Here is a 576,716-nt window from a genome sequence, read left to right as displayed (position 1 = left end):
CTCCCAGAGTCAAGAATGTGGAGTTCGGCCCTGAGAGGACGTTAAAGATCAACTCCTCCCTATCTCCTTCTCAGGAAAAGGAGTTGTGTAGTCTGTTGGCCAGTCATCTAGATGCTTTTGCTTAGAGCTATAAGGAGATGAAAGGAGTCCATCCTTCGGTCTGTACCCATCACATTTACATCAAGGAGGATTGTAAACCGGTTAGGCAACCCCAGAGGAGGATGAATCCAGCCCTTAAGGACATTGTCAAGGAAGAATTGCAAAAACTGTTGGATGCCGGATTCATTTACCCCATCTCAGATAGCGAATGGGTGTCCCCTCTGGTGTTGGTTCCCAAGAAAAATGGGAAGTGGAGAATCTGTGTGGACTACCGAGAACTGAACAAAGCTACCAAGAAAGACCATTTCCCTCTACCTTTCATAGATCAAGTGTTGGATGGATTGGTAGGAAAGAAGTTTTTCTCTTTCCTGGATGGGTTTAGCGGGTACAACCAAATCCAAATCAGCCCGGAAGACCAAGATAAGACCACCTTCACTTGTCCTTGGGGTACCTTTTCCTACCGAGTTCTTCCCTTTGGTCTATGCAATGCTCCTGCTACCTTCCAGAGAGCCGTCTTGAGCATCTTCTCGGAGCTGGTCCATGATGCAGTGGAAATCTATATGGATGACTTCACTCCTTATGGGTCCAACTTCAAGGAAGCATTGTCCAATCTGGGAAAAGTCCTAACCAAATGCATTGAGATGAACCTGTCCCTTAGTCCTGAAAAATGTGAATTCTTGATGACTGAAGGGACCGTGCTAGGCCATACCATTTCTTGCCAAGGGTTACAAGTGGATCCTAACAAAATTGCTCTCATCAAGAGGGTTCCACCTCCCCAAAAGGTAAGGGATGTTCGGAGTTTCTTAGGATTAGCAGGGTATTACAGAAGATTCATTAAAGACTTCAGCAAGCTAGCCTCACCATTGTTTAGCTTGTTGGCAAAAGATGTGGAGTTTAAATGGACTGACGATTGTCAGAGGGCCTTGAATGAATTAAAGGACAAGTTGGTGTCTGCCCCAATCTTGAGAGGTCCAAACTGGGCCCTACCTTTCCACATCCACACTGATGCCTCGAACAAAGCCATAGGGGCAGCCTTAGGACAAGTTGAACAAAAACTTCCGTATGCCATTTACTTTGTCAGCAAAAACTTGTCCAAAGCAGAACTGAATTACACTGTAACCGAGAAAGAATTCTTGGCTGTGGTCCATGCACTGAACAAGTTCCGACATTATATCACGGGCTATCAAACATTTGTACATACTGATCATGCTGCAATTAGATATTTAATGAATAAACCATATGTGAATGCTCGTATTATTAGATGGTTACTTTTGTTGCAGCAATTTGATTTGACTATCGTTGACAAACTAGGTAAAGAAAATGTTGTTGCTGACTTTTTATCTAGATTGGATTTATCTGCAGATGAGGATGGAACAGTGGATGACCAGATGCCCGATGAACATCTGTTTGCTATTTCAGTACTCTCTCCATGGTTTGCTGATATAGCAAACTACCTTGTTTCAGCACAGTTCCCTCCACACCTATCCTCAAGAGAGAAGAGCAGAATCATCAGAAAAAGTGCCTCATTTACTTGGATCGGGGGCAACCTGTTCAAGCTTGGCCCTGATCAGATCTTAAGGCGTTGTGTAAGGGAGGAGGAAGTCTTTGATATCCTCCTCACCTGTCATGATGGGCCTTGTGGAGGACATTTTGCAGCAAAGAGGACTGCCTTCAAAATCCTGCAGGCAGGCTACTATTGGCCCACACTTCATCAAGATGTCAGAAGATATATCAGCCAATGTGACCGATGCCAAAGAATGGGGAAACCGACTCAAAGGGATGAGATGCCTCTCCAACCTCAAGTGACTCTTGAGCCATTTGAGAAGTGGGGTATGGACTTTGTGGGTCCAATCAACCCTCCTTCGAGGCAAAGGTCTTACATCATTGTGTGCACTGACTACCTGACAAAGTGGGCAGAAACTAAGGCAATCAAAGCAGCAACAGAAGAAAAGGTGGCTGAGTTCTTAAGAGAAAACATCTTCTACAAATTTGGCTACCCAAGAGAGCTAGTCACCGATCAAGGAAGCCAGTTCACATCCAACTTAATTGAAGACCTACTAGCTCATCACAAAATCAAGCATAGGACTTCCACCCCCTATCATCCACAGGCAAATGGGCAAGTGGAAGTCACCAACAGAGCATTGGAAGGGATTTTGACTAAGGTGGTGAGCAGCAGTAGGAAAGATTGGGCAGATCGCCTAGTTGAGGCCACATGGGATTACAACACCACTTGGAAGACCACAACCGGCTTCACACCTTATGAGCTGGTCTATGGGAAGAAAGCTTTGCTGTCCATTGAATTTGAATACAACACTTTGAGGATGGCAGCTCAGCTGGACCTAGATCTCAGCCATGCACAACAAGAAAGGTTATTGCAGCTGAATGGACTGGACGAGCACCGAATGCAGGCCCTCCTTCACTAAGAAGTGGTTCAACTTCAGAGAAAGGTGTGGCATGACCAACACCTCAATGACAAGCAATTCCAGCTAGGAGATTGGGCACTGTTGTATGACTCCAGGCACAAAGATTTCAAGGGGAAGCTGAGAACCAGATGGCTGGGACCATATGCAGTGGAAAAATGTCATGGCAATGGATCTGTTCTTATTCGGACCATTGATGAGGAGGCCATCCCCATGCTTGTCAATGGGCATTGACTGAAGATCTACAGGAAACCTCTCTCAAGACAAGAGTTCATCAAAACTGTGGAGAAATCAGTGCTGGTCATAGAGAAGGGTTCTGCCTCTGCTTTGGGCATACCCTGAAAGATCTAAAAAAAAAAAAAAAAAAAAAAGAGAAAAGAAAAGAAAAGAAAGAAAGAATAAAGATCCTTGGGTGAAAACCTTTCTGAGGCTCCCAAGGCAGGTGGTAGGGGTGAAAACCTCATTGAGGCGCCCCTATTGTCTTTCAAAAAAAAAAAAAAAAAAAGGGATTTGAAAAAAGATCCTTGAGTGAAAACCTCTCTGAGGCACTTAAGGCAGATGGCAAGGGTGAAAACCTCATTGAGGCGCCCCTGCTATCTTTCAAAAAAAAAAAAAAAAAAAAAAAAGAAGAAAAGAGAAAAAAGAAAAAAAACAATAACCAAAAAAGACAGGGACAGCAAGTTTATAATGTGGAAATGCATGCAGGTTGCAGGTGTTCTATGAAGGGGAGGAGGTCTCTCAACTCAAAGTCAAGGATCCTTATCATGCTGCCAGGGGACGTCACCAGCACCTCCTCCAAGAATACTCATCTTCTCCAAGGTATGGGCACGATTTCATCACAGCTTAGTCTTCTACAGGAAGTTACAGACTTTCTACAGGAAGTTACAAACTTTCTACAGGAAGTTCTGTATTTCTACAGGAAACTTCCTGTAGAAGTTTTGGATGGCCCAGAACTGATTGTATGAGGAGATCTAACGACCAAGGTCCGGTATGGACGCATGCAAGCTACCATTTTCTCCCTCACACACTGCTGTCACCTCCTTCTACCACCCCTGTCGACATGCAATGAAGATACCTGCACAATCAAAGCAGATCATTGAGTTATCAAGAGAAAGCAATTTTTAAATGAAAAAAGATGCTGAGATGCCATGCCATACCCATCCCAGCTATCCAAGAGCCCTGTGAGCGTGATCGTGAGGCCACTGTCTTCATCGTGCAGCATGCACCCGAGGAGGAAAAACTGCTACAGGACATCCTGCAGGAGTCCCGTAGCAGTTAAGCCAACTAGAGTGTACACCATTCAAGCGCCTGCAACATGCAATGAAAACGCAGGCACATGCAGCCGAGTCATAAGCTTCGTCGTTAGCGGCCTGTGAATAGGAACCTCCGGGCCTGTGCAATCAAGCAGCAACAAACAAATCTACTCATCATCGTCCAAAAGCCCGAAGAACCATGTCGCGGCCGCACAGGTAAGTGCCTCGCCCTTTCTTCCGTCGAATTGCATGAATTTTACTTTGAAATGTTTGCAAGTGTGAAGTGAATGGGTTGAGCGGTCGTATGGCCATTCGACTGGCCACGTCGACCAGTCAGCTGGTCTAGTCGGATGTGTAGAATGGTGGCCGTGGAAAAAGAACGGGTAGTGGACACGTGAGAACCGTCCAGTCGGGGAGAAACGAGTTGTAACAGAAATGACGGCGGCGGATCTGCGGGGAATGATGCGGCAGTAAGGGAACTTGCAGAAGAATGAGTATACAACGTCATCCAACGGTCCGGTAGGGACAGCTCACCCCCGCGCCACGAATTCCGTCGGATTCAAATCTAATGGGCTAGATTGCCACCACACGCATTTATCATTCACCGTTTGAAAGTCGAGTGAGCATCCGGATTCCTCTGAAGCTCGACACTCCAAGTCTTCGGCCGTTCGAACGCCTGTTAAGCAGCACAGAGAGCGCAGACCCACTGCAGTATCCTCCAGAATTCGTGCGCTGCTTCTACAGGAAAGCTGCTTCTACAGGAAATTGGGTTCCTCACGTAAAAAGGTGGCAGATTAAAAAGGTAAGCCTGAACCTTCCATGCAATTGGTTTTGAGGGTGGTAGAGTCGACGTTCTACAGTCTGGTCGTAAAAAAATTGCAAGTATTGTCTGCCGTTTGCATGAATTGTCGTCCTACAGGATGTGAGTTATAATTAAGCCGTGTTAAGGTCATCAGGAGATAAGTTTTCGTGAATTGTATGCGTGGCAGAGGCGTAATTCTACGCTCTGTCCCAGTAGGCCAATTTTCTTCCGCACTCGCCACCTCCAGCTAACGCAGTAGTTTTTCACCATGTCGGGTGGGTTCATAAGAAGGGAACCAACCGACTCAACAAAGCTAAGAGAAAATCCTGAGGTGGTGGAGCTGTTCACGCAAGCGCAATGGATGTCGTTCTGCGACAAATTGCAGGGCTATGATGATGAGGTGGCAGAGGAGTTTTTGCAAGCTCTGAAGCCGAAATCCAAAACATTGGCCACCGTCAACTTCAGGGGTTTGAGTCTCAGACTCACCCCACAATTCATCAGCCGAGTTACTGAGCTCCCAATGGGATTACCATGGGATAAAGAAGAGAGGAAATTGGGCTAGAAGGCTAAGAAAGAATTCTTTCCACCAGAGGAGGAATTCTCAGAAGATAAAAACAGGGTTCGTAGAACCAGCTTACTGCCACTTTGGAGTGAAGTTAGCCTTCAGATTATGAAGTACATCACCTGCGAAGGTCGGTTTAACATTGTATATGGGTACCATTTTCGGTTACTCACGGAATTAAGGCATCAGATGGACCTACCTGTAGAAAACAAACTAAGTATCCCCTACTTTCTACTACAGTCTATGATTGAATGTGCCACCAAGTTGAAAGAAGGCACACCAGACCAGGTAGCCCACCATGGACTCATTAAACTCCTTGTGGAGGATGCGCTCCACACATACAAGGTTCCTCTCTCATGGGAAGCCTTCAGAAATTTGACCAAGGATGGTGATATAAAGATGTTGACCGAAGAGCTCGGTTCATCTAGCAGTGAGGAGAAGGAGTCAGTGCCCGCAGGGAAGAAAGAAAAAGGCCAGAAGTGAATTGGCCATGGCTAAACACGTGGCAAATTGCCAACGAGTGTTCCTACAGGAAGAAAACCAAAAGCTTAGATTGCAGCTACAGGAGCTGAGGACAGGAACGGGTACATCCTCCGGGGACACCACAGCAGAACAACAAGCACAAATTGAGGTGCAAGCTCTCAGACAACAGCTACAGCAGAAAGAGGCACAATTGGCCTGCATGGCCAGTTGGGTCATGGATGCTATACAATGCAGACAGCCGGCCAAATCCTATGGCCTGTACCTAAAAGACCAATGACTGCAATTTCAAATCAATACCTTGGCGCAAAGGGGTATCTCTCAGCTCCAAGACCCGCAGCAATTCACTGAATTATGTAGTACCAGCTCATCAGAGGATAAGGCCAAATTAGCGGAGTTCTACCTCCATAATTTGGCCCTGCCTAATGTAATTTCATGGGATCCCAATACGGCCTTAGGAGATATGCAATTAATGGCATTTGCCTCATGGTTGAACCTTGAGGACAAAAGAGCAACAGAAGCCAAAGCGGTCATGAACCGAGAGCTGAATGAGCCATTGCTAATTAGAGCAGAACCAGGGGATCCAGTTGCACTAATCTCGGCACACCAACACTTGTCCACTGACCCTCAAGCTTCATTGAGATATATGGATCAGCAGGCCTAGGCCATAGCGCATTTTGAGGACATGGAGAGACTGTTAGGAGACAACTCTGTCCAAGCTTGCACCCGCCGATGGAATACATTGGCCCACAGTCTGAAAATCAGAGATTATCATACCCCAACTCGGATGAGGGAAGCTCTAGTCCGGGTGGCCCTCTATAAGAAATCCATGCAAAACCTCCAGGCCAGCTGGATTGGCCTCAAGCTAAGCCCACCACTGCTGCTAGGATTGATGGAAGGCAGCACAGAGAAAGATGATAATGAACAGTGGGAAGAGGTGAACAGAAAGGCTGGGTTCCATATCAGCAAGGAGGACACTACTACAGAGGCTTGGGATGTAAGGGTGGCAGTAAAGGCAATGAAGGATGAGGAGCTGGACTAGTTGCTCAAGGATGAGAAAATATTTTAGCTGGGGGGTGATGATGAGCCCCAAATTTGGTAACATTTTGGGCTCATTTGGCCTACTTACCCTTGCTCAACCCTTCATTTTTCATCACTTATGCATCATTTTTTTAGTATATTCATGTTATTTGTAGGAAGGAGGGCAGTCACTATTCCTAGGTGGCTAATACATGTTTATTTCAGGTTTTTTGACATTAAATGGAGCAAAACCACGCAGATGAAGGCAAGGAGACAGCCAAGGTGGCATTGCGGTTTTGTAGGAAGGTTGTCCACAGCCTTGAATGACCTTCCTCGTGATCTCCACCCCAACTCCGAGCTCCAACAGCTATCACCACCGAGCTAGAAGGCAACCAACGGATTCTAAGGGAACAACAGTTTACTTTTAGTTGGTCAGCCAAGCCCCACTAATTTAGGAGGCCAGCTTGGCCCTCATAATGTATAAATATTGAGGCTGTAGCCTTTGATGGGAACTTTTGAACCTTTGTTGCAGATTCTGAATTACGAGCTATAGCTCTGTTTTGCTTTTTGTAAGCCATTTTTGGCATGTTATGAGACTGATGACTATTATCTTTTAATAAAAGGCAGGCAGATTCGAGTTCAATTCTGAGTTCTTAGAGGAGCTATAGCTCTCAGGGTTGGGCCCAACCTGAGAGCAATAGGCCTCCTTTCTTTGTATTGTTACCTTTCTTTCTTTCAACATTATATTTCTTTGCCTTTACATGCATTTGGAAACACAGTTTGCTGAGTTGAATTTCTTGATGTGATTAAGTAGGTTAGTTTTATGGATAAAGTGCTTTCAGTAGTTTAAATTAGAGTAAGGGGATTAGAGTTCATCAGAGCTCCAAAAAAGGGTTGATTGCACACTCACTTCCACCTATGTTTAGAGATTGGGAGTGCAGACCGTGCCAACTACAAAAACACAGTTTTACATGTTCATGCAAGCTTTAACGTAATATTTCCCTTTGTAGGAGTGTCCATGCATTTGGATCTTGAGCAATAACTCTTTGTTTCAGCACCATGCACGATTTTCCCTTAAAAACGACATTGCTGTTCTTTGGTTTCTAATAAAACAATTAGAGTAGGTTGATGACATTTCGGTTATATGCAAGACAGGGGTGATTTGTTTCATTTACACTGTGCAGCACCACTCCATCGTTTCCTTATCCTTCTAAGCCGTACCTAGGCCATCTACTTATCTCCCAGTTAGATCATTTGCCTCCCAACTCTTCTATTATCCACGTTGTTTTATCTTTTCGGCCTTCCATTGCCTCTACCCTCCTCTAGACCAACCAGCTTCACACACCCCCTCTCCATCTCATCTCTCTGTCCATAAGCCATCACAAGCTCCCTTCTCATCCTCCCTATCTACCCATACAGCTCATCCACTCATCCATCACCCAAAAATCCTATTGCAGAACATCCTGTAGAAATTAGCAGACTTCCTGTAGAAATCCTGAACTTCCTGTAGAACCCCCTGCAGATATTCTGTAGAAGCTTGCAAACATGGTTTCCAGGCATCTGAGCTTTGTGAACTCCTGTGGAATGATGTTAGGGACCCCTTAGACCCTCTCAGAGTCCTCCTGACCTTTTCCAAGCCTTCCTCCCCTTGATCTACCCCTGCACAGTCAAGACCCAGTAAGAAGCACAGTCATAATGACTCCAACCACTTGAGCAAAAATACAAAAAACTTGTTCTCTTCAGATGAAAGTAGTTTAGACACATGAATCTCATCTCAATAGTAGTAATGGCATCACTTTTAGAAGTTGCATTCCCACCATTGCATCGTAAGGATTAAGCTGGTAAAATTAGGGTTTACTAGGGTTTCCATGTTTTGTTGGCTTTCAGTTCATTCTTGCAAAGTAGGTTAATCTCCTTTGAGATAGCTTTCGTTCATCACTTAAAAAGCTTCTTTTGAGAACATATAGAAGTTGGCTTGAGCCCTAGCGGACTTGTGCTAGCTGACCAAGTGACAGCTGCGACAAGAGCTAGTACTTGTGCATACAGCACCGTCGCTTCCAAGTTTGTTACAAACTACCGGGTTGATAAAATTAGAGAAGGAAGCTCTAGGAGTTGTAGCATTATTGCTACAATACTAGAGCCCACCAACCTGCTCCTGCATTCAGAATCTTCATGACCGAAGTTGTTACAAATAGAACATTCTACTTCATTCTCAAGAGCAGAAAAGTTATTGTAGGTCCTTTTCATGATCCCAGTCATACTCCTTTGTTTTTGAGCTTCTCTAGTCATGATTGTCTTGTAGGCAACACATTGAGCTGCTTTGTGACCAAAGTTATGACAAGAGAAACATTGGCCATTGAAGAAGCTCCTGCGATTATCAAATCTACCAACCAAATGATTGTAGTTTCTATTGACATCCATTCTTGAGGCAAATTGAGAATGATTTACCTGTGGTTGGTTGTAGCTTCTGTTCATCCTTGAAGTAGATTGCCCCCGATTTACCTGGTAGTCTTTGTTCATTCTTGAGGTAAATTGTCCCTGACTTACGTGGTGATCTGCATTATGCTTTTGCTATGGATTGTCAACCTGTTCACTTCTCCTTGTTGCATCAAGATAACTTTTGGAGGTGGATGGCTTTTGTGCTTGCTTCTGTGCTTGAGATGCTTCTTCAGTATATCCAAGACCTGTCTTGATTAGAGGAGAACGCTGCACTTTGATAATCTCATCTAAAGTTTCAGATCCTTTAGCAAATTTAAGATTAAGAGCTTTTGTTTTCTCAATATCTTTTCTAAGTCCCACAATTTCACATTCTAACTTTTCATTGTGTTTTTCTCTTTCAGCAAGTTGGAATGTCAGAGTATCTATAATCATATTCTTTTCCTCTAAACAAATTTTGAGTTTAGAAATTTCTTCATAGAGACCTTCTTCATCTATAGCATCCAAGAAATCATCATCTTCAAAAGCCATCAAAAGTCTATAATCATTACGTTGTTCATCTTCATCACTAATTGAATATCCATCACTGTCTTCATGTGTATAATAGCTCTTCTTACTTACATTCTGTTTTCTGTTCCATCTAACTGGTTCCTTACCTTTGTCAAGTTTATCTTTATGAGGACATTTGGCAGCATAATGACCGACTCTCCCACAAGCAAAGCATTTGAAAGGCAGCTTACCTCTGAATCTTCCAGTTCCCCGTTGAAGGTTCTTGACAAAATTAGATTCTTCCTCTTCTTCTGACATATGTTCTGACTCATTGTAATCTCCTTTTCCTGAGGCTTTGAATGCAACTTCTCTCCTGTCTGATGGTCCACCTTTTCTCATTTCGTAAGCAGTTAGGATTCCGTGTAGCTGTGACATGGTAAGGCTCTGTAGATTTTTCTTTTCTTCTATGGCAGAAACTTTTGAATCAAACTTAGGAGACAAAGATCTTAGAACCTTTTCAACCAAAACAACTTCTTTTATTTCTTCACCCAAGTTTTTCATACAATTAACAATCTCATCTATACGAAGGAAATAGTTAGCCACGCTTTCATCATTGTACATTATGAGATTTTCATACTGAATTCTGAGAGTTTGAAGTTTTTCTCGTTTTACCTGATCATCTCCTTCATAGCTCAGAACGATCTTGTCCCATATTTCTTTTGCGGTTTTGAGCTGCATAACCTTGATGAATTTTGATTGAGATAGACTCCCTAATAGGGTATTGACAGCCTTTGCATTTGTTTCATACTGCTTCTTACCAGCCGTATCTGTAGGAGTTGCTGAAGGAAATGTGTATCTTGTTTCCACAATATCCCAAACTTCTGTACCAAGAGATTGAAGATAGGCAGTGATTCTTACCTTCCAATAGATGAAGTTGCTCCCATCAAAAATTGGTGGCCTGATTGATGCTTCCTTTTTGTAGTTGCTCATGATGATAGATCTTCCTTCAAGCGATCAAGCTTCTCCTGAAGGACCTGACTCTGATACCAATTGTTGAAAATAATACTGAGAGGGGGGGTGAATCAGTATTATTAAGTCAAATTCTTTTTCAATTTATACAAAGATTTGTATACGCTACTTCAGTTAATGAAAACAACGTGTATACGCAACTCTAACAAATGAAACTTGCGTATAACTTCCAGACTTATAATTTAATTTATTCTTCAGATGTTGACCATTAATCTGTGTCTCAGAACAGTAAGCAAGAACAGAAAAGTAGAGCAGACAGTCACACAAAAGAACACAAGATATAAGGTGGAAACCCAATGTGGGTGAAAACCACCTGCTGCAATATGTCTCTATCTTCTTTCAATTAGAAACTTCTTTTTACAATGATTCTGTATTGGTGTAGTCTTATACTAGCACGTAGGCTTCAACCTACAGAAGGCTACAATCTTCTCTCGTTCTCCAGCTTCTCCTGGAAGGGAGCTACAACCCCCTTAGCACTTGTACTAGCTGAGGTACTAGTACGTAGGTGCTGACCTACAGAAGGCTTCAACCTTCTCTTTTCTTCCAAGGACCACGTTTCATAAATTTTCAGACAGGATCCATGAATATCAATCAAACATCAAGTAGATCTGCAACAACCAAACTCCTTTGTACAAATACTGAATCAACCAATGACTTCTCAGAATGCTGTAACCAGAAAACAGTAACCAGACACCAATTCTGAACCCAGAATACTGCAGCAATAAACAGAAGCAGCTAAAACATATTTCAAGAGACGTACGTTACTTCACCAATAAAAATCTGCGTACATACGCAGATATACCAAAGCCAACTAGCGTATACGCAATCTTCACTTGCTTAACCTGCGTGTATACGCGCCTCTGCTGTGTCGAACCTGCATACAGATCTATAAAATATAATTTATCCTTCTACTTAATTAAACATCAATTATACCCAGATTATCAGATTTATAGATCTAATCATGCGCCAAATATAATAGATCAAAATCACATAATGATACTACTATTCAAGCCTTGAGATCTCGATCGATCAATAGATCTTAACCATCGTGTAATTCTTAGGTTCCCCCTTGATTCAGATCCAGCTGTAACTCACCAACCAATCACCAGTATTCCAGATCTTGCTCCTCTTAAGATATTCAACACATAAGTCAATTCCCTTGCCAAATGATCTCCTTCCCTTTTATAGTCTTAGGCCTTACTTAAACCATGGTCCAAAACCATTGAGAACTAATACTAGGGACCCAATACTTGGGTTCAACACTTTAAATGCAATACCAAGGACCAAAACCATAGGTTCAAATATGTCGGACTAAATACCATGGACCAACCATAAGTTTTCCCACATGTATGCGCTTTTCTTTGCATGAAAGTGCGTGCATACGTATACGCGCCTTCTGATTGGTACACCCGCGTATATATGCGACTTTGTTACGAGGAACCCGTGTATACCTCATTTTCTTTCATTCTGAGAGCTTGAACTGTGATCTGCCATTTGAGTGAGTTGCCATAAAGGAAAACACTTATGTCATAAAGCCAAACCTGTTCCAAACTTGTGTCATAATGCCAACAAGGATTTTATTCCATGGTCAATTAATAGATTTTAGAAATTAAAGACACAAAATAAACATAAAAAAGGTGTAAAGTAGGCAAAAGGGTTTACCAAGTAACTGTAAAGAGAAATATACCACCTTGGTGAACCAAGGTTTTACGTATGGGAGGCAATCTCCACGAATGTTGTGTTCGGTGTATCACAATGTACAAGGCAAATGACTCAGTTACATATGGTGGGATAGCAATCTAGTGGGGACTTCCAAAACATACCCAAAGGTATGTGGAAGTGCAATCCGTAGTAGTGTTGTCTAATGTGTAACTATTTGATGAGAGCATTCCCATATACTTTTCATGGGTGGAGTGCCATCCAATATACTCAAAGGTACGTGGAGAATGGTCCGATACATTTACGTACATGGAACATGATTTCACCCCCGGAATGCAACACTGGAAAAAAAGGACAACTCCTACGTTTAAAGATGTTGGAACACGTCTCTAGCCTATACCTCTAGATGTTTGCGTTAATGTGAAAAATTCTCCTTAGGCTGATTTAATAAATTTCGAAGTTTATCCTAAATTAAGTTTTAGTTTCAAGGGTCAAAACTTGATGTCACCTGAACACACCTATGATGCAACTAATATGAAAAAAATAAATCTTTTCATTTTCCTCTTAACAAAGAAAGGCCTAACTAAGTAGGGGAAGAAGAAATCCATCAACAATGCAACAAACAAGTAATGAAACAATAAATCTCCTCACCTTCACTATTCCAATCAAAATTAAAGCCCTATATGCAATGAAAATAATTGTTTTTCTTTTATTTTCTTTTAATGTTTCAAATGCAAAAAAAAACATATGAATGCAACTTGATTGTTGACGAAAAGAAACCACATAGAATTTAACTGTAATGTAAAAGTTACTTTTCAAATTCAACAATCAATCTATGTATACAAATTTGAATTGACAAGAAGAAAGAAAGAATGAAACAAAATATTATCAAAAGGTGATGACACTCAGAGGTGATTAACACTCATACACACTTCAACCCACCCGTTGCCTCCCACTCGATGATTCAGTGAATTTGTTTTTCAAAAAAGAAAGAAAAAATGCGCAATTCCACACAAGGGATTAACTTTTCAGAGGTAAAGACAAACTCAAAGATAAAAGGAAAACGAGATGGAAAAATCAAATTAGAGAGTAAGGGAAGAAAAACAATTTTTTTCATCTTACAAGGATCAATGTAGGTGCAAAATAGGCACCAATGCTTTGCAATGCAGGTACATAGAAGGAGAGGGTACATTGTAGCGCTATGTCTCCAAACTAGGGGGTGCGAAGAGGCAGATCCATCCAAATTATGACACAAAAAATAAAATCAAGTTCAGAGAAGGATTTTCCTAGGGTCAATCAAGGTCTGAGTGAGGTAATCAAGGCCGATTCAAGAGGCAAAAAAGGTGTTAAGGTCGAGGAAACCACTAAGGGAAGAAAATGATCCCTAGTGGAGTCGCCAATTTTTTATATGGAATTTACGATTACAGACAAAAGTATCTTCCCTAGACCTAGTGGAATGGTTTAGAAAAATAGAAAGAAAAGAACATATGGTTTCCTTTAGAAAAATTGAAGAATGGGAAGGAGGCTTACTTGTAATCAGTCACAAGATTTACTTTCCTCCTGGCTTGTAAGCTCCAATCATAGCTCCAAATGCTATAATTAGAACCTGCACATACAACCAAAACAAGCCAAGGATCCACAATATCTACGTAACATAAGTCAATTACTCTATTCAATGAATCAACAAGGTATTAAAATACATGAATGTAAATGTAACACAACACATATATGAAAAAAAGGTACTCTTTGTATTGATAGAAATAGGAGAGTGTTTACAAACAAGAATAGTAGTTGATCTTTTAGAGATATCCCCAAGTTAACTTGTCCTTCCTTGTCACAAAGCACACCTTAATGCCACCCTAATGCATGAAGATGATGAATCCTTTAGATTCAAGGTAGCAGCATGAGGGCATGATCAGTCTCCAAAATCCAACCCAGATGCTATGGATGGTATTAAATTTATAGAAGTGTGGTAGTTTAGGATTTACCATAATGAGCTTGAGATCCACTTATGGTGGGAGGATGAACTCAATGGATAAGAGGTGAAGTCTCCAAGGTATGATCAGATAGGACTCGAGCTTCTTATCCATAGTAAATGGTTAAAAAAACTCCTGGAAGCTTCTGGAAGAGGAAGCTTCAGGAATATTTTTAATTTTCCCAAATTTCTAGAATTAGAACACCCTCAGACGGGAGCAACTAGTGTTAACCAACGCTGGTGCAGAAAGGAGAAACCAACCTTGAACGTGGGTGGCTAAAGGGGCAAGTGTGTTGGGGCTTAAACCACTGATTTTGAGCAGTGATACCCAGAAACTCAAGATTTTTTGGAAAGTTCATGCTTATGGCTTTTTGTAGGGATGATGACAACATGTTCATGAATGTGGAATGATCTAGTTTGCAAGCCTATTGATCAAATGCGGCAAAATGGACTATAACACACCGGTTAAAATCAAATCATCAACATATAAGACAATAATAAGAAATTTAACTTCTACCAATATGTGATAGAGATTTTCATACACTTCAATTTTGGTGAAGTCCAAACTGGTCAGATAATTATTGATCCTGGTATACCAAGCATAGGGTACTTGTTTGAGACTGTACAATGCTCGCTTGAGTCTGCACACATGAGAATACCGATCAAATGTCTCAAAGTATTCTGGTTGCTCGATGTACACCTCCTCCTCAATAACTCCATTGAGAAATGATGTCTTTACATCCATTTGGTGGATCTTCCACCCCATCTACGTAGCGAGAGCAAGAATTGATATAATGTATGAGTACCTTGCTACCAGAGCAAAGGTCTCCTCATAGTCAATTCCCTCAACTTGAGAGTACCCCTTGGCCACACATACGGCCTTATACTTCTCTATGCTTTTGTCTGCTACATGCTTTACTTTTAAGATCCATCTCGAACCCACAATGGTGAAGCTCAAACACGTGAGATAACTATCGATCATGGTGTACCAAGCACAGGGTGCTTGTTTGAGACTGTACAACGTTCGATTGATTCTGGACACATGAGAATCCTGCTCAAATATCTCAAAGCCTTTTGTTTTCTCGATGTACACCTCCTCCTCAATAACTCCATTGATAAATGTTGTCTTTACATCCATTTGGTGGATCTTCCACACCATCTACGTAGCCAAAGAAAGAATTTATATAATGGATGAGTACTTTGCTACCAAAGAAAATATCTCCTCATAGTCAATTCCCTCAACTTGAGAGTACCCCTTGGCCACAAATCTTGCCTTATACTTCTCTATTCTTTCGTCTGTTACATGCTTTACTTTGAAGATCCATCTCGAACCCACAACTGATTTATTTTTCGGCCCTCGGACCACTTCCCAAACACTTCTCTTTATGATGGATTCATATTCCTCCACCATTTCATCAACCCATACATGTTTCTCTACTTCTTGCTTGAAAGAGGATAGCTCATTCTCTACAAGCTTAGTCATTATAGAAATTTAGCCACTGTACCCGTAAGGTGACCTTCTCTACTTGCGCAAATTTGAAGGAGCTCCCACATTCTCCCTCACATCGTGCACAAGTCTATCAACTTCCCTAGTTATTTTTTTGCATTCTCTAGATGTTTCTGCTTGAGTCGATGTATCCATTCTCTGCTCCTAAACTTGTGGCTACTCCACAACTTCCTAAGACTCGTTTTTTGGAGCTAAGAGTTTATCTTATGGTGGGATCTAAAGCTCCCTCTCAAGAGAGAAACACATCTTTTTCTCCTCATCAAATTTTACATCCCTTCACACAACTGTCATTTTGAGGGATGGAATGTACACACAGTAGTTGTGAGGATTTTATGTGTAACCCACAAATACCCCCAATTCTAATGTCGACTCAAGCTTCTTCCTTGATTCTTTGGAGACATGGCAGTAAACAGAGGCTCCCAGTGGTAAGCCTTGGTCATGCAACACATCCCTCGCATCTCCCACAATGTTATGGTTTCTTCTCTCATCCACCCCATTCTGCTATGGGTTGTGGGGTGCTGTCAAATTTCATCGAATGCCTTCTTTCACACAGAAGTGTTTGAATTCATTTGACACGTACTCACCTCCATTATCGCTCTTGAGAGACTTCACATTCTTGCTGGTTTCTTTCTCAACCAGTGCCTTGAATTCTACAAATGTAGAGAATGTCTCATCTATCTTCTGCATGAAGAAGATCCAACACTTCCTTGAGAAGTCATCAATAAAAATGAAAAAATATTTGTGTCTGGTAGTGGAGGCCGTCAAGAAAGGTCCACACACATCAAAGTGGATCCTTTCCAAGACTACATGTTATTTTATGTCTCGATCATGGAATGTGGATTTTGTGTACTTCCCCAAGGTATATCCTTTGCATACATCTTGCTACTCAAGTGCTCCTTTGGGGAGGCCAGTGGTTATTTGCGGCATAATCTTCAAGGAGCCATGATTCAAATGGCTAAGTATCATGTGCCAAAGTTCATCAACATCGTGACCCTACACTTTATCCGCCTTAGTGCTTAATGCAACACAATCTTCCACATCTAGCTTATACAGGTTCTTCACACGAACCCCGATCTGCTTCACCTGTCCCGTGGCTATGTCGTTGATTTCTGGTAGCATCGAATGTGCTATAAGCCTCAAATTTTGCAGGGATGCTTGGGAAAATGTATTCCAAAGAAACCATAAAGGATTTTGGGAAATTACACCCGGAGATAGTTTTATTAAAATAATTAATTATTTTTAATGGGACCCTAAGTCTAAACTTAGGAAAACAAAATAATTAATGGGTATTAATCTAACTGTGGGTGTAACTTCTAGAAGAAGACAAGGATCAAGCATAAATGATCTAAACCATTGATTAGCTTCTAATCTGGGCTGTTGAATGTCAACGATGAGATTATTTAAGGAATGTTGAGGGTCACTTGGAAAAAGACACAAAGGGTGAGTTTAGAACAATTTTTTGAAGCAGAGCAACTGCTGAGAGAATTTTGATAGTGAGCTTTTGCAGAGAGGGGTAGAGGGAGTTTTGGTTGGAGGAACTTCTCTGGAGCCAAGAATACTCAACAGAGAGGCAGAGATACACATAAAGCAGGCAACCCAGAGGACAGAGAGGGTGACGTTGAGTGAGGAAGGGCTCACACAGGCCCCACGCAGAGCAGCGCAGAGGTCCGAATTTGCTGAGGGAGCTGACATTTTTGAGTTGGGAGGGATGGAAAAGGATTTTGAGGGAAAATTGATTCCCAGTTGAGCTGACGCAGGGCCTTAGAGGCTTCCGTAGGGCCCACACATGGGCATCACAAAAGTAGACGGGGAACTCGTAGTTCAGCTGCCAGAATAGTCGGGACTTGCAGTGTAGAGTGAGGTAATCTCACCAATTTATTCTGCTAAGTGATTTTCTTTGTAATTGGATTTCTAGGAGGGCATGTTGTAGTTATATTCAGAAATAATTCAGCTTAATAATAACCCTCAGATATGTTGCACCGTTTTCCCGCATTGGGTTTGTCCTGGGACATTTGTCCAAAAAAAACTATGTCATTTGTGCGTATATTTCTCTATTGTTTAGTTTCTTGTTTCGACATATAATTTAATTGGTGTAGGCTAAAGTTTATGTATTTCAATGTTTGCCGTAGAAAAATAAAAATAACTTGTTTATGTAAAACTAACAAGTAGAAGAAATATCATCAGTGTTGCAGTAGGAATTCCCGGGTTTAAGAATTTTTCACATGGTATCATAGCTACAGGTGAAACAAGAGAGCAGTGCTGGAAGAGCCCAACGCTGAAGGAAGAAGGGAAGTCGAAGTGCTGCATAGGCATCAAATCAAATACCTAGAGGGATTATGGGGTTCAGGCCAGGAGGGAAAGATTTTTGTGGTAAATCTCTCTTTGAGTGAGTCGACATAGAGGTAGGATTTCTAGATCGAGATTTGTCAGTGGTAGAGGGAGCATCACAACAAAATATTCAATGAAGAGGGGTTCCTGGTGTGATAAATTTTTTTGCAGGTAGTTGCTGGGGGAAAGAGGTCAGAAGGAAGAAGAGAGATACTTGAGGGAATTTCCTACTCAGAGAATTCCTAGTCAAGGAATTCGAATTCTCAATTAGCTAAGCAGCAGCATGGAGCAACAGATCTACTGACTCTGGCAGGTAGTGCATATGCTAGCCCAACAACAATGCAAAGGAGAGAGGAGGCAATTTGAAAGTTTTGCAGATATGGCCTCAAATAGGCAAAATCCATGGAAGAGCAACAAATTAGATCTAGTTGCTATAGCTTTCTCACATGGATCAGTATCCTTTTTACATGAGGCCAACACAATCAGTAGCAGGAGGATCACAGTGTTAATAGACGCAAATAGTCATTCAAATGAATGTTTCATAACTAGTTGCACTTAGTTTCAGGAAGAAAGTTGCAAATCTAGTTGCAGTGACACAGGCAGTAGGAATTGACCAGTTGCAGTATGCAGGTGCAATTCCACCCAGGAGATTCCCAACACAGAGCTTCACTGTCCAGTTTCTAGTGGAGGAGGACTATGTGAGTTTCCATGAGGGAGTAGAGAGATTTCCCATAAGGAGATCGAGACTCAGAGGGAGTCTAGTTTCAAAGGGAGAAACCCTATGGAGGCTAGTACTTATGGATATAGGGAGATCATGCTCATTATTGTAGTAGTTGCAGCAACAATGCAGAAGCATCAACAGAGTAGTAGAAACCGTAGTATGCGTATATCATATTTTTCCATGTTGGTAGTCATACCTCCAGGGGTGAGGTGGGGCGATCTAGAGTTGTAGCCCCAGAGAACTACAGGATGGGCATGATCCTTAAGGAGTCCACCTCTCAGATCAATTCCTTCCTACAGGAGCCCAAAACAGTCGTCGATCTCTGCAAGGAAATAATCCTTCTGTAAATTCTACATCCATATAATAAAATTTCCAGTTCATATTTCTGCAAACTTGCTGTGTTATTTGTATCTGTGAAAGGTCCTGTAGAAATGGTATCAGAGCCAAGTATTGTTTGAGTGGATTTTGTTGTGAGATATTGTTTGAGTGGATCGCGAATTCGCTTGAGTCTTGAATAGCGTTTGAGCCTGTTGTTGCCAGTGTTGGCGTTGGAGGGTGTTGAAGACGTTGGACGAGAATTCGTACTTCGGTACGCGAGGAAGCCGCAATTTCTCCTTGAGAAGAAAGCCGCAATTCCGCTTTCATCATTTACTGCAAGTCTTTGAACGGGTATTTATCTATCTTAAATCTACAATGGATGCATCTATAAATTCATCTGCTGAAGCTTCTGAGTCTATGGGAATGTTTGGATCGAAGCATTTTAAGTCTATAAAAACTGAAGATGAATTAAGATCTGGCTTAGAAGGTCTATGTCGTTCTGAATCTACTTCTGGTAATTCTGCAATAATTGAGCAAGAAGAAACAGACCCTACTGTAAATTGGAAACTTCCACCAGTCTCTCCTCATGATGTTTATCGAGGACTTTCCTCTTTTAATTTTTGTGCCCTCAGTCAGATAAAAATCAAAGAGAAATCCATTAAAGCTGATTTAACATTGAATGCTATGTTGACCATCTCTCTCCTAGAGGCCAAACATATCAAAGCAGCTCTCAAAGCTGGTTATCAGTACGCCCATCTGGGGATGGTGAGGATAGGACTGAATGCATTGCATAGAAAAGGCCAAAAGGCTTATGTATTCTCAGCCCTATTTGATAATCGATGGACTACATTTACACAAGCTATGATAGGTGGCATAGAAACAAGCCTCGCCGAAGGCCCTATCCAGTATGATGTTTTCCCAGACTTTTCTATTGCATTAGATGACCCAAATGTCCTACAATGCCTAACATTAGGTAGTCAGACTGCAGGATATGAAAACTTCAAAAAAAAATAAATTTGGCCATCTTTTATATCACCTGTGTCCAATTCTATAATACAACAATTCCTACTGTATTACATACCCCTGACAAAGATGAAGGCCGAGTCACTCTCATCCAATATGACTCATCTTGTAATCCTGTAGCACCAGTAAATGTTTCCTGTAATCATCTATGTCCTCCTGACAAGTGGGTAACAAATTTGGGTAAATCAGTAAAGAAACCTGTTGCTGTAGCCCAGTCAATCATCACAGAAATAGATGGTAAGGTTACTACCCGATTTCCCAGAGTTAACATAGTTCAGCGTGGTGGACCCTTTGTTTCTGTCTCTGCTATTCCAACTACAATAAGCCAATTACATCCTGCTCAAACCTCTGCACCTCTGCAATTTGTAATTGACCAAGCAGTGTATGATTCCATCAGAAGATTATTTTCATAGCCAGGCCCATCTCAGCCATTCAGCTCAGTCTGTGACCACCCACACTGCTCAAAAACATTTTGTCAATTCTCCTCAGAACCACCTACACCACATGGTGAGTCATCAGACCATCACAGGATCAATATGATCAGATTCACTTCTCCGTCTGATTCCTCTGAGGAAAGTTACAAAAAAGTTGTATTCTTTAACCCACAAGAAGAACTACTTGTACATACAGTTTCTAGTTCTTCTACTTATGGTTTGGGCTATGTTAATTATTCACCTATTCCTGAATACATAAGAAATCCTATTGATAGAATTCCAAAGCATGTAGAAATTCCTTTTGATTCAGAGATAGTTGCCTTTTTAAAGATTTATAAGGGTATAAGTCCATATGATCCGGATGATCAATGGAAAAAGAAAATGTTCAATTGGGACATGTTCACACATGAAAAGGAACATTTGTATTTCGAAGAAGTGATGCTTCTTCCAGGAGATGATCGCCCTGCCTTCAATAGACAGAATGTTGAAAAATGGAAAGAATGGATGAAGGCAGAAAACCAGTGGATATCATTCTATGAATGGTATTACCCTTCTGCAAATATAATTGAACAATCCTTGATGAAACAATTCAGAAATCAGGCCAAGCAAAAAAGAATCAAGGATCCAGAGAAATTTGTAGAAGAAAAATTGAAAGAAAATCCAGTAGTGATTCCTCCTCCTTTAAAGGCCCATGTATTTCAGCCTAAAATTCAGAGTATGATGAATAAGCCAAATATTCCTAGACCTCTGATTTCTATTCAAATTGAAGGAGAGAAATTACTAAGAAGAATTTGTTCTCAGCTCCAAGTAAATATGATACGGACTGGAACTCCAAATAAACACAAGTGGGAACTCCTTGATGGAAAACTCCTGGAAATAGACACAAAGTTTCCCCCTTGGAAAATTTTTGTGATAAGAAGTCAAGATGGAAAATTGTACAAATTACTTCCATCTCATGCTGATGATCCCTCATTAGCAGCAAGAGACTCAGTTGCTGCTACCAACTGGACCAATCTGGCTCTGTCTGGCCTTGAAAAATTTGTTAGCTCTAAATTTGTGAGTATTGAAGCTGCTAATTCTGAAATGAAGACTATGCTTGAAAGTATTTTGAGAAAACATGATTATAATACAGTTTGTTTGAATAGCAACATAACTACTCTAGCAGAAAATGATAAAGCTCTTGCTAAGAGCCTTGACAGGTTGTCTCTACAAACAGGCCAGATAGAAAAGAAGACCCATGAAGCTACCTCTGCTCATGGAAAAGAAATAGTAAAGATCAATACTTCTCTAGACTTTGTCAAAAAACAGGTTTGGGAAGTATCTCAAGGATAGAATCCCTGAAAAAGAAGCCTAGGGTTGAAGCTTATAAATCTGCAACTATATTTTCAGAACCCAAGACTTCTGTTCCATATTCCATCACCCCTTCTGTGGAAAGCCTCATCAGAACACCCAGTTCTATAACCTTTCCACCTCCTACTTCCTCTCATCCATATTCTTTGTTTGCAAATCCCAGTTTCTTTAGCCCACATCCTGCCATAAAACAATCCAAAGAAACTGAAGAATCAAGCAAGCCTGAATCCTCTAATTTCATGTTTGAGGATTTATCCACTAAAAATGAAGAAGAAGGTTTTGATACAAGTATTCATAAGATAGAAGCATCATTGTTTGACATGAGTCTCCATAAGATAGAAGCAGAACCACAAATTGAAGACCTTGAAGCATGTATCAATAACTTCTCTATATCAGATCAAGAGCAGTCTGATGAAGACAAAGACCAGGTCAATGCTACATCTTCCAGATCGAGATGGGAGACTACATGGAATCCTGCTCCTGACCGCAGAGACCTTATGAAATCAGAATATCATAAGGATTGGTCTGCAAATTCTACCTACTCATGGAATATTGACAATTGCACTGAAGCTGAAATCATGTCTGTATTACATTCCATGCTTGTTTGCTATAGGACTTATCTTTCAGATGATATAGGTCCTACTAATGCCACAAGAAGAATAATTGGAGGATTTGAGGGTACATTAGATTCTTGGCTAAAAGCTGAGACATTAAAAGAACCAAGTCTCCTTGCTGATTAGGAACAAGCTGTTGTCCTAAATGAGGATGGCACTACTCACATAGACCCTGTCACTCACATGCCTGTCAGCAATATGAGATATTGTTTGAGTGGATAGCGAATTCGCTTGAGTCCTGAATAGCGTTTGAGCCCGTTGTTTCTGGTGTTGGCATTGGAGGGTGTTGAAGACGTTGGACTAGAATTCGTACTTCGGTACGCGAGGAAGCCGCAATTTCTCCTTCAGAAGAAAGCCGCAATTCTGCTTTCATCATTTACTGCAAGTCTTTGAACGGGTATTTATCTATCTTAAATCTACAATGGATGCATCTAGAAATTCATCTGCTGAATCTTCTGAGTCTATGGGAATGTTTGGATCGAAGCATTTTAAGTCTATAAAAACTGAAGATGAATTAAGATCTGGCTTAGAAGGTCTATGTCCTTCTGAATCTACTTCTGGTAATTCTACAATAATTGAGCAAGAAGAAATAGACCCTACTGTAAATTGGAAACTTCCACCAGTCTCTCCTCATGATGTTTATCGAGGACTTTCCTCTTTTAATTTCCGTGCCCTCAGTCAGATAAAAATCAAAGAGAAATCCATTAAAGCTGATTTAACATTGAATGCTATGTTGACCATCTCTCTCCTAGAGGCCAAACATATCAAAGCAGCTCTCAAAGCTGGTTATCAGTACGCCCATCTGGGGATGGTGAGGATAGGACTGAATGCATTGCATAGAAAAGGCCAAAAGGCTTATGTATTCTCAGCCCTATTTGATAATCGATGGACTACATTTACACAAGCTATGATAGGTGGCATAGAAACAAGCCTCGCCGAAGGCCCTGTACAGTATGATGTTTTCCCAGACTTTTCTGTTGCATTAGATGACCCAAATGTCCTGCAATGCCTAACATTAGGTATTCAGACTGCAGGATATGAAAACTTCAAAACAAAATCAAAAAATTTGGCCATCTTTTATATCACCTGTGTCCGATTCTATAATACAACAATTCCTGCTGTATTACATACCCCTGACAAAGATGAAGGCCGAGTCACTCTCATCCAATATGACTCATCTTGTAATCCTGTAGCACCAGTATATGTTTCCCGTAATGATCTATGTCCTCATGACGATTGGGTAACAAATTGGGGTAAATCAGTAAAGAAACCTGTTGCTGCAGCCCAGTCAATCATCACAGAAATAGATGGTAAGGTTACTACCCGATTTCCCAGAGTTAACACAGTTCAGCGTGGTGGACCCTCTGTTTCTGTCTCTGCTGTTCCAACTACAATAAGCCAATTACATCCTGCTCAAACCTCTGCACCTCCGCAATTTGTAATTGACCAAGCAGTGTATGATTCCATCAGAAGATTATTTTCACAGCCAGGCCCATCTCAGCCATTCAGCTCAGTCTGTGACCACCCACACTGCTCAAAAACATTTTGCCAATTCTCCTCAGAACCACCTACACCACATGGTGAGTCATCAGACCATCACAGGATCAATATGATTAGATTCAATTCTCCGTCTGATTCCTCTGAGGAAAGTTACAAAAAAGTTGTATTCTTTAACCCACAAGAAGAATAATTGGAGGATTTGAGGGTACATTAGATTCTTGGCTAAAAGCCGAGACATTAAAAGAGCCAAGTCTCCTTGCTGATTGGGAACAAGTTGTTGTCCTAAATGAGGATGGCACTACTCACATAGACCCTGTCACTCACATGCCTATCAGCAATATGATAGGAAAACTCCTCTATGCAATTACTGTCAATTTTATTGGTTTCCCCCAGATAACCAATGATATTACGACAATTACTCTGCTGACCATGAAACTACATAATATGCAACACTTTGATGAGTACTTTAATGAATTCCTTCACAGATTGCACACATTGACTCCAGATATCATTCTTGAGCCAAAATGGAAGGAAATTTTTGTTGCATCCCTTCCCCAATGGGTTTCTTCTGCTATTGTCAACAAACTACCAGGGAAGGTTGGTGATTATAAATTTGGCATAATGAGGCAAGCTGTAAAAGCTATCATTGTTGAATTGTGCTCACAAATGAAGATTGCTAGAGCAGCCACTAACCCCAAAAAGCCTCATGGTTATCAACAGCTCTGTAAACAATGGCACCTTGGTAAAGCTGGCAATTCTGAGGGGCATAAGGGAAGAAAGAAAAGACATTTCAAGAAGAATTCCCAGATTTACCAAGAGAAACAAAAAGGAAAACATCACAAAGCAAAACCATACAAGCATACAAAAATGTTTTCTAAAGACAGAGAAATAATCTGTTACAATTGTAACAAAAAAGGCCACACAGCTCCAAACTGTCCAAACAAAAGAAAGGATTTATCTAAGATAAAAGTTCAGTATAAAAATAAAAAAGGAAAGATAAATTCTTTTGATCTTCCAAGTAGCTGTGATGAGCTTGTATCTTCTGATTTCGGATCTGAAAATGATTTTAACTTTATCGATTCAGAAGAATCATCTGATGAAGAATTTCTTAATGACCCACATTGTACAAAATGTAAATATTGTGATTGTGATGACCCTGATGTTTGTACATGTAATGCAGTCAGAATGATGAAGATTGATTATGATGAAATCAGCAAAAATATCTTTGCACAGATGATGGCTGCTTCTGACCCACAAATGAAGAATATGTACAAATCTTTGTTAACAAAACATTTGAAGCAAACACCTGCTAGTTCAAAAAATTCTCCAAACAAAGGGTATGTGCCTCCAGCTACCCTCTTCTCAGTGGAAGCTTTAACCAGGTAGTTTCAGAATGAAGATTTTGGAGAGGATCTGCCACAGACTTTGCCTGCAGTCCATCAGGAAATTAAAGAATTAAGAAAGGCCATAAAGGAGAATAGGAGATTCTGTGTGGAAAAACACAATGAGCTAAGTCTAAGGATGATGAATGCACATGCATCTCCTGCCACTTCATCTCAAGGCCCTGTTTCGGGAAAAACATAAAACTGGACATCCCATATGAATCCAGTAATGACAGAAACTAGGCCAAGAGGAAATGCAGAAGAAGAAGAAGAGGAAAAAGCAAGAACGGATTTTGGATGTAATAGCATGAACAAGGATGTCATGTATTGTGTCAAAATGAAGGTAAAGATTGGAAATCAGTATGAGTTTTGGAAAGTTCTTATGGATACTGGTTCCAGATTAAACATAGTCAATGATACTGTTGTTGGCATGCACCATCGGAGGCCAACAACATGTCCAAGAGTGATTACAGCAAGTGGTGATATCCCCACCAAGCATGAAGCAGAAATCGATGTTCTGCTTACAGAAAAGGTTGGAGTTCATTTGGTTTGTCCCGTCGTCCCAGGACTGGATTGTGCTATGTATCTTGGGACTCCATTCTTTTAGAATTTCAGTATGCATGGAGCTAAATTTGATGAAAAAACCCATAGGTATGGATATTTTATCAGCCTTGAAAATAAAGAAATTTTTTTCCCGTTCATTAATTCTAATTCTCCTATTAGGATTAAAAGAATTGAGAGAATGGAAAATTTTCTGGCAAAAATGGAAGTTAAAAGGGAAATACTGAAGATAGAGGAGCATCTAGATAATGGAAAGTATGCCTCTGAAATAGCAGATCTCACTGCTAAATTTAAAGAGTGTTGCTCAGACGACCCGAATGCTTTCTGGCATATCAAGAAACAGGAAGTAGAACTTCCTCTTAAGAAAGATTTCAGTGGGAAATTGAGGAGATCCAAGGCAGTGGCAATGAATGAAGAACAGATGAAGCTTTGCAGAGAAGAAATCAAGGATCTCTTGAAGAAAGGACTCATCAGGAAAAGTAAGAGCCCTATAGCATGTTTTGCATTTTATGTAAATAAACATGTTGAAATAGCCAGAGGTAAGCCAAGATTAGTGGTAAACTATAAACCTCTGAATAACATATTGGACTATGATGCATATCCTTTGCCCAAACCGTCCTCTATACTTGCCCAAATATCAAAGTCAAAAATTTTCTCCAAATTTGATTTCAAATCTGGTTTTTGGCAAGTAGGAATAAAAGAGGAAGACAAATGGAAAACAACATTCTCTGTACCTGAAGGGCATTATGAGTGGAAGATTATGCCATTCGGCTTAATCAACGCCCCTTCAGCTTTTCAGAGAATAATGGATGAGACTTTTGAAGGAATGGAGGAATTCCTGAAAAATTATATAGATGATTTATTGATTCATTCTGATAATATAGCGGACCATATCAAACACTTAAAGATCTTTCTCCACAGAGTCAAGGAAATGGGTATTGTATTGTCAGAATCCAAAATGAAGATGTTCCGGCCATTGATAGATTTTTTGGGTTACAATATACAGTATGGATCTTATACTATAATCCAAAGAAGTCTGAATTTTGTTGATCACTTCCTTGATGAAATTAAAGACAAAACACAGTTGCAGAGATTTCTGGGAAGCTTAAACTATATTTCTAAGTTTCTGAAGCATTGTGCACAAGAAAGGAAGTTATTAAAAAAAAGGCTTCAGAAGGACTCGATCCCATGGAATGAGGACTGCACCAAAGCAGTGCAAAAGATAAAGGAAAAAGTAAGAAACATCCAGCCTCTCTCCCCTATCAGAGAAGAATGGGAGAAAATCATTATGACAAATGCTAGCTACGAAGGATGGGGAGCAGTTTTGTGCCAGAAAAACTCCAGCAGTAAAAATGAGATGGAAATCTGTCAATATGTTTCTGGATTATGGGCCAAGAATCAGTTGAATTGGTCCAGTCTTAAGAAGGAACTTAGAGCAGTTTGTTTGGGCATAGAAAAATTCAGAGATTTTGTCATTTACACCAAATTCACTATCAAAACAGATTGCCAGGCATTAAAATATGCCATTCACAAGTGTGACTTTCAAGATGCCGCTATGGTAAGGTGGATTATGCAGCTCAGTCAATATAACTTTGATATTGAGTTTGTTAAAGGTAATAAGAACAGTTTTGCAGACATGTTGAGTAGGGAATTCCTGATTGAACATTCAATACTATGTCCACATTGCAATTATATCAGGAGAAGAGAAAGTACTGTTGAAATTGAAACACCAAATGTTTGGGTAAGTTATATGCTTGATGTAGATTGGTATCCAATCAAAGAGATCAGGCACCGAGAAGATATTCCCTATCTATGGACAGAAACAATGCAAGATGAAATGAACCAAGAATCAGTGGAAGCCTTAGAGTATCTGGAACACATTGGCAATATACTCTATACTCTTGAAAGAGATGATGAGGGATGATAGGATGACAAGTTGCCACATCACACTTCGGAGGTTTGATAACCATCTTCATTGGGAAAATTATAACCATGACAGGCAAAAAGAATCTTTCTTTACAGCTATGAACCTCCAAAATTGTTCAGCCAACTTATTTTATTCTATACAGTCCTCATTTCTTTTTGACGAAATGACAGCAGAAGCCTTAGAACGAGAAGACCCCACGCCAGATTGGTTCATCGAATGGTGGCACATATATGGACTCTCAGCTTTGGTCATTAAGTCGTATACACTACACATTCTTAAAATTCCCAGGTTTAGTGAACCAAGGTCCCACATGAATGGTATAGTATATAAGACTGTCGAAGACATTGCTAACATAAATAATTTTTCTTTTCTGCAAGCAATCCGACGCTATGGTCACATCAGATGGTTTGTCACAAATCAATACAAGGCAAGGACGATATCTTCTAGTACCAATTATGAAGATTTCCACCACCAGGTTGATATCTCATCAAATCCATTCCAGCCCATCAACTTTTTGGAACCTCCTGATAGAAACAGTTCACAAATGTGGGAATTAGAAAAAGAAATAAGAGTGCAGTAATTTAACAATTCCCTGGTTGAAAGGTTCGGTTATCAGCATTACACACATCCACAAATAGAATATTATACAATGGATTAAATGTTGTCTTTCTGGCCGACTATGGCGCCAGACGAGCTTTCGTGGATTCCCTCGACCTGGAATATCCACTTTGTACAATTTGAGACTTGCATATCTCGTCTTTTAGTCATTTCAGTCTTTCGAGGGTTCTCTTTTATGAATATCCTCTGTGTATTCATTATTTGTACCAAGATTTGGTCCCCACATGCCTCCGGCTCTCTGTAAAAGAGTAGGGACGAGATAACATAGGACGATATTGTCCTATGCCCGAATCTTGCTTTCGGCTATTTTCCTTTTGAGTCATCACTCTGTACATAGCCCATTCACGGACTAGATAACATGGGACGATATTGTCCTATGACCGAATCCTACTTTCGACAGACAGTCCAAATCTATCCAGAATATTTTGCTTTTGAGTCATCAGGTTGTACACAGCTCATCTATCCAGAATATTTTGCTTTTGAGTCATCAGGTTGTACACAGCTCATTTACGAATGCTTGTTCCCTTCCAACTTATAAATAAGAGCTAGCTGCAAAGTAAGATTCATTCGTGTTGAGAGAGAGTCTTGAGTCTTGAGTTTTGAGTCTGGAGTTTTGAGTCGAGTGATTTTCCTGCTCTGCATCTGCAGACCATAGTGTCTGATCTGCTTGCATCACGAAAGGTTCACTCAGGTTTAGTAGTATTGGTTTGGAAGCCTGCGCATCAGTGTGCTCGGCACTGGTGAGAACCTAAAGTGGCTGAACCATTAGGAAACTTGCTGAAAGTCTGTAATAGATTTATGAGGCAGAGTCTGTCTATCGCCAGGTAGCCTTCGGTAACACTGGTTCCTTGGGAACGGTGTGAAGTTCGGTAAAAGCGACGACTATCGATCTCTGTAAGGAAATAATCCTTCTGTAAATTCTGCATCCATATAATAAAATTTCCAGTTCATATTTCCGTAAACTTGCTGTGTTATTTGTATCTGTGAAAGGTCCTGTAGAAATGGTATCAGAGCCAAGTATTGTGAAAGGTCCTGTTAGCAATGTCTTCGACAGTCTTATATGCTATACCATTCATGTGGGACCTTGGTTCACTAAACCCAGGAATTTTAAGCATATGTAGTGTATACGGCTTAATGACCAAAGCTGAGAGTCCATATATCTGCCACCATTCGATGAACCAATATGGCATGGGGTCTTCTCGTTCTAAGGCTTCTGCTGTCATTCCTTCAAAAAGAAATGAGGACTGTATAGAATAAAATAAGTTGGATGAACAATTTTGGAGGTTCATAGCTATAAAGAAAGATTCTTTTTGCCTGTCAGGGTTATAATTTTCCCGATGAAGATGGTTATCAAACCTCCGAAGTGTGATGTGGCAACTTGTCATCCTATCACAAGTTGTTGTCCTAAATGAGGATGGCACTACTCACATAGACCCTGTCACTCACATGCCTGTCAGCAATATGATAGGAAAACTCCTCTATGCAATTACTGTCAATTTTATTGGTTTCCCCCAGATAACCAATGATATTACGACAATTACTCTGCTGGCCATGAAACTGCATAATATGCAACACTTTAATGAATTCCTTCACAGATTGCACGCATTGACTCCAGATCTCATTCTTGAGCCAAAATGGAAGGAAATTTTTGTTTCATCCCTTCCCCAATGGGTTTCTTCTGCTATTGTCAACAAACTACCAGGGAAGGTTGGTGATTATAAATTTGGCATAATGAGGCAAGCTGTAAAAGCTATCATTGTTGAATTGTGCTCACAAATGAAGATTGCTAGAGCAGCCACTAACCCCAAAAAGCCTCATGGTTATCAACAGCTCTGTAAACAATGGCACCTTGGTAAAGCTGGCAATTCTGAGGGGCATAAGGGAAGAAAGAAAAGACATTTCAAGAAGAATTCCCTGATTTACCAAGAGAAACAAAAAGGAAAACATCACAAAGCAAAACCATACAAGCATACAAAAATGTTTTCTAAAGACATAGAAATAATCTGTTACAATTGTAACAAAAAATGCCACATAGCTCCAAATTGTCCAAACAAAAGAAATGATTTATCTAAGAAAAAAGTTCAGTATAAAAATAAAAAAGGAAAGATAAATTCTTTTGATCTTCCAAGCAACTGTGATGAGCTTGTATCTTCTGATTTCGGATCTGAAAATGATTTTAACTTTATCGATTCAGAAGAATCATCTGATGAAGAATTTTGTAATGACCCACATTGTACATAATGTAAATATTGTGATTGTGATGACCCTGATGTTTGTACATGTAATGCAGTCAGAATGATGAAGACTGATTATGATGAAATCAGCAAAAATATCTTTGCACAGATGATGGCTGCTTCTGACCCACAAATGAAGAATATGTACAGATCTTAGTTAACAAAACATTTGAAGCAAACACCTGCTAGTTCAAAAAATTCTCCAAACAAAGGGCATGTGCCTCCAGCTACCCTCTTCTCAGTGGAAGCCTTAACCAGGCAGTTTCAGAATGAAGATTTTGGAGAGGATCTGCCACAGACTTTGCCTGTAGTCCATCAGGCAATTAAAGAATTAGGAAAGGTCATAAAGGAGAATAGGAGATTCTGTGTGGAAAAACACAATGAGCTAAGTCTAAGGATGATGAATGCACATGCATCTCCTGCCACTTCATCTCAAGGCCCTGTTTCGGGAAAAACAGAAAACTGGACATCCCATATGAATCCAGTAATGACAGAAACTAGGCCAAGAGGAAATGCAGAAGAAGAATAGGAGGAAAAAACAAGAACGGATTTTGGATGTAATAGCATGAACAGGGATGTCATGTATTGTGTCAAAATGAAGGTAAAGATTGGAAATCAGTATGAGTTTTGGAAAGTTCTTATGGATACTAGTTCCAGATTAAACATAGTCAGTGATACTGTTGTTGGCATGCACCATCGGAGGCCAACAACATGTCCAAGAGTGATTACAGCAAGTGGTGATATCCCCACCAAGCATGAAGCATAAATCAATGTTCTGCTTACAGAAAAGGTTGGAGTTCATTTGGTTTGTCCCATCGTCCCAGGACTGGATTCTGCTATGTATCTTGGGACTCCATTCTTTCAGAATTTCAGTATGCATGGAGCTAAATTTGATGAAAAACCCATAGGTATGGATATTTTATCAGCCTTGAAAATAAAGAAATTTTTTACCCGTTCATTAATTCTAATTCTCCTATTAGGATTAAAAGGATTGAGAGAATGGAAAATTTTCTGACAAAAATGGAAGTTAAAAGGGAAATACTGAAGACAGAGGAGCATCTGGATAATGGAAAGTATGCCTCTGAAATAGCATACCTCACTGCTAAATTTAAAGAGTGTAGCTCAGACGACCCGAATTCTTTCTGGCATATCAAGAAACAGGAAGTAGAACTTCCTCTTAAGAAAGATTTCAGTGGGAAATTGAGGAGATCCAAGGCAGTGGCAATGAATGAAGAACAAATGAAGCTTTGTAGAGAAGAAATCAAGGATCTCTTGAAGAAAGGACTCATCAGGAAAAGTAAGAGCCCTATAGGATGTTTTGCATTTTATGTAAATAAACATGTTGAAATAGCCAGAGGTAAGCCAAGATTAGTGGTAAACTATAAACCTCTGAATAGCATATTGGACTATGATGCATATCCTTTGCCTAAACCGTCCTCTATATTTGCCCAAATATCAAAGTAAAAAAATTTCTCCAAATTTGATCTCAAATCTGGTTTTTGGCAAGTAGGAATAAAAGAGGAAGACAAATGGAAAACAACATTCTCTGTACTTGAAGGGCATTATGAGTGGAACATTATGCCATTCGGCTTAATCAACGCCCCTTCAGCTTTTCAGAGAATAATGGATGAAACTTTTGAAGGAATGGAGGAATTCCTGAAAAATTATATAGATGATTTATTGATTCATTCTGATAATATAGCGGACCATATCAAACACTTAAAGATCTATCTCCGCAGAGTCAAGGAAATGGGTATTGTATTGTCAGAATCCAAAATGAAGATGTTCCGGCCATTGATAGATTTTTTGGGTTACAATATACAGTATTGATCTTATACTGTAATCCAAAGAAGTCTGAATTTTGTTGATCACTTCCCTGATGAAATTAAAGACAAAACATAGTTGCAGAGATTTCTAGGAAGCTTAAACTATATTTCTAAGTTTCTGAAACATTGTGCACAAGAAAGGAAGTTATTAAATAAAAGGCTTCAGAAGGACCCGATCCCATGGAATGAGGACTGCACCAAAGCAGTGCAAAAGATAAAGGAAAAAGTAAGAAACATCCAGCCTCTCTCCCCTATCAGAGAAGAATGGGAGAAAATCATTATGACAGATGCTAGCTACGAAGGATGGGGAGCAGTTTTGTGCCAGAAAAACTCCAATAGTAAAAATGAGATGGAAATCTGTCAATATGCTTCTGGATTAAGGGCCAAGAATCAGTTGAATTGGTCCAGTCTTAAGAAGGAACTTAGAGCAGTTTGTTTGGGCATAGAAAAATTCAGAGATTTTGTCATTTACACCAAATTCACTATCAAAACAGATTGCCAGGCATTAAAATATGCCATTCACAAGTGTGACTTTCAAGATGCCGCTATGGTAAGGTGGATTATGCAGCTCAGTCAATATAACTTTGATATTGAGTTTGTTAAAGGTAATAAGAACAGTTTTGCAGACATGTTGAGTAGGGAATTCCTGACTGAACATTCAATACTAAGTCTACATTGCAATTATATCAGGAGAAGAGAAAGAACTGTTGAAATTGAAACACCAAATGGTTGGGTAAGTTATATGCTTGAAATTCCAGTACTTATCCATGATGTAGATTGGTATCTAATCAAAGAGATCAGGCACCGAGAAGATATTCCCTATCTATGGACAGAAACAATGCAAGATGAAATGAACCAAGAATCAGTGGAAGCCTTAGAGTATCTGGAACACATTGGCAGTATACTCAATACTCTTGAAAGAGATGATGAGGATGATGATAGGATGACAAGTTGCCACATCACGCTTCAGAGGTTTGATAACCATCTTCATTGGGAAAATTATAACCCTGACAGGCAAAAAGAATCTTTCTTTACAGCTATGAACCTCCAAAATTGTTCAGCCAACTGATTTTATTCTATACAGTCCTCATTTCTTTTTGAAGGAATGACAGCAGAAGCCTTAGAATGAGAAGACCCCATGCCAGATTGGTTCATCGAATGGCGGCAGATATATGGACTCTCAGCTTTGGTCATTAAGCCGTATACACTACACATGCTTTAAATTCCCGGGTTTAGTGAACCAAGGTCCCACATGAATGGTATAGTATATAAGACTGTCGAAGACATTGCTAACATAAATAATTTTTCTTTTCTGCAAGCAATCTGATGCTGTGGTCACATTAGATGGTTTTTCACAAATCAATACAAGGCAAGGACGATATCTTCTAGTACCAATTATGAATATTTCCACCACCAGGTTGATATCTCATCAAATCCGTTCCAGCCCATCAACTTTTTGGAACCTCCTGATAGAAACAGTTCACAAATGTGGGAATCAGAAAAAGAAATAAGAGTGAAGTACTTTAACAATTCCCTGGTTGAAAGGTTCAGGTATCAGCATTACACACATCCACAAATAGAATATTATACAATGGATTAAGTGTTGTCTTTCTGGCCAACTATGGCGCCATACGAGCTTTCGTGGATTCCCTCGACCTGGAATATCCACTTTGTACAATTCGAGACTTGCATATCTCGTCTTTTAGTCATTTCAGTCTTTCGAGGGTTCTCCTTTATGAATATCCTCTGTGTATTCATTATTTGTACCAAGATTTGGTCCCCACATGCCTCCGACTCTCTGTAAAAGAGTAGGGACGAGATAACATAGGACGATATTGTCCTATGCACGAATCTTGCTTTCGGCTATTTTCCTTTTGAGTCATCACTCTGTACATAGCCCATTCATGGACCAGATAACATGGGACGATATTGTCCTATGACCGAATCCTACTTTCGGCAGACAGTCCAAATCTATCCAGAATATTTTGCTTTTAAGTCATCAGGTTGTACACAGCTCATTTACGAATGCTTGTTCCCTTCCAGCTTATAAATAAGAGCTAGCTACGAAGTAAGATTCATTCGTGTTAAGAGAGAGTCTTGAGTCTTGAGTTTTGAGTCTGGAGTTTTGAGTCGAGTGATTTTCTTGCTCTGCATCTGCGGACCATAGTGTCTGATCTTGTTAAGTTTTGGTATGTTCTATGCTAGAGCAATTTATTTAAATTTTCACAGTTAGCAATCACATCAGCATTACGATAAACTGCAGATAGAACATAAATATAAAACACAGAAGACAAGCCAAGACAAGAGGACACAAGATATGGCGCGAGCCAGGGACAAACCCCACAATGTGTGGGGAAACCCTTGATCAATTCTTCTTTTATCTTCAAAGTTCAGCAGAGAAAGAGAGAGAGAGTACATTTACAACAGAAGTCAACACTTTGACTTGTCTAGATCTGAGCATAGATCATCTTCTATAACAATGAGATCAGTTGAAGACATTCTGCTTCAACTGATCCTCCAAGGTGACTCCTTCACCTATCATCATCCTACATCAGGTTCTCAAGCTGCACCACTGCATACTGCATCATGCTGCACTAATCATGATTATCATGCTACCCATGCTAATGTGCATCATCATCATGCAGCTGCCTTAATTCAAACTTGATTGCGGCCAAATTACTCTTTCTGCCCATGAATATAGTATAGCCATTTCCAACATCTGTGTATGACCTACGTATCATGTATCATGGCCTGCATATTGTCTCTGCGTATATACTTCCTGCGTGACTATATCATACGTGAATGCTGTGCATATATACGTAATTACCGGTGTGACTGTATCATGGTTGTGCGTATATACTTCCTCTTCATAATTGCTGCTTGATGACTGTGGCACCCTAGACTGCGTGTGAGTCTTCATGACCAGCGTATAGGGTTTCATCATATTATTGCGGCTACCCTTTAACGCGTTTGGTCGCACAGAGAAAACTCCTCACCTTTTGCTCTCTCTACACACCCAGGTCATAACCCTAACCAGAACTCGACGGCATGCAGATTCGACACTTTTCTTCACACGACTGCAGACAGAAAACTCCACGTCCAAGATTCATGACGTGAGTTCCGAACGTGCCTTGACAAAGTTGCGGCTTCATCATGAACAGTCTATACCCAGCATATGAATGTAGCCATGAACACTTCCATTATCTGCGTGTAAGCATCTCCAGGATCATGACTGCGTAGACTGTGGCTACATCTCAGGACTGCAGCTAAGTGCCTCATGAGTAGCGTTTATCATTGACTGCATTGATGCGTATCCACGAGCAGCATATCTCACTAACTGCATTGATGTGTTCCACAAGCATCGTATCTCATAGACTGCGTTGATGTGTTCCACGAGCAGCATATTTCATTAACTACGTTGATGCGTTCATTACCTGTACAATGTATAGGGTTCCAACACAGGGTATAGGGATAGCTGTGCGTATATTGTCTTACATTTACAAACACATTTATAAAACTGTCTAGCATATATGCAACTATCCAACATTTACAAACACATTTATAAACAGCGTATATGTAAGACTGTCCAACATATATAAAATTGTCCAGTGTATATGCAATACTGTCCAGTGTTTATAAAACTGTCCAGCGTATATGTAATACTGTCTAGCGTATATGTAATACTGTCCAGTGTTTGCCCAGCGTCCAGCATTTATATTAATGTTTATATTAGCATATGACTATCCAACATCTGCGGCTTAGGGTATTTGCTGCGGTCATCTTTATTCAACGTATAAGAGTTGTGCTGTCGGATTCATTATAGATTAGGGCCTACGTGCCTCGTATCCAACTCTGTCTGTTGCTCATCCTCATATGCCTGCGGCTTCCTGCGGTTAGAGCATCAACCTTGGGCAAGTGTATCTTTTGGTTCTCTCCTTCCAAAAACCCAGACGAGGAGAGGAGATCACCTCAAGAATACATGTCCCAAAATGACTTCGAATCCTCACCAATTTATACTAAAAATGTAGAGGTTGAATAGACACATCGGTTGGGCTTCTAGAGCCTACATAAGTGCTGGTCGGCTTGATAATAATTACATAAACAAAATAAATTCATATCTCCATAAATACTTATTGGAATCGGATGATCTTTGGATCAATCCTACACCTCTCGACGAGAGGGATCCAATAAAAATATCAGCTGCCATAAATAAGCCGACCCACATGGAGTTTGGCCCTAGTTTCCAATTTAACACTCCCTCTCAACTAGGGAGAACTCCATTCATTGATCCATAAGTCCGACTGTACTATCTCTGCCATCAGTGCCCTGCACTGTTCTGCCCAACTCTACTCAGCTCTGCTGGCTCTGCTCTATTCTACTCAGCTCTGCTGGCTCTCCTAGCTCTGCTTTGCTCAGCGCTGCTGGCTCTGCTAGCTCTGCTCTGCTCATCTCTGCTCAGTGCTGCTGGCTCTGCTAGTTCTGCTCTGCTCAGATCTGCTCAGCGTTGCTGGCTCTACTAGCTCTGCTTTGCTCAACGCTGCTGGCTCTGCTAGCTCTGCTCTTCTCAGCTCTGCTCAACGCTGCTGGCTCTGCTAGCTCTGCTCTGCTCAACTCTGCTGAACTATGAAGAAGAAGAATTGATCGAGAATGAGTCATATCATTCTCCACTAACTCGAAGTTAGTCTCAGAGTGCGTACCACTGGTCCCAGACCAGTCTCAACCGACCCGAAGTTAGCATCATAGTATGTACGACTCTCACTGGTCCCAGACCAGTACTACACTGACACGAAGTCAGTCTCGGAGTATGTACCACTGGTCCCAGACCAGTCTCAGCCGACCTGAAGTCAGCGTCATAGTATGTACAACTCCTACCACTGGTCCCAGACCAGTATCATTGATCCTAGATCAATGGAGGACATCCTAGCGTAGGGAGTACGGTAGATACAACGATGCATCCATCAGTACTACTATGGTCCCTAACTTCATTTCCTTGCTCATTGATCAGATGAGAGGTACTTCCCATGGGTCCCAAACTGCATGGGTAGGATGCCTTGACAGGAGACCTTAATCAATCCTGTCCTCACAGGAGAACACATCAATCCTGCTACAATCGCCATGGAGAACACATCAATCCAGGCCTCACAGGAGAACACATCAATCCTGCTACAATCGCCATGGAGAACACATCAATCCAGGCCTCACAGGAGAACACATCAATCCTGCTACAATCACCATGGAGAACACATCAATCCAGGCCTCACAGGAGAACTAATCATCCTGCTACACAAGAGAGCGAATCATCTTGTCCCACAAGAGAGTGAATCATCTTGTCCCACAAGAGAGCGAATCATCTTGTTTCAGTGCGCACCACCAGGGGAGGGTGAGTCACCCTGTGGTCGTATGTTGCTCCAATAGAACTGCAAGCCCCCCAAAGCTCCTAGAGCTCAATGTATGCAGCATGCAGGACCCTTTTACAAAGGTCTCTCGATGACTCCACGTCGTTCGGGAAAATCACAAATTTGATCTTTCCTCAGGGCTCTGTCCTGTACATCATCTCAGTGTGATGGAGCCTCCTTGATCATCGACTTACCATATCCCAGATAAGGTAGTAATTGATGTCTATCTGCTGGAGCAATTGTCAAATACGGGATTCCTCAATAATCGAATCCCATCTTTGGTTGTCACAAAGATTCACAGTGGTATTCATCATGTGTACAAACAGCTCACTAAAGAGCTTCAGCAACCAGACTGCCTCACAGAAGGCCATACTATCAGCAATGTATTCTGCCTTGGTGGTGCTCAGAGTCACCGACTTCTGCTTCCTGCTCATCCAGGATATCAAGGCAGATTCCAAACAACACTGAGAAGTGCTCTAGTGATCCTCCATACTTCCTGCCCACTCATCATTCGAATAATCATGTGGTTTCATATTTCTGGCAGTGTATCTCAATTCATGAGAGATTGTGCCCTGAAGATATCTTAGAAGATTCTAGGCACCAATCTAGTGAGGCTCAACCAAATATGAGCTCACCATGCTAACTGCAACACAGATGTCCGGACGGAGGTTCTCCAAGAACATCAACGCGAATGAGTTTATGAAACTCAGAGGCATTTCCCAAATCTGGTCCGACATCATTACCATATAACTTCTGAAAGTTAAGATCCTCGAGGCAGTCACAAGCTTGCATCTTATCTTCCCACATTCAGAATCCAACTCCCTCTGTCTCCTATAAATGAGAGGGTCTGCACCTGTCAGACATAGGTGTCGGTACGAGAGGTTTATCATCCACAACCTTCGAGTAATGGTTTGGATCGGTTTCACTCCTAGTGAATCTCAGCTGCATTAGACAACTATCAATCCTCTCATATTATGCCTAAGGTGTTTTTCTTCAAGCCATAGAGGGCTTTCTTCCACCTGTATACATGAGATTCCTTGATCATGATTCTCAAACTCCTCGGGTTGTTCCAAACCTGTGAACCTGCTGCATGAGGGGAATGGTACCCTTATAATATTTTCCTTTGGTACATTTCAGACATGTACCTTCATGCTTCCTTTTGTATTCAGGCATCCTAGTCACCATTTGACTCACAAACCTCTAGAGCTGAGTCAATGGACATGGCCCCCAGTGGACTTCCTGCAACTTGATACAACCCTGAACTCAAAAACATCTTTAAAAGATCTATTTTCAAACACGTACCTTTCCATCGATAAGTGCCACCTTGCAACCTTTGACTTCCATTTCTGAGATGGACATCAGGTTCGATCAGGTACATAAAAGAGATTTTGGGGTTCCTTGCTTTCATGGAAGAGTCGACCATTTCCTTGATGACCTGCATTACCAGTCATTCTTTTGATCATTGAAGATGTCCCAGGAATGATTGTTATCTTCATCAAGAGATGTGTCTCTGCCATTCGGACACTCCTTCGCATAATGACCGAACTTATTTCAACAAGGCATCTACCTTTCCTTCCACCCTTAGATCCGAACTTCCCAATGAAGTGATCTTAAGATGGACCATCAAAATCTTCCGCTGCGCCATTCTGATAACATTCTTTGCGTTGAATTCACCCTCGGTGAATTATGAGGAACCCATTGATCCTTCTGTCTTGTCCCAATTGTCTTCGGTGATTGCTATTTCACTCTTGCTTGGGCATTGTCTTCACCTCAGCTCTAATACCATGTTAAGTTTTGGTATGTTCTATGCTAGAGAAATTTATTTAAATTTTCACAGTTAGCAATCACATCAGCATTACGATAAACTGCAGATAGAACATAAATATAAAACGTAGAAGACAAGCCAAGACAAGAGGACACAAGATATGGCGCGAGCCAGGGACAAACCCCATAATGTGTGGGGAAACCCTTGATCAATTCTTCTTTTATCTTCAAAGTTCAGCAGAGAAAGAGAGAGAGAGTACATTTACAACAGAAGTCAACACTTTGACTTGTCTAGATCTGAGCATAGATCATCTTCTATAACGATGAGATCAGTTGAATACATTCTGCTTCAACTGATCCTCCAAGGTGACTCCACCTATCATCATCCTACATCAGGTTCTCAAGCTGCACCATTGCATACTGCATCATGCTGCACTAATCATGATTATCATGCTGCCCATGCTAATGTGCATCATCATCATGCAGCTGCCTTAACATATGGCATTCTATCATTGCTGTTCATTGTGATAGGGCAGCTACAGGTATTATCACATCGTCCTCACAACTCCTAAGTTAGGTTATGATGGTATCTCGGAGACATCTGAGATGGTTAACCAACGTGACCTTGCTGCTGCCTTAATTCAAACTTGATTGCGGCCAGATTACTCTTTCTGCCCATGAATATAGTATAGCCATTTCCAACATCTGTGTATGACCTACGTATCATGTATATATACTTCCTGCGTGACTATATCATACGTGAATGCTGTGCATATATACGTAATTACCTGTGTGACTGTATCATGGTTGTGCGTATATACTTCCTCTTCATAATTGCTGCTTGATGACTGTGGCACCCTAGACTGCGTGTGAGTCTTCATGACCAGCGTATAGGGTTTCATCATATTACTGCGGCTACCCTTTAACGCGTTTGGTCGCACAGAGAAAACTCCTCACCTTTTGTTTTCTCTACACACCCAGGTCATAACCCTAACCAGAACTCGACGGCATGCAGATTCGACACTTTTCTTCACACGAATGCAGACAGAAAACTCCACGTCCAAGATTCATGACGTGAGTTCCGAACGTGCCTTGACAAAGTTGCGGCTTCATCATGAACAGTCTATACCCAGCATATGAATGTAGCCATGAACACTTCCATTATCTGCGTGTAAGCATCTCCAGGATCATGACTGCGTAGACTGTGGCTACATCTCAGGACTGCAGCTAAGTGCCTCATGAGTAGCGTTTATCATTGACTGCATTGATGCGTATCCACGAGCAACATATCTCACTAACTGCATTGATGCGTTCCACAAGCATCGTATCTCATAGACTGCATTGATGTGTTCCACGAGCAGCGTATTTCATTAACTACGTTGATGCGTTCATTACCTGTACAATGTATAGGGTTCCAGCACAGGGTATAGGGATAGCTGTGCGTATATTGTCTTACGTTTACAAACACGTTTATAAAACTGTCTAGCATATATGCAACTGTCCAACATTTACAAACACATTTATAAACAACGTATATGTAAGACTGTCCAGCATATATAAAATTGTCCAGTGTATATGCAATACTGTCCAGTGTTTATAAAACTGTCCAGCGTATATGTAATACTGTCTAGCGTATATGTAATACTGTCCAGTGTTTGCCCAACGTCCAACATTTATATTAATGTTTATATTAGCATATGACTATCCAACATCTGCGACTTAGGGTATTTGCTGCGTCATCTTTATTCAGCGTATAAGAGTTGTGCTGTCAGATTCATTATAGATTAGGGCCTGCGTGCCTCGTATCCAACTCTGTCTGCTGCTCATCCTCATATGCCTGCGGCTTCCTGCGGTTAGAGCATCAACCTTGGGCAAGTGTATCTTTTGGTTCTCTCCTTCCAAAAACCTAGACGAGGAGAGGAGATCACCTCAAGAATACATGTCCCAAAATGACTTCGAATCCTCACCAATTTATACTAAAAATGTAGAGGTTGAATAGACACGTCGGTTGGGCTTCTAGAGCCTACATAAGTTTTGGTTGGCTTGATAATAATTACATAAACAAAATAAATTCATATCTCCATAAATACTTATCGGAATCGGATGATCTTTGGATCAATCCTACACCTCTCGACGAGAGGGATCCAATAAAAATATCAGCTGCCATAAATAAGCCGACCCACATGGAGTTTGGCCCTAGTTGCCAATTTAACAGATCTGCTTGCATCACGAAAGGTTCACTCAGGTTTAGTAGTATTGGTTTGGAAGCCTGCACATCAGTGTGGTCTGCACTGGTGAGAACCTAAAGTGGCTGAACCATTAGGAAGCTCGCTGAAAGTCTGTAATAGATTTCTGAGGCAGAGTCTGTCTATCACCAGGTAGCCTCCGGTAACACTAGTTCCTTGGGAACGGTGTGAAGTCCGGTAAAAGCGACGACAGTCGATCTCTGTAAGGAAATAATCCTTCTGTTAATTCTGCATCCATATAATAAGATTTCCAGTTCATATGTCCGCAAACTTTCTGTGTTATTTGTATCTGTGAAAGGTCCTGTGAAATTGCATAGAGGAGTTTCCCTATCATATTGCTGATAGGCATGTGAGTGACAGGGTCTATGTGAGTAGTGCCATCCTCATTTAGGACAACAGCTTGTTCCCAATCAGCAAGAAGACTTGGCTCTTTTAATGTCTCGGCTTTTAGCCAAGAATCTAATGTACCCTTAAATCCTCCAATTACTCTTCTTGTGGCATTAGTAGGACCTATATCATATGAAAGATAAGTTCTATAGCAAACAAGCATGGAATGTAATACAGACATGATTTCTGCTTCATGCTTGGTGGGGATATCACCACTTGCTGTAATCACTCTTGGACATGTAGCAAGATGAACTAGGCCAATTGATGAAGAGGAGTGTCAGAGTCATAGTTGCAGTGGCTAGTAGCACTAGATATTGGGCAATGCAAAGCAAAGTTGGCAACAATGCAAATGACAAAGAGCAGAGGTCAACAACAATGCAAAGGCTTCATAGGGTCAACGCAAAGACTGGCAACAATCAAACTCCAACAGTAAGATGCATCATACCAAACACCAATTCAGTAATTTTGGATGCTTTTCCGTTGTTGATGCAGTAGCAACAATAGTTGGAGAAGATTGCAGTGCAGCTACACTTGGCAGTGGCAGTGCCAACAACAACACGAATGCAAAATTGAGAGGGAGTTGTAGTACGAATGTAGTGTTGACAGTGGCAGGGTCAACAACAATACAGATGCAACATTTGCATAATAGTTGGTGGACAGGATGCCAAACATCAACAGCGTAGAGGGAGATGTTATAAAATAAAGTGATTCTTTAGTGGGAGGCATTACTAGAGCACATTCCTTGCTAAGAGGGAGTGTTGATTTATGGTAGCATCAGATGTGATCTAAGCCTCAAATTTTGCAGGGAGGCTTGGGCACATGTATTGAAAATAACCCAGAAAGCGTTTTGAGAAATTCTACCCAGAGGCAATTTTATTAAAATAATTAATTATTTTTAATGGGACCCTAAGTCTAAACTTAGAAAAATAATATAATTATTGGGTATTAATCTAACTGTGGGTATAACTTCTAGAATAAGATGAGGATCAAGAAGAAATTATCTTAGCCATTGATTAGCTTCTAATCTGGGCCGTTGAATGTGAAAAAGGAGATTATTTAAGGAAGCTTGAGGATCACTTGGAAAAATACACAGAGGGTGAGTTCAGAAGTTCGATTTTATGAAGTAGAGTAGCTGCGGGGAGAATTTCGATAGTGAGCTTTTGCAGAGAGGGGAAGAGGGAGTTTTGGTTGGAGGATATTCTCCGAAGCCAAGAATACTCAACAGAGAGGCAAAGAGACACAGAGGAGGCAACGCAGAGGATAAAGAGGGTGACACAGAGCCAAGAAGGGCTCACGCAGGCCCCATGCAATGCAGTGCAACAACTTCCAGTGTAGAGGTCCAAATTTGCTAAAGGAGATGAAGTTTCTGAGCCGTGAGAGATGGAAAAGGCTTCTCAGGGAAAATCAATTCCCAGTTGAGCTGACACAGGGCCTTAGAGGCTGACGCAAGGCCCACGCACGGGCAATGCAAAAGTATCTGGGGAACTCACAGTTCAGCTGCCGGACCAGTCGGGGCTTGCAATGTAGATTGAGGTAATCTCACCAATTTCTTCTACTAAGTGATTTTCTCTGTAACTGAATTTCCGGAGGGCATCCAGTAGTTGTATTCAGAAATACTTCAACTTAATAATAACCTTCAAATCTGCTACACTAGTTTTCCCGCATTGGGTTTTTCCGGGGACATTTGTCCAAAAACAACTGTCATTTGTGTGTATCTTTCTCTATTGTTCAATTTCTTGTTTCAACATATAATTTAATTGGTGTAGGCTACAATGTATGTATTTCTATGTTTTCCATAGGAAACTACAAATAACTTGTTTATGTAAAACTAACAAGTAGGAGAAATATCATCACTGTTGCCGTAGGAATTCCCCTGTTTAAGGAATTTTCACATATTTGTATCAGGAATTCCTTTCCTTTTTTGAAGATCACATCATAGCCATGATCTTCCAAAACTGCAATAAAGATGAGATTTTTCTTTACGCCTAGAACAAACATGACATCCTTGAGCCTGAGAGGGGATCCTGACTCCCTCTGAAAGGTGGCTATACCGATCCTGATCGCATTGTACCTTTCGTCGTCTCCCAGCTCAATGTGCATGTGAAAATATTTGTCCCCTAGGTCACTGAAAAAATCTCTACACCCTGTCATGTGGAATGAGGCATCTGAGTCCAAGTACGACACACTCCCTATAACTATGTTGGTCATATATGCGATAAGGGTAAAGTCAATATCAAATTATGAAGCCAAGGCTTCATCTGCTACTCCTCATGAGGTCTTCTTGCTTTCCTTTTTGTGTGGACACTTCATGACATAAAGCCCAAATTCATGACAATGGAAGCATTTAATTTTGGACAAATATTTCTTCTTCTCCCCTTGGCTGGATTCTGGTTTGGTTTGATATTTCTTCCCTTTTCCCTTCTTTCCCTTTTCAACCAATGAAATTTTTTCTTCATCCTTTCCCTTGAATGAAGTTCCATCTCTAGTATTTTTCCTTATTTCCTCCTGTAACAAATCATATCGTAAGTGCTCCCAATTCGGTAGTTTCTCCCTCCCATTCACCGAATCTTTGTAGCTATGCCAACTCTTATGAATGCATAGAAGGGCTAGGCTTACCAAGTCATCATCTGAAATAATGACACCAGGTCTTGCAACCTCATCACAAACTTGTGTGAACTTGCTCAGATACTGCTGCATAGTGTCATTCCTCTACATCTTGATATTTCAAAGTTTATCCTCGAGCACCAGTTTCCTATGGTCGCTTCTATTATGGAATAGATTTGTCAGTGCCTGCCACATTGCATAAGGAGTTTCTTTCCCATGGAGATTGGTGACAATGTGGTCACGTACTTCCTCCAATATCATTCTCCTCACCTTGGATACATCTTTCTTCCATTGAGCTAGGTTATGGGCATCAAATGTTTGTGGTTTTGCAACTTCTTTCTTGATGTATTCTAGCAATCCATTGTCATCCAATACTACCTCCATGTGATCCTTCCATGCAATGAAATTAGACTTTCCTTCTAAGGTATACTCTAGCCTCAGCTCATTGAAGGTCATCTTCCCAACGATGAACAAATCCTTCTACACTAAACTACAAATTTTAACATCTTGAGGAGCACCTTCAAAATTATTTCTCTAATGTGAATCTTGCTTTGATACCATGTATAAATTATGACGTAGATTTGAAACTTCTCATGAAGTTTTAGTCAAAATCACAAGACACAAACCTACTCTACTTCTCTATGGAATTCAATTCACAATTTATAACATCAACCACATACATGCAATGAGAAATAACACACATACACACAATATTTTTCCCGGGGAAAGAAATCTGCTAAAAATCCCAATGCCTGCTTGCATTAATATGATAAATATAGATGTATTACAATTTCTAGCTTAATCTAAGCTCAACCTGCAAGTGAATAACCTATCTCTATGCCCACTTAGAAGCTTTGACCTAGACTTAGTCAAATTCTGCCTCTGCTTGAGCTCCAATTTCCTTGTGCAATTCCTTTAGAAATTAGGCCCCTATTATTTAGGAATTTCTCCAAAATGGTTTTCACAATTCCCAAGGTTAATCATCTGACTGCATGCAACACCTATACACTCAAGGCTAGTCTACAAATTATGTTACACTGCCTTGGAATCTCCACCACAGCTGGGGAACTCGAATTATCTGCATACACTAGCTATTTTGGGTTGATTGATTAATTAACTGGATGATTACTAAGTTTGACTAAAGTCCCACTGCAAAACTAACCTTCCACTAGTTCCTCCAATAGTTGGAACTAGTTTAACTAAAAATAACTTGAAATAACTAACCTTGATTGCTACAAATTAGCAATCACACATGCTTAATTGAACTCTAACTCCTCCAACTTGAATTTACTAAGTAAATTGGGTGACACAAGCCATGTCACACAAGTTAACTACATCCAAGTTGTCTACTGATGTGGAAATTCAAATTTTCTCAATTTAATCAAGGCAAAATAAAATTGAGAATTTCTTGTTGTATTTTTCAATAGAAGTGAAAAAATAATTTGAGATGTCCACGTTTGGAGAATTTTAATTTTTCTAGGTTTGCATATTTTTCAATCCAGTAAAGGCATATCCATTGCTCAAATTAAATACATCAAGGAGATGTTGAATAAATTTGGAATAGAAGAATATGGGCCTATGAGTACACCCATGATCATAGTATGTGAATTGAGCAAAGATGATGAATCCCCATAAGCAAATTAAAAAATATATAGGTCAATGATTTCAAAGGAGGAAAGGTTATAAATAGAAAAAATTCTAGACACAAGGAGAACTATAGACCAAGGGAACACTATAGTATTGTTGCAGAATTGACTAAGGGTTTCCAACAATCATAAAACGAGGGAGATTGTTGCAAATATATTTCATTGATGTCAAATATAAAGGGGGACTACATATGTTCAAAATGAAGATTGCATGATGAATATTGTTGGAAATATTTGTTGGATACTCAATTTTTTTTATGCTCAGACTGGATACCCCATCTTTGAAGGCCTTCACTCTAAATACCTAGATCAAATGGGAGCACCAAATATATGGTTGAAAAGCTTATTCTGATACCTTTCCAATGCTATATGGAATTCATACAACCCCATATGAATGAGGAGATATGTGCCGCTAAGGGTTATGGTGTGGAATGTGAAAGGTCATTGGAGTCCAAGAGGCCACTTGGTATATGAAAACCAAGGGTCATTAGACATTGTATAAATACATATCATGGTGAATAATATGCAAATCATGACTTATCCTACTCTTGTTGTTTACATTTGTGTGTTTTAACATGGTATCATAGCAGGCATATTCTGGTCCTCCACTAATTTGAGCCACTGGTTTCTGTGTGGCCTTTGTCAGTCCTACACCTCTGCACCTTTGTCCATTGTCCGTAATAGAAAATTTGGTGTTCTCCCTCATCCTTAGAAAATCTGCAACATTTAGAGAGCATAGAAATGTTCCTGGTCACTTTTTATACCATTATTTTCTTTCCCTAATGATTTTGTCTATCCCCTGAACACTATTGCTCTGACTGATAAGTCGACTCAGTCTTCTTCCATGACTGTTCACCAACCAATGTTGTGCATTCCTTGGAAATATTGTATTTGATTATTTAGAAAGAGTGGAAGAGGAACGAAATGACATACATGAGAGCCAGAGGTCTGTCGATAGCCATAGGTCTGCAAAAATTGGATTGATCTTATAAGGCTATCTCCAATGTGTTGAATGTGTGTAATGGTGTTGTTTATGGGTATGTTGCATTGAAAGGGTAATTGTTGTGTTGATTATGGTCGTGAATTGTGGCGTACAACGTGATAATATGGTGATTGGTGCATTAAATTGAATACTTTGTATGTGTTGGACGAATATTATGTGTATGCAGTATTAAAAATGTATATGTGATGGTATCAATTCCTTTTATATATTAAATGTTGGCATCATTGATTGAAGTCAAGTCCAGGAGCGGCAGGAATGGTGATGCGATAAATTGAATGTCATGTGAATAACATCGTCGCAGAATCTCGTAGAGAATGAAATAAAAGGAACTAGGATATTGCTTCTTCAACACTAGTTTTGTGATCCAAAAGCAAGCTTTTCTAATAACTCTCTCTTGATTCAGATATGGTGAGATTACATCTTTTTGATGGGCAATGCAATAGGAACGTTTTCAAAATTCACATACAGTGACATATTTATGATAGTTCGTTCAAGCAGTGCCATCGAATGCACTAGCACGATGATTTTTTGCATTGCAATAGATAATAATAGTATGTTAATGAAGTTTATATAAATCAAAAGTGAAAGGTAGGCACCATTTTCAGCTATTGGCTATAGGTTCGAGCAGTGGAGCCAGACTTAGCTCCTTATAATAATTCTCTCTTTCCTGCCCTACAATGTCAAACATAGGTAATGAATTTTCTTTACATTATACCCTTGTAATTATCCTTTAGAAGAAGTTGCATTCTTTGACCATTAGTTATTCTATATTAGGAAAAGAAAAACTTTAAAATAAGATGACATATCATTTGTCGAGTTTGTATCAGAGCGTATTATTAACACTCTGATACTCTCTAAAATGGATGATAAAATAAACATAAGCAAGGAAACTTTTTCTAATATTAAGATTTGTCTACAAAATAAACAACAAAACATTGAATTTTTACAGCTTGAGTCACAACTACACTGAGATGAACTACCATAGTGTAGTCATCATTATAAACTTGTTTTTGTTCAGAACAATCCTATGTTTGAGTTTGAGACATACTTCCATCAACTTTCAGAAAGTTAGGAAATAAATGAGGTTGAGGTTGATTCACATTTAGTGCCCACTTGAGGAACATATTTTCATGAAAATGTTCATGCTCAACCTACACTTCCCAAGCCCGTCATTAGACCTTGGCAATAGATTATCAACAATAGAAACATAATCAATATTGGATATGACAAGGAGGTTTCTCTTCAAACTCCAAACTATTCCAAGCCCATCGAGTTTCATAGTGTTGGCTTTCTATATGGCAATTCAGCTTCACCTCTTCCAGATCCTTCTCCTTTTCCACATTTACAACAGATTGTCAAATGCCAAAATTGTAATTGAGTTGGCCATGTGAAAGATCATTGTTTTGATATTCATCCTTGAAATCATTTTCATAAGCACACTCTGTTGGAAATACTTGGGGGGGGGGGGAATCTGTATTCCCTAGTAATTAGCACTTTTAAATATTTTCAGAGCCTTAGTTAATCTTCAATTATTATTAATGTTTATGCAGTAATAACAGTAAATAAAATAACATAGTAGACACAAGAATTTTAGGTGGAAAACCCCCTCTGGGTCAAAAACCACTGAATGCTTTTCTAATAAATTCTTTAATCTTTAGCCCTAACTAAAATGAAAGCAAAAACTTCCTAGAATTCTAGAAAATCATTCTTCTCCAGTTCCCACTGGAAGGACACCCCAATGCCCTGGTTTCTTTAGTAATCAACTGAATGCATGCCCCAACACCCTAGTGAGCGACAACTTGCCCTAGAACTACCCTACCACCCTGAAGTTTTCACAGGCCCCAAACTGTAGGCGACTTCATTCACATGCCTAACACCACCCTACCACCCTGTAAAGACCAAAACTACATACAAAAGTGTGGACTCCCGTACCAGGGACAATGATCCATCCACAATACAATTTGATTTACACTAATGTTGACCGAACACCCAATCACACTATGACCTGAAACCCAACCATGACATCATCCCAACAAAGACTCCTATACCTCCCAATAATGCCTTTTCGACTCTAGGCAAATTGACTCTTTTACAATAATGACTCTTCCAATGATGACACTTTTACAAATGACTCTTTTACAACTTTACAATGATGAATCTTAGCCTTGACACTTCTTCACAAAATACAGATGGTTGTCATGTCTTCAAAGGATGTCCTGCTGCAAAGCTTCATTTGATTTGATACTTCTGCTCTTGAATTCTTGCTTGAAGTTATACTTGAATCTTCTTCTACCTGCATGCAAAATTTTCCCGGCGAAACCAATCCCAAAACAAAACAAAATACCCTTCAACTTACCTCTGCCTACAAAATACATGTAAGTGCATAATAATGAATAAATACAAATTAAAATTACAATGCGTACTTGAAGTATGCTTGTCACTTTTGTTGTTGACTTGTTGCAGTAGTAGACAAAGACTCCCACTCTTGATATAGGCCTGGAATATATGCAAGACTATATCCAAAACTGAACTAAAGATATATACAATAAAATCTGATGATAGACCCTAGACTTGTGATGGACCAAGTTCTAAGTTCAGCAACAGAAACCATTCTATCAAATATGACAAGACAAGTAACATGAACTTACAACGTCATATACATTTCGCAGACTTGGTGTAGCATCAAGAATATGTAGCATCAAATGTGTAGTATCAAGAATAAGACATCCAAGAAACTAGCTCTGACATATGGAGACATAGAGATATAACCGAGGCCCTGTATATACTTACGTTGTCCTACAAAAACATATGTCAAATATGATACTCAAAATTCAAACGTAAACACTAATCATACATACCTTGTTATAGGAGACTTACCCTTGACTGTTGATGTGTGGTCCTTACTGTAGTGATCCTTGAATGCAAGCTTTTTCTTGCTTTCTAGGAGTGTGATATTGAATCTGTTGTATCTATGTAATTTTAGATCTCCAAGGTCTGAAATTATGTCCTGTGGTATCCCTCTGAGTCTTCTTTCCAACCCCATGGGTTTGATCAAGATTGTATTTTTCAAGAAAGGGTTATGCCCAATCTCCCATGATGACCTGATTATAGATTGGCTCAGTAGAACGAACTTGTACGAAGTTCCACGTGTCACTGTTGCGACCTTTGGCCTTGAAAATGCTACTCAACAAAATACAGTCCGTCCTATTTTTGTGAAAATTTACGAAATTTGAATTCAATACTCAGAGAGAACGTTATGACAATTTTCCCAACGTCACCTATTTGACATGGAATTCGAGAGCCTGCAAAAATCCTAACTTCCTCAGATCATATCTCCGAAAATATAGCGAAACAAGATCTGAAATTCGGTCACGAGGTTCATCGAGAGTTCGTATCAAATGGGTTTTAAATTCAGCTTTTGAAGCTTCACATAGAAAAATTTACAGCGAAAATTCCACGATGACCTATTTGAAGCCACAGAATCCCTACTAGAGGAGGATATGAGGGTCAATATTTATATGAATGTCTTGAGTTGAGAAGGTCCTCAATAAGTGAACGTTGGAGGGATTTTAAAAGATTTTGTTATTATTATTAATTATTGTCTATTCAATGACCACAACCAATTATGAGTGCCATGCCACAACCCCATAGTGTTTTAGCCCACTAGCTGGGGTTACTAACTTCAAACATGAATATCTCTCAAACTGTGAAGAAATACTTGGCATGCCATATATCAATAGAAACATATCAATGAGTAGAATCCATATAGAAGATCCTTGACTCATAATAGAGTAATCTTTCAAGTCAAAATTCCCATGCAAGATCGGGGTAACCCCTGGTACTGTTTGGATTGACATTAATGGCAACCACTAATCAACAATCTCCCTCTTTGGCATTGATGGCAACACAAGTACTCCCCCTACAATCATGACACCTCTTCCTACTTCCTTTTCTACCCCTTTTTCATTAATTGAAAACGGTAACTCCCCCCGACAAACAGCCATCCTGCGGACTTGTACACATCTCCACTCCTCCTTTCTACTCGAGTTGTTGGGTCCCTATAATACTAGTGATTGCCCCATTAATATTGTAGTTATACCCCTTATTTATATTGTTGTGCCCCTATTACCCCCATATTGTTATTTCTGTGCCCCATAGAATCCCTCTATTGTTATTTTTGTGGCTTTATATTATTATTGTTAGGTCGGCTGGATTATATTGTGGCTCCTTAGAATCCTATATATAGAAATGAGGTTTTGTCATTTGAATCATCCAAGAATTGTTCATTTATGTAATGTAAAGGAGGTTGCTCCCTCGAAGAGGCTGAATTCTAAGGCGTGGATTTATCTTTTCTATCTTTTCTTGAGCTGGTTTCATAACATTTGGTATCAGAGCTTTGGATTCTAGGGTTTCGCTGCTCCAAACAGGTCATCGTGGCATTTTCGCTATAAACTTTTTTCTGTGACGTTTCAGAAGTCGCAAAAAAAACCCATTTGAGAAGAAATCGCGCTGAACCTTGGGTCTGAATTTCAGAGCTTTTCGCGCTATATTTGCAGAGATATGATCTGAGGAAGTTGGTCTTTTTTCAGACTCCTGAATTACATTCCAAACAGGTGACCTGGGGAAAATCGTCATAACTTTCTCTCTGGGGATCGGATTGAAATTTTGTAAGAAGGTACAGAAAGAGGACGGACTGTAGTTTCTTGTAGGAATTTTTCAGATCCATAGGTTGAAAAAGTGACTTGTGGCACGTCGTACAAGTTTGCTCTACTGAACTAGTCTATAATCAAGTCACTGTGGGAGATTTCGCATAACTCTTCCTTGGAGAAACCAAATTGGGTCAGACTTGTGGCATTGGAAAGAGGACGCAGAAGGCTACCATAGGTTGCAATTTCAGAACTGGATGATCCAAAATTATAGAGATACATCAGATTCAATATCAGGCTTCTACAAAGTGAAAAAAGGTGTGTAGTTTTTTTTTTATTTTTGCATAAGCTTGGTTTGAAGGAATTCAAAGGGCATAGTAAAGCATTATTATCGGTAACTGATGCCTCGAGGAAAGAAAATGCAAACACCTAGTAAGGAACCTGAAAGCTCTAGCATGACTCATGAAGAAGAGGAAGAAATGCTACATGATATATCAAAATTACAAGAACAAGTGCAACAAATGTCACGCTCACAAAAGCTAACAGAAGCTAAGATAAATGGCGTGGAATCTAAGATAAATGGCGTGGAATCTAAGATAAAGGGCATGGAAGCTAAGATGGATGATTTGAAGACAGATTTGAAGACAGACATGGCAGATTTGAAGACAGATTTGACAAATTTTCTACAAGAAATACATACTAATGGTGAAAAGGTTGTAAAGGAAACTCATGATGTGAACAAAAGAAATGTTAATCATGATTCCATAGACTCTAATGTTGGATCGAAGACCCACCATATTCCAAAAATCGATATGAGGAAGTTTGATGGCAAGGATCCCGCCACATGGATATTACAGATGGAGCAATTCTTCGATCTCAATAATGTGCAAAACACACAAAAGGTACATATGGCAACTGTATATTTGGAACCAAATCAGTTTGTATGGTATCAATGGCTTTGTTCTCGTAAACAATTTATCACTTGGGCAATTTTTACGGAAGAATTGATAGCACATTATGAGGATACAAAAAGCAACACTTTTTTTAGCCAATTGATAAGTCTCAAACAAAAGGGTTCAATAATGGAGCACATTGAGGAGTTCCAAAAATTGAACATAAGGGTAAAAGATATTCCAGAGGAGCATAGGATTGATGTGTTCATAGGGTCTTTAAAGGATAATATCCAACATGATGTTCGCCTTTGGGAACCTGATTCATTAGAGAAGGCATTCAGGTTAGCAAGAAAAATGGAAAGCAAAATTATGGCAACCAGGAAGCATACCACTCACAACTATAAAGACGGAAGTGTTGTTGCCCCTAGTCTTCCACAACCTATAAGGTTGACACCACAACAATTGGAAGAAAAAAGAGCAAAAGGGCTTTGTTACAGTTGTGATAGCAAATACACTAAAGGTCATAAGTGTGCTGAGAAGAAATTATTCTACATAGATTGTGAAGAGGAAGAAGAAAAGGAGCAAGAAAGGTCAAAAGAAGAGGATATACTCCAGGAACAAAGCCTAGATGAAGAACAAATAAATCCGACCATATCTTGTAATGCATTGGCGGGAATTACCACTCCTCAAACCATCAAGATAGAAGGACAAATCAAGAAGAAAAAGGTAATAGTGTTGATTGATTCAGGAAGCACCCACAATTTTATTCATTGTAGGGTAGCAAAAGAATTGAATTGCTTCCTATATCCAGCACCAGAGTGTCAAGTGATGATTGCAAATGGAGGAACAATAAATTGCTCTGGAAAGTGCCATAATATCAAGCTATCCATGGGAGAATATGTATTGACTAGCCCAATGCTTTCCATTCCAATGGGAGGTGCTGATGTTGTACTAGGAGTCCAATGGCTACAATCCTTGGGTACAATAGCTTTTAATTTTCAAGAACTTTTCATCAAATTTTCTACGGAAGGAAAGGAAGTTGAATTAAGGGGTATTGCAGGGAAACCAGGAAAGATAATCAGCTCTAATGGTATGACAAAGCTTCTAAAAAAGGAGCAAAGAGGTGTAATTGCACAATTATGTTCGCTAGATGTTTCCACATCGGAATCATCTATTTCTCCAGATCTCCAAAAAGTCCTGGACAATCATTCCAAGGTATTTGAGACTCCCAAAGGTCTCCCACCTATGCGTGATCATGATCATGCTATTCATCTGATTCCAGGAAGTGTTCCTCCAAACATCAGGCCGTACAGATATCCCTATGTCCAAAAAAGTGAAATTGAACGTATGGTTGCAGAAATGCTAGAGGCTGGTATAATTCAACCGAGTCAAAGTTCTTTCTCTGCTCCAGTAGTATTGGTGCACAAGAAGGATGGATCATGGCGCATGTGTCCGGATTATAGGGAGCTCAACAAGCTCACTATTAAAGATAAGTTCCCCATTCCTGTCATTGATGAATTACTGGATGAATTGCATGGATCAATTTACTTCACCAAGTTGGATCTTCGTTCGGGATATCATCAAATCAGAATGAAGATTGAAGACATTCCGAAAACGACATTTAGAACTCATGAGGGTCATTATGAATTTTTGGTCATGCCTTTTGGCCTTACCAATGCACCTTCAACATTTCAAGGTTTGATGAATTCAATTTTCAAACCATTCCTTAGAAAATTTGTGTTAGTATTTTTTGATGATATACTAATCTACAACAAGTCTTGGAAGGATCATGTTGAACATGTTGACAGGGTGCTACAACTATTGGAGGAGAAACAATTATATGCAAAAAGATCCAAATGTTTCTTTGGAGTCCAGGAGGTGGAATATTTGGGTCATATTGTATCTCATGAAGGAGTTAAGGTAGACCCTAGCAAAATTAAAGCCATTAAGGAATGGAAAATCCCCACATCCATAAAGCATCTGCGAGGATTTCTTGGGTTGACAGGGTATTATCGCAAGTTTGTTAAGAATTATGGGAGAATAGCAGCACCTCTAACAACATTATTGAAGAAAGATGCATTTTCATGGACTCCGGAAGCAACAAAGGCCTTTGAACATCTTAAAGAGGCAATGTGCCAAGCACCGGTCTTAGCTACACCGGACTTCACAAAAACCTTTATTGTGGAATGTGATGCTTCAGGAAATGGAATTGGTGCTGTTCTAATGCAAGATGAAAGACCCATTGCTTTTGAAAGTCGTCCAATCAAGGGAAAGTTTTTAAGCAAAGCTATTTATGAGAAGGAAATGTTGGCAATACTCCATGCACTTAAGAAATGGCGACCCTACCTAATGGGAAGACACTTCAAGGTAAAAACGGATCATGATAGCCTTAAATACTTTTTAGAACAAAGATTATCCTCTGAAGAGCAACAAAAGTGGGTCACAAAGATGTTGGGTTATGACTTTGAAATCATCTACAAAAAAGGGAAGCAAAATGTGGTGGCAGATGCACTCTCAAGAAAGGATGAGGATGTGGAAGCATTGTTGTGCGCCATTTCTATTATCCAACCAGATTGGATAAACGAAGCAAGGGAGGAATGGAAGAATGACGAAGAAGTGTGGGCACTTATTCGAAAGCTACAACAAGATTCCAGTACGTCTGATACATTTAGCTGGCAAAATGATTCGTTATGGTACAAAGATCGCTTATACCTCTGTAAGAATTCCCAGCTAAAACAAAAGATTCTTATGGAATTGCACACTTCTCCCTTAGGAGGGCACTCAGGATTTTTAAAAACTTACCACAGGGTTAAGAAGGAATTTTTTTGGGATGGCCTTAAATCAGATATTCAAAAGTTTGTGGCAGAATGTTTGGTTTGCCAACAAAATAAAGTTGAAACAATTAAGACACCGGGTCTATTACAACCTTTATCCATTCCAAGCCAACGTTGGGAGGAGGTTTCAATGGATTTTATCACAGGTTTACCCAAGTCTGAGGGAAAGAGTGTCATCATGGTGGTAGTTGACAGACTTACCAAGTATGCACACTTTTGTGCATTATCACATCCATTTAAAGCCAGTACAGTTTCTACTGCATTTATGGAAACAATTCAAAAGCTACATGGAAACCCAAAGATTATTGTAAGTGACAGAGATCCCATTTTCACTGGAAATTTTTGGACAGAATTATTTTCTTGTCTTGGTACTCAGTTAGCTCATAGCTCATCTTATCATCCTCAATCTGATGGGCAAACTGAGATAGTAAACAAATGTTTGGAAGGATATCTTCGTTGCTTTGTATCTGATAAACAGACACAATGGGTCAAATGGTTGCCTCTGGCTGAATGGTGGTATAACACTTCCTTCCATACAGCAACAAAAATGACCCCATTTATGGCACTTTATGGGTATCAACCACCATCCATCACATCATATTTAAGAGAAAATTCTAAGGTTCAGGCAGTGGAACATCACATCGAACATCAACAACAAGTCCTCCAACTCTTAAAGGATAACCTCGTGTTGGCACAAAATAGAATGAAACAACAGGCAGATCAACATCGCAGTGAAAGAAGTTTTGATGTAGGTGATTGGGTATTCCTACGGCTACAACCATATAAGCAAATGTCCCTAAAGCAAGCTAAGAAGGATAATAAATTATCACCAAAGTATTATGGTCCGTACAAGGTGTTGCAAAAGATTGGTACTATGGCATACAAATTGGAGCTTCCTGCAGCTTCTCGATTGCACCCAGTTTTCCATGTTTCATGTTTAAAGAAGGTTATAGGCGACAAGCTCCCAGTTCAAACAATATTGCCAGAACTTGACGAGGAAGGAAAAATTATATTGGAACCGGAAGCAGTCACAGAAACAAGAACTCGACAGCTACGAAATCGATCAATTTCAGAGTATCTTATCAAGTGGAAGAACTTATCCGCTGAAGATTCCACATGGGAGGATGAGAATTTTATGCAGAAGTATCCAGAACTACTCAAGCGTTGAGGACAACACTTTTTTGAAGGAGAGGGGCATGTTGGGTCCCTATAATACTAGTGATTACCCCATTACTATTGTAGTTATACCCCTTATTTATATTGTTGTGCCCCTATTACCCCCATATTGTTATTTCTGTGCCCCATAGAATCCCTCTATTGTTATTTTTGTGGCTTTATATTATTATTGTTAGGTCGGCTGGATTATATTGTGACTCCTTAGACTCCTATATATAGAAAGGAGGTTTTGTCATTTGAATCATCCAAGAATTGTTCATTTATGTAATGTAAAGGAGGTTGCCCCCTCGAAGAGGCTGAATTCTAAGGCGTGGATTTATCTTTTCTATCTTTTCTTGAGTTGGTTTCATAACACGAGTAGATAAGAGAAAGAGTCTAACGAAATCTTGGGAGAATCCCAAGCTTTTGGTGAAGATACTCAAATGCTTCATGAAGTAATGGTTTGATAAAGATGTTAGTAATTTGTTCCTTTGGGCCAACATATTCAAGCTTGATATTATTTTCAGCAACCTGCTCTCTAACGAAATGATATTTAATCGGAAAGTGCTTCGTTTTGGAATGCATCACAAGATTCTTGGAGATACTGATGGTGCTGGTGTTATCACAAAAGACGGGAATAGGCTCATCGAACTTGACTGAAGATCTTGCAAAGTTTGCCTTCATCCAAAGAACTTGAATACAACAAGCTGCTGCCGTGACATATTCTGCTTCTTCTGTAGATAATGAGATTGAAGACTTTTTTACTTAACCATGAAACAAGACAACCACCTAGATATAATGCTGCTCCACTAGTACACTTACGATCATCAAAACTTCTTGCCCAATCTGCATCTGTATAAGCTTGGATGACTAGATCATTTCTTTTGGGATACCATAGACCATATTCCATTGTGCCATTAATATACCGAATAATTCTTTTGACGCCAACAATATAATATTCTTTTGGTGCTGCTTGGAATCTTGCTACTTGTCCAATTGCCTACATCACATCAGGCTGGGAGGCTCTCACATATAATAGACTACTAATCATGGATCTATACAACCTTTGGTCCACATCCTTCGACAAATTTTCTAAGCTTAACTTGCAACATGTTACCATGGGGGTAAGGAATGGATTGCAATCTTCCATCTGGAATTTCTTGAGCATTTATTTGATGTACTTGGTTTTATATATGAATATTCCTTGATACTGCTCAGAAATCTAAAGCCCTAAAAAGTATTTCAGCTCGCCAATCATAGATATTTCAAACTCACTTCGCATTTTTGTGGAAAAGTCTTTACTTAATCTGTCATCATTGCTTCCAAAGATTATATCATCCACATATACTTCGATAATTGTTAGGTTATCTTGATCCACTTTCACATAAAGATTGTTGTCAGTGCTTCCTTTCTTGAATCTCTGTTGATGTAGATATCCATCAAGACGAGCATACCAAGCCCTAGGAGCTTGCTTGAGACCATATGGAGCCTTCTTTAATTTGCAGACATAGTCTTCTTTGTCAGAGAGCAAAAAACCTTCGGGTTGTTCAATGTAAACTTCTTCCTCCAATTCACCATTTAGAAAAGCTAACTTAACATCCATTTGGTAGACCTTGATTTTTATCGAGCATGCATAAGCGAGAAAAATCCTGATAACTTCCATTCTGGCAACAGGAGCAAATGTTTCTTCAAAATCGATTCCTTCAACCTGTAAATATCCTTTGCAGACTAATCTTGCCTTGTTCCTGGTAACCTGTAATCCTTCAACTGTTTTTCTCCCCCTGAATCTGTAATGAAACTGCCATCTTGTTCAAACTACCTTCTTGTCAATCATAGACTTGTGCCATATATTGCTGCAGAGACTCCTCCTCTACAAAAATTAAGGAGTCAATAAGATAGGTTGTTCAAAATAGTGAGTCATCTAACAGGCCATCTTGAATTGAGTCATTATCTGAAGCAATTGCTAATTCCTCATGACCTTTTTCTTTTACAAATCCTGAAAGCATAACTGCTGAAACCTTTTTATCTACTTTGTCTTCCTGTACCTGTTTCCTTTTCCAGGCCTTCTTATTCCTGCAATCTCGAGCCATGTGCCCATAGTTATGACACTTGAAGCATTCAATGTTGTCCATAGGTGATTCCATCTGATATCTGCAATCGTGAGCGTTATGGCCATAGTTATGGCATTTGAAACATTCAATCTTTGGCCCATCTAGCACGTATTCTCTTCTGACAAAATAATTGTGGAACCTGTCTCGCGATCCTGCAAACTTGCTTCTAAGGTTTTGCAAATAATGAATGTACCTGAATGGTTCATTCGGATGCGATGGTCCTTAATAGTTGTACCTGTCAATAACTTTAAAATCCTTGGCCACATGTCCATAGTTAGCACATGAAAAACAATAAACCATTAAATAAATAAACATACCTAGAAGATTTTTCATTCTTCTTTGGAGGCAGCGTTGTAGTTTGTTGTGGTCCTTTGTTCTTGATTACTTTGGTCGTGTTCCTTGGAGTTGCAACATTCGTCTTTCGATTTTCACTTTGATCAAATTCCTTCTTAGAATCATCCTGTGAAGATGTGGAGCTTGTACCTTCATCAACTGGAGCTTTACCATCTTTAATTTCCTTCCTTTTTGCTTCTTCATCTGTCTTATCTTGTAAGTGTTCTTTTTGCGATCCCTTGAGTTTGTTGATCTCATCACAAGTTGCATCAAGTTCTTCTTGCTTTTGAGAAAGATCTTCTTGAAACCATCTTTTCAAGATCTTCCTTCTTTTTTCTGCCTGCTCAACCCGTAGCTTGAGAAGAGTGCTCTTCTCTACTTCTCTGTTGAGAACCTGTATATGTTCCTTCTACTTCTCATTTTCAATCCCGATCCTGCTTATTTTTGCTGAAGATGTTTCTAATTCCTTTTTCTTTTGGTCATGTTAGGATATTCCGACACATAGGAAATATTTAAGTATAACTTGGTCTATTGTTGAGTTAGGTAAAGTTCATTTCTTTACTATGTACTTTTGTAACTTACAATCCGACAGTCACAATATGTTCTAGACATGAAGTGATCCGACAGTTCATTCTCTCCTCGGTATTACCGACACTTGATCCTGGCTTAATACCTGATTGGTCCATGATATCTATTTAAAGAGCATGGAGAGTCATTTGTAGGGTAACCATTCATGAGAGAAGCTTATGTAAATTTTCATTCTTTTATTAATAAATTGCCTGAAGTGGCCGCATTGGCTTAGGCCGTGCACTGTTTCTCTCTTTGAGGGTTTTAACCACGTCAAGAATAATGGTGTATTGATCTGTTTGTGAGCAGCATCCTTTGGTGTTTTGTCTAAGGAACTTATCCTGTAAATTCCTACATGGTATCAGAGCTATTTGAGGGCCACATCCGTTGGTGATCCAAATCTGAAGCCGATACAACTGCATCCGACTGTCGTTTCCTAGATCTATTGTTTCTGACTACTTTCGGGCTGAGAGGACTGCTCTATTGTGTTAGGAGCATCTATTCCAGTGAGGAACCCCTTTCGTTTCACGCGAAAAGGTTTCCAGTAGCCCTAGCTATATCATTTTTAAGATCTGGAGGTATACAATCTTTATTTGTAGTTCTAGCTATTCATCTCTCTGTTTATTTCGGTTTATTTAGCTCTCTGTTTTTTATTACCGGATCTATACCTTTCATTTCTGCGTATGCTCTTTGCCCCACGACTCTGTGCGATCTAGGCAAATCAGAAACAAAAAGGAAGGATTTTTCTCATGTGTATGCTCTTTTCCGCCACGCCTTAGTGTGATTTCGGAAAATCAGAAACATTGAGGAAAATATTTAGTTTCCGGCTAAAGCTAACTTCAAGGTGTAAGGTTTTTTTTTTGTATATCCGTGTTGGGTTTTGTATTTCTTTTTTTTGAGATACTTTTTCAAAAAGCACATGTAACTTAGGTTTTAAAGATACTTTATGTAAAAATGTTTTCACCCATTATAAAAAGTGAGTCACTTATAATTCTAAAGTCTCTTTATCTTTTATTTAAGTTACAATTTAGTGGGTAGCTCATAAAGTACCATTGTAAAAGTGACTTTCACTTATTTATAAAAGTGAGTCACACATCTTTTTTTTTTTTAAAGTGAGCTAATTAGATTAATTTTGGAAAGGGGGGGGGGTGGCGGGAGGGGGTTTAAATATAACATTATCATTCATTTCCGCACATTCATGCACTTCGTCGGCATCTTCAACAACTTTTTTTCAAAAAGCCATAACTTCTTCATCCAGAAGCTGTTTTCAGGGCCGTTTTTTTTTTTTTAATTAGCCTAATTTTTCGAGATCTTTCCATTGGAGCACTTAGTTTTAGCATCTACATCTTTAGTTTCTGTTAAAATGGAAAGTCCATGCCAAGTTATTCTTGACAGCACCAACTACTTCCAATGGTGGTCCTACATTGTGGATTTACTTAGAAGTAAAGGTCTTTACAGAATAGTCTCAGGCCAAGAAACCAAACCTCAAAATGAAGATAAGGTAGCCAAATGGGAAAATAGGCAAGATCAAGCACGTGGGTTGATAGGGATGTATATTTCTCCAGGCCTTAGATTCCATATCGCAGAATTTGATACTCCTAATGAAGCAACGAAACAACTCACTAAAGTTTTTGGAATTAAAAATGAAATTAGAGCCCATCAACTCGGAAATGAGTTGCTTACATTGGACCCCAATAATTTTTCTTCCATTGAAGATTTTTTGTCCAAGTTCAAGACCCTTAGACTTCTCTTGGAAGGTGTTAAGGTTAAGAAAGAAGATGATAGCCTTATCTATTCCATTCTTACTAAGTTGGGACCAACCTACTCTGTGTTTGTTTCCACCTTCCATTCTACTAGAGAAGCCTTTATTTCTCAAGGAAAAGATTACAAGTCCCCCTCTTTTGATGCCTTTTGTGATTCTTTAATAAGAGAACAAGAAAAGCTCTTATATCTTGGTCTTCTTAATCTTGGAAACTCTTCTAAGAAAGCCTTAGCCACTCAAAAACAACCAAATTCAAAGAATCCTAAGAAGTAGTATCCTAAAAAGAATGGTCCTAAACCAAACAAGGGTCCTAAGAAATTTCAGTCTCAAAATGAAAAATCATTTCAACAAAATGATAAGGCAAATAAAAACAAAGGGAAGAAGACTGATAGACATTGCCACTTTTGTAATCGAGATGGTCACTTAGAGTCCAAATGCTTTAAGAAGATGGAAGCCTTGGAGGCAGTAATGAAGAAGCATAACATCCATTTGGAGCACTCTTCAACTTCAACTTCATCTTTAGGAATAACACTTTCTGCATGTGGCTGTCAAGCATCTCGGTCTGGTTATGCACTAAATGTATCTTCTTTTTCTCATTCTCATGAGTGGCTCATTGATTATGGAGCTTCTTATCACATGACCAAAAACAAAGCCATGTTTTCTTCTTTAAATGATTGTAACACCAAAAATATATATGTTGGTGATGATAGATCTCTTAGTGTTGTAGGGACCTGAATTGTTCATCTAGCCAATGGTCAATTTAATGATGTATTATGTGTTCCAACCTTATCTTGCAACCTTCTATCTGCATATCAGATAACTCATTCAGGTGAAGGTAAAATCGTTGAATTTTCACCTCACGATGTTGTAATTAAGGACCTAAGAGATCCTAGACAGATTTTAGCTACTGGCATTGTTGATGATTCTACAAGGTTGTATAAGTTTAACAACTTTGGGTCATCAAATCTTCCCTCGGTATTTGTTGCTCATAAAGATGAAGTGAGCAAACTTTGGCATGAACGATTTGGTCACTTAAAAGTATCACTCCCTTCAGAATCTATGTAAAGAAAATATGGTGACAGGCTATGTTGCCAGGAAACGTGGGTTTGGGGACGGGGACGGGGACGACATTTTTGGAAACAGGGTGCGTGGGTTCGTCGGGTAATATAATTATATTAAATTTTAATATTTAAATTTTATAAATTATAAATTTATAAATTATAATTAATAACATATATGAAATCTCAAAATGCCTATCCACATTTTTCCAAAGTGGATATTGTGGACTTGCTGAAGACATTTTTTATTTTGCAAATTTTGGAAGACAATTTGAATCTGTTTAACAAAATTCAAAGTAAAAGTTATGTTAATAGATGTTAATAATAAATATTAATGAGAGACTAAGCTATATTTTATGACAGCATAACATTCTTTTGAATCTTTTCTGTGTAACCATGACAGCTATGTGAGAGAGCTCAAGGCTACTACTAAAACTAAAAATTCAAAATGCACCTGGAAGTTACTGTGCCCACTGCCTACATATCTCTCAAAGTAAGCTTCATAGGTTCATGATTTTAAAAAGTGTTTTAGCTCTACTGCAGGTTCAAAAGGCATTCAAAATGCCTCAATCTATTTCTCTCATTGGCCATGGTAGTGGCTATCGAACTAATTGGATGAAGTAATGTTTATTTTTCTGCTATCCCTTCCTATGGCTAGCTGTGAAGATTTTCATGAAGGAATTGTTTTAGTTGTGAATAACTGAATAACTTTGAACTTTGAATTATCCTGCCATTAATCTATGCTCTGTCATTTACCTACACACTGCAGCATGGCGCTGCTGGTCAGGAGCACGAACTTCATTATGCACAAGTTGTAGAGCTTGCAAAGGACTTTGATCGTCTGCAAGATACAACTTAAGTTGAAGAAACCTGTTCACATCGCCAGGGATGGAGCCAATTTCTCCAACTTTGAAACTCTTCCATGCAGTGAAGGCAGAGTTATAACTACCATTCCCATTCCTTTTTAACAATGTAAAATCTAACACGTGAGGTGTCAAGCCAGTACCTATCTGGTTAAGTAAAATCCGCACAATGAATAATACCGCTCAGTAATTTCATTAAGCCCAACTTACTCGGTGCCATAGTTACACTTAACACGGGAGTTAACCAAACTCAAGGTCCATGCACCCAGTAAATTTATACACTGATCCTTATGCAGGAATATTTACGTATCTTTATATTTCTCAGTTTCTGTCAGTCACTTGGTTTTTATCTCCTCCATCTAGACAGGTATTTATATCATATCTATATTTATGTAACCCTTAGTCACTCATTCTGAGCCCTGTTCCTACCAACCTTTTAGATTAGGACGTTATATATCATGGTATTGATAACCAAGCACACTGCATATGTCATATACATAGTTAGGGGCAGTAATACACACTCTTGAGGCTCCCATTCCACCACAGCGAGCTTGTAAAATGGTCTACTATCCTAAGTTCAGTAATTTCAGCAATTTAAGAATGCTTATTCAACGAATGTCTGAGTTATAGATGTAGTATTAAGGTCACTAATCTTATTTTAACAGTGCTATGGTTCGATTTAACAATGAAGCACTAAAGGTACTCAAGAAGAGTATAGTTGGATTCATTTGAATGTGGTTTCCTGTAGCTGAAATGTGCATATATTTGTTTCTAGGGCAATCAAATAACTTAGCTATGCCATGTCCGATGTTGCAAGTTATAAATCATTATGCCATGTCCGATGTTGCAAGTTATAAATCATTAAATTAAGAATATAGCTTTTTTTATGAAGAACCCAAAAAACCCGAAGAACCCAAAGAACCCAAGAACCCAAGAACCCAAGAACCCGAAGAACCCGAGAACCCAAAAACCCATTAAAGGAAAAGAACCCAATTTTTTTTTTTGAAGAACCCGGTTCTTCATATAAGAACCCGGTTCTTTTGGGTTCTTCTAAGAAGAACCCGTACCCGAATCCGGTACTTGGGTGCGGGAACCCGGGACGGGTTCGAGAACCCCACCCCCGGGTGCGGGAACCCATGCAACATAGGTGATAGGTCTTCTAATGGTATCTTGCAGAAATGGTGTTTATTCCGAATGTGTACTCGGAAAACATCATCAGGATTGTTTTGGAAAACGGGCCTCTTGGCACGCCTCAGCCCCTTTACAGCTTGTGCATAGTGATTTATGTGGTCCACTTCTAGTTGTTTCATTTTGTGGCTACAAGTATTTCTTAACTTTCATTGATGATTTTTCCAGACACACTTGGGTATACTTCTTAAAACTCAAGAGTGAAGTATTTAACATGTTCTTGGCCTTTAAGGCCTTTGTTGAAGAACAATCTGGACATCAAATTCTTAAGCTAAGATCTGATAATGGCGGAGAATATGTTAACAACAAATTCATCAACTTTTGCACTAAGAATGGAATTCAAATGCAACATACTTTCCATATACTCCACAACGAAATGGTGTAGCTGAAAGGAAGAATCACACCTTAAATGAAATGGCTGATTGTATGCTTCAATCTTAAGGACTTAGTCTTAATTCATATGCAGAAGCAATTAACTGTGCAAATTACATAGTAAATCACACTCCTACTAAGGTTTTAAAGAATATCACTCTAGAAGAAGCATGGAGCTCAATTGAACTAGATGCAAGTCACTTTCGTGTTTTTGGAAGTGAAGCATGGGCCCATATTTCAGATGAGAAACATAAAGCTTTAGAACCTAAGAGTGAAAAATGTATTTTTGTTGGATATTTTAAAGATGTCAAAGGATATAGACTTATTCCACTTAAGTCCAAAAATGTTATCATTAGAAGAGATGTAAAGTTTGCTGAAAATATATCGGCCTACGAGCCTAGTTCGGTGGATGTGCCACCTCTCTCTATCCCTTCTACTTCTGAAAATATTTCTTCTTCAGATGATGATAGCAAGGATGAAAATCCTCCCCCACCTTCTCAGGATCCTCCTTCAGCTCCTCAACTTCCAAAATGGGTCTGTGCTACTCGGGATGCAGCAGGTGCTCTTGCCGGTGATCCTATAGATCAACGACATACACGTTCTTAGTTCGATAGAGCCTCTTATTTACTGGTTCAAGCTTCAGCGAATTATGATCCTGACACCTTTGCAGAAGCTTCAGGCCATCCAGATTGGGACGCAGCTATGAATGAAGAATATCGTTCATTATTGGCAAATGATACATGGGATCTTGTTCCTCTTCCAAAGGGACGAAAACTTGTTAGATGCAAATGGGTTTATAGAACCAAGTATGGACCAGATGGAAAAGTTGATAAACATAAAGCTCATCTTGTTGCTAAGGGTTTTTCACAAGTTGAAGGCATTGACTATAATGAAACCTTCTCCCCTATTGCCAAAATGAACTCTATCCACCTTGTTCTTTCCCTTGCTGCCTATTTCAAATGGGAAGTCCATCAGATGGATGTTAAATCTGCCTTCTTGCATGGGGACTTGCATGAAGAAATCTATATGGAACAACCTATCAGCTTTATACAAACAGAATCTAGCCTTGTATGTTGGCTTAAGAAATCTCTTTATGGTCTCAAGCAAGCCCCTCAGGCTTGGTATGCCAAAATGGATAGCTTTCTTTTAGAAACTGGATTTTCTAGGTGTCATTCTGACAATACTGTCTACACCAAGAAAGTGGGCAAGTCTCTTATCATTATTGTTCTTTATGCTGATGATCTTATCTTAACTGGTAGTGATTCCAACCTTATAAACCATGTGAAGTCCATCCTTAAAAATAAGTTTGAAATGACAAACTTAGGACACTTGCATTATTTTCTTGGTCTTCAAGTCTTGCAATCCAAGGAAGGTATTTCCCTTTCCCAGTCCAAGTATGCTTGTGATCTTCTACGCCATTTTCACATGGAAGATTGTAATCCAACCCCTTCTCCCTTTCAGTCTGGAGCAAAAATTTTAGTCACTTGTACTTCCCCTGAAGTTGATGCTACCTTATACCGTCAACTTGTAGGAAAAATTTTGTATCTGACCCATACTCGTCCTGACCTTTCCTTTGTTGTTGGCCTTATTCCTCGATTTATGCAAAACCCACATGAAAGTCATTGGAAAGCAACTAAAAGAATACTTCGTTATGTTCGAGGTACAGTTCAGTTTGGGATTCATTATAGTGTATAAGGATCTCCTCTATTGGTTGGTTTCACTGATTCCGATTAGGCTGGTGACCCGCATGATTAGAAGTCTACTGCAGGTTATGTGTTCACTCTTGGTTCAGGACCTATTACATGGGCTAGGAAGAAACAAAGTGCCACTTCTCTTTCTTCAGTAGAAGCAGAGTATCATGGTGTTGTAGAAGCTAGTAAGGAAGCCCTGTGGCTTCGTTAGATCTTGTCAGAGTTTGGCTTTCAGCAGCAGCATCCGACTACTCTTTGGTGTGATAATAAAAGTGCCATTCAACTATGCAAAGATCCAGTCCAACATCAGCGCAGAAAACACATTGAACTGCACATGCACTTCATCAGAAAGATCATCCATGACCATGTTCTTGAAGTGCAATATTGTTCAACAGATGATCAAGTTGCAGACATCTTTACAAAGGCTCTTACAGAGGCGAAGTTTACTAAAATTTGATTTATGGTTGGGTTCAGGAAGTTGTCACTAAGGGTGGATAGGCTCTAATGCCTCCTTCCTTCTCCTATTGTGTCATATTTGTACATCCTTCAATCCTATCCCAAGTTTTTCTTAAGGGGGGATGTTAAGATATTCTGGCACATAGGAAATAGTTAAGTATAACTTGGTCTAGTGTAGAGTTAGGTAAAGTGTGTTTATTTACTATGTACTTTTGTAACTTACAATCCGACGGTCACGATATTTTCTAGACATGAAGTGATTTGACGGTTCATTCTCTTCTTGGTATTACCGAAACTTGATCCGTGGCTTAACACCCGATTGGTCCATGATCTCTATTTAAAGAGCATGGAGGTCATTTATAAGGTAACCATTCATGAGAGAAGCTTATGTAAATTTTCATTCTTTTATTAATAAATTTCCTGAAGTGGTTGCGTTGGCTCAGGCCGTGGACTGTTTCCCTCTTTGAGGGTTTTAACCACGTTAAGGATACTAGTGTATTGATCTGTGATCTATTTGTGAGCGGTGTCATTTGGTGTTCTATCTGGGGAACTTACCCTGTAAATTCCTATAGGTCAACAACAAATATGTATCTTTAATCAGATTCCTTCCTTTCAATTTTTTCTTCCTACATCTGTTGTGTGATCCTGCTAATCTCTGCAAACATTGTGTCGAGTTCTTGTTGCTTCTGTTGGACTTCTCCCTTGAGGTCTCATGTCACTGTATTCTTGATTTCTTCCAATTGAGTTCTAAGACTGTTAATCATCTTCTCAGACTCTTCATTATCTTTGATGAGTTCTTTTGATGTCTTCAATTCTACTTCCAAAAGTCTTATCTTTTCCTTTTGAATTTTGAGTTCCTTTATCACCTTGATCACTTGATTTTGAAACTCCGTTTTACTCATTTATCCCATTTCTTCATCATAATCAGAAGGATCCGAATTTTCAATAACATCTCGACCTGATTGCTTTGTTGAATAGAGATTATGAATCTTTTCCCAAAGAGATTTAGCTATTGAACATTGACCAACTTTTGTTTTCACAAAATTTGGGAAAACATTCAAAATTACATTCATGGCCTTTGAATTGTACCTTTTAGCTTCATCGGTAGACGTGTCTCTAGAAATAATTGATTCCCATACTCCATGTGCCTGCAAATTTACTTCCATCCTAGATTTCCATATCCAGTAATTATCTGCATCAAAATTAGGGGTTGGTACACAATACTCACTTTCTTAATATTTTGTTGTACCTGTACCTTGCTTTGAAATCCTTGTAACCTGCTTCTTTTACTTTCCCATCTATATGATCTGAAAATTGACTTCCAGTGGTTAAGTAAATAAAAGAACACAGTAGGCACAAGAATTTTAGGTGGAAAACCCCCTCCAGGTAAAAAACCACCAAACACTTTTCTAATAAATTCTTTAATCTTCAGCCCTAATTGAAATGAAAGCAACAACTTCCTAGAATTATAGAAAATCATTCTTCTCCAACTCCCACTGGAAGGACGCCCCAACGGCCTGGTTTCTTCAATAATCAATTGAATGGATGCCCCAACACCCTAGTGAGCCACAACTCACCCTAGCACCACCCTACCACCCTAAAGTGTTCACATGCCCCAACCTGTAGGCAACTTCATTCACCTACCTAGCATCACCCTACCACCCTATAAAGACAAAAATTAAATACAAAATTGAGGACTCCCGTACCAAGGACAATGATCCACGATACAATATGATTTACAATGATTTTACCAAACACCCAATCACACTATGACCTGCAACCCAACCATGACATCATCCCAATAGAGACTCTTATACCTCCCAATAATGCCTTTTTGACTCTAGGTAGTTTGACTCTTTTACAATAATGACTCTTCCAATGATGACACTTTTACAAATGACTCTTTTACAACTTTACAATGATGACTCTTGGCCTTGATAGTTCTTCACAATATACAGATGGATGTCATGTCTTCAAAGGATGTCCCACTGCAATTCTTTCTTTGATTTGATACTTCTGCTCTTGAATTCTTGCTTGAAGTTGTACTTGAATCTTCTTCTACTTGCATGCAAAATTTTCCCAGCGAAACCAATCCAAAAACAAAACAAAATACCCTTCAACTTACCTTTGCCTGCAAAAAACATGTAAGTGCATAATAATGAATAAATACAAATTAAAATTGCAATGCGTACCTGAAGTGTGCTTGTCACTTTTGTTGTTGACTTGTTGTAGTAGTAGACAAAGTATCCCACTCTTGATATAGGCCTGGAATCTATGCAAGGCTATATCCAAAATTGACCTAAAGATATATATAATAAAAACTGATGATAGACCCTAGAATTGTGATGGACCAAGTTCTAAGTACAACAACATAGACCATTCTATCAAATATGACAAGATAAGTAACATGAACTTACAACATTATATACATTTAGCAACCTTGGTGTAGCATCAAGAATATATACTTACGTTGTCGTGCAAAAACATATGTCAGAGATGATACTCAAAATTCAAATGTAAACACTAATCATACATACCTTGTTGTAGGAGACTTACCCTTGATTGTTGATGTGTGGTCCTTATTGTAGTGATCTTTGAATGCATGCATTTTCTTTCCTTCTAGGAGATCGATATTGAATCTATTGTATCTATGTAATTTCAGATCTCCAGGGTCTCAAATTTCATCCTATGGTAGCCGTCCGAGTCCTCTTTCCAACCCCATAGGTCTGATCAAGATTGGATTCTTGAGAAAGAGTTATGCCCAATATCCCACGATGACCTGATTATAGACTAGTTCAGTAGAGTGAACTTGTATGAAGTGCCATGTGTCACGGTTGCGACCTTCAACCCTGAAGGCGCTACTCAACAAACTACAATCCGTCCTATTTCTGTGACTATTTATGAAATTTGAATCCAATACTCAGAGATAAAATTATGACGATGTTCCCAATGTCACCTGTTTTACATGGAATTCGGGAGTGTGCAAAAATCGTAACTTCCTTAGATCATATCTCCGAAAACATAGCGAACCAAGATCTGAAATTCGGTCACGAGGCATATTAGGATTTTGGCTCAAATGGGTTTTAATTGCTGCTTCTGAAGCTTCACATAAAAAAAATTTATAGCGAAAATTCCACGATGACCTGTTTGAAGCCACAAAATCCCTAATAGGGGAGGATATGAGGGTCATTATTTATATGAATGTCTTGAGTTGAGAGGGTCCTCAACAAGTGAACGTTGGAGGGAATTTAGGAGCAATTTTTTTTATTATTAATTTATTGACTATTCAATGACCACAACCAATTATAAGTGCCATGCCACAACCCCATAGGGTTTTAGCCCACTAACTGGGGTTACTAACTTCAAACATGAATATCTCTCAAATCGTGAAGAATTACTTGGCATGCCATATATCAACGAAAACATCTTGACAAGTAGAATCCATCTAGAACATACTTGACTTAGAATAGAGTAATTTTTCATGTCAAATTTTCCATGCAAGATCAGGGTAGCCCCTGGCGGTTCTTGGGTTGACATCAATAACAGCCACTGATCAACACACTCATCATTCAAATAGATGATTCAGAAACAAAATTCCTGCAAGAACGAAGATTCACCTTGGATGGATCACTTCTTGGTAGTAGGCTTCAACATCCAAGAAGATATTTCAATCATACCACAATTTTTTCTAGTATATTGATAAGTCTTGCAATTGATTTTTCTTTATCTGACGGGGGTGGGGGAAATTGATGGCCATCTACAAGCTTAAAAGATAAATCAAGCGAGTTTGTGCCTGAGCAACAACCTAGATATGTTGCCTGAGCCTAGAGTTAGAGTCAGTAATAACCAGATTCAGAGTTGTAGACAGAGACAAAGAATCCCATGAGCATGTCTTTTGTTGGTGGCCTTCCTTAAACCACGACAGTTTGAGGCCTCCCTTTTCCAGGTTGATGCTCTCCCTTTTCGGAATATTAGGGACACTTCCTCTAGTAGAAGATTAATTTCTTCTTGCCATATTTGGAACTATTCCAGGAACTACACTAAGTGTTCTAGGTTGAGACCTCAATAGTCTCCCTCTTCAAAGCATTAGGGACACTTACTCTAGCAGAAGGCTAACAACTTCTTACCAGATTTTGAGCTATTCCAGGAACTGCACTAAGCGTTCTAGTGTTGCTGGTCATCCTTAAACCACCACACGCTGACACCTAGAGTTATCCCACCTTATACTATCATTTCAGAGAGCACATTCATCCTATTATTGTCATGAATTTTTGTATTTTTTTAGTATAGCTCTCTTTTGGGACTCATATATACGTATTTGTATTAAGGGGGGGATTATTAGACATCTAATCGGCTAAGGGTTATGGTGTGTAATGTGAAAGGTCATTGGAGTCCAAGAGACCACTTGGTATATGAAAACCAAGGGTGATTAGACATTGTATAAATGCAAACCATTGTGAATAGTATGCAACTCACTATTTATCCCACTCTTGCTTTTTACATTTGTTTTTTTTAACAATATGAAATATTTTGTCAAGTCGGCCCATACATAGATTATAGGTAAACCCATCCATAGAAACATTATAAATAAATGATATATTAGTGAATTTAAAGATCATCCAAGCAAGAATATATATGAGGTGTGAAAGAAAAGTTGAGGAATACTCTTAGGGTTTTAAAGGTGGAGAAAAAATGTGATTTTTGGAGTGAATGAGTCATCTTGGAATTTTCACTATAACTTTTCTTCTCAGATGTTTCAGATTTTGAAACTTTGAGGAGATAAAGGAGATATCTTCGTGCACATTTGGTAAAAATTTCAGGTATTCGTTAACTATAATTTCAGAGATATTCTCTAAGTTAGGGTTCAAAAATACTCTACATGCCGGTTTGGAATTTTTTCTACAACTTATTTTCTGATATGTTTCATATTGTAAAGCCTTGAGGAGACAAAGTCGAAATATATAGGTAGCTTTGGTAAAAAACTTAGACTTTGTTTCATTATGATTTTGGAGATATGCCTTGTGGAAGTTAGGGTTTCTTAATGCTCTTGAATTTAGTTTGGCATTTTCATCATAACACCTTATTTTTTGAGATGTTTTATACTATGAAATATTGAGGAGTTAGAGGTAAGATATCTAGGTACATGTTGTAAAAATTGCAGACTTTGTTTTGCTATAATTTTGTAGATATGCCCTATGGAAGTTAAGGTTTATGAATAGTTCTAAAATCACAATTAAACATGTCAGTTTGAAATTTGCACCAAAACTTATTTTATGGGACATTTTAGACTGCAAAATTTTCATAGATCTAGGGAGACATACATAAGTGCCTCAAGTAAAAATTTCATAATAAAATTTGCAAAATTGGATATGTGGCATGCTATATAAGTTCGTTCTTTGGTAGAGGACAAAAACAACGATTTTTAGGAGAAACGGACCTCGTGAAGGCGAAAACAACAAGTAGACCCGGTGAAGACAAAAGAAACAAGTAGATCTAGTGAAGACAAAAGTAGCAAGTAGACTCAGTGAAGTAGATTGATGCCTATGAATATTTGAAATAGTTGGGATTAGTGCCTATGAATATTTACAAAAATGGATATTTTTGTCTTTAGTAGGTTGGTTCCTACTAATATTTACAACAAAAGGATTGGTGTCTCTGGTAGGTTGGTGCCTACAAAAATTATAAAAATAAGTTTGCGGTGATATGTTGAAAGGGATTCCATGTAAATATTTTGTTCCATGTTCTAGAACTGATATATCTCATATGTTATTATTTTCTTATGGATCATGAATGTTTGAATAAGTAAACAAATTCTTATATTAATTCACATCTCTAACCCCCTCTTCTTAGTATAAGTGTGCTCAACAAAATGACCGCTCACTCGTAGAAATAAGGGAAGAGGAGAAGCCATAATTTCCAAGAGACTTGATAGATTCTTAATCTTTGAAACCTTTTTGTGATAGCCCCAACCATGGTTCTGTCATGAAATGTAATGTACATATTTTACAATATAATAATAATAATATGGGCTGAGTCTAGGGGACACAGATTCCAGAGCTAAGGAGGTTGCTCTCTTGGGATGGTGTAAGTTTCCTTACTGCAGGAAACTCTGAACTATTGGGACATGCATTCAAGGTTAGTTGTTGTGTGTTAATGAACTATGTTCAGAATTTATGGAATTACGATATAAGTACACAAACCTGACCACTTTGGAAAACATTACAAGGTAGGAAGGAAAAATAAATTTCAGAGACAAGAGAAGAGAATGGGAAGAGGATGGAAAGTGAGAGAGTCTTGCAGAAAGATGAGGAATAATAGTGATATCAACTTCAGTTGGCAATATTGGCAAGAAGAAAATCACTCCCAAGTGAGGAACAATGGCCTCTGAAGTCCCTATTTAGCCAAAGGGTGGAGATGGTCTTTCTCTAGAATCCCTTGATGGTTGGGTTGGAGGGGTGTTCCTTGGATTCCTGAAAGAAGGATCTTTGAATCCTTTTCTTGTTGTGCTTTTTTATGGTGGATTTTGGAATCCCCAAAGGGGGTGGAACCACTATGTTTTTGTTTGAAGGGTGGATATTGGTTTCTCTAGACTCCCTTGACATTCTTGGGTTGAGAGGAAGTCTCTAGATCCCATAAAATTATTGATTATTGAGTAATTGAAGGGTGGAGACAGTGAGCCTCTGGATTCCCTGAACTTTCATTGACTTCTATGATGGTTGGTGGATGGAGGTGGGTGAACCTCCAGATTTCATGTTCCAACTGGAAATTGGTGTTTAAATCCTTTGAGAAAAGCCCTTGAGTCTCAAGAATTTGGCTCGGGAGTGACAACTGCAAGTGAGGATTGGTTGTAGTTGTCTATGGTTGGGTGGAGAGTCCTAGTCCCTGACTTAGTTGCCCTGAAATCTTCAAGATAAGTGTTCTTGTGTACTTGATTGCATGTTAGTAATTGTATGCTACATTTCTGAATTAAAATGGTATTACTAAGCATAATACATGAATGTGCTTTTGAGATAAATATGCTTGTGCTCTTGATATGACAGGAATGTATGTGCCTTCTGGTGTGAACTAGTATTGTTGTGCATAACACATGACTGCATTTATGGACTAAAATGTCATTGTTAAGCAAGATACACAAATGTATTCCCGATATAATTATAAATGTGTTTTAGTTAGGATATCAACAAATAACATACTGTGCAAAGTTTAGAGGCATCAAAAAGGTCTATAAGAATCTAAACTAAATAATGACAATGATTAACATAAGGACTTCCTCTATTATAGTATGATGGCTACGTTGAAGACAACTTGTTTTGACAGGGTCTGTGTGCATGTATCGGCTACAAGCCCATTTACAGTGTATATTGAATTGTGTTAATGGTGAGGATCACCTTCTCTTAACTTTTATAACATGTGATTTACATGAGAGGCTTCTTCAACCCACTGTGATAAATTCCCTAGTGTTGGGTTACATTGTTCACTTGACCAAGATTTATTCTAAATGATCTATGTGCACTTTTGAGTAGGGTATGGAATCGTAAGAGGGATTGACTTGATTTATATTCTTGTATTTTCTATAAGATGCATTTCTTCCCTAGTTGTGTTAATATTAAACCTTCTTAGGCTGGAAGCCATCTCTTATGTAACATATCAACACTAAGATGTTGTAGCAACTTCATGCCTAAATGACCGATGGAAGCTGTGACAATTTGAAGTGATAGTATCTCGTCCAGAAGGGATGAATTGCATGTCATTGCTAATAGGCAAATGCCCCTGAAACCCCTAAATAGCGTCGCAGTGTTACCTGCAGGGTTGTTGTAAATCTTAGGGAGCATCTTGACATGTAGTAGGAGAGTCAGAGGCCCTTCAAGAGTCATCAAGTCCTTAGAAAGGGACAGCTGTAAGGTCACTAGTGCAATCATGCATGGAATTCCCTATCCCTAAATGGGGAATGATTGAAGGCTAAGAGCTTATCCATTGTGCACCTATCCATAAGGCTCATGCATGTATTCAAACTCAAAAGAGGATTTCCCTATTCCTTCGAGTAGTGATAATCTACTCATGGCCTTCATGACATCTCACAAATCTCGTGGACTTTGGAAGAGTAGCTCTAGAATAAGCTCAAGCGGGATAACACCAGTAAGTGCTTAATAAAAATTTAATGGACAAGGATTAATGTTGGTGCAGATCCAGACACTTGCAGAGCCATTGGGGCCAAGCCATAATCAAATGTGTGCTTGAATGGTGAAGTGCACAGGAAGGGAGTGGGTCTTCATGAAAACCAACGGATCCAAGATCAAGTGTATGCTCGTGATCTGGTAAGACCCCCATAAGTGGGTCATGGAAAAGCTCTATGGTGAGCTATGTTGCGAAAAATGAAGGCTAAGGATAAACCTTATATCCTTAATTAGATAAACCTTATCCAAATAGTCCGATGAAGTCCTCGTCATGGAGACTTGGATTGGTTGCTAATATTACACCTTGTGTCAATTGGTTGAATGGACAAGTGACATGGCCTGGAGGCCAAATCCTAGAAGCTTTAATTAGTAGTGGGAAGGAATGGTAGGGCTGATGGGGCAACAGGCCAGCTAGGCATACAATGTAGAGGTAGAGAGCGTCCCCATTGGCCAGAAGTGGAGCCTTCATTACAACTCATCCCGGAGGATCATATCCTATAATTTTGAAGGGGAGGCTTGCCTCGAAGGAGCAAGATGACATGGGGCTGGGACATGGTGGCCTCCACATGATCCCAATTGATATCTTATTGGTTGAGGGGTGGACCCACCTAATAATTCAGCCCAATGAATTATCCCAGAACATTTACGAGAGTGCATGAGAAGGGAAGTGGGGTGACAAGTAGAGGGATGACGTGGCGGTCTGGTACTGTGGAAGAGGATGGAGAGATGGGGCCTAGGTAAAATGCATCATAAGGGAAGGGACAAGGATGATGTGTCCCGAAGGTTTCTTGTTGAAGGAGTAAAGGGGAGTAGGTGAGGAGAATCACCTGGGTCGCAAGGATTGGGATGATGTATCCTAGAAGTCTCACCCTGGAAACTCAAAGGGAGAGGGCGAGAAGAATCATTGGGATGTCAAGACCGGTATGACATGGTGGAGGCTTTGGGCCTTAACCCATATCCCCATGCGTTGTGACCATGGCAGAGCGTAGTTCCAATGGATGATGGAGATCATTGGGGATTTGATGACGGAGGTGAATTGCGAAACTCGCCCCCTTATGATGTCAGCAGGGAGGAAGGGGGGGTTGGTGGCAAAATTGGTAGTATCCGTCGAATAGGTAGAGGCGCGGGGAGTCGTCTGATGAAAGTCTTGGAACCCTAGGTTGGAACCATGATTGTGATGGGTGCCTACCATTTAATAAGCACATTGAACCATAATAAACCATCTGCTGACCATTAATCTCATTGCTAAATTGTAACTGTCAGATGGGGTGGGGATCATTATGTGCATTGGTGCCTGGAAGATCAACGACAAAATAATCACAGGTGCCCTGCAAGATGGAGACAAGTGGAGGAAGTGGTATATTCCTTTCCATGCTGTGTTAGGTCCCTATACTACTAGTGTAACCCCTTATTGTTATTAGTGCAACCCCCTTATTGTATTATTGTGCCCATATAGTCCTCATGTTGTTATTATTATGCCCCATAGAAGCCCACTATTGTTATTGTTGTGCCCCTACAATATTATTGTTATGTAGGCTCTGATTGTATTGGGACCCCTTAGACTCCTATATATAGAAAGGAGGCCTTGTCATTTGTATCATCCAAGAATTGTTCATTTGTGTAATGTAAAGGAGGTTCCCCCTAGAAGAGGTTGATTTTAAAGTCATTGATCTATCTTTTCTATTTTTTTGTGAGCTGGTTTCATAACATTTGGTATTAGAGCTTTGGATTCTAGGGTTTTGCTGCTCCAAACAGGTCATCGTGGAATTTTCACTATAACTTTTTCTCTACGAAGTTACAGAAGCTAAAAAAAACCCATTTGAGAAGAAATCGTTTTGAACCTTGGGTCCAAATTTTAGATCTTGTCTCGCTATATTTTCGAAGATATGATCTGAGGAATTTAGGGTTTTTGCAAGCTCCAAAATTCCATCTCAAATAGGTCATCATGGAATTTTCATTATAATGTTTTGTCTACGAAGGTTTAGACTCTGAAATTAAAACCCATTTGAGCCGAAATACTGATGAATCTTGGGCTATAATTTCAGATCTTGTTTCGCTATATTTACGTAGATATGGTACAAGGCATTTAGGGTTTTTGTAGGCTCCCGAATTACATCCCAAACATGTGACCTTGGGAAAATCGTCATTAATTTCTCTTTGAGCATCAAATTGAAATTTCATAAGAATTTACAAAAAGAGGAGGGACTGTTCTTTTCTGTATATAATTTCAGGTCCGAAGGTCGAAACAATGACACGTGACACTTTGTATAAATTCGCTCTATTGAAAAAGTATATAATCAGGTCATCTTGGGAGATTGGGCATAACTCTTTCTTGGAAATCCAATTTCGATCAGATTGGTGGAATTGGAAAGAGGACCTAGAGGGATACTGCATGTCGCAATTTCAAACCTTGGAGATCTGAAATTTCATAGATACAACAAATTCAAAATCGAGCTCCAAAAATCAAGAAAATAGAAACACCTAGTAAGCAAAATTGGAGGGATGATTTGAAGAATGTGATCAAAGATATGATCAATAAGATAAATGGTATAGAAGAAAAATTGAATGGCAACATGGAAGATTTGAAGAAAGACATGGAAGGTTTGAAGGAAGGTGGGACAAAGTCACTACAAGAAAGGCTTCCTAATGCCGAAAAGGTAGTAGAGGAAACTCATGATGAGAACAAAAGAAATGTTAATCATGATTTCATAGACTCTAACGTTGGATTGAAGACCCACCATATTCCAAATATAGATATGAGGAAATTTGATGGCAAGGATCTGGTAACTTGGATACTACAGATGGAGCAATATTTTGATCTACATGATGTGCAACCGCCACAAAAGGTACGTATTGCATCTTTATATTTAGAACCAAATCAGTTTGTATGGTATAGAGGGATTTGTTCTCGTAAACAACTTGTCACCTGGTCAATTTTCACGGAGGAAATGATAACACATTATGAGGATACAAAGAGCAACACCTTCTTTAGCCAATTGATAAATCTCAAACAAAAGGGTTCAATGGCAGAGCACATTGAGTACTTTCAAAAATTGAATATAAGGGTAAATGATATTCCAGAGAAGCATAGAATTGAAATCTTCATAGGGACTTTAAACGATAACATCCAACATGAGGTTTGATAAAGGTCACAAGTGTGCTGAGAAGAAATTAATTTACATAGATGGGGAAGAGGAGTATGCAAATGCACAAGAAATGTCAAAAGAAGAGAATATACACCAGTAACCAATCCCAGAGAAAGAAGAAATGAATCTGACCATATCTTGTAATGCATTGACATGAATTACCACTCTTCAAACTGTTAATATAGAAGGGAATATCAAGAAGAAAAATGTAATAGTGTTGATTGATTCAAGTAGTACCCATAATTTTATTCATTGTAAGATATTGCTTCTTATATGCAGCACCATAGTGTCAAGTAATGGTTGCAAATGGAGGAACCATAAATTGCTCTGGAAAGTTCCATAATATCAAGCTATCCATTGGAGAATATGTCTTGAATAGTCAAATGCTTTCCATTGCAATGGGTGGTGCAGATGTTGTACTAGGAGTCCAATGGCTACAACCTTTGGGTATGATAGCTTTTAATTTTCAAGAACTTCTCTTGAATTTTTTTTGGGAAGGAAAGGAAGTTGAATTAAGCGGTATCATAGGGAAACCGGGAAATATAATCAACTCTAATAGCATGACAAAGCTTCTAAAGAAAGAACAATGGGTCGTAATTGCACAATTATGTTCACTATAGGTTCCCACGTCGAAATCATCTATTTCTCCAGATCTCCAAAACGTTTTGGACAATCATTCCAAGGTATTTGAGACTCCCAAAGGCCTCCCACCTATTCATGATCATGATGATGCTATTCATTTGATTCCAGGAAGTGTTCCCCCAAACATTAAGCCTTAGAGATATCCATATGCCCAAAAAAGTGAAATTGAACATATGGTTGCAAAAATGCTAGAGGTTGGTATAATTCAACCTAGTCAAAGTTCTTTCTGTATTCCAGTGGTATTGGTACACAAGAAAGATAGATCAGGGTGCATGTGTCCAGATTATAAGGAGCTCAACAAGCTTACTATTAAAGACAAATTTCCCATTCCTTCCATTGATGAATTACCTGGAGCAATTTACTTCAACAAGTTAGATCTTCATTCATGATATCATCAAATCAGAATGAAGAACAAAGACATTCCAAAAACAACATTTAGAGCTCATGTGGGTTATTATGATTTTTTTGCATGCCTTTTGGCCTTACCAATGCACCTTCTACATTTCAAGGTTTGATGAATTCCATTTTCAAACCCTTCCTTAGAAAATTTGTGTTAGTATTTTTTGATGATATACTAATCTACAGAAAGTCTTCAACATGTTGACAGGGTGCTAAAGCTATTAGAGGAGAAAAAATTATATGCAGAAAGCTCCAAATGTTTCTTTGGAGTATAAGAGGTGGAATATTTGGGTACTTGGTTAGCTCATAGCTCATCTTATCATCCTCAATCTAATGGGCAAACTGAGATAGTGAACAAATGTTTGGAAGGATATCCTCGTTTCTTTGTATCTAATAAATAGACATAATGGGTCAAGTGGTTGCCTTTGGCTGAATGGTGGTATAACACTTCCTTCCATACTGCAACAAAATTGACCCCATTTATGGAACTTTATGGATATCATCCACTGTCCATCACATCATATTTAAAAGAAAATTTTAAGGTTCAAGCAGTGGAAGATCACATCGAGCATCAACAACAAGTTCTCAAACTCTTAAAGGATCACCTCACTTTGGTGCAAAATAGAATGAAACAACAGGCAGATCAACATCGCAGCGAAATAAGTTTTGATGCAGGTGACTGGGTATTACAACAACTACAACCATACAAACAAATGTCCCTCAAGCAAGCTAAGAAGTATAATACATTATCACCAAAGTATTATGGTTCGTACAAGGTGTTACAAAAGATTGGTACTATGGAATACAAATTGGAGCTTCCTGGATCTTCCCAAGTGCACCCAGTTTTCCATGTTTCATGTTTAAAGAAGGTTATAGGTGAGAAGATCTCAGTTCAAACAATATTGCCAGAACTTGACGAGGAAGGAAAAATCATATTGGAACTGGAAGCAATCACAAAAAAAAGAAATTGACAGCTATGAAATCGATCAATTTTAGAGTATCTCATTAAGTGGAAGAACTTACACGCTGAAGATTCCACATGGGAGGATGATAATTTTATATAGAAGCATCCAGAACTACTCAAGCATTGAGGACAACAATTTTTGTATGAGAGGGGAATGTTAGGTCCCTATACTACTAGTGTAACCCCTTATTGTTATTAGTGCAACCCCCTTATTGTATTATTGTGCCCATATAGTCCCCGTGTTGTTATTATTATGCCCCATAGAAGCCCACTATTGTTATTGTTGTGCCCCTACAATATTATTGTTATGTAGGCTCTGATTGTATTGGGACCCCTTAGACTCCTATATATAGAAAGGAGGTCTTTTTATTTTTATCATCCAAGAATTGTTCATTTGTGTAATGTAAAGGAGGTTGCCCCCTCGAAAAGGTTGATTTTTAAGTCGTTGATCTATCTTTTTGTGAGTTGGTTTCATAAAATGCTGACTTGTTGAGACCAAAGTATGGGATCCATATCTATGACGTGTATAATAAATATGTGTGTGTGTGTGTGTGTGCGTGTGTTTGTGTGTAAATCAGCACCGGCACTAAACGTGCCTCATCCTTACCTTTCTTACTGCCCACCAGACATCACACTAGAACTTCATACCACTTTCTTATACTCCTTTGTTATTTATATAAGTTTGGTCTATATCCAAGGTATGAAAGAGCTAGACATAAACCAACCAAATAAGCAATTAGGGTTTAAGTCGTTTTTCTTATGTGAAAAATAAAGAAACGTAAACTTCAACTAAATGAATTCCAAACCTAGATAAGGCGAATTGCAAAAAGGAACAATTTTTTTCCCATTTCTCTAACCGCGCCTGAGAAGTTGGGTAACTGAACACTTCTACTGAGGTAAGTGGGGTGTTTACAAGAGGTATCAAAGCAACCAGGTTCATCCATTGGACTGGATGGCTCAGTTCGGGGAAAGTAACGACAAATATCTGCAATGGAAATTCAAGATGATTTCCAAAATTCTAGTAAGATGAGTTTTAGGTGTTAAAATTCGGTCTAAAATAATTAACTGCATGCCTAATTAATATATTGACTCTGTGATTTATCTAAGTAGCGAAAAACTAAACAATTGACATGTTTCACTATCATGAATAAACTAACAGTTGTGCTAGCAGTTAAACCTTTCTATGAATTGTCCAGGCTTGTATATTACCATTAATAATTGTTGTTGTGTTCACGACCATGTGCTAACGTTGATTGTTTGTTGCAAACATTTAGTTAGAGTAGCTCTGTAAGAATAATACCATTGGAATAATTTTATTGTTTAATTAATTATTATACACTAACAATTGTGTGTGATCGACAAGACATCAAAAGTAGTAGAAGACAATGTCAGACACAAAAATGAGGATTGAAATGGTGTAGTATAGTTCCGATCAGTCATAACATGGAAATGAAGAGGTCAGGACAAATGAAGAAGAAATACCAGTTGGCCAAGGGGGAGGGTCTCACTCCCCAAATTGGATGGAAACTATGACAAGCCCAAGGGATGAAGTTAGAAGCTTCAAGGTAGATAATGAGAGATTGGTGAGAGATCAAGAGAAACATGTTGAGATAAATGCAATAATTCTGCAAAGTCTCTCAGAACTACAATGATAGAGGCAACCTAAGATGAGGGCTAGTCATAGAGACAAGAGGAGCCTTCGAGAGTCAGAAGAGGAAACAAATGGGGTAGATGGTAGGAGATCTAGGAAGAGGCATAGGTAGGAAAGTGAAGATATTGTGCAAGGAAATGCACCATTGAGCATACAAAGAGGAAGAACAACCAACACTTATATGCACCACTATAGCAGACCATCTAGTTCTACTACCAGGAGGCACCACCATCTCTCTTATCACCACCATAATCATCATCAAGGAGGAAAGAAAAAGGATTACATGCCTAAGGAATTCAAGAAAGCCAAGTCACCCACATTTGATGGGGATATGAAAAAATTAGAATAGGTGGAAGCTTGGTTGCTTGGCATGAATTTTTTTTTAGAATTCATGATTATTATGAAAATATGAAAGTCAAGATTGCCACCTATAGCTTGAAGGGAAAAGCAAACATATAGTGGGAAGTTTTGAAAAATGTTAGAGACATTTTTGAGAAGGAATTGACATGGAACGAATTTGAAAATCTCTTCAAAGATCAATATTTGTCTGAGCACTATTATGATGGCAAGGCAAAAGAGTTCTATGAACTCAAGATGGGAAAAATGATGGATGATGAGTATGTCACTAAGTTCTTAGAACTATTGAGATATGTGCCATATCTCAAAGAGGAGAAAGCCAAAGTTCAAATATTTATTAGTGGGTTGCCCATGACATTCAGAGACAAAATTGAGTTGTTGGAATCCCAAACACTGAAGGATGCCATTAAGAAGTTGAAACACTCTTATGATCAAGAAAAAATTAGACCATAAATAGAGTGACTGGAAGGAAAGGAAAAACACTAGAAACAAGAAGAATTGGCCCAAGAAAACTTCAGAAAAGAGGGGAAGCAAGCATCCATCCCATACAAATCAATTTTAGCATAAATCTAACATTGTCGTTAAGGAAATATGCCAAAAAACATCAAAAGCAACGCAAGCCTGAAGGAAAAAAATAAATTAAAGTGTTGGATATGTGCTGAAAATCATAGGAAAAGAGACTGCCCACACCAGAAAAATGCAGGGCCAAATATTTAGAATGCCTAGGAAGCCCGCATAGTGGGTGATGTAGCTCGAGAATTACCCAGAATTAATGCAGCAGTGGATAACCTCGAGGAAGATCACCAGGCATCCATCATTGAGATGGAAGGTAAGTGTATGATTAGATTGTTTCTATTTTAATTGATCTCGGTTCTAACTATAGTTATGTTAGCCCAGAACTTGTGGAAAGATGCAATCTAGCTCAGGAATTGCATGCAAAACCATGGTTGGTTCAATTGGCAACATGAATAAAGAAAAGAGTGAGCCATTGGGTAAAGTCGTGTGAGATTGAGCTCCAAGGCATGCCAAACATGGCACACCTAAATGTATTACCTTTCGGGGCATATAACATATTGTTGGGTATGTATTGGCTATATAAACACCATACCAAGGTTGATTTCTATGAAATTGAATGCCTAGATGAAGCACAAAGGAAAAGGATATTGTAGGGAAGGAAAAATCTTACCTTGGTGAGGAACGTTATATCCATGCAAGCCAAGCACAACTACCATAAGGGTTGTCATTTATTTGTGGTGCAAATTACCTGACATGACAACAGAAACGACCATGTTGAAAAGCAAGGGAGTAAAATACTACAAAAATACCCTGTGTTGCAACAATTTAAAACATGTTTCCAGAGGATATTACTTGACTACTGCCTCACCGAGAGGTGGATTTTTCAATTGAAGTGGCATCTAGAGCACCACCAATGTCTAAAGCACCATATAGGATGAGAACCCCTGAACTTGTTGCACTAAAGTTACAGATGAAGTAAATGCTTGATAAAGGCTACATTTAACCAAGTGCATCACCATGGGGAGCTCTAGTATTATTTCTAAAGAAAAATTATGGGACACCTAAACTCTATACTGATTAAAGACAATTGAACAAGGTGACCATCAAGAACCGATATCAGTTGCCATGAATTGATGACCAGTTTGATTAATTGGGAGAGGTAGCAGTCTTCTCTAAGATAGAATTTAGGTATGGATATCATCAAGTGCACATCAAGGAAGAAGATGTTCACAAAAATACTTTCAGAACAAGATACTAACACTATGAGTTTGTAGTGGTACCTTTTGAGCTTACCAATGCCCCTGCCACATTCACATTTTTAATGAATAGTGCATTGTGTCCTTATCTATACAAGTTTGTGATTGTCTTCGTAGATGACGTATTGATGTACTCAAAGAGTGAAGAAGAGCATGAAAAGAATATGGTGGTAGTACTATAGTTGCTGAGGGAACACCAACTCTATGCAAAGCTCAGCAACTGTGACTTCTTCCAATCACATATACACTACTTGGGGTATGTTGTCTCCAAGGAGGGGATATTAGTTGATCCAGAGAAGAGAAAGGCCATAATAGAGTGGACAACACTGAAGAACGTGAGTGAGATCTTATCATTCATGGGATTGGCAGGTTATTATAAGAGGTTCATTAGAAAATTTTCCAAGATAGGCCATCCTATAATATTGTTGCAGAGAAAAGGAAAGAAATTTGAGTGGACATATCAGTGCACAACAATATTCGAGCAACTGAAATAGTTGCTCAGGAATGCACGGGTGTTGAATTCGGACAAGGATTTTTTGGTATGCACAAATGCTTGCAAGGAAGGGATCGGTGGACTCTTGATGTAGGAAGGACATGTAGTTTTCTATGAATTAAGGAAAATGAATGAGAATGAGGTAAATAATGTAACTCATGATCTAGATTTGGTTGTCATCATTCATGCATTGAAGATGTGGAGGCATTACCTCCTTGGTAGGAAATTTACACTGATGACAAACCATAGTGGGCTCAACTATTTGTTTGAGCAACCCAAGTTGAATGCATGATAGGCTAAATGGTTGGACATACTTAGCGAGTTTGAATTTGAGATCAATTACATCAAAGTCAAAGAGAATAGGGTTGTTAATGCACTTAGTAGGAGGATTCAAGTGAAATATTTGGCAGCCATAAGATCTTACGAAATGGACTTGGTAGAAAGGGTCAACATGATGTAAAATATCAACAAGTGAAAGAAAATATACAATGAGATGGTGGGGATGAGGAATGTCATCTCACTGATGACGACTTGATTAGATTCAAGAACATAATCTTTGTGTCAAATAATGATGAATTGAAGAGGCTCACAATGAGAGAATTCCATGTTAAGCCATATTCAGGCCATCCAGGTTACCAAAAGACTCTCATAGCCATTAAAAAAATTATAATATTGGCCAAATTTGAAGAAAGAAGTGGTTGATTTTGTTGCTAAATGCATCGAATGTCAACAAGTGAAAGTAGAATGCAAGCATCGAGCAGGTTTATTACAGCCCATTCCCATTCCTAAATGGAAATGGGAGGTTATATCCATGGATTTCAACACATGTTTACCAACAACCTCTAGGAAGCATGATGCAATCATGGTGGTTATTGACAAGTTGAGAAAGTTGGCTCATTTTGTGGCGGTTAAATCCACCAATTCCGCTAGTGAGGTGGCCCAAATTTTCATAAAAGAGATCGTGAGGTTTCATGGAGTCCCAAAGAAAATCATCTCAGGCAGAGATGCTAAGTTCAATGAAATATTTTGGAACAAACTATTTACAATCTTGGGGACAAAGTTGATATTCAATACAACATATCATCCAGAGACGGATGGGAAAACAGAGAGGAAAAATAGGATCCTCGAAGACATGTTAAGGATGTACGTGATGCATCAACCCAAGAAGTGAGAGGAGTATCTTACACTTGTAGAGTTTGCATGCAACAATGGGTACCAAAAATCCATAAAGATGAGTCCATTTGAGGCACTATATGGGAGGAGTTTCAATACTCCTATCACTTGGAGTGATCCAATGAACAAGGTCCTTATTGGGCCTGACATGCTCAAGGAAATGGAGCAACAAATTCAGATCATCAAGCAGAATTTGAAGTTTGCACAGGATAGGCAGAAAAGCTATGCAGATCAACATAGGGTGCATAAAGAGTTCCAATTTGGGGAACATGTTTACTTTAGAATCAAACCTAAGAAGAGTTCCTTGAAGATTGGGTCATGTACCAAGTTGGCACCACGGTATTGTGGGCCTTTTGAAATCCTTGAAAGGATTGGACTAATGGCCTATAGGCTAGCTTTACCTCCATCGGTTAAAGTCCATGATGTTTTTCATGTTTCTTTGCTTAAAAGATATGTGAAGGATTCTAATCATGTGATTGATTGGTCTGTGTTACAAGTGGAACCAAAGGGAGAGTTCCAACCAGAACCACTTTGCATATCATACCAGAGGAACCTCATGCTCCAGAATTGAGCAATAGAACAATTCAAAGTGCAGTGGAGGCACTTTGGGCCCGAGGAAGCCACTTAGGAAATTGCTGACTCCATGAAGACAACATATCCCTGTTTGTTTGTTGGTTGAATAAAATGTGTATATAATTATAAATATTGTGCATAGTTATACATATAAGCTCCATAAAATAGTATGTGAGTCTTTATTATATTTCATGTATTGCAAATGCATAGAGAACATCGAGGGCGATGTTCCCTCAAGAGGGATGGGTTTGTGACAACCCCAACCATGGTTCTCTCATGAAATGTGTTAAAATTGGCAACTAGGGCCAAACTCCATGTGGGTCATCTTATTTATGGCAGTTGATATTTTTATTAGATCCCTCTCATCGAGAGGTGTAGGATTGATCTAAAGATCATCTGATTCCGATAAGTATTTATGAAGTTATGAATTTATTTATGTTATAAATCAAATTGTCAAGTCGACCAGCAACTTGAGTAGGCTCAGAAGCCCAATAGACGTGTCTATTCATCATCCACGTTTTAGTATAAATTGGTGAGGACTTGAAGTCATTTTACACATGTATTCTTGTGGTGATCTCCTCTCCACGTCTTGGGTTTTTGGAAAAGGAGAGAACTAAAGAATACATTGGTCTAGAAGGAGCCCTAGCTGCAGATGATGCCCTTATCTACGTTGGTCATGGAGACATACATACGCTGTTCATGGAGACTGATATACACAGGTCATGGAAACATCTATACGCTGGTCATGAAGACATATCTACGCTGGTCATGGAGACAGTCATACGTTGTTCATGGAGACTGATATATATAGGTCATGGAGACAATCATTACAAGCAGTTCATGAAGACAGTCAACATGATGCCCTAATCTAGATCCGTTGTCATATGGAAGCCACAGTCATAATTAGGTAGCCGCAGATCATACAGTAAGAGAGCCGCAGGCATAGATGGTAGCCGCAGTAGATGGTAGCCACGATGGAAACAGGTAGCCGCAGTAGATGGTAACCACAACATGGAGAAGCCCTAGAAACAACGTTGAAGATTTCAAGATTGCTGTAGGTGACAGCGTGGGAACCTAGGCTTGTTTGGGTGGTTGATTGGTGTTGTTCTTGGGTGCTCTTGCAGGGCAGAAAGGCCAAAGTTTGAAGGCTAGACAACGTGAAGAATCAACCTTGGACAACGTGGAAAAGGACTGTATTTGAAGGCCTAGACTATGGACTGTCTAAGGGCTGGTTAAGGGCTAAAAGAGTTGTGTTGAGGGCCAAGGAGCTAGGCTGTAAGGCTGAGTAGCAGAGGGGAAAAACGCTGGCTATTAGGGACTATTTGAAGGGTTTTGTGGTGACATTTGGAGGCAGCTCACTCTGGAAGAATGTTGTGCTAGGCCGCAGGCCATAGCACACAGTCAAGCTTGCATTGAAGGTTTTCAAGGGTGGACAGATCCATATAAAGACAGCGTGGCAAGTGAGGGACCTAACCTAGAAGTGTTTATTTGTAGCATGATATTGAATGATGCACTTTAGCAAGGGCAGCATGATGATGAATGATGCACATTAGCAAGGGCAACATGATCATGGAAGATGCAGCATAATGAGCTGCAAGAGCAGATGAGAGCAGCTTAGTCATCTAGGTTCAACACTGTGATAGTACAACATGGTGTCACACGGTTATGTGCAGCAAATGGATGAAATGCAACAATACTAGGTGAAGACGTCACCTTGGAGAATCAGTTGAAGCAGAATGCCTTCAACTGATGTCATCATCATTATAGGAGATGATCTCTACAGATATCAAAAGTCAAAATGTTGACTTCTATTGTAAATGTACTATCTCTCTCACTTTCTCTACTGAATTTTGAAGAACATAAAAGAAGAATTGATCAAGGGTTTCCCCACATTGTGGGGTTTGTCCCTGGCTGGCGCCACATCTTATGCCCTCTTGTCTTGGCTTGTCTTTTGCGATTTATATTTATGTTCTATCTGCAGTTTACTTTAATGCTGATATGATTGCTAACTATGAAAATTTAAATAAATTTCTCTAGCATAGAACATACCTAAACTTAACATGGTATCAGAGCTGGGGTGAAGACAATGCCCAAGCAAGACTGAAAGAGCAATCACCGAAGACAGTTGGGAAAGGACAAAAGGTCAATGGGTTCCTCATCCCTCTTCAAATTAACCGAGGGTGAAGTGGAAGCAGAGAATATTATCAAAGTGGCGCAACAAAAGTTTCTGATGGCCTACTTAAAGATCACTTCATAGGGAAGTTTGGATCTAAGGGTGGAAGAAAATGCGGATGCCTTGGTTGCAATAAGTTCGGCCATTATGCGAAGGAGTGTCCGAATGGCAGAGACACGTCTCCTGATGAAGATAAAAATCATTCCAGGGACATCTTCAATGATTAGAGGAATGATAAGTAATGCAGGTCATCAAGGAAATGGTCGACTCTTCAAAGAAAGCAAGGAACCCTAGAATCTCTTTTAGCTACCTGATCGAAAGAAGAACCTGGTGTCCATCTCGGAAATGGAAGTTTAAGGTTTCAGGGTGGCACTCATCGATGGAAAGGTACGTGTTTGAAAATAGATTTTTCAAAGATGTTTTAGAGTTCAGGGTTGTATCAAGTCCACTGGGGACCATGTCCATTGACTCAGCACCGGAGGTTTGTGAGTTAGATGGTGACGGGATGCCTGAATTCAAAAAGAGCATGAAGGTACATGTCTGAGATGTACCGAAGGAAAATCTTACAAGGGGACCATTCCTCTCATGTAGCAGGTCCATAGGTTTGGACAACCAGTGGAGTTTGAGATTCATGAACGAGAATCTCATGTATATAGGTGGAAGAAAGCCCTCTATGGCTTGAAGCAAAACACCTCCGGTGTAGTATGAGAGGACTGATAGCTGTTTGAGGAAGCTGAGATTCACTAGGAGTGAAACCAATTCAAACCATTACCCGAAGGTTGTGGATGATAGACCTCTCATACCGACACCTTATGTGGACGAACTATTTCTGACAGGTGCAGACCCTCTAATTTGCAGAATTAAGAGGGAGTTGGATTCTGGACATATGTTTTGCAGTTAGCATGGTGAGCTCATATTTGGTTGAGCCTCACTGGATTGGTGCCAAGAATCTTCTGAGATATATTCGGGGCACAATCTCTCATGGATTGAGATACACTGTTGGCAAAATATGAAAACTGCATGATTATTCGAATACTGATTGGGCAGGCAGTGTGGAGGATCACTACAACACTTTCCAGTGCTGGTTCTCTTTGGATTCTGCTTCGATATCATGGATGAGCAGGAAGCAGAAGTCAGTTGTTATAAGTATCACCGAGACCAGATACATAACTACGAGTATGAACTTGTATGAAGTTGCTTGGTTGCGGAAACTCTTCAGTGAGTACACATGATGAATACCACTGTGATTCTTTGTGACAACCAAAGGTGGGATTTGATTATTGAGGAATCCCGTATTCAATGATTGCTCCAGCAGATAGACATCAGATACTGCCTTATCTGGGATATGGTAAGTCGATGAGAAAGGAGGCTCCATCGCACTGAGATGATGTACAGGTCACTACACTTTGTTAGAGCCCCGGGGAAAGATCAAATTTGTTATTTTCCCGAACGACTTTGAGTCATCAAGGGACCCTTGTAAAAGGGTCCTGCATGCTGCATACATTGAGCTTTGGGAGCTCTGGGGGCTTGCAGTTCTTACTAGAGCAACAGACGACCACAGGGCGACTCACCCTCCCCTGGTGGTGCGCACTGGGACAAGATGATTCGCTCTCCTGTGGACAAGATGATTCGCTCTCCTGTGAACAAGATGATTTGCTCTCTTGTGGGACAAGATGATTCGCTCTCTTGTGGGACTGGATGATGTGTTCTCCATGATAATTGTGTAGCAGGATGATTAGTTCTCCTGTGAGGTCTGGATGATGTGTTCTCCATGACGATTGTGTAGCAGGATGATTAGTCCTCCTGTGAGGTCTGGATGATGTGTTCTCCATGATGATTGTGTAGCAAGATGATTAGTTCTCTGGTGAGGATAGGATTGATTAGTTCTCCTGTCAAGGCATCCTACCCATGCAGTCTGGGACTCATGGGAAGTACCTCTCATCTGATCAATGAGCAGGGAAATGAGGATAGGGACCATAGTAGTATCGATGGACGCATTGTTGTATCTACTGTACTCCCTATGCTAGGATGACCTTCATTGATCTGGGATCAATGATACTGGTCTGGGACCAGGGGTAGGAGTTGTACCCACTATGACATTGACTTCGGGTCAGTAAAGGACTGGTCTGGGACTAGTGGCACATACTCTGAGACTGACTTCGAGTCAGTAGAGTACTAGTCTGGGACCAGTGGTAGGAGTTGTACTTACTATGACACTGACTTCGGGTCGGTTGAGGACTAGTTTGGGACCAGTGGTACACACTTTGAGACTGACTTCGGGTCAGTGGAGAATGGTATGACACATTTCAATCAATTCTTCTTCTTCATAGTTCAGCAGAGCTAAGCAGAGCCAACAGAGCTGAGCAGAGCAGAGCAAGCTAGTAGAGCTGAGCATAGCAGAGCTGAGCAGAGCAGAGCAAGCTAGTAGAGCTGAGCATAGCAGAGCAGAGCCAGCAGAGCTGAGCCAACAGAGCTGAGCAAAGCAGAGCAGAGCCAACAGAGCTGAGCAGAGCAGAGCAGAGCCAGCAAAAGCTGAGCAGAGCCAACAAGAGCTGAGTAAAGTTGAGCAGAGCAGTGCAGGGCACTAATGGCAGAGATAGTACAGTGAGACATATGGATCAGCGAATGGAGTTATCCCTACTTGAGAGGGAGTGTTAAAATTGGCAACTAGGGCCAAACTCCATGTGGGTCATCTTATTTATGGCCGCTGATATTTTTATTGGATCCTTCTCATCGAGAGGTGTAGGATTGGTCTAAAGATCATCCGATTTTGATAAGTATTTATGAAGTTATGAATTTATTTATGTTATAAATCAAATTGTCAAGTCAGCGAACAACTTGAGTAGGCTCGAAGCCCAATAGACGTGTCCATTCATCATCCACGTTTTAGTATAACTTGGTGAGGACTTGAAGTCATTTTACACATGTATTCTTGTGGTGATCTCCTCTCCACGTCTTGGGTTTTTGGAGAAGGAGAGAACTAAAGAATACGCTGGTCTAGAAGTAGAAAGAGCCCTAGCTGCAGATGATGCCCTTATATACGCTGGTCATGGAGACATACATATGTTGTTCATGGAGACTGATATACATAGGTCACAGAAACATCTATAGGCTGGTCATGAAGCCATATCTATGCTAGCCATGGAGACAGTCACAGGCTGTTCATGGAGACTGATATTTATAGGTCATGAAGACAGTGATTACACCCAGTTCATGAAGACAATCAACATGATGCCCTAATCTAGATCCGTTGTCATATGGAAGCCGTAGTCATAATTAGGTAGCCGTAGGCATAGATGGTAGTCGCAGTAGATGGTAGCCACAATGGAAACAGGTAGTCACAGTAGATGGTAACCATAGCATGGAGAAGCCCTAGAAACAACGTTGAAAATTTCAGGATTGCTGTAGGTGACAACGTGGGAACCTAGGCTTGCTTGGGTGGTTAATTGATGTTGTTCTTGGGTGCTCTTGCAGGGCAGAAAGACCAAAGTTTGAAGACTAGACAACGTGAATAATTAGCCTTGGACAACATGGAAAAGGACTGTGTTTGAAGGCCTAGACTGCAGACTGTCTAAGGGCTGGTTAAGGGCTAAACATCAGGTCCGAAGAGTTGTGTTGAGGGCCAAGGAGCTGGGCTGTAAGGCTGAGTAGCAGAGGGGAAAAACGCTGGCTGTTAGGGACTGTTTGAAGGGTTTTGTGGTGACATTTGGAGGCAGCTCACTTTGGAAGATTGTTGTGCTAGGCTGCAAGCCATAGCACACAATCAAGCTTGCATTGAAGGTTGTCAAGGGTGGAGAAATCCATATAAAGACAGCGTGGCAAGTGAGGGAGCTAACCTAGAAGGGTTTATTTGTAGCATGATATTGAATGATGCACTTTATCAAGGGCAGCATGATGATGAATGATGCACATTAGCAAGGGCAACATGATGATGGAAGATGTAGCATAATGAGCTACAAGAGCAGATGAGAGCAACTCAGTCATCTAGGTTCAACACTGTGACAATACAACATGGTGTCACACGGTTATGTGCAGCAAATGGACGAAATGCAACACTACTAGGTGAAGCCGTCACCTTGGAGAATCAGTTGAAGCAGAATGTCTTCAACTGATCTCATCATCATTATAGGAGATGATCTCTGCAGATATCAAAAGTCAAAATGTTGACTTCTATTGTAAATGTACTATCTCTCTCACTTTCTCTGCTGAACTTTGAAGAACATAAAAGAAGAATTGATCAAGGGTTTCCCCACATTGTGGTGTTTTTCCCTGGCTGGCGCCACATCTTGTGTCCTCTTGTCTTGGCTTGTCTTTTGCGATTTATATTTATGTTCTATCTGCAGTTTACTTTAATGCTGATATGATTACTAACTGTGAAAATTTAAATAAATTGCTCTAGCATAGAACATACCTAAACTTAACAAAACGTAATGTAAATATTTTGATATATATATATATATATAATAAAAATATGGTCTGAGTCAAGGGGAGATAGATTCCAGAGCTAAGGAGGTTGCTTGCTTGGGATAGTGTAAGTTTCCTTACTGCAGGAAACTCTGAACTGTTGGGACATCCATTGAAGGATGGTTGTTGTGTGTTAATGAACTATGTTCAGAATTTATGGAACTGCTAGAGAAGTACGTAGACCTAGCCGCTTTGGAAAACATTACAAGGTAGGAAGGACAAAGAAATTGGAGAGACAAGAGAAGAGAATGGGAAGAGTATGGACAACAAGGGAGTATTTTAGAAAGAGGAGGAATAATAGTGATATCAAATTTAGTTGGTAAGATTGGCAGGAAGCATATCGCTCCCAGGTGAGCAAAAATGGCCTCTCAAGTCCTTGTTTTAGCCAGAGGGTGGAGATGGTATTTCTCTAGAGTCACTTGATGGTTGGGGTGGAGGGTTGTTCCTTGGATTCCTAAAAGGAGGATCTCATAATCCTTTTCTTGTTGTGTTTGTTTATGGTGGATTCTATAATCCCCAAATGGGGTGGAACCACTAGATTGTTGTTTGAAGGGTGAATATTTATTTCTCTAGACTCCCTTGACATTCTTGGGTGGAGAGGAAGTATCTGGATCCCCTAAAACTATTGATTTCTAAGCAGCTGGAGGGTGGAGGCAATGGGCCTATGGATTCCATGAACTTTCATTGACTTCTCCGATGGTTGGTGGATGGAGGTGGGTGAATCTCTGGAGTTCATGTTCCAACTGGTAGTTAGTGTTTAAATCCTTTGAGAAAAGCCCCTCAGTCTCTGGAATCTAGCTCGAGGGTGATGACTAGAAGTGAGGACTGGTTGTAGTTGTCTATGGTTAGGTGGAGAGTCATAGTCTTTGACTCAGTTGCCTTGAGATATTCAAGATAAGTGTTCTTGTGTACTTTCTTGCATGTTAGTAATTGTATGTTGCATTTCTGAATTGAAATGGTAATACTGAGCATAATACATGAATGTGCTTCTGATATAAATATGTCTGTGTTCTTGATATGACATGAATGTATGTGTCATCTAGTGTGAACTAATATTGTTGTGGATAACACATAACTATTTTTGAACTAAAATGGCATTGTTAAACAAGATACACGAATGTGTTCCCGATATAAATATAAATGTGTTTCAATTAGGATATCAACAAATAACATACTGTGCAAATTTTAGAGACATCGAAAATGTCTATAAGAACTTAAACTAAATCATGACAACGATTAACATAAGGAATTACTCTATTACAGTATGATTGTTACATTGAAGACAACTTGTTTTGATAGGGTTTGTGTGCATGTATTAGCTACAAGCCCATGTTACAGTGTATATGGCATTGTGTTAATACCGAGGATCATCTTCTCTCTTAACTTTAATAACCTAACTTTACATGAGAGGCATCTTCAACCTACTGTTATAAATGCTATAAATGCCATGGTGTTGGGTTACATTGTTCACTTAACCAGGATTTGGTCTAAAGGATCTATGTGCACTTTTGAGTAGAGCATAACCTCGTAAGAGGGATTGACTTGATTTATATTCTTGTATTTTCTGTAAGATGCATTTCTACCCTAGTTGCATTAATATTGAACCTTCTTAGGCTAGAAACCATTTCCTGTGTAACATCTCGACACCGTCAAAGTGATAGTATATCATTTAGGAGGGATGATTTTCACATCACTGCTAATATCCAAATGCCCCTAAAACCCCTAAATAATGCCACAGTGTTACCTGCAAGGTTGTCGTAAACTTTAGAGGGAAACTTGACATGTGGCAGAAGAGCCAAAATCCCTTCGAGAGTCATCAAGTCCTTAGCAGGGGACAACTGAAAGGTCACCAGTGTAGTCATGCCTGGAATTCCTTGTCCCTAAATGGGGAATGCTTGAAGGTCAGGAACTTATACATTGTGCACCTGTCCATGAGGCTCATGCATGTATTCAAACTCAAAAGAGGATTTCCTTGTTCCTTTGAGTAGTGCTAATATACTCATGGCCTTCATGACATCTCATGAATGTCGTGGACTCGAGAATAGTAGATCTAGCGTAATCTCAGAAGGGCTAGCACTAGTAAGTCCTTATAAAAGTAACAACCATGGATGAATGCTGGTGCAAATCCAACTGCTTTCAGAGCCATTAGGACCAATCCATAATCGAATTTGTGCTTAAATGGAGAAGTGTGAAAAAAGGGAATGGATCTTCATGAAAACCACCAGATCCAAGATTGAGCGTATGCTCATGATCTAGTATGACTCCCATAAGCAAGCCATGGAAAAGTTGTGCAGTGATTCACTTTGCGGCGAAGGCAGGATAAGGATCAATATTATAGCCTTAATTGGATAAACCTCATCCAAATAGTTTGATGAAGTCCTCACCATAGAGAAATTGGATTGGTTGTCGATATTACACCTTGTGTAAATTGGGAGAATGGAGGGGTGACATGGCCCGAAGGCCACATCCTGAAAGCCTTAATTAGCAACACGAAGGGACAACAGGGCTAATGGGGCACTGGGCCAGCTACACCTACAATGTAGAGGCAAGGAACATCCCCATTGGCCATAAATGGATCCCTCATGACAGCTCATCCTGGAGGATCATATCCCGTTAGTTTGAAGGGGAGACTTGCCTCGAAGGAGGAGGATGACGTGGGGTTGGGACATGGTGGCATCTATGTGATCCTAGTTGCAATTGTATTGGCTGAGGGGTGTACCTACCTGAAAATTCAGCCCGACAAATTATCCCGGAATGTTTACAAGAGCGCACGAGAAGGGAAGCGGGGTGACAAGCAGTGGGATGACATGGCGGGCCGATACCGTGGACGAGGCCAAAGAGATGGGGCCTAGGTAAAATGCGTCACAAGGGAAGAAATTAAGATGGCGTATCCCAAAGGTTTTTTCCCGGAGGAGTAAAGGGGAGTAGGCGAGGAGAATCGTCGGGGTCCCAAGGAGGATGGCGTGTCTTGGAAGTCTCACTCCAGAAACTCAAAGGGAGAGGGCAAGAAGAATCGTGGGGACCGGGATGACGTGACATAGGCTTTGGGCCTTAACCCATATGCCTATGCATTATGACTGTGGGTGGAGGATAGTTCCAATGGACAATGGAGATCACTGGGGATCTGATGGTGGAGGTGAATTGTGACACCTCCCCTGTGACATCAACGGGGAGGAGAGGGGGTGGTTAGGCATGGGGAACCGTCTGATGAAAGACTTGGAACCCTAGGTTGGAGCCATGATGGTGATGGGTGCCTACCATTTAACATTTGAGCACATCGACCCATCGCAAACCATATGTTGACTGCTAATCTCATCACTAGATCATGATTATCGGATGGGGCGGGGACTACTATGTGCATTGGCATTTGAAAAATCGGTGGTGAAATAATCACGGTGCCCTGCAAGATGGAGAAAAGTGGCACAAGGCGAGTGGAGGAAGTGTTATATTTCTCTAACTGTTCTTGAGATTTTGGATTAGTAAGTGAACACTTCCACTAAGGTAAGTGGGGTTTTTACACTTTTTAAAAGAATACATTCAACCCTGTTGACACCTAATTTGTTAGGGTTGGTGTGAAGGAATATGAACATCCACAAGGAGTCCAAGAGACCTCTTTGAATATGAAACCAAGGCTCACATTAATGGATTTAAATGTATATCATTTTAATTAAAAGTATCTCACATTTATCTAAATTAGTCTTGCATTTTGGTGAGTCTAATAATGATATCATAGCAAAGGTATTTTGAGCTCTAATTCTCTTGCTACATCAAATTCCTACTCCCATATGCATCTAAATATATATGTATCCCCTTAGGTATTTGTCTGTGTATTAGGTATCTTTGTGCATGAGAAACCCTAACCATTTTTTTCTTGTACCCAATCTCCATTCTCAAAAACCCATAAACATAGATCCTCCACAGGATCATTAGCTGATGTTTTTGCATACTGGTGTCTTTTGTTGTAACCCCTTGTCGTTTCTTTGGCTTCAAAAGCGGCCCTGTCTCTTAGATATTGTTCGAATATTATTTTGGGCTCCGCAAGATAGCCAAAGCTTTGAGAAAAGGGTCATTGCTCTCTAACTATGCAAAGGATCCATTCTCCACATTCCATTCTAAAATTTCACTCGACTTTGAGCCTAAACCCTATTCTCCTCCCAACCCATCAACATGATATCAATCTTTCTCATCTTTCAAAAATTTTCTTCTCTCCATTCTCACCCAAGAGGTGGAGGCCAAAGATTAACCCTAAAATCTAGATTTGTAAGTGAGTGAATACCCTACAATCACACAAGTTCGAGCATTGAATCCAATGCTAGTAATTGACTTCATTTACCCAGAACTAATTGACCAATGAGTGGAATCATTTAATAGCCAAGGAAAGGGAGGGGGGAGTAGTTTCCTTGGTGAAATCTTCCTGATTCAATGTTATTATTCTTCCCTTTCCTTCATAGTCATAGAACAAATTGTTGAGCAAAGTGAGTTCCTTGATAACTATTGGCAAGCAAGCAGCCACACGAGAAACCAAACATTAAATCCTTTGGAAGAGATCTTTGTCATTAATCTTCGATGTTTGAGAACACCTTATATAAGGGTTTGCAACAAAAAATTTGGTGCGACTAGGGCTTATTATATCAAAATCAAGTAACTAAGGTTTGTTGCAACGTCTTCTAGTGTGACTTTGAACTTTACCATCTATGCAACTGGAGTATCAGGTGAAATCAACACATGTTAGTGTTTATTCTCCATGTTTCAAACAAAGAGTAGATCATGTTAATTCCAAAATAACCCACTAACTAGATTTTACAATGTTTACAATTAGAGTCGATCATGTGAGTAATCACAAGTCACTTTGCAAGCCCCTTCCATTGCTTCTCTGAGAAGGCTGCCATATTTGTCATCTTTGCATTAATCAACGCTTTTCTTTGGAAGCATTGTGTAGTATGGAAGACATCAAATAATGATGCCTAGCTAATTAGCTGAAATTGTACAAGAAAATGGTCCACAACACCCAATTGGTTAGTTCAAGTTTTTGAGTTAATATTTTGATTGATGATTTCTGTAAAAGCATCCTAATCATAAGTAGGAATATCTAGTTGTAAATATTTATTTCAATTTACCGAACCTACTTGTAAGCTTGTGGAATTATAGGTGGATATATTGGAGCTAATAAGTAAAGGAATCCAAGCATCAATAATACATTCAAGATTCAAGAAATAGTCATTTTGTAAGTACATTTTTGAAATTCAGTTGAATTGCGTAATAAATAGATGGATTTTTGGTAGAAGTCAACACCCTTCACTTTTTAAGCTTCAAATGTTGAAAAATGGATATTTATGAAGTATTAGAGTTATTGAATACCCTAATACTCTGTTGTGGAAACACATTCAAAATCGACAAAGTCACGAACTTGTTTAAAATTGAGTTTTTTTACAGCTTGAATCTCAACTCCAACAAGACGAACTACATCAAAGGAATCAACATTTTGAACTATTTCTTGTTTAGGACAATTCTCTATTTGAGATTGATTCCCATCACCAACCAGCACATGATCAAATTGATGATTCCAATTTAGGAGCAGATTCAAATGAAGATGAAGTTCCACTTGCACTTCTCAAGCCCATCATCAACCCTTGGACATAAGTCATCAATAACAAGCATAGAATCAGTCTCGGATATGAAAAAGAAGTGATCTTTCAAATTCTCGACTACTCCAAACCAATCAAGTTTTAAAATGTTGGGTTTCTTCAAGACAACTCATCTTCACCTACTCTCACATTCACTTGAGATTTGCAAATGCCAACATTGTCATCTAATTGGCCACATGAAATATCAATGTTTTGATCTTCACCCTTTTGAGTATTTTGGAAAGCATAGTCATCATTTAGATAGACGTTACAAACACAAGACTCCTGCAAGAGAAAAGGTTCACCTTAGATGGATCACTTTTTGGCAATGGTTTTCAACATATAAGAAGATATACCAATCATACAATAGAATTCATATAATAGATATTTTTATCTTCTTACCTTGCATATGACAGGGGAATTGATATCCAACCACTAATTTCAAAGTCATATCAAGCAAGCCTGGGCCATAGCCTAAGCTAGAGCTTGGAGCCAAATTCAACCAAAGCAAGAGTCAAAGCTCTAGGCTCTAGCTACAAACCCTTGTTCAAGTTATTGCATAGGCTCACTTGATATGACTTCGAAACTAGTCGTTGACTATCAAAATTAAATAATGAGTCACCTTTGAGTGGGATTATCACCGTAATATTTTAGTGTTGAAAGTGGCACTTGCAAGCCCCTTCATCCAAAATGAAAGAAAGTGGAGGAATTTGTATGGAAGCCTTATGGTGGTAATTTAAGAGAATTTGTTGTTATACAATTTCACCAAAAATCTAAAGGAAGGAAAAATGGTAGCTACTGAATGGGCGAGAAACGAAAAGCAAAGATGATAGGGTCTTTAGAGAAGTGGAGGAAGCCCTGGAGTTACTCTATAATAGTGAAGGTTTTGGTTTTATGAGTGAGTAGAAAACTAAAGTAAAGTTACTAAAAGATAAAAAGAGGCATATACTTCTAGAAAAATAAAAAGGGTGGATACTCAAGACTAGGGCCTTACAACTACATATTGGAGATGTGAATACATAATTTTCCCATAGATAAGTAAATTGAAGAAATAATGTTAATATTGTGGGAAATTGATAAAAAAATGGTGCTTAGGCTACAAACTTCAAGGAAATGACATACTAAGGAGTTAATCATTTCTCCTCCCCTTCAATGAAAATGAGCATGCTACAATAACATAGGTTATTAGGTTGTCAAACTCCTTCCCTAGCTTTGTCAACCATGAAGACAACTACGCCCTAATAAAGGAAGTTGGGAAAGAACTATTCCAAATCTTATAAAGTTTTCAAAATGATAAAAGTCCTTCGTTTAACGGTATTCCTATGTATTTTTTCTTAAACTTACAATTTTATAGAGGTAGACTTAAGATGAGCTATGGAGACTACAAGAACACAACAAAAAAATGTTGGGAGCCTTCAATATAACACATGATAACATTGAACCCTAAATAAGGTAACCTTACAATTTTTGAGAAATTTAGGTCAATCTCTTTATGCAATTGCATTTACAAAATGTATACGATAAAGATTGGAAAATGAAAATGGTAGGAAATATTGTTTTTTGGACTTTGATGCCACAATTGGATACCCTATCTTTGAAGAAATTTTTATTGCAATTAGCTATCGCAAATGGGAGCATATGATATATGTTTGGATTTATTCCAGGATTTTTCCAATGGTATATTGCACTCCCTCTAATTCCATAGGAATGAGGAGACATGGAATATTTTGTCAAGATGGCCGAACCAAAATATAAGTAGTGCCCATTTGCATACCTGAACTTTGAAGACATTTTTACTCCAATTACCTAGGTCAAATAGGAGTATAGGATATAGGGTTGGAAAGCTTATTCTGAGACCTTTCCAAAGATATATGCCACTCCTAATTTCATAGGAATGAGGAGGAATGAAATAGTTTGTCAAGATAACCTAAGCAAAGTACAAGCAGGCCAACCCAACTAGGTCAAATAGGAGTATAAGATACATGGTTGGAGAACTTATTCTGAGACCTTTCCAAAGATATATGGCACTCATAATTTCATAGGAATGAGGAGAAGTGAAATATTTTGTTAAGATAACCCAAGCAAAGTACAAGCAGACCAGCCCAACTAGTTTTAAAAATCATTCACATAAGTGAACATGAAAAGAATTAGAGAAAATTTTAATGTAAAAGTGGCCCCCTAAGGAAAAATAATAAAATACGAGTTATGAATTTTGGAGGAAAAATAAGAAAACTATTATTTTTTATGGTATTTGGAGGGATAATAAGACACTTGTTCTCTTGAGAAGACTTTCATTTATAACAATTGAAGATATATTAGCAAAATGTGTTTTTTAACATATTTTCAATTTTTATCAATGTGGGTCTTCTAAAAACTTTGAGTAAATCTATAAGAAGATAAGCCAAAAATATAATTAAAAAAAAATGTTTTTTTAATTTTCCCTTCAAAAGATTTAAATGTATCTCTTTTTTTTAATTTAAAAGATTTTGATTGGTTTACATGTTATGTAAATGAAAATTTCATGGGCACTTTTAAGCTAAAATTTCCTCCAATGGACTATAACTAAAAGACATATAAGTTCATTTTAACATCAATTCATCGAAGAACAAATCTGAGGTCACAAGAGGAACCGAGGAATACCACTTTTGGAGTGATTCTTGAAATATAAATGTGGAAGCAAAAAATGTGATTTATGGAGTGAATGAGTCATCTTGGAATTTTTCGCTATATCTTTTTGTCTATGATGTTTCAGGCAATGAAACTTGGAGGATTAAATATAAGATCTTCATGTAGTCGTGGTTCAAATTTCAAACCTTGATTCACTATAATTTTGAAACTATGGACGAAAGAAATTAGGCTCCCTAAATGCTCCTGAAATCTTCTTCAAACATGTCAACTAGGCATTTTCACTATAACTTTGTTCTGGGATGTTTCAAATACGAAATTTGGGGGATGCAGAGAAAAATCATGTCCTAGTGATTCAAATTATAGACCTTGGTTTGCTATAATTTTGGAGATGTGATTTGAGGAATTTAGTATTCCTGAATACTCATGAAACGTGTTTCAAACATGTTAGCTTGTTACTTTTGTTATATCTTTTTTTAATGAGATGTTTCGAACTATGAAATTTGGATGAAATAAAAAAGAGATATCTAGGAACATGTGGTAGAAATTTCAAAACTAGATTTACAAAATTGGATGTGGCATGCTATGCAAATTCGTTCTAAGAAGAATCCAACAGCAACAAGGTTTCAAAGAAGTAGACCTAGTGAAGGAAGAAGCAACATGTAGACTTGGTGAAGGCAAAAACAAATGGAATGCATTAGTAGAGGAAATAAAGGAAGGTCATCAGATTTAGTGGTGCAAAACTATTTGGAAATTAAAGTACCCACCTGGGAGGTTCTTTGAAAAATAAAATTAGGCTAGGATGGTGCTATCAATGCCAACTTGCAGAAGAAACTATATATCATATAATCTTGGAATGTCCATATGCCAAGAATGTAGGGAAAGAGGTGGAAAGGATGGTAGGGATAAGGAAACTTTGGAAGGGGACAATATTAAAGAGGCTTTTAAAACTTGGTGTCATAAAAAGGAAACTTTCAAGATCAAAGCACGATTTCTTAATATAGCTTAGGGAATATGGCTTGCTAGAAACCTAAAGTTGTTTGAAGATAAAGAGACAATCCTTCTCAACTGCTTGGTCTAGGCCTTAAGTATTTTAAATGCCTACCCATAATTGTACGAAAAATTAGTCCCTCAATCTCAAGCTGAAGATGTAAGAAATAAAGACATCCCTAGGGCATTTTTTGATGGTGCATCAAAAGGGAACCCTCCTAGCGGAGGTTCAAGAGGAATTCTATACTTATATCAAATCACAACATTTCCTTTAAAGTTGGAATTAGTTAAAGAATCAATAATTTCTATGCATTGAAAACACTAAAACTCGTTTTAAAGCTTGCACAAGAGTATGGTCTAACTCATCTACAAATCTCTGGTAGTTCAATGTTCGATATTCCATGGATGTGCAAAGATATTGTTCATATATATTTGTTTTGCATGTTTCTAGGGACAAAAACATAATTGTAGGTGGTCTCTTAATTGTTGGAGTCAAGTTGGAACAAGGTTGTGCTATTACTATAATTCAAAGTGAACACAATTGAATATAACCATGATTCCTAGATCTAACCTTTGGTGACTTCATTTCCTATTTTAGTTTTTTTTGTAAAAGGAAGGGACATCTTTACAACACCAGTTTGAATGATGTGATATTTCGATTATCAGTTTTGGGACTTTAAGAGATGGCATAAATATGATTGTCTAAATTTAATTTTCAATTTTTTATTAAAGACAAGGACATAGGAATGTCATGATAAGAGCTTAAATGCACCGATGAATGCCATGGCATAACATCCCCATGTACTCGCCTAAAGCATAGTTTTAAAACTCCGACTCGGCCGAGGGTCGACTCCGACTCCGACTCCGAAACGGTAATGACTCGGTCGGCTCGATTTCAATGACTCGATCGTTGTAAAAAATACATTAAATATTTATTTTTTTTATAAAAAAACATAATTTTAAAGATTTTCATTCATGTTTCCAAACACACAGCATTATAATATAGATGGAAGACAACATATGATCAAAGTAGGCTCATGAACCAATCCATTATATCAAAATGGTACCCAATGGCAATACATAGTCAACTGTCATACATGATCAAAGACTCAAAACAAAAAACACATAACCAAGGAGGCTAGAAATGGCCTCTACAACAAAAGTAAACTGTGACGGTGACCAGACTCCAGTACTAGTACTACAGTACTACTGGCTAGTAGCTACTGTCAGAGGAGCCAAGATCATGTCGATCAATCTCTGGATCATCATCATCAGAGTCAGACAGGGGGCCCCATGGCTCCTCCTCATCATCATCATCTCCAACTGCAACTGTAGAAGTGGTACCACTAGCAGGCTGTGCAACTGCAGCAGATGCAAGCTGAGATATAGTAGATGTGCGGCTGCGCTTATGTCGTGGCTGAGCAGAGGAAGCACCTACAACTGGAGTCCTTGCTGGCTGTGAGACTGAGGCTGGTGGATTGGGATCTGCATTCAACTGAACAGGCTGAAGTTGAACAACATGTTCAAGTTCAACTGATGTCTCCATATCTAAATCTACATCAAGATCCTCATCAGGATCAAACTCTGCTGGACGACTCTCCACTACCCAATCTGATGTTGGATCAATGTCTTCCAACACAATGGGATCTGAATCAGGTCTTTTGTTCAGCAAATGGTTTCGTCTGAGCCGAAGGTTGTATTGGACATAAACTAGATCATTTAACCGTTTTTGATCCAAACAGTTTCTCTTCTTTGTGTGAATCCTCTCAAAGACAGACCAATTACGCTCACACCCAGATGCATTGCAAGTTTGACTCAAAATACGAATTGCAAACCTTTGCAATTCAGGACAATGGCCACCAAAGGCCTCCCACCATTGTGCTGCAAAAAACATAGGAGTGTAATGAGTTAGCTCAACAAAATTACAAATTATATCTAACTTTCAAATTATAAACGATTTAACAAACTTAAAAAAAAAAAGTAAAACTATTAAGAATTTGAAAATTGAAATTTTTGTTTACCTGGCTCATCTGCTTCTCTTGCAATCTTTGCTAGGTTCTTCCCAAAGGTACCTGTTGCATTGCTGAAGATATTGGCCTGTCGGTGTATCTCCAGCTGATCAGACTCCAATGGGATCATGCGATCAATGCAATCAATCAGTCCATCTCTGACCTCCCCCCTCAAAGCTCCTGACTCCTTAGCTTTATAATGATACCGTGGGTTCAAAAAATACCCAGCTGCATGTATAGCACGATGGAGTTGATTGTTCCATCTTTCATCAATGATTGCCCAAATGGGCCCATACTTTGCCACTCTATCCTTGTATACCGTCTTTATTTGCTCCTTTTCTTGATCCATAGCCTCATAAATGAAGCCCATAGCCAACCTTTCCCCATCCACCAACCGCAACACCTTAACTAGTGGCTCAGCAAGCTTCACAATCTCTGCTGCCTTTCTCCAAAAAGTTTCTTCATGGACTTTCCTTTTCAATTCTTTGCCTTCTGGTTTGTTAGACCAATTGCTTTGATTCCATTCATCACTGGAAAACATCTTTTGCAAGTTTCTATGTTGGGAAAGCATAGATTGCAATGTCAAAAAATGTGTAGCAAATCTAGTGATGGCAGGCCTAATAATATCCTTGCCCCCAGTGTGTTTCCTCATGAGGCTCAAAACCAATGTATGATTGTAGATAAATTTTGTTATGCTTTTGGCATGATCTATAGTGTTTTTGACCCAATCTAATTTTCTAATATCCTCAAGCATGATGTCTATGTAATGTGCAGCGCATGGGGTCCAAAAGATGGTCTTGTGTTTTTCCTCTAACAGTTTACCAGCAAGAACATAGTTAGAGGCATTATCTGTGATGATTTGAACAACATTAGCCACCCCCACCTCCTCAACAACCTGATCCAATAGCTGAAACAACAAGTGGCCATCTTTTACCTTATCAGATGCATCAACTGATTTTAAAAACATGGTTCCCTGTGGGCAGAAGACAAGAAAGTTTATGATGGTACGGTTTCTTTGATCAGTCCATCCATCTGACATGATGGTACACCCTGTTCTTGCCCATGAGTCCCTGAACTCTTGCAAATACTCATTAATGGATTGAATTTATTTCTGCAAACAAAACCCCCTTAGCTCATGCATAGTAGGGCCTTTAAAGCCTTTTCCAGCAGCATGTATGGCATCAAACATAGGCTCATAATATGGTGAACGAGCAGCATTAAAGGGGATATCAGCATCATACCACCATCTAACTATGTACTCACAAGCAGTCTCCCTCAATTCTTTCTTCCAATGGTCATCTAAAGTGGGCTGCATTTGAGTTTTACTAACTTCAAGACCATGTGCATCTGATGGAGAGGAGGGAGTGAAATAACTTTTGATAGTCACATCACCCTTTTTCATTCTACCCTTTCCTTTATCTTGAACAGAACCAAAAGAGGGAGGAACATATCGGAAATGGTTGGATGTATCAGTTTGAGGGATAGAGGAAGAACCCTCAAAATCATAATGGGGGTTGGCAGCCATCATTTTTTGTATCTCCCTCTTCCTCCCAATTTCAACCTGTATGTTTCTTTGCCTAGCCCTATCTTCTTTAAATTTCTCAAAGCTGGCCAACAAATTCTTCCTAATCTCCCCAATTTCTGGTGAGGTACATGGGGTAATTTGGCCTCTAATCCCTGCCAAGTGTTGTTTCAGCCTATTAATGCCCCCAGGACCTTCCTTAATTTTCCTATGGAAAAATTTGCATTGCATTTGACTATCAACCATTTCAACATATGCCCAAGCAGGATCTCTTGCTCTAGGTGCCATTTTTTGACTAGGAAATGAAAGCAAACAATCTGAAAATGAAAAAAAAAAAACCTTGATTCAATGTTCATTTATTTGACAAAAAACACTCTCTAAGATTTCTAGATATGCACCTAAAATTTACTAAGCAAAAACAGATTTATAGAGGTGAAAAAAATACCTCCAGGCACAAACTGCCTCCTCAAGCTTGCTCCAAGAATCAGCTCCTCAATGCTGCTCCAAATGGCTGCCCAAGAAGCTCCTCACTCCAGCTACAATGCTCCTCCAAGACTCCTCACTGCTGCTCTAAAACAAGCTCAAGAACTGCTCACTAACTCTCAAAGAAGACTCTCACTCAAATGCATAAGATTGTTGTGAGTGAATGAGAGCACTTGGGTGTGTTAAATAGGGTTTGGGGGGGGGGGGAAATGGACCCCAAAAATCATTTAGCAAATTCATATAACTACTTGACATCCAAACCAATCAAAAAACACCAAAAAAATCCATTAAAAAAATAATAAAACGCTGTTTACGTGTGCCTGGGCCGTTTGTTTGTGACTCGGCCGAGTTGGCCGAGTCACCCATGACTCGCCCGAGTCATGGGTGACTCGGCCAACTGAACCGTTTCAAGGGTCGGGTCATATATTTGGCTATTGACTCGGATCAACCAGGCCGTTTCGGTTTCGAAACGGCCGTTTCTTAAAACAATGGCCTAAAGTACATTACTACAATTTTTCTTTGGCACAATTCTTTATTATGAAAAGAAATTTAAGAAACCATGCATGACATACCAAAACTCATGCAAATGATAACATAGATATTTGCAATGCAATTGCTTATAAGCTATGTTGCTAGGAAACGTGGGTGCGGGGACGGGTGCGGGGACGGGGACGGGGACGACATTTTTGGAAACAGGGTGCGTGGGTTCGTCGGGTAATATAATAATATTAAATTTTAATAATTATATTTTATAAATTATAAATTTATAATTAATAATATATATAAAATTTGAATTTGTATAATTTTTCAACTTTAAACAAGAAAACTTTAATGATAATCATTTAAACATGCACATCATTGAACATTCAACATTGACATTGATATTTCAAAATTTATCACCAAAAAACTGTTCTTTTGAATCTTTTTCGTGTAACCATGACACTGTGACAGCTATGTGAGAGAGCTCAAGGCTACTACTAAAACTGAAAATTCAAAATACACAGCCAAGGAGTGTTAGCATTTCTGCCTCCTGCTCTAATTTCAAGACAACTTCTCTCCTTATTGAAATTGCTCATTCTGGCTGGAGCTTGAGCTTGTAACTTTGCCTTAAATGTTTAGTCTCTCCCATATAAAAACACAATTTTTTCATAGGAGATTCTTCTCAACCTGATAGTGGTCTAGAATTTTCTTAATGTCTTATCATCCACCTGCCCCATGCATGCTGTGCTCTATGGTAAAGCAATCCCAAAAACAGTGGCAGTCTTACCCTTCCACAAAACACGCTTATCAGTCTTTGTTTCCCAATAAAATGCACAACAGCCATCTGATGGCTTGAGGGATAGTTTGTCTTTGAGTGCGAAGCTCTGCTTGAATATTAATTATATAAACATAAAACATCTTTGCAGTTTTTAGAGATTACTTGGTGTACAAGTCTGTAAAGACCATATATGATTTAGGCATATTTTCTTAGTTTTAATCTTAACATGATGTTATCAGAATGCTGTGAGAAATTGGCAGATTTTGATACTTAATTTAGCCATTGTCCAAAATAGCCCTTCGCCATTTAACAACATCAGCTGATTACAGCTTATGGCTGGTCTCAATCCTAGTTTCTATTTGACCGAAAATGTCTGAACCTGTATATGTGCATTTACAGTTTATAATTTGATGGTTATTTGGCTCGGGAATGAATGTTTCATTCCAAATTGATTTACAAGAATTCTTAAAAAACAAGACTTGTAAAAAACTTAAAAAACCGAGTGCGGGTACCCGTGCAACACAGGTTTTGATGGTAAGGACCGTGGAAGAATGTTTCATTCCAAATTGATTTACAAGAATTGATTTAGGGTTTTTTAGGTTTTTTTATAAGTTTTACCTTTGTTATAAGTTATTTTTTAAATTTCAATGAAAAAAAATTATTTGAAAATTAAATTTTTAATATAGTTTTTTAATGAAGAACCCAAAGAACCCGAAGAACCCAAAGAACCCAACCCGAAGAACCTGAAGAACCCGAAGAACCCAAGCACCCGAAGAACCCAAGAACCCAAGAACCCGTTAAAGGAAAAGAACCCAATTTTTTTTTTTGAAGAACCCGGTTCTTCATGGAAGAACCCGTACCCAAATCCGGTACTTGGGTGCGGGAACCCGAGACGGGTTCGAGAACCCCACCCCCGGGTGCGGGTACCCATGCAACACAGCTTATAAGCGTACTCAACATTAAAATAATGATAACCGTTAATTAGCATAGTGAAATTATAATTAGATAGAAACATAGAAAGCACTTACCTTTAATTCTCTTTTGATTTTGTGAAGTTGACACACTAAGTAATTAAGATAACATTAACCTCTACAATATTAGACTTTTTCAATTTTTTTTTTGATGTAACTACACAAATGTATATGGGATATGAGAGTACTAGTGTTTATATTTCCTTTGATAATGTAGAAACCTCGATGAGACACTATAAAATGTGATTTTGTTTATATAAACTTTAGTTCTATTTTTTCAGAGAAAAGAAAAAAAATCGTTGTCTTGAATAAGATCATCATGTCATTCTCTATGTTCTTATAATGTTGTTATTCTCTAATATTAGTCACATGCATACATACATAAACTCTTTTCAATTTCATTATTGCTACTCTTTACTTAAAATATCAAGTAAACTATTGTAATATTTTTAAGTTGTAGTGAAGAAGAGTAACTTCTCTTAATTTATCAACTTCGGACCGTTAAATTATACAGAAGTCATATTTACAAAAATACTTGAATAAAAGTCACATTCGTGAGTAAACTTGACATGCAAGGTGAGATTTTAAACATTTATTGACATATCGAAGCATCGTTGGATCAGTAATTGCATTGCTTGAACAACTAATTGAAATCCATGCAAATTATCTAAAGCTGGATAACTTTATCAATGCCCTTCTCTAATAACAAGATAAAGTGTCATGTTAACAACAAATAATTATTTAAACAATTAAAGAAATATTTAACTTGATAAAACAATTATAAGAAGTTAAGATAAGGACCATGTGAAGTCCTAACTTATTGAACATAAACAAATACTACTTCATACCTAGATAATAATGAAGTGATGCATCGTTCCAAAAAAACATAGAGAGCATAATAATATAAATGTGACGACAAACCAATATTGTTAAAATGAATGTGAAATAGATTGTAAAAGTAGGTTACTTTGAGAAAAAACCTAAGTGTGATTAATTTATTAGAACTTTATGCTAGTATATGTTAAGCTTTGATGATTCTATTTAACAGGGAATGAAGCTTTGTTATTAGACTATGCTAAGCAACTTTCATGAAGGAAGAGTTAACAAAAATATATAAAATTCAAAGTGAAAATAGATTGTCAACAAAAGTAGATGAATTTATTAGAACTTTATGCTAGTATATGTTAAGCTTCAGTGATTCTATTTATCAAGAAATGAAGTTTTGTTATTAGACTATGCTAAGAAACTTTTAGGAAGGAAGAGTTAACAAAAAGATTATTTAGAGCCAACTGCTTGATTGATTGATTTAGTTTCTTGAAAAGTTGGATTGTATTTTCACTTGGCAATATCTGTGTCTCAGGTTTTAACAGGTTTTCGTTCACTAATTTTTGGTTCAAAGGGTTTTCATTAGAGGTTTCCACTGTTGTTTGGAGGGCATTTCAAGTTCGGAGAGCAAAATTCGATTGGCCTGTTATCCGCGAGGGTTGACACAAGTCACAAGTTCAAATTTTCATGGGTAGCCTAGTGGTTTTTAAGATATTTATTTATTTAGTGTGTGGCCCTATCTTAAAATGGAAAGAAAATCAATAGTAAATGTTAAAAATGGCAAGGAAATCTCAAGTTTCATGGAAACAAATCATTTGGGTCAAGTCAAAATTGTGGTTTTTTAGATTGGTACATAAAGTGAAAAAAAAGGGTTTTCTTCAACTTAAAGATATTTATTTATTTAGTGTGTGGCCTCTGTTGTAACATTATTTGATTTTGATAAGTTAGAATAAATTAGACAAAAAATGAAAATATATTTACAAAATGTTAAGATAGGATGTGGACAAAAACAATATTGAATAAAAAATGTTAGGAAAATATTTTGATAAACATGTCCATATCAAAGAAAATGTTAGGGTACATCCCCTAAAAAATGAAGGCAAATATAAAATGTTAAGTTAAACAGAAAAGAAAAAGAAATCAACTCTGAAAGTGTTGCAAATCTAAATGCCACTACTTTTTCTAAATTCATTTTGAAAAATAATAGTTGTGTGCAGTTTTTTTAGCTGCCACACTAGGTTATTTTATCCAATTATATAGTTGCATCATAATTGGATTTGTTTTAAATTAATTCTCATAGGTAGAAAATAATTTGGCTCAACAATTTAATTTGAGCCAATGGAGGGAATAAAGTATAGAGATAGATTGTTCATGAAAAGAAAATATTGGGTTGCTAATTTAAATGCACTCTGAAAGGATAAGTAAAAATGTTAGGAATGTATAAATTTCTCATTTCCCACCCCGGTTTTCAGTTTCTCTTTATTTATCCCATATAGTTAAATGCCCTTTCCCATAACCATACATTTAACAAACTGGAAAAAATAAATTTGCTGAAAACACAAATTCTGAAAATTTTACAGAATGTTGGAAATTGTAGAAATAAAAATTAGCAGTAATAAACAGCCATTAAAACACATTTAAACACTGAGATTTTTTGTCAATGTGACCCTGGAAAAACCCCCTACAACTCTTGGGGAAAACCAATGTGAGAGCTCTTCTTTATTTCTGGAAAATGCCTTTTTACAGTAAGAGAAATATTTAGCAAAAATCAGCAAGCAAACTTTTACAACTTATCTCAGCCTTGCTGAAACTCCACCCTACTGAAACTCCGCTGTACAGACTTGCTAAAACTCAGCCTTGCTGAAACTCCACCCTGCTGAAACTCCGCTGTACAGACTTGCTGAAACTCCACCCTGCTGAAACTCCGCTCTGCTGAAACTCCGCAGCTCATTGTCCAGAAATCTCCCTTGCTCTCTTGCTCTCCTTCTCTCAATTTGCTCATGAAAGAATTAATGACCTTTTCCTCATTTTCCTCCTTTAATCTAACCCCAAGTGACTTTTGGGTGATCCCTAAATCCAATGGCTGAAATAGATTGAGATCTAAGGCTGAGATTAAATGCTCATTTAAATCTCACTTTTTATTTTTTAATTCACCCCACTTTAATAAAGACTCACTTAGTCATTTATTTCCAAAGTCACTTTTCCTTTCTAATTTTTCATTGACTTTATAAAAGTCACTTTAAAATTAGACTTGGTAACTTTATCACTTAAAGTCACTTTTAAATTAGATTTAACTTTATAAAATTATAAAGTCACTTTAGGAGAAAAATTAAATTCTTTTGGACACTTTTCCCTAGGCCAAAGATCAAAGCCTAAGGGAACCACCTGTCCTCTGGTACCAAATTTCAACACTCCCTCTTACCGAGGAAGGTGTTCCTCACCACACCCATCTTGTCTCTGAAGTAGACATGCTTGCCCCGTGGTAAGGCTTTGGTAAGAATATCTGCAACCTGCTCATCAGTGGAAATATACTCAAGCTTCACAGCTCCCTTCTGAACATAGTCTCTGATGAAATGATATCTGATCCCGATATGCTTTGACCTGTCATGAAAAACTGGATTCTCCGTGAGTTTAATGCAACTCTGATTATCACAGTAAATCACTGAAGGACTCAACGGCTGACCAAATAAGCCAAACAACATCTTGTGAAGCCAGATAGCCTCACAACTAGCTAGACTGGCTGCCATATACTCTGCTTCCGATGAACTCAATGCTACTGACTGTTGCTTCCGGCTGAACCATGACACTACTGTTGAACCCAACCCAAAACAACACCCTGAAGTGCTCTTCCTATCAGAAGCACAACCTGCCCAATCAGAATCAGTGTATCCTGCCAATCTCACTCCATCTCCCTGCCTGTAGTCCAGACCATAATCCACTGTCCCCTGCAAGTACCGCAAAATGTGTTTTGCAACCACCCAGTGAACCTTCCTAGGCTCACACATAAACTGACTCATCGTGTTGACTGCAAAACAGATATTTGGTCTAGTGTTGACCAAATACATCAAGGAACCAATCAGCTGCCTGTACAATGTGGGATCCACTAACTCGGAATCTGAAGCATGAAGCTTCTTCCAGTTGGTGATCATTGGTGTCGACATGGGTCTACAATCCTCCATGTGGAATCTGCTAAGGATGTCCACAATATACTTCCCCTGCCCCAGGAAGAAATGCCCCTCCTGCCACACCTCCAAGCCCAAAAAGTAATGCATCAAGCCGATGTCCTTCATCTCAAACTCCGTCGCAAGATCTCTCTTGCAGTGCTCTATGAGTCTCTCTGCACCTGTAATGACCAAGTCATCCACATACAACACCAGAATGAGAGGCTCCTCACCAATCACAATAAAGTAAAGGTTCAGATCTGCCTCACTCTTTGTGAAACCCATCCCCTGCAAATATGTATCTATCCTGGAGTACCAAGCTCTGGGAGCTTGCTTCAGGCCATAAAGGGCCTTCTTCAGTCTGCACATATGGGACTCCTTCCCATGCACCTCAAAGCCCTGTGGCTGCTCAATGTACACGTCCTCCTGGATGAAGCCATTGAGAAAGGCAGTCTTCACATCCATTTGGTGGATCTTCCAACCCATCTCTGCTGCTATCGATATAATGGAACGGATCGAAGTATATCGAGCCACGGGAGTGAAGGTCTCCTCATAATCAACTCCCTCTACCTGGGAGAACCCTATAGCCACAAACCTTGCTTTGAATTTCTCAATGCTGCCATCTGCAGCATGCTTTACCTTGTAAAGCCATCTGGAAGTAACCACGGATTTGCCCTCAGGCCTCGGCACCACCTCCCAAACATCATTCTTCATGATAAAAGAATACTCCTCCTACATGGCCTCTCTCCAGACCTGCTGGCTAGCTGCCTCCTCATAGCTAGAAGGCTCAGAGTCAAGGATGCTGGTAACCATCGCCATATAGCTACAAAACCTCTCAGGTGGTCTACTCTCTCTGACCGGCCTCTTCGGCTCAACAACAGATGAGGCATCTCTCAAGGTGTCCTGAGGCCACTTGGGCTTCCTCTTCCCTGAGCGCACTTCTCCCACCAGAGAATGAAACTCCTCCTCATCATCATCAGGAGCCTGAACTCCTGACTGTCTGTCTGTTATCCTCCTGCCTGCACCTGAACCTGTAGAAGCTGAGGTACCGTGTGAATTTTCCATCAGTGGACTCGCTAGTGAACTGCTCTGCATGCTGCCCGGAGCACCACTCCTCTAGCTCGGTGAGCCACTGCTCACTGACGGACATGACATCCTCATAGATGTACCTCCCGATCCTCCTGATCCCTGCCCACTGGATCCCTGCGACTGACTCAACTGTTGCTGAGGGTCTGGCTGATCAAGATACTCTAACTCCCGTGACCTCCTAAAGGCCCTGTCCTCCTCGAACTTCACATCTCGTTTGACAACAACTCTCCTCTGTGCAAGAATGTAAATCCGAAAGGTCTTTGAGGTCTCACTGTAGCCCACAAAGATACCCTTCTCTGCGGTGGGCTCTAGTTTGGTCCTCTTCTCCTTGGGTATATAGGAGTATGTAATGCATCCAAAGATATGAAGATGACCAATATCAGGCTTCTTCCCAGAGAAAGCCTCCTTCGGAGTCATGTGCCCCAAGGCACGATGCGGACTCCTGTTCTGCAAGTAAACAGCTGTGTTGCAGGCCTCTGCCCACAAGAACAATGGCAACCCCTGATCATGTAACATGGCTTTGGCAAGCCCCTATGATGGATCCGTTCTTCCTCTCTGCAACCCTGTTTTGCTGGGGGTTGTAAGGAACAGTGAACTCCCTCCTAATTCCTGCCTCCGCACAATAGTCAACAAACTCTCCAAGGGTGTACTCTCCTCCATTGTCCGACCTCAGGGACTTGACCTTTTGACCTGTCTGTGTCTCCACAAGAGCTCTGAACTCCTGAAACCGCTTGAAGACCTCACTCTTGGTCTTCAAAAAATAAATCCAGGTCCTCCTGGAGTGATCATCAATGAATAAAACATAGTACTCGTATCCACTCAAGGAAACATGAGACATCCGACCGCTCACATCAGAATAAATCAAATCAAGTATCCCAGTCGCTCTGCTGTCACTGCTGGTAAAAGGGGATTTGGCAAACTTGCCCATTGCACAATCTCTGCAAGTATCAAAGTGATCAGTACTGAAATCTGGCACACCTGTAGTGATCTCCCGCAATGTCCTCAAGGCTCCATGATACATATGTCCCATCTTGCGGTGCCAAATCTCACACAGCTCAGAACTGCTAGCTCTGCTGTCGGTACTACTGCTCAATGCCAAAAGGGACTGGAATGCAAACTTGTACACCTTTGCATGGCGTACACCTATCACTCTAGCTGAATCAGCTGGATTGCCCCTGGGATACATCAACACCTCTCCTCCCCTGAACAGTACCTCATATCCTCTATCCTCCAAAGCTGAGACGGATATGAGGTTCTTCCTCATCCCTGGCACATAAAGAACATCTGACACTTTCAAGGGAGGTTTGGACTTCCTCTGAAATGTCAGTGTCCCCACTCCGACTGCTCTAACAACTCTGTCATCACCGAGTACTACCTCAATATCAGTGCCACTCTCTGAAAGCTCTGAGAAGTACTCACGGACTCCTGTCATGTGACGTGAAGCCCCACTATCCACATACCAGATACCTGAAGATGCTCCACTAATCGAGGGAAAAGCATGCTCCCTCTGAACCTGTGTGGCAGATGGTCCTGCACTAGAGGACTCACACGTAGTGAACGCAAACTCCCGGTCAAAACGACCTGTAAAGTCCTCAATCTCTGCTGAAGTTGCCACGTCCTGGTTCTTCCCTTTCTTCTTCTTCTTTTCCGGACACACAACTGCATAGTGTCCCATCTTTTGACAATTCCAACACTTCACCTTGGAATAGTCCTTCTGTGTGTTCCCCTGTTTACCTTTACCTTTGCCTTTGCCCCCACCACTGCTTGTGGAAGCCTGCTTCTTCCCTTTGCCTTTCTTGCCTCCTGCCACCAGTGCTACATCCTCATCCTGCTCAACTGGCTTGGCTGCCCCAAGCTGACCTTTCCTGATCTCTGTCTGAATGCAATCATCCCAAAACCTCTCCCATGTGAGAGGGGTCTCACGTGCACAAACCCCATCAGCAAAGTTCAACCATGAATAGGGGAGGCCATTCACTGCAATCCGCACCAACTCAGTGGGTGGAATGGCCTCTCCAATCACTGCCAACTCATTTCTCACATTAGTAATCTTTGTGAGATATCCAGCTGCACTATCATTACCCATCTTAATGTTCTTCAGCTTCTCCTTCAGGACCATCTTCCGGTTCTCATTGGTACTCTGGTAGAGATTGGACAATGCTGTCCACATCTCATGGGCATTGCTCTTTCCTCTCACATAAGGAATGCAATGGTCTCTGATTCCGTCTAGAATCAACATTTTACCCTTGTTGTTCTTTTTATTATAAGCTGTCAACTGAGTAGCATCAGTAGGCACAACAACAGGGTTCTGTGTGCTATGCACCATAATATCCCAGACTTCTGCCTCCTCAAAGATACTCTGCATTCTCTCCTTCCAAACGCTGTAATTTGTATGCCCATCCAGCCTATCCTCCACCCTCAATCCCAATGACATCCTGCTGTCCTAAAACTGAAAAATAGCACTGCTGTAGTAAAGGTAAATCTGTTGTTTATGAAAAAATCAGCTTGCTGGAATTTTCTGAGTGAAAAAATCAGCAGCTGTAATTTTTCTTTTTGTTGTCCCAAATTGCCCTTCAGCACTCAAGCTCTGATACCATGTAGAAATTTCTCATTTTCCATCACGGTTTTCAGTTTCTCTTTATTTCTTCCATATAGTTAAATGCCCTTTCCCATAACCATACATTTAATAAACTGGAAAAAATAAATTTGCTGAAAACACAAATTCTGGAAATTTTACAGAATGCTGGAAATTGCAGAAATAAAAATCAGCAGTAATAAACAGCGATTAAAGCACATTTAAACACTGAGATTTTTTGTCAATGTGACCCTGGAAAAACCCCCTACAACTCTTGGGGAAAACCAGTGTGAGAGCTCTTCTTGATTCCTGGAAAATGCCTTTTACAGTGAGATAAATATTCAGCAAAAATCAGCAAGCAAACTTTTACAACTTATCTCAGCCTTGCTAGAACTTAGCCTTGCTGAAACTCCACCCCGCTGAAACTTCGCTGTACAGACTTGCTGAAACTCAGCCTTGCTGAAACTCCGCCCTACTGAAACTCCGCTGTACAGACTTGCTAAAACTCCGCCCTGCTGAAACTCCGCTCTGCTGAAACTCCGCTGCTGAAACTCCGCAGCTAACTGTCCAGAAATCTCCCTTGCTCTCCTTCTCTCAATCTGCTCATGAAAGAATTAATGACCTTTTTCTCCTTTTCCTCCTTTAATCTAACCCCAAGTGACTTTTGGGTGATCCCTAAATCCAATGGCTGAAATAGATTGAGATCTAAGGCTGAGATTAAATGCTCATTTAAATTTCACTTTTTATTTTTTAATTCACCCCACTTTAATAAAGACCCACTTAGTCATTTATTTCCAAAGTCATTTTTCTTTTCTAATTTTTCATTGACTTTATAAAAGTCACTTTAAAATTAGACTTAGTAACTTTATCACTTAAAGTCACTTTTAAATTAGATTTAACTTTATAAAATTATAAAGTCACTTTAGGAGAAAAATTAAATTCTTTTGGACACTTTTCCCTAGTTCAAAGATCAAAGCCTAAGGGAACCACCTGTCCTCCGGTACCAAATTTCAACAAGGAATAGAAGGGTAGGTAGAAATGTGACATATTGATGATGGGAGTTCGAATAACCAAAGTTTTGACTTTATGTTATTTCATTCATATGCTATCACTCCATTCGTTAAATCACTCGGACCCATAGTCGTCGCATCTGCCTATCATATCGTGACCCCACCATTCGTGATCCCACCATTCATTCCCCGCTCACACATTAAACTCCCTCCACCTCACCTCTCATCCTGCACACTCCTCCACAATCATACGACCCACACTCCCTTTCGGCCCTCATTTGCCGTCCGAAGTTTATCAGCCGAGGGGGGAATTGGCAGTCTTTAATACCGCCTACATAAACCACAAAAATTACCTTTTAGTCTTTCAGGACTAGAAATCCCAAACCACAAACCACTTCGTCTTACCCCCAAATGTGGTATCCTTCATAGCCGTTTACCGCCACCCCACGTCACGTTTAACTTCATATCTCCCATCTAATCATCTGTCGCCTATCCGTTGCCCATTCATTTCCTTTCCCGCACATTTATAACCAAATGTCCGTTAATTAACCCGTTCGATAATTAATGCATTTTCAAATGTTCGGCACCACCCTCCCATTCCATTTTTCTTTTTATAAACACTATTTCATGCATTTTAAAGGTTACACAGTTAACTTCTGCGAGCGAGATTATTCTTCAAGCCCGCATGCTCATACAACTCAGCCACTCGTCTTGTTCGCAAGCACATCTTCCAGGTCCACTTGTCAGTTGTCTGTCTCCACTCTGGGAACTCCTTTTACCATTTTGTCATTTACAGTCCGTAGTTTCGTCTGAAAAAATGCCTCCCAAAGCAAAAACAATTGTAGAAGTTTCAAATCTTTTAATTCACCCACAGGTTGATTTCCACCATACTCCATTAGTCGACAAGGATTGCAAAATCATTGAGACTTCTCCTCAATTTGATTTATTTGAAATTTATTGCAAGTGGGAAGAGCAACTAATTGACCAAAGTGATGAAATTGGGCTCTGGGAATCCCAATTACCCCACTATATTTTTCCACAAATACACAGAGCTCCAGAGTTTGTGAGAAAATGCCATGAATCTTATGATCCTAGCCAGAGAGCAATTATCTCACCTACTGGAGAAATCCTTTGTCACATTAACGTCGATTCAATTGAGAAAATGTTCAGGCCCTTGCCATTACACCAATTAATCTTTTTTCCCATGAAATCCTGATAGAAACTTATAATAAACAGGACTTTACCAAGAGATCCCAGACCTTGGAACTGTTTTTAGCAATTGGTAGTCTACCAAAGAGAAATCCCCCTTATGATTCATCTATGTTTCCTGATAGAACTAGACATATTACTACTATCCTGTCCTATTTGCTTGGTTATCACTCTGATCAGTCTGTCAATGAAGCCATCCTTGGTTTCTTATCCATGTTTTCTTCTGATTCTAAGCCTACTGTTATTTATGATTTCAGTGATTTCATCGCTGAAACCATACATGAGCAGTTTGTCAAATTTAACACTGAATAAGCATTCAAGTATGCTTCAATACTTGTGTATCTTTTTATATATTTTCAAGGAGACAAATTCTCATTTCCTTTGCAGAAACTTGATGAAGAAGGACAACAACAGTGAATGATTTTCTAGACTTCAATGGGGATGAAGGAGAAAGAAGAATTCACATACAAGAAGTTCATAGAACTATTTATTCATCCAACCCTCAGCCTTATGAGCATCACTCCATTACCAAGGATCAGTGAGGAGATTGTCAAAGAACTTCAGTTCATAGATCAAGTTGCAACAGGAGATTGGTATTACTACCAAAACTACACAAAAATAAGGGTTTTTGGCTGTGAGCTTCCACCCTACAAATTGCCAAAGTACCTCCCTGTTAGAATCTTTGCACTGGATTACTTGAGGCAAGGATTGAATGCAGATGAAGTACATTTTGTAGCTGCCAAAAGGAAATCACAATTTAAGCTTAAAGCTCAAGTTGGTCCCTTCATTTGTAATACCAGGGAAGCAGGGGAGGAAGCTGATAAGTTATTAAAAGAAATGAAAATTGCTCTCAGTTCTCTTGGTCATATGACCCATTGGAGTCAGCTCCAAACTCAGGGTGGAAAATAAGTTCAGACCATATCATCATACAGCTAGGCCTGAGAGAACAGTTCAAGAATCAATTGGAATGGACAGAGAATATCCTCCAAGAGGCTGAGGAGCAAGCAGTCTCTACATCTAAAATGCAAACTCCAATTGCACAAGAAAAGACAACCAAGAGAGGGAGGGAAGAACAATCTTCACCTGCAACAGAGGCAACAAGCCAAGGCTTCAAGGTTTTTCACAGGAAAAAGAAACAAAGGGTCTCTATGAATATTGATTCATAGTCTGGTGGACAGTTTATACAATCTCCAACTCAATCTACCACTTCTCATGGACAACAGATAGTCCAAATTGTTGGGGGCATTCCAGAGAATAAAGAGGAAGACATCTTCCATGTTTTTAGTGAAATCAAAAGAAAGAATGAAGAATTGAAGTTAAATACTTACACCCAGTTCTGGAAGCATTCTTCTAGCTCTCAAGCCAGGCTTCTTTCAGTCTTCGACTCTGAGAAGGGGAAGATGCAAATGGCTTTCTTGCAAGCCCAAGTTCCTCAACCTAGGACTGTAGCACAATACCAAAAACACACTTCTTTTGAGTTTAATGTCAAGGATGTGCATCCAATTGATCAAATTGAGATGCACAAACAAATTGGACAGATGATTGCTTCAACCTTGACAAACATTGCTATGAGTTTGTCAAAAATGCAGGTTACATTGGCCAACATTCAGTCATAATTAAAGTTGGAGAAGGTCTCCTCGTTAGCAAAGGATACCAAGATTCAATCCTTGGAAAACCTAGTGCTAAGGATGGGATATGATCCCTCAAACATAAATGTTGCAGAGGAGCTCATTAAGAAAAAGAACACTGAGGTTGCAGCATTAAAGAAACAGCTGAAACTACTAGCATCTGAGGATCCAATGGCCAAAGAAATCGAGGAGACAGAGACTCAAAAGTCAGATATGATGAAGCTCATCATAGAACAGAGTTTTCCAATAAAACAAATGGAGGAGCAGATGGAGAAATTGGTTAAGGAGAAAGAGGAAGCTATCAAAAACATTCAAACTTCAATGGATGTAGTCTCTCTTGCAGTAGTTCCCATCACCAGAGTTTCTAATAGCCACTACATCAACAACAGGTACAACAGAAGGATCTGAACATCTTACTGAAGTTGTTCAGAACCTGTCTATCCAAACAGGAGAAATCAATAAACTAAAGGATGAACTCAAAGAATTACGGCTTATGAAGTCTATATCAGACAGTTCACATACAACTGAAACAAACAGACTCAAAGGCCAAGTGGAAATGTTGCAGAGAGAACTCACAGATTCCTTCATAGGAAACAAGTTGGGTTTAGCAAAAGAAATTCTGTGGGAAGAAATCACAGAAGCAATCAAGGAGATTTGGCCCTCCATTAAGATAATATTCAATCAGAAAGATCTCTTGGAAAAAGCTCAGGAAGTAGTGGAAACCATAACAAAGCGACTGGAGGATATGCCAGCGACTGCCTCTGATATAATCAAATTTCTAAATTCCAAGGATGACTATGAGCTTGAGGAATTAAGAATAAACGATAGAACTGCAACAATATTAGAGGTAAAGAAGATTATCACTAAGAAAAATCTCACTCTTCAGCGACAAGAAAAGTGCAGCGATGTTAACAACATAGTTCAGAGATTTTTCAACAAGATTGAACCTTTGGTCAACAAGGGTTTACCTTCTATGATGGTTATTAATGATAAATTAATGCCAATTGAGGATTATGTCAAGAAGTTAACAGAGGTGGGCACCCATGCAGCTTCAATTTCCAATATCAAAGGATCAACAACACCATCTCTCATAGTAAAAACGCTCAGGGATTCTTTCTTCATCCTGGATGAAATCAAGCATATATTTTTGGTAAAACCCACTTTTACTAAATACATCGAGATGGATGAAATCTACAGGAGGGTAACAAAGATTTCTATCCCAGATAAGAAACATTGGGAAGAATTAACAGATTTACTTGATTAAGGATAATTGAACAACATTCATTTTTTGAGGGAACAGTCAGCCAGCTTCAACCATTTTTCAACTTTTTCAGTAATAGTCATCAAATAGCGCAGCACCAAAATAGTGCCAGATCATTAGGCAATTTTATTTTTGATTGTTAATAATCTATTTTTGTAAAAGTAGTTCAGGATATTTTTCGTCCTACTGTTGTATAAATAACTCCCTTCATGAGTTGTTAAGGGTTGCACCCTTGAAGAAGCATTTCTAGACATCTGATGTAATTAATCTTTCTGGATCATTAATACGAAGCAAAGGATTTTGAATTCTGTTTTACACAGTTTGTGTTTCCTATAAGTTTTTCTAGTGTCATTCATTATGTTTTTTCTTCATATACTTGTGCCTTGCAGAGATAACTAGGTAGGAATAATTGTATTTCAATCTATTTCTATAAGCTTCTGAAGTGATAATCTATAAAGAGAATGAATTAATAGACTATTTTTTAATTAATTCCCTCAAAATTAATAAATCAACATCTTTTGTAAGCTCATGTGTATTTTCTTAAACCTTTAAACTTTTCATACTTATGATTATTTAACTTTCAATTTGAAAATTGTGGCAATCATATTACTTTTCTGTTTCTGCTCATCACCATAAAAGCTATTTAACTGTGTAAATATTTATAGCAGCCCTATGCTAAGATATTGATATCATTCAAGAGGTTAGGCACATCAGTTCTATATCTGTTTCATCCATTGGTCTCCCAAATTAAAACAAAACCCCCAAAACAATTATCTTAGATGCTTTGGCATAATAGCTGACCATTATTATCTCAGAGATACAACAACCTCATCTTAAAATGGAAAGAAAATCAATAATAAATGCTAAATATGGCAAGGAAATCTCAGGTTTCGTGGAAACAAATCATTTGGGTCAAGTCAAAATTCAAAGAAAACAAGAAAGTCGATTTGGGTAAATGTAAAGTAATATTGAGGCATTTTAAGGCATATATTTGCTCACCTTAAATGGGAACAAACAAGAAGAAAACAATTCCAGAGAAAGAAAAATAAGAGAAACAAAAATAAATAAGAGTCAACCATTCACAATCCCACATCTACACCTCCTACTTGGTCATTCGATCTTTATGTCCAAGAATTGATGAAGGCCATGACAAGGTTGAAGATTTTGGAAGCCAAAGAACATGAAAGGGACTGCAAAATTTCACAGTTAACATTTGCAAATCGATGTTTAATGGAAGGTAATAGAATTTTAAAAGAGAAGGTAACAATATTACAAGAGGCTCTAGAGATAGGAAAACAAGAATAGCAAAGCATGAAGACAACGTGGCAAACCATGAAAAAATCAATAGCAGCAAACAACGATGTGATAATTTCTAAAACAACTCAGGGAGATACACAAGTATTTCAACAAACAAACCTTTCGAAAGCTAAGGAAAAAAAGAACAATAGGAAAGATGGTTCAAGAGAAATCAAAGCTAGAGTTGAAGACGCTAATGGTTACACAAGGATAGAGGAAGAAGAAGATGCAAGTGCTTGTAGAGCACAAGAAAGAGAATTCAAAGAAAGAAAAAATAGGGAAACAAACTTTATTATCAAGGGAATAAAAGATCATGGGAGGAATGAAAGTACTCTCAATTTGACAAGGGACTTTCTGAAAGAGAAACTACATTGGAAAGGGAAAATTTGTCAAGCAAGGAGGGTGGGGAAGATATGTGAAGAGAGACCTCGACTCATAAAAGTCACCATGACAAGTGTGCAAGACAAACACCATCTCTTGAGCAAAAGAAACTCTTGAGAGACTCACACTTCTTCCTAGATGATGATTTAACCAGTGAACAACAAGAGGAGAGAAGGGAAGAAGTGGAGAAAATTAGAGCAACAAGAAAAGAATGAAAAAGAGCACGACTATACAATGGTAAAATAATTATTGCAGTGTTTGGGACTCCGGGAAAAATGGGGCAACAAGCCGACAGTAAATAAAAAATAGAGAATTCAATAATAGGGAGGAAACCAACAAGATCAACATGGATGAAAAGGGGTGAAGATTCAAATTTGAGTCTTATGTGTCAAACTGCGTAGCAGTGAAATCCTACCTAGATCTACCAAAGTTTAGTTTGTTGGAATGGTATAGGTTACCCTTGGAGGAGGGGACTTGGGTTAGGGCCTTTTGCAGAAGGTAGAGACATAATTTGTCTCATGGAAACTCATGAACATGATGGTTGCAAAACTCTCGTGTTTGACGGTTATTTGAAGTTAGCAGTTTGGAACAAGGTAGCAGAAAATTACAAAGGGTATGGGGGAATACTAGTTTTAGTGAAAGAAAAAGAAGGTCGTCATATTCAGTTAATGATAGAAGATGCAAATAAACAATATTTATAGTTCAAAATATCAGGGAATGAAAATCACATAAGGATTGTAGCATGCTATTTTTCCCCTCAAGTCTAAAAAAATTACAAAAATAAGGGCCTAAACAACATGGATCCGTATGCATCTTTAAAGCAAGATATTGTCGTGTACTCTCAACAAGGAGAAGTTATTTTGGTGGGAGATTTTAATGCTAGAAAAACAAATCAACAAGCTAGTATTCTTTGTTGCAAAGAGGATCACAATCCTATTTGGCTCACTGAAGAGGAGAATCTCCAATGGGGGAGATGTTCAGAAGATGACAAAGTTAGCAATAATTTTGGAAAGGAGTTGCTTACACTGTGTGGTGCTTTCAACTTAATTATTTGCAATGGTCTAGATAGATGGAAAAAGTCTGGGAACTTCACTTGCAACACATACAATGGGGCAAGTGTCGTTGACTATGTGATTTGTTCACAAAGCTTGATAGAAAAGATAGACGAAGTTAAGATTGGAGAGCATATTTGAGACTTAAAATCAAACCATAACCCAATTTATATAAAGTTATCATGGTTAGAAGAAAAACAACATAGGAGGAAAACCCAATGCTCTTGGCAATCACTATCAAGGGGCAAAAATCTTCTAACACAAGAAAATTGTACCCTCTTCAAGACAATGCTAGAGAGATTAATTCAGAAGGAGAAAACTGGTTTCCAAAACTTCAATAGTCATGAGTAACAAATATAATTCAAAGTGCACTTGAGAAGTGCAAAAGAGAAAAAAATAGGAAATCAAAATCAAATTGTTTTCCTGTAAATGCTTGGTTTGACGAGGAATGCAAAATGGCAAGGAGAACCTTGAAAAATATAGACAAGTAGAAGATCAATGTAAAGTTATATAAGAAGATACTAAAAAGGAAAAAAGATGAGTTCATGCAAACAAGACGAGAATAATTAATATATCTAGGCAAGAATAACCCAAAGCTTTTCTAGCAGGAACTTCAACCAAGGAAGAAGCAAATCGAAAATAATATTACAACCAATCAATGGTTTGAATATGCAAGACAACTTTATGAGAAAGAATCAGAGGCTGAGCCTCCCCCAAGATCAACACAACTACAAAGCTCTTCACGTTACAAGAGGTGGATATTGGAATTAAGAAGCTGAAAACAGGAAAGGCAAAGGACTTGGTTGAACTTAAAGCAGAATACCTAAAATGGGGAATGGACACTCATGCACCACACATCATGGAAGTATTCAACAAAATTATTCAGCAAGGATTCCCAAGAGACTAGACAACTAGCCTATCAATACCCCTTTTTAAAAGTGGAGACATTAACAATCCTTCTAATTATAGAACCATTATGATCAATTCTTTGTTTGCAAAGCTTTTCGACAGCATGGTAGAAAATAGAATTAGTAAGTGGACAAAAGTAAAAGAAAAGAGGGCAAAAGGACAAGTGGGTTTACGCTAAAGCATTCTATAGTGGATCATGGTATCACGTTGAGACACATTATTGAAAAGGTTTGGTGGACAAAGAAGTATTATGCTGCTTTGTTGACTTCAAAAAGGCATTTGACACAGTCCGTGAAGATAAGATGTGGCGTAGAATGGAAGAACTTGAAATTCCTTTGCATTATAGAGCCGATGTCCATAGACTTTATGAAGAGGTGAAAGTCAAAATTAGAACCTCAATGGGTATTTCAGAAAGCTTTAGAGTGACATTGGAGTCAAGCAAGGTTGCCCTCTATCCCCACTCTTTTTGGTTTATATATTGATACACTGGAAGAGTGGCTAAATCTGCAAGGTGGAGATGGTGTTCGATTGGGGGAGTTTGTGGTAAGACTTCTTTTATATGTTGATGATCTTGTATTGATTTCTAAGTCGGCCCATGGATTGCAAATGCACCTATATGCCCTTGAGCATTTTTGTAGAGCAGTGGGGATGCAAGTCAATACTAGCAAGACCAAAATAATGATTTTCTCTAATAAAAGGAAGCAGAACTAGTGTATGTTCTTCTTTCAAGGCAACATTCTTGAAGTAAATGAGTACAAGTACCTTAGGATTGATTTCAACAACAAACTTAATTGGGAGGACTGCAAAAAGAAGAGAATTCTAGGAGGGTGGAAAGCATTATATGCTCTTCAAAACATATGTAGAGAGGTAGAGTTATGGGATTGGAAAACGATTAAAGTGCTTTTTGGACTCCTAGTTTGTCCAGTGATGCCACATGGGTGTGAATTGTAGGCTAGTAGCACCCCTGTCTCAAAATGGAAACAAATTGAGAAAATCCAAAAACACTTGTTTATGAGCAAATTCAAAATAAAAAGTTTAGTACCTTATGACATAATGTTGAGTGAAATAGGAGCAACTCCCATTGTGTTGGAAAATGTTATGAATATAATTCATAATAAAATAATAAATGTAAATATAAATATAATAATAAATAATAAGTAAATTAACTAATGGTTAGTTAGTTAATAATATAAAGGTATGTTTTAGAGACATGCCTGTTCGTGAAAGGGTACTTACTTGGCTATATATACAAGACCCTCATTTTCATTTGAAATCATCCTCCATCAATTCTTTTATACAATATACAATTACAATTACTATCCTACAATGGATTTCTTTGTCTATGAAGTATTTTAAATATTTCTGTTGCGTATATGACTTTTGGTCGTTACATTGGTATTAGAGCCATGTCTGATCCCAACTTTTGGCCATTAACTTCATCAACATTGTTGCCGTGAAATTGAATCGTTTCGCTACCAAGCAATGGAGATTCTCCAATTCGCAAGTTGGCGTTTGGCCATTTTAAAAAAGAAAAAGACAAAATATTATTAAAAAAATAACACAATTTGTTTATAACAAAAAAAAAACAATATCATTACAAAAAACAAACTTATAAAAATTAAAAGTTAAAATTTTTTTATTAAAAAATATATATATCTATATATATAAATAAAATAAATAAATAAAAAATTATTCATAAAAATTGTATAACGCACTTGACAAAAAAAAATAAACATAGCAACGGTAGCCATTGGAGCCCACAACGATGCTCGACCAATGTTTTCCAAGCCATTGTATCGGCAACCTGTGCCACACAACAGTTGAAGTCATCGCAGGACTCCGACGCCTCCCGACCCTGCTACTGCTCTGACCCCCGTCAATTGCCCACGCTTGTCATCTGTGAAGGAACCCGAATTGAAGGCTTGTCAGACACAGTCTGTTGACTTTGTCGTGAGGTACACGGAACGGAAAGATACTCTCGACGCTACAGGGAAAATTGACGCTGCAAAGAATCGTGTCGCTGAACTATAACACAAATAAATAAATAAAAAAAACAAAAAAAACCGTCCCTGATCGACGGCTCGTCTCGTGGCTCAATACAAGGTTGGAATGTATCATATACCATTGAGTTAGTTCTATATATATATATATATATATAATAAAAAGGAGAAAAAAGAAGAGGAAAAGTGATTAAAATAAGAAATAAAAAAAAGGGGTTATCATTAAACCCTAATCTCTTCGATAAACACAAAAATATCAATGCCGCTGACGAAAAATTATCGATAAACAAAATGGAACCTAATTCAAAAATGATAAAAAAGGACAATTTTCCTATAAAGGTTTTTTAGTTACAAATCACAGAGTAATTACATTAAAAAGAAGTATCCAAGGAAGAGAAATTAATATCACCATCAACACAAACAACGATAAAAATTACATCAATGTTAACTTGACAAATTAACCATTAATTTTAGAACCAAGCATTGGTGTAAGGAAAAATAGTTTTGACCAAAAAAAGTATAACATTAGTGATTTACAAGTGATAGTAGGTCATTATGAGTACATATCTCAATTTCATGTTGTAAAGATGGATATTGACATCATACTCGGTCAACCTTGGTTTAAGAATTTGGGTACATTCATGTTAAACATAGAGAAACAAGTTTTGACATTTCCTTATAAGGGGAAGATGGTCACATTTCGAGACATAACAAGTAAATCAAAATCAATAACATCTTTAGTAGAAGACTTCAAGGATGTCTCAGACTTTATGTTTCAAGATAACAAAAAAAGGAAGCAAAAAGAGCTTGAAGAAGCCATCTGCAGTAAAGACAAAGAAATTTCGCGTCTCAGAGATCACAATGAAAAACTACTCGAACAAGTCAAGAAAACCAAAGCCACAAAGAAGGAACTCAAGAAGCGTTTATTAGAACAAGAAGAAGAAATTTTACAAGAGCCTTAATCAGACATTATTAGAACAAATCAAAAGTTTAAAAGATGAATCTACTAAGAATAAATTAAACAATTCAGAAAAAGATGAACTTGTACATTTAATGAATCATAACCAAACCCTACTTATGCAAATAAAAAAACTTAAAAATGACAAGAAATCATTGAATGACAAGCTAGAACAACTTCAAGGTGAAGTATTGAAGTCGTCAGTTGTTTCATTCCAAGTTAAAGATAACGAAATAAACATTGATCCAGTCAATATCACAAGTAAGGAAGAAGAGGAATCTAGAGAAGTTAAAACAAATGCAAAAGCTACAATCCAAACAATGAACATTCCAAATGATGATTCAGTTGCCAACTTAACAACAACGACGCCTGAAGAAAATCATGAATCAACCACTAATGTGATAGAGGAAAGCCAAACCAAAGGAACTATGTATCAACATCCAAATCACAAGACTAGACTTTCCAATCAAGCTATGTACCAGTATCGCTCAGAAAATAAACAACAAAATTATGTTCCCAAGGATACTGAAGTTTGCAAAATGCAGTCCTATGATAACTATTCATCACAAAATTTGATTCCACAAAATAAAAATCTAGGATGGTCTGATCCCTTCCCAATGTGACAGTTTTCTTTGTCACTTAGAGGATCATATCAACTAGTATCAACGAAGATGACAATGCCGAGACAAGAAGACATTCGAAACTGGGAAAAAGAGATTAAGTGTTTCATCGGTAAGCCTGAGGACAAAGATTTTTTGAAGCAGAAGGCTATGTTATGAATATAATTCATAATAAATGTAAATATAATAAGTAAATTAACTAATGTTTAGTTAGTTAATAATGAAAATGTATGTCTTAGAGACATGCCTATTCATGAAAGGGTATTTACTTGGCTATATATACAAGACCCTCATTCTCATTTGCAACCATCCTACATCAATTCTTTTATACAATATACAATTACAATTATTGTCCTACGATGGATGTCTTTGTCTACGAAGTATTTTAAATATTTCCGCCGCGTATACGACTTTTGGTCGTATACCAAAATTCGTATACGGAACAAAAATATTTAAAATACTTCGTAGACAAAGACATCCATCGTAGGACAGTAATTGTATAATGTATAAAATAATTGATGTATGATGATTACAAATGAAAATGACTGTCCTGTATATATAGACAGGTAAGTACCCTTTCACGAACATGCATGTCTCTAAGATATAATCATATACCTTTTCATTATTAACTAACTAACCATTAGTTAATTTACTTATTCTTTATTATTATATTTATATTTACATTTATTATTTTATATTATGTTCGGTCTTCAATAATGTACTTGAGTCATCATGTAATGTATCTTTCAAAAGAATAAAGAAAAGAATTTTTATTATTATTATTGTGACTTATTCAAGCATGGGTTTCATGCTTGGGTCACCATGTTTTAGGTCAAAGTCTCCATTGTGGACTTTTAAGATTTATTCTGAGTCTATAGAATTATTGTACATTTAAAGAGACCCTTTCTTGGGGTTTTGAATCATGTAAAAAGGTTTAGTATTGAGCCAAATATGAATTATGGATCCACTACACCATTCAGCCAAAGGTAAGAAGTCGGCCTAAGACCCTATTCGACCTCACAAGAAGCCTATAAAAGGAAGGACGTCGAATTCATTTGGAGCATCACTTCTCATCAAGTTCAAATTCTCTCTATTGGGCAAAAGTGCAAAGTGGGTAGCTAGGAAAGTATGTTGCCGGGAAGCCGAAGTGAATGCGAGTTTGGGTGAGTTTAAGGAGTGAAGGAAAATCGAAATTTTGGTGGTGGTCTCTCTCTGTTTCGTGCTCTGGATTGGGAGATCGAAGTCTTCCAAGTTGAACTGCTGCTGAATGCTGTTAGCTGCTGCATAGTCGAAGTAGCTGGGAAGAGGTCAATTTTCCGGAGGCTGACTTGGTGTGGAGAGAAGCTCTGGTCTTGGTCTAGGGTGAAGAGTCTCAAAGAATACTATTGAAAGGAAAAATTACTTTGACTAGGTTTTCCCCTCGAGGGGGGTTTTTCCCTGGCATGTGCCTAGATCTTGTGTTCTTTGTTTTATGTGTTGTTGCGTTTGGTAATTGCTTGATGATCTAAAAAAAGAAGATATAAATAATCGCAATAATAAGAAAAATCACAAGTAATTATCAAGATTAAGAAAATCTTTACTGCCTCTCTGTTTTTCCAACATGGTATCAGAGCTTTGGTGAAGAAAGAAGAAAAAAGCAGATCCATTCATAGGCACTATCTCAGGGAAGGAGTCTATTATATTCAAAGAGGATGTCTAACTCAATCAAGGGTGAGAACAAGCTTGAAGGAGCATCTAACTTCAGATCATGGAAGAAGAGGATTGACTTAATCCTTGAGAAGAACAAGGTGTTAGATTTGGTAAAAGGAAATGTAAAGAAGCCTAAGGAAGAAGCTAGTGATGCCGACAAAGCGAAATTCAGGGATTTATAATTCGTGGCTATGACTCTAATGGTAGAAGGGATAAAAGACAATCTTGTCCCATTCATAGCTAACATTGATCATGCTCAGGAGATGTATGAAGCATTGTTGAAGCTGTTCACTATTAAGAACATTGGTCAAGTAGCAAGTTTGAAGAATGAGCTAAGGAATACGAAGATGACTAAAGAAGATATTGTGGCAACCTTCTTTGTGAAGATAGCTAGACTCAGGGATGGTCTTTTGGCCATCGATGAGATTGTTCCGGACAAAGAATTGGTCATCACTACTATATTAGAATTGCCACCCTCTTGGGGTGCATTTGTTTCACGTCTCAACAGTTGGAAGGTAGCTCCCACCTTTGAAGAATTATAGACCGCATGTAGTTAAGAAGAATTAAGGATCTCAATGGTTGCCAATCCTGAAGGAGTATTGAATTCTTATCTTGCTCATCATAAAGGAAAGAGATCGAAGGGACCAAGGAAGAAAGTTGACATGTCTAAGATAGAGTGCTATCAATGTCATAAGAAAGGTCACTAAAGTGATTGTCCCGAGAATCCAAGAAATAAGAAGAGAGGAAGAGATCAAGCCAACTTTGCTAAAGAAGGAGACTCAAAGAAAGTCAAGCCCAAAGAATCTGACATTAGGGACTTACACTATTAAGCCCTTTGCTTGTAGCTTTATATATCTTGCTTTATATGTTGTAGAATTCATAGGTTTCTAATATTTTTGGAAAATATATTTTTGTATTGTTTTAAGTTTGTAGTTTTCCCTCAAGCTTTGGAGGGAGCCCCCAACAACTCTCAAAGATAAGTATCTCATGTCTTTTCAGTTTTGGGTTCATGTACTCATTTAGTTTTGATTATATTGAATGCTAATCACCTTTCTCCCTCTATTATCTTGACTAGGAAAACATCTGTGATCTCTCAAGACAAGGTTAGTCAAGAAACAAAGGTATGCTTTGAATACATTGATTGGATTATTCATTTGATGATCTATTACTAACTCTGTTATGACTAGCTGTATTGAATCTTAGTGATTCTTGTTTGGGTGATTCATCTTTTGATAAATCTACCCACCCCACTCATATTCTTGATTGACTATGTAGAACCCTAGACAGGTTATGGAAAACCCTAACCAAAGGGTATGCTAATGCGAATGCTTAAAATCCTAAGCTGCTTAGGGTGATTGTGAAATGCTCGCTGAAGTCTTATTGATGATGTCTTGTTTGGGATTTTGGTGTGATCTGGAAATCCCAACTTGTTAGGGTTGAATGATAAGGTTTAAAATCCTAGAACCTTTGAAGTTTTGGTAATGTAGGGTTTGCTATGTGTCTACATTTGAACCCTATCACATTGGGGTTTGGTGGAATATGTGTTCTACATTAGAACCCTAGCTTATTAGGGTTTGGTGGAATGTGTGAGCAAGAATCTTATATTAGAATTGATTTACTTGGTATGTGTGTTTGTCTGATTCAACCCTAGTGTAATCAAAATGATTGTGTGTCTAACACTTAATTGATATTGTTGAGAAGTTGGGTTTGACTAACACATGATATGAAATATATTTGCATGATGATGAAATCTAGGCATATATCGATATGTCCTTTCAGTTAAAATCCTAGGTTGGTCTAGGTCAAGATGTATTAAGGTTAGTGGACATATGATATGCTTATGAATTCCTACATATGTGTTGACCTAGTCATTGATGGTCATGAGTTTTAGGATTTAAAGGAAGTCCTTGTTTGAGATTTGAGGATGATGATACCTGACAATCTAGGGTTTAGTAGTGAAATCTTAGCAGTGACATTGTCTAATGTGAAATGTAACAATCTGAGATCTATGTATGTAATGATTGTTGAGTTTGTGAAAATGGAATTCTAAGGTTTTGGAATTAAACCTTAGTCAAAGTAAAATCTCTCGAATATGATGATTTGAGATTTGTATAAAGTTTGGTGAATTTGTGAATTCTAGGGTTTTGTAGTTGAACCTTAGTCAAAGTAGAAATCTCTAATGACTATTTGATAACTTGATGTGTGAGAGATTTGTTTAAATTTGAATGGTTGAGTTTGATGATTGCTTGGAAATCTAGGGTTTGCAACTAACCCTAGTAGTAGTTGGTCATGTTAGTGACTGTTTGATGGTTGATTGAAAATCTAGGGGTTTGGAACTAACCCTAGTGGACGCTGGTCAGGTTAATGACTAAGCTGTGATTGACTTTGATTAATTCTTTCGTATGAGATCTAGGATTTGTATGAATCCCTAGTGAGAAGTCTAACATATGTATTTTGAAAGGTTGTTAGATCTATATTTGTGTGAATTGTTTCTAGGGTTTGTAATATGTAGTAAAGTATGTCATACCTTTGGAAGACACATTGAAACCCTAGATGGAATGAATATTGTTATGAAGCAGTCTAGGGTGTATAAAGTCCCTAGCAAGATGTTGAAGAGTATATGTCTCTTGTTTGTAAGTCTGGGTATTTGATATGAATAAAATTGAAATGCTTTTGTTATTTTGATATGGCTAACATCATGCTTCTATAGTTTTGGTTGTACTTGCTATTGAAGTTATGTAGGTAGACAATCTTCAACTTGGTGAAGATGTTCATTGATGTGATAATCATGATGGGGATGATGATAACTCTAATGAAATGGTTGGAAACCATGAAAGATTCTCTGATATCGAAAAGAAGAAGTTGATCTCCCGAAGGAAGCATGAATAGAACAGATCTCCCTAAAATTAATCAAGAGGGAGTCCGGATAAAGAGGTGTTTCCTAGTTGAGAGGGAGGGAATATCTTGGTATTAATTGAAGAATGAATTTCGGAGGATATGTTGTTGCACGAAAAGTAGGAAGGAAAGCATATGACCGAGGAATCTTCTATCAAAGATTCGATTGATAGTCCTACAATGGAAAGTTGAAAAGCAACATCTGTTATTTGTAAGCCCCAAAGGTTTGTATTTGATTATGTACATGTGAAAGTATATTATTGATTGGGGTTGTGTTTGTACAAGTGAATCTCTCAAAGGATTTGAAAGCATGTTGGTTACCAATCAATTTGATTGGGAGAGATTGGTTATTCTTGATCTGCGGGATCAAGGGATATTGAGGCCTGGGGAGACATCAGGCCGACACTCTGTGTTGATGTCAGGAATCCCATAATTGAAAAGGTGGTGTTGATTATTGAGCTCGACTTTGGATACACACTTGTATGTTTGGGTTGGTGGTTAGCAAGTAAGCCTAATGGTACCTAGAGGGGCTGAAAGCTTGAGTCCACCTTAGTCCGACTTGGATAGATTGCCCTGGTTAGGAATCTAGTCCATGGCATTGCAGTGCCTAAATTTCTTCATGGTTCATATAGTTTGAAATCTTCCATTGTACATTATGAATACCTCCCTAGTTAAGAGGGAGTGTTGGAAAAAGTAACTATGTTTGGTCTTCAATAATGTACTTGAGTCATCAAGTAATGTATTTGTCAAAAGAATAAATAAAAGAATTATTATTATTATTATTGTGACTTATTAAAGCATGGGTTTCATGCTTGGGTCACCATGTTTTAGGTCAAAGTACCCATTGAAGACATCTAGGATTTATTCGCAGTTTATAGAATTACTGTATATTTAAAGAGACCCTTTTTGGGCTTTTGAATCATGTAAAAAGGTTTATTATTGAGTCAAATATGAATTATGGATCCTCCACACCATGTCGGCCTAAGACACTATTCGACCCCACAAGAAGCCTATAAAAGGAAGGACATCAAATTCATTTGGAGCATCAATTCTCATCAAGTTCGAATTCTCTCTACTGGGCAAAAGTGTGAAAATCTTGTTGTTGGACAGAAGTGCGAAGTGGATAGTTGGGAAAGTTTGTTGCCGGGAAGCCGAAGTGAATGCGAGTTTAGGTGAGTCTAAGGAGTGAAGGAAAATCAAAATTTTGGTAGTGGCCTCTCTCTGTTTCGTGCTCTGGATTGGGAGATCGAAGTCTTCCAAGTTGGATAGCTACCGGATGCTGTCAGCTACTGCAAGTTGCTGCATAGTCGAAGTTGTTGGGAAGAGGTCAATCTTTTGGAGGCTGACTTGGTGTGAAAGGAAGGTCTGGTCTTGGTCTTGGTCTAGGGTGAAGAGTCTCAAAGAATACTATTGAAAGGAATAATTGCTTTGACTGGGTTTGGGTTTTTTCCCTAGCATGTGCCTACATTTTGTGTTCATTGTTTTATGTGTTGCTGCTTTTGATAATTACTTGATGATCTAAAGAAAGAAGATATAAAGAATTGTAATAATAAGAAACATCACAAGTAATTATCAAGATCAAGAAAAACTTTACTGCCTTTCTAATTTTCCAACACATCGAAGCAATTGCTATGGTGCAACTCATAGGATATCTAAAAAGAATTGAGCAAATGGGAGTAGCTAGATGGCCTAATGTTATCTTCAATGAAGGCATGAGTGAAAGAAAGAAAAAATGGATGAGACAAAACTACGCATGGATGCAAAAATGGAATATCTTCCTTAATCCCTCTCCCACAAATAGCAAGGAGCTAAAGAATTTTGTTATGGAGAAGTTTTGTAAACGGGTGTGGGGAAAAGAGTTGGGTAGAAAGAAGAAGTACTACATTGAGGAATTCAACCCTACATGTGATCTCCAACAAAAAGAGTACATTGGAGCTAACATTCCGTGGAGGGCAAAGGTTCTTATTGCTCAATTAAGAACCAACTCGCATCAACTTTGGTGTGAAACAGGACAGTGGAAAAGGCCTAAAGAAGCTTGGGAAGAATGAGTCCATGCATTTTGCACGTCTGGGGCAGTAGAATCGGAAATGCATTTTGATGCATTCAAAGACATCAGAGAAAGTTATGGGAATATGATAGCATTTGTTTCTTGGCATTGTCTTTTCGGCGAAGGGATTGTTGGAAGGTTGGGCCAACTCATCATCAATTTGAATAAGAAAAGGATTGAATTGCAAAAAGTGAAAAACAGGGAACTGATGGTCCCATAGACTATTTTTTAGTCTTGTGGACATTAAAATATCATTTCGTTTCATTATGCAACTTTAACACACTCTAGTTAATAGCGCCACTTTAAAGGCATTAACATCAATAATGAAAACATGCATCACATGAAAAGTGGGTATCTAATGTCCCAAGCCCCTTCACCAGTGTTACTGAAATATAGAATTGTATCTCTTATGTAGAGGTAGATATATACCTACATATATCCTGTTTTCTGGCCGCAGAACGAGTGAACCTGATTTAAGTTAACCAAACCAGCATTCGTTAGCATCTCTAACAAATTAAAATTAAAGAATAGAAAGCCAGATCAAGGATAAAGATATTTGAAAAGGCAACGAGCCTGACAAATAGTCACTTACATGCATGGGCAAATGGATCTGTTTAAATTTATACAATATTAGACAACAGCTGTGATCGTTACAACAATATAGTTGAGATTCTCAAGGATCACAGGTTCTGATTCTCATCGGGAAAATGTTTGTTTGGAAGAACGAATTGAAGACCAACACCCTCTAAAGGACACATCTTCCTGTCCGAAATGTTTTGGAAGCACAAAAGCATTGCTAGCTAACCGATTATGAGAAAGCCTGATGAAATGGAGTTTTAAGTGGACAGTTGTGATTAGTCTCTTCTCTGTAGTTCTAATATGTGTAGCTTACATTAATAAATGTGCTACTTAACCTTGCATTTGGTTTTTAGATGGATGACAACTCCATCCCTTCTGGTGATATCAGTCTCCGGTTCTCCACAACCAAAAAAAACAAAAATAAAAATTGATGCATTCAACATTTCCATCAAACTGATACTCATAAAACGTCAAACAACATACTCACACGGATATAATTGCAAAGCAAAAGAAAAATAATCTAAAGTTGACACTAAATTTATGAGCTCAGTTATCTCGGAACAAAATCATTAGCATAAATAAAGCTATATTTCAACATTAAATTGAAAACAGAGTATTACAGCTTAGGGTATCAAAGGCATTTCCCAACTGTCTCCAAACGCGCACCATCAAAGGTATTTCCCGTCTCCAAACCAGCACTACGCAAATTTCCTGTACATATAAAATGGTTATTGTCTGGAATCTGCAATGCCTCATAGGAAATTGCTCTCAATTCGTAAGTTCTCGTTCATGCCTCATTGCATATCGACATGAAACATCCTCAAGTCAAGTTGTTGCAGCTTCTATCCACGAATTCAGGGCTAACCTTCCAATATGCTAGAAAGTGCTAAGTGCTAACCCAAAGCCTCTCATTGGTACTCTATTTCTTACAATTGACATCTATAGATATCCAAGAAACAGTTTCCCAATTGCATGTCAGTTTCTGTGCATAATAATTGTGTTAGCCACTTCACTTGGTCAAAATCAAAAGCTACCCAGCTTATTTTATAAATGCAAAGATAGACAATTAAATAGCATATAAATTAGAGAGAAGAAACAAAAAATGATAGTAAACATGTCCACTAATAGGTCGATTCAAAAGTACAGCAATCAACAATAGCAAAATAAAGACTGCCTAGGGCATCTCTTCCATGAAGGAAAGAGAAAAAAATATCTCATTAGATTATCATATCAAACTGAAAAGACTACCATCCCTTCCTTAACCAAGGAATTGCTTATTGTACCAACCAACAATAATATTTGCGATCCACTCCTGGCATGTACATCTTTTAATCTAGATGTACATGTAAAATATTTGGGCCGAGCAAACAGAGCCTCTAGACATGCCCTTCATGTGGGACATGTACATCCACATCCACATTGTTCAAGACTGATACAAGATTAGAAGATACAATTAAGGAATCTACAAGTCGGACAAATCTGTCTAACACTAAAAGTTAATCACTACAGCTAGAAGGACAAGCATCCACAAAAATTCACTTGCCTGTTGTCCTAGATTGGTTGCCAGCATCTACTCGAGCAAAACTCTTTCCCCTCGTTTGACATGCGTAAGTGTAAATATTATAGTATTTTGGCTTTTAGAAAACCCCATCATACAGTCATTTGTATGATTTGGCAGTCACTTTCTATAACTCATTCTTGACATAGCAATAAGAGTGAATACTAATAGTCTGGCAATTCTAGTTTTAACCAAATAAATTTGGTCTTCTTTCTTAAAAAGAAAATTTGTTTTCTCTTACCGCCGCGATGCCTTAAAAATTGTCTTTCGCAGGTACTTCAATTCAGCTATGCTCTCTTTGATGTCATCCATAGCTCGGTGTAATTGTTTCTTGGGAGGAACATTTTCTGCATCTACATTGTAAGCATGTAAAATGTGTATAAGAGATGAACTCCAATTTGCAAATACACAGCATTCTCCATCTATTTCTAGTCAACATGTCAACACAATAGAATGCCTGTTAAATTTATAAAACTAACAGATTCTGCGTCAACATAACCACCTCGTGTGTAAAGAAACTGATATGCTAAAATTCATAGATATTAAATTTCAGATTGGGAACCCAATTAACACTAAAAGCAGCCTCAAATGTGTGCAGATGCCACAATAAATGAAGACACTATACAAAAGCAGACAAGATGGAGAATGACAGAAAATAAAGAAAAAATTCTAAATACTATCAGTAGTAACATACCTTTTGGATACCACCGACAACATAATGCCCTAATGCTGCTAACATCAACAAGAACGTGGGAAAATAGATCTGCAAGATTTGGCATGTATTTCTGCAAGGTAAGAACCAACCACAAAAGAATTTAATCCATAAGGTGTATGCGCATCTCATATTTGTAGTAGAAAAATCATATACAATGGCTAATGGTGAATGGACGTAAATACATTCCTAAATATAAAAAGCTAACTATTATAGCCTCAACAATAATGCAAGAAATGGAAACCAAGGTCAGGATAGTTTCTAAACAAATAAAAAATGATATACTCTCGGCTAGTGCATAGCTTTAGCTTGCCTTATCCAGGCAGCTTCCTCTTTCTTTGCTTGCAGTTACCAGCAAGCATATTGGGAACCCTCCTAAGTGCCTCCAACTTGGTCAGTCTCAGGCAATCCCAGTCTGCCTCGTCAACTGTAATCTGAATCCCAGAGATATCCAGTGTCTCCCCAGCTAGCTGCTACTTACACATGGATGTAGCACTCTTGGGAACAAAGTGCTTCAACCTCTAGTGAAAAAGAAACATGTTTCAAAGGGTAGACTTGTCATGGTAAATGTAACTGAGGGTCAGATTATTCATACCCATCTACTGATAACATACCCGTAACCAACCATGTCATACTCCATTGTACCTGTTACCCACCAAAAATGGGTAACCCCTAGGAGAAAATTTCTCCCCAATAGTCAGCCAGGCAGCCAGCAGCCCTATGATGATCCAGAGATAGATTTACTTCAGAGCTCTCCACCTATGCTCTCTCCCATCTGGCATATTTCTTCAAGGAAAGTGGGTCATCTATCAAAAGGTACACACTAGCCATTTCTGTAATAATGTGCTTTCATTTAATGTTTGAGCATACTAGTATGGATCACAGGCCAAGCTGAATGATCGGAAGATCTTGTTTGTATCCTTTTTCCCATGCTTGACCTGGGAGATTATCCTTTTTCCTTAGTCTAGTGTGAGCTTCCCTGAGATCCTTCCTTCAGGAGGGTCACTAATAGGAGGCACTAATTGATATAGCATGCCCAAGGTAATACATACTTGCCACCTTCCATGTTCCCTTATTATCTGTCTCCATTATATGGGTTGATTGTCATTGGTCACTGGGACTAGCACCCTATATCCTCTTCTTAAATCAAGGCCCGAAAATTTCCCTATGAGGTTGATGCAGCTGAAAGAAAGATTAAAGCATATGAAACCACTAGTAAAGAAAATGAAAAATGCAAAAGATTGCTGGGACTTACAAGCATGTGGGCAAAAGCCTTGAATGAGCTCTACCTACTTCATCAGCCATCACCCAGTACCTCAACATTTCATGCTCTCTCTAAAATAAAGGAACTTATGAATGTTCCAACCTCGATGAGCCATAAACTACTACATCTTTAAGGGGTATTCAAAAAGCATAAAGCAAGTTGGGTCTCCTATGCTATACAAGAAAGAACTACAAATCATTAAAGTAAAAGACACACTAGAGGTGTGGAAAAAAGCAGGCTAAGGAAAGGGTAACTCGTGTCTCTATGATTTCTCCCTCTTCTCATCATTATACTTCGAGATGTTGGCTCTCAGTTGGTACCATGGCTATGGCCGTCTTCCTTGAATTATTGCCCATTCCATGACCACCTTCTATCACATGCATCTATGGATTAATGAGTTTGCCTATAAAATGTCCTTCCTTTTAGTGGAAGGACAACTAATAGAGATAATTGCATAATCATCCCTAACACAAGTATGGTAGCCTATTTACAAATCCTAAGCTAGAAACACATTTGACGGGAAGGTTTGTGTAAACTATTTTTGTGCCTCTTGTTGAGAAATCTATAGGGCAATAGTTAGGATGATTTCTCTTATACTTGATAACTGCTTGTGATGTATTTTTACTTTTTCTTACTTACTAGCTTCTTCTTGTATTATTATGTTATTTTGTGTACACAAGAACACAAGATATACGCTGCAAGCCAAGGCTAAAACCTCTTTGCTTGAGAGGAAAACCCACAAATCTCTTCTCTCCTTACAGATTCTTCAATTGATGAATTCCAAGACCTGTAGACCAGACCAAGATCAATACCCTTCCAAGATCAAGTTCGACCTTCTTGATGATGTGCTTCCATTGTCCAAGTCAAACCCAGTCAAATCTCTTCTAGCAGGACAACTTCGACCCCCAACTACAGAATTTCAGCCCCTACTACAGGTCTGAAATTTTCGGCTCCTCCAGCAACTGTTGCCTTACACACGTGTGAGCAAATTTAGGGCTTTCAAGGCTTCTTGTGATCTTCGCTTGAGTTTCTCCTTCTTCTAGGGTTTGAGGATGACCTAATGAGCCTTCCTTAGACCTTCTTTTTGCTCTTTCTCCAAGTTCGATCCTGCAGCAGTAAAACCTTAACCCAACAGCAGAAACCCTAGCCTCCTTCCTTCGCACGTGTGAAGAGAGAGAGAGAGAGAAATAGCCCAATCACTTGATCTTCGTCCTTCTTCCTCCTTCGCTAGCCTTCTTCTTCTCCTTCGCTTCCTTGATGAGAGAATGAATTGCGTCCATAGGAGGTCAAGTTCCCTCCTATTTATAGGCTTCCAAGGTGGATAAAGTGTCCCAATTTAGGTTGACTTCTTAGCTGGCAAGCCGACTTGGTCTTGGAGGGTATTTTGACACTTTTAAATACAAAATAATTCTTTTTACAAGTTACAATGTGCCCAATGGGATCTTCATCATATGACAATGACTCTTTTGACTTCTTGACCTAGGACAAACTCTAGAAGCACTCAGTGGGTGCTTGACCTCTAGAATAAAAGACCTTGAGCATGAAACCCATGCTTCATAAAATAGTAATAATAATTTTTCTTTTATTTTAAAATATACAAGACTCAAAAGTACATTTCATATTTATGAAGACCGAACCTAGTTACACATTTTCCAACACTCCCCCTTAACTAGGGAGGTATTCATAAATGTTACATGGACATTCTCAATATGAAGAGATCTCATAAGAAGAGTCGGATTGGTAAGCCATCTGTTTAGCATCATACCAAACCAATATTGTCACATAGGAAGGCCTTGACTAATAACTCTATCTCTCCACAAGATCAAAGCAGAATACTGGCGAGACCAATGACAAATAGACACCATCATCATTGTCTCTCACGGCAAATACCCCACCCAGGTGTTCACAGGATATGTCCTTCCAGGACTACTCTTATCTTGGATTCCCAATCCTCAAAGAATATTGATCCTCTATGACTACTCTTATCTTGGATACCTTACCTCATCCTCAAAGAGTATCAGATGCCATATGCTTATGGAAAGCCGACTTGGCCTTGGAGGGCATTTTGACACTTTTAAATACAAAAATAATTCTTTTTACAAGTTACATTGTGCCCAATGGGGTCTTCATCATATGACAATGACTCTTTTGACTTCTTGACCTAGGACAAACCCTAGAAGCACTCAACGGGTGCTTGACCTCTAAAATAAAAGACCTTGAGCATGAAACCCATGCTTCATAAAATAGCAATAATAATTTTTCTTTTATTTTACAATATACAAGACTCAAAAGTACATTTCATATTTATGAAGACTAAACCTAGTTACACATTTTTCAACACCTCTAACATTGAATATAGTCCATTGTGATGCTTTAATAGTTTTTGCTCCTAATAATGTTGATGTCACTTGATTTTGAAGGTATGTTTTAGGTGGTTCATTACACATGCAACAAAGATCCCTTGAGAGATGGCTTGACACCTCTCCAACACCACTTAGAGGATGTGCAACCCAGTTTTCAGAGCACATATTGCTTATTTTTCAATACTTTCCTTAGTTGATAATTACTTCCAATGATTCTTAAACCAAATAATTTTATACAACATTCGTCATTAAGTAATTATACAAGAAAATTATCAATAGTAAGACAATAATGACAATAGAGACATCCAAACACAAGATAGACAATTTATTCTGGGAAAACCTCAAATCATGGCAAAAGCCTAGTGACCATTTCTTAAAGAAATTTATCCAATTCAACAAGAGACAATCTAAACTTTCAAGTCAAAACAAAGACAAATTGACCAGTAACCAAACCTAGGTAAAACAAAGACACATTTGGCCTCTTGAAATCTTGGCCTTTATATAATGATCAAAGGACCCCGAATGGACACATCCCTTGAATTGGGCCAACATGGAGCCAACCTTACATTTTGGAGGGAAAATTCATAATTTTAAAATTCAATTCTTTCTTCTTTTGAAGCCGACTTGGAATCCACATATATTTATCATTCCCTTTTAATTTGGAGGGCTAGGACAATTAATGAAGACCGACCATAGCTACAAAAATCCAACACTCCCTCTTAGCTAGGGAGGTATTCATAATGACTTCCTTAGATGTTCTCTTGTTGAAAATTTCTCTATTCCAAGAAAAGGTTGAATGAGCTCAACTATGTTGATGAATCCATCCACCTCATGTTCAACACTAGAACCATGAGGAAAGCATCCCTACATTAGCATCAAAGGAACTAGTCACCCACTAGTCCTAGGGTCATGAACCTAACAAATCATCACTTGGAGACATGTTAGGAACCCCACCTGACCCATGGTGAAACTCGGGGCCCATTTACCATTCCCACATGTCGTCACATGTCATTGAATGGTAAATACTTGCCCGATGCTATAAGGCACAAGCTCAACCCACTAGCTAAACCCCATGGAAATATGGTCAGAACCCCATTGGTCGGGGGTGAAATTCAAGCCTTGAGGCTAAAAGGGCCAATCTCCCCAACCATAAACCATGGTTTCTTGGTCAAACCCCATGACCTAAGAGAGAAATCTAGGCCTTGATGCTTATAGGGCCAATCTAACCAGCCAAACTCCATGGCTTCCAAGTCAAACCCCATGACCTGAAAGAGCAATCCAGGCCTTGATACTTATAGGACCAATCTCCCCAACGAAACTCCATGGCTTCCAAGTCAAACCCTGTGACCAAGGGAGCCATCCAAGCCTTGTAGTCGCAACAACATCAACACTCCCTTTAGCCAAGGGAAACATTCTCAATCACTCCAAACTTGTCCCAGAAGTACACCAACTTCATCCAGGGAGAGAGGCTTTGTGAGAATGTTAGCAACTAGCTCTATCATAGAAATATAGGAGCCTCATTGCTCCATGTGCTTTGACCTATCACCATGGTCATTTCAGCACTTGATCAAACAATCCTGAAGCTACCCTGCTTCAGAACTTTCCAAGCAAACTGCATTATACAGTAGTGTTGTTAACTTCCTACTCATCATAGCAGATCCCCAAGATGAATATGTGAATCCAAACAATTGCACTCAACACATACCTTAGGCTTAATCATAATTACTTTCCAATCATCTTGGCAATCTAAGTTGCTCCATCTATCATGGAAGAGATTCTTTCTGCCACAACTGCTCCCTCTGACACATGAGTCCTTCAAATTTTGTTGGCTAACTTGCTTCTTCTAAACTATGAGCCCTTCCAACATGATTCGAGATATCAATATACTTTCTCCCTCTTGAATAATTTTCACTCTAAGGATAATCCTCTTGTCACATGCTTTGCTTCGTTCTTCCAATACTTCCATCTGTTGCCAGATCCTTAGCAACCTTCACAAAGTACCTACAATCATCTAGGAGGCCATGTAAAAATGATTAGAACCCAACAAAAGAAACAAAGACGAGGCTAACTAATAGTAAAACAACAACAATAATAAAGGAAGAGAGATATAAGATACTTATCTTTTGAGGATTGAGAGAAATTTGTTAGCTCCCTCTTGATCCTTGCCATCTTGCAGAAATCATCCATCTGCAAAACTATTCATCCTTGTCTTCATCATCAGTTACTTTCATGCCTTCCTTGCATGAGCTAGAGTTTCTTCTTTCAGCCGAAACATCAATCTAGATCCATCTCTAGGGTTTTATTCACGAACCTTAGGGCAATCACATCCAAAACTGCAAATTTGTTGCAACAAAATTTTTTCATATACAAATTTTCTTTCCATGCCCAAAAACATAGAATTTGTTGAGAAAAGGGTATCAAGGAGGTGTTTCCTCGTGCTTTTTCCTTTTTCCTAGGAAAACACATGAAAACACCCTTCTAATAAGTGACTTTATGAGTTATTAAAGTCATGTGACTTAAAAGTCACTTTTATGAGGTACTTTAGTACTATGTAATTTATATTATTAAAGTCATTGTATGCTTTCAAAGTGACTTTATGTGGAAAAAGGTATTGTTGAGAAATCTAGGGCATTCACCGTTAACAATTTCTCTGCACGATAATTGCTTGTGATACACTTTTATCTTATAGTCTTTTCTTCGTTAGCTTATTAATGTGTTCTTTCATCAAGACAATTACCAAAATGCATAATAAAAGACAAGTGACACAATATGTAGGATTCTCCAGCTAGGGCTAAAACCCGATCACAATTCTTCTTCTAGATCTTCAATTGATAAGTACCAAGATCTTGACATAGACCCTTGACTCTAGTATCCTCTCAAGAATCTTGTCACCAACCTTGATGCTCTGCCTCTTCTTTCCTTTGCCTTTCTTCTTGATCTAGAATTGATCCTTCTCGACTTCTTCTAGAGAAACTTGGTCTCTATCTCTTTCACTGCTGCTTCACAACCTCCCTAGAGAATCTCGGTCTCTACTTTGATTACCCAGAAGAGTCTTTCCTTTGCTGCCCCAGAAGATTCCTTCTTCGCTGCCCTAGAAGATCCTTCTTTGCTGCCCTAGACTATTTCTTCTTCGCTGCCGCAGAAGATCCCTTCTTCGCTGCCCCAGAAGAGCATTCTTCGCTGCCCTAGAAAATCCTTCTTCGCTGCCCTAGATTAGTGACTTTTGTAACCCTAGAGAAAACCCTTTCACTGCCTCGTCTTCGCACTTCTTCTGTACCTTACTTCGCACTTATCTTAGGCTGAAATCAGATCGAACTTCTTGCTTAGAATGGAGGTCGAGTTCCTCTATTTATACATCTCTTCACTGGGTCTTTAGGCTGACTTAACAGCTAGAGCTAGGCCAACTTGTTCTAGAAGTTTCTTCAACGTTTGTAGGCCAACTTGAAGAGGTTAGGTGACAAGTTCTTGGAGGATACTTTTACATAGATAAGATGACCTTTTACAAAGTGTAACATGACTTCATTACATGACAATGACTCTTACATTTTATGACTAGATGACAAATAAATCCTAAAGACTCTCAATGGGAGTCTTGACTCAAAAACAAAATCCCTTGCTCATGAAACCCATGAAGCAAGTCAATATAATAATTTCATTTTTCTTATTTACATCTCATTACATAAAATCATAATTACATGTCATTATGAAGACCGAACCTAGTTACACTTTTCAACAGGTACAAAGTACAAAGCAACGTTAAAATAAATCCTAAAGACTCTCAATGGGAGTCTTGACTCAAAAACAAAATCCCTTCCTCATGAAACCCATGAAGCAAGTCAATATAATAATTTCATTTTTCTTATTTACATCTCATTACATAAAATCATAATTACATGTCATTATGAAGACCGAACCTAGTTACACTTTTCAACAGGTACAAAGTACAAAGCAACATTAAATTGACTAAGGAGGCTCTTCATGAAGAAGGGACATGAAAAAGGGGGTTAAGTGAAGATTAGATCTCTACCATTGATCTATGAGAGCTGAATCTAATCTCAGCCATAGATCAAAGGGTTAGGGTTCTCTCATCATTATGAGGGACTAAAAAGGGAAAAAGGTTAAGTGAGCTCATTATTCTTCATGTGCATTTGTGGAGGAGAAGAGAAGAGAAAGGTGAAGGAGAGGAAAGTTGTGACATCCACTTGCTGATGAGATATAGATCTACAGTAGCTCAAATTTCAAGACAAGACCGAGACTTCAAGCTAGAAAGAAGGTACGCATTCCCAAAATTTGCAAGCAGAGATTCCAGCACAAAAAATCGAGGCTGAGAGGGCTGTTTATCAAGCCTGAAATTTGAGGCAGTGAGGGCAGACTTCAATGCTAACTTCAAAGAGGATTTCAACATCTCTTTTAAGGTTTAGCCAGGTCGATATTTGAGGAGAACAAGCCCACATTTCTAGGAGGTAACTAGTACGCATTCCTAGGTAGAAGATTGAGCATGACAATGTGATTTTCGAAGGAGGAGGTTGCCAATGGCACACATAGGCAGAGATTGCTAGAATTGTGGCTCAATTTTCGTGGGAGTCAAGTGCTATCTGTAGCACAAATTTCTGAGCAATCCAAGTCAAACAGTGGCCCAGAAATCGAGACAATGCATGGAGAGATAAATAAATCTGAGTTTATATTTGATGTTGTGTAAATTTCTCTGAGAAATAGAAGCAAATAAAATTTCCTTCAAACTGGTTTTCCCCTTGTGGGTTTTTCCAGGATCTATGTTTGACCAAAAATAAGTGTCTCAAAACTTGTGTGAATGCTTGTCTCTAATTTCCTATCAGCTGAAAAGTGAAATAAAAGTAGAGGTAGTCCTGTTAATGTTTCTTTTAAAATTTGCATTAAGTTTATGTATATCAGCATGATGATGTGAGTTTGTGGGAATTAAACCATATGCAAAGAAAACTGAAACTAGGAGGGCTACACCAAAACCAATTTTTCTACATGGTATCAGAGCTGCCAGTGAAACCTTCAACTGATAAACAGTGAACCTACAGCAAGCATACAACCTGCCTATATACCAGATATCAATGGTTGAGAGGGAGGACTTTGACAGTCTTCAGTGATTGAAAAATTGTGTTGGTTGTGGAGGTCAGATGACTATTGGTTTGAGGGTGGAGGATAGGCTGAGTGGGGCTGATAATTTTGGCCCATGGAAGGAGAGAATGTTGTTACTTGAGGAAATTGAGGGGTGGGATATTGTAGAGAATGCAGTACAACCTCCCATTGATCCAGTTCAGTTTATAGACTTCAATAAACGGAATGTTAAGGCAAGGAGAATCATTCTCAATGCCATTAAAGACCATATATTTCTCTCATGTGACAAGGAAAAAGTTTTCACATGATATGTGGGATTCCCTAGTAAAACTTCACCACAGCTCCAATGAGAATAGGAAGATGATGTTGCGTCAGAAGTTAAGAAACACCAAGATGACCAAGATTGACACGGTGACCTCATATCTCACCAAGATCGCATAGGTGAGAGATGCGTCTGTAGTGGGAGAGATCATCCCTGAGGACCAGTTGGTCAGTGTTAGGCTGTTAGCACTTTGTAATTCCTCAAGGCTGAGGAGAGGAACCCAAAGGTAACCGAAAACCACTTTAAAACTGGAATCTAGCCCTTCCAGCTTCAAAGAGGAATCTCTCTATATGAATCTTCAGTCACTTAGATGATTGGTTGTCTTAGGTTTTATGCTAGGTATTAAGATAAGAGAGGAATAGGTTTTTAAAAGTTTGATGGCAGAGCGATAAAGACATCCATTGGGCATGGAGTCATTTGTTTTAATAAATCTCAGTAATCAAGATGGGATAATGAGCAGTTCTATACGAAGGGCAAGATAGCCAACACTTCTGGATCTTTAAATTCGTTATAGTATATGGTGGAGGAATTGAGAATTACAGTCCACTAAGCATAAAGCATCTAGCAGGGATGAATTTTACACTTAGCTTCAGATGAAAACATTGATATTATTTGAAAGGAATGAAACAAAGCACCTATCTTGGATGAATTATGTATTCATATGAATTTCATTCAAATAATGAAGAAAATGGATTCATGGATAACTGAAAGGAAAGAAAACACATAATCACAGTAGAGAACACATCACCAAAAATTGTTGACACAGGAATCCTTGAAAGAAACAACTTTGACCTTCTCCATTAATCATTGAGTATAGAAGATAGAAAATTACAACATACACCAAATTTGTTCTCTATCACACTCGCCAATCCACCCTTTGCACACTAAAATTCATGAAATATATACAATTAGCTCATCCTTGGACTTAGGGGGTCAAGCTCAACCATCCCTAGGAGATGGAACTAGATACATCAAAATAGAAATGGTTAAAAACTGTTTTCCTAAAAGATAGAGAACTGTTTTGACTCATTAATTACATTGAATATTCTCAACAAAATGCATTAAATTCCTTCAAACAAAATGAGGCTTGAATCTCTAAAATGATAAAGATACTTGTCACGACCAATAAAACAGCTTCCAAAGGGTGTTGATTTGAATTTGATTAGTCAGCTGATGATTGTGCAAAAGCGAAGCAAATTCGCACAACACAATTCTGCAACTAATATTTTTCAAATATCTCCTAAACGGTGAACCGGATTGAGATGATTTTTTTTCAGCAGGTTAATATCATTGTAATTATTCTCCACAAAAAGATTGGGCTAAATCTGACTCACGGATTTCGAGAAAATCCAAAAATGGCTATAGATGACGGTGGTTCATTTCTCGAAAACCATGAAGCATTTTGACCCAAAATTAAGTGAGTTTATTCATCTCACCCCCATGTATCTCCTATAAACATTTCATGGAAAACAGGTATAGGGTTTAAGAGATATGGTGAAAATACGTTTGCGCAGCGAACTTGTGCAACGAGCTGTCTTTGCATGGCTTTGATCACATGCTTGGACTTTGGCTAAGCAAAAATGGATAATTGATGATGTTTACAGCCTCATAAACTTCCTTTGAACCCTCACATGTGAAAAGAAGAGAAATAACACTATTATTCCTTCCATTTAATATCCTTTGACAGTAGCGCAGCAGAAATGCGCAGGGCTGAAGGAATAGAGATGTGAAACTGACTAGTTGAGCATCCTCTTGAACATTTTGAGATGAATTTTGAGGTATTAAACACAAAATGAACAAGAAAAAAAAACTTCTAGAACCTGGAGGTCGTCAAGGTGCAAGAAACCATAACAATTGTGAAAGTGCAGCAATTGTCCCACTGACATCCAGAGCACCTTAGGAGAATAGGTGATGAACTCAATGACTTTTTGGAAGCGAAATTGAGCTTTTAAAACATTCCATGTGATCTAGAAATTTTCTTGAGTATAATCATAACCTTTTGAAGTTCAAAATCCTCGAGCGCAGCGCAAGGAAGAAACACAATAGTTTTTTACACCTTTGTATTTGCAAATGATGTTACAAGGTTTGACATAGCTACAAACTGACCAAATTAAATGACCAAGCTTGACATTGACTATTATAACATAGGACTCTAACATTGGCTCCAATGGGGATGGCATCCTCCCTGTGAGGTGCCAAAGAACACCGTAGACTAGTACCCCGATCCATTGGGCTACTCCTAACTTGAAAACTGCAACCTGCTCTGACTTGTAACCTAACCCACTCAAAATAAAAAGTGTACACTGCTGCAAGTTGAGATTCGAAACTGAAGAAGTGCCATACTGAATTCCAAACTAAGAATTGTTGATAATGACTACTATTGCAATTTGAAAATAGAAAACAAACTACTAAAAACAATGTTGCAAAACCAAACTTAAAGGATGCTTGCCTAACAAGCTTATTGCACAACATACTCTCTTCTAATCTATTGAAGATAGCTACAAAATTATGTGAAATGCTCCTTCGAATGTAGCCAATCAAGCCAATAATTACTTGATTGCTTTCCGCTTTCATTATGCTCAGGCAGAAAGAAAAATTTGAGAGATGACCCCAACAACATGAAATTTGGACCTGTTGACCACTACGTGTCAACTACCCATAGCAGTACACCCCATTTTCTTCGCAAAAGGGATAGCGCTTGATCGATGTGTCCGTGCCATTCGATAGTCATCGTCGACATGATCATGTTATGTTGTAAACCCAGTCTGCATGTGTAAATTGTAAATAATCTTAGCAGATCTGAGTCATGTATGTAAATTGCCTAGATGGACCTAATTTTCTAGTGATAATCTACGTTCCGGAAGGTTTTTTGTCTCACCAATCCATGATCAGCAGAGTTTTCCTTCAGCCTAACCCCAAAGCCGGAATGAATTTTGTCATTAGAATCTTAGGGGAATCCTAGTGCGTTTATCTGCTAGATTATATTTGGTCGTAGAACTGGGTGGTCTATGAAGGTCTATGTCAAATGGGTTTCCCCCTTGAGATGTAAAATTGTAAAAGTCATGATGTGAAGTGTCTTGAGGGTTAGAAAATGTTTTAATCCCCTCATAAGTCCTAAGTCCTAGGTCCTAGGTGATTTTTCCAAAGGCTAAGTTCGAGGATCCAAAAATGAAAAATGAAAAATAACTAAAAAACAAAAAATAAAAATAAAAATAAATAAAATAATAAATAAAATTAAATAAAATTAAAAAAATAAAATAAAATTTGAAAAATAAAATAAAATAATAATAAGTCAAATTTTTGAGTAAATAAATGCAAGATTTCAATTTTTTAATATACTAAAATGCATTTAAAAATTCGACGGATGAGATTAAAAGGGATTTTGATCCTCATCGACAGTCGAGATTAGTTTGACATGGATCACTCGAACTAGCCGTTGGGAATTTTCCTTTAAATAGGGTGCTAGGGGTCATTTAAGATCAAGATTGGATCTGAGAGTCTGGTGCTAAAGAAAGCTCTCTTGCAGTCATTTTTTTGTGCAATAAAGAAAGACTTTGGGGTTGAAAATCTTGCTGGTGTTACTCTTCTGAAAGTGCTGTAAGATGTTTTATTTTTCTGCATAATTTTATTTTCAGCCATTAATAATAGCTTGATGAAGATTGATTTAGGCACAGGTATCTTGTCTGATCTTTGGGGTTTGAATGATAGTTTAGATTCTGAAATATAATGCCAGGTATCTCCATTTGATCTGGGTTTCACTATTGTTTTCTCCCTCTATGTTAATGGTTGATTTTAAGCTGTGTAGGAAATCTTACTTTTGAGTTTACCGAGCGTTAGGGGAAGTTCTCGGCTAAACCAACCAACTCCCGGATTGTGTTTTTTGAAAGAGCCCAGCCAGTTTTTAATCCCGGGCTTATCATCTAATTTTTTTTTTATGAATGCATGCAGGGTTTTCCTGAAGCATCTCACCTTAAATTAAAATTCTGAAAATATTACTGTGGATTATTGATAAATATGGCTGCTTAAAAGTCGAAAATCTGTAAATATTGAAAATTTTTAACTGGTTTTAGGGCTTTCAGTTTTGTTTATTTCACATTCTACTTCTCGGTGTTCTGTTTTTGCCATTGCAGGTTGCAAGTACACGCTTTGAGAATTTTTCAAGGTTTCCATCGGGCAATTTGGAGCAGAAAAGATTTAAAATTTTGATCAGGTTTCTGGACTACGAGTTTACAAACTGCGTTTTCATTTTTCACTGTTGCCTGGGGTTTTACTACTGCAGAAATTTTTTTATTTTTTTTTAGGGATCGCAGTTTTTTCCCATTGGCAGCCTCTTCTCCCTCTGCCTTTTCTCCCTCTGTGTTTTTCTCCATCATTGCAGTCTTTCTTTGCCGTTGACGAAGTCCACGATACTATCCACGCATTGTTTCTAAAAAAAAAGGCATATACGTAGCCTTTAAATGCTGCCCACGCTTCCTCATTCGCTCATCTGTCTGATCCCTTGCTTAAACCTCCATTGAATTTGCGGCTTCCCTCATTTACCCTTACGCAGATCCTCATTCCATCGACCTGCAAACTCGCCATAGCCACGCGGTATTCACGCTGCCATTTTCCCGCAACATCCATCTCTTTTCCTCTATACGCAACAATCACACTCCCCACAAGCCACGCTTCTCCTGCATGAAAAAATCTACAGATTCCATAAACCTGTACGGTGCTCCATATTCAACCCGTAGCCATCTCCACGCGTCCTTTCCCACTTGTGTGCTGCCTGACCGTAGCATTCATTGCCTTCCTGCATCTCCTCTTTCCGCCATCCATCTCCTCCCTCCACGCAGTCTCTCTCTTTCCCTTCGAGCTCCCCTTCATCCGCTGCCCATCCATCTCCTCCCTCCACGCAGTCTCTCTCTTTCCCTTCGAGCTCCCCTTCATCCGCTCCCCTATTCTTTATATCTCTCATAAAATACTGTATGAAAATCTCTAAGAGAATACAAACAAGCATTTGGCAAGCTTTCATACCATAATTGTGCATTTCCCTCCAAGGATACCATAAACATCTTCATCAAGCAGTCCTCATGAAATTGAACCCTTAGCTTGCGTACATGCATGTGAAATTTGACCAAATGAAGAGCAACATCGTCTCCTTTTCCATCTTTGAATCTAGGCAAATAAGTTTGCCAATCTACATGAGGCATGCAATTTGGAAAACCTGGAATGTGATCTCGATTCATGGGAGCATACCTTGCAGATATAGAACTCATCTTGAGCCAGTAGAGTCTCCAGTGGAACATTGAAAGTTGAATTTTGGATCTCGTTGACAATGGAGTTTCCTAGTGAATAATGCACAACCTTCTTGTGTCTGATCACTGTTCACCATCAGTGATCAGATCTGAAACTTGATGATTCTTTCCCGGTCAACATGGAACTTTTTCGATTCCCGGCAATGGCGCTACTATGTTAGCACTTCGTAATTCCTCCAGGCTGAGGAAAGGAACCCAAAGGTAACCACAAACCACTTTAAAACTAGAATCTAGCCCTTCCAGCTTCAGAAAGGGCTCTCTCTATATGAATCTTCAGTCACTTAGATGACTGGTTGTCTTAGGTTTTAGGCTAGGTATTAAGATAAGACAGGAATAGGTTTTTAAAAGTTTGATGGCAGAGTGATAAAGGCATCCATTGGGCATTGAGTCATTTGTTTTAATAAAGCTCAGTAATCAAGATGGATTAATGAGCAGTTCTATATTAAGGGCAAGATAGCCAACACTTCTGGATCTCTAAATTCGTTATAGTATATGGTGGAGGAATTGAGAATTACAGTCCACTAAGCATAAAGCATCTAGCAGGGATGAATTCTACACTTTGCTTCAGATGAAAACATTGATATTATTTGAAAGGAATGAAACAAAGCACATATCTTGGATGAATTCTGTATTCATATGAATTTCATTCAAATAATGAAGAAAACGGATTCATGGATAAATTAAAGGAAAGAAAACACATAATCATAGTAGAGAACACATCACCAAAAATGTTGATACAGAAATCCTTGAATGAAACAACTTTGACCTTCTCCATTAATCACTGAGTATAGAAGATAGAAAATTACAACATACACCAAATTTGTTCTCTATCAAAATAGCCAATCCACCCTTTGCATACTAAAATTCATGAAATATATACAATTAGCTGATCCTTGAACTTAGGGGGTCAAGCTCAACCGTCCCTAGGAGATAGAACTAGATACATCAAAATAGAAATGGTTAAAAACTGCTTTCCTAAAAGATAGAGAATTGTTTTGACTCATTAATTACGTTGAATATTCTCAACAAAATGCATTAAATTCCTTAAAAAAATGAGGCTTGAATCTCTAAAATGATAAAGATACTTGTCATAATCAATAAAACAACTTCCAAAGGGTGTTGAGTCGAATTTGATTAGTCAGTTGATGACTATGCAACAACGCAGCAAATTCGCACAATGCAATTCTGCAACTGATATTTTTCGAATATCTCCTAAACGGTGAACCAGATTTTTTGCCAGCAGGTTAATATCATTGTAATTCTTCTCCACAAAAAAATTGGGCTAAATCTGACTCATGGATTTTGTGAAAATCCAAAAATGGTTGTAGATGATGGTGGTTCATTTCTCGAAAACCATGAAGCATTTTGACCTAAAATTAAGTGAGTTTATTCATCTCACCCCCATGTATCTCATGTAAACATTTCATGGAAAACGGGTACAGGGTTTAAGAGATATGGTGAAAATACGTTTGCGCAGTGAACTTGTACAACAAGTTGTCTTTGCATGGCTTTGATCACATGCTTGGACTTTGGCTGAGCAAAAATGGATAATTGATGATGTTTACAGTCTCATAAACTTCCTTTGAACCCTCACATGTGAAAAGAAGAGAAATAACACTACTATTCCTTCCATTTAATATCCTTTGACAATAGTGCAGTGGTGAAGGAATAGATGTGAAACTCACTAGTTGAGCATCCTCTTAAACATTTTGAGATGAATTTTGAGGTATTAAACACAAAATGAACAAGAAAAACAAAATTCTAGAACCTGGAGGTCGTCAAGGTGCATGAAGCCATAACAACTGTGAAAGCATAACAAGTGTCCTACTAATATCCATAGCGCCTCAAGAGAACAAGTGACGAACTCAATGACTTGTTGGAAGCAAAATTACGCTTTTAAAACACTCCATGTGATCTAGAAATTTTCCTGAGTATAATCATGACCTTAATCCTCAAGCGCAGCACAAGGAAGAAACACAGAGATTTTTACACCTTTGTATTTGCAAATGATGTCACAAGGTTTGACGTAGCTACAAACTGACCAAAATTAAATGACCAAGCTTGACATTGACTACTGTAACATAGGACTCTAACAGTCAAGATGACATTGGATGGTTTTCCCAAGCAGTGGGATGAATTCATAGATGCCATTGTTAACAGAGAGCATTTTCTTGATTGGAGGAGGATGTGGGATGATTTCATCCAGGTGGAGACCAAGAATGCCAAAGTGGCAGCCAACATGGTGGGGTAGATGAGGAGGAGAATGTCATCCTCACAGCTAAGGGCAAGAAAAAGACTAAGAAGGGGTCTTCTACTAGGCCCAAGTAACAGAAGGGGAAGAAGAAGGCCAAAGAGAAGGACATGAGCAAAGTAATATGCTTTTCTTGTAAGAAGATGGATTACTATGCCTTTCTGTGTACCAACAAGACTAGGAAGAAGAAGGGCGTAGCAACTTCAGCAAAGGTGGATGCATTTTCCACCAGGTTTGACATAGAGTTTGCTTTAGTGGTGAGTCTTTCCACTAGTGTCATGTCTTGCAGTGTTTGGTTTGTAGACAGTAAAGCTTCCTGCCATATGAATAGAGTGAGAGAGCACTTTACGAGTCTTACTGAGGATGACATAGACTTGGAGGTGATGCTTGGAGATAACTCCAAGGTTAGAGTAGCAGGAGTGGAGATTGTATCCTTTCAGAGGGAGTTGTTGCCTCCCTTGAAAGTGACAGAGGTCTTATATGTTCCAAGGCTGAGAACCCGATTTCAGTCTCGAGTATTGAGGACAAGAGATACGTAGTGGTATTCCGGGATGGGCATGTGCTTATATATCCTAGGGGATCCAGTATCACTTGTGCTAGAGTGATTGGAGTCCATAGTTACAGGTTCATGTTTCAGCCTACTAGTGCCTTAGTGGCACAAACCAATAATAGTGAGTTGTGTGAGATATGGTATAGGAGGATGGCCCACTTGCACCATGGAGCATTCAGGATACTGAGAGAGGTGGTTATAGGTTTACTTGAGTTCAGCAGTAAGCATCATGATGTGTGTAGGGGGTGTGCTTTGGGAAAGTACACCAAGACACCTTTCACAAGAAGTGATAGCAGGGTAGCAAGTATCTTGGATTTGATACACTCCGATGTGTGTGGTCCTATGTCTCACGTATTATTGAGAGGATTTGAGTACTATGTTACTTTCATTGATGATTACTCCAGGAAGACTTGGATTTTCTTTATGAAGACCAAGGATCAAGTCTTCAAGAGGTTCCAAGAGTTTAAGGCTCTTGTGGAGAACCAAGCAAGGAAGAAGATCAAGGTCTTGAGGACAGACAATGGGGGCGAGTATACCTCCAATGAGATGGAGTTATGTATGAGTGCGGGTATCAAGAGGGAGTACATAGTGCCTTGTAACCCCAGATGAATGGGGTGGTGGAGAGGAAGAACAGGGCCATAGTGGGTGCAACGAGAGCTACGATGCATGATTAGAGGCTACCTCTCTTTTATGGGCTGAGGCATGTAACACTTTAGTGTGTGAAAATTTCTGAATCTAATAAATCAAAGATCCTACTACAGTAAACTGATTTGCATTACCTACTTGTGTTCTTCATTTAAAAAGTTATTTTCAGAATTATTCATAAAAACATTAATGCAAATACATTGCAGCCTACACCAATATAAAGATCAAGTACTGAAAAATAAACGAGACAACCACATAAAGGACACACTTATTTTTGGACTAAAAATCCTCGGAAAAACCTAGTGTGTGAAAACCGGTGCAGCCGATATGAGGGTTTTATTATTATGCAGATTTATGAATACAATTAGGGTGCCAAATCCGGCTCATCCGACAGAGAATAAACCCGACATAAGTACCTCAATCAGGAGACAGATATTTTGGCAGATTTAGCAACTGGATGAACAAATGCCACAAGTGACTGCATTGTCCCCAATGCTGTGCACCGATGGTTGCTCCCAGCTTTGCGCTGGAACTGCGTCACCTCCTCTAGGAGCTGTGTCACCTTTTCTGTGAGCCTTCCTGGCTCAAAAGTCGGTCTGCTAAATTGATGCCCAGGCTGCCTCACAGAAAAACACAGCGTTGCCCCTGCATGATTATGTTAGCCCTCCAACCTTTGTGTCACCCTTCAGGAGAGGCACTGTCTCTCCCTAGTGTTGCGCTGCCTCCCTTCTTATGTATTCTCGGCCTTGGATGGATGTCCCTCTGCCGAACTGCCCCTCTCTGCACTAGAATCGTATTCCAAAATACTCAGAAAACCACGCCCCATAATTTCGATCTAGCTCAAGTGTTGCTCTCTCGGTGTGTGTTCTCCAACTAACCCCAAGCCTTCCTTTATACTTTTCTTGTTGAGAAATAAACAGTCGTGATCTAATCTCTAATCAATGGCTAATATTAAATTAGACTTGATACTTGTCTCTTAGAAGCTTCTCACCCATATTTTCATTAATACCCATTAATATTTTAATTTTCCTAAGTTTAGACTTAGGAGCCCATTAAAAATATTAATTATTTTAATAAAATACAATCCGGGTGGAATTTCACCAAACGATTTCTGGGTCTTGGAGATCTCGTGTGTTTCAGCCTCTCCACAAAATTTCAAAGCTAGAGCACATTCGATGTTACCCAAAAATCAACACTCCCTCTTAGCAAGGAATGTGCTCTAACAATACCTCCCAATATAAGTATCACATTGATCCACGACATCGGTCCTCTGCATTGCTGATGCTTAGCCTATTGCCCTTCATCCACTGCGTTGCTGCATTCTGTATTGCTGCCCATGACACTGCCACTGTCACTGTTGCATCTATACTACAACTCCCTCTCAATACACTGCATCATGCTGCCCATAGTACTGCCACTGCTAACTGCTGCAGTGCAACTCAGTTGCTAAAAAGTAAGCAACTGAAAATCCACCCAAAAGTTGACATGTTGGTCAGTCTGGATGCTCCTTGATGCTAAAGCTACATCTTCTGCTAATCTGTGCTAACCCGTTGATGCTACTGCGTTGTTGTTGTATTTGCTATGTGCCTTCTACACTGCTGCAACACTCTACTACGTTGCTTCAGACTTTGGCACTTTAGCTCTGCCACCGTTGCATCATCATCCCTCGCACCAACTGACTCTCGTCATTCTGCTACTGTCATTAAGGGCTCCCATAGTCGTATGTGATCCAAGAGTCTGGGAACCTCAAGGATCCTGCCCTCTATGTAGTCCTCCCGACTATCGCCCCACCTCTTCTCTAGAGGTGCATGAGAAGTCATCACGCAATCATCATCGTCCTCTTTGTCAGCTTGCGCTGGAGTAGCCTTTGAGTCAGACTTCTCTTTTTGCCCTTCTTCCCCTGAGGGCATTGTGTGGCAAAATGACCCATTTCTCCATATTTGAAGCATCTGGCTTTGGATATGTCCTTCTTTCGTTTATGTTGCCCTTGATGTCCCACTAACGCGAGAGCCACATCCTCCTCTTCCTCCTTCTTGATTCTGACCCCTTTGCTGCTGCTTACCGCCTTGGTCAATCGTCTAATCTCTTCCTGTCGAAGAGCTGCCCACATCTCCTCCCAACTGGGAAGAGAAGCCTTGCCCAAGGTACTTTGGGCAGAGGTTTCCCAGTCTTCAGTGATTGCATTCAAGGCAGTCCTAACCATAAATTCAAGATTTGGTGTAGCCCCTACGAAAGTTAGCTGGTCACGGATCCTTTTCAACCTAAGAAGGAAGGGATCGATTTCTCCTCCCTTCTGCATTTGAACTGTCTCAGCTGACTCTCAAGTAACATCTTCTGCTAAAGGGAAGTTCCCTCGTACAATGTGGTCAAGCCCTCCCACATTTCCCTTGTTGTGTCCTTCTCAGCAATATGTGGGATCCTAAGTTGCAGGAAACGTGGCCCTAGGGGGCGTTTCTCCAGGGGAAACGAAACGAAACGCGTTTCCCCGTACCGTACGGCCTGGAAACGCGTTTCCGGCCGTACGGCCACGTTTCCCGAAACGGAAACGTGGCCGTACGGCCGGAAACGCGTTTCCAGGCCGTACGGGCCACGTTTCCCCCAAAAAAACATTTGTTTTTTAATTTTTTTTTTTCTAATGTAGATCTCTTACATTTGTTTGCCCTAGTGTTGATATGCAGTTCATGGTAATGTTAAATTCTTAAAGTAAAAGTGATATTCTCCTTTATTTTTCATTTTCATCCTTTTACTTAAATTTTTAACATTACCATGAAATGACTCAGGATGTTTGAGAGTGGTTTCGCCGTCATTGGATTTCATATGGAGAAAGTAGAATTTTAGATCTTACTCAAAATCCAGCAGACTTATCTGTTTTTCAGGATTTCAGGATTGGGGGGATTTCAATGTTTCCATTGGATTTTATCATGTACTAGGGTATGGAACTTGTATTTAATCGAGAGAACAAAGCCCTCTATGCAGGGGAAACTCCCAATAATCAAGAGAATGTAGGGTACTAGGGTATGAAACTTGTATTTAATCAAGAGCACTAAGGTCATTCGACTATGTAGGAGGAGACTCCCAATCAACCACGAGACAAAAAATTAGAAATTTCTCGTGGCTGATTTTGGATATTTCTATTTCCATTATGTGATTATTCATGAGTAAATGTGATGTAAATTTAGATACTTATAGTCTATGCATTGACAATTGACAATTTTATCATAACGTAATAAATTAGAATGTATCATATATGCTTTATGATTGCACATATTTCTTAAATTCCTAATATATATATATATATATATATATATATATATATATATATATATATTCGCGTTTCCCCGTTTCCAAAATTTGGGGAGGTCGCGTTTCGTTTCGCTTCCCGTTTCGGAAACTCGTTTCCGTTTCCGCGTTTCGTGCAACTTAGGTGGGATCACATGATCCTTGACCCCGTCCAAGATCATGCACTTTGCTTTTCCCTGAGCCTCCTCGTACTTCTTGAGAGGATCAGCATCAACTAAAACAGCAACCGTCCTCAAGGCATAATCCTTGATGCATTTTTTCTCCAAAACTGCTAGGATCCTGGCCTTCCAGATGACGAAGTTGGATGCTCCATCCAACCTGTCCTAATCCCTCTGTCCGTTAACGATCATCTCTGCTCAAATGAATGTCAAACTGGTTCTTTCGTTGTTGCCCCAGAAAACTCGGATCTAGATTTCTTTCGCGCTAGAAATCCTCCAAGGAACAAGCTCTTTCTAAATTTCGATTTCCTTCACGAAAATCCTTCTGCCAAACACTGTCGAGCCACCCCTCTCTGATCTCTCTTTGCTATTGCTTAACATTGGATCTAGATTTCTTGGCAAGAAATCTTCTAACAAACTAATTCCCTCTACTTTAATTCTACCCCACTAGGTGTTGTTCTGCACCAACAGAATCAACACCCCACTAGCAACTCCAGATGAAATCTGCGCTGCACCTCTAATGACGGCAACCGGAAAAACGAGACTCAACAGTCTCTGCACTAGCTCAGTAACTACTGCAATGCCCTCTGCAGCAACAACGTCACCCAATTAGGCTTACGCAGGCTCTGTGTGAGCCTCCCTTGGTGATTGTGTCACCCCACCTTTGCTCTCTCGGCCAAAAACTACGTTGTCTCTCGGGTCAACTGTCTTCACATATAGATTTTCCTCTGTCCTTTCGCCGATGGCTTCAGTGTTCCTTGATCTGCAATCGCTTTGATACCATGTGAAAAATTTTGAATATAATAAATCAGAAATCCTACTGCAGTAAACTGATTTGCATTACCTACTTGTGTTCTTCATTTAACAAGTTATTTTTAGAATTATTCAGAAAATATTAATGCAAATACATTGCACCCTACACCAATATACAGATCAAGCACTGAAAAATAAATGAGACAACCACACAAAGGACACATTTATTTTTGGACTAAACGTCCTTCGAAAAACCCAGTGTGGGAAAACCGTTGCAGCAGATATGAGGGTTTTATTATTATGTAGATTTCTGAATTCAACTAGGGTGCCAAATCCGGCTCAACCAACAGAGAATAAACACGGCAAAAATACCTCTATCTGGAGACAAATATTTTGGCGGATCCAACAACTAGATGAACAAACCCCACAGGTGACTGCGTTGTCCCCAGTGTTGTGCAACGATGGCTGCTCCCAACTTTGCGTTAGAACTATGTCACCTCCTCTAGGAATTGTGACACCCTCCCGATGAGCCTTCCCACCTCAGAAATCAATCTGCTGAATTGATGCCCAGTCTGGCTCACAAAAACCCCAACACTGCCTCTGCGTGACTGCATCACCCTTCTTTGTTGGAATTTCTAAGTCTATCCGTTAGAAATTTTATCTGTAGTCTTCTGGTTTATTTCTCCTACTTGTTAATTACCAACAAGTTATTTAAACATATAAACATCGAAATAAACACAATACAGTCTCAACCATCTACAGATCAACAGCTTAAAGAAATAGCAAACACAGAAGTGACACTGTTATTTTTGGACAACTAGTCCCCAGAAAAACCCAATGCGGAAAAACCAGTGCAGCAATTCTGAGGGTTATATTATTATGCAGTATATCCTTGAGTACAAATGGGTGCCAAATTGGCTCACCTGACAGAGAAAAATAACTGGCAATAATACCTCTCTATCCGGAAGCAGATATTCAAAAAATCCACCCCACGAAACCCTCTCCAACAACACTGAAGCATTGCGTCAACCCTACTAGCCTCTACGTCAGCCTCAAAACCCTCTTCGTCAGCCCTCTGCGTCACTCCTGCCGCCCTCTACGTGGATGACACAAGCCCTCTAGCTTCTGTGTTGTCTCTGTTGGGCGTTGCATGGCCTACTCTGGCTTCTGTGTCTACCTCTTTGCCTCTGTGTTGGTCTCTCGGCACTATCTTTGCCTCTCTGTCCAGTACTCACTACCCCTCGTTGTTGATCACTGATTTGACTTTAATTAACAACCTCGCTCTAGTAAATCGAATGACTGATCACTCTGGTGTATTCTCCAACTGACCTTCAAGCCTCCTCTTATACTTTTCCTGTTGGTCCTTCAGCGGTCGAGATTACATCTCTAATCAGCGGCTAAGATTAGATTTGGCTTGATCCATGTCTTTTAGAACCTTCTAACATAGTTTTATACTAATACCCATTAATATTTTATTTTTCTTGAGTTTAGACTTAGGAACTCCATTAAAAATATTAATTATTTTAATATTTCTTAAACCGGGTAGAATCTGCCCAAACGATTTCTGGGTCTTGGAGATCTTATGTGCCTTAGCCTCTCTACCAATTTTCATGGCTAGAGTACAATCGATGCTACCACAAATCAACACTCCATCTTAATGAAGACTGTGCTCTAGTAATACTCCACACTGAGCATCACTCTGATTATATGGCACCAGTACCTGTGTTGATGCTAGGCCTCTCCGCCCAACATCCTCTGCACTGTTACATCCTGTACTACTGCCCATGGCCCTGTCACTGCCACTGTTGCATTCGTACGACAGCTCCCTCTACATCTGTGTTGTTGCTGGTCCTTTCTCCCAACACTGCATCTGCACTGCAACCCCCTCTCATCATGCTGCATCGTGCTACTGCTAACTGCTACTGCACTGCAACTCAGTTACTAAGAAGTAAGTAATTGATCCACCCAACTACTGACATCCTTGTCAGGCTAGAAACACTCCCGATGTTGAAGCTCTCTCTGCCGCTATCAAGTGCTCCCTCTACTGCCTCTGCGCTGCTACAACAACTCCCTGCATCTCGCACTGCTGCAAACCTCTTTGTGCCATCCTGCACTGTTACAACACTCTCCATGCTTCTTGCACTGCTGCAGCCTGCTAGCCTCACGCTGCCCAGGGACTCCTGGACTATAGCATTCTCCGCCGCTTCATCTGCATCCGTCTCTACCCACATTTGCCAGTCCTGCTACTCGCTCTTCGGGGCTCCCGTAGCAAGGTATAATCCAAGAGGTTGGGTACCTCAAGGATCTTGCCCCTCATCACCTGTAGTCCTCCTAACTACAGAATGATGTCTCCCCACCTCTTCTCTAGAGGTACATGAGCACTCATGGCACAATCGTCATCCTCCTCTACCTCCTTCTCCGCCTTCCCTGGCACTGCCTTGGAGTCAGATGCCTCTCCCTTAGTCTTCTTCCTTGGACACTGGTTCGCATAATGACTTAGTTCCCCACATTTGAAGCAGTTGACCTTGGAGAGGTCCTTTTTCTTCCTCTTCTCTTGCTTTCCCGCAGATGCCAGAGCAGCATCCTCTTCCTCTCTCTTCTTGATCTGGACAACTTTGCTGCTACTTCCCATCTTGCTTCGCCGTCTGATCTCTTCTTGACGAAGAGTCGCCCACAATTCTTCCCAATCTGGAAGATTTTCCCTGCCCAGAATGCTCTGGACAAATGTCTCCCACTCCTCGAAGACTGCGTTTAGAGCGGTCTTCACCAACATCTCCTGATCTGGCATGGCCCCCATGGAAGTCAGTTGGTCCTGGATCTCCTTCAACCGACCAAAGAAGTGATCTATCTGCTCCCCCTTCTGCATCTGGTATGACCGCAGTTGATTCTCAAGTAACATCTTTTTCCGCACGGAACTATGTTGGTACAACATTTTCAAGGTGTCCCACATTTCCTTTGCCGTCTCCTTCTTGGCAATATGTTGGACGACATGATCATTGACCCCATCAAGGATGATACATTTCGCCTTGGCCATTGCCTCCTCATACTTCTCAGTATCGGTCGGGTCAATTGGGATCGCCACTGTTTTCAGGGCGAAGGCCTTGATGCGATGTCTATCTAGAATGGACAGGATCCTAGCCTTTCAGACCATAAAGTTGGATGCCCTGTCTAGCTTGTCTTCATCCCTTAGCTCACTCATGGCCATCTCTCTACTCTTCTTTTTGACTCCTCCGAGCCTCTACTTCTCTCTGGAAGTTCTCTCTTCCACTCCCTCTGAGTCGCTACTTCATGTCTGGAAGTTCTCTGCTAGACTCCCTCTCAGTCTCGATTTCCCTTCTGGAAATCCTCCTACCAACCGTCGAGTCGCACCTCTCTGATCTCCTATGCATCTTCAACACTGATCTGGATTCCTTGGCTAGAAATCCGCCTCCATAGCGACTCTCTCTACCTTGGTTTTGCCCCGTTAGGTATTTTTTGTCTCAATAGCAACACCCCACCAGCTTCACTCCTCGCAAACTGCCCACAACTTCCTAAGCCCCAACAACCAAAGGACTGAGCCTTTAGGCTCTGCGCAATCCCAACATTGGCTTATGCTTCCCCAGCCAACTCGTCAACCCTTCTGGTCTCTGCATGGCTTTGCATGAACCATTTTTGCCCTCCCCAGCCTCTGTGTTGGCCTCTTTCTCGCCTGGACTGATGACGCAGTCCCTCTGCATCAACCCTTCTCCCCTGCTTTCTACTAGGCACAGTTTTTGTCAGTCGGGACAGTTGTTTCTGCTGCAAATTCTCTGCTTCAGTTGGTGCCTTCAGCTCTCCTGTGATCTGCAACCACGCTTTGATACCATGTTGAAATTTCTAAGTCTATCCGTTAGAAATTTTATCTGTATTCTTCTGATTTATTTCTCCTACTTGTTAATTACCAACAAGTTATTTAAACATATAAACATCGAAATAAACACAATACAGTCTCAACCATCTACAGATCAACAGCTGAAAGAAATAGCAAACACACAATTGACACCGTTATTTTTGGACAACTCATCCCCGGAAAAACCCAATGTGGGAAAATCGGTGCAGCAATTTTGAGGGTTATATTATTATGCAATGTATCCTTGAGTACAACTAGGTGCCAAACTGGCTCACCCGACAGAGAAAAATAACCGGCAATAATACCTCTCTATTCGGAAGCATATATTCAGAAAATCTGCCCACAAAACCCTCTCCAGCAACACTAAACCATTGCGTCAGCCCCCCTAGCTCTACGTCAGCCTCAGAACCCTCTGCGTCAGCCCTCTGAGGCACTGCGCAGCCTCTGAGACCCTCTGCATCACTCTTGCTACCCTCTGCGTGGATGACGCAGGCCCTCTTGCCTCTACGTTGTCTCTGTTGGGCTCTGTGTGGCCTGCTCTGGCTTCTGCGTCTACCTCTTTGCCTCTATGTTGGTCTCTTGGCACTATCTCTACCTCTTTGTCTAGTACTCACTGCCCCTCGCTGCTGATTATTGATTCAACTTTACTTAGCAACCCCGCTCTAGTAAATCAAATGACTGATCACTCTAGTGTATTCTCCAACTGACCCTCAAGCCTCCTCTTATACTTTTCCTATTGGTCCTTCAACGGTCGAGATTACATCTCTAATCAACGACTAAGATTAGATTTGGCTTGATCCATGTCTTTTAGAACCTTCTAAACCAGTTTTATATTAATACCCATTAATATTTTATTTTCCTAAGTTTAGACTTAGGAACTCCATTAAAAATATTAATTATTTTAATATCTCCTAAACCGGGTAGAATCTGCCCAAACCATTTCTAGGTCTTGGAGATCTTATGTGCCTTAGCCTCTCCACCAAATTTCATGGCTAGAGCACATCCGATGCTACCACAAATCAACATTTCGGAGTTGCATTGTCTCTCCCTGGTGTTGCGTTGCCTCTCTGCTATGTATTCTCGGCCTTGGAAGGAAGTCCCTTGCCGAACTACCCCTCTACACTAGAAGCTTACTCTGAAATTCTCAGCAAACCACGCCCCAGAATTTCGATCCAGCTGAAGTGTTGCTCTCTCTGCGCGTGTTCTCCAACTGACCCCAAACCTTCCTTTATACTTTTTATGTTGAGAAATCAACGACCGTGATCTAATTTCTAATCAACGGCTAAAAGATTAAATTAGACTTGATCCTTGTCTCTTAGAAGCTTCTCAGCCATATTTTCATTAATACCCATTAATATTTTAATTTTCCTAAGTTTAGACTTAAGAACCCCATTAAAGTATTAATTATTTTAATAAAATACAATCCTGGTGGAATTTCACCAAACGATTTCTGGGTCTTGGAGATCTCATGTGTTCTAGCCTCTCCACAAAATTTCGAAGCTAGAGCACATTCGATGCTACCCAAAAATCAACACAATGTACTTGCAGAACGTAAGTCCACATAGTCTTTGGGAGTAAGACTCCTAAGGAGGGGTTTTACTGGGAAGAAGCCTGAGATTGGGCAAATCAAGATTTTTGGGTGCCTTGCATATTTGCATGTCCCTAAGGAAAAGAGGACATAGCTGGAACCCACCACAGAGAAGGGTATTCTTGTGGGTTACAGTGAGACTTCCAAGGCCTACAACGTATAACATTCTTGCACAGAGGAAAGTTGTCCTGAGAAGGGATGTGAGATTTGAGGAGAGGGCCTTGAGGAGGTCCATGGATGATGATCAAGTAGAGCAGCTAGTTCTTCAGTAGGGGGCCACACCACAGGTATTAGGATCTTCAGGCGGTACACTAGGGTCAAGAGGATCACTAGGGTGACAAGGTCACAAAGTTCAGGATTAGCGGGCACAGGATCTCAGAGTACAGGTTCACCATAGACCACAAGAAGGGCATACTCATAAGGAGGAGAGGCTCCAGGGGAGGACTTTCCCATACCAGTTTTGGAGGCTACTTCAGGGAAGAGGAAGCCAACATGGATTCGTGAGACCCTGCAGAAAGCACAAGAGTCAATGTAGAAACCCAAGTGGCCAGTGAAGAAGAGCAGACCACAAGAGATGTGGGGTGGATATGTGGCAGATGTTGTGGAGACTGAGCCAACTAGCTTCATGGAGGCTACGAGTCAGTATATTTGGAGAGATGCCATGGTGGAGGAGTATGCCTCCATCATGAATAATGATGTATGGAAGATAGTGTTGAGACTTGAGGGAAAGTCAATAGTGATTTCCAGGTGGCTCTACAAGATAAAACCTGTTACGGATGGCAGCGTTGAGAAGTTCAAAGCGAGATTTATGGCATGGGGATTCTCACAAGTAGAGGGAGTTGATTATGAGGAGACCTTCACCCCAGTTGCTCGTTATACCTCTATTAGAGTAGTGATCTCCATAGCAGTAGAGATGGGTTGGAAGATTCACCAAATGAATGTAAAGCATGCCTTCTCAATGGGGTCATATAAGAGGAAGTTTACATTGAGCAGCCACAGGGCTTTCAGATGCATGGGAGAGAGTCTCATGTGTGTAGGCTTAAGAAAGCCTTATATGAACTGAAGCAGGCACCGAGAGCATGGTATGAGAGGATTGATGCTTACTTGCAGTAGATGGGTTTCTAGAAGAGTGATGCAGATCTAAACCTATATTTCATTATGGTTGGTGAGGATCCACTCATTCTGCTTCTATATGTGTGGATGATTTGTTTAATACGGGAGAGGAGAGACTCATTCAACACTACAAACGGGACCTTGCCTCATAATGACATGACCGTTATGGAACTGATGCATTACTTTTTGGGGTTGGAGGTTTGGCAGGAGGATGGGCATATTTTCATGGGCCAAGGCAGATATTCAGGGGACATATTGAGGAGATTTTGTATGGGGGATTGCAGGCCTATGGCTACTTTGATGATCACCAACTGATAGAAGTTGCATGCTTCAAATTCTGAGTTGGTGAAGCTCGCTATGTATTGTCAATTGATTGGTTCGTTGATGTATCTGGCCAACATTAGGCCAAATATTTGTTCTACAGTCAACACATTGAGTCAATTTATGATAGATCCCAAGAGGGTGCACTGGGTGGCTGCGAAACATGTATTATGGTACCTACAAGGCACAGTGTACTAAGGACTAAACTATATACAAGGGGATGGAGTCAGGTTGATAGGTTGTACAGACTAAGATTGGACTGGCAGTGCTAGTGACCAGAAGAGTACTTCCGAATGTTGTTTCAAGTCGGGTTCGGCAATTGTGTCATGGTTTAGCAAGAAACAAAGATCGATGGCATTGAGTTCTCCAGAGGCTAAATACAATGCATCCAATTAGGCCAGTTGCAAGGCTATTTGGCTTTGCAAGTTGTTGTGGCTTATTTGGTCAGAGTCTGAGACCGACTACAATATGTTGCAATAATCACAGTTGCATTAAACTCACGGAGAATCCAGTGTTTCATGACCGATCAAAGAACATAGAGATCAAGTACCACTTCATCCGGTATTGGGTTCAGAGAGGAGCAGTGAATCTTGAGTACATATCCACTGAGGAGCAGGTTGCAGACATTCTCACCATTTCATTACCAAGGGGAAAGCATGTATATCTTAGAGACAAGTTGAGAGTGGTGAGAAACACCTTTCTTGGTAAGAGGGAGTGTTGAGAAAAGGTACCAAGGAGGTGTTTCCTAGTGCTTTTGCCCTTTGCTTAGGAAAACACATGAAAACACCTTTTTAGTAAGTGACTTTATTAATTATTAAAGCCATGTGACTTAGAAGTCACTTTATGAGGTACTTTAGTACTATGTACTTTAAAGTTTATATTATTAAAGTCACTTTATGTTTTTGAAGTGACTATGTGGAATAAGGTAAAAGGAACAAAAAAACATTAAAGTGACTAGGGAAGCTCTTAATGAAGGGGGGACATGAAAAAGGGGGTCATGTGAAGATTAGATCTCCACCATCGATCTCATCTGAGAGCTGAGATCTAATCTCAGCCATAGATCAAAGGTTTAGGGTTCTTTCATCATTATTAGAGACTAAAAAGGGAAAAGGGCTAAATGAGCTCATTATTCTTCATGTGCATTTGTGGAGGAGAAGAGAACAGCAAGGTAAAGGAGAGGGAGGCTGTGATAGCCATTCGCTGTGGAGAAACAGATCTATAGTAGCTCAAATTTCAAGACAGGACCCAAATTTCAGGCTGGAAAGAAGGCACACATTCCCAAAATTTGCAGGAAGAGATTCCAGCTCAAAAAACGAGGCTGCGAGGGTTGTTTATCAGGCCTGAAATATGAGGTAGTGAGGGCAGACTTCAGCGCTAATTTCAAGGAGGATTTCAGCGACTCTTTTAAGGCTGAGCCAGGTCGATATTTGAGGAGAACAGGCCCTCATTTTTAGGAGGTAACCTGCATGCATTCCCAGGTAGAAGACTGAGCATGACAGCATGATTTTTGAAACAGGTTGTCAGTGGCACACATTTTTCAGGCAGAGATTGCTGGAATTGTGGCTCAATTTTCATGGGATTCAAGTGTTGTCAGTGGAATGAATGTCAGAGCAGTCCATGTCAGACAGTGGCCCAGAAATCGAGACAGTGCAAAAAGAGATAATTAACTCTGAGTTTATATTTAATGCTGTGTAAATTTCTCTGATAATTAGAAGCAAATAAAATCTCCTTCAAACTGGTTTTCCCCTTGTGGGTTTTTCCAGGATCTATGTTTGACAAAAGTTTAAAATAAGTGTCTCAAAACTCATGTGAATCCGTCTCTGATTTCCTATCAGCTGAAAAGTGAAACAAAAGTGGAGGTAGTCATGTTAATGCTTAGTTTAAAATTTGCAATAAGTTTATATATATCAGCATGATGATGTGGGGCTGTGGGCATTAAACCATATGCAAAGAAAACTGAAACTGGGAGGGCTACGCCAGAGCCAAATTTTTCTATAGAACTTTCATGCCTCGGCATATGTGATGAAATCCATCATGTCATTAATCAATCTAGGATGTTCCATCAGTTGAGGCAAGTATATCAGGATTAATAATAGCCTTTGTAGGGCTTGTACTCTGCCTCTAGTACTATAAGTCATGTTTACAGATCTTCAACATCCATCATCTTCAAAGTGAGATGTCTTCGTCAGAAAATATAGCAGACCCTCAGCATATCGAGTTACTGCTTCTTGTAGCAATGAATTATGGAATTTCTTCACAAGCTCACAACTTCAGAAATTTTTCAATTTAATTTGTAAGAATAGTATTGCAACTATGCATTCTCAGCTGAATATTGTTTCATTCCAAACCAAGTCAGCTTTCAAAAACATTATAGCAATAGCAATAATTTATCCTTTACAAGGACAACTTCAGTTATTCTCAAGAAGACTTCTGTCTGAAAAACTGAACTCAGCCCCTGTATATGATCATAACAAAACAACTTCGTCTTTAAATTCAAATCGTCAAAATGCCTAAACATTTCATGACACTTGAAACAAGTGTACCCAAAGTGCATTCTGCCTTAACAAGAGACCTCAAAAGGTCTGCTTCAGATTTAGCAGTGTTAATAGCCAAGCTTCTCAAAGGTTGAATAACTTCCTCAAGGATTATTATGGCAACAATTTTTCCTCTTGGCTCAGGCAGCCTTATACGTTTCAATATTAGTAATAAATGAGAATACTGCTTGTGCATGTTCATTCCAATGTCCTTCTTAACTCCCTCTGGCTCAGAGAGGAACTTCCTTGGTGTATCAATCAATGATGTATCCTTTGATTACCATATTTCTAAAGTTCTGCCATATAAGTAAGTAATGGCACCATATCTTAGTCAATACAAAGAACCCTTATTCAGTCATACAAAATATTTCCACTGTAATGTAAAGTATATGGCATTAGAGATTTAGATCTCTACAACTTCAAGGCAGCAGTCTAAAGAATGCATATCAAACGAAATGTCCTACACAGGACACAAATTTCAACCCACATCAATGATCATACTCTAGGAAGGTGAATATTCTCCACATACTTGGTCCATCTCCCTTAGTCTTAGCATGATCCAAATTCAAGGCTTATGGTGATGTCATAGCTTCTTCCAATACCAAGATGGCTTACATGCTACAGAACAGTAGGTGTATCTAATAATTGCTCAAGTACTACATTTATCACTTGTGAATCTTATCACTGAGTTTGTTTTGCCCAAGTAGGTGAAGTTGCTTTTTCAGCTTCATGTGAAAATTTATGAATCTAACAAACCAGAAATCCTACTGCAGTAAACTGATTTGCATTACCTACTTGTGTTCTTCATTTCACCAAGTTATTTTCAGAAATATTCAGAAAATATTAATGCAAATACACTGCAAGCTGCAGCCTACGCCAATACACAAATCAAGTACTAAAAAATAATGATACAATCACACAAACGACACACTTATTTTTGGACTAAACGTCCCCGGAAAAACCCAGTGTGGGAAAACCGGTGCAAGCAGATATGATGGTTTTATTATTAAGCAGATTTTTGAATACAACTAGGGTGCCAAATCCGGCTCACCCAACAGAGAATAAACCCAGCAAAAGTACCTCTATCTGGAGACAAATAATTTGGCGGATCCAGCAACTGAATGAACAAACCCCAAAGGTGACTGCATTGTCCCCAATGTTGTGCAGCGATGGCTGCTCCCAGCTATGCATTGGAACTGTGTCACCTCCTCTAGGAGCTGCATCACCCTCCCAGTGAGCCTTCTTGGCTCAGAAATCGATCTGCTGAACTGCTGCCCGATCTGCCTCGCAGAAACCCCAACATTGCCTCTAAGTGATTGCGTCAACCCTCCATCCTCTGCGTCACCCTCTTGGAGTTGCGTTGTCTCTCTCTGGTGTTACACTGCCTCTCTACTATGTATTCTCGGCCTTGGACGAAAGTCCCACTGCCAAACTGCCCCTCTCTGCACTAGAAGCTCACTTCGAAATTCTCAGCAAACCACGCCCCAAAATTTTGATCTAGCTCAAGTGCTGCTCTCCCTGTGTGTATTATGAGTTCTCCAACTGACCCCAAGCCTTCCTTTATACTTTTCCTATTGAGAAATCAACAGTCGTGATCTAATCTCTAATCAACGGCTAAGATTAAATTAGACTTGATCCTCGTCACTTAGAATCTTCTCACCCATATTTACATTAATTCACTTTAATTATTTTAATTTCCTAAGTTTTAACTTAGACACCATTAAAAATAATTAATTATTTGAATAACATGCACTCCGGGTGGAATTTCTCCAAACGATTTATGGGTCTTGGAGATCTCATGTGTTCTAGCCCCTCCACAAAATTTTGGAGCTAGAGCACATCCGATGCTACCCAAAAATCAACACTCCCTCTTAGCGAGGAATGTGCTCTAGCAATACTTCCCAGCAAAAGTATCACACTGATCCATGACATCGATCCTCTGCGTTGTTGATGCTTGGCCTGCTACCCTTCATCCACTGCGTTGTTGCAATTGTACTGCCGCCCATGACACTGTCACTGTCACTGTTGCATCTGTACTACAACTCCCTCTCAATATGCTGCATCATGCTACCCATAACACTGCCACTGCTAACAGTTGCACTGCAACTGAGTTGTTGAAAAGTAAGCAACTGAAAAGCCACCCAAAAGCTGACATGCTAGTCAGTATGTACGCCCCTTAACGTTGAAGCTACCTCTGCTGCTAATCTGTGTTGACCCTCTGATGCTACTGCGCTACTGTTGTACCTACTTTGTGCCTTCTGCACTGCTGCAACACTCCATTGCGCTGCTTCCGACTTTGGCGCTCTAGCTCTGCCACTATTGCTCCATCATCCCCTGCACCAACTGACTCCTGTCATTTTGCTACTGTCATTAAGAGTTCCTGTAGCCGTATGTGATCCAAGAGTTTGGGCACCTCAAGGATCCTGCCCTATCTGTAGTCCTCCCGACTACAACTCAATATTGCCCCACCTCTTCTCTAGAGGTGCATGAGCACTCACGGCGCAATCCCCATCGTCCTCCTTGTTAGCTTGCGCTAGAGCAACCTTTGAGTCAAACCTCTCTTCTTTGCCCTTCTTCCAAGGGCACTACGTGGCGAAATGACCCACTTCTCCACATCTAAAGCATCTGACTTTGGATATGTCCTTTTTCTTTCTCTTTTGTTGCCCTTGTTGTCTTGTTGATGCGAGAGCCACATCCTCCTCTTCCTCCTTCTTGACTCTGATCCCTTTGTTGTTGCTTCCAGCCTTGGTCAACCATTTGATCTCTTCCTGTCGAAGGGCTGCCTACATCTCCTCCCAACTGGGAAGAGAAGCCCTACCCAAGATGCTTTGGACAAAGGTTTCCCAGTCTTCAGTGACTGCATTCAGGGCAGTCCTGACCATGAATTCAGGATCTGGTGTAGCCCCTACGAAAGTTAGTTGGTCATGGATCGTTTGCAACCTGAGAAGGGATCGATTTCTTCTCCCTTCTGCATCTAAAATTGTCTCAGCCGACTCTCAAGCAACATCTTCCACTGAACGAAAGTTCCCTTGTACAATGTGGTCAAGGCCTCCCACATTTCCCTTGTTGTGTCCTTCTCAGCAATATGTGGGATCACATGATCTTTGACCCCGTCCAAGATCATGCACTTTGCTTTTGCCTGAGCCTCCTCATACTTCTTGAGAGGATCAACATCAACCAGAACAACAATCGTCTTCAAGGCATACTCCTTGATGCGATTTTTATCTAAAACTGCCAAGATCCTGGCCTTCCAGATGACAAAGTTGGATGCTCCATCCAACCTCTCCTAATCCCTCAATCCATTAACGGCCATCTCTGCTCAAATGAATGTCAAACTGGTTCTCTTCTCCCTCTTTCACTGCTACCCCAACAAAACTGGGATCTTGATTTCTTTGGCGCCAGAAATCCTCTAAGGAACAAGCTCCCTCTGAATTTTAATTTCCTTCACGGAAATCCTTCTGCGAATCACTGTCGAACCACCCCTCTGATCTTTATTTGTTGCTGCTCAGCACTGGATCTAGATTTCTTGGCAAGAAATCTTCTGAGGAACTTATTCTCTCTACTTTGCTTCTGCCCCACTAGGTATTGTTCTACATTAGCAGAATCAACACCACACCAACAACTCCAGATGAAGTTTGTGTTGCACCTCTAGCCCCGGCAACATGAAAAAAGAGACTCAACAGTCTCTGCGTTGGCCCAGTAATCACTGCGTTGCCCTCTGCAGCAACAACGTCACCCAATTAGGTTGACGTAGGGTTTGCATGAGCCTCCCTTGGTGACTACGTCACCCCTCTTCTGCTCTCTTGCCATGAAACTACGTTGTTGCTCAAGACACACAGATTTTTCCTCTGTCCTTTCATTGATGGCTTCAATCCTCCTTGATCTGCAATGCTCTGATACCATGTGAAATTTTTTTAATCTAACAAACCAGAAATCCTACTGCAGTAAACTGATTTGCATTACCTACTTGTGTTCTTCATTTAACAAGTTATTTTCAGAAATATTCAGAAAATATTAATGCAAATACACTACAGCCTACACCAATATACAGATCAAGTACTGAAAATTAATGGAGACAATCACACAAAGGACACTTATTTTTGGACTAAACGTCCCCAGAAAAACACAATGTGGGAAAACCGTTGCAACAAATATGAGGGTTTCATTATTAAGCAAATTTTTGAATACAACTAGGGTGCCAAATATGGCTCACCCAATAGAGAATAAACCCGACAAAAGTACCTCTATCTGGAGACAGATATTTTGGCGAATCCAGCAACTGGATGAACAAACCCCACAGGTGACTCCGTTGTCCCCAGCGCTGTGCAACGATGGTTGCTCCCAGCGCTGAGTTGGAACTGTATCACCTCCTCTAGGAGTTGTGTCACCCTCCCAATGAGCCTTCCTGGCTCAAAAATCGATCTGTTGAACTGTTGCCTGATCTGCCTCACAAAAACCCCAACGCTGCCTCTAAGTGACTGTGTCAGCCCTCCAGTCTCTGCATCACCCTCCTGGAGTTATGTTGTCTCTCCCTAGTGTTGCACTGCCTCTCTGCTATGTATTCTCGGTCTTGGACGAAAGTCCCATTGCCGAACTGCCCCTCTCTGCACTAGAAGCTCACTCCGAAATTATTAGCAAACCATGCCCCATAATTTCAATCTAGCTCAAGTGTTGCTCTCCTTGTGTGTATTCTCCAACTGACCCCAAGCCTTCCTTTATAATTTTCCTATTGAGAAATCAACCGTCGTGATCTAATCTCTAATCAACAGCTAAGATTAAATTAGACTTGATCCTCGTCACTTAGAAGCTTCTCATCCATATTTACATTAATTCACTTTAATTATTTTAATTTCCTAAGTTTTAACTTAGGCACCATTAAAAATAATTAATTATTTGAATAACATGCACTTTGGGTGGAATTTCTCCAAACGATTTCTGAGTCTTGAAGATCTTATGTGTTCTAGCCCCTCCACAAAATTTCGGAGCTAAAGCACATCCGATGCTACCCAAAAATCAACACTTCCAACATCCATATCATATTACAATTAATTTCATAACTGGCCTCAATGCTTACACAATGTTTTCTTCAAGGATCACTTTATGCACATCTTTTGTAAGTCAACAGATTTAAAACTTTGACACAGTCCTTTCAACTTCATCTGACTAAAGGAGCAGTTCACAATTCTATCAAGATACATCCTGCACGAATTATGAACTTGAGAGAATAAATTTTTTGAATTTAGACTTCTTTGATCCTCATCTTGTCCTAACGATGAACCACACTGGCTAGTTCGAAACGCGTCGGCGAGATTATCTCCTATGTGATTTTTTCCGAAAGATGTTGTTATAATTAAGAATAAATTTACATCCTTCAAGGAGAAGGCATACTGAAATCAACCGTTACTTCATTGAACTAGAGATTTGCAATAGCTCAAAAAAAACTTTGATTCGAGCTTCAAATAAAATAACCATCTGTCATGCCACAACATCTCAGCCAACAGTATGAGCATAATTCTTGAAACAGGTTACAATTTTGTCCCGGAGGATATCATTCAGCCTTTGCCTAGGATCAATCCTGCTACTAGCGTTTTGTTCATATTACCAGTCAATCAAGGGTGTCTCAATTCGGTAAAACTCCAGTATCATCAACAACCTTCATATGTAGATAAAGCATACCTTGATTGAACTTAAACCTGCTAAAGCCTTAGTTCTTTAATCAATGATAAGAGCAAATGAACAACCTCTTTAAACCAGAAATTTTTCATAGGAAACTTACATTCACCATTGCTGGCCTTTTGAGGCATTTCGATCCTGATTTAAAAAAAAGTTTGAGGCCTTTAGTTCTTTAGCATAGTCTGCTCAGTTTTTCGGCCTTGATCAATCTGTTCTAAGGTTTCTCGGACCCCTTGTTTCTGCCCGTGGCCTTTCTCAAATAAGCTAAGGCCTTCTTCAGTCTGTTCTAGGCCTGTGGCCTAGTCCTGAGGCCCTTCGGCCCCTCCCGAAGTCATCCCTGAGGCCTTTCAGCCCTCTGCAACTCAGACTGAGGCCTAGCCTCAGTTATCTGCGATCGAACCTCGGACTCCTGCGTCCTAAGAACATAACTCTTGGTTTCCTGCAATCAACTTCTTCCTCCTATAACTAGGGCAGATTTATAACTAGGGTTGATATGTAACTAGCCTTTCTCCATTTTTGATCAAACAGAGTTTGGATCTCAGCATCATTTACTTTGGATGAGAATGAGGACTTCTGTCCAGAAATTTTTCCTTAACCTTTTGGGCAAACCTTCTTCTAATAGAATACTATCTAGGGTTTCTTCAAGGCTGCTCTTTTACCATGTTTATTTTTCATAATTTCCTTAACTGCTAATTACTTCCAATGATTCTTAAACCAATTCATTTTATACAACATTCATCATTAAGTAATTATACAAAAAAATAATCAACAGTAAGACAATAATGATAGTAGAAACAGCCAAACACAAGAGAGACAATTAATCATGGGAAAACACCAAATTAGGGGAAAAACCCGGCAACCTTTTCTTAGAGAAATTTGTCAAATTCAACAAGAGACACAATCTTAATTGTTTCAGGATGTTTGAGAGTAGTTCCAACTTCCAACCTCATTGGATTTCATATGCAGAAGTAGAATTGTAGGTCCTACGCAAAATCGAGCAGACTTAACGGTTCTTAAGATTTCAAGATTGAGGAGATTACAAAGTTCCCATTAGATTCTGTTGTGTACGAGGGTATGGAACTAGCATTTAATCAAGAGCTCCAAGCCCTCTGTGTACCTTATTGTTAGTGGCATTGATTGTTGAACTCCTTTATCATGACCCTAGTAAAAGTGCATCCATCACTCAAACAAAATATGGATTTGACATATTAAGCTTTTTAGATCTTACATTTATGACTAGTGGGAGATATTGATGATGAGGATCCCAATATAGCAATGATTTCGATGATATGTAAGTATTTGTTGTACCATGATTTTATGGGGCCTTGGGCCTTGGCACTTGATGCTTAAAACTTAAAACTTTACTCATGAATCTGTATCTGTACTCTAAAGTATAATGTTAAAACTTAAAACTTAAATATTTTCTTTCAAAGTTTCAGTATATATATATCATGTTTCCCCATTTCCTGATTTTTAAGGGGCCACGTTCACATTTCCCCATACCATGCAACATAGATTATAATGTATAGTTTATATAATATAATTAACATTCTAATATTTATATACTATAAATTCTATAATAATCTATTGTGCTACAGAGTAAGCTTATTAAATTATTATGCATAAATTAAAAGAAAAGATATTAAGATAACCAATCCGTTTGCTGCAACTGGAGACATGAAACGGCATTGTTGACAAGTCGGGGATGCCTGTGGACATAGGAAATGTGTGTTCCCATCACCTTTTGCAAGAAAAGCAACAGGCATGTACCCAGGAAAGACTGGTTAGAACGCAACTCAGCACCCAATTAAATTTGTAACTTAGGACCAGAAACAATAACTCAAAATGAACCCTCTACAATGCAAAAAATGAACACTTGCAACACAGAATCAGACCTCTGCAGTAACTGTTTGGCAAAAATCAAGCCTTTGTCACAGTTTTGTTATTCAATTTTTGTTCTAAAGTTATAACCAAAAAAAAACACTGAAAAAACCGGAAACCATGGGCAATATCCAGCAGTGGTCAGGAAAATGCCTGAAATGTTTGTAGACACTACTGGAAGCTGTTTACTCCAGCGTAGTTTCTGGTGTGCCAGAATCATTTCTGGAACCTTTTTCAGGGTCCTTAAGTGTTAGAAACTGGAAACATCTTTCCAGGATTCACAGATAACACTAGCCAAAAACTCAAATCATGAAGTGTAATTACAAATATCAACAGGAAGATCTGTGCTCATCATTGTGTGCAAACATATTATAAGCAAAACACTGATGTGAGGCTACAACATGCCCTCAGAACAAACTATGGACAAGAGATAGAAAATCGACGTTGGAAGTTGAAGCCTAAACTTTTTCCTCAAAGAGATAAATGCCATCCCCCCAATTGCAATATCAAGATATTCTTCTATTAGGTGATAAAACAATGATTGCACAAAAAGCCATGTTTGAAATTTCGAGTTCAATAAGGCAGTGGAGTTAAATTAGCAGGATTCCAGGGATTGCTAAACCAAGCATGTTGGTTTACTTTTTCAAGGAAAAAACCTTACATAAAACCCTCGGAGTACTTCTTCATGATCCAAGGATGGTAAACAGAGTAGATCTTTGGCCCTGATTACAAAGACTAACCCCAAAGGGATCAAGAGAGACAAATCTATGACTTCCCCAAAAATGGGAAAAAGATCTCATGTCTGGCCCGGGTCATGACCACATGTGTTAACCCTGAAGGCTCTGCATGTTGGCTTATTTATCATTGCAGTGAAAAATATTTATAACTGCAGTTAACGGATAACTATGTATTGCCTAATTTAAAAATATGATGAAGTCCAATGAAAAATGTATGTAACAAGAATTTGGAGCAAAACAAAACAAGGCCATTCATGAATCTAAATGGTTCAAATTGTATGCTGGAAAATATTTAATGGTCAATTTTAGCAGCAAAATATTAATCCATATCTTACCTTAAGGAACATGTAATCCACATAAACAGAATTGCCAGCTAGAGAAGGTACTGCATTCGAAGTGTACTTCTTAACAAATTCCATAACCTACAAAAAAAATCGATCTCACCATTAGGACATACAGATCATGAGTCAAAAACTAAGAATTACATACAAGATATTAGCATTATTCCATTTTTTTCCTTGTAACTAGGCACGTGAAACTCCCAAAGGCTTCACCGCCTTTGGCTGAAGCTAACTAGGGTAAGCCCCTGATGCCTAAATTCCAAGCACCTTGGCCCAGAGGGGTGAAGTGAGTAAAATCCGTAACCTTCCCAAATTCAGGCCAGAGATCTCATGTCTGCCTCATAACTGGTTGAGCTTACACTTGGAAAGCATAATAATAACACCAAAGACTTTGCAAATAATAGTTCTTACTTGCCTCACATAAGAGCATCATCTACCGTAGTCCAAAATATTTCCAAGGTATGAGCCAATGAATTACTCAAAATTTATGCACTTTTTAAAATCAGTATAAGTAGGCCAACTCTCCAGATAAATAAACTTCAAAAGCAGTGAAAATTTAAAGGCAGCTGCGCAAGATGACAATTAACAGCAATTCTACAATCTAACTAAATGATTTCTCCAAGCAAAGTAAACTGATAATATGCAAGCCAGTTATTTAAAACAGCAAGGCCACCTGACATCCCTCACTTATGTGCAAGCAAGAAAGGGCTTTGTTGAGAAGTGATTACATAAAACATAATGACTGCATAAGGGTCCTTTCATATAGTGGCTATGAGAAAATAAGCAAGCAGTGATTGTCAAGTTGAACATGGCTGAGGTCTATAGCTACATAAATTAAGACTTTCTTTTTTATATGTAGGGTTATAAATCTTTCAAGTTGATGAAAAATGGAACTCTTTCATTAAAGGGTGTGTCCTCTTCCATTCTATAATTGGTCTGGTACAAGGAACCTTTTCACATTCTATAAGTGTTCCTGAAGCGTGCATTGAGGGTCCACCCTCTTCCTTTGTATCATTACAGGAAAAGATTTGAGTCACTACGTGACTAGAGACCAATCACACATTGCAACAGATAAATACCGACAACAATTCTCCATCATTCATTAATCTGGAAAATCAGGGTTTTCCGCCCACAAAGAATTATACGGAAAAATACATTTACTAGAACCTGTAACTCGGCCCCTACTAGATGAATTCAGCCCAAGGAATTCACCCACTAAAGGAACTCGACCTGGAGAACTTCGGCCAAACAATTTGCCAACAAATCAACCCCGCACCTTCCCTTCGAGCAGCCATTGCGCCTCAAGAATTTCAGCCTGGCAAATCGGCTTCTCCAATCAAATAGAGTTCCCTCTCTCTTCAGCAACTCAGCCCTACAATCTCTAGCAATTTGGCCTTTTGGATACGCCCTTGAATCCTCTTGTAGTCTTCCTCCTTTGCATTTCAGTCTACTAAGTCATTCGCACTAGAGAAAATTACTTTCTCTTGTTGTGTCTCCTCTCTTGTGCCTTCACCTCTTCCTTAGGCTTATTTTCATAATCTTCATTAAGCCTAGATCCCTAACCCTAATCTCCCTTCTAGAAGATCTTGGAGATCAATGGTTGAGATCATTTCTAAGTCACTTAAATAATTAAATTATTTATCCTTAGAAAATGACTTAATAGTCCACAATAATTAATTGACTTTAATTATTGTACTTCCCCTAAGTTAGACTTAGGAAAGAAGACATAAATTGCTTACCCAACCAAGCAAGCACCTAAAGATGCAATAAATCATCTTCCACAGGCTAAGACACCAAGCTTGTGCAGAAGACCTTCAGAAACTATCATAAGCTTCACCACTAATCCCTAATGTCCATGTTGCTTTCACAAGCCTATCCTGGTCACTTGTGTAGAAATTTCAGAAAATTCAAAGTTCAGAAATTTCACCACTATTCCTAAAGGTTTCCTAGATCTTTACCGTGTGGATTTCAGACTTGGGAATATTATGAAATATAGCATAGAAAAGCATCAGAAAAGATCCAATATTTCACTCTCTAACAGCACAATCTTCTAAGTAATTCAAGGAGATAACATATCAATGTGTCTTGATAAGTTTCAGCCCTATAGGGAAACTTATAATGCATAAACCAATCTTCTCAGAACTGAACTTGTCATCGAACTGATCAACCCCCCAAATCAGGAATTAATCCAAAACTAGACCAGAATCGAAAAAAAATTGACCAAAAAGACTATCAACAAACAAATACATAAAATATTCAAATTCTAAAGAAAAACATGTATATGCATGTGCATCAATATGAATCCAAAACTTCAATACTACACAAATATGCAAAAGTTCTCATTTATATAGGAAGGAAGAGTGGATATAACCAAAATAGCATTTAGTGCAATACATCTCTAAACCAAAAATACATGAACAAAGAGGCTCTAGATGGCCTTGTTGCCTCAAAATCTAGTGGGCCTTGTGAGAGGCCTCACAAAGCAGAGGTCATACCTTGTTTCAACAATGAGGGGGATTGCCATTGTCACGCCATCAATCTTCTGTTGTTTTTCCAAGATACTGGAGTCTAGGATAGAATCTTAACTCATTGACGCTACCAAACCACGTATCACAACGAGTCTACTTTGCACAATAGAATTATAAACAATAGTAAATTTACTAGTGCACAAAATATACACAACTTTTTACAAATTTATACAATAACCCAACTTCGTTATATTAAACCAACTGAATAATACAACAGTCTAGGGCTCCCACACGAGGGATAATGGCCCTCAAATATCCACCAAGTAAAATTGTTAAAATTGGCAACTAGGGCCAAATTCTACCTTGGGACAGCTCATATGATGGAGATGATTATTGCATTGGAATCCTCTTTTCGAGAGGTCCAATTTTGATATAAAGATCATCTCATTCTGACAAGCAGAAGTGGAATTTTGAATTTATTCTCTCATGCAAAAATTGTCAAGGTCGGCCTTAGTCAAATGTAGGCTCAAAAAGCCCAATGGATGTGTCTCCTCACCCTCAACGAATTGTATAAATAAGAGTGACTTCTCTCCTCATTTTGACAACACTCATCACATCATTCATCTCTCTCTTCTCTTGATTGGTTCGTACAGCTTGGGCAGCCTCTCTCTCTTCTTAGCACGTGTGGCAGGAGGCCGAAATTTCAGGGACAGAACAAGGCCGAAATTTCAGAGCAACAATCCAGCATTCACCAAGTTTGACTTCGGTTTTCAGGGTAGAATTCCGATTTTCCTAAGCCGAGTTGTTGGGCACAGAAACAGAGGTGTTTTGGGCAGGTTGACCAGTGTTGACCTCAACGTTGACGTCAGATTTGACTGCAGAAAATTACAGCAGTATTTCTCTCCCCTTTGACAGAGTTTGACCTTGAAGGCCGAATTGGACTGTTGTTGACTTAGCTGCTTGGAGGATGTTTTGGTGTTGATTTGACCAGCGCTGACTTTCTGGTTAGGGCTGCAGTTAACTGTTGTTGACCACTGATTTTGACAGGGTTATTTTGACTATGTATTGGGCAAGTGAATTTGATCTATGTACTCTCTCTCTCTCTGCTAAAATATTGAATAACAATGAGAAGATTTGATCAAAGGGTTTTCCCCACATTGGGGTTTCTCCGTAGCATCTGCCAAATCTTGTGTCCTCTTGTCTTATGCACTTGTTTTTACATTCTATCTACATTTACTATCAATGTGATTAAGTTAATGTGATTTCTACTGGAAATATTTGGAAATTGTCATTGCGCTGATAAGGAACATTGAAGTAAATTGTGTTTAAACATAGAACATACCGTTGTTATCTAAAATTAACATGGTATTAGAGCTCAAGTGAAGACAAAGCCCAAGCAAGAGTGAAGAAGAGCAATCCCAAAGGGAAGTTGTTGGACAAGATCTTGGAACTAGTCCCAAGTACGACTACATCTTACTTCAAATCCGAGGACAAGCTTAAGGACAAATCCGACTATCATGCATGGAAATTTCTCTAGACTTGACTTTGGCAGAAAATGATGCCATGGATTATGTCAAAGGAAGAGTAGTGGAGGCTCCTTCAAATGCATCCACAGCTGCACAAACAAAGTAAAAGAAAGGTGAGGTTCAAGATAAAAAAATTATTGTTGATTCTATTCACAAGCCTTCGGTTGCCTATATTTCTGATTTGGAAACATCTAAGGAGATGTATGACAAACTAGTTAGGATGTTCGAAGTAAATAATGCAAACAACTTCTCTTTCTCAAGAACAAATTGAAAGACATCAAGATGGATAGAGGAGAATCCATTCAATCCTACTTCATGAGGATTACCGAAATCAAGAACGATCTCCTTCTAATTGGAGAAGTCATTGGTGACAGGGAGCTCACTCTTATTGCGCTTGGAGGCCTTAAAAGGGAATGGGATGTGTTTAACACTACCATCCTCAACAATGACAGGATTCCGGATTTGATGAATTATTGGCTAGATGCACTCAAGAAGAAATAAGGATGATGGAAAGAGACAAGCCCTCAAATGGAAACAATCCTACCACCTTCTCCACTCATGCTAAGAGGAAGAACAATGTTGCTCCAAGAAGACAAGGTCAAGGGTTCAAGTCGGGATTCAAAGAAGGAAGAAAAGGGAGATGCTTCAATTGCAAAAGGTTTGGCCACTTTTCCAAAGAGTGTCCTCACAAGAAGGATACCCCAAGAGATGATGACAACAATAACAACTTCAAAGGTAATGGAAATCAAAGGAACAACAAGTTCAACGACAAAGGAAAGAGGAATGCTCCTGCTGCTCAAAATGGAAATGGTCGTCCTCCTAAGAAGTCGAGAAACTCCAGGTATGAAGAAGCTAATGTTGTAAAGAAAAAAAAAATTATCTTATTTCTGCCCTTACCACAACCTCTCCTACGAATACATTGGATCATTGGTTGACTGATAGTGGTGCCTCAAGGCACTTCACTGGGTACAAAGAGGGTCTCTCAAACTTGATTGAAAAGAAGACAAATATGGAGATTATACTTGGGGACAATACCACTTATCCTGTGAATGAAATTGGGACTCTTACTCATCACTTCAATCAGGGTCAAACCCTTCATTGACAATAAGTGTTGTATGTACTCTGAAAATTTCTGAATCGAACAAGTCAGAAATCCTACTGCAGTAAATTGATTTGCATTACCTACTTGTGTTCTTCAGTTTAACAAGTTATTTTCAAAATTATTTAGAAAATATTAATGCAAATACACTGCAGCCTACACCAATATACAGATCAAGTACTGAAAAATAAATGAGACAACCACACAAAGGACACACTTATTTTTGACTAAACGACCCAGAAAAACCCAATGTGGGAAAACCGTTGCATCAGATATGAGGGTTTCATTATTAAGCAAATTTCTGAATACAACTAGGGTGCCAAATATGGCTCACCCAACAGAGAATAAACCCAGCAAAAGTACCTCTATCTAGAGACAGATATTTTGGCGAATCCAGCAACTGGATGAACAAACCCCACAGGTGACTATGTTGTCCCCAGTGTTGTGCAACGATGGTTGCTCCCAGCTCTGCGCTGGAATTGCGTCACCTCCTCTAGGAGCTGCGTCACCCTCCTAGTGAGCCTTCCCGGCTCAGAAATCGATCTATTGAACTGTTGCCTAATTTACCTCACAGAAACCCCAACATTGCCTCTAAGTGACTGTGTCAGCTCTCCAGTCTCTGCATCACCCTTTCTGGAGTTGCATTGTCTCTCCCTGGTGCTGCTCTGCCTCTCTGCTATGTATTCTCGGCCTTGGACTGAAGTCCCTCTGCCGAACTGCCCCTCTCTGCACTAGAAGCTCACTCCGAAATTCTCAGCAAGCCATGCCCCAAAATTTCGAATTATTTCAAGTGTTGCAATCCCTGTGTGTGTTCTCAAACTGACCCCAAGGCTCCCTTTATACTTTTATTGTTGAGAAATCAACGGTCGTGATCTAATCTTTAATCAATGACTAAGATTAAATTAGACTTGATCCTCGTCTCTTAGAAGCTTCTCACCCATATTTTCATTAATACCCATTAATATTTTAATTTTCCTAAGTTTAAACTTAAGAACCCCATTAAAAAAATTAATTAATTTAATAAAATACAATCTGGGTAGAATTTCACCAAATGATTTATGGGTCTTGGAGATCTCATGTGTTCTAGCCCCTCCACAAAATTTCGGAACTAGAGCACATCCGATTCTACCCAAAAATCAACACTCCCTCTTAGCGAGGAATGTGCTTTAGCAATACTTCCCAGCAGAAGTATCACACTGATCCATGACATTGGTCCTCTGCGCTGTTGATGCTCGGCCTACTGCCCTTCATCCACTGCGTTGTTGCAATTTGTACTGCTGCCCATGACACTACCACTGTCACTGCTGCCTTCGTACTGCAACTCCCTCTCAGTATGCTGCATCATGCTGCCCACAACATTGCCACTGCTAATTGTTGTACTGCAACTCTATTCTTGAGAAGTAAGCAACTGAAAAAACCACCCAAAAGCTAATATGTTGGTTAGTCTGGATGTCCTTCGACGTTGAAGCTACCTCTGCTGCTAATCTATGTTGATCCTTTGATGCTACTATGCTGTTGGTGTATCTGCTCTGTGCCTCCCGCACCGCTGCAACACTCCACTGTGTTGCTTCAGACTTTGGCACTCTAGCTCTGCCACTGTTGCTCCATCATCCCTCGCACCAATTGACTCCCGTCATTTCGCTACTGTCATTAAGGGCTCCCATAGCCGTATGTGATCCAAGAGTTTGGGGACCTCAAGGATCCCACCCCCTACTGTAGTCCTCCCGACTACAACTCAATATCACCCCACCTCTTCTCTAGAGGTGCATGACCACTCATGGTGCAATCATCATTGTCCTCTTTGTCAGCTTGCACTGGAGCAGCTTTCGAGTCAGACTTCTCTTCTTTGCCCTTCTTCTGAGGGCACTGCATGGCAAAATGACCCATTTCTCCACATCTAACGCATCTGACTTGGAGGTGTCATTTTTCTTTCTCTTCTGTTGCCCTTGTTGTCCTGCTGATGTGAGAGTCGCATCCTCCTCTTCCTCCTTCTTGACTCTGATCCCTTTGTTGTTGCTTCCCGCCTTGGTCAACTGTCTGATCTCTTCCTCTCGAAGAGCTGCCCACATCTCCTCCCAACTAGGAAGAGAAGCCCTGCCCAAGATGCTTTGGACAAAGGTTTCCCAATCTTCAGTGACAACATTCAGGGAAGTCCTGACCATAAATTCAAGATCTGGTGTAGCCCCTACGAAAGTTAGCTGGTCACAGATTGTTTGCAACCTGAGAAGGAAAGAATCGATTTCTTCTCCCTTCTGCATTTGAAACTGTCACAGCTGACTCTCAAGCAACATCTTCAGCTGAATGGAAGTTCCCTCGTACAATGTGGTCAAGGCCTCCCATATCTCCCTTGTCGTGTCCTTCTCAGCAATATGTGGGATCAATGATCCTTGACCTCGTCCAAGATCATGCACTTTGCTTTTGCCTGAGCCTCCTCGCACTTCTTGAGAGGATCGGCATCAGCTAGAACAACAACCGTCTTCAAGGCATAATCCTTGATGCAATTTTTATCCAAAACTGCTAGGATCCTGGCCTTCCAAATGATGAAGTTGGATGCTCCATCCAACCTGTCATGTTCCCTCAGTCCGTTAACGACCATCTCTGCTCAAATGAATGTCGAAATAGTTCTCCTCCCTCTTTCACTGCTGCCCCAACAAAACTCAGATCTGGATTTCTTTGGCGCTATAAATCCTCTAAGGAACAAGCTCCTTCTGAATTTCGATTTCCTTCACAGAAATCCTTTTGCCAATTGTTGGAATTTCTAAGTTTAACCTATTAGAAATTCTTCCTGTACTATCTGGTTTATTTCTTCCTACTTGTTTAATTACTTAACAAGTTATTTACCATGTAAATACTGAAAATAAACACAAGTACAATATCAACATCTACAGATCATCAACTGAAAGAAAACAAGCACACAAGTGACATCATTATTTTTGGACAAATGTCCCCGAAAAAACCCAATGCAAGAAAACCAGTGCAGCTATTTTGAGGGTTATATTATTATGCAGTCTTTTTGAGTACAACTGAGTGCCTAAACCGGCTCACTCGACTGAGAAAAATATACGACAACAATACCTCTATATCCGGAAACAGGTATTCAGAAAACTTGTCCCACGAAACCCTCTCTGGCATAACTGAAGCTCAGCATTGGCCCTCCTGGCCTCTGCATCAGCCTCCTACTGACTTGCGTCAGCCCCATAACTCTCTGTGTCAACCCTCTGAGGCACTGCACAGCCTCTGGGAGCCTCTGCGTGACTCCCAATGTTGCAAAAATCGCAATAATATCGCAAAATTGCGATGTTTTGAGTTCGGCGATATTATTGCCCGATATTTACGTTAATTTTTTTTCACAACAAATCGCGATAACTTGAAAAAATCGCGATTTTTTGTAAAAATCACAAAAAAAAAAAAAAAAAACTCTCATTTTTTGATGAGGAGGAGGTGACACAACCTACCCAAGCTACCCCTGTCACCAGTAGAGGACGTGGTCTACCTCATGTAGCTCCTAGTTCTTCAACTTCTAGAGCACAGCAGAGTCCACTGTCAACTCCACCGGCATCTACATCTAGAGGGAAAGGGAAAGCTATTGCATTTTCTCGCAAGAGGGGCAGAGGAAATCAATAGTATTAGACTTTAGTTATTTGGTTCATTTCATTGTATATGACATTATGACTCATGATATGAGATACATTATTATATTTTTTGTTGATATTTTGAGGTTGAGTTGGGACTCAGGAGTCGGGACTTACTATTCAGGACATGATTCACTGTTATGTGTGATGTAGCACTAGAAATGATATTACACATCTTATATATTAGTTCTTTTATCATATTTATGTGTCAATGTATTTATTTTATGTTGTAGATGCTTTAGATATTCAAAAAATTGAAAAAAAATGAATATTTTTGTATTTTACGATTTTTTCCTGATTATTTCCAGATTTTTCCGATTTTTTCCCCTCACCGATTAACTGCAACACTGATCACTCCCTCTACCCTCTGCGTGGATGACGCAGTCTCTCTGTGCTCTGCGCTGCCTCTTCTGGGCTCTGTGTAGCCTGAACTAACTGTTGCTCTAGCTTTATTCGCTTTTGTGCTGGTCTCCCAGTATTGTCCCTGCCTCTCTGCCTCGTACTCACTGTGCCTCGCTGCTGATCATTGATTCAACTTTGTTTAGCAACCCCTCTCTAGCAAAATGAATGACTCATCACTCTGGCGTATTCTCCAACTGACCCTCAAGCCTCCTCTTATACTTTTCTCGTTGGTCCATCAACAACCGAGATTAAATCTCTAATCAACGGCTAAGATTAGGTTTGGCCTGATCCATGACTTTTGGAACATTCTAACCCAGTTTTATATTAATCCTCATTAATATTTTATTTTTCCTAAGTTCAGACTTAGGGACTCCATTAAAATATTAATTATTTTAATATATCCCAAACCAGTTAGAATTTGTCCAAACCATTTCTGGGTCTTGGAGATCTCATGTGCTTTAGCCTCTCCACCAATTTTCATGGCTAGAGCACATTCGATGTTACCCCAAATCAACACTCCCTCTTATCAAGGACAATGCTCTAGTAATACTCCACACTGAATATCACCCTAATTATCCAGCACCGGTCTCTGTGCTGATGCTAGAACTCCCCACCCAACATCCTCTGCACTGCTGCATCATGTACTGCTGCCCATGGCCCTGCCATTGCCACTGTTGCATTTGTACGGCATCTCCCTCTACATCTGTGTTGTTGCTGGCCCATCCTCCCAGCACTGCATTTGTGCTACTACTGGTCCATCCTCCCAGCACTGCATCTGTGCTACTGCTGGTCCATCCTCCCAGCACTGCATCTGCACTGCATCCCCTCTCATCATGCTACATCGTGTTGCCCATACCACTGCCACTGCTAACTGCTGCACTGCAACTCAGTTACTGAGAAGTAAGTAACTAATCCACCCAACTCTGACATCCCTGTCAGGCAAGAAACGCTCTTGATGTTGAAGCTCCCTCTGTCGCTAACAAGTGCTCCCTCTACTGAACTCTGCACTGTTGCAACATCTCCCTGCATCTCGCACCGTTGCACACCTCTTTGTGCCATCTTGCACTAGTGCAACAGTCCCGTCCCTCTCGCACTATTATAGGCTGCTAGCCTCGCGCTGTTCGGGACTACTGCACTGTAGCACTCTCTGTCGCTTCATCCATATCTGTTTCTACCGACATCCACTAGTCTCTCTACTTCTCACTTCGGGGCTCCTGTAGCATTTGTGCTACTACTAGTCCATCCTCCCAGCACTGCATCTGTGCTACTGCTGGTCCATCCTCCCAGCACTGCATCTGCATTGCATCTCCTCTCATCATGCTACATCGTGTTGCCCATACCACTGCCACTACTAACTGCTGCACTGCAACTCAGTTACTGAAAAGTAAGTAACTAATCCACCGAACTCTGACATCCCTGTCAGGCAAGAAACGCTCTTGATGCTGAAGCTCCCTCTGTCGCTAACAAGTGCTCCCTCTACTGAACTCTGCACTGTTGCAACATCTCCCTGCATCTCGCACCATTGCACACCTCTTTGTGCCATCTTGCACTGGTGCAACAATCCCGTGCCTCTCGCACTATTGTAGGCTGCTAGCCTTGCGCTATTCGGGACTACTGCACTGTAGCACTCTCTGCCGCTTCATCCGTATCTGTTTCTACCGACATCCACTAGTCTCGCTACTTCTCACTTCGGGGCTCCTGTAGCAAGGATCTGATCCAAGAGTTTGGGTACCTCAATGATCCTGCCCCTCGTTGTTTGCAGTCTGTCTGACTACAGCTCGAAGTCTCCCCACTTGTTCTCAAGTGGCACATGAGCACTCATGGCACAATCGTGATCCTCCTCGACTTCTTTCTCTGCCCTCGTTGGCGCTGCCTTAGTCTCAAAAGCCTCTCCCTTGCTCTTCTTCCTAGGACACTGGTTCGCAAAATGACCTAGTTCCCCACAATGGAAGCACTTGACCTTTGAGAGGTCCTTCTTCCTCTTCTCCTGCTTTCCCGCAGATGCTAGAGCCGCATCCTCTTCTTCCTCCTCCTTGATTCTGACCCCGTTGTTGCTACTCCCCACCTTGGTCAGTCATCTGATCTCTTCTTGACGAAGAGCCACCCACAATTCTTCCCAATCTGGAAGACTCGTCTTGCCTAGTATGCTCTAGACAAATACCTCCCAATCCTCGAAAATTGCGTTCAGTGCGGTCCTCACCATCAATTCCTCATCCGGTGTGGCCCCTATGGAAGTTAGCTGGTCACAGATCTCCTTCAAGTGACCGAGAAAGACATCTATCTACTCTCCCTTCTGCATCTGGTATGCCCTTAGTTGATTCTCCAAGAGCATCTTCCTCTGCACGGAAGTATGTTGGTACAATGTCTTCAAGGCATCCCACATCTCCTTTGTCGTTTCCTTCTCGGTAATATGTGGTACCACATGATCCTTGACCCCATCAAGGATGATACACTTAGCCTTCGCCATTGCCTCCTCGTACCTTTCATTAGCTACCAGGTCAACTGGGACAGCGATTACTCTCGTGACGAAGCCCTTGAGGCGATCTCTATCTAGAATGGACAAGATCTTGGCCTTCCAGACCACAAAGTTGGACGCTCCATCCAACCTCTCTTGATCTCTTAGCCCATTCACGGCCATCTCGCTGCTCTTCTTTCGACTCCTTCGAGTCTCTCTAATTCCCTCTTGGAAGTCCTCTATTCGACTCCTCCGAGTCTCTCTAATTTCCTCTTGGAAGTCCTCTATTCGACTCTAGTTGAGTCTCTCAACTTCCCGTCTGGAAGTTCTCGGTTCGACTCCCTCTAAGTCTCAATTTCCCTTCTGGAAATCCCTCTGCCAACGTCAAGTTGCCCCACTCCGATCGTCTTGTGCAACTGCACCACTGATCCAAATTCCTTGGCTAGAAATCCACCTCGACAGCAACTCCCTCCACCTTGGTCTTGCCCTGTTAGGTATTGTTTTGACCACAGTACCCCACCAACTTCACTCTGCAAATTATCCACAGCCTCCTATACCCCAGCAACTAAAGGATTGAGCCACTTGGCTCTGCGCAATCTCGGCACCGGCAAATCAGCTCCCCGAGCCAACTGCATCAGCCTTCCTGGCCTCTGCGTGACCCTAATACTGCCTCCCTTATCCTTTGCGCTGCCTTTCTCTGGCCCAGAATGATGACGCGGTCCCTCTGCGTCACTCCTTCCTCTGTCGCCTTCTGTAAGGATCAGCGTTGTCACTCGAGATAGCTGAATCTACTGCAAATTCTCTGCTTGGCTGATGCCTTCAGTTTTCTTGTGATCTGCAACCACGCTCTGGTACCATGTTGGAATTTCTAAGTTTAACCTATTAGAAATTCTTCCTGTACTATCTGGTTTATTTCTTCCTACTTGTTTAATTACTTAACAAGTTATTTACCATGTAAATACTGAAAATAAACACAAGTATAGTATCAACATCTACAAATCATCAACTTAAAGAAAACAAGCACACAAGTGACACCGTTATTTTTGGACAAACATCCCCGGAAAAACCTAATGCGAGAAAAATGGTGCAATTATTCTGACGATTATATTATTATGCAGTCTTTCTTAGTACAACTGGATGCCTAAACCGGCACACCCGACAGAGAAAAAGATACAGCAACAATACCTCTATATCCGAAAACAAGTATTCAGAAAGTCGTCCCACGAAACCCTCTCTGGCACAACTGAAGCTCAGCGCTAGACCTCCTGGCCTCTGCATCAATCTCCTGCTGACCTGCGTAAACCCCAGGACTCTCTGCGTCAGCCCTCTGAGGCACTGCGCAGCCTCTGGGAGCCTCTACATACCCCCCTCTGCCCTCTGCGTGGATGACGCAATGTCTCTGGGCTCTGCGTTGCCTCTGTTGGGCTCTGTGTTGCTTGGAATGACTGCTGCTCTGGCTCTCTCCACTTCTGTGTTGGTCTCCCAGTATTGTCCCTGCCTCTCTGCTTCGTACTCACGGCCCCTCGTTGTTGATCATTGATTCAACTTTGCTTAGCAACCCCGCTCTAGCAAAATGAATGACTCATCACTCTAGTGTATTCTCCAACTGACCCTCAAGCCTCCTCTTATACTTTTCTCGTTGGTACATCAACGGTCGAGATTAAATCTCTAATCAACGACTAAGATTAGGTTTGGCTTGATCCATGACTTTTGGAACATTCTAACCCAGTTTTATATTAATATCCATTTATTTTATTTTTCCTAAGTTTAGACTTAGGAACTCCATTAAAAATATTAATTATTTTAATATATCCCAAACCGGTTAGAATCTGTCCAAACCATTTTTGAGTCTTGGAGATCTCATGTGCTTTAGCCTCTCCACCAACTTTCATGGCTAGAGCACATCCGATGCTACACCAAATCAACACCAACCATTGTTGAAGCACCCCTCTCTGATCTCTCTTTGTTGCCGCTCAACACTGGATCTAGATTTCTTAGCAAGAAATCTTCTGAGGCATTGATTCCCTCTACTTTGCGTCTGCCCCCTAGGTATTGTTCTGCACCAACAAAATCAACACCCCACCAGCAACTCCAGATAAAATCTGCATTGCACCTCTAGCCACGGCAACCGGAAAAACGAGACTCAACAGTCCCTATGTTGGCCCAGTAACCACTGCGTTGCCCTCTGCAGCACTAGCGTCACACAATCAGGTTAACGCAAGCTCTGCGTGAACCTACCTTGGTGACTACGTCACCCCTCCACTGCTCTCTCGGCCAGAAACTGCGTTGTCTCTCGGGACAACTATCTTCACACATAGATTTTCCTCTATCCTTTCGTTGATGGCTTCAGTGCTCCTTGATCTACAATCACTCTGATACCATGTGAAAATCTCTGAATTGAACAAGTCAGAAATCCTACAACAGTAAACCAATTTGCATTACCTACTTGTGTTCTTCAATTTAACAAGTTAGTTTCAGATTTATTCAGAAAATATTAATGAAAATACACTATAGCTTACACTAATATACAAATCAAGTACCGAAAAATAAATGAGACAACCACACAGAGGACACACTTATTTTTGGACTCAACGTCCCTGGAAAAAACCAATGTGGGAAAATCGGTGCAGCAGATATGAGGGTTTTATTATTAAGCAGATTTCTAAATGCAACTAGCGTGCCAAATCTGGCTCACCCAACAGAGAATAAACCCAGCAGAAGTACCTCTATCTGGAGACAGATATTTTGGTGAATCCGACAATTGGATGAACAAACCCCATAGGTGATTGCATTGTCCCCACTACATTGCAACAATGGTTGCTCCCATCTCTGCGCTGGAACTGTGTCATCTCCCCAGGAGCTCCGTCACCCTCCTAGTGAGCCTACCCGGCTCAGAAATTGATCTACTGAAATACTGTCTGATCTGCCTCACAGAAACCCCAGCACTACCTCTAAGTGACTGCATCATCCCTCCAACCTCTGCATCACCCTTTTTGGAGTTACGTTGTCTCCCCCTGGTGTTGCTTTGCCTCTTTTCTATGTATTCTCAACCTTGGACTGAAGCCCCTCTACTGAACTTCCCCTCTCTACACTAGAAGCTCACTCCGAAATTCTCAGCAAAACCACGCCCCAGATTTTCGAATTAGCTCAAGTGTTGCTCTCCCTATGTGAGTTCTTCAACTGACCCCAAGCCTCCCTTTATACTTTTCCTGTTGAGAAATCAACATTCGTGATCTAATCTTTAATCAAAGGCTAAGATTAAATTAGACTTGATCCTCGTCTCTTAGAAGCTTTTCACCCATATTTTTATTAATACCCATTAATATTTTAATTCTCTGAAGTTTAGACTTACGAACCCCATTAAAAATATTAATTATTTTAATAAAATACAATCTTGGTGGAATTTCACCAAACGATTTCTAGGTCTTGGAGATCTCATGTGTTCTAGCCCCTCCACAAAATTTTGTTGAAATTTGGTACCAGAGGACAGGTGGTTCCCTAAGGTTTTGATCTTTGGCCTAGGGAAAAGTGTCCAAAAGAATTTAATTTTTCTCCTAAAGTAACTTTATAATTTTTATAAAGTTAAATCTAATTTAAAAGTGACTTTAAGTGATAAAGTTACTAAGTCTAATTTTAAAGTGATTTTTATAAAGTCAATGAAAAATTAGAAAGGAAAAGTGACTTTGGAAATAAATGACTATGTGAGTCTTTATTAAAGTGGGGTGAATTAAAAAATAAAAAGTGAGATTTAAATGACCATTTAATCTCAGCCTTACATCTCAATCTATTTCAGCCACTGGATTTTGAGATCACCCAAAAGTCACTTGGATCACCCAAAAGTCACTTGGGGTTAGATTAAAAGAGGAAAAGGTCATTCATTCTTTCATGAGCAGATTGAGAGAAGGAGAGCAAGAGAGCAAAGGAGATTTCTGGACAAGGAGGAGAAAGAGACAGCAGCTTGGCACACATTCCAAGGCAGCAGTTGAGTAGATTTGTACAGCTGATTCAGCACACAGTGAAAGGCAAATTTTGGCATGATTTTCGAGGAGTGGTTTGCACAAAAATCGAGGAGCAGTTTGCTGGTTTTTCTGCATGCAAAACGAGGGCCGTACAGCAGCATTTAATGCTGAAAGTGGGCACGAAAATCGAGGCCATACAGCATTTATTGTTGTCCTGTTTGTTGTAATTTCCAGTTTGCTGTGAGGCATGGGAAAAGAGATAAGTTGTAAATTTGCTTGCTGATTTTTTGCTGAATATTTCTCACTGTGAAAAAGGCATTTTCAGAAATAAAGAAGAGCTCTCGAACTGGTTTTCCCCAAGAGTTGTAGGAGGTTTTTCCAGGGTCAAGTTGACCAAAAATCTCAATGTTTAAATGTGTTTTAATGGCTGTTTATTACTTCTGATTTTTATTTCTGCAATTTCCAGCATTCTGTAAAATTTCCATAATTTGTGTTTTCAGCAAATTTATTTTTTCCAGCTTGTTAAATGTATGGTTATGGGAAAGGGCATTTAACTATATGGGAGAAATAAGGAGAAACTGAAAACCGAGGTGGGAAATGAGAAATTTCTACATGGTATCAGAGCTTGAGTGCTGAAGGGTAGTTTGGGACAGCAAAAGAAAAAATTACAGCTGCTGATTTTTCACTCAAAAAATTCCAGCAAGCTGATTTTTTCATGAACAGCAGTTTTATCTTTACTACAACAGTGCTATTTTTCAGTTTTAGAAAAGCAGGATTTCATTGGGATTGAGGGTGGAGGATAGGCTGGATGGGCATACAAATTACAGCGTTTGGAAGGAGAGAATGCAGAGTATCTTTGAGGAGGCAGAAGTCAGGGATATCATGGTGCATACCACGCAGAACCCTGTTGTTGTGCCTACTGATGCTACTCAGTTGACAGCTTATAATAAAAAGAACAACAAGGGTAAGAGGCTGATTCTAGAGAGAATCAAAGACCATTGCATTCCTCATGTGAGTGGAAAGAGCAATGCCCATGAGATGTGGACAGCATTGTCCAATCTCTACCAGAGTACCAATGAGAACCGGAAGATGGTCCTGAAGGAGAAGCTGAAGAACATTAAGATGGGTAATGATAGTGCAGTTGGATATCTCACAAAGATTACTAATGTGAGAGATGAGTTGGCAGCGATTGGAGAGGCCATTCCACCCACTGAGTTGGTGCGGATTGCAGTGAATGGCCTCCCCCGTTCATGGTTGAACTTTGCTGATGGAGTTTGTGCACGTGAGACCCTTCCCACATGGGAGAGGTTTTGCGATGATTGCATTCAGACAGAGATCAGGAAAGGTCAGCTTGGGGCAGCCAAGCTAGTTGAGCAGGATGAGGATGTAGCACTGGTGCCAGGAGGCAAGAAAGGCAAAGGGAAGAAGCAGGCTTCCACAAGCAGTGGTGGGGGCAAAGGCAAAGGTAAAGGTAAATAGGGGAATACACAGAAGGACTATTCCAAGGTGAAGTGTTGGAATTGTCAAAAGATGGGACACTATGCAGTTGTGTGTCCAGAGAAGAAGAAGAAGAAGGGGAAGAACTAGGACGTGGCAGCTTCAGCAGAGATTGAGGACTTTGCAGGTCGTTTTGACCGGGCGTTTGCGTTCACTACGTGTGAGTCCTCTAGTGCAGGATCACCTGCCACACAGGTTCAGAGGGAGCATGCTTTTCCCTCGATTAGCGAAGCATCTTCAGGTATCTGGTATGTGGACAGTGGGGCTTCACGTCACATGACAGGTGTCCGTGAGTACTTCTCAGAGCTTTCAGAGAGTGGCACTGATATAGAGATAGTACTCGGTGATGACAGAGTTGTTAGAGCAGTCGGGGTGGGGACACTGACATTTCAGAGGGAGTCCAAACCTCCCTTGAAAGTGTCAGATGTTCTTTGTGCCAGGGATGAGGAAGAACCTCATATCCGTCTCAGCTTTGGAGGACAGAGGATATGAGGTACTGTTCAGGGGAGGACAGGTGTTGATGTATCCCAGGGGCACTCCAGCTGATTCAGCTAGAGTGATAGGTGTACGCCATGCAAAGGTGTACAAGTTTGCATTCCAGCGCCTTTTGGCATTGAGTAGTAGTACCGACAGCAAAGCTAGCAGTTTTAAGCTGTGTGAGATTTGGCACCGCAGAATAGGACATATGTATCATGGAGCCTTGAGGACATTGCAGGAGATCACTACAGGTGTGCCAGATTTCAGTACTGATCACTTTGATACTTGCAGAGGTTGTGCGATGGGCAAGTTTGCCAAATCCCCTTTTCCCAGCAGTGACAGCAGAGCGACTGGGATACTTGATTTGATTCATTCCGATGTGAGCAGTCGGATGTCTCATGTTTCCTTGAATGGATATGAGTACTATGTTTTATTCATTGATGATCACTCCAGGAGGACCTAGATTTATTTTTTGAAGACCAAGAGTGAGGTCTTCAAGTGGTTTCAGGAGTTCAGAGCTCTTGTGGAGACACAGACAGGTCGAAAGATCAAGTCCCTGAGGTCGGACAATGGAGGAGAGTACACCCTTGGAGAGTTTGTTGATTATTGTGCGGAGGCAGGCATTAGGAGGGAGTTCACTGTTCCTTACAACCCCCAGCAGAATGGGGTTGCAGAGAGGAAGAATCGATCCATCATAGGGGCTGCCAAAGCCACGTTACATGATCAGGGGTTGCCATTGTTCTTGTGGGCAGAGGCCTGCAACACAGTTGTTTACTTGCAGAACAGGAGTCCGCATCGTGCCTTGGGGCACATGACTCCGGAGGAGGCTTTCTCTAGGAAGAAGCCTGATATTGGTCATCTTCATATCTTTGGATGCATTACATACTCCTATATACCCAAGGAGAAGAGGACCAAACTAGAGCCCACCGCAGAGAAGGGTATCTTTGTGGGCTACAGTGAGACCTCAAAGGCCTTTCGAATTTACATTCCTGCACAGCGGAGAGTTGTTGTCAGACGGGATGTGAAGTTTGAGGAGGACAGGGTCTTTAGGAGGTCACGGGAGTTAGAGTATCTGGATCAGCCAGACCCTCAGCAACAGTTGAGTCAGTCGCAGGGATCCAGTGGACAGGGATCAGGAGGATCCGGAGGTACATCTATGAGGATGTCAGGTCCGTCAGTAACCAGTGGCTCGCCGAGCCAGAGGGGTGGTGCTCCGAGCAGCATGCAGAGCAGTTCACTAGGGAGTCCACTAATGGACAGTTCACACGGTACCTCAGCTTCTACAGGTTCAGGTGCAGGCAGGAGGACAGCAGACAGACAGTCAGGAGTTCAGGCTACTGATGGTGATGAGGAGGAGGAGTTTCATTCTCCTATGGGAGAAGCATGCTCAAGGAAGAGAAAGCCCAAGTGGCTTCAGGACACCTTGAGAGATGCCACATCTGTTGCTGAGCCGAAGAGGCCGGTCAGAGAGAGTAGACCACCTGAGAGGTTTTGTAGCTATATGGCAATGGTTACTAGCATCCTTGACTCTGAGCCTTCTAGCTATGAGGAGGCAGCTAGCCAGCAGGTCTGGAGAGAGGCCATGCAGGACGAGTATTCTTCTATCATGAAGAATGATGTTTGGGAGGTGGTGCCGAGGCCTGAGGGCAAATCCGTGGTTACTTCCAGATGGCTTTACAAGGTAAAGCATGCTGCATATGGCAGCATTGAGAAATTCAAAGCAAGGTTTGTGGCTAGAGGGTTCTCCCAGGTAGAGGGAGTTGATTATGAGGAGACCTTCGCTCCCATGGCTCGATATACTTCGATCCGCTCCATTATATCGATAGCAGTAGAGATGGGTTGGAAGATCCACCAGATGGATGTGAAGACTGCATTTCTCAATGGCTTCATACAGGAGGAGGTCTACATTGAGCAGCCACAGGGCTTTGAGGTGCACGGGAAGGAGTCCCATGTGTGCAGACTGAAGAAGGCCCTTTATGGCCTGAAGCAAGCTCCCAGAGCTTGGTACTCCAGGATAGATACATATTTGCAGGGGATGGGTTTCACAAAGAGTGAGGTAGATCCGAACCTTTACTTTATTGTGATTGGTGAGGAGCCTCTCATTCTGGTGCTGTATGTGGATGACTTGGTCATTACAGGTGCAGAGAGACTCATAGAGCACTGCAAGAGAAATCTTGCGACGGAGTTTGAGATGAAGGACATCGGCTTGATGCATTACTTTTTGGGCTTGGAGGTGTGGCAGGAGGAGGGGCATTTCTTCCTGGGGCAAGGGAAGTATATTGTGGGCATCCTTAGCAGATTCCACATGGAGGATTGTAGACCCATGTCGACACCGATGATCACCAACTGGAAGAAGCTTCATGCTTCGGATTCCGAGTTGATGGATCCCACATTGTACAGGCAGCTGATTGGTTCGTTGATGTATTTGGTCAACAATAGACCAGATATCTGTTTTGCAGTCAACACGATGAGTCAGTTTATGTATGAGCCTAGGAAGGTTCACTGGGTGGCTGCAAAACACATTTTGCGGTACTTGCAGGGGATAGTGGATTATGGTTTGGACTACAGGGAGGGAGATGGAGTGAGATTGGCATGATACACTGATTCTGATTGGGCAGGTTGTGCTTCTGATAGGAAGAGAACTTCAGGGCGCTGTTTTGGGTTGGGTTCAGCAGTAGTGTCATGGTTCAGCCGGAAGAAGCAGTCAGTAGCACTGAGTTCAGCGGAAGCAAAGTATATGGCAGTCAGTCTAGCTAGTTGTGAGGCCATCTGGCTTCGCAAGATGTTGTTTGGCTTATTTGGTCAACCGTTGAGACCTTCAGTGATTTACTGTGATAATCAGAGTTGCATTAAACTCACGGAGAATCCAGTATTTCATGACAGGTCAAAGCATATCGGGATCAGATATCATTTCATCAGAGATTATGTTCAGAAGGGAGTTGTGAAGCTTGAGTATATTTCCATTGATGAGTAGGTTGCAGATATTCTTACCAGAGCCTTACCACGGGGCAAGCATGTCTACTTCAGAGACAAGATGGGTGTGGTGAGGAACACCTTCCTCGGTAAGAGGGAGTGTTGAAATTTGGTACCAAAGGACAGGTGGTTCCCTAAGGCTTTGATCTTTGGCCTAGGGAAAAGTGTCCAAAAGAATTTAATTTTTCTCCTAAAGTAACTTTATAATTTTTATAAAGTTAAATGATAAATCTAATTTAAAAGTGACTTTAAGTGATAAAGTTACTAAGTCTAATTTTAAAGTGAATTTTATAAAGTCAATGAAAAATTAGAAAGGAAAAGTGACTTTGGAAATAAATGACTAAGTGGGTCTTTATTAAAGTGGGGTGAATTAAAAAATAAAAAGTGAGATTTAAATGAGCTTTTAATCTCAGCCTTAGATCTCAATCTATTTCAGCCATTGGATTTAGGGATCACCCAAAAGTCACTTGGATCACCCAAAAGTCACTTGGGGTTGGATTAAAGGAGGAAAAGGTCATTTATTATTTCATGAGCAGATTGAGAGAATGAGAGCAAGAGAGCAAGGGAGATTTCTGGACAGGGAGGAGAAGGAGACAGCGGCTTGGCACACTTTCCAAGGCAACAGTTGAGCAGATTTGTACAGCTGATTCAGCACACAGTGAAAGGCAGATTTTGGCATGATTTTCGAGGAGTGGTTTGCACAAAAATCGAGGAGCAGTTTGCTGGTTTTTCTGCACGCAAAACGAGGGTCGTACAGCAGCATTTAATGCTGAAAGTGGGCACGAAAATCGAGGAGGCCGTACAGCATTTATTGCTGTCCTGTTTGCTGTAATTTCCAGTTTGCTGTGAGGCATGGGAAAAGAGATAAGTTGTAAATTTGCTTGCTGATTTTTTGCTGAATATTTCTCACTGTAAAAAGGCAATTTTCAGAAATAAAGAAGAGCTCTCAAACTGGTTTTCCCCAAGAGTTGTAGGGGGTTTTTCCAGGGTCACATTGACCAAAAATCTCAGTGTTTAAATGTGTTTTAATGGCTATTTATTACTGCTGATTTTTATTTCTGCAATTTCCAGCATTCTGTAAAATTTCCAGAATTTGTGTTTTCAGCAAATTTATTTTTTCCAGCTTGTTAAATGTATGGTTATGGGAAAGGGCATTTAACTATATGGGAGAAATAAGGAGAAACTGAAAACCGGGGTGGGAAATGAGAAATTTCTACAAATTTCGAAACTAGAGCACATCCGATGCTACCCAAAATTCAACATGTACCTAATCTGAAAAAGAGCCTAGTCTTTATTTCTGTGATGGAAGATAAAGGTTTCAAGGTGACGTTCATTGATGGGAAAGTTAATGTTCGGCAAAGGAACCCAAGAGATGCATTCACTCTTGTATTCAAGGTTGAAGGTCGCTATAAGGTTGGAGGTAGTTCGTTAGGAGCAATGACTTGCGACACTTCTCTTCAATCCGAATTATGGCACTGAAGATTTTCTCACCTTCATTACAAAGCCTTACCTGATGTAAGGAAGATGGTCACAGGTGTGCCCGAATTCAACTTAGATCATGAAGGTGTTTGTCAGGGTTGTGCAGCTAGAAAACATACAAGGGGACCATTCTGCTTAAGTCAAAGTCAAACCACTGATATTCATCACTTGGTCCATTCTGATCTATCAGGTATATGGCCCGTGACATCTTTGGGTGGATATTTGTACTATTCAATTTTTGTGGATGACTTCACTCGCAAAACATGGATCTATTTCTTGTAGAAAAAGGACGAAATGTTCAAATGGTTCCGCTTTTTCAAAGCCTTGGTCGAGAATCAAACAGGGAAGAAGATCAAAATATTGAGGACCGGTAATGGGACCGAATATGAGTCAAATGAATTCCATGACTATTGTAGAGATGCTAGCATTAAGAGGGAGACCACTACTACATATACTCCTGAGAAAAATGGTGTTGCCAAAAGAAAGAATTGAACTATCATAGAAGCCACCCGTGCCATGCTTCATGACCAAGGTCTACCGAAGTTCTTTTGGGGAAAAGCTGCCAACACCACTGTGTATGTTTAAAATAGATGCCCACATCAAGCATTGGACTTCAAAACACTCGAAGAAATTCTCTAGTAAGAAACCTGATGTTTCTCATTTTAGAATTTTTGGTTGTCCTGCATATTTTCATGTGCCGAAAGAGAAAAGAAACAAGCTAGATGCATCTAGGAAGAAAGGAACATTTGTGGGCTATAATGAAACTTTGAAGGCATATAAAATCTATGTGCCTGGTCAAAGGGAAGTGCAAATAAGTCATGATGTCATTTTCAATGAAGATTTTGCGCTTAGGAAAGTCCGAGATATTCCTATCCCTAGGAGAGACAATCATGAAGATGATGTAGAAAAACAGGATGAACGTTTGTCTAATGACCCGATGCCCGATGTGGAAGGTTCGATGGATCCCATTGATCCACCTCATAGTGAGCCCTCTACTTCAAGAAAAAGACCTTTGTGGCTCAAAGATACTCTTGAAGATGTTGAGAAACACATTGCACCAAGGGGGACATTTCGTGAAAGCAAGAAGCCGAACAGGTACCAAGGGTACTTAGCTACCATGAGTACCATTGCACAATCTGAGCCTTGTACATTCGAAGAAGTCGTGAAACACCAAGTTTGGAAGGATGTGATGAACGAGGAGTATGAGTCAATCATGAAGAATGATGTTTGGGATGTGGCTCCTAGACCCAAGGGCAACTCACTGGTCACTTCAAAATGGCTCTACAAGATCAAACATGGCGTTGATGGGAGTGCTGAAAAGTTCAAGGCCAGATTTGTTGTTCGAGGCTTTTCTCAAAAGGAGTAGCCTATGATGAGATATCTGCACCGATTGCCCGAGATACCACCATATGTTCGATCATAGCCCTTACTGCCTCGCAAGGATGGAGCCTACACCAAATGGATGTCAAAATTAATTTCTTGCATGGCTCGCTTAAAGAGGAAGTCTATGTAGAACAACCTAAGGGGTTCGAAGTTCAAGATCGTAAGACACATGTATGTAGGTTGAAGAAAGCCCTCTATAGGTTGGAACAAGCCCCTAGGGCGCGGTATGAAACGATTGATAGCTATCTTATGAACCTAGGATTTACAAGAAGCAATGTTGACCCGAACCTATACTTCAAGGTTGAAAAGGGCAAGCCTCTCATTCTAGTCCTTTATGTGGATGATCTCTTTCTGACAGGGGATGACTCTCTCATTCATCAATGCAAGAGGGAGTTGGCTTCCGAATTTGAGAAGAAGGACCTAGGACTGATGTACTACTTCCTAGGGCTGGAGGTCTGGCAAAATCCAGGTGAGATTTTCCTTTCTCAAGGAAAATACATTGCGAAGCTGCTTGAGAGATGTGGGATAGTGGATTGCAAGTCTGTATCTACTCCAATGGAACTCAACTTCAAAAAGTTATGTGGAAGTGTTGTCAGGCCTGGATTAGCAAACCCTTCCAAGTATTGTCAACTTGTGGGGGCCCTGATGTTCTTGGTTAGCTCCCATCTTGACATCTACTTCGTTGTGAACACGTTGAGTCAATTTATGGTCGAGCCTCATCACATTCATTGGATTGCTGCTAAGAATCTCTTGAGATACCTTCGGGGCACAATCCACTATGGACTAAGATACATTGTTGGGAATTTGAGGCTACATGGATATACAAAAGCTGACTAGGCTGGCAATGTGGTGGATTGTAAGAGCACGTCTCGGTGTTGATTCTCTTTGGGGTCTGCTTCAATATATTGCATGAGCAGGAAGCAGAAATTTGTTGCGTTAAGCATCGCCAAGACCAAATACATTGCTGCAAGTATGGCCTGTTGTAAAGTTTTTTGGTTGAGGAAGCTCTTTAGTGAGCTATTTGAGCACGTGCTAGATACCACCATGATCTTCTGTGACAACCAAGGTGGGATTCACCTTTCATAGAATCCTGTGTCCCATAATCGCTCCAAGCACATTGATATCAAGTACCACTTCATTCAGGATATCGTACAACGAGGAGCAATAAGGCTCCAACACATCAAGAAAGATGAACAAGTCGCAAACATTCTCACAAAGCCTTTGGGGAAGGTCAAATTCTTAACCTTTCGAGAGAGACTTGGAGTTGTGGAAAGACCCTTCTATGAGGGTCTCGTATGAGTTGGACACTGAGCTCTGGCAGCTCCTGGGGGCTTGGGGTACTTCTTGGAGCTATCAGCGACCATAGGGTGAGTGGTTCACCTTCCCTAGTGGTGCGCTAGATATAAGGAGAGTGGTTCACCTTCCCCTGTGATACACCATGATGGTTGACATGTGTGTAGGGTGAGTGGTTCACCTTCCCCTCCGATTGCGGGCACATCTACGTAGGGTGAGTGTTTCACCTTCCCCTATGATTGTCATATTCATAGGACAAGTGGTTCACCTTCTCCTATGGCATATGAGCAGGATGAGTGGTTCACCTTCTCTTGTCGATGCCCCAGCACACATCCTACCCATGGAGTCTAGGACTCATGGGAAGTACCTCTCATATGGCCAATGAATTGGGAAAAGTGGTTAGGGACCATAGCACTACCGATGGACGCATCGTGTACCGTCGTACTCCCTATGACTAGGATGCACGGTGTTCAACAACTTGATCTGGCATCAAGGACTGACTTTTGTCAGTGGAGGGTCATAAGGTCTTGTGACTCACTCTCGATCACTTCATTATTACTTCATGGTTCAGTAGAGTAGAGCAGGGCATAGTTGAGCAGTGATGACAGGATGGCATGATGACAGATGGATAGGCAAGTGAAATTCTCCCTAGTTTAGAGGGAGTGTTAAAATTGGCAACTAGGTCCAAATTCCACCTTGGGACAACTCATATGATGGAGATGATTATTGCATTGGATTCCTCTTTTCGAGAGGTCCATTTTTGATATAATATCATCTCATTTTGACAAGCAAAAGTGGAATTTTGAGTTTATTTTCTCTCATGCACAAATTGTCAAGGTTGGCCTCAGTGAAACGTAAGCTAAAGAAGCCTAATGGATGTCTCCTCACCCTCAACGAATTGTATAAATAGGAGTGACCTCTCTCATTTGGACAACACTCATCACACCATTCATCTCTATCTCTTCTCTTGATTGGTTCGTACAGCTTGGGCAGCCTCTCTCTTCGTCGCACATGTAGCAGGAGGTCAAAAATTTGAGGGACAGAACAGGCTGAAATTTCAGAGCAAAAGTCCAGCATTGACCAAGTTTGACTTCAGTTTTCAGGGAAAATTTCCGATTTTCCTAGGCCGAGTTGTTGGGCACAGAAACCGAGACGTTTTGGGCAGGTTGACCAGCGTTGACCTCAGAGTTGACTTCAGATTTGACTGCAGAAAATTACAGCAATATTTCTCTCCCCTTTGACTGAGTTTGACCAAACTGTTTTGGGTTGACTTTGATTCTCCTTGAAGGCCAAATTGGACTGTTGCTGACTAAGTTGATTGGAGGATGTTTTGGTGCTGATTTGACTTGCGTTGACTTTCTGGTTAGGGCTGCATTTGACTGCTGATTTTGACAGGGCTGTTTTGACTGTGTATTGGGCAAGTGAATTTGATCTATGTACTCTCTCTCTCTCTGCTGAACTATTGAATAATAATAACAAGATTTAATCAAAGGGTTTTCCCCACATTAGGGTTTTTCCCTAGCATCCGCCAAATCTTATGCTCTCTTGCCTTCGCTTGTCTTTTGCGCTTGTTTTTATGTTCTATTTGCATTTATTGTCAATGTGATTGCCACTGGAAATATTTGGAAATTGTCATTGGGCTGATAAGGAACATTGAAGTAAGTTGTGCTTAAGCATAGAACATACCATTGTTATCTAAAACTAACAACAATAATACAACAACTAGGGGTTGGTGTCTGTCGTGATGACCACCAATCTACCCAATACAAGATACTTCGCCCATCTAGCTGATGTAGAGCTCCTCTCTATTGCCTTGGTCATACCCTGTTCATATCTACCAAGTCCTTCAGCTCCCAATCTGCAGCACCTGCCGCTATCAACGCACCAAGTCCATCTGGCCACTGAATCTCGACTCCAATCTACACTCTCGATGACTGTTAGTCCTTCAACACATCAAGATTCTTCTCGAGTTGTTCACAATTCCATTTGTGAACAACTCTCAACAGCCCATTGCTACTCTTCAACTCCTTTGGGACTTCAACACAGTATAGTCTTCCTACACTGCTCTAATGAAGACTAACATAGGGCACGAAGGGCTGCCACCTATCACTGCAAGATGTCCATCTCCCACAATGAACACGAGCTAGGAGGACTACCCTTCTGTTGTAGATGTCCTTCTCTACAAGGCAAGCCTAGGGCAACTCAAACTGCTCCTGGCTGATTAGACCTATGAGCTCTTCTTCTACCACTTCTGACAATCCCTTAGTCCTACAAAGGACTTGTTCCTCAAGGTTTGAAGCAAGCCTCTACAATCCTCGCAAGTTGTTCTTTAGGTTGCTCCAACTCTACCTCATCTAGGCCCACACTTTGTCCACTCTCACGCTGCCAATACATGTTGTAGCATCTACCCATTGGTTAGGGTATCCAACCATTAGGATAAGCCCTTGGTTGTTAACAGCCTTTGCCAACTGCCCTCTTCTAGGACACCATCCTCCTCGCCAATGTCATCAACTCAGGACGGAGATCACGTTGTCCTGCAACCTCCTGCTGCTCCTCCAATCTGATCCAAAACTATATCCAACACCTAGCAACAATGGAGAAATGACATAACTTTAAATTATTGTTGATGGATTGAAGTTTGGTCACCGGTTAGGGCACTCCTGTAACCCACAACAGCCCACAATCTGTGAACAAAACTCCAACAAAATCATTGCGGCCTCCTCCCTTCTTCAAGTCTGGTAACTCGTTGCCTTGTTAAGATCCTACAACACGTTGTTTTACGCTTGTTTAACCTACCAAACAACCACTATAGGTTTGTGGCCTAAACATTACAGTTTTGTCACCTTCTGGCTTGCTCAAGGAAGAAATACCATGCCTAAATGTGCCCAGAACAATTCCTTCTCCTCTCAGCCTTCTTGCAAATTGACACGCCCTTCACCCTAACGTCTCCTCTCTCCTTCATTGAAGATGATTCTAACCTGTGGCCTAAATAAAGATTCCCTTCTCCTTATGTGAGTTGCCTTCTACCTTAGATTCTTGTGTTGCTCCTTGGATGTGATCTAATGCTCCTCACACACCTCTTATTTATACTTTAAGGTGTCGCTCCAACACAATGCACATGTGGGCTTGGAAACCTATCATTAGGCCTCTTTAACACTAGGCCTACTTGATCTCTTCTTCTCCAAGCCCAACACATAACTTCAAAAATTAATATCTCATGTTCTACAACTCGAATTTCAATGATTTTTGTTCCCTTCGGTTCCTCTCGGGGTCCTCTATCATCTCCATCACTTAGATGTCAAATTCTCATCACAGTTTCACATCCACATGCTTGGGTGCAAAGCCCACAAGCTTGGGTTCTAACCCCACAAATCATGCGTGTGTGCCCATTCCTACAAAGCCCACTAGCGAGGGAGGTACTTCCAATACTAGCAAACCTCTACAATCCTCCCAAGTTGTTCTTTAGGCTGCTCCAACTCTGCCTCATCTAGGCCCACACTTGATCCACTCTCACGCTGCCCTCCAACAGACCACGAGCATCCAATACATGTTGTAGCATCTGCTCACTCGTTAGGGTATCCAACCACTAGGATCACCCTTCCTCTTGGCTGCTAACAGTCTTTTCCAATTGCCCTCTTTTAGGACACCATCCGCCTAGCAAATCTCATCAACTCAAGAGGGAGATCACGTTGTCTTGCAACCTCTTGTTGCACCTCTTGACCTTCATATAAAGGCTATAGATGATTTTGTTTGACGATGTCCACAAACTGTTGTCCAAACTGGGCACCTACATCCAATCTGATCCAAAACTAGATCCAACACCTAGCAACAATGGAGAAATGGCATACCTTTAAACTGTTGTTCATGGACTGGAGTTTGGTCACTGGTTAGGGCACTCCTTTAGCCCACAACAACCCACCATTTGTGACCAAAACTCCTACAAAAACACTATGGCCTCCTCCCTTCTTCAAGTCTGGAAACTCGTTGCCTTGTTAAGCTCCTACAACACCCTGTTTTAGGCTTGTTTAGCCTACCAAACAACCGCTACAGGTCTACGGCCTAGACATTACAGGTTTGTCACTTTCTCAGCCTGCTCAAGGAAGAAATACCAGGCCTCAATGTGCCCAGAATAGCTCCCTCTCCTCTTGGCCTTCCTGCAAATTGACACACACTTCAACAGTCACAAGAAAAGCCCTAATGTCTCTTTCTCTTTTGCTGAAGATGCTACTAACCTGTGGCCTAAACAAAGATTCCCATCTCGTTATGCGAGTTTCCTTCTACCTCAAATCCGCTTGCTTGTGTTGCTCCTTGGATGTGATCTAATGCTCCTCACACACCTCTTATTTATACTTTAAGTTTTGGCTCCAACACAATGCACATGTGGGCTTGACAACCTGTTGTGAAAAATCAGTTACCCGATTCCTACTACAGCAACTGATGTTAATTCTTCTAATTGTTAATTCGATTAACCAATTTACTTCTTGTGTGCTACGACAAATATCAAATTAAATACACTGCAGCCTACACAAATAAAAACTACAGAAACTAAATACAGCACAAGAGAGAAATAAACATCACACACATCTACATAGTTATTTTTGGACAAAAGTCCCCGGAAAAACCCAATGTGGGAAAACCGGTGTAGCAATTGAGGGTTTTATTATTAAGCAGTAGTAATTCTGAATACAATCTCTGGATGCCTTGCTAGCTATCCAGTACAAAGAATATCACTGACAGAAGAATAGTGAGAAGTACCTCACACTATCACAGGCGATCCTGACTGATCCAGCCACAGAATGGCTTACCCCTTGCTGCCTCTGCACAATCACTGTGTCAACCCAGCGTCACAACGTCTAGGGACAATATCACTCCCTCTGCTAATCGATTTTCCTCCCATGAACTTTGATTTCCACCTCTCTGTCTCACACCTCGGCTTCCGGCTTCAGAAATCAATTCCTCCAGCAAAATACAGACCTTCTCAAGGCTTTGCGTCAACCTACTTTGGCCAACTTAGCCTCTGTACTGCCTCTCCCGGATCTCTCTCTACCTCCTCCGCTGAGTATTCCCGGATCAAGAGAAATCTCCAACCGGAACTATCCCTGCCCCTCACTGCAAAAGATCACTCTAAATTCTCTCCCTGACAACTATTGTGCTTCAGAAATTCGATCTTCTGATCTCCACTCGATGTATCTTCCAAATGCCCCTCAAGCCTCCTCTTATAATCTTTCTGTTGAGAACCAATGGCCCTGATTAGATCCAAATCAATGGCTCAGATTATTTTGGCTTCATCCTTGGATTCTTCTAGAAGTTTCACCCACAGTTAGATTAATACACTTTAATTATTTTAATTTCCTAAGTTTAGACTTAGGCCTCCATTAAAAATAATTAATTATTTTAATAAAACTATCTCCGGGTGGAATTTCAAAAAACAATTTCTGGGTATTGTGGAATACATGTGTCCAAGCCTCCCTACAAATTTTGAGGCTTAGAGCATCTGATGCTACCAGAAATCAACACTCCCTCTTAGCAAGGAATGTGCTCTAGCAATGCAACTTGTTGAAGCATCACCCTTCTCTGTAACATCTCCCTCTGCGTTGCTGATGTTTGACATCACTGCCCACCAACTACTGCGCAAATGTTGCATCTATACTACTACTGACACTGCCACTGCCAACTCTGCATCTGCATTGCATCTCCCTCTCAAATTTTGCATCTGTGCTGCTGCTGGACCTGCCACTGCCAACACTGCATCTGAATTGCATCCTTCTCCAACTGTTGCTGCTACTGCATCAACAACGGAAAAGCATCCAAAATTACTGAACAGGTGTTCAGTATGATGGATTTGTTGCTAGAGTTCTGACTGCTGCTAGTCTTCGCGTTGACCCTCTGAAGCCTTTGCGATGTTGCTAACTCTGCTCTGTGCCAACTACACTGCTGCCAACTTTAGCTCTGCGCTGCTCAATCTTTGGCGCTCCTAGCTACTGCAACTATCACTTCGACACTCCTTTGCATAAACTGACCTAGTCCATCGTGCTACTTCTGATTTGGGCTCCCATAGCAAGGTATTGATCCAAGAGGTAGAGTCCTCAAGGATCCTGCTCATATGCAGTTCTTTCGAACTACAATTCTATATCACCCCACCTCTGGGCGATCATGGCAAACTCCTCATCCTCAATCTGTGCAGATGCAACCTTCAGATCATGCTTCTCGTCCTTGTCCTTCTTCTTGAGAGGACACTGTGTAGCGTAGTGACCTAGTTCGCCACACCAGAAGCACTTGATCTTCCATACATCTTTCTTCTTCTTTCGTTGCTCCTACTACCCCTTAGATGCAAGGGTTGCATTCTCATCCTCCTCCTTGGGCTTCAACCCACTACTGTTGCTACTATTGTCAAGTTTACACTTGACTAAGTCTCTCCTCATCTCTACCTGCTAAAGAGCGGCCCACGTCCCTTCCTAGTCTGGCAATCTTTCTCTTCCTAGGATGCTCTGGACAAATACTTGCCACTCTTCTAAAACTGAATTCAGGGCCAGCCTCACCATCTTGGTAGGCTAAGGTGTTGACCCCATAGCTGCCAACTAGTCACGAGTCTCCTGAAGCTTTGCAAGGAATGGATCAATACGTTCCCCCTTCTGCATCTGCATGGATCTCATCTTCTGCTCCAAGTACATCTTTCGTTGCTTCGAAGATCCCTGATATAGCATGGACAAGGCATCCCACATCTCCTTGGCAGTCCCTTTGCTTCAGATGTGGCATACCACATGATCCTTCATTCCATCGAGGATCATCCGCTTGGCCTTTTCCATCTCTCCCTTGTACTTTTTGAGCGGATTTGGATCCACGGGCTCAACTACCACACTATAGATGTAGATCTTGAGAAAACGTTCATCCAAAAGGCATCACATCCTCGCCTTCCAGATCACATACTTGGATGCACCATCCAACCAATCTTGGTCTCTCAACCCACTCATTGCCATCTTTGTCAATCAAAAAATTCGAATGACCTCCTCTCTCCTCTGCACTGCTGCTGGGCTAGCCTACGCACTCCCCACTGGAGTAGTAGATCTGCTGCCCCTTGTTGTTGCTCAGCAAATGAGTATTTGAATTCCTTGGCTAGGAATTTTTTGATGAAGAAATTCCCTCAAGTGTCTCTCTCTCCCACTGACACTATTCTGTCAGCAACTACTGCAAAATTTCTACGACCCAGCTGAAGATCTCCTCTACAAAGAAAAATATGTTGCTTCGTTCTACCTCTAGAAAGCTTCGATCTGGAGATCGAATTTCTCTATCGAATCACTCAGAGAAATTGATTTCTCCTCAAAACTGCATCCTCCTTGGCCTTCAAACTGCGCTGCTTGAGGGGTTTCGAATTGTTGCCTCTGCAGTAATTTCGAAATCCTCGTCCTTCCTGCTCTTGAGCTCTTCTGCTTACAATCTATGCTCTGATACCATGTAAAAAATCAGTTACTCGATTACTAATGCAACAACTGATGTTAATTCTTCTAATTGTTAATTTGATTAACCAATTTACTTGTTCTGTCCTACGGCAAATATCAAATTCAATACACTACAACCTACAAAAATAAAAACTGCAGAAACTAAATACAACACAGGAGAGAAATAAACATCACACACATCTACACAGTTATTTTTGGACAAAAGTCACTAGAAAAATCCAATGTGGGAAAATCAGTGCAGTCGCTGAGGGTTTTATTATTAAGCAGTAGTAATTTTGAATACAATCTCTGGATGCCTTGCTGGCTACACAGTACAGAGAATATCACTCACAAAAGAACAATGAGAAGTACCTCACAGTGTCACAAGTGATCCCGACTGATCCAGCCACAGAATGGTTTTCCCCTTGCTGGCTTTGCGCAGTCACTACAACAACCCAGCGTCACAGTGTCTAGGGACAACGTTACTCCCTCTGTGGATCAATTTGCCTCCCAAGAACTTTGATTTCCACCTCCTGGTCTCCCACCCCGACTTCTGGCTTCAAAAATCGATTCCTCCAGCAAAATACAGACCTCCTCAAGGCTCTGCGTTAGCCTACGCTGGCCAGCTTAGCCTCTATGCTGCCTCTCCCGGATCTCTCTCTACCTCCTCTGCTGAGTATTCCCGGATCATGGGAAATCTCCAACCGGACCTATCCCTGCCCCTCACTGCAAAAGATCACTCTGAATTCTCTTCCCAAGAACTACTGTGCTTCAGAAATTCGATCTTCTGATCTCCACTCGATGTATCTTCCAAATGCCCCTCAAGCCTCCTCTTATAATCTTTCTGCTGAGAACCAATGGCCCTGATTAGATCCAAATCAATGGCTCAGATTATTTTGGCTTGATCCTCGGATTCTTCTAGAAGTTTCACCCGCGGTTAGATTAATACACTTTAATTATTTTAATTTCCTAAGTTTAGACTTAGGCCTCCATTAAAAATAATTAATTATTTTAATAAAACTGTCTCCAGGTGGAATTTCCCAAAACAATTTTTGGGTATTGTGGAATACATGTGTCCAAGCCTCCCTGCAAATTTTGAGGCTTAGAACATCTAATGATACCAGAAATCAACACTTGTCATTAGTGTGAAAAATCCTAGATCTAAAAATCTTAGAAATCCTACTGCAACCAGCTGAATCTACTTCACCTAGATCGCAAATTACATTAAAAACTTATTTCGGATTTCTTCTTGAAATATTGAAGTAAATTACTGTAGCTGCCTACACCAAATTAAATATGATTATGAAACATAGATCTTGAGCATGGAAATACAAACACATAGGACATCGTTATTTTTGGACAAATGTCCCCAGAAAAACCCAATGCAGGAAAACTGGTGCAATAGCTCTGAGGGTTTATTATTATTAAGTGGTCGCAAATTCTGAATACATCACTCAATACCTCACTGGGTTATTCAGTTACAAAGAGAAATACTGGCAAAACCTTTGTGAGATTACCTCACACATTCACTGAGAAAAAGTCTCGGTTGGTCCAACCACTGGAAGAGGTGCCCTTGGCAGGCCCTACACTGCCTCTGCGCTGCCTCTACGTTGTCCCAACGACAACCCTCTCAGGCACAGCGTCACCCAACTAGGGAATCGATCAGTAGCCCAAAGTCACTGCTCTCAGCCTCCCGGTCTCACACCCTGGCTTTCGACTACTGAAACTGATTCTTTGTTCTGATTTTTTACTTTCTCTCTCTCTCTCTCTTTGTGCTGCCTCTACGTGAGAGTTGCTGGATCACTCTCTGCTGATAATTCTCCAACTAAGAATCTCTCTCTACTGCAAGAAAACTCCTCAATCGAATTTAATTCTTGAGAACTTCTCACTTTATAAAATCGGTTTCTTGATCTCTCTTGGTGTGCTTTCCAAATGACCCTCAAGCCCCTTCTTATATCTTCCTGTTGGACAACCAACGACCTAGATTAACTCTTAATCAAAGGCTCAGATCGTTTTGACTTGATCTTTGTCTTTATCTAGAAGATTCAACCAGAATTAGATAAATACCCATTAATATTTTAATTTTCCTAAGTTTAGACTTAGGAACAAGAACCCCATTAAAAATATTAATTACTTTAATATAATTGTCTCTGGGTGGAATTTCCCAAAACGGTTTCTGGATTCTTTGGAATGCATGTGCCCAAGCCTCCTTGCAAAATTTGAGGCTTAGAGCACATCCGATGCTACCCCAAATCAACACTTCATCTTAGCGAGGAATGTGCTCTAGCAATACACTGCTATAGCATACTACTCTGACTCTGAAGCATCATCCTCTATGTCGCTGATGTCTGACATGTTGTCCACTAACTATTGCGTTGTTGTTGCAACTGTACTACTACCTTTGACACTGCCATTGCCAATGCTACATCTGTACTAGAGCTTCCTCTCAAATGTTGCATCTGCTATGCTGCTAGCACTACCACTGCTAACACTGCATCCGTACTGCAACTTAGTTGCTGAGAGAAGCAACTGAAAAACATCCAAAATTATTGAACTAATTGTGTTCAGTATGATACCACGTGAATGTTGGAACAGATTGGTGTTAGTCTCTGTGCTAACCCTCTGAATCTATTGCATTGCTGCTGACCTCTGCTCTATGCCATTTGCACTGTTGCCAATTCTGCTCTGCGTTGCTCAGACTCTGGCACTCCTAGCTACTACAACTGTCTCCCCAACACTCCTCGGCACCATCCGACACTCGTCCATCTTGCTACTGCAAAACTGGGCTCCCGTAGCAAGGTATTGATCCAAGAGGTGGATTCCTCAAGGATCCTACCCATCTGTAGCTCTATCGAACTACAGTTCTAAAGCAGCCCACCTCCCTCCTGGAGGTGTCTTCGCTATCATGGCGAACTCCTCCTCCTGTTTGATTTTTGCGGCTGCAACCTTGGGATCGTGCTTCTCATCCTTTTCCTTTTTCTTCAAAGGGCACTGGTATGCATAGTGGCCCATCTCGCCACATCTGAAACACTTCACCTTGGAGATGTCTTTCTTTCGTCTCTGTTGCCCCTACTGCCACTTCGATGCAAGGGCTGCATTCTCCTCCTCCTCCTTTGGCTTCGACCCACTGTTGTTGTTGCTTCCATCAAGTTTGACCTTGACTAAGTCTCTCCTCAGCTACTCTTGTTTTAGAGCTGCCCACATCTCATCCGAATTCGGCAATGTTGCTCTGCCCAGGATACTCTGCACAAAGACTTGCCACTCATCTGAGACAGAATTGAGGGCCAGTATAACCAACTATTAATCCTGACGTGTATGCCTCGCAGCAAACAACTCATCACGGGTTTCCTTCAGCTTCGTGGTAAATGGATCCACACGGTCTCCCTTCTACACCTGAGCAGATCTCAGCTTCTACTCCAAGTACATCTTCCGCTGCTAAGAATATCCTTGATATAACGTGGCCAAGGCATGCCACATCTCCTTAGCAGTTCCTCCGCTAGCAACGTGACACACCACATGATCCTTGAATCCATCAAGGATCATCCTCTTGGCCTTCGCCATATCATCTCTGTACTTCTTCAATGGATTTGCATCCAAAGGTTCAGCCACCACGCTGTCGACGTACGTCAGGGCATGCTCATCTAGAAGGAATGACATTCTTGCCTTACAGAGGACATAGTTGGATGCTCTGTCCAACCTATCCTGATCCCTCAAGCCACAGGTTGCCATATCTGCCAAAAATGACAAATATCTCCTCTACTTGAACATTGTTGCTACTCAACCAATGAGAAGACGGACTTCTTGGCGGGAAGTCTGCTTGAGGAAAAGTCCCCTCACTATGCTTCTCTTCTCTCTTCTAACGTCTTTCAGCCTAGCAATTTGCCTACTGAAGACCTGCGTCCTACCAGCTCTCTCACGCTGAGGCTTCAGTGCTGCTCCCTCTGCCCCTGCAATAATTCAAACTAGAAGTCCTCTCCATCGACTCACTCGGAGAGAGACTACCTCGAAAATCTGCCCTCCTGGCTTGGAACTGCATCAATCCTCTAGGGGTTTCGAACTGCTGCCTCCTGCAGCTTTTTCGAACTCCCTCTTCTACTCAACGTTGGATTACCGATTTTGCTCTTCTTGCTTCACCTGCAGCTTCGATACCATGTGAAAATTCCTAGATCTAACAATCTTAGAAATATTATCGCAACCAGCTGAATCAATTTCACCTAGATCGTAAATTACATTACAAAATTATTTCAAACTTCTTCTTGAAATATTGAAGTAAATTACTAAAGCAGCCTACACCAAATTAAATATGATTTTGAAACATAGAAGATGAGCAAGGAAATACAAACACATAGGACACCGTTATTTCTGGACAAATGTCCCAGGAAAAACCCAATGCGGGAAAATCGATGCAGCAGCTCTGAGGGTTTATTATTATTAAGCAGTAACAAATTCAGAATACATCTCTGAATACCTCACTGGGTTATTCAATTACAGAGAGAAATACTGGCATAAGCTTTGTGAGATTACCTCACACAATCACTGAGAAAAAGTCTCGGTTGATCCAGATGCTGGATGAGGTGCCCCTAGCAGGCCCTGCGCTGCCTCTACATTGTCCCAGCATCAACCCTCTCAGGCATAGCGTCACCCAACTGGGGAATCGATCAGTAGCCCAGAGTCACTGCTCTCAGCCTCCCGGTCTCACACCCCGGCTTCCAGCTGCTGAAACTGACTCTTTGTTCTAATTTTTGACTTTCTCTCTCTCCCTCTAAGCTGCCTCTTTGTGGCCCTTCTGGCCCAGCATCAACCTCTACGTGAGAGTTTTTGGATCACTCTCTGCCTTTCTCTGCTGATAATTCTTCGACTGAGAATCTCTCTCTCTTCGGAAGCTGCTATCCCTGCCCCTCTGCTACAAGAAATCTCCTCAATCAAATTTTCCTCCTGAGAACTTCTCACTTCAGAAAATCGATTTCTTGATCTCCCTTGGTGTGTTTTCCAAATGACACTCAAGCCCCTTCTTATATCTTCCTATTAGATAACCAACGGCCTAGATTAACTCCTAATCAAAGGCTCAAATCATTTGGACTTGATCTTCATCTTTATCTAGAAGATTCACCCATAATTAGATTAATACCCATTAATATTTTAATTTTCTTAAATTTAGACTTAGGAACCCCATTAAAAATATTAATTATTTTAATATAATCGTCTCTGGGTGGAATTTCCCAAAACGGTTTATGGGTTCTTTGGAATGCATGTGCCCAAGCCTCCCCGCAAAATTTGAGGCTAGAGCACATCCGATGCTACCCCAAATCAACAATTACGCTTCTTAACACTAGGTCGACTTGATCTCTTCTTCTCCAAGCCCAACACATAACTTCAAAAATTAATATCTCATCTTCTACAACTCAAATTTCGATGATTTTCGTTGCCTTTGGTTCCTCTCAGCATCCTCTATCATCTCCATCACTCACATGTCAAACTCTCATCATAGTTTCACACCCACATGCTTGGGTGCAAATCCCACAGGCTTGGATTCTAAGCCCACGAGTCATATTTGTGAGCCCATTCCTCTAAAACCCACTAGCCTAGGGTTTGGAGTACCTCCCAAGCTGCAAATCTCAACATCTTCCTCCTACTCTTTAGTGGAATTGCACCACAAGGGAGGCTTCCCAATGATCACCTAAAAGGTATTCTATATGATGGCTCAAGATGATATAAATATAGGCTAGGTGAAGACACTCTTTAATGAATGAAGGCACAGTTCTTCTTGTAAGGTTGGTGTGCATCATACACCAAGCCTAGGGATGACACATATGACCCAGGGTTTCAAGATTTATGGCAACAACTGTATTTCTAGGCATACATGCATAAAAGAAAGCATTTACAAAGGATGTAATAAACAAAGGAGAAAGGAAAAACCTCAAATTAAGCCCTAAGATCAATCGTTAGCAAGGGTTGGGGTTTGATAGTCCACAAATTACTTGGGGAATGATGATGTCAGCCCTTCTAGTATAGATTCAACCATGCAAAAGGCTACATTTTGAGTTAAATGTAACAACAAGGTTAAAACCAAGGCTTATTACCTCCAACATTCATCTGCAAATGCCCTAATTGTATTTGGCTCCATAGATTTTCCCTATTCGCTTGCCTTGAAAGGCTTAGAAAATAAGACAGAGAAAATATTTATGTTTCCAAGGTTTCTATCCAACACCGAGGATGTTAGTGCCTACTAATTGGGTGATGGAGTCCATGTTGAGATCATAAAATAGTGGATCTATCATGAAATTTCCACTAAACCCTAATCCATCCAAGTGAAAAATACATCAGAAATGAAACAGAGCTTAAATGATGACCACAAGATATTGCGGCAATCCAAGCACATGAATAAGAGAAGCACGCTAGAGGAAGATTACCCTTGACATTTATTGAATAGTTACTTTAATGAGTTATATGCAAATGAGTGTGCATCATTTATTAACCTTCTTTAGGATTAGGGCACTAGCCCCAAGAAGGTGACCTGACCAACCTGTTACCCACCGCCTGTTGAAAAGTGTAACTTGGTTCGGTCTTCATAATGACATGAAATTATGATTTTATGTAATGTGATGTAAAGAACAAAAATAAATTTATTGTATTGATTGCTTCATGGGTTTCATGAGCAAGAGATTTTATTTGTCATCTAGTCATAAAGTTATAAATTCATTGTCATCTAATGAAGTCATGTTACACTTTGTAAAAGGTCAAAGTAATTGCACCACAAGGGGGCCTTCCCAGTGATCACCAAAAAGGTATTCTATATGATGGCTCAAGGTGATATATATATATAGGCTAGGTGAAGACACTCTTCAATGGATGAAGGCACAGTTTTTCTTGTAACATTGGTGTGCATCATACACCAAGCCTAGGGATGACACATGTGACCCAGGGTTTCAAGATTTATGTCAACAATTGTATTCGTGGTGCAAGTAAGGACAAGAGGAATAGGGAAGAAACCCGCATTACTAAAGAAGAGAAAGAGCCTAAGTCAAAGATACTTAAGAATGAAGAAGTAAAAGATCTCTACTATGACTAAGATGATCTTCTTCACTAGAAGGTAATTTCTAATTGTAATTTATAGATAGGAAGCAATGTAAATAAGATATGATGTATCATATTAGAAAATAACATCGTAATAGAAGAATCAGAAGTAAGAGCTCGTGACATGGGAAGCAAAAATAATATCTGGAAAATTCTATTCTTTTACAAAGAATGAGAATTGTTGGAAACCTCATTGAAACCTCCAGTGATACTCATAGAAAGAAGTAAAGGCCATCATCGACTGGGATCATCATACAATAGTCAATAAAGAAACATCCATCGGGTGAGGATATGAAAGATCCTCAAGTTTCTCTGATGGAATTCTTATCATAGAATTTACCAATTTAGAAAGGAAGCAAGAGTTTCATCAGGAATTCCAACTCGTGGGATTCAAGAGATGATGGTATGATGACATAGTAGGAAAGCAAGCCTAAAGGTTAACGTTCCTTCATTCAAATGAAGCTACTACAGGAAGTCGGGATGACTGAAAGGAAAGATGAGGTATGTATGCTCACATAGGATATTATGAAAAGTCATGTCATATGGTTGCAGATAATATGGATCACTATTTCCATCTTGGGAAATATGATCAAAAGAAGAAAAGATCTCCTCCTCCGAAAGATTGCAAAAAAGCATAAGTCACACTAGATGAAATCAACATAATATGTTCTCATATGAATCATGAGGAAGCTGACTACAATTGAGGAACTCTGATTGGAAGCTCCTGGGAATGAAGTGTGAAAAGAAAGGAAGAGATCGTGATAATATGCAACAAAGGTAGAAGGCATTCAACATCTGAGACCAAAAAGAGTTGACTAGAATATCTCCCAGAAAGATATGAAGATTTTGATAGGAGTCGAAAAAAGGAGATCCTTGACATTGAATATCTTTTGGAAATGTGTCAACTTGTATGCGGGATGTTGATACCTATAGGAAGATGTCATGATGAAAGACCATGACAAAGGTACTTTTGATTTTAGTGTTCATCTCTTATTTTTGAACTAATATCTAGATGGGCTTATGTAGGACTGCCAAAGGAAAGATCTGTGGATGACTTCCAAGAGGACCATATTGAGGGATGTAAGATCCTTCCAGCAAATATGGCATGAAGGAAAAATGACATAAAGCAAAGGCTAGATGGAAAATTGATGGATCACTTTCTGATGAGATGAGGACATGACTAACTCATGGATGAAAGTGATGGATGGTCTGTGCCCTATGAAGAAGTCCCCAAAAGATGAAGACTCCACGACAAAAGAAATTGATGACATCGAGAGGATTTCTTCAAGCAGCTTGTTGTTCCACATGAGGAGGTGTTGTAGATCTCTAGTTAAAAGGGAGCCTGAAAAGGAAGTTTCTTACTTGGAAGAAACTTGGAAATTCCTAAGCCAAGAGGGAGCTTAGGTACATTCCTTTTTAGTACGAATGAGTACATTCCTTTATTGGAATATGTCCTCCCTATTTGAGAGGGGAAAATAGACATGACATTCTGGTCTTCACCTGGGAAGACATAATGGAGGATTGGGTAATCATTTGGCATCCAATGCTCTTTGAGGATGAGATAGGGCATCCAATAGAAAGAGTAGTCGTGGAGGACCGATATTCTTTGAGGGCTGGGGAGTCCAAGATAAGAATAGTCCTCATGGAACAGACCCTGAGTACCTGGGCAAGGATGTTCCGAGAGAGACAACGATGAGGGTGTCTATAAATCATTAGTCTCGCCAGCATTGAGCTCAGATCTTGTGGAGATAAAGGGTTGTTAGTCAAGGCCTTGCTATGTAACAATGTACGTTGATATGATGCTATACAAATGAGTTACCAATCTGAATTCTTCTTATGAGAAATTCTTCAAATTGAGAAAGTCCAAGTACCATTATGAATACCTCCCTAGTTAAGAGGGAGTGTTGAAAAGTGTAACTAGGTTCAGTCTTCATAATGACATGTAATTATGATTTTATGTAATATGATGTAAAGAATAAAAATAAATTTATTGTATTGCTTGCTTCATGGGTTTAATGAGCAAGAGATTTTATTTTTGAGTCAACACTCCCAATGAGAGGCTTTAGGAATTATTTTTCATCTATTCATAAAGTTATAAAGTCATTGTCATGTAATAAAGTCATGTTACACTTTGTAAAAGGTCAAATTTGTCTATGTAAAGTATCCTCCAAGACCTTGTCACTTATGCTCATGCTAGAAGAAGTCGGCCTAACCACAAGTGATCATGTTAGCCTAAAAGACATGATGAAAGGTGTATATATAAGCCACACTCGGCCTCACTTAGAGGTAAGAAACTCGTCAAGCATTCAGTGAAGAAGTGCGAAGAAGAAGGCTACAAAGAAGTGAGAAAGAGGATTATTATGGGCAAGCAAAGGAGGTTTCTTCTGGGCAAGCAATGAAGGAGGTTTCTTCTGGGCAAGTGAAGAAAGAAGTTTGTTATGGGGCAGCAAAGAGAAATTTCTTCTGGGGCAGCAATGGAGGATTCTTCTGGGTGACCAAGATAGAGATCTAGAGACCGAGTTTCTCTAGAGGAGACCAGTAAAAGCCTAGAGACTAAGATTCTCTAGAGGAAGCCGAGAAGCAGCGGTGTGAAGAATAGAGACCGAGTTTCTCTAGGAGCCACGGAGAGCAGTTCGAAATCAAGAAGAAAGTCGAGGAAGGAAAGAGGCAAAGTATCAAGGTTAGTAACAATGTTCTTGGGAGGATACTAGAGTCAAGGGTCTGTGCCATGGTCTTGGTACTCGTCAATTGAAGATCTAGAAGATGAATTTTGATCAGGATTTCCTCTCAAGAGGTGAGAGGTTTTGGCCCTGGCTAACAAGCCTACATACTATGTCACTTGTCATTTATTATGCATATTGGTAATTGTCTTGATGAAAAGAACACTAATAACATAACGAATTAAAGACTATAAGCTAAGAAGTAAAAGAATATCACAAGCAATTGTCAAGTAGAGAAATATTTTAACTATTCATGCCCTAGATTTCTCAACACCTCCTTGTGGGTGATACCCATAAGAGAAAATTTTCTCCTAGATGTTCCTCAACCAGTAGTCAGCAGCCCCTTGCAACCACCAAATAGCTTAATGTGCCATTTTCTTTGCCACCTGAGCCAACTATATGGTCCCTTGCCCATTTGTTATGATCGCATGTTTGAAGGTGGGCCTTCCAACCCCGAAGGTGTGGCTTTTCATTATGTAGTTGGATATTTTTGTTTACTTATCGTGCACACTTTTGGGCATGTATTGGTGGGGGCATTCAGTGGAAAGAGTGGGCTAGGTCTATAATCTTGTCTCCTCTGCCCAATTTGATGGTTAACCTTGTATCCTAGTCCTGTGGGATCTCCTTTATTTGCTACTAGCTTTAGGGATGGCACTACATGGGAAACCTCGATTTTGGCTGCATGGTCCTGTTTCCCGACACCATATACATCACTTCCCCTACATCCATTAACCCCATTCATCATATTTCCCATCCGGGTCCACATTTTTCCATTAGGTCCACAAGAAGTTAGCTTCCCTCTCCCCTCATCTACACCTTGGGTCGGGCCTGGAATGATGCCTCGAAGGTTGATGCAGCTAAAAGAAAAGAAAAAACATATTTTGGCCACTCTCAACAGGAAATGTACATAAAATGCAAAACACGGTCAAAACATACAAATTTAGCATGTGAGCAAAAGTCAAACATGAGCTCTACCCCTATTACTATGGTCATCACCCTAGTTCCTACGGCCTCTCATATTGGCCCCTTACATCACTAAGGGGCCCATAATTGTCCCAACCCCTGGTGGGCGATGAACTGCCCCACCATAAGGGGGTATTCACTGCTATGTCCTACGCATCATGCTCTCATCCCTTGGAGCCCCAAGCAGTTATAAAGAAAAATCAATCAAAGGAAAAAAGCATATGAAGAAGGGTGGAAAAACAAAGGTCGGGATAACTCATGTACCATGATTGCTCCCTCCTACATTCATATACCTAAGTGTGGGCTTCCCCTATTATAGCTACCCTTGTACTATGGCATGTGGCTTGGAACCTTCCCCTAATGCCCCACTACATTTCATCATTATATCACATGTCACCTACCACTTAATGGATGTAACATGGACATGTCACCCCCTTTAGAGGCTGAAAACACCTAATAGGGTCCTTGAGTAACCCCCTTATTCAAATTGGAGACACTTATACATGCCAAAGCCCACTATGGAAGGGCATGCCACTACTGTTAATTTTAGGCATGTTTTATGTTGAGAACAAATTTACTTCAATTTTCCATATTAGCTAAATATCAATTCCAGATTAGCAATCACATTTAGCATGATAGTAAAATGCAGATAGAACATAAACATAAATCGCATAAAACAAGCCAAGACAAGAGGACACAAAATGTGGCACCAGCCAGGGACAAACCCCAATGTGAGGAAACCCTTGATCAATTCTTCTTATGCTCTCCAATAATTCATTAGGGAGAGAGATAGTACATATACATCAGAACTCAACATTTTGACTTGACAAAATAAGAGTAGAGATCTTCACTAAGAAGATAACACGTGGTAGTTGATCTGAACTCAGGTGACGGCATACTGCTTCAACTAATTCTCCAAGGTGATTCCATCACCATGTTGCACACATCACTGTGTTGCTCCCATCACTGAGTTGCACCCATCACTGTGATGCACTTCCTAACACTATGCTACACTCATCATACTACATATAATCATCACTGTGTTGCACCCATCATGTTGCACTTTATCATCACTATGTTGCACCATTCATGCTACATTATGCTGAACCATTCGTGTTGATTTGGGATAGCATCGGATGTGCTCTAGCCACGAAAAATGGTGGAGAGGCTAAGGCACATGAGATATCCAATACCCAGAAAGGGTTTGGGTAGATTCTAAACAGTTTGGGAGATTTTACAATAATTAATTTTTTTAATGAAGTCCCCAAGTCTAAACTTAGGGAAATAAAATATTAATGTGAATTAATATAAAACTGTGTTAGAATGGTCCAAAAGTCATGGTTCAAGCCAGATCTAATCTTAGCTGTTGATTAGGAACTTAATCTCGGTCGTTGATTTGTTAATGAGAAAAGTATAAGAGGAGGCTTGAGGGTCACTTGGAGAACACACTGAGAGATCAAGATTTCGATTTTCTGGGGCTGGGTTTGCTGAGAAAGTTGAGAGAGTGATCAGAGTTGCAGCTGAGGGGCAGTGAATACAGAAGCAGAGAGGTAGAGATAGCACTGGGAGGATCAGCGCAGTAGCCAGAGAGAAGGACACAAAACCAAACAAGGGTTCACGCAAAGCCAGCCAGGGCTTACGCAGAGGCAGCCAGAAGCTGCGCAGTGCCTTAGAGTGCCAGAGGACGGATGCAGTGGCTCCAGAGGTTGATGCAGGCCAAGCCAAAGTGACGTTGGGCTAACGTTGGGCCAAAGAGAGCTGACACAGTCCCTAGAGGCTGATGTTGGGGTTTCGTGGGGCAGATTGGAGCTGTGGAGCTGTCGGAGTGTTTCTCCGGGGTTTCAGCCGGAATATTTGCTTCTGAGTAGAGAAGTACTACTGCCGAGATCTTTCTCTGTTGGGTGAGCCGGATTTGGCACCCAGACTGTATTCTGACACTGCTTAATAAATCAAACCCTTAGATAGCTGCACCAGTTTTCCAGCATTGGGTTTTTCTTGGGACATTAGTCCAAAAACAACGGTGTCACTTGTGTGCTTGTTTTGTTTCCTTTAGTTGATGATCTGTAATGTGTTGAGCATATACTTGTATTTATTTCCAGTATTTACATGGTAAATAACTTGTTAATTAACAGAACAAGTAGGTAGGCATAAATCAGTAAAGTACATGAAGGGTTTCTAACAGTTAGACTTAGAAACTTCAACATGGTATCAGAGCATGGTTGCAGATCACAGGAGAACTGAGGACATCAGTCGAGCAGAGCAGCAACAACAGAAAATAGTTGTCCCAAGTGACAAAAGTTGTACCTAGCAGAGAAGCAGCAAGGAAGGGGTGACGCAGTGCCTGCGTCATCAAGTTCGAGCCAAGAAGAGGCAGTGCAGAGGCTGACGGAGGCAAAGATAGGCTCACGTAGAGACACGCAAAGGCCAGGAGGGCTGATGCAGTTGTCTGAGGAAGCTGATTTGCCAGTGCCGGGATTACACAATGTCGGGATTGCGCAGTGCCTAGGAGCTCTAACCTTTAATTTGTTGGGGTTTAGGAGGTTGTGGGTAAGTTGCAGAGTGGAGATGGTGGGGTACTGTAGTCAGAACAATACCTAACAAGGTAAGGCCAAGGAGGAGGGAGTTGCTGCCGAGGATTTCTAACCAAAAAATCTGAATCAGGGGTGCAGCTGCACTAAGGATCGGAGTGGGGGCATCTTGACATTGGCAAAGGGGTTTCCAGGAGGGAAATCGAGGCTCAGAGGGAGTCACACCGAGAACTTCCAGGAGGGAAGTAGAGGAGCAGCGAGATGGCAGTGAACGAGATAAGAAACCAGGAAAAACCAGACGGAGCCTCAAGCTTCGTAGTCTGGAAGGCCAGAATCCTATCCGTTCTAGACAGAAATCGTGTCAAGCACTTCACCTTGAGGACGATAGCTATCCCAGTTGACCTAGCTGATAACGACAAGTACGAGGAGGCAATGGTGAGGGCCAAGAGCATCATTCTTAACGAGGTCAAGGACCATGTGGTACCACACATTGCTGAAAAGGACACGTCAAATGAGATGTGGGAGGCCCTAAAGAAATTGTACCAGCATACTTCTGTGCAGAGAAGGATGTTACTCGAAAATCAATTGCGATCATACCAGATGCAAAAGGGAGAACAGATCGACCCCTTCCTCGATCGATTGAAGGATATCTAGGATTAGTTGACTTCCATTGGGGCCACGTCGGATCAAGAATTGATGGTGAGAAAAACCCTGAATGCAATCTCAGAACACTGGGAGGTGTTTGTCCAGAGCATATTGGGCAGGGTGACCCTTCGAGATTGGGAGGAAATGTGGGCTACACTTCGCCAAGAAGAGATCAAAAGGCTGAGCAAGGCGGGAAGCAGTGGCAAGGGGATCAGAATCGAGGAGGAGGTGGATGCTGCCCTAGCATTTGAGGGAAAGCAGGAGAAATAGAAGGACCTCTCCAAGGTAAAATGCTTCCACTTTGGGGAGTTGGGTCATTATGCGACCCAGTGTCTAAGGAAGAAGAGCAAGGGAGAGGCCTCTGAGACCAAAGCTGCGCCAGCAAGGGCAGAGAAGGAAGTGGAAACAGACGATGACTGTGCCATGAGTGCACACACGCCACTTGAGCAGAAGTGGGCAAACATTGAGATGTAGTCAGACGGAATACAAGCGATGAGGGGCAGGATCCTTGAGGTACCCAGCCTCTTGGATTAGACCTTGCTACGCGAGCCCTGAAGAGGAGTAGCAGTACTCGCAGATGTTAGTAGAGACGGATGCGGATGGAGTGACAGAGGGAGCTACAGTGCAAGATTCACAGGACAACGTGAGGCAACAGTGCGAGAAGCACGGGAGTGTTGCACTAGTGCAAGATGGCACAGAGAGGTGTGCAACGGTGCGAGATGCATGGAGTTGTTGTAGCAACGCAGAGGTCAAAGAGGGAGCACTTGTCAGCGACAAAGGGAGTTTCAGCATCGAGGGTGTCTCTAACCTTACAGAGATGTCAGAGTTGGGAGATCAGTTACTTACTTATCCATAACTGGGTTGCAGTGCAGCAGTGAGCAATGACAGTGTTATGGGTAGCACGATGCAACAGGATGAGAGGGAGTTGCAGTACGGATACAGCAGTGTCAGTGGCAAGGCCATCGTTAGCAGTACAAGATGCAGCAGTGCAGATGATGGGCAGCAGGCCTAGCATCAACACAAGGACCAATGCCAGATGATCAAGGTGATACTCAGTGAGGAGCATTATTAGAGCACAGTCCTCACTAAGAGGGAGTGTTGATTTGGGGTAGCATCAGATGTGCTCTAGCCATGAAAATTGGTGGAGAGGCTAAGGCACATGAGATCTCCAATACCCAAAAAGGGTTTGGGCAGATTCTAAACAGTTTGGGAGATATTAAAATAATTAATTTTTTTAATGGAGTCCCTAAGTCTAAACTTAGGGAAAATAAAATATTAATGTGAATTAATATAAAACTGTGTTAGAATGGTCCAAAAGTCATAGATCAAGCCATATCTAATCTTTGTCGTTGATTAGGGACTTAATCTCAGTCGTTGATTTGTTATTGAGAAAGTATAAGAGGAGGCTTGAGGGTCACTTGGAGAACACACCAAGAGATCAAGATGTCGACTTTCTAGGGCTAGGTTTGATACGAAAGTTGAAAGAATGATCAGAGTTGCAGCGGAGGGACAGTGAATACAGAAGCAGAGAGGCAGAGATAGCACAGGGAGGATCAACGCAGTAGCCCGAGAGAGGGACGCAGAACCAGACAAAGGTTCACGTAGAGCCAGCCAGGACTCACGCAGAGGCAGCCAAGAGTTGAGCAGTCCCTCAGAGGGCCAGCGTGAATGACGCAGAGGGCCAAAGGACTGACGCAGTGCCTCTAGAGGCTGACGCAAGCCAAGCCAGAGTGACGTTGTTATGAAACCAGCTCAAGAAAAGATAGAAAAGAAAGATCAACGCCTTAGAATTCAGCCTCTTCGAGGGGGCAACCTCCTTTACATTACATAAATGAACAATTGTTGGATGATACAAATGACAAAACCTCCTTTCTATATATAGGAGTCTAAGGAGTCACAATATAATCCAGCCGACCTAACAATAATAATATAAAGCCACAAAAATAGCAATAGAGGGATTCTATGGAGCACAGAAATAACAATATGGGGGTAATAGGGGCACAACAATATAAATAAGGGTATAACTACAATAGTAATGGGGTAATCACTAGTATTATAAGGACCCAACATGCCCCTCTTCTTCAAAAAAGTGTTGTCCTCAACGCTTGAGCAGTTCTGGATACTTCAGCATAAAATTCTCATCCTCCCATGTGGAATCTTCAGCGGATAAGTTCTTCCACTTGATAAGATACTCTGAAATTGATCGATTTCGTAGCTGTCGAGTTCTTGTTTCTGTGACTGCTTCCGGTTCCAATATAATTTTTCCTTCCTCGTCAAGTTCTGGCAATATTGTTTGAACTGGGAGCTTGTCGCCTATAACCTTCTTTAAACATGAAACATGGAAAACTGGGTGCAATCGAGAAGCTGCAGGAAGCTCCAATTTGTATGCCATAGTACCAATCTTTTCCAACACCTTGTACGGACCATAATACTTTGGTGATAATTTATTATCCTTCTTAGCTTGCTTTAGGGACATTTGCTTATATGGTTGTAGCCGTAGGAATACCCAATCACCTACATCAAAACTTCTTTCACTGCGATGTTGATCTGCCTGTTGTTTCATTCTATTTTGTGCCAACACGAGGTTATCCTTTAAGAGTTGGAGGACTTGTTGTTGATGTTCGATGTGATGTTCCACTGCCTGAACCTTAGAATTTTCTCTTAAATATGATGTGATTGATGGTGGTTGATACCCATAAAGTGCCATAAATGGGGTCATTTTTGTTGCTGTATGGAAGGAAGTGTTATACCACCATTCAGCCAGAGGCAACCATTTGACCCATTGTGTCTGTTTATCAGATACAAAGCAACGAAGATATCCTTCCAAACATTTGTTTACTATCTCAGTTTGCCCATCAGATTGAGGATGATAAGATGAGCTATGAGCTAACTGAGTACCAAGACAAGAAAATAATTCTGTCCAAAAATTTCCAGTGAAAATGGGATCTCTGTCACTTACAATAATCTTTGGGTTTCCATGTAGCTTTTGAACTGTTTCCATAAATGCAGTAGAAACTGTACTGGCTTTAAATGGATGTGATAATGCACAAAAGTGTGCATACTTGGTAAGTCTGTCAACTACCACCATGATGACACTCTTTCCCTCAGACTTGGGTAAACCTGTGATAAAATCCATTGAAACCTCCTCCCAACGTTGGCTTGGAATGGATAAAGGTTGTAATAGACCCGGTGTCTTAATTGTTTCAACTTTATTTTGTTGGCAAACCAAACATTCCGCCACAAACTTTTGAATATCTGATTTAAGGCCATCCCAAAAAAATTCCTTCTTAACCCTGTGGTAAGTTTTTAAAAATCCTGAGTGCCCTCCTAAGGGAGAAGTGTGCAATTCCATAAGAATCTTTTGTTTTAGCTGGGAATTCTTACAGAGGTATAAGCGATCTTTGTACCATAACGAATCATTTTTCCAGCTAAATGTATCAGAAGTACTGGAATCTTGTTGTAGCTTTCGAATAAGTGCCCACACTTCTTCGTCATTCTTCCATTCCTCCTTTGCTTCGTTTATCCAATCTGGTTGGATAATAGAAATGGCACACAACAATGCTTCCATATCCTCATCCTTTCTTGAGAGTGCATCTGCCACCACATTTTGCTTCCCTTTTTTGTAGATGATTTCAAAGTCATAACCCAACATCTTTGTGACCCACTTTTGTTGCTCTTCAGAGGATAATCTTTGTTCTAAAAAGTATTTAAGGCTATCATGATCCGTTTTTACCTTGAAGTGTCTTCCCATTAGGTAGGGTCGCCATTTCTTAAGTGCATGGAGTATTGCCAACATTTCCTTCTCATAAATAGCTTTGCTTAAAAACTTTCCCTTGATTGGACGACTTTCAAAAGCAATGGGTCTTTCATCTTGCATTAGAACAGCACCAATTCCATTTCCTGAAGCATCACATTCCACAATAAAGGTTTTTGTGAAGTCCGGTGTAGCTAAGACCGTGCTTGGCACATTGCCTCTTTAAGATGTTTAAAGGCCTTTGTTGCTTCCGGAGTCCATGAAAATGAATCTTTCTTCAATAATGTTGTTAGAGGTGCTGCTATTCTCCCATAATTCTTAACGAACTTGCGATAATACCCTGTCAACCCAAGAAATCCTCGCAGATGCTTTATGGATGTGGGGATTTTCCATTCCTTAATGGCTTTAATTTTGCTAGGGTCTACCTTAACTCCTTCATGAGATACAATATGACCCAAATATTCCACCTCCTGGACTCCAAAGAAACATTTGGATCTTTTTGCATATAATTGTTTCTCCTCCAATAGTTGTAGCACCTTGTCAACATGTTCAACATGATCCTTCCAAGACTTGCTGTAGATTAGTATATCATCAAAAAATACTAACACAAATTTTCTAAGGAATGGTTTGAAAATTGAATTCATCAAACCTTGAAATGTTGAAGGTGCATTGGTAAGGCCAAAAGGCATGACCAAAAATTCATAATGACCCTCATGAGTTCTAAATGCCGTTTTCGGAATGTCTTCAATCTTCATTCTGATTTGATGATATCCCGAACGAAGATCCAACTTGGTGAAGTAAATTGATCCATGCAATTCATCCAGTAATTCATCAATGACAGGAATGGGGAACTTATCTTTAATAGTGAGCTTGTTGAGCTCCCTATAATCTGGACACATGCGCCATGATCCATCCTTCTTGTGCACCAATACTACTGGAGCTGAGAAAGAACTTTGACTCGGTTGAATTATACCAGCCTCTAGCATTTCTGCAACCATACGTTCAATTTCACTTTTTTGGACATATGGATATCTGTACGGCCTGATGTTTGGAGGAACACTTCCTGGAATCAGATGAATAGCATGATCATGATCACGCATAGGTGGGAGACCTTTGGGAGTCTCAAATACCTTGGAATGATTGTCCAGGACTTTTTGGAGATCTGGAGAAATAGATGATTCCAATGTGGAAACATCTAGCGAACATAATTGTGCAATTACACCTCTTTGCTCCTTTTTTAGAAGCTTTGTCATGCCATTAGAGCTGATTATCTTTCCTGGTTTCCCTGCAATACCCCTTAATTCAACTTCCTTTCCTTCCACAGAAAATTTCATGAAAAGTTCTTGAAAATTAAAAGCTATTGTACCCAAGGATTGTAGCCATTGGACTCCTAGTACAACATCAGCACCTCCCATTGGAATGGAAAGCATTGGGCTAGTCAATACATATTCTCCCATGGATAGCTTGATATTATGGCACTTTCCAGAACAATTTATTGTTCCTCCATTTGCAATCATCACTTGACACTCTGGTGCTGGATATAGGAAGCAATTCAATTCTTTTGCTACCCTACAATGAATAAAATTGTGGGTGCTTCCTGAATCAATCAACACTATTACCTTTTTCTTCTTGATTTGTCCTTCTATCTTGATGGTTTGAGGAGTGGTAATTCCCGCCAATGCATTACAAGATATGGTCGGATTTATTTGTTCTTCATCTAGGCTTTGTTCCTGGAATATATCCTCTTCTTTTGACCTTTCTTGCTCCTTTTCTTCTTCCTCTTCACAATCTATGTAGAATAATTTCTTCTCAGCACACTTATGACCTTTTGTGTATTTGCTATCACAATTGTAACAAAGCCCTTTTGCTCTTTTTTCTTCCAATTGTTGTGGTGTCAACCTTGTAGGTTGTGGAAGACTATGGGCAACAACACTTCCGTCTTTATAGTTGTGAATGGTATGCTTCCTAGTTGCCATAATTTTGCTTTCCATTTTTCTTGCTAACCTGAATGCCTTCTCTAATGAATCAGGTTCCCAAAGGCGCACATCATGTTGGATATTATCCTTTAAAGACCCTATGAACACATCAATCCTATGCTCCTCTGGAATATCTTTTACCCTTATGTTCAATTTTTGGAACTCCTCAATGTGCTCCATTATTGAACCCTTTTGTTTGAGACTTATCAATTGGCTAAAAAAAGTGTTGCTTTTTGTATCCTCATAATGTGCTATCAATTCTTCCGTAAAAATTGCCCAAGTGATAAATTGTTTACGAGAACAAAGCCATTGATACCATACAAACTGATTTGGTTCCAAATATAAAGTTGCCATACGTACCTTTTGTGTGTTTTGCACATTATTGAGATCGAAGAATTGCTCCATCTGTAATATCCATGTGGCGGGATCCTTGCCATCAAACTTCCTCATATCGATTTTTGGAACATGGTGAGTCTTCGATCCAACATTAGAGTCTATGGAATCATGATTAACATTTCTTTTGTTCTCATCATGAGTTTCCTTTACTACCTTTTCACCATTAGTGACCCTTTCTTGTAGCAACTTCTTCAATTCTTCCATATCTGTCTTCAATTCTATCTTCAAATCTGCCATGTCTCTCTTCAAATCTGTCTTCGAATCATCCATCTTAGCTTCCATGCCCTTTATCTTAGATTCCACGCCACTTATCTTAGCTTCTGTTAGCTTTTGTGAGCGTGACATTTGTTGCACTTGTTCTTGTAATTTTGATATATCATGTAGCATTTCTTCCTCTTCTTCATGAGTCATGCTAGAGCTTTCAGGTTCCTTACTAGGTGTTTGCATTTTCTTTCCGATAATAATGCTTTACTATGCCCTTTGAATTCCGTTAAACCAAGCTTACACAAAAATTTTAAAAAAAAACTACACACCTTTTTTCACTTTATAGAAGCCTGATATTGAATCTGATGTATCTCTGTAATTTCGAATCATCCAATTCTGAAATTGCTACCTGCAGTAGCCTTCTGCGTCCTCTTTCCAATGCCACAAGTCTGAGCCAAATTGGATTCTCCAAGGAAGAGTTATGTGAAATCTCCCACAGTGACTTGCTTTTAGACTGGTTCAGTAAAGCGAACTTGTACGACGTGCCACGAGTCACTGTTTCAACCTTTGAATCTGAAACACACATACAAGAAACTACAGTTCGTCCTCTTTCTGTACCTCTTTACGAAATTTCAATCCGATCCTCAGAGAGAGAGTTATGACGATTTTCCCCAGGTCACCTGTTTTGAATGTAATTCAGGAGTCTGCAAAAAGGCCAACTTCCTCAGATCATATCTCCGAAAATATCGCGCGAAAAGCTCTGAAATTCGGACCCAAGGTTCAGCGCCAATTCTTTTCAAATGGGTTTTTTTTGCGACTTCTGAAACGTCACAGAAAAAAAGTTATAGCGAAAATGCCACGATGACCTGTTTGGAGCAGCAAAACCCTAGAATCCAAAGCTCTGATACCAAATGTTATGAAACCAGCTCAAGAAAAGATAGAAAAGAAAGATCAACGCCTTAGAATTCAGCCTCTTTGAGGGGGCAACCTCCTTTACATTACATAAATGAACAATTCTTGGATTTAACAAATGACAAAACCTCCTTTCTATATATAGGAGTCTAAGGAGTCACAATATAATCCAGCCGACCTAACAATAATAATATAAAGCCACAAAAATAACAATAGAGGGATTCTATGGGGCACAGAAATAACAATATGGGGGTAATAGGGGCACAACAATATAAATAAGGGTATAACTACAATAGTAATGGGGTAATCACTAGTATTATAGGGACCCAACAGACGTTGGGCTAACATTGGGCCAGAGAGAGCTGACGCGGTCCCTAAAGGCTGACGCTAGGGTTTCGAGGGGCAGATTGGAGCTATGGAGCTGTTTAAGTGTTTATCCGGGGTTTCAGCCAAAATATCTGCTTCCGAGTAGAGAGGTACTACTTCCGAGATTTTTCTCTGTTGGGTGAGCCAGATTTGGCACCCAGATTGTATTCTGAAACTGCTTAATAAATCAAACCCTCAAATAGTTGCACTGGTTTTCCCGCATTGGGTTTTTCCGAGGACATTAGTACAAAAACAACGGTGTCACTTATGTGCTTGTTTCTATTTCCTTCAGTTGATGATCTGTAATGTGTTGAGCATGTACTTGTATTTATTTCCAGTATTTACATGGTAAATAACTTGTTAATTAACAGAACAAGTAGGTAGGAATAAATCAATAAAGTACATGAAGGGTTTCTAACAGTTATACTTAGAAACTTCAACAATTCATCATCACTATGTTGCACCACTGTCATGCTGCACTATGCTACACCATTCGTCATCATTATGTTGCACCACTATCATGCTGCACTTTATCATCACTATGCTACACTATGTTGCACTTTTCATGTTGCATCCATCATGTTGTCACCTACATGTTGCATACATCAATACTATCATGGAACAGCCTTAGCTACTTGCTATGGCTTGTAGCCTAGCAAAGCAGCTAGCTACCAAGTTCCTAAATGGAAGTGATACCCTCAGACTTCTAATATAGAGACAGTTGCCCCCAACATACCTATGCTTTAGAACAGTTGAAATTAACACTAATGCTACTAGGCTTCCTTTGCAACATTAGTTGTATTTGTGACGGCGAATTAAGTCTTCTTCAGGCCTGAGATTAGGGCCTCTTCTACGCCTCCTTCGTGCGGCTTTAGGGCAACGTATGAGTAGCATATTAAAGGCTAGCTATATGCATCCTCCTTGACTGTGGCCACAGTGTTTAGGGCACTCAAGGACAGCATTAGGGTGACTATGTATTCCCTATCATTAGGCCAACGTATAGATCTCAATACAATGGATAGAGTCTCCATTACGTGTTAGGCCCTTATACTACTAGTGTAACCCCTTATTGTCATTAGTACAACCCCATTATTATATTGTTGTAACCATGTAGTCGCCATATTGTTATTATTGTGCCCCACAGAAGCCCACTATTGTTATTAGTGTGCCCTTACATTATTATTGTTATGTCGGCTCTGATTATATTATGACCCCTTAGACTCCTATATATAGAAAGGAGGTCTTGTCATTTGTATCATCAAATAATTGTTCATTTGTGTAATGTAAAGGAGGTTGCCCCCTCAAAGAGGCTTATTTCTAAGGCGTCCATCTATCTTTTCTATCTTTTTGTGAGTTGGTTTCATAACATTTGGGATCAAAGCTGTGGATTCTAGGGTTTCGCTGCTCCAAACAAGTCATCGTGGGATTTTTGCTATAACTATTTCGCTACGAAGTTTCAGAAGCTAATAAAAAACCCATTTGAGATGAAATCGGTCTGAACCTTGGCTCTGAATTTCAGATCCTGTGTCACTATATTTTCGAAGATATAGTCTGAGGAAGTTAGGGTTTTTGCAGACCCCTGAATTACATTCCAAACAGGTGACCTGGGGAAAATCGTCATAACTTTCTCTCTGAGCATCGGATTGAAATTTCGTAAGAAGTTATAGAAAGAGGACGGACTGTAGTCTCTTGTGTACATTTTTTAGATCCAAAGGTCAAAACAGTGACACATGTCACGTCGTACAAGTTCGCTCTACTGAACTAGTCTATAATTAGGTCACTGTGGGAGATTTGGCATAACTCTTCCTTGGAGAATCCAATTTGGATCAGACCTGAGGCATTGGTAAGAGGACACAAAGGGCTATTGCAGGTTGCAATTTCAGAACTTAAAGGTCTGAAAGTACAGAGTTACAGTCGTTGCAAGATCGAGCTCCTAAAATCAAGAAAAAGCGAGATGAGGAAGTTTAATGGCAAGGATCCGGTAAATTGGATACTACAAATGGAGAAATATTTTGATCTACATGGTGTACCACTATTACAAAAGGTATGTATTGCATCTTCATATCTAGCACAAGATCGATTTTTATGGTATAAAGGGCTTTGTTCTCGTAAACAACTTGTTACGTGGCCAATTTTCACAGAGGAAATGATAGCACATTATGAGGATACAAAGAGAAACTCCTTCTTTAGCCAATTGATAAATCTCAAGCAAAAGGGTTCAATGGAAGAGCACATTGAGGACTTTCAAAAACTGAATAGAAGGGTAAATTATATTCCAGAGATGCAAAGGATTGATGTCTTCATAGGGACTTTAAAGGATAACGTTCAACATGAGGTTCGTTTTTGGGAACCTGATTCATTGGAGGAGGCATTCAAGTTGGCAAGAAAAATTGAAAGCGAAATTATGGAAACAAGGAATCCCACCACTCATCATTATAATTATGGAAGTGTTTCTTCTCCTAGCCTTCCACAACCTACAAGGCTTACACCACAACAATTAGAAGAAAAAAGAGAAAAAGGGTTTTGTTACAATTGTGATAGAAAATGCACTAAAGGTCACAAGTGTGCGGAGAAGAAATTATTTTACATAGAGTATGAAGAGGAGGAAGAAAATGATCAAGAAACATCAAAAGAAGAGGATATACGCCAGGACCCAACCCCAGAGAAAGAAGAAATGAATCCGACCATATCTTGTAAAGCATTGGCAAGAATTACCACTCAAACTCTCAAGATAGAAGGACATATCAAGAAGAAAAAGGTTCAAGAAGTGAAAAATCACAACGAGAAAGAAGAAATGAATCCAACCATATCTTGTAATGCATTGGCTGGAATTACTACTACTCAAACTATCAAGATAGAGGACATATAAAGAAGAAAAATGTTCAAGTAGTGAAAGATCACATCGAGCATCAAAAAATGAATCCGACCATATCTTGTAAAGCATTGGAAGAAATTACCATTCCTCAAACTCTCAAGATAGAAGGACATATCAAGAAGAAAAAGGTTCAAGTAGTGAAAGATCACATCGAGCATCAACAACAAGTTCTCCAACTTTTAAAAGATAACATCACTTTGGTGCAGAATCAAATGAAACAACAGGTAGATCAACATCACAATGAAAAAAGTTTTGATGTAGGTGATTAGGTATTTTTACGGCTACATCTCACGCAAGCTATTCATGAGAAGGAAATGTTGGCAACACTACATACACTTAAGAAATGGCGACCTTACCCAATGGGAAGACACTTCAAGGTAAAAATGTATCATGATAGTCTTAAATATGTTTTAGAACAAATATTATATTTAGAAGAACATACAAAATGGGTCACAAATATGTTGGGTTATGACTTTGACATCATCTACAGAAAAGGGAAGAACTTTTTTGTTGCAAATGCACTCTCAAGAAAGGATGAGGATGTGGAAGCATTGTTTTGTGCTATTTCTATTATCCAACTAGATTGGATAAACGAAGCAAGGGATGAATGGAAGAAAGACAAAGAAGTGTGGCCACTCATTCAAAAGTTGCAGAATATCCCAATTCAAACAATATTGCCAGAACTTGAAGAGGAAGGAAAAATCATATTGGAACCTGGAGCAGTCACAGAAACAAGAACCCAACCACTAGGAAATCAATCAATTTCAGAGTATCTCATCAAGTGGAAGAACTTACCCGCTAAAGATTCCGCAAGGGAAGACAAGAATTTTATACAGAAGCATCAAGAACTACTCAAGCGTTGAGGACAACACTTTTTGAAGGAGAGGGGCATGTTAGGCCCCTATACTACTAGTGTAACCCCTTATTGTTATTAGTACAACCCCCTTATTATATTGTTGTACCCATGTAGTCCCGATATTGTTATTATTGTGCCCCATAGAAGCCCACTATTGTTATTATTGTGCCCTTACATTATTATTGTTATGTCGGCTCTGATTATATTATGACCCCTTAGACTCCTATATATAGAAAGGAGGTCTTGTCATTTGTATCATTAAAGAATTGTTCATTTGTGTAATGTAAAGGAGGTTGCCCCCTCGAAGAGGCTTATTTCTAAGGCGTTCATCTATCTTTTCTATCTTTTTATGAGTTGGTTTCATAACATTACGACAGTGGACATTAAGAGTTGTTCAGACATCAGATTAAGGCTCTCCTCTACTATGTTTTGAGGGTCTCTTGTAACAGCAAATTGTGACCAGGGGCTAGGGCATTTAGGCTTATCCTTCAGCTAAGTGTAAGCCTCTTTTATGAGGGCTTACACTTCACTGCCCTCCTTGACATAGTTGTGTGTGCAGCTAGGGCTCACGACTTTTACATTACAGCAGCATTGAAGCCTATCATCATACCTGTGTTAGGTCTTCATCTCCATGCCAGCGTTAGGAGCTAGGGCATCTTCTTTAGGGCTGCGTAGAGCCTTCTTTCCATGACAGCATCTAGGGCATCTCCTCTTAGGGCAGTGTATCCTCTTAAGGACTCCTCCTTCCACTAAAACCCAAACAAGTGGAGAGGAAGAGATCACAAGAGGTGTGAGTGTGTGTCTCAAATGACTTGCAAACCTCTTCTATTTATAGTAAAACGTTGAGGATAGATGGGGGTAATTTGGTTGTTGGCCGACCTTGACGAATTGTCACATAACACAATTAAATTCATATCTCCATGAATACATGTCAAAATTGGATAATCTTTAGATCAACTACACCTCTCGACGAGAGGAATCCAAGAAAAATATTAGTTGCCATGAATAAGTAGACCCCCATGGAGTTTGGCCCTAGTTTCCAATTTTAACACTCCCTCTCAACTAGGGAGAACTCCATCTGCTAATGCATCTGCCAGTTGATACTATGTCTGCCATCAGTGCCCTGCACTGCTTTTCTCTGCATTGTTGAACTATGAAGAAGAAGAAGTGATCGAGAATGTATCATACCATCCTCTACTGACCCGAAGTCAGTGCCATATAAAAGAGAGTGTCTCATACCACTCTTATTGATCCAAAATCAGTTCCAAATAAAGAAAGTGTGTCATACCACTCTTACTAATCCAAAATCAGCTCCAAATAAAGAGTGTATCATACCACTCTTACTGACCCGAAATCAGTTCCAAATAAAGAGAGTATATCATACCACTCTTATTGAGTTGAAATCAGTTCCAAAAGAGAGTGAGTTATATCACTCTTACTGACCCGAATTCAGTTCCAAATGATCCTAGATCAATATCATCTTAGCATAAGGAGTACAATAGTAACATGATGCATCCATCAGTACTACTATGGTCCCTATCCTCATTTCCCTACTCATTGGCCAAATGAGAGGTACTTCCCATGAGTCCCAGACTACATGGGTAGGATGTCTCAGCAGGAGAAGGATGAACCACTCATCCTGCCTACATGTCGCCAGGGGTATCCCAGAGGAAGGCTAAACCACTCACCCTGTACACAACAAATCACTAGGGGAAGGTTGAACCACTCACCCTATGACTATTTCTCAACAGGAGAAGGATGAACCACTCATCCTGCCTACATAGCAGACCACTAGGGGAAGGTTGAACCACTCACCCTATGGTTGCTCATCGCTCCAAGATGTACCCCCAAGCCCCCCGGAGCTCCCAGAGCTCAATGTCCATATCATACAGGACCCTTAGGAGAGAGTCTCTCCACGACTCCTAGTCGTTCTCAGAAAGTCAAGAATTTGACCTTTCCTAGGGGCTTCGACAGAATATTGACGACCTGCACATTAGTCCCAATGCGATGGAGCCTTCTTGCTCCTCGATGTACCATATCCCAAATAAAGTGGTACCTGATGTCTATATGCTTGGAGCGATCATAGAACATAGGATTCCTCAACAATTGAATCCCCCTCTGGTTGTCACAGAAGATCACGATGGTATCCAACACGTGTCCAAACAGCTCACTGAAGAGCTTCCTCAACCAGGCAGCTTCACACGAGGTCATACTCGTAACTATGTATTCGGCCTCAGCGGTGCTCAAAGCAACCGACTTCTGCTTCCTGCTCATCTAGGATATCAAAGCAGAACCCAAAGAGAACCAACACCCAGAAGTGCTCTTGCGATCCTCCACACTGCTTGCCTAATCAACATCAAAATAATCATGCAGCTTCACATTTCCGGCAGTGTATCTCAATCCATGAGAGATTATGCCCTAAAGATATTTCAATTGATTCTTGGCACTAATCCAGTGAGGCTCAACCATATATGAGCTCAACATGCTAACTGCAAAACATATATCCGGACGGGAGTTCACCAAGAACATCAACGCTAGTATGAGTATATGAAACTCAGAGGCATCTCCCAAATCAGTTCCAGCATCACTACCGCATAACTTCTTAAAGTTAGGCTTTATGGAGGTAGTCACAGGCTTGCAGTTCACGATTCCAAATCCGAAATCCAACTCCCTCTTAGTTTTGTAAATGAGAGGGTTTGTACCTCCACATAAGGTACTATTATGAGATGTTTATCATCCACAACCTTAAAGCAATGGTTTGGATCGGCTTCACTCCTAGTGAATCTCAGCTTCATCAGAAAATTGTCAATCCTCTCATACCAAGCTCGGGGTGCTTGCTTTAAATCATAGATAGCTTTCCTTCAGCTGCATACATGAGATTCCCGATCATGAATCTCAAACCCCTCGGGTTGTTCCACATTTGAGGTCTTGCTACATCAGGGGAATGGTCACCTTGTAAGTTTCCCTTCAGTACATCTCGGACATGTACCTCCATGCTCTTCTTAAATTTAGGCATCCCTATCACCATTTGACTGTTGATTTGGGATAGCATCGGATGTTCTCTAGCCATGAAAATTGGTGGAGAGGCTAAAGCACATGAGATTTCCAAGACCTAGAAATGGTTTGGGAAAATTCCACCCGATTAGAAAGATATTAAAATAATTAATATTTTTAATGGGTTCCTAAGTCTAAACTTGGGAAAATAAAAATATTAATGTGTATTAATATAAAACTGGGTGATAAGGTTCTAAATGACATGGATCAAGCCAGATCTAATCTTAGTCATTGATCAGAGATTTAATCTCAGTCGTTGAAGACTCAACAGAAAAAGTATAAGAGGAGGCTTGAGGGTTAGTTGGAGATACACCAAGTTGATCAATCAGTTCGATTTTCTGGAGCAGTGTTTGCTGAGAGAAATCGAACCAGTGATCAAAGTAGCAACGAGGAGCAGTGAGTGCATAGCAGAGAGACAGAGATAGTGTCGAAAGACCAACGCAGAGGCAGAGAAGGCTAGGCAGAGCCAACAGAAGCCACGCAAAGGGCTAGAGTGACTGCGTAGAGGCTAGAAGGGTTTGCATGGGTGACGCAGAGGACCAGAGAGCCAGCGCAGAGCAGTAGAAGGTTGACGCAGAGGGTTCTAGGCTAACGCAGAGGCTCAAAGAGGCATTGGAGAATTTTTCGTGGAGCAAACTTGCCGAATATCTGCTTCCGAAGAGAGGTATTACTGCCAGATTGATTTCTCTGTAGGGTGAGCCAATTTGGCACCCAGTTGTACTCAAGAAAACTGCTTAATAATAAAACCCTCAGAACTTCTACACCGGTTTTCCCAATGTGGGTTTTTCCAGGGACAATTGTCCAAAAATAACAGTGTCCCTTATGTGTTTGTCTATTTCTTTCAATTGATGATCTATAGATGGTTGAGACTCCATTTGTGTTTATTTCAGTACTTATATGGTTAAATAACTTGTTAAGTAATTAAACAAGTAGGTGAAATAAACCAGACAGTGCAGGAAGAATTTCTAACGTGTTACAATTAGAAATTTCAACATGGTATCAGAGCGTTGCAGATCAAGGAAAACTGAAGGCACCATCTTAACCAGAAGATTTGCAGCAGAAACAATTGTCCCGAGAGACAGAGTTGTTCCTAAGCAAAAGGCAGTAGAGAGGGAGTGACACAGAGGGCCTGCGTCATCATTCCGAGCTAGAGAAAGGGTCAGCATAAAAGAGGCTCACGAAGAGCCACGTCATCTTGCTCAGCCAGGTAGGAGTGACACAGTTGGCCAGAGGAGCGATTTAGCCACCATCGGGATTGCGCAGAGCCAAGAGGCTCAGTTTCTTCAGCTGTGGGGGCCTAGGGAGATGTGGGCAGACTGTGGATTGTGAAGCTAGTGGGGTGTTGTTGTTGTCGAAGCAGAATAGTACCTAACAGGACAGAACCAAGGTAGAGGGAGTCGCTACCTAGGTAGATTTCTAGCCAAGAAATCCGGATCAATGTTGTAAGAGCAAAGGGGATTGAAGAGGTGTGATTCGACTGTTGGCAGAAAGATTTCCAGGAGGGAAATCGAGACTCAGAGGGAGTCTAGAAGAGAACTTCCAAGAGGGAAGTAGAGACTCAGAGGGAGTCGAAGAGAAGAGCGGAGATGGCAATGAACGGAATGAGGGATCAGGACAGGTTGAATGGGGCATCCAACTTTGTCATCTAGAAGGTCAGGATCCTGTTTGTTCTTGATAGACATCGCATCAAGGCCTTCGTCTTGAGAACCGTGGCTATCCCAGTCGACCCAGCTGATAACGAAAAGTATGAGGATGCAATGGCCAAGGCAAAGTGCATAATCCTTCATGGGGTTAAGGATCATGTAGTTCAGCATATTTCCGAGAAGGATACGGCAAAGGAGATGTGGGATACCTTGACAACATTGTATCAGGGCACTTCCATGCAAAGGAAGATGCTACTGGAGAATCAGTTGCAGTCGTATTAGATGCAGAAGGGGGAGCAGATAGATCACTTCCTCAGCAGGTTGCAGGAGATTCGGGACCAACTTACTTCCATAGGGGCCACGCCGGATCAAGAGTTAATGGTGAGGACTGCCCTAAACGCAGTCTCCGAGGAGTGGGAGACATTCGTCCAAAGCATTTTGGGCAGAGCGAATCTTCCAGGTTGGGAAGAGTTATGGGCAGCTCTTCGCCAAGAAGAGATCAGACAGCTGACCAAGGCGGGAAGTAGCAGCAAAGGAGGTCGAATCAAGAAAAGAGGAAGAGGATGCAGCTCTGGCATATGCGGGTCAGCAAGGGAAGAGGAAGAATAAGGAGCTAGGGCATCTTCTTTAGGGCTGCGTAGATCCTTCTTTCCATGACAGCATCTAGGACATCTCCTCTTAGGGCAGTATATCCTCTTAGGGACTCCTCCTTCCACTAAAACCCAAACAAGTGGAGAGGAAGAGATCATAAGACGTGTGAGTGTGTGTCTTAAATGACTTGCAAACCTCTTCTATTTATAGTAAAACGTTGAGGATAGATGGCGGTAATTTGGTTGTTGGCCAACCTTGACGAATTGTCACATAACACAATTAAATTCATATCTCCATGAATACATGTCGGAATCAGATAATCCTTGGATCAATGCTACACCTCTCGATGAGAGGAATCCAAGAAAAATATCACCTGTCATGAACAAGTAGACCCACATGGAGTTTGGCCCTCGTTGCCAATTGTAACAAGTACGAAGTGTCCACTTGGTTCCATGATTTCGAAGCTCTTTTACTCGATAACTCTAATGATTTATTGTACTGGAAGGTGAGAGGATGCATTGGATCTTATACAAGATTGCAAGTGGCTCTCCATTTGGGGTTTGGTCTCCCTATATGGAGTCCAAGCCCTCCAAAAGGTCATATTGGCACTTGTAGGGTAAGCATTGCGAGCCATGGGCCTTTACCATAGCATAGAGCAGATTGCCACTTCATGGATCCCTCACCACCATTCATTGATTGCTTGTGTTCCACCTTTTGGATGAGGATGACGCACTCGGACCACCATGCCCAACCGACTTCACAGTTGCACCACACACTTTGCAGATGTTCCAAGGCCCAGATGAGGATGTGTCACATCATGGGAGACAGAGGGAGAGTTTATGTCATCATTCTAGCCCTTACAGATGGTATATAGGCATTTATTGATCCAGATGGAGACCCATGAGGATGTCAATGTGCCCCCACCCCCACTTGGGGACACCACATTTGATTTTCCTGGATATCCAAGGGACCACCCCCTTTATCACTATGTTTGGAGATTATTTTATCACCTTGGCACATTTTGGATGCCACTAGGCCTCTTCAATGGCCCAACGACTCGTTGTATCTACTACTTTTCCCTCTTGAGAGGCTTATCTTTGTATTATGGAGCTATCTTGGTGGGCTTGTCACCAAGTCATGTCATTATTGTACATTATTTTATTATTTGGGGCTTAATTAGGCCTAATTAGGCAAATCAAACTCCTTAGGGAGGATATAAATTGATGAGACTTCATTTGAATCTCATCATCACTTCGATTTGGATCATTTCTTTCTTCTGGAAATTTCATTGGGCCTTTTGTTGGATGAATTGGAGATTTAATGCATTTTGATGTTTGGAAGTGATCCGTAAACTGTCGTGGATATTCTACTAGACAGATCATCACGACTGATAATAATATATTAAAATTCTGAATTTTTACACGATTACAGTTCTATTAAACTTATAGATCTGTAAATTTAATTGTAATTAGTGCATGCATGCAAATGGAAGTTATGAAGAAAAGTAGAGAACGACAAAATAAGCTCACACACACATAAGACATGAGATATGCTAATGGAAACCCTTTCGGGAGAAAACCCAACTCACTGGTCTAGTCCTTAGGCGATCACGAATGAATATTCTTCTCACTTCCCTTCTCTCTTTCTAAGCCCTAACCTAGTAGGCCTCCTGTTAATTTTAGGTATGTTTTATGCTTAGGGCAATTTATTTCAATTTTCACAGCTAGCTCAATATCTTTTCCAGATTAGCAATAACATCAACATTAAAGTAAACTGCAGATAGAACATAAAAATAGATCGCAGAAGACAAGCCAAGACAAGGGGACACAAGATGTGGCACTAGCCAAGGGAAAAACCCCAATGTGGGGAAACCCTTGATTAATTCTTCTTATATGTTCTTCAATAGTTCAGCAGAGAGAGAGAGAGAGAGAGAGTACATACTATATATACAACAGAAGTCAACACTTTGACAACATGAGGTAGTTGAACTCAATTGAAGACATGTTGCTTCAACTGATTCTCCCAGGTGACTCCATCACCATGTTGCACCTATCATTGTGCTCCTCCTCATCATCATGTTGCACCATGTTGCATCCATCATCACTATGCTGCATCTCATCATGCTTCACTAATCATGACTGTACCCATCATTGTACTGCATCATGTACCATTGTTGTCCCATGTGCCATTGCTGCACCATGTTGCCACACTGTTGTCCCATGTGGCATGTTGAACCATGTTGCCATACTGCATGTCCCATGTGCTTGCAACACCATGCTTGCCACTGTTGTCCCATGTGCTTGTTGCACCATGCTTGCCATGCTGTCCCAATGTGCTTGCAGCACCATGCTTGTCATGCTATCCCAATGTGCTTGCAGCATCATGCTTGTCATGTTGTCCCAATGTGCTTGCAGCACCATGCTTGTCACACTACTAGCACTGTTGTCCCACTGTTAGTCATTGTTGCTCCTATGTGGCAGTATATAGAATCTCCTCATCAATGAAGAGACCTTTCCAATCAAACAAGTCAAAGCACAAGTTACCATACTTCTGCACTTCTGTTTATGGGCAGTGTTTTGGTCACTGGTTAGGGCTCCCACTGTAACCTACAACAACCCAATAGTCATGCCCAAAACACACCTTAAATTATGCGGCCTCCTTTCCTCTTCAAGTTATGTGACCTCGCTGCTTGAGGAGGCACCTACAACTCTATGTTTGACCCTCAAAACAACACCTACAGGCCTGCGTCCTAATCACAACAGAACAGTCCCTTACTCGGCCTGTTTCAGGAGGAATCCCTGCGTCTACTAGCCCAGATCAGTCCCTTACTATTTCGGCCCTCCAGCATGGTACTTCGGCCCTCCTTCCAGCACTCTGTTACCTGAAAACATCCCTTCAAACTCGCTGGCCTGTCTTCCTAACTACGGCTAGGGCACCTGCGTATTTGGGCAGCATGAATAGGCCTGCTATATCTCTCCTTTAGGCAGCGTAGAGGGCAGGTTGGGCAGCGTATAGAAGTAGGGGTCTCCTCCCTTGAATTGCGGCTAGATCATCCTCCTTAGGATTGCGGCTAGGGCATCCTCCTTAGGACTGCGGCTAGGGCATCCTCCTACATCTAGGGCTTCATCATCTAGATTTCTCTTGCCACTAAAACCCAAAACAAGTGGAGAGAAATCAAGAGTGAAGTGTGTGTAGAAATGACTATCAAGTCACCTCCTTTTATACTAAAACGTTGAGCACATGAGGGGGTTATTTTGGTTGCTGGCCAACCTTGATGAATTCTCCCATAATTGTTAATTTTAGGTATGTTCTATGCTTAGAGCAATTTATTTCAATTTTCACAATTAGGTCAATATCTTTTCCAGATTAGCAATCACATCAGCATTAAAGTAAACTGTAGATAGAACATAAACATAAATCGCAGAAGACAAGCCAAGACAAGAGGACACAAGATGTGGCACTAGCCAGGGACAAACCCCAATGTGGGGAAACCCTTGATCAATTCCTCTTATATGTTCTTCAATAGTTCAGCAGAGAGAAAGAGAGATAGTACATTTACAACAAAAGTCAACACTTTGACTTATCTAGATAAGAGCATAGATCATCTCTAAGACAATGATACATGAGATCAGTTGAAAACATGTTGCTTCAACTGATTCTCCAAGGTGACTCCTTCACCTATCATCGTGCTGCATCTCGTCATCATGCTGCACCTCACCGTGCTGCACCACCCATCATCACAATGGTGGACCTCATGACTACTGCACTGTTGTCCCATGTGCCATGGTTGAACCATGTTGTCATACAACATGTCTCATGTGCTTGCCACAGCTATCCATGATGTCCATGCTTGCCATACTGCACCATGCTTGCCATGTTGTCCAAGCTTGCCATGTTGCACCATGATGTCCATGCTTGTTGTCCCATTGTGCCATTATTGCACAATGACATGGCAGTGCCATCATTTTTCTGTATCATTACGCTGTTGTCGCATTGAACATTGTGGCACAATATCATTGCTGCTAGTACTGTTGTCCCATCACAGCTTGTTATCCCAATATACTTACAACAACCCAGCATTGTTGTTGTCCCTACAGCAACATAACATACTTATGTTGCTCCAAATATGTATGTACCATTGCCTAGTTGTCCTAGTTGTACTGCTGCACTGTTGTACCTAACAGTCATGCCCAAAACACTATTGTTCTAGGCATATGGCAGCCTTGTTGTCTTGTTGTCCATGCATCATGGTTCCACCATGCTCCATTGCCTAGCTGTCCACAACACTGTTGTTCCAATGCTGCCTTCACTGCTACTTATGTGGTGACTGGTTAGGGCATCTGGCAGCCCTTACACACCCAGCCAAACAGCCCCTAAAATCTGCCCAAATTTGCCCTTAATTAATGCGGTTGTCCTCCAAGGGAAGGTTGTCCCCTTCGCTATAATTCTGGGCAGCCTTCTAGCCCTTAATAATGGCTCTGCCCTCCTCTCATTACAGTGGCATCCTACAACCCTTAGAACAGGCCTGCGGCAGCCTTTCTAGAGGACTGTTCCACCCTCTACGAGCCCTCAAACAACTCCCTTTCTCCTCGGCCTTCTAGCAAGATACTCGACCTCCTTTCATCCCTTCAATCTTCTTGAAATGGCTTCAGAACAGCCCTATTTCACCCACGTTGAATTGCCTCTTCTTGCTGCGGCCCTAAGCTTCAAACTTCGGCCTTTCTCCCTACAAGAGCACCCAAACAGCCTCTCTTTCCCACGTTGTCTAGGGCAGCCTCTTTCTTGGCTACGTAGAGGCCAGCGTATAGGCTAGGGCTTCTTCTTGATAGCGTAGATACTAGGGTTGTCCTCCTTGTAGCGTTAGGGCTTCTCACTTGACTGCGTCCTCTAGATTAGGGCAGCGTTCTTCTTCTTGACTGCGGCTAGGGCAGCCTCAATCCTCCAACGTCTAGGGCTTCCACTCCTAGATTTCTCTTCCACTAAAACCCAAGACAAGTGGAGAGAAATCAAGATAGAAGTGTGTGTAGAAATGACTATCAAGTCATCTCCTTTTATACTAAAACGTTGAGCACATGTGGGGTATATTTGGTTGCTGGCCAACCTTGATGAATTGTCTTATAACATAAATAAATTCATAACTCCATGAATACTTGTCAGAATCGAATGATCTTTAGATCAATCCTACACCTCTCAATGAGAGGGATCCAAGAAAAATATCAGCTGCCATAAATAAGATGACCCACATAGAGTTTGGCCATAGTTGCCAATTTTAACAATAACACAAATAAATTCATATCTCCATGAATACTTATCAAAATCGGATAATCTTTAAATCAATCCTACACCCCTCGATGAGAGGGATCTAAGAAAAATATCAGTTGCCATAAATAAGATGACCCACACGGAGTTTGGCCCTAGTTGCCAATTTTAACACCTCCTAAGGCATCATCTAAAATGATTTTTAGCCATTGAAAATCCTTCAAAACTAGCCAATTGTTGTGTTGTAGTCTTCTTGAGAGGTCCTCCAAATTTAAGGCTGATCCCACAGTGGAATCACAAGATACTTCAAGCCCTAGCTTAAAAACCATTCGCATCCTTAGGTTCCCTTTGGTTGGTGGCTTCATTAGGATCATTGCACTCAAATTACAAGAAGAATTCAATTCCTTTGATCCTATTCTCCTCCTTAACTTGGTCAAGATCATCCATTTGTTGCTCCAATCAAACCCTAAACCTTGTTTGGGCCAACTTGGGCTTCTTTGTGGTCCCACTACATTGTAACTTCAATTTCACAAAGATCACTTAGAAACCCTAGTCTTCTAGGATTCCTTGACCTTGGGCACTTCTTTGCAAGTAACATTCCCCAAACCCTAGGTCTAGGCATCCTCTTAGCCCTTCTAAGAGAGTCGTACATCTTGCTTCTAACGCAAGTAAGCTTTTCATTCGCGCCTCTCTTGTGAATAGGCTTTAGGAATCACCCAACATCCTATCATTGATCTGTCTATTCTAGTGATTCCTCTCATATCGGGACTCCTCCCATCGGTGAAAGTTCGTAAAGAGCAGGGAGCTTTAGCTGAGGTTACAATGGGCTATCGCTCTATTGTTGCCACTTGGCCTAGTAGTTGATCTATATGATCCCCTCCAAGAACCCCTGCTAGTTTGAGCGGTAACACAACTTAGTCAACTATAGAAAAATACAATAAAGTGAGTTAATTACCCATATGTAGGCCCAATTAAACCACCAATATATCAAATAGAGGATTGGCACATAGCCTAAAGTGAAGACTAACCATGATATCAACACCTCTGTGTTAGGAGTACACGTCAGACTCCCATAGCATTTACCCCAAGTACCAATCATGAAATTTGAGGAAGCACCTATGAGGGTTTCCCTGAGGACACTTTCGTTCGAAGGAAAAATGTAAATGATTGACCATTCACTAAAGGCAAGCTGAAGGTTCCTTATTCCACAATTGAATTTTATTATTTGACCATACTAAAATTCATAACATAAGCAGTTAATCATCTGCTAGTCAAACAAGTAACCTTCAGATTTGCGAAATTTGATTTGCTTCACAACAAGACGATTAAGGGAGCGACACTAAACAAATTGACTTGCCTAGACGGAATATTTGACCATGTTTCCAAAAGTTCCATGCAGAACCCATGTAAAATACAATCAGTGTGCAAGAGCTTTAAAAATGTGGTTTACATAAAAACGCTCATGATTCAATCATGAGCAATTGTACTGTCCAAGACACATGTTTCTTAAATTGTTGAAGGATCTCAGATACCAACTTCACACGTCAAAGTATGGAAAGACAGTTCAAAGTACACCCTAACAGGAAACCAAGATAATGTTTTCTTCACAATAAGAGCCTTCAATATAACAATTTCAGTGCACCAAATAATATATTCCCCAACCCTGAATCCACAAATATTTTTTTTTGGCCAATGAGATTAACTGCTAGAGTGCAATTTTAAGAAATGGGATCATTATGGCATTGATATCAAGTTCACATTTTGGTCTGTAATACTACTGTCATGGTGGATGGAAAAGAAGACAATTAACATAACCTTTTATAGTATTGACAAATGTATAACCATAACTCTACTAGCTAACCTGCTGCTCAGCTTCTTGCTCTGTTACTTTGCTTTTTCGAACTTCTTCTACCAGCCCTGAATATGAGTATAGGGTCATTAAATTTTAATATGGCCAAACTAAATTGTTTGTAAATAAGCATACAAACTCATTCTGATGAACTAAACTTATATTCATCCAAAAATGGCTCTAAAATTAAACTATATTGACTTGATTTTAGCTTTCCTTATTCCCATGCTCATGAGTGAAGAAATGCATACCACTGGCGGAATGATGATCCTGACACCATTCATTCATTCTTGCCAGGCATTCTTCTGACTGGTTAATTATCAGGTCTGGGCCCTGCAAAGAAATATCATAAGCAACTTAGAAGTTGATATGTAAACAAGTCTACACGTATGCCTTATGTACAATACCAATGTTGAAAAGTAAATCGACATGTTGTATATGATGTATGTAGCTGCTCAATTCTTTCACAAAACAGAATCACACAACTACAATACTTATCATGAATATAAATGGAAATTTAAAGAAATATAAAGCAACTAGCTAGGTGTAATTACATCTAGCTAGATGGAGTTACTCAAGCCTTTTAGAACAACAGAATCACGCAACTAAAATGTAAGAATTCCAACTTCATAATCCTGAAGATTGTGGAAACTTGAAGGTGTATAAGCGACAACATCTTTTTGTAGGGAGCTAGATCTGATTACAATAAGCATACAACATAGCATAATACGTTTGTGCTTTCTGATAAATACAAAAGGTTGGTAATCTCAGACAGAATTTCAATTTCAAAACCATGTTTTGAAGGGTGTTTCAAATGATAAAACGGTGCTTCTGCCAAACAGCTGAATGGTATTTAGTAATTATTATGGCATAAACTAAAATAAAAATCTACCAAGAACACCTATTCAATTAGTGAAAATTATTTTATGCTTGCTTGCATACTATTTCATACACAATTCCAAATAGCAAGTGTACAGGGGATCGATATGCATTCTTGAAAATATAGGAACTGTTAACGCCCAATTTAGTGACCTTGAGAAGGTCCTCTTGAGGTGTTAAGGTGGCACCACACAAGATAAGTGCTCATTGTAACCTTGGCACAAATCCCCACTCCTTAAGTCACTCCTACTAAAGGCTATGGGAGGCTTCACTATTCTACACAAAAAACTTCACCCAAAATAAGTAGACCAGCATCTAGTATAGATATCCAATTTGAAGGTTAAGATCATTAATTTCCTGATCTGGAATAATAAACTAACCTGCAGAAAAAATGCAGACCAGTTAACAAAAACTATGCAAACCACTAAATATTTACATATTATAACACCAATAGGTGAGTGATAGATGCCTTTATTAAATATCAGAAGAATTCCTTGAACTACTCACTGATAAGTGGCTGAAAGTGGAGAAATATGTCATTGTCCTGCAGTTTTTAGAACTGCAAAATGGAAAAATGCAGAAAACCAGCAAGTTCCTTTGCAGGCCATCCACAAGTGTAGAAACACAATAGATGAGTAGATCTATCTGTGGGGATCCTTGGGCAGCAAGTTAGTAACAATTAAAATAGCCCAACAATTCAGATCTGCAAGTAAAAATGAAGTTTCCAGCAATCTAGAAACTACTTGCAGTGGAAAGGGATTGATTTCCCCTACCGTCAAAATGCAGAAATTTATTCCAGCAATAAAATCTAATTTCTAACACCCAGAAAATGTTTACTTTTACCCCAGAGAATTGGTAATAAGCTATAAGATTAGATCTAGAATTAAAAAAAAATAGTTAAAAGGTAATTTAGACTTGCTCAAACCATTGGATGAAGTCTTTTGCTGGATCTGTGGAAGAATTGTTGTAATAAACTGCAGATCTGCAAAATATTTCTAAAATACCCTCATGAAATATGATTTTAAATGCAAAAATCAGAGAGAAAATATTGTCCTTGGATAAGAATGCATCTAAAGTAAAAAATCCCAAGAATCTACTAGCTTTTAAAGATAAAAAAAATTGGTACAAGCTAGAAAAATTGGTGTATATTTTACTTCTATAAGTAAAATAATAATAATAATAATAAAGGAGATTAATGATTTTTAAATGTATGGTTGTTGTAATGTGACTTACCTTGGCCTTAGTTTTACCTTTCAAGAGCGTTGGATCAAGATCACAACCCTCTCTTTGTTGGCTATGCAAAACTGGACTACAGAAGGGGATAGAAGTTTGGGCAAAACTATCAATCCTCAATCTAGTCCGGAATAGTGATACAATCTCTAAATTCCGCTCGGAAAGATCCTTGTTACCACGAAATCTAGCAGGCCTAGTACAAAGCCTCGCTAGGCAACCTAGGTCAAGGGCAACAAAAGACAACCACCCACTGTCACCTCGATGATCTGTCTTCCACTCTTCTATGGTAGATGAAATCGCCACAAGGGAGGCTTCCTTAGAGACAAATTATTAGGTTTGGAAGTACAAAGATAGGCCTGAAAGGCACCTTAGGGTTTGATAAAGAATCACCCAATAAGTATTCAACAAATAAGGAGAAGGATGAGAAGAAAAGGCAAGGAAAGCACCGGCCAAACCTTGGAAAGGTGAGATAAGAAGGCACCAAATTTCAGATAACTTTCCTTAGGACATTGAAGAAGAAAGGGTTTGCTACAAGTTATGATTTGAAAGGTTCTCAACAGATAGGGCATGCAATGGCATGTAGCAAACAAGAGATAGAGGAAATGACCTCAAAATATTGATTGACAAAGGACCAAGGTCATCAAATAGGCAAGAGAGATAAGGATAAATAAAGCTTTTCACCATGCGCTAGCTTACAATAGCTAGGATGATGCCACCCTTAAATATTAGGTTTACAAGGTTTTAATGCTAGATTTTGCATGAAATAAATATCCAAAATAAAGCCTAAATTAAGAGAAACATTTTTATCCAAAAATTATTCAATTTCATCCATAAAATAAGAAGCCCTAAATTTACCCTAACCCTAACTTTGCCTAGGAAAAATAGATAAAGAGAGAGAGAAGGTAGATTTTATTAGGTTTTGAGTGATCAACACACCAATGGCCAGTGCCTTGTCCTCCTAGGGCTAAAATGGAGTCAATTTCACAGATAAAATTCAAGAAAGAGGAAGTCTTACATAGTAAAGGGGGATGCCCTAGATATCCACTTGAAACCCTAACTATTTCTTTTGTGAGGGGAGAAATTAAATAATACATGCACATCTAGAGTTGCATTATGGGTTTTGAAGAGAATAATTTTTCATACAATATGATGGCAAGATTTCATAAAAGATAGAGAATTTAGCCATGGCACAAAGAAACCCTACTTTATTACCTAAAGCATGGAAAATTTCAATCATAAAGCATTAAAAAATCACAAAATTCTCTCAGAGGCACCTTTGTTCATCAGGCTGGCATTCATGATTTGACGTAAGTAGGAATGCCTCATGTTGATTTTCAATAACATGCTTATCATTATTTCCAAAGTTTGTGATATTTTCTTCTTCTTTGCTACCTCGGGCAACTTTAGACTCATAGTCAATCCTGCAATCTGCAGCACAAAACTCATTCATAGATTCATCATTTGCTTGGCAATCTGAAAGACAATAATCTTCCACATTTGTGGCTTCTTCAAGATCCCCCATCACTCTTCTCATATATCAATCTATATCAATTTCTTTTGGAATGGAGTAAAACTGCTAGCTACCCTGCTGAGAGTTGCAATGCCTTTCCCGCGGCATCACATAAAGTGTTCATTGCGCAGTACTTGTAAATAAGTTCTAGAAGGAGGGTCTCAGTGAGACTTTCTTGATACTCATGCAACACCTCATCAAATTCCTTCCTTTGCTTAATAGATAGATTCTATAGGAAATTCACATCAAGGTAATCCTCAGTTAACTACCTGCAAAACTTCTTGTACTCATTCACATTTTATTGAAGTACCTGGAAGTTTTCTTGATTCAAGGCTTCATTATTTCCTTCATCATTATGAGAAAAATAGCTAAGCCTTTTTTATGTTAGGCTGCATCTTCATTCTTGTTAAACACACACCAAAGTAATAGGCAGTTTGGATAAACGTGTGATTGCAATCTATTCATAAGATGTACATATTAATACATAGTTTTCTAACCCTTGGTTTTCATCTTCCAAGAGGTCGCTTGCACTTCAATGACTATTCGAATTCCTCCATACCAACCCTAACGGATTAGGTGTCCAACATTCCTCCCCCCATTAATCTAAATGGGTGTATATAAGTCCAAGAAAAGAGCAGAAATACAAAAGTGCATGGCAGCCAATGGCTGGTGGTGCTCTCTAAAATGTTGGTTTAAGAAAGACCACAAACCAAATGAGGTAGAAGAACCCGAAGTTTCTACCGGTGGTGGTTTAAAAATTAAGGCTAACCAACTCTAGAACTAGGCTCGAAGCAATTCCTGAAACAATTATGAATCTAGCTAGAAGTCAAGTCTTCTATGAAGTGGAAGTGCTCCCTAATGACAGTTTAAATATGACCACAAACTTATGTAGTAGAAACCAAAGTCTTCTGTTGGTGGTGGTTTAACGCTGGCCACCAACCAAAACATGCTCAAGGACCATGAATCTGTCTATGGCTACAACTTTGACTCTACCTCTAGGCTCCGGCAGTTGGCTCTGGTTCATGTTGAAGGAAATGTAACTAGGTTTGGTCTTCATAAATGTACTTTTGATATTTGTATTTATTCAAGAAAAGAAATATTATTTTTATAATATATGTCAATGAGTTTCTTGCCCATTGAAATAGGTCTAGCACATGTTAAAGTGTTATAGGTGAGTCAAATACTCAAAAGAAAATGTTGAAGACCTTAAGGGCATGTCACACCATGTAAATGTATTTATAAGAGTCAAAGAATAACCCTCCAAGCAAAGTCAAGTCTCCTCCAAGCATGTGACACCACCAAAGAAGCCATCCAAAGCAAAGATAGCAAGTCGGCCTAAAGGAGGGACAGTCCTCTATATATAGAGGTTGTCCACTCCTCCAAAGACAATGAATTCCTCTCTGAAATCAGTGAAGGTAGGAAGCCAAGAAAAGGGTAAACAAAGGACGAAGAGCAGTGAAAAAAAAGGGTACACAACTGAAGTCAACAGGACTGTTTTCTAGGGTAGAAAACAGTCACACGTGCAAAGAAGGAGAGGGTCACTCTGCTGTCATAGCAGCCCTCTATCACAGTCACATAAACCTCATCATTTGGGCTAAGACCATAGACCTAAAAGGCCTCCCACTCAAGCAAAGAAGCAAGGAAGAAGAGAAAAGGTAATAGCGCTGTTGTAAAGCCTATTACAGTCACACGTGCGAAGAAAAGTAGGTTGCCTCTGCTGTTATAACAACCCTCCCGTTACAGTCATTCAAGTTCGCTGGTTGGTGAAGAGAAGGAAGGAATCATCATAAGGAAAGGGTCCCATCAAAGTTATCTCTTCTAGAGCAAGTACAACAAGATCTAACATCTGTTGGAAGGAGGACGAAGTGTCGGAAGAAGGAAGTGTCGGGGAACAAAGTGCAAAACGGAGGAAGGACTTGACGTGTGCTTGGAGAACATTCTAGTCAAGGGTCTAGGGCTTGGTATTGATCAATAAGAAGCCTCAATAAGAGAAACTTACTAAAGGGGTTTCCTCTCAAGAGAAGAGAGGTTTTGGCCCTGGCAGAGAGCCAACATCTTGTGTTCTTGTTCTTATGTTTTGGTAGCAGTTTGATGAAGTACACACACATGCATTAATAAGAAGAAGAAGATTAAGCTAACAAGAAAAAGGAAAAAGACTCCACAAATTGTTATCAAGTCAAGAAGAATCACACTACATCTAATTGCCCTTGATTCTTCAATAGTTCAAGCTATGGCTCAGGCTCGCTTGATATTTCTTCAAAACTGATAATCGACCATCATTCCCCCATTGTCAAATACAAAGTGCGAAGATGAAGATATCTCCAATGCAAGACGTGTCAATACTAGAGACTGAACTCTGAGGTATCACTGATATATTTTCTTTGTTGTTGAAGACCATTTCCAAGTGATCCATCCAACGTGAATCTATTCTCTTACAGGAGTCTTATGTCTAGAACATTTGTCTGAATGATGAGTGTGTTTACCACAATGCTCACAAGGGTGAATATCAAAACACTGATCTTTCACATCGCCAGCCCGATCACAATGTTGGCATCTGCAAATCTGATATGGTTGTGGAAGAGGAGCATGTAAACATGAGTCATTCCAAAGAAACCCAACACTCTGAAACTTGATGGGTTTGTTGAGTTTTTGTGATTTCCTAATCTAGTAATTACTTCCTATGACTTCTTTATTAATTCATCTTGTGTCACATACATCATTAAGCAATTATACATAGAAAATGTCAACAGTAAAACAATAATGACAGTAGAATCATAAAGAGACAATCAAACACAAGAGACACAAAAAATTTACTCTAGGAAAACCCTAACAGGGAAAACCTAGCAACCTTTTCTTAGATAGATAATTCAATTCAACGAGAGATACAATCTGATTTTTCCAAGTCAAACTAGGTCAAACTGACCACAAATAACACAGGTCAAACTTGGTCAAACTGCCCAAAATATTCTTAGCCAACCCGTGATCAAACGATGCTGAAATAGGCCGAATTTTGGCCTCCTGAAGCTTCAAAAAGATTTTGTCAACCTGACACAGAAAACCTCAAAAATTTCAGTCAAACTCTACCTCAAAAAATTTGGTCATTGCTAGTCAACGCGAGTGAAACTTCAAGTCAAACTTTGTTCGTCTTGCCTCTCTCTCTCTCATTCGCATTGTGGACAGAAAACAGAAGAATTGAGTGATCCAAATTGCTCTTCAAGTGAGGAAGTTGATTGGCAATATATAGTGGTTTGATGAGCCCAAATAGGAGTGTCTTTAGAGTTGGGTGACTTGTACTTCTTAAAGGGCCGACTTGACTTTTGGAGACAATTTAAACTCAAAATTACTTCTTTTATATTTCTTTTATGGGTCAACTTGGAGTAGCTAAAAATACCAACAGAAGCTACTGAAAATTCAACACTCCCTCTTAGCTAGAGAGGTATTCTCTTTGACTTCTTCAAATGATCTCTTGTTGAAAAATTCCTCTATCCTAAGAAAAGGTTGAATGAGCTAGTTTTGTTGATGTATCCATCCACTTCATGTACTATACCAGGACCACGTGGAAAGCATCTTGCATTAGCATCATACAAAGGAATCTAGTCACCCATTGGCCAAAGGCCTTCTAGGGTCCCACTGGACAAATACCTTTTGGCCTTCTGGGGTCAAGACTAGTCCAGGGTCATCAATTATCCAAGTTGTCACCTGGAACCCGGTCAGCAGCTATGACCTATGGTGAAACTCAGGGCCATTACCATTCTTGATGTTGAAATTCCAATGCAAGAGAGAATTTCTAGACATGATAATTACTTGTTATTATCCAGAGGTATCTTTGTCATTACCTCTGTATCTGTATAGGGATCTTTGTCATTAATATCACCCTTTAAGCATTAACATAAGATAGAACAAGCATAACATGTCAACTTGTCAAGTCAAGATTTTGTTTGAGTGATGCGTACATTTTTAGGAGGGTCATGATACAGGAGTTCGATAACCAATGTCACTAACATCAAGGTACATAGAGGGATTGGTGCTCTTGATTAAATACGAGTTCCATACCCAAATACATGACAAAATTCAATGGAAACATTGCAATCCTAAAGTCCTGAAAAACTGATAAGTCTGTTGGATTTTGAATGAAATCTAAAATTCTACTTTCTCCATATGAAATCCAATGAGGCCGGAACCACTCTCAAACATCCTGAGTCATTTCATGGTAATGTTAAAAATTTAAGTAAAAGGATGAAAATGAAGATTAAGGAGAATGTCACTTTTACTTTAAGAATTTAACATTACCATGAATAGCATATCAATACTTGGGCCTAGACTTGATCATTAAGCTACCAAAATGCTTGCCAAATGAAAATATGCGTGGTTGTAATGACCAAAGGCGGCCTTTTCATACCCGTGCAGGTCATTTTTGCCGCCTAACGAGTCCTGGAAAACAGTACACACTGCCAAAATTGTGACACAACCTCGGATTCAACGAGTCAGGAAAGGACACGACGTGTCATGGTTTTTGGACACGAATCAGGGCAAAATCGCATCGGACACGCTGGATTCAGAGGAGAGCAGTGGGGACCATGATGATGAGAACAGTGATGCTGATTCTGACGCTGATTGATGCCTTGAGGCTTGTATACCTGTAGTCCTCATCATCATGGTCCCCACTACTCTCCTCTGCATTTATTTGATTTATTTATGTCATCAAGCAATTATACATTCAAAGATATAGAGAAAATGCACAAGAGACAAGAGACACCAGAGATTAGGCCAGAGGCAAGGGGAAACCCATCAATCCTTTCCTTAGAGATTCTTCGTCAACAAGTGAAATCCAAATCAAACTAACGAGGGTTCCAAGTGCCAAGTCAGCCCTCCAAAACTCTACCATGTTCAGTCCATAAGATAGTCCACCAATCAGCAATATGCTTGTCCTTAAATGTCTTCGAAACTCTCATCATCATGTACCTCTAAGACTCGCATCATCATAGTAGAATGTGCCTTTAAAACTTGCATCAATATATACCTCTGAAGTTCATATTATCATTGTAGAATGTACTCGCATCATCATAGGAGACTGTACTTCGGAAACTCGCATTCAATAGAGATAATCCTCAATTGACTCGCATTATCACAGAGATAATGTTCTTCAAATAGCTCGCTTTGTCACAAAATTATAGTGCCACAAAAGGCTCGCATTTTCAGAGGTATAGTGTCACAAGAAGCTACTTTTATAGAAGTATAGTTCCGTATGAAGCTCACATTATATTCTTCAGACCTTCTTCCTCAGGAACCTTTGTATTTTGCCTCAGACATCTGAATTCTTCACCACAGATGATCACCGAATTGCTTGCTAAATGGAGGAGACTAGGTGCCAATATATAGTTGATTGTTCATGCGAAGGGACACGTCATTTGGGCAAGCCGACTTGTCTTTCTAAAGGGTTGACTTGACAACTTGGAGGGACAAATGACACTCGCAAAAATTCAAATTTTCTTCTTTTACAAGGGTCACGAAAAACATGCCCTCTTACATTTTCTTTTGACCAAAACAAAGCATGAAGAACATGCTTAACAATAAAATAATAATAATAATTTTTCTTCTTTTTGTTTTTACACAAAATACAATGACAATTATGAAGACCAAACCTAGTTACAAGTCCAACACTCCTCTTAACTAGGGAGGTATTCAAAATGACTTCTCGGGATAATGATTTATAGGAAGGTATTCAAGTTGAGAACTTCTATAAGAAAGGATCTGGATTGATAAGCATCATCATTACCAACATTGTCAAAATACTAAGGCCTTGACAAGTACGCTCTATCTCTCCCCTAGATCTGAGCACAATGTTGGGAGGCATGCAATTGGACACCACTACCTCTCAAAGCACATACCCCACCTAGGTGTTCACCAAGGTATGTCCTCACAAAACCATTTCCTAATCCCACGAAAAAGTTTGTTAAGCGAACCATTCTTTACCAAGTCCATGTGCTTAACTCTTAGGGTTGTTAGTCCCTGTCACGACTCACAGTACATGACTCATGAATGTTCATCCTTTATGCTTATCCAATCCACCATTCTCCGTACCTGTGTTCATGCACTAAGCTTACATGTTGAAGATTGGAAACTTCAGTGGAAATGTGTACTAACAAAATGATGGAGAAAAAAAATAAAGGATAGAAATTTAAATTTGAATTTATGGTTTTCCCTCCTAAATCTACAAGTCGGATGAGCCCCAAAAGGCACCCATTTGACCTCCTCAAAATTCTATATAAACTTTGAAGGAGCCTTTCTGACGCAGGCATAAACCCGCCAAACCCAGAATCTAATTTGAAGTGCATATAAAAATTCACTTCTCATTTATATTCCAACCGCATGCCAAGTAATCCACTTACTGGCAGTTTCAACTCGTAATTAAATCCTGCTCCACACTTTCTAATTCCAGTAAGATTCCCATCTGGGCAAATCATAATAATATGAAAATTTCTATTAATCAATACCCAGAATTTAACATACCTCGTTATCTCTGCAAATTTATAATTCACTTTCCACCTTATTCAGATTCCGTCACACATCGATTTTCACTTTGCCAAAATCGAATGTTCACAATAATTGATCCATGCGCTTACCATTCCGTCACTACACTTTGTGAATCCATATCACCATGCCTTGGACCTCACGCAGTCTAGAAGAAGTTCCTTTCGATTTCAATCAACACTAAATTTCGCCCCAACCTTCTTATACGCAGAATACTTATATAGAGATCCTTCAATTGACTGCTGTCACGGCGCCTTCATTCGGTCTCACCCAATATCCTGCGTGTGATCTTCCATTGCATAACTCAGATTTCATTATAAGTCGAATAACATTAAACATGACTTACCAGCACATCACCTTTATTATGCATCTGCCTCTGCGCCTGAACATGACATACATTATAATTTCGTTCCAACTTCAGTCACCCGATTCAGCTCAAATCAATTTGCAAATCGCAATTCCAATGCATTCTCCAATCATCGGCAGCTTTCATAGCGCCGATACGATCAATCACCACAGTTCCGATCCGATTCAATCGGAATCGGGAATCGACATTGGTAATAATCGGAAGTCTGAACTTGCGGATTCAGTTCCCATAACTCCGATCCGATTAATCGGGGATCACCAATCGGATCTTTTGCAAGGTGTTTTCACTTTCAGCGCCCAAACTTCCGATCCGATCCAAATCGGAAGTCACCATTCGCTGTAACTTGACATGATGCCAATCGGCGGTCACGACAAATGAATGCCGACAGTCAATAATTCATAGCTCCGATCCGATTGATCGGAGATCGGATCATCACCATAGTTTTAATAACCGCCGATACAGATTTCGGACCCGATTCACTCCGAAACTTAAATATAATGTAAGTTCATTACGATCACCCAGATTTATAATGCCTTTTTAAACAGTTTCACTGTAAAAACAAACCTTTCCATTTCACTAAATTCACACGCCGATTTGCCTCAATCCCAAGAATCCTCACAATTTCAAACATACACAGGTCATTCACTCATTCAAACAACTTCACAAAAATTATAACTCCACTCCAGGCGCATCAAACAAAGAGACACACGAATTCTGTTCAGAATTTCTGTGGAGTCGTTTTACACAATTTCTAATACGAGTTTATTTCACACTTTATTTCTTGTTCAATAACTGTCTGGCGTACAGGCTCACTACTTCAGATTTGTTTCAACACAACGCTCTTTGCAATTAAATAAAACGCAAACACAACCAATTCAACAATTTCAAAGAAAAGCCAACGCATAATCCTTCCATTATTCTCATCCATAGACTCACATAATGTGAAAGTTATTCATAAACAAAGTCTCTGCTATTACCCAATTACATAACAGAAACGACTTCCATTACAATAACACACAGTCTACCTATTCTTCTGAGCTTTTCGCTCCACACTCAAAGACTACACACACAAAGTATCTCATTCACCTCTTGCCTTATCGACCTTTTTACCATGAGCTAATTCAACGAAATCTTCTAAATCTGGAAGTTTAACAACAATCGCCTATCTATTTGCTCTTGTGCACATCTATTTTAACAAATCTTATCACTAATCTAAATAAGGCAATTACACACTTATTACAATAACAAATTATTTGAGAAGTTTATCCTTCTCGGTAATCTTCAAATTTGACTAACAGTCAATGAATTTTACTGTGATTAGCCACAACATGTGGACAATCCTCCACATTGCTGGCTAATGCCGATGCTCCTGCATCACTTTCCTCCATCAATTTACACATATCAATTTTGTCTTGAAGATCTCTGAGCTAGTGAAGTTGGGAGCAGTAGAAGAGAGGCCAAAATATTAGGAAGGGACCAAAATTTCAGTAAGGGTCGAAATTTCAGGAAGGAGGAATCTTGTCCTTCATTGGAATCTCTTGCTCTAGTCATATTTTATTCTTGATGATTTGTTTAGACGATGTACTGATAAATTGAACTCTCTCTCTCTCTCTCTCTCTCTCACTCACTCACATAAGTAAGGATTTTCTGGGTTTTCCCCTTGTGGGCTTTGCCCTGGCCTCGAGCCTAAAAGAATATTTCTAACCTATTCCCTAAAAACCAACGTGGTATCAAAGCTAGGGGCCAATAAAGAACCTTCATCGAAGAGCAGTTGGATGGAAAAGGTCGAATTTTATCACTGTGACTGTGATCCAAGCAGACCGAGTTCTTAAGCAAGGTTTTTGGGCTGTGTTCTGGTTATAATTTTCTGTGGTTATATTGAGGTTATGGCCGAGCTATTACAGGCTGAAGAAACAAGGCCAAATCCCTTGAGATGGCTGGAAGTGAAGGCAAAGACTAGATCGAGGTATCCTAATGCCCGAGCAAACATTTGGAAGTTTGAATGGTGTCCGAATTTTCCTCAGGTTAGTTTGTACTATAAGAGGCAACTGCAGGAATTGCGTGTAAAATATCCAGTATGAATTGAGATAGCTGCTCAAGCCTGGAAAGAGGTTGATTCTGTAGCATCTCTTGTAATCAAGGTTCGAACTTGTGATTGATCAGTTGTGATAAAAAGACTGCATATTATCTAAGGTATGTATGACTCTATCATCTGAGCCTATTCCTTGTTTATGCAACCTGTAGTCCTCAAGACTTCTAGCATACTTGGAATGAGAGAGAAAGATGTTGATCTCAGTCTGCCAGACTTCAACCCCCAAACAATAATGAAGAAGTCCCAAATCTGTCATATCAAAGATGTTGCACAAACCCTGTTTGATCCCATGGATCAAAGGTGTTGAACTGCCAGTAATGATAAGGTCATCTACATAGACAACCACAAACAGAATATCATCACCAGTATGTTTGATATACAGGTTTGCATCAGATCGACTCTGCTGAAAGCCATGATCTATGAGGTATTTATCAATTTTCATGTACCAAGCCCGAGGAGCTTGTTTCAGACCATAGAGTGCTTTGACTAATCTACAGACTTTCTGTTCTTGACCAGCAACCTTGAATCCTGAAGGTTGTGTCATGTAGACTTCTTCCTATAAGTCACCATTTAGAAAAGCACTCTTTACATCCATCTGATGGACTTTCCAACTGAACTGAGCTGCTAAGGCAAGGACGAGCCGTAAGGTACTCATCTTGGTTGGACGAGCAAAGGTCTCCTCATAGTCTATACCTTCCTTCTGTGAGAACCCTCGAGCAACAAGGCGAGCCTTATACTTGTCTAGGGTTCCGTCAGCTTTGTATTTCACTTTATACACCCATTTGCAGCTAATGGACTTCTTCCCTGTAGGAAGATCAGAAAAGGTCCAAGTGTGACTCTTCTAAAGACTCTGGAATTCAACTTCCATAGCCTATTCCCACTCAGGTATACCCTTAGCCTCGAAATAGGTTTGAAGCTCAAAAACACTGTGTAGGTTAGCCATAAGAGCAAAATTTATTGTAGGGTATTGTTTTCTCTTATTTCTGAGAGTTCTACCTTCAAGGAGTTCATTATCCCAGAGATCACCAATAGTTTTAGCCCACCATTTACGCCAAAGAGTAGAAGAACCAATATCTGGAGTAGGTGGAGAACGCTCAGGAATAACAGGAGCAGCGAGAGGAGGATTATTTTCCGGAGGGAACTCAAGTAGTGCATCATCAAATACTGATGCTGCATCATCCCTCCCATCAGGTGGACCTAACGGAAGAAGAACACTGTGAGGCTGATCCTCAGAACACTGCTCAGAAGGAGGGGATTGAAAGAATCCTCTGTCTTCATCAAATACTACGTCCCAACTGAAAATAAGACGATCAATGTCTAGATCTATCAGCCTATAGGCCTTATGGTGATCACTGTACCCTATCATCATGAGTTTCTGGCTTTTGGAATCCAACTTAGAGCGCTTAGCAGCTGGAATCCAAATATATGCAACCGAGCCAAACACTTTGAGGTCACTGATCTTAGGCTTATGGCCAGACCAAACCTCTTCTGGAGTCTTCCCCTTAACAGCCCGAGTAGGTGATCGGTTAAGAAGATAGACACTACTTCAGCCCAAACTTTGTTCGGAACACTCCTGTTTTGTAATATGGAACAAGCCATTTCAACAACCGTACCGTTGCGACGTTCGACAACACTGTTCTCCTGAGGAGTGTAGGGTGTAGTTAACTGGCGTTTGATGCCATGGGTATCACAGAAGTTGGAGAAAGCAGAAGAACAAATTCCACCTCGTCATCTGTCCTAAGAGTTATGATATTACAGCGAGACTCTTTTTCAACTAAGGACTTAGCCTTCTGAAAGATACTAAATACATCAGATTTATGTTTTAGAAAGTACACCCACATCTTTCTACTGAAATCATCTACAATAAGCAAAAAATATTTGCAACCAGTAACTGAAGATGTATTCATAGGACCACAAATATCAGCATGAATTAACTGGAGTACCTTAGATGCACGCCAAGATTCTCCATCCTTGAATGAAGACCGATGTTGCTTGCCAGCTTGACAGGCGCTGCACACTCCCAACTGCTGAGTCTGAATATCAGGTAACCCTGACACAAGTCCCTCCCGTGATAGCTGAGAGAGATATTGAATGTTTAGATGCCCATATCTCTGATGCCACAAAGTGCTGATGGGAGAAACACGAGCTGCTAGAGCCACTTCTGGAGAATCACCAGTGTCAAGAAGCCTGTATAGACCATGATCCTCTAGGCCAACAACAACCGTAAGACGAGTATCCCTGTCAATAATGGAGCACTTGTGCGCACTAAACACCACATCGAGCTGAGGAGAGTTCCTCATAATCTGGCTAACAGACAGCAAATTAATTTCCATACCAGGAACATAGTACACATTCAGGAAGATGAGTGTACGCCCATCAGACTGTGTCTGAATTATACCTCTGCCAACCACTGTGTACTCCTCACCTCCGCCAAATACCACGGAATCACTAAAAGATGAGAAGTCACTAAATCAGTCATGCCTGTGAGAGAAATGATGTGATGAACCAAAGTCAATGTACCAGGAAGAAGACGGGGCATGATCTGAGGACCTCTTAGCCATAAAGGCGTGAGAGGCAGATTCCTTCTGCTCAGAATGTTCTGCAATATTCGCTTTCTGATAAGACCCTCCCTGCTACTTCTGTTCAGGAGCAATCCTCTGTCAGCAATCTTTCTTCATGTGGCCGAACTTGTGACAGTAATTACACTGCACATTTTTCTTCTTAACAGGATCAGAAGGCTGAGAAGAACCTTTCTGTTGAAAGGACTGAGAGGACTGATATTTGGCAGCAAAAGCATTTTCTGAGGAGGTTGATGAAGCACCACTACCAAACCGCTGTTTCCAACAATCCTGCTGCAGGAGTTTGGTGCATAACTCTGGAAACTTCAGATCAACATTAGTGGAGGTAATGTTGAGTGTTTCTATGAAGTGCTCATAAGGTTTTGGTAGACTTTTCAGAGTGATGACTACCATATCTTCTTCCTCCATGGTCCGACCAATGGCTTCGAGTTGATCTCGAATGTCTTTAATCTTGTTAAGATGTTCCTATAAAGACATACGTTCGTCCATCATGATGGAGAACAACTGATTCTTTAGAAAGAAAGCTTTGCTCTTGTCGGATGTCTCGTGCAATTCCTTCAAATGTTGCCAGATTTCGGCAGTTGTCTTGTCGGAAGGAATCTGTGGTAACTGATCATCAGTCAGAGAGTTTGAGAAGCATAACAGCCTCTCAATTTCGATCATCAAACTTATCTTGATCTGCACCAGGTGTACCAGGACTGAGCTCTTTTCCCAAAACGAGCTGGTCAAGACGCCTATATTCAAAAATGGTCAACATTCTCTGTTTCCAGATGTTATAATTGGTGCCATTAAAGCGTTGACTGCCTTCCAACGTCAGGTTGGTTAGCAAGGCCATCTATACGTTTCCCAAGACATAGAAAACAATAAAGGAGTCCGGAATGGATTTCAATGCAGATGCTGGCTGATCCGGACAAAATCAGACAAGTGAAAAAATTCCCTGCGCTCAATAATTACGCCTGCATAAACATGCATTTGCATGCACTGAAAATATACGTCCAATTGCCGACTTCTGAAAAAAATATTTGGGTGGACGTGCTGATGTTGGTGCTGGTGTTGGTGCATACGCTGGCGACGGAAAACTAGAACCACCTCGAAATATCGTGCACCGCCTGCTGTTTCTCCGGATTCCAACCCTGGATGTCCTGCCAATGCGAAGAAACCTTCCAGAGTACACGTTGTACAGAGCACAAAAAAAAACCGTGAGCCAGATGAAATTTACCATCGTGCGAGTGCTCTCGCAGGAATTTGATAATCCTGTGAATAAAATTGGGGGCACGGAGGTCGATGATCTGTCTCTGGATCAGCAACAGCAGGTGATGGATCTCTCTTCTGTCATGAGTACAGCAGCGATGTTTTCAGTCTCCGTGCACCATTTTCGACAACGAAATAAGAAAAAAATAAAAAAACGACATCCGCCAAATGAAGTGCAGACAACTCTGATGGCAAAAACCTGCGCCTTTTCCTCCCTTGCAATCTCGTCAGCGAATCACGACAGCTTATCTAGATCGCGTGAAAGAATGGCTATGGTGTACTCCTCGTGGGCGAAGCGTCGGGCCACGGATCGACCCAGCTTGGGTCCGACGCCAAGAAAAGTCGCGCGCCAAAGTATATTCCAGCAATCAAGAAACCCTCGGAGTAGTCAGAACCCGCAAGCGCAAAGTAAACAACGACGTCCCCCGTGCCCAAAAGATAACCGTGAAGCGAAAGATGGGCCGCAATGTGTTGAAGCCCTCACACGGAGAGCCGAGCGGGAGTCGAACAGCAACAGCGACTCGCTGTTCTGCAGAGAAAAGCAGCAGCGATGTGGTGCTATTGGTTGGGAACCTGCAATGGTGAACCACGACGCCCAAAGAAGGATAAAACGCGACACCCAAAAAAAAAATCAGACTCCAAGAGAGCAATTTCGAAATGAAACATGAAATTTTTCAAACAATGAAAAATTATTTCGAAAAAAATACCCGAGCTCTGATACCATAATCAATGAGCAATGAAGCTCAATAATACAAATGTATTTACAAAAATAGAAACAACAGGTTTCTACTAAGAAATAGAAACAGCAAGTTTCTAAGAAGAAATTGTTAATAAGATCACAGATGATCTTATCTGAATGAGCATTAAACACTAAAATAGCATTATTCTAATACCCACAGCAACACTGCAGCATTATGTTGCTCTCTGTCACCCTGATAGGGACTATGTCACCTTATCCAGCTCTCCAGCTCCAATCTATCGCACGAAATCTCCTAATGTCAGCCTCTAGGATCTGCGTCAGACTCTCTGGCCCAGCGTCAGCTTATATGACCCAGCATCAACCTCTCGGGGCTCTGCATCAACCTCTAGAGCCTTTACGTCTCCCACGTTGGCCCTCCTCAAGCTCTGCGCAGCTCCTGGCTACCTCTGGCTGCCTCTGCGTAGCCTCTAGCTACCTCTGCGTCAACCCTCGCCCGGCTTCTGCATTGATGCTCCCGGTACTATCTCTACCTCTCTGCTACTGTATTCGCTGCCCCTCAGCTACAACTCTGATCACTCCTTCGATTTCCTTAGCAAGCCCTGCCCCAAAAAATCGAATTCTTGATCAACTCAGTGTGTTCTCCAACTAACCCTCAAGCCTCTTCTTACACTTTTCTCGTTGACAATTCAACGGCCGAGATTAAGTCCCTAATGAACTACTGAGATTAGATCTAGCTTGATCCATGACTTTTGGACCATTCTAACTCAGTTTTATATTAATTCACATTAATATTTTATTTTTCTTAAGTTTAGACTTAGGAACTCCATTAAAAATATTAATTATTTTAATATCTCCCATACTGGTTAGATTTTGTCCAAACCATTTATGGGTCTTGGAGATCTCATGTGCTTTAGCCTCTCCACCAATTTTTGTGGCTAGAGCACATCTGATGCTACCCCAAATCAATATCCCACTACAACGAACTCATCTCTCACCTATGGGATCTTGGTAAGGTACGAGGTCACTGCGTTAATTTTGGTCATCTTAGTGTTTCTTAGTTTATCACATAACACCATCTTCCTATTTTCATTAGTGCTCAGCTAATGTTTTATCAAGGAATCCCACATCTCATAAGCAAATTGCTTCCCTGACACGTGAGGTATAAGGTGATCTTTAATCACATCAAGAAAGATTCTCTTAACCTTCACAGTACGCTTGTTGAAGCTTGACGACTGAATAGGATTAGTAGATGATTGTACCGCCTTCTTGACAATATCCCACAACTCAATCTCCTCCGACAGCAAAACTATCCTCTCCTTGAATGGGCCAAAGTTTTTAGCCCTACTTAACCTGTCGTCCACCCTCAATACAAAAGTCGTTTGACCCTCTCAACCAACACAACTATCCAACATTGAAAATGGTTGAACAATTTCCCTCCCAACCACCAAATCTCTGGGCATGTAGGCTAGTTATACTTGTTCAACACTTCTCAATTGATAGGTTCAGTATTGCTCTAATACCATGTAGAAAATTGTAGGCCCAACCCGGTTTCAGTTTTAGGAATCACATCAGTTTAATGCCCAACCCAACATAGATTTATGTTGTTGTTTTTAAACATGAATATTTGCTAAAGCATGAAACACATAAGCCTACTCTACTCTTTCACTTTCGCTAAGAATAAATGCAACAGTCACACAAATTTAACACAATGACTTTTGGTCCAAAGACCCTGGAAAAACCACAAAGGGAAAACCAGAGAGACAGAGAAATATTTGCATTTCTTATCAAAGAAATTTACAGCATTAAATGACAGCAATAATTTCTACTTATCTCCCTTGAAATTTGTGCACTTAATTTCCTTGGAGAATGTGTTGTAGTTGCTCTTTTAATTTCCTAATTGACTGCCTCGATTTTCATTGCTCTTGCCGCACAGAAATTCATGCCAATTAATTCTTTGTCAGTCCCTAAAAATTTGTGCAGAACTCCCTCTGAAATCTCACTCAACAGCCTTGAAAATCACGCCCAGATCACACAAAAATGCATACTGCGGTCTTGAAATTTGTGTAATGATATCCCTCAAATTTTGTGCTTGATATCTGTGATACATGCAGCCCACACTGCCTTGAAAATTGCACTAGTGCTTGTTACCGCTCAAACTAGCAAGGGTCCTAGGAGGGAATCCTATAGAGCAACTATTAGGTCAAGGGGCAACAATGGAGCAATAACCCACTGTCACCGCAACTAAGGCTCCCTGCTCTTTACGAACTTTCACTGATGGTAGGAGACCTAGTACAAGGAATCACAAAAATGAATAGGTCAATGAAAGGATGAAGGGTGATTCCCAAGGCCCATTCACAGGAGAGACTCAATAATATGCTTTTCTTGCTTGGAACGCAAAAGGTGATAGGCTCTCTACGAAACTCTAGGAGGATTCTTGAGGCTAGGGTTTGGAAGTATATCTTTCCAAGAGGTTTCCTAGACCCGATAATCCTTGTGGAAAATTGACCTGTAACGAACAAGGTCCGTATACACAGCAGAGTAATCTTCAAAATACTTCAAAGATGTAAACATCCATAGTAGGACAAGTAATTGTCTATTGTATAAAAAAACTGATATGAGATATGAGGTATGAGATGATTATAAAAGAGAATGAGGGACTGCTTATATACCATAGGCATGTAGCTCTTCACCAATGGTCGTGTACATAGGGACAAACCCCTTCATTAACTAATTACTAGTTACTTAATCATTATTTATTGTTTTTATTGTTTACATTATATATATATATATATATATATATATATATCTATATTATTCATAACATTGCCTTCCTCTTCAAAAAGCTTTGTCCTCAAAGCTTATTGATGAAAAGGCTTAATCTCTTTTTCTGTTTCGAATGTCTTCTTGTCTCGAAACTATCATCTTCGTTTATACAAGACGATATGATAGTTTGAATGATAAATAAAATTGTTGGATTGAGAACGAATCAGACCATCCTAGATTAACCTTCTGTGGAATCTTTTGATCACTTGGATTTTGTAATGGATTGTTATCATAGGACTAGATTCTGCAAACTTCGGTATTCCTTGGAACATAAATTTGTTGTGTTCGTTCTATATGGTTCAAATATGTAGACTGACTTATTTGTCTGCTCTTGTGATTCAGATGTCGATAAGGAGCTCTTGCAGTTTGATCTTGCCCTAATCTGTTTGTGGAGATTTCCCGACTTACTTCAGGTATTGTTGTTGTTCAATTGGCGATTGTATCATCACTTGAAATTTCCATTGTTTGAATTTCCATATCTGAATTGGTTTTAACTTCTATAGATTTCTCTTCTTCTTGAGTTGTTATATTGGCTGCATCGATATTTATTCCTTTATTTTCAACTTGGACTGAAACCACTGGAGACTTCAATGCTTCTTTTTGAAGTTGTTCTAACTTGTCATTTAATGAATTTTTGTCACGTTTTAGTTTCTTTATTTTCGTAAGAAGGGCTTGGTTATGATTCCTTAAGTGTAAAAGCTCTTCGTTTTCTTAATCGTCGACTGTCTTTGATATCCTTCTCTCTTTTGATTTGTTCTAATAATTTTTTATTAAGATTCTTTAAGCGTAAATTTTCCCCTTCCTTCTCTGATAGACTTTCATTGAGCTTTTGGTCAAAACTTTATTTTTCTTGTTTTAGTCTCTGTTTCTTAACCTTAGATTTCTTGATTTGTTCAAGTAATTTTTCATTATGGTCCCTTAGGCGCAAAATATCTTCATTACTTTCAGTTGATTTTTCATGAAACCGATCTTCAAGATATTTATATTTCTTCTCTGATGCTTCGTTCTTTTGTTGAAGTTACACATTTTCTTCCTCTAATCGTTTTATTTGCATGTGCTCATTGTCTTGATGTTTCTCTGAACTAAATAATCTTCTACACCTTGGGCATTTTAAATTGCATTTTTTTTAATAAAAGTATATCCAATTTCGTTTAAACAAAATGGACATTTAGTCCAACATAGTGATTGTCGTCATCTTGACGACTTCTTTATTATTTTCGAATTAGGCTCCATTTTTCTTGACTTGATAACCTTCCTTGGTAATTTAATATATATATATATATATATATATATATATATAATCTATTCTCAACAATTGTTTTCTTTTTTTCTTAAACTCGCTTCTTTTTTTATAATTTTATTAACTTTCTTCTTCTTTTTCTTTTTTAACTTTATTTCGTTTTATTTTGTTTATAGACTTCCTTAGCGATTGTCATGTGGGACTCATCTTGACGACTTCCTTATTATTTCCGAATTAGGCTCCATTTTTCTTGACTTGATAACCTTCCTTGGTAATTTTATATATATATATATATATATATATATATATAATCTATTCTCAACAATTGTTTTGTTTTTTTCTTAAACTCGCTTCTTTTTTTATAATTTTTTTAACTTTCTTCTTTTTCTTTTTTAACTTTGTTTTGTTTTATTTTGTTTATATACTTTTTTCTATATATATTTATAATCTTCTTTTTTTTCTCTTTGAAAAGTTACAACTATAGTGAAATGTGGCTATTCACATCTTTGGGGTACAATATAAAATATATGTCCACTTATGCGTCTTTGACTTGGTTAATTTTTTCCACATAAAAAGTAAAACTTACTATTCACATAAAGAGATTTTGTATTTCTTCTGTTCTTCTTTTACCTTGAAAATACCATAGGCAATTACCATGGGTTGCTAAAACCACGAGCTTGTAAACCACTTAATGAATAATCAGGATAATCTTATCTACTCTTCCTTCTCATACATATAGTTTTAATTTTTAAAGATATTTGGAAAGATTCACTTTTGACTTTATCATGCACTTTTTATGAATAATGTAGAACCTTTTTATATATATGGATGTTCTCCTTCAAAATTTACATCAGACTATTTTGTTTTACTAGAATCTTTGAAATGTCAATGGTCAAAGACTTCTTTTTTTCGAGGGATGGGTAGGGGTTAGGGGGCAAAGGCCTAAATGGCGATATGGAGAATCTCCAAACCTTGAGCGACAAACCACTTCATTAACTAATTACTAGCTATTTAATCATTATTTATTGTTTTTATTGTTTACATTATTTATACTATTATATATATATATATATATATATATATATATATATATATATATATATATATATATATTATTCATAACATGGCCTTCGTGTGATCTTTGTGGAATTAGAGTTGTAAGGTTGCGGGACCACACGAGCCAAGTGGGCCCAGAATTAGGTCAAGGATGTGGAGTTGATCAGCCAAGGAGGGGCTTGACCTAATTATGAAAGAGAAGAGGATCAAAGGACAAATCTTCTTTTGAGAATTTAATACAATGATCCAAATGAGGACACTAGCCAAGGGAAACCTAGGGCAAAAAACGATCCTTGAGATAGGGCTTGCTATATCTCAAGATCCCATCATTGAAATTTCTTGAAATTTGGAGGGCCTCTAGAGGAAACCCTAGCGCAATTATGGACAAGAGATCGAACTTTTTTGATGGTTACAATGGGAGAAAAGTGATGCCCTAGGTGACCTATGGAGGCTAGGCCTAGAAAGAGGAGAGGTGAGAGAAATATTTTTTTAAAGTGATCACCTATGGAAGGATTAGTGCTTTCTCCTTTGGGAGAAATGAATCAAGGAGAACTTGGTGTTTGGTAAAAGATTTACCCAATCAAGGAGGCCTTCAAGCAACTTTGCATGGCATTAGGGCATGAGAGCAGCTACTCAAGGTCTTTATACTTCGATATGCAATAATTGATGACTTATCAAGATATATTTAATAGCAATAATCTCTAGGAACATTCACCCATTCATACATGGCCCATTCAATGATGCAACGCTACAAAAGATCAAAATTTCCACAATTTTGCATAGAAAAGCAGTAAATTTTGTACTTCTATAGCGAACATCCAAACAACATTTCATGTGACAGTAAATACAAGAATAAGCATGAAAATGATTACTTACGTGTACAAATGAGTATATCCAATCATTAAATTATACCAATAATGAAGCTCCAAGATGAGAAATATATCTAAACATGAAAATTCATCCATGCAATCCAAACTCGTCCTCCAAAAGGGAATGTGAAATTATCAAGTAGCTACTAAACCCAATCCAAGTGATGATGAGAGAATGAATCACCTCTCATTTATTTATACAATCTCGAATGAGTTTGATTTGCCTAATTTCGCCTAATTGAGCCCCAAATAATAAAATAGTGTGTAATAATAACATCCCTTGGTGACAAGCCCACCAAGATAGCTCAATAACATAAGAATAAGCCTCTCAAGAGGGTAGAATGATCAATAAAATGAGTCGTTGGGCCTTTGAGGAGGCCAAATGAAGTCCAGAGTGTGTCATTGTTTGACCCCTTATTTTCCAAACAAATCCTTGTGGTGCTCCTAAGTGGGTGTGGGGGCACAAGGACATCTTCATGGGTCTCCAAGTGGATCGAAAATTCATGTAAAATATCTTCAAGGGTTGGGATGATGACATAAGCCCCCCTTTGACTCCTGTAGTGAGACAGATCCTCATCTAGACCCTGGAACTCATGCCAAGTGTATGATGCAAGTGTGGATCCTGATGGGCATGGTGAACCAGGTGCATCATCCTCATCCAAAAGGTGGAACATGAGCAATCAATGAGTGGTGTTGGAGGTCCATGAAGTACTCTCTGCTATGGTGGAGGCCCATGGCTCTCAACACTCACCCTACAAGAGCCAATGTGGCCCTCTGGGGGGCTAGAACCCTGTATAGGGAGACCAAGCCCCAAATGGAGACACACTTGCAATCCTGCATAAGATCCAATGCATCATTGTCTTCCAATACAACAAATCATTACGATAATCAAGTAAAAGAGCTTACAAATCATGCAATCAATGGGGAACTTCATGATGGCATACCCTTCCATAGTGGGCTTTGGCATGTATAAGTGTCTCCAAGCTCAATAAGAGGGTTAACCTAGGACCCTATTAAGTGGTTTCAGTCTTTAAAAAGGGTGACATGTCCATGGTACATCCATCAGGTGGCAGGTGATATAATGATGGAGCGGAGTGGGGATCAAGGGAAGGATCTAGGCCACATGTCATGGGACAAGAGGGTAGCTATAATGAGGGAAGCCCACACTTTGGTATATGAATATAGGAGGGAGAAAATCATGGTACATAAGTTACCCCAGCCTTTGGTTTTCCATCCTTCTTCATATGCCTTTTGCCTTTCATTGATTTTTCTTCATAAAAACTCGAGGCTCCAGGGGATGTGAGCGTGATGTATAGGATAACAATAGGTACCATTTTTTAAGGTGGGGCATTTCATTGCCCACCCGGGGTTGGGACAATCAAGGGTTCCTTTATGTGGAGGGGGATCATCTAGGACCCATATCAACCAGGGTGATGGCCATAAATAAGGGGTAGAGCTCATGTTTGGCTTTTGACCACGTGCTAAAAGTGTATATCCCAACCATCTTTTGCATTTTGTGGTACATTTCCTGTTGCGGTACAGAAGATTAATTTAAGATGGTTAGATCCTTTCTCAGTGCGACATTTTTGTTTATCACTTAGACGATCGTATCAACCTGTATCAATGAAGATGACAGTTCCGAGATGAGAAGACATTCGAAACAAAAAGAGAGATCAAGCCTTTTGATTAACAAGCTTTGAGGACAAAACTTTTTGTAGATTGATTGGAAAGTTTGTTCTTGTGATTCGGATGTCGATAAATAGTTCTTCTAGTTAGACTTTCTCTTATCATGTTAGTGGTTGTTACCTGATTTCCTTCAGGCATTGTTGTAGTTGACTTGGCTACTGAATCATCGTTTGGTATGTCCATTGTTTGAACTCCAATTTCTAAATATGTTTTAATTTCTTTTGGTTTCTCATCCTCTTGAGTTGTGATATTAACTGGATCGGTATTTATTCCTTTATCTTCAACTTGACTTGACGACTTCAACACGTCTTTCGTGATAAGTTCTTCTAACTTGTTTTCCAATGATTTCCTATCATCCTTAAGTTTTTTAATTTGGGTGAGTAGAGTTCAATTATGGTCTCTGAGGCGTAAAATTTCCTCATTTTCTGAGTCAACTTTATTTATGGTATTCAAGCTTCTCATCTTTTAAACACTTGATTCGTTCTAACAAAAGCTTCTCATCTTTATTTTGGTTAAGGTTCTTTAAGCAAAAACTTTCCTCTTCTTTTCCTAATAGACTTTCATTGAGTTTCTTTTCAGAAATTTCCTTTTCTTGTTCTAACTGGTGTTTCTTTGCTTTACATTTTCTTACTTGTGTAAGTAGTTTCTGATTATGCTCCTTCAAACATGAATTTTCCTTATCTTTGTTGGATATGACTTCTTCGAGATCTTTATGCTTCTTTGATATTGTTTCTGGATTCTCTTCAAACATTAGTTTTGAAATATCCTTAAGATCTTTTGTTGAATGCAGTATCAAATTTGATTTCGTTGTCATGTCTTAGAACGTGACCATCTTCTTCTTGTAAGGGAGCATCAACAATTTGTTTTCTATGTTTAGAATGAACGTACCTAATTCCTTGAACCAAGGTCGACCAAGAATTATGTCAACCTCTTTGTCAAGCATAGTTATGACACGGAATTGAGATATGTACTTATAATGATCAATTGTCACTTGTAAATCATTAATTTTGTATTCTTTTTCGCCAAAAAGAATTTTTCTTTCACCTATGCTTGATTTTGGAATTAATAGTTGATTATCCAAATTAAAATTGACGTAATTTTCCTTGACACTTGTGCTTATAGCAATAATAATCTTCTTCCCTTCGGTATTCCCTTTTAATATCAATGTTTTAAAAACCGGAACCGGTGACCGGACCGGTCCACCTAATGAACCAAGTTTCGAACCGGGACTGGTCAGTTTTAAACGAACCAGTTTAAAAAAATACATTAAATAATTAAATTTTAATGAAAAAAACTACTTTTAAGATTTAAAACCATGATTCCAAGCCAATAGAAACAAAATATGCAAGGTTTGCTCATCTATATACCATGTACAGGTGAATATATCAAAATGGCATCGAGTGCAATACATATCCGCAACAAAATACATAATCAATGAGGCTTTAAATGGCCTCTAGAGTCCGAAAACAATGCTTTAAGCTATGGGGTCACTGAACTACTACAAGTCTACATATCAATGATCAACAACACGATCACTCCTCATCATGATCAAACACATCACCACTACTAGACAAGAGATCATCAACATGAGCTACATAAATAATATGCCTCCGAGTTTGAGGACTCCTAAAACTCCTCTACAACTTTAGTAGTAGTAGCAAAAATAGACATCAAAACTACAAATCACTAATGAACATGGTCACTCATGAAACTCATCATTGATTCAACGCTACTAGAAATACATAAACATCATCAACAAGAGATACATTAACATCATCTAGCTCAAAGTCTTCAGACTTGGATTCCTCAACCTTATAACATGATAGAAATTGAAAAGGTTTAACATGCCTAACCAACGATTTTGGTTTGAGTGAAGGGTTCATCTCCTCAACCTTATAGTGTGGTAGAAAAAGATTACCATGCCTAACCAATTGTTTTCCTTTGAGTGAAGGGTGCATTCTTGATAAGGCCATGGTAGAGGAGTTCAACATGAGCTACATAAATAATATGCCTCTGAGTTTGAGGACTCCTAAAACTCCTCTACAACTTTAGTAGTAGTAGCAAAAATAGACATCAAAACTACAAATCACTAATCAACATGGTCACTCATGAAACTCATCATTGATTCAACGCTACTAGAAATACATAAACATCATCAACAAGAGATACATAAACATCATCTAGCTCAAAGTCTTCAGACTTGGATTGCTCAACCTTATAACATGATAGAAATTGAAAAGGTTTAACATGCCTAACCAATGATTTTGGTTTGAGTGAAGGGTTCATCTCCTCAACCTTATAATGTGGTAGAAAAAGATTAGCATGCCTAACCAGTTGTTTTCCTTTGAGTGAAGGGTGCATTCTTGTTAAGGCCATGGTAGAGGAGTTCAACAATCAATACCACCAACATCAACAAAGTTCAACAATCAATGCCACCACGATCAAGGTTCTTAAAGGGCTTCATGCTCTTGATCAAATGCCAATCTCATACCCTCACGCATGATAGAATCAAATGGAAACATTGCAAACCCCCAAACCATGAAATCCTGAAAACCATTAAGTCTACTGAATTTTGAGTGAAATCTAAAATTCTAGTTTCTCCATATGAAATCCAATGAGGTCGAAACCACTCTCAAACATCCCGAGTCATTTCATGGTAATGTTAAAAATTTAAGTAAAATGATGAAAATGAAAATTAAAGGAAATGTCACTTTTACTTTAAGAATTTAACATTACCATTAATTGCCAACATTGTTAGGGTTGGTTCCGTCCTAAACCAGCCGGTTCCGTCCTAAACCGGCCGGTTAGGACTGGTTAGGGAAAAAAAAGGTGAAATGAGGAGATAAACCGGTTTTTTAAGCCGGTTTGACCCGATGAGCTTGCTAACCGGCCGGTTTGACTGATTACCGATTCAGACCGGCCGGTTTTTAAAACATTGTTTAATATAAGTGATCTACAATCTGCAATTGAAAGACAGTTATAGGAAAACCTTCCTTTCCTTGTTTCTGAATTAGACTCCATTTTTCTTTAAAAATGGACTTCTTTTGTGTTTGTCTATGATCTTAGGATTTAATGATAATCCTTTTCTTAGTTAAAAATTTAACCCAAAAAAAAACCCTTCATAATTTTTTTCCTTTTTCATCCTTTAATATATGTATATATATAACCTCATAAAAAATTAACTCAATTATTCTATAATTTATTTTATTTTATTTTTATTATTGAATTGACTTTTATTATATCCACTTAGTAGACCTTCATTTTTTAATTATTATTGAATATTTCTTTGATCTAAAATTAAATGTACTTTATTACTTTTTTTTACTCCCCTAATACCTTACTAATCTTCTCTTTCCCACTGATTGACAATATGATGACACCCAAATTAATATTGAGGTACGAATTACACTTCGTACAGCTATGAAACATAATTATGATTGATAGGTTACAAAAATTTTGAGTGATTATTACACTGTCCGATTAATTAATGTGGCGGACGGCTTAATGAATAATCGTGATGTTTGGATTAATAACCTTATAGGAGCAATGATACAGATTTCAATTAGATTTCATTTGAATTGTCACGAAGAGGATTCTGATTTGACTTTTAGTTACAACCAAAGTTACAGTAGCAGCAAAATGGAGCTGGTGAATAGGGGCAATATCGGAATGCAGAATGCGTGTGGTTGGATAAGGCAAACACGCTGAACAATTGATTCAACGATGGCTTGGGTGAAACAGGAATTGATTAACAGCGTGAAATTGACAAGTTGGAACACAAATTAAGGATGGTTGTGGAAAGGTTAACGGAGGCAACAGTGTGCAAAGTCCAGTGGTTTCGCAGACTCGCAGGGTGGCAGTGACTATTGTGGTCGCTCCTATGGTTTTTGTGCGTTGGCTAGCACTGTGAAAAATCTGGCGGAGGCTTTGGCATTTAGCGATTGGTGTTAGTCGGAAGTGCTACAAGTATGCCGTGCCTTCTATTCCTTTTTTTCCTTTAATATATATATATATATATATATATATATAAAATTTTCCTGAATTTTTTTTTTAACTTTTGATTATTACTTTTTTGTATTTTATTATTATTATTATTATTATTATTATTTTCTTTTTTTTTGCAAAATTGTTTTTCTATTTATTTTTATTTTTTTCAATTTAATTTTTTTAACCTTTATTTTAATAGTTATTATTATTATTTATGTTGATTTTTCTTTTTTTTAAATGGCCAATGGCCTGACGTTAACCCTGGAGAACCACCAAAATCTTCTTGTGGCTAAAACCCTAAATTCCAATGGCAACAGAGAACGATTGATGGCCAAAGGCTAGGATCAAACGTGAATCTGATACCAATGAAACAACCAAAAGTCGTATACACGACGAAAATCTTTAAAATACTTCAAAGACGTAAATGTCCATTGTAAGACATGTAACTGTATATTGAATTGATGTAAGATATGATATGATTACAAATGAGAATGATGGTCTGCTTATATACCCTAGGCAGGTGCCCTTTCATGAATGGTCATGTCTCTAAGATATGTCTTTTCATTACTAACTAACTAGAGCATTAGTTAATTATTTATTATTATTTATTATTATATTTATATTTATATATATTATTTTTATATGAATTATATTCGTTACAGTCCTCTTGTCTTGGCTTGTCTTCTACACATGTTTTATGCTCTATAATGGTCATGTCTCTAAGATATGTCTTTTCATTACTAACTAACTAGAGCATTAGTTAATTATTTATTATTATTTATTATTATATTTATATTTATATATATTATTTTTATATGAATTATATTTGTTACAGTCCTCTTGTCTTGGCTTGTCTTCTACACATGTTTATGCTCTATCTGCATTTACTATCAATGTGATTAAGTTAATGTGATTGCTACTAGAAATTATTGGAAATTGTCATTGGGATGATAAGGAACATTGAAGTAAATTGTGCTAAAGCATAGAACATACCATTGTTATCTAAAATTAACATAATTTTAACCTTCACCTATCTTTTCCTAATTTTAATTTTTGTAATAACTCTAACTTTCACTTTTTTCTTTAGTTGAACTTATTATAACTTTCACTTTTTTGTTTAGTTGAACTTTTTATAACTTTCACTAACTTTTCAAATGAATTTGAAAACTATTCCCCACAATTAATTATTATGCGGATCCTTGATTATATCACTTTATTGCTAAACCTTTTATAGTTTTCTTTTTTCCCTTTTTAATTACTAAACCGACACAATCTTCCTTGATTGGTCACGATTGTACGATACCAAATGGAACGAACAATATAGCGCGTCAACGAATTAATTGGTCATACGCATCTGAAGCTACGAGTGGTGGTTTGCTAAGCGTGACTGCCATGGGTGCTTGTCTCAATTCAAACCCTTCAACGATGACTAAAACTGACTTATGTGATTAAGAATTTAGATTAACAGCCAAAAATGGTACGATTGTGAGTCGTGACTTTTCAAGGGGTAGCTCCTTTTTCCGTCACGTATTCTCTTAGAGAGTTGCAAGGGAAAAAAATTCAGTGGTAAATGGCAAAGTGAAGATGGTTGACAGCACAGAGTGGTATTGTTAGCGGAAGGCGAACAACAAGCAAGCTAACGAAGGGCAGATAGCAGTAATCGCAACTATGGGATGAAAAATATATAGTGTCGATGGTTGTACGAAAGCAATAGGAAAATCAGGTCTTTGCAATGGCCAAGATGCGACGCATTATGCATTTGGGCTGCTGCAAAGCCTGGGTCATGGCAGTCACAGAGTGAGTGTTTTCAGTGCAGATGGTTGTGGTCGAAAAGGAATGACGGGGTTTGAGGGTGGTCATGCGACAGTCTGGCGAGGTGGGCCACGTGGTGGATAGCAACCCGAAGGCAGCGGCTTAGGCGCTGAAGTGTGCATTACGTTTGTTCTTTTTTTTAAATCAAACTCTTTATATATTTTTTTTTAATAATTTCCCTTAAATATTTTTTTTATTATTATTAAATATATATATATATATATATATTTCATACTTATATATATATATATATATTTGACTTTTTTATTTTTTTCCAATATATATTGACTTTTTTTATTTTTTTAATAATTTTTGTAAATGGCGATATGGAGAAACTCCAAATTCTGGTAGTGAAACGCTTCAACGGCAACGATGTTGACGAATTTGAAAGTCAAAGACCTTGATCAAAGAAGGTGGCTCTGTGCAACGATTAAGGAGCCTAGAGGACCGAACAACGTTGATACGAAATGGAACGAACAAAGTTTGTTCTTCAAGTTAAATACTGCAGAAGACTTGGAATATATAGATCTCCATTGAAGATAAAAGAATATATAATAAAATGTATGAATGAGTGTTAAATAACAATTAATATATAAAAACCAATGTTCCACCAAGACTCCGGGACGGGGAGACGCGGGTGCGGGGAAACGTGTCAAAGTACCCTCAAATTTTAGGGAAATTTAGGGGGGACGGGGGGACGTCGGGGTATATAATTTTTTTTCCTTTTTAATATATATATATATATATATATATATATATATATATCAAATTCATATTCAATAATGAAAGCATAAATACAATGATACATACATAATTGAATTAAATAATGAAATACATTGATCCATACTCATCATCCTTACTAATACATACATGATTCATCCATAAACCATGAGATTCAATAATGAAATACTTTGATCCATATTCATTATTCATTATTCACCATTCTAGAATCTACATTGATTTAAAAATTAAATTCATCATTCATCATTCTAGATTCTAAATTGATTTAAAATTAAAATTCATCATTCATCATTCTAGAATCTAATTAGTACTAAGCAAAATAGACTATAATAGATACTGAAATCTGAAGACTAGAATAGTAAATTGATATAACTAAAACTCAAAAACAGTGGAGTGATGAGTCTAAATGTCACTCTAAAGTACACATAGGGCTTGGTGCTCTTGATTAAATACTAATTACATACCCTTGTACATGACAAAATGCAATGGAAACATTGCAATCCATCAAATCCTAAATTCCTAAAAAACTGTTAAGTCTGCTGGATTTTGAGTGAGATCTAAAATTCTACTTTCTCCATATGAAATCCAATGAGGTCGGAACCACTCTCAAACATCCTGAGTCATTTCATGGTAATGTTAAAAATTTAAATAAAAGGATGAAAATGAAAGATAAAGGAGAATGTCACTTTTACTTTAAGAATTTAACATTACCATGAATTGCATAGCATTAGTAGGGAAATATGGTCAAATACTAAGTTTCCCCTATCATAAATCATTGTTTAAAAGCAAATTTAAGGGGGAACGCATAGACCATTTTGAGGGGGGACACCTTGGGGAGTCGTGTCCCCCACAATGGGGAAACGTCCCCCCCACGTCTCCCCAAAAACGGGACGTGAGGAAACGTTTCCCCAGACGTTCCCCCATCCAGCGTGCGTGGGCTGCGAGGGGTGCACGCACCCGACCCTGGGGGATGCATCCCCGTGGAACACTGATAAAAATTAATCAAGTTTGTAATTAGTAATTAATTAGGCAAAGGGCATGATCAAAGATCATGCTCATTCACCAAGAGGCACCCAAGTAAGTATTTAAGCCAGGGGCCTCCCACATTTGTAATCATTTGTATTTATTCAGAGTGATTCACTCCATCTGGTATCAAAACCACCATTGCACGTACCATCTCAACTGTATCAGTTACTCGTATTGTTCGTGTCCACTCCACCAGACATGTTTGTGCTTACTGTATCTCTGTGTATTTTCCTTCGTTGTCTATGCGCATGCTCCTCGTATCCGCCATCCCTTTTCTGCTAGTCTGTGAATCTATCCCAATCGCCCACCCTACTCGAACGTTGATTCTGCTTGTTCTGACATCTTGTAACTGCATTGCTCCACTGCTCATTACGTCGTCGACCCAACTCCCAACCATTCTGTTGTCACAATTCCCTCCTATTGTTGATCGACCGACACCCATCCACTGAGAGTATCTCCCGATGTTGTCATCCCCGCCATCTAGTTGACTCTTGACCACCGTGACCATCCCTTTCGAACATCACGTTGCATCGTGGGCATATCAAATAGTTGCGTTATAAACTATATATCGTATAGTTACATTGATAGCAATTATATTTTATATAGTTAACGTTATATATATAGTTATCGCTATATAATTAGTTTAATTATTTAAAATATAGATATAAAAAATAACAAAAATAATATTATTTAGGAAAGAAAAAGAAAAGTTAAAAAAATAATAAACTAAAAATTAGTTTTTATAAAAAATAAATAAATTTATATAAATTTTAAAAAAAAAAAATATATATATATATATATTAGGGTCAAGTTAAGAAAAAGGGTTAAGCTGGATAAATATACACCACCACATACCCAAGCAATGACTTCGTCAATGTCGATGGCCGATTTCAATAAAAGATTGATGGATCTTGAGACTAAGGTGATCGGACATGGCGAACCAATCAAGGCGCTCCAGGGTACATCAAAGAGAATAGAGAGTCAACTCAAGCAAAACCATAACAAATTAAAAAAGGATCATGCAATCCTTTCAGATACGGTGAATCGAAATCATGATCAAGCAATGGTGATGGTGTCCTGTATTTGTGACAAATTGAAGATTTCATCCGATCAAATACCCCATAATAATGAAGCTATCAACATCCCAATTCTCTAGATACATCAAACTCATTAGACTCACGTGCGAAACCAGAGTCTCCAAAAGCATCGTTTATGCCCCATCAACAAAATAGTAACATGAATTTTCAAAATATGCAACTCGCGAATCAATACCCCTTCTTCACTCCACCAGTTGCTACATATCAACGAAGAGCAAAGCTTGAGCTCTCCAAATTTGACGGTAACGAGAAGTGCAGTGTTGCATGGTTCAATAAAGCAGAAGAATATTTCGAGATTTACAATATTGACAATGATGACAAAAAGGTTAGGCACGCATCCATGCAAATAGAAGGCAAAGCATATAATAGGTATATGTGGTGGAAATAATGAAGCTACTCAACATCTCGATTCTCTAGATACATCAAACTCGTTAGACTCACGTGAGAAACCAGAGTCTCCAAAAGCATCGTTTATGCCCCATCAACAAAATAGTAACACGAATTTTCAAAATATGCAGCATTGGAATCAATACTCAAATATGCAACTCGCAAATCAATACCCCTTCTTCACTCCACCAGTTGCTACATATCAAGGAAGAGAAAAGCTTGACGGTAACGAGAAGTGTAGTGTTGCATGGTTCAATAAAGCAGAAGAATATTTCGAGATTTACAATATTGACAATGACGACAAAAAGGTTAGGCACGCATCCATGCAAATAGAAGGCAAAGCATATAATTGGTATATGTGGTGGAAAAAGACGACACTTGCTATCAGTTGGAGGAAATTCAAAAATGCATTCTTTAAAAGGTTCCAAGGTGTCAAGGAAGAAGAGTTCTTCTCAGCACTCACCAGACTGCAACAAAAAGGAGATGTGGATGAATACACACGAGAATGGGAAACTTTAGCTACACGAGTACCTGCGTTATCAAAAATCATCCCATTCAATCATACACCACAAGACTTAAACCCCATCTCCAAGCTAAGCTTGAGCTTCATGACATCACTTCTATAGAAGTAGCAAGACAGAAGGCAAAAGTTGTTGAAAAGAAGCACGAAAAGATGCAGTGGCCAAAAGTTGAAAGAGTATATTCGAGACAAAGATTTCCCCAAGCTACGAACATGGATAACACAAAATATGTTCCACCGCATTTTCATGAAGGAGAAAAAACTAACTTGGAAACGCAAAGAATGAAAGATGGGCAAGTGCAAAATTTGTGGCGAAAAATGGGCTTAGTGGTTACATCTTCATGAAGGAGAAAAAGCTAACTTGGAAATGCAAAGAATGAATGAGGACAAGTGCAAACATTGTGGCAAAAAATGGGCTTAGTGGTTACATCTTGTTGAATAGTGGTACAATTTACTTATCACGCGTGAGCGAAAATGACTCCATTTCAAGCTCTGTACTGTTATGAACCTCCGAAATGGAAGGACTTTGCTATCATCAAGACAAAACTTCCAGTGGTTAAAGACCAGTTAGAAGAAACCCAAAAAGTCGTCCAAACTATAAAAGAAAATCTAAATAATGCAAGAAATCGTATGAAACAGCAAGCTGACCGAAACAGAACAGAGAGAGAATTTGAAGTATTTGTTAAACTTCAACCTTACAAGCAATTGTCCTTAAAACAAAAGGGAAAAAACAAATTGGCACCAAGGTTTTATGGATTGTACTAGATCAACAAAAATATCAGCCAAGTAGCATACAGTCTAAGCCTTCCTGATAAAAGTCGTGTTGACAACATTTTCCATGTATCCTGCCTTAAAAAGGCACTTGGCGAACACCAATCAGCACAAACAACACTTCCGACTTTAGATGACGAGTAATCAAAAAATAACCGATCAAGTGGAAGGACTTACCAGAAGAAGAAGCTTCTTGGGAAACAAAAGCATTTTCTCAATAGCACCCGTCGTTGCGTATGCTTTGAGGGCAAAACATCTTTTGAAGAGGAAGGAAATGTTATATAAAAAATAATCGAGTCTGTAATTAGTAATTAATTAGGCAAAGGGCATGATCTTTTCACCAAGAGGCACTCAAGGCAATATTTAAGCCACGGGCCTCCCACATTTGTAATCATCTTTCAATTTATCAATAGTATATGTACTTATTCAGAGTGATTCACTCCAATGAGAATATGATGTTACAAATGAGAATGAGGGCCTGCTTATATACCCTAGGCAAGTACTCCTTCATGTAAGGTCATGTCCCATTTAGACATGCCTCTTCAGTACTAATTACTAATAAACTAATCATTATTACATTTATCATCATTATTTATATATTTATTCATAACATAAGTTAGTTTATTTGCTTCATCTTGGTATTATGTTTTATTACATGAATGTCCGTGTGCTAAGTTAGTTTATTTAGCATTTGCTTCATTGTCCTTGTTGATGTAAACACTTCTTCCAAGTATTTGAGGAATAGAGATAGTTTTCTCTTTCCCTTAATCATCTTGAAAATTTAAGAAACTTGATCTCAAACCCTAGGGAAAGTTAGTTTATTTTCTCTAGCTTGTTTGAATCTTGTTATCACTCAAAGGAAAACCTAGAATCATTTCATTTTTAAATTCCTTATGACCTAGCTAGAGAAGGCACTAGTCCATCTCTTGTGGCATCCACCTGAATTAATAAAAATCGTTTTCATTTTGTTTTATGGCAGACTAGGGTATATTTACAGCGAAATCTAATATTTTCAGTATTTAATGACCTTATCGATCCATGTCCTAGGGTTAGACATTGTTGAAAAGTGTATTGGATAAGTGAAATTGTTATTTTACATGCATTTTTCAGCCATTTTCTAGGGTTGACATCAAGGTTTTATTTGTTGTTATCACTTGCTAACCATCAAAATTTGTTTTAACCTAGTTCTTAGTTTATTCCTTAATTTAGCCTTCATTTTCCATTGCTTATTCATAATTTTCTGAGACAGATTTGCTACTGTCATAAACTTTTGAACTACTGCAATTCGCTGATTTAAAACCCTTGTTTATGATAGTTTTGAATATTTCTTTGTTTGGTGTGTTGGGGAAACCTATTTGAGCCTCTATAGGTCAACCATAGCCTTTAGATTGAGCCATAGCTACATTGAACCCAAATCTGGAAATTCCCCTTTCATCCACTTCAAACCCTCATTTGTGACACATTATCATTGTAGGATCCTTTGGGAGCACTTAGCTTAAGTTCCTTGAATTACTTGATCCCTAAGCCCTAAGCACAAGCCTCCCTTGTGTTGGACTTTTTCCATCACTAAAACGAGGGGAGTAGTCACTGAGCTGACACTGGTGACACTCCCATATTTTCCATCACTAAAACAAGGGGAGTAGTCATTGAGCTGACACTGGTGACACTCCCATAAGTTGCACATGGTCTAGATCACTTAGTGAGTGTTGGAATTTCTAAGTCTAACTGTTAGAAACCCTTCATGTACTTTTCTGATTTATTTATGCCTACTTGTTCTGATTAATTAACAAGTTATTCACCATGTAAATACTGAAAATAAATACAAGTACATACTCAACACATTACAAATCATCAACTAAAGGAAACAAAACAAGCACACAAGAGACACCGTTGTTTTTGGACCAATGTCCTCGGAAAAACCCAATGTGGGAAAACTGGTGCAGCTATCTGAGAGTTTTAATTATTAAGCAGTTTCAGAATACAATCTGGGTGCCAAAACCGTCTCACCCAATAGAGAATAATCTCAGCAGTAGTACCTCTCAGTCGAAGATGGATGTTCCGGCTAAACCCCCAGATAAACACTCTGACAGCTCCCAACGCCAATCTGCCCCACGAAAAACCCCAGCGTCAGCCTCTAGGGACTGCGTCAACCCTTTTCGGCTTAGCATCTGCCCACCGTCACCCTAGCTCTACGTGCGTCAACCCTTAGAGCCTCTGCGTCACCCACGCTAGCTCTCTGAGGCACTGCGCAACTCCTAGCTACCTCTGCGTGAGCCCTGGCTGGCTCTGCATGAACCTCTGGCTGGCTCTACGTCCCTCTCTCCCGGCTTCTGCGCTAATCCTCCTGGTACTATCTCTGCCTCTCTGCTTCTGTATTCATTACCCCTCAACTGCAACTCTGATCACTCTTTCGACTTCCTCAACAAACCCTACCCCAGAAAATCGAAATCTTGATCAACTCGGTGTGTTCTCCAAGTGACCCTCAAGCCTCCTTTTATACTTTTCTCGTTGACAATTCAACGGCCGAGATTAAGTCCCTAATCAACGGCTAAGATTAATTTTGGCTTGATCCATGACTTTTGAATTTGGACCCTTCTGACACAGTTTTATATTAATTCACATTAATATTTTATTTTCCCTAAGTTTAGACTTAGGAACTCCATTAAAAATATTGATTATTTTAATATCTCTCAAACTGTTTAAAATCTGCACAAACCATTTATGGGTATTGGAGATCTCATGTGCCTTAGCCTCTCCACCAACTTTTGAGGCTAGAGCACATCCGATGCTACCCCAAATCAACAATGAGGCTTTGCACTAGGTGCTAGATTTTGCTATAACAAGTATCATCCACAAAATGTGAAGAAGTGCCTGAGAGTTTCCCCACAAGGCTTTCCTTGGAAAATAATATCAACAAAATACTCCTGAATTTTAGAGAACACATATATTATTCCATATATTTTGTTAGCTTCATTTTTATTTTGTAACATTAGTACTTTCTGTCATGTTGACAAGTGTAAGAGAAGCGAACATTTTTTCTCAGAAATTGAACATGATTCAGACTTTATGATCATTGGTGTCCCTAACTTCATTTTCTCCTTATTGATTATCTTCACAGGATTATTTCAGAATTACAATTATTTTTTTTATATACACAACATAACGTTCTGTATACATTCCATTCTTCATGCTAAAGTATTATTTATGCCTCTCTTTGTGTTTCATGGACATGCTTTTCAAATGTATCTTGTGACTTCACCCAAAGGGCACAATATAGCTCTGAAAACTCACATAAGTAGTTTTAAATCATGCAATAATCAATCAAGCCATCAGAAAATCCATCCCTGTACGTGAAAAAAATCCCTTTGTACAGTGAAAAGAGATGCATATGTGATAGTGACAGATGCAATCTAATTTGCTATGATGTGGAATGACATCTGGCCATGTAAAAACATAGACACGGACAAAAGCAATACATACACAGTTAAAACAATGGCAATAATATAAATTTATTTTTAACAAACAAACAAAAGTATAGCAGTTTCCCATATATGAGTCACCTCACAGACTAGTCCTCAACATTTAGGTGAAATAAAATTAAAGAAAACGGTTGATGCTCAGTCTCAGGGAACAGCACTGGATGAGATTGTAGTAAGATCTTGCAACAAACATGAGAACAAAAACGGTGAGAGTAAATTACTCAGCACTCTTGTTTCATCCATTTGAAGGATTACAATATCTGTGGCAATTTCAAACTGATGAAAAAAAAGCATAGTGCACAATATGTAAATTTATTCCTAAGTGCATCAGTCTGTGCAGTAACTACCTCAACTGTTTTATCCAATTGTCCATCGGTAATGATACAAGCAATCTCTAATATTCTGTCATCCTCAACTTTTAAACCTGGAAAAGCATGAAAATCCACGATAAACTTCATTTAGTCCAAAATCAACAAATTGATGATATAAGACTAAATGAACTGAAATTTTAGACTGAATGCAAAAATCTGGAATTGCATGTATCCCAAACATCTTGACTCTTGACAGTAAAGAAGATAGCTTCACAAAAACCATAAATAATTCGGATGTAAACACATGGAAACTTTACAAATAAGGTGAATAGTGCTAGTATACAAGAATATCACACCCAACAAAAGACAAACTCACAAATACTTAAGATAGTTAAGGCTTAAGGCCTTTGCATTTGAAGTTTGGGTATCTAAATAAAAAATCTGACCAGAAACAAATCTATAAAATCACCAAATAGAAGTTTAGACTGTGAATTTAGGAGTTACATGATTGTCAAATCATGACTCGTATCCCTTCAGCTCTTCCGGTTAGAAAATGTAACTATGTTTGGTCTTCATAATATCTTATGTAATATTGATTTTATGTATTTGATGTCAAGAGAAAAGAAATTTTATTATTATTATTTTTGTACCATAGGTTTCATGCTATAGGTGATATTATGTATAGGTCAAGCACCCATTGTGTGCATCCAAGGCTTTGTCATGAAGTCAAGAAGTCAAAGAAGTCATTGTCATATGTAAAGACCCTATTGGGCATCATGTATCAAGTCAAAGAAAATTTATTATGTGTCGAAAGTGTCAAAAGACTCCCTCCAAGAACAAGTCGGCCTACAAGAAGACTAGTCGTCCTAGCAGTGACAAGTTGGCCTCATTAGGGTTGTTCGAACATCACAAATAAACCTATATATAAGGAAGAACTCGACCTCATCAAAGGATCATCCAAGCAAGTTCGTTGTAGTACAAGAAAGGCAAGAATAACCAGCGAAGAAGAGGAGAAAAAAGAGAGAAAAGAAATCAAAGTTTTAAGGATTGTTTTAGGGCTACATCTTCCCACATGTGCAAAAGAATTAGGGTATTATCTTATTGCAGCAAGACCGAATTGCAGACCTGCCAAGAGAAGCCAAAGTTTGGGAACAAAGAGATCAAGTTTGCAAGCCGATTTACAAAGGAAGAAGATACACACTAAGTGAAGGAGAAAGGAGCCTTAATCTACCATATTCCACCCACATATGCGAGCTAGGGTTTCTGCAATTAGGCCAAAAATTGCAGTCATAAGTTGCAGGTCCGAAATTGAGGTCGAAGGAGAAGTTGCAACAGTTTTGAAGCAAGTTTGACTTGGGTTGACTTTGTGAGAAGCAAGTTCATCAAGGAGAAGTTTGACTTGGTCTTGGAGGGGTCTTTGTCAAGGTCTTAGGTCTTGGAATTCATCATTTGAAGATTCTATAAGAAGAGAAGAATTCTTCTGGTTTTTCCTCTCAAAGGGAGAGGTTTTGGCCCTGGCTTACAGCGTACATTTTGTGTCTCCGTGTCTCATTGATCTTCATTGTTTGGTAGATGTTCGATGATTAGAACACAATAATAATCAAGTTAAAGAAGAAGCTAATTACAAGTACATCAAGTTAAGTAAAAGAACATCACAAGCAGTTATCAAAATAAGAGAAATCACCCTAATATAGCTGTCCTAGATTTCTCAACATTTCCTTCCTTTCATATAAATAAAGACATCACAATAGAGTTACAACCTAAACAAGAACCATATATAATGTTCCGCTCTTCATCTCTATCTCTAATAATAAGCCCCTTCAAGTAGCTCCAATTTGTTGAGAAAAATGATAACCACACACACGAAGGTTGATGCTTCTCTATTGTTGAGAAAAAAGGTACCAAAGAAGTGTTTCCTAGGCATTTATCCTTTTGGCCTAAGAAGACACATTAATAACCTTTTTGTCATGTGACATTATGAGTTTTATTGATGTCATGGAGTAAAGTCACTTTATGAGGTGGTACATGTGCTAAGTACTTTTTAATAAAGTCACTTTATGTTTTAAATGTGACTTTAGGGAGAAAACGTACAATGGGACTTTTATTATTACTCGGGAGAAGCAGAGATAGGGATAGGCACGGTGCTCTTCCCATACTTAGCAGTAGGTTTAACCGCCTGGTGGGAGCTCTTTTGGCAGAGCAAGTCGTCATGACTGCAGAAAGGCTCTCTTTATTGGATTCGAGGTTCATATTCCGTGGAGGTGGGGAAGGAAGAACCCCAATTGGCAGGAAAAAACCTGTGACCCCCTGGGGCTATAGTGCACTTGGAAAGAAAAGTCGGAAGAGAAATAGATACAGTGATGCTTCAATCCTTCGTCGACGTGAGTAAGAATGGTTGGATATCCATAAAAAAAAAAAGGAAAGAAAGGTAATTGATCGGGCAGTCATCCTTTCAAGATAGCTAATAGCTCACTGGTCCAACTCCGAAGCACCACCTACTCATTTCTCAAATGGTCAGCCGCATGGGCGAAAATTGAGCCATTTAGGTCCTGGGGGCTTAACAGGGCGAACTGCTAGTTTTCGGACACGGGATATTCATCAAGTGAATTTATGAGAGAAAAAGTGCACATGTTACAAAACATATTAAAGTGACTAGGAATTCATTAAGTGAGGGGGACCACATGAGAAAAGGGGTCAAGAGAGGGAAATGATCTCTACCCTTGATCTAATGAGCTGAGATTTAATCTCAGCCATTAGATCTCTAGGGTTAGGTTTCTCTTTATTTAGAGAAGACAAAAGGGAAAAGGCAAAGCTCATTCATTATTGTTCATGAGTAGCATTGGAGAAGAGGAGAAAGGAGAGCGTGGAAGCAAGAAGCAAGGAGAACAAGTTTGTGAGTCTAAGGAAGAGGATATCGAACACCAAAGAAGACCCTGAATTGTCTGCAGGAGACTAGCACGACTCTTGAGATTTTCGGGGTAGACTTGCAGGTTGAGTTTACAGTGAATGTTGGCTGAGATTCAAGCCAGAAGTTAGCACAGGTTTGTGGAGAAATTGCGTGTGATACTCAATATATTTCCTTAGAGTCTAGGAGTTCTTCGAACCTCAGATTCCTCTGCTGCAGTACAGTCATCAAGGCCAAGAATATAGCTGATAGTCCACGTTGTGTTTGGAGTTTGGTTGAGTATGACTCTCAGCTAAAATCATGGAGGATAAGGGTAAGAATTGGCATAGAAATTGAGGCTTGTCCCTGCACAAATTTTTGGGTCTGCCAACGTGGAGTTTGAGGCTCTAGAAGCGTGTTTTTCTAGGCAATATTGTAGCAGAATGTTCTGCCAAATTTTGTTGTACTTGGCACGAGAATCAAGGCATTGTTAGAGGGTTTTTACTCACAAAAAAGGCAAATATCAGTCAGTTTATGACTCTGTGGGGGCTCAATTTTCTATGTAATTCTAGCAATGACTTCAGCAAGCAAAAAGGGAGATAAGTTGCCTTTATCTTTGATGTGTAAAAATTTCCTCAAAAGCAATTAAAATCCTCCTTTAGAACTGGTTTTCCCTTTGTGGGTTTTTCCAGGGTCATTAGACCAAAAATAACTGTGTAACAAGTGTGATAAATTTGTGTGTGTTTGCTTTTTATTTTCTTACATATCAGCTGGAAAGTGAATGGTAGAGTCGCTCAAAAGTGTTTCAAATAAATTAGCTATAAAAGTTTGATATCAACTAACATTCATTTGGGCGTTTGCGAGCATTAAACGTGTTAACCACTCAAATTTCATTAAAAGATTTGTCAAAGACTCCATGGTCAGAGTACACCTCAGATCATTCCAGCATTGTCAGAACAGTTAGAATTCCAGAAATTACAGAGCATTCTTCTTCTTCTCATCAATCTATCATTCAAATCCTTCAGCCCTACAGGGATGTTGTAATGATTCTAGTATGGTGAAAAATGGTCATGTAAAAGGCCTCAGTAGCTTAGAACTTTACTAGCAAGTGAATTCACTCTAGGGAGGTTTTTTTCCTTAGCTCATTATTTGTGTTTTTCGACGCTTATAATCAGTTTAAGTTTTTCTCCCAAATATACCCCAAAGCTAGAGTGTAGCTTCAAGGTAAAGTCTTAGGTGAGCCGTAGTGTCTAGAGTTAATGTATATTACCATACTAGATCATCTCTAAAGTTTTGCAGAATTTGGTTGAGTCTGAGTGTCAAATTTTAATTGTTAAAAATTCTCCATTAGACGGGATTTTTATGTAAATCTTGATGTAAAATGTAATAAGGATTGTCTATAGAAGTTGTAGGGGGTATGAGTACTCAAAACTAGACCTCTACACCTCAAATTTCTATTGAGATACACTTTAAGGGTCAAAAAAAACGTATTACCCCTCAAAACCCATTTTTTTCCAATTTTTGGCAAAAACAAGCAAATAAATTGGCCAAAAAATAAAATGAGAGAAAAATAAAAATTGTCGTGGAAAATGATAACAAAATGAAGTGGACTTTCCCAAGAAGTGAAATCAAGTCAAAAAGTGATGAAGACTCCATAAATCAAGGAACTTAACCACCAAGAAAAATTTGATGGTCGAAAGGCTCAACGACTGGTCCATAAAAACGCATTTCAAGAGGAGGATAATTCGAGTTCCAAAGATTCGATGGGGTTTTGGTCAAGATGTGAGTTGAGATAAATTTTGAAGTGGTCCAAACCACTCCAGCATTCAATTGCCACCTCAACCAAGTACCATTTGTTGCAAAACGGCTCTCCTTCCTCAAGATTTACATAGCTCATCACGGGTTACAATTTTTTTGCTTGGATCTAGTCGTTTCCTCAAAGGACCAAGACGTTTTCACTTGGAGAGGGATCACCTCCCATATTTTTTCTATAAATTGGAGCCCTGACGCCTCATTGTAACACATTGTAAAACAGAGCTACTTGGCTAAGCGAAGCTCTGCAAAAATTTTGTACTGGAATTTTTTTGATCTAATAAAGAAAGACTTTGGGGGCACATGCTTTGTGGTGTTATTCTTTTGCTTCTATGGTAATATTGTTCAAATCTTTTTGTGCTTAATGTTCTACACTATCTGATCTATAATTTGTTAGTTTCATATGCCTTTGGGATTAATTTATACAAGTTATCTTGTGTAATTTTTTGGATTGGAAGACCACTCTAGATCTAGAAGCACTAGTGGGTTTTTGGTTGAACCCCTAGCCTTCTTCATTGTGTAGTCCAATCCCTTGTGGATCTAAGAATATCTTTTGAAGTGTCTAGAGATCTATAATTTTCTGAAGCAAATCTTGAGTGTTGGGTAAGTTTTTGGTTGAATGAACCAACTCTCAAGGGATAGAAGTGGAAGAACCCACATCAATTTCTCTCAAGGGCTTATCATACGATTTTTTTATTGCAAATATTATCAATTCTAAGATCTACTTCTTTATATATGCTCTTTAATTGAATAATCTAGCATTTTAATGTTAGTTTTTGTAGCATCGGATGGTATTCTAGTCTCAAACTTAGTGGAGAGGTGAAAACACGTGAGTTCTCCAAAACCCAGAAATCATTTCTAGAAATTCCACCTAGAGATAGCTCAATTAAACTAATTGACCATCATTTAAATTTTTCCTAAGTCTAACTTAGGAAAATTGGTTAATTAATAGCAATTAACTGAGAAAGGTGAAAATTCTCTACAAACTCACACGGACCAACTTGGAGATAATCTCAACCATCGATTAAGTTTTAATCTTGATCGTTGGAGTCCCAACTGGAGATTAGAAGAACAGGTCGATGGATATATAGAGGAATACACCAGTTGCGGATACTTAGTGATCTAGGCAATTCGATTTTCCAACACAGGTGATTTAGCAGGAGAGATCAAGTCAAAGATCGAGTAGCAGGTGGCAGAGGGGCAACATAGAGATTTTACGGAGGAGTTTCAAATTCTGCAGGAGTCCAAAAAGGAGGTTGAGTTTCAACTACAGGAGGTTACACAGGGGTTTGCACAGAGCCTCATATTAGCAGTTCGATTTGGTTGAGGGAAGGTCATTTTAGGTGCAGAAGGCCAGGAAAATTTCCAGAGGGCCTAGCCAAAGACTTCCAACAGCGAGACAGACAGGACGTATAATTCAGAGGGAGTTCTAGGTTGAGCGTACAAGGGACTATGTAATGCCTGTGCAGGGGTGGACGCAAATATTTCTAGGAGTCAATTTCTGAGCCCAGACTGAGCTGGGATTGCTTGGTCTAAGGGTAAATTTCTCTCAATAAATTTTGCCAGTATTTCTCTTGGATAGAAGCGCCAGTTTGGCATCATTTTATTGTACTAAGAATTTCTGCTGCATAATAATAATAAAACCTTCACTATTGCACCGGTTTTCCCACATTAGGTTTTTCTGGAGACAATTGTCCAAAAATAACGGTGTCATTTTTATGTCATTTTCATTTTGTTTTCCGTAAACAAAATAAGTTGCATGATTAATTTATCAATTAGAAGATTTATTTCCAGTTGTTGCATTTACATTTGTCAGCCATCGACAACTTGGGAAGATGTTATGGAGACAAAGTTGGAAAACACCTTTCTCGCTAAGAGGGAGTGTTAGTTTTTGTAGCATCGAATGGTGTTCTAGCCTCAAACTTGGAAAATCGATAAATCAATTATGCAGTTTATTTTGTTTATGGCAAAATAACGAATTATTCACACTACAATTTCTTCACCAAATAAAATACTACAGAAGCAAAAATAGGAACTGACAAAGACTAGTACACACACATAAAAATGATACTGTTATTTTTCGACAATAGTCCCTGGAAAAACCCAATGTGGTAAAATCGGTGCAGCAGTGAGGGTTTTATTATTATGCAGCAACAAAAAAGTTCAATAAAATGACGCCTAACTGGTGTTTCTACCCAAGAGAAATACTGACAAAATTTACTGAGAGAAATTTACCCTCACACCAAGCAATCACAGCTCAATTTGAGCTCAAAAACTGACTCTCGGAAATATCTGCGTCCACCCTTGCGCAAGCATTACGCAGTCCCTTGTACGCTCAGCCCAAAACTCTGTCTGAATCAAACATCTTGCCTGTCTTTGCTGCTCGAAGTCTCTGGGCAAGAGCTCTGGAAATTTTCCCGGCCTCCGACACGTGAAATGACCTTCCCTTCAACCAAATCGAATTGCCTCTATGACGCTTTGCACAAACCCCTGCGCAGCTTCTTGTAGTTGAAACTTGAACACCTGTTCTAACTCCTCTGGAACTGAAAACTCCTCTGGAAAATCCCTATGCTGCCCCTCTACCACCTACTACTCGATCTCTAACTCGACTCTCCCATTGAATCACCTGCCCTAGAAAATCAAGCAATGTAGATCACTGAGTATCTGCAACTGGTGTATTCCTCCATCTACCCATCGACCTCTTCCTATAATCTCTAGTTGGGAATCCAATGGCCAAGATGAAAACTTCATCGATGGCTGAGATCATCTCCAAGTCGATCCGTGTGAGTTTCTACAGAATTTTCACCTTCTCAACTAATTGTTGTTAATTAACCAATTTTCCCAAGTTAGACATAGGAAAAATTTAAATCATGGTCAATTAATTTAATTAAGTTATCTCTGGGTGGAATTTCCATAAATGATTTCTGGGTTTTGGAGAACTCATGTGTTTTAGCCTCTTCACCAAGTTTGAGACTAGAACAACATCCAATGCTACAAAAACTAACACTCCCTCTTAGCGAGGAAGGTGTTCTTCAACTTTGTCTCCATACGATCTTCCCAAGTTGTTGATGTCTGACAACTATAGTTGTCTACTACTGTCCACCAACCACTGCGCTAATTTTGATTCATCTGCCACTAACTGTAGTTGAACCATGTTGCATCTGTGTTGCTGTTGACACTGCATTGTACATCCTGTATTGTTGCCAACTCTGCGTCTGCACTACAACCCAGCCAACACTCCCTCTCAAGTTGTTGTTGTTGCAACGATTGCATCTGAGAAGCATCCAAAATACCATGTCTCTCTGCTACTGAAATGGGTTCTCCACTATACCCATATGTTCTCTGAAACAGAGGAAATTGGCTCTTCCTACAACTTTCGTGAGTATGTCTGCAACCTGCTCTTCTGTGGGAACATACTTAGTTGGACTGCTCCACATTATACACAATCTCTGATGAAATGACACCAAATATCTATGTGTCTCGACATGTCATGAAACATTGGATTTTCAGAGAGTTTGATGCAACTCTGATTGTCACAGTAGACACTGGTCACCTCCATCCTCTGCATGAACAAACTCACTAGCAACTTCCGAAGCCATATAGCTTCTCACGTAGTTGTTTTAACTGCCATATACTCTGCCTTTGCAGACCTCAGTGCTACTAACTTCTACTTCCTGTTGCACCATGAAACCATCCCTGATCCAATGCTAAAGCAGTACCAGAGGTACTTTTCATGTCCATTGAACTGCCTGCCCAATCTACATTTGTGAATCAACATAGTCTAACGTCATCCCCTCATGTATATTTCAACCCATACTCTATTGTGCCGCGCATTGACCACTCCGTGCCAATCACCCTATAGCAACAAACATTTTTTTCAAAGAACTCCATCATGCTCAAGCAGTCAAAGATCATCATTATCTTTCAGCATTTTGTCAAGTCATGTAAACCCAAATTTTGCAGCCCTGTGGGCCTTTATTGTAAAAATTATTCTAGTATGACTATGAAGCCATGTAACACACCTAGGTAAGCTTAGGAATTTTCATCAACGAGTTTCATCCTAGGGAGTTTTTTAACCTCAACTAATTATCTATGTTTTTAAATAGCCAGATAATTAGCAGAGTTTTTCTCCTAAACATACCCCCAAAGCTAGGGTGGGATTTGATGATGATGTCTTAAGTGAGTCTTAGTGTATTGAGTCTATTTATAATTATCATCCTAGATCATGTCTTCAGTCTCACAGAATATGGTTAGGTCTAAGTGTCTATTATTGATTATTAAATTTTCCAATTGATCAGAAATTTAATAACTATTTGGATGTAACATGTAAAATCAAATAGTTGTAAAAGTTGAAGGGGGTAGAGTACTCATAATTAGAACCTCTACACCTCAACTTTGTGTTTAGACACCTTTTGAGGGTTGAAATTATGTCTTTCCCCTCAAGTTATATTTATTTTTGGTTTTTGGGCAAAAAAGGGCAAAAAATTAGCCAAAAAATAGTCAAAAAATAAAATTGAGAGAAGATAAAATTCTTTCCAAGTTGAAAAACGAATTTTTGAAGAAGGTGGTTCTCCTCGAGAAAAAACTAAATTTGACAAACTCAATTCCAAGGAAGAAAAACGCACAAAAAATTAGATGGGACAAAGAAAATAATTATTTTTCAACAAAATTATTTGTTTGGGACCAGTCAGTTGAAGAAAATTCATGGTTCCTATTAACCACTCCACATCAACTACCCTATAGCAGTGTACATTTTTGCGAGAATATTCCATCATGCTCAAGAAGTGAAGATTATCCACATTCCATCATGCTCAAGAAGTGAAGATTATCCACATTCCATCATCATCATCAGTCGACAGTTTGTTAGAGTTGTAAACCTATTCTACAAACGTTTATAATGTAAATGATCCTAGTAAGATTGCCTATATATGTATCAACCTAGGTAAGCCAACCGTTATGAGACGGTTTCTATCCTAGGAGGTTTTTCGTCTCACCGATTCATGTGTGTTTCTAAACACGGATGATCCGTAGAGTTTTTCCCTCCAGCCTCACCCCAAAGCTAGGGTGGATTTTGTCATCAAGATCTTAGATAAGTCCTGATGTTCTAGTCGAGTCTTCTGTAAAGTGATTTGAAAATAATTTTAGTTAATTGGCTAAATTATTTTATTACAAATCATTGGGTCTACTAGATCATATTTGAGTCACAAGTTTGGGTAAATAATGAGGGTCTATAACAAACGGGTTTTCTCCCTTCATGTATTAAAATGTAATATCTTGATGTAAAAAATATATTAGTGCATAGCTAAAATATTTGAGGGTCTGAAAAATTATTAATCCCCTCATGAGTCAATTAATTTAATTTTCTGGCAAAAATTAATTAAAATCCTAAGTCAGAAATTTAATTAATTTTATTTTCTAAGAAAATTTAATTCTCCAAAAAGTAAAATTCGTAGGCCTCGGAGAAATTAATTTTTGGAGGTCCCCAGCCAAGGGAATATTGAAAATTTCAAGAGATTTTGGGCCCTTAGGCCTTGGTAGTTAAGTCAAAGTCAATATTTTGAGGAAATCAACTCAAAATAATTAATTTTGAGTTGATTAAAATTCAATTAAATGAAAATTTCGAATTTCCTCAAAAAATAAAATAATTTCGACAAAGGAGATCAAAAGATAATTAAATCTTTTTTCAACGGTCGAGATTACTTTGACGGGGATCAAGCCAACCAGTTGTTGGAGAATTTATCTATAAATTAAAGGTCATTTGTCACATCGAATCATCTGCTCATTTAGATCGTGTACTAACTCTCGAAACTCTTTTGTAACATTTCTGGAATAATAACAATGCAAAGTATTTGGGGTTTTATTGATGGCAGTGTTCCTCTCCGATATTTTATGGTAATATTGTTTTAAACGTTCCACTGAATATTATTTATAAATTGTCGATTAATAGCTTTCATGGAACAATCTATTGCACGGGTATCTTGCTTAGTTTATTGGATCTAAGGTAGCAATTTTAATTTGATTGAATTAGCAGGTATCTGTAATTCTTGGAGATTATATTGTTATTTTATATCTCTATTGATCTGACAATTTGATCTAGTGTTTGTAGAAACCATTCGTACTTAAAAATTTGGGCGTTTGGAGAAGTCTTCGGTTGGACCAGCCAACTCCTAAAGCATAAAATCTGAAGAGTCTGTTTGATTGAAACCCCAGGATTTATCTAACGAAGCTTCTCTTGTATGGTTTTCTAGGATAGTACCTCTTAAATTTATTTATCTTAAAAATTGTGCTAAAAAGCTAGATCTGGCTAGAAAGAGCATTTTTCATTTGCTGAAGGTTCCATCACTAGTTTTGCTATGAACTGATTATGTTATTTTTTGCCTAAGAAATTCATTGGGCAACAAGGGTTTTAAATTTTATGCATGAACTTTCAAAAAAATCACCCACAAATCTCTGCAAATTTCTGATAAAAATTTTAATTAAATTTTGAGTTGATATCTCAGTTGGTCGTGGGTTTCTTGACCTCTGCCACTTTCCTGGCAGTAAGCATCCTCAATAGATGGTACAAGGTATTTTTAGACTGAACTTGTGGTTTTGCAGGTATATATTTTCATTGAATTTCAAGCCCTTCCTACTTCACAGAGTCATCATCCATTTTTCTGAGCATGAATTTAAAATTTTCAGAGGTTATTGTGTTGAAGAAAGTATAACTAGGATCAGTCTTCATAATGATTTGATCTTTGAAAATGATGCAATAAAAGAAAAAAAAATTATTTGGTATGCCTTGCTGCATGGGTTTCATGAGTAAGAAGTGTCATAGGTCAAAGACTTCTTGATGTCTTTAGGATTTATTAATAATGTCAAAGAGTCAAGTCCGGTATGAAGTAGCTCTTCTTGAGCCTATATTTAATGTATATTAGTCTACAAAATGTGTAGAAGCCCTCCAAAGACCAAGCACAATCCTCCAACTACAAGCACAAAGAAGTCTACAAGAAAAACGAGAAGGAGATCATCATGTCGGCCTCAAAATTAATTAAATAGCAAAAATGGCAATGATGTCGGCTTAGAGAAATAGACACAACAGTTCATTATTGATTTGGGGTAGCATCGGATGTGCTCTAGCCACGAAAATTGGTGCAGAGGTTAAGGCACATGAGATCTCCAATACCCAAAAATGGTTTGGGCAGATTCTAAACAGTTTGGGAGATATTAAAATAATTAATATTTTTAATGGAGTTCCTAAGTCTAAACTTAGGGAAAATAAAATATTAATGTGAATTAATATAAAACTGTGTTAGAATAGTCCAAAAGTCATGGATCAAGCCAGATCTAATCTTAACTGTTGATTAGGGACTTAATCTCGGTCGTTGATTTGTCAACGAGAAAACTATAAGAGGAGGCTTGAGGGTCACTTGGAGAACACACCAAGAGATCAAGATTTCGACTTTCTGGGGCTAGGTTTGCTGAGAAAGTCGAGAGAGTGATTAGAGTTGCAGCTGAGGGGCAGTGAATACAGAAGCAGAGAGGCAGAGAGAGCACCGGAAGGATCAACGCAGTAGCCAGAGAGAGAGACACAAAACCAACCAAGGCTTCACGCAGAGCCAGCCAGGGCTCACGCAGAGCCAGCCAGGAGTCGCGCAGTGCCTCAGAGGGCCAGCGTGAGTGACGCAGAGGGCCAGAGGACTAACGCAGTGCCTCCAGAGGGTAATGCAGGCCAAGCCAGAGTGACACTGGGCTAACGATGAGCCAGAGAGAGCTGACGCAGTCCCTAGACGCTGACGTTGGGGTTTCATGGGCAGATTGAGTTGTGGAGCTGCCGGAGTGTTTATCCGAGGTTTCAGCCGGAATATTTGCTTCCGAGTAGAGAGGTACTACTGCCCAGATTTTTCTCTGTTGGGTGAGCCGGATTTGGCACCTAGTTTGTATTCTGAAACTGCTTTATAAATCAAACCCTCAGATAGCAGCATCGGTTTTCTTGTTTCTGTTTCCTTCAGTTGATGATATGTAACATGTTGAGCATGTACTTGTATTTATTTCCAGTATTGACATGGTAAATAACTTGTTAATTAACAGAACAAGTAGGTAGGAATAAATCAGTAAAGTACATGAAGGGTTTCTAACAGTTAGACTTAGAAATTCCAACATGGTATTAGAGTGTGGTTGTAGATCAGAGGAGAACTGAAAACATCAGCCAAGCAGAGCAGCAACAACAGAAAATAATTGTCCCGAGTGACGGAAGTTGTTCCTAGCAGAGAAGCAACAAGGAAGGGGTGACGCAGTGCCTGCATCATCAAGTTCGAGCCAAGAAGAAGCAGCGCAAAGGCTGAGGGAGGCAAAGGCAGGCTCACGCAGAGGCCAGTAGGGTTGACGCAATTGGCTGAGGAGGCTGATTTGCATGTGACGGGATTGCGCAGAGCCTAGGAGCTCTAACCTTCAATTTGATGGGGTTTAGGAGGCTGTGGGGTAAGTTGCAGAGTGGAGCTGGTGGGGTAGAATTCTACCGAGTAATTCTAGCCGAGAAATCTGGATCAATGGTGCAGTTGCACTAACGATTGGAGTGGGAGCATCTCGACATTGACAGAAGGGTTTCCAGGAGGGAAATCGAGGCTCAGAGGGAGTCACACCAAAAACTTTAAGGAGGGAAGTAGAGGAGCAGCGAGATGGCAGTAAACGGGGTAAGACACCAGGACAGACTGGACGGAGCCTCAAACTTCATAGTTTGGAAGGCCAGAATCTTATTCGTTCTAGATAGGAATCGTGTCAAGCACTTCGCCTTGAGGACGATAGCAATCCCAATTGACCCAGCTGATAACAACAAATATGAGGAGGCAATGCCAAGAGCATCATTCTTGAAGGGGTCAAGTACCATGTAGTACCACATATTGCCGAAAAGGACATGGGAAATGAGATGTGGGAGGCCCTAAAGAAATTGTACCAGCATACTACTATGCAGAGAAGGATGTTACTAGAAAATCAGCTACGGTCATACCAGATGCAGAAGGGAGAACAGATCGACCACTTCCTCGGTCGATTGAAGGAGATTCGGGATTAGCTGACTTCCATAGGAACCACGCTGGATCAAGAATTGATGGTGAGAACAGCCCTTAACGCAGTCTCAAAAGACTGGGAGGTGTTTGTCCAGAGCATACTGGGCAGGGCAACCCTTCCAAATTGGGAGTAAATGTAGGCGACTCTTCACCAAGAAGAGATCAGAAGGCTGAGCAAGGCGGGAAGCAGCAGCAAGGGGAAGTAGAAGAAACGGAAGAAGGACCTCTCCAAGGTCAAATGCTTCCACTGTGGGGAGTTGGGTCATTATGCGACCTAGTGTCCAAGGAAGAAGAGCAAGGGAGAGGCCTTCGGGATCAAGGATGCGCCAGCAAAGGCAGAGAAGGAAGTGGAGAAAGGCAATGACTATGCCATGAGTGCATACACGCCACTTGAGCGAAAGTGGGCAGACATCGAGTTGTAGTCAGGCGGACTACAGGCGATGAGGGGCAGGATCCTCGAGGTACCTAGCCTCTTGGATTAGACCTTGCTATGGGAGCCCCGAAGAGGAGTAGCAGTACTGGCGGATGTCAGTAGAGATGGATGCAGATGGAGCGACAGAGGGAGCTACAATGCAGGATTCCCAGGACAGCATGAGGCAGCAGTGCGAGAAGCATGGGAGTGTTGCACCAGTGCAAGATGGCACAGAGAGGTGTGCAATGGTGCGAGATGCATGGAGTTGTTGCAGCAGCGCAGAGGTCAGAGAGGGAGCACTTGTCAGCGACAAAGGGAGTTTCAACATCGAGGGTGTCTCTAGCCTGACAGAGATGTCAGAGTTGGGAGATCAGTTACTTACTTCTCATTAACTGGGTTGCACGAGTGCAACGCTCAGCGGATGAGTCTGCGCGAGTGCAATGGTTGTTATAGCAAGTTTTATGTGAAAGATCTGTCCGATGTCCAGGGAGGTAGCCGCCACGGGCAGGACAACGTTAACAACCTATACAACACATTTTCATTAATAGATATGTATTACAACAAGTGAATGAGTTCAAGTGTTAAACATAGGTTAAAGCAACATGCATTACAAGTGTCCAAGATTAGTCTTACATCAGTTACAATACGTGTGAAAACGTGTTGGCCTGTTAGCAGGCTTCTAAATTAAGGGAAAGTTCCAAGACACATCGTTACACCATACATCACTAACCTCGTGAGCGAGGCGTTGGAGCCACTACTAACTCCTCAAAGAAAATATTACAGACTCTCGAGGCTATGTGGGAGGAGTTGAGGTGAAAAGTCCTTTGCATGTACAAATGAGGGGGTATTTATAGCCAAGGGTGAAACTGACCCTTGTGGTTGTTCGACTACCCTCATGACTGTTTGACTTCCATGACTTTTTGAATTTACATGACTCTTCATACAACAAGTGGGTCTCTTGGACTTCCACATTACATTACATTGATTGACAATATGGCCCACAGTAGAGATGTGGACGACATGACCCATGACATGACTCGACATGACAGTGCTGGTACATTCGTGTTGCTATTGGTGTGCATGTCGAGTTGCAGTGCTGCTGGGTAATGGATGTCCTCATGGTGTGTCACAGCTTCACCTCCGCATGGCAAAGTGCGTGGAGTCTTCGATGGTCATTGGTTCACTTGATGTTGCATTCACACATTGCTCCTTGCTTGTATGTTGGTAAGCTTGACAGGTTCGTCCGTTCGCGAAAGGTGCATGTTCGTCCGTCCGTCCGTCCGTGAGCACATCTTGCATGTTTGCTCGTCCGTGAACACATCTTTGCATGATCATCCGTTCGCGAGCATATCTCTTTGCATGCATCGTTTGTTCGTCTGTTGGCGAACTTGTCCTTCTGCATGTGCTCTCTTCGTTCATCCCATTCATCATCACGTCGTGTTCGTTTGTGTACCTGTACCTACAGTCACTCATGACAAGACGACATCAAATCCAAAAACCTCCTAGTCTACCATGATGCATGATCATTTTGAATGCAGGTGACCGGGAGAGGTAACAAGGTTGTGAGGCGAGATGGAGGCTCCAGGAACTGTTGATGAAAATTGCGCAAGAGTCACTGGGTGATGAAGATGGGCAATCCGGATCGAGAGTGACTGTCCGCGCGGTCTGGCTTAGCTAGAGGACAAAACTGCGCAGAGTTTGGGAGGAACAGTTCAGGCTACAGGAAGATTGGGCAGGCAAAATCTGCGCAATTTCCTGAACGAGTGGGCAGTGGGAGCTTGGCAGCCAAAACTGTGCAATTCTTGGAGGGAACTAGCTGCTTGGGCAATTCCTAAAGGGAACTGGCAGTCAGTTGCTGGCGAGAAAAACTGCGCTGATGCTGGGAGGCTAGCCTGTTGATCACCTCTGCGCAGTTTCTCAGTTGAGCAGACTGTTGGGCAGCAAAGGGCTTGCTCATGAAAATTGTGCAATTTTCTTGGTGAGTAGTCAGTCAGTTGTCGGGAGGCTTGGCTGGAAAAACTGCGCAATTTTTTTAGGGGGACAGGGACAAGCACCGAGTGTCTATCCGGCTTGTCTGTGCAATTTTTCCAGTCAACAAAGCAGGCAAGGTCTACAGCCTCTGCGCAATTTTTTAGGAGAGTCAGTCTCAGGGTGGCTGTTGGGTCAAACCCTCTGGTTGACCAACAAGAAGGCTGATTGATTTTCTTGCGGGTAGCGCAGCTTGAAATGACTTGCTTGGTGCTTTTGCGCTGTTTTGGGTTACAATCGATCGAGTCGATGGCGGGGTGATGGTCTAGCTGTCAGAGGGGATTCTAGTCGTCAAAACTTCAGCAAAATGACCAAGTGTGTGAACGAGTGACAGATGCTTATGTGATCCTGCAAACACACACATGACTCAACGACGAGACAACTCAAACCATCCAAACACACATGCTCAACATGATTAACCGACGGTGTAAGCGACAGGCGCAACACTTGTGATTGATTGTTGGTCGACCGTAACGACACTTGCGCGACAGTGAATGTGACTCCGTGTGTGAGTGCGACAAATGTTTTCATAGCGAACACAACAAGTACACACGAAGCGAAGACTTTGAGTACAACCAGAACATGGTCGCAAGCATGACTTTGACATCAACGTGTAAAAACTTGGGTGAGATGATCAAGCAAGGTGGGTGCGAAGACTCACACGAGCTCACTGAGTAAACCTGAGTGTGTGCAGTCATCAAGTGAAACTCTCGAAGGAGGCTCCGAAATTGGGTGCAGGCCAAAATTCTAGAGGGTGGTTGTAGCTGCTACAACAGTCAAGAACCTCTCCTTTGCAATCATATTGTTGGAGGACCAAATACTTAAGGATTGATCCTTGAAGATAATTGAAACTATCATATGTGGATCTACCTCTTTCTTGAAAAGATTTACTAATCTTGTTAAAGTTGTTGTCATTATTGTAATCTCCTTAATAAGGAAAAGAGAGCCTTTCTCCTTGTCTTGAAAGGCCTCTTCCTCTTGTAACATCACATAATAAAAGCTAAATCTTTTTGCTTGAGGGAACGTGGGATTTTGATCCCTGGTATCCTTTTTTTCCTTATTTAAAAGGGAGACCTTAATCTATTACTATGTTGCAGGAAACGTAGGGCAAGGGGGCGTTTCCATACGGAAACGGGTACAAAACGCTGAAAAGCGTATGGTATGGCCCTGAAACGCGTTTCAGGCTATACTGCCACGTTTCAGAAAACTGAAACGTGGCCAATACAGCCTGAAACACGTTTCAGGGCCGTACAACTCACGTTTCAGCTTTTTACTTGTGTTTTTTTTAATTTTTTTTTTAATTTGTTTTCTAATTTATTTTTAGGTTATCCTAGTGACTTCTAGTTGCTTCTAGATGCCTGTCTAAAGTTATAAAAGTGAACTTTTGCCCTAGTGTTGATATGCAGTTCCTGGTAATGTTAAATTCTTAAAGTAAAAGTGATATTCTCCTTTATTTTTCATTTTCATCGTTTTACTTAAATTTTTAACATTATCATGAAATGACTGAGGATGTTTGAGAGTGGTTTCGCCCTCATTGGATTTCATATGGAGAAAGTAGAATTTTAGATCTCACTCAAAATCCAGCAAACTTATTTGTTTTTCAAGATTTCAGGATTGGGGGGATTGCAATGTTTCCATTGGATTTTATCATGTACTAGGGTATGGAACTTGTATTTAATCAAGAGAACCAAGCCCTCTATGTAGGGGAGACTCCCAATAATGAAGAGCATGTAGGGTACTAGGGTTTGAAACTTGTATTTAATCAAGAGCACTAAGGTCGTTCGACTATGTAGGAGGAGACTCCCAATCAAGCACGAGACAAGAAAGTAGAAATTTCTCATGGCTGATTTTGTATATTTCTATTTTCATTATGTGATCATTCATGACTAAATCTGATGTAAATTTAGAGACTTATAGTTTATGCATTGACAATTGACAATTTTATCATAATGTAATAAATTAGAATGTATCATATATGCTTTATGATTGCACATATTTCTTAAATGTCCTCGTATATATATATATATATATATATATATATATATATATATATTCGTGTTTCCCCGTTTCCAAAATTTGGGGAGGTCGCGTTTCGTATCGCTTCCCGTTTCGGAAACTCGTACCCGTTTCCCCGTTTCGTGAAACCTAGCTCTATTAACTCACTAATTCTCTCACTAATCTAAATCTAGTCATTAATTTGCTCTTGTCACATTTTGCATTCTTAGGTCTAGTTGCATTCCTAACTTAACTATATAATACTCTGTTAATTTTAGATAACAATGGTATGTTCTATGTTTTAGCACAATTTACTTCAATGTCCCTTTAGCAGCACAATGACAATTTCCAATTATATCCAGTAGCAATCACATTAACAGTAAATGCAGATAGAACATAAAAACATGTGCAGAAGACAAGCAAAGACAAGAGGATGAGATATGGCAGATGCCAAGGATAAACCCCAATGTGGGGAAATCCTTTGATCAAATCTTCTTATTATTCTTCAATAGTTCAGCAAAGAGAGAGAGAGAGTACAAATATCAAAATTACATGCCCAAAACAGTCCTTTCAAATTAGCAGTCAACTGTAACCCTAACCGAAAAGCCAATGGTGGTCAAAGCTGCCTCAAAATGCCCTCCAAGCAGCTCGGTCAACAACAGAAGAATTCCGCCTGTCAAAGGAGTCAAAGACAACCCAAAAATAGCTCAGTCAACCAAGTCAAAGTCTATTGTAATTTCTGCAGTCAAATCAGAAAGTCAATGCTAAGTCAACATGGTCGAACTATCCCCAATCACCTTGAGAACCGTGCCAATCAATGCGGCCTTCAAAAATCAGAATTATGCCCTCCAAAACGAAGTCAACACATGGTCAAACAGTCCAAGTCAACATTGGTCAACGTTGCCCTAATCTCTGAAATATTTAGCCTCCAAAACCAGTCCAAAAATTTGTCCTCTTCCACTCGTGCGAAGAAGAGAAGCCTCCAAGTTGTACAAACCAATCAAGAGAGGAGAGAGAGAGATATGTGCTAAGCTATGAAATCGGATTCGTCCTCGAAACACTACGTGTTCCGAATCCAACGAATCGGACTCGATTCGGGCAAATTCGCATTCGAAAATCGGGACACGTCGTATCCAATTGGGGCACACTCAAATCCGTAACGTGTCCCGATTTTCATACACGAACCCGGAAATCAGGAACCTACGCGACGTTATAAAGGCATATTTCCCCATTAAGTTGTTTAGTTTGTTGTGGGTTTGTTGTGGGTGTTTGGGAGCAAGGAGCAAAGGGTGTGGGAGCATTTTCAAGGAGATTCAAGGATGATGACTGTGAGGATTGATGACTCATGAGTCATGAGCTACCTATTGCCTTGAGGCTTGTATACTTGTAGTTGTTTTGTATTTTCTATTTCTATTTGCCATTGGCATTGCACTACCTAAGTAACACATTTTGATTTTGATGAGTTAGTGAGAAAACTACAGTGTCTTTATCTTACTATCTTGTCTTTCTCCTATTGAATCATTGATGAATTGAATATGTATTATGATTTATCATTTATGTTACAATTGTATTTGTATGCATAATGTTACTTTGTAAAACTTACACCTAGATGAAGATCTATGTTTGAAATATATATATATATATATATATATATATATATATATATATATATATATATATAATTTTTAATATATATATATATAGTTTTTGAAGCATCTTCCTCTTTTTCCTTCTTTGAATCTCGGCTTGAACCCTTGTTCTTGATTCCTTGGACCAGCGTTGTTCCTTCTCTTAGAATGAGCAGGGAAGGCAGTAGGAATGTTTCCATTTGAGGGCTTGTCTCTTTCCATCATCCTTATTTCTTCTTGAGTGCATCTAGCAAATAATTCATCAAATCCCAGAACACTATAATTGTTGAGGATGGTAGCGTTGAACACATCCCATTCTCTTGTAAGGCCTCCAAGTGCAATAAGAGTAAGCTCCATGTCACCAATGACTTCTTCAATAGATAGTAGATCATTCTTGATCTCAGTAATCCTCATGAAGTAGGATTGGATGAATTCTCCACTATCCATTTTGATGTCTTCTAACTTGTTCTTGAGAAAGAGAACTTGATTTTCATTATTTACTTTGAAGATCCCTACCAACTTGCCATACATCTCCTTACATGTTTCCAAATCATAAATATAGGCAACCAAAGGCTTGTGAATAGAATCAACAATAATTTTCTTAGCTTTAACCTCACCTTTCTTGTACTTGGTTTGTGCAGTTGCAAATGCATTTGAAGGAGGTTCTGGTATTCTTCCTTTGACATAGTTCATAGCATCATTTTCTTTCAATGTCAAATCTAGAGTAATCTTCTATGCATGATAGTCGGATTTGTCCTTACGCTTGTCCTCGGATTTGAAGAAAGATGTAGTCATCATTGGGACTAGTTCCAAGTCCTTGTCCAACAACTTCTCTTATTGATTCTTTTGCTCCACACTTGCTTGGGCTTTGTCTTCACCTAAGCTCTAATACCATGTTAATTTTAGATAACAATGGTATGTTCTATGTTTTAGCACAATTTACTTCAATGTTCCTTTAGCAGCGCAATGACAATTTCCAATTATATCTAGTAGCAATCACATTAACTTAAACACAATGACAGTAAATGCAGATAGAACATAAAAACATGTGCAAAATACAAGCCAAGACAGGAGGACACAAGATATGGTGGATGCCATGCACAAACCCTAATGTGAGGAAACCCTTTGATCAAATCTTCTTATTATTCTTCAATAGTTCAATAAGGAGAGAGAGAGTACAAATATCAAAATTACATGCCCAAAACAATCCTGTCAAATCAGTAGTCAACTACAGCCCTAACCAGAAAGTCAACAACAGTCAAAGCTACCTCAAAATGCCCTCCAAGCAGCTCGGTCAACAGCAGAAGAATTTGGCCTGCCAAAGTAGTCAAAGTCAACCCAAAAGCAATTTGGTCAACCAAGTCAAAGTTTGTTGTAGTTTCTACAGTCAAATCAAAAAGTCAACTCAGTCAAATTTTCCCCAATCACCTTGAAAATTGTGCCAACAAATGCGGCCTTCAAAAATCAAAAATTTTCCCTCCACCACAAAGTCAACGCATGGTCAAACAGTCCAACTCAATGCTGGTCAATGCTGCCCTAATCTCTGAAATTTCTGGCATCCAAAACCAGTCCAAAAATTCGTCCTCTTCCACACGTGCGAAGTGGTGAAGCCTCCAAGTTGTACGAACCAATCAAGAGAGGAGAGAGAGATATGTGATGAGATGATGATGATGTCCAAATGAGAGAAAGGTCACTTCTATTTATACACTTCGATAAGGGTGAGGAGACACATCCATTGGGCTTCATGAGCCTACATTTGACTGAAACCGACCTTGACAATTTGTGCATTAAAAATAATAAATTCAAAATTCCATTTCTACTTGTCAAAATGAGATGATCTTTATATCAAAATTGTACTTCTCGAAAAGAGGAATCCAATGCAATAATCATCTCCATCATATGAGTTGTCCTAAGGTGGAATTTGGCCCTTAACATACTCTAATCACATGACATCCAAACTTGCATTCCAATTTGCATTTTCTTGCATTGCTACTTTGATCTAAGTGCCATTGGATATATTTTGTCTCATTTTTTAATTACATTGTTGAGATCTAAGTAGTTGTTTTCATTTTATTAGCAATCTCATTCGTTGTCTTACAAGTGTGATTTCATTGAATAGTTTTTAAAGTGTTGCAATTGTCTAAAATAGGTTAAGATCATTTTAAAGAAAACCTCATCTAAAGCACTTGAGATATTGCTCTAATTGCATTTTTAATTGCTTCTGTAAATCACACTTGATTTTCTTTGTTGGTCTATATTGCAAACCAATTACCTTGTGCTTCAAATACTATTGCATATATTTCGGTTCTAAGCATTCTTGACATTGAAGCATATTTTCATAATAGAAGTTATTGCATTGCATCTTGCATCTTAATAGTTAGATTTGCATCCTAGTTTAATTCTGCACTTCATCTATCTAACAAGCATCTTTTCTTGCAGCATTGTTGTTATTGTAACTTTATCTATTTCTTGCAAGTTTCTAAATTTCCATTAAGCACGTATAAGACACTGCTCTGTTATATTTATATTTTGTACCTGCCTTATTGATCGTAATTGAATTTATCTTAGTAAACATTGCTCATAAATTCTCATGCCTGCCTTAATTAATAATCAAGTTACTCTAATAATAGTTTCCATGCCCTTAATCTCCTAGACTTGTTGTTCCAACAAGTTTTCCTTCATTATCATCCTTGGGGACTACCCCTCTTGACTTATCTAGGAGAGAGTCTAAACGGAGTGAATATGGATTTTGAGTGACAGCCCCTATTCTGAGCATTGCACCTTAAGTGTACACTTTAGGCGACAATAGGTCCAAAAGAAATTAATATTTCAAGACTCGCACCCCCCCCCCCGCCAATCAAGGTAAAATGCCTTTTTTAGGAAAAAATGAACCTATGGACGAAGGTGGTTAAGTCAAAAGTCATTTTTTGAAGGAAAAAACTCAAAATAATAATTTTTTGGACCGGGAAAGAAGGGGTTTTTTGAGGAATTCGAATTTCTTCATTCAGATCAAGGGATGAGATTTAATTTTGGCATGGATCAAGTTTCAATTTGCCGTTATTCTCTAGGATCAAGTCAAAATTATGCAACTACTTGGGCCTAGTCGTTTTCTAGTTGGAGGGGGGATCTAGATCTCTTTATTTTTCTATATAAGGAAGCATGTGCTCCTCATTGTATCATCTGAACTTTGTATGGTGTACTAGCTCTGAAGCTCTGCAAATTTTCTTGATTAATAAAATCAAAGTCTTTGGGGGTTATACTACGGTGTTCTTCTCAGCTTGTTATGGTAATGTATATTATCATGTGCTTATAATTTCTACTTTGTTTTGAATGCTTGTTAAATTCATTAGCCATCTAGATCTATAACTACTTGTTTGCATCTATATTTGGATTTGAGATTTGTTGATCAGCTAGACCTAGTGAGTTCTTGTTTGAAATCTCTAGGGCTTCTTGTCATTGTGTAAATTATTCCTTTTGAATTTTAACAAAATTTGTCGAAGTTGTTTCGGTAGAAATATTTTTTTGAGCACGTGTCGATGACTTGGGGAAATTTTTGCTTGAATCAGCCAAGTAATCGAGCTAGGCATTTGGGTAAGTTCTTTCTTGAGCCACCCATTTACTTAGCACATAATCACTGAGAACCCATGGTGGACATCCTGAGGACTTGATCATTCGGAAGTTTTAAAGGGGGTTTTCCTAGTCATTACCCTTCAAATTTCATTAAACTCCTTTTTTTTCAAACTTTAAAATTTTAAAAAAGGGCTTTAATCAATAAAAATGCTATTTAAAGAGCTTATAATCTTGTGAATACGTTGAAATCATTTGTATATAGATTTTTCAAATCTTATATCCATCGTGGCTCTTGTATATATTTGTGGCTGTTTCGTTGTGGTTTTTGCAGGTATAGGGTTTGTTATTTTTTTTGTTTGCAGGTCTACATAAGGATTCAGGGCAAATCTGAAGAAAGTGAGGGATTAAGCCCTCACCTAGCCCCACGTCTAGGGTTTGGAGGCTTCCATCTGTCAACGTTGCTCCCTTCCTTGCCCCTTTTCCCTTGCCGCTGGCCTGTAGGCCCTTGCTCCTAGTCTGCTGCAGGCCTAAAAGGCCTTGGAACCCCATCCACTACCTCCTTTGGCCTCTCTCCTTGTCCGCAGGCCTTTTCCTAACTTGCAACTGCTTCTTTCTGCCCTCATTTACCCAGCCGTAGCCTCTTTTAGGCCTGTCCTCCTCTACCACTGGCATATCCATGTATTCGCTGCCTCTTTCAACTTTTATCCCTTAGGCAGCAGGCTTTTAAGCCCCTTGCCTGGCCACCGCAAGCCCTAAGCCTCCCTTATCCTCCTGACCGCAGGCTCCAAGGCCTTGTTCTCTACCCCCCGCAGGCCTGTAGGTCTCTTCCACGCCCTAACGCAGGCCTGACTAGGCCTTGTTCCCCTGACCACAGCCCTTAAAGGGTCTGATCTCTCCTGCCGCATGTTTTAAGGCTTCTTGTGTGCCCATTGCAGCCCATTCAGGGACTCAAGCCTCATCCGCCTGTTGGCCATGCTTTGCTTCCTAAGTCCCATTCCACGACCCTCTCTCTCAGCTGCAACCCCAAAGGGTTATTTAAGACCATTTGCAAGAGTCCCTAAGTGTTTTGAAGTCATTTGATTGCCTGTGGGGTTGATGTCTTTCTTGGTTGCAGGAAAAAGGCCTGATTTGCGGCTCATTTTGGCATACGAACCAGCAAGGACACGCTATCAGGTAAGTGTGACTGGATAACTTCATTTGCAGACCTTAATCCAAAAAACTAAACCCTAAAACACTGAATACAATACAGTAATTACAAGAAAATCCTGAAGTGTTTTTAGTGAATGATTTGGGATTCCATTAACTTAACTTTGAGGTTAACTGCGATAAATATCTATGGTATGTTGGTTCTGAGCTCGTGGGTTGGTTCTTACTACATTTATCACCAATCTGAGCTGATCTATTCGTGCCTAACTGACATACCCTAACAAGCAGAGCTGTAAGCATCCAGGCACTTTAAGGATATTTGAGGCTCACTAAATTATCATTGTTCTTTGGTGTTTAAATTTGATAGCAGATCATTTAAAACAAATTAGCTGCATTTAATTTACCTATCACTAAGAGGAACTGGAAGTCTGATAATCCATAAGTTATAACAGGTAACATTGCCTTGAAAAATTTATTGGAGTATTGTTGCTGATCTAGAGCAAGTTGTTTCTCATTTTTACTCCTTGTAAGGCATCTGACTGGTTATTGTTGTGATTGAAAGACCTCTGTTGTTCTTAACTGTCTAAAGAGCATTATAATAACATCATTGGCATTTAGGCTTTGGCATTGTTTCATTTCGAGGCAATTTGGCAATTGGATCACTCAAAACTTGGTTTCATTTCAAACATTTAATTGAATATTGTTGCTAGTCCAAAGATCGCTCTCTTTTCTGCTCATAAAAAACATCTTGTTTAATTATTGCATCTAAAGATTTCTGCTGATCCAACTAAGAGAATAAGGAAGCATTATAAGATTATCATTTGCACTTTGAAAAGCAGCTTGTTAAATTAGCTAACTAACTGAGATTTGCATCTGATTTACATTTCTACATTGATCTGGATGCTATTGCGTGCATCTTATCTACATTGCTAGATCTAAGTAGTTACCTTAGCAATCTCATCTGCTATCGTATAAGTGTGCTACTTCTACAAAACTTTGCTTATTCAACTGTCTAAATAAGCAACAACATAATAAACACACTGTTACTTATCAAGCGTTGTGGGATTTGCTTTAACATATAAACATCTACAAATACTTGTATTATTCTAAATGCAAACATACGAGTATCTTGTAATCATTGGATTAATAAGTGGTAATTGATATTTTGGTTACAAGTGGTTTTCTCATTGGAGCACTTTGCATAATTAGGATCTCATTGAAGCAATCTCAACTGGATCATCTTGCATTCGCATCCTAGATTAGCTTGCATTCTTAAAATTCACCTCCAAGAATAAGCTTGGTTGAAAGAAGATAAGACCACCTTTCTCACCCAATTTGTGAAATTTAGACCATCACTTGTGGTTAACACGGTGACCTTGCAATCGTTAGGGCCACATCCCTGCAGTGTCAAAGGCACTCGGGTGGTTAGAAACTCTAGAGTAGGTATCTTTAGTAAAGCCATAGCTTTCTTCCCCTAGGTTACTCTCCACAACCTACATTTGGGACTAGCTTCAAAACAATTGAGGAGGTCTCACCTAGTCTATGCATTAACTAAAATCAACCAAGACTTTGCACTTCACCTAGTTCAGATTTGCATCTCATCCTTCTGACTCTTCATCTCTTGTGGCATAACTATCATTGTGAGCATTATATTTTCCTTTCAATATTGTATCATTGTTTTTGTTGTGCAAGTTATTTTCATCTACTCATATTTGATATTGTGTCATCTCGTCATTGTGCTAACTTGTCTTGCAGCACTGTTATTTTTGTGACTTGAAGTATCTATTTCCTTGCAAGTACTTTCATTCACATTGAGCATTGTTGAAGGCACTGGTCTACCACATTTATATCTTGTATCTGCCTTATTGATCTCAATTGTATTTGTCTTAATATGCATTGCTCATAAACTCTTATACTTGCTCTAATTAATAATCAAGTTACACTAATAATAATTGCCTTGCCCTTATATCTCCTAGAGTTGTTGTTCCAACAAGTTTCATGCTTTACTTTTCACCTTTTAGAGACTACCCCCTTGACTTAGTTAAAAGAAAGTCTAAACCAAGTGAATAGGGATTAGAGTGACAACCCCTATTTTGAGCATTATGCCTTAGGTGTACACTTTAGGCGACAACACCATGCAAATACCTTAAAATGTGCCTCGTTGTTGTCCAATGCACCCTCTTCAGCTCCACCATAAACTGAATGAGAGTGTTGACCGCAAAGCAGATATCTGGCCTAGTGTTGACCAGATACATGAAAGAATCGATGACCTATCTGTACAAGGTGGGGTCAACATCCTCATCAGCCGATGCATCTATCTTCTTCGAGTTGGTGCATTTCAAGGAATTTTCACATTTGACAGCATATTACTTGCTTGCCCAAGAGCAAAGGTGTCCTCATACTCTTTGGGTTAGCACTTGTATTTTTGATCTATATATTCTAACCATTTTGTACATATATTTCTCTTGTATATAAATCACATATTCCTCTTGTATATATCTAAATCTTCTTTTCTATGCTTCTGCAGATTTGAAGGAAGATTATGTTGATTTTGGGTAGCATTGGATGTGCTCTAGCTCCGAAATTTTTCTTCTCTCTCTGAATGAGACTCTTTCTCGCCATAATAGTTCAGTCGGTACTATTACCTACCAGGAATCAAAATATAGATCAGATTTTAGATGGAGTAATATTATGTTGATTACTTTTTCTCTGTGGGGTATTGTCATTTGGAGCGGCTAGAACACATGAGATCTCCAAGACCCATAAATCGTTTGGAGAAATTCCACCCGGATTGTATTTTATTAAAATAATTAATATTTTTAATGGGGTTCCTAAGTCCAAACTTAGGAAAATAAAAATATTAATGAGTATTAATGTAAGTATGGGTGAGAAGCTTCTAAGAGACAAGGATCAAGTCTAATTTAATATTAGTCATTGATTAGGGAATTAATCTCGGTTGTTGATTTGTCAACAGGAAAAGTATAAGAGAAGACTTGAGAGTCATCTGGAGACACACCAGGGAAAATACTTAGTAACCCGAGGGAAATCGATTCCTAAGGAGAAGGAGTTTGATTTCAGAGGGAGAGTTGCAGGGTGAAGGAAGAGGAGGGCATCAGCATCAGTCAGAGACTGAGGAGGAGGTGACGCAGAGCATCAGAGGGGCAGCGCAGAGGGAAGATCAGAGACAACGCAGCAAGGGACGGAGTCCTCACGCAAGCCTCATGCAGAAGTGACGCAGAGGTGACGCAGTGAAGGCTGAAGGGTCTCCAGGGTGTCAGAATTTCTCCAGAGCAAGGGGAAAAATTGTCTCAGGTGTTTCTCTCAGAGGTGTCTCTATATTCTGTAAAACGTTCCGTGTAAAGAGATTAGTGTTGAAGAATAATAAACAAACCCTGACTTGCTGCACTGGTTTTCCAGCATTGGGTTTTTACGGGGACAATTGTCCAAATATAACTGTGTTGATGTGATTGATTCTTGTGCTTATATATCATTGTTATTTTCTCTATGCTATTATGTGACAACTACAGTAGAATTTATTTTGATGTTTACTGAAGGGTTTTGTAAATAACTTATTTAAGTAGGAGAAATAAATCAATTACTGCAGTAGAATTTCGTGTTAGAAATTTTCACAGATTAAAGGTTTGGCTTGGAGATTTTTCCTAAAAATTTTGTAGGTGGATGCTTGAAAATCAAGGAGACAAACATTTTGGAAGCTAAAACCTACCCTAGTTCGTGGATCAAGCCACCACCTCTCTCTCTCTCTCTCTCTCTCTCTCTCGCAGATCTGTCTTGTGGAGGCTAGACGGTTAGGGTTTTAAAAACAAATTGAAGGGGATCTCAATTTGGAGGCTTGGGAATCCATAAATATATAGTTTTTGAAGGTCATCCATACCCTTGTTCGTGGATCTAAGAAGAGGGTTTCTCTCTTTCTTGTGTGCAAATCGTTCCTCTAGAAACCCTTTACATCAAGGCTTGAGCGATGATCTTTTGGAGGAAATAAATCATTAATTTTGCCATAATCATTGTAAATATTTCCTATTTGCACTCTTGATATCTTAAGGGTATTTTCTCTTAAAGCTATATTTTGTAAATCCTCCTCAAGATCCTAAACACTCACTTCTCTATGAGAGGGTTTCACCTGTAATAACAATAAAAGAAAAACTTCTTTGAGATAGCTTGGGGTTTTCCCCTTGGTATCACACCTCCTCATTGGGAAGGAGGATCTCTTAGATTGTTGGTGACTAACTTGTTTACTTTGCCTTGTTAGCTTAGTTTATTTTCTTCCTCATTGCATAAATCTAATTGATGGATCTAATCTTTAATTTTCATTTTTGCAAGTAGTTTTCATCATTCACATGGAATAACTCACTTTTGTTTCATTGAGTAGTTTCATTAGCTACTTGATTCATTTTGCATTTTTCATTGAAGTAGTTTCATTAGCTTCTTGATCTAATTTGCATTTGCTTCATTGAGTAATTCGCATTTGCTTCATTGGTCATTAACACACTCTAAACGTATTTCATTAATTAATTAATTTGATCATTTAAGTGGAATGGTATTTCTCTATTGATATTCTTAAGATATTTCACATTTGAAGCATCTCACTTTAATTGTCAATCTCATTTGAAGCAATTGTATTAACTTAGCATCTAAATTGCATTTTTAGGGTCTCTAAAATTTATCTCCAAGCATAAGCTCGGCTTCCTCAATTGTCATTCAATCTGCCAAAATTTGAGTTTGGATGAAAGGTACAAACGCATGACCTCGCAGTTCTCTTGTGTGGCTAGGTCCCTTGTAGGAACGAAGGCATGTAGGTTGTCTTGAAGTCCTAGGTGGGTATCATTAATGAAGCCATTGCTTCCTCATCCTAGCCTTCTTGCAACCACCTACTAGTCCTTACCAAGTTGAAGGAATTGAGGGGAAGTCACACCTTAGAATAGGCATATAATAAAATCTACCAAGACCACTTAACTTCACACACTCACCTCAATTTTGTTTCATTTTTTGCTCACAAGTGGTTATCGTATAATTTTTATATAGTGAGCTTATTATTTACTTGCAAGCATCATCATTTAGTATTCTTCTACTTGTCTATTTTATTTTCATGCTCATGTTAATTGTTCTTTAAATGTTATATCATACTTGAGCATCTCTCTTTAAGTACAAGCTTTATTCTATTGCAAGATCTATTTTCATCTTGGTGCTCATATCTCAAATTTGTATACAATCTATTGTGGTTTTGACTCACTAACCCTTGTTTTGTATTTTTCTATTTTTGCAACTTGTTATTACTTGAAAATCTCATGTTGTTGCAAGTATTGTAATTTCATTTTGAGCATATATTTCTTGCAAGTATATTTGGCATTGGTCTAATCATAACTTATATCTTGTTGAAAATAATTGATTTATCAAAAATGTTGATTCTTATATGCTCATAAACATTTAGCTTTTCAAGTTATATTTCAAGTCTGTCTAATTAATTCACTAATTATCTCCTAGACGTAGTTATCCTTAAAAAAAATATCTTTAGAGTTTTCCTTAGGGACCACCCCCCTTGGCTTAGTTAGGAGAGAGTCTAAATGGAGAGAGTTGGGATCAGGTGACAGCCCTTTCTTCGGGCGTTGCCACAAAGCACACACCTTGTGGGGTTGAGGATTTTTCCCACATTTATGGGTGTGCAATTTCATGGACAACAAAACCTATGCTAAAAACTTGAAACTGAGAGGGCCTACCAGCAAACAATTTTTTTCTACATCTATTAATATTCCTTTTTCTATGAAATCAAGGTATGACTATAACGTAAACTTGTAAAGTAAACCAGACACCAACCAATATTATATTTTGAGATTATGTTGACCAATTTTTCTCCCATCCTCTGCCAAGCTAACAACAAAGGATTATGTCCTGTAATGGCAATCTTACTCACTCAACTGCTAAAGTCTATTCTATGAACTACCAAGACTGTGGACATTGGTTGATTACAAATAGAAGGAACCAGAAATTGACTTATAGCTCCATAGCAACTTTGGGGTGTTGGCAAATCAGTGCCCAAGGAAGCCTCCTCAAAAACCAAGATTCGAAAGGCTCTTACATAGATGATAGGATGTAGACATCAAAAGCAAACTAGAGAATGGTAGCGACTAAAAGAACTAGTTTTTGTCAAAACATGCATATGAATAGTAGATATATGTTAAAATTCCTTGAAATGCAGTAACTGGAAATTATTCTTCTAACTGGTTAATTATTAAGCAGTTTATTTGCTACAACAAACAAAGAATAATTCACACTGCAATTCTTCACAAATAAAAATTACAATGCCAAAATAAAATATGCAAAAATTAGAAATTTAGAGCAAATACACACACAAATTGACACTGTTATTTTTGGACAATTATCCCCAAATAAACCCAATGCAGGAAAACTAGTGCAACAGATGAGGGTTTTATAATTATGCTACAGTAAATCTGAGTACAATAATTTTGATGCCAAACTGGCAATCCAATCTGAGAGAATCACTAGCAAAGTTCTTGTGAGGATTTTTCCTCACCCCACAACTGATCTCAGTTCCCAAAACTGGCTCTCAACAATTCACACTTCCTTTTGCAACAGCGTTTGTGCAATGCTTGCACAGGCTTTGCAGTTGTTGCCTCTAGAAACTCCTGAAATCTACAGTTCTGCTTCTCTTTGGCTCTAGAATTAATTCACTGGCTCTCATGATCAAAATTCCAGCAACCAGCTGTGAAAATTCCTTAAACCCAGGAATTCCCACTGCAGCACTGATGATATGTCTTCTACTTGTTAGATTTACATAAACAAGTTATTTACAGTTTCCTACGGCAAACATCGAAATACATACACTATAGCCTACACCATTTAAATAATATGTCGAAACAAGAAACTGAATAGGAGAGAAAGATACACAAATGACAATTATTTTTTGACAAACATCCCTGGAAAAACCCAATGCGAGAAAACCAGTGCAGTAGCTCTGAGGGTTTTTATTATTATGCAATAGTTTTCTAAATACAACTCTGGATGCCCTCCCAGCAATCCAGTTACAAAGAAATATAACTGGGAGAAGAAATTTGTGAGATTACCTCACTCTACCCGGTAAGTCCCGGCTGATCCAGCAGTTGAACCAATGTGTCCCCGGTTATTTCTACGCTACCCCTGCGTGGGTCCTGCGTCAGCTCTGCGCTGGGTTGATTTTCTCTCTCGGAGCTCTGACGTCAACCCTCTTGGCTCAAACATCAAACCCCAGCAAATCTTCAGACTTCTGCTTGGGAAGACTGCACTACCTCTGCGTGAGACCTTCTAGCTCAGCATCAACCCCTCCTGGGTCCTGCACTACCTCCTTCTGGTGTCTCTCTGCCTCTCTATTGCGTATCCTAGCTTAGGAGAAGACTTTTCCAACCAAACTATCCCTGCCCCTCACTGCAACAACGCACTATCGAAATTCTCCCGGCAACTGCTCTACTTCAAAAAATCAAACTTATGAACTCTCTCTGTGTGTCTCCCAAAGGACCCTCAAGCCTCCTTAAATAATCTTCTCATTGACATTCAGCGGCCCAAATTAGAATCTAATCAATAGCTAAGATCATTTCTGCTTGATCCAAGTCTTCTTCTAGAAGTTACACCCACAGTTAGATTAATATCCATTAATTATTTTATTTTCCTAAATTAAGACTTAGGGTCCCATTAAAAATAATTAATTATTTTAATAAAATTGTTTCTGGGTGGAATTTCCCAAAACGCTTCCTGGGACCTTTGGAATACATGTGCCCAAGCCTCCCTCCAAAATTTGAGACTTAGAGCACATATGTTGCTACGAGAAATCAACACTCCCTCTTAGCGAGGAATGTGCTCTAGCAATGCAACCTGCTGAAGCATCACTCTATTCGGTAACATCTTCCTCTGTGTTGCTGATGTCTGACATGTTGTCCACCAACCACTGCGCAAATGTTGCATCTGTACTGTTGTTGACCCTGCCACTATCAACACTGCATCTGTACTGCAACTCCCTCTGAATTTTTGCATCCATGTTGTTGTTGGTACTGCCCCTGCACTGCAGACTGTTGCTACTACTGCATCAGCAACAGAAAAGCATCCCAAATTATTGAACTAACTGTGTTCAGTATGATACCATGTGAATGTTTGAACCTGACTGCTGCTAGTCTCTGCACTGACCCTCTGAATCTTCTGCGTTGTTGCTGACCTATGCTTTGTGCCATCTGCATTGTTGTCAACTCTGCTCTGCGTTGTTCAGTATTTGGCGCTCCTAGCCACTGCAAAATGTCTCTCCAACACTCCTCTGCACCATCCAACACTAGTCCATCCTGCTACTTCTGTCTGGGCTCCCGTAGCAAGGTATTGATCCGAGAGGTGGGCCCCTCAAGGATCCTTCCCATCTGTAACTCCTTCGAACTACAACTCCGAATCAGCCCACCTCCCTCCTGGAGGTATCTAGGTTGTCACGGCAAACTCCTCCTCGATCTTCGTGGGTGCAACCTTCAGATCGTGCTTCTCATCTTTGTCCTTCTTCCTAAGAGGAAATTGTGTTGCATAGTGGCCCATCTCACCACACCTGAAGCACTTTATCTTTGAGACGTCCTTCTTCCGCCTCTGCTACTCCTTCGATGCAAGGGTTGTATTCTCATCCTCCTCCTTGGGCTTCAACCCATTGTTGTTGCTTTCATCAAGTTTACACTTGACCAAGTCTCTCCTCATCTCCTCTTCTTGAGAGCTGCCCATATCTCATCCCAATTCCGCAAAGTCACCCTGCCCAGGATACTCTGGACAAAGACTTGACACTAATCTGAGACAGAAATGAGGGCCAGTCTAACCAACCTGGAATCTTGAGGTGTAGACCCCACAGCTGATAACTCATCTCGAGTCTCCTGAAGCTTCGTGAGGAACGGATCCATGCGCTCCCCCTTCTGCATCTGTGCAGATCTCAGCTTCTGCTCTAAGTACATCTTTCGTTGTTCGGAAGATCCTTGATACAACGTAGACAACGCATCCCACATCTCCTTAGCAGTCCCTCTGCTAGCGATGTGACAAACTACATGATCATTCACTCCGTCGAGGATCATTCTTTTTGCCTTCGCCATTTTTTCTTTGTACTTCTTCAGCGGATCCTGGTTTGCAGGCACAGCCACCACGCTATCGACATATGTCTTGAGAGCATGTGCATCTAGAAGGAATGACATCCTTGCCTTCCAGATGACATAGTTGGATGCTCCGTCCAATCTATCCTGATTCCTGATCCCTCTAACCACTGGTTGCCATCTCTGCCACGTAAATGTCGAACTACTCCTCTCGGCTCTTACTGTTGTTGCTCGGCCAATAATAGAACGGACTTCTTGGCGGGAAGTCTACTGAGGAAGAATTCCCTCACAGTGGTTCTCCTCTCTTTTGACGTCATTCTGCCCAGCAAAACACCATGCAGAGAAACTGCATCCCACCAGCTCTTCCTCATGCTGAGGCTCAACGCTGCTCCCTCTGCCACAGCAAGATTTCGATCTAGAATCCCTTCTCTCTATCGACTCACTCAAAGAGAGACTACCTCGATATTCAGCCCTCCAGCTAGGACTGCGCAAACCCCTCCTGGTATTCGAATTGTTGCCTCCTGCAACTTTTTCGACCTCCCTCTTCTGCTCAGCGTTGGGTTCTCTGGCACTGTTCTTCTTGCTTCAGTTGCAACCTCGCTCTAATACCATGTGAAAAATCCTTAAACCCGGGAATTCCTACTGCAGCACTGATTATATGTCTTCTACTTGTTAGATTTACATGAACAAGTTATTTGCAATTTCCTACGGCAAACATCGAAATACATACACTACAGCCTACACCATTTAAATAATATGTCAAAACAAGAAACTGAACAATAGAGAAAGATACACAAATGACACAGTTATTTTTGGACAAACATCCCGGTAAAAACCACAATGCCAGAAAACCGATGCAGTAGCTCTGAGGGGTTTTATTATTATGCAGTAGTTTTCTGAATACAACTCTGGATACCCTCCCGGCAATCCAGTTACAGAGAAATACAACTGGCAGAAGAAATTTGTGAGATTACCTCACTCTACTCGAAACTGATCCGGCCGCTGAACAAACATGTCCCCAACTATTTTTGTGTTTCCCCTGCGTCCGCCTCTAAGGATCTGCATCAGCTCTACACTAGGTCAATTTTCTCTCTCGGAGCTCTGACGTCAACCCTCCCGGCTCAGACGTCAAACCCCCAGCAAATCTTCGGACTTATGCTTGGGAAGACTGCGCTGCCTCTGCGTGAGCCCTTCTGGCTTAGCATCAACCCCTCCTGGGTCCTGCGCTACCTCTGCGTGAGCACTTCTGGCTCAGCGTCAACCCCTCCTGGGTCCTGTGTTGCGTCCTTCTGGTGTCTCTCTGCCTCTCTGCAACGTATCCTAGCTCAGGAGAAGACTTCTCCAACCAAACTATCCCTGCCCCTCACTGCAACAGCTCACTATCGAAATTCTCCCAGCAACTGCTCTGCTTCAAAAAATCGAACTTCTGAACTCTCTTTCTGTCTTCCAAATGACCCTCAAGCCTCCTTAAATAATCTTCTCGTTGACATTCAACGGCCCAGATTAGAGGCTAATCAATGGTTAAGATCATTTATGTTTGATCCTCGTCTTCTTCTAAAAGTTACACCCACAGTTAGATTAATACCCATTAATTATTTTATTTTCCTAAGTTTAGACTTAGGGTCCCATTAAAAATAATTAATTATTTTAATAAAATTGTTTCTAGGTGGAATTTCCCAAAACGCTTTCTAGGTTCTTTGGAATACATGTGCCCAAGCCTCCTTGCAAAATTTGAGACTTGGAGCAAATCCGATGCTACCAAAAATCAACACCAGCTACTAAATCGACTACTCCACCTAGATCAAACTGCTCTGTTGTTGTTGCCTGCGTAGTCCTTGTGCAGTCCCTCTGGGGAAACTCGCACTCCCTCAATCTAACTCTTCCGGCACTAAAACCCTCCACCAGAATACTTCCTTACTCCTCTATCACCTGCTACTCGATCTCTGGCTCGAATCCTCCTGCTAAATCACTTTACTAGTAGGAAATTGATCCACCTAGATCATTGAATATCTGCATTAGTGTGTTCTCCATCTACCCCATTGACCTCCTCTTATAATCTCCAGTTGGGACTTCAATGGCCACGATTAAATCTTAATCGATGTTTGAGATCATTTATGAGTTGATCCATATGAGTTTCTAGATAATTTTCACCTTTCTCAATTAATTCTCATTAATTAATCGATTTCCCTAAGTTAGACTTAGGCATTTTTTAATTATCAATCAATTAATTTAATTGAGTTGTCTCTAGGTGGAATTTCCAAAAACAGTTTCTGGGTTTTGGGGATCTCATGTGTTTTAGCCTCTCCATGAAGTTTGAGACTAAAACACCATCTGATGTTACAAAAAGTAACAATATAAACAAGATCGAGAGAAAAATATGAAAGTAATGTAATATTTTGTTAATATGGAATCAATTGCACATAAATGGCAAACTTATTTATTCTCCATTAAGAGATCATGTTAGGAGGTTATTAAACAAACTCTACATAATTGGCGAGCCACATTTTATATTAGTCACATGTTGGGTCACTAACATTTGATGTGACCTCTAAGGCTAGAAAATCTATTCCAGTATTGTTATTACAAATTATGTTTTTCTAAATACTAACTGCCTCTCATTGTTAATTCACTGCTACAAATATGTTCTTGTCATTTCCTTTCGTTTGGCCTCATTTCCTGTTTTTTAAGAGTTTTTTAAATGTTAGGGTTTTATACCTTTACATTGTGGTTGGACTGGGGATTCATCATCATTATGTGTTTGCAATAATAAGAGTGTGGACCCCACTCCTCTTGCATGGTGCACCACACCTATAAAGCAAATGGCCTATCTACTAAAGATTTGTCAATGCAAGTCATTGAATTTTTGTAAGTATACCTCCTAACTAGGTCACCCCAAATAGATTAGTCAATTTGTAAGTTTCAAATTTATCAAAATTGATCGGTCTGACCAGTTTGGGGGTCAAATTGGTCTGGTTCGAGGTGTACAACCGAAAATGGCCAGTTCGGTACCCAACCGGCCATTTTTGTAATGAAACCGACCGGTTCGGTAGCAAACCGACCTTTTTTCACTTAACTGCCCAGTTTTGTACCAAATTGGTTGATTTCATACAATTTGACAAAAGACGTTCCACACGTAATTTAAAAAAAAAACAACAATTTTTTAGCGGGGAAGCCGAATATTCAAACCTATCGCCCTAGTATTGTTATGCAATTCATGGTAATGTTAAATTCTTAAACTAAAAGGATCCTTTTACTTAAATTTTTAACATTACCATGAAATTACTCATGATGTTTGAGAGTGGTTCCGACCTCGTTGGATTTCATATGGAGAAGGTAAAATTTTAAATCTCACTCAAAATCCAGCAAACTTAACAGTGTTTTAAGATTTCGGGGTTGGGGGAATTGCAACATTTCCACTGGATTTTGTCAAGTACGAGGGTATGGAACTAGTATTTATTCAAGAGCACCAAGCCCTCTATGTACCTTGATGTTAGTGGCATTGGTTGTCAAACTCCTCTACCATGACCCTACTAAAATTGTACCCATCACTTAAACAAAATCTTGACTTGACATGATACGTTTTTTCTATATTATTTTAATTCTTAGAGGGTGATATCGATGACGAAGATCCCAATATAGGCAATGATTTTGATGATATGTAGGTATTTCTTGTAGAATGATTTGTTTTGGATGCTAGAGGCCATCTAGAGCCTGTTTGTTCATGTATTTTAAGTTCAGAGATGGATTGCACTGGATGCTATTTTGGTTATGTGCACCCTTACATGCTATATAAATGAGAACCATTGTTTATTTGTGTATAAATGGTTGGGATTCCTATGGACGCACATGAATATAAAAAAAATTCTTTAAAATTCAAACATTTATTTGTTTTTGGTCCACCGGTTTTTTTACAGATTCCAACCAGTTCCCAGTGCAAAGGGTTTTCCAATTCGATCACCGGTTTGGTTTTGATAACATTGGTAAGTTTAGAAGAGTCACAAGTGGGATTTAGCATCTTTTTTATCTGCCGGTTTGTTTCTATTCTCCGTGTGAATGCTTGACAAAGGCAATGAGAGAGAGAATGAGTGAACAGGAGAACTAAAGCAAAGAGAGTGCCCAACTACGTAGAAGTGACTCGTATTTGACTAATGTATGCAATATTTTCTATTATCAGTTTAGACGAGTTAAGAGTAAATTTTACCATCTTCTTTATCTTCTGATCTGTTTCTATTCTCCACATGACACTTGAGAGAAGCAATAAGAGACTAAAAGAGCAAAAGAATTAAGGAGAATTCAAGCAAGGAGAATGCCAACTAAACTAGAAGTGCCTCTCTCGGATTTGACCACTGCAATCATTCTTTTCTGGCTAATTCAATCTTTTATGAGTGTTGTTGCTGCAGACCTATTCGCTGTTTCGTAATTTAAGTAGGTGTATTTCTCATATCTACTGCTCAATACTTGGTAAATTTATCCCAAATCTAGATTGCAGTGTCTCTTTTGTTAATCTGTGCTTTTGTTTTTGAAAAGAAATTTCAATTGCAATTTCATAACCTTTTTGTTTTGATATTTAATATTTCGGTAATAAAATATTCATATCCATGAATTAAAAATTAATATGGCATCAGAGTTCATTCCCTCAAATCTTCCTTCCAAGGAATGGAGAAAGCAGCTACGTGTGGAAGGAACTTGACACAAAGGAGGATTCCAGGAGGTGCAAGTGTTGAGAAATCTAGGGCATTAGCATTAGGGGATTTCTCTTCCATTAGTGACTGCTTGTGAACGATTTTTACTTCTTTAGATTAGGATCTTCTTTACGTTAGATTATTAGTGTTCTTCTTCATCAAACAGTAACCAATGCATGAACTAAATATAGGCTATAAGCCAGGGCCAAAACCTCTCACTCTTTGAGAGGAAAACCCGAGCAAATTCTTCTTCTAGAGATTCCAATTGAAGAATACCAAGACCGAGACCCTTGACCTATTAGCTGCTTCCAAGATCAAGACACTAGCCCTTTTGACTGTCTTCTTCTTCCTCCTTTCGGTTCCTCCCACAAACTGAGATCATCTTCTTTCATAACACACTTGAGATGACATTGTACTATATCACTGTTTTGTTACCAAAGTGTCCTTACTACAGCTTTAGTAAGAGTCTAAGACTCTGTAATACTTCTCTTAATGGCAGCTCTTTCACATCATGGCTTCTATACATCATACTGTCCGAGATTACATACATCATGGCTTATATACATCATACTGTCTGAGATAACATACATCATGGCTTTTATGGCTTCTATACATCATACTGTCCGAGATCTGAACTTCATACCTTCACTGTCTCTTTGTATGCTGTGATATAACACCCAAAAACATCCCTTAACACAGAGATCCAAGTACTGTACTTCTCCATCGAAATCATCCGAACTGTTGGACTGTAACTAGCACCAAAAATCTCAGAGCTGTCCGAATTCTGAACTTCTGCTACCCAACCAAAATTACCTGAACTTTTCACTGTAGTTGCTATACAAAAATCTCAGAGATGCAAAGTTCTATTCACTGTAATTACCCAACGAAATTGCAGAGGTATCTGAGTTCTGTTTTTCTCCTTATGTGAAGATCCTAGCAGGGTATATATAGTGGTTGGTCCTCCATAAATGAGCCGACATGTTCATCCGAATAGGTGTGTCCCTTTAACTGTGAGCCAACATGAGTTCTGTGTTAATCTTGAAGCCGACGTGAGGAAGAGAGTTAATGCTTGTCGCTGGAGAGCTGCTAGACAGTCCTATTAACTCAAATACATTTGTTACATCCCCAAGAAGGGTTCTTCATGCATGACATAGACACTTTGACTCTAATGACAAATCCTAAGGCTCTCGATGGGAGCCATCTAAAAATAAAATCACTTGCTCATGAAACCCATGAAGCAAGCCTTACAAAAATAACTTTATTTCCATAACATCAGTACAATTACATGTCATTATGAAGACCGAACCTAGTTACACTTTTCAACAGCGAGGCCATTAAGTACTTGTTAGAGGAGCACCCCATGCCTGTGAGAGGCTTGAATAACCCGTGAGACGTCAATGTGTTTTGAATCTTTGAGAAAGTCTCATTCAACCTGTTAAAGGTTATTGATCGCTGATATTTGTTTAAATTGTAATCCATGAGGCTGCTGGTATGGCTCAAAATTGCAACACTTGAACTCGGAAAAGACTCGGCTGGCCTGGGACTCGGGGGTAAAGCCAAAAAAAAAATCTCAAAATATAGTCTGGGTGAGCCTGTGTAATTCTTGGCTGGGTATTGGCAAGTCCATCTGAGTCGCAAGTTTAGGGCCAAGTGGAAGGCTGGTACTTGGTTCAGCTAAGACTCTGCAAGATTCAGCAAGACTCGCAAGTCTTGGCCAAGTCAAACTACACCGGTGTGGCTGATTGAGTGGTTTCTTGTGCTGGATTACTTATGCTGAATTATCAATACAGTGAGCAGATTTTATTGAGCGATTGTACAAATAGAAACTAAGAGGTCATATTTGTGGCTGTAACAAATCTGTTATTCAATTTTCAAATCTTTTATATCTTTGGGGATTGCGCCCTTAAGCCTGAAAACATAGCTACCTTGAAGTGCATTATTTCAGTGTTATTGAAGTGAAAACATAGTGCCCTGGCTGAGAGCCTAATTTATGTGTCCTCTGTTGTTGCTATTTCGATTTTGATATCTGTTCACAAGCAAATATTAAGGTTAAGAAAAATCTGAATTAATAAGCTGTCATATTACATTTTCCAACATGGTATCAGAGCTAATGTGAACATGAAGGCAGCTGGAAGGATTATCTTGTGGACACAAAGAAGAGTTTGCTTGTCAAGGGGAATTATTCATGGAAGAAAGGAAGTAGAAGACCTATTGATCTAGAGGAAGGGTTTCTACATTGAAGAAGATCAAGACTACATCAAGCTCTCATCAAAGGAAGGCTTGAGAGCAAGACTACAAGAAAGGTTGTCTCTTGAGAGAAGGAGATCTATCTAAATGACAAAGCATCAAAAGGATCTCAGTATCATTCATCACTCTTGAAAATTGTTGTTGAAGAAATCCTAGGAAACATTTTTCAAGGACATTACAGAAGTTTCTTCAAAGGTCTTGCGGGCATCAAGAAAGATTGAAGACATCATCAAGGAAGAGGAGAACCTTGGTTATCAAGTAAGTATCATATGGGTTCTTTCTGCAAGGACAGCAATAAGCTTGTTGGAGCATCAAATTACCTAGCATGAAAGAGAGGGATTGACCTGGCACTAGTAGAACATGAGGTAATGGAGTATGTTAGTGGTGAAATCACTGAACTTAGCAAAGACAAGACTCAAGATCTAGCAAAGTACAAAAAATGGGAAGTAAGTGCACAAAGTATCATAGTTGAATCCATTGCAGATCCTCTTGTTCCATTTGTTGCAAATCTGAAAACTTCCAAAGCTATGTATGACAGGCTAGTGAATTTGTACTCTATGAGTACATCAAGACAAAAGATGTTTTTGCGGAATAAACTATACAAGATGAAGAAATCAAAGGATGAGGAAATGACATCCTTTCTGATGAAGATCTCTCAATTAAGAGATCACTTGCAGGGACTTGGAGAGACAATTTCTGATTCGGAAATGACCATCTGTGTATTAAATGCATTGCCACCAGAATGGAGTAGCTTTGCAACAAGCATCTACTCTAAGAAAGATTCAACTCCCTTTGATGAGTTGTGGGCACAATGCATTTTGGAAGAATCAAGGATCAAGGTAAAATATGACATTGGATCAGATGAGCAGTCTCAAGCCTTTCTAGCTAGCGTCAAGAACTTAGAAGTTGAAGAAGGGAAAGCTCAAGAAGTCCAAGAAGAAATATATGTCCAAGATTCAATGCTTTAAGTGCAATGAATATGGACACTTTAAAAGGGATTGTCCAAGCCAACAGTGTTGGAAATAATACTGAGAGGGGGGGGTGAATCAGTATTATCAGATCAATCAATCTTTTCAATTTCATACTCAGAAACATATACGCTACTTCAATTAAGTGAACCCGCGTGTACACGCTACTGTGTCTAATGAAACTCGCGTATATCCAGAGATCTTATAATTCAGTTAGCTTAATCTTCAGTAAATGCATCAGATCATTATTAAGCATATTAACAGTAAACAGGTGCAGAATAACAGAACAGAACATCACACAAGAGCCACACACATGAACACAAAGATATAAGGTGGAAACCCAATGAGGGTGAAAACCACCTGCTGCAAGTCATCTCAATCTTCTTCTTAATAAGAAAATCCTTTTACAATATTTGTACTGGTGCAGTCTTATACCAGTACGGGAGCTACAACCCCCTTTGCTCTTGTACTAGCCGATCCATTTACTAGTACGCAGGCTACTACCTGCTACAATGCTCCAAAGATCTCCTTTAGCTTTTGTACTAGCTTAGATACTAGTACGTAGGTGCTTGCCTACAATCTTCTCACCTCCAGGTACCACGTTTCATCAATTTTCAGACTGGATACACTGAAGCACAACACATAATCTGTAAGGCCACTTTTCATCCAATTTTCATACTGGACCCATAACTATCATTGAAGCTCAAAACAATCATCAAACTCTGAATCACTGAAACCCTGTTAACAACAGTCACCAGAACACAGAGCAGACACAGAACTCTGTAATAACCATTAGATCCATCTGCAACTTCAAATATTAAGATTTACAATGTATACGCTACTTCGATGAATCAAACCCGCGTGTATACGCGCTTTTATCAAAGCCAACCCGCGTACAGATCTAAAAATAATTTCTCATAACTTGCAGCTGTACCAGACATCAGTCATACTCATAACACTTATAGAACAATACATGCGTCAGTATGTAGATCTAGAATAAGCATCATAAAGATAGTTCATTTCAAACCATTTGATCCCGATCTCTCCTTAGATCTAGTTCTCCATCAACAGGTGAGATCTCTCCTTAGCTCAGATCAAGCAATGCATCATCAACCCATAACCCTGCATACTGGATCTAATGCTTCATCAGATATTCAAGACATTTCAGATGCACTTGCCTAATGATTTCCTTCTCCTTATATAGCCTTAGGCCTTGTTCAATACCAAGAGCCAAAACCATAGAAATCCAATACCATCAACTTTAAAACTAGGGATCGACACGCCCGTCGAGACACAATGGTCCGAAACCATAGGCACAACTTCCAAGGACTAACCGCCATGGACCAAAGGTACTTTTCCACATACACGCGCTTTTGCTGAAGCCAACCTGCGTGTACACGTGACTTGGGCTTAACGAACCTGCGTGTATGAACTTTCTCTTCTTCTTATAGTCTGATCATCAATTCCTTGCTGCTGACCTTCTGTACTATGATTTGTCATCAGTGAGGTTTGCCATCAAGGACAACACTTATCTCATAATGCCAACAATCTCCCCCTTTGGACTTGATGGCAAAGCTAACTTGTCACACTTAGAATTAGCATCTGATTCCTTTGAGTTGTCCTCCATCAGTCACATCTGATATCTCTTCTGAAGATTCATCATCTGATTCCTTTGAGCTATCCTCCATCAGTCGCATCTGATATCTCGTCTGAAGATTCATCCAGTTATACATAAGTGAGATATTCTTCCATCAGTCACATCTGATATCTCTTCTGAAGATTCATCATCTGATATCTCGTCTGAAGATTCATCCAGTTATACATAAGTGAGATATTCTTCCATCAGTCACATCTGATATCTCTTCTGAAGATTCATCATCTGATTCCTTTGAGCTATCCTCCATCAGTTACATCTGATATCTCGTCTGAAGATTCATCCAGTTATACATAAGTGAGATATGAGAGGGTTGCCATCAAGTACAACACATGCATCATAATGCCAACAATCTCCCCCTTTGGACTTGATGGCAACAACACCAAATCACTCTCCCCCTTTGACATCAAGGGCAAAGGGTGGACCAAGATATTCTCTTCCTTTGCTGAATCATTCCACTGTCCATACTCCCCCTGAGTACCTGCTGAAATCTCTGAATAATCTCCCCCTTTGTATATGCCAAGGTGTACCAATCTGTCAATGCTCCCCCTGAGTACATGCCAAGTCTCTGTACTGCTGAAGTGTGCTGTTCATGCTCTTCCTGACTGTAGGCAAGATCTGCAAAAGATGTTCTTCAAGAAGAACATGACTCTATACATCATAAAAGACCTTCCTATCACCAAAGACTCATACATACATCCATCTCTCAACTAAGTGAGGATATACAAAAATTGACTCATCCACCCAACCAAGTGGGGATACATCAAAAGTTTACATATGACAACCAATCATATTGCATCAATCATCCCAGGCATAGTGGGGAAACCAAAATAGGCCGTTACATGACCTTGACACCATGAAAGAGATACCACAAAAGAGATATATGACATAGAGACGAAATAACTAGACCAAGACTTATGAAAGTCGCTAGCAGCATCTGATAATCATCATTCAGATCAGCAACCAAGAGATCCTTCTGTTCTCCTTTCGCCTTTGTTCCTCCTGAAATCAACACCAAATGTGAACTAGAACCAAAAGCTTTAAGATAATGCCAACAATGCATCATTGGAAGATTATCTGCTCCCCCTGAACCTGTGCCAGATGATCTCTATATCAGACTTTCTGCAACCAACATCTGTCCCTGCTGATTTCCTTCAAATCTCCATATACGCGTCTGTATACACATAAACAGGCGTATATACGCAGATATCCCTTACGCAACACGCGTACACCATATACGCGACTATCCCCTTGTAAAACGGCGTATGCACGCGGATATCCTTTAAACAACACGCGTACACAAATTTCCATATCAGCAACCTGTAAATGTCCTGTAGAGAATAGGTCATCAACCTATAACAAGGTATGTCTGCATCAATTCATCCCTTTGAACAGAATTCAGAGTCATTCGCATTGTATCATGTGTGAAACCACCATAGCCATTTCATCAAGCTCTACATGATCCAAGTATCATTACTTGGGAACATCTGCATCAATTAACATATGTAAGTATAAACCTATCATCATATAGATAAGAACTCATCACCATGTCTCCAATAAAGCAACTTTGAGTAGTCATCCATGTATCAGCATTATGTATCTTGAGCTCAAGCTCATTTGACAAAATTTCTTGATATCATCAACAACAACAATCCTTATCCACAAGAGTGCCTGTATCATAACTGTATGATTTTTATGCATATGACAACAGCAGTATATGAGTGACCCATCATCAAGTGAGGAAGATGAATATTCAAGCTTTGTACTTCTTCTTGTCCTTATGAAGATCACCATGTAAGCACCATATATGCATCATCAAAGAATCATCCATAAATCTGATCTGAACATCAACTATGTAACCCCAAGAATCATATGAGATTTTATCATAGACAACTCACAACCACATCATAGCAAGATATATCATTTAACCATATAAGAGTCATCACCAAGGATTATTAACCATAATGCCAACAATGAATTACTAAAGGCATATGCTCCCCCTCAACCAGTGCCATCTGTTAGATCTGATCATGCATAAGCATCAAAACATCATCATCCTCAAGTTAGGATCAAAACACTTCTAGACATCATACAAGTAACAAAACATTTCCACACATCCTCAGCAGACTGTAACCAATAGAGCAAATAATAGACTGAATCATATCAGATCCTTTTTCTGATCCTGTTCCCACTGCTTTTCCTCAGACTGACATATACGCGACTTTGCAGTGTCTAACTCGCGTATATACGCGATTTCCCTTTAAGGAACTTGCGTATGAGATTCAGGACACTGAAGTTTTACACTTTCAGCTCCCCCTGAGTCTGATATGTCTGTGCTGTGCTGTGTCTCAGTACATTGTGCTGACTGTACTTCCTTTTTCCTCCATATCTTCAAGTGTGATGAGGTGTTCTCCTTTTGATGTGATGTCCATCCTTTGTTCCTGCATTCCTTTGCTATATGTCCAAGCTTGTTACATGCATAACATCTTACATGTTTCATATTTCTCCTGTAGCAATCAGCAGCTTTGTGACCATACATATTGCAAGCAAAGCAATATCCATTAAAGTACCTTGATTGAGATGACCTGTCCGCATAATAGTCTTGAACTCTTCTTCTTCTACATCTAGCTGCAACATGTCCAAGATTATGACATACATAACATTCAATATTATTCATAGGAGGAGTAAAAGATTTTCTTTGAGGAGTCTTTTTCTTTGATTGTTGATGGGGTTGACCTTTCATCTCCTTGTTGATCATTTTAATTTTCTCTTTAGAGTTCCTTGCCTCACCTTGTGAGCTAGATTCACCTTCAACAGATTCATGAAAACCCAGACCAGTCTTGATAGCAGGAGACCTTTGACTATTAAGAATATCATCCAAGGCTTTAGTACTATCTTGAAATCTCAAAAGTTTATCCTTTTCTTCTAATTTACCTTTCAAGATATTTACCTCAACTTGAAGTTGTTCCTCCTTTTCTAGACATTGTTTCTTCATGTCTTCTCCATCTTTCCTTCCTTCTTCCAACTGATGCCTTAGTTTGAGAATCTCCTTTTCTTGTTCTTCATTCAGATCCTGCTGCATTTGACGAACTCGGAAGGCACATTCTAGTTGAGATTTTAAGCTGGTGACTTCGTTTTCTTGTTTTGCAGTAGCTTGGAGTAGATCTGTATTCTTCTTCTTTGATTCTTCAAGATCTCCTTTTAGTGAGAGGATTGTAGCTTCAAGATTTTCATAGTAGCTGGATCTATCTTTGAGTTTCTTGATGGTTGTGTTTTTGTCATTGACTTCATTTCTTAGAGAAGTTGCTTCAACCTGCAACTTTTGATACTTCTCCTTGAATAACTCTCGTTGAGCCTTAGCAGTATCATCCTTTATGTTCAGAAGATCTTCTTGAGTTCTAATTTTGCTTCTTAGTCTTCTAAATTCTGCTTCTATCTCATTTCCTTCTTGTTCACCCATAAAAGCAAGTTCAGTAGTTTCACTATCACTTCCATCTGTCTCACAAGGAAATATGGCTGGAACATCAGAGGATAACACGTTCATACCTGATAATGATTCTGAATCTGATTCTGAATCTGAAGAGCTTCTTATACCTAATCCCCAATCGACTCTCCCACTGTCATAGATCTTCTGAGATGTCTTCTTCTTCTTATGAGCTTTCTTCTTAAGCTTCTTTCCCATTGTTCCACGGATCTCCTTCAAGCGATCAAGCTTCTACCAAAGGACCGGCTCTGATACCAATTGTTGGAAATAATACTGAGAGGGGGGGGTGAATCAGTATTATCAGATCAATCAATCTTTTCAATTTCATACTCAGAAACATATACGCTACTTCAATTAAGTGAACCCGCGTGTACACGCTACTGTGTCTAATGAAACTCGCGTATATCCAGAGATCTTATAATTCAGTTAGCTTAATCTTCAGTAAATGCATCAGATCATTATTAAGCATATTAACAGTAAACAGGTGCAGAATAACAGAACAGAACATCACACAAGAGCCACACACATGAACACAAAGATATAAGGTGGAAACCCAATGTGGGTGAAAACCACCTGCTGCAAGTCATCTCAATCTTCTTCTTAATAAGAAAATCCTTTTACAATATTTGTACTGGTGCAGTCTTATACCAGTACGGGAGCTACAACCCCCTTTGCTCTTGTACTAGCCGATCCATTTACTAGTACGCAGGCTGCTACCTGCTACAATGCTCCAAAGATCTCCTTTAGCTTTTGTACTAGCTTAGATACTAGTACGTAGGTGCTTGCCTACAATCTTCTCACCTCCAGGTACCACGTTTCATCAATTTTCAGACTGGATACACTGAAGCACAACACATAATCTGTAAGGCCACTTTTCATCCAATTTTCATACTGGACCCATAACTATCATTGAAGCTCAAAACAATCATCAAACTCTGAATCACTGAAACCCTGTTAACAACAGTCACCAGAACACAGAGCAGACACAGAACTCTGTAATAACCATTAGATCCATCTGCAACTTCAAATATTAAGATTTACAATGTATACGCTACTTCGATGAATCAAACCCGCGTGTATACGCACTTTTATCAAAGCCAACCCGCGTACAGATCTAAAAATAATTTCTCATAACTTGCAGCTGTACCAGACATCAGTCATACTCATAACACTTATAGAACAATACATGCGTCAGTATGTAGATCTAGAATAAGCATCATAAAGATAGTTCATTTCAAACCATTTGATCCCGATCTCTCCTTAGATCTAGTTCTCCATCAACAGGTGAGATCTCTCCTTAGCTCAGATCAAGCAATGCATCATCAACCCATAACCCTGCATACTGGATCTAATGCTTCATCAGATATTCAAGACATTTCAGATGCACTTGCCTAATGATTTCCTTCTCCTTATATAGCCTTAGGCCTTGTTCAATACCAAGAGCCAAAACCATAGAAATCCAATACCATCAACTTTAAAACTAGGGATCGACACGCCCGTCGAGACACAATGGTCCGAAACCATAGGCACAACTTCCAAGGACTAACCGCCATGGACCAAAGGTACTTTTCCACATACACGCGCTTTTGCTGAAGCCAACCTGCGTGTACACACGACTTGGGCTTAACGAACCTGCGTGTATGAACTTTCTCTTCTTCTTATAGTCTGATCATCAATTCCTTGCTGCTGACCTTCTGTACTATGATTTGTCATCAGTGAGGTTTGCCATCAAGGACAACACTTATCTCATAATGCCAACAAACAGAACAACAAGAGAAAGGAAAGAAGCGAGGCTCACATAGTTGAGGAAACAAGAGAACCTGAAAAGAAGTCGAAGAAAGAAGATGTGAAAGATCTTTACTATTGAAGAAGGCACATTGTTTGTTAGGTTCTTTATGAGGATTAATCTTTCCTTTAGGATAGCATATTGTTTATTTTAAAAGAAATCTTGATTTTGCATAACATCTTAGAGAGAAGCATGTGATAGTAGCATATGTAGTCTACTTGGTTAAATTGCTATGTAGAAATCATCTAGTCTTTAAAAATAGATAGATAGTCCATTTCCCATATTGTTCATCCAAGCATTATCTAACATTATGTTACAGGTAATCATCTTGCTTAGGGGGATCATCATGGTCCTAGAAGAACCATCATTGTGGAAAGTTCTTGGGAGAAGCATTATGACAAGACTAGTATAAATTCCATCTAATGTGGGAACAACATTGTTAAAGGGATGAAGAAATGCAATGGGTTAGGATGCAGGCTCATTAAGAGACATGTAGCTAGATGATGGAATAAGAGGCATAAGGATACACATTGGAAGTGACTCTTGAATAAGATTCATGTGGATAGAATCATATAACATGCTTAGTTTGATTGTATGATGTTCAAAAGGAAGAATTTGACTTATATAAGAATGTATAAAAGATTAACACCTAGTATAATCTCTATGAAATAATGATTAACACCCAATGTAATCTCTGGAAGAAAAATTGTAACTTGGTAAACAAGTTTGATCCTTAGGCACACTAATGCATGAAGGAAGATTCGCGTCAAGATGGATCATGAGGATGTTGATGGAACAAGGTGGTCTTCATGATGAGGTAAGTTTGATTTTATATATTGTCGGTTATCTGGTTAACATATTGTTTTGCTACCTTGATGGATGTTGCGGGAATACATGATGACAGCTGAGACAAGTTCAACTATGTGAATGGAAATGTATGAAAAATGTTGAGGGAAGTTAAATATCTGGTATCTGGCAACTGTGAATTCAAGATGTGTTCATCTTGGGATTAAAAGGTAGTAGTGCGAAAAGATAACCTGAAGGTCAAAGGAGATCATATTCATGAGGAAGCTATGAACAGCTTGAAGTTTGCAAAGGCTCAATGCACATTGCAATGCCTTCATGTCAAAGATGAAAGTAATGAGCAAGAGAGATAACTTGGAACCTGTCACAAGATTGAAGAGTGGAGATGGCTCCATGATACCTCGAAGAAAAGCAAGCTCGATGCAAGAGATGCAAAGGAAAGAGGGAGCCATATGGCTATGAAGAACAAGTAGTTGATACTCTCATGAAGACAAGCTATAAGGCTTGTGGTGTTCACTTCCCAAATAAAATGGAAGTCTAGAATCTCCTCTAGATTTGAGAGGGAGTAAACGAGTCTCCTTACATAGGAGCAAGGATCTATTTCCCAATCAAAAGGGAATAGGGATATCCTCTCTAGTTGAGAGGGAGTGATGTTGGACATCACATGTGCATTTTCTTCTTCAGGTGATGAAGAGAGAATGTTGAAGGATTGGATAAGCATCTATGGTTTCCTTGAGGATATAGAATCCAAGAAAGGAAAAGTATCGACACTCATCAAGGATGGGACAGGTATCCAAGAGAAGAGTGGTCAAAGGGGACCGATATTCTTTGAGGGCTCAAGATTGGAGATCCAAGATAAGAATAGTCTTAAAAGGACATACCTTGTGAACATTCGGATGGGGTATGTGCCTTGTAGAGGTAGTGCGTTATCACACGTAAAGCCTCCCAACATAATGCTCTCAAATAAAGTTGAGCTTGTCAAGATAGGCCTCAGTGACAGTGTTGGTTATAATGATGATGCTTACAGTTTGGCTTATCAATCCAACTCTTCTTATGAGAACTCTTCAATTTGAGAATGATGTTGTATTAGTTGTACAATTACAATGTTCCACCAAGACTCCGGTGCGGGGAGACGCGGGTGCGGGGAGACGCACAGGGGGGACGTGTGGGAGTACCCTCAAATTTTAGGGAAATTTCGGGGGTGCGGGGAGTCGTCGAGGTATATATATATATATATATATATATATATATATATATATATATATATATATATATATATATATATATATATATATAATTCAAGTTGATATTCATTGTTCATTGTTCAATAATGAAAGCATAAAAATATTAAATAGACAATTGAAATTTGAGTCATTGATCCATCCTCATCATTCATTTTAATACATACATCATTCATATGACATACTCAAGTGACAAGTCTCATTATTGAATTAATTATTATTCATACATACCATGAGATTCGAAAAACAAAAATAAAAATCAATAATAAAATATTCAAATACATTGATCGATAACTCATTCAAATCAGCATTGCGTGGAAATGGAAATGACTTTGGGTTGAAATGAAGTGAGCTTTTAACTTTAAGTTTTGCCTTTCATGTCTTTTAGGTTTAGGCTTTTAAGTTTTAGTTATTTAGTTTTAATTTTAATTTTTTTTTCAGACTTTTAAGTTTTAGTTATTTAGTTTTAATTTTAGTTAAAAAAAAATTAATGGTTTTGATTTTTGAATTTTTTATTTTTTATTTTTTTATTTTTAAGTCTTATTAGACAAATTTAAAGGGGGACGCCCAGGCACACCCTTTTTGGGGAGTCTAGACTCCCACACTGAAGGGGGACGCCCAGAAGCACCCTTTTTGGGGAGTCTAGACTCCCACACTAAAGGGGGACGCCCAGAAGCACCCTTTTTGGGGAGTCGTGGGTAGTCTAGACTCCCACACTGGGGAAACGCACCCCCTTGCGTCTCCCCAAGACTCCCCAAAAAGGGTGCGTGGGGAAACGCACTCCCAAGAGACTCCCCGTCCCGGGTGCGTGGGGTGCGAGGGGTGCGCGCACCCAACCCTGGGGGACGCGTCCCCGTGGAACACTGTACAATTATGAATACCTCACTAGTTAAGAGGGAGTGTTGAAAATGTAACTAGTTTCGGTCTTCATAATTGTTGTTGTACTCATTTCAATATATATCCTATGTAACAAACAAAAGAAGAAAATAAAAAGTTATTATTATTAAAGCATGGGTTTCATGCTTCTTATTGATGGTTTTCTAGGTAAGAGAATGTTCTTCATGCCTCTAAGGTTTGTTAGGTCTTAGGATTTATTGCCATGAGTCCAAGGAGTCGACATCATGTTTATAAGACCCTTCTAGGCAAAATGTAATTGGAAAAAGAATTATTTTTTAGTCTAGAAAGTCTTGTAAACTCCAAAGTACAAGTCGGCCCTAACAACTATTAGAAAATGTAAAGTGGCAACAATTATAACTTATTTTCTTCAACCTTGATACTTGCTTGTGAAACTTAGTTATCTTCTTTATGTTCTTTAGTTAGATCTTTTCATCAAACAATATCAAGAAATAGTAACAACAAAAGAGGACACAGATATAGGCTCTCAGTCAGCGCAAAACCCCTCCAAGGAGAAAACTCGAAAACTTTTCTTCTTCTTAGAATTTGCTTCAAATGAGATACAACGACCCAATCCCTAGACCATGTCCTTCTCCCAGTACCAATTCATCCCTTCCTCAAGACCTTCCCTCAAACTACTTCTTTCTTGCAACTTTGTCCTGCCCAGCTACTTGACCCAAAAACTTTGTCCTCCAACAACTTTGTCCCAACAACTGCTACAGAAACCCTAATTTATCTTCCTTTTGAGACCTTCCTGGAGCAAAACAGCTCTCCCCAAGGTCAACAAGGTCAAGAGAAGGATTTCGCTCTATCTAGCAACTTGTTCCTGCAATTCTGCTCCCCAGCAACAACTTCGCTCCCCAGCAATTCGGACCTGCAACTTCGGCCTCTTTCTGGCTATAGAAACCCTAGCTTCTTCGCACGTGTGAGAGAGATAGAGCCCAAAAACAATAAATTTCATCCTCCCAACTTCTCCTAGACTTTCACTCTCCTTTTCCCAGCTTCCCAGCTACAGATCGAACTCTTTCCTTGATAGATCGAACTTGTGAGTGAGTGTCTCCAAATGAGGTCGAATTGCTTCCTTTTATAGCCTTCTCAAGGGGTTGAATCCCCTCCTTTAGACCGACTTGAGGATCCCATGGTCAACTTGTACTCCTGGAGATTCTAGGACTTTCTAGACTCAAAAATAATTCTTTTTACAATTACAAATTGCTCATAAGGGTCTAATAAACATGACGTTGACTCCTTTGACTCATAACAATCAATCCTAAAACCTAACAAACCCTAGAAACACGAAGAACATGCTTTTACCTAAAAAACCATCAATAATGAGCATGAAACCCATGATGTGATAATAATAATTTTTCTTTTCTTTTTCTTGTTTGTTACATAGGATACATATTGAAATGAGTACAACAATTATGAAAACTAAAACTAGTTACATTTCTCAACAGAAGCTTCAAGTCGGCCTAAAGGAGGGATTTCGATCACTTTGAAAGGCTATATAAAGGAGCAGTTCGACCTCATTTGTCACTCACTCACCAAGAAGTTTGATCTCAAGAAGGAAGTTCGATACGTAGCTGGGAAGCAGAAGAATAAGAGAGCGAAGGTCTCAAAAAAGAAAGGAAGGATGAAACTCTTGTTTTTGGGCTCTATCTCTCTTAAGCATGCAAAGGATTAGGGTTTTTGCAACTTCCAAGAAGCGTTGAAATTGCAGATCTGAGTTGCAGTAAGATGAAGTGCAGTTTCTTGTTGGAAGGAAGGAAGAATATTTTGTCTTGACCTCGTTGAACTTGGAAGGAGTTGTCTTACTCAAGGAAGGTCTCAAGAGGAAGTTGGATTAGGGTTTTTGCAGCTACCACAGGGCTGAAGTTGTTGGTCGAAGAAGCAGTATTGAAGTTGGCAGGTTGAAGTTGCAATATGGGAGCTAGTTGGTGCTAGATCAAGGAAGTACTTGTCGGAAGGGCTAACTTGGTACTTGGAGAAGGACTTGGTCTAGGTTTGGGTCTTTGTTGTGTCATTTGAAGCAGATTCTATAAGAAGAGAAGAGTTTTCTTAGTTTTCCCCTTGGAGGGGTTTTGCCCGAGCCTAATTTTTGTGTCCCCTGTTGTTGTTATTTCGTTCTTGATATTTGTTTGATGAAAAGATCTAAATAAAGAACATAAGAAGGCTAAATAAGTTCACAAGAAAAAATTAAGGTTAAGGAAAATCTGAATTAATAAGTTGCCATATTACATTTTCCAACAGTTCTGGCCAAAAACAGAGGTGATTCCCAAACCCTAACAATGTCGTTTTCAAGGCTTGTTTTTGTTGTTATTTCTGAACCTATCAACGTGAATTTTGAGGGTGCTGTAGCATTGTTTTCAAGGTTGTGGAAGGGTTGGAAATTCTAGATTATAATCTCCTGTACCGGGCTTGGAGATTAAGTTTTGTTGAGTGAAGTTATTTGCACATAAACCAATGCACATATCAGTCAAACTCGCTATGTTGCCAGGAAATGTGGATTCGGGGACAGGGACGGGCATGGGTGCGAGCACAGGTGCGTCACTTTTTGAAACAGGATACGTGTGTTTGTCGTGGATATATTATAATTTATATATATTATATATTTTATAAATTATAATATATATGAATTTTGAAATCTTCCAACTTACAAGAAGAAAAATAAATCATTTAAAGACTTAAACATGACCATTCACTTTGAAAGTTCAAATTTGATATCAAGTCGAAATGGCAATTTATATATTGAAATGAAGACAATAACTCCCTTCAAGAACGAAAGCAAAGTAGATTATAAAAATAATATATCTGTTTAAAGAACTTTAAACCATAAAAACACATTCCTCACATATGGATACTACTGAAAAATAAAAAATTTACTATTGAAGTGTTGTGTTGAGTGTGATGAAACATTTATAATATATGGGTATTGAAATTGTGGAGAAATTTATCAAAGAGGAAGAAACGCAAGGAAATTAGCAAGCACTTAAGATAGCAAAACATATTTTTTTAAGTGCATATATCCTTCAAGCTTTAGATAACTTGTACTTACTGGTATTTCCCTGTTTTTTTAAATGCATATATCCTTCTTAAGATGACTTGTACTTAATGGTATTTCTGTAAAAGAATGTTGTATTTCAGTTAGAGGCATGCATTACTAATTAGTGATTATATCATTAAGAAATAAAATCCAAGAACTAATTCATGGCAAAGAAATTTAAAAAACATGTACTTTTGAAATGATGGGACTTTAAGACCTCAGAACTTTAGATTTGAAATGTTTTACTAAGATAGGAATTTTGATAAAAATCATGGCAAAGAAATTATAAAAATTGTACTTCTTTCGAAATGATGGGACTTTAAGACCTCAAAACTTTAAATTTGAAATGTTTTACTAAGATAGGAATTTTTTTTCTTGCCCGGCGCCACATAAGAACCCATAATGCACCCATTTTCAAGGTTCACGCACCCATTTTTGGGGTTCAGCAAACCCATTTAAGCAAATGAACCCAGGACACAAATACTGAGTATCAGGTTCTTATGGGAAGAACCTGATTCATATGGGTGCATCTAGGAAGTACCCGCTCCAGCACCCAGTTTGTGGGGACGAGAACCTGGGACAGGTTCGTGAACGCCACCCAAGGTTCGCAAACCCATGCTACAGAGAGTCAAAGTTTAAAGTTTATGACTGTGAGGAGGCTTAGATTTCACTGCAACTTGACAGTGTCTTCTTCAAGCTCAAAGAGGGAGATAAGTTGACTTTATCTTTGTTGTAAATATTTTCCTTAAAAGCAATCTAAAAACTCCTTGAAGACTCGTTTTCCCCTTATGGGTTTTTCTAGGGGGTCTTAGACCAAAAATAAGTGTCTTATTTTCTGAGTGTGTGCTTGCATTTTCTTCTCTCATATTAGCTGAAAAGTTAAATATGGTAGAGTAGCTTTCCCTTTCAAGTTAAATGTAAAAATTAATGTATATATCCATCATATGTTTATGATGGATTTTGGGCATTAAACCATGCAAAAACTTGAAATTGGGTGGGCTACAGCATAAGCATAATCTTTTTATATATGTGATATGATGAAGCGATGATGAGACAAGTACATCCAAGATAAGATTTATGATGCAGTCGGAAATTCCTCCCTAGCTGAGAGGGAGTGTTGAAAATTGGCAGTTGGGGGAGCAATTTACCCATTTGGGAAGCCCAGCAAACCCTAAGGAGACCCTACTAGCCCTTTGAGAAATTAAAATTGCATATGGGAAAATATTATTTTTAATGTGGGTCTAAGTCACCTTCAAAAGTACAAGTCGACCTAGAAGAGGAAATTCGACCCCCAAGACCACATATAAATACACATCATTTGGCATCACTTGGAGGCATCACATCTCACATTCATTCTTCTTCAATGGTTCGATCTAGTCTAAAATTACGGGGTCTGAGTTCACACATGCGAAGGAGAGGGAAGGCATTCATGTTGACCGAGTTTGACTTCTGCTTTGGGACTATTTGACCAATGTAGACATGAGGAGAGTTTGATTTCAATTGACTGGTTTTGGATCTAATTTGGGAGGCCAAGTTGACTAAGACTTTGACCAAACTTTTATGGGCATTTTTACTAGCGTTGACCACAAATGTGCAACTAAGGTTTTTGTAGGTTGACTTGACAAAAATTTGTGGGCAGAATTTTTGGATTGTTTTGACCAAGTTTGACTAAGCAAAAGAGGTCGCATTATTTGACTAGTTTACCAAATCTTTTGGAGTTGACTTGACCGTTGTCTGTGGACTGGTTAGGGTTGCGTTGATTGCTATTGACTTTGACTGAAAAATTGCAAAACTAGTATTTAACCAGATTTGACTTTTATGCTCATATTTGATTGGATATTGATTGGTTGACTTGGTTGGTCAAGGATTTGAGCTTTGACTAGTTGTTGATGTACTTGGACTATGTAGCTCTCTGTTGAACATTTGATGAACATCTAATAGAAGAAGCATCTAGTAGGGTTTCCCTGGTCTTTGACCTAAATCTTTGTGTCCCATTTGATCTTGGTTGTCTTCTATTGTGCATATTGGTTATTGTTCTATCTGCAATTGCTTACTGTCATTGGGTGATTGAAATTTAATTGGAAAAGTGGTTGCTACTGTGAGAAGAAATTGTCAAAGTGATTGTTACAGCATAGAACATTGAAAAATTAACAGAGGGGTGGAAAAACAAAGGTTGGGGTAACTCATGCAACCACGATTGCTTCCTCCTCACATCTGTATTCCCCATATGTGGATTTCCTCATTGCTGCTAAAGTACCCATGGCATTTGGCCCTGAGACCCCTTTATTCCCATCCATTAATCATTATTCTTATGCCACCTATTAACTGAAGGATGTACCAAGGACATGCCTTTCCCCTTAGGGGTTGGGAACACCTAATACGATCTCTTACTAGCCACTCCTACCTAGGGAGGTAACACTATTATGAGATCAAAACCCCAAATTTGGAAGAGAAACCTCATATGAAGTCTCAATTTTCCCTTGACTAACAAGCTTGCTTCACTTAGATGCACTAATTAATAATTGTAACTAATGGTAAAGATGCAACACTGGACATTATGTGTGATTGGCAGGTGGTTTTCATTGTTAATTTTTAGGGTTTGATTGTTCTATGCTGTAAATAATTGCATTGTCAAAACTTTTCATCATTTACACATTACATTCACCCCATTACATCATATCATCATTACCAATTATGTAGAGAGAACAATAACATCAACAATGCAACTGAACAATAAAGAACAACAGAAGAAAAAACATACACAATAGAGACACCAAGATTTAGGTCAAAGAACAGGGCAAAACCCCACGAGGGCGAAACCCACCCAAATCCTTCTTCTTAGATATTCATCAAGTGTTTAGCTGAGATATAAAGTACAATAAGAAAGAAATACATCAATCACATCGAGCCTCCTAGGTCCAACCCAAGTCAGTTCACAACTTCGTTTGTTAACTGAACAATCTGATCTGTAGAGAGTTGTTGCCATATCACAGTCTAGTGTCATCATGAATCATAAGAGCAAAGTCACTGACATCACTTCCATTAAGTTTATTGTCGACATATATTTCACTGACATCATATAATAGCAATGTCACTGTCACAGGAATCATAAGAGCATGGACATTGTTGCAGGACATATGCATCACTTGTCATTTTACATCATAGGTCATATATCAAGTATTATCACTGTCATATATAAGAAGATCATTGTCCTACATCTAAGTTATTGTTGAGGTTACTTCCATATACAGGTTATAGCCATATTAAGAATCATAGCATATATAACTATCATGGTTCTTTTTGAGCCATAGAGAATGTTAATGTAAAGACAATAATGGCACGGTAGAGAGAAATGACACCACAAAGTATAACTTTCACTGAAGAGGTGATGCCACTAACCAAATAGAACAAGAGTATATGAGATCCCTGAAAAGATTAAGCCACAAAGTGTGTGACCGTTGTAACGACTAAGCCACGATGTGTGACCTCTGCAATGACCATTGTAACAACTAATGTGATACCATTGTTAATTACGACTCCACTGTTTATAATTGTGATGTTAATTACGATGCCTCTATATAATTTCGAGGTTACTGTAATGTATGCAGGCCATTTAAATAATAATTACAATGCCTCTATATAATTACAATGCCATAGATGTATACAATTCATTGTTCTGTGTATAATAGTGAAGCCATAAATGTAGGCGATTCACTCTGAGTGATACCCATACAGAGCGAGTCACTGTAACCACGAACTACCATATTACTGAAATATAAGAGCGAGCCACAAAACTATTGCGTACCACAATGTAACGAGCCACAAGAAGTATGTGATGCCATTCCTTCAAGTCACAGTGATGACTATGTCCCACAAAGATCACTAAACCATGTGAATTTACTGAGTAGTGTGAGGCAAGTTCACCGTGAATGCATAATACAAGCCAGAATATTATAGAGTGCATCTAATGGAGTGCGAGCCGCAGGCATATACGATGCCATAATAAAAGAGTGTAAACCTCAGTCACCAAATAAAGAAATGCGAGCCTTAGTTATTGAATAGAGAAATGTGTACCTTAGCCACCAAACAAAGAAATGCAAGCCTCATCTATTGAATAAAGAAATGTGAATCTCAGTTATGAGAGAGACGAATTCTGCCATTTGGAGATGAATCGTTCTTCTTCTTATAGCCTTCCTCAAGACCGAATGAGGTCCATAAGAAGTCAAGCCGACTTGTAATCTTTGGAGGGAAAAACCACAAATTCAAATTTTGCTCATAATAATATATTTTTCCTTAATGATTTCTTTGCCCAAATTTTGTGCACTATTAGATAATAATAGTTCTTTCTTTCAATTGAATTTTCTTTTGGGGCAAGATGGGCTCCTCTTGGGGTCTTAGGGTTTCTATGGGGAAATTTGTCCCATAGTCACCCCAATTTTCAACATTCATCATGGGTTGAGCAACTTAACTGGGGCCTATGTCCACTAGAGGAGCATATGACACCCTACAGGTGAAGCGTTGAGAGCCATGGGACTCCTATCATTTGCAAACCATCATTCCATTCCATTAGCACCTACAACACTCCAGCAGTTTGCGATTTACCCACATATTATTCACGAGATGATGCACTTGGACCAGCATGCCCCAACCGGCTTAGCAGTGTACACATGGTTTGGCAATGGATCCGAGGCCCATATGAGGTTTGTCTCACCCTTTGAGACATGGGAGGGCTAGCACCATTCTCTGAGCCCTTAACGTTGGAGCAAAACCAACCTATTCTATCACCAGGAGACCCATGAGACCCATTTTGTGCCCCAAACACAAAATTGGGGTCCACACGATGATTTGCATAGAGATCTAGGGGCTAACCTCTAGAGGATGATTTTTAGAGCCCTCTTCACTCAGCTTGGTAGCAAGAGAGTTCAACACATGGCTCTAAGAGGCTTACGCATGGATGACGTCATCATTTCAGCCCCCCTATGGGTGTTTTCTTATGTTTTACATTGGCTATGAGGTTGGCTTGTAACCTCAATTAGTTTTTCCCCATCTTTTAACAACTAAGAGGGGCTTTTAGGCTAAATTAGCATTCATTAGACGTATAAATAGAAGAGACCTCAATTGAGTCTTTGATCATCATCACTTGGATAGTTCGACTTACTAGAAGAATTTCCCACTTATTCCTTCTTGGCTATTGGATGCATTTCGATATTTGGAAGCTATTTTTTATTGTATTTGGAGCTACTTATTTAGATAATGGATGGATATACTACATGTTGTCTTGCAAGTGCTTATTGTTGAAGATTTTATATCTTGAAATTGTCTAACGTATGGAATTTCTACTTCTGGGTTATGCTATTTTGTGCGCTAATTGTTGAAAATTAATTTTGAAAGGCTATCTAGTTGAGTATTGCACATGTTATTCATTGTACAACATGTACCGAATGTTCCTATTGGAGGAAATCTTTACTCTCTCCATCAAACTCCATTTTCTTTTGAAGTGGGTAAATGTTAAAAGTTGACACCTAGGGCATCAAATTTTAGCCTCTTGAATCCTTAGGATCTAACTTATCTATCTCATCCTTGACTCTATACGCCTAAAGGACAACGCACTAGTCCAAGTCAATGGTGATTAATCCTAAATTTTCTCCATAATTTTCTCTCCAAAAATCGATCCTTTTAAAGCTAGGGCGAAAAACTAGGGCTTGCAGCGAAATTTTAGGGAGAGGCCTTTTGGTGGTTTGAGAGCCTAAACATCTAACTTAGGGTCTAAGCTACCTATCCTCCAATTTTGGTGGGCATTCACTCAGATTTCACCCATAAAATCTCTTAACCTAAGTGTTGCTCCAAAAGGAAAACCCTAGTTCTTTTTCCCTCAACTTGAGGACATCCCTAAAGGTTGTATGAGCTTAGTACTTGTTGAAGTATATCATAAGAAGACTTTTCTCCTGAGCCTTGATCTTGTGAATACCTATAACCATTGAAAATCTCAAAACCCTAGGTCTTGAGCCTCTTTTTCTAGGGCTTTTCTTTGAGAGTGTTTTGCTTCTTTGAAGCCTTGAACCATTAGTGAGTCTCTCTCTTGAATGAGTTCTAGCTTGATCACTTTGTGCCTTATAGCGAGCCTATTTATTTTAAGTGATCTCATTCCTACAGGGATTGCTCCCATCAATGAAATTTTGTAAAGAGCAAGGGACCTTCACTGTGGTGACAGTGGGCCATTGTCCCATTGTTAGCACTTTGTCTATCTCTTGTCTTGTAGGATTTCCCTCTCCAAAGCCTACTAGATTTTGTGGTAACATACTCCTCTGGACCCACTAGACTTACATGATATTTCCACAAATATCTTGTTGAAGAAAGTGTAACTAGGTTCGGTCTTCATAATGACATGATCTTTGTAAACAATGTAGTAAAAAGAAATAAATTATTTTTGTATGCCTTGCTACATGGGTTTCATGAGCAAGAAGTGTCACTAGGTGAAAGACTTCTTCTTGATGTCTTTAGGATTTATTTATATGTCAAAGAGTCATGTCATGTGTATAGAAACTCTTCATGGGTTTATGTAAATATATACAAGTCCACACCAGTGTGAAACAGCTCTCCAAGACCAAGAACAATCCTCCTAGAACAAGCACACCGAAGTTTGCAAGTAAAACAACGAAGATATCTTAAAGTCAGCTCCAAAATAAATTAAATGCATAAATTAAAGTCACGTCAGTTCATGGGATCATGTCAGCTCAAATATATGGATGTAACCAATATATATAGGTGGCTACGGTATCCGCAAATGGCAAGAAAAAGAATCTCGCATTTCCTCTGAAATTTCGCATGAAGGAGCAGAGCCGCAGTAAGGGTTTGACTGCACCTCGTTTGGGTTTTAGGTGCAGTCATGATCCTGGATAAATGGAGCAGGAATGACCTCGTGTAAGGACGCAGCAGTGATTTGAGTTCTGGACATTCTCAGCATATCTATGAATTGCAGTCTCAGTATTACAGTGATAGATTGATCTCACATGACAAAGGTGCAGTTATGACCAGATCTCGGAGGACGTGGTATTGACCAAAGTTCTGGGCTGAATACACTCTCGACATACCATGAATTAAAGTGGAGAAGCGCTCAGATAAGGGTACAGTATTGTCCTGTCATATAAATCTCGGTGGCATTCTTGTAGCAGCCTGAACATAATGAACAGTAACATGGATCACAAGATGTAGAGCTATACCCTTGGCATACAGTCTTGGCATATATATATATATATATATATCAGTCATGAACATTGTCTCAATATGATCATGTTTCAGTAATAACTGTAATCACAATCAAGAACAGTGATGAGGGTTACACATAGTGTAAAGGGATGCAGTCTTGGTATACTAAAAGGGGGCAGTAATAACCATGACAGTCTCAGTCTCGGCACAATAGAAGAAACTGTGATGACTTTCACAAGGATGATTAATCTCAGCTAAAAGTGACAAGGATCTTGATCTCATATACAATGAGGTGCAGTCACAAGTCCTGATCTTGTTCTTAAAGGATCATGGTCTCGATGAAGATGCAGAGATCACCTCGGTGGTAATCTCAAGGAGCAGTCATGGTGCAGCAATGATGTTATCAATGAAGAAGAAGCAGAAATGAAGATCTCAGTGATGTAGCAGTGATGGCTTCAATGGCACGGCAATCATGATGATCTCCACAGTGTTCGAGGAAGACGATTGATGTCTTGGTCTTGGAGGGGCAGATTGTGTCAAGGGTCCTGGTCTTGGTATTCATCAATGGAATCTCTATAAGAATTTTGCATGGGTTTTCCTCTCTAAGAGGGAGAGGTTTTGGCCCTGGCAGAAAACCAAATATTTGTGTTTTTGTCTCTTTTGTTTTGATAGCAGTTTGATGAAGCTAACATACACACACTAAAAAAGATCAAGTTAAGATTAATTATATAAATACTTCACAAATTGTTATCATGCTAAGAAGAATCAATTTAATTATGCATGCCCTAGATTCTTCAACATGGTATCAGAGGGATTGGTTCAGCAGTCAAGGAAAGGGGCAGAAAAGAGACATTCAGAGGTCAGGGCATCAAATTAGCTGAAGGATCTACAATCAAAGAACAAGACCTAGATCTAAGAAGCAGCTTATATCATCCAGTCTACAGCAAAGGGTTTTGAAAGACAACAATCAGAGAATGAAATAGTCAGATCTCAAGATGCATAGCAACAGCTTTGGTGACTCCCACAATCCACATCATGGCATTACAACTCGGATTCTCACTCAAAGAAGCAGATCAACTACAGCATGATTTGTATGGATAGTACTCGATGAAGAATGAAGGTGTTCATTGATAACACTAATTGATGAGTCTCTATATCATGGCAAGCAATCACAAGAAGATGCTGCAGCCCAAATACATAAATCAAGATAGCTCGAAGGCAAAGGAGGCAATCTGCATATCAAGGATCTCATCCGGTGGAAGCATCAAATCTGCCTCATCAACAGCCATCATGATCTAGGTGAAGATTTCATCTTCACAATCAAGTATTACCTATTCATTTTATAATCAAGTTTGTTTTTATGACTTCATGATTGAAAGAAGACCTATATATTGGATGGGTCATCAAGGTTCTTGCAAGAAGTAAGATGGATTGTCATAATCCTTGTGAAGAAGAGAAGTCAGAACATCAAGGTCTCCTTTGAAGTGATGAGAACTCTTAAGGTTCTATAAAGTAAGAAAGGAGACATAAGAAGGATACATGAAATGCTAGAGAATATACTCTTTGAAATACAGTGCAGAAGGTGCCAAAGAATGAAGAAATATCTTCATGAGATCTCAATTGAGAGATCTGGGAAAATGATGAATAGATGATCATCATTGATAAGCAAGGTGACAAGAAGGTCACCTCAATCAACAGTGTGTGGTCTCTATGCCAGATAGAGAAAGGTAAGTTGAAAGGACTCAACTATGTGCAAAGGAAAGGTTAACAAGACAGAACAACACTATGAAAAGATTATGGAAAAAGGGTTCATATCATCTGAAGGATAGAGGAAGCTAAAGGGAAGAGGGAGTAATAGATCTCCAGTATGAGTGAAATGGCATCCCTCTCAAATGGGTCCCATCAGAAGTCCTTGCAGATATGACCATGGTAAGAAGATGCATCGTAGCATCATGGAATCAAGAGCTCGAATGGGAAGGACATAGCTCTTGGGAATCTCTTTGGACATTAAAGGAAAAGAAGAAGTCATCCAAGTCAAAGAGAACATTTGCCAGATGGGGATATGCTAGATCCTGAAGAGTCTCTCAGCGGAGGATCCCCTAGTCTGGAAAGGCAGCAAATGTCTCATATTCCAACTTTTGGAACTCATGAGATGATGGACTAATGACATGATGAAGCAGATCAAGGGATTGAAAATCCGTTCAATCAAGAAAGTTGTTGAAAGTAGCCTGAAGGGAAAATGAGGTATGTATGCTTGTATTTGTATTTGTATTTGATATCGTAATATCATGATATATGGTTACAGGCAAAATGGATCGAGCATGATCAAGAGGGAAAGGATCTCCTCCTCTGAAAGGATGCAGAAAGACATAAGTCAAACTAGATGAAATCAACATAATATGTCCTCATATATGAGGTAGTTGATTACAATTGAAGAACTCTGAGAGCTCCTGGGAATGAAAGACATGAGGATGAAAGAGATCGTGAAACATGTAACCATGATGAAGGCAATCAACATCCAAAGAATCAGGAAGACTTGACCAAGTAGTCTCCCGGAAAGATGTGAAGACTCTAATAGAAGTCTGGAAAGATGAAGACCCTTGACAACTAATATCGTTGGGAGATATGTCGATATGTATGCAGGACGTTGATACCTACGAGAAGATGTCACTGGAAAAAGGCCATCACCAAAAGGTAATATATATGTGATTTGTTTTTGGTGTCTGACCTCTTGGAGAACCTCTGAGTATGTGTGCAGGGCCAAGGTAAGGAAAGTTGTGAAGGATGTCACAACTATGTACCTTGTGATCCAGAGCAATCACTGTTGAAGGAAAGTGAGGACAGATGAGCTTATGAATGAAGCCCCAGATGTAAACCCAAGGAGGATACTTTTCAGGAAAGAAGGAATGACATGACGAAGGAAAGTGATGGATGGTTGAACCCTACATGTGAAGAAATTGATGACATCGAAGTCTCGGATCATAAGTCAACTAGAAGACCCTATAAAGCACTAATGATAGAGTCCCTAGGTGAGAGGGAGCTCTGGTAGGTTCCTATGATTTAAGGAACTCGAGTAAGTTTCTAAGGAAAGAGAAACTTGGAACTCGTCCCTGGTTAAGAGGGAGAGTTAGACACAACATTCTAATCTTCAGTTTGGAAGAAAGAATGGAGGATTGTGTAATCATCTGGCACCTGACACCCTTTAAGGATGTGGTAGGGCATCCAAGACAAGAGTGGGCAAGAGGACCGATATCCTTGAGGGCTGGGAACCCAAGGTGAGAATAGTCCTAGTAGGGCATACTCAGAGAACACCTGGGTGGGTATGACCCTAAGGGAGACAATGATGATGTGTGTCTATCATTCATTGGTCTCGCCAACATTGTGCTCTGATCTAAGAGAGAGATGGAGATGTTAGTCAAGGCCTTTGCTATTTGGAAACAATGTTGGTTGAAATGATGCTATAACAGATGGATTGCAAATCCGATTCTTTTTATGAGAAATTATTCAGATTGAGAATGACCAAGTACCAATATGAATACCTCCCCAGTTAAGAGGGAGTGTTGAAGAAAGTGTAACTAGGTTCGGTCTTCATAATGACATGATCTTTGTAAACGATGTAATAAAAAGAAATAAATTATTTTTGTATGCCTTACTACATGGGTTTCATGAGCAGGAAGTGTCACTAGGTGAAAGACTTCTTCTTAATGTCTTTAGGATTTATTTATAAGTCAAAGAGTCATGCCATGTGTATAGAAACTCTTCATAAGTTTATGTAAATATATACAAGTCCACAACAATGTGAAACAACTCTCCAAGACCATGAACAATCCTCCTAAAACAAGAACACCGAATTTTGCAAGTAAAACAACGAAGAGATCTTAATGTCAACTCCAAAATAAATTAAATGCATAAATTAAAGTCACGTCGGCTTGAGAAAAAGTCACGTCGGTTCATGCGATCATGTCGGCTCAAATATATGGACGTAACCACTATATATATGTGGCTAGGGTATCCGCAAATGGCAAGAAAAAGAATCTCGCATTTCCTCTGAAATTTCGCATGGAGCAGAGTCGCAATAAGGGTTTGACTGCACCTCGTTTGGGTTTTAGGTGCAGTCATGATCCCGGATAAATGGAGCAGGAATGACCTCGTGTAAGGACGCTTCAGTGATTTGAGTTCTGGACATTCTCGACATATCTATGAATTGCAGTCTCGGTATTACAGTGATAGACTAATCTCGCATGACAGAGGTGGAGTTATGACCAGATCTCGGAGGACCCAGTATTGACCAAAGTTCTAGGTTGAATACACTCTCGTCATACCTATGAATTAAAGTGGAGAAGAGCTCAAATGAGGGTACAGTATTGTCCTGTCATATAAATCTCGGTGGCATTCCTGTAGCAACCTAAACATAATGAACAACTGTAACGCGGATCGCAAGATGTAGATCTATACCCTTGGTATACAATCTTGGCATATATAGATATATACTATATCAGTCATGAACATTGTCTCGGTATGATCATGTTTTAGTAATGACTATAATCACAATCAAGAACAGTGATGAGGGTTATACATAGTGTAAAGGGCTGCAGTCTTGGTATACCAAAAGGGAGCAATAATAACCATGACAGTCTCAGTCTCGGCACAATAGAAGAAACTGTGATGACTTTCACAAGGATGATTAGTCTCGGCTAAAAGTGACAAGGATCTTGATCTCATATATAATAAGGTGCAGTCACAAGTCCTGATCTTGTACTTAAAGGATCCTGGTCTCGATGAAAGTGCAGAGATCACCTCGGTGGTAATCTCAAGGAGCAGTCATGGTACAGCAATGATGTTATCAATGAGGAAGAAGCAAAAATGAAGATCTCAGTGATGTAGAAGTGATGGCTTCAATGGCACAGCAATCACGATGATCTTAGCAGTGTTCGAGGAAGAGGATTGATATCTTGGTCTTGGAAAGGCAGATTCTGTCAAGGATCCTGGTCTTGGTATTCGTCAATGGAATCTCTATAAGAAGAATTTTGCGTGGGTTTTCTCTCCAAGAGGGAGAGGTTTTGGCCCTGGCAAAAAGCCAAATATTTGTGTTCTTGTCTCTTTTGTTTTGATAGCAGTTTGATGAAGCTAACATACACACACTAATAAAGATCAAGTTAAGATTAATTATATAAATACTTCACAAATTGTTATCATGCTAAGAAGAATCAATTTAATTATGCATGCCCTAGATTCTTCAACAATCTCTGCCTCACGCTTGCATATGACTCAGCTTCCTCCCCTAACCTCCATAAAGTTTATCCTAGACTACTTCACCGCAAAAAACAAACATTTCCTCTCCCAACGAAGATGGGAACTTTATGATGCTCTTTGTCACTCCCCAAAAGCTTTTTGGTGGGCCCTCTTTCCTAGACATCACACCATCTCTCCCACACTTGACCCCAATACTATGTTCTTTCACACCACCTCCCTTTATGATATCCCTGGACAACCCCCAACCTGTATCCCCTCTCCTCCCACCTTATCCCACCTCTTCTCTAAACTAGGAATTAGGAAAGAAACCAGAGCTTTGAGTTACCAACAAAGCAGCTAATGAGGATGGGTTTCGGGCTAAATTCCTCAAGCATGGCATTCAATCGCTTGAAGCATATATTACAAAAAAAAATTAACCATGTGGCTTGTTCAAGATTCCCCCCATCCTGGACAAGACACATCATTCATCCAATCCACAAATCTGAGACATTAAAATTAGGCTTCAAGCTAGGGCAAAACCCACAAGGGGAAAACCCAATAATTCTTCTCTTATAGAATTAGATCGAAGTGAGATATCCAAGACCAAGACCAAGTCTACCACAGAGGTTCCTAGTCAAGCCCTCCTCCAAGTCCTCTCCAATAGTCAAAGTCAATGTAGGTCAAACCTGGTCCAATTTTGGTCAACTACATGAAATTTCGGTCCTGCAATAGGGAGGCCGAAATTCGACCTGCAGTAGCACAGAAACTTCAGCCCGTTCACACCTGCAAGCTGTGGAAATCCTAAAATCCAGTCAAACAAGAATATTTTTCTTCTCTGTCTTTTCACTGGGCCGACATGTTCCAAGGAGGGTCGACTTGAAGGTCTTGTGGGCTTATGACACAAAAATAAAATTTGATTTCTTTTTCTTTCAAATGTGCAAATGGGACATGACTCAAATCAATATTCTTTTTGACTCTTTTGACTCTAACCATGAAGAATATGCTTTAACAAAAGATAATAAATATAAATATAATAAATATATCAATGATAAGTTTTCATTATGAAGACGGACTCTAGTTACAACTTTAACACTCCCTCTTAACTAGGGAGGTATTCATAACGACTCAACATGATATTCTCAAGTTGAAATATTCATATAAGGTTCAGGATTGATAAGCATCAATGATGATTACATCATCACAACCAGCGTTGTCAAACTACCAAGTCCTTGACAAGCATGCTCTATCTCTCCACTAGATTAGAGCACAATGTTGGGAGGCATTAATTTGGACACCCCACTTAAGTGTTCCGAAGGTATGACCTCGCAAGAACATTTACTAATCCAAGGAAAAGTTTATCCTCTGGACCATTCTTTACCAATTTCACGTATCCAACTTAGGATGTTAATCCTAAATCTAATCAACCACAATACATGACTCAAGAATGTTTGTCCCTGATACTTATCCAATCCACCATTCTTCCTATTAGTGTTCATGCACTCGACTTACGGCAGTTAGTCTTGGCCATAGTACATGACACATGGAGAACACGGTATCCAATGAAGCATAAAAACTGATAGCTTGTAGGCTTGAATGTAAAAATACACAAGAGGTATTTTGTAATAATAATTTATTATATATAAAAATGTATAAGTGATGAATGTTACAATGAGGACCCGCATATATATACCTAAGCAGGTGTCCTTTCGTGACTGGGCATGTCTTTTAGACATGCCTTTTCACTTAACTTAATGACTATTTAACATAATCAATATTTGATTATTTAATATTTACATTTATTTTATTTATTTACTTGTTATGAATTATATTCATAACATAGCCCCTTTCTTCAGAAGCTTTGTCCTCAAAGCTTTAATGTTGTCGATTTTCTTCACTTAGTGTTTGTCACTCGATATTTTCTTCACTTAGTGTTTGTCACTCGATGTATATAATCTGGCAAGCGTCTCGTCATGTAGAATCTGTAATAGTCCCTTGGATTTTATTTTATTATTTTATTTTTTTAATTAGTAAAATTAATTAAGTTATATATTGTATAGTTGAAATATAATGCATCAGTGTTTAATATGTGACTTCCCAAATCGTGATTCGCTTTTTATTAAAAAGCGTGACGTATCGTAACACCCACCCGACAGAGAAGATCTTGTGTTTAAGGAAATGATATATGAAATTGTGACAGCGTGGAATAAACAATGTGAAACACGAAGAAGTGCTTCTTGTGCTACAGAGATACGTTTCTTTTTTTTAATGTCTTTTTCACTTCCAGCGCCTTTCTCCTCCACCACAATTCTGTTTTGTCCCTTTGCAGCATTGCTTCTATCAGCAGTTTCCTCTGTCTGTCCATTACCGTCACTTCCAACAGGTTTTTCCTTGTCTCCTTCTATATCCTTCTCTGGAGCTACAATAACAATAACTCTCTCCTCGTAGTCTAGAACACCCTCCTCAATTCTGATCTTTGCACCTGTCTCTTGTCTGGTTGGCTTTATAACGCTGCCTCCCTTACCAATTATACCTCCAATATTTGATCCAACACAAAGTACATGAAAAATTGTTTCGTTGGGTAACATTTTCAAAGGAGGTGGTGGACCCCGAGATGATGTAGTAGCACATTTTTTTCTCTACCATTGGGCTCTTGGAAACCCCATTTGTAATTCCGCTTTTCAGGAAGCATAACAACTGAAGGTTCCATGACAGTAAGGAAGAGCACCTCCTCTTTCTTCTTTTGCTCCCAACAATTCGAACTTCGGATCTGTCGATTAGAGGAATTGTTTTGAAATCCGTAAACATGTAACTGAAATCAGAAAACCCCCTTACAAAAGCAGCACAAGCAGATTTTTGTTCCTGTTGGTTACTGTTATTACACCAATTCTGCTTCGAAGTAGGAGTTCCACAGTCTGCAGCATGATCAAGTCTGACAGGACATTGTAATAAATCCTGCCCATTTTTTGTATCAGCTTCAGTTACTGATTCAGGATTGATGTTCATGAAGGCATTATGATTTTCCTTCTCGTCCTCGCTGATCTTGAAACTAATGTCCATAATTTTATTTTTGATTGCTAGTATTTCCTCCTGTACAAGCTCTAACATATCCTTATCTTTGTAGTGGAATTCCTCTGGTGTATTAGCAAATCTGTAGTACTTATGCAACCGTCCTTCTTGCTCTATAGGAGGATTTTCAACAATTTTGCAATGATATTCCTCTATTGTTGATGCTATGTCTGTCACAACCATTCTAAAGGTATTTGGCTTCATTGATTTGGGAGATTTTGGTTTGTGTCTTAACGCTAAAGGCTTCTCATCCTCAGAGTCAACACCATGCATAAGGGAGCCTTCACTGGGTGGTTTTGTCAACTGTTTTACTTGAAACCTCACACACAAGGGAACATCATCATCTGAATCATTCTTAGACTTCGCAGACTCTATTTGCATAGATTCTTGAGGCTGAATAAATTTGCTAGTAGGCAACAAATTGCGAATTTTTTTAATATCTCTGGCCAATGTGTTTTCTGTAGTTCCTTTTGGCAATATAGACACCTCATGACTTAAAGTTTTTCCATCTTCAGAATCATCAATGTCTTCTTCAACATTTCCCTCATAAACTTGAATCAACACACCAGGTTGGTTGTCTGAGTAAGTTGAAAAGACTTGCTCCTTCTTGGTGGGGATGGTAGTGTTCCTCGAGATGAGAACAGTCATAATCCCACCTGCAGTTTCAAGCCCTAATGAAAGGGGAGTAACATCCAAAAGTAATGAGAACAGTCATAGTCCCACTTGCAGTTTCAAGCCCTAATGAAAGGGGAGTAACATCCAAAAGTAACAGGTCTTGCACTTCCTCATTGCCCTTGCCACTCAAAATAGTAGCTTGCACTGCAGCTCCATTTCTTGCTTGCTTATCATCACCGGTCTATGAAAGACTCTCAGGTGATGCCTCAATGAAATGTTTCCCTCCACCATGTTCACTAACTTCCTCCAATGAGGAATCTGGAATTCCTTGCTTTTCTTCTAACATAATGTTCTTGCAAGACACATTTTCATCATGCTTCTCTGCATTACACTGACCAATTTCAGCCCTCATCAAATCCGATATTTGTTCTAGTTGTCCAATATTCTTTTGGTTAACTGTTTCAATATCAGCATGACCCCCAATCTTACTGTTTTTTGTACTCTGCAATGGATCTGGCATGTCTTGGATTTTGTCTGGCATATCAACCTCCATCGAAGTGTCTGCAACATTTTCTTTAACAACTTCTCCTAAGCTTGGGATGTCATCTTTATCATTTCCATTTGGCTCATCATCTTTTAACTGCAGTGTCTTACTTTGGTCTTACAAAGCATTACCAGCATCATCTTCCTCTTCTGAATTATCTAAGAAGTCATTCTCTTCCTCCAAGGGTAGACCATTGCTTTCTAAGACTGTGTCCTCAATGGGAGTATCATCTTCAGTGCCTTGTTCTTCCATCTTGACTTTTGCCATAGCTACAGCATCTTCTACCTTACCTTCTGAAATTTCGGCTCAAGAATCTTCTGCAACACTCTCATCCACATCAAGATTAGCTTCATCAGAATCATTATCTTGATCTAGATCATCTTCATTCACATCAAGATCATCTTTATCTAAATCCTCATCTTGATCTGTATAAGCTTCATTGGAATCATCATCTAGATCATCTTCCTTGTTATCGCTTTCTTTTCGACATGCTTTAACTTTTGCATATGATTTTTCTAAATGCTGAAATGCTTCTTGAATTTTACTAAAATTCTCCATGGATTCAAGATGTGAACATAATGGCATATTATGCGGCAAACTACGCTCAAAGACTCGCATGATTATATTGTGCACCATGGCTCTGATACCACTGAAGCATAAAAACTGATAGCTTGTAGGCTTGAATATAAAAAATACACAAGATGTATTTTGTAATAATAATTTATTATATATAAAAATGTATAAGTAATGAATGTTACAACGAGGACCCGCATATATATACCTAATCAGGTGTCTTTTCGTAGCTGGGCATGTCTTTTAGACATGTCTTTTCACTTAACTTAATGACTATTTAACATAATCAATATTTGATTATTTAATATTTACATTTATTTTATTTATTTACTTGTTATGAATTATATTCATAACATCCATCCTCACTCCCTCTCAACGAGGGAGGAGATATCCACAAGCCCAAGCTTTCCCTTAAGAAGAGGCTTTGTCAATATATTAGCTACTTGTTCATCAATAGAGATATAATGTAGCTTTACAGCTCCATCTTGCACCATGCTTCAAATGTAGTGGTATTTGATCTTGATGTGCTTTGACCTCGCATGGAAGATCAGGTTCTCTGACAACTTTATGCAGCTTTGATTATCACAACATATTGTAGTTGAATCCAATACTCCTTCAAACAAATCTGCAAGCAACTTGCGGAGCCAAACTGTTTCACGACAAACTTCACTTGCTGCCATATATTCAGCTTCAGTAGTACTTAGCGCAACTGAGTCTTGTTTTCTACTCACCCAAGAAACCATAACGGATCCCAAACAAAAACAACCACCAATAGTACTTTTCCCATCATCAGTGTTGCCTGCCCAATCAAAATCAGTGTATCCTAATAATTGAATCTCATTTCCTGCAACATATCTCAAACAATGATGTAAGGTTCCACAAAGATATCTCAAGATATGTTTTGTCGTTATCCAATGATCATGTCGAGACTCCATCTGAAACTCACTTAGAGTATTTACTGCATAGCATATATCAGAATGGGTGTTCACTAGGTACATTAGAGAACCAATCATCTGCCTGTATGATGATGGGTCAACAAGGTTTGAGTCTGAGCTTCTCAACTTGTTCAAATTTCTTATCACATTCCTCTCTACAGCTGGACTTTTAGGCTTTGCATTATATTGGTAATTCGATTCCCTTTTCAGAAGATACGATCCTCGTAATGTGAAGTAGACCTTAGTGATTCGGTCTTTTTCCACAGAGTCTCGACCTTTTATTTCCAAAGAAGATTCATAGATCTTTGGTCCCTTCCAGATTCCACAAAAAAATTGATTCTTATTGCATAGAGGTATAGAGGAACTCGACCTTTCCAAGAGATATGTCATAGATAGCTTGTTCCATAGTAATATAATACTTCGCACTGTTTAGTTACGTCTCAGAAATATATTTTGTTTAGATATTGCCTCAGATTTCGCTGTCTATGTTTAGTCTCCAAGAGCGAGTAGCCTTGTCTACTATTTTGGATCAAATGTATGTGTGTTGATGGGCTCCAAATGAGAGATGCAGCGAACTGATGCTTCTTCACATGGTTCCAAAAAGAATAAAGTTTGCTTCTACAATAGTTCGGTTTGTCAATAAATCCGGATGCCTACCTTTGATTTGTCACAGAGATGATGCCTACCTTTGATTTGTCACAGAGATATCATTACCTTCCATGCTCAAACTAGTTCTTTTTTTTCTTTAAATTTGAATGTCAGAGATGAGGCTTGATATGGTTTGTATTTCTACAAACTTCAAATTTGGATACCTTCGAAGCAGATATGATACAATACAGTCCATAGTGCCTTAGGGACTTCACATATAGTGCCACATGAGATTTGTATAAACCTCAAAGAATATTGAGTGCAAACTTCTGCCTTCTTATCCACTTAAGCAAGGGTTGGCAGAGATCACTTATAACTTTTGTTTTCATCCTTTAATAGTCCTTATTCTTCTTCGTCTTGGATATAATATGAAGTGCTTCATATTTATAAACTAAGAGAAGTGTGACAGAACTCGATCCAGGTTTCAGAGGTATAAAGCCATATGTATTATTCCCACAAAAACATAGTGTCTCTAATTGCATGGCTCCACAAAATTTTAGTGCCTTTGTCTTCTTGATTGAGATGTGTGTTCAATCAGCTCTTTGTAGTCCTTCAATCTAGCTTCTATGGAACTTGGACCATTGGATCTAGCTTCATAGGATTCATATCCACATGTAGAAACTTTGAATCACAGAGATGGCTTCATTTGAGATAACTCCGATCTAATGCAAAGGAACCTTCAGATACCACTGCTCTGTAATTCTTTCTAGCTCTGATACCATGTAGAGAAGCCAAGTGCATAGAGTTTAATACTTTATTCCTCTTCTTGATAATTACTTGTCAATGTTAAATCTTTTCTCATTACTTCTTATGTGTTCTTCATCAAGCAAGTATACAAATGTTCAGTCTTTCAAGAAAAACAGAGACGAGAGACATCAAAATTAGGCTTCAAGCCAGGGCAAAACCCACAAGGGGAAAACCCAAAAATCCTTCTCTTATAGAATTAGATCAAAATGAGATATCCAAGACCAAGACCAAGACCAAGTCTGCCATAGAGATTCCAAGTTAAGCCCTCCTCTAAGTCCCCTACAATAGTCAAAGTCAACGCAAGTCAAACCTAGTCCAATTTTGGCCAACTTCCTAAAATTTTGGTCCTGCAACAGGGAGGCCAAAATTCGACCTGCAGTAGCATAGAAACTTTGGCCTATTCACATGTGCGAGCTATGGAAAGCCTCAAATTCAGTCAAACAAGAATATTATTCTTCTCACTTTTGACTTCTTCTCTTTCCTCTTACTTCAGCGCCTTGTTCTCCTTCATTTAGTTCATAAGATGCTACTTGTCGTGTGCTTGAATGATCTACCAAGTAGGTCAAACTACCCTCTTATAAATAGTTGTCCATGAGGTTGAATATGTGTCTCTTGGAGGATTGGGCCAACTTGTTCCAAGGAGGGTTGACTTGAAGATCTTGTGGGCTTATGACACAAAAATAAAATTTGATTTCTTTTTCTATCAAATGTCCAAATGGGACATGACTCAAATAAATATTATTTTTTACTCTTTTGACTCTAAGCATGAAGAATGTGCTTTAAAAAAATATAATAAATATATCAATGATAAATTGTCATTATGAAGACTAACTCTAGTTACAACTTCAACAAATGGCTTTCTAAGGGGCTCGAGAATCGATATCTCAAAGCGAGCGGACAAGCAGGCTTCTGCCCAGACTACCAAACAATTGATCATACCTTCACCATCAGAACCATCATTGAGGAGGCCCACCATTGCTCCTAACGGGTTTATAGTTGCTTTGTAGCTTTCCGAAAAAAATTGACACAATTTCGAGGGAGGCATTATTCCAAAGACTCTACAACATTGGCATATCAGAGACCCTCTTAACTATTATCATGAGGCTCTATGAATCGATCCTGGAGCGCCACAAGACGGCCCATGGTATTGTAGACTTCATTATGAGTACCACTTTGGTAAAGCAAGGGTGTTCCCCTCTCTCTAAATCTCTTTTGGATTTATATTGATGAGCTCGAGTCTTTCCTCCATGAGCACATATAAGTAGGTGACAATTGCCTATTGCACCATGTTTTGATCTCCTTGCTCCTCTTCACTGATGACTTGGTCTTGTTGGCATCTACTCCTACGGATTATAAAGACCAATGTTGTGAAAAGCGCGATTAAATCGCGCTTTTTTCCCCACGCCGATTTAATCGCACTTTTTACACGAAAAAATCAGCTTTTTTTTTTGCCGATTTTTTCCGAAAAAAGCACGATTTCTTCCGAAAAAAGCTCGGGGTTGCCAGGACAACACGATTTTATAAAAAAAAAATTGGTTTTTCATTTGGTCATTTGGGTTTTTTCATGCAATTTTTTTTGAAAGAAACAAATAAGTTTTGAGTGGGGCAGCTTAATGATCAAGTCTAGGCCCTAGTATGGATATGCTATTCATGATAATGTTAAATTCTTAAAGTAAAAGTGACATTCTCCTTAATCTTCATTTTCATCCTTTTACTTAAACTTTTAACATTACCATGAAATGACTCAGGATGTTTGAGAGTGATTCCAGCCTCATTGGATTTCATATGGAGAAAGTAGAATTTTAGATTTCATTTAAAATCCAGCAGACTTATCAGTTTTTCAGGATTTCAGGATTGGGAGATTGTAATGTTTCCAGGTGACACCACCTGCTCGGGCTACCCCTGCCACCAGTAGAGGACGTGGTCTACCTCCTATAGCTCCTACTTCTAGTTCTTCAACTTCTAGAGCACATCAGACTCCACTGCCATCTCCACCAGCACAGGCACCAGCATCTACATCTAGAGGGAAAGGGAAAGCTGTGGCATTTTCTCGCAAGAGGGGCAGAGGAAATCAATAGGATTAGACCTCATTTTATTGTATATGACATTATGACATGATGAGATACATTATCATATTTTTTGTTGATATTTTGAGGCTGAGTTGGGACTCAGGAGTCGGGACTTACTATTCAGGACATGATTCAATGTTATGTGTGATTTTAGCGCTAAAAATGATATTAAACATCTTATATATTAGTTTTTCTATCATATTTATGTGTCAATATATTTATTTTATGTTGTAGATGGTTTAGATATTAAAAAAATTGAAAAAAAATGAATATTTTTGTACCAAATGATTTTTTCCCGCTTTTTTCCGATTTTTTCCCGATTTTTCCGATTCGTTCCCCGCGCCGATTTAATCTCGCTCGCGCTTTTCACAACATTGATAAAGACAGATTGATGTATTGGCCAGTTTCTCTAACCTTCGACCACTGAAGGTCAACCTAGGTAAAACCAAAGGTTTTAATCTTCAATGCCTCGAAGAACTCTATTAGAGACCTATACTTCTACTACCACTGGACAAAGATTGAGATCACCACATCTTTCCCCTACTTGGGTGTATTGTTCCCAAGGCCCAGATTTGGTATGCGGCAGGCACTCCAACCTTGGCTCAGTAAAGGTTATGGTTCCCTAGCCCTCATTGAGCGACCGTGCCTCTAGGCACAATTCTAAGACATCTAGTCCAAGCTCCACCTCATGAAGGCCATTATCAGACCTACAGCCCTCTATGGCTCTGAGATTTGGGGACCCATTTTACTACAATGAGATTGGGCCACAATGGAGAGAGTCCAATCCATGTTGCTCTGGCATATCATCTGCTAAAAACACACAATTTCATAGCCCATTATTCATGCAAGGTTCAACGTCCACCCATTTCGCCTTGAAGTCCTTTTCCGCTTGGTCTCTTTCCTACATCAAGTCAGGGCATATAGAGATTTTGCTACCGAGAGAGAGACCCTTATCTTACACTTTGTTCTTTAGAGGCCATCGCTTTAGATACCCCCTCAAGTCATGCTTGTGGATGGTTTGCAGAGGCATCTTGGTTCCTTTAGTCGATGACCATCTCCCTAGAGCGTCTTCCTCCATTTTGTTTCTCCCTTGACAAACTAGCACATATCACTTATTGACACGGCAGATACTAAATCAAGACATTAGAGAGGATACCTACAAATTATACATTTAGGTCACTTGGACACCCCCTTGACGAGCCTTGGCTCAAAGATGTCCTTCTACCTAGAGAATTTTTTGGAGCTACAGGATAGCATCATTATCTAGCCCCCTTATACTCGTTGACACTAAATGCACTCACTCAAGGACCCACTGGAGTAGCTTCGAGTTGGGTCCGATCAACTTCAGGTGGAGACGGATCACCATATACCACGATCTGATAGGGTACTACCAATTGTGTCACATACTTGAGCCAGAGACTGAGATGCGCCTCGTTGTTTAGTGCCCCATATACTATGAGATCAGAGGACAATATCTTTGCCTATATAGAGAGTTTGGAGGATCCCTCTCTAGCTTCTTCCAATATCCTAACCAAAGACGGTAGCCCTCTTCATCAGGGAGATATTTAGACACAGATCTCAGATCCTACATACCCCACCTCACTCAGGGACAATTCAAATGATCACATCATACTTTCAAGTTGATTGGAGCAACAAGCAACAAGTTGAGTTCCAAGGTATTTCAAATAGTAGAGCAATGAGATCTCGTGTCTACCCTCAACCCCCCATTTTGGGAGGCCAATCAGTTCCTTCAATACTGTCGCAGAGGTTTCGAACAGCATATCTAGTCACTCGAACCCAAAGTGTCAGAGGGTTTAGTACCATAAGGTTCACAAACAGGGCCCCCCCTCCCCACTCGACAGGTTCCTCCCCAGCCCCAACAAAGCAACCAAAGGCTTATCTAGAGCTTCTTTCCTTTGGCCTCAAATGTTAGGAGTATCCCTCCCAGGATCATGTTGCCAGACTCCTCGTTTGATCTAGAGGACTCCGATGGCGAGCCAGCGCCACTATCAAACCCTCGTTGATGGCTATCAAACTTGGGCACTCTTGATATCATCGACCTCCAACCCTACAGTTATTCACTTAGCCTTCTACATGATCCAATTTATGTCACAAGGTTCGCTTGAGGTTCGAAATTCGGCGAACCCAAAAAAAAAAATTCAAATTCGTTCAGGTTTGGCGAGCCTGGTAGTCAAACCTCAATGAATTCAAACCTGAAGGCGAACCTAAAGATGAACCTGAAGCCAACTTTTATAAAAAAATAAAAAAAAATGGCGTTCGAGGTTAGAGTCCAGGTTGTTTTTGTTAGTTGTTTTAAGGTTTATGAGAAAAACCATGGGAAGCGCATGGTTTTCTCTTGTTTCACTTCCCGCCAGTTAGATTCCCGCGATGGCCACTGGTTTTGCTTTATTTACCATGGCTGTCGATAGATTTTCACAAGCCAACTTCAGTCTGAGTGTACTCACTCTATTATGCTCAGTGCTGCCACTGCGTCACTCCAATTATATACATGTTTATGAGGTTTTCCTATTATTGTATCCTTCTTCACTTCATTTTATCCCAGATTTAGCTTTGGCATTTTCTAAGAGTTGCGTCTGCACTCCCACATTGTACTTGCACTTGTATCCCACTGTCCCATTGACCTATTTATGGTCATTCGTTGGACATTAATAAAATTATCTTATCTTAACTTCTCAAGTCGGGTACATTTCTGTGATTGGGATTATTTTGATGGTGCAAGTCAAGGTAGCCCAGTTGTTTGTGGGGTAAGGGGGATAGTATATTTAAATGACTCTCATTACTTCAAATTAAAGGCATGTCCGGAAGGGAAACCAGCAACTATGCTGAAATATATGCCTTAAAAGTTACTCCTAATTCTCTCTGCTGTCAAAGGGGATTCTAAGTTACTGGGTGTTTTACGAGTCCATGGTGATGATTCACTAGATGAGGGGATTGTACAGACTGGAAAATTGTGCTTGGGGTCCCATTTCTGAGGAGATCATGAGATACAAATCTGTTCTTATGACAATTACATTTACACAAGTCTACAGGGAATACAATATGAAAGTGGATGCTCTTTCGAAAGTTGGCCTTCAAGTTGACATAGTTGTGTGCAGGTGTTGGAATCCAAGTACGTACATTGTAAAACTTCTGGTCGGACTGTTGGCAATATTATTTGTTCACTACGAGACTCGCAACATGTATATTTATGGCAGTTCTATGTTTTGTGGAGAATGATTGTAAAGATCTGAACACTTAAGCACACTAGCCAGGAATGTTTTGATATTTTTGATATAAGGTCAATCATTTCGATGATCTTGAAACACAGACAGCACTTACAGTATGTAACTTTCTTTCATTTTGAATGAAAATTATGATTTTTCTTCCAAGGAAAATAAAATATAATTGTGTAACAAGGATTTCCGAGGCTTATCCCATATTAAGTAACATGGTATTGTTTGTAATAGACAATAAAATGGAGTAAACTGAACATACCAGTCATTTCCAAGTCTATCCATACAAGAGGCCGCTTCAGAGAAGTACAAGGAGATTGTTCTTCGGACTGCTTAGTAGATTCCTTCCCTTCCATTCTACTGGATGTCGATGTGCTTGCTTTCTGCTTCTCCATTCCTGAATTATTTTTAATCATAGTTATTCTGACAGAGCACATATGTTCTCATGAAGAATTTGTAATCATTGTTAATCTGACAGACCATATATTTTCTAATGATTACAATGCTCAGTTAGGGAATGTCATTTGCAAAATAATAAGCAGCAAACATGCCAGTTGTCAACCTTCTTTTCCTGAAAATCTAAGTAGACAATTGGTTGGAACCCATTCAATGTGCAAGGAATAATTTATCATTGCTAAATAAAAATACAAAAACTTACTGAAAATATGATCAATTAATATGACCAAGACACAGGTTGATATTTCAGATTAATATAGTTAAATAGCTTAAGGGTATTTTGCAAAGGTTGATTTGTCAAATTAAACTAATATAATCAACCAGATCATGGCAAAGTGAAGTAAATTGAAATTACAGTACCTTGAGATGATGAAACTTGCCGTTACAATACAAAGAAAAAATAGAATGCCGTTCAAAATGGACGAGAAACTTTAAAAAATTTCAACCACTGATCAATGGGCCGTAGTAGAATAAATTAAAGTAAAAACCAAATTCTCAGTATAATTCCAAAGCTACCTTAACAGAGTATTGATTCCTTTGGGATGTGGTCAATTTAAGTTAATTTTAGCTTTGAGTGAATCTCCTAAAAGAATTCTATGCAAAATTAAGCTAATTAGGAGCTCCTCCTATTTATCTTCATGTGAAACTGATCGATGATTAAAAACCCACAGAGTACAAAGATCTTATGTAGCTCTTCGGAGGATTTGTTATTCTTGGACACAATATAGATAACAACCTAAGTGCAAGAAAGGACATGGATGTTAGGGGAGCTAGCTCTAGCGGATCCTGATATGCTTACATTAATTGTATTCAACACTTCGGATATACTCTTCTTGTACAATTTCTTCCAGTTCCACTCTCCACTCTTATGGTTCAGACTTCAGACTTTTAGTTTGGATCAGTACTTTGCATTCTCCATCTCGCTTTATATAGGAGCCATTGTAGTGTTCTCACATTGTATCGGCAGTATTGTACTCGAGAGTCCTATTGACCTACTTTTGTGGTCATTATTTGGACATTAATAAAAAAACATTTAACTTAAGTTATCTACTGTACAAGGATTGCCAAAAGTCCTTTTAGTCTTTTACTTCTTTTTGCTTGTAATTATAGTTCGTATGGGACAAGCTTCTTAAAATGAAGCTGACCTAACAGGGATGATAAACTGAAAAATTATAAAAACTTGCAAAAAGGGGATAAAAAGCATTGTAGTAGAAAAATACTCAAATTCAGAGGAACTAGAATAAAATCGATGTAATTGTCAAATAATAGAGACCTGGCAGATGAGCAAAGCAATGTATTATGTTCCTATGGCACTTGTAAGCTGAAACATACTCCTTGAGTCAACAACAAGTGTGTTGATGGACTAGCAAACGGAGAAGTAAGGCTACATCCACAAGTCTTATGGTAAGGGACATACAGTAAGGAAGAAATGAAGAGATAACATTGGACTATAATATTTAACTGCTATAAAAATTTATAGTAATAAGTATGAAATAGTTGCAAGAACAAGGAGATTAGCCGAAGTGATTGCTTTACTAATTCACCATGAATTTCACACAATAAAAAGAAAAAATGAGGAACTGAGAGTAGGTATAAAGAATATCCTATTGGGCAAAGCTATACTGAATTTTCTCTGCACGAGTGTGTAGGAAAACCAATCTTGCCTTGTCAACAACAGAGCATGCATAGGGGACACAAATATCATGGAATGAGGGAGCACCCACAGAAATAGGCATAAAAATATCTAAAATTGGACTAAGAAGAATACTCATACTAAATCAAATAGAAGCAGGAAAATGTGAAACAGGTGGAGAGTACTGTGAGGCAGGGATTGTATATGTATTATGGACATTATCCACGGTGATACTGATTCCTGAATAACCAGAGGAATGTAATTTATAATCCTGAAGACCAAAAGTTTAAACTGGAAAGCAATTTCCAAAACCACAATACCTACATTATCCTTTTTATGCAAGAGCTTGCATCAAGGACCAGTCTTGAAAAAATCTTCTCACCAAATCAGCAAGGTGAATGTGAGAGTTTGACTCGGATCTAGCAAAAAATCCAGAGGAATGTAATTTATAATGCTGAAGACTGTAAAGTTAAAACTGGAAAGCAATTTCCAAAACCACAATACCTACATTATCCTTTTTACAAGAGCTTGCATCAAGGAACAGTGTTGAAAAATTCAGCCCACTAAATCAGCAAGGTGAGCGTGAGAGTTTGACTCGGATCTAGCAAAAAGTTGCTAGACATGGAAAAACAACCAGAAATGACTTTTTAGTTGTTTGTTTATACACTGACAACAGGCAAGTCTTTCCCTCAGGCTTGTGAGCAGGTCAGAATTTGACCAACAAGTGCTCGTGAGTTTAACTGTTTAACTTTGCTGCCAGCAAGTTTTACTCATCAATGGTGAGTCGAACTTTGAGGCGCATCTTAATAGCTCTGTTTTAAGGCCAGGCTGTGTTTGACAGACATGTAAGATTTAAACACTGCAAGTTCTAAAACGATGTCAAGGACCCACAACTTGGAAGGCCAGAAACATGCCCATCAAGCCAGTGAAGTGTACTAGTATTGATGTAAAGATATTTGTAACTTCTGTAAGTTAGATAAGATAAATGATAACGTTGAAGGTACCCTCAACATGATTGAACTCTGAGAAATTATAGAAGGAATCTCAACTGAAGTTTCAAAGCCAGATATCCCTGGCATGGGTAAATATATGGGGATGCTGTAATCACCAGCATTTCCATTATCGCTATAAAATTTTGTATAACTGACGCAGATTATTAATTCCAAACAGAAGAAGATAGTGCTCTTAACAAGCAAAAACAAAGCTTTACACTGCATGTCACTACAGATTAAGTAACCATACATAATACACACAGAGATAAATAAAAATGAAGGTCATTTCACCCACCCCAACTTATTTACTCTTAGTTTAAGATTCCATTAAGTTTAAATTCAAATGAGTTTGACTATTAATGATAGTGTTTGACAATATCTTCCAAGTACTTTTTTCTATTTTCAGAGATTTCATTTTGCTTCACTCTAAAACATATGCAACACTTAATTTATAAAAACAATGGAAACTTGTCGAAAATTCTACATGATTTATATTTGTTTCAATTGCATTCAATGTTAAAATGATTCTGTTAATAATCCCTAGCACAATACTTTAAGGTGAAAATGAAAGAGGTAGCAAACAACAAGAGAAAGAAAGATATGAAGAAAAGGGGAGCGTCAGGCTGTTTAAACCCTACGACCTTTAATATGTCTCATGTCACAAGTTACTGTCTATCCTTTCACTCGCCTGGTTTGTTCTGGCCCTCAGTAGCCACACTTTCCTGCCCATAGAGTCTTATTGAACCAATAATGGCTTGAAAGGAACCCAAGCCTTCATTTATTTCTATTGCTTCTGCTTATATTTCTACTGTTTGTTACCGTTGTTACTTCTTCACTTTCCATGAGAAAGCACACTCAGCAACAACACAGTTGACCTCCCAACCCACCAACCTTATTGAACCAATAATGGCTCAACAGGAAACCAAGCCTTCACTTATTTCTATTACCTCTGCTTATATTTCTACTGTTTTCTACTGTTTTTTACTGTTGTTACTGCTTCACTTTCCGTAAGAGAAAACAGTTGGCCTCCCAGCCCACCAACCAGGCCTTTGAACAATAATGTTCCTATGCTGGCCCTAACAATCTCAAAGTTGAGAAGTCATGGCAACATGAGAACAATGTCTGGGAAATCAATGCTCCAGAACCTGAGCCACCTATCAACGCATGGGGAAGTGTTAGCGCAGAAATATACACTATAGGTAGATAAATGACTCCATAAATCTTCATTGAGATATCAGTACTAACATATAGAAAAAATTTACCCTACTTGTCACCAGCAATATCTCCTCTCCATTTCAGTGGTGCTTTTCAAACCTCAGGGTGGAGGTCATCCCTGTTGAAAAATGTAACTAGTGTCTGTCTTCATAATTGTACTTGAGTCATGATGTATTATATTTATCAAAAGAAAGAAAAAGAAATTGTATTATTAAAGAAATTGACTTATTAAAGCATGGGTTTCATGCTTGGGTCAATTGGTTTTAGGTCAAAGCCTCCATTGAAGGCTTCTAGGGTTTATGTCAAGTGTCTGTGTCCATGTCATATTGTAAAAGACCCTTCTTGGGATTTACTTGACAAGAAAGAAAATTATTTTAATGTAAATTAGGTCTTCTAGGCCTCCTCCACCAAGTCGGCCTCAAGGATGGACAATTCGGCCTCATTAGAAGAATTTGAATACCTAGAAGGACTACATATAAGCAGCAACTCAACTCATTTGAAAGGTATCACTCATCAAGTTCAAACTGCAACTTTTGGGCAAGAAAAGGGTGTGAAATTCAAGGGAGAAGAAGGAAGACTCTAGCAAAGAAGGAGGAGGTTATCATCTTGCAAAAGAAACCAAAATTTCTCTCTCCTATCTACACAAGCGAAGTTCTGGAGTCCTGTTGGAGGGCCAAAATTCTGTAGTAGCTAGGAGGCCGAAATTATGAAGCAGAGAAAGCAAAGTTCAAAGAAAATGAAATCTTGGCCATGAACCTAATAGTGGATGGAGTAAAGCACTGCCTCATTCCATACATATCCAACATAGATTCCGCTCAAAAAATGTATGAGGCTCTCTCCAAATTATTCACCATCCAGAACATTGGTCAAATAGCAAGCCTCAAGAATGAATTAAGAATTATCACGATGATGAAAGACGATACTATGGCATCCTACTTTATAAGGATATCTAGAATCAAAGATGAACTCCAAGCAATAGATGAAATTGTACCAGAAAAAGAGCTCATAATTATTGCTCTTCTAGGTCTACCAAAATCTTGGAGTGCTTTTGCATCAGGAATCAACAATTGGAAGGATACTCCAACATTTGAACAAATGTGGAATGCATGCAATCAAGAAGAAGCACAAATATCATTAGTAAACAACAAGGAGGATGAAGAAGAGAACATCTCAAATGCCTATTTCATTCATCACAAGAAGAAGGGAACCTTCAAGAAGTTCAAAGGACCAAAGAAGAAAGTAGACCTATCAAAGATTGAATGCTACAATTGCCATAAGATGGGTCATTATAAAAATCAATCTCCGGAGAATCCAAGGAATGGGAAGAGAGAAAGAGAACATGCGAATATTGTCAATGAAGCTCCACCTAAGAAGAGACAAACTAAAGAATCGGAAGTCAAGGACTTATACTACGAAATCCCCTCCCTTATCCCTCTTAGTCTTCTATTTTTAAGTTTTGAATTGGTTTCCTTTATGTTTTGATTTCTAGAACTCATAGATCTAACATGTCTTGTTAGGAATTCTTGAATTGTTTTGATAAAATTGTAGGTGTCCCTCCAAAAGATTGAATTAAGAGGGAGCCTCCACCATTTTACCAAAAGATAAGTATTATGTTCTTTGTTTTCATCTTTTCATGTTTTGTTTCCTCCTAACATCAAGATTTGTTTGTATTGTATGCTAATAACCTTTTTTTTCGTGGTAGGAAAGGTTGCAGAATACACAAAAGTTATGGAGAAGACTTCAAAGGACTTGAAGCATGGAAGAAGTTCTATTACAAAAGAAGTCCTTCAGAATTGATGTCTTTCAAGGTTTGTTAAGAAACAACTTAACGTATGTCTTAGACTATAAGCTTTGTCATAAAATTCCTTTTTTTAAATTGCTTTACATTACTGACATCGTTATCTCTAGGGTTTTGAATCACAAAGATTCTTGTGAGTGGTGATTAATCATTAGATTGAATCTACCCTCATTAGATTATCATTCTTATGGATCCCTAAAAAGGCTTATTGTAAAACCCTAACCTAAGGGTATGTCAATATTTAGGAAACCCTAGTCTACTTAGCGTTATTGATGAAATCTACAAAACCTATTCATTTTATGTTTAAGATTTTGGTATTTTTATGATATAAACCCTAGTCCTTTAGGGTTTGTAGTTAATGTCCATATTAAAACTCGAGATCTTAAGGGTTTGGTAAATTAAGGCTTATGGGCAAAACCCTTGTAATATCTATTACAAAGTCCTAAGAATGAAACCCTAGGTGTGTATTCGTCCAATCGAAACCCTAGACTGGAGAAAATTGTTGTATATCTAACTTCAATGTATTAATGTTTGTGTCTTGGGTTTACCTAGTAGATATTGATGTGAAATACTAATGCATCCTAGATATGTATATGTGAGTATGATAACCTAAATACCCATGTTTTAGTCTGTGAATTCTAGGGTTTATAAGAAAACCCTAGTAGAGATTGATATTCTAGGATGATGATATTATTTCCAAATTATTGATATGATTTAGTTTTGATGATAAAATCTATGGTTTGCAACTAACCCTGGTAGAACTCTGACATGTAAAAGCAGTGTTAAAATCTTAGATGTATAGTAAGCTTGTTATTTGATTGAATTGTTGATATCTAAAGCTTTGTGTCTCAAAGATGGAGTATAGGGTTTATGACAAAAAACTAGCAAGCAGTTGGAGTCGAGTATGTAAAAAGATGTGTCTCTTGCTGATTATGAACCTAACTAAGTTTAGGTGTTTGATGTCTAAAGTCTAAATGCTTCCATTATAGTACCATGATTTTGATATAGTTAACTTAATGCTTTTGTATGTTTTTTGTTGTACTTGCTATTAAAGTTTTGCAGGTACATAATCTTCAAGATGTTGAAGATGTTTGTAAGTGAAGATAACTTGACAATATTGATAAGCACAATGAAGGATGTTATGATGATCAAGATAACCTTGATACCATAAGAAGGAATAGAAGCCATGAAAGGTTCTCCGATGCTATAGAAGAAGGAAGTGTTTGATCTCCCTAAGTTATGAGGGAGCATGGTTAGAAGAAAAGAGTACATCCCACCAGTTAAGAGGGAGGGCATATTATGATAGTCATGATACCTTGAAGAAGAAATCGAAGAATGAATGAAAATACTACAATGTATTAAGGATGTATTGGTGTTGCTGAATAAATGAAAGAAGAAAAGCTTATGACTAGTTGCATATGAATAACTTGATATAAATGGCATCAAGATGATTGAGGACCCCAAAGGTTAGTGTTTACCTGTATGTATATTTGAAAGTTTATTATTGATTGGGGTTGTGTTTGTACAAGTAAATCTCTCCATAAGAAGAATGAACACTTTAGAAGCATGCTTGGACAAATGGATATATCTAGCTTAATAGGGAGAGTTGAAGCACCTAATGGTGGATGCTTGGGCGGACATCTCATCGGCCTATGTGTTGATGTCTAGATCCCGAAAAGAAAGGGTGGCGTTGGTCATGGAACTTTGACCTTGGATACACACCTATCCCTGGGTTGATGGTTAGCAAATAAGCCTAATGGTACCTAGAGTGGTTGAAAGCTTGAGTCCATCTTAGTCCCACCCGAATAGAATACCCTGGTCAGGTATATAGTCCACAAAACTGAGTGTGCTAGAACCCTTCGTAGTTCATTTTGAGATATTCCATGTACCTCTATATATATGTAATTATGAATACCTCCCTAGTTATAAGGGAGTGTTGAAAAATGTAACTAGTGTCTGTCTTCATAATTGTACTTGAGTCATGATGTATTATATTTATCAGAAGAAAGAAAAAGAAATTGTATTATTAAAGAAATTGACTTATTAAAGCATGGGTTTCGTGCTTGGGTCAATTGTTTTTAGGTCAAAGCCTCCATTGAAGGCTTCTAGCATTTATGTCAAGTGTCCTTGTCCATGTCATATTGTAAAAGACCCTTCTTGGAATTTATTTGACAAGAAAGTAAATTATTTTAATGTAAATTAGGGGTCTTATAGGCCTCCTCCACCAAGTCGGCCTCAAGGAAGGACAAGTCGGCTTCATTAGAAGAACTAGATCACCTAGAAGGACTATGTATAAGTAGCAACTCAACTCATTTGAAGGATACCACTCCTCAAGTTTGAACTGCAACTTTTGGGCAAGAAAAGGGTGTGAAATTCAAGGGACAAGAAGGAAGAGTCTAGCAAAGAAGGAGGAGGTTATCATCTTGCAAAAGAAACCAAAATTTCTCTCTCCTATCCACACATGCGAAGTTTTAGAGCGTTGTTGGAGGGCCGAAATTCTATAGTAGCTGGGAGGCCGAAATTCTGAAGCTAGGCTGATTCTGGTGAAGCTAGGGCCGAAATTTCTGGATATTTGTTGGGTTGAAGCTGTTGGACAAGAAGAGACTATTGAAGTGTGTTGAATCATATTGAAAGGCTGACTTGGCAAAGGAGGAAGGTTTTTGGGTCTAAGGTCTTGGCCTATCTCATTTGAATCTACTGAAGGAAGACTTTTTGACGAGGTTTCCCCTATATAGGGGTTTTAGCCCTAGCTAAGAGCCTACATCTGGTGTACTTGATATTCTTGTTTTGTTCTTGGTAATTACTTGATGAAACTAAGATAAAAGAAGAACATAAGAAAGATAATAAGAACTCAAAGAAATCACAAGCAATTATTAACAAGAGAAAATATTTCTGCCTTTCTGATTCTCAAGCAGTCCCTAGTTGTTCATGTACTGAAATTACCCTGTAAATATGTGCAATAAACATGTAAAAGCGGCACAAGAAATAATCTTGGCATTCAATCAATCAACCAAAGATACGATGAGAAAAACTTGTGAAATAATTTGGCAGAAAATTAGTATTTGCAGTAGTGAAGGATGATAACGATAATGAAATAGAAAAGCACTTCAAGTGGTAAATATTACCAAAATAATGGCCCAAAATAACTTCTAGGTTGCTACATAGAAAATAAAAAATGTACCAACAAGTTCCAATAACTGGAGAACTTCATGGTCAAACTTTACTCTGCATTAATCAGACAGTTGATTGTGCCATACAGACACATGCAAAACCGATCCAGTTATATCCCCTGCACAGAATCGATTCATACTATTCATAACTTTAGCGGGCTCCTTCTAACATAGTTAAGGTCAGGATGTCAATCGTTTTACAAAATCAAAGGACAACAAGACTTAAAAAAAAATTCTAATACATGTGAAGCTTTATCACATTCTTCCAAATAAACCTAAGTTGCACGAAACGTCAAAACGTCATATATATATATATATATATATATATATATATATAGGTGATTAACACATTATCTTGCAAGAAAAAAAGGGAAATAGGACCCATAGATGACACTTTCAAAGGAAAACCAAGTCTATATTAACTCTCATAGATGATGACATGATGGTCGAGTTTCGGAGTTTCGAGTACTGGTACGTTCTGAAATGTCGGGTTCATAGAAGTTTCGTGCAACATAGAAACAAACAGTGTCAACCACTTACAACATGTACAAGATATTTACAAACTTGACTACGACCATCATGCATGGGGATAAGCTCAGACCACTATGGATTCTTACATCCTAATAACAATGAAGTTCACCATCAAAATTGTATGAGTCTTGAGGTTGGGAATCACCCGTTCTTAAAATATTGTCTTCATACACACTGACCATATCTTTGTCAATGAATACCACTATGACATATACAGTATGATGGCGTGCATTAACTATTAATCATATCTGCAAAGTTCTTCTTCCAACCATGACATTGTGATGGTAGATTGTTAGTTTATGTAGCTCGGATAGGTGTTCTACTCTCAAATGGTGTCTATGACACTAAGGAACACAGTGGACTAATTTTCTCCAATACCAAGAAAAAGGTTTCTAAGGAAAAGTACCTTAGTTAGGATTAATTAAGACAGTTTATTAATTTTCCTAAGTCTAACTTAGGGAGATTAATTGAGGAAAATCGATTTTCCTCTAGTGACTTCTAGAAAATTCATTTGATGGGGTCATGTTAAAATTGGCAACTAGGGCCAAATTCCACATTGGGACAGCTCATATGACAGAGATGATTATTGCATTGAATTCCTATTTTCGAGAGGTCCAAGATTGATATAAAGTTCATCTCATTCGGACAAGTAGAAGTGAAATTTTGAATTTATTCTCTCTCATGAACAAATTGTTAAGCTTGACCTTAGCTTAATGTCGGCTCAAGAAGCCCAATAGATGTGTTCTTTCACCCTCAACGAATCGTATAAATAGGAGTGACCTCTCACTTCATTTGGACATCACTCACTTATCAATTCTTCTCTCTCCTAATCAGATTGGTTCGTACAACTTGGGGATCATCTCTCTCCCACACACGTGTGGATGAAGGACGAATTTTGTGGGACAGATTGCAGAGCGAAAATTTCCGAGTTTCAGGACAACATTGACCAGCATTAAGCGAATGGATATTGACCAAGTTTGACTGCGATTTTTAGGGCAGTGTTAACTTTTGTAGCATCAGATGTGTTCTAGCCACGAAATTTTGTGGAGAGATTAGAATAATTGAGATCTCCAAAACCCAACAATTGTTTCTAGAAATTCTGCCTAGAAATGACTTAATTAGATTATTAGTCATTTTTTAAATATTTCCCAAGTCGAAACTTAGGGAATATGACTAATTAATCAGACTTAATTAAGTCATGGTGAGAATGTTCTAGAAAAGTACATGGATCGATTTCTAGTTAATCATAGCCATCAATTAAGATTTAATCGTGGTCGTTGAAGTCTCAACAGAGGATTATAAGAAGAAGTCGATGGGGCTTGGAGAAGACACACCAAATCAGTTGAGCATTTGATTTTGTTGGGGAATCAATCCCCAGATTAGCAACATTCAATTGTTGGAGGTGATTCAGTGAGATCGAACCAGTGAGAGAGGGGCAAAGATAGTGAGGCCGAAGAAAGCTTTTCTAGTTCCAGCGAGTACATTGCAAAGAGGCAGTCATTGTCACAGAGATGCAGTACAGAGCCCTCTTGGGGAGATTTCCGTTTTGCTTAGGAGAAGGAGAAATTCAGAGCTAGAAGTTGGGCAGAGTGTCCGGAGGCAAAGAGTATCAGTTTCCCAGACAACAGTTGGCGAGACAGTGAGAGGAGATGCAGTTTCAAGCTTGTGGGACGCAATAACTGCATAGGTTGATGCAATAACTGCACAGAGGCAGCAAGTAGCGGCTCAATTAGAGTTGAGGTCAATGTTGGATCGCCTGCCGAGTGAGAAATTTTTCTCACTAGTTATTATTGTCAGTTATTTCTCTGTTTAGATTGCTGGTTTAATCATTCGTAGATTGTACTCAGATTTCACTACTACATAATATCAAAACCCTCAGTTGCTGCATCGGTTTTCGCAAGTTGGGTTTTTCCGGCAACCTGGTCCAAAAATAACGGCGTAATATTGTGTGCATCTGTTTCTTCCAGGGTTTTTTTTCTTCTGCAGTATTTGTTTTGTGAAGGTTGCAATGTCTTTAATTCGATATTTATCGTAGCACAAATATAGTAAATTGTTTAATTGAATTAACAATTAGAAGAATTAACATCAGTTGCTACAATAGGATTCGAGGTTAGCCGAATTTTCACATGGTATCTGAGCGAGGTTGTAAGTCGGAGAGCTCAATAGCAGAAGGGAAGAGGAATTTTGTAGCTTTGCGTAAATAGCAGTTCGAAACCCTCAAAGGCAACACAATTTCTTGGCCAGGAGGGTCAATTTCTTGAGGAAAAATCGATTTCTCTGAGAGAGCGATAGAGAAATCGGGTTTCTCCAGTTCGAGGATTACCAGAGGCCGGGGGGCAGCCAGTATTTTCCTTGCAGAGCAGATCTCTCGCTGGAGATCAAGGTGTAAAAATTTCTGTTTTCCCACCCCGTTTTCAGTTTCACCTTATTTCTACCATGTAGTTAAATGCCCTTTCCCATAACCATACATTTAACAAGCGGAAAAAATAAATATTGCTGAAAACACAAATTCTGGAAATTTTACAGAATGCTGGAAATTGCAGAAATAAAAATCAACAGTAATAAACAGCCATTAAAACACATTTAAACACTGAGATTTTTGGTCAACTTGACCCTGGAAAAACCCCCTACAACTCTTGGGGAAAACCAGTTCGAGAGCTCTTCTTTATTTCTGAAAATGCCTTTTTCACAGTGAGAAATATTCAGCAAAAAATCAGCAAGCAAATTTACAACTTATCTCTTTTCCCATGCCTCACAGCAAACTGGAAATTACAGCAAACATGACAGCAATAAATGTTGTACGGCCTCCTCGATTTTCGTGCCCACTTTCAGCATTAAATGCTGTTGTACGGCCAGCATTAAATGCATTGTACGGACTGCAATAAATGCGTTGTACGGCCCTCGTTTTGCATGCAGAAAAATCAGCAAACTGCTCCTCGATTTTTGTGCAAACCACTCCTCGAAAATCGTGCCAAAATCTGTCTTTCACTGTGTGTTGAACCAGCTGTACAAATCTGCTCAACTGCTGCCTTGGAATGTGTGCCAAGCTGCTGTCTCCTTCTCCTCCCTGCTCAGAAATCTCCCTTGCTCTCTTGCTCTCCTTCTCCCAATCTGCTCATGAAAGAATGAATGACCTTTTCCTCCTTTTCCTCCTTTAATCTAACCCCAAGTGACTTTTGGGTGATCCCTAAATCCAATGGCTGAAATAGATTGAGATCTAAAGCTGAGATTAAATGCTCATTTAAATCTCACTTTTTATTTTTTAATTCACCCCACTTTAATAAAGACCCACTTAGTCATTTATTTCCAAAGTCACTTTTCCTTTCTAATTTTTTCATTTGACTTTATAAAAGTCACTTTAAAATTAGACTTCATAACTTTATCACTTAAAGTCACTTTTAAATTAGATTTAACTTTATAAAAATTATAAAGTTACTTTAGGAGAAAAATTAAATTCTTTTGGACACTTTTTCCTAGGCCAAAGATAAAAGCCTTAGGGAACCACCTGTCCTCTGGTACCAAATTTCAACACTCCCTCTTATCGAGGAAGGTGTTCCTCACCACACCCATTTTGTCTCTGAAGTAGACATGCTTGCCCCGTGGTAAGGCTTTGGTAAGAATATCTGCAACCTGCTCATCAGTGGAAATATACTCAAGCTTCACAGCTCCCTTCTGAACATAGTCTCTGATGAAATGATATCTGATCCCGATATGCTTTGACCTGTCATGAAATACTGGATTCTCCGTGAGTTTAATGCAACTCTGATTATCACAGTAAATCACTGAAGGTCTCAACGGCTGACCAAATAAGCCAAACAACATCTTGCGAAGCCAGATAGCCTCACAACTAGCTAAACTGGCTGCCATATACTTTGCTTCCGCTGAACTCAGTGCTACTGACTGTTGCTTCCGGCTGAACCATGACACTACTGCTAAACCCAACCCAAAACAGCACCCTGAAGTGCTCTTCCTATCAGAAGCACAACCTGCCCAATTAGAATCAGTGTATCCTGCCAATCTCACTCCATCTCCCTACCTGTAGTCTAGACCATATTCCACTGTCCCCTGCAGGTACCGCAAAATGTGTTTTGCAGCCACCCAGTGAACCTTCCTAGGCTCACACATAAACTGACTCATCGTGTTGACTGCAAAACAGATATCTGGTCTAGTGTTGACCAAATACATCAAGGAACCAATCAGCGGCCTGTACAATGTGGGATCCACCAACTCAGAATCTGAAGCATGAAGCTTCTTCCAGTTGGTGATCATCGGTGTCGACATGGGTCTACAATCCTCCATGTGGAATCTGCTAAGGATGTCCACAATATACTTCCCCTACCCCAAGAAGAAATGCCCCTCCTCCTGCCACACCTCCAAGCCCAAAAAGTAATGCATCAAGCCGATGTCCTTCATCTCAAACTTCGTCGCAAGATCTCTCTTGCAGTGCTCTATGAGTCTCTCTGCACCTGTAATGACCAAGTCATCCACATACAGCACCAGAATGAGAGGCTCCTCACCAATCACAATAAAGTAAAGGTTCGGATCTGCCTCACTCTTTGTGAAACCCATCCCCTGCATCTATCCTGGAGTACCAAGCTCTAGGAGCTTGCTTCAGGCCATAAAGGGCCTTCTTCAGTCTGCACACATGGGACTCCTTCCCATGCACCTCAAAGCCCTGTGGCTGCTCAATGTACACCTCCTCCTGTATGAAGCCATTGAGAAATGCGGTCTTCACATCCATCTGGTGGATCTTCCAACCCATCTCTGTTGCTATCGATATAATGGAGCGGATCGAAGTATATCGAGCCACGGGAGCGAAGGTCTCCTCATAATCAACTCCCTCTACCTGGGAGAACCCTCTAGCCACAAACCTCGCTTTGAATTTCTCAATGCTACCATCTGCAGCATGCTTTACCTTGTAAAGCCATCTGGAAGTAACCACGGATTTGCCCTCAGGCCTCGGCACCACCTCCCAAACATCATTCTTCATGATAGAAGAATACTCCTCCTGCATGGCCTCTCTCCAGACCTGCTGGCTAGCTGCCTCCTCATAGCTAGAAGGCTCAGAGTCAAGGATGCTGGTAACCATCGCCATATAGCTACAAAACCTCTCAGGTGGTCTACTCTCTCTGATCGGCCTCTTCGGCTCAACAACAGATGTGGCATCTCTCAAGGTGTCCTGAAGCCACTTGGGCTTTCTCTTCCCTAAGCATGCTTCTCCCATAGGAGAATGAAACTCCTCCTCATCACCATCAGTAGCCTGAACTCCTGACTGTCTGCCTGCTGTCCTCCTGCCTGCACCTGAACCTGTAGAAACTGAGGTACCGTGTGAACTATCCATCAGTGGACTCCCTAGTGAACTGCTCTGTGAACTGCTCTGCATGCTGCCCGGAGCACCACCCCTCTGGCTCGGCGAGCCACTGCTCACTGACAGACCTGACATCCTCATAGATGTACCTCCAGATCCTCTTGATCCCTGCCCACTGGATCCCTGCGACTGACTCAACTGTTGCTGAGGGTCGTGACCTCCTAAAGGCCCTGTCCTCCTCGAACTTCACATCCCGTCTGACAACAACTCTCCTCTGTGCAGGAATGTAAATCCGAAAATCCTTTGAGGTCTCACTGTAGCCCACAAAAATACCCTTCTCTGCGGTGGGCTCTAGTTTGGTCCTCTTCTCCTTGGGTATATAGGAGTATGTAATGCATCCAAAGATATGAAGATGACCAATATCAAGCTTCTTCCCAGAGAAAGCCTCCTCCGGAGTCATGTGCCCCAAGGCACGATGCGGACTCCTGTTCTGCAAGTAAACAGCTGTGTTGCAGGCCTTTGCCCACAAGAACAATGGCAACCCCTGATCATGTAACATGGCTTTGGCAGCCCCTATGATGGATCTGTTCTTCCTCTCCGCAACCCCGTTCTGTTGGGGGTTGTAAGGAACAGTGAACTCCCTCCTAATGCCTGCCTCCGCACAATAATCAACAAACTCTCCAAGGGTGTACTCTCCTCCATTGTCCGACCTCAGGGACTTGATCTTCCGACCTGTCTGTGTCTCCACAAGAGCTCTGAACTCCTGAAACCGCTTGAAGACCTCACTCTTGGTCTTCAAGAAATAAATCCAGGTCCTCCTGGAGTGATCATCAATGAATAAAACATAGTACTCATATCCACTCAAGGAAACATGAGACATCCGACTGCTCACATCAGAATGAATCAAATCAAGTATCCCAGTCGCTCTGCTGTCACTGCTGGGAAAAGGGGATTTGGCAAACTTGCCCATCGCACAACCTCTGCAAGTATCAAAGTGATCAGTACTGAAATCTGGCACACCTGTAGTGATCTCCTGCAATGTCCTCAAGGCTCCATGATACATATGTCCCATCCTGCAGTGCCAAATCTCACACAGCTCAGAACTGCTAGCTCTGTTGTCGGTACTACTGCTCAATGCCAAAAGGGGCTGGAATGCAAACTTGTACACCTTTGCATGGCATACACCTATCACTCTAGCTGAATCAGCTGGAGTGCCCCTGGGATACATCAACACCTCTCCTCCCCTGAATAGTACCTCATATCCTCTGTCCTCCAAAGCTGAGACGGATATGAGGTTCTTCCTCATCCCTGGCACATAAAGAACATCTGACACTTTCAAGGGAGGTTTGGACTCCCTCTGAAATGTCAGTGTCCCCACCCCGACTGCTCTAACAACTCTGTCATCACCGAGTACTACCTCTATATCATTGCCACTCTCTGAAAGCTTTGAGAAGTACTCACGGACTCCTGTCATATGACGTGAATCCCCACTGTCCACATACCAGATACCTGAAGATGCTCCGCTAATCGAGGGAAAAGCATGCTCCCTCTGAACCTGTGTGGCAGGTGATCCTGCACTAGAGGACTCACATGTAGTGAACGAAAACTCCCGGTCAAAACGACCTGCAAAGTCCTCAATCTCTGCTGAAGCTGTCACGTCCTAGTTCTTCCCCTTCTTCTTCTTCTTCTCCGGATACACAACTGCATAGTGTCCCATCTTTTGACAATTCCAACACTTCACCTTGGAATAGTCCTTCTGTGTGTTACCATGTTTACCTTTACCTTTGCCTTTGCCCCCACCACTGCTTGTGGAAGCTTGCTTCTTCCCTTTGCCTTTCTTGCCTCCTACCACCAGCGCTACATCCTCATCCTGCTCAACTGGCTTGGCTACCCCAAGCTGACCTTTCCTGATCTCTGTCTGAATGTAATCATCCCAAAACCTCTCCAATGTGGGAAGGGTCTCACGTGCACAAACCCCATCAGCAAAGTTCAGCCATGAACGGGGGAGGCCATTCACTGCAATCCGCACCAAATCAGTGGGTGGAATGGCCTCTCCAATCGCTGCCAACTCATCTCTCACATTAGTAATCTTTGTGAGATATCCAGCTGCACTATCATTACCCATCTTAATGTTCTTCAGCTTCTCCTTCAAGACCATCTTTCGGTTCTCATTGGTACTCTGGTAGAGATTGGACAATGCTGTCCACATCTCATGGGCATTGCTCTTTCCTCTCACATGAGGAATGCAGTGGTCTTTGATTCCGTCTAGAATCAGCCTCTTACCCTTGTTGTTCTTTTTATTATAAGCAGCCAACTGAGTAGCATCAGTAGGCACAACAACAGGGTTCTGTGTGGTATGCACCATGATATCCCAGACTTCTACCTCCTCAAAGATACTCTGCATTCTCTCCTTCCAAACGATGTAATTTATATGCCCATCCAGCCTATCCTCCACCCTCAATCCCAATGACATCCTGTTGTCCTAAAACTGAAAAATAGCACTGTTGTAGTAAAGATAAAACTATTGTTTATGAAAAAATCAGCTTGCTAGAATTTTCTGAGTGAAAATAAGCATCTGTAATTTTTCCTTTTGCTGTCCCAAACTGCCCTTCAGCACTCAAGCTCTGATACCATGTAGAAATTTCTGTTTTCCCACCCCGGTTTTCAGTTTCACCTTATTTCTCCCATGTAGTTAAATGCCATTTCCCATAACCATACATTTAACAAGCTGAAAAAATAAATATTGCTGAAAACACAAATTCTGGAAATTTTACAGAATGTTGGAAATTGCAGAAATAAAAATCAGCAGTAATAAACAGCTATTAAAACACATTTAAACACTGAGATTTTTGGTCGACTTGACCCTGGAAAAACCCCCTACAACTCTTGGGGAAAACCAAGTTCGAGAGCTCTTCTTTATCTCTGAAAATCCCTTTTTCACAGTGAGAAATATTCAGCAAAAAATCAGCAAGCAAATTTACAACTTATCTCTTTTCCCATGCCTCACAGCAAACTGGAAATTACAGCAAATAGGACAGCAATAAATGTTGTACGGCCTCCTCAATTTTCGTGCCCACTTTCAGCATTAAATGTTGTTGTACGGCCAGCATTAAATGCGCTGAACCAGCTAAACCTTGATTTTTGTGCAAACCACTCCTCGAAAATCGTGCCAAAATCTGCCTTTCACTGTATGCTGAACCAACTGTACAAATCTGCTCAACTGCTGCCTTGGAATGTGTGCCAAGCTGCTGTCTCCTTCTCCTCCCTGCTCAGAAATCTCCCTTGCTCTCTTGCTCTCCTTCTCCCAATCTGCTCATGAAAGAATGAATGACCTTTTCCTCCTTTTCCTCCTTTAATCTAACCCCAAGTGGCTTTTGGGTGATCCAAGTGACTTTTGGGTGATCCTTAAATCCAATGGCTAAAATAGATTGAGATCTAAGGCTGAGATTAAATGCTCATTTAAATCTCACTTTTTATTTTTTAATTCACCCCACTTTAATAAAGACCCACTTAGTCATTTATTTCCAAAGTCACTTTTCCTTTCTAATTTTTTCATTGACTTTATAAAAGTCACTTTAAAATTAGAGTTAATAACTTTATCACTTAAAGTCACTTTTAAATTAGATTTAACTTTATAAAAATTATAAAGTTACTTTAGGAGAAAAATTAAATTCTTTTGGACACTTTTCCCTAGGCCAAAGATCAAAGCCTTAGGGAACCACCTGTCCTCTGGTACCAAATTTCAACACAGGGATGGGCTCATCAATGGAATCAAGAAAACCTCGGACTTCCACTTCCTATTCAAAGGAGAAGAGATCGAGATTGTCAGCACCTATACATATTTGGGAGTTCAGTTTTCAGGGCCTCACTTCAGCCTGCGGCCAGCCCTTCAGCCTCGGATCAACAAAGGGTATGGCTCCCTAGCCCTTCTGGAGAGGCAGTGTTTCCGGCACCATTTCCAGGACATCTCGTCCAAAATGAGCATCATGGACACTTTGATTTGCCCCACAATTCTTTACGGCTCAGAGATTTGGGTTCCCTCTCTCCTAGAGTCAGATTAGGCTTCAGCGAAGCGGGTCCAGACCCTCCTTTGCGCCATTTCATTAGGTGCAAGCAGACAGTTCCTCAACACATCGTTCTAGAAGAGTTTGGGGCTCAACTTTTCTGCCTAGAGGTGATATTCAGGTTAGTGTCGTTGCTGCACAGGCTCCAAGGCCTGGCAGATGCGAGGAAGGGTCGTGATAGATACCCATACTTAACATATTGCTCCTCGGAGAACATCGCCCGTATGTAGACAGGCCGATCCAAATGTTGGTACACCGGTGTGACAGAGCTTCTGGAGGCTTCAGTTATCCAGATTGACCATCTCCCTCCTTTTCAGTACTCTCTGAATGCTCCAGGCCACCTCCTTCCCAATCAGCAAGAGCTGAATAAAATCATTAAGGAGGATATTTACAGACAATACATTCAGACTACATGGACCAATCCTCCCAATGGGTTGCATCCAAAAATGGCCTTCTACATGGAGCATTGCCTGGAGATCAGGGATGGGCTCATCATCAGACCCCAGTACACGTTCCAGCATTGGATGCATGCCCTTAGAATCCCCCTCAGGCAGCTTAGAGTTGGGTCTCACAAACTCCGGGTGGAGATAGATCACCACATCGATAGAGCAGATAGGATTTGCCAGCTCTGTCACTTACAGGAGATAGAGACAGAGACACACTTCATCTTCGGATGCCCTGCTTACTACAAGATTCGAGGTCGTTTCCATTGTCTCTTTAGGTCTTCTCAGACTTTGACCAGCTTCCTCAGATATGTTGATCTGAGATGCCTTGCACTTTATCTCCAGGAGGCCTTCAGATTTCGGGCCCGTTTTCTTCAGCCCCCCACCAGATCGGACACCACGCAAAAGATCACAGACTTCTTTAGGGCGCTACCATTAGCGCGGGGCACCAAAAGAAACATTGACCGACCCACAGACACTGAGACCAGATCAATGCGGTCCCGGGGGGGCTGACCCACCAGACTGCACCAGCGCTCCAGGATTGGATCCACCCCTGGGAGGCGCCCTAGAACCTCCAAGCGACAGCAGCGACAGCCCAGTATGCCCACAGGACAGCAAACTTTGACAAACTTCTCTCAGTTTTCTTCTCTCGACCTCGGATGTTAGGAGTAGGAATTGGACAGGAGACTCCTTCCCTGCTTCTTGTTCTTCTCCTTCCTCTTCTTCTCCTTCTGTGCTTCATCGCAGTGCTTTGTTTCGAAACCGAGAGCATCTAGCTTCTACATTTACATTTACTTAGATTATAGATGTATTTTCTGGCTTTTTAAAGGAAATGTTAAAGGGCACTGTTTGGTCCACCGGCTTGGCATGATGTAATCATTGTAACCGACAGTCCCGTTGACCTATTATGGTCATTTGTTGGACATTAATAAAATTATCTTATCTTATCTTATCTTATCTATTTTGCAGCAGTTTCTAGTGAAAAATAGCATTAGGAGGAAGAAAGAGCACACACTGAGGGAAATTTTCCGCAGGGGACTTCTAGCTTCAAAAGTTCAATTTTCTCTTGCAGACCAGCAGATTTACTCACGCCAGCAAGGAGTGTGTAGAGCCTAGCAATAGTTGAGCAGAAGAGAAGAGGAGGATTTCGACTTATTTTGCTGACATGGCCACTGTTGGACTATGAGATCAAGACATGTTGAACGTTGCTTCCAACTATATCATCTGGAAGGCAAGGATGTCCTTCCTTCTAGATGAATATGGCCTAAAACCATTCATAGATGCAGTGGTAGTTAACCCCACAGATCCAGATCAGCTAAAGGAGTACAAAAAGGACATGGCAAGGGCGAAGAGATTGATCCTAGATGGTGTTCAGGATCATGTTGTATCGCGCATAGCGGCCAAGGGAATGGCCAAAGAGATGTGGGATACAATCCACGCTATACGAAGGCACTCCTGAGCAACGGAAGATGTACTTGTAGGAGAAGCTGAGATGCACCAGGATGCAGAAAGGGGAACGCATAGACCCCTTCCTCACCAGGGTTCAGGAGATTCGGGACCAGTTGTCAGTTGTTGGTGCAGTGCCTCAACCCACAGAGTCAGTGCGATTGGCACTAAATAGTGTCTCCGAGGAGTGGCAGGGATTCATCCAAAGCATTTTGGGCAGAGAAACCTTGCCAAGATGGGACAGGATGTGGGTCGATTTGTAGCAGGAGGAGTTGAGACGAGATCTAGTGAAGAACTCCATCAGTGGCAGCAACAGCGGGTCGAATCAAGTGAAGGAGGAGGAGAATGTGGCCCTTGCATTGAAGGGTCCCAGTCATGGACAGGGGGAGTAGCAAAAGAAGAAGGACCTGTCGAAGGTCAAGTGCTTCAGATGTTGTGAGCTTGGTTACTACAAGACCTAGTGTCCTCTCAGGAAGAAGGACAAGGAGGAGAAGCAAGACCAGCAAGAAGCATCAATAGAGATCGATAGGTTGTCCTCCAAGTTGGAGGAAGACTTCGCCATGTTTGCTAACATACCCCCAGGAGTCAAATGGGGTGACTTGGTATTGTAGCCTCGTAGTGCTACATGCGAAAATTTCTAACATAAAATTCTACTGCAGTCACTGATTTATTTCTCCTACTTATTTTCCACAATAAGTTATTTACAAAACCCTTCAATAAACATCAAAGTAAATTATGTTGCAGTTGTCACATAATAGCGTAGAGAAAAGAACAGTGAAATACAAGCACAAGATCAATCACATCAACACAGTTGTTTTTGGACAATAGTCCCCAAAAAAACCCAATGCGGGAAAACCGGTGCAGCAGATGAGGATTTATTTATTATTCTTCAACAACAATCTCTTTACAAGGAATGATTTGCAGAACATAGAGAAACCTTTGTGAAAACACCTGAGATCATTTTCCTCCACCCTTTGGAGAAATTCCGACACCCAAGACCCTCCAACCTCCATTGTGTCACCTTTGTGTCATCTCTGCGTGAGGACTGCGTCCCTTGTTGCGCTGCCTCTCTGAGCTATCCCTTTGTGTTGTCCCTCCGATGCATTGCGTCCCTCCTCCTCAGTGTCCGACTAATGCTGATACCCTCCTCTTCCTTCACCCTGCAACTCTCCCTCTGAAATTGAATTCTTACTTCTTGAGAATCGACTTCCCTCGAGTTACTAGATATTTCCCGGTGTATTTCCAAATGACTCAAAAGTCTTCATTTATACTTTTCCTGTTGATATATCAATGGTCGTGATCTAATCTCTAATCAACAGCTAAGAATAAATTAGACTTGATCCTCATCTCTTAGAAGCTTCTCACTCACATTTTCATTAATACCCATTAATATTTTAATTTTCCTAAGTTTAGACTTAGGAACCCCATTAAAAATATTAATTATTTTAATAAAATACAATTCGGGTGGAATTTCACCAAACGATTTCTGGGTCTTGGAGATCTCATGTGTTCTACCCCCTCCACAAAATTTCAGAGCTAGAACACATCCGATGCTACCCAAAAATCAATACTACAGATGGGCAGGATTCTTGAGGAGGCCCACCTCTTGAATCAACACCTTGCTACAAGGCCCACAGTATTTTAGTAGCAGAATGGATCAATCGCAGTAGATGTCGTTAGATGCCAGAGTGACAGATGCAGAGTCTAGTTGCATGTTAGATGTTGGGGAGCGCAATGCAAAGTTGGCAGCAGTGCAGTTGACACAGTGCAGAGTCAGTAGCAGCGCAGATACCTTAGCGACAGCGCAGATACTAGCAACAGTCAGAGACTCGGGTTACAGATGCATCATACTGATCACAGTTGATTCAGTATTTAGGATGTTGCAGTTGCAACAACAATAGATGGAGAGGGGGTTGCAATGCAAATGCAGTGTTGGCAACAGTTCAGCCGGGTCAGCAGCAGCACAAATGTAGCATATATCAAAGTTGCACAGTGGTTGGTGGGTAGTTGCAGCCAGACATCAGTAGCGTGACAGGAGATAATGCAGAGACAGGGGGTTGCTACAGGAGGCACCAACTCTATAACACATTCCTCGCTAAAAGGTAGTGTTAATTTTTGTAGCATCGGATGTGTTCTAGCCACGAAATTTTGTGGAGAGGCTAGAATACATGAGATCTCCAAAACCCCGAAATCATTTCTGGAAATTCTGCCTAGAAATTACTTAATTAGATTATTAGTCGTTTTCTAAATATTTCCCAAGTCTAAACTTAGGGAATATGACTAATTAATCAGAATTAATTAAGTCATGGTGAGAATGTTCTAGAAAAGTACATGGATCAATTTCTAGTTAATCATAGCCATCTATTAAGATTTAATCGTGGTCGTTGAAGTCTCAACGGAAGATTATAGGAAGAAGTTGATGGGGCTTGGAGAAGACACACCAAATCAGTTGAGCATTTGCTTTTGTTGGGAATCGATCTCCAGAGTAGCAACATTCAGTTGCCGGAGGTGATTCAGTGAGATCGAAGCAGTGAGAGGGGCAGAGATAGTGAGGTTGAAGGAAGCTTTTCCAGTTCCAGCGAGTACATTGCAGAGAGGCAGTGATTGTCACAGAGGCAGCACAGAGCCCTCTTGGGGAGATTTTCGTTTTGCTAAGGAGAAGGAGAAATTCTGAGCCAGAAGTTGGGCAGAGGGTCTGGAGGCAAAGAGTATCAGTTTCCCAAATAGTGAGAGGAGACGCAGTTCGGAGCTTGTGGGACGCAGTAACTACGTCCCAGGAAGTTGTGGACCAGCCACAAGCAGAGGAGCAGAGAGTGGAGACATCCACTCAAGCAGAGACATCCAGAGAAGGAAGGAAGCGAACCAGGGAAGCTGACAGATTATTGTTGGATGCTAGAGAGAATGTGGGAGCACCCACATCACAGTGCAAGCAGAGGAGGTCACCAGATCGGTACACTAGCTACATGGCTCTAACGAGCAAGCTTGTAGAGACAAAGACATCCTCATTCGAGCAACTAGTATGGGTTAATGCTATGGTACAGGAATATGATTCCATTGTCAGAAACAATGTTTGGGAAGTAGTCCCAAGACTAGCAGACAAATCAGTGGTTGGTTCGAAATGGCTTTACAAGGTAAAGCATGCAGCAAACGGGAGCATTGAGAAACACAAGGCCAGATTTGTGGACAAGGGGTTCTCTCAGGTGGAGGGAATTGACTATGAGGAGACCTTTGCTCCAGTAGGAAGGTACTCATCCATCAAGTCAATTTTAGCACTGTCAGCACATATGGGGTGGAAGATCCACCAAATGGATGTGAAAAAAGCATTCCTCAATGGAGTTATTGAGGAGGAGGTGTATATTAAGCAGCCAGAGGGGTTTGAGAGCTTTGACAGAGAGTCACATGTGTGCAGACTCAAACGAGCGTTGTATGGACTCAAGCAAACACCCCGTGCTTGGTATACCAGCATCGATAGCTATCTCACCGGTTTGGGCTTCACCAAAAGTGAAGCAAATGCAAACCTTTATCACTTGATCCTTACTGGTGATGAGCAACTAATCAGATCTTGCAAGGAGGACCTTGCAAGAGAGTTCTAGATGAAGGAGATGGGAAATTGTTTGTCTCTCAGGGCAAGTATGCCAACGAGATACTTCAGAGGTTCCACATGGACAAGTGCAAACCCATGGAGACTCCTCTAGCAGGAAACTAGAGGAAAGAGGATGCTACTTTAGGTGAAGTAGTGGAGGCTACCATTTACAGGTAGCTTGTGGGTTCACTTATTTATTTGGTGAACACACGACCAAGCATGTGTTATGCAATTAACCAACTTAGTCAAGCAATGGTTAAGCCAATCAAATTGTATTAGAAGGCAGCAAAGCATGTGTCGAGATACCTCAAGGGCACTGCTCAGTTTGGTCTTTGGTACAAACAGACAGAGGGAGTGAAGCTGCAAGGCTTCACAGATGCAAATTGGGCGGGGGAAGTTCATTAGACAGGAAGAGCGCGTCAGGGGAAATTTCAGTGCTAGGTCCGCAGCAATTTCTTGGTATAATAAGAAGCAGAGATCTGTGGCACTCAACTCAGCAGAAGAAGAGTACATGGCTACAAGTCAAGCAGCATGTGAGGCTATCTGGATGAAAAAGATTTTTGTTGGGTTATTTGGTCAGAAGATGGATCCTACAGTGTTTTACTATAACAATCAGATTTGTATCAAACTCTCTGAGAATCCAATGTTTCGTGATCGATCCAAGCATATCGACATCCAATATCACCATCTACGAGATTATGTGCAGAGGCGGATTATGTTGTTGTAGTACATTCCGACAGAGGAACAAGATGCAGATATTTTGACAAAGGCCTTGTCAAGAGGCAAATTCGAGTTCCATAGAAGCAGGATTGGGGAATCTGATAATCCCTTTCATGGTGAGAGGGAGTATTGAAAATGCACAAGAAAATCTTGTTTGGACTTTGCCTTGGTCAAATAAGATTAAAATTCGAATTTCTACTTCAGCAGAATACTTGGGAGGTAGTTAACTGAGGTGACATGGCTCTTGTCACTCAGTTAACTCAGTAAATTCAAGTTGGAGACACTTGAGTTCAGTTCCACATTGATTGCTAATTTGTAGCAATCTATTTCAGTTAATTTGAGTTATTGTTAGTTTAACTAGTTCTAACTGTCAGATGAACTAGTGGAGGTCAAGTTGTGGATGTGTAGCTTCAACCACACTCAGTGATCAACCAATTAACTGACTAATTAGCCCAAAATAATTGTTGCATGCAGATAATTCGAGTTACCTAGTTGAGATGGAGATTCCAAGGCAGTGTACTATCAGTGGTAGCATATTCCCATGTGTACAAGTGGTGCATGCAGTCAGAGATTGACTTAAGGCTATTGCGCAATTCCTTCGTGTGAAATTCCTAAAAAATAGGGGCAATTTCCCAAGGGAACAGCGCAAGGAAATAGGAGCTTGGGAAGGCTTGAAATTGGTTAAGTGTTGGGCCAAGTTCAGTCAGTCAAGAAGAGGGATAGACTATACACTTGCAAGGTGTGCTCAGGCTTGAGCAAGCATTGTATTTCTTCTCTATTCTTTGATTAATGCAATACAAATAGTAAGGGGTTTTGAGCAGTTGCTTTCCCCTAGATAAATCTTTGTGTATGTGTGATGTTTCCTTTTGCATGTCAATGATTCTTGTTTTAGATGGTGAATTAACTTCCGCAGATCAGTAGAGTAGCTTCAAGTCTTGTGATTTAGCAAATTTCATGAGCAGTATTGAAGCTACTGTTGACACCTAATCATCAAGATTGGGTGAATAAATACAATTGATGTAAATAAATAATAAGAAATATGAACAGTCATCGGGAGATGAAGTGAACAGTCTCCCTCACGTATATAATAAAGACCTACCTGAAGTAATAATATGAATTAATTTCGTGGAGTTACTACCTGCCCTGACATGGTATCAGAGCTCCCAAGTTCCTAAAATTAGTTGTAACTCCTTGTATCAGTTTTTTCTGGGCTCTCTGCCATAACCATTTTTTCTGCACCCTCTTCTCTGACCATTTTTATTCATATTCACCATACGCTACGCTGCTCACCTTCTGAAATACCTTCTGGACGTTGTCAGAGGCGTTGGAGGCAGGCAGAGAGAAGCGAGTGAGCGTTGATTCTGGTGGTTTCATGGAGATGAGGTGAGGTTAAGATAATGTTTGTGATTGATAGAATCGGATGGTCATGGCATGTGGGCGATGATAAGAGCTCTCGGGTTTACATTCAGATTGCCTTCTTTCCATATATCTGTTTACGCTGCTGGTATCATCGTTGATGTTCACGCTGCCCATACATTTACACTGCTCCGTATTACCTTGAGTTTATTCCATATATCTGTTTACGCTGCTGGTATCTGTTAACGCTGCCCATACATTTACTCAACTCCACAGCCGGTGCCTCACACAGGTCTCCCACTGCGCAGTAGAACCACACTCCAGCTACTGTTATGTTTTATGTTCTATCTCCCGCTATACTCTGCTACTGATCCCGCTCCACCTCTAATATAATGCCCCATATATTGAACGCTGGTATCAGTTCTTGTATCGGCCAGTGCTGCTATTAATTACATTATTTACATTAAGTCTGTTGAATGTTGCCTTAATACACAGTCTTGGTGTATTACAGTCTTGGTGTTGTACATTGAATGTTGCCCATATGTTGAACGCTGCCCATATATATTGAAGTCTGTTGTATTTACGTTGCCTTAATACACAGTCTTGGTGTTGTACATTGAATGATGCCCATATGTTGAACGCTGCCCATATATATATTGAAGTCTGTTGTATTTACGCTGCCTTAATACACAGTCTTGGTGTATTACATTGATCTCTGGTCCGACCATATATTGAACGCTGGTATCACCATATGCTGCCCCACTTGTGTATGCGTTGAAGTTTTTTTTGGCATATAAAAATCGTTGAATGCCATGTGTTGAATAGAGTTTTTTAAAACGAGGACGTGGGTCAAAGCACTGTGGCATGAAGTGTTGAATGCGCTGTATAGTTTTTTTTTGTGTATTGGAGCTGCTCCACAATATATTTAGGCTTAATTATATTAAGCAGAAGTTTTTTTGTTACAGTATGCATTCAATCATATCCATTGTGGGAATAGTTCTCACTGGCAAGGAGAACTATCATGAGTGGTCCCAGATGATAAAACGCACCCTCATTTTCAATGAGTTGTGGAAAGGAGTGTGCATTGGAGATGGAGACAAACAACCAGAAGAGCCTACATCAGACAAAGAGCTCACCATTTGGGAAAACAAGAACAGCAAAGCCTATGCATTAATTGCAGCATCTATAAGTGAAGAGGTGAGTCACCATATTACGCCATTTTCAACTGCTTTCGAACCCTTACAAAAGCTGAAAGAACTCTGTTGAAATTTGGTACCGGAGGACAGGTGGTTCCCTTAGGCTTTGATCTTTGGCCTAGGGAAAAGTGTCCAAAAGAATTTAATTTTTCTCCTAAAGTGACTTTATAATTTTATAAAGTTACATCTAATTTAAAAGTGACTTTAAGTGATAAAGTTACTAAATCTAATTTTAAAGTGACTTTTATAAAGTCAATGAAAAATTAGAAAGGAAAAGTGACTTTTGAAATAAATGACTAAGTGGGTCTTTATTAAAGTGGAGTGAATTAAAAAATAAAAAGTGAGATTTAAATGAGCATTTAATCTCAGCCATTGATCTAAATCTATTTCAGCCATTGGATTTAGAGATCACCCAAAAGTCACTTGGGTCACCCAAAAGTCATTTGGAGTTATATTAAGGGAGGAAAAGGAGGAAAAGATCACATTCGATTCAATTCTTTCATGAGCAGATTGGGAGAAGGAGAGCAAGAGGGCAAGAGAGAATTCTGAGCAGGGAGGAGAAGGAGACAGCAGCTTGGCACACATTCCAAGGCAGCAGTTGAACAGATTTGTACAGCTGATTCAGCACACAGTGAAAGGCAGATTTTGGCACGATTTTCGAGGAGAGGTTTGCACAAAAATCAAGGAGCAGTTTGTTGGTTTTTCTGCACGCAAAACGAGGGCCATACAGCAGCATTTAATGCTGAAAGTGGGCACGAAAATCGAGGAGACCATACAGCATTTATTGATGTCCTGTTTGCTGTAATTTCCAGTTTGTTGTGAAGCATGGGAAAAGAGATAAGTTGTAAATTTGCTTGCTGATTTTTTTGCTGAAAATTTCTCACTGTAAAAGGCAATTTTCAAAAATAAAGAAGAGCTCTCAAACTGGTTTTCCCCAAGAGTTGTAGGGGGTTTTTCCAGGGTCACATTGACCAAAAATCTCAGTGTTTAAATGTGTTTTAATGGCTGTTTATTACTGCTGATTTTTATTTCTGCAATTTCCAGCATTCTGTAAAATTTCCAGAATTTGTGTTTTCAGCAAATTTATTATTTTCAGCTTGTTAAATGTATGGTTATGGGAAAGGGCATTTAACTATATGGGAAAAATAAGGAGAAACTGAAAACCGGGGTGGGAAAACAGAAATTTCTACAAACTCTATGACTCACATTCTGCACTTGAAGTTGTTCAACTCATGATTAAACTCCACTCTTGAATTGCAAAATAATGATCCTCTTGCTCTTGCATCCGAAGTAAAGCCTATAATGCATAATATCCAAGCCACTAAAATTGATTTATATTCCTCTTATTGCTTTTCTCAAGGCAGTTTATCCTACTTACTCCAATTATCTTGAGTCATTGCAAGCAAATAGAAATCTTAAAGACATTACCTTTGACTCTCTTGTGAAAAAATTTGTTGTAAGAGGAAGCTTTTGGAAAGAAGACAGCCCCTGAATCTTCTGAAGAGGTTGTGTGCCTTGCTCATAAAGAAAAGCATCCTGCTCAAGATTATTCAAAAGAAACAGGTGGTCGAAGAGGAAGACGAAGATATTTCAGAGGCAGGGGGCAGACACTCTCAAGGAGAAAAGGCAGATTTGCACTACATACGCTGCAAAAGAAATGGATCACATGATGCCTCTACATGCAAGTTACCATGGGACAAAATTGAGCAGCAAAGAAACCAACAGAAAGGTAAAAGTTTAAAACTAATGACACAGACAAAGGTAAAGCACCTGAATCCGCTCACTATGTTGTGACACAATGTAATATTGGAGTAAATGAAGATTTATTTAATGCTTCACTTGTTTCTTGGAAAAATGATTGGTTGCTTGATTCAGGAGCAACTTGCCACATGACTCATAGAAAAGATTTTTTTGAAGAATTTATTGACAATGTTGATGGAGCAGTATACTTTGCAGACCAATCAAAAATCAAGCCATCAGGGCTTGGCACAATCAGGCTTAAATTGCCTGGTCTTCCAAACTTTCTTCTGCATCATGTTCTATATCTCCCACAGCTAAAGAGAAACGTGTTGTCCTTGGTCCACATCCTCCAACAAGGTCACTCCATTCATATCTTTGATGACAAGCTTGAGGCGAGAAAAGCATCTGACCACTCACTTGTCATGAGGGGAATAGAAGAAGAAAAGCTTCTCAAGCTGCAAGGTACCTCTGCTCGTGCACAACATTTCTCATACAATTCTCATTATGAAAAAGGTACACTTCCATCAAGTTTATTATGGCATGCTAGATTTGGACATTTGAACTATGACAGCCTCCGCTTGTTGAAGAAAAATGGTGTTGCTGGTTTGCCTACAATTCCTAGGAAATTTAAGCAATGTGATGTTTGCATTCTACGAAAGCATAGCAAACAGTTTTTTCATGATTCACATTCAAGAGCACATAGAAAACTTGAACTCATTCATTCAGATTTATGTGGTCCAATGCCTGTTCCTTCTACAAATAGAAATAAATATATGATGACATTTATTGATGACTACACCAGGATGTGTTGGGTTTATTTATTGAGGAACAAATCTGATGCTTTTCAAACATTCAAGAACTTTCATAAATGGATTGAAAATGATGCACAATGTCATATTGGGTCTATTCGCACTGATAATGGAAAAGAATACACATCAAATGAATTTGAAAACTATCTTCACCAACATGGGATCAAACATCAAACAACTGTACCTTATAATCCCCAACAGAATGGTGTAGCTAATAGAATGAATAAGACAATCTTAAATATGGTACAATCCATGCTCTTCTTCAAAAATGTAAAGATAATGTTTTGGGCTGATGCTGTTCTATGTGCTGCATATATAAAGAATAGATGTCCATCTAATGCTATTAGAAACAAGACTCCATATGAAATGTGGTATGGGCATGTTCCTTCGGTAAAGCATCTCAGGGTCTTTGGTTCCACCTATTATGCCTTGATACCAAAGGTACATAGAAACAAACTTGGTGCAAGAAGTCGTAAGTGTATCTTCCTGGGGTATTCAAACACCTCCAAAGCATACCGTCTCTATGATGAAGTCAATAAAAAGTTTGTTGTATCTAGAGATGTAATTTTTCTTGAATCATCCAAAACTGACAATGTTGTTGAGCGGCAACTTGATCGCTTGGATAGATTCGCAAATGCAAAATCATTTCAAGAATTTGATAATCAGATTCCACATCTTGAAGGGGGGATTCCTATACTAGATCAACATGTGGAATCTTCTTCTGAAGAACACTCTCTCCCGCATGAAACTCCAACAACGAATGACGCTTGAAGTGATGTGATTGATAGAATTGGGAGACTCAATCTTGATTCAGTCCCAACTCAATCAACGGAGCAGCCTGGACCATCTGAGAAAGGTCCCCCAAAGTGGCTGACAAAGACACTTAAAAGTGTTCATCCTGATGAGGTTGGAAAGACAGGAACTAGAAATTCAAACTGGCAAAATGGAGGTGATGTAGATGACTCTAATTCACCTGTTGATATGGATGTTTCTTATGATTGTAAATTAAATTTGTCTACAGATTTTGAACCAACTTCCTTCAAAGAAGTTGCTTCTAATGATGAATGGAAAGAAGCGATGCAAAAGGAGTATGATGCCCTCATAAAGAATGGCACTCGGAAGCTGGTTGATCCTCCATTAGGAACCAAACCAATTGGCTGCAAGTGGGTCTACAAGAACAAGTATAAAGCTGATGGCTCACTTGACAAGCGCAAAGCTAGGCTTGTGGAAAAAGGTTTTGCACAGAAGGAAGGGGTCGATTATGAGGAGACTTTTGCCCCCACAGCAAAATGGGCTACCATCCGGACACTCTTTGCCCTAGCAGCTCAGAACGGTTGGAAAGTCCATCAAATGGATGTAAAAATTGCTCCCTTGAATGGAGATCTAAAAGAGAATGTTTTTATGTCCCAGCCTGAAGGATTTGTTGTGAAAGGACATGAACATAAAGTATGCAAACTTGTGAAGTCCTTGTGTGGCCTCAAACAAGCATCGCGACCCTGGTATGAAAAACTAACTGAGCATCTTCTGAAACTCAATTTCAAACATTATGATCTTGATGATGCAACTTTATTTGTCAAGAAAGTTGGCAAAACAGTTGTATATCTTGTGGTATATGTAGATAATCTTTTGATGACAGGGAACAATGAAAGCTACATTGCATCCATAAAAGAAGGAGTTGGGGAAAAGTTTTGAAATGACTGATTTAGGCTATGTTCATTACTATCTTGGTATTGAAGTAACTCAACATTCGAAGTCCATCTTTCTTTCTCAAAAAAAGTACATTGGAGATCTGTTGAACAGGTTTAGCATGACAGAATGCAATCCTCTTACTACAATGGAACAAAACTTAAAGCTCACATCTATTGAAGGAAAAGAATTTGAGGATGCAACAAAGTATAGACAGCTTGTAGGAAGTCTCAACTACCTAACTACTACCAGACCAGACATTTCGTTCGCTTTTGGAATCCTCTCCAGGTTTATGAAAAAGCCTTGTGAGGGACATTGGTCTGCTGCAAAAAGAGTTCTAAGGTACTTGAAGGGAACTCAAGACTTTGGAATCAAGTATACACAGGTGGACAACTTCAGTTTGATTGGATACTCTGATTCAGACTTCGATGGAGACAAAGAAACCGGGGTATCTACTTTAGGATATACTATGAGTCTTGGATCAGGAGTTGTCTCATGGAGATCACGCAAACAATCAGTTCCAGCAGATTCCACAACAAAAGCAGACTACGTGGCAACAGCTGAGGCAACAAAAGAAATTGTGTGGCTCAGTAAAATTCTTGAATATTTGCAGGTAAAACAAGTACAATCAACTCCACTCATGATTGACAATACCTCTGCAATAAAGCTAGCCAAGAACCCAAAGTTCCATGATCGAACGAAGCACATCAATACTAAATATCATCTGATTCGACATCATGTTGAGGCCAAGACAATCCATCTCCGTCATTGTTCCACTAATGAGCAAATTGCAGACATCTTCACCAAAGCGCTTGGAAGAGAAAAGCTTGAACGATTCAGAATGATGCTTGGACTCACCAACATCCCTTTAGATTAAGGGGGGGAATGTTGACACCTAATCATCAGGATTGGGTGAATAAATACAATTGACGTAAATAAATAATAAGATATATGAACAGTCATCAGGAGATGTAATGAACAGTCTCCCTCATGTATATAATAAAGGCCTACCTTAAGGAATAATATGAATTAATTTCGTGGAGTTACTACCTAGCCTGAGAGCTACACATTAATTTCTACATGACAACCAATTTCACTAACATCAAGGTAAATAGAGGGCTTGTTAGTTTTAGGTAGCAGCGGATAGGTGTTCTAGTCCCTATGGTGTCTAAGAGGCTAAGGAACACAAAATCTCCAAAACCTAGAAAAGGTTTCGTAAGAAACGCCTTAGAAACACCTAAATTACATTAATTAGCTAATGATTAAATATTTCCTAAATCTAACTTAGAGGAAAATTGGTTAATTAAATTAGATTAATTGAGGGAAATTGATTTTGCTCTAAAGACTTCCGAAAATGTTAATTAACGAAGTCAAGATGATCGTAGCCATTGGTTGAGATGTGAACGCAACCATTGAGAGTCCAACGAGAGATTATAACAGCAGGTCGAAGGGTTTGGAGAAGACATCGAAAACACAGAGGGAGGCAGTGCGAATTGGTCAGTTGCAGAGAGAAAGGCGCAATTCCATCCAGAGAGAGTCAGTAACAGAGGTTTTAGCAGTGAGAAATTTTCAGGAGGTTTTCCAGTGTTCCAGAGTCAAGAAAGGAGGCCGAATTTTCCAGCAGGGAAGTCTCATCTAGTGAGAATAGCCAGTTTCCCAGTGCAAGTTGTAGGAGCAATATTTCACTTCCAGTTGCAAGGAGAATCGCTGGAAGGAGGTGCAAGTAGCTTCAAGTGACAAAGGAAGGTAGAACGACTTGCCAGGAGGAGTCCCAGAGGCAGTGCGAATTTCCCAGGGGTTGTAGTGCGCATTCCTGGCAGAGAGTGCAAGTTCCAAAGAGGAATGCAAGTAGCCAAGAGGAGGCCAAGTCGATTTGTTGGAGGGAAAAAGGATTTTCCCAGTGAGAAATTATCGGAGCTTAGCCAAAAAGGAAAGTAGTTGTAATTCTCTATTTTGTTGAACATAATAATAAAACCCTCATTTGTTGCAATGGTTTTTCCTTCAAGGTTTTTCCAGGGACGATTGTCCAAAAATAACGATGTCAAAATTATTGTGTGTGCATTATTTTCTCAATTCCAATATTTTATTTTCCCTTTGCTATGGGAGCCCGTTGGCCCAAGTATTAAAGTAGCAGTGAGATCGAGACTCATTATTGTAGTGATAGAAATAGTGCGGAGGCAACGCAGGCGCATTAGCAATTTGAGATCAAAGTAGTGTAGTGGAAGCGCAGATTGGTTCAGCTACAACATGTAGGAGGTGAATCAAAGTAGCGCAGTGATTGCATAGTTGACAGTGGTTGTCGCAGGATTTTCTTCACAGAGATTTCCAGTTTCTCAGTGATAAAGGGAGATCTATTTTATTTGCAGGGGGGATGCAATCTCTCCAACAATGCGAATTGACTGAAGTAGAGGGAGTTGTCGGGGCAACAAGATACTTTACTAATCAAATCGATTTGCAAAGATGAAGCAGTTCTTGGTTTGATGGTTAGATAACTAGTGGAGTTTGAGTTATTTTCCCGGCAATGCGAGTTTGCCACAGAGGACGGTAAATTGTTGGAACACTATTGCAAAGGTCGATTCAGGGTCTCGAGAGGCCGAATTGATTTGGAGGGGCAGAGGTGAAGGAGTGAATTTACCGAAGGTTTGCTAATTTATGGAAACCAGTTGTATCACAGATGTCAAACACCATCGGCGTGGACCAGTTCGGCTACAGTATGTTCCCACAGATCAACAAGTTGTAGACATACTCACAAAGGCTTTGGGTAAGCCAAAGTTTGTCTTCTTCAGGGAATAGATGGGAGTAGTGGAGATCGCCTTCCTCGCTAAGAGGGAGTGTTAGTTTTTGGCAGAAGCAGACAAGTATTCTAATCTCTATGGTATCTAAGAGGCTAAGGAACACAAGATCTCTAGAACCCATAAAAGGTTTCATAAGAAACGCCTTAGAAACACCTCAATTAGATTTATTAGGCAATAATTAAATATTTCCTATGTCTAACTTAGGAAAATTGGTTAATTAAATCAAATTAATTGAGGGAAATCGATTTTGCTCTAGATACTAACAAAAAAGTTAATTGACGGAGTCAAGATGATCGTAGCCATCAATTGAGATGTGATTGTGGCCGTTGAGAGTCCAACAAGAGATTATAACAGCAAGTCGGGTTTGGAGAAGACATCAAAAACATAAAGGGAGGCAGAGCAAATTGGTCAGTTACAGAGAGCAAGGCGCAGTTCCAGCCAGAGAGATTCAGTCGCAGGGGTTTCAACAGTGAGAATTTCTAAAGAAATTCTCAGGAGGTTTTCCAATGTTCCAAAGTTAGGGAAGGAGGTTGAGTTTTCCAGCAGGGAGGTCATATTCAGCTAGTGCAAGTAGCCAATTTCCCAGTGCAAGTTGCAAGAGCAATATTTCACTTCCAGTTGCCAGGAGAATTGTCAGAAGGAGGTGCGAGTAGCTTCAGGAGGCAGAGGGAGGCAGAACGACTTGCAAGGAGGAGTCTCAGAGGCTGTGCAAATTTCCCAGAGGTTGTAGTGCGCATTCCTGGCAGACAGTGCGAGTGCCAAAGAGGAGTGCGAGCAGCCAAGAGGCGGCCAAATCGATTTGTTAGAGGGAAAAAGGATTTTCCCAGTTATTTTCCCAGTGAGATAAATTGCCAAAGCTTAGCCAGAAAGGCAAGCAGTTGTAATTCTCTATTTTGTTGAGCATAATAATAAAACCCTCATTTGTTGCACTGGTTTTCCCTTCAAGGGTTTTCTAGGGACGATTGTCCAAAAATAACAATGTCAAAATTATTGTGTGTGCGCACTATTTTCTCAATTCCAGTATATTAATTTCCGTAGTGGATTTTATTTGTGAAGAATTGTAGTCTAAGTTTATCAATATTTGTCATTAATAATTAATAAAAGACAAATAAACTACGTAAGTTAGAAGACAAATTTCCAATTGCTACAATTCGTGGAAATTTCAGAGGGCTTGGTGCTCTTGATTAAATACGAGTTCCATACCCTAGTACATTACAGAATCCAATGGAAACATTGCAATTCCCCCAATCCTGAAATCCTGAAAAGCTTATAATTTTGTTGGATTTTTAGTGAGATCTAAAATTCTACTTTCTCCGTATGCAATCCAATGAGGTTGGAACCACTCTCAAACATCCCAAGTCATTTCATGGTAATGTTAAAAATTTAAGTAAAAGGATGAAAATGAAAGATAAAGGAGAATGTCACTTTTACTTTAAGAATTTAACATTACCGTGAACTGCATACCAATACTAGGGCAATAGGCTTGAATATTAGGTTGCCCCACTAAAAAAATTGTGTTCCCAATCTTCAATAGCTACCTCTATCGCTCCTGAATTGGCAGGGAGTGCACTCCTAGGGTCGCTCCCGATGCGCTCCCCCGCAGCCTTGAATAAACCAAATGGTTACGAGATGGTGTGTATAGCCTTGAATGGCTTTGCGAAGTAGTGGGATGTATTCGTGCAAGGGATCAATGGACAAGAAACATTACCAAGTTGGGATTGATTACGTAGAGATTTCACCTAAGAGGAGCTAAGACTTAGTCTTGTCAGTGGTAGCAACAGTACGACTCAGAAGAGTGAGGACTAGCAAGAGAACATGGCCCTAGCAGGGAAAGGAAAAGCGAAGAAGGGGTCCAACAAGGGACCAAACCCAAAAGTGAGAAGAAGAAGGACCTTTCGAAGGTCAAATGTTATGGATGTCATGAGTTCGGCCACTATGTCAACAATTGTCCACAGAGGAAGAAGACTGAGAAGAAGGGCAAGAAGCAGATAGCAGCTTCAACAAGTACAGATGAGCTCTCCAGTGGGATGGATCAAGAATTTGCATTAATGGCTTGTTTATCTAGCTCGACCTCACATGGTGTTTTGTATATAGATAGTGGGGCGTCATTTCACATGACAGGAGTTAGAGAGTACTTCTCCAACTATAAGGAGGAGGACATCAGATTTCATATCCATATGGGAAACAAGTCCAAGTGCAACCTAGTTACAAGAGGGACTATTCTGTTTCAAAGGGAGAATGGTAGGTCGATTCCAATTCATGATGTGTTGCATGTGCCAAGCTTGGGTATGAACTTGGATTTTTGTATCTATCCTTCAGGATAAAGGGCACGATGTACTCTTTAGAGGGGCACAGGTATTGCTCTAAGAGGTAGTGTTAGTTTATGTAGCTCGGACAGATGTTCTCGTATCAGATGATATCTATGAGACTAAGGAACACAATGGATTAATTTTCTCCAATACCCTGAAAAAAGTTTCTAAGGAAGAGTACCTTAATTAGAATTAATTTGCTAGTTTAATAATTTTCCTAAGTCTAACTTAAGGAAATGGCTTAATTATTCGAGATTAATTGAGGTAAATCAATTTTCCTCTAGTGACTTCTAGAAAAGTCATTTAATGGGGTCAAGATGAACTTAGCCATCGATTCAGATTAGATCGTGGTTGTTGATTGCTCATTGAGATTAGAACATGGTCATTGATTGCTCAACAAGAGATTATAAGAGGAAATCGATGGGCATTTGGAGAACATATCAGAGACACAAATTTGTAATGATAGCAAGGGCGCAGTGATAGTGTGGAGGACACCAACAGCGATGTTTCAGCAGGAAAATTGAGGAGATAATTTTCAAAGAAATTCTTCACAAAGATTCCAGTTGTTCCAAGAGAAGGAGGTCGTATTTATTCTACAGAGGCCGCATTAGCCAGTGCAAATTGTTGGGAAGCAGTTCGATTTCCAGTTGTCGGAGACAGTTGCTGGAGGAAGTGCCAGTTTCTCTAGCGAGTTGTTGGAGGCAAAGAATATTGCTAGAACGATTTTCGAAGACAATGCGATGTCCGAGAGAGGTTGCGCACATTTCCAATTTTGCCAACGCATGTTGCTGGAAGGAGATGTGAATTGCACATAGGACAGCCAAGTTTGTTGTAGAGGTTCGATTTGGTCAATATCAGTGAAGTAAAGATATTGCCTTTGCTTTGCCAGTGAAAGGTGTTATCGCTCAAACTAGTAGGGGACCTAAAGGGCATTGATTTTAGTTGTGAACATAACTATTAGAGGGCATCCAATTTAGTTGTGAACATAACACTTATCTCTGAAGATCCATGGAAGAAGTTGTTTGAGAAAATCACACAATATCCTATTGGCAAAGGTTCATGTATCTTCTCCAAGGGCATATTGGGTATATCATTGGAAACATGAGTGGATAGTAGTCAAACATATGGTGCTAGCTTTAGAAGATTATGTTAATATATACAAGAATGTTTGTATAATATGGACTAAAAATTGAGATTATCCACTTCTAAATAATGTGGAACATTATTTAAACCAAATGGCATTACTAACCATTCATATTGCCCCTATGTTGTGTTGAATGCAGTTTTTGTAGACATCTTCAAGCTTTGTCCTTTTATAGTAGAAGCCACACTTAATATCAAACTTCTTGTAGTTTCTATCCAATGTTATCAGAACCAGACCGGAACCGGTGGAACCGGCTGGTCCGACCGTTTTTGGCCCGAAACTGGTCCGAACCGGGCCTCCGAACTGGAATTGGCTAGTTCGGTACCAAACCGGCCTATTCCACTGAACCGATCAATTCGAGACCGATTTTGTTTTGTGTGTCCCTTCCCAGGTCAACATAAAAAAAATTGCCTTTTTTATTTTTTTATTTTTTCAATTGGTTGGTTTACTTCTAATTCTCCCCTAGGCCAACCTAATTTTCAAGCCTATGGTCCTATTAGTGCTATGCATTTCATGGTAATGTTACATTCTTAAAGTAAATGAAATGACTCAAGATGTTTGAGAGTGGTTCCAACCTCATTGGATTTGATACGGAGAAAGTAGAATTTTAGATTTCACTCAAAATCCAGCAAACTTAACAATTTTTCAGGATATCAGGATTGCAGGGATTACAACATTTCCATTGGGTTTTGTCATGTACGCGGGTAAGGAACTAGCATTTAATAAAGAGCACCAATCCCTCTATGTACTTTGATGTTAGTGGCAATGGTTGTCAAACTCCTCTATCATGACTGTGCTAAAAATGTACCCATCCCAAAAACAAAATCTTGACTTAACATGCTACGTTTTTTCTATCTTATTTTCATGCTTAGAGGGTTATATTGATGATAAAGATCCCAATATAGGCGATGATTGCAGACTTGGATGCTACTCATTCTTCAAATGAGGATGATCAGGATGATGATTCTGATGATAACATTGACAATTAGCACTTGTACATTGTAGTTGTAATATTGTAGACTGTAGTATCATTCAATCATGTTATTTTGGATTATAAAGGCCTTTTAGAACCTGTTGTTTGATGTTTTTTGGTTCAAATATGTTTTGCACTAAGTGTTATTTTGGTTATATGCACCATTACTTGCTATATAAATGAGAATTTTTGCATATTTGTGTATAAATGGTTTAGATTCATATGGATGCACATGAATATATATGTTTTCCTTTAAAATATGAATACTTTATGTGTTTTTGCCATTTTGGTAAACCGGTTTTTTTCCCAGTTCCAACCAATTCCCGGTCCACAAGGTTTTTCAGTTCAATCACCGGTTTGGTTCTAATAACATTGGTTTCTACTTCCAGTGAGATGAGTTAACAATGTATCTTTGTGCAACATTGAGTATTTGAAATCTATGGTGATACCATTAAGTAGAATGTCATTAATTACCATCATCCTTTTCCCTCTCTTTTGCTAGCTATGTTTGTTTATCATGAATGCAAAAAAACAAATTATGATGTCAAAGGTTTGCTCAACTTGTATTCAAGTTATTCTTTGATTGCTTTGATCAAAAGGATTGAGCTATAGCACTAGGAAGTGTCATTATCTCATACAATCATTGGTTGATCACCAAAACACTTGTGGATTCACACACACACACACACACACATATACTCGGAAATTATTTTATTTAAAATTTAAAATTAGAGTAAATGTGAGTTGTAGCACATCAGACGCCTAAATAGGTTGTTAGGGAGGATTGATGGGAACAAGAGCGCCTCCACCCAAGTGGAAAGTGATTGAGATAGTTTTTGTGGCCGCACATTGTTAAATTCTTTTATACCAAATCTGACTTACTTTACTTCAATAATTTATTAAAAACCCAAAAAGTATTTATCTCAAATATTTCTGAAATTGTCGATAAAATAAATACACTAGTATATTAACTCAAAAAGTAAAATTCAATGTAATATCTTATACATGCTAAGACTCTAAGCCAATGTAGAAGACCTTCCGAGGCTACAGGCTACAAAATCAACACAAATGAGGATGAGATGGATTATTGAAATGGCAAGGCAACTAGCCTTCATGGCCTGAACTCCCTGCTCCAACATTGATTTGTTATTTGGTTGATGGCCGAAACACTTGTGGATTCACACACACATCTCATACTATTATTTGGTTGATTGTCAAAATGCTTGTGGATTCAAACACACGCATGCACAGACACACTCTCAAAGAAGTTAATTTATTTAAATTTTAAAAATTAGTGTAAATGCAACTTGTAACACAACAAAAACCTAAAAGACTAAATGGGGTGTTACGAAGAACTGACGAGTAAAGGAAGGCGTCCATCCAAGTGGTAGGCGGATGAAATAGTTGTCCTAGCCATAATGAGACGGATTATCAAGATGGCAAGGCAACTAGCCATCATGGCTCAGCCTCCCTTCCCCAACATCAATTCGCAACATCTTTTCACAAGATGAGTTTCATCTTGGTTCATTTTGTGTATGTTTTTTGGAAATTGGTTTCCTCTGCCTCCATTATTTATTTTTATTTCTAATTAAACTTCCACCAAGTGTATTTTATTCTATGAGATGAACAATTCATTCTAAATTAATTTTTCAGTAAGAATATCATCATGAAGTAATTTACCTAGGCCGCAACAAAAGAGATTTTAACATGGTATCAATGCCCAAACTCTAAAGAGGAAGCCAAATCCACTTTTACAACAGATTTGAAACCTTAATAGTAAAGGTTTGGTGAGTGCTTGAAGGACTAAGCACATTTCGTCAGTTTATTGTGCTTGAAAGACTAAGCACATTTCTTTGGCAATTGGTTTAGATTTGGAAGATGGGAATAGCTAGTCTCAAGTTTGAAGACAAATTTGATGGAGCTTCAAACTTCATTCCCTGGAAGGCAAAGGTTACTATTCTTTTAAATGAAAATGATCTTCGAAAGATTGTTGACAAAGTAATTCATGTACCAACAAATCCGCAACAATTGGCACCTCACAAGAAGGAGATCAGAGCCATGTGGGTTGTTGTAACCCCTAGAGACAACCCTTGGGCTAAAAAGAGGTCAGTGCCTAGGACATCCACACAATTCTTTCAAATATTTATGCATTCTGCTCAATTTAAACAAAGATTTATACATTTTGCTTGTTACTTTTGCTCAGAGACAAACCCTTTAAGTGAAATGTAATTTGACTCTTGGGAGAATTGATAAGGAACTTCAACTGGCCTACATATTTGTGGTTACAACCTTTAATTAACGTTGTAGTATGGTGAGAAGAATTGCAAAGAATACAAGATGAGATGTACAAAGCTAAATAGAATCCTATACACCAGATCTCTAGCAAAAAACATGGAATGGAAGAGAACGGAATGATGAAACTATGGAGCGCTTCATTAAGGCTTCTTAGATAAAAATTTACAGGTATCTTTAGCTATTCACACAGCATTAATAAATATATTTATAAAAAGAAACCAACAACTACATTACACGAGTTTCAAAAGAAGGATTACACAATGCAAAAATTACAAAGAAAGAGAACACATACTGCAACCATCAAACACTAGGAATCACTTGAATCTTCTTCATTAATCTCCCAAAAGGGGCTATGCACATTACACAACAAAATTGCTAAGAACCAATCTTTGAGACAAAAACTTCAAAAAACCCCTTTTTAACCTTTATGTTCGCGCAGGAAATGAGAATTTACTGTGGTACAAGGGTAGGTGAATGACGTCATGAGCAGATAACGTGGGAGGTGAGGTGGTTGGTTGAGGACACAGGGAGAGATAGCAGACAAACCCAGTTGACCCCCTCGCTTGACAAGTGGAGAGGCCAAGAGCTAGGAGTCAGGGCGGTTTTACAAAACCGTTTACCACCCTGCGCTACCCCCCGTTGGTGGTTTGTAAGAAATGAGTCGGGGGTGGCACAATCAATTGTGGTTGTTGATTGGGATTATTCAATCCCGCTTTGTGCCGCCCCCAACCCTTTTAAAACATGTGCATGTTGGTGTGGCGCAGCCACATATGATGTGGTTGCCAATCGAGCGAAACGTGATCTGTTATTGAAACTGCATGGTGTTTAGCCTATGGGTTTGATTGTTGCGGGACCACTTTCTTTTAGATATGCGTCAAGCCCTGAAAAGGTTAGACCAAATAATAATAACAATACATTGGATTCTAACCTTGGCATAAAACTTTGTTTCCCTTTTTTTCTGTTTTCATTTTTTCTTTTCTCCTTTTTTTATTGCATATATATCTTTGATTTTTTTATATTTTGGAAAATTAACCGGAAGAGCTACGGCATGGGCGATCTTCGATGTAGTGAAGGATTATTTGATTCCTCACTTGTCTGAGAAGAAGACAGCCAAGGAAATGCTCGACACACTAGTAAACCTCTACCAAAACAAGAACATAAACAAGAAGATGGAATCAAGGAATAGGCTCAAATCTATGCAAATATTCAGATCGTAACCATTTCTCAGTTGAAGAATTATTACACCAACAAATAATGGAGAACATATCAATAATACAATACGATCACCAACTCAAATTATTTTCATTAAGAAGACCAATATTTATACATGTCCAAGAGCTCATGCTCAAATCAATCATTACCTATAATCTCTCAAAAACATCTCCACAAAACTAACAATAATTATATCTAAAATGATACGATTGATCCTTCTTCCAACATTTCTCCCCCCATAATGATCATTTGGAAAAATCCCAAGATCATCTCTGAATTTGCAGAACTTTTCCTTTGGTAGTGCTTTAGTGAAGATATTTGCAACCTGATCTTTTGTTCTAAAATACATGATCTCGATCACACCTTGTTGAATGAAGTCTTAAACAAAATGATATTTAATATCAACGTGTTTGGTCTTCTTGTATAAAATTGGATTCTTGGACATTTTAATAGCTCTTTGATTGTCACAAACCAACGAAGTCGGTTGCTCCTGCTGCTCATGTAGACCCTCTAAAACTCTTCATAACCATAGTACTTCACAAGTTGTTGTTGTTGCTTTATGCTCTGCTTTGGTTGTGGAGAGAGAAATTGTAGGTTCCTGTTTAGCACTCCAAGCAATTGTCGCTAAACCCATGCAAACTGAATACCTTGAAGTTGATTTCTTGTCATCCATGCAACCTACACAATCTAAATATATATAACCAATCAGCCTAAAATCTTTTGTAGAATAGTATACTACACCATAGCCAACTACACCACGCAGATATCTCAAAATCCTATTAACTGCTTTCCAATGCAACTCTTGGGGTGCTTACATGAATCTTGATACCACATTAACTGCAAAAGATTGATAAGATTGGAGTAGATGATATAGAGTAGCATCAACTAGATTGGAGTCATCGTTTTTGTATAACTTCAACCCAACTTTCAAAGGAGTTGTCCTTGGCTTGCAACTCAACATGTTTAAATTCTTCAAAAAATCCCAATCTCCATTCGACCACACAATCTCCATTCGACCACACAAATCTGAATGTACCAACGCTAGACGTTCTCTTGCCTTCCATGTTTATTTGAGAAAGTTTCCCTTTATTGCTTCCCAAATATGCACCCCTCACATACATCATCCGTTTTAATATAAGGAAGACCATTCACCATGTTATTCTTCCTTAACAATACCAAACTCTAAAAGTTCAAATACCCTATCCTTAAATGCCAAAGCCTGCTATTCATTTCTTCTATAAAGTTCAAAATGTGTGAGTTGCTTGAATCAAAAGAAAGCTTAAAAATTTTGTCTTCAATCATTTCTCCTCTTGCTACAACTGCATTTTTATTTAACTTATCCATTATTAAGTATTATTTATTTTCAATTATTAACTTGTAGTTTTGTTCCATCATCTATCATACAGAAAGTAGGTTCTTCCTCAATGCGGGTGTCAACAATGTGTCATCAATAAACTTCTTATTTCCATGCAATGTTGTAATTGCAATTGTATGTTATGAACATAAATTATGTAAAAATAAATAAAAATAGATAATAAATAATAATCATAATAATATAAATATAATAATAAATAATAAGTAAATTAACTAATGGTTAGTTAGTTGATAATGAAAAAGCATGTCTTAGATACATGCTTGTTCGTGAAAGGGTACTTACTTGGCTATATATACAGGACCCTCATTGTCATTTGTACTCATCCTACATCAATTCTTTTATTCAATATACAATTACAATTACTGTCCTACAATGCATGTCTTTGTTTACAAAGTATTTTAATATTTCCGTTGCGTATACGACTAGTGGTTGTTACATTGGTATCAGAGTTGTTCGATCCTCTAGTCGTTCAACCATTGCACAGTTTTGTTCTCTGATCCAGGTCTTTGACCGTCAAATTCATCAACATTGTTTTCATTGAAGCATTTCGCTACAAGAATTTGGAGTTTCTCCATTTCGCTATCAAGCATTTGGCCATTCAATAATAATAATAATAATAAAATTAATATATATATGGAGAGAAAATAAAAAGTCAAAAAACAAAGATTAAAAAGAAATAAAGAAAAAAAACAAATTCAAAAAAGAAAAAATAAATAAATAAAGAAAGTAAAATAAGTATATATAAAGATTACAAAAAAAAAAAAGATTTAATAAAAAAAGGTTATACATTATTGATAAAAAGTGCATGATAAAGTTAAGAGAGAATATTTCCAAATATATTTAAAACTTACCTAAGAGAAGGAATAATATTATCTTGATTATTCATTAAGTGGTTTACAAGCCCGTGGTTTTAGAAACCCGTGGTATGTTAAAATTAAAAGAAAAACAAAATCTCTTTATGTGAATCGTATGCTTTACTTTTTACGTGGAAAACATTAACAAAGGTTTTAGAAACCCATGGTAATTGCCCATAGTATTTTAAAAGTAAAAGAAAAACAAAATCTCTTCATGTGAATGGTAAGTTTTACTTTTTACGTGGAAAACATTAACAAAGATTTTATAAACCCATGGTAATTGCCCATGGTATTTTAGAAGTAAAAGAAAAACAAAAGGAATACAAAATCTCTTTATGTGAATGGTAAGTTTTACTTTTTATGTGGAGAACATTAACCGACTCAAAAGTACATAAGTGAACATATATTTTATATTATACCCGAAGAGGTGAATAGCCACGTTTCACTAGGGGTGTAACTTTTCAAAAAGAAAAAGAAAATATTATAAATAAAAGATATATAAAGAGAAGTATTATATTATAAAGGGGTATTTTAAGAAAAATTCACGTCATAAAATTATTGAAAATATATATAAGAACAAAGTGGGTATAAAGTTTAAAGAGTTATATGAAATTTAAAAGACAATAAGATATTTAAAAGAAGCCAATTGAAACCATATTTAAATATTCATTTTAAAGTACAAAAGGAAAAAAAAAACGAAGTAGAATTATATAAAAAGAATACAAGGGTTTTGAAATATTAAGGATAATAGGAAATTGGATTAAAAGAGTTTTGAATAATTATATATATATATATATTTTAAAAAGGCACTTTTAAAGGAGGCTTGAAGTACAAAGTCCAAAGGAACCCTTAAGTCATCATGACAAAACAAATGGGATCAATCATTGAAAAAAAAATGATGGAGCTCAATTCTAAAATGATGAAGGAAGAAAGGTTTTCCTATAATGATCTTTTAGTGACAGATCATAGAGTAATTACATTAAAAGGAAATATCCAAAGAAGAGAAGTTAATGTCGCCATCAACCCAAGCAATGATAAAAATTATATCAACATCAACTTGGCAAATTAACTATTAATTCCAGAGCTAAGAATTTGTGTAAAGAAAATTATTTTTGACCAAAACGAGTATAAAATTAGTGATCTACAAGTGACAATAGGGCATTATGACTACATATCTCAATTTCATGTTGTAAGGGCGGATAGAAACACTAACATCATACTCGGTCAACTTTGGCTTAAGGATTTGGGTACATTCATGTTAAACATAAAGAAACAAGTTTTGACGTTTCCTTACAAAGGGAAGATGGTCATGTTTCGAGACAAAACAAGTAAATCAAAATCAATAAAATCTTCATTAGAAGACCTTAAGGATAACTCAGATTTGATGTTTCAAGATAACGAAAAAACTATATCAAAGAAGCAAAAAGAGCTTGAAGAAGTCATCTGTAGCAGAGACAAAGAAATTTCGCGCCTAAGAGATCACCAAGAAAAGCTACTCGAACAAGTCAAGAAAGCTAAAGCATCAAAGAAGGAACTCAAGGAGCATTTATTAGAACAAGAAGAAGAAAAATTACGTTTAAAGAGCCTTAACCAAACATTAGTAGAACAAATCAAGTGTTTAAAAGACGAGAAGCGTGAAGGCCAAAATAAAGTTGACTCAGAGAATGAGGAATGCTTACGTCTCAAAAATCATAATCAAAATATACTCAAACAGATTAAAAAACTTAAAGACGATAAGAAGTCATTGACGAATAGGTTCAAAGAACTTGTCACAAAGGAAGGATCAAAATCTCCAAATGTAGCAGTCCAAACTGAAGAAACAAAGATCAAGACCACTAATCTCGTAGTTCAGGCAAATCCAAACCTTATTGAAGTAAAAACGTACTCAGATGTTGTCGTTCAAACAGAGGACACCCCAAATAAAGATTCAGTAGTTAAGTCAACAACAACAATGCCTGGTGGCAATCAAGAAACTGTCATAAAAACATTAAAGGAAGTTCAAACAAGAAAAACTCCTTATCTACATCCGAATCACAAGAGTAGACACCTTAATCAATCTACAAATCTGCATCACTCAGAACATAAACAACAAACTTATGTTACAAAGAATACTAAAGTGAGCTCAATTCGGTTTATTGATAGCAATTTGTTACAAAATTCTAGTAATCAGAAGATTCTGCAAAAGGTTAATCTAGGATGGTCTGATCCATTTTCAGTGAGACAATGTTATATATCACTCCAAGGATCATATCAACTTGTATCGACAAAGATGATTGTTTCGAGACAAGAAGGCATTCGTAGCAAAAAACAATATCAAGCAAAAGATATTCATAGCAGGAAAGAGATCAAGCGTTTTCTTCAACAAGCTTTGAGGACAAAGTTTTTTGAAGGAGAAGGCAATGTTATGAACATAAATTATGTAAAAATAAATAAAAATAGATAATAAATAATAATCATAATAATATAAATATAATAATAAATAAAAATTAAATTAACTAATGGTTAGTTAGTTGATAATGAAAAGGAATGTCTTAGAGACATGCTTGTTCGTGAAAGGGTACTTACCTGGCTATATATACAGGACCCTCATTGTCATTTGTACTCATCCTACATCAATTCTTTTATTCAATATACAATTACAATTATTGTCCTACGATGCATGTCTTTGTTTACGAAGTATTTTAATATTTTCGTTGCGTATATGACTAGTGGTCGTTACATTGTACCTTTCCCTTTCACTTTTGAAAATCATCACCAAATATGAATTTACTAGAATATTTATCATGTATTCTAGTAAACAACTCCTCTTGAGATGTCATATGGGTTGAACATCCCCAATCAAGAGACCATGCTTCACTCTTTTCAATATGTGCCATCAAACTTCATATGAATAGCTAATCATTTTTTGTTTCCCCAACCACTGTATTTGCATCTTTACCTTCATTACCATGCAATTTTGCATAAACAACATTTCTCAAAATGGCCAAATTTATGACAATAATAACATTGTGGTCCTTGCCTTTTTCAAGATCCATCTCTTCCTCTACCTCTTCCACGGGATCCTTCACTACTTCTTCCTCTGAATTGATTTGGACTTCTTCCTCTGCCTCTTGAAGTGAATGCACTTCTTGTGAATTATGTTGATATCTATTCTAATTCTAAAACCCTTGATTATGAAACTATCCTTTGCTTCTTCCTCGTCCTCAATGTTTATAATTTAGCAACTATTGGTCCTTCATATTTGTTTTTGATATTGTCCATGCTTGTTTACAAGTTTGTGGTGCACTAATGCTTGTTTACAAGTTTGTGGAGCAGAACAGAGCAATGCAGGGCACTGATGGCAGAGATAGTACAGTCGGACATATGGATCAACAGATGGAGTTCTCCCTAGTTGAGAGGGAGTGTTAAAATTGGCAACTAGGGCCAAACTCCATGTGGGTCATCTTATTTATGGCAGTTGATATTTTTCTTGGATCCCTCTCATTGAGAGGTGTAGGATTGATCTAAAGATCATCCGATTCCGATAAGTATTCATGGAGTTATGAATTTATTTGCGTTATAAGACAATTCGTCAAAGTCGGCCAGCAACCAAATAAACCCCACATGTGCTCAACGTTTTAGTATGAATAGAGGTGGCCTTCAAGTCATTTCAACACACTTGGGATCTCTTCCTCTCTCTACTTGTCTTTGGGTTTTAGTAGGATACTAGGAGGAGAGATCTTAAGGAATAATGTTGCCCTAATCCAGAAGGCAGAAAGTTGGAACTGCCGGAAAAGCCGAAAAAGCCGAAAAAGGCAGAACTGCTGGAAAAGCCGAAACTGCTGGAACTATCGGAAAAGCCAAAACTGCTAGAAAAGCCGGAAAAGCCGGAACTGCCAGAAATGTCGGAGCTGCCAGAACTGTCGGGACTGTCGGGAACAACCGGAACTGCCGGGAACAGCGGGAACTGCCAGGAACAGCGAGAACTGCCGGGAACAACGAGAACAGCCAGAGCATCTGTCTCCGAAAGAGAGCAGCATGCAAGGGACAGCTAACTAACATTGGGACAGTTGTATGGTACTTAGCAGCAAATACACCAAGCATGCAATGTTACAGCTAGCATGCAACAAGAAGCATGCAAAGGACAACAATTAAGCAAGATGCAGCTAGCACATAGGTCAGTATGGCAACATGGTGCAACGATGGCACATAATGTAGTACAGTGATGGGTATAGTCATGATTAATGAAGCATGATGAGATGCAGCATAGTGATGATGGGTGCAGCATGGTGCAACAAGGTGAGGCACAGCATGATGACGAAATGCAACACAACAATAGGTGAAGGAGTCACCTTGGAGAATTAGTTGAAGCAGCATGTCTTCAACTGATCTCATGTATCATCTTCTCAGAGATGATCTATGCTCTTATCTAGATGAGTCAAAGTGTTGACTTCTGTTGTAAACGTACTATCTCTCTCTCTCTGCTGAACTATTGAAGAACAGATAAGAAGAATCGATCAAGGGTTTCCCCACATTGGGGTTTGTCCCTGGCTAGCGCCACATCTTTGTGTCCTCTTGTCTTGGCTTGTCTTTTGCGATTTATGTTTATGTTCTATCTGCAGTTTACTTTAATGCTGATGTGATTGCTAACCTGGAAAAGATATGGAGCTAATTGTGAAAATTGAAATAAATTGCTCTAAGCATATAACACACCTAAAATTAACAATAAGGAAGTAATTTACCTAGGTTACTGAGATTGAGATTTTAACATCTATGATGAAGGCTTTGATGATGAGATAAAATTATAGGACAAGCATTCAAGTTTCAAGGGGGCTAGCATCAACTCTGCAAAGGTATGGATATTTCATTCTATACCTTCCTATCTGTCTATTCATTTCTCTCCAAAAGATACAGTCAGAGCTTCAGTCTAGCATGAGGGCATTTGGCACAAAATTCTAGTCTGTGGACTCCGGGTTCTAGTTTGAGGAACCTGTGCCTCAAACAGACGATGAGCAATAAAAGGGTGCAGCGAGGGAAATCCAACCAAGGGTTGCACATTGAGAGGCATAGAAGATGCAAGGCCGCCTCAAATCCAGGCTAGAAACCCCTAAAGAACATGTCTCAAATATCTACAGCGGTAGCAACAAAAACATACAACAGTAGGTTCTCTGCAGAGATTAGGATTGAAGTAGAAGAAATTTAGAATAGGGTAAGAGAGCGTTGGGGGATAACTTCCAGTAACAAGGTAGATTAGGAGATGATTCCTTGGGTACCTGATAATGGTTTTTCTGGAGTCATGACAGTAAATTCCTAAAAATAGTGCACTTTATTGGCACATAAAGATTTTCATTGCTACGATTTTAGAAGTTAGAAGCACTTAGAACACCAAAATCCTTAACAAACTAGATCAACTTAACTAAGTCTAAGAATCTGTTCAACACAATCTATGGGTAAGAAGGAGGAAAGTGACGAGCAAGAAGAAGGAAGAACTACAAAGAAAAAGGAGGATCAGAGATGGGCAAAGTTATCAGATTCACCATTCTTAGCCCTGTACACAATCTGAATTGAACAAGATGCAAGGAATCAGCAATCTTGATCCAATTCTTCAAGATTCAGTATGCTTTGTTGTAGTATCCATTTTCAGATATAGGATCCATTTCCTATCATTTAGAATATGGATCCAAATTTAGAAATTGGCTGAGATGTGAAGGGAATCGGTTCCTCCAATGGGAACTGGTTCCATATTAAACCATGAAATTCAAGCTATAAAAACCATAAAAGCGAAAGAGTTTTAAGTGTCCTACGACATGAATAAAAAAACATCCTGTGACATGAATCAAAAACATTTCTATGGGGCACATTGTTCATAATGAGATCAGAAATTCCAGGAATTTGCATTTCTTAGATGTCATGCAGCTTTGGCTGACCATGAATTCATATGCATTGTTCCTTTGCGAGCATTTTCAATTGATATGGTAAATTTTATTGTTGTTCTTGTATACAATGGATGACATGATTACCAGCAACCTGAATTTTGGTGGGGGTCCTGATCAAGACATGATCCCATATGCTGCTGTTTTTGAAGGAGACAAAAACGTGAGATGAGTTTTATTGTATTCTCGCAATAATTGTGTACTCCCAATTTTGTTCGAAGAGAGGTTTGATGGAGGTGAAGTAGACAAAGAAACCATCGCATCCTATCATATTCACTGCTCCATATAATAAAAATAACTCTGTAACTTCAGACAAAATCAGAAGTGCACGATTAGCGCAAAAACACAATAAAACTCATCTCAATTTGTGTCTCCTCCAAAAAAAACATAGCATTTGGGATTGTGTCTTGATCAGGATCCCCACCAAAATTCAGCTTCCTGGTAATTGTGGCATCCACTGTGTACAGGGCCAACAACAAAAGTTACCATTTCAATTAAACGTGCTAGCAAAGGAAAATGCATATGAAATCATGGTCATCTAAATCTGCATAACATCTAGTTTTCTAATAAATGCAATTCCTGGAACTTTTATCTCATTCTGAATATTATGTATGCCCCACTAACATTGCCGATTCAGGTAACAGGATGAATTTTGATATGCTCAATCGGGTAGGATCTCTAATAGAGGCACATAAATATTCTATATGAAGGACAAGAAACACTATTTCTTGACACCAGCATAATGGCAGTCATGATTGGGCAACATGTGTCATGCAAATTCGAATAAAAAATGGAATAAGAAGACATGGCTCAGATCATGAGGTAGTGTTAATTTTTGTAGCATCGGATGGTGTTCTAGTTTTGAGACTTTGTGGAGAGGGTAAAACACAGGAGTTCTCCAAAACCCAAAAATCATTTGTGGAAATTCCACCTAAAGATGGTTCAATTAAATTAATTGACCATAATAAAAAAATTCCCTAAGTCTAACTTTAGGAAAAGTGGTTAATTAATAGAAATTAATTGAGAAAGGCGTGAATCATCTAGAAACTCACACAGATCGACTTGGAGATGATCTCAACCATTGATTAACTTTTAATCTTGGTCGTTGGAGTCCCTAATAGAGATTACAATAGGAGGTCGATGGGTAGATGGAGAACACACCAGTGCAGATACTCAGTGATCTGGGTAGTTTGATTTTCCAGTGCAAGTGATTCAGCCAGTAGATCGAGTAGATCGAGTAGCAGGTGGCCGAGGGGCCATATAGCAACATTTCGGAGAGTCAGAAAGAGGAGGCCAAAATTATTCTCCACGAGGATGCGCAAATGCAACGCAGAGCCTCAATTGAGTAGCTCAATTCAACTGAGGAGAAACTCGTTTTAGTTTCAGAGGCCAGGAATATTTTCCAGAGTGCCAGAGAGACAGTTTTCCAAGCTGAGCGTGAGAGGGTGTGCACTAGGGTGACGTAGGGTCTGCGCAAAGTTGGGTGGATTGCTTGCTTTTCAGAGGCAATCAGGTGTTGGGGCTGCTCGGAGAGAGGGCAAAATCCCTCAGTATATTTTTGCCAGTATTTCTCTTAAGGTAGAATCTTCAGTTTAGCCACATTTTATTGTACTCAGAAATTTTGTTGTTGCATAATAATAAAAAACCCTCACTATTGCACCAGTTTTCCCACATTGGGTTTTTCCAGGGACAATTGTTCAAAAATAATAGTGTTATAATTTTTGTGTGTGCTAGCAATTTTTTATTTCCGCAGTATTTTATTTGTGAAAATGGCAATGTGGTTAATTGCATAATTAATTTTAAAGTTAGAGGAATTAATTCCAGTTACTACAATAAAATTTCAGTAGTGAAATTTTCACATGGTATTAGAGCGATTTTGATCGGAGGGGGAAGCTCGGAAGTGGAGAAGAAAATTCTTTGTTCAGAGGGAGCAGCAAGACGAATTTTCTAGGGGCTACGCAGTGCCTAAGCCAAGCAGTGCCAATTGTTGGGCAAATTGATTTTTCAATGCAGGGTTGTAGAAAATTTCAGCTTGTCAGATTGAGCGATTCCATCAAGCAGAGGGAGCACCAGTAGCTCAGATTTTCTCTGAGCAGATCCCTTGTTTGGGCGCAGAAGGGTTTTGCAGCAATTGCTAGAGCATAATTAATGTCAGGTGGAAAAATAATAACACACAGATTATTCTTCAATAAAGCCATGGACAGAGTTGAAATTCAGGAGACTTCAGAATTGTCTTACGGGTTGGAGGACGAATTTGCTTGCTTATCAAGCTCAATTCACAGGGTGTCTGGTATATAGACAGTGGAGCGTCATCTCACATGACAGGAGTTAGAGAATATTTCTCTAGCTACAACGAGGAGCAAATGGACTTCCAAATTACAATGGGAAACAGAACAAAGTGTACTACAGTGGGGAGAGGTACCATCGGTTTTCGAAGGGAGTCAAGAGCAAGCACCAGCGCTACAAATGTACTACATGTGCCGAGATTGGGAATGAACCTACTTTCAGTATCTCAACTACAGGATAAGGGATATGATGTCCGCTTTGTAGGGAAGAAGGTGTTTGTCAAACACCTGAGCTGGAAGAGAGAGACACAGATTGGAGTTCAAAGCAACAGGTTGTACAGGTTGCAGCTCTACTCTCTAATGGCACTAATAGGCAGTGTCAGTAGCAATGGGAAGGAACTGGATGAGCTACAGTATAGAAGAATGGGACATTTAAACCATGGAGCACTCAAGATGATAGTAACAAGGGTTCCAGAACTTGGCACGGAACACAATGATGTGTGCAGTGTTGATTTGTGTAGCTTGGGAGGTACTCCAAGCCCTAAGGTTTAGGGTTTGGAGGGAAAAGCGTCACAAGGGTCACTTGTGGGCTTGGAACACAAGCATGGGGTTTTTCACCCATCGGGATTTGGGTCAAAACCATGATGAATTTGAGCTTGAGAAAATTTGAGGTGATAGAGCTTGGCGAGCCAATTCCAACGCTCCAAAGATCACTCAAATTGGAGCTCTAGAAACGAAGTTATGAATTTTTTAAGTTGACACTTAATTGTGGACAGCCAAAGTCATGTAAGCTTGAGGAATTCGTCCAAGAGACATGTCTATTCAAATGAATTCGTGGAGCCCCTCATTTGTGTATAAATAGAGGGTGAAGGAGATTCATTTTACTCATCCATTTGTGCAACAAATATACAAGAGATCAGCTCATGGAGGGAGAAGACTTATCTGTTTGGGCCACAGGCCCACAACAAAGGAAGAAGGCAAGAATAAGAGGCCAAGTTCTAATTTAGGGCTCTTTTAGGAGGCCAATATCTATTTTAGGGCTTTTTTAGGAGGCCGAGGTTTAGAAAGGAAGGTCGCAGGCCTATTCTTTGAGGTCGAGACAGCTAGGAGGAAGCCTGACTATTTTTGTGGGTTAAGGAGAAGTGTAGACCCTTGGGAAGGGTTGTCGCAGCAAGGAGAAGGCTTGTTGTAGCAAGCCGCAGTCCCTAAAGCCACCGCAGGTCTGTGCTAAGGCAAAACAAGAGGGCGGTAAGGCCTATTTGGGAGTCCTGAAGCATGAACAGACAATGTGGCTCTTAAAGAAGGCTGGAGAAGGGTGACCACAACTAAAGGAGGATTGTTGCAGTAATTTTGTAAGGGTTGGTAGGACTATGTATTGTGCCCTAGCCAGTCCAAAGTTGCAACAGTCAAAGAGACAACAAACAGTGAGCTAGTGCATGCGCTTTGGAGTGCATCTTGTGTTTTGTTGGGTCAAAGAAGTTGACCAGTTTGGATCAGAGTTTTTGTAGCCTATTGGTGCCATGTGGAGGACCTTTCGTGGTGATAAAGTGTCCATCTTAGGAGCAAAACCAACAGTGTAGTATTGGGCATCTTTGGATTGTTGGAGGGCAACGTGTGGATGTCCAAAGTAGAACTAGACTAGCATCCTTGAAGTGACGAACATAGCTGAAGATTGGGTGAAGTTTGTAGCCTGATGAGTAGCTCTTTGATGGACGAAAGAGGCTATTAGAAGGCAGATTGAAGCTCAGGAATTGGCCAACCTAGAGCGCAGATTTATGAGCCCGTATACATGCAGCAAAAGTGACATGGAACAGTGTTTGGTGCAATGTTGCAGGAAGCGCCCCCCCCCCCCCCGGATCCTAGGCCCGAAGCGCGCCCCGTACGGAAGCGCCCAGGAAGCGCCCCCGGAAGCGCGCTTCCGAAAATGGCGAAGCGCGCTTCCGAAATTTTTAGACGCTTCCTGGAAATTTGGAAGCGCTGGCGCTTCCGAAGCGCGCTTCGTACGGCGCTTCCCAGACGCTTCCGAGATGCTTCCAGAAAAGCTTCCGGAAAAGCATTTAGAAAATCGTTTTTTTTTTTCAAGTTTTTTTTAAATTTTAGGTGAGTTTGCTTGTTGGGGGTGGGTCCACCTTGGGTTAGGGTGACAAATGAAAGCAAAAAAAAATATAAATATAGCAGATGCTCCCTCATCTGGTCCCTTGGTTCCTAGGTTCCATGGTTCAACACCAACAGCAGGGGGTTCTTCTTCATCAGTTTCAGTGCCACGACTTCCAGAGGCACCATCTTCTTCATTGCCACCACGTGGAGGCCCGCCACCACGTTCTATTCGTGGTGGAAGGAGGAGAGATTAGTAGATATATTCACAATCTACTACTTTTTGTCATAGATTACTCATTAGACTTGTAGACTTGTGAATTTGAATTTTGAACCTTTTTGGCTTGGCGGTGACCAAGTGACATATTTTGTAAACATTATTATTTGAATTTTGGACATGACAAATGTTGACAGTTGCTCACTTGCTAGATAAATCATAATATGCTCTATGTTTTATGTTTTATAATATGCTTAAATGTTTTATGTTTTATAATATGCTTAAAAATTTGATGTATGTTTGTAATAGCTAGAATATAGATGATTGTTGTACATACTAGTAACTACAATGGAATCATGGATGCCATATCTATCTTGATTTATGCAAAAATATGCATGTTTTCATGTCTTCTACAATTAATTTGGTATTTGGGATGTTTGTTTTGAGTATAAATGCAAAAAAATATAAAAAATATATATATATAGCAGACGCTTCCGCGGACGCTTCGCTTCCTAGATTTTTGGAAAATGACGCTTCCGCGCTTCCGCTTCCGCTTCGCTCCCGCTTCGTGCAACATTGGTTTGGTGACAGCCCTCCTGGAGTCTCGATGTGTAGTGGCCTTGATGGACTAAGGCACTACTAGTGAGCAGTACAGAAGCGAAGGACCAGCAGGACAAGATACAACATAGAAGTTGCAGCGAAGTTTGTCATTGTATCTTGTATACCATAGACTGTTGTATTATTCAGATTTGGTTTAATATAACGAAGATTGGGTTGTACATTATTGTACAATATTTGTTAAAAATTGTGTATATTTGAGCATGTGTGATTTACTGCTTTATATTTTCTGTTGTGCAAAGTAGTTCTTGTTGAGATTCTTGGTTTGGTAGCGTCAGTGATTCTAAGACTCTAACCTAGACCCAAGGTTGTGGAAATTCAACATGGTATCAGGGCATGTCTGAGCTACTTTGGAAGTAAGTAAATCAGAGTTGTGCGCAGCGAAGTACAGCATGAGAGGGAGTTGGTCACATTGTAAGTGAAGGGCTCACTAAATGTCGAAGTTGCAGGCAAGACTCCGATATGAGGACAAGCTGGAGGGGTTGTCTGACTATAGTCCTTGGAAGGAAAGGATCAAGTTGGTCTTGTAGGTCAACAGGATCTCGGAGTTCGCCGAAAAAGGGATCAAGAAGCCAAGCGACCCTAAGGAGCTGGAAATATATGAAGATTTGGATGCGAGGGCGAGATTAATCATGCTAGATGGTGTGAAGGATGCCCTAATACCTCATTTGTTCGAGAAGAACAATGCACATGAGATGTGGATGGCTCTTCAGAATTTGTTCCAGAATAAGAACGAGAACCGAGTACTGGTATTGGAGGATAAGTTGAAGTCCACCAAGATGATAAAGGGTAAAAGTGTGACCTCGTATCTGACGAGATTGTCTCAGGTCAAAGATGAGTTTGTTGCCATCAGTGTGACTATCTCAAATGGAGATATGGTAAGGATTGCCTTGAAAGGGTTCACCGAGGAATGGAAGCCCTTCATCAAAGGGATCGTTGCCAGGGAGAAGCTGCTAGACTGGGATAGGTTGTGGGATGACTCCATTCAGGAAGAGTTGTGAGACGAGGATCATCAGAAAAAGAAGTCTTTTGATGATGATGTGGCACTTGCAACACGAATGAAAGGTATGCAAAAGAAGGACTTGAGTAAAGTCAAGTGTTTCAATTGTGGCGAGATGGGTCATTATTCGTCAAGATGTCCGCTGAAGAAGAAGGGAGATGATGAGAAAAGGAAAGGGAAGCAGACTGTCGGTGTTGCCACTTCAGCTGAGATAGATGATCTCACCAAGAGATTGGAAGAGGAGGACTTTGCTATGATTTATCATTTCTCGCATGGTACTATCAATGAGGATGGATGGTACATGGACAGTGGTGCGACGAAGCATATGACAGGGTCACAGGAGATTTTTGAGACTCTAGTTAAATGGGACTCAAAGTTGCAGATGGTGTTGGGTGACAAGAGTCAGTTGGAGATCCGAGAACCGGGAGTTGTGCCATTCAGGATGGAGACAGGACATGTGATGCGGGTCCAAGATGTACTATTTGTACCAGGACTCAGATATAACGTGATTTCTGTCTCAATGATCAAGAGGAAGGGGTTTGAGGTCTTGTTCCAGGATGGGAAGGCAAGACTCAGGCCCAAAGGCTCTAAGTCTGATGGGATTGTACTCGAAATTAGAGAGCATGGTCTCTACAGGTTGACAGGCAAGCCTGTGGATCATGGAAAGAAGTAGGTGGAGCAAGTGCAGGTTCCAGAGAAGCAGGAGCAAGTGCAAGTGTAGGTGCAGGCTTCAGAGGAGCAAGTACAGGTTCCCGAGAAGAAGGTACACTTTCCCGAGAAGAAAGTCCAAGTTCTAGAGACTCAAAGGGAGTCAAGTTCGAGAGGGAGCTTACAGATTCAGAGGGAGACTCTGCAGTCCAAGAAGAGCACGTGGTCAGTGGGGAGCAAGGGTGCTCCTACAACTGCCAAGAAGGAATCATGGAGAGAGTGGAAGATGTTACAGGATAAGAAGAAGAAGCAGGGTGCTTCCAGCAGTGACAACGACACTTCCGAGAAGGGTGTAGTTCACTGTATAGGGATTGTTGCGATTGTGAGCGCCAAGAGTTGGGCAAGTGTTGCGAGTAGTGATGATGATGATGAGTTACTTCCTAGTCTTGGAAGTACCTCCCTCGCTAAGAGGGAGTGTTGATTTGTGTAGCTTGGGAGGTACTCCAAGCCCTAGGGTTCAAGGTTTGGAGGGAAAAGCGCCACAAGGGTCACTTGTGGGCTTGGAACCCAAGCATGGGGTTTTGCACCCATCAAGATTTGGGTCAAAACCATGATGAATTTGAGCTTGAGAAAATTTGAGGTGATAGAGCTTGGCGAGTCGATTCCAACGCTCCAAAGATCACTCAAATCAGAGCTCTAGAAACGAAGTTATGAATTTTTGAAGTTGACAATTAATTATGGACAGCCAAAGTCATGTAGGCTTGAGGAATTCATCCAAGAGACATGTCTCTTCAAATGAATTCGTGGAGCCCCTCATTTGTGTATAAATAGAGGGTGAAGAAGATTCATTTTACTCATCCATTTATGCAACACATACACAAGAGATCAGCTCGTGGAGGGAGAAGACTTATCTGTTTGGGCAGTAGCAAAGGAAGAAGGCAAGAACAGGAGGTCGAGTTCTGTTCTAGGGCTTTTTAAGGAGGTCGAGGTTCAGAAAGGAAGGTTGCAAGCCTATTCTTGGAGGCCGATACAACTAGGAGGAAGTCTAGACTGTTTTTGTGGGTTAAGGAGAGGTGCAGACCCTTGGGAAGGGTTGTCGCAGCAAGGAGAAGGCTTGTTATAGCAAGCCGCAATCCCTAAAGCCACCGCAGGTCTGTGCTAAGGAAAAACAAGAGGGCAGTAAGGCCTATTTGGGAGTGTTGAAGCATGAGCAGATAGTGTGGGGCTTAAAGAAGGCTGGAGAAGGGTGACCGCAGCTAAAGGAGGACTGTTGCAACAATTTTGTAAGGGCTGGTAGGACTGTGTATTGTGCCCTAGCCAGTCCAAAGGTGCAGCAGTCAAAGAGACCACAAACAGTGAGCTCATGCATGTGCTTTGGAGTGCATCTTGTGTTTTGTTGGGTCAAAGACGTTGAACAGTTTGGATTAGAGTTTTTGTAGCCTGTTGATGTTGTGTGGAGGACCTTCCAGGGTGATAAAGTGTCCATCTTAGGAGCAAAACCGACAGTGTGGTATTGGGCATCTTTGGACAGTTGGAGGGCAGTGTGTGGATGTCCAAAGTAGCCCTAGACTAGCAGTCTTGGAGTGACAAAGATAGCTGAAGATTGGGTGAAGTTTGCAACCTTATGAGTAGCTCTTTGATGGACGAAAGAGGCTACTAGAAGGAAGATTGGAGCTCAGGAATTGGCCAACCTAGACAGCAGATTTATGAGCCTGTGTACATGCAGTAGAAGTGACATGCAGCAGTGTTTGGTGGCAGCCAACCTGGAGTCTCGATGTGTAGTGGCCTTGATGGACTAAGGCACTACTAGTGAGCAATACAGAAGCGAAGAACCGGCAGGACAAGATACGACATAGAAATTGCAGCGAAGTTTGTCATTGTATCTTGTATACCATAGATTGTTGTATTAGTCAAATTTGGTTTAATATAACGAATATTGGGTTGTACATTATTGTACAATATTTGTTAAAAACTGTGCATATTTGTGCATGTGTGATTTACTGCTTTATATTTTCCACTATGCAAAGTAGTTCTTGTTAAGATTCTTGGTTTGGTAGCGTCAGTGATTCTAAGACTCTAACCTAGGCCCAAGGTCGTGGAAATTCAACATGCAAAGGGTACGCAAGGGTGTGTGCTTGGGAAATATGCTAAGGAAGCATTCCCAAGAAGTGACAGCAGAGTAGATGGCGTGTTAGGACTTATACACTCAGAGATTTGTGGCTTTATGTCCACTAGAGCTCTCAGTGGGACCAAATACTTTGTCACCTTTATTGATGACCATTCCAATAAAACCTGGATCTACTTCTTGAAGACCAAAGACAAGGTCTTTGATTGTTTCAGGGAGTTTAAGGCTCTCGTGGAGAATGCAACAAGGAAGAAGATCAAGGTGCTTTGCTCAAATAATGGTGGAGAGTATATTGATAAAGACTTCACAGATTTTTGTGCGAAGGAAGGCATCAGAAGAGAGTGGATAGCTACATACAATCCGCAGCAAACTAGGGTAGCAGAGCGGAAAAACAGAACTATAGTAGGGGTTGCAAAAGCAACGTTATATGACCAAGATTTGCCCAGGTTTCTATGGGCAAAGGAATGTAACACAGCATTGTATATTCAGAACAAGACTCCTCATAGAGCATTGGGGAAGAAAACGCCAGAAGGAGTCTTCACATAGAAGAAGCCAAAAGTTAGTCACTTCAAGATCTTCGACAGCACTGCTTATTGCCATGTGCCAGATGAGAAGCACACCAAATTGAATCAGACTACAGAGAAAGCGTTCCTCGTTGGATATAGCAAGACCTCAAAGGCATACAGGATCTACATTCCTAGCAATAAGAAGGTTGTAGTGAGATGGGACGTAAAGTTCATGGAGAATCGAGCTTTCAAGAGATCTTGTGAGATGCCTGCAAGTGATCAATATCAACTAGTTGAAGCTCCATTAGTCCAACAGCAGGGGCAGCCAGTGGGATCCAATACAGTGACCAAGACTAGCATTTCCTCAGGTGTAGGGGATCCAATGAAATCACAACAGAGGAAGTAGCAGAGGCAAGATGAGGAGGAGTTGGTTGAACCTCCCACCACTAGGGGTCGAACCAACAGAGAGGTTCGTCAGACATTGAGAGATGCAGAGGAGTTCATTGGAGCTCCTAGGACAAACAAGAGAGAGCGCAAATAGTCTGACAGGTACCAAGCATTAGTGGCTCAGGTTGCAGAACCTTCCAGCTTTCAGGAGGCCGCATAGCATCAAGTGTGGGTAGATGCCATGGTAGAGGAGTACAGCTCTATCATGACGAATGATGTTTGGGAGGTGGTGTTGAGCCCTGAGGACGGGTCAGTTGTAGGTTCTTGTTGGATCTACAAGAACAAGTATGCTGCAGACGGCAACGAGCAGAAGTAAAAGGCTAGATTTGTGGCAAAAGGGTATGCGCAGAAAGAAGGGATAGATTATGAGGAGACCTTCACCCTAGTTGTCAATAATTCTATCTAGTCAATTATATCCCTTGCAGCTCAAATAGGGTAGCAGATTCACCAAATGGATGTCAAGACAACATTCTTGAACGAGGTGATAGAGGAGGAGGTGTACAAAGAATAGCCAGAGGGCTTCGAGATTCATGAGAGGCGCACACAAGTGTGCAAACTAAAGAAAGCTCTATACGGACTCAAGTAGGCTCCCAAGGCATGGTATGGTCGGATTGACAGCTACTTGCAGCAAATGGGATTCGTCAAGAGCAACACAGATCCCAACCTTTACTATTTGATGGTAGAGGATCAGCCACTCATCATAGTATTGTATGTGGATGGTCTCTTCCTGACAGAGTCATCAGGGCTCATAGAGGGCAGCAAAGTTTGATATGAAGGATTTGGGGTTGATGCACTATTTCCTAGGATTGGAAGTGCAACAGAAGGGTGGGGAACTCTTCCTTGGTAAAGGGAGATATGCTACAGATATTCTGAAGAGATTCAGAATGCAAGATTGTAGACCCATGTCTACGCCCATGATCACCAACTGGAAGAAGATAGACACATCAGATGACAAGGATGTTGACCCCACCTTGTATAGACAACTCATCGGTTCTCTCATGTATCTGGTCAACACTAGGTCAGATATTTGCTTCGCGATCAATACCCTCAGCGAGTTTATGGTGGAACTGAAGAGGGTACATTGGACAACAACGAGGCACAATTTGAGGTATGTACGCGACACAACAGAGTATGGGTTGAAATACACCCAAGGGGATGACGTCAGATTATGTCGGTTCACAAATGCTGATTGGGCAAGCAGTTTAGTGGACAGGAAAAGTACCTCAAGGTATTGCTTCAGTGTTGGATCAGGGATGGTTTCTTGGTACAACCATAAGCAGAAGTCAGGAGCACTAAGCTCTGCAGAGGCAAAGTATATGGCAGCTAACACAACAACATGTGAAGATAAATGGCTTCGGAAGCTGCTGGTAAGCTTGTTTAGGCAGAGGATGGAGGCAACGAGTGTTTACTGTGATAGTCAAAGTTGCATCAAGCTCTCTAAGAATCCAGTGTTTTATGACAAGTCGAAACACATAGATATTTGGTATCATTTCTTTAGATATTGTGTGCAACGTGGAGCGATACAGCTATAATATGTTTCCACAGATGAACAAGTTTCAAATATACTCACAAAAGGTTTAGGGAGAGCTAAGTTCGTCTATTCCAAAGAACAGATGGGTATGGTGGAGACCCCGTTTCAATAGCAGGGACAGAGTATGTTGGATGCTTCTTAGTTGCAATAGTAGCAACAACAGTTGAGAGGGAGTTGCAATGCAGATGCAGAGTTGGCAGCAGTATAGCAGTGTCAACAACAGCACAGATGCAGAGTTGCACAATGGTTGGTGGGCAATGGCAGGTAGTCACAATGGCCATATATCAGCAAAATATGGAGGATGATAAAGAGATAGGGTGTTGGAGCAGCTCAACACTAGAACATCTTCCTCGCTAAGAAGGAGTGTTCGTTTTTGTAACATCGAATGGTGTTCTAGTCTCGAGACTTTGTGGAGAGGCTAAAACACAAGAGTTCTCCAAAACCCAAAAATTGTTTCTAGAAATTCCACCTAGAAATGTCTCAATTAAATTAATTGACCATAATTTAAAATTTCCTAAGTCTAACTTAGGAAAAGTTGTTAATTAATAGGAATTAACTGAGAAATGTGTGAATAATCTAGAAACTCACACAGATCGACTTTGAGATGATCTCAACCATCGATTAAGTTTTAATATTGGTCATTGGAGTCCCAACTGGAGATTATAAGAGGAGGTCGATGGGTAGATGGAGAACACACCACTACAAATACTCAATGATCTGGGCAATTTGATTTTCCAGTGCAGGTGATTCAACAGTAGAAATCGAGCCGGTAGATCGAGCAGCAAGTGGCAGAGGGGTAGGAGTTCCGAGTTTAGCATGAGAGGGTTTGTGCTAGGGTGATGTGCGTAGGTGGACTGCTTGCTTTTCAGAGGTAATCAAGTGTCGGGGTTGCTCAGAGAGAGGGTAAAATCCCTTCGTATATTTTTGTCAGTGTTTCTCTTGGGTAGAATCGCCAATTTGGCAACATTTTATTCTACTCAAAAATCCTATTGCTACATAATAATAAAAACCCTCACTGCTGCACCGGTTTTCCCACATTGGGTTTTTCCATAGACAATTGTCCAAAAATAATGGTGTTATAATTTTTTTGTGTGCTGCCATTTTTTTTATTTCCGCAGTATTTTATTTGTGAATATTGCAGTGTGGTTAATTTGTTGTTGCTGGAGCAATAAATTGCATAATGAATTTTAAAGTTAGAAGAATTAATTCCAATTACTGCAATAAAATTTCAGTAGTGAAATTTTCACAGGTAGCACCAAATGAAGTGACTATTCATAGCTCCTCAAATTATTTAGGGCAGCTTAAATCCTCATCTATGACAATTTGCATGTTTTAATGTATGTGGAACGTAAATTGCCTAATACTTCAATCTGCAAAGATCCCTGTTTGCTGGCATCTAAAGGGAGTAATTTGATTTGTAGTTTATCATTCCAGCATTTCATTATTTCAGATCAAAATTTTTCAAATTTTGTTTACAAAGGAAAATCTGAAATTCAATTTGATTTCAATTCTGAAACTTAAATGTATGAATCTATAATTTTAGAATCTACGAGGTTATAATGTATATATATAACACTTAAAAACATTAGGGTTAGGGTTCCGATTCTCCAATTCCTAATTTTGGAACAACTGCCGCAACGGCACCAGATTTTTCGGCCCATTCCGATCACAACCACAATCCGTGTAACTTTGGAGACGGGAAACGGCGGGTGCAGAGCGTACAGATGAAGCTGTCAGGGCCAATTGGGAAGGGGAAACACCCCCCACCTTCATCACTGTTGTATCCACCTCTGATTCCGAGAAGTAGCCTCAGTCGTTCCAGGTTATGCTCATTTTCTTTTGAAAATAATGCTATTGCATACTCCACGTAGGTCTGGTCATGAACCAGGTAGATACATTTCCTTTTATGAATTATCGGTTCTTAGTAGGGAAAATACTGACCTTAGAACAGTGCAAATATTTTTTGAGTACTGTGGTTTTGCTTCCTTCGGACGCAAGCCACTGTCTGGATTGAATCTACTGTTTTCTGTATAGTATTTATGTATCCAGTAGCTGAATTAACAACAACAAAAATGTACGACGACAGTGCAAAGTGGCACAAAATGTCTTTCGTAAAGGATTCTTTTTAATCTTCAATGAGGTCGTCACTTAAAGAGCGACACAATTTATCAAGATCATCTGAAAAGTTGTGCCTCAAAACAAAAGGCCACTTCAAAACTAGCGTTCATAAACTACTTGTGGAAAGATATAAATTTACTTACCCACTGTTTTCCTGGCATTTTTCGAAGAACTCAGCGGTGCAGTGGATGCCTTGGCCCGATCTTCATCGTCCTTCGGATCCCCTGAATCCAGCGATAGAGCCGAGAAACTGTTTGCAATATTCTTCTTCTTCTTCATTGATTTGAGTCAAAACTCACCGGCAATTAAAAACTGGAATTCGTTATCGAGCCGTTACCCAAAGTGCTTGAAACAATTCAGTAATGGAACAATTCAGTAATGGATTGATTCAAGTGAGAAAGGAGCATAAAACAGTACAAGATTGCAGAAAATAAATTATCTTGAACCTGGCAATTCGGTGGAGGAGGCGGATTGGCAATAACTGAAATTGGAGGGTCCTGGAGCTATAATGCTACGCCATTGCCAATATAATTGCGGTACTGAACCCTATCTCTCCCGCAAAGAACCTCCCATGTGCTTCTTTCTGTTGGTCTTTGAATGCCCCGATATTCTTCCCTTTCATTTCAAATGGGCGCTTGGTGACGTAACGTTAAAGCTTTTCAGAAATACATATTCTGGGCGGCCCCTTTTATATTTAATTAATGGTTTAAATTGACTTTTTTAATACAAAGAAGAGAGAAATACATATTCTGGTGGGCCCTTTTTATAATTAATTAGGGTTTAAATGGATTATTTTAATATAAAGAAGAAATAAATAAATTATTTTAACGTCCACGAAGTTAAAGATAGCTTATGGGACAAATTGCTTCTTCATTTGCTTGATGTATTTGATCATTTTTTTGTGAAGCCTCACAATAAATGCTCCCAGGGTCTCAACAAACCCATCGCTAAATAGATTATCCCAAGAGCTAGCTGCCAACATATTTGCATAACTTTCCCTGTTGTCTTTGAAGGCCTCACATTCTAAAATGAAATGTTTTTCTGTTTCCACTTTTCCGAAAGAACAAAAAATGCATACCCTTTCCTCCCACACTTCCTTTGGCCTTTTTCAGCGCCCTGTTTCACAACGGAGTTGATGAGAATTAGTCCTTAACTGAGCAATAAGAATTTTGGCTCTCCAAGAGATATTGGCCTCTATGTATGCTTTTGGTTGATGATTATGAGTGGGATTAAACACTTCAATATAGTAAATTTTTTTTCTTCCTAGCTCCTTATCCCAAGTACGTTTGTGGAACTTTTCCATAACAAAAGCTTTTATCTCTTTGTTGTTTATGGGACACGCGTTCAAGAAAATACCCCATTTACTAAACCATTTGTTATTTTGTTGCATCCAAGTTTTTTTGTTTTTGCACAACCTATCATTAAAGACAACCTTAGGCCATCTACCCTCTTCCATTTGCTCAATTTTTTTTAAATACCTTATGACTTGCACCATAGCAATTTCTTCAATAGGAGCAATCCTTGTTTCACTTAACAAGATATCATAAGGAACTGCACTTTTAATTTTAAATTTGTTTGTAATCAAACGCTTCTGAATTTTCTCAATTTGCCTCCACTACATGTCTGAGGTACTGTTAGCCCACAGTTCACAACCATAGAGAATCACCGGAATCACTAGAAGCCCAAAAAGAGTTTGAGTGGTCTTCCAGTCCCATAACTCTCCCTCTCTACACCTATTTTGAAAAGCATAAAATGTTTTCCAACCCCCCAAATTTCTTTTCTTTCTACAACCGTTCTAGCTTAGATTTTTGTGTGTGTACAGGTAGCTCGAGGCAAAATTCAGAGTTGGATTGGTCCATGCCCCTTCTGTTATTTTGAAGTTACAGCTCTCATGCCTTGCGCAGACCTCTCACTGCTTGTGACAATGACCTAGTGGGGCGTTGTTGTGCCTTGCCTCTTTGTCTTCCATCGAGAATGCACATTGCTTTTCAACGGCAATGTAGAAGAAGAAATGTATAATTTTTGAAGAAAAAATGGGGAATTTCTAAACGGCTACCTGATCTAGTGACAATAGGGCAAGCATTTGTGTTTGTTGTCGAAGCAGGGTTGTATATGGTGGACAGAGCCTTGCAAAATCAAGCCCTTGGCACTTCTCACCCTCTTTTTGTTTTATTAAATTTTGAATCTTGCAAATGCATTTTGTTTTATTAAATTCTGAATCCTACAAATGCATTCTAAGCCCGAGGAGTCTTATTTTCCTCTGGTATACTATATTTGACCAACAAACACTATGTGTCCGCATTTAATTTGGTTAGGCTCTATCTGCAGACACTAAATATTTTTTTATCCTCCCCCATAACGATCCTCATTACCCGCTTCTCAATTTTCCACAATTATTTTTATTTGCCTGCCAAAAACAAGGTTACATGTTGCTTGTTTGCTTGCCATAGACGAAGTTACTTGCAAGGTAGCGCAAGAATGTGTGAATTGCATGCAAGATGGCGTAGCATGCCCGGCCCAGAATTGAAGGGACGTAGGTTGGCATTGCAGTATCTTTATGCTTTGTGAATGAACGGAAGCATTATTCAGGCCTTCTCCACACAGTATTGAGACAAGTTTTACCTATAATGGATCATTTTAATGCCAAAATACAATGAATTCTTTGAAAAAAAAGAGTCGTCATACGTTCAATTTCATCGGCAAACATGGCTGTAATTGTTTCCTAATGTTAGGCCCCTATAATACTAGTGATTCCCCCATTACTATTGTCATTGTATCCCTTATTGTTATTATTGTACTCCTATTGTCCCCATATTGTTATTTGTATGCCCCATAGAAACACACTATTGTTATTTTTGTGCCCTTATGTTATTACTGTTATGTCGGCTTGATTATATTGTGACCCCTTAGACTCCTATATATAGAAGGGAGCTTTAGTCATTTGTATCATCCAAGAATTGTTCATTTGTGTAATGTAAAGGAGGATGCCCGCTCGAAGAGGCGAAATTCTAAGGCGTTGATCTATCTTTTCTATCTTTTTGTGAGCTGGTTTCCTAACATTTGGTATCAAAGCTTTGGATTCTAGGGTTTCGCTGCTCCAAATAGGACATCGTGGAATTTTCACTATAACTTTTTTTTCTACGATGTTTCAGAAGCTAAAAAAAGACCCATTTGAGCTGAAATCCTCCTAAATTTCGAGTCTGAATTTCAGAGCTTGTCTCGCTATATTTGCGGAGATATGATCTAAGGAAGTTAGGGTTTTTGCAGACTCCCAAATTACATTCCAAACAGGTGACCTGGGGAAAATCATCATAGCTTTTTTTTGAGCATCAGATTGAAATTTCGTAAGAAGTTTCAAAAAGAGGACAGCTTATAGTTTTCTGTGTATCAGTTTCAAGTACTAAGGTCGAAACAGTGACACGTGGCACGTCGTACAAGTTCACTTTACTGAACTAGTCTATAATCAGGTCACCGTGGGAGATTTGACATAACTCTTCCTTGGAGAATCCAATCTTGATCAGACTTGCAGAGTTAGAAAGAGGACTCAAAGGGCTACCGTAGGACGAGATTTCAAATATTCAAGATCCACAGTTACAAAGATACAACAGATTCAATATCGAGCTCTTACAAAGTAAAAAAAAGGTGTGTAGTTTTTTTAAAATTTTGCATAACATTGGTTTGAAAAAATAGTTTGGAGGAATTCAAATGGAATAGTGAAGAATTATTAGCATTAATTAATGCCCCGAAGAAAGAAAATGGAAACACCTAATAAGCAAACTGAAAGCTCTAGCATGACTCGTGAAGAAGAGGAATAAATGCAACATGATATATCAAAATTATAAGACCAAGTACAACAAATTTCACTCTCACTAAAGGTAAATGAAACCAAGATGAATGGCGTGGAAGCTAATATGAATGGCATGCAAGTTAAGATGGATGGCGTGGAAGCTAAGATGGATGGCATGGATGCTAAGATGAATGGCATGGACGATAAGATGGAAGAATTGAAGATAAATTTGAATAAGTTGCTACAAGAAATGGTCACTAATGGTGAAAGGGTGGTAAAGGAAACTCATGATGAGAACACAAGAAATGTTAATCATGATTTCATAGACTCTAATGTTGGATTGAAGACCCACCATGTTCCAAAAATCGATATGAAGAAGTTTGTTGGCAAGGATCCTGGAACATGGATACTACAGATGGAGCAGTTTTTCGATCTCCATAATGTGCAAAACACATAAAAGGTACGTATTGCAACTTTATATTTGGAACCAAATCAATTTGTATGGTATCAATGGCTTTGCTCGCGTAAACAAATTGTCACTTAGGCAATTTTTATGGAAGAAATGATAGCACATTATGAGGATACAAAAAACAACACCTTTTTTAGCCAATTGATAAATCTCAAACAAAATGGTTCAATGATGGAGCACAATGGGGACTTCAAAAATTGAACATAAGGGTAAAATATATTCCAGAGGAGCATGGGATTGATTTGTTCATAGGGACTTTAAAGGATAATATCCAACATGAGGTTCACCTTTGGGAACCTGATTCATTGGAGAAGGCATTCAGGTTAGCAAGAAAAATAGAAAGCAAAATTATGGCAACGAGGAAGCCTACCACTCACAACTATTAAGATGGAAGTGTTGTTGCCCCTAGCCTTCCACAACCTACAAGGTTGACACCACAAAAATTGGAAGAAAAAAGAGCAAAAGGGCTTTGTTACAGTTGTGATAGAAAATACATTAAAGGTCATAAGTGTGTTGAGAATAAATTATTCTACATAGATTGTGAAGAGGAGGAAGAAAAGGAACAAGAAATGTCAAAAGAAGAGGATATAGTCCAGGAATAAACCCTAGATAAAGAAGAAATGAATCCGACCATATCTTGTAATGCATTGGTTGGAATTACCACTCCTCAAACTATCAAGATAGAAGGACATATCAAGAAGAAAAAGGTAATAGTGTTGATTAATTCGGGAAGTACCCATAATTTTATTCATTGTAATATAGCAAAGGAATTGAATTGCTTCCTCTATCCAGCACTAGAGTGTCAAGTGATGATTGCAAGTGGAAGAACCATAAATTGCTCTGGAAAGTGCCATAATATCAAGCTATCCATGGGAGAATATGTATTGAATAACCCAATGCTTTCCATTCCAATGGGTGGTGTTGATGTTGTACTAGGAGTCCAATGGCTACAATCCTTGGGTACAATAGCTTTTAATTTTCAAGAACTTTTCATGAAATTTTGTGCGGAAGGAAAGGAAGTTGAATTAAGGGGTATTGCAGGGAAATCGAGAAAGATAATCAGCTCTAACGGTATGACAAAGCTTCTAAAGAAGGAACAACAAGGTGTAATTGCACAATTATGTTTGCTAGAGGTTCCCACATCGAAATCATCTATTTCTCCAGATCTCCAAAAAGTCTTGGACAATCATTCCAAGGTATTTGAGACTCCTAAAGGTCTCCCACCTATTCGTGATCATGATCATGCTATTCATTTGATTCTAGGGAGTGTTCCTCCAAACATGAGGCCGTACAGATATCCCTATGCCCAAAAGAGTGAAATTGAACATATGGTTGCAGAAATGCTAGAGGTTGGTATAATTCAACCTAGTCAAAGTTCTTTCTCTGCTCCAGTGGTATTGGTGCACAAGAAGGATGGATCATGGCGCATGTGTCCGGATTATAGGGAGCTCAACAAGCTCACTATTAAAGATGAATTTCCCATTCCTGTCATTGATGAATTATTGGATGAATTGCATGGATAAATTTACTTCACCAAATTGGATCTTCGTTCAGGATATCATCAAATCAGAATGAAGACTGAAGACATTCCGAAAACAACATTTAGAACTCATGAGGGTCATTATGAATTTGTGGTCATGCCTTTTGGCCTTACTAATGCACCTTCTACATTTCAATGTTTGATGAATTCCATTTTCAAACCCTTCCTTAGAAAATTTGTGTTAGTATTTTTTTGATGATATACTAATCTACAACAAGTCTTGGAAGGATCATGTTGAACATGTTGACAGGGTGCTCAAACTATTGGAGGAGAAACAATTATATGCAAAAAGCTCCAAATGTTTCTTTGGAGTACAAGAGGTGGAATATCTGGGTCATATTGTATCTCATGAAGGTGTTAGGGTAGACCCTAGCAAAATTAAATCCATTAAGGAATGGAAAATCCTCACATCCATAAAGAATTTGCCAGGATTTCTCGGGTTGACAGGGTATTATCACAAGTTTGTTAAGAATTATGGGAGAATAGCAGCACCTCTAACAACATTATTGAAGAAAGATGCATTTTCATGGACTCCAGAAGCAACAAAGGCCTTCGAAAATCTTAAAGAGGCAATGTGCCAAGCACCGGTCTTAGCTATGTCGGACTTCACAAAAACCTTTATTGTCGAATGTGATACTTCAGGAAATGGAATTGGTGATGTTTTAATGCAAGATGAAAGACCCATTGCTTTCGAAAGTCGTCCAATCAAGGGAAAGTATTTACACAAAGCTATTTATGAGAAGGAAATGTTGGCAATATTACATGCACTTAAGAAATGGCGACCCTACCTAATGGGAAGACACTTCAAGGTAAAAATGGATCATGATAGTCTTAAATACTTTTTAGAACAAAGATTATCCTCTGAAGAGCAACAAAAATGGGTCACAAAGATGTTGGGTTATGACTTTGAAATCATCTACAAAAAAGGGAAGCAAATGTTGTGGCATATGCACTCTCAAGAAAGGATGAAGATGTGGAAGCATTGTTGTGCGCCATTTCTATTATCCAACGAGACTGGATAAACAAAGCAAGGGAGGAATGGAAGAATGACGAAGAAGTGTGGGCACTCATTCGAAAGATACAACAAGATCCCAATACATCTTATATATTTAGCTGGAAAAATGATTCGTTATGGTACAAAGATCGCTTATACCTATGTAAGAATTCCCAACTCAAACAAAAGATTCTTATGGAATTGCACACTTCTCCCTTAGGAGGGCACTCAAGATTTTTAAAAACTTACCACAGGGTTAAGAAGGAATTTTTTTGGGATGGCCTTAAATCGGATATTCGAAAGTTTGTGGCAGAATGTTTGGTTTGCCAACAAAATAAAGTTGAAACAATTAAGACCCCAGGTCTATTGCAACCTTTATCCATTCCAAGCCAACGTTGGGAGGAGGTTTCAATGGATTTTATCACAGGTTTACCCAAGTCCAAAGGAAAGAGTGTCATCATGGTGGTAGTTGACAGACTTACCAAGTATGCACACTTTTGTGCATTATCACATCCATTTAAAGCCAGTACAATTTATACTGCATTTATGGAAACAATTCAAAAGCTACATGGAAACCCAAAGATTATTGTAAGCGACAGAGATCCCATTTTCACTGGAAATTTTTTGACTGAATTATTTTCTTGTCTCGGTACTCAATTAGCTCATAGCTTATCTTATCATCATCAATCTAATGGGCAAACTGAGATAGTAAACAAATGTTTGGAAGGATATCTTCGTTGCTTTGTATCTGATAAACAAACACAATGGGTCAAATGGTTGCCTCTGGCTGAATGGTGGTATAACACTTCCTTCCATACTGCAGCAAAAATGACCCCATTTATGGCACTTTATGGATATCATCCACCATCCATCACATCATATTTAAGAGAAAATTCTAAGGTTCAAGCAGTGGAACATCACATCGAGCATCAACAACAAGTTCTCCAACTCTTAAAGGATAACCTCACATTGGCGCATAATAGAATGAAACAACAGGTAGATCAACATTGCAACGAAATAAGTTTTGATGTAAGTGACTGGGTATTCCTACGGCTACAACCATATAAACAAATGTCCCTCAAGCAAGCTAAGAAGGATAATAAATTATCACCAAAGTATTATGGTCCGTACAAGGTGTTGCAAAAGATTGGTACTATGGCATACAAATTGGAGCTTCCTGCAGCTTCCCGAGTGCACCCAGTTTTCCATGTTTCATGTTTAAAGAAGGTTATAGGTGACAAGGTCCCAGTTCAAACAATATTGCTAGAACTTGACGAGGAAGGAAAAATCATATTGGAACCGGAAGCAGTCATAGAAACAAGAACTCGATAACTACGAAATCGATCAATTTCGGAGTATCTCATCAAGTGGAAGAACTTATCCGCTGAAGATTCCACATGGGAGGATGAGAATTTTATACAGAAGCATCCAAAACTACTCAAGCGTTGAGGACAACTCTTTTCAGAAGGAGAGGGGCATGTTAGGCCCCTATAATACTAGTGATTCCCCCATTACTATTGTCATTGTATCCCTTATTTTTTTTTTTGTGCCCTTGTGTTATTACTGTTATGTCGGCTTGATTATATTGTGACCCCTTAGACTCCTATATATAGAAGGGAGTTTTAGACATTTGTATCATCCAAGAATTGTTCATTTGTGTAATGTAAAGGAGGTTGCCCCCTCGAAGAGGCTGAATTCTAAGGCGTTGATCTATCTTTTCTATCTTTTTGTGAGCTGGTTTCCTAACACCTAATTTCAAACAAGCAAAAGTAGTTGTATAGACTAGATGAGTGAGGAATTGATTATGTTTTCCTAGGGCATAAATGCAAAGAGGGGGATTGAAAGGCTAACTAAAGTGCATCGAGTTGGGGGGACACCCTATCCTACAGGTGTCGACTGGACTTGAGAGAAAGGCATGCAACGTGGAGTAGCTTTAACGAAGAGAATGACAATGAAAAATATGAGGGACACAGGGAAGAAGAGCATAAGTTTATCATTTATTAACGCATGAAGGGTTTCATTCTAAGTTATCTGATTTTGGATTAGCCAAACTTGGGCTGCTTGGAGATAAGACTCGTGTTTCCACCTGTGTGATGGGAACCTATGGATATTGTGCACTAGAGTATGATATGACTCATCTATTGACAATAAAATCAGATGTCTACAACCATGGGGTTGTTTTGTTAGAATTAATCACAGGTAGGAAATCCATTGACAATTGCAGATCAACAAGGGAGTGCAATCTTGTTGCTTGGGTATGTTTGTCTCCTTACCCTTTAATTTCTTTCATGAGTTTCATGGATGAAGTACTGGAGGATTTCAGACAAAAATGGATTGAAACTCTATTTTGTATAACGTATCTCTTAGTTATAAGCATTAAGTTCCTTACATTTTGGTCATTTTAGGCACATCCATTGTTTAAGGATCTAAGGAAGTTTTCACAGATGGTTAACCCATTGCTTCAAGCATGCTATCTTATGAGGGGTTTGTATCAATCTCTTGTTGTGGCAACAATGTGTGTCTAGGAACAACACACAATGCATCCCCTAATTGCAGATGTAGTGATTCCTCTTACCTACCTTGCATCCTGGACATATGATCCTGATACACATCCAGTTGTAAATTCTCGTTGCATATGTAGTGACTCCTCTTACGATCTCGATACACATCTAGTAGCAAAGTATTTATTTGCTCTTGCCACACCTTCTTGAGCAAGAAGGCATAATGAAAAGAAGTTTACCAATAGTGCATCTGAAAAGAAAGAAAAAAAAAAAAAAAAAGTATTTATTGATGTTCCATTATTAGCAGCTGCATGCTGAAATAAATCTCAGTGGAATAAGGTAGTTGTCTCTTTCGGTTGAATGATAAGACAGATACACACTTATGCCTGAATCATACTATAACATATGATGCAAAAAAAATCTGAAAGGGACGATCAATTCCTACTCTAATCATTTTCCTTTTGATGTTCCATTATTAGTAGTAGCATGTTGAAATGAATCTCGGTGGAATAAGGTAGTTGTATCTTTCTATTGAATGACAAGACAGATACACATTTTTGCCTGAATCATATTATAACGTATGATGTATTGTATAGTAGTGTCATGTACTAGAGAGTTGGGTGCTTGTCTCGTGTACTTGAAATTAGATTCAAGTTGGAGTTGAGCTAGTGTTCATTCCCGTGGCATTCATATTCAAATGTTTGTTGAGTTGATTAAGAACAACTACTCTAACTTGTATGCTTGTTTTATGCAGTGGTGGTTGTTGGCCCTCAATTTTGGTTATCTTTTCCTATCCTAAATCCATTTATTTACCACCATATTCCATCCTATTTCACCTATATATGCCTCATTTTAGTCCTATTTTGCATATTCAGGTAACTAAATTAAGTTTTTAAATTTTTGGAATTTTTTTGTAAAAATTGGGTTTTAAGAGTAAAATTGGACTGCATTAAAAATTCCAGTAATAGCTTCATGGAAGTCATATGTGCAGGACACCTGGGCAAGATCTGAGCGCATATTTGGAAAGCTTGGGAACCACGGATGAAGAAACACCTATTGGTTCAATGAAACTAAGCAAAAACAAGCTCGGTCAACACTGGTCAAACTTGACCTGTCATTCAGGAATTCCTAGTAAAAAGGAGAAGATTTATTATTTTGTGGGATTTTTTCTGATTTTGTGAACTAGACTTGATGAGTTTGACCAGTATGGATGGATTAGGATTGGTAAGGCTGTTAGAGCCATTATAGCAAAGTTTGTTTGTGATTTGCTTATTTAAATAGAGTTTATGGACCATTACAAAAAGTGTAATTTTATATTAAGATTATTGGAGACTTTTGAGATAATTTGAAGAATCATTTCTACTGTTCAAAAAAAAAAAGGGCAGCTCTAATTGAATTGACAGAGGAGGAAATGAAGAGGGTTATTATATTTATTCAATTAGCACAAGCAAAGGCTTCTACATCAGGAGGTAGATCCACAGGCAGAACAGCGGGGAGGTCAGCATGCAGAGGCAGAAGATCAATGAAACAAAGACAAACATGAGGACATGCTTGAGAATCAGCAAGGGGGAGATATTGGCCCTCAATTTTGGTCATATTTTCCTATCCTAAATCCATTTATTTACCACCATATTCCATCCTATTTCACCTATATATGCCTCATTTTAGTCCTATTTTGCATATTCAGGTAACTAATTAAGTTTTTCAATTTTTGGAATTTTTTGTAAAATTTGGGTTTTAAGAGTAAATTTGGACTGCATTAAAAATTCTCGTAATAGCTTCATGGAAGTCATATGTGCAGGACACCTCGGTGATATCTAAGCACATATTTGGAAAGCTTGGGAACCACAGATGAAGAAACACCTATTGGTTCAGTCAAATTGAGCAAAAATGGGCGCGGTCAACACTGGTCAAACTTGACCTGTCATTCAGGAATTCCTAGTAAAAAGGCGCAGATTTATTATTATGTGGGATTTTTCCTAATTTTGTGAACTAGACTTGATGAGTTTGACCTATATGAATGGATTAGGATTGATAAGGCTGTTAGAGCCATTATAGCAAAGTTTGTTTATGATTTGCTTAGTTAAACAAAGTTTATGAACAATTAAAAAAAGTGTAATTTTGTATTAAGATTATTGGAGACTTTTGAGATGATTTGAAGAATCATTTCTATTGTTCAAAAAAAAAAGGTAGCTCTAATTGAATTGACAGAGGAGGAAATGAAGAGGGTTATTATATTTCTTCAAGAAGCATAAGCTAAGGCTTCTACATCGAGAGGTAGATCCACAGGCAAAGCAACAGGGAGGTAAGCAAGCAAAGGCAGAAGATCAATGAGACAAAGACAAGCATGAGGACATGCTTGAAAATCAGCAAGGGGGAGATGTTGGCCCTCAATTTTGGTCATCTTTGCCTATCCTAAATCCATTTATTTACCACCATATTCCATCCTATTTCACCTATATATGCCTCATTTTAGTCCTATTTTTCATATTTAGGTAACTAAATTAAGTTTTTCAATTTTTGGAAATTTTTGTAAAAAATGGATTTTAAGAGTAAATTTGGACTGCATTAAAAATTTTCGTAATAGCTTCATGGAAGTCATATGTGTAGGACACCTAGGCGAGATCTGAGCGCATATTTGGAAAGCTTGGGAACCATGGATGAAGAAACACCTATTGGTTCAGTCAAACTGAGCAAAAACAGGTCCGGTCAATGCTGGTCAAACTTGACCTATCATTCATGAATTCCTAGTAAAAAGGAGCATATTTATTATTTTGTGGGATTTTTCCTAATTCTGTTAACCAGACTTGATGAGTTCACCCTGTATGGATGGATTATGATTGATAAGGTTGTTAAAGCCATTATAGAAAAGTTTGTTTATGATTTGCGTATTTAAATAGAGTTTATGGACCATTAAAAAAAGTGTGATTTTGTATTAAGATTATTGGAGACTTTTGAGATAATTTGAAGAATCATTTCTACTGTTCTATTTGTTGTTAATGTTGTGGATGCTTTATTAAGTTATCTATAGCTGAAGAGTTATTCAGGTCTACAAGGCAAGGTTGGAGGGCCCCCATACCAAGCTAAGTACACTTTGGTTAAATTTTGTATAAATTAGCATAGTTTTGATTCAGTATTTCTTGTTTCAGTTTTATGATTCAGTTACTTAGATGTGTTATGATTTATGTATGATTTTTGGATGATTTTGGTTTAAAATCTAATTTGCATACGAAAGGACAACCAAGTATTTAAGTTAAATTCTCTTTCTATCAAATTATGAATCACAACTAAAAATCATCCTTTTGCATTTTTTGAATACCAGTTTATGATTTGATGCAATGGTAATGTTGTTGGAGTAGAATTGTGAGGAAGGACAACCAAGACCTCCTAAGTTAGGAGCCTCTTCCTTTGCTTACTGCATCTTGAATCAGAGACTTTTTAGTTTCTTTAAACTTAGAACTTATTTGTAATATGCATTTCCCTTAACCTTTGAGCCTTGCCTTCCAAAATTGACTTTACCTAAAATCCATATACTTTGGACGTGCTTCCAAGTCTACAAACCTGGATTGACAAGTAAAACACCTGTGTTAGTTTACTTAGTAAATTGACCTGACGGTGGTTTTGTGCAAAATAAATAATTGAGTTGCGTGTATATGTAAGGAATAGGTATTGGCCATTTCTTAAGTTATATAGATGGTTGGTAATGTAAGATGTTTGTGCAGCGACATATTCCACATTTTTGTGTATGTTTGCCTTGTCAGCCAAAGAATGAAATGCATGATCTAATTTTGGGTAAGGCTACTATGGTCTGGGTTTTCCTTTTTTTTTGCTTTCATATAAGCTTGACTTTGCCTCAACATGTGCAGGGACAATGGTTTATTATGTGGTACTGGTAAGCTGATAATTACCTTATGAATGCACTTTGAAATGGTGCTTATTATCTACTATAAGTAAATTTTCACACTAACTCAAATATCAATTTTGATAAGAATTTAGATGCCTTCCATAGCAAACAACTATGGCAAACCGTTTTCAATTTAGATCATTTCCCTTTCTAATTATTTTACAAAGTTATTTCATTTCATATGGATTATTTAAAGGATCTGTAAACCTATGATATGTTGAAGAACAAGTTGGAAAACATATTCGAACCAGTGATAGATTGGAGGACCTATTGCAGATTTGTATATCGAAGCATTTCGATCCTATGCAGTAAAAATATCATATTTGAGGAGCTTTTAGACTTCTGCACCTTTGAGACTTATGTTAAAAAGATTCTGTAAATTTTGATATTTTCTCCTTAGGACAAGATTTTGTAAATTTTGATATTTTATCCTTGGGGTTGGATCCCTAAAACTTTGTCAAAAACATGGATTTGTGTCCTTAGGGTGGGAGCCCTAAAACTTCTTCAAAACAAGCATTGGTGTCCTTAGGGTTTGGAGCCCTAGAACATTTTTTACAAGTTGGAGCTTGTCACAATTGTAATAGAGGATTGGGGTCCTCAACATTTTATTAATAAAATCTTTTATTTCTGTTCTGGTTCAAATTGTGCAAAAATATTAACTGGCATTAATAACAATTGTAAGCCCCTCAGTATTTCAATAGTGAGATCAATTTCAAACTTTCATGATGCATGCATCTATATGTAAATTTGTGATTTTTCCTAAATCTAAATATAGAATATGCTTATTTTCTTTGAGCTAAAGATCTTAAATAGAGCTTAGTCAATTTTCTTATATGTGCTATAGAGAAAAGTTATTATTTTACTAAAGCTTTCAGTGCCTTGCCCTGAAGTTGATCATTGAATTCTCCTATTTTCTCCAAAGATATTGTTGAGTTCCTCAACATTGATGAGTCTTACACATGGGGAAGCCTGCACATTCTTATGTTTATATTTTAAATTTTATTGTATATATATTCAAAGGGTAAAAAAAAAACCCGAAAACATTATCGGTGTGTCTTTGCACCTTTTGGTGCAAATGCTAGTATAATATTTTAGAGAGTTAAAAGATCTTAGCTTAAGTGGTTCGGTGAACAATTTGTTTTCCCAATTCAATGGGTTCAAATAGGCCTGGAATTTGATAGGTTGTAGCATGTATTTACCTCTACAACTCGTATTTGCCACATATGTTTAAAAGTTACATGTCATCAATTACAGGTTATAAGATATTCAACATGTCATATTGACACTTTAATTCTCAAGGGACTTGTCATAAATTTTAGTAACCATTTGCAGCCTACAAGTCCCTCCAGACTTGAGAGCATTTGCGCCTCTAAGAATAAGCAGTGTGCTTATACCAACGACAGCTATAACTTGTGGTCCTATGAATCTCGATATAATCTTTGGTTATCAAATGTATTTAATTACAATAAGGGTCTCAAGACTCTCACATCCATCTCCCATTGGCAAATTGCAATGGTATTTACAACATCACTTAGTCGGCTTGTCTCTCCATTTTCATTCTTCCAAGTTCCATCTGCGTAGTGCCCAAGGAATTCAAGGGACCTGAACTTGTCTGAGGTATCATATTATAGGCCAGTATGCACTTGTCATTATAACTTGTGTAAAAACATAATCCTATGTATATTGCTAAACTAAATTCTAACCTATTATTGATCCTTGCAATGGTGATCTTATATAGCCTAGCAACTACATGTTGGAATTTGTAGAGAGAACATACATATTTTTCAGGATGAGTAGAGATTGAATGACATTTTGTAGGAAAATCATGTGTATCCCATCCACGAAATAACCATTCTACATCATTAGATGCCTTGTAGGCACAGTTGTACATGAAACCTTTTTTTCCTCTTTGCAATAGCTTGTCTTCTATAGAAATGTACACAACTCGTTGTGAGATATTGATTAGATGTTATTCCATAGACTTGTTATGCGACCAACAAGATCATTCAGTGTGATGAGTTATACTATGATAAAATATTTTGATTTGAAAGGTTTTACTTTATGATAAAATAGTTGGGTGACTCTAAGTAGTGTAAGTGTTGTAATCTATGCTCTTCTTATTGCATGGAGTCAGGATGGAGAAGTTGCTCTAGGGTTTAGCCTTTATGTCTTGCGGTCCGCGGGGAGAGTCTAGCCTCTATTTCTTGTGGCCAATGGGGAATTATTATTCATCTCTTGCTTTGATAAATAGTTTTCTAGGTGAGTCATCCTTTTTCTTCTTTCCTGGTTTATACATATTTGAATGGCTTAAGACAAAAATGTCATGTTTTTGTTTAGCTCTTGATATCTTCTATGGTAGATTGCAATTGAATTGAACTCTCGAGGGGGCATTTTTCCAACATTGAAATGTTGCAAAAAAGCCATTTTTTAATAGTGAGTGCAATTGTTCCAAAGAAAAAACAATGCAGTTTGTTGAATAAATTGTCATACATTTGGCAATAGAAAATAATGAAATACATGAACTCTACAATATTCTTTAGGATGATATGGTTTGGGTTTTGTTATTTGATTGAGATAACATGTGAGAATTTTTGGCGATGGTTCCTTTGTTTACCATTTGTTTTCAGTATGTCTTTTTTTCTCTATTCTCATGCATATGGTGGGAGTAAATGTTGGATTTTAGGTTTGTAAGGATTTTTGTTTAAGTTGTTTTGCATAGTTTTCAATGTTATTTTATGTTATCATGGTTATCCAATAGTAAATGTTGTTTACCATCTTCTGTGGTTTTTAGTAGTTTTCAAAATCATTGTTGTTAGAAAATTGCATGTTGCCAAGGTTTATTACTTTGTAGCACCAACATTTGTTAATTGCAATTTGCATTGTGTGTTGTCATTTTGTCTTCATTACAAAATGGTAAAAAAAAAACCAACTTTAAAAATTATGAAAATTAAACCCATCGAGTTGATTAGATCACTTTGAGAGAAAATCCCTCGAGTAGGGATCTATTTTGTATTTTGTGGAAGGTTAAATATTTTCATCTCTACTAATATTTTTTGTGTGTACTGACCAACCAAGAGTACCCATACTACAAATCTGTACTAATAGCTCTTGCTTTGGGCCAAGGACAATATGGATCAAGCACTGCTTATGGGAGGAACAAGAAAGTCCAGTAAACAATATAGTCGTTGGCACATTTCATCATTTTTCCATGTGATTCCCATTACGGTTTGGCCATTTTATAATCTAAAAATCTTTTAGATTCCTTAAAATCGCAAAAGGCCTTAGAAAATTGTTGTAGTGAAAATGACCCATCATCCACCCAATGACCGCTCAAGGAGAAGACGAAATCATAAATTTGCAACCTTATTATTAGTCATGTGCCAATTGAGTACACAAGAAGATGCGATAGAATTGCATGTGTTCATTAAGTATTAATGTAGATATTGAATTGCATGTATCTGTTGAGTATTAATGTAGATATTGTATATGTTAGTTGGGATGAACACGAAAGTTCAGTAAACAATATAGTCGTCGACACTTGTCATCCTTTTTCCATGTGATTCCTATTAGGGTTTAGCCCTTTTATAATCTAAAAATCTTTTAGATTCCTTAAAATCACATAAAGCCTTAAAAAATTACAAAGTCATTACTATAGTGAGAATGATTAATCAGCCACCCAACTTCACTTAGGGAGAAGACAAAGTCATAAATTTGCAACCTTATTATTGGCATGTGCCAGTTGAGTACACAAGCAAATGCAGTTCAATTGCATGTGTTCGTTGAGTATTAATGTAGATATTGAATTGCATGTATCAATTGAGTACTATTGTAGATTGTATATGTTAGTTGGCGAAACAATATGTATTTTGCAATAATGTATTAAAGGTTGTGTAAGTTGAAATATATAAAACTAAAGATAAAATATTATATGAGTTGAAATATATAAAATTAGATATAAATATTGTATATTCAAATATATATTTTAATTTATATAATATTTAATGCATTATTACAAATATATATTATTTTTATACGAGTTAAATGCTAATATAGAGATTGTTAGAATTGTATGAAAGAGTAACAATGTTATCTTGAGAAAGATAGATGTTTTCATGAATTATTAGCTTGTTGAAATCTATTTACAATTGTCGACTACTCATATGGTAGTCATATGAATCTACTTGGGCATTGATATGAATTATTTGTTGGTAAGAAGAGTTTTATATATTTGTTAAGTAACCATGTAGATGGAGACAATTGGGACAAAATGACCCAACATGTTTCTTATTATCCCTGCTGGCAGGAATAACGCATTCGATAATGCGTTGAATTTCAAATATTTAATCTTTGATAAAATAAATCGTGCAAAAATCAAACTTATATTTGTAATCTTAACTTTATAAAAATAAATAAATTATTTTCTAAATTATATTAATTCTCGTTTTTTTGAAATGTGATTGGTCAAAAGAATTTGGGTCTTATTTGGTAATGATGGTACTACCACCACTAGAGTGTTTGCAGTACGAATAAGACATGGAAATACATAATCCATTAACATTGACATATGGAAATATGGAATCCATTAATAGTTACTTCACCTCAACGATTGCACACAGTACGTATGTATTTACATCATAGCTTCACCGTTAGTATGAATATAGCTTCCAAATTTGTTTTAACACTAAAGATTTTTCTCGCTTGTTATTTTGATTAATAAAGATTTATCTCACTTATTATTTTGATTAATAATAATTTTAAATTAATGAATTTTTTTGGAAAGTTATTTCTTTTTTTGGAAACGTTTAATTATATTTTTTTTAATTTAATAATTTTTAATTTATTTTAAAATGATTCAATTCACTAAAATTTAAAAAACCAAAATTAACATTTCAAAAAATAATAAAAAACTGAAATTAACATTTCAAAAAATGATAAAGAAAATAAGATTTATTTCAACGAACTTAAATAATAAAAAAGATAAGCAAAAGTAAACATTTTACCTAATTCTAATTTAATTAAACAATATTTAATTATGTAAATGAGTCACTGCCTATAAAGCATAAGGAATGTTGTTACATAATTTAATTTTTTTAACAATGAAATATTTTTGTATTAAGATATTAGTTATATTATTTTCATGATATTAAGATATTAGTTCTATTATTTTAATGATATATTTAGTGTAAGATCTTGGTTATATTGTCAATTTGGTGTCAACTTTGTTATTCTTCTTCTTCTTTTTTTCATAATTTTGTTAATTGTTTTGTTATATTATGTGTAATATTGTTGATTATTATTATAAATCATTTTTAGCTTATTATTAGTAATGATTCTGTGGCATATTATATTTAGTAAAAAGATTGACTCGTAGTTATTAACTACTTTGTTATTGATGCATATATTTATATTGAAATATTATTTTTATATGTTGAATTGTAGAATTTTATCAATAGATAAAAGGATCTAGGGAGTTCTAATTGAATAGTTCATATAACACAATACTTGCTAAGTTTTTACAAATGGGGTAGCAAGTTAAGTAGGTTTGAGTATCAAAAGAACTTCAAAGTTAAGTGCATTTGAGCCAAAGGAGTATTGAGATGGATGACCTGCCAAGTTGTCCTAGTTATCACATGCAAGTCCCACCCTTTTTCTAGTTTAAATCTCACTTCTTCACCCTTGTGACCATCCCTTCATTCAATCTATACTAAGAGGACTATTAAAAATCATGAGAATTTAAATAATATTCCTTTTATTCTAGTGTTAATTGCAAACTAGTGAATCATCTCTGACCTAGTTGTTTGCTATCATAAACCATTTTTAATATGTGCTCTTGTAACAGGGCTCACCATGAATACTACTTTATCTATATCTATGGTATAGTTCACTGCACCTGAGATTCTCTGGCCAAATAGACCAATTTCTATTATATCTTTATAGTTTTTAACTTTAATTTAACTATATTAAACTAAGCCCCTGTTCAAATTTGAGAATTCGTTCATACCTTTCAAAGTTCAATAATTAAACTAAGCAGCACGGAACGCTAGCTATGCGGCCTTGTTAAGAAACATTGTTTCTTATTCTAAATTGTTTTTTAAAAGAAGGAACATGGAAAAACATTTGTATTGTGTTTTACTCATTTATTTCCTCTTACACATACACTAAATTTAAGTAAGCAATTAATTGATCTTCTTACAAGTTAATTGAATATGTAGTATGTAATATTCAGTGATACTTTATTTTGATAATACAAATTACAAGGGATGTTGGTTAAATTATTAATTTTTATCTTCAATATTTTTTGGATTATTTTTCTATCATTGAAAAGTTTATAATAAATATTATGAAAATGAAAATTTATGGTAGTAAATTTGTATATAAAAATATAAAATAATTTGGCACTCATAAATATATATAAAACACAAAATGATGGGAATGAAAAACAAATAAATGTCATCAAAGGTTTGTTCAATAGGCAAAATAAATTTTAAATTCCAGGCTTGGGTTCAAGTCTTCGGAGACATGTTGTAACCAACCATTAGTGACAAACTTCGATTCTCCAAAGATTCTCATTGTTGTTTAAAAAACATGATATTTTCGGTAATATGGTTTTCCTTAAATTAATGTAAATTCATCTTAACCCTGGATTTATCACGTGTCGAGAGATCAAATCCTTGGAGAGAGCAAATCATTTTACAACTAATGAGTTATCTCACTAATAACAATTGTTTTCTCTAGCAATTAACTGACCTTTAGAAATAATGATTATTATTATTATTTTAAAATTTATTAAAATTCATTATCTAGTTTATAAATCTTTATGTAAAACATTATAATAAAATAATAAATTTATTACATGTAATTTTGGACATTCTAGGAAAAAAATATCAAAAGAGTGGTCATTGTACTTGTTAGCGCTTGAGATTTCACCCCAGGCTGAGGAAGGTAAACCTTCAAGGCAACATCAAACCATTACACCTCGTAGCTAGCCCTACGAGGAAGGAGAAGGCTCTCTCCGGTCAGACTCAAGGTATTTTCTCAATGGGGTGAGCTGACCAATTAGGATCAAAGATATTAGGCTAGTAAACTGATAAGGAAGGTTGATTTAAAGTTTTTGGTGTTTTTAATGACGGGGTTTTTCTGGGCTGCATGGGCAAAATCACAGCTTCAAACAGAGAAATATAATGAACAACACAGGTTGACGACTGAGGCAAGGTAGGCAAGGAATTTAGCATCAAATCTAGATTTTTAAATGGGATGGCAAGACTGGTGAGGAGCTAAGGAGGGCAAATAATACTTTGAATCCTCCTTAAACAGAAGAAAACATTGAATATGAGCAAATTTATAGGAGGAGCATACAATACTATGAATTCCTACCTAAACACTTCATTTGCTCAATTAGATATGATCATGAGGTGAATGAAACATAACAGTTTACATATGAGACAAAGGGAAAACTTATGCTAAATTAACATACCACATGAATCTCAGCAAACAGAGCTGTGAAATTCCATTAAATTCTCTGCCAAAAACTGTACAATGAAAGCTCTGTTCCAGCACTCAGCACTCAGAAAATCTCCCCTCTCACTCTCCCTTACAAATGAATTTTTTAATACATTAAATAAAACTGCTGCCCAAAACAGGGGCGCTGTTTTAACTAACTACACAAAAATTGGAAAGAACGTTTTCTTTTTAATATATGAAACAAAAAACCACTGGGGGAAAACAAATCGACCCCAAGACCCGGCATTTATTTTTATCATTATTAATAAAAATAAACTAAAAAAAACAATCAGCGTTTCCTGAAGAGAGAATGGCGCTCTTTCCACTGAAATCTGTTGAAAACTGATGAAGCGGTGGCATTAGTGACATTACAGGTGTCAATTTCCATTGCTGAAGACAAATGTAGGCAATCGAATCTTGTTCCCTGCCACTTTGCAACTGCAGTCAAAAATAGCTTATCGGTTCCTGTTTTCCTGCTATGATGGATATCTTAGTTTTAATATAGGCATTTAATTTATGACTGTTCGCTCTTCCCGTTGCTTGAAACCAATTTTTTCCAATAAAGCTGATCCTTGAAGCGCATTTAGATAGGAGAAAATCACTGCATCATTAGTAAATCACTGAAACATCGTGATGGTTTGAATGCCTCTTTTATCAGACATGATCCGCCTCTTGGAGCAGCAACACTATATGGGAAAAACGGAGAAGATAATGCCATTGCCACAACACTCAGCTGTACAAGCAACTGTAATGCTACAAGATTTGATAACCAACTCCCCACAATGGGCATCAATAGACCAACACACAAACCAACAATAATTCCAGTCACACAGGCGACAATAATATCTGAAACAAAATATCCATAGGGTTCTGGGACAACACCAAGCATTCCCATCTTTTCAATAATAAACTGGAAACAGAGTCCACCAACGTAGAGCGAAAACGCAATAGGCAAAATAAGTGGAATAATGTAACCACGAGTGACCTAAGCAAATGTCGACCAAAGAATTTGACAGAGATCGTGAAAACTGGCCACGTTAAAATCAGGAATACTGCCCACCAAAATGTCAAAGAAATTATATCAAGTCCAGTATAAAAGCCAATTGATTCCTATCAGAGGTTTCAGCAATATCCTGGGCGCACCTTTCTCCTTGTTTTGTAACAGTCCAATCCTTGTGCACGGAGACAACGGAACGATCATATAGTTGAGGAGTGAATTCTGTGCCTGCCTCCGTAATGATCGTCCAAGAGTTTGCGCAAGAAGCCTCACAGTCAATATATAACCCACCTTCATTTAATCTCAATGAACTGCTTTCTGGTGAACCATTTGATGCAGGACAGTTGAAATCCAGCTTTGACGTTAGCTTTCGGTGTAAAGAACATTGTATCTGGCTTAGACATAACCCCTGGTCTTCCAATTAAATCAACAACGTATTCCCTGTCATCACCACACTGCACAATACAGGATGAACCATCATCCTTCCCGCAATACCTACAGCCCCGAGCAATACGACAGGGCAAGTCAATGGTATCTGCTAATACTTTGAACAACAAAGCCCGATGCCTGCAGAGGCCCACAGAAAGACTTCCTATTGAAAAAACAATGGAAGTTAAACAGTCTCTCAGCATCTTACTGCTGGCATCCCAACGCATCATTAGGTCTCCATGCTCAGTGGAAGCTGCACCCCCCATCAGGTTGCAAACAAGGTTCCCGAGTTGTTCAATAACCTCTTTTTTATTAGCACAACCATAAACAAGACTTAAAACCTTGTTTTGAAGTTCTCTTAGATGAGAGTTCCCCCGCTTATCTATCAAAATGACTTCCAACGAAGAATCACTTGCATTAACAGATTTCAGTGATTTCAGTGATGGCATTCGACTACATTCCCTTGAGTCACTCTTTGCGCCCCTTGTGTGTTGCATTCCTTGCCATGTATCAGAGTTTGCCCTCTTTTAAATTGACTACTCCAACACCGCCATCATTACGCGAATCACAGGCATCACTTAGCTTCAGAATTGGGACCTCGATTCATATTTTGGATCTTTAGTATTCAAAGCAATTTCAGAATGCAATTTTCAAAGAGGACAACTTTTACACTGATGTTAACTCTGTTCTTGTGATTTCCTTCTCTTTGGAGTTAATTTTTTCATTGCCAAACTCTTTTTCCTCTACATACGTGCTGCCTATCATCGCACCGAGAATTGGAAGCAAGGAATTTTCAAGAGCAATAGCTTGATCCAAATAGGACTTTGAAAACCATCGCTTCAATTGAAGCTGATTGTATATAATGCGGCCATTGTTCCATGCAGCATAGCTAAAGGGTGCTGCTAGGTCCTTGAGAAATGAATGCACTGCCTTTGCAATGGGAAACCCTCTAGCATCGTTTTTCTGTCCCAATTCACCTTGTACAGTGACTATGCTGACAAGTTGAGGAATATCTTCTCCATCAAGAACCAATCTTCGTATATCAATAAGCCAGATTGAGAGGGATGTCAATGCAGCACCAACAGACATTCTGTGTACATCCAATGACCATACCAACTTAGTTTGTCGAAATGCTTCCAGGAAAACTCCTCGCTTCCTTGCCTCTTCAAGTACTTTGGCAGCCCTTGCCTTTTGGCCAAACCACCATAATGTGTCCAAAAGCACATTGTAGAATGTCATTCCTGATGAAGGAGGGTCACACTGCTTATTTTGTAGGCAGGGGCTTACAATATGTCTGAATTATTCTTTTCAAGGTTCCTTTTTATTGTCTCCATAAACTATCCAAGCAAGATTACGAAGACCATAACGCATCATTGTCTCTATTTGCAAGTGTTGCATCTTTATAACCATCCGTGTACCATCTTTCAAAATACCACCATGAACTCGTGCAATTGATACTGCTGCAATTGGTATTTTCTCCACATAACTTTTTGCCTCTGATTGCTAATGATATTCTGAATTGTGCTTGTGCAGATAGGAGCTTTGAAGTCGCTGCTGCCTTTTGAAGAGCTGAAGAACAAATTACATAATCTGAAAAGCAACATTTAAATGATTTCTTCTTCAAAACAGGGTTTTGAAGAAGAATCAATCTCTGACATGAGACGGAGTCTAACAGTACTATTCGTATTGTTTGTTGGTTCTTGTATGAACAACATTATAAACAAGACAAGTTAAATGGCAGCAGGTCCCTACCTTTGGGGACTGCTACCATTGTTTGGTTGTTTGAGTGCTTGAATAGAAGAACGTGTGATGGAATGAGTGATAAGTAAATATTTCTCAAACTTCCTCAAAAAATGTATGCCCGATTTTCAATTAATATAAGTGTGATTGAATTAGTGAGTGAATGAAAAGATTGTATTGGATAACTAGATAACAAAAAATAAAGTGACAAAAAGGACACAGGTTGTTAACGAAGTTCACTTAATGTGGGCTATGTCTCTGGGCCAACTTCCAGTGAGTGACCATTGTATTAAATGATGCAAAGAATGAAGTTTACATTCACCAAGTCTTCAAGCTACAACAACACTCATTCCCAGTTCTGCTACAGATTTAGTGATATCCAGAAAACCACTATCTTTCTCTTGGGTTGCCTAAAACAAGGTCAATATTTCGTTTCTTCAATTTACACATACTAACATACAACTCAAAGGTACAAAAGTATGTTAATCCTTTCACATCTACACTTTGTGACATAGTGGTCAATGTTATGTGTTATTATGTTATAGGTCTCGAGGTCAAGCCTGTGGACCATTAGATACGCATTTGGTAAATATTACAATACAAACCAAATTATTTTGTTGGCCCTTTACAAAGCATGGTTGTTGGCATAATGGTTAAAATTGTCAAATGTTCCTGGGGAGGTCACGGGTTCAACCCCTTGGACCATCCATTCCCTGCCTATGGATAGCATTTAAACTTTAAATTTAGTTGTTGTTCGTTCATCCCCAACAAAAAATTGTTGCTCGACGGAGGTCATAGGGTCAATCCCTATTGGCGCCATTTATACACGATGGAGGTCTTAACAAAGTTTAAATATAACTTCGTTTCAATCCATATTAGTGGACGTTGGTTGGCATAGTGGTAGACCATTGAATTTACGTCGAGAAGGTTAGGGGTTTGATTTGCTCCCCAACCGACCTTTTTGTAAGCATACTCAAAACTTCCTGGCCAAGTGGACGCTGCCATGTGGTGGCTTCTGATTGGCTCGCGCTATGCATGGTCACCCTGCCATGTCATGCTGCATTAGTGTACCACATCACTACATTTCCAATGCCACATCACCAGGCCACGTTAGCTCACTCGTATGGTTCGTAATACCACTTCATCAATGTCATGTGTTCTACTCTAGTGCTGCCACTCATCGACTATGTTAGCATGCCTTACCACATGTCGTACTCTGATTGGTCCACCTGTCATGCCACATATGCATCTGTATAGTCCAGTCAACATTCATACAACCACGTGTCCTCCTATGGTGTTTCCATGTGTCACACTCTACAAACTTTTTTCTTATTTCTCAAAAACTTTAGAAAACCATAACTTTCTCATGTAACATTCATTTGACTTCGTTAAATCATTGTTGGAAAGCACTCGATGAGCTCTTCGACATGGAGACCTTCGCATCATCATTTGAAGACATCAATGTTTATCAATCATAAAGATCCACTTGGATCAATCCTCCCCATTGGAACTTTTTATACCACCAAAAGTCTTAATTTATTTAGAAAAATAAAAGATGATATCACCTCCCCACTTGTTCGGTATCCAACCCTCATGCTCAGATAATGAATATTTGACTCATCACAACAAATTGTCCAACAAGGATGAAAATGGTCATAATGTTATTGATATAATAAATTATTCCCTTATTTCCACAAAAAATTGCATTCATTGTTGCAACTACTAACCATACATAACAAACTAGTAGTAAAAGTGAACACATGGTTGCATATGAGAATGAGTCAACAAAATGCTTGATTTTCTTAATAGGAATAACATTGACCAATAGATATCCCTCAACCATAGATTGTAAGTTTGGATCCTTGATGTTGGTATGTAGTGAACCCTCATGTTGTATTAGTGAATCCTGACGCACTTGACCATAGTCAACATCAATTTTAACTATTTCATTTTCAGGATCACATCCCTTACTTTTTACAAGCATGAGTGAAAATTTCTTGCTGGCATTTACTAGCATTTTTAGTGGTCTTATATTAACAAGAGATAGGTTAGTATTTATGTGATGAGCTCTTACAATGTATTCAATTCCATCTTTAATGATATGGTAGTTGTTCTCCTCCCTGTTGAAGATGTCCTTCCTGTCATACAAATATGGGTTTCCCAACATAATTCCACAAATGGAAATCGGTACCACATCCAATTCAACCTCATCTATGAAATTAGTAGTGATTGAAAATATGAGCTTACATTGTTTAGTAACTTGTAATTTTGTATTATCACACACCCATCCTAGAGGATAAGATTTCAAATGAGGTGTAGTTTCCAAACCTAACTTCTTGATAATTTCTTTAGAAATGAGATTTACTTGGGAATCACTGCCAAAAGGCGTGTGAACTTTAGTATGTTTTGTTATGACCCAAATATGGAAGAGCCCACTTCTTTTCCTTTCATCATTTATCCTTTTAAGTTTGGGAGATTGAATAGTAGAGCTAGAATTGGCATGAAAAGATATGCCTTGAACTCCCATAACTATGATTTTAGTTTCATCACTTGAGTGGGATCCAAGATCCTATTGAACTGTAGCAGCAAACTTTTGTTTACCCTTCTAATCCCGAAACCATTTTGGCCTCAATTCGGGATACAATTTCTAATAATGATCCCCATCATGTCTATCCTTCTTGCAATGAAAACATGAAGGTTTCTCATCTTCCTTCTTTATTGTGGATATTAATCTTCATTTCTGCTTTCCGTTGTTCTTTCTCTCCTTTGGTTGAATGGGTTCCATGGATAAATCATCATTAACATACTTCCCTCTAGATTCAAGATGTGTAGCTTGCCTCAAATTTTGCCAGTCCATTATGGGTTGTTGCATGTAGCATAATGGATAGAAATATTTCCTTGATGCAAAAATAAACTCAAACCAAGAAGAAATCATTTTACCATTGTGGATGATATCTTCTTGAGTTATACTCTCCCACCAAATCAACACTGTGTTTTCCAAGCAAAGAGAGGCCAGTTGGATCTTTGCGTTGTCATCCACAATCTTATTAATGCTGAAATAAAGTTCAAGTTTCCTGACCAAGTTATCCAACTTCTCTGTATTAAGTTCACGGTCATACATGGGAACATCAAACTTAACATCAAGTTTTAACAAAGAAATTTTGGAAGAAGAGTATGATGGAGAGGGGGGTGTCTTGGGAGGATCACCAACTCCTCCTTTAGCTTCTACCGATGGTCCACTCTCACTAGGATTCTTTTGCTCATGGTAGAAGTCTTCAACCATGGCTTTCATTGCCATGAATGCTTCACAAAAATCCTCTTCAAAATCGAAAGGATTCCCTCCTCTTGGCGATGCCATTTCTGGTCTTTGGGTCGTAAGCCTCGAAATAATTTTAGGGTTATATTCCTCCAAGGACCTTCTCCTCATTTAAACTTTAATCAAATAAGCATTCACACTCACAAATCTTGTCACACTTACTATGATACCAAACTTGATCCAAAAATATATGACTGATTTACACTTATTGTAAGTGTGAGTAGGTTAATGAGTGAATGGAAAGATTGTATTGAAGAACAAGATAGTAGAAACGAAAGAGACAAAAGTAACACAGGTTGTTAACGGAGTTCACCTACTGTGGGCTATGTCTCTAGGCCAACTTCAAATGAGTGATCGCTCTATTAAGTGTTGCAAAGAATGAAGTTTACATTCACCAAGTCTCCAACCTATAACAAAACTCATTCCCAACTTTGCTACAAAGTTAGTGGTATCCAGAAAACCACTATCTTACTCTTGGGATGCCCAAAACAAGGTCAAAATATCCTTTTTTCAATTTATAGAGACTAATATACAATTCAAAAGTACAAAAGTCTGCTAATCCTTTCACATTTACACTCTGTGGCGCAGTGGTGAATGTGTTGTGTTAATATGTTGGAGGTCCTAGGGTCAAGCCTATGGACTGTTGAGATGTTTTCACATTTTGTAAATATTGTAATACAAAAAAATTATTTTGTTGGTCCATTACAAAGCATGGTCATTGGCATAATGGTTAAAACCGTTGATAACATTTAAACTTTAAATTTAGTTATTGTTCCTTAATCCCCAACAAACAATCATTTGTGTAATGATAAAGTGGTTTGGCTAGTTGTCGGAGGTTGCGGATTCAATCCCCACCAATGCCACTTATACACAATGAAGGTTGTAACAAACTTTAAATATAAGTTCATTCCTATCCATATTAACGGATGTCAGTTTCCCCAGATCCAGGTGACCCACACTTACCAAGGCCCACAAAAATCAACCCCCACCTAGCTCGCCTCCCTCACAAAGTGGTAACCCTGGAAATTATTCCTCCTCTTGTGCTCCAACTGTCAACGTACTAGACTCTTTTGCTCCCACGCCCCTGCCATAAAGCTTTCATCCCCATGCTCATTCCATTCTCTAGGCTCTGTTCACTCCCTATCATTCTCCTCGGTTCTTTTCCCGGCTTCGACACTGCAACTCTGCTCTGAGACTTTCTAACCATGAATCGTGACATAGGGAGGGGTCAACGCCCTGGCAAAGGAAGAGGTCGAGGGCGCCAGCTCACTACCTCCGACAACGCCACCATTGTTGTGATGTTTGATCATGGAATTCATGAGTCCATTCGCAGGGAGGTGTTGCCATGGAGGAGGTAGAAATCTACAGGGGTCGCCCCGACGCTCTGGTCGCTTAGGAACCTCCTCACGCGTCAGCTGAAGCAAAAGGACCCAAGAGAGGATGTGAGCCTCCAGTTGGATTACAAAGCTCTCTGCTCACCAAAGTCACTATGTCTCCCCTCTCAGACGACTTTCCAAATTCCTCAACATGGAATTCCCACCCAACATTCCTTCCTCCTCCTCCCTTATGTTGTACCTCTGAGATAGTAGTAGGTTAGGCTACCAATGCCAGAGCATCTAAAATAATTGTTTTGGGGGTTTTTGGAAGACCAATGAATGAAGATAGATGTAGAATTGAAGTAATTAATCCTTTGGGGTATATTAATACTTCAGCGAAGGGTTGCTATAAAGCATTACACAATGATATAGATTAAAATAGTGGTGAGTAGAAAACAACAAAAAATATGATTATCGCAGTTTCTAGACTGTAAAACAGAACAATCACAAGTTGGAAAACCTTCTAAACTACGTTCCAAAGGTTCAAGGCAGTATACTTAATGCTTACACAAGATGCTGATGATTTATTGATTAGAGGGGATTAGCTACACAAACAGTTGCATTAATCCAATCTCTTAATAGATGATCACTTCAGGAGCTTATAAGAATCAATTGAAACTCTAATTGTTCCTACCTAGATATCTCTGCAAGTCATAAGCATATGAAGAAATACAATAATGATTGAAAAACTGGAAAAACTTACAGGATAACACAAACTGTGCAAGACCATATTCAGAATCCTTTGCTTTGTATTAAGGTTCCAGAAAGACCGATTACATCAAGTGTCTGCAAAAGCTTCTTTCAAAGGTTGCTTCCAGGTTCAAAGTAGTATAAACAGTCAAAGACTTTTACAAGCAGTGAGCTATGAATCTTGAACTTCGAACCAATAACATCTCAAGAAGAGAGTTATTTATACAATAATAAAACTACAAATATCTTAAAACTGTTTAAGATTTATTCAAGGAAAGGAAAAGATCTTCATGGCAAGAAGATAGGGGCAGCTATTGAACTACTTCTTGTTGTCCCCTTTTATTCAGGCTGTGCTGGCTTCATTTGTATGATATTTTGCCCCTTTATGTTGATATATTGTTTGAATCCTTTACGCTGGCAGATTTGCTTCATTTAGCCTTTTACTGATATGTTTAAACTCTGTGAATCTCTTTTAACCCTGCTGAGTAGATTTGACTGTGCATTTCAGGTTTTACTGTGTTTTTCAACAGTAAATCTTCATATTTAGTCTTCAAACTGTTTCGCAGGCTTTTTGTTTATAAGCCTGAAACAATAGTCTTCTTACTTGCAAAACACAGAACTCATTAAGAAAAATATGGTGACAGAGGAGGTCGTGATGGCTCTGCTGAGCTTGAAAGGTTATTGGAAGAATTCTGGGGCATATCGGATGCTAAATGATGGCTTAAATGGGCCGCAGAGCCATTATTATGTTGCACTATGTTAAAACAGGCAAATAGAGCAAATGGTGTTGTTTGTTTAAATGGAGAAAAACAATCTTGCTTTTGAACTATCGGGCGAAAAAATGAACAGTGGCGGAAAGAGTACGGAGGGATTAATAAAGGCGGGAATGGCTTAATCATGTTTAAAACAATGATTAGCGGCTTAAATGGAGGTTTTGGGTCATTTCTATGTTTAAATCGAAAATCGATTTAACACAAAAAATCATTGCAAAACAATACATGGCGGATTTGAAATTTAATGGAATTGGGTGGATAAAGATATCGAGTCCTAGGTTAATCATATATCGCTATCAGAATGGTGGGGAGTAATGGTTTTGGTTGGGGCTTGCAACAATAGGCAGATGCGATGTAGCGGTAAACTGGAATATATACAGCGTCGGGTCCGTGGCTTATCGCGCATCGCATTTCGCAATGGTGAAGGGTTATGTGTTATAAGCGGGACTTTGCGATGGGAACGGACGTGATATGGGAATAAACTGTGATATATATAGCGTCTGGTCCGGGGCTATGACATATTGCATATCGCAATCGGGGAAAGGTGCATTCATATGAAAGGTTGCGATCCTTCAACATTTGCGATGCGATATTTATATAATACATAGTTTTATTATAAAACTATGGAATATGCATTTTAAAGGCCCGTGGTTGCACCGATGTGATATTTGTGTATAATATATAGTTTTTAAACAAAACTAAGGGTTTTCGGATATTATATTAAAGGAGCTATTATATACGGGAAAGGGGAATTCCTAAGGATTTAATACATAAGTCAATGTTAATATGAAATATAGCGGAAAAGAGGAATAACACTAAATATAATGCCTTTTATGAATGTTTTGACTTTTCATATAGCATTTATAATTAGGGTAAAGGTATTTTTATGGGTTTTTCAGATAGAAAGGGAATTTACATGGTAAAAAAAGGTTTTTTACCATAGGAAAAGGGATTTTTAATGGAAATGAATGATTATGAACTGAATGAAGGTAAAAAGGGGAAATTAGTGAATACAGGAATGAATAAGGATGAGGGAGGTTAATAAATTAACTTTGTAAACCTTCATTTGCTTCGTGTAATTGCCTCATGAGCATAGAAACATGATAAATGTACATTTTGTCCAACAATCATTAAACTTCTGCAACCTTTCTCTACTTACCCTTTGTTTATCCTATCATTTTTCTTTGCTTAAAGGGTGCATTTAGGCTAGCAAACCCTTATCCTTTCTTCTTATTTTACAAAATAAAACTATCTAAATCTACCCTTATAACCTCCAAGGGCTCAGATTAAACTGATGAGCACCTTATTATTCTCTACCTAACTACTGATCTGCCAAGATTAAACAGTTTGGCTAGATCTTTATTCTCTAACTATAACATCAATTTAAAGCATGAAACAGTCAAGATTAAATAGTTTGACTGCCATGGGTTGTGGCATTTTAAAAACAAGTTGCACACAATCATTATTTTGTAGAAACAGAGTAGTGGCATTTAGACTTGCTCACTTTCAGAGTTTATTTGTTTTCTTTCTACCTAACATTTTCATTTTGCCTTGATTTTTTTAGAGCAGCTAACCTAACATTTTCTTTGATATGGACATCATCATCAAGATTTTTTTAAACTAACATTTTATTCACTATTGTTATGTCCATATCCTAACTTAACATTTTTTGAAATATTCTATCTAATCAAAACCAAAAAATGCTACAACATTGGCTCCATATGGCGACTGCTTTCTCATGTAGAATGCAAACAACCTGCAAATCCATGTGCCTTCTCCTCGGGCTATGGAGTCTTTGCTATAAAAATATCACACTAACATCTCGGAAAGGAAAAGAAAACCAGAGTATTTTACAATGAAAACTATTTCACCTTCTTAGTACTGAATATAATGTTTGAGAAACCTTCCATTTAAGGGATAAGTGGAATATTGCCCCTCAAGATTTTGCAGCACAAAAGTGTTGTTACCCTTTACTTCAGCAATCGCTAAATGTCCAAACCATAGATTGTCGAATTTGCTATGCTTTCCTTTCTCTTCTCTCCTAACATCCCATCTTAGAACTAGATCACCTTCCTTAAAGTCCCTTTCCCTGGCTCTTCTATCAAACAAGACCTTCATCTTATTATGATATTTCTACAATTTGTATTGAACTTCATCTCTGTTTTCATTAAGCTCAATAATCTGATTTATTCTTCTAGAAAAATCATCAGGTTCATCTGTTGCATCCTGTAGAAATTTTAAAACAGGGAAAGCCAAATTGGTAGGGAAAATTGCATCTTTCCCATAGACTAGTTGAAATGGAGATTTTCCAGTTGACCTCTTTGGAGTAATTCTGTTTGCCCATACTGCATAAATCAAATGTGAATCTCAACTCTTCTTATGATAAGCTAGTGTCTTTTTTATTATCTTTACCAAACTCTTGGTTGATGATTCTGCAAGACCATTACCCTAAGGGTAATATGGAGTTGAATGATGTAACAAAATCTGATATTTCTGGAAAAAGTCAATCATTTTAACACTAGAAAAAGATGTTGCATTATCAGTTACAATTTGAGTTGGGCAACCAAATCTAGATAAGATGTTCTCCTCAATAAACTTGATTATTACTGCATCAGTAGCATTTCTGACTGGAATTGCTTCCACCCATTTAGTAAAGTAATCTGTTGCAGTGAGGATCCATCTATGCTGATTACTTGAAGTGGGGTGAATCTCTCCAATAAAATCTAATCCCCATTGAGAAAAAGGTGCTGAAACTATTGATGGAACAAGTGGAAGAGCTGCTAATTTCTGTTTTCCAACAAACATTTGGCAAGGAACACAACCTCTTACATTTGCCCCTACTTGTAAAAACAATGTGGGCCAATAAAATCCCCCCCTTAGAATCTTGTATGCTGTTGCTCTCCAAGCATAGTGTCCTCCACAAAATCCTGTATGAAATTGATCAATGATGCCTTCAGTTTCTGATTCTGTTAAACATAATAACAAAATGTTAAGTGGATCTTTCCAGTATAAATTTTCATTTATAATACAGTACTTGATTGATTTTAACTTGAGGGTTTTACACTGGGTTTTGGAGAATGATGTTGGACACTCAAAATGGATCAAGAAATTTACAATATCTTGATACTAGTTTGACAACAAATATTTCTCATCAATGTGTATAGGACTGATCTACTTTGAAGGTGGAGGTTCTTGTGGATTCTCCCCTGTAGGATGAAGGGAAGGTTCTTGTGGATTCTCCCCTTCTGCAAGGACAGAAGGTTCTTGTGTATTCTTCCCTTGTATTTCTAAAACAGAATTGATTCCAAGAACTTTGCAGTTGGATTCAGCTAGAATCTTAGCTAATCCTTGACCTTTTACTAGCTTGGTAGTCTTGATAGTTAGATCAAACTCCAGAATTTGAGTGATCCATCTACCTCTTTTCCCATCAGTGTCTGGTTGGGTTAAAACAATTTTTACAACACTATTTGGGACATAAGCAGTAATAGGTGAGTGTAAGACATACATTCTGAATGATTTCAGGGCTTGAATGAGGGCATAGGCTTGCTTCTCAATGATGTCATACTTAAGCTCAGCATCTCTCATAACCTTGCTAAAAAAGGCTATGGGTTGGTCATGGGAATCTTCGTTTTTCTGTAATAAAACAACAGCAAGGGTTGTTTCAGAGGCAAAAGAGAAAATACTAAATGGCTTAGTATAATCGGGGCTGGCTAAGGTGGGAGCTTCAAAGATTGCCCTTTTTATTTGTTCAAATGCATGTCTAGAAGAAGGAGTCCATTTGACTTCATGGTCCTTTCGGAGCATGTCTGTTATATCTTTCACAATTTCTGCATAATTGGGAATGAATCGCCTTAGAAAATTAATCTTGCCCAAAAAAGCTTGAATTTCCTTTCTGTTTCTAGGCAAGGTCAATGATTCTATGGCAGATACTCGTTTGGGATCAATTACTACGCCCTCCTTTGAAATTATATGGCCCAACAATTTTCCTTCTTTAACAACAAACAAGGACTTCTTTGGGTTCAGTGATATTCCAAATTTTCTACACCTGTCAAAAACTTTCATCAAGTGCTTTAAATGTTTCTGATTTGATTTAGAAAAAACAATTATGTCATCAAGATAAATAACTACAAATTTATTTACCTGACCCATAAATGCGATGTCCATAGCTCTCTGAAACGTTGCTCCAGCATTTGTTAAGCCGAATGGCATCCTTGCGTACATGAATGTACCCCAGGGTGTAGTAAAGGTTGTTTTCTCTCTGTCTGTTGTATCAATGTTTACCTGATTATAGCCTGAAAAACCATCAAGCATAGACAATCTTTGTGCTCCTGAAACCATTTGCAGTAGCTGGTCCATTTTGGGCAAAGGATAATTATCTTTTAATGATGCCTTATTCAGATTTCTAAAATCCATGCAGAGTCTTATTTCTCCATTTTTCTTTCTAACAGGAACCAGATTTGCAACCCAATTAGAATATCTAAGAGGGAGGATGATCTGCGCATCTAACATTTTCTTAATTTCTCTTTCTACAGTTGGTAGAAGAGCTGGATTTATCCTTCTAAGCTTCTGCTGATACGGTTTTGCTTCTGGCTTCAGAGGAATCTTGTGCTGTATTAAAGATGTGTCATAGGTTTTCAAATCAGCGTAAGTCCAGGCGAAAATATCCTTATAATTTTGCAGTAATTTAAAATACTGAGCTTTGATTTCTGGGTCTAGAGATGCGCACAATTTGATGTTTTTAACATCTTCAACAGTTCCAACGTTAATTTCCTCTACGTTATCTTCTGAAGAAATAGACTGCGGGTTTTGGAAAACATCATTCTGATCGAATAATTTTTCTAAAGGAATGAGTCCCTTTGGAATAAAATTATTTGACAATTGAATAATGTCGTGATTAGCAATCTGGGCTTTAAAATCTGAAGTGTCATTTTCTTCTGCGTTTTCACTTATTTCAGCTCTGTCATCATCAATTTGCAGAAACGAAAAATCATCTATTACCTGTAAAAATGATTTCAGCTGTTCATCATCTTCAAATATTTGCCAATGTTTCAGATTATCAGGGATAGATGGCCTGTATTTGACTTGAATCTGATATAATACATCAGTATGATCAGGAATTTTAAAAGCGCTAGCAGAGACAGCTAAGGCATCTGCGTGAACGTTCTGATCTCTGGGAATGTGAGTCAAATTAAAGACATCAAACAAGTTTTCCACTGAATCCCATACCTCATTTCGGTAGGACCGAAGTCTTGGGTGCTTGGTCTAGCAAACATTCTTTACTTGTTTAACAATAAGTTCAGAATCGGTAAAAACACTTAAGTTCTGAACTTTTAGGCTTTTGGCTAAATTTAATCCTAAAAGGAAAGCTTCGTATTCAGCTACATTATTAGTGACTTCAAAATCTAATTTACATGATTGTGTTATATTTTCCTTTTCAGGTGAAATTAAAACAACACCAGCTCCTGCCCCATCTTTCATGCAAGAGCCATCAAAGAACAGTTTCCAAATATCAGTTTGGTTTGGTTCAGAACTTTCAACTACTTCTTCAATTTTGACTTGAGTTTTGTTTTGGCTTGAAGTGAGCTGAAAACAACCAAAATCTTGATCTATTGCATAAATTGGATGGTTCCTTGGCTGGTCAGTTTTACAAACAGTATGTGCAAATCTTACCTCTCTATATAACCTCAATTGCTCTCCTCCATAAACATGAATAGTAGCATATGACATGTCCATCTATAGAGTTCCCCCTAGTTTGGCACAGCATGACCTAGAAAGGAGCATTCCAAACTTGGGAGGGATATCTGTGAAAACAATGTCAAGTACTACACTTTTGACTGGAATTTGAGCAAGAGTAACCACTAAATCCTTGATCAATCCCAAACAGGGCACCCTTTTGGAATCAAAGGTGTACAGGTCATGGTAGGATTTAGTGATGTCTAATTTCAAAAGATCCATGACGGATTTTGGCATAAGATTGTGAGATGCTCCTAAATCAAGCATACAATTGTACAACATGGAGTCATTTGTTTTAAGAGTTACATAGAAAGGAGGCATTATCTCATCTATCATGTCTGAACTAGGGCCAAAAACTACTGCTGGTTTTTCATCTTGTAGACTTATGACATCACCTTTAGCATCAACTAAGGTATTTTGTATCCATTTAGTGACTTGGCTTTTGTAACCAAGGTTTTTAGAAAGTTTTGACAGTGGAATTGGGATCTTAACCCTCTCTAATTCTTTTTCAACATTAAATGCAGTCAAAATGTTTTTACCAGCTTGGGTAGTATCATTTGATTGATCTAATGGCTGAATAAGAGTTGTTTGAGCTTCAACAGTTTTGGTACGTGGTTCAATGATTGGAGTTTCCTTTGGAGGTCTCCCAGGACTAGGCCTAGGCCTAAGATCATACCTTTTGTTTAATTCTGCAATTAAAAATTTAGAAAAAGCATGATATTTAGATACCTGTGCAGCTTCCTAATCTTCTTGAACCTGATTTTGTTGTGAGAGAGGAATGATGGCTGTTTGATTGGAAGAAGAATCCATACTATTAATATCTTCAGTAATTGTCATAGTATTATCATGAGGTTGTTGGTCGTCTATCAATAGAGGAGTAGGAACCTGTTAATCATTGGTAGGTCTCTGAAGAATTTGTAGTGGTTGCTTTCTTTTATACTGACCTTGATTTTGGTTTTGAGGTCTAGTAACTGTTTGTTGTATGGTCCTAGTTTGGGTCTCAATCTTTGAAATCCTATTTGACAGGTTTCTAAGAAGAGATGTTATTTCATCTATTTTTGAGTCTTCTGATTTAGTCTTTGAGGAACTAGAGGCTTCTTGAGCAGATTTGAGTTTTCTTTGGGCCTTTTCTTCCTTAAGCTTCAAAGAAGTTGAGGTTGCCCTGTTTGCTTCTACTTCTATAGCATTTGTTTGCATGTCTTCAAGAGTTCTTGAAGTTCTTTCTCATAGAATAACAACAAAGTCATCATTGAAAGCTTTGGAAAATCTAGATTTAGTTGCTACTACAGGGGGCTTACAATCAGCAGGCACTTTGTGATAGAGTTTGTTGAATCTTTTGATAAAATTTGCTACTAGTTCACTGAAGTTCCTTTTAAGCTCTTCAAATTCTGTGAGGAAATAAAGAGGATCCTTTTTGACACCCCATTGATTTTTGAATATGGTAGTAAGCTCTTCCCAATTTCTAATGGAAGATTCTTGTAACTGCCTAAACCAAATCCTCACTTTTCCTTCGAGTGACTGTACAAACAATCTCATATAAACATTTTCTTCTTCAACATTCATGTTGTCTATAAAGTCTAGGAATGCTTGAAGATGGTCCTCAGCTGAGGGACTAGTTTCTCCATCGTATTTGGGAAGATATTTTAAGTATCCAGCTGGGAATGCATCAAGGTTATTATGTAAGACTAAGGCAGCGTATTTGGCATGTACAATTGGTCGGAAAGCCATGATTGCAGGTGGTGTATGGGGTGCTTGAGGTATATGAGGTTGTCCAGGTGGAGTATGAGGTGTTTGTGTGGATGTAGAGGATGAAGAAGAAATAGAGGAAGAAGATGGTGTTTTAGGAGTTGGTGAACTGGTTGAAGGTGAAGGAGGAGGAGATCTTCTGAAAGACTTCAAGGGAGTCTTAAGAACTAGCTTTGGGACCTATAAAGGAATACCTTCTTTTGATTTAAAGAGAGGATTGGTATATACAGAAAAGGTCTCTTTAGGTTGTTCAGAAGAAGAATCTTCAGGTTGATAAAAAATGGAAGGAAATGGATAGGTGGTAGGCGATATGGAATATGTGGGTTTATATTCAAGAATATTAACACCCAAATCAGATTCAGTCTTTGGTGATCCTGGTGGAAGTGTGGGTCTAGGATGAGATTCTAATGAATAAATAAGGTAGGCTGACTTGAGATCAACTCCTTTATTTAGAATTTCAGCAACCCTAGGTGATAAATGGGAGTAATCAGGATCATATGGGATATTACTATAGGGGTCAAATGATTCTAATTCTTCAGACTGTAGGATTGAAGAGGAAGAAGAAGATGATTGGTGGTGTCCCCTTTTAGAACTAGCTTTTCTCAGAAGCCTTTCAGGATCTAACATAGGTTTAACTATGTCAGCTTCTAAACGAGATCTGGTATGTTTATAAGGTGCCAGCTTGGGAGTGTGGAGTTGCCAAGGTGAATGATTTTAACCTTTCTAAACCTTTAATCACCTTTAAAGGAAAAGAATGAATGAATATCATTGTCCCAAGGGAAACTTTAAAGAAATTCGAATCCCCGGCAACGACGCCAGTCTGATGTTGTACCTCTGAGATAGTAGTAGGTTAGGCTACCAATGCCAGAGCATCTAAAATAATTGTTTTGGGGGTTTTTGGTTTAAGTTTTTGGAAGACCAATGAATGAAGACAGATGTAGAATTGAAGTAATTAATCCTTTGGGGTATATTAATACTTCAGCAAAGGGCTGCTATAAAGCATTACACAGTGATATAGATTAAAATAGTGGTGAGTAGAAAACAACAAAAAATATGATTATCGCAGTTTCCAGACTGTAAAACAGAACAACCACAAGTTGGAAAACCATCTAAACTATGTTCCAAAGGTTCAAGGCAATATACTTAATGCTTACACAAGATGCTGATGATTTATTGATTAGAGGGGATTAGCTACACAAACAGTTGCATTAATCCAATCTCTTAATAGATGATCACTTCAGGAGCTTATAGGAATCAATTGAAACTCTAATTGTTCCTACCTAGATATCTCTGCAAGTCATAAGCATATGAAGAAATACAATAATGATTGAAAAACTGGAAAACTTACAGGATAACACAAACTGTGCAAGACCATATTCAGAATCCTTTGCTTTGTATTAAGGTTCCAGAAAGACCGATTACATCAAGTGTCTGCAAAAGCTTCTTTCAAAGGTTGCTTCCAGGTTCAAAGTAGTATAAATAGTCAAAGAATTTTACAAGTAGTGAGCTATGAATCTTGAACTCCGAACCAATAACATCTCAAGAAGAGAGTTATTTATACAATAATAAAACTACAAATATCTTAAAATTGTTTAAGATTTATTCAAGGAAAGGAAAAGATCTTCATGGCAAGAAGATAGGGGCAACTATTGAACTGCTTCTCACTGTCCCCTTTATTTCAGGTTGTGCTGGCTTCATTTGTATGATATTTTGCCCCTTTATGTTGATATATTGTTTAAATCTTTTACGTTGGCAGATTTGCTTCATTTAGCCTTTTACTGATATGTTTAAACTCTGTGAATCTCTTTTAACCCTGCTGAGTAGATTTGACTGTGCATTTCAGGTTTTACTGTGTTTTTCAATAGTAAATCTTCATATTTAGTCTTCAAACTGTTTTGCAAGCTTTTTGTTTATAAGCCTGAAACAACAGTCTTCTTACCTGCAAAACACAGAACTCATTAAGAAAAATATGGCGACAGAGGAGGTCGTGATGGCTCTGCTGAGCTTGAAAGGTTATCGGAAGAAGTCTGGGGCATATCGGAGGCTAAATGATGGCTTAAATGGGCCGCAAAGGCATTATTGGGTTGCGTTGTGTTAAAATAGGCAAACAGAGCAAATGGTGCTATTTGTTTAAATGGAGAAAAACAGTCTTGCTTTTGAACTATCGGGCGAAAAAATGAACAGTGGCGGAAAGAGTACGGAAGGATTAATAAAGGCGGGAATGGCTTAATCATGTTTAAAACAGTGATTAGCGGCTTAAATGGAGGTTTTGGGTCATTTCTATGTTTAAATCGAAAATCGATTTAACACAGAAAATCATCGCAAAACAATACATGGCAGATTTGAAATTTAATGGAATTGGGTGGATAAAGATATCAAGATCAAGGTTAATCGCATATCGCTATCGGAATGGTGGGGAGTAATGGTTTTGGTCGGGGCTTGTGACAATAGGCGGATGTGATGTAGCGATAAACTGGAATATATACAGCGTCGGGTCCGTGGCTTATCGCGCATCGCATTTCGCAATGGCGAAGGGTTATCTGTTATAAGCGGGACTTTGCGGGACTTTGTGATGGGAACGGACGCGATATGGGAATAAAATATGATATATATAGCGTCGGGCCTGAGGCTATGACATATCGCATATCGCAATCGAGGAAAGGTGCATTCATATGAAAGGTTGCGATCCTTCAACATTTGCGATGCGATGGAATATGCATTTTAAAGGCCCGTGGTTCCATCGATGGGATATTTGTGTATAATATATAGTTTTTAAACAAAACTAAGGGTTTTCGAATATTATATTAAAGGAGCTATTATATACGGGAAAGCAGAATTCTTAAGGATTTAATACATAAGTCAATGTTAATATGAAATATAGCAAAAAAGAGGAATAACACTAAATATAATGCCTTTTATGAATGTTTTGACTTTTCATATAACATTTATACTGAGGGTAAAGGTATTTTATGGGTTTTTCAGATAGAAAGGGAATTTACATGGTAAAAAAGGGTTTTTTACCATAGGAAAAGGGATTTTTAATGGAAATGAATGATTATGAACTGAATGAAGGTAGAAAGGGGAAATTAGTGAATATAGGAATGAATAAGGATGAGGGAGGTTAATAAATTGACTTTGTAAACCTTCATTTGCTTCGTGTAACTGCCTCATGAGCATAGAAACATGATAAATGTACATTTTGTCCAATCAATCATTAAACTTCTGCAACCTTTCTCTACTTACCCTTTGCTTATCCTATCATTTTTCTTCGCTTAACGGGTGCATTTAAGCTAGCAAACCCTTATCCTTTCTTCTTATTTTACAAAATAAAACTATCTAAATCTACCCTTATAACCTCCAAGGGCTCAGATTAAACTGAGGAGCCTCTTATTATTCTCTACCAAACTACTGATCTGCCAAGATTAAACAGTTTGGCCAGATCTTTATTCTCTAACTGCAACATCAATTTAAAGCATGAAACAATCAAGATTAAACAGTTTGACTGTCATGGGTTGTGGCATTTTAAAAACAAGTTGCACACAACCATTATTTCGCAGAAACAGAGTAGTGGCATTTAGACTTGCTAACTTTCAGAGTTTATTTGTTTTCTTTCTACCTAACATTTTCATTTTGCCTTGATTTTTTTAGAGCAGCTAACCTAACATTTTCTTTGATATGGACATCATCAAGATTTTTTTAAACTAACATTTTATTCACTATTGTTATGTCCATATCCTAACTTCACATTTTTTGAAATATTCTATCTAATCAAAACCAAAAAATGCTACAACACCCTACTCCATCCCCCTCCCATTCTTCGTCAGTCGACTCCTCCTCCTCATCAATTCCCCTGTGGTCTATCCTCCTCACTCCCACGCTCCTATCTCGTCAGTGGTTGATGCACCCTCATCTCCTCCTCGTCCCAGTCCCTATGGATGCTACATTCTAGAGGATATTTCAACAGACACAGGCAATATGTAGGCTCAAGGCAATGCCCATGTGTAATGTGGTACCAGTGTGGCAATAATTCAATTTCAATGCGGCATAATTTAGCTACTCGATGACATGGTAACTTTCAAGCCAATTTTTTCTCTTCAATCTGGCCTCTGAGCAAGCCACCTCAGTTCTCTTCTTTTTGAAGGTTGGCAGTCCAGTGTCCTGAAGCCCTATGGCTCGATATGCACCAATTTTGGCTCATCATTCACCAATGATGTAATGTTGTTCTTAGAAGCATGATTTTTGTCAACTGTCATCTAGTTATGCAGACTATAATACTGTGAGGCTCTGGTTTCTCCTTCTTGGGGCAGAGCCCTTCAATTTTTCATCTTTAGTTTCCTATTTAAGAGGCAGAGAACACACTCTTGGTTATAAATGTATGCAATTCCCCGCTTGTTATTGTAATGTAGATATATTTTCTTACAAAAAAAAACATCAATTGGCATAGCGATAGACTATTGAATTTATGCCAAGAAGGTCAGGGCTTCGATCTACTCCCCTACTAGATTTTCGGTAGCCATACTTGAACCTTCCTAGTGAATTGGAGGCTTCCACATGGTGGCTTATGATTGGTCCACACTATTCACAATCACCTTGCCAATCATCTTTTCATGTCATGCCATGTAAAGTTTCCACATCACTTGACCATGTCAGCTTGACTATATGGTTTGTATTGCCACGTCATCAGTGCCACATGTCCCACTCGAGCGTTTTCGCCTAACGACCATGTCAGTAGGCCTTACCATGTGTCACACTCTGATTGGTTCACCTGTCATGCCACGTCTGTATCTATGTAGTCCTGTCAACATTTCTATTGTCGATACAATCTCATGTCCTCTTGTCGTGCTGCCACGTGTCACACCCTAAAAAATAAATCATTGTTTTTCAAAAACTTCAGAATGCCATAACTTTCTCATACAATGTCCATTTGACTTCGTTCAAGTGTCATTAGAAATTTCTCGACAAGATCTTCGACATGGAGACTTCTTGATGCTTCAACACCTCCCCTTATTTTTATTTTTTTAAAATTATAGGGCCCTCCATATAAATTTTGCCAGCATCACCTTTGTATTGCTCTGATTTGCCTTATTTCAAGTGATTTCAACTTTCTTTGATTTTTGTTTTCATGGCTTCACTGACTTTGTTTCCTTGTCATCTTTCCAATGACAATGATTTGCCTAATTCTGTTGTGCGGTTCAAAAGTTATGATTGGTCAAAGTTTAGTCATTTTCGCCGCCTGAGCATATCAACTTGTATATATTAATTTTCATGACTGCATTGCCTTTGTTTCCTTGCCATATTTCCAACAACAATGATTTCTCTAATTTTGTTGCACGATTTAAAAGTTATGATTGGTCAAAGTTTAGTCATTTTCACCGCCTGAGGATATCAACTTGTATATATTTACCTGCAGTTTGTTATCTATATATATGAATTTTTATTGATGTAACTATTAATTTTATTTAATTAATATACTTAAATAGATAATTGATTTAATTATTTAACTAATTTAATTATATTGCAAATATTTAAAATTTAAATATAGTATCTAATTATTATATTTTAGAACCACCAAGGCTGAGAGCCTTTGTACTCCTTAATATAACATTGAATAAGCATCGTGCCCAAGCGCTTGGGTTTATAAACATAAACAATATACATAGGACCTTCAGCCAATGTTCTACGGGGACGTGCCCCCCAGGGTGGGGGACGCAATTCCTTGCTCCCCCACGCTCCCGGGACGTGGGAAACTCCTGGGGAAATTTTTCCCCACGTCCCATTTTTTGGGGAAACCCAGGGAAACTCTGGGGGGGGGGGGATTTTTCTAACGACGAAAAGCGTCACCGCGTCCCCCCAATTTTTTTTGCTAATAACAATTAAAAACATAAAAATTAAAAAAATTACAGATTTTAACAAAATTAACAAAAAAGAAACGAAAAAAAAAAACTAAAGGATAAATTAAAACTTTAAAACATAATCATTCACATCTCTCATTCATTTCTCATTAACCCTACAATTTTATCTTGTCGCTTCACATTTTCCTTCTGCTGCCGATCAACATTTTACCTTGCCACCTGAGATTTTCCTATTGCCACCACTCAACATTTTCCATTTGCAAATTGTTGTGATTTAGATTTACCATCGACTGGTGGCCTGAGATATTTGGAGTTGCGATTTTCATTTTGTGACTTGGAGCCGCGGGATTGGAGCTCTGATTTATTGTTTAGTACTTTTTGAGAAATTTACTAGTATTTCATTGCTTTCTATGTTTACTTTTAGTTTAGTGTTCTATGGGTATTTTAGACTTCAACATAATGTCATTTTCATATGATGAATTTACTTTTCCATGTGCATTGTGTAATTTAAATTGTCAAATGATTAATTTAATTTAAATGTACCTTGCATAATATTAATGCCCATTGCTAAAAGATGAATTTAGATGGAACATTGCATAATGTCAAATGATGGATTCAATTTAATATTTTACTTTTAGATTTACAATTTTACACTAATGATTGCAGAAATGTCAAATGATAAATTTGATTCATAATAGTCTAATACCAAATGATGATCATATTTAGATGTACATTTCATAATTATTAATATTTTTTATTTACTAACTTAGTTATTGACATATTGTTGGGATTTTTATATTTTTTTAATCAAATGACGTCCCCGTTTCCCCCAAATTTCCTTAAATTTTGGGGTTTCTTATATACGTCCCTTTGTGCATATGATTTCGCGTTTCTCAGTCCCCAAAACTCGGTAGAACATTGCTATAGAAGAAAGAAAGAAATAAATTATTTTAACGTCCACGAGGCTAAATATAGCCTATGGGACAAATTGCTTCTTCATCTACTTGATGTATTCGACCCTTTTTCTGTGAAGCTTTAAAATAAATGCTCCCAGCTTCTCGACAAACCCCTCGCTAAGTAGATTATCCCAAGAGCTAGCTGCCAACATATCTGCATAACTTCCTTGTTGTCTTTGAAGTTCTCACATTCTAAAATGATTTTTTTGTTTCTTTTTGTTTTTTGGTTTTTGTTTTTTTTTTTGTTTTTTTGTTTTTGTTTTTGTTTTGTTTTTTTGTTTTGTTTTGTTTTGTTTTGTTTTTTTTTTTTTTTTGTTTTGTTTTTTTGTTTTGTTTTTTTGTTTTTGTTTTTGTTTTGTTTTGTTTTTTGTTTTGTTTTTTGTTTTTTGTTTTTTGTTTTTTGTTTTGTTTTGTTTTTTTTTTTTTTTTTTTTTTTTTTTTTCGGAAGAACAAAAAATGCATACTCTTTCTTCCCACACTTCCTTTGGCCTTTTCCAGCGCCTTGTTTCACAATGGAGTTGATGAGAATTAGTCCTTAACTGAGCAATAATAATTTTGGCTCTCCAAGCGATATTGGCCTCTATGTATGCCTTTTGGTTGATGACTATGAGTGGGATTAAACACTTCAATATAGTAAATTTTCTTTCTTCCTAGCTACTTATCCCATGTACGCTTGTGGAAATTTTCCATAACAAAAGCTTCTATCTCTTTGTTGTTTATGGGACACATGTTCAAGCAAATACCCCATTTACTAAACCATTTGTTATTTTGTTGCATCCAAGTTTTTTTGCTCTTGCACAATCTATGATTAAAGAAAACCTTAGGCCATCTACCCTCTTCCATTTGCTCAATTTTTTTTACATACCTTATGACTCGCACCATAGCAATTGCTTCGATAGGAGCAGTCCCTGTTTCACTTAACAAGATATCATAAGGAACTGCACTTTTAATCTTAAATTTGTTTGTAATCAAATGCTTATGAATTTTCTCAATTTGTCTCCACTGCATGTCGGATATATTGATGGCCCACAGTTCACAACCATAGAGAATCACCAGAATCAATAAAAGCCGAAAAAGAGTTTGAGTGGTTTTCCAGTCCCATAACTCTGCCTCTTTACACCTATTTTGAAAAGCATAAAATGCTTTCCAATCCCCCAAAGTTCTTTTCTTTCTACAACCATTCCAGCTTAGATTTTTGTTGAAGTCAATTCCGAGGTATTTGTAATTCGTAACTTCTTCCACAATGTCGCCTTCAAAGTAGAACTTATGTTGGTTATGTTTTCTTTTCTTAGAGAATACCACTACTTTCGTTTTGTTGATATTGACTTGCATCCCCACACTTCTACAAAAATGCTCAAGGGATAGTAAGTGCTCTTGCAAACCAAGAGTCGATTTAGCAATCAAAATAAGGTCATCTGCATACAAAAGAAGCCTTATAACAAACTTGCCCAAATAGATACCATGACCCCCTTGAGAATTTAATCACTCCTCAGGCTTGTCGATATATAAACCAGAAAGGGTAGGAGACAGTGGGCAACCTTTCTTGACCCCGATATCACTTCTAAAACTTTCAGAAATGCCTGTTGAAGTTCTAATTTTGACTTTCACCTCTTCATACAGCCTATGCACAGCTGCTGTCAAATGTTTAGGAACCCCAAGTTCCTCCATTCTGTGCCAAAGCATATCCCTGGGAACCGAGTCAAACGCTTTTATGAAATCAACAAAGCAACAAAAGACTTCTTCCTTTTTCTCCCAAAGTTTTTCAATGATGTGCCTTAAAGTTATACAATGATCAATTGTGGAATATTTAGGTCTAAAACCTGCTTGCCCTTTAGCACACTTATCTCTTTCTTCTGCCCACTTGCTAATTTTGTTTTCTAGCATGCTTCCAAATAACTTTTCAAACAAAGGGTTTATCATGATGGTCCTATAATTGGAGGGATTATTGACATCACCGCTCTTGAAAAGAGGTATTTCCAAACTAGTTGTCCAATCTGTGGGGAGCCCTTGTTGTATGATGTGGTTGAATATTTTTGTAATGTGAGGTGCAAGAATCTTTGAGCCCCACTTTAGATATTCTTCTTGGAGTTCAGCTAAGTATTTTGCTTTTCCAACACCCAACTTCTTGATACCCATCTCTACCTCTTGTACTGTGAAGAGTTCAGTATCAGTGTTGACCAAGGGGGGAGGGTCAACCTTGGGAAGCGTTCAGTATCAGTGTTGACCAAGGGTGTTGACTCTAATTGTTTCTTTCTAATCCAAGAGAAACATAAATAAATTGGCTTGTGATCTGATTTCAAGTCCCACAGCTGATATCCAATCAAAACTTCCTCCATTTTCTCACAGAAACCATGCGAGCAAATTACATAATCTACCACACTTGCTCCATTGTAAGTATTGCAAGTGAAATTACCGGACTTTGCCCATCTAGTCAAGCCATTACAAATGAGTAAATCAAAGGCTCCACATAGAGTAAGCAATTGTTCACCAAAGAGATTGAAACCCTTGTCCTCTGAAATTATTTCCCACTGATGATTACTTTCTTCTGTAAGCCAACTAGGGTCACAATCAACTTTACAACAAAGAATGCTAGCTTGCTCACTTGCAGTCCTAGCATTGAAATCACCCACTATAAGGACTTCACCTAGCTGTGAATATGTTGCAATATCCACTTTTAAGGCTGAAAATGGATCTTTGTGTTCAAGCCCTCCATATTTGTAGATTTTTGAAACCTCCGACGCAAAATAGCATGCTACAATTCTGATGTGGTTTCCATTTTATGATATTTTAAACCAAATGAATTGCTGATTTGAGTCTTATTTTTCTAACTGAATGAGACGACCTTCTTTCTCCCTTACTAAAACCATGATACCCCCGTGCCATTTGCCATTCCTTGCAGCCTTGTTCCACACGGCCATCTTCCAGTATCCTTCAAACATAGGTGTCTTGCACCCTTCATGCTCATGTGTTTCTATGAAGCAAATTATGTTTCTATCTTCTGCAATAGGCCCTAACACAGGTCCTTGTCTCCATGGGTAACCTCTGCAGTTCCAACAAACTAATCTTAAGAAAACCTGGGTATGACTTGTGTTATGGAACCATCTCAAGAAAAGATAGAAAAGATAGATCAACGCCTTAGAATTCAGCCTCTTCGAGGGGGCAACCTCCTTTACATTACATAAATGAACAATTCTTGGATGATACAAATGAAAAGACCTCATTTATATATATAGGAGTCTAAGGGGTCATAACATAATCAGAGCCGACATAACAATAATAATGTAAGGGCACAATAATAACATTAGTGGGCTTCTATGGGGCACAATAGTAACAATATGGGCACTAGATGGGTACATCAATATAATAAGTGGGTTGTACTAATAACAATAAGGGGTTACACTAGTAGTATAGGGGCCTAACATGCCCCTCTCCTTCAAAAAGCGTTGTCCTCAACGTTTGAGTAGTTCTTGATGCTTCTGTATAAAATTCTTGTCCTCCCATGTGGAATCTTTAGTGGGTGAGTTCTTCCACTTGATGAGATACTCTGAAATTGATCGATTTCGTAGCTGTCGGGTTCTTGTTTTTGTGACTGCTCCAGGTTCCAATATGATTTTTCCTTCCTTTTCAATTTATGGAAATATTGTTTGAATTGGGATCTTTTGCAACTTTTGAATAAGTGGCCATACTTCTTCGTCCTTCTTCCATTCATCCCTTGCTTCATTTATCCAATCTGGTTGGATAATAGAAATAGCACAAAACAATGCTTCCACATCCTCATCCTTGAAGAGTCTTCCCATTCGGTAAGGTCGCCATTTTTTAAGTGCATGTAGTATTGCCAACATTTCCTTCTCATAAATAGCTTGCTTGAGATGTAGCAGTAAAAATACCCAATCACCTACATCAAAACATTTTTCACTACAATGTTGATCTACTTGTTGTTTCGTTTGATTTTGCACCGAAGTGGCGTTATCCTTTAAAAGTTGGAGAACTTGTTGTTGATGCTCGATGTGATCTTTCACTGCTTGAACCTTTTTCTTCTTGATATGTCCTTCTATCTCTAGAGTTTGAGGAGTGGTAATTTCTTCCAATCTTTTACAAGATATGGTCGGATTCATTTCTTGATGCTTGATGTGATCTTTCACTTCTTGAACATTTTTCTTCTTGATATGTCCTTCTATCTTGATAGTTTGAGGAGTGGTAATTTCGACCAATGAATTACAAGATATGGTTGGATTCATTTCTTCTTTTTCGATGTGATCTTTCACTTCTTGCACCTTTTTCTTCTTGATATGTCCTTCTATCTTGAGAGTTTGAGGAGTGGTAATTTTTGCCAATGCTTTACAGGATATGGTCTGATTCATTTCTTCTTTCTCTGAGGTGGGGTCCTGGCGTATATCTTCTTCTTTTGATGTTTCTTGATCCTTTTCTTCCTCTTCATATTCTATGTAAAATAATTTCTTCTCAACACACTTATGACCTTTAGTGCATTTGCTATCACAATTGTAACAAAGCCCTTTTTCTCTTTTTTCTTCCAATTGTTGTGGTGTAACTGTTGAGCCCCAAACTTGCATCTTTCCTATACACCTTTCTAGACTTTTTCCATTTACCTGGACCTCCTAAGCTGTCAACATCATTGCATATTAGTTTAAAAGAGCATATAAAGTGGTTTCCTAACTATGTTTTGTGTCTGCTGTTTGAATTAGATTTTTGCTCATTGAGCTGCGAAATCTTGTCACTTTCTGCAGCCAGTTCAACTTTCCGCAGCCTTTTTGTTAAAGTCTATATTGCAGGTGTCTTCAGGAAAATCGAGCCACATGGGCAAGTTGGAAATGATGTGGACATGGACCGAGTCCTATTGGCTCAGTCGAATTCATCAGAGGAGGCCATAGTCAACGGGGGTCAAGCGGTGGTCAACAGAAGAGTCTTACGGTAACAGGACTCCGTTTTTCAACACGTGAAGACTTGCGTGGCTGTTCCTAGATCTCTGGGGACATATCAACACCTGTGGACTGCTCCATAAGGCGAATCCAACAGCCACCCTCAATAGATTTAATCATCACGACAGCCATGATGCTAGATCCCTGGACGTTGTTGTTCACGTGTCCTCTGTCAGCGCAGTTTTTAGGAAATCAGTTATGTAAACGTTTGTTATAAATAATGCGTTCCCATACGCATAATAGTTAGTCTTTGTAATGTATTGTTGACTATTAACGAGCCCACTGTGCCGTGACATTGTTTCGTTGTTATAACTGCATTTTGAATACATGAGAAAACTCTGTTTCTGAGCATAATTCGTGGTTGATAGCTGTTGCCCGAGGTTGTGCAGAGGGCCCCTGTACACACCGAGGTTTTGTTTCATACTGCTGTACATTTTCACGCTGTGTTTCTTTACGTTCATTATGCCATAATTATTCACTTGTATATATTGCATTTCTTATGGTATTAACATGTTATTTCTGTCCATAATTTTACATGCTTTATACTGTTGTTAACTGATCAGTGTATTTGTTCCAGATTACAGTAGGCAGCCCGAGCATTTGCACATAGTTTTACAATGACTAATGACATGGAATCAATTTTGTCCTTCTGCTGATTTATTTTTCTTAGTTTTTAATTCCAGCACTGTTTTATTTATTTCAGTTTTGTTCATTTGTTTTATTAGTTAGATTAGATATTAAATTACTCATTTCATTATCAGTTACCTCCGAAAGCCATAGCGAGACTAATGGTGAGGGATTGAAGTATGAGTGTGTAATTTGATATTAGTTTATGTTTCTGCAAGTTAGATATTAAATTGCTTATGCCATTATCAATTACCTCCGAAAGCCATAGCGAGACTAATGGTGAGGGATTGAAGTATGGGTGTGTAGTTTGATATTAGTTTATTTTTCTGCAAGTTAGATATTAAATTGCTCATGTCATTATCAGTTACCTCCGAAAGCCATAGCGAGACTAATGGTGAGGGATTGAAGTATGAGTGTGTAATTTGATATTAGTTTATTTTTCTGCAAATTAGATATCAGATTGCTCAAGTTGTTTATGATTACCTCCGAAAGCCATAGTGAGACTAATGGTGAGGGGTCAGAATATGAGTTGATGTAATTTGATTTTAGCTTTACTTTGCTTGCAATTTTTGGATTTCTTTGAGTACAATTTCTTTTGTATTTAGACAGCAACAAGGATAATGGTTTCTTGATCAATAGTTCACTGTTGTTTAATTAGAATAGTGCACATGTTCATTCTCTTTTAGGAATTAATTTCATCATTGCATGTTTTAAAACCTTTTTGAAAAGTTTGAAGTTTTGGAAATCATTTTAAAGGACATCATTGCCTTGAACATTTGTATCCATATTTGTCTTTAGAATTTCCATCTCACATTAGGAAATCAACGAAGATAAACCCAAAAACAAAATAAAAACCAAAAACGATAAAAAGTAAGAAATAGGTTATTTTGCACATATAGTGCGTCGCACTTCAACAGTTTACGAATCTCGGATTGACAATTAATATAACAATTTAGGACATTCTAAATTGACCAAACATTTTGGCGCCATTGCTGGGGAAGTGTAACTAGGTAGTCAATTTCTTAAAAAAAGAAGAAGAAAAATTTAAAGAAGAGAAAAATTGATAACTTCTCAAAGTATGCTCTCCTCTTGCACCTAGTGTGATCTGGAGGATCAGAAAAGAGAGTTATTGGTTCAATAATTTCTTGAGTATGCTCTCTTCTTGCACCTAGAGTGATCTGGAAGATTAGAAAGAGAATTATTAGCCCAACTTGAAGATAAAAAATAAAAAATGACATGCATAGAGCAAGAGATTCTAGGGGAAGGTTTATAGCTAGGGCCAAGAGTTCGATTTTTACAACTCCATCTACTTCAAGGCATAGACAAGATACACCTCCATCATCTCCAACTCACATTCCTAGCCTTAGGATTCCTGGAATTCAAGGGGCAGCAGCTGAATTAGGAGACTCTCCCACACTATCCACCAAATCTGGCTTAGGAAAAGAACCTTTCTTCACTTTTACAGGGGAACATATTGTAATCAAAGAAGTAGAATCACCTGAAGAAGAAGAGGGAGAAATTCCTCCTCGTTCGCCATTAATAGAAGAACCAGAGGACTCTGAAATCTTTGAGGAAACTATCATGACAGAGGAAGTAGTAAACGGATTAGGAGGAGGAGGTAGAGGTAGAGGTAGAGGAGGAGGAAACAATGGAGGAGGTAGAGGTAGAGGTAGAGGAGGAGGAAACAATGGAGGAGGTAGAGGTAACAATGGGGGAAATAGGGATGGAGATAACTCGTTTGGATTTCTTATAGTTGATGAGAAATCTCGTACAACAATGAAAAACATCTTACCATCTGTCCTCCCAAACTTTTATGGGTTGCGAAGTGAGGATCCTGAAACATTTCTATTTGAGTTTGAAGTCGTGTGCCGAACTTATGACTATATGGAAGACTCTCAAAAAATCAGATTGTTTCCTTCAACATTGAAGGGAGCTGCTCTGAAATGGTTCATGGGATTAGTCACTCAATCTATTAGGACTTGGAATGATATGAAACAAACATTTTTGGATAGATATTTGGACTATTGCATGCCCACCAACCATAAGGATGAGGTATTCAAAATGGTGCAAAAAGAAGATGAAAACTTGGAGGATTTACTTGCAAGATTTCAATACAACCTGAAAAGAGCAAAAATGAGTAACTTAGATGAGGAAACCTTGAAATCTCTTCTATTAAAAGCCGTTAGAGATGAATGGATAGATATTTTAAACATGATGGGAAAGGGAGATATTTCTCAACTTCCACTTCATGACATAGCAGAACTATGTGTCCATCTCTTAAGGGGAAAATCTAAAACTGGAAAAGGGCCTAGAGATCCTTCTCTTATTAGAGCAAACAAATCTGCAACTGGATCAGTAAGTAGGGCAGAGATTGGCAATATGCTTGATGAGTTTAAAACTGATATCCTAGGGAGCCTTAGTGAACAACTAGACACCCTTAAAATACAAAACAAGCAGAAAGCTGAAGCTGAAGCTTTGGCCATCTTTTGTCATAAATGTAGGAAGAAACATGCTCTAAGGGAATGCCCCTTGGATGCAAAAGTTGTAGAAACATGTATGATTTGCTCAAAAAGCCATGAGACCAAGGATTGTCCTTCAATTCCTGGGCTCAAAGCTGTCTTTCAAGAAGATCCAAATTCAATAGAGTCTCTCTGCTTTGTTTCAAGGAGACCTTGGCAGGGGCAACAAAATCAAGGGTTTAACAACCCCATGAACTTTCAACCCCCACCAAATTGGAATCCTTGGCAACAACCTTGGTCCCAACCACAAAATCCATATCAATCATGGGTACAAGGTATGCAAAATCCTTATGGGAGATTTGCTCAATTTTATCAATATCCTCCATCTTTTCAAAATCAACAAGCTCCACAACTTCCAAATCAAAACCCACAACTTTCATTGTCATTTCCGCAACCAAAACAACCTTCTCAACAGAATCCAAATTCTCAACTCTTGCTTCCATTCCAACAAAAGACAAATCAACTACCATCCCAGCCATTGCCAAATCCCAATAATAAAAATCCTCAGAATACTTACATGGTAGAAGGACAACAATTTCCTACCTATATGATTGTTCCTCTCAATGATGTACAACTCAGATCTGGTAGAGTTTTAGAAAAGCCTTCTATAGATGCTCAAAAGCAAAGTATTTCTGAGGAAGATTCTCTTGAAGCCAATAAAGGTTCTGAAGCATCTCTTCAAAACCCAAACACTCAAAAAGAAAAAGGAAAAGAGTCAACCCCCACAACTCCTATAGTTGAGCAACCTGCATCTTCATCCACACCTCCTTTCCCTGAAAGATTACAAATTGACAAAGGAGTGGAAAAACAAATCTTGTTGCCTGACTATGATTTCCTAGATGAATTAAAGAATGTCTGTATCAAGATTCCCTTGCTACAAGCCATTAGAGAGATTCCTATTCTAGCAAAAACAATAAAGGAGTTGAGTCTCAAAAGACCAGGAAGGAAACCAAGAGATACAAGAAGAATTCACCTGGTAGGAAAAATTGCAGATATTATGATGGGAAAAATTACCATGCAGAAGTATGTAGATCCCGGTAGTCCAATTGTCAAGACACATAAATGGGGTAGAAATTCCAAACACTTCGATTGACTTAGGGGCTACTATCAACATTATGAGTAGACAGACTATGGAACAGCTAAAACTTCCTAATCTTCTTTTTACACCTACTTTACTGCAACTTGCAGATCGATCAATTATCAAACCAGATGGTGTATTGGAAGATATTTCAGTCTCCTTAGATTCTTGGGAATATCCAGTAGATTTCATGATTTTGACTCCCAAGAGTAATTTAGGAGGGCACCCACTCATCTTAGGAAGACCTTGGCTAGCCACAACTGATGCTTTCATTAGTTGTAGATCTGTAGATATGTACATTTCTGATGGTAATTCGACAAAGAAGTTCAATTTGTATCCTATAGCAAAAGCAATTACAAAAGTAGGAGATAATGAATGGGTCGATGATGAGGACATTATACAACCTGTCTTTACCATTTTTGAAATCAGTGAAGATAGTCAAATTCTGAACACATTAGAAAATTTTGAAACATCTTCAGAATATGACCACACACAATTTCAGTTAGATTCTGACATTGAGTATCTATCATCTAGACAAATGTCTCTTTACTCTATGGAAGAGTTCGATAGTTCCGCCATTGAGATTTTTCTAGGTAAAACATTGAATATCAATAAAAATTTGGAAAAGTCACAATAGGAAGAGCTAACCAAAATCTTGCAAAAACATTCTACTGCATTTGCATGGGAGTATACTGATATGAAAGGTATTGACCCTAAGACTTGCATTCATCACATCTACATCGAGGAAAACAGTAGACCAATCAGACAACCTCAGAGAAGGATGAATCCAAACCTTAGGAAGATAGTGAAAGAAGAGCTCCAAAAAGTACTTAATGTAAACTTCATTTATCCAATTTCAGATAGCCGATGGGTTTCTCCTTTGGTTATAGTACCTAAAAAGAATGGTAAATGGAGAGTATGCATTGATTACAAGGAATTGAATAAAGCAACTTTGAAGGATCACTTTCCTTTGCCCTTTATCGATCAAGTATTAGATACACTAGCAGGCAAAAAGTACTTTTCATTCTTGGATGGTTTTAGTGGCTATAATCAAATTCAGGTAGCACCTGAAGATCAAGATAAGACCACATTTACCTGTCCATGGGGAAATTTTGCTTACCGAGTGCTTCCTTTTGGATTATGTAATGCACCCACAACATTCCAAAGAGCAGTACTAGGAATCTTTTCTGATCTAATCCATGATTGTGTAGAGGTTTATATGGATGATTTTACAGTTTATGGTAATTCATTTGAAGAGGCATTAGAGAATTTGGAAAAAGTCCTTATAAGATGTAAAGAAACAAACCTTTCATTAAGTCATGAAAAATGCTTTATGATGTTTACTGAAGGTATTGTTTTGGGACATCACATTTCAGGGGATGGGATTAAAGTTGATAGATCAAAAGTTGAAGTCATCTCCAAGTTGCCTATTCCAAATTGTCAAAAAGATGTTAGAATTTTTTTGGGATTTACTAGGAACTATAGAAGATTTATAGAGAACTTCACTAAAATAGCATCTCCACTCTTCAAATTGCTTACAAAAGATTGTGAATTCAAATGGGATCCTGATTGCCAATCAACATTTGAAGCTTTGAAGACAAGAATATCTGAAGCACCTATCTTGAGAGGACCAAATTGGAAACTTCCTTTCCATATTTCTACAGATGCTTCAGATACAGCTCTAGGAGCTGTGTTGGGTCAAAAGGATTTAGTTCCTTATGCCATTTACTATACCAGTAAAAACTTAACTCCCACTGAGTTGAACTATACTGTGACTGAAAAAGAGTTCTTAGCTGTTGTTCATGCAATCAATAAGTTTAGACATTATATAACATGCTATGAAACTTTTATCCATACTGATCATTCTGCAATTAGATATCTAATGAACAAACCTATTACTAATGGCAGAGTTACAAGGTGGCTCTTACTTTTACAGGAATTCAATATTACTGTGTTGGATATACTAGGGAAACAAAATACAGTAGCTGATTTCTTGTCTAGGATCCAAAATACTAAAGAAGATTCTCCTATAGAGGATAAGTTTCCGGATGAATATTTATTTGCAGTAACTACTAAGACTCCTTGGTATGCAGATATTGCTAACTATTTGGTTTCAGGGAAACTACCTCCACATCTATGTCCTAGTGAAAACAGAAAGATTATTCAGGAGAGTTCAAAATATTCATGGATTTCTAACGAATTGTTTAAAACAGGGCCAGATCTTGTGATCAGAAGATGTGCTAGGGAAGATGAAATGCCTGACATCCTCAAGGCATGTCATGATGAACCGGCGGACACTTTACTGACAAAAAGACAGCCTATAAAATCCTCTCTTTAGGATATCATTGGCCTTCCCTCTTCAAAGATACAAAAGAATATGTCAAAAGGTGTGACAACTGCCAAAGAGTAGGGAAACCGACTCTTTCAAATGAAATGCCATTGCAACCACAGGTACTCATCGAACCCTTTGAAAAATGGGCTTTAGATTTCATTGGACCTATTAATCCACTGTCTAAACAAAAGAAGTATATATTGGTATGTACTGATTATGTCACTAAATGGGTAGAAGCCAAAGCATTACTTTCTGCTACTAAAAATTCAGTTGTTAGTTTTCTTTATGAGGATATTTTTACTCGCTTTGGTGTTCCAAGAGAAATTGTGACAGATCAGGGAAGTCAATTCACATCCAACATGGTAGAGAAGCTGATGGAAGAATACAAAATCAAGCACATAAAATCTACTCCTTACCATCTGCAAGCAAATGGCCAAGTGGAGTCTACAAACAAAGTTATTGAAGGCATCATCACCAAAATTGTTCATCTACACAGAAGAGATTGGGCAGAAAGGCTTCCTGAAGCCTTATGGGCCTACATAACTACATGGAGGAATACAACAGGACATTCTCCCTATGAACTTATTTATGGGAAAGGAGTCCTGCTCCACATTGAGTTCCAAGTCAAAACTTTCAAGATGGCAGTTTAGTTGGGGATGGATCTATCAGAAGCCCAAAAGCACAGAATGGAGCAGTTGAATGAGCTAGATGAGATCAGACAAGAAGCAATCCTAAGAACTGATCTAGTTCAATATCAAAGAGCTAAGTGGCATGATAAATACATCAAAGAGAAAAAGTTTCAAGAGAGAGATTGGGCATTACTATTTGATTCCAAGTTTAAAGATTTTAAAGGAAAATTTCAGACTCATTGGCTTGGGCCATATGAGATTGACTAAATCTTTAGCAATGGAGCGGTAAGAATCAAGATCATTGATGAATTTCAAACTCCTCTTATTGTGAATGGCCACAAATTAAAGATCTATCATAAGCCACTCTTGAAAGAGGAATTTGTCAAAATGTTTCAAGACAGTTCTGTAATAAGGCTGGTGAAGAAGAATCCTTCTTCTCCACCAGCCTAGCCTTTGTTCCTTTTTGTTAAAAAAAATAAAATAAAAAATAAAAATTGTATAAGCTTGAAAACCAATCACAGATTGGCAGTCTTATACAAAAAATGCAGAGCGAAAATCAGAATCCTCTGATGCCCTATATTTTCTAGAAAAAATCTCTTTCTTTCCCATTTTCATTTCACTTCAGCTCATTTTCATTCCACTCCATTTCATTTTCATTCCACTCCACTTCATTTCATTTCATTTCACCAATAAAAATTTCTTTCACGACCATTTTCATCTATCCATCTTCATTTAGTCAAATGATGGCTGTGTCAGTTTCCGCAGCCAGAAGCAGTTTCCGCAGCCACCACTCAGTTTAAAAAAAAAAAAAAAATTTGACAGTCAAGATGTTAGTTCAATAATCATGAAATCAAATGCAGGTATAACCGAGGACATATTATGAAGACATGGAGCACCTAAAGGCATCAATAAGGAGTAGTTGATCAAGGGTTAATGGACAACAAATGGAAAAAATTCCAAGGTATGAGTAAAAATTTCTTTCAAATAGCAATCAAAGCACATTTTTGCATAGTTATTAAACCATAAGCTCCACTATATGCAATGATTGCCGTGATAGCTCCATAACCATTCCACGACATTCCTCCACGAACCATGCATTTATTTTCCAAACGGTCTTATGATTAGCCTTCGGATTTAATTTGTGTTGGCTGCATTTTAACACTCCACCTGTAATCATAAGGACGTAGTCGATTTGACTACGGCTCTTCTCAGCCGCACAAAATCCGCAGCCGTTTCATGAACGTGTTTGCATCTACTCTGCAGCCACCCAATTTAAAATTCCACCGGATGCACTGTACTCTCCCTACTGTTCTATTAACATCACGGCTGCATTTCCACCTTGCTCACATAAGCCTTCACCCCATTTCACGAATTCACTTCCGCTGCCTGTCCTCTGTTTTCCGCTCACAGTCACTGGTTTTCTCCATAAACTCTGTTCACTCCCATAACCAGCCATCTCACTTCCGCTAAACCCTCCTCACGCAGACAAATTTTAAGAACAGAAGGAGGATGGGTCTGTTGTTGAGGGCAGAACCGGAAGGGCCTAAGTTTTTGGAAGGATACCCGCAAGTGAAAGACTTACTAAAGAAGGCAAGATGGCTACGTTTCATTCAAAAATTTAAGGGCCACAATAAGGAGATTACAAAGGCTTTTGCGAGGTCTTTTAACGGCCAGGAGGTGCAGATTGGGGACCTTAAGTTTACAGTCACCGAGGCATCCATAGCAGCTGCTACAGAACTTCCCCAGGAAGGTGAACGTTGGTTCAAGAACAAGAGCTTTGACGAGCAGGCTTGGAGAGTCATACTACGCAATCCAGGTATGGATGTAACTATATTCAAATGAGGAATTCCTGTCCATGCTTTAAAAGAGGAGTGGGCCAGCTTATTGTTAATTATTCAAAAGTTCATTACTTGTGAAGGCCGTTTTGGGGCAATGTATATGTATCATACCCGGTTATTGATGAACTTTTTAGAAAACCAAACCCTCAATCTGCCCTACTTTTTATTGCTGAGCTTGAAAAAGATGTGCACAACAGTCCAAAAGAATATAGAAGACATAGAACCCCATTTGTATCATCATGGGCTTGTGAGAATTCTAATTGAGGACCAATTGAAGAAAAATAGGGACACCTGGGAACGGTTTTTGGTGAGAAACTACTTTCAAGAGCCACCCGAGGTACCTGAAAGCAGTACAGCAAGAAGGAGTAGGAGGAAGGAGAAAAGTGTAATAATTCAAGACCCTCCTATTAGCAAAACCAAAGAAGTTAATCAAGAAGAGAGGCTGGAAAGAACCAAGGATAGAAACCAAAGAAAATCAAAAGGGAAACGAAACATAGAAGCTGTATATCAAACTTCAGAGCCTTCTAAAAAAGAAGACCACCAAACACTGTCTGAAAGATTAGTTTATCTTCGAGAACAATCGACTGCAGCCAAGAAGAAATGAAAAGGAAAGCAGAGTAAGGAGGAAGATACTAGTCCACAGCATGTGAGAAGAAGCTCTAGGCTTAAAGGGAAACTAAAGACAGCAGAAACCAAAGGGCCCCAATTTATTAATTTGGGGGGGGGGACCCCGGAAAAGCCTCCAGCAACCTCTCCTGACCATAGCCCATTACACAGCCAAATGTTGACATGAGTCCTTCTCGGCCAGAGTTTGTAATCAGCGCTTCTCAACAGGATTTTGGGGTCAGCCCAAGGAAGGCTACACCCGAGGTAGACCCAAATCAGCAGGAGATGTACGATTATATAGAATCCTTAGAGAATACAACTGCAGGTCCAAGCATGTCATCCACTCAGCCTCACACAACACAAGAAGCTCTAGTCCAATCATTGAAACAAGAAGTCTTTGAATTGGAGGTTTTAAATAGACATATTAAAAATGAAAATGAAGCATTAAAGGAGAAAAGCAGATTGGACAAGATCATTCATGACAACACTATGTTACATCTGGGACTGTGGCAGAAAAAGAACAAGAAATTAAAGAAAAAGTGCAGGAAGTTAAGTAGGGAATTGATCAGTCTCAAATTCAGGTGCTTGATGAGGAAGCCCAGGATGGTAGTAGTACTAAGGAAGAGGAAAAGAGGACTGGATGTACTGGCAGAAGCTTCAGAGCACATGGACTAAAGGGAGGATGATCAAAATTTTGGTTGCATGGGGACATGCAACACCTTCACAGTGGGGGTATGTTGAGCCCCAAATTTGCATCTTTCCTATACACATTTCTAGACTTTTTCCATTTACCTGGACCTCCTAAGTTGTCAACATCATTGCATATTAGTTTAAAAGAGCATATAAAGTGGTTTCCTAACTATGTTTTGTGTCTACTGTTTGAATTAGATTTTTGCTCATTGAGCTGCGGAATCTTGTCACTTTCTGCAACCAGTTCAACTTTCCGCAGCCTTTTTGTTAAAGTCTATATTGCAGGTGTCTTTATGCAAATCGAGCCACATGGGAAAGTTGGAAATGACGTGGACATGGACCGAGTCCTATTGGCTCAGTCGAATTCATCAGAGGAGGCCATAGTCAACGAGGGTCAAGCGGTGGTCAACAGAAGAGTCTTACGGTAACAGGACTCCGTTTTTCAACACGTGAAGACTTGCGTGGCCGTTCCTAGATCTCTGGGGACATATCAACACCTGTGGACTGCTCCATAAGGCGAATCCAACAGCCACCCTCAATAGATTTAATCATCACGGCATCCATGATGCTAGATCCCTGGACGTTGTTGTTCACATGTCCTCTGTCAGTGCAGTTTTTAGGAAATCAGTTATGTAAATGTTTGTTATAAATAATGCGTTCCCATACGGATAATAGTTAGTCTTGGTAATGTATTGTTGATTGTTAATGAGCCCACTGTGCTGTGACATTGTTTCGTTGTTATAACTGCATTCTGAATACATGAGAAAACTCTGTTTCTGAGCATAATTCGTGGTTGATAGCTGTTGCCCGAGGTTGTGCAGAGGGCCCCTGTACACACCGAGGTTTTGTTTCATACTGCTGTACATTTTCACGCTGTGTTTCTTTACGTTCATTATGCCATAATTATTCACTTGTATATATTGCATTTCTTATGGTATTAACATGTTATTTCTGTCCATAATTTTACATGCTTTATACTGCTGTTAACTAATTAGTGTATTTGTTCCAGATTACAGTAGGCAGCCCGGGCATTTGCACATAGTTTTACAATGACTAATGACATGGAATCAGTCTTGTCCTTTTGCTGATTTATTTTTCTTAGTTTTTAATTCCAACACTGTTTTATTTATTTCAGTTTTGTTCATTTGCTTTATTAGTTAGATTAGATATTAAATTACTCATGTCATTATCAGTTACCTCCGAAAGCCATAGCGAGACTAATGGTGAGGGATTGAAGTATGAATGTGTAATTTGATATTAGTTTATGTTTCTGCAAGTTAGATATTAAATTGATCATGCCATTATCAGTTACCTCTGAAAGCCATAGCGAGATTAATGGTGAGAGATTGAAGTATGGGTGTGTAGTTTGATATTAGTTTATTTTTCTGCAAGTTAGATATTAAATTGTTCATGTCATTATCAGTTACCTCTGAAAGCCATAGCGAGACTAATGGTGAGGGATTGAAGTATGAGTGTGTAATTTGATATTAGTTTATTTTTTCTGCAAATTAGATATCAGATTGCTCAAGTTGTTTATGATTACCTCCGAAAGCCATAGCGAGACTAATGGTGAGGGGTCAGAATGGTTGTTGATGTAATTTGATTTTAGCTTTACTTTGTTTGCAATTTTTGGATTTCTTTGAGTACAGTTTCTTTTGTATTTAGACAACAGCAAGGATAATGGTTTCATGATCAATAGTTCACTGTTTGTTTAATTAGAATAGTGGCACATTTTCATTCTCTTTTAGGAATTAATTTCATCATTGCATGTTTTAAAACCTTTTTGAAAAGTTTGAAGTTTTGGAAATCATTTTAAAGGACATCATTGCCTTGAACATTTGTATCCATATTTGTCTTTAGAATTTCGATCTCACATTAGGAAATCAACGAAGATAAACCCAAAAACAAAATAAAAACCAAAAACGACGAAAAGTAAGAAATAGGTTATCTTGCACATATAGTGCGCCGCACTTCAACAGTTTACGACTCCCGGATTGACAATTAATATAATAATTTAGGACATTCTAAATTGACCAAACAATAACCTTTGTAGGTTGTGAAAGGCTAGGAGAAACAACACTTCCATCTTTATATTTGTGAGGGGTATGCTTCCTGGTTTCCATAATTTTGATTTCCACTATGTCACAAAGACCTTTTACTCTTTCCAATTGTTGTGGTGTTGCTCTAAAGAAGGTGTTGCTCTTTGTATCCTCATAATGTGCTATCATTTCCTCCATGAAAATTGACCACGTAACAAGTTGTTTACGAGAACAAAGCCCTTCATACCATAAAAATTGATCTGATTATAAATATGAAGATGCAATACATACCTTTTGTAACAGTGGTACACCATGTAGATCAAAATATTGCTCCATCTGAAGTATCCAATTTACCGGATCCTTGCCATCAAACTTCCTCATCTTGCTTTTTCTTGATTTTAGGGGCTCAATCTTGAAACGACTGTAACTCTGTACTTTCGGATCTTTAAGTTCTGAAATTGCGATCTGTAGTAGCACTCCGTGTCCTCTTTCCAATGCCACCAGTCTGACCCAAATTGGATTCTCCAAGGAAGAGTTATGCGAAATCTCCCACAGTGACTTGATTATAGACTAGTTCAGTAGAGTGAACTTGTACGACGTGCCACGAGCTAGTGTTTCGATCTTTGGCTCTAAAAAAAATATCTACAAGAAACTAAAATCCGTCCTCTTTCTGTAACTTCTTACGAAATTTCAATCCGATGCTTAGAGAGAAAGTTATGACAATTTTCCCCAGGTCACCTGTTTGGAATGTAATTCAGGAGTCTGCAAAAAGACCAACTTCCTCAGATCATATCTCCACATATATAGCGCAAAAAGATCTAAAATTTGGACCCAAGGTTCACCGCAATGTTTTCTCAAATGGGTTTTTTTTTAATCTTCTGAAATGTCGCAGAAAAAAAGTTATAGCGAAAATGCCATGATGACCTATTTGGAGCAGCGAAACCCTAGAATCCAAAGCTCTGATACCAAATGTTATGAAACCAGCTCAAGAAAAGATAGAAAAGATAGATCAACGCCTTATAATTCAGCCTCTTCGAGGGGGCAACCTCCTTTACATTACATAAATGAACAATTCTTGGATGATACAAATGAAAAGACCTCCTTTCTATATATAGGAGTCTAAGGGGTCATAACATAATCGGAGCCGACGTAACAATAATAATGTAAGGGCACAATAATAACATTAGTGGGCTTCTATGGGGCACAATAGTAACAATATGGGCACTACATGGGTACATCAATATAATAAGTGGGTTATACTAATAACAATAAGGGGTTACAATAGTAGTATAGGGGCCTAACAACTTGATTACTATTTATTTTGACATGCAAGGCTCACATTTTAGTCTTTGTCCCTGCTTTCCCATACTGACCTTGCTTTCTGATTTTCTGTTGAAGAGTTTGTTGCCTCTTCTTTATTACCATCTTGCTGCTCTGTTTGGGAAGGAGGTCCAAATCGTGCTATCTCAACTTTGCCTTTATAAATCCATGCTCTCTTGCCTTCATCTCTTGCTGCCCTAACCTTTAAAATTCCCCCCCTAATATATAATAAATGGTGCGATGGGCCCCTCTCAGCACATCACCCCGGGGCATAAATCTTAGGGTTTATTAAGGCACATTTAAGTTTTAACGCTAGAGACTATTACAGGCCAGGATGACATGAGAGCCATGTGAGATATCCATGTCACTTTATCTTTTCCACTTATGCTTTGCCACATATGTTATACCCAATTTCAACTACCTTGGATCACATTTTTTTCCACTTATATATATATATCACGAAATTTAGGATTTTATTTTTAATTCTATTTGAGTTTTAATTTATTTATTTGATTCTCAGTTTGACACGTTGTTTTCTTTTATTACAAGTAGCTGTGCAAATGTGCAACTAGTGAAAGAAATCTCGCCAAAATTAGAACCAAATCCTGACCATCATGGCTTTCATTCAAAGCTAAGAAGATTCGTTGGAGGGCGTTGACCCACATCTGTTACAAAATTCCAAAAATAGAGAAATGAAAGACACGAATTAAGATTTTGTTTGGGCAAATCATGTAATCACCACATTGCGTCTCATTTTACGTAAGCACTACAAATTCTTGGGCACAATTGGTAGTATACTAGTGAAACATGTCAAAGGTGTCACAACACTGCAACAATGTGATTACTTACAAATCCCATGAGATGGAGCCATTGCCTTTTTCTCTAAAAGTACACTAAAGGAATTAAACCCATATAAAATATTATATATACCTTGCACAAAAGAAACAATAAAAAAATATTTTCAATATGGGTTCAACAAGGCCGCATAGCTAGCGTTCCATGCCGCTTAGTTTAATAAAATATTTTAATGTCATGATGTGTTGTATGTACTCCAAACAATAATAAAATTGTAAAATGAGTTATATGAATATTTGTTCGACCTTTTTTTATTAATTTTTGTAATATAATTAAACATTTTTTTGGTAGATACAGGTTATATATATATAGTTGACATTGAAGAGAATGATAACAAGTTAATAATTTTGTGTGGTGTTGTCTTCCGGATTCATCGCATTCATGATTTTATTGTATCGATGTTTGGAACCAACCTTTGTGGTTCATCATCAGGATCAAAATGATAAATTTATTTAATATTGAATGATGACAATTTTTTTATATAATGCTCATATTATAGTACACATGTCATGTCATTAGAGTATAGATTGATATAATGAGAGTTGTACAAATTGTACACATGTTATTTTTACAAATTTTTTCAAATTTATATTTTTAAAATTATTTTTTGTAAATTTAAAAATAAAACCCATAAAAATTGTCTATTCAATACTTTACACCAATGAGAAAATGGAAATTTTGAATTTAGTTACAAACCATTTGTGTTTATGGTACATAGTAATTAATATATAATGTTATTTTTCAGATTATTTATATTTATTGTACATAGTAATTAGTGATATAGTACATAGTAATTAAAAATATAGTACACAAAAGTCAATTCTTGTCATCATTACACAATAAGAGGGGAGACATTTCAACCAATCATATTTGAGATAAATAGAGACAAATTTTATTTAAAAATAATAAATTTAATCTCATAATTTTAAACTTTGGATATATTTTAAAGTTTGTTTAGTCAAAGAAAAACTAATAGCAAGTCAATGAAAACTGAATACGTTATAATCTGCCAACGGCAGGTATAATAATAACAATATAATAACCAAGGAATTTGGGGGATTCTAGCATATTGATGGTTATACTTAAGCATCCAATGAATGCAGTAAATACCCTTTTGAAAATAAATACAATGTGAAGCTTTTCTAAGAGATTGAACCCATAAGGTACCTCGCCAAAATTAAAAAAGAAAAAAGAAAAAAGGAATTGCGGTTGTTTCCTTTAATTCAACAAAAAAGGAATTGCAGTTGTTTCCTTTAATTCAACACTTGAATGAAAACGTGAACATAGCTTAAAAATTGAACAAATAGATATTTAATGGACCCGATAATATGATCCAAGGGAGAACAATTTATTTACATCTATAAGTGACCAAGCACCCAACTAGGAATGCAAAAAGGCCTAATGTAAATAGCTATACTACTGAAAGTCTCGTAGAAAATTAAGACTATAAGCAAGACATCTCAAAGCATTGGACTATATTTGAGCACAAGTTTTGGAGAAGTTGTGACATAAATTGCAATGCCATGTATAAACAATGGGCACCATGGAGAAAATTAGAAACCCTAATAAAACAACTTCTCAACGAATATGGAGAATGTCAAAACCATTCTTCTCAAAAACAATAAATTGCAACTTCAAATCTAATCTTTCAAGTTCAATACAAGGAAAGGCTCAAAGCTTACTTCATTTTCACCATAAGGAAATGAAAATTGAGTCTAGGAAAATTCCAAGCCAATCTCCAGGACATGCCCTAGCAAAACTAGACCCCCATCACCACAAACACTAGGGTAAATTAACCTACCTAGCTTCTTATCAACCTTTTCCACATTGTCCAACAATCTCTTGAAGATACCAAATCAATATAAGTAATGTACACGACAACATAGAAAGAGGCATAATAAATAACCCAAAATAACCAAATTCCCATCCGCACACGAATGCACAACCAAGACAATAATATGTTCACACTGACAACGGCACCACAACAATAACAATAAGGGGCACCAAAGGGTTTTCGCTGCTAACAAAACCTTAGCAAGACAAATGACAAATGAAGCACTTCAGAACTCCTAGCTTGCACAATTATCACAACTTTATGAATCAACCAAGAAATGCTCAACAAAACAAGTGTCAATGGATAAGAGCTTACTAATAGAAACAACAATGGTGTCACCATCATTCAAAACATTAAGCAAGAAAAGTAAACCTCTATAACACAAACGAAACATCCCTGCCACTATTTGCAATGCCTAACCAAATATTATGAGGTTAGTAAGGAAACCAAAGTGATAACAAAAATTCACAACAATGAGTTAACCAACAAGGATTTTGCACACCCATCTATAACAAACAATAAACTAGGAAGGCGAGCTCACAACATTCACAACAAACCAACAACTATAAAATGTCACTCTTAATGTTTGACAAATATTTCATTAGTGCATATAAGGATATATTTTTTTAATATCTAATTTGATATAAGAGTTAATAATTTCATATAATAGTTAATAATATAAGTATGAGAATTTAAGACCATAAAAAAAGGATTTTGTTATTTATTAATACATGTTAAAATTAATGACAAATAATAAAATTAGTACAATAAACTATCATGAATTATAAATCAATCTCACATAAATGATAAACTCACATTTTTACCAACCAAACTGAAATAATATTTACCAATTCAAAGAAAAAATTAAGAACGAGTGACCTGAGAGGCCATTGTTATATTGTTCCTACATGGGCCATGGGAGCAAATCTAATAATATTTAAAGATCATAAATCTTGTCATTACATTATTATTGAAAATATATCCAAATACAAAAGTGTTTTAAATACCATTATTCCTGAAAATATATCAAAATACGAAGTGAAACACAAACGAAATCTTGAATTCCTAACATAAAAAGATATTGTGGAGCGGCACCCATCACACTAGATAGAGAATTATGATACATATGAAACTACATAACCAATGATCTTTCATTAAACTTCAGAAATCTGCCTCTAATAGAATAGCCTTAAAGGAGATTTGTAGTAATTTGGAACTCTTATCTGCTCACTTCAGACAGTCACATATGTCCTTTGTCATTCGGAATAAAATATGGGACCTGGAGAAAAAGAAGCAAAAGATTCTATCAATGGAAGAAGCTTCTTGGCGCCTTAAAAGCCGAGCCTTATGGCTCAGAGAGGGGGACAAAAACACCAAGTTTTTTCACAGATTTGCAAATAAGCGTCGGGAGACAAACACCATCTGGGAAATCATGGATGAAGCTGGTAATGCATATCATTCCCAGGAGGCCATAGCGCGTGAAGCAATGAAATTTTTCAAACATGCCTATAGCAGAGACATTGGCAGTTGCATTGAGGACATTCAATGGGGTATCGAGCCATACCCAATCATGTTTGATGAGAATAAAAATGCTACCCTTTTCTCTGAAGTTACTGAGGAGGAATTACTGGTGACTATGAAATCTTTTCAGAAAGATAAATGTCCGGGACCGGACGGCTGGACTATAGACTTCTTTATCCATTTCTTTGATTTATTCAAGTCTGATATCCTAAATATGGTCGAGGAATCAAGATTAAATGGGTTAATCGGTCAACACATTTCCTCCACCTATATAGCTCTGATTCCAAAGAAAGAACGAACAGCTTCATTTTCAGATTATAGGCCAATTTCATTGTGCAACGTCCTGTATAAGATTATCTCAAAAATCATAGCCACTCGCATGAGGGACGTCTTATCTCTTCATCTGACACATGAACAACATGGTTTTCTAAAGGATAGAAATATTCTGGATGCGGTGGCTCTCACTCAGGAATGTTTGCATTCCATTCACAGCAGGAAGCTAGATGCTGCTCTATTAAAATTAGATCTGAAAAAGGCTTTCGACAGTGTGGATTGGGGTTTTATTCGCTGCCTACTTGCAAGGATTGGTCTTGATAACAGGTGCTCCAGATGGATTATGGCATGTGTGGTGGATGTAAATTATGCAGTACTTATCAATGGATTACCCACTCCTTTTTTCAAGGCGGAAAGGGGGTTGAGACAAGGCTGCTCCTTGTCTCCGCTCCTCTTCATTCTTATAATGGACTCTCTGAGCCTTCAAATCAAGCAGGCTATTCTTCAAAGCAAATACAGTCCCCTTCCCATCTGTAGGGGAATCAATATTTCCCATAATTTCTTTGTTGATGATATTTTATTAACAACTGTTCTGTGCAGAACTACCTGGATTTGTCTTCATGAAATTTTGGGGCGGTTTCAAAAGGCAACTGGCATGTGTGTAAATGAAGGAAAATCATCATTTCACATTGAAGATGTGAATGGAGAAATGATTATTTTTTTATCGCAGCTGTTCAACATCAAAGCATTGCCTCTCAGGAATGGACTGAAATACTTGGGATTTAATTTGAAAGCCGTTGGATATTGTGTGGCTGATTGGTCTTGGATTCCTGAACGTTTTTATAAAAGAATCGCGGCATGGGAGTATAAATGCTTATCCATGGGGGGACGCGCGATTTTGACTCAAGCGGTGCTCGTGCAAATTATGGTATATTGGGCACACCTTTTTTATATCCCTTCAGCAATCATCAATAGCTTAAACAGGATGACTGCCAGCTTCATATGGGGTGGACACAAAGAACAAATAAAATATCATTTATCAAAGCTTTCTAAGCTGGCCCGGCCCAAAAAAATGGGTGGCTGGGGCATATTGGATCTGGATATTTTTCGGAAGGCTCTGCTATGCAAATCGATGTGGAAAGCCATCATGGGTATGTCTATCTGGAGTAGGACTATCTGTGCTAAATACATGGAAAACAAAGATATGGCCTATTGGTTTAGGGAAAAAAACATTGGAACCCAAAATGGCTCAGCTATATGGAGAGGATTCAGGAAATTGGAACCTTTTTTAAGGCAAAATTTGATCTGGAAATTTCAGTCCGGTTCTAAAATTTTAATTGGTTCAGATGAATTTGTGGGACGGCCGGAAGGATCCAAATACCCAACAACTTACTAAGATCATTGAACAACAGGGGTATATTTTTCTGGGCTAGTGTCATCCAATATTGGGATGGAGCTATTCCAATTTGGAAATCGGCAGCAGACCTTCGTCTCCGTGATGATCTGGCAAAGCAATGGAATTCAATCATAACACTGATGAGAGCCAACGACATTTACCGCTCTGAGGATAAGGACCTTCTCATTTGGAAGGGGCTTGGTGGCTCCTCGACTGTATTTGTAAAACATATTTACCAACAGCTTCTAATCTCAAGAACAGAATGCGCTGAGAACACCTTCCCTTGCTCATTTTGGAAAACAGGTTGCTCCTTAAAGATCATTATTTTTGCCTGGCTGGTGTTTTATAACAGGAACCTCACATGGGATAACTTACAAAAGCGTAGCTGGCATGGGCCTGCTATATGCCCCCTCTGTAAATATGACTCCGAGAATAATTTTCACCTCTTTCTCTGTTGTCCACAAGCACTCACAATCTGGCGGAACCTTGCAGCACACATTGGTTTCAACCATAGCTCTTACTCTTCCATTTCAGAGGCCTTTAAAACGTGGAGCAACATGAACAGAGTGTGGCGGCCCATTCCTTTATTGGCTATCTGGGCCATATGGAAATGGCATAATGGCTTGATTTTCAATTCAAAAAACCAATCTCCTTCTACTGTTGTCGAATCCATCCTTTGTCAATACAAGGCTCTCGATTTGTCGGGGACATCCGTGGTATCCAACGGAAAAAGGATCTCTACAAGGGAGCCCACTGCAATTCCCCATGCCTACTTTGATGGAGCAGCACAACACGGAACATGTGCATGTGGTGTTTACATTATGCCAAAAGCAGGTCAGGCTTTTGAAATTTTTTGGAATGGTGGACCAGGGTCCAACAATTGTGCTGAGGCGATGGCCCTCGCTGGTCTTTTGTCCTTTGGTAACTTTCTTGACCTTCCGAATCTACAAATTTATGGAGACTCGAAAGTTATCATAGACCACGTCCAGTCAAAACATTTAATAAAAAATATCAATCTTACTGGATGGTTGAATAGAATAGAGGCTTTATGGCGTAGCAGAAGGGATATTATTTCACATATTGGCAGGAAAAAAACAAGAAGGCAGATGCATTATCCAAAATCAGCCTATCCACTCCCCAAGGCTTTTGGAGAATGCAAATCACAGTGGACAACACCTCCTACCAGATTCAAGATTTTTGCTTACCGGGTACGTAATGTCTTTCTTATGAAGTATATCTGGTATGTACCTTTTCTCCATTGCTGCGTTTTTTTCTATTGTGAAGATACTCTCATATTTTTGTCACAGGGACAGATTGATCTTTTTCTTTGTTTCTTATACACTCTCTTTCCTCAATATGTTCATATGAAGCTGATCTGGGTATCTATATGTCCTTACCCACTATGAAGCTGATCTAGGTATCTATATGTTCATATGAAGCTGATCTGGGTATCTATATGTCCTTACCCACTATGTTTTGTGGCATTATGCCACACCTTTGTCCGTGCTGCTGGGTTTATCTCCCTCCCATCTCATATATATGCATTTGGATGTATTACCCTTTTTTTTTTCGTGCTGAAAAAAAACTTCAGAAAAGGAAAGGGCAAAACAAAATAGTTGATAAGATTGGAAGTTGAAGAAGAGGACTTGCAAAATTAAAGTAGGGTTTTAATACTCAACAACATCAAATTTCCATCCTATACAAACCCAACCGGGGTTATGAAAGGTTCATCGTCACCTTTTTTTTTTTTTGCTAAGGCACTCGTAGCAATCCCAGGAGAAGAGAGAAATCGAGAGAGGGATAAACTCGTCGTTGTTGTAGGCTCTGGTGGGAAGAGAACAATAAAGAAGTGGGTGTAAACACAAAGGAAGAAGTGTTGATATCCTCCCAACACTATTAGCACAAATCTCATATTCTGTCACTCCCCAGCTGCAGCCCACTGTTTTCTGCAAACCACCTCCCACGGGCTCTTCATCTGCACAACACGTTTCCATTTCCCCACTACCTACGATGGTAGGGGACTTAGCATCCATATGCCTAAACACTCCCTAACCACTTCTGATCCCAGAATTGGAACATAGTTCTTGTGTATGAATCTCCATTAATGTGTAAAGGATTTGAAAGGAACTCTAGATACTCTTGAAAACACTGCTTGAATGTAAAGCTGAATTATTTTTCTTTCAATAAGACACAAGCAAACAAAGATTTTCCTATGTTAAAAAAAATATGTTGTCTCTATAACTATTAACATAATCTGATATTGTCATCATGTTATTCTTAATTGTTGAGATTTATCTTTAGCATTAAAAAACAACCTGATACAAATCCACTTTGATGTATTGGCCAACGTTTCACAAGTAGCAAAAGAAATCCAATTTTTGGCAAATTAGTGCAATGTACATATGATCCATTGCAACGAGTTGCCTTCGTTTTGGAATCTTTTCTTTTCTTCTAAAACTATAATATCATTCACTAGAAATAAGTACATGTAATTGATTTTCAAGGAAAAGCGGAAAACCTTCTAAAGAAAAGCATGAGTATTTGAAGTTGTATGGCCAAAAAATCTAATCATTTTAATGTCCCATAATTTCTAGCTCTTAACTTCTCTCTATTTTTGAATCCAATCTTAGAATTCTGTCACTGGTTAAAACAATTTTAATCAATATAAAAATACCACTCAGAAGTACCTTTGCCTATAAGTGTGGATTAAAGTATAGTTTGGGCAAACTTCCAACTGTCTTTCCGGCTTCATAATTGAAGGGACCTTCATGTGTACAATGTTACTGTTGTAAGTGGGGCATTCTTAATTTGAACATAAGACACATTTGTGTGTTTAAGAGTGTATAGATTTTCTAAATCAATGGGTTGTTGCAATGAAATAAGGCAGTTTATCTCGAAGAATTAAACATAAAAGTTGTATGTTTCATAGATCACATGTTGCCAAAGTTATAAGGTCATGATTCCAACAGTCAATTTGAGGCATCTTAAATAATGATAATTAAGAAATTTGTCATGAAGTTCGCTATGATGCAAATAGAGCATATTGAACTCATAATTTTATAGGTTTACCATTATAACCAAATTTGTGAATGTAGAAAGCAGTGATCCAAAATCCTAATCGTGTTGATATATGAAGCCATCAAAACTCGAGATCTTTAATCGTATTGCCTACATTACAAAATCGTCATAGAGGTTCTTAACCTGATTTACCTTTACATGTTTACAAATAAAAATCATAGCATTAGAATAAATGTAACAAGAGATATTTTAACCATAGAAATCATATTGAAAGATAACTCAATCACTAAATGCATAATTAAAACAAGTTAACAATGAAATAGATAGAGATGGAAATTATCCCTACCCTGTGTAATAATATGACATAAATTTGCTACCCTGTGTAATAATATGATATAAAAAAAGTCATTGCATGCATCAAATGCAACAATAAAGATATGAAGCAGTTTCATCCAATCAATATCAAAGATCCTTGCCTAATTGATCTTTCGAAGAGCAGGTGTTCTTGACTTTAATGTTCCACTATTGGGGCTAGTGGTCTGACAATGGTGTATGTATGAATAGAACTTTCACTTATAATAAAACTCAGAGTCGACACACTTTCATGCATATGTTGTGAATATAGTAGGACTATTCTTGTTATATTTGCAATGTATGTTATTTAACTTACACTTGTGCTTTGAACTATTTCGTTTGCATTTGTATGAATCTTGTTGAATGCGTGTTGTTGTACTAATTCGTCACCTTAGCTTGTGGACTATTCTGCATGTTATCTCATGATGTCATTGTGATCGTGTGTTCCTTTCAAGCTACGTACTATTACAGGCTTCCAAGGGGTGCACTTCCTTTTCCCTTCTTGTGTTGGAACCTTCATGCACCACACTTGACTTTCCGCAGGGTCACACACTCCAAAGTTACTGTACTTCGCTCTACGTGTTTCCGTAGTCAAGGCATAACATTACCACCCATTATTGGGAATCCTACTCCAAACAGTGTGACGTCTAGTTGGGATTTCATATCGGGGAGATCCCTTGAATGTTGGTGGGTCCAACGCCATCAATATAAAATCTACATCTAATAGTTTTTGGAGTTCTTTTTTGACAATTTATTTCAATGCAGGGTTCATTCTTCTTTGTGGTTGTCTAACATGTTTAACATTTTCTTGAATGTAAATATGATGTGTGCATGTATCAGGATGTATTCCTGGCATATCAGTGTATTCCCAAGAAAAAGCTTTGGAATTTTTCTGCAATAACATAATCAATTGATCTTGCTAGAAATTTTCCAATTTAGAATTGATATTTAAAGTCTTTCTAGGAGATATTTCAATAACTTTATTGCAAGGATTTGATATTGAGTGTACAAGAAAGACTGATAAATAAGTTGATTTTAAGCCATCCTTAGTACATGTTTCTTGAAAATGTTGTCCTAAAAGAGAATGCAAAGAAAATTTTGAGGTACTTAACAAAGTTGGCTCAGAATTTACAGGAAAATTTATAGGAATTACAAGAATTTCAAAATGTACAGAAATTTCAAAGTTTTGAGAGATTGCAAGAATTACAGATTGTTCAAAATTTATAAGAATACCAGTCTATTTTGGAATTGAATTTTTTTTCAAATGGATCACAATTTTTAAATTTTGCGAAATCCTTTGTTGTAGATGATGTTCCACATGACTTCCCCCTAAAATACTGTAGAAAATCAGGATGAGAAATGAAATGATCAATTTGATTTTCATCAAAATTTTCTTTGAGATTAAATGCTTGTTCAATGGTTAATAACTGTTGAATGATTTCATCATCTGTTTCATTTTCATCAAACCATTGAACTTTCTTTAATCATACCTTTTGTTTTGGCAGGGGGTACAAAGTAATGTTTTTAATTTCATCACAATTTGCTATTGTCATATTTCCATAATGACAACTAGTATTTGTGTCAGCAGTTGCCAACCATGGTCTTCCCAAAATTAGAGTATGTCCTCCTAATGTAGATTTGGGTTGAAGGATCATAAAATCAATTGGATATGCCCAAGAGTCAATAGAAACAATAATATCTTCTACAATTCCCTCAGGTTTAATTTTTGATCTATCAGCTAATTCTAACATTGTTGGAGTTGGTATAACATTGTTTGTTTCTAGGATACCCATGGTTTCTTTTGTCATCACATTTATGGCAACACTTATAATAGCACCTGGTATTCGATCACTCCGGAAATCACAACCAACTGAAAATGTTATATAGATTAAGACATATATCCCTCGCTTATACAGGGAAAGAGGTGCAGAGAAGAGCTAGATTGTCAATAGAAAAATTGTTGACTGCTATTTTTACAACGTGTATGCCTGGGTCAACATATTTTTCGGCAATGGCTTTTGTAATCATTAGACTAGCCAATTTACTTATAACTTGTATTGTTGATGGATCTTGTTTTCTCTTTCCAGTTCTTTTAGTACATGATTCCCTTATTGTTTTATTGTAAATTGGTATATCTTTAATTGCTCTAACTAAGGGAATCTTTATAGTAATATTCTTCAATTCATAAATAATATAAAATTTAGATATGGTTTTTGGTATTTCTTGTTTTTTATGAAATCAATCTCTTAGGAAATGGAGCTATGCCAGAAGTTTGAGATTATTTTTGCGAAGGGACAATTTGTTTCATTGATGTTTTTAGTTTCTCTTGTAAAGGGATTGTTTTTGTCTTTTATGTTTATATACAATTTCTTCAGTTTGTTCTTCAATTACCACTGTAGATTTTGGGTTCACAACTCTACCAGGTCATAAATTAATCTCTTGTAATTCTACAAGACTATTTATTATTGTTACAAAAAATTCGTGTAATTTTACTGGATTTTCATGTAATTATACAAAAATTTCTTGTAATTTGACTATTTATTATTGTTACAAAAAATTCCTGTAATTTTACTGGATTTTCATGTAATTATACAAAAAAATCTTGTAATTTTACTGGATCTTCGTGTAATTGTATAAAAAGTTTCTATAATTTTACCGAAGATATATTATAGGTAGGGAATGATTCAAATTCAACATTATAAACATGTTTTTCTATTTTATTATTTGGATTTGCAACTGGTTGAGAAGGAAGTTGTGTAGGTCGTGGAGGTGGTTGATTAGATGGAAGTTGTAACTGTTGAAGTTGAGTTAATTGCATATGTTGAGGATGATGTGGTTGTTGTGGAAGAGGTAAATATGGTTGTTGCATTTGTGGGTATGATTGATATGGTTGTTGTTGATATGGAGGCTAAGGTTGTTGATATGATTGTTGTTGGTATGGAGCTTGAAATTGTGGAGGATAAGGATGCGCAGTATAATTCCATAAGGAAATCCCCTCCAACGCTATTGAGAGGAGTGATTTTGGATTTTTTGTGGAGATCATGCATGCCATGGCATTGGAACATTCCATGTATTCTAAGGAACATTATAATAAGGAATGTTTCACTAATTAGAATCTTGATATATACATGTTCCATGTGGTTGCTAAGGTCTCTGGGATGCAATATTGTTTATTGATTTTGTATTTCCAAAGTTTCTTTGGTAAGTTGTTTCTAGCTCAAGTAATGTAGGACATTCCCCAATTTTATGTGGATCTGCACAAATCAAGCAAACTTTAATATTATCAAGAGGACACTCTCTTAATTGATGTTTCTTCCAACATTTAGTGCAAAATATATATAAGACTGACTCTTGCTCTTCTTTCTTTTTCCTAATCTTTAAATCATCTATTTGATAAGTAAGAGTATTTAAAAGATAGGTCTTAAAACCCTCCAACAAATTTCCTAATTATGTTCTACTGACTCCCACAATAGCTGATTTAGTAACTTTAGAGAGAGGATTTCTTATGCTTGCACCAGTTTTATCTTTCCCTCTTGAATATTTCCTGCACAAATCACTAATTATGTCAAATGAAAGATGTGAAATATCACCATCACCCATTAAATTAAGTATATCTATATATTCATCACAAATTCCTTTTAAGAATATTATACGAATTGTGTTAGGACTCAAATCATGTTGCTTTGATTTTTGCAAATTATATAAGAATCTTTCTAAATAATATTCTAAGCTTTCATCTTCTTGTTGCATCATTCTAAAAATATCCTCTTGAGAATCTCTTGGTCTACAATAAGGTTGATATTTCTTAAGAAATGCTTTCTTCATATCATCCCAATATGCAATAATGCCTTCACCTAAACCCATAAACCAACATAGTGCAACTCCTTTCAATGTTGCAGGAAATAATCACAATTTCTGTGCATCAGTATTGTAAGCATAATTACAACATAAAATATCAAATTCAAATAGAAAGGAGCGAGGTTCTTCAATTACCCTACCACAAAATGTTGGCATGATAAATGGTGAAATGTTCTTCATTCAAATTTCAACTCTTGAAATATCCACAATGGGAAAGCTAAATATTGCTTCCCTATCATCATCTTCCGATGGTTGTCCATTTCTTCCTCCATTTCCTTTTCCATTTTCATCTCCTTGATGTCCTCCACCATCTCTTTTTCCTCCTCCGCCAATTCTGTGTCCATTGATGTCATCTCCTATATTAGATCCTCTTTCCTCTTATACCATATATTCATTCCAAAATACAGTATAAATTGTATTCCACCTTGTAGGGGGAGAAGCATAAAGTGGTTCTAAATCGATCCCTAATGTACCACTTGTGGGACTTGATCATTTTTATGCTTCTCTTGAACAATCGATTTCTGCTACTTGTTCTTCAATCACATGAGTATATGGGAGAAAATATTAAAATTACCTGGAATTATATATCTACCAATTCCAGGTGCTCTACCAAATCTTCCTCTACTATCTCTTAATATATACATATAGTCTTCAGCTCAATTGGCTTTGTAGGACACACTATGGTGGTGGCGTAGGTTCTTACCTCCGATCTTATATTCCTACTCCCCCATGATAAAAAAAATTATACTGTAGAATTGAGCAAAGAGATTTTTCTAAATACTTTTGTATTTTTTTTTCTATTTTTCAACAAACAAATTAAACTCCTTAGAACTAGTTCGTTACACCTACCCGATAATGACACCAAAATGTCAAGTCATAAAGTGGGGTAAATGAATTAACACTTATTTTTCCAATCTAGGTAAGTAAAGTTCGAGGTGAAACACAATGTGTGCGAATTGGTTCTTACTGCTTTCTTATGTAAAACTAACCATAAATCATGTCCAGGTAGATATCAGAGTTGACTTCAACTTACACTGATTTTCAGATTCTTAAATTCAATTCTGACTTGTTGACACAAAGTTTGCAGACCCAGAAAGATGTATCACACTCTCTCACCAGATACTCTGTCTGAATTAATTGTTGGTCAAAATCGATTAAGACTGTACTAAAAATGAATTTAAATGGAATCAATGTTCTATGTTGTGTAAGCAAATTTCAATAATAAAAAAAACAATCATTTTGTTTTAAAATATAAACTAAATCACCCTCTTAATTGTAACTTTAGGCATAATATAAATCTAATTATTCTAATGGTTTAAAGCATAAATACTTTAGATAAAAACTAAAGAAATTGCTCTATTAAAATTACTGCACGAAAATAGAGTATGTACTTACATAAATTTTATGGAGTCCTATGTTTACAGGATCACTACAGGAAATCCTGTAGTTATTGCAAGAATTCCAGTGCAATTACAGGATCACTACAGGAAACTTTGGCATACAGTTACACGTATTTTCAATAATTACCAGAAAAACAGAGTACGCTCATTACTCATATATATCATAAGGACTATGAACAAAAATCACATTAACAATATCAAAACTTATGAAAACACATAATAAAAACATAGGCAACACGTATCAGGGGGCCCTCCTGGTCTATGTTGCTATTAAAGCTACAAAAAAATACTGCAACTTATATAACAAATCGAAATAGCTTATGCAAAAAATGTAGGCAATCAACTTCATTTGTCATCGGAGAAAAAAGAGGAAGTGATGGGACGATGGCAACCTTGGAAATCAGCTCTAGCTCTGCGATAGTCCACATTGGTTGTAGGAAGTCTGTTCTCGTCTCCAACGCATCGTGGTCTGTTCGATTTGAGTTTGCTGGATTGTGGTGCCTGGATTTCGTGTCTGATAAGGGTATCTGGAATTGGTTTTTTGCCTAAGTGCAGAGGAATGTTCAAGCCATTGGCAATGGCTGAGGTGGAGTTGTCACTATGCTGGGCACTGGGAAGTTCCTCGTTGGGGGCAACCGGAAATGTGAGAAAGGAGACACGATGGAGGCAAGAAGCGATAGATTTTGCAGTGCTAGCTCTTTCGACACCTCAGATTCTGTGTACACCCATTGTTCTTGGCAAAAATCCCCGATCCGATTATGTGTAAAGATATCGGTTTCAGAGTCTCCGTAGACCCTTTATTCTCGCCCAAATCCCCATATTCTATTTATGATTATAGAGATGGGTTGAAGATAATGTATTTTTTTCCTTTGAGACAGTTTACGCCCCTGCAATAGCAAATCCATGATTAATCGATGGTTATGTGTTGCATGCAAAGCAAAAATCCATCACCTACGAGCACAGTTCAATGGAACCCCCAAATCCCATGGTGCTTGGATCCAAGACTGAAGGCATTGCAATTGGGGTTGGAGGATCATCGATCAACATCGCCGTTGTTGTGACTAATGACACTAGAAAAGAAAAGGTTAAGAAGAGCAATGCCCCATGCAGCTTGGGGTTTTGTTCCCAAACATCAAACAAAGAGCAAATCAACACTAATTTAAATTGGGGACAAAACTCTAGCGACAGTGGCAGAGGTGAGGACCCATATTCAGAGGTTTTGTTTCAGGTTTTTATCAAAACAATTCCTGGAAAATCGATATTGTTAAGGTCTTGGGGAATGGATCTAGTGACATATTTGAAGCAAAAGGCCCAAAATGTCACAGGTATTCCTGCTTCATTACAATGTTTGATTTTTTCCAAAAAAGTCTTGCAGGATGAGATCCATTTGAAATACTATGGTATTCAAAGGAACTCTACCACTATCCAGAATTTAAGACTACAAGGAGGTGCCCTAGGAGCAAGCACACCTGCTAGATCATCTTCGACAGACAAGGGCTCGGATTCATTCAAGGATGCATTGGGAGGGAAAGCTGCCGCACATGACAACAAAATCCATATCTGGCAACCCCAAGTCTGTACATTGTAGAGAAGATGGAAAAGCCTCAGATATGTCATAGAATTACCAGAAGTAAGTGGTCTCTTCACTATATTACAAGCAAAAGCTATTATTTTTCGATTTAATGGTTTCTTGCCCAAATATGAAGATCTGAATGAGTGGATATACCTCAACTGGACTAGAGATTGCGATATTTATCTATGTGCAAAGGTTTTTTTTTTTGTTGTTGTTGTTTTTTTTTTGTTTTTTGTTTTGTTTTGTTTTTTTGTTTTTGTTTTGTTTTTGTTTTTGTTTTTTTGTTTTTGTTTTTGTTTTGTTTTTGTTTTTTTGTTTTTGTTTTTGTTTTTTTTTGTTTTTGTTTTTGTTTTCTTTATTTTTGTTTGTTTTGTTTTGTTGTTGTTGTTGTTTTTTTTTTTTTTTTTTTTTTTTTTATTTGTTTTGTTTTTTTTGTTTGTTTTGTTTGTTTGTTTTGTTTTTTTTTGTTTTGTTTTGTTTTTGTTTTTGTTTTTGTTTTTGTTTTTTTTTTTAATTCAGTTTGATACCCAAAAAGACACCATGGTTTTGGGGAAGGGTGGGTCTCTTTGTAACCCCATGGTTTCTTGGTTTTGATGCAAACTCAATGGTGGTTACAAAAATGTCGGTTTGGGTAAGGCTACATAACCTTCCGCTCCCTTTTTGGCACCACCAGGTCCTAGAAGGCATTGGAAACTCTTTGGGAAGGTTCCTAAAGATGGATCGAGAAAGAATGGACAAAGGGATCTTCACTTTTGCCCATATTTGTGTGGAGATGGATTTAAGCAAAGGCCTTCCAGATTGTATTCACCTGACACATCAAGACTTCAAGTGGACACAGTGGTTAGATTTCGAAAACACTGCCTTTAGATGTCGGGTTTTCCATCAAACAGGGCACTTGCAGAACACATGCAAACAAGAAAAGAAAAGAACAAAGAAGAGACTGCAAAAGAAAAAAGGATGGAAATTCCTAGACCCTCCATCATCTGATGATGAGGATGAAGAAATGGATGAGAATCAGCAACATTCGAAGACACAAAAACAACAAGGCTCTCAAGAGGAGGGAGAAGAGAAGGAGGAGGAACAGAACAAACAAGCAAAGAATTCAAATAACTCAACAGTAGTTCTGATCCTTGAGAACCAATTCGAGGGAAAGAACAACAATCAAGGTACAGGTGGAACTAAGCGAGCTCACGTATCTAAGAGCTCAGATTCAGATAAAGAAGTCCCAAATATTACAAGAAATAATGAGTTGGAAATTGTTACTACTACTCCATCACTTGGGGTTTGGCAAAAAGTCCAAAAGAAAAAAGGCAAAAAAGAAAAGTCCAGTTTATCTGGCAAATTGTAATTATTTATTTATTTTTTGTAGCTTTGCTACTATGTGTGTGTCAAGCACATACACTAGTCCCTTTGGGACAATTCCTGAATGCTTTGTGCATCTACTCTATGTAACTTTTTATTTTTATTAATAGAAAGTTGCTGATTTTTTCCTTGTAAAAAAAACTTATTTAACCACTCGCATAAATCCTTATTATATTAATATAAACCAGAAGTTCAATACAAAGGTGTATATTTGTATCAGAAAGTCTCTTCTTTATCTCTCTCTTTTCTAACCTATATCGTTTCCACCTATAAACTTTTATACAAAATACCAATATTTAACCGAGTTGCCCAAAAATAGGGTTAATCCAATGTTTCATGCTAAAAATAAAGTGGTACAACAGAAAGATAATTATCCTTAGTTCCATAATGTGTATTCTATTTCCTGGGTTCTGGTGACTGATCCTTAGCTTGTTTGAAGAAGATTGTGGCAGCTCCCAAGATATTCTGCATAACAAGCTAATTTGGTACACCTTACCATCTATCATTTGACTTCTAGAACGAATAGACATGGATCAATGTCCAAGTTTTAGAATCATTCTTGCTTATGTGGATTTTTTACAAGAATTATGATGGTTAAATTCCTGTGATGACAAGATTTGACCTTTCAACTTCATCAGTAACAAGAATAAATCTATTTTATAAACATTTATAAATTAAAAAGAAAAGAACAATTCTACAAATGATTTTACCTTTAACTTTATCCTTTGAATGCCATTTCTTTAACAAAATTGGTAAAATGATATGGAATGAAGGTTCAAATGAAGGGTATGATATTAAAAATGGGGTGGCCACATTTATTAAAATTTAAGCCCAACACTATATGATACCAAAGGAAGCAGATTTAGATGTGCTGATGTAGGCATATCGTTCAACTCAAATGCACAAGATCTCACCCAATGATGAACTCCTCTCTTGGTTCATGTAGCCAGCTGCACCAACCAAGATTTTGCTTGCACTTCTTTACTCAAGCAACACTTATCCACCAGGTTAGAACTAATATAGCTATAATTATATCCATGATCAATCAAAATAGAAACAAATTGATCACAAAGCTTACCCACCATCTCAATAATAGATGCTTGATGATCTGCCTATGTATTATCGAATGTTGCATAAATTCGGGGAATACTCTGGCCTACATCTCCAACTATTTGTGCCTCATGAACACTGTGAATATGAGGCCTTGCACCCTGATATGATCAACATTCTCTCTTGCGATTCTCTCCACCACAAGTCCAACACCTCAAAGGTTTCCTAGCATTGCCTTTATTTTTCCACTCCTCAGGCAGAGACCCATGTCCTCTCTCAGCTACATTGAACTTATTATAATGCGCTACATTTTCCTTGTCACTTACATCCTGAGGTCTTCCTCGCTTTTGAGGCCACATTCATTTAGTCTTTTGATTCCCTTTCCAATCACACTTGAACTCAGGCTTGTTCTTAGACTACTCATAACAACCTTTCAACTTTCTAATGACTTCCTCCACTGAACGAGGCTCATCATACTCAATCTAGTCCTTGAATGCTACAACAAATCCATTGATTAACCTTTGGACCTTTTTTTTCTTGTCCTTGAGTTAGGGCACATACCTCCATAGCTCCAAAAAATTGGTCATGTACTCTTTATCTATCATGGAACACATCTTAGGATCATAGAATTCCTTGTCATTCTCATCATAATATCTCTCAAAAAAGTACTTCCTGAAGATTCTTTTAAACTCATGCCAACTCAGCTCCTCTTCCCTGATGCCTTTGACACACTTAACATATTCGCACCACGTATCTTCTTTTCCCTTAAGACTGAATATAACTATCTTGGATTTCATGTTCTCTGAATAATCATGCAATCTGAAGAACTTATTCATCCCAAGAAGCCATGCTTCTGCGTATTCTGATTTCTTCACTTCCCCATCGAAAGTAGGAGGCTTGGCTTTCTTGAACTCATCTGGAAGTACCCCTCTCACTCTTCCTATAAGGATGTTGGTGATAATGACGATGATGTCTATTAGAACTAGATCTGGAATCAAATACATGAGTGCTAGCCCACCTATCAGGTGTATCCAAATGTCTTCCACCTCTAACTATATAATCTTTATCCATCATTTTTCTTCTCTGGACTTGCTACCATATGCCCCATTGGTATTCTCCTCCTGTCTATCTCCATGATTGTTCTCCAGTTGTCCCTGCTTTTGCAAATATGTAAGGCTCTGAAGAATCATTGCATTGACTTCTACTTGCTTTTCTTGAGCTCTAACAAGTATTTCATGTGTCTTAATCAATCAATTATATATTCCTTGCAACTTATGATCTCTACACTCATACTCCTCAATGAATCTACTAGATCAAAGGAATACTCTTCTCCTTGCTGCTCAGTTGACCTTTCCCATTCCACTAATTTCACATCAGGTCTGTAAGGGGAGCCATGTGAAATGTAGTCCACCACTCTACTCTTCATTTATGATATTCTATTTCCTGCAAACATACCATGCTAGATAAACGAAATAGAAGACATAACCAAAATCATACCTTAGTGTATTTCAGGGGAGATCAACATCATGCATGTTAACACAAAACTGTAATACTAACTTCCTACATGATAACCATAACCACATCAATGCATTCATAATAAACACATAGACGACTAGCATGCATGCATAACAATCACATCTACCCTGAGTTCTAGTGTTGAACCCTCATTTTGATACCACTCTGTAATGACCTCCTCCCACATTTACCTACTTTTACAATCTCTCCAAGGGAAAACATGAGCTAAGAGTTACTATGACATGACCTGAACTCCAAGTTCCAATTATGGAATTGGGGCCTACAAACTGGAACACATACTACCATCCCTCAGGGACTGCAAATCACTAAAGAGCATGAAAACCACCCCTGAAGATCAATCCCTAAGATGGAACTCATTTTCACAAGCTTGACACCCCAACTGCACCATTGACACACTGTTCATGTAGTTATGAGGCTCCAACTGCGCCCATAAGCCTTCTTGAATGCGATTATGACCGAGATTTCCTTGTTTCGTGCACACGGTCATAAGATATTTGCTACTTTTTCAAGGATGGCCTATAGGCCACTGCCCATAAATACCCAAAACTCTATTGAATCAGGTTTAAGGTGATAAAAAGTCTAAACAACCAATACTCAAGCAAGATCTTGACCAAGACATGCCTAATACATGATACACATTTCGTCAAACAGGTAGTAAACATAGAATCTATAGGTCATGAATGCATATTTGATCATAAACACCTGAACTTCATCAAATAATGATGAAGAAGGTCCAATGCCCTTTCAAGGTAGATGCAACAACACTTTTTAGCCTATACATTCATCAACCATTCAGTAACTTATCAAATCATGAATGAAATCCATAGTAATAGCACATCATCTAACCAAGCATATAACCAACATATAACCATAATAGAAACCATGTCAAATAAACCATGCGATCAACATAATAATCGGTACATGTGCTCATTGATCACAATAAGAAAATAACTCATATGAACATATGAAAAACCAACCAAGCCAGGGACTTCCACGTACCACCCGACCATAGATTACGTTGAACCAAATCTCTCTTTCAACCAATCACTGTCGTGCCATATTCCAAGCATGAATGTGGGATCATATGGTTAAACTAAAATAAAACCAACTAGGGCTTTCATAGGCCAAACCACCTCAACCCTCAACCACAATGATTTCACCTAAACCGGTCCAGAAATCATTAACATCAAAACAAGCTTGGATGCCTTTGACTTCCTTCACCAGCTCCAGAGGAATTTTCTTATCTCCATCCATCTGTCAAGAGTTCTAGGAGAAATCCCATTTCCACCCTTGACCCTTGGGACTTTTCCCGAGACCACCTCAACTAGGATCCATTCTATCGACCATCCAAAGCTAAATCAAATAGAGAACCCACTACATCATGGCTAACCAGGAAATGACAAGGCAAGGTTGAAAACACTGTCAATCCAGGAAAATCCCATGCCAATGACAACAAAATAACCAAAGAACCACATGCATGTACCATGCATCGAAATATCAACAAGGAAACCACACATACAGCATGTTACTGCAATGAACTCCAACTATAGCTATTGATCCAACCTTCTTTTCCATTGTACTCCAATTCCTTGCGTTTTCTTTTCTTGCTTCTCCCCAAGTCCAAGTGAATTCTAGGATGCTCCAAGAATGCTCTAAGCGTGCAAGAGTATGGAAGAAGAGAGCCAAAAGATAAACTGACAAAAGTTGTGAACTATTTATCTAATGGCCTTTTATAATTGATGTTTAGTCTATTCCTTTCATTTTTCCGTTTTCTTCATTTTCCTCTAATTTCTCTCTAATTTCCCTTGCATGCATATTTGTGTCTCTTCATCTCCCTTTTCTCCTATTTTCCTTTATTTCCTTAATTAAATGTCATTTATTGCCTCATTTCCTTTGCCAATTTCCATAGTCATTATTAAACCACAAGTGATGCCCAATGTAATGTTTGCCCACCATTCAGCTTGGAATACATGTCCCATCCTTGGCCTGATTTTATTTACATGGAAAATCAATTACAGGTATGTGGATACTAGACTTAATAACATGATTCTTATGATCACTTGTTTAGATCTATATAGATATATATATATATACATATAGTCATTAGATATATCCATGGATTAGAACTAACTTACAAATTGGAAATAATTATAGGATAGCCAGGATCCATGCTAGTGACTGGGGGATGCTGAGACATTTAATGAGGAATGATATGATGTACATTATTCTATTATATTTCGTATCTACTTGACATGCACTATTATGACATAGGTAAAGTGCAAATGGCAGGTGAAATGACTGCATGACTGGATTAATATATGACAAGTATCCAGGTAGTGTCATAGTGTAGTCTATGTTAGGGTGTTGACCCTAGTTCTCTGAGGAGGGGTGAAAGCATTTCCCACTATGTAACCTCCAAGCCTAGAATTATGGAAGGGCATTGATGGACACACTCCCCTAGACGTGTGATGACAATTGCTAGTTTCATGCTGGGAAAGTTAGGTTGATATAGTCGACGCTTACACCATCTTGGTTCTATAAATGTTTAGATCATTATAGCTGATGCCATAGTATATTGTGGTAGAGGATGGATATGATGGGAGCAAAAGTAGGTTGAGGAGGATAGGATGAAATATGTTAGTTGGAGACTTTATATGGGAAGTGGCATCCTTGCTTGATTGACTGAATTTGACTATTATCTTTCTCTCTCTCTACTTTGTTATGATATATTCTCATACTACTTCTAGACTACTTGTATCCTTTTGACTCTAACTTAGGGATGATGTTTTCTTAAGGTGGGGTGCTTATAATGCCCTACCTAATCCTATTATTTTACATCGTGTTATTAGCCTACCCGTTGAGTGATTGACTTTTTTTGCTTGATTCTAATAAGTATTACTAGTATACATACGAGGTATGCGTATTCTAGTTGCATACCCACACCTCTCTTGAATACATTAATATTCTAAAGCTTAAATTGTCATATGATTAAATAAATGGTTAAACTTAATTAATGGCGAATATTAATTAATGTTTAATTAAGCTTAAAATATTGGCTTATAATTATTAAGTTTTTTGGTATATACTAATTAATATTAACTTATTAGATTCTTGTGAATCTCTAATTTGATTGATATGACTTGATATTAATATTTATTATTATTTAATTTCCCAAGCTTTGACAAGTTGTCTCCTCAAAGTTTTTTTTTAAGGCAACCATGGTTCCGGTCACTTAGTGGCTGCTATGTCCACAGGAAATAATCCACACAAATCCATCAAAGGCAACCTAATATATCGGGCCCAACCCCAAGGGAATCGAGGAGATTTGACCTCGTGACCTCCCAATAGGCAAGGTACTAAGCAACGAGCGTTCGACCAATTGAGCTATCCCTTGGGGCAAAGTTGTCTCCTCAAAGTTATTTCATAATTAAATATTAATATTTCATTTCCCAAAGTTTGAGAGGTTACCTCCTCAAATTTATTTCAAAATTAAACATTAATATTTCTTTTCCCGAAGTTTGACAAGTTTCCTCAAATTTATTTCAGAATTAAACATTAATATTTCATTTTCCAAAGTTTGACAAGTTGCCTCCAAATTTATTTCTAGATAAGATATAGGGGGAATGTCAAGGTAATTACACTAAAATGATGGAGGGGTATTCATGGCCTTAATGGTAGGTGGTTGAGGTGGATGAGTGGGAGAGACATTAAGGGAAGAAGGATGAGAGGAGAAGGGGGATCCTTAGACTTTATTTTTGGCATTGGAGGAAATAATTGGGAGGGAAAGGAAGGAAGGAGAACTGAGGCGATTGGTTTGGTTTTGATCTTGATTTCGGCTGTGTTTGGAGAGCATTGGACCTTTTTTTGGACACACGATGGTAGTTGTAGTTGGATTTGGGCTCGAAGGGATACAAAACCTATGGAGGTTCCAAATGCTAGGAAGTCAGATAAGCATTCCTAGTTGGCAAGGTGGCAAATTCAGTCGAGTAGCCCCAGTAGGAACACCCCAACCAAGCCACTGGATTAAATATTTTTTGTTTATTTGTGTAAATTTGTATAAATCAAATTCCTTACATGTTTATTATTTTGTAAATCAAATTTTATTTATATGTTGTTTTCAAATAATTGTTGTGTTATAAACGTGCTATTTTCCTTGTTGTAAGATTAGATGATAAAATTAGTTTTAGTTAGAGGACCCTAGGTTGGGTCCTCACAATCATCTATAGGTAAGCATGGTCAATTATGGTCCACCATAGTTGACCATGTTCAACAATGGAACAACAGAATGAACGATGAGTGAAAATGGCCAACCATGGTCAAACATGGTTATGTATGGAAAACCATTTTCAAGCATAATTAATTTTAGGAAACATGGTCAACCATTATTAAGAGGTCAAGAATGGTCAAGCATGGATAATTATTCAACCATGGTCAAAATTTGACATACCTAATTTTGATGGTCAATGCATTCTAACACCAACCATAGTCAACATGGGTGCCATGGTGAACCATGGTCACCATGGGCATCATGGTCAACCACAATCACTATGGGTAAACATTAATGAATAATAGTCAACCACATTAGTAAATGTTCAACCATATTCAACCATAGGAATCATGTTCAACGATGTGTTCATTATTCGTCACATTGCAATGGAATTTATTATTCGTCACATTGCAATGGAAGATATTTTTCGTCACATTACAATGGGATTTATTATTAGTCACATGGTAATGGTGTTTGTTTTTTGTCACATTGCAATGACATCTCTCATTCCACACATTGAGATGAAGTTTATTATTCATCACATTGTGACATTGTTTGTTGTTATTCACATTGCAACATCTTTTGTTGTTCGATACATTGTGACATCATTTGTTGTTCGTCATGTTTTGATGTTCAACACAAATGACATCGCAATGTGATGAAGAAAAAATGTTGTTAGAATGTGGCAAACAACAATTATGGTCAACAATGTGTTCATTGTTTGTCAAAATGAACACATTGTTGATGTTGTTGTTGAATTCACATTGATGTCAATGAATAATGAATACATTGTTCAATGTGATCATTAAAATTAGTTATTTCAACTTTTGCCAATGTTTGACCATGGTTGAAAATGTTATTTGAAGTTAATTATGCTTGATAATGGTTGTACATACATAATCATGTTTGCTTATGGTTGGCTATGTTGTTCCATTGTTGAACATGATTGACATCACATTGACATCATTCGTTTTTCATCATAAATGACGTTGCAATGTGTTGAACAACTAATGATGTTGCAATGTGACGAACAACAAATGTCATTGCAATGTGACGAAAAATGAATGTCAATGCATTGTGATGAACAAAAAATGTCATTGCAAATAAAAGAATAATATCCATCATTACAATGTGATGAATAGTAAATTCCATTGCAATGTCATGGACTATCAACAATGCCACAATGTAATGAATAATAAACACCATCATAATATGTGTAATAACAAATAACATCACAATGTGATGAGAAATAAATATCATCATCCCATTGTGAAAAACAATAAACATCATTTCAATGTGTCAAACAATAGATGGCATATGCATTGTACTATGGGTTGACATGGTTGATATACATTAACATAGTCTTCATTATCAAACATGTTCAAACATGGTCAATCATTGTCAACATGGTCAAACATGGTCACAAAATATCAATGTTACAACAGTTAATCATAGTCACAATAGTCAACTATTGCGACATGGTTGACCATAGTAAACACCATCACATAGTCAACATATTTAACCATAGTCATCACATTCAACAAAATCAACCATAATTAACATATCCAACGTAGAATAATCACCATAGCCAATTTGGTCAAACTTAGTCAACCATATTTAAACATGCTTGAAACAACTCAACAATAGTTAACCAAGGTCACCATAGTTAACCATGGCCACCATGATCATCCATGGTCAACCACATTGTCAAGCATAGTCAACATGCTCAACCATATTCATATATTGCTAAATGTGGCCAACAATGGTCAACCATGCTCACCTGTAGTGAACCCACAATCAACCATACTTTTCCATAGTCAACCATTCTCCTATAATCACATTCATGGTTTAATAAGTTCACCATGATCAAATATGGACAAGAAGCTCAACCATATTCAACCATACCCAAACCAGTTCAATAATGGTTAATCATGGTTAATATGGTCTTTAATAGTCAACTATATCGAACCAAAATTGATCACCATTAACCCATATCACCAATGGCTTACCATGGTTGCCTATGGCTAATCCTTGTTAACCCTTTGTCAACCATAGTCAATCATCGTCAACCTTGTCAACCATAGTTAGCCATCATCAAACACTATCAGTGATGGTTAACCACAATGGTTAACCTTAGTCAACCATATTTCAACTATAATTAACCTATGCTAACTATAGTCAACCATAATTAACCATATGTTGACCACAGTCAACCATAATCATCCTTAGTTACAATGGTACACCATAGACAACTTGGGCAACCATGGTCAACTAAGGTCAAATATCGTCAAACCATTTCCAATAATCATTTACATCATCGACATGGTTAATATTGTTAACCCATAGGCAACATGGTTGAACATGGTTAACCATTGTCAACATGGGGATCATGGTCAACCATGATCAACCAACGTCATCTATAGGTTAACATTGACAACTTGGATCAACCATGTACACCCATAGTCAATCACATGTTGATGATAGTCAACCATGTTTGACCAAGCTTAATTGTGGTCAAACATGGTCAAATATTGTCACTTATTATCACCTTTTTTCTACCATAGACAACCTTAGGTGGCCATAGTCAACCATGGTCAACCTTGATAAGCCATGGTCATTTTTGGTTAGCCATAGTCAACCTTGAACAAACCATCCTCTTCCCACTCCTCATGGCAAACCATGGTCAACCAAGGTCTCCATGATTGAACATCATTGACAATCCTTGTTACTAATGGCATATCGTGGTCAATGCTTATTAACCCTTGGTTAACCATGGTTAGTCCTCATCAATATTGACGACAATTTTCGTTAACATTTGGCTAATGTAGGTTCGATTATATCTCTTGCCTCACCACACTCGAAATTTCCCCTCAACCTTGCAATTAACACATCCAACTTTTTCATGCCTACTTTTCCTAGTTTCATTTGTCCAAATCTACCCTGTTTGTCATATCAATTTCATGTGGTTTCCTTTTACGTAAAAGAAAGGAAAGGGACTTCTTCCCTTCCTCAAGAAAACAAGCATCATTTGGAAGTTAGGGTCTGCATAAAAAATATACTAAGCACCATTCTCCTACAACATTAAATACTAAGCACCATTTTCCTACAACATTAATCGTAAATTTGTAATTGAAGGACGATTTGGAGGTTGCCTAAGGCAAAGAAAGCTTTAACATTTCAGCGAAGGCACCCTCTTGTATCTTTGTGCGAAGGACTGTATTTTTCCAGCAAAGATTCCAGTACATGTTAGGTGGGTAAATCGTAGTAAGACCTGAGGTAGAACCCGAGCACGCATCAAGTCGATTGGGTAGCTGGTGCATGGAATTGTAACGGGGCAGATTTCAAACATGACAATTGGGAAGATTAAGGTGACCTAAGGAAACTCAAGCATATTTCCTGTTGGAATAAAAAGAGGGAAAAGTCACACCCGAAGAGAAGAAAAAGATTAAAGAAAGAAGTGGAATCCCTGGTTCACTTCACCATTTTCAGAGAAAAATTATCCACTAGTGTATCAACGTGGGTCAATTTTGAAGTTACTTTTTGGCTTCAGCTTTAAACATATTTTGAAATCCTAAAATGGAAAATAAATCAATATTAAATGTTAAAAATGGCAAGAAAATCTCATATTTTGAGGAAACAAATCATTTGGGCAGAGTCAAAATTGCTTCAGCTAACAAAACAGGAAAGTGGATTTGGGTAAATGCAAAACAATATTGGGGTATTTTTAAACACATACTTGCCCTCTTTAAATGGGAACAAAGAATAAGAAAATAGTCCCAGAGAAATAAAACAAATAAGAGCAACAAAAATAAAGAAGAGTCAACCATTTACAGTCCCACATCTACACCTCTTACTTGGTCATCAGATCTCTATGTCCAAGAACTGATGAAGGCCAAGGCAAGGCTGGAAATTTTGGAAGCCAAAGAACAGGAAAGGGACCGCAAAATTTCAGAGATCACACTTGCAAATTGATGTTTAATGGAAGGTAATAGAATTTTAAAAGAGCAGGTAACAATGTTACAAGATGCTTTAGAGGTAGGAAAACGAGAATGAGAAAACATGAAGGCAACATGGAAAACCAGGAATGAATCAATGGCAACAAACAAGGATGTGATAATCTCTAAAACAACTCAGGTAGATACACAAATAGTTCAACAAGCAGTCCTTTCCAAAAAGAAGGCAAAAGAGAACAAGAGGACATACATTCCAAAAGAAATCAAAACTAGAGTTGAGGACACTAATGGTTACAAGATAGAGGAAAAAGAAGATGTAAGTTCTTGTAGAGCACAAGAAAGAGAACACAAAGAAAGAAAAGATAGGAAACAAACTTTATTATCAAGGGAATAAGAGACTATGGAAAGAATGAAAGCACTTTCAATTTGACAAGGGACTTTTTGAAAGAGAAATTACAGTGGAGAGGGAAAATTTTCCAAGCAAGGAGGGTGGGAAAGATATGTGAAGAGAGGCCTCGACCCATAAAAGTCATCATGGAAAGTGTGCAATACAAACACCATCTCTTAAGCAAAAATAAACTTTTGAAAGCATCACACTTCTTCCTAGATGAATATTTAACTAGCAAACAACAAGAAGAGAGAAGAGAAGAAGTTGAGAAAGTTAGAGCAGTACGAAACAAAGGGAAAAGGGCATGTTTGTATAATGATAAAGCGATTATTGCAGTGTTTGTGCCTCATGGCAATCAGGGCAGCAAGCTAGCAGTAAAGAAGAAACATGTAATTCTATAATTGGGAGGAAAACAATAGGATCAACATGGATGAAAAGGGGTGAAGACTAAAATTTGAGTCTTGTGTGCCAAACCGCGTAGCAATCAAATCCTACCCAGGTCTACCTAAGTCTAGTTTGTTGGAACTATAGAGGTTACCCTTGGAGGAGGGGACTTGGGATAGGGCCAACTGCAGAAGGTAGAAACATAATTTGTCTCATAGAAACTCATGAACATGATGGTTGCAAAACTCCTATGTTTGACGATTATTAGAAGTTTATAGTTTGGAATGAGGCAACAGAAAATGGAAAAGGGTACGGAGGAATACTGGTTTTAGTGAAAGAAAAAGAAGGTTGTCACATTCCATTAGTGAAAGAAGATACAAATAAACAATATTTATGATTCTAAATAATAAAGAATGAGAACCACATAAGAATTGTGGAGTTCTATTTTGCGCCTCAAGTATAAAAATTTTACAAAAATAAGGGGTTGGACAACAAAGAGTATGCAGCTTTAAAGAAAGATATTGCCGCATATTCTCAACAAGGAGAAGTTCTTTTAGTGGGAGATTTCAATGCTAGAACAACAAATCAACAAGCTAGTATTCTTTGCTGCAAAGAGGATCACAATTCTAATTGGCTCATTAAAGAGGAGAATCCTTAATGGTTGAGATGTTTAGAAGACGACAAAGTTAGTAATCATTTTGGAGAGGAGTTTCTTACATTTTGTGGCACTTTCAACTTAATTATCTACAATGGTCTAGATAGATGGAAAACGTATGGGAACTTCACTTGCAACACATACAATGGGGCAAGTGAAGTTGACTATGTTATTTGTTCACAAAGCTTAATAGAAAGGATAGATGATGTTAAGATTGGAGAGCATATTTGGGACTTAAAATCATATCATAACTCAATCTATATAAATCTATGTTGGTTAGAAGAAAGACAACATAGGAGGAAAACCTAATGTTCTTGACAATCAACATCAAGTGGCAAAGTTCTTCTAACACAAGAAAATTGCACTATCTTCAAAACAATTCCAGAGAGATCAATTTAGAAGGAGAAAACTGGCCCCCAAGGCCTCAACAGTCATGAGTTAACAAATATAATTCAGGGCGCCCCTGAGAAGTGCAAAAGAACAAAAAATAGGAAATCAGAATCAAATTGTTTTCTAGTGAATGTTTGGTTCGATGAGGAATGAAAAATGGCAAGAAGGACCTTGAAAAAGGCTTGCGAGGAGAAGATGAATGTAAAGTTATATAAGAATATTTTAAAAAGGAAAAAAGACGAGTTCATGCAAACAACGCGAGAAGAGTTAAAATATATCTAGGAAAGAATGACCCAAAGCTTTTTTGGCAGGAACTTCATCCAAGGAAGAAGAAAATTGAAAATAATATTATAGCCAATCAGTGGTTTGACTATGCAATATAACTATATGAAAAAGAATTAGAGGTTGAGCCTCCTCCCAGGAACAAGACAACGACAAAGCTTTTCACATTACAGGAGGTGGAGGCAGGAATTAAAATGTTGAAAATAGGGAAGGCAAAGGACTTGGTTGAACTTCAAGCAGAATATCTAAAGTGGGGAATGGGCATTCTGGCATCGAACATCATGGAAATATTCAACAACGTCTTTTGACAAGGATTCCCAAGGGGTTGGACAACTAGTTTAGCAATACCCCTTTTAAAAAGTGGAGACATTAATAATCCTTCCAACTATAAAACTATTATGATAAATCCATTGTTTGCAAAGCTTTTCAACGACATGGTAGAAAATAGAATTAGTAAGTGGGTAGAAGTAAAAGAAAAGATTTCAAAGGGCAAGTGAGTTTTAGGCTGAAGCATTCTACAATAGATTATGGTATCTGTTTGGTTAGTGTCCTAAATTGCTCTACATAAATTATCAATCCAAGTAATGTAAACTGATGAAGTGTAGTGCACTATATGTGCTAGATGATCCTTCTTACTTCAGTGTTTTTGAGTTTTATGTTGTTTTGGGGGTTTTTGATCCTTTAATCCCTAATGATTTACAATGTACTTAAATCTAACTTCTGTAAAGACTGCTAAGATCCTAAAGAAATGAGAACTAAAAAGAGCTTAAGTGAGATTTGGAAGCAAAGTTTAATCAGGAAATGAAAACAAAGTTTTTATTTCTAATCATATCATTATTTCCAAACCATGAGCTACAAACTATGAAGTAAAATTGAAACTACTGTCTATCAATTATAGAAACAAGATTAAATGAAATACTAAAACTGAAAGTGAAATTGCAACTATCTATTATGGAAACAAAACCAAAATGAAATACTAAAACTGAAAGTGAGATTACAACTAATGTTTTGTCTATTGCAGAAACAAAACTTAATGAAAATCCGAAAGTGAAATTGCAACAAAAATAAATGAAATACTTAGTTACTCTACCTCTCAATGTTGGAAGACAAACCTCCTTGGGATGACATTTAGAGGAATTATGTACTTCATTATTCTAAGAGAAGATAAATGCAAGAATGCAGAAAAGACTCATTGCATGAATGAAGTATTCAACCACTTAGTTTAAGATGATTTATCAGCTAAAAAGGCTTTTTAGAAACATTCATCTACACCATGAGTCACTAAACTAGTAATAAAATGGAAAGAACAGTGATGGCATTGATCAATCTTTTTGGAAATTTAAAAACTAGTGAAACAGTAAATGAAATAAACTACTCTACACTACTGAATTCAACTTCTAACTACTGATAAGAAACTAAAAAGAAATTAAGCAAAATGAACTATTCTGCACTGAAAGAAGCTATTCTGCATTAGTAAGAAAATGATAAAGACTGCATTATAAACAAGGTTAGTAAATGTTTATAAACACTGTGAGAAGGAATGGTAAATTATAGTTTAAAATAGAAAAGACAAAATGAAATGAAATGAAACCTCAGTCAACGCAGGGGCCCTCTGCAACTGCTCAGGTTATGCGTACTCAATCAAAACTCCAGGAAACACTTTCAGATATCCATAAAACACACGGTCTTCATATTAAAAACATAGGAAATGAGTTTTCAAAATTATAGAGCAATAGTTTGAACTTAATACATCAGCAAAATTCGAACTGGTTCTGCATTCTTCACACAGGTATTTATAAAGAAATTATACAACTGTTTATGGAGAAAAATAAGCTACAGCCAAAAACACGTAGCAGACAGGCACACAGAATTCTCTTCCTCGGTTGCTGGAGACATAAATCTAAGGTGATGGCTATTGGATTCGGTTGCATAGATGGCTGTTGAAGTCCGTGGCCTCAGGAAGTTGTTTCGGATCCCATCACTGTGAAACGTGTACAAAACAGAGTCTTGTTTGCCTTAGGTCTCTACGTTTGACTTCTCCTTTGACCGGAGTCTTGTACCATCTTCCTTGTCGACTTGGGCTAGGTGAATAGGACACGATCCATGTCATGATGTTTTCCAAGCTTCCCATGTAGTTATTTTCTCCTTCTGACACTTGGAACCTGTTAAAGCATGGAAGTAGCTGCGGAACAGCCGATTAGCTGCAAAATAGGCTGCGTTCCATAGCTAAAAGACAAAAACTTATTCAAATAGCAAAACATAAAAGCATAACATGTAAATCACTAAAATGTTCTCCTTAAGGCAATGTATACTGGTTATTGATGATAGGGATGCATTTTCTTCATGGGAAAACAAAGAAAAGGGAGGAGAAAAGTTGCTAAGGAAATGGCAGTTTTGAGGTTTAACATACCCCCACTGCAAGACTATTGCATGTCCCCATGCAATCAAAATTGTGAACTTCCTCCTCCTACTGCATTTGTTCTGATACTTCAGCCAACACATCCAACTTCCTCTTCTTGCTTTTCTTTGCACCAACTACCATCCTTGGCTTCCTCATGAGAAATCTGTACTTGAGGTTAATAAGTGCCCTGTTCAGCTTCTTATTTTTCTCTTTCAGCTTTTTGTTCTTCTTTTGCCATAATCCCAAGTGTAGCATGGTGTTATCATGAATAGCTCTATCCACCTTATTCTGTTCCTTCAAATTTTCATTTTCTTTTTGGATGTGCATGTTCAGAATTTCTAGCTCATATATCTCTTGTTTGAGAGAGCTAATTAGAGTTTCTTGTGAGGTGGCAGGCTGCTTTGGATTCGCTGAGGTCCCTGGGTCTACTGAGGTACTCTTTTTCTCTAATGACTCAAAGTAGTCATAGACTTGTTGTTGTATTAGATCAATGCCAGGAGAAGTTCTTCTTGGGCTGCCCTCAAAGTTTTGTGGAGGAGCGTTCTGTGGACTTTGTTCATATGGAATACTGTCAGGGGACTGAGTTGGAGTTTCTTCCTCTAAATTTATAAACTGGGCCTCTTTTGATTTCACCTTCTTCACTTTGCCTCGGAGTCTAGAACTCCTCCTCAAGTTTTGGAAGTCTATGGTTTCTTTTTTTGTATCCTTTTTCCTCTTTCCTTTCTCCTTATCTTTCTTGATCTGTTCCCTGATTTTGGTTAGTCTTTCAGAAAGCAGCTATTCATCCTCTTTAGGTGATGAAGGTTTAGGAATATCCCTGTGGATTTCTTCAACCCTTTCTTTCATTTTTCTCCTCTGCTTAGTCTACTTTCTGATCTCTGTTAATTTTTCAGAGATTGGTTCTTCTTCATCATTTTTCTGTGCTAAAGTTTCAAGGGTGTTTTGAATGGTGAGATTGGTCTTCTTTCTCCTACTTCTTTTAACACGACTTCCTTCAGACAAATCTGGAGCATCTTGGAAGAAATTCCTCACCAATAAGTCCTCCCATGTATCCCCTATGCTTCTCAAATGAAATTCAACTAAAATCTTCACTAGTCCATGGTGATATAGAGTGGTTTCTATTGATTCAACTTTCTTTTGAACATTAGTTGCCATTCTTCTTAGACTATTCAAAAGGAAAAAATGGAAGATTGAGGGTTCTATTCTATAGAAAATTCATTAGCAATCTTATATGATAAACATACATAGATCCAAACCTCCCTTCGCATGTAGTAAATTTTTGCAGTATTAACAACATGCTTCTCCATTTGTTTTTAAGTGCAGAAATTGGAATCCCTATTCTAAAAACTGAAACGTCCATACCTGGATTTTTAAGAATGACCTTCCAAGATTCATCATGAAACTCTTTGTTCTTAAACCACATTTCTCCTAACCTTGGGAGTTCTGTTGCTTCAGCTATGAAGGACTCGGTAACTACAAATTTGATGTCACCTATTTCCACTTCCATTCCATCAAATGACTTGGCAAAGTATTTAGTGATTTCCTTATGGTAATCGTTGAATTTTTCAATAAAACACAACCAACCAACCTTTTGTAACATTCCTTGGCAGCGACACCAAAATGTTTCGTCAATTTAGTGTCCTAAATTGCTCTACATAAATTATCAATCCAGGTATCGTAAACTGATGAAGTGTAGTGCACTATATGTGCTAGATGACCCTTCTTACTTCAGTGTTTTTGAGTTTTATGTTGTTTTTGGGGGTTTTGATCCTTTAATCCCTAATGATTTACAATGTACTTAAATCTAACTTCTGTAAAGACTGCTAAGATCCTAAAGAAATGAGAACTAAAAACAGCTTAAGTGAGATTTGGAAGCAAAGTTTAATCAGGAAATGAAAATAGAGTTTCTATTTCTAATCATATCATTATTTCCAGATCCTGAGCTACAAACTATGAAGTAAAATTGCAACTACTGTCTATCAATTATAGAAACAAGACTAAATGAAATACTAAAACTGAAAGTGAAATTGCAACTATCTATTATGGAAACAAAACCAAAATGAAATACTAAAACTGAAAGTGAGATTACAACTAATGCTTAGTCTATTGCAGAAACAAAACTCAATGAAAATCTGAAAGTGAAATTGCAACAAAACTAAATGAAATACTTAGTTACTCTGCCTCTCAATTTTGGAAGACAAACCTCCTTGGGATGAAATTTTGAGGAATTATGTACTTCATTATTCTAAGAGAAGATAAATGCAAAAACACAGAAAAGACTCATTGCATGAATGAAGTATTCAACTACTTAGTTTAAGATGATTTATCAACTAAAAGGGCTTTTTAGAAACGTTCATCTACATCATGAGTCACTAAACTAGTAATAAAATAGCAAAAATAGTAATGGCACTGATCAGTCTATTTGGAAATTTAAAAACTAGTGAAACAGTAAATAAAATAAACTACTCTACACTATTGAATTCAACTTCTAACTACAGATAAGAAACTAGAAAGAAATTAAGCAAAAGGAACTATTCTGCACTGAAAGAAGCTATTCTGTGTTAGTAATAAAATGATAAAGACTGCATTATAAACAAGGTTAGTAAATGGTTATAAATATTGTGAGAAGGAATGGTAAATTTACAGTTTGAAATAGAAAAGACAAAATGAAATGAAATGAAACCTCAGTTAGTGCAGGGGCCCTCTGCAACTGCTAAGGTTATGCGTACTCAATCAAAACTCCAGGAAACACTTTCAGATATCCATAAAACACACGGTCTTCATATTAAAAACACAAGAAATGAGTTTTCAAAATTACAGAGCAGTAGTCTGAACTTAATACATTAGCAAAATTCGAACTAGTTCTACGTTCTTCACACAGGTATTTATAAAGAAATTATACAACTGTTTATGGAGAAAAATAAGCTACAACCAAAAACATGTAGTAGACAGGCACACAAAATTCTCTTCCTCGGTTGCTGGAGACATAAATCTAAGGTGATGGCTGTTGGATTTGGTTGCACAGATGGCTGTTGAAGTCCGTGGCCTCAGGAAGTTGTTTTGGATCCCATCACTGTGAAACGTGTACAAAACAAAGTCCTGTTTGCCTTAGGTCTCTACGTTTGACTTCTCCTTTGACCGGAGTCTTGTAACATCTTCCTTGTCAACCTGGGCTAGGTGAATAGGACACGATCCATGTCACAATGTTTTCCAAGCTACCCATGTAGTTATTTTCTCATTCTGACACCTGGAACCTGTTAAAGCATGGAAGTAGCTGCGGAACAACCAATTAGCTGCAGAATAGGCTGCGTTTCGTAGCTAAAAGACAAAAACTTATTCAAACAACAAAGAATAAAAGCATAACATGTAAATCACTAAAATGTTCTCCTTAAGGCAATGTATACTGGTTATTGATGATAGGGATGCATTTTCTTCATGGAAAAACAAAGTAAAGGGAGGAGAAAAGTTACTAAGGAAAGGGTAGTTTTGAGGCTCAACAGTATCATGCTGAGACACATTATTGAAGAGGTTTGGGGCGACAAAGAAGAAGTATTTTGCTGCTTTGTTGACTTCAAAAAGGCATTTGACACGGTCCCTAGAGATAAGTTGTGGCATAGAATGGAAGAACTTGAAATTCCTTTGCAATCTAGAGCTACTCTCCATAAGTAAGGTTTCCCTTTATCCCCTACCCTTTTTGGTTTATATATTGACAAATTGGAAGAGTGGTTAAATCTGCAAGGTGGGGATGGTGTTCGACTGGGTGAGTTTGTGATAAAGCTTCTTTTATATGCTAGTGATCTTGTATTGAATGTTAAATCGACCCATGGATTACAGATGCACCTATATGCCCTTGAAAATTTTTGTAAAGCAGTGGGGATGCAAGTCAATACCAGTAAGACCAAAATAATGTTTTTCTCTAATGAAAGGAAGCAAAGGCAACATACATTCTTCTTTGAAGGCAACATTCTTGAAGAAGTAAATGAATACAAGTACCTTAGGATCGATTTCAACAACAAGCTTAATTGGGAGTACTGCAGAAAAAAGGAGAATTTTAGGAGGGTAGAAATTATTATATGCACTTCAAAATAGATATAGAGAGGCAGAGTTATGGGATTGGAAAACAATTAAAGTGCTTTTTGGACTCCTAGTTTGTCCAATGATATTATATCGGTGTGAACTGTGGGCTAGCAACATCCCTGTTTCAAAATGGAAACAAATTGAGAAAATCCAAAAACGCCTGATCATGAGCAAGTTCAAAATAGAAAGTTTAGTTCCTATGAGATAATGTTGAGTGTAATAGGAGAAACTCCCATCAAAGAAATTGCTATTGTGCATCTTATAAGGTATCTAAAAAGAATTGAGAAAATGGGAGTAGGTAGATGACCAAAAGTTATCTTCAATGAAGGCGTGAGTGAAAGAAAGAAATCATGGATGAGGCAGAACAACAAATGGATTAAAATATGGAATATTTACCTCAATGCATGTCCCACAAATAGAAAGTATTTAAATAATTTTGTTATGGAGAATTTTCGTAAGCATATATGGGGAAAAGAGTTGGGCAGAGAGAAGAAGTATTATGTTCAGGAATTCAACCCCACTTGTGATCTCCAACAAAAAGAGTACATTGGAGCTAGCATTCCGTGGAGAGCAAAAAATATTATTGTTCAATTAAGAACTAACTGACATCAACTTCGGTGTGAAATGGGACAGTGGAAGAGACCTAAAGAAGCTTGGGAAGAACGAGTGTGTACTTTTTGCACTTCTGAGGTAGTGGATTCAGAAAAGCATTTCATTTTGGAATGTGATTCTTTCAAAGACAACAGGGACAATTATGGTAGTATGTTAGCATCAATTCCTTGGCATTGTCTTTTTAGTGAGGGGATTGTTAGAAGGTTGGGTCAGTTCATCATCAATTTGAGTAAGAAAATGATTGAATTGCAAAAGGCAAAAAACAAGGAGGCTGGTAGTCCTATAGACTATTTTTAGTCTCGTGGATGTTAAAATATAATTCATTCATAAAACAAACTACATTACCTTTTACCAAAACATAGGTGTCTAATAAAAAATATTACGTCTCTCCAAAGACTCTCAATGTGTATTCATGTTCTAGAAAATAATATTTTTCTTAGGGACCCCTGCCATGAATACACCAGTAGTGATAAAGTTTATGTGTGCTACTACGACCATGGGACTATGGCTAAATATGATCTTGAATAATTATGTAAGTCTCATTATTGAATTCATGTTATCAAAAAAGAAACTAGAAACATTGCCAAATTTCCATATACATCTGTAGGCGTGACCATATACATGTATGTGGACATTTTATCCAAGCACCGAGATCACCACGAGGAACCTCATAATTATCAAATTCGATGGCAGTATATATGTACTACTCCGACCATGGGACTATGGCTAAATATGCTCTTGAATAATTAAGTCTCATTGTTAGTCCCTGCCTACGTTAGCGCAGGGACTATAACGTTGGTTGGACGTTGAACTAACATTAAATCTCTTTGACCAACCACCGTATTCCTGTTTTAACCAATGTTTAAACTTAAATATTGAATCAAACAAATTTTTATCCAATGTTTGGGTTTCGACCTCTTATTGCAAGCAAAAGAGTATGATTTTCACAATTCTTGTTAAAACATAGGATAATGAACTTCAAATCTCAAAACAGTTTAGTTTAATGCTAGTTCAGAGCTAGCATTACTTCGAAGTCATTTAATGTTTAAATGAAAAAAAAAAGTAACTCATACACCAAATTTAAAAACCCATACATATCCAAAATTTGAAACTGCCACACTTCCAGTGACAAGCCACCTGCCATTTCTCCTCGTCACCTGTCACCTCTTCTATGCTCCTGCCCCCTCTTCATTCCACCAACCTCCTTCCCCATTCCCCCTCTTCATTCCAACCTCCTTACCCATACCGCTGCCTACAATCCTTTCCCTTGTTTTTTAATCAGTTGGATGAATTAAGAGAGTCTCTTTTCAAGCTCTAACTATGAGTTGATGGATGCAAGTGATATAGTGGACCATCAGATTGGACAACACCCTGAACATGAGCATCATTTATGGGAGGAGGAAGGCCCTGTAATATTCTCCATGAAATATTTACCTGGAACGCCAGGTACCATTAGAGGCCATTGGAGGCCTTGCTCTTCGCATTGGCCAGTTCCTGTTTGTTGTAGCTTCTGTTGTCATCATGGTCATTGGTGATGACTTTATCGATTTCACTTTATCAACTTCACATATTTTTGGTAATTTCTTCATGTCGACTCTATTATGAAAGTGGCTCTAGATTTAAGTATTATTTGAGTAGTAGATAGACCATCATCTGATGGGAATTGACCCTAATTCTACAATCCAATTATATGATATGCAGAATATAACCAAAGGATAGGCTGGTTCATATTTATTTGAATTTTAAATCTAATGGTGGTACTTTTGTAAACTATTTCTACTGTAATGTCATAATTGTGATTTGTTAGAGTTTCTGAACAATTCAACAAATTATTTAGGAAAAACATAAAATTCGAATAGATCACATATTTGCAAAATTTGAAGTTTGTGTGACAAACAGGAACAATATCAAATACATGATACAATACCATGCAACCAACAAAGAAAATTTAAACTATAAAATAGCATCCCTTCAATCGCATGAATAAACTTACAGGAACAAAATATTTCATTAACTTAATTCTCTTTGCACAGTGGAAAGAATACAAAACCACCCACAAGGGACATTCTTGTCTCAACCCATCCTCAAGACTCTCACAATTTGCCTGCATCTTTTAATACATGTTTATGTCTCATTAATTTTACAGTTTCAATAGAAGTAGCCAATTGTTACAAAGCATAACAATTACTGCTAGATTTGTAACCAAAACATGGAGTTGTGACCATCCTAGGGACTGAACTACTGAGATTATTACATCTCTAAATTTGTATTAATTTCTTTTTAGCCTATAGAATTTACTCATTTTACAAGTGCTTTACAAGACTCAGGACAACGAGTCTGTCCTCATCCTAACTTCAGAAATTTCCTCAAAATTCCTTCTTGAACAGGAATTGGTTATCGGTTTGTTTGAAATTGCAGATAGAAATCAAATTCACACTGGGAAACTACATTGGTTTGGTTGAAATTTTGCTGACAGAAATCAAATTCACACTAGAAAACTATACAAGTACCAAAATTCACTTCATGACAATACCATACATATATCTGTATTAAGAGAAAATGATCACTGTGCAAAATTTGCTTCACGACATACATGCATCCCATATATCTGGACTGAGAGAACAGAAACGATCACTGTGCAGACCAACCAAAGATAACGCTTCTAATGTTGTACCCACTCCTTAGGTTTTGGGATTGGGAAGCCCTGCATTTCATGATCCTCGCCTTAATGTTGTTAGTCAAATAATAGTTGCTGAAGTACAAGCTCAGCGTCAGGATGCTCGGGAGATGGAGCTTAGCTGATAGTGGACATAGCACAGATGCAGGCAAAGAGGGATATTGCTATCACTCAGAGAGACACACTGATCCAGGAGAGAGACAACCCCCTGTTGGTTTGAATTTCTTATGAGGCAAGTACTGGGTCGCCCTCAACAACCCCCTAGTGGTTTTACTTTCTTATGAGGAAAGTACTAGGTCATCCTCGTCGTTAACCCAATATGATCTCCTATATGGGCACAGAGGAACAAGGAAGAAGGAACATACTGTGAGTCCTAAGAAGGGCTTAGCCATTAAAAGTGAAGCCTGACCTTACAGTTCACTCAACATCCTATAATTATAGCATGACTTGGAACACTAATAACATTGAGATTAAATGGGTATGGGCACTTATACCTGCAACTGCCTCATCTTTTTATGTTTCCTACTTCCTCCCAATAGATCAGATAGATACTCTAGTGGACCAGTCATCATTCTACACAGGCCCAAACCCTAAAACCCAACATATCTGGACAACTTGAATGAGATTATTAATCTCACTCTTTTACCTCCTCCTGGTGTAAAATCTCAAAAGGTCTGACACGCAATCAAGCCAATTGGTCCATTTCGGTTGGTCATGGTTGGGGTCTTGGCAATTTCCCCCAGGGGCGTGTAAGGTATCAATACTTCTGGTAGGAGTAATGACCATAGGGAATGTTCTGGAGCGCCATAGGTCATTCATGACTGGAGGTAGCCATCCATCTTCTGTCTTTGAATCAAGCGAACAATGATAGATTTTATCGGACTTTGAAGGGGCCTGCGAGGGCCTTAATGTTTGTCGGGTCTTGAAACATTATGCTTGAAATTTGCTTGGTCTTGAAATGTTATGCTTGAAATCTGTGAAATGAGACCAACTTTACCTTCGATTTCATTCTCATCCTCTAGCATTAACAGTCCTGTCGACGGCTGTTGCACTCTTGGCCTTCCTAGATGACCTATTAGGGGTATGGTTCCAAATCAAACGAGAATAAATACAGAAAACTCAGATTTTGGAATTCCAAACATTTTCTAGAACTCTAATATGTAAGAAGAGCACTCAGACAATACGATGTGAGTCGTAGCCACCAATTTATACATTAAATGCTTTAGGTTTGAGTAGGAGATAGCCCTATGCCTTTGTGATAGCGATGTCCAAATCAGTTACGTGAGCAACCAAAGATAGGGAAAATCTATGAGTAAGCATTCTTCAGCCCTAACTACTTCTACAGTTTTCTATGCCGCTGGATATCCATTCCCAGGTCATTGCTATTTCATGTAATTATGTGAAACGAAGAAGAGGTCATTGCTATTTCATGTAATTATGTGAAACGAAGAAGATGGTTAGTCGAAACATCTTTTACTCTGGAGTAGCCATAACTTGTTGCAAACGATCATGTCCGCTGACAACTCTGTTGTATATGTGTCTTCCTAATAAAATGTTTATGCACATATCCAAGATATGGTGTTGCATGGTTTGTTCGGGAACAAATTAAAAAAAAAATTTGAATATATAAATTTAGTTGTTTTAAATATATTTTTAATGTGTTAATTAAGTAGTTAAATCAAACTTGTGATACTAACTGATTTCCACTATTTTTTTTTCAAGTGGGTTCTAGCTCCTCAATTTTGGTAGCAAAATCTGCGATAGTTCTAGGCACTTGGGCTGGAATTATTACTCCGTTACTGAACTATAAAAAGACTTCATAAATCATAGGACATAACTCTAGCCTATGAACACCTGAGCTTGCTGTGTCTCGAAGCAATAGAGCATGTTCATACTCGTCCACTTTTCGGAAATTTATTTTTTTAGGATTCAGATCCGCTGTTGAACTTGAAGCAACAGATTCCACATCCTCCTATTTATCATGAACATCGTTTCTTCCCATAGAGACTAAGAAAAATGATCCAACAACATGTTGTTCCCACCCACACTCAATATCCATGACCGACAATAGTTCTAGGCACTTGGGCTGCGATTTTCTTCCATTCTCATGGCCCGTATGGCTTAACATAGGCAAGTAATAGAGAATCTTCTTCAGACTGCCACCTTTGCCGCTCCTTCATTTGTCCATTTCAGGGGCTCTTCATCCTAATCAACTAAAATTACAATCATAACATCAAACAAAAACTAAGCATATCCATAGCTTGGAGATCTAAACAAAGATTTTCGACAAAGCACACTAGTCCACATATATCTCACAGCTATGGAAGATAAAATCTAAAAGAAATTTGCGATATTTTAGAAAAATTAATTCTAAACCTAAAATGACAGAGAAATTATCTTGCAGAAGATGAGCAAGGGAAAGAAATTTGAAGGTTTTATGGATTTATTGTTTACTTAGCTAAGGTGCATTCTACTCGATAGCTAGAAAGGGAGAACAAGAACTGAAAAGACAATTTCATTACCTCAACACCAACCATGGTCTCCTAGCTAGCTTTACCATCAAAATAGTCAGATAGGTCATTATATCAGTCCAAATAGGCTATGGCTTTGTTTTCCCTTTTCTTCGTATGGGCTCACTGTTTTTTTGTCAATATTTCATAGGAGGATAATCACATATAAGAATAGGTTATATGTTTGTTTTTCGTTTTCCTGGTTTGGGCTCACTGTTCTTTTGTCAATATTTCAGAGGAGGATAATGACATATCAAAATAGGTTATACCTTTGTTTTCCCTTTTCCCAGTGTGGTCTCATTGCTTTTTCATCAATATTTCATAGGAGGATAATGACATATGTCAAATATTCCTTATTTAATGAGCTTTTCGTCGACCGTGTAACATGTTTTTGAGGTCTTTTCTGTACGACGAATAACCATTTCACTACAGAGAGAGGAAAATTTATTTATTTTTTGGGTAAGATGCTTTTCCTTACAATGAATGATAGGCAAGTTTCCAATGGCATGGCCCCAACTTACAATGCATAGAAGATAATGAGCTCAAAATTGTCAAATGAAAATGATGCAAGTTAAGAGGCATGGTTTTACACATATTTAACTAATCACACTTGTCTCCCTCATTGGCCGCCCAAGTTATCACAAAGTCCATTTTGCGCTGGCTACTATCGGCAGGGACTCTCGGCTACATGCCGCCCTTGTTGAATTCATGTTATAAAAAAAACCAGAAACATTCCCAAATTCCCATATACATCCGTGAGCATATACACGTGTGTGGACATTCGATCCAAGCATCGAGAACAACCTCATCATTATCAAATTCGATTGGAAGTATATATATACTATCAACCCACGATGTATGTGGGACATTCTTTTCAGGCTATAAGAAGAGAGAGGCGGTAAGTATATATAATCAACCCACAATGTATTTGGGACATTCTTTTTAGGTTATAAGAAGAGAGATAAGCTTTTTATATATTATTATTATTATTATTATTATTTAATTTTAAGGTCACAGTCAAGCTAGACACCAAATTGGTGTATGAAACCCACCACTTTGTGGGACAAGAGACCCACCTCCTATATATTATTGAATCAACCCACAATGGATGTGGGACATTCTTTTCAGGTTATAAGAAGAGAGAGACAATCTATATATATATATAATCAACCCACGATATACTTGGGACATTCTTTTCAAGTTATAAGAAGAGAGACAAGCTTTTATATATTATTATTATTATTATCTAATTTTAAGGTCATGGCCAAGCTAGACATCAAATTGGTGTATGAGACCCCCTTGTTTGTGGGACAAGGGACCCACCTCTGCACAACGATTTGACTACTTAGTCTACAAAGGCATACATACTCTACCCGTCTCGTTTTGAACCTGTGACCTTTTAAGAGGAAACACATGCTCTTAACCATTAAACCCACTCAAACTATATAAAAGTAAAAAACAAAAAAGTGAGATCCATACACATACACATACACATTCACATATTCAAGTTAAAAGCCCAATACTAGCATCGATTTATTAAATTTAAATGATAAGTATTTTTTTCAAAAGAGCGGTTTTTTTCATGTGCCAAACATTACCAAAGTTCATACGCCTCCATGACCACAAAGTCATATGCATGCAATGTGAGATCTAAAATTGACAAACCATCATAGATACGCTGTTATCATCAAATGAGCAAGCAATCGTAACACTATGTTTCTTGTCCACAAACACGTGCGATACATTGTTTTAAAGTCCAAAAAAGAATATATATATATATATATATATATATATATATATATACACACACGCAGGTGACCAACCTCTGAAAATCTTATGGCAAAGGGCTAGTTGTGAACTTTGGCGATTTTGGGGTGATGTTTGACCCACACTAAATGTGGACAATTGTTGTTCAACATAAAAGGACCTCCACATCGTCACACAAATGGGCAGAGTTAATAATTTATATGAAATATATTATGCTGGTTTCTCAGTCAAAATTACATGGTAGCGTAAGCTATTGTTCAAAATAAAAATCTACAGCTAGCGTTTGCCCTTGTTCTAAAGCCCATAGACCGTCATGAGGACATGTATTGTCAAACGAATTTGGAAAATAGGGTGCTGCATTGACATGGCTTCGTTCTTCAGATAGGTGCAAATGTGTTGTATTTCCTCTGTGGTGGTGGCATGCTCTGAATGCCTTGGCAGCAAGAGCTGTCTTCCTGTGGCACCGGCGTTCCCTGGGTGAGATACGTGGCGCAGGATGTGATCTGCTGAGTGACAGTGTTGCAGTCCATTGCAGCCGAAGCTGGTTGGTGGAGGAAAACCCCCATGCACGCCCAAATGCAAACGCAGATGACTGCGCCACTCATGCTCCATGCCTTGTTCGCGGCCATTGTGATACAATAAGGAAATTAATCGAGAATTGGATGGTTGTGAAAGGGATTTGTGGCGATCTTATTTATAGTGGATGTGGCGATTTGATCCGCACTCGCTGTTTAGGTGAGATCTAGTTAGTCATCGGCATCTGAAAATTTTGAGTGAATAAGTTTGTTTGCACATTTTGGGTTCTAGATCTAATCTTCTGCGGCTAGATCTAGATCTAGGCAGCTAGGTTCTAGATCTAATCTTCTGCGGCTAGATCTAGATCTAATCTTATCTTCTGCTTTATTTCTCTGCGGCTGGGTTCTACGGGCAAGTAAAATATGGCTCCCAGCTTCGCGAAAATAGCTGCTGGCTCATCCGCTTCTGGAGGGCAAGCTCCTGCCCATATCGTTAGTGAAGCCCCAGCTCCCACTGTCCAGGTGGTCCAGGCCTCACTCAATGAGGCTTTGAAGTTTTCCGAAAGTGCCATAATCTGTCGGTTCAATGGTTTTTGGCCGCGGCTGACAGCTCTCCACAATTGGATCTTGGAGGTATGGAAGCCTGTCATTTCTAATGAAATTAATATCTACCCCTGTGCTAGGGGTTTCTTTGTAGTAGATTTTGAAAATCCTGAAAGCAGATAATGTATTCTAGATTCCGGCCCTTGGTTTTGGTTTTGGGAAAAATCAGGGCTATTCATGAAGCCATGGAACCCATCATTTGATCCCTCTACAGCAGTCATAACCTCAGCACCAATTTGGGTGAGATTGCCAAGCCTACCCTTGCATCTCTGGAATCTCTCCTCACTAAAAGCCATTGGAAATGAAATTGGGAAATTTTACTACAGGTGCCCAGAAACAGAGGAAGATGCTAGAACCACCTATGCACGCATCTGTGTGGAAATGGATTTCAGCGCCGGATTCCCAGCTGAAATAAACTTAACAAGTAAACACTATGTGTGGAACCAGAAAATCGATTACAAAAGTGTCCTCTTCAGATGTCGATCTTGCTTTGAGACAGGGCATCTAGCCAAAAATTGCCCAAAAGCCTCCCAGAAAAATTCTGCTAGAAAAAACCACCACAGATCTACATGGTGGGAAGGAGCACAAAAAGAACACTACATTGTCATCAAAGAAGAATACTCTAGAGAAAACTCTGAATCACAAGAAATCGGGCAAGAAAGAAACAACTCTCAAGACAAGCAAGGAGAAAGTCCCGCACAACAAATCAACAGTTATAAGGATTCAAATACTGTGTTGAGTCTTGAAAATGTCATTCATTTCCATTACACTTTCACTATTATGTCCATTATATCACTTCCATTTCACCTCCATTTCACTACTATGTCACCACATTCATCCCACTTTCATTATCATTGGGCCACCTTTATGTTTTTCCAATCTTTATTAATTCTAAGTCTTTTAAGTGAATTTGTGGTTAAAAATTACAAAATAATGTGCATATGCTTATACCTAACAAATGGGTTGAGGTTGTTGACATGTGTAGGTTGAAAGGAGACTTCTAGAAGACCCTTATGTGGCACCCCAAGGCCAAATTCGAATTTGAGTGGAAAGAATCATGGGATCATGAGGATATGTGTCACATCTCCTAATTGTATTGTAACTCTAAAAAGACATGTGTCTTATCAGTTCCTATTTTGATTAGGACTCTAGAGGTAGAGGGAGAGATTCATGGATTCTCATTAATGAGATGGCTCTCATCTTTTTGTATAAATAGGAGATCTCTCTCCTTCATTTGTTAGTCTTTTAGTCCCTAGTTCTTAAGTTTGTAGTTCTTCCTTGATGGCTTTTGAAAGCTTTGGAGAACTTTGTTGTACTTTGTACTTTTGAAGAAATTGAATAAAGCTTTGATGTTCTCAACATGGAAGGAGATGTGAAGTAGATGTCATGAAGCATATTAGAATGTAAGGTAGAGTAGATTTCATTTTGTAAATATTGCTTTGTAGAATGTAAGGTAGAGTAGATTTCATTTTATAAATATTGCTTTGATTTGATTATGTTATTTGATTGCTTTCAAGTTTGATAGATTAGATTTTTCATTCATGCAATTTTAATTCATACAAGTGTGTTCAATTTTGCTTTGATTTCATAGGTGGCAGAGGGCCCCTGCCTTGTATAGTTGTCATTTAATTTTGCATTTTATTTTTCTCATGTATATTAGCTGTACATAACAAAGCTTTTTGATTACTGTTGTTTTACATTTTTCTCATGTATATTAGCTGTACATAACAAAGTTGTTTTGATTACTGTTGTTTTACATTTTTCTCATGTATATTAGCTGTACATAAATTGCTTTCAAGTTGATTGTAGATTAGTGATGCACATAACCTTTTAATGACTAATGACATGATAGAATCATCTTGTCTTTTTGCTGAAACAACAAGGATACTGGGTCTCATAGTCATTAGCTCATTGTTTGGTTATTGCATTTTATTTTGATTGAACTAGTTGTATATTTGCACTTTTGTTTAAATACTAACTCCATCAATAACATGTTTTAAGTTCTTTTGAAGTGCTAAGTTTTGGAAGTTACCATTAGGGACATAGGCCTTGTCTCGAAACCTTTATCCATACTTGTCCTTTAAAAGTATTCTTAAGACCATAGAATAGGATTTCCATTTGCATTAAATACTTTAGGAAACCAACAAGAACAAAACCCCAAAAACAACATAAACTATAAAACAACGAAGTAAGAGAAAGGTTAACTAAGCACATATGGTGCACCACACTTCATCAGTTTACGATACCCGGATTGATAATTTATGTAGAGCAATTTAAGACATTAAATTGACTAGACATTTTGGCGCCGTTGCCGGGGAAGTGTAATTAGGAGACCTTATTTCTTACATCTGAAAAAAATTAACAATTCTTGAGTATGCTCTCCTCCTGCACTTTGTGTGATCTTGAGGATCAGAAAAATGATTGTTATGTAAAAAAAAAAAAGTTAATAATTCTTGAGTATGCTCTCCTCTTGCACTTTGTGTAATCTGGAGGATCAAAAAAAGAATTATTATGTAAAAAAGAAAAAAAGGAGACAAAATAAACTTCAACATTTCAATTGATTCAATAAAAAAAAAAAAAAAAAATGATGAAAAAAAAATGAAACTCAACTACTTTGATAGGTTCAAATTGTCTAAAAATTGTCTGGTTATGGTTTGTAGTGGTCCTCAAAACATTGTATCCTGTTCAAATAAGGTTTTGCAACTTAGCTACGGAAACTGCCCTGATTCCGCAGCTAGCTGAGAATTCCGCAGCTGTTTCAAGGTTTAGCAGGTTACAAGAATCCAATGAAGAAATCGACCACATGGGCATCTCCAGAATTGTCCCGACATGGATCCTATCCTAGTCACCCAGCTCAGATCGATGAAAAACTAGCCTAAGACCTCAGTCAAAGTTCTGTTTTTAACATGTTTTTCTTGAAGTATTTGCTGCCTGAAATTGAAAATCATTAATCCTTTTTATAAAATTTTACAATTTCAGAGAAGAAAAAAAGAGAAAAGCAATCTATGGCTATCTCCATTCCTAGTTTTCATTGTGGCTTCAATAAAAAAATCTGCCTCCTTGATCAAGCTTTGGCCTGAAACAAACCTGCAACATAAAAAAAAATTGCACTGTATATATGAAAAAAATTAGATTGAAGCAAGGACTTTTTAGAAAAAAATCTAAAGCTACGAGCAGCACACAAGGGCTAGGTTGTAGAATTGAATAATTCACACTGAAAAAATACACTGAACCCTGCTCATGTCCACTCCCATGACAAAAGAAAAACAGAAGCACATTAAGCTTTTTGTTAGAGGGAACGAATTGGGCCATGATGATGAAAAATTAGCCACTGGAACACCCTATTAAAATCACCATTATTTTGGGTTTGCGGGGCTCACAAATTGCTGTAAAAGGGGCTGTTGTTTTTTTGTTTGAGCTATTACTTAACATTAAACAAAATCAGAGGAAGAACAACAAACTCCATCGTCTGTAGATACAACAAAAACTCGATCACTGAATAAGTGTCATGCTTCAAAGGGGTATTAAGTGCCTCTGCCGTGCAATTCTCAGGCTCAGGGTATTAATCAACTGATTCTGCATTTCAGTTTTATTGAACAGATCAACCACCATCTTCTTCAGCCTCTCATTCTCATCTCGCACCTTCACAATGCCTTCTTCAACATGAGTATTTTCCCCCGCTCCTGTACCTATTACCTCCCGAGTCTCTTCACAGTCCATGCCTTCACCCTCTCCATGCTGTTCAGGGACTTCATTTGTCTCCGCTTGTCCATGCTGTTCAGGGACTTCATTTGTCTCTGCCATGTCTTCCAAAGAATGCAATGTGGCCTTATGTGTTGCCCAACATGTATGAGAATGCATCCAACCGTTAATTCCAAAATTTCACAGGCCGAATGCAAATTCATAAAAGGCAGAACAGTGAGAACAGTTAACTCAGGAAAAACGTAAACACAGAAAAAACGTCAAACTTCAAACGTTCGATTTGCCCAAACAGAGACGAATTTTAAAAAACTAAAACATGGGTTTTTTTGCCAGGTGGGTCAATTAGATAACCCAGAAACCGTTTCAGGAAATTTGTGGCGGTCTGGGAGAAATATTCAGTTCTTTGGAGCCTCTTTTTTGCCGCCACGTGAAGAAATACGGAAATTGAGTTAATTAACAGATAATTTGAATGTGTGATTCAATTCAGTGTGCCTGAGGAAAGGAATTCTAATTGGGAATCAACTGCATGCTGGCATCTAAAACCCGATTACACGCCTTCCACCTTATTAAACTCAAACCTGTTTAGAGACGTATTCCAATTGAACACGACTCTCTGTCATTAAATCCCATGAAGTCGCTGCCACCCATCTGTACATGTTTCGTTACTGCCGGTTAAATGTTGGGAGAAAATGGAATAGGGAAGACAATGTTTATACGCATGCATTTGTATCTTCTTGTGAACTTGTTTACTACTCTCGCATGCATTTGTATCTTCTTGTGAATTCATCTTGGTTGCTCATCCTCTGTTTCCGTTTACAGTTCTTGAACACTCCCGTATCCATCTTCCATTTTCAGCCATTGTTCTTCCATCAACCTTACAACATAACCATCTTACCTCTGTTAAACCTTCAGACACAGTTGAATTCCAGATTGAATTTTAAACAGAGTAAAGGATGGGTCGGTTACTAAGGGCAGAACCGAAAGGGCTTAAGTCTATGAAAGGGCCAAATAGTTATGATCATGGGTATAAGCTGTTTGTCAAATTATAAGTCCATCAATAAAATTGTTTTGCTCCATTCACAGAGTTCCTAAATGCAGACAAAAAAAAAAAAAAAAAAAAAAAAAAATCGGTTGACTGTTTCAGCCACTTTCCGCAGCGAGCCCAACTTTCCGCAGCTGTTTTGTTAAACTCTAGGTTGCAGGTGTCATCAAACAAAACAAGCCACATGGGTAGCTAGGAGAATGTCAGTACATGGATGGTGTCCTATTCATTCGATCAAATTTGATGGAAAAGACCCCGGTCAAAGGGAAGTCAAGTTGAGTGTTATCACAAAGTCGCCACACTGAGTCGCTGCATGTCAAGAAAAAATAATAATTTTGAATCAATGAAATGAATAAGTTATTTTCTCACTTTTCTGAAGGTATTGATTAATTTTGGATTGATGATGAAAGATGAATGGCTAACTTTGTATCCAAGATTTTTAGCTACAGAACTGTGCACATTCCGCAGCTGTTCTCTGATTCCGCAGCCAGAAAAACCTCATTGTTCAAATCAGCTTATCTTTCTCATACAAAATCAGATTTTGATGATTTAAGTATCGTTGAAAAGATCTCAACAAGATCTACACAATGAGAAATCCATCGTTAGAGTTTGAAATGACAAACAATGAAATAAATTGCTGAAAAGAAGCAACATTCAACTTGGGCACCAACTCCAAAGCAGGTATAAATTCTTTTGATTTTTCCTTTGAGAACTTGTTTCATTAATACAAATTATTAGTTTTGTGTGTAAATATCATAACTAGAGAGATTGATCACCTCTCTCCTTTGATAATCTTACATTCCATTGCAGAAGAAGTATTAGTTTTTTTTCAGGTTCTAGGAGGAAGGACAAATGACTACAAGAGAATGGTGTCTCTTTAAGAGACCAATTTGTTTCATAAGAGGATGATCAACAACAAAGAGGAAATATGCTGATGCAAAATCAGATCCAAACACTTGAAAAACTTTCAGATACTCTTGTCTCCATCACATTCATCCATCACATCCATACTTCATAATAAACCATTCACCTCATTCCACTCCATACTTTCCATTTACATTCACATACACTTTCCATCTCTTTTTGTCCATTCATAACCCACAAATAAAAGCAATAGGCTCATTCACATGCTTATTGCCATTGCCATTTTCCATTTTCATCTTCCATTCCTTGTCATTTTCATTCCGCAAATAAGCCCTGCTTCAATGCAAATTATTGAGTCCATAGTCCTTTGAGTCTAAGTTCTTTGTAAAAACACTTTGAGGCTTGCATGCCTTAATGGCAAGTCCTCATGCTGAAAAAAAATGGGAATACATTAATGTCCCTTGTTCGTTAGATCTTCTAGGTGACTCGACATCAGCAAATTCATTCGTACCTAGCAAGATGTGTTTGGGCATCTTGACTCTCATTGTCATCAATGGTGAGAGTTCTCGTGTTGACTAGTGGCATCCATTAATGGCCACTAAGCCAACAATTTCCTACTATGTTCGACATCAGAACATCTTTTCACATAGTAGGAATTGTGCCAACAAGTTTTGAAGACATGAAGACTATTATTTTCAGCATTTTGGAGCAGATTCAGCAAGTTTTAGTAGAAGCAATAAAAAGCCATCTTATCTCTCTATCCATGACTCCTCTTGTTCAGCCACTTGAAGAAGAATATGATCAGAATTTTTCAGCCACCACACATACAACTTATCCATTCCAAAGGGTAAGTGAAGGTACGCCATTTTCTAACTTTTGACCATAGAATTCCATAAAAAGCTAGAATGATAATTGTTGGAAAAACATTTCTCTTCCTCATTTCATAAAATTGCCAATACCATCAGTTGGGGGGGGGGGAATACATTCATATTCATATCTTGCCATGTCCATATGATATTCAGGAGCTCACATACTTCCAACATATATTAATTATTACATTGCTATTATGAGCATACAATGGCTTTTGAAAAAAAGTGCTTAAAGGATAAATTGGATACAAACAAAATCATGGTTGTCACACAAGAACCAACCATCATGCAATCTAATAAAGATATACTTTGCAACAATAATCAAAATATCATTATGCAAAGATCAAAAGGCAACAAAAAAAAAAATTGGTTGTAACACAAGAACCAACCATGTTGCAATTCAAGTGAAACACTTTGCAGAAACATGAAGTTATCAAATGATATCATGCAAAGTTAAGCCAAAGCTCAAGGATCAAAAGAGTTAATGTAATATATATTGCATGAGGACATGCAATAGCTTCAGTTGGGGGGTATGTTGAGTCTTGAAAATGTCATTCATTCCATTACACTTTCACTATTATGTCCATTATATCACCTCCATTTCACCTCCATTTCACTACTATGTCACCACATTCATCCCACTTTCATTATCATTGGGCCACCTTTATGTTTTTCCAATCTTTATTAATTCGAAGTCTTTTAAGTGAATTTGTGGTTAAAAATTACAAAATAATGTGCATATGCTTATACCTAACAAATGGGTTGAGGTTGTTGACATGTGTAGGTTGAAAGGAGGCTTCTAGAAGACCCTTATGTGGCACCCCAAGGCCAAATTCGAATTTGAGTGGAAAGAATCATGGGATCATGAGGATATGTGTCACATCTCCTAATTGTATTGTAACTTTAAAAAGACATGTGTCTTATCAGTTCCTATTTTGATTAGGACTCTAGAGGTAGAGGGAGAGATTCATGGATTCTCATTAATGAGATGACTCTCATCTTTTTGTATAAATAGGAGATCTCTCTCCTTCATTTGTTAGTCTTTTAGTCCCTAGTTCTTAAGTTTGTAGTTCTTCCTTGATGGCTTTTGAAAGCTTCGGAGAACTTTGTTGTACTTTGTACTTTTGAAGAAATTGAATAAAGCTTTGATGTTCTCACCATGGAAGGAGATGTGAAGTAGATGTCATGAAGCATATTAGAATGTAAGGTAGAGTAGATTTCATTTTGTAAATATTGCTTTGTAGAATGTAAGGTAGAGTAGATTTCATTTTGTAAATATTGCTTTGATTTGATTATGTTATTTGATTGCTTTCAAGTTTGATAGATTAGATTTTTCATTCATGCAATTTTAATTCATGCAAGTGTGTTCAATTTTGCTTTGATTTCATAGGTGGCAGAGGGCCCCTGCCTTGTATAGTTGTCATTTAATTTTGCATTTTATTTTTCTCATGTATATTAGCTGTACATAACAAAGCTTTTTTATTACTGTTGTTTTACATTTTTCTCATGTATATTAGCTGTACATAACAAAGTTGTTTTGATTACTGTTGTTTTACATTTTTTTCATGTATATTAGCTGTACATAAATTGCTTTCAAGTTGATTGTAGATTAGTGATGCACATAACCTTTTAATGACTAATGACATGATAGAATTATCTTGTCCTTTTGCTGAAACAACAAGGATACTGGGTCTCATAGTCATTAGCTCATTGTTTGGTTATTGCATTTTATTTTGATTGAACTAGTTGTATATTTGCACTTTTGTTTAAATACTAACTCCATCAATAACATGTTTTAAGTTCTTTTGAAGTGATAAGTTTTGGAAGTTACCATTAGGGACATAGGCCTTGTCTCGAAACCTTTATCCATACTTGTCCTTTAAAAGTATTCTTAAGACCTTAGAATAGGATTTCCATTTGCATTAAACACTTTAGAAAACCAACAAGAACAAAACCCCAAAAACAACATAAACTATAAAACAACGAAGTAAGAGAAAGGTTAACTAAGCACATATGGTGCACCACACTTCATCAGTTTACGATACCCGGATTGATAATTTATGTAGAGCAATTTAAGACATTAAATTGACTAGACATACTGCACAAAATAAATCTTCATTTCACAACAAAGCAGATCTCCTAGACCAAACTTCTTCTCCGACTATCTTCAAAAGGACGAACACAATAGATCGCAAAGCTAAGACACCAATGTCCCAAGAACCAGAAGAGATGAACGAGATGCAAGATAAAGGAAGTTGGAAGACCGTAGAGAAAAAAAAAGAAATCTACAACACCAATCTCACCAAGAAAGACGAGGATTCAGATAATTAAAAACTAAAAAAATTATTGGTCTGATAGACCAATTTGGTCTCAGTGGACGTTAACCACCACCACCATCATCATCATCATATATTACATTGACCCATGGACCTCACATGTACCTCGTCGTTGTTAAATGAAAATGGAGCATCGACAGTGGCATTGTTGTTCGAGTGGAATACAATCACATAGATTGCTAATTGCAGCTGTTCCTTTTGGAGGAAAGGTTGAACCATCACTACAACGTCTATTAAAGATACATGTCATTCAGAATCTTTCAGATTCAGCATTTGATAGTGTAGTTATTTCGTCATCTTTTACGAGTATAATGTTTGTTTTGATCGTCCACAATATCAGCATAGATCCATTTTAAGTACGAATTTAATATGAGTTGAGAAGGATCAAATTTATTCACGTGTAAATTTTTTTAGAGTGCAAAATACAATATGTTATTTTTCATTGTTTAAATTTTATTTTTGAATACTAAATAAAATATATATAGAATCAGTTAAAAATTTTAACCATACATTTTTTTTTAGATATATATGAAGTTGATTAACATAGATCTTCAAATAGTTTATATAAATCTCTCGTTAAAATATTTTTGAAATGTATTAAGATTTAAACATTTTATTCACACATTTTTTTTTACTTCTAATTACTTTGGAGCATACTCATTTTTTTTTAATTATAGTTGACATTATTTTTTCTATTTAGAACATAATTTTTATTTTTATTTTAAAAGGACACAGATGGACGAACAAACTTACACATCCCCTCATACTAGGCGCTGTAGAATGTGCCTCTTGGCTAAAAAATTGATGTTCTAAAAGTTGCCTAATTTTGTTGGTTCGATGCTTTCAAAAAATTCACAAATTGGATCTTAAAGGCCTTTGCCAGTTTAAAACAACCCCGCTACAACAATTTGAAAATGATGTTACACTAACCAAAGCAGTGACAGAGAAGAAAAACCATGAAAGAAAAATGCATATCTTTTTCCAAGTTATGAGCAATGTTCAAAGCACTTGGAGCAAATGCTGATAAAACTAATCAAGCAAAGCTCACTAAATTGCACAAAGGAAATGTTCTCAATGTTGTTTATGATCGAGTTATTGTGCTTGATAGGTTCACCAAACTTTGTGTTGAAGCTATTGATAGTGAAAGTGTTGTTGTTGTTCATTATGATCTGAGTAATAGAACCAAAAAATCTTTGCTTGAAATTGATACTTTCATCCATTGGTCCAAAAAGTTGTTTTTCGTCTTGAACAAGCAAAGGTAGATGCTTATAATGGCCTTGTTGTGCAGTCAAACATCAAGATGGATTATCTCTAACTGTAGCAAAGCTTATGGTTTTGTGGCGAAGATTTTGGAAAGGACTCATCGTCACCAAGTACGCAGGACGTATCCTTGAACTTATTACAACCAAGAAACATAGTGAAAGTATATTTTAAAAAAACCACAAATTAGCCCAGAAAATAATCAAAATTCCAACAAGCTTATGACAAAATCCAGTAGAAATTTTTGAAAATTTAGGTTACAACTGTCAAACTTGAGGATTTTGGGTGCTCCAGGGGTTTTTGATAGTGTTGAATCCATTTTCACCATCAAAAAAATGATTCAAACACTCTAGCATTCCTTTGTTGTTTAATAATAAAAAGGTTCTTGAACTTCATTGGAACACAATTCAGAGGCATGTAGCCACCACATCTCTTCTTAGAGATAAGCTACCATCACTCATGCTAGTTTATTTCCATTCTATGTATAAGCATATTTCAGTTCTTTGATATTAATGAAATGAAGTTTTATTTCTGCTACATCTCTGTGTTTATGTTTATATATGTATTTTTTTGTGTTCATGGATAAGTTCGGATGAGTGATATCAGAGCGGTATGCTCTTTCTTTGTTTTTCTTTGCATGTCCCCAATGAGGTTAGGGTATAAGGAGTTAGGGCTCGAATTGGTTGAACCTTTGCAAGACCAACCTTGCAAACCCTGACAACCTCCCATGGGGGAAGAAAAGAAAGACGAGGAAGTAGGAGATCCTTTCAAAATATTGGTTGAGGAAGCCATCGAGTGAAATAGGAACACGATGATGGATAACTTTTCCCAGATCCTTCGACAACTACCCACAGGGGAGGCATCTTCATCCAACAACAACTCTGGAGGCACCACTCCTTTTAAGGTACAAGTTAACTTTGACAGTCCCATATTTGAAGGCCAGATAGATGCAAATGTCATAGATAGATGGTTAAATCTGTTAGAAGGATATTTTTTGGTTCATGACTTTTCCAATCGGGAAAAATTACTTTTTCACTCTTGAAAGTCACCCCCCATGTCAAGCACTGATGGGAAACCTATTGTGAATAAAAGCACGAGAGGTAATCCTGACTGTTTTCAGCCACACCCACTTGAAATTATTTCTGAGATGCCATCAAGGAACAATATTACCTTGTCGGAAGCTATGAATATAAATACATAAAGTAGACCACGCTACGACAGGGAAGGGACCAAGATGTGTTAGAGTTCACAATTTTTTTCATACATTTCGCACGAAGCTGGGTATCAAGGATTTTGAGCGGCATTTGGTACTCAAGTACCACGACTGTATACAAAAGTTCATCCAAGACGAGGTGCAGTTCTTAGACATCTCCTCGCTTGGCACCACCTATTGATACACTGTCAAGATCGTGAAAAAAATTAAACAAAATAAGTGATATTTTGGATTCGTGAATCTGAAGCAAGGGAAAGATGCCCCCAAATCACAAAACAAAGGAAAAAGCCAAGGTGGGGTGACCCATGACAATCTGTCGAAATTGTAAGCGAATAACAACACCACGAAGCAAAAGGACATAGGGAAATTGTATGAGTTCCATAAGAGCCCCACTCACAACATGAGTGAGTCTCAAGCCAAACAGTTATTAGTGGACGAGCTAAAGGCTTTTGAATCAGATGCATGTTTCGAATCTGAATTAGAAATTGATGAGGGGAATGAAAAAGGGGAGTAGATTATTGGTGTAGAGGCTAGTGCTACCATTGCCACCACCAAAATCCAGAAGATTGAGCCTGAAGATCCAAAGGAGGGGGAGCAACTCTTCCACACACATATGTGGGTGAAGAGTTCTCCGTTGTAGTTCATTGTCGACAGTAGAAGCCAAAATAACCTCATTTCAGTAGAGGCCGTGAAGCGGTTGGGCCTACTGACCACACCACACCATTGGGTGGCTTCACCAAGGGCGATATCTTCGCGTCAGCCAACCGTTTCACCTTCCCTACAACATCAAACCCTTCTGTTATATACCTAGGGGGGATAATATGGGGTACCAAGGGAGGTACCCAAGGTAATAATGTAATAATGGATGGGCCATAGTAATAAATAAGGTGGTTAACCCATATCATGTAAGGGACCACAAGTAGTTAGTAATAATGTAATGGGCCCATGGTATTAGTTTGATGGTATGAGGGAACCATGGTAATGACCCATGGTATTGTATGTATGAGGCCTATATAGAGGCTAGAGACTCCATGTCAATGAAGAGTGTCAAGGATTATTGTATGAACATGCTTATGGCTTGTGGAGTGTTCTCCTTCCTTAAGGAGTGAATGTATGGTGTTGCCCTACCTTAAGGGTTTTGATCAATAAAGAATCATTTCTATCCATATTTTGATCTTATTATTCTTGGGTTATTTTCTATTCTCATATATTTATTTCCAGGTTATTAAGGAGTGAATGTATGGTGTTTCCCTACCTTAAGGATTTTGATCAATAAAGAATCATTTCTATCCATATTTTGATCTTATTATTCTTGGGTTATTTTCTATTCTCATATATTTATTTATTGTCGTCTTTCATTGTCCAAGTACAGTAATCCCACACTCAACTGAGTCTCATCATCCATGATGTAATTCAATCTAAAATATTTCTCCATTTGTGCTAGCCATTTGGCTGGATGAAAGCCATCAAATTCATACAAGTCCCTGAAATTCAGACCTAGGGCCACCATCACAAAAAAATTGGCGAAAATTTGAAATGGTCACAATTCCGTCAATATTGCTCAGAATTCGTATGATGCCCTGTTTTCGGAAATGGAACAACCATTCTGCATCTGCCCATGTGATAGAAATCCTGATCCAGACACTGGAATTTCAGATCTGTGCTGCAACTCTCCCGCCATCACCAAAATTTCTGCAAAAAGAGCTGATTTTAAATCAACGATATCTCCCTCATTCAGACTCCGATTCGACCGATTTTTTTTTTTGAAATCGGGTATTTTTTCACATAGAATCCAGATTTACAATTAGATTTTGCAGATCTTGTGCCAGGACGTCCAGATCTGCGCCGCAAACTCACAGCCCTGAAAAATTGTCTACAACCCCACTGATTTTTAGATTAGCGATGTCTCCTTCATCCGGACTCCGATTCAACCGATTTGTTTTTTGAAATCGGCTATTTTTTCACAAAGAATCCAGATCTGCAATTAGATTTTGCAGATCTTGCACCAAAACATACAGATATGATCTGCAAACTCGCCGCCCTCGAAATCCTCAAAAAATAAAATAAAAAAATTCTCCACTTTTGCCCAAGAAAGTGCTCCGATACCACTTGTTATAGCTCTGATACCACTTATTATAGATCTCTACCAGAAATATTATAGCTTTGATACCACTTGTTATAGATCTAACCCGGAAATAAATATATGAGAATAGAAAATAACCCAAGAATAATAAGATCAAAATATCGGAGGTAGCACCACCTACCACCATCTATTTGATCTCTGCGAAGCAATGCAGTGAGATCATTTCCCAAACTAGGAAATTTGTCTTCCTTATGATTCGCCCACAGGGAAAGAAGAAGACTGTGGCCACATCCACAACCTCCAGACGAGGCTGCTTTGCACAACAACAACAGATGGACAAGGTCGTATAAGAGTACAAGGATATATTCACCTCACCCATAGGGGTACCCTTACATTGCTAGGTCAAGCAATCCATCGATTTGATACTGGGCGCGCCGCTACCCAACGGGCCGATCTACCAACACTCTATTATGGAGAACGATGAAATTAAGAGGAAGATTCAGGAGCTGTTGCAAAAAGGGCACATCAGGCCAAGTTTATCACCTTGTGGGAGCCCAATTGTGTTGGTACAGAAGAAAGATGGCACCTGGAGGATATGTATTGAATATCAGAAGCTGAATAAGATCATTGTCTGGAATATGTATCTAATCCAACAGATTGATGACCTTGTGGACCAACTCAAAGGGGCCAAACATTTTAGCAAGATTGAATTGAAGTCTGGGTATCACCAGGTACCAATTGAAACCTCCGATGTGTGGAAGACCGCCTTCAAATCCGAGGAGGGCCTTTTCGAATGGTTGGCCATGCCTTTCGGGTTGACGAATGCCCTTGCAACCTTCATGCGGCTGATAGAGGACATCTTGCGGCCCTTTACCAACTTATTCGTGGTAGTGTACCTAGAAGACATCTTTATCTTAAGTGGGAGTTGGGAAGAGCACATACACCATATCTAACAGGTCCTCCAAACCCTACAACAACACAAATTGTGTGCCAATTTGAAGAAATGCACTTTTGGTATGACCCAGGTTCAATATTTGGGGTAGATCATTAATGAGCGGGGTGTGCATGTGGACCCATCCAAGATACAAGTTATTTGAGATTGGCCAGCCCCAACCACTCTAACAGAGCTCCACAACTTTTTGGGTCTTGCCAATTTTTATCGCAGGTTCGTGTTGGGATTCTTTCATATCACTTGGCCTTTGATTTAAGTCACCAAGGGCGAAGTGAAAACAAAGTTCTTTTGGTATGAATCCCAACAAAAGGTATTTGTCGAGTTGAAGCATCACCTAGGATCTTCACCTGTGCTCACATTACCAGACCTGCAACAACCATTTGAAATTGAGATAGACGACTCCGACTATGCTATTGGTGTAGTTTTTTCCCAGCAGGGACATCCGGTGGCATATCACAGTGAGACACTTTCAGATACAGTTCGAAAGTATCCCACTTATGACAAAGAGATGTATTCTATTGTACAAGTCTTTAGACAATGGAAGCATTACATTATGAGGAAGGAAACAATAATACACACAGGCCACCAACCCCTAAGTTCATACAGGCACAAGGGAAGTTGCTGAATGATCGCCATCAGAAATGGTTTACATATCTGTGTAGAAATTCTGACTGTAGATTAACCTGATAATGCAATATAACTAAAGCAAAATACTTTAATCTACTTCTACAATCAAACTAGCTTAATATATTTGAGCAAGATCAAGCTGAATACATACAACCAGAAGAAGAATCAATGCACATGAAACATTGAAGAATACTCAGGGGAAAGCCTCAGCTAAAAACCCCACTATCTATATTATCATACAAGGTGGAAATACATTAGAATTACACAAAGCTTTAGCTCTTACAGCTAGCTAGCTCTCAGTACAATTCTCCTGGATGCTCACAAGCAAACAAGGCTTCTCACAAACCTTCTCCTCTGCCCTCCAAGACTCCTATTTCTTTGCGTTGTTTCTCATGGGTGATCCTACTGTTACCAAGTGTAACATTGATCACTCACACTAATCTCACACCCTGTAAAACTGCGTAATCCTCAAGGAACCTTCTTCCTTCTGCATGGATGAGTTTCCTTTATAGGAAAACTCATGCAATTGATAGTAACCTATCCTTGACATTTAGCTCAACTGGGTCTTTCTCTGAATAGACATGCATGAGTTTCTGATGAGAGAATCTTCAGTTATTTGGAGTACACTAGTTGGATGCATGCATGCATTAACTAATTGAACTCACAATTAGTTCCTCAAATAGTTTGGAACTAATTTAATTGAACTTAGCTCAGTAAACTGAGCTAACTAATTACAACTCAAATATAACTCAATCTTATCTCTTTAATTAAGGGATAATCTCCTTAATTTAAAGGATAACTGTTGCGTGGCTTCACAAAGACTTTTAACTTGAATTTCTCCAACTAACTCAAGATGAATTAATTAATTATTTTTCAAGCAGCTGGTGAAACTAAATTCGAATTTAATTCACAATTTTAATTCAAGGACAAATTAAAATTGGAATATTCTGGATTTTATTTTTATCATTTCTTGTTTCTATTTTCAACACTTCCTCTCAACAAGAAAGGAATTCAACTCGATCCCGATCTTGAACCTTTGGAATGTTCTGCATGCAACACTTCTCTCTAGTGTTGTTGCTCCAGCAACTTCAGAAACAAAAAAATCATCCAACCTGAATCAGAATGATGCCTCTGTCATCAAATTCTCTGACTGCTATTGCCTCTGTCGACTGAAAACTCTGTGCTTCTGCTGACTCAACCTTTCTGCACTATTGTCAATCCTTCTCTGCGCTTTTCAGTATCTAACTACTCTAGCCTCTCTCATTTTGATCTCTGACTGCATCAATCCCACTGATTCCTCCCGCTACTATGTACTTTGGGCTCCCGTAGCAAGGTACGATCCATGAGATAAAACTTCTCAATGGATCCTGCCCAATTTCAACTTTCATGAGACTATCACTTCACATCGCCCAACCTCACACCTGGAGGTATGGCTACATGTGATCCCTCTGCCCACTTGGCTCAAAATTTCCCCCTACTGGAGGTCTTTGGATGAGTGGATGCCTCCACTCGGTCTCCTCTCATCATCTCCAATTGTGGCTCCTCCACAATTGTCTAAGACTTCTTTTGGGGCTGCATGTTGAGAGGTAATTACTCTTCCTCTCAACTACCAAGTCTCTAACATTTTCCTTGCTCCTCAAGGCTTTGCAAGCATCTTGAACCTCAAGAGAATACAGGTTCTTGACTCGTGAATCGATCTGTTTCACTGGTTCCGTGGTGATGTGCCTAAGGAAAACCTTTCCCTTACTGAAGACAACATCGTAGCCTTTGTCGTCCAACATCGCGATCGATACCAAGTTCTTCTTCAGTCCAGGCACATATTTCACATCTGTCAAGGTGATAAGAGTTCCATGCTCCCTCTGAAAAGTAACCGTGCCCACTCCTGAAACACTATACCTTTGATCGTCACCCATCTCTATGCTTATCTTAAGGTCTTTCTCCTCCAAGGTATTGAATAAACTTTTATCGCCGGTCATGTGGAATGAGGCTCCACTGTCAAGATACCAACCACAACTCATCATCGATGACACCATACATGCGATGAGGGTAAAGTCCATCTCGAACTGAGAGGCTAATGCCTCACCTTCGGATCCTTTCGAGGATCCCTTCTTGGACTTCTTCGATGGGAAATTAGTCACATAATGACCCATCTCGTGACAATTAAAGCATCTCACTTAGACTTTTCAACCTTCTTCCCTCCATGAGAAGAATTCAATTTGGAATGGGACACCTTCCCCTTCCCTTTCCTTGCCTTACTTGCTAAGGCCAGATTTTCTTCATCATCATCATTGGATGAAGAACCTTCTCGAGTGCTCCTCCTGATCTCCTCTTGCATGAGATCCGACCACAGTCGTTCCCAGTCGGTAGTTTCTCCCTTCCATTCACAGAGTCCTAGTAGCTATTCTAGCTCTTTGGAAGGCCAAGGAGAGCGAGGCTCACCATATCATCATCAACAGTAGTTATTCCCACACTGTTAAACTCATCTCTACAAGTGGTGAGCTTGTTCAGATATGTGGAAATAGTATCGCAGTTCTCCATATTGATTCTTCGAAGCTTATCCTTGAGCACCAATTTCTTATGGTCGCTACTGTTATGGTAGAGTTCCTTCAATGTCTTCCAAATTGAATATGGAGTATCCTTCGCATGGAGACTCGAGACAATATGGTCTCGAACTCCCTCAAGGATGATCCGTCTCGCCATCACCACACACTTCTTCCACTCAACCAACTCTTGTGCATTAGTTGAAGTTGGCTTTTGGATTTCTTGATCAATGAAATCCTTCAAGCCGTTGTCTTCTAATACAGCCTCCATGCGATCTTTCCTTCCAAGGCAGACTCAAGTCTCAAGCCATAGAACGCCATTGAACAACCTTGAAGTATGAGATGAATTCGATTTGCACCTGCAACCCCGAACTTCAAACTTCAAATTCAATCTTCTCAGTATACTGTTCAAAACTCTGATAGCCTTTGCTCTGATACCATGTAGAAATTCTAACTGTAGATTAACCTGATAATGCAATATAAAGTAAGAAAAATACTTTAATCTACTTCTACAATCAAACTTGCGGAAGCTTAATAGATTTGAGTAAGATCAAGCTGAACACATAACTAGAAGAGGAATCAATGCACATGAAACATAGAAGAATACTCAGGGGAAAGCCTCAGCTAAAAACCCCACTATCTGTATTATCATACAAGGTGGAAATACATCAGAATTACACAAAGCCTTAGCGCTCATAGCTAGCCAGCTCTCAGTACAATTCTCCTGGATGCTCACAGGCAAACAAGGCTTCTCACAAACCTTCTCCTCTACCCTCCAAACCTCCTATTTCCTTGCGTTGTTTCTCGTGGGTGATCCTACTATTACCAAGTGTAACATAATCACTCACACTGATCTCACACCCTGTAAAACTGAGTAATCCTCATGGAACCTTCTTCCTTCTGCATGGATGAGTTTCCTTTATAGGAAAACTCATGCAACTGATAGTAACTTGTTCTTAACATTTAGCTCAACTGGGTCTTTCTATGAATAAACATGCATGAGTTTCTGATGAGAGAATATTCAGTTATATAGAGTACACTAGTTGGATGCATGCATGCATTAACTGATTGAACTCACAATTAGTTCTTCAAACAGTTTGGAACTAATTTAACTGGACTTAACTCAGTAAACTAAGCTAACTAATTAAAACTCAAATATAACTCAATCTTATCTCTTTAATTAAGGGATAATCTCCTTAATTTAAGGGATAGCTGTTGTATGACTTCACAAAGACTTCTAACTTGAATTTCTCCAACTAATTAACTCAAGATGAATTAATTAATTATTTTTCAAGCAACTGGTGAGACTAAATTCGAATTTAATCCACAATTTTAATTCAAGGACATTAAAATTGGAATATTATGGATTCTATTTTTATCACTTCTTGTTGCTATTTTTAACAATCTGCAATAGTTCCATTTGAACACCAAGTACAAGAAGGGCAACACCAATAATGTTGCAGACTGTCCCAGCTGACCACCGACTATGGTGCTGACCACTGTGCTCGACTCTTGTGGCCACGAGACTTTGGGGTGGCCACCTCTTTGCAAGAGTGATCCAAATTCGGCAACACATACCAGATGCTCCTGGAAGGCAAGAAAGTTCCATATTTTCACCTCTAGTGTGCATTGTTATGCCACCGGGGACACCTCTATGTTCCTACAAGTGAGTATGCCAAGATGATTTGGGGGGCGCACTATAGTCGAGTTGCTGGACATTTCGGAGTAGAGAAAATAGTGGCAGTGTTGCAAAAGTATTTTTATTGCTTGAACCTTTGACATGATGTTGGGAAGTACGTCAGATCCAACACTTCCTGCGCTATTGCCAAACCAACAATCAAGAAACAAGACCTATATACTCCTCTACCTACTCCTAGTTGGCCTTGGGAATCCATCTCCATGGATACATGTCAGACCTTCCTTCTACTAAGCATGGAAATGACTGCGTATTCATGGTTGTGGACATATTCTTTAAGATGGACATTCTGGGGGCCTGCAAGAAGAGTATCACAACAAAAGCCACTGCTAAGCTCTTCTTTGAACGAGTGTGGGTACATTTTGGTATCCCACAATCCATCATCTCAAATCGGGGCAACAGGTTCCCGAGTACATTTTGGTCAAGCCTCTGGTCGATGTTGGATACCAAACTCACAAATTCCATAGTTTTCCACCCCTAAACCGATGGCCAAATAGAGGTTGTCAACATGATGATCATGCACATTTTATGCATGTACAACTCGAAGCATCAACACACATGGGATGAAATCCTCCCCTATGTATAGAGCAACTACAACAAAGATATCCATAGCTCAACTTGCCACAACCCTTTCAGGTGGGGTTGGGATTCCGACCACTATGTCCGATTAATGTGGCCATACTATTTGCAACTACTCAAACAGATTCGGCTCATGTCCAATCCGACGCTGACTGGGCTAACAACCTCATTGAGCATTCAACACAACTGCTTGCAAGTCCATGACATATTAGACAAAACCAATGCTAAGTACACGCAGCGACATGATTAACATCGAGTGCCACACAAACTTCAGGTAGGTGATAAAATTTGGTTACATTTGTAGAAGGAATGCCTCGTTGGGCCCCACCGCAAGATTCACTTACTCCGATATGGTCTGTACACCATCACAAACACTGTAGGGGACAATGCCTTCAAGCTCATCATTCCACCTTTCCTTGGTCTGCACCTAGTATTCAATGTCAACTGGTTGCAACTATACTTTCCTCCATTGTTAGACACATCCGACGTTGTTGAGCAACTAAAACCAACAGAGCTCAACCCAAGCTGCATCAAATAGGCCACAAATGACATGATCATGGACACACAGATCAATAACACTCACCAACATAGGATTTAGCTATATCGAGTTGTCAAAGAAGACCAATTCCTTCACCAGGGCAAGTGGTTCACCAGGGACTAGGTTCAACAGAAATTTCCTCACATCATGGAGGCTCTGCATGCAATGGGGACCATTGCTTCCTAAGGGGGAGGAATGATCAAGTGGATATTGGTGCCCCCTTGCCTATTCCACCTAGACCTCCAGTGGATTTCGTCTGTTTCCTTAATATATCAACATTTACTACTTTTAGCATTTTTCCGGGTCCTGAACCTCTAGAGTTGCTTTAACCCCCTAAACGAATTTTTTTTTGACGTCTACAACAGGCTCATATGTAAAGCCCTATGGAAGATCTTATATTACTCAGAGAGATATTTCCAACGAGGCATCGCACGTGCCGAACGAAGATCATATGACCAAGTTATGACCTTAGGAATTTGACTGCCCAACTAACTACAATGTAGCCCCACAAACTCTTGATGTTTCATCTCCTCAGGTTAGGATTTTCTTTTGTTGTTTAATAATAAAAAGGCCTTTGAGCCTCATTAGAACACAGATGAGACACATGTAACCACCATATATCTTCTCAGAGATAAACTACCATCACCCGAGCTAGTTTATTTCCATTCTCTGTGTAAGCATATTTAAGTTTTTTGATATTAATGAATGAAATTTTATTTCCATTACATTTTTGTGTTTATGCTTATATCTATATTTTGTTACATTCCTACATAAATCTAGATGAAAGACAAAACTCCATAAAGGAACAACATGATGGAAGTATAATGTCTTCTTTCCTGAAAAATTTCCACAAATCTTATTAATAAAATGATATTAATAAGTGATCGTCTTGCCAGATACTATTCTCCTTCACATTTCTAATACATTTAAATTGAATTTGATCCACTTTTCTATTCCCGCATATACCACTTGTCTCTTGTTTTAAATGATTGCTTCCATTTACAGTTTGTTCTTGTATATGTTCACAACTTGTTCGAGTAACAATAGTTGGTTTCTTTATTTTGTTTTCCAATGTAAATCTGTCTTTTTATTTTTCTCTATACAGGTTCAACTTTTATTTGTATACATCAACCATGAGGTTTCTCATTTAGTCAAAACCTTTAAATGTTTTTTTGTTTACATGCATAATTCATAACAAAGAAAGCATACATTTGATGAAAAGGAAATCAACGTGAGCTATTTGTTGTACACATCGTCGTTCACTTTCATATATATCAGTGTATGATCTACCATGTGATTGTTTTATTTCTTCCTTTTCCTCTATTTTAATGTTAGCCTCCTTTGTATATAATGTGTTACTAGTTACAACTAACTCTTATGTGTTGTATACTATTTTCTTTATTTATTCCTCTAAAGTTAGTTTTAGATTTATTTCCTTTAAATTTAACCTTATTTATAATTTCTTTAAAGTTTTAATCTTGAACTTTCGAGTTTATAACATTTCTTAAGCTCAATTATCGTTTAAGGGAATCTTTACATTTCATACGATCGACAAGGCTTTAATTTCAAAAATATAAATATGCAAGTGACCATTTAACTACATAAAAAGTAATTAAGATATAAAATCATCCCACCTACTTACACCAAGAAGTAATTAAGATATAAAATCGTCCAACCTACTTACACCAATTGAATAAGTATATAATTTCTTCAAAGTTTTAATCTTGAACTTTCGAGATTATAACATTTCTTAAGCTCAATTGTCGTTTAAGAGAATCCTTATATTTCATATGATCGACTAAGGTTTTAATTTCAAAAATATAAATATGCAAGCGACCATTTAACTACATAAGAAATAATTAAGATAAAAAATCATCCCACCTATTTACACTAATCAAATTATTCCAGCATCTCAATGTTGGAGTTCATTTTTTTTGCATAAAGAAATGTTGTAGTATGTTTTCTTATACGGGTAGTTAAGGTTAAAGTAAGTATTTAGTTAATTAGTTGTTTCTTTGTTCTATATTCTATTTTTGTTAAAGTTGTAAGTTTTATAATTGTTTTTCGATGGATAAAACTTTTGATAAAGATGAGATTATTTGTTTTAGGACTTTTTCTTGAGGGCCACGGTTTTCTCGACAAAGGCGATAGGTTTGGGTTATGCTAGTTTTGGCGTGGACTCAACCTTACTCACGCAACTTTAAATGCAAGTGGAAGTGCACCCGATGCTTCTTACAAATCGTTGAGACGTTCAAAGGTGTTGGTGTTTAGAGTGACGCATCCCAAAACATCATTAATCAACCTTGTCAACCATGGTTAGCCATCATCAACCATTGTCAATCGTGGTTAGCTATCATCAACTATTGTCAACAATGGGTGACCCTCTTCGACCATCATCAACCATGGTTAACCATACTCAACAATCATCAAACTTAGTTAATTATATGTTGACCATAATTAACCATAGTCAACCACAGTCAACCATAGTTATCCTTAATTATCAATAGTCAATCATGGTACAACATAAAAAACTAGGGAAACTGTGTTCAACATAGGGAAAACATGGTCAAACCACTTCTAATAATTGTCTGTGTGATCAACATGGTTAATAGTGTTCAAATATGGGCAACATAGTTGAACATGGTCAACCATAGTAAATATGGGCATTATGGTCAACGATGGTCAACCACAATCATCTATAAGTAAACATTGATAACCTTGATCAACCATGTACACCAATAGTTAGCCACATGTTGACCTTAGTCAACCATATTTGACCAAGCTCAATTATGTTCAAACATGGTCATACATGGTCAAATATTGTCACTAACTATCACCCATGTTATACCATAGACAACCTTAGTTAGCCATAGTCAACCATAATCAACCTTGGTCAACCATGGTCATCTCTAGTCAACCATAGTCAACATTGAACAACCCATGCTCTTCCCACTCCTCATGGCCAACCATGGTCAACCATGGTCTCCATGATTGAACATGGTCAACCATGTCCATCCATTATCAACATGGGAAACCATAATCTATCATAAGAAACTATGGTCAAGATCTTCCAATTTGTCAAACCATGTTCACCCATGGCCATCATGCCCAACTAGAGTTAGTCACGGTCAACCATCATCAATAATGATCAAACATGGACAACCATGGTCAACTGTGGTCAGCCATTGTTAATCACAATCTATCTTAGTCAAGCATAGTTTGATGTGGACAAGCATGACCATCCATAGTCAACTATATGTTGAACGTAATAAACCCTCATCAACCATATCTTGAATAGATTTAGCCATAGCCAACTATAGTCAACCATTGTTTACTAATCTTCCTCATGCACACTGGCCACCAACTAGCACAACTACATTAATACATATGGTTAATATATACCGGTTGGTGATATTTTCCATCATCTATATTCGAATTAGTATATGAAAATAACATCAATCAACACATATCAACCACATTTACTAATATAATTAATACTAATATCTCAACTTTTAAAATTTTCAACTAATTTTATAATTTTTTAAAACTTTTTAATACAAAATTAATTTAAAAACAATCTATTCTTAAATTATGATCTACCTTCCCTCCCCACACAAACAAAGATTCCACGTTACAACAACCATATTGTACTGTATTATCGATACAATTATCATTTGATAAAAATATTTCAACATATTTTCCCTTTTTACCTCAAATATCTTGTCTTTCCAAATAATATTATGTAGGTTTCGATTGAACTATATCGTAAAAGTACAAAGCTATACATGGGCACAAATGATTATGGTTTGGTTTATTTTGAATAGCCACAAATAAATTAATGAGACTCAAGTTTCAATAGAAGAATTGGGTTTTCTTGTTTCAAATTATATGGAAGTCACTTGTAAGAGGTTTTAGGGTTTTTTTTTTTTTTTTTTTTTTTTAACCATATGGTGAATCGGTAACTATCAAGTTTAATCCACGGCAGACCCAGGATCAAACCTCATAGCTGCCACTATAACACCAAGAGCATAACCAACCACCTGCAAGTCGGGTATGCTAAGATCCTATGATTTTAGCAAGAGCAGACCCGCGGGAGGGGGGGTCCGCCCCTCTAGCCGCCACCACAGCAGGTCACTGTACTCAATGAGATTTGAACTTTGGTCTCCCGGACTGCGCCCGTTTGACTTACCGTTAAACCACACATCACTGTACAGGTTTTTATTTTATTTTAACTTCCTTGATGCATGATTTTTTAAGGTTTGTCTGTGTAGGGTTGTTTGATTTTATTTTTTTTAGAAATATTTAGTGTTGAATATCAATTTTTGGATTTTATTTATGTATAAAATTTGGAGTTGTCTAATGTTTTGGGTGGACTCACTATTTATGATATAAGTAAACCATAATAGATTAGAAAAGATTGATATGAGGGTTATAAAGAAAATGAGAGGTGTCGACAACGGTGATATAGATATTAGTATTGTCATTTAATTAGAAAAATATATAATATGATTTTTTTTCTTTTTTAATTTTTGGGGATCTATGACTTGAAGATTTTATATTAATAACAATAAATTGTAGAGGATTGACCATGAATGTGAGAATTAACGTACAATTGGAATTTTTTTAAAATATAATATAAATTATTATTATAAATCAGAAGATGGAATCACATTTTATATTATTGATAGATTAAAAACAACAAATTATTGAGTTTTTTTTTTTTTAATAAAATAAAGATTGATAATTAAAATAAAAAATAAAAAATATCAAAGAGATTTAGAACAATGGGTGAAGGAGCGCGCTGTTAAGGCGCTTCGTAAGCAAAGGTCATCGGTTCTAGTCTCGCCGATACCAAAAAATCCAGCATGGTTTTCGCTGGTGCGACTCATGCCGGGTGCGATCCCCGGGTGACTTTGACAGCTTAGATGCCCCTGAGTCGTGGCCTCTCAGCCACAGGGTAAGCGTGATTTTCAGGATTCACCCACTTATAAAAAAAAAAAGATAATTAAAATAAAAAATAAAATAAAGTTTTTTTGTTTTTGTGTTTACATATTCTTCCAATTAAACATTAATACTAACATTCATATCACTGTTTCCGACACTTCTCATTTTCTTTATAACCATCTTGTCACTCTTTTCCAATCCACTATGGTTTGCTTCTATCCTTGATGATCAATGGTGAGTCCACTCAAAGCATTCAACAACTTCAAATTTTGCACACAGTTGGAATCCAAAAATTGATATTCAACACGAATAGGAGCTGTGGAAACATACATACACAAATATTCAGTGTTGTTTGATTTATTCTAATGAATTAATTAGTTTTTTTTTTTTTTTTGGAAAAATTAGAAGTATGTATTATGTTTTGGTTTTGTGAAAATGTTAGATTTGTTTACTAATTGAGTCTTGTTTGGTTAAGAGGAATCTTATCTTACTTATAAAAATTCATTTTGTACAAATCACATCTTGAATTTATAATGACTATATTGTAGTAATGGCTTCAGGTTTTATTGTTGCCTAACCTTGTGCTTGCTACTGAATTTTAAGGATTATCTTTTAGATTTTCCCAAACTTTACGACTTGGTTGAAGTATATTAAATTTGTTTGGACATGGAAGTTTAAGTTTCATAATTAATTTTTCCATATTACTAGTCATGGAAAGTAATTTTATTAGCTCTTGTGACTTATTAAATACTTTGCAACTTGAAGGAAGTATATTAAATTTATTTGGAAATGGATATTTAAGTTTCATATTTTTACATTGCTACTTCTTGGAAAGTAATTTTGTGTTGAGAGGGGTTGCCTAGTAAGGGAGAGATGCATTGTAGTGTTCGTAAATAAGTGCAAATATTTAAATGTTGGTTCAATATGGGAGAGGTATTCAACATCCATAAAATGAATTATTAAACAAAAAAACAATAATAAAGAAACATAATGTTGGCTCAATTAAAAAAATAATGATAAGTAAAAAATAATAAAAATAACAAATCGATTCAATTCCATTTGTTATATTGTAATTTCGTAATCAAGATATTCAAAACATATAATTATGTATATATAAAAATATAATAAATCTAATTAATAAATATATAATTTCTGACGTGGCGTAGAGTAGATGGTGACAGGGTGTTCTATTAAGGCATTATATGGCAGAAAGGTCATTAGTTTGAAACTCCATGAGAAAAAATCTAGCCATGCTAAGGGTTGGTTGCGATCTCTAGGTGTTTTTTACGAATTAGATGCCCTTGGGTTGGGACTACTCAAGCCATAGGCTAGACATGCCAATCATATTAGGACTCGCATTACCTATAAAATAAATTTAATTAATAAACATATTTATAACCATTATATATATTTTCCTCAAGGAAAAATCGTAATTTTCTATTATAAATGGAAAATTACATGTTGTAAATGCCGGTGGCATATGCTATATGAGTGGCCATAGCCATCAAAATATATAGGTCTGCACATAATTACCCACTAAGGCTATGCCTTTATATTTAGTAAATATTTATACAAAAATTCAAAATGTTTTCTTTGCAAATTTTTATATATATCTGTATCATAAAAACTGTGAAATTAGGGCCTGTCAGCCCTCTGCTGTATCTGGTCAATGTAGGGTCTGTGATAAAACTGGAAGATATCTACCTCCCTCTGTTCTTGGATCAACCATTGACCTCTGGGTTGACTCGCTGCCTCCTTGGAAAGCTGATCCACAACCTGGTTGCGCTCCCTGTAAATGTGGAGACAAGTAATCTGTTCAAATTGAGATTTTAATTGCAATGCATCATCCAAAATGTTCCTGAGAGAATGCACATGACATGCAGATGTGCAATTGAACCAACTAATGATGATCTTAGAGTCCCCAAAGATCTGAATATGTCTACAGTTCTGTGCCAATGCAAAGTATAATAAGTGTCGAAGCGAGATGAGCTCAACGAAATTGTTTGTGCCAACACCCAACCCCATGCGGATTCAGAAAGAATGGCTACCTGATAAATGGAGAAGAATACACCCCCCCCCCCCCCCCCACACACCCCTGGTCTTGGGCAGATCCGTCGAAGTATGCCCAGTGATGGTCATGGTTGATGGCTTCAGGGGTTATAGTGCGAGCAAGAGGGGACTGTTCATCATCTGGTATTTCATTGAAATTATTGATGATCCTAGTGATTACCAAAGGCCACCGAATTTGCAGATTATTCAGGGGGATATTACGATTCTTCATGTTGGGGGAAGCTGTCCACTAGCTGTTCCATGCCTCCTTGATGTTTCACCCTTCCCAACGCTGTGGTATGACCAAAGAGGAGAGGACTTGCTCCCAAATGTGTCGTAAGGTTGTGCAGAATAGGAAGAGATGATCATTCAATTCCTCGTCCTGTTGACAAATGACACACCAGGTCGGACCAAAGTGTGATCTCTTCATCAAGTTGATACCTATAGGAGTTTTATTCATGATGATATTCCACATAAAGAGTCGAGTACGTGGGGGAGCCTTGAGTTTCCAAAGTGCTCTCCACCACCCCTCCAGAACAGGGGGCTTATGCGCAGCATGTATAATGGGATATCCTACCTTGGGAGAGTATACTCCATGAGCTGCAGGAGCCCATATGAGATCATCATCACCATTAGATATTCAAACATGTGATTTAGATAATGCATTTATGTAGTTCCCCCAATCCTGTATCCACTGATCTGGAATGCCTAGTGTAGCTGCAGATTTCCAAGCTTTTAGGAAAATAGTAGCGTTATGTTGATCTACTATTTATGCAATCGTGGATAAGTCACTACCATTTAGGAATGAAATAAGGTCTGGAGGAAGTCAATATAAGTTGCCACAACCTATCCATGGATCAGATCCAATGCGAACTGTTGTTCCATCGTTAATTCACCAGGTGAGGCCATTCCTGATGGTGGGGAGGGTTTGTAATACAACCCTCCAGATGACAAAGATACCATGTTTTTTCCAAGCTGGAAGGCGAACCCAATCCATGAGGTTATGGGGCGAAATGTATTTATTGATGACCACATATTTCGACAGACTTTTGGGCTTTAGGAGGAGCCATCCCAATTTGGCAGCCAATGCATGTGCAAATGCAGGAAGATATTTGAGGCCCCATCCTCCCAATTTCTTGTGCAATACAATATGACTCCATATCACCCAAGTGAATGGATTCCCCTCCTTGTGTCCATTCCATAAAAATTTGCAACATATTTTTTGTATTCTCAAAAGTATACCTTGAGGAATCCAAGCAAGGGACATTTAGTAAACCAGAGTGGCTTCCAATACTGATTTGATAAGAACCAACCTCCCAGCTCTGGATAATAATTGGTGGTTCCAATTAAGCAACCTTTTTTCCACCTTAGTCATCAACGAGGTCTAGTCAGCTATTTTTTATCCATGGGAGTTTATGTGAAACCCCAAATATTTAAGTTTGTCATCCAATTGAAAACTTTGGAAGGGAAACTTCTGATAAGCATGTCTAGATTCCTGAGGAGAGCAAGCCGAGAAGGTGATGGTAGACTTTGTTCTATTGGTTTCCATCCCAGTAGTTGTACAGAAAAGTTGCATGATATCATAGAAAGTATTTAAGTCTCATATACCACTGCTAATAAAAATAAGCACATCATCAATGAAAGGAAGATGGGATAAAATACATTGATCAGTGATCTTGAGCCCCAGTAGTCGCCCAACTCTTCTTTCATGTAGGATCAACCTGCTTAGTCCTTCCATGAGGTGGGCAGCGTTGTTTGAGGCCCCTCTCGGCGTGGAATAAATTAGAGCAAGATCCATTTATAAGTACTCTAAAGGAGACAGTGGAAATGCAGCACATAATCCATCGGATGAAAGGGATGGGGAATCCAAGGTGTGTGAGAAGCATCCTAAGATAGAGCTAGCTAACTCGATCAAAAGCCTTTGATAGATCAATTTTTGAGAATGGATCCTTTTAGATGCTTCAATTTGATAGAATGGAGATATTCCTGTGATGTGCCAATGGCCTCATGGATCTGTCGATTGTGGAGGAAAGCAAATTTTTCATATGAGGTTTTGGCCAAGAGAATAGGCTTGATACAGCTAGTAATGATTTTAGCTATAATTTTGTATAAGCAGTTGCAAAGGGATATGGGTTGGAAATCATTAAAGGGTTAGGGGGAGTCCACCTTAGGGATGAGGGAAATGAAAGTGAAATTGATGAACTCATACATGTGCCCTGTAATCCTGCATTCCTCTACAACCTTGAGTAGGTCCATGTCTAAAGTATCAAAAGAAGGTAGATATAATTCTATAGACCATCCATAAGGGCCTGGACTTTTATCCTTCTTGAACCATTTCAGGGTGCTCTCCAATTCGCCCATAGATATAGGTTTGGTGAGATCTTCAGATATGTTAGGGTCAACATACTGAGGGAAATGACCAGTGATACGAATGATTTTTGCGAGCGAAGTCCCAGGTGGAGCCTTGAAAACCTGCTGAAAATGTGAATTTCCAAATGAGATAGTTGATGGAACGTTTAAGCATACTTTCCATGATTAGTAGGCATTTTCCAAATAGTATTACAAGCCCACCTTCCTTTTGCATAATTTTGGAAGAATTTAGTATTGTCATCCCTTGCCTTCAGCCAGATGGCTCTGCTTCTAAGTCTCCAAGTCTCCTCTCGTTCCTCTAGAATCTTGGACCTCTGGGCCTCTAGCTCGGTGAGGGTAGCTTTAGCTTCAACTGAGATGAATCCCCGACCTTGGTCATCCATAAGATTAGCAAGCTGGTGCTCAATTGAACAGAGAGTCTGATCGTCTATGGATCGTTTAGATTTGGCCCATTGAATGGAGAGACTTTTAAGTTCAATAAGGTTTCGAAAAAAACCTTCAACTAGGTTTCGCCCTTGGGAAGGAGGGTGGTCTCTCCAAAATTCTGTGACCAATTTTTGATATTCGGGGTCCTATAACTAGGTCGAGTTGAACTTGAAGGGTGCTCTAGGCTTTAGGGATGGACCATCCAGTTCCAGATAGATGGGGGAGTGATCAAAGATACCCCCAGATCCAACCCATTGACGAAAATTGGTGAGGGTACCAAGCAAGTCCTCTTTGATGAGAAAGCGATCCAATCTCCTACCCAAAGCAACATCACCAATTCTCCTATTATGCCATGTCGGTTGCTTTTTGTTCATGGGGATGTCAATCAGATGATGTTGTTCTAGGAGATGTTCCATATAATCTGATAGTGGATCCAACTGTGTATGATGTCCCCAAGATTCCTCATGACCAATAGTGAAATTGAGGTCTCCACCCAAAATTAGGTTATTAGAATTCATCAGGGATAGTTGCAAGAGGTGGTTCTAGAACTCCACCCTACTGTGATATGGTGCATAGACATTGATGATACGAAAGTTCCTGCCCATCTCCGATGAAAATATATCCATTCCCAAGAATCTAGGTCCCCCCAATATAGAAATAGGGTTGATGGATTTGTTGGCGTGATGCACAGCTAAATTAAACAACAAATAACACAACAGAATTAATCATGCACAGTAAACACAGCTTTTAACGTGGTTCACCCAACCAATCTGGGCTACGTCCACACAACATAGGCATCGGCAATTTTATTATTCAAACTGGAGATTACATAATGAAATCCTCAAAAACTCTCACCCTCATAGCAAACCATCCGAATGATTGCCTGTTATATAGCATAGAGAATCTAACAGCCTCATTAACTCCCTCACATCAAATATAGGAGGCATTAACTCCCTCCCAACAAACTGGAGTTAATCTAGGACCTGAATTCTATTGTTGTCATTAGCTGAGATTTTTCCTATTTTGCTCCAAACAGAAAATCTCAACAATCTCCACCTTGACAACAATTCGCCTGATGCCCTGTTATTATTATTTTATCTTTTCTGCAAGCCAAGAGAAGCCAAACACCAGCGTAGCTTCTCCAACAAAACTGGTTTCGTGAACATGTCTGCACAGTTCTCCTTTGTATGCACCTTTTCAAGAGAGACTCCTCTTTCAGTGATAACCTGTCTTACAAAATGATACTTAATTGGAATATGCTTTGATTTACTATGATAGGCCGGATTCTTAGCCAAATGTATTGCACTTTGACTATCACAAAGTAACCTGATGTTGTCCTGTAACCTACCAAACTCACCAAGCAAACCTTTCAACCAAACCGCCTCTTTGCAAGCATGCGAAGCAGCAATGTATTCTGCTTCAGTAGTGGACAAAGCAACAATGTTCTGTAGCTTTGACATCCAGCTTATAGCTCCACCTGCAAGAGTAAAGACGTACCCTGAAGTTGACCTTCTCTTATCCAAATCACCTGCAAAATCGGAATCAACATATCCGCAAACAAATTCACTACTCTTATTGTAAGAAATACAATAACTACTTGTGCCTCTCAAATACCGAAGCACCCATTTCACTGCTGACCAATGTTCTTTACCCGGATTTTCCATGTCCCTGCTGACAACCCCAACTGCATGTGAAATATCTGGTCGAGTACAAACCATCGCATACATTAAACACCCTACTACATTGGCATACGGAATTCGAGACATATAATCCTTTTCTTCATCTGTATTAGGACATAAAATCGAAGAAAGCTTAAAATGGGAAGCTAAAGGGACTGAAACAGGCTTCACATTATTCATACCAAACCTCAAAAGTATTTTCTCAATATACTTTTGTTGTGATAGCCATAGCTTACCATTGCTCCTGTCTCTGAAAATCTCCATGCCCAAAATCTGTCTTGCAGCTCCTAGATCTTTCATATCAAACGTCCTTGCCATCTGAGTCTTCAAACTGTTGATTTCTTCAATGCTTTTGCTTGCTAAAAGCATATCATCAACATACAACACTAATATAATGAACATGCCATTATTTAACTGCTTAAAGTAAACACAATGATCATATTCACTTCTTACATATTTCTGACTCAACATGAAAGAATCAAACTTCTTATACCACAGCCGAGGCGACTGCTTCAGGCCATATAATGACTTCTTGAGCCCGCAGACAAATTTCTCATTGCGATGCTGAACAAACCCTTCCGGTTGTTCCATATATATTTCCTCATCTAAGTCTCCATGTAGAAATGCAGTCTTAACATCTAATTGCTGCAACTCTAAATCAAACAAAGCCACTAATGCTAACACAATTCTAATTGAAACAATTTTAACCACTGGTGAAAAAATCTCATGAAAGTCTATGCCAGCTTTCTGAGAAAACCCTTTTGCAACCAGCCTCGCTTTGTACTTGTCTTCTGTATCATTCACACCCCGTTTCACCTTGAACACCCACTTGCATCCCACAGTTTTCCTGCCTTTAGGAAGTTCAACCAGATCCCACGTGCCATTCTTACCTAAGGCCATCATTTCTTCCTTCATGGCTGCTTTCCATTTGTCACTATTTGAACCTTCTACAGCTTCCTGATAACACAAAGGTTCATCATCATTAGCGATCAAAGCAACTGAAGTAACATGATCATCATACCTTCTTGGAGGACGTTTGATCCTTGTAGACCTCCTTAAGAATGTTTCTGGTGCTTCCACAATTCGCTGTCTATCATCTGTAGGAACTTCTTCATGATCGCCATCTGAGACCTGTTCATGACCTCCATCTGAACCCTGTTCATAATCTGATTCTGAAACCTGTTCATGACTAGAATCTGAACTATGGTCGTTATGACTATCATTAGAAATGCTGTCAAATTGAATATGCTGGAAATTAGATACATCATCCTGTTTCAATCTACTATTTACATCTAACTGTACAAGAGAGGATTCATCAAACTTTACATCTCTGTTGATGATGATTTTGCGGGTAGTAGGATCCCACAATCTAAATCCCTTTGTTCCATCACCATACCCAACAAAGACATACTTTTTCGATTTCGGATCTAATTTAGTTCGCTGATGTTTAGGCACTAGAGCATATGCATCACAACCAAACACTCTGAGTTTAGAATAGTCACAAGGGTGTCCTTTCCATACCTCTTGCGGAATCTTGCAGCCTATTGCCGTTGATGGAGATCGGTTTATCACATAACAAGCTGTTGCCACTGCTTCCGTCCACAACTCCTTTTGCAACCCGGCGTTACTCAGCATACACCTTGCTCTTTCTAGAAGAGTCTTGTTCATGCGTTCAGCAACTCCATTTTGCTGAGGAGTATAAACCGTGGTCTTATGCCTCTCGATCCCTGCATCCTTGCAATAGCTGTCAAACTCCTTGGAAGTAAACTCACCACCATTGTCAGTTCTTAAACACTTTATTGTTCTACCAGTGCTGTTTTCTACCAATGCTCTAAACTGCTTGAAAACTGTAAAAACATCAGACTTCTTTTTCAACATGTAGACCCATACTTTCCGAGAAAAGTCATCAATAAATGACACAAAATATGATGAGCCACCATATGACGTTGTAGGGGTTGGACCCCAAACATCTGAATGGATATAATCAAGTATGCCTTTACTAGTATGTTTGCCTGTTTTAAACTTTTGTTTACTTTGTTTACCAAACAGACAATGTTTACAGAAATCCAATTTTCCAGATCTTAGATTAGGAAGTAACTTTTGGTCAGCCAAAATTTTCAATCCTCTTTCAATCATATGCCCCAATCTTTGATGCCATAAGTGAATGGAACTACTGTCATGTTCAGACACAGACACATGATCTGACCCAGTTCTACCTTCTAACTGAAATAGATTTCCTACTTTCTTAGCTTTCATAACTAGTAAGATGCCTTTGTAAATTTTCATTACTCCACCTTGAATTACAGTTTTATATCCATTTGAATCAAGTGCTCCTAATGAAATCAAATTTTTCCTTAAATCTGGTACATGCCTCACATCAGTTAATATTTTTGTTGTCCCATCAAACATTTGTAGTTGTACACTTCCTATTCCAACAATACTGCATGTGACATCATTACCCATGTACACGACTCCATCATCAACTGATCTATATGTTTTAAACCAATCTCTATGTATACACATGTGGTTAGATGCCCCGGAATCTAACAACCAATGTTGATCATGTTTTGAAACATTAACAGACAATACCTCATCACTCATTCCTGAACCAGATACTGAACCTGTATCTTTGGTGTTGGCTTCCTTCTTTTCTGTCGAAGAGCCTTCTTTAGCAGCCTGCTTTCGCTTCCAGCAATCCTTTTTCAGATGTCCAGCCTTGCCACAATGCCAACACTTCACCTTTGGCTTCTTTCCTTTGGACTTTGAGCGAGAGTCGCTATGCTTTCCCCCGGAGTGTCTCTCTCTTGAGCGACCTCTGGCCATCATTACCTCTGATGTAGAGGTGTCTGCATTCGACCTCTTCCTCGTCTCCTCAGCCAACAAGGCTCCAACAACATCGTCAAACTCAAGGATTTCTGATGTACTAAAGCTTATGGAAGTAACAAAGTGATCCCAGGATTCAGGCAAAGAACATAATAGAGTTATTGCCTTATCCTCTGAATCAAATTTCACATCTAGACTGTCTAATTGCACCAGTAAGGTATTAAAAACATTCAGGTGATCAGCAATTGAGGTACCTTCTTTCATCCGCAAACCGTAAAGTTGCCGTTTCAGGAGAATCCGATTTGTCAAAGATTTCGTCATATAGAGCTTCTCAAGCTTCGACCACAAGCCTGTGGCGGTTTTCTCTGACACAATGTTGAACAGAACATCGTCCGCCAGACATAACCGAATTGCGATCAGAGCTCTATTGTCCATCTCATCCCATTCATCCTCCGTCATGGAAGGAGGCCTTTTGTTTTTCCCCAACAGTGCTTTCGCCACACCTTGTTGAACCAACAGATCGTGCATCTTTACCTTCCAGATCTCAAAATTATTCTTGCCATTAAATTTCTCAATTTCAAACCGGGCACTTTGAGTTTTCACCATTTGTATCAAAAAAACACAATAATCTCCAAAACTAACCAACAATTAAAAAACAACTGCCTATGCCTTTCTGCCTTTGCTTTTACACACAAAAAAAAACTAACTTATTTCTGTGCAAAATTACAGTTTAAACTGAGTATCAACCATGCGCCAGCAATCAACCCACACACCAACCATTAATGTTCACAGCTCAGTCCTATGAATTGATTTCTACTATTTGTTTTTCTTTGGGGATGATGGTTGATATACCAATTCACAATATGAAAGCAATTCAAAAAGAACCCAATTTGCAGCAAATTCAGCAGCCCTTTCAAAAAATCCGATAACAGCAATGCGCCGTTTTATATGATATATTCATGCTGTGTATCATACATCCACACTGATATATATATCCACGCCGTTTTATATTATATAGTCATGCTGTTTTTAATCTATATACCCACGCAGTTTGCCAAAAAACATATCCATGCTGATAGTTTCAAATATATCCACGCCGTTTTATATAATATATTAACGCAGGTTATAACTTTCTTTTGCAATATCCAGCGCCGTTTTTCATTGGATATTCATGCTGTTTTAAAAAACAAAAAACATAACCATGCTGTTGCATATATATATATATATATCAACGCTATTCAAAACATAGCCACGCAGATTTCAATGTACTACCATATCCACGCAGGTGTCTTCAATGGAATTCATCGCCACGCAATTTACAAATATGCACCAGCAATATTTTAGAAATCAGGCTCCACGCATTAAGACATACCATTCAGGCGCACCGCACAGTAAACGCACCAGGTATCAGCGCGCACAGCAACCTCTGCTCCACTCGAACGCACCAGGTATTTCAGGTATTACCGCACAACAACCTTTGCTCCACTCGAATAGCAATCAAACTTCCTCAGCGCTCCAGCACAACCAGCGCTCCACCTTGAGCTCTGATACCACTTGTTGGCGTGATGCACAGCTAAATTAAACAACAAATAACACAGTAGAATTAATCATGCACAGTAAACACAGCTTTTAACGTGGTTCACCCAACCAATCTGGGCTACGTCCACACAACATAGGCATCGACAATTTTATTATTCAAACTGGAGATTACATAATGAAATCCTCAAAAACTCTCACCCTCATAGCAAACCATCCGAATGATTGCCTGTTATATAGCATAGAGAATCTAACAGCCTCATTAACTCCCTCACATCAAATATAGGAGGCATTAACTCCCTCCCAACAAACTGGAGTTAATCTAGGACCTGAATTCTATTGTTGTCATTAGCTAAGATTTTTCCTATTTTGCTCCAAACAGAAAATCTCAACAGGATTGAGTATTAACCAGTGCAATACCCCCGGATCATCCATTGACATCTAGGGCATGAAAGCACCAACCAGACTTCATAGAGTGAAGAATCTGGGCAACCTGCTCTACCTTCCCGAGGGTTTCTTGTAAAAAAATAATGTCGGATGGCTCTGTATCCAGGAGCCTCTTAAGGGCTAGTTTTTTAGCAGGGCTAGCCAACCCTTTGCAGTTGAAGGACAACCACTTCATGGATGGTCTTGATTAAGGGTGTTCTTTGCTCTAAGAACCCTATCAATTATGGTATGTCTGCCCAGGGCCACATCTACCCCGACAAGAAGGATAGCTCTCGAAATCTTGGAAGGGCGCCCTCGGGTGGGTTTGGTCTCAATAGGGAGGGAAGAGAGACCTAATCCAGATGGTTCAAGAGGGATGGATACCCGGGATCAGAGGTTATATGGATGTGAAATTTGAGAAGTGGTGGAGGGCTCAGGTGAAGTGATGGAGTCAGCTCCAGTAACAGAGGGTGGGGTAGTGGAGAAGATAGTAGAAGGAAGATCGAGTGGACATGTGAGAGGGGATGTGGACATGCAAGCAATGGATGCATATGCAACATGTATTTGCTGTGCAGTGCATGTAAAAGAAATAGAGGAACAAAGAGGAGGAAGAGTACCCGTGGAGAGAGCAGCTGCCGCAG

At 38.8% G+C, this 576,716-nt stretch overlaps 2 protein-coding genes and 1 pseudogene across 5 annotated transcripts; 1 reads left to right on the top strand and 2 right to left on the bottom strand.

The window, feature by feature from the left end:
* Positions 1–137,340: 137,340 nt before the first annotated feature.
* Positions 137,341–431,733, bottom strand: LOC149186835 (Polynucleotidyl transferase, ribonuclease H-like superfamily protein). Of its 4 annotated transcripts, XR_016255721.1 has the most exons (10): positions 431,539–431,732; positions 431,236–431,437; positions 366,751–366,885; positions 287,231–287,307; positions 248,499–248,580; positions 248,260–248,315; positions 178,498–178,584; positions 138,439–138,529; positions 137,730–138,097; positions 137,341–137,615 (listed from the first exon to the last, which is right to left on the bottom strand). XR_016255721.1 is itself a non-coding variant. In XM_089411161.1 (9 exons), exons 2-9 carry the CDS (start codon positions 431,369–431,371, stop codon positions 138,032–138,034), a joined length of 708 nt encoding a protein of 235 aa, XP_089267287.1. In that variant the 5' UTR covers positions 431,372–431,437; positions 431,539–431,733; the 3' UTR covers positions 137,341–138,031. The 4 variants fall into 4 exon arrangements, 3 of the variants coding, with proteins under 3 accessions (XP_089267287.1, XP_089267285.1, XP_089267286.1); XM_089411161.1 differs by having other exon boundaries at positions 137,341–138,097; positions 138,439–138,507; positions 431,539–431,733; XM_089411159.1 differs by having other exon boundaries at positions 137,341–138,097.
* Positions 431,734–453,077: 21,344 nt separating this feature from the next.
* On the bottom strand, positions 453,078–453,662 carry LOC149186834 (serine/threonine-protein kinase CTR1 pseudogene; annotated as a pseudogene).
* Positions 453,663–497,945: 44,283 nt separating this feature from the next.
* LOC149186833 (uncharacterized) lies at positions 497,946–509,285 on the top strand. The gene is made up of 4 exons (XM_089409467.1): positions 497,946–499,644; positions 499,977–501,129; positions 508,544–508,629; positions 508,957–509,285. Exons 1-4 carry the CDS (start codon positions 497,946–497,948, stop codon positions 509,283–509,285), a joined length of 3,267 nt encoding a protein of 1,088 aa, XP_089265593.1.
* The last annotated feature ends 67,431 nt before the right edge of the window (positions 509,286–576,716 follow it).

The sequence above is a fragment of the Pinus tabuliformis genome, chromosome 3_1, assembly GCF_031772625.1.
Source record: "Pinus tabuliformis cultivar Carrire ecotype Pingquan chromosome 3_1, CPIR1, whole genome shotgun sequence".
Taxonomy (NCBI): Eukaryota; Viridiplantae; Streptophyta; class Pinopsida; order Pinales; family Pinaceae; genus Pinus; species Pinus tabuliformis.
The sequence above is the reverse complement of the archived record's forward strand: the minus strand, read 5'-3'. Positions and strand labels throughout refer to the sequence as shown.

Excerpts from the sequence above, each read along its gene's own strand:
- LOC149186835 (XM_089411159.1), bottom strand. The coding sequence starts at position 431,371 with ATGAAGAAGAAGAAGAATATTGCAAACAGTTTCTCGGCTCTATCGCTG. Across the intron at positions 248,316-248,498 it reads GGATCATCATTCCGCCAGTG|GGCTGGTAGAAGAAGTTCGA; the intron begins GTATGCATTTCT and ends ACTCATATTCAG. Across the intron at positions 138,530-178,497 it reads TGGATTACATGTTCCTTAAG|AAATACATGCCAAATCTTGC; the intron begins GTAAGATATGGA and ends CTTACCTTGCAG.
- LOC149186833 (XM_089409467.1), top strand. The coding sequence starts at position 497,946 with ATGTCCTTTGTCATTCGGAATAAAATATGGGACCTGGAGAAAAAGAAG. Across the intron at positions 501,130-508,543 it reads TTTCTTATGAAGTATATCTG|GATCACTACAGGAAATCCTG; the intron begins GTATGTACCTTT and ends CTATGTTTACAG. Across the intron at positions 508,630-508,956 it reads ACTTTGGCATACAGTTACAC|GAAGTCTGTTCTCGTCTCCA; the intron begins GTATTTTCAATA and ends CATTGGTTGTAG.